The 576716-nt window shown below is 40.7% G+C and overlaps 4 protein-coding genes across 13 annotated transcripts; 2 read left to right on the forward strand and 2 right to left on the reverse strand.

The window, feature by feature from the left end:
• Window positions 1–28232: 28232 nt before the first annotated feature.
• Window positions 28233–246665, forward strand: col14a1a (collagen, type XIV, alpha 1a). 7 transcript variants are annotated; one of them, XM_060823026.1, is made up of 49 exons: window positions 28233–28341; window positions 33055–33183; window positions 40935–41051; window positions 52024–52170; window positions 55256–55354; window positions 109865–110026; window positions 111990–112109; window positions 118865–119029; window positions 121740–121901; window positions 123355–123515; window positions 124864–124993; window positions 126503–126648; window positions 127282–127411; window positions 128691–128830; window positions 136505–136631; window positions 136786–136925; window positions 142275–142407; window positions 143437–143496; window positions 145665–145816; window positions 149744–149873; window positions 151286–151408; window positions 155937–156086; window positions 156802–156918; window positions 160374–160520; window positions 169171–169245; window positions 169971–170110; window positions 172644–172767; window positions 177227–177370; window positions 179108–179272; window positions 181396–181434; window positions 183477–183615; window positions 186570–186712; window positions 188303–188412; window positions 189526–189684; window positions 194175–194252; window positions 201028–201114; window positions 206429–206482; window positions 206845–206940; window positions 207770–207823; window positions 209668–209721; window positions 212143–212196; window positions 219744–219815; window positions 228778–228813; window positions 234353–234419; window positions 236599–236787; window positions 240153–240230; window positions 243611–243766; window positions 244672–244746; window positions 245627–245713. In XM_060823026.1, the coding sequence occupies exons 2-48, from the start codon at window positions 33093–33095 to the stop codon at window positions 244701–244703; spliced, it is 5394 nt and encodes a 1797-aa protein (XP_060679009.1). In that variant the 5' UTR covers window positions 28233–28341; window positions 33055–33092; the 3' UTR covers window positions 244704–244746; window positions 245627–245713. The 7 variants fall into 7 exon arrangements, with proteins under 7 accessions (XP_060679009.1, XP_060679003.1, XP_060679004.1 ...); XM_060823020.1 differs by lacking the exon at window positions 244672–244746 and having other exon boundaries at window positions 245627–246665; XM_060823021.1 differs by lacking the exons at window positions 212143–212196; window positions 244672–244746 and adding an exon at window positions 212257–212310 and having other exon boundaries at window positions 245627–246665.
• An 8867-nt stretch (window positions 246666–255532) lies between these two features.
• On the reverse strand, window positions 255533–348584 carry mrpl13 (mitochondrial ribosomal protein L13). 2 transcript variants are annotated; one of them, XM_060823028.1, is made up of 7 exons: window positions 348506–348584; window positions 341212–341335; window positions 317325–317418; window positions 316741–316801; window positions 303996–304082; window positions 295647–295768; window positions 255533–255663 (listed from the first exon to the last, which is right to left on the reverse strand). In XM_060823028.1, exons 1-7 carry the CDS (start codon window positions 348530–348532, stop codon window positions 255639–255641), a joined length of 540 nt encoding a protein of 179 aa, XP_060679011.1. In that variant the 5' UTR covers window positions 348533–348584; the 3' UTR covers window positions 255533–255638. The 2 variants fall into 2 exon arrangements, with proteins under 2 accessions (XP_060679011.1, XP_060679013.1); XM_060823030.1 differs by lacking the exon at window positions 255533–255663 and having other exon boundaries at window positions 295643–295768.
• A 969-nt stretch (window positions 348585–349553) lies between these two features.
• On the forward strand, window positions 349554–425510 carry mtbp (MDM2 binding protein). Of its 3 annotated transcripts, none has more exons than XM_060823032.1 (22): window positions 349554–349736; window positions 355372–355455; window positions 356536–356609; window positions 358552–358703; window positions 361383–361441; window positions 365453–365597; window positions 367527–367641; window positions 370773–370907; window positions 371340–371434; window positions 376142–376214; window positions 376790–376907; window positions 381066–381242; window positions 386901–387014; window positions 390386–390550; window positions 394501–394594; window positions 405745–405903; window positions 409292–409387; window positions 410647–410916; window positions 412518–412749; window positions 413689–413802; window positions 417645–417710; window positions 423569–425509. In XM_060823032.1, exons 1-22 carry the CDS (start codon window positions 349667–349669, stop codon window positions 423605–423607), a joined length of 2646 nt encoding a protein of 881 aa, XP_060679015.1. In that variant the 5' UTR covers window positions 349554–349666; the 3' UTR covers window positions 423608–425509. The 3 variants fall into 3 exon arrangements, with proteins under 3 accessions (XP_060679015.1, XP_060679019.1, XP_060679022.1); XM_060823036.1 differs by having other exon boundaries at window positions 381066–381236; XM_060823039.1 differs by lacking the exon at window positions 386901–387014 and having other exon boundaries at window positions 423569–425510.
• A 10011-nt stretch (window positions 425511–435521) lies between these two features.
• Window positions 435522–559968, reverse strand: sntb1 (syntrophin, basic 1). The gene is made up of 9 exons (XM_060823040.1): window positions 559932–559968; window positions 558969–559405; window positions 550031–550250; window positions 472247–472472; window positions 467503–467710; window positions 459367–459509; window positions 449020–449216; window positions 438208–438398; window positions 435522–435982 (listed from the first exon to the last, which is right to left on the reverse strand). Exons 2-9 carry the CDS (start codon window positions 559254–559256, stop codon window positions 435890–435892), a joined length of 1566 nt encoding a protein of 521 aa, XP_060679023.1. The 5' UTR covers window positions 559257–559405; window positions 559932–559968; the 3' UTR covers window positions 435522–435889.
• Window positions 559969–576716: the final 16748 nt, after the last annotated feature.

Consider the following 576716-nt stretch of genomic DNA (forward strand, 5'->3'; position numbering starts at 1 on the left):
TGAGAATGTGGTGGAAGCAGATTCAATAATAAGTTTCAAAAAGAAGTTGGATAAGTGCTGGAGAAGGAGGGAAAGATGCATAATTATGAAGGTAACAGCAATGGACCAGGAATAAATGGACAGCTTACCCACGGAGTCAGCACAGACATGATAGGTCGAATGGTCACATCCTCTTGCTCACTGACATTATAGGAGGAGAGTGGTAACTCCCCTCAGTTACAGTCAGGCCAACACCTTCACCCTCCTCAAATTCCTCCATGTTGTCTATTCCAACAACCTGCTGAGTGACGTAGAGTCATAGAAACAGACCCTTTGGTATAACCAGTCCATGCTGAACATAATCCCTAACTAAACTAGTCCCATCTGCCTGCTCCTGGCCCATATCCCTCCAAACCTTTCCTATTCATGCACTTATCTAAGTGTCTTTTAAATGTTGCACCTCTATCTATATCCACCACTTACTCAGGAAGTTCATTCCACACACGAACTACCCTCTGTGTAAAACAATTACCCCCATGTTTTGTTTTAAATCTCTCTCCTCTCACCTTAAAAATATGCCCCCTAGTCTTGAAATCCTTATGGAGCCTTTTAATGAGGACAGAAAGGTAACAAGGTTGAGAGGTTGTAATATGTGCCCATGATGGTCTTGTATTGCATAAAACCTGTCCATTTCACTTTTAATCAGAAAGAGCAATTGCGTTTTTCTATGACTTTACCAATAGATTGTTGAGCGGTTTGGCAAATTCTTTTTATTTTATGGGTGTTATCTTCTTCCCAGAAGCTTGACCGTCATTTACTCTTTCACCTTTTTCTTTCCTGTGCAGCCTTTATTAGTCCTCTGAATCCAGTCCATTATATCAGATATCCATTTTCTCCACTGTTTCTCTCCTGTGTTCAAAGTCCAGCCAATTAAAGGTGCAACCAATTATGAAAGGATTAAAATCAGAGATGTTTAAGACGCATGAATTGGAGCAGCCTCTAGAGGATTCTGGGGCTGGAGTGAGTTCCAGAGAAGGAAGGAGTGAGGCTATAGATAGATTCATAAACATGAATGTTTATTTAAAATCCAGAGGTTGGTGGGCAGGATGTCAAAATAGCACAGGACTTGTTAAGTGGGCACAAGTCCATATCATCTCCTGCCCATCTACTAAGTATTACAAAGAACTTGTACTCACAATTTATGAAAGTATAGATCAATCTTATGTTATTCCTCATGGGCACACTGAGGTGTCGGCTTCATTTCCATTCAATTAATTTTTGCATCAATCAATGTTAAAATATTATTCTAAGCACAACCAACAGTTTTTTTTGAACCTCTAGAAATGCTTCAAGCTCGAGGTGGTACTCCTTTTGTAAATAAAGGAATTCATAGCCTACTTGCTGCTCCAGTCTTACACTCAGATGTCAATCCCAGGTGAACCTTTGAATAACAAGCTTCCCAGCAAAAGCAGAACTCTGACTGTCTGTCACTTTTAAACTACATATTATTGTTTGTCCACTTTCTCCCTTCCTGTCACAGTCTGTTTATCATTACCCACATTGTTACCCTGCATTATTTCTTTTTCCTATTTTTTAAACTTGCAAATCTCTGGCCACATGAGCTCTGCTGCTGTCTCTACGCAATTTAGCTTAAAGTCCTGCATATGCCACTTGTTTAAAAAGTGTTAATTCCTTAGTTCTGATGAAGGCTTATTCATGTATTGAAATATTAATACTTTCCCTCTTCCCAGATGTTGCCCGACCTACTGAGTATTTCCAGCATTTTCTGTTTTTATTTTGGTTTTAAAGTCTGGTTGAAGATTTGTAGCTCGGGTGTCCGTTGTTGTGGTTCTGTTCGCCGAGCTGGAAGTTTTTGCTGCAAATGTTTCGTTCCCTGGCTAGGGAACATCATCAGTGCTATTGGAGCCTCCTGTGAAGCGCTGCTTTGATGTTTCTTCTGGTATTTATAGTGGTTTGTTCTTGCCGCTTCCGGGTGTCAGTTTCAGCTGTAGTAGTTTGTATGTGGGGTCCAGGTCGATGTGTCTGTTGATGGATGTTCTTGCCGCTTCCGGGTGTCAGTTTCAGCTGTAGTGGTTTGTATATGGGGTCCAGGTCCATGTGTCTGTTAATGGAGTTTGTGGATGAATGCCGTGCCTCTAGGAATTCCCTGGCTGTTCTCTGTCTGGCTTGTCCTTTGATGGTAGTGTTTTCCCAGTCAAATTCATGTTCCTGTTTGTCTGAGTGTATGGCTACTAGGGATAGCTGGTCGTGTCGTTTTGTGGCTAGCTGATGTTCATGGATGCGGATTGTTAGCTGTCTTCCTGTTTGTCCTATATAGTGTTTTGTGCAGTCCTTGCATGGTATTTTGTAAACTACGTTAGTTTGGCTCGTGCTGGCTATTGGGTCCTTTGTTCTAGTGAGTTGTTGTCTGAGTGTGGAAGTTGGCTTGTGTGCTGTTATGATTCCTAAGGGTCGCAGTAGTCTGGCTGTCAGTTCTGAGACGCTCCTGACGTATGGTAGTGTGGCTAGTCCTTTTGGTTGTGGCATGTCCTCGTTCCGTGGTCTATCTCTTAGGCATCTGGTGATAAAGTTGCGTGGGTATCCGTTTTTGGCGAACTTTATCACCAGATGCCTAAGAGATAGACCACGGAACGAGGACATGCCACAACCAAAAGGACTAGCCACACTACCATACGTCAGGAGCGTCTCAGAACTGACAGCCAGACTACTGCGACCCTTAGGAATCATAACAGCACACAAGCCAACTTTCACACTCAGACAACAACTCACTAGAACAAAGGACCCAATAGCCAGCACGAGCCAAACTAACGTAGTTTACAAAATACCATGCAAGGACTGCACAAAACACTATATAGGACAAACAGGAAGACAGCTAACAATCCGCATCCATGAACATCAGCTAGCCACAAAACGACACGACCAGCTATCCCTAGTAGCCATACACTCAGACAAACAGGAACATGAATTTGACTGGGAAAACACTACCATCATAGGACAAGCCAGACAGAGAACAGCCAGGGAATTCCTAGAGGCATGGCATTCATCCACAAACTCCATTAACAGACACATGGACCTGGACCCCATATACAAACCACTACAGCTGAAACTGACACCCGGAAGCGGCAAGAACATCCATCAACAGACACATCGACCTGGACCCCACATACATACTACTACAGCTGAAACTGACACCCGGAAGCGGCAAGAACAAACCACTATAAATACCAGAAGAAACATCAAAGCAGCGCTTCACAGGAGGCTCCAATAGCACTGACGATGTTCCCTAGCCAGGGAATGAAACGTTTGCAGCAAAAACTTCCAGCTCGGCGAACAGAACCACAACATTTTGGTTTTTCTACACGTGCAGAACCCCTCTTGTGTTTACCTTACTGTCCATTGACTGCATTGCTTCTGATTCACCATTACTCTCAGGGTGACTTGTTCATATTAATTAGGCAAAAGTGAGGACTGCAGATGTTGGAAACCAGAGTTTAGATCAGAGTGGTGCTGGAAAAGCACAGCAGGTCAGGCAGCATCCGAGGAGCAGGAAAATCGACATTTCGGGCAAATCATCATCTCTGTTCATATTAATTGTCCAGTGACATCTGGCATGAATTTGCCGTTGGAGCATTGAGACTGTTCAATGGTTTGAGGTATTTGCCATCAACATCTTTGATGTGTTAAGATCTGTTTAAATATATAGGTGACATCACAATTCTGGACAGCTTGAAATTTATGTCAGGCAGCTGCTACATCTTGAACTGATTTACTAAGCAAGACTGCAACTGAACTGAGGACAAGTCCCTATCAGTTTAAGACATTTGATTGAATAAATATGCAGTGTGTTTGTTATGCAGCCAGCTGGCACACATACTGTAGATATTGTATTGATATTGCATTGATATCTTGGTGTGCCTTTCATAATAACAGACCTCCTCCCTGCACCACAGTGACAGATCCCCACTGTCTGTGCAAAACAGTACACTTGGTTCTTGCTGAAATGCCAGTGTGCGAACATGCATGGAAAGGCATGACAAGGCGTAGATTCTGTGCTCATGCAAATTAGTGCTAATTGGATGCTGTTAATACAGCAAGTGAGCAGCTCTAAGATGCAGCCTGGTCCAGTGAATGAGTTGCCCCTGTGTGCAAAGTTTTACTGCCACAACCTTTCAATGCCGATGTGAGACCATGTGTTCAAAGCAGCCTGCGAGTGGTTTCAGGAGGTGCCATGATTGTCAGAAGGGACTGGCAAATATTGGATGTTAATGTCCTTGGATGGTGGGTGCATGCAGCTGGTGCCAATGGATCATACCCTGAGCTGCAGTTTGGTACTGAGCAACATGGAGGGTCCTCACAGTCAGTGTTGAGCTGGAGTCACAAAATACCCATGCTGAATTCCAGGTTGGGAATTCTCAATATTCAGTTTGCTTGGCATTTTTTGGTAAGATAGGAAGCTGCATATTAATGAGACAAGTTGTGGTTTTTACAGTCATTTAATGAGCAATAATCCCCCTTAGTTAGTAACTCAGTGGTGCCTATTGAGAATCTCATCTCTCCACTTGACAAAGGCATCAAAGATGCACCAAGTTGTTTCCAATGTCGTGTTAGGCCTCACTGAACATTTAACCTAATTTTGCCACAAATCTCACTATAAACTACACTACTCATGCTCTTATGAGATTCTGCCAAAGTGTTTTACTGTAGTTTTCAGAGAGGGTTGTTTTATTTACGCCCACTCCCTAAGGTCCTAGTAATTATTCCTGACCAAATGTAATTGTATTCAATGTTATTTTGCAACATGTCCCTGTCATCTAAGAACAGTACTGCTCCTGTAGATAGTGCACAGTAGTGTGTCCTCTACCAGTAAACATTAGATGGGCCCACTAGAAAACACAGTTAAAGGAAGTTTGCTGAACTACCTCAGAAGATCCTCCCCCAATATCACATAAGGGTGGAGGTGGCAAAAACCACAAGGAGTGGTCATGAGGGAAACTATCACACCAGTGTCAGTTTATCTTAGCCTTGAAGATATTGAAGCTATTAGATAGAGGTTGTAAATCTTTGGAATTCTCTAAGAGATAAAATTCCCCATTAACTCCATCTTAAATAGATGACCCTTTGTTCTGAAACTGTGCCTCTTAGTTCCAGAATCCCCCACAAGGTAAAACCACCTGTCAAGGCCTGTCAGGCCAAATTTCCAAAATATGCTGAAGTAATAATGGGCCATGAATGATTGGACCTCATTGCTGTGAGGTTATTGAGGAGGGGTATTAAAATACCAAGGTTAGAGCTCTCTGATCACAATCAGTGACCTCTGGTGAGAAGTGAGCTGACACAAAGTGAGAGATGGGAGAGCTGCGGCTTTGAGATGTTACTGTTGACAGTTGAAAATCTGGTGACTTATGATGTGCAAGCTTTGCACATAATGGTTTTTACACAAAATCTGTTTCTACACGTAGAAACACGCTTGACTTCAACTTATGGCTGTCAGGAAGGTTTGGTGCGTTGGCTACGTTTATTTCAACATTCCTTCCAGGTAATTACTGTCAGAAGTGATGAATGTAACTCACGTCTTTTATTAATTCTCCACTTTCAGTGAAGAAAGGCATTTGCCCATACCTTTAACAATAAAACACACTCCTTCAATTCAGTACGATAATCTGACTCTCCAAGATTCCAAAGTCTGTCTGTCATTTGTATAAACAAAATTTAATCCGGAATTATGGACAATGAAGCCTTGTGATTACTGGAATATTTTCAATTTGCCTTGTACTAGATTATAGAAGAACTACAGGCTGCTTTTGGATCTTACCCAATGATCAGCAACTGATCATTGGGCAACATTCTCACCTCTATGCTATGGGTTCCCATTCCACTCCAGAGAGTTGCAGTGATCACTTGCTCTGAGGCTCCAGTGCAGTACTGAAGGGGAGCTGCACCATCAGCAATGTCATATTTTGAACGAAGCCATGTATGTCTTTGCACACATAAAATATCCCACAGTCATTATTTTGTAAGGTTAAGGAAGTCTTCAACAGTGATCTGGCTAATATTTATCCTACTAGTAACAGATTAACATGTCACTAACACATAGTTGTTTGTGGGTGCGAGCTGTGAACATATTGGCTGCTATTTCCTGCATTGTAACTATGACTATACTTCAGGAGTACTGTCTGGATTGTAAAATGTGTTGGAGTATCCGGTTGTGATGGTAAGTGAAATCGAAATATTGAAATAGAAATCTTTTTTGAGGGAACTTCAAGAGTGAAAGTGCTCATGTCTAAATCATACAGAGAGGTTTTAATATGGACCTAATGCAAATGTCACATACTGGTAACTGGATCTACCCAGTTAATACTGGGCTTCGTTTTGAAGAAGAAAGAGGAAATTGACACCTCATTCAGGTCTCTCTTTAATAGACTATGACTGTGTCTGAGGTGGGTCCAGTTAATATTGGCATGGATTCAGTCCCTGGAGTACGGCTCAAATACATTGTGCAGCCAGAGGTTAGGTTACTTCCAATTTCATTGGCAATCAGACGAAGTTATTGGGAAGTTGAACTGATCTGAATTTAGCATCTTTGACTCCTTCTCATTGACTGTTCCAGGTAAAATTCAGCAACAGCTGTGACATTGACATATGAACTGCCCATAAAACTCAACAGGCTGCTGGAAAATCCAAGCGGAGGTTGGTAGAAACGCTGACAGAAATGCAGCCCTGCTGGAGTAAATATGTTTCGGGAACCCCTGTTTGGAACTCAGAGGCAATCAGCAGAATTGTTATTGATATTTCCACCATTCTATCTGTGTTTGAAATTGACTGTCACCATGGTGATGGAAAAGAAGTGGCAAGTTGCCACGAATGGTGCTAAGAAAGCAGCGAATGGCAGCAAGAAGAGGACAAGGTTTGGGAAAGGAAGGTACAAAGTTCACCCTGACACTGGCATCTCCTTCAAGGCCATGAGCATCATGAACTCACTCAGCAACGATATTTTCGAGTGCATTATGGCGGGGGGTGGAGGTGGGAGCAGCGGGGGTGGGGGGGACCTCCCACCTGGCCTGTTACAACAAGGGCAGCACCATCAGTTCCCTGGACATCCAGACCACTGTGCCCCTACTGCTGCTTGAGGTGCTGGCCAAGCATGCTGTGTCTGGGGGCACAAAGGTGGTGACCAAGTAGATTTCCCATAATTCTGTCATTTCCTGCAGAGAATACCTCTCGGAGGGAGCACTGGCATCCCACAGTATTATCCAGAAGAAATGTAGCAGAGTTCTTTCTGGCAGCCTGAGCCTAATATTACTGACATGGCTTCCTTCTTCCATAACTGCATCTGACCTATCATGTGTGCTTCTGCCCTTGCACCTTCCCATCATTCACAACAGTGTGATCGGGTTCCCCTTGTCCTTAATTTTCACCCCAACAGCCTCCACATAGATCGGATTATTCTCCAACATTTCAGACAGCTCCAGCAGAAAACCACCACCAAACACATCTTCCCCTCACTCCCTGTCTGCATTTCGCAAAGATCATTTCCTCCGGGACACCCTAGTCCATTCCTCAACCCCTCTTTCTCATGGCACCTTCCCACGTAACTGCAGAACATGCAATACCTGCCCGTTCACCCCCTCCCTGCTCACCATCCAAGAGCCTAAACAGTCTTTCCAGGTGAAGCAGTATTTGGCCTGTACCTCCCCCAATCTTGTGTATTGTATTCACTATACCCAATGTGGTCTATTCTACATTGGAGAAACCAAACACAGACTGGGTGACTGCTTTGCAGAAACACCCCTGGTCTGTGCGCAAGCATGTTTTCGGCCTTCACGTACCCAGTCATTTTAACACAGTGTCCTGCTCGCATGCCGACATGTCTGTCCTCAGCATGCTGCAGTGCTCCAATGCAACACAACGCAAGCTGGAGGAACAACATCTCATCTTCAGACAAGGCATTTCACAGCCTTCTGGACTTTATATTTCATTCAACACCTTCAAATTGTGAACCCATTCTCATCCCTTCCTTTTCCTGTAGCTTTACTTGTTACATTCTCGGTCACCATGTCCTCTCTTCCCTCCTCCTATTCCAGTGGGACTGTCTATTCTTTCCAATCTGGCAATTAGACACACCATTCTCACATTCTGATCACTTAGTCTGCACTATCAACACCCTTTCTCCCCCTGCACTCCATACTCCATTTATTGCATAATTCTGCCCCCCTCCACTGTCCAGCAAGTTTTGTTTTCAGGTCTAATATTTATCGCCTTTGTAACATCACTAAAATGCAGTCGATCTGTTCAACATCACATTCCTATTTGTGGGATCTTACTAAATGCAAATGAGCTGTCATCAGAAGTCATGGAGTTATAGAGTGACACATCACGCAACAGACTCTTTGGTCCTACCAGTCCATACCAACCAAGTTGAATTGAATTTAATTGAATTGAAAGCAATTGAATTTATTGTCACGTATACCAATACACATTGAAAAGCTTTGTCATGTGAGCAATACAGGCAGATCACAGAGTTAAATAGCATAGATAGTAAATAATAAGTAAACAGCGGCCAAAACAAAAACACAATTACAGGCGAATGTTAAGATTTTGTTGGTCCATTCAATATTCTAACAACAGTAGGGTAGACACTGTTTCGAAACCATCTGGTATGTGTGTTCAGGCTTCTGTACCTTCTCCCCGATGGTGGAGGTTGTAGAAAATCATTGCCAGGGTGGAATGGATCTCTGAGAATGCTGGCAGCCTTTCCTTGACAGCGGGCCTGGTAGATGGATTCTATAGATGGGAGGTTGGCCTTTGTGATTGCCCGGGCTGAGTTTCCCACTCTCTGTAACCGTCTCTGATCTTAAATGGTACAGTTGCCATTACCAGGTAGTGATACATTCAGAGTGCTCTCGATGGTGCACATATAAAAGTTTGCAAGGGTATGCGCCGTCATGCTAAATTTCCTCAGCTGCCTGAGGAAGAAGAGACGTTGTTGGGCCTTTGTAACCAGTTCAAAGTTTGTGAGAAGATTTGTAGCTCGGGTGCTCATTGTTGTAGTTCTGTTCCCCTGTCTAGGTGACATCCTCAGTGCTTGGGAGCCTCCTGTGAAGCGCTTCTGTGATGTTTCCTCCGTCATTTATAGTGATTTGTCTCTGCCGCTTCCGGTTGTCAGTTGCAGCTGTCCGCTGCAGTGGCTGGTATATTGGGTCCAGGTCAATGTTTTTGTTGATAGAATCTGTGGATGAGTGCCATGCCTCTAGGAATTCCCTGGCTGTTTGGCTTGTCCTATAATAGTAGTGTTGTCCCAGTCGAACTCATGTTGCTTGTCATCTGCGTGTGTGGCTACTAAGGATAGCTGGTCGTGTCGTTTCGTGGCTAGTTGGTGTTCTAGGATACGGATCATTAGCTGTCTTCCTGTTTGTCCTATGTAGTGTTTTGTGCAATCCTTGCATGGGATTTTGTACACTACGTTGGTTTTGCTCATGCTGGGTATCAGGTCCTTCGTCCTGGTGAGTTGTTGTCTGAGAGTGGCTGTTGGTTTGTGTGCTGTTATGAGTCCTAGTGGTCGCAGTAATCTGGCTGTCAGTTCGGAAATGTTCTTGATGTATGGTAACGTGACTAGTCCTTTGGGTTGTGGCATGTCCTCATTCCATTGTATTTCCCTTAGGCATCTGTTGATGAAATTGCGTGGGTATCCGTTTTTGGCGAATACATTGTATAGGTGTTCTTCTTCCTCTTTATGCAGTTCTGGTGTGCTGCAGTGTGTTGTGGCCCTTATGAACAGTGTCTTGATGCAACTTCTTTTGTGTGTGTTTGGGTGGTTGCTTTCGTGGTTCAGGACTTGGTCTGTGTGTGTGGCTTTCCTGTATACTTTTGTGGTGAATTCTCTGTTCGGCGTTCTCTGTACCATCATGTCTAGGAATGGGAGTTGGTTGTCCTTTTCTTCCTCTCCAGTGAATCGGATTCCTGTGAGTGTGGCATTGATGATCCGGTGTGTGTTTTCTATTTCTGTGTTTTTAATGATTACAAAGGTGTCATCCACATATCTGACCCAGAGTTTGTGATGAATTTGCGATAAGACTGTTTATTCTAATTTTTGCATTACCGCTTCTGCTATGAGTCCAGAGATGGGTGAGCCGTTGATTTGTTCATATATTTGGTTGTTGAATGTGAAGTGTGTTGTGAGGCAAAGGTCCAGTAAGTTTGAATATACAGTCTTTGTCGATAGGTTCCCCATCTTGTTGTCTGTTCTGTATGTCCAGCAGGTTGGCTATTGTTTCTCTGGCTAGGGTTTTGTTGATAGAGGTGAACAGTGCTGTTACATCGAATGAGACCATAGTTTCTTCCTTGTCTATGTGTATATTTCTGATGATGTCCAAGAATTTCTGTGTTGACTGTATAGAGTATCTGGATCCGCTGATCAGGTGTTTCAGTTTCTGTTGTAGTTCTTTAGCCAGTTTGTATGATGGTGTCCCTGGTAGAGATACGATGGGTCTGAGTGGGATGTTTGGTTTGTGCACTTTAGGTAGTCCATAGAATCTGGGGGTGGTGTTGCTTTCAGGTTTCATTCTCTGTAGGTCAAACCTGGTTATCTGTCTGTTCTTTTGCAGGATCCGAGGGTAGGTGTTGGTATCTTCAAGTAGTTGTTGCGCTTTTTGGATGTACTCTGCTTTGTCCAGGATGACCGTCATTCTGCCTTTGTCTGCTGGTAGTATGATTATGTTCTTATCATTTCTTAGTGTTTTTAGTGCTTCTCTCTCCTTGGTGTTGAGGTTGTGTGTTTGTTTTTTCCTTGTTATCAGGGATACGATACTTTGTCTCACCAGTGTAACCAGTGTGTCCACATGAAGTGTCCAAGAAAGCGTATTGTGGATGACCACGCCCAGGAGCTTGACACTCTCCACTTGTTTCACCTCTGTGCTGTTAATGTGTGGGGGGAGGGCATGAGTAACATCCCGCCGAAAGTCAATAATGAGTCCCTTGGTTTTGCTGGCATTGAGAGCTAGGTTGTTCTCAGTGCACAATTTTTCCAGGTCATGGACCGCCCTGTTTTGTCACCATCTGAGATTCGACCGAGTATGGTGGTGTCATCAGCGAACTTGTAACTGGCATTAGTCTGGCATTTGGTGACGTAGTCATGGGTATACAATGAGTACAGTAAGGTGCTGGGTACACACTCCTGGGGGGCTCCAGTATTGAGTGTTAGTGAGGATGAAATATTGTTCCCAGATTTCACTGATTGTGACCCGTAGGTCAGGAAACTGAGGATCTAGTTGCAGAGAGTGGAGCTTAATCCGAAATCATTAAGTTTAGTAATCAGTCTTGAGAGGATAATAGTGTTGAAGGCTGAACTGTAGTCAATGAGTAGGATTCTTACGTAGTTGTTCTTGGTGTCAAGATGTTCTAGGGAGGAGTGATGGGCAAGTGATATAGCTACTAATGTGGATCTGTTGGTCCGAATGGCAAATTGGAGTGGGTCAAGCGTAGTGGGGAGGCTGGATTTGATTAATGCCATGACCAGCCTTTCAAAGCACTTCATGACCACCGAAGTTAGGACCACTGGGTGGTAGTCATTGAGACATGCTGCATGAGCTTCCTTAGGCACAGGGATGATGTGGTCCTCTTGTTATATGCAGGATCAGTGGCCTGCTGCAGGGAGAGGTTGAAGATGTCCAAATGATGTGTGCATGCTCTGAGTGCACAGCCTGGTACTCCGTCTGGTCCCATCGCTTTCCTTGGATTCACATGAAGGAAAACTAATCTGATCTCTGATGCAGTGACTGTTGGAGAGGTTCGTCAGGACTTGTCAGAATAGGTGTTACCTCTCCACCTAAATTCTGCTCAAAGCGAGCATAGAAGGCATTGAGATGATCTGGGAGGGATGTGTCATCACCTGCTATCTTGCACTGTCTCTTTTTCGAATCTGTGATATCATTCAGTCCTTGCCATAGTTGCCTGGTGTCTGTCTGGGTCTCTAGTTTAGATCGATATTGGTCCTTGGTTGTCTTAATGGCTCTGCAAAGGTCTTGGATTCATTATATTTGAGTGGGTCTCCTGATCTGAAGGCCTCACACCTGGTTTTTAGCCGGTTGTGTATGACCTGATTCCTGTTGGGGAACACCCGGATTGAATTCCTCGGTGTGCAGTCCTCCACACACTTACTGATAAAATCTCTGATGGTGGTGGCGTACTCGTCCAAGGTACCTGCGGACTGTTTGAACATGGCAAAATCAACCGATTCCAGACAGCACCGGAGTTGATCCTCTGCCTCTTCTGAGCAGCACTGGACCTGCATCCACGAGGGGGGGTCTCCTGCTTGAGCCTATGCCTGTAAGCTGGGAGAAGAAACACGGCATTGTGGTTGGAGTTCCTGAAATGAGGGCAGGAGTTGGAGTGGTCAGCATCTTTCACTGTGGTGTCGCATGGTCTAAAATGTTTGGGCCCTGGTGAGGCAGGTTTAGTTTCCCAAACAAAACTAGCATCATTTGTCAGCGTTTGGTCCATACTTCTCAAAACTTTCTTATGTGCATACTTGTCTAAATGTCTTTTCAGTATTATAACTGTACCTGCATCAATCATTTCCTCTGGCAGTTCATTCCACACATGAACCATCCAATGTGTGAAAAAGTTGCCCCTCAGGTCCCTTTTAAATCTTTCTTCTCGCACCAGTTTTCACCCTCCAGTTTTGAACTCCCCTTCCTTTGTTATTCACCTTATCTATTCCCCTCATGATTTTATAGACCTCTCTAAGGTCACCCCTTAACTTCTTATGCTCCAGTGAAAAAGAAATCCCAGCCTATTCAGCTTCTCCCCATAATTCAAACCCTCTTGTTCCAGTAACATCCTTGTAAATCTTTTCTGCATTCTCTCCAATTTAATAATATCCTTTCTATGGCAAAGTGATCAGAACTGTACACAGTATCCCAAAAGTAGTCTCACCAACATCCTGCACAACCACAACATGACCTCCCAACGCCTATACGCAATGATCTGAGCAACAAAGACAAACATACTAAATGCCTTCTTCTTCAAATCCTGTCTACCTGTGACCCCACTTTCAAAGAGCTATGTAGCTGCATCTCTGGGATTCTCTGTTTGATAACACACCCCAGGGCACTAACACTAACTGTATAAGTTCTGAACTTGTTTGTCTTACCAAAATGGTTCAATATTTTGCTTCAGAATGGCTGCAAAACAAGTTGGGATATACTGAGACTGGGAAAGAAGTTGTGTAAATGCAATACCTTTTTTAAATGAATTGAATGGATAAAAATGCTAGGGCTGCTTTCCCTGGAGCGTCGGAGGCTGATGGGTGACCTTATAGAGGTTTATAAAATCGTAAGGGGCATGGATAGGATAAATAGACAAAGTCTTTTCCCTGGGTGGGGGAGTTCAGAACTAGAGGGCATAGGTTTAGGGTGAGAGGGGGAAGATATGAAAGAGACCTAAGGGGCAACTGTTTCATGCAGAGGGTGGTACGTATATGGAATGAGCTGCCAGAGGAAGTAGTGGAGGCTAGTACAATTGCAACATTTAAAAGGCATCTAGATGGGTGTATCAATAGGAAGGATTTGGAGGGACATGGGCTGGGTGCTGGCAGGTGGGACTAGATTGGGTTGGGATATCTAGTCCGCATGGACGGGTTGGACCAAAGGGTCTGTTTTCGTGCTGTACATCTCTATGACTCTATGACTCGATAAATGACTCACACCTGCTGTGCAATGAGTTCTCTATCACAGTAGGACAACTGGAGAGGGAATCCATGTGCCCATTGTTCCTGGAACAGCTTTTTGCTACCTATCCCCATTACCCCTAACAATCTTCCCTCAGCCCTGCAATGTTTCCAGTTACTAATCAGTTCCTTTCTCTGAAAATTACTATTAAATCTCTTTCCATCGTCCTCTCAGGCAGAGCACAACCATATTCATTTTAATAAACACGCTGCAGTTATAGAATTATTTTCAATCTGGTATTTCTGTGCATCATCAATTTTCATTGCTTCACAAAGTTATTGGCTGCTTGGGCCATAAACCTTAGAATTTCCTCCCTAAACCTTTAAACTCCTCATCCCCGTTTTGTTCTTTTTTTGCCCGTAATCTGTATCATCTGGTTACTGACCCTCCCGTGAGTTTTTCTGAACTTACTTGAGAAAACCCTTCAAGATTTTGAATAACTCTGTCAAGTTTCCCAACAAGCTTCACTGCTCTCAGAAGAACTGTGCCAGCTTCCCCAGACCTGCAGTCACCTATCCCTGATCATGCTCTAGTCAATCTCCTTCATCCACTCTCCAAGGCTTTAAAATGTGCTGCCCAGAATTGGATGCTATTTCTAGCAGAAACCTAACCACTGATTCATAAAGGTTTCACATAACTCCTTTGCTTTTGCTCTATTCATAAGGCTATACTTAAGAGCTTTATCAATTTTTTCTGCTACCTTCAGAAATTAATGTAGTTATGATCCCTGCAGCTAAGTGAAAATAACCAAATCAACATATAACGCCGAAATGAAGAAATGACTATGAAGATTTCACTTTCTGTAGCTTTTACTTCAACACAAATAAGAACCAAAGGAAATTACACATGAAAGTTTGGCAAATGATACTTCAAATAAAAAGGTAAATGTAACTAGTAAATAGGTAAAAGTCAATAGCTGATAGAAAAAAGGTAAATCTTATCCAAGCACACGTATTCACATCACTCCCTGTACAAATGCGACATGGCAAATGCTGTTCTGCATTTACGCAGGATAGGTCAGGAGTCCTACACATTGAAAGCACTCACCTTCAACGTATCCTCTCCCACCTGGGTCATTCCAATCCTAATGGTAGAACTTTCCAGAGCTTCTTTTCAACTAAGCCACCAATATCTTGGCTTAGGCACTTCTAGGAAAAGATCCAGCAAAATAATATCTATGACCTATTCACTGTACTTTCCAGGTTTTAGAGTTTTTTAGCCAATCTGCCTAGGACCTCCTGCAAAACAGAGAAACTAGCCTTTTCCAACAACAACAACACAGTATTTTGTGGTCTGTTTCTGCTTTTTATTTTTCCTTCTGCATCTAAGAGTTCAACCTCCAGCTCCTCTGTTTGCAGATCTCCTTTGTTCCTTCCAGATTCACTGTTTTTCTTTTTCTTAGTTTCCTTCCTTTCTGTTGGTACTGTTTTCAGGTGAAGTATAATCAGGTCGGCGGAACCTGTATTTCTTAACCAAGGGAGGTACAATTCAGCCATTTATAATTTGTGAAAACTCACAGAAGTCATTTTCAAACTTTGTAAAAGTAAAGAAAGGATGGCATGCTGCCTCAGTGGTTGGCACAGCTGCCTCACAGCACCAGGGACCCAGGTTCAATTTCACCCTTGTACGAGTGTGTGTAGTTTGCACATTCTCCCTGTGTCTGCGTGGGTTTCCTCCGGATGCGCCGGTTTCCTCCCATAGTCCAAAGATGTGCAAGTTAGGTGAATTGACCATGCTAAATTGCCCACAGTGTTCAGGGATGTGTATGTTAGGTGCATTAGTTAGGGGTAAATGTAGAGTAATACATTCAGAGAATGTGTTTGGGTGGGTTACACTTTTGAGGGTCGGTGTGGACTTGTTGGGCAGAAGGGCCTGTTTCCACACTGTAGGGATTCTATGATTCCAAAATTTTGATGAAATTACAATTTTTCTTTATTATGTTACTTCTGGGTTGAAGGTCTGCACAATGTATGTGAACCCCAAGTTCATTCTCTTTGCTATATCTTTAATGGCAGGATCACCCAGCACATTCTAAGAAATAATTCTTGGTTTTCATTATAAATGAGGAATAAGGTCCAACTCATCATACTACGTTGTAACAATATCACTACCATATATATAATATCAGCTGAATTTAGTTCATGATGAGTTTACCATCTTCTGAAAGATATCCGGTGCATGAAATACTAGAGTCTGTTCTTTCAGATTTAATCTTCAAAAGTAATTTAATACTTTATATTTCTTCAATAGATGCCAGAAAACTATTGAGGGAATAAAATACAGGTTGTAGTTAGCATAAAGTCCCTGGTAAAAGACTATCTCTGACTTTGAACTAATTTGATCCTATTCATTTATTCCTTACTTTTGCTTTCCCTCCATGGCTCCATCCTCTGTAACATCGTCCAGCCCCACAATCTTCCAATCTAGTCTTTTTGTGTATCCCTGATTATAATCACTTCACAATTGGTCTGTGTGTTTCCAGCTGTCTGGGCTTTAAGTTCTGGAATTGATCATGTAAACCTCTCTACCTCATTGTCTCCTTTAAATTGCTCTGACAAAGGTTTTGGCCACCTATCCGAATGTCTCCTTTTGTGACCCAGCATCAAATTTCATTTGATAACACCTTTCAAAATCTGACTAGGTTTAACATGCTAAAAGAAATACAAGTTACTGTTATTTTTGCATATGAACATTTCTTTTGTTTCTGTGTCAGGTATCCTTAGTGTGTCTTTGTGATGTGCAATTGAAACCTATTAAAAAAGATGATGAAATCAGGACATGGGGCTGACCTTTATAGAACCCCATTCTCAGAGTCAGATCCCTACTCCAATTCTGACTCCTGTGAGGGTATTATGAATGGAAACGTCTAGATATACAAAGTGTCTACAGTAAAGGGTCAAAGGAAGGAAAGAACTTGCCTTGACTATCCTGGAAAGGTCATTAAATTTCTTCATGCAGTGTAAAAGGGGGTCATGGAACTGACATAGCTCACTTGCCACAATAGAGGGCAGAACCCATTTTTAAATGGCCTCTCACCATTCTCCAAACTGGCTTTTGCTCCATTAGGATTGCAACATCATTTCAGCTTTCTGAAATTTGGTCCTCTTTTTCCCAATCTGGAGACTCCAGATGAATGCTCTCCAATCTGATATTGATGTTTAGATACTAAGTTGCAGGGCTTCTGCTAATGAGGATACCTTGCTATTATTTCACATGGATAACAGATGTCACAGTTGTCAGGCACCTTCTGGGCTTCATTTCTTGGTTAATCTGAAACCTAAGGTAAAAACAAAACAGTACAGGGAACCTTCAGTGGGTCAGGCAGCCTCCGATTTGGAAACAGAGATTAACTTGTCTGGACTAGAGAGTTTATCATGGAGCTGTAAGGAATTTCTGTCCACATACATTCTAGTACAAAGTGTCTCCATAAACCTTCCTTAGCCTAGAATGGTAAAGAGTCTTCCCCCGATTCCCAGTCATTCTAGTTTTGCAAGGGGCTCCTCGATGCTACATTTGTAACTTTGATGCCAAGGGCTGCCACTTTCAACTCTCCTTTGGAAACTGAACACATATTGTCAACATATTTTGTCCACATTTAAACCAGACTGCAGTGATATCAGGAGTTGAGTGTCCCTGTGATATCTAAATTGAGTATTGGATAGTGGGTTATTGTTAGGCAAGTGTGCTTAATAGCACTGTTGGTGATTCCTTTGATCATTGAGAGTAGAGTTATGAAGCGGTAATCGGCCAGATTGGGCTTGTTCTACTTTTTGTACACAAGACAAATTTGGCAGATGGAATATAATGTGGGAAAATGTAAGGTTATCCACTTTGGCAGAAAGAATAGAGGAGCTGAATATTATTTAAATGGAGGAAACTGCAGAAAGATACAAAACAGAGATTTGTGAGCCCTTGTCCATGAATCACAAAAAGCTAGCATTCATGTTCAGAGGGTAACAGAGAAGACAAATGGAATGTTGGATCTGTATTTCAAAATGAATGGTGTACAAAAATATACATGGCACTAGTCAGACCACAGTTAGAACACTGTGAATAGTTTTGACTCCCTTTTCTAAGGAAAGATACATTGGAGGTTCAATAGGCTGATACTAAGTATGGAGGGACTGTCTTATGAAGAGAAGTTGAGTAGATTGGACCTGTACTCATTGGAATATAGGATAATGAGAGGCAGCTTTATTGAAACATACAAGATTCTTAGGGAGTTTGACATGTTACATGCAGAAAGTATTTTTTTCCCTTGTGGAAGAGTTTAGGTCCAGGGGACATAATCTCAAAATAAGCATTTGCACATTTAAGTCAGAAGAAGTCAGAGGAGACATTTATTTTCTCTGAGGGTTGTGAATCTTTGGAACTTTTTACCACAGACAGTTGTCAAGGTTGGGTCATTAAGTAATTCAAGGCTGAGATAGATTTTTAATTAGTCAGGGAATTCAGGGTTATGGGGGAAAGGCAGGAAAGTGGGAGACTATCAGACCATCCATGATCTCATTGAATGATGGAGCACACTTGACTGGCGGAATAGCTTACTTTTGTTCTTATATCTTCTGGACTAACAGAGCAATCCAGATCTACAACAAGGTGGCTAACTTTTAAATTGCTTTTGGACAGGCTCAACAGCCCACTGCAAAAAAATGGGGTCCACCTACACCAGTTGGTCTGCAGCAGTTCAAGGAGTTAACTCACCACCACTTTCTGTAGGACAGTGAGAAATGGGCAATAAATTTGTTCATTGGCTTTGCCAGTAATATTCATGTTTCAAGAACAAGGAGAATAATCTGATCCATTTCCCATGGGAATCTTTCACAGGAGCAGGAATGGGGTTGCCTGAGTTGATGAACCCCTTATTTTCTGAATTCCCAGCCCTCATCTCCAAACCTGCTTATAGTGGACTGGGAAAATCCAGGCCTTACTAACTAGAGAACTCTTTACTACAGCTGTACAATGTCGAATACATCATGCCTTGGCATCATCTCTGACATTAAAATTAGGATTACATCTGGATGCTATCCAACAATATTATGAGCCTGTTTATTTAACCTTTCTATGCACGTTGGAACAGATTTCAGATGGATTCAATCGACCTTCCTGTCAATAGACGCATACATTTTTCAGCACTAGTTACAACGGTGTGATTGCCAAATGTAACTCAAAGGCTCAGAGAGCATAATGACAAGGATCTTGAAACTAAATAAAGGAAACTACAGTGATATATAGTGTGAGCTGGCTATGATTAATTGGGAAACATCACATTTTAAAAATTCTCTTGCGGGATGTGCGTGTCGCTGACTTGCCAGCATTTATTGCCTGTCCCTAGTTGCTCTTGAGATGGTGGTGGTGTGCTGCCTTCTTGAAACACTACAGTCCATGTGCTGTAGGTAGACCCACAATTCTTTAGGGAAGGAATTCCTAGATTTTGACTCAGTGACATTGAAGGGGCAATGATATATTTTCAAGTCAGGATGGTGAGAAACTTGGAGGGGAATTTGCAGATGGTGGCGTTTCCATGTAGCTGCAGCCCTTGGCCTTTGAGATGGAAGAGTTTGGGAATTTGGAAGGTGCTGTCAAAGGGTCTTGGAAGGATTTCTGCAGAACACCTCATAGATTGTACACAATGCTGCTTCTGAGTGTTGGTGATAGAGGAAGTGAATGCTTCTGGATGCAGTGCCAATCAAGTGGGCTGCTTTATCCTTGAAAGTCCAGATGAAGGGCTTTTGTCTGAAACATCAATTTTTCTGCTCCTTAGATGTTGCCTGACCTGCTGTGCTTTTCCAGTATTACTCTAATCTTGACTCTAATCTCCAGCATCTGCAGTATCCACTCTCGCCTTGTCCTGGAAAGTGTCAAACTCGTTGAATGTTGTTAGAACTGCATCCATCCATGCAAATGGGGAGTATTCCAACACATTCCTGACTTGTGCCTTGCAATGATGGATAGGTTTTGGGAGGTCAGGAGGTGAGTTACGTCTGTATTATTCCTAGACTCTAACCTGCTCTTGTAGTCATTGGATTTATATGGTGAGTACAGTTGAGTTTCTGGTCAATGTTTACCACCCAGGGTGTTGATAGTGGTAAATTCAGTGATGGTAACACCATTGAATGTCAAGGGGCAGTGGTTATTGGAGATGGTCATTATCTGCTGATTGTGTGGCATGAATGTTATTTGCCACTTTTCAACACAAGCCTGGATATTGTCCACACATCGTCATAGAGTCATAGAGATGTACAGCATGGAAACAGACCCTTCAATCCAACCCGTCCATATCCCAACCCAATCTAGTCCCACCTGCCAGCACCCGGCCCATATCCCTCCAAACCATTCCTATTCTTTTACCCATCCAAATGCCTCTTAAATGTTGCAATTGTACCAGCCTCCACCACTTCCTCTGGCAGTTCATTCCATACACATACCACCCTTTGTGTGAAACAGTTGCCCCATAGGTCTCTTTTATATCTTTCCCCTCTCACCCTAAACCTATGCCCTCTAGTTCTGAACTCCAAGACCCAGGGAAAAGACTTTGCCTGTTTATCCTATCCATGCCCCTCATAATTTTGTAAACCTCTACAAGGTCACCCCTCAGCCTCCGAACCTCCAGGGAAAACAGCCCCAGCCTATTCAGCCTCTCCCTGTAGCTCAGATCCTCCAAACCTGGCAACATCCTTGTAAATCTTTTCTGAACCCTTTCAAGTTTCACAACATATTTCCGATAGGAAGGAGACCAGAATTGCACACAATATTCCAACAGTGGCCAAACCAATGTCAGGTACGGCCGCAACATGACCTCCCAACTCCTGTACTCAATACTCTGACCAATAAAGGAAAGCATACCAAATGCCTTCTTCACTACCTGCGACTCATCTTTTTGGATTTGAACGTGGACTTCTTCAGTATCTGAGGAGTCGTGAACAGTACTGGACATTGTGCAATCATCAGCCAACATCCCCATTTATGACCATGTAATGGCAGGAAAGTCATTGATAAAGCAGATGAAGATGGTTGGGCCTGTGACACTACCCTTAGGAACCCCTGCAGAGATGTCCTGAAGCTGAGATGATAGACCTCCAACAACCATAAGCGTCTTCCTTTGTGTCAAGTATGACTCCGACCAGTAGAGAACTTTCCCCTTGATACCCATTGATACCAGTTTTGCTGAGGCTCTTTAATGCCACACTCTGTCGATTGTGGCCTTGATGTCATGGGCTGTCACTCTCACCTCACCCCTGCAATTCAGCTCTTTTGTCCATGTTTGAACTAAGGCTGTAATGAGGTCAGGAGCGCAGTGGCTCTGATGGAACCCAAACAGGCATCACTGAACAGGTTATTGCTGAGCGGGTGCCGCTTGATGGCTGGTTTCCTCCCACATTCCAAAGATGTGCAGTTAGGTGGAATAACATAGAAACCTATAAAATTCTAACTGGATTAGGCAATACAGGAACGATGTTCCTGATGACCAGGCACCTTAAGGATACAGGGTAGGTCATTTAGGAGATTGGTATGTCTGTGGAATTTTCTACCACTGAACACGTTTGAGGCCAAAACATTGAATGTTTGAATATAGAGTTCAATACACCATATCTACTCATGTAAAAGTTTAATTTTTTAGACTATTTTTAAAGGTTCAATTTATAGTGACGACTATTACATAGTGGGCGGCATGGTGGCACAGTGGTTAGCACTGCTGCCTCACAGCACCTGAGACCCGGGTTCAATTCCCGACTCAGGCGACTGACTGTGTGGAGTTTGCACGTTCTCCCCGTGTCTGCGTGGGTTTCCTTCGGGTGCTCCGGTTTCCTCCCACAGTCCAAAGATGTGCGGGTCAGGTGAATTGGCCATGCTAAATTGCCCATAGTGTTGGGTAAGGGGTAAATGTAGGGGTATGGGTGGGTTGCGCTTCGGCGGGTCGGTGTGGACTTGTTGGACCAAAGGGCCTGTTTCCACACTGTAAGTAATCTAATCTAATCTACATGGACACTAATTTTGAGGGGTTGAAATTCATGCTTCAGTTCAAAATACTGTATTATTAACAGGAGTCGACCTGATCGCTCAACTAATCCCGGGTGTTACAACATGGGATGAATCCCACCTGCTAATTTAAACCAGCAAAACTGAAATGATTTACTCCGTGCAGTAATCTGTGAAAACTCGAGAGGCCAGGAACTATTTAAAGTAAAAAGTCACAACTTTATTTCTTAATGTCTAACAGAGAATAATTAATTAACAACTATTTACAACTCCTTTCTCTAACCTATCTTTTACTTTCCCCTTCTACAATACTAGTCCGATAAAACCCTGATTAAGATTTACTAAAATTCAAATTTCAAAACCAGGAAGCTATTGAATCTTCCCTTTGTGTCTTCCTCTGTAGATTTTCTTCTTCTTAGGATTTCTCTTTCACAGGTGGTTGATAGATAAATGTACCTTTAAGATGTCTAATTTTCTGGGCAGTCTGCAGATTTTGGTGATTTGTCAATTCTCCTATCAACTGTTTACGTTTTCCAGGTCTTATACCCTCAAAGCATCGGATGGTGTCAATGGTTTTCAATAATGTCAATATATTAAATTCAAACATGATTGGAGTTTGGTATTTTTGGGGGTATAATTTAAACTGATTGGCCTTGTTTGAATTTGTTTTTGTCTCCAGGCAACCAGCTACCCTAGCTGCTGGACCAAAGGTTACATTGTATCTTGTTCAGAATACTTGGTGCTGTCAGGTAGTTCTGCTAGCTTTTAACTTTCTTAAAGGTACGGTACACTTCTATACCTTCCTAACACCTCTCCCCTTAAGAAAAAATGAACCATCATAATGAAAAGATGGCTTCACTTTTTTTTCTATTCTTTAAACACATTACTCTGCCATACAAATAACTTTAATCTAAGTTCACCTTCTTCCCAAAAACCTGTACATGTACGATTTTTAAATTAAAAGTCTGTAACATAAGACTCCAATGAAACAGTCTCATATTCTTACCTTTAAAGTGTTCTTAGAATGTAAGACGATTGTGATCTGTGTACACCACCATCTCTGACAGATTATTTGTGACACACACATTAAAATGTTGTAAGACCAGTAACAAACTCAATAGTTCTTTTTTGATCGTGGAGTATTTCCTTTGGTGGATGTTGAACTTCTTTGAAAAGTAACCAACTGGCAAGTCCATTCCTGATGAAGGGCTCCAGCCCAAAATGTCAATTTTCCTGCTCCTCAGATGCTGCCTGACCTGCTAGACTTTTCCAGCAACACACTCTCAACTCTGGTCTCCAGCATCTGCAGACCTCACTGTCTCCAACTGGCATTTCAAACGCATCCTCATCTTCCTGATGAGGAATCATCCTCAGCTCCAACTCCTATGTCACTAGCATCAAGGGCAATTTTAAAAGGTTTTGAAAAGTTTGGTGTAGCTAAAACTGGTTTTGGTGATTAATACTGATTTCAAATGGTTGAATGCCTCCTGCCTCGTCTGTCCACTGAAACTTTGTGTTCTTCTTCAGCAAGTCGGTTAACGGTGCCACTACACAGCTGAAGTTAGGAACAAACTTCTGATAGAATCCACTGAGTCCTAAGAATTGAAGCACCTCTTTCTTCAAGGTTGGTTGTGGAAATTCTTCGATAGTCTTTGTCTTTGCGTTCCATGGGGTCAAACTTCCATGTCTGATGTTATGTCCCTAGGATGTCACCTCTGCTTTCATGAATTTGGTTTTATTTAAGTTTATCACAAGTTTCGCTTCTTATAGTCATTCAAAGAGCTCTGCCCACTGTACCATAAGATCTTTCCAGGACTTACGAAAGATCACCATGTCGACCATATAGACTGTGCAGCTTTGTTAACCCAACCACAAAGCTGTTCATGAATCTTTGGAATGTTCAGGTGCATTCTTCATTCCAAAGGGCATCACTTTAAATTGATATAGCCCATTTTGGGTTACAAATGCAGAAATTTCTTTTGCTGTCTCTGATAAAGGTATCTGCTACTAACAATGTATTAAGTCCAACTTGGTGATGTAACTGGCTGGTCCAACTTTCATGATACAGTCCTCCAATCTAGGAATTGGATATGAATCCGATTTTATAATGGTGTTGACCTTCCAATAACCCACTCAGAATCGTGGACTCCTGTCTAATTTGGGAACTAATATGATCGGTGAACTCCACTCGCTCTGGCTTAGTTCAATGATGCCCTCGTCGAGCATGGTCTCCACCTCCATTTGGACCTGTCTGACTTTGAAAGGATTAAGCCAATAGGGATGTGTTTTATTGGAGCAGTATTCCCTACACCTACTTCATGTTCAATAACATTAGTCCTCCCTATCTGATTCTTACACATGTCCTCATGCTGCAGTAACAAATCTTTCAACTGCGTTCTATGCTCCTGAGACAGATAGCTTACTAACCTACCCCACTCCTCAAGGACTTCTTCATCTTTAAATCTATTTTGAGGCACATCAAAATCAACATCATCTAGATTTGATTCCTCATTCTGTTGGGCAGTAACTAACACCTGTTTCTCCAGTTCTTTCTCTCTATTATAATACGGTTTCAACATGTTCACATGACATACCCGATACCTTTTTTTTCCGTTTGGCATCTTTAGTAGATAGTTCACCTGACTCAACGTTTTCTCAAGTTGATAGGGACTACTAAGCCTGGCTTTGAAGGGATCTCTGGTATCACTGTTAACAGTACTAATATGTCATCCCCTTGGGAAAACATATGAGTCTCAGAGCTTTTATCTGCCACCTGTTTCATTCTACAGTGTGTCCTCTTTCGGCGCTGTTTAGCTTATGCTGTTTAGCTAATTCACCTATTTGATTTAGTCTCTCCCTCACCTTTGATACATAATCTAAATGTGAGATCTCCAACTTTGGTCCTGTCAATTTTCTTTAATTAATTTCAAAGGACCTCTCACTTCAGGCCCAAATATTAACTCGAAGGGAGTGAACTGAGTAGATTCATTTGGGGCATCTCTAATGGCAAATAATATGAATGGATACCTTTAACCCAATCATTTGGGTAATCCTGACAGTATGGTCTCAATATGGTCTTCAAGGTCTGATGCCACCTTTCTAAAGCTCCCTGGGATTCAGGATGATTTGCACTAGATCTAAAGTGCTGTATACCTAAGCTATCCATAACCTCCTTCAACAGCTGAGTGGTAAAATTTGACCCTTGGTCTGACTGAATCTCTCTGGGTGGCCCATATCATGTAAAGAAAGCTACTAACTCCTTTACTACCTTTTTTGCCTTGAGACTCCATAATGGAATTGCCTCCTGAAATCTGGTAGATACATCCATTATGGTTAAGAAGTACTGGTTCCCACTTTTAGTTCTTGGGAGGGTACCTATGCATTCAATTATAACCTGCGAGAAAGATTCTTCAAATGTGGGAATTGGCAACAAAGGTGCTGGTTTTATTACCACCTGTGATTTATTTACCATTTTTGCATGTATGACACATTCGGCAAAGGTTAACCATATCTTTGTGCATTCCAGGTCAATAGGTTCATAACCCTAGGTGACCTCCTACAGGTAGTTCGTGTGCTACCCGTAACACTTCCTGTCTTTATGCTACCAGCAACACAATCTGGTGCACTTCCGCCCATTTCTCCTCTGCACTAACCTGCCGTGGTCTCCATTTCTGTCCTAGGATTCTATCTTTCAGATAATAACCCTCTGGAATATTCTCTGCCTCCTTTTTGGAGTACGCATCCACATATATATCTTCTGTTGTCTTGTCTTGCTATTGCAAGTCCCTTAGCCTTTCAGGACTAAACACTTCTGTCTGACGCTCTGCCTGTTCAGGTTTTTCCTGCACCATTACATCAAACAGGGTGTCTGCCAACTAACCTCAGCACCTTCATCTTTCTCTTTACTTTTCACTTCGTGCTGTGACTTATGATAGTGGGATCTGGTTAGCTCACAGTCTGGGAAGATACAAGGATATTTCTGTTTTAATTCCTCAGTTTCTTGACCTTTCTTGGGCTTCTCCACAACAAGGGTGTTACTTCCACCTTGGATCCTGCCAAATCATTCCTAAGAACAAACTGAATTCCTGGAACTGACACTCTGTCAATCACTCCCACTGTAACTTCCCCAGTCTTGAGTTGGCACTCCAACCTGATCATACATAGGGGAACGCTAAATTTCTGTCCAGCTATCCCACAAGTTATCACAATCTCAGGGAACAGATCTGAAAGAGTGCATGTTCACTCTTCCCTTACTCTCAGAGACTGGTTAGATCCTGTATCTCTCAAAATTATAATTTCTTGTCCTTCTCTCCCTGTTCTTTCTGAATAAACTTTACCCACAGCGGTAAATTCTTTGTAGAGATACCCAGCCACTCTACTTAGTTCCTTGGCTCTTCTTGGGGTCTCCTTTACTACCTTTACTAATGCCACTGGCTTAGCTTCTTTTACTACATCTTTTCTCACAGTACCTTTCTTTAACAACCAGCACTGTGTCTTTACTTGTCCCACCTTCTGGTAGTGAAAACACCTTTTCACAGTGCCCTTCTGAAACCACTGGCACTGTAATTTTCTGTGTCTTACTCCATTACAGTGAAAACACCTGAGGCCTTTCACTTCCTTTCCACCCTCTTGGGCTTCTTTTTTATCCTGTGGTAAGTTCTTATCAGTGCTCTCTACTCTTGGTTTCGGAGTGTAGGATCTCCCCTTCTCCCAACTTCTATCCCTTACAGGACAAAAGTCTGGCCAGAAGCTTGTCTTAGGCACCAACATATATTCATCTGCTAATTCTGCTGCCATTCTCACTTCCTGAACTTTCTGTTGCTTCACGTGAATTCTTACCAACTCTGGAAGTGAGTTTTTAAACTCCTCCAGCAGACTAATCTCTCATAGAGCCTCAAAGGTCCTATCTATTTTCAAAGCACACACTCATCAATCAAAATGACTATGTTAATTCTTTTGAACTCAAATTTAAATTTTTCATCTTTGTTTTCAATTCTGTTCATAGCCATGTCTCCTCCCTATGCTCCATGCTGTCTGTCCTCCATTCTGGTCTTTTGAACATTCTGATTTTCACCATTTCATAATTAGTGGTCAGGCATTAAACTGCCCGTGCTGAATTTATGGAATTCCCTCTGTAAATCTCTCTCTCCCCCTATCCTTATTTTACAAACCTCTTTGAAGCTTTCCTTTTGACCAATTGTTTGGTTACCTATCCTAATATCCCTTTATGAAAATCAGTGTCCAGTTTTGTTTGGAACAGACATGGAGATGGTTTACTAGTTTGAAGGTGCTATTGTTACAAATGCAGGTCTTCATAAGATGGTTAATTTTAAACTGTTTCTTTTAATTTAGGATAAGACAGAATGTCCTGCGCTGAGGTTGCAAATCCTACTGGAGTCTGTCCACAGGCAGGCTAATGTGATTCAGTTGCCACTGGGATAATGGACCAGGTTGAAACTCACAGAAACACAAATCTCCTTTACACACTCAAAAGACTGGACACTGGTCATGCTGGCTACAACCTCAGTGTCAGTCAATCAGAGAGACGTGACAAGGAAGATCAAACGTTGTTAGTGTTCAGCAGCAGAAAAAGCACTATACTGTTTACCACTAGCACAGGGCAGAATGCTGGTGAGAACTGTTTCCCTGTTTGGTGAGATGGGACCTGTGTTGATTTAAAGATCTAGGAGTCACCAGAAGTTGCCTTGCTATTAGACGTCAGCTTGATTATACATTGAGGATTGAGTGAAGAGATCTGTGAAAAGATACCGTAAGATGCCTCTTGGTGGAGCAGGAGAAGAAATCCTGCAGAATTGCTGGAGAAAATGTGGGACTTTATTAGAAGGCTATGTAGCTGCAGTGCACATATAAATGTGGCAGGGCTTTTCAATTGTGGTGAGTGATAAATTGGAGCTATCTTTTCAGTAGATTAGTGCATTATTTATCTACTCAATATTGTTTAGTCACTATTGATTTTGGTTTGTTACACTAAAAGTAAAGTTCTGTGTGATCCATGGAATAGGTATTTGGGAAAGTCATATTTCTTGAAGAATTATTTATCTCTATATGCTATGGGTATATGCCTGTCTTTTAGTGCTGGTGTCAAAGAAAGTCAAAATTACTTTCCAGATTGCTAAAAGAACTAGTTTGAGCATTATACTTCTACAGTGAGTGGTCCCAATCATTCTCCTGTTTTAACAAATTGGATCACAGCCGTTGAGAAATAGCGTACCTAAAAGAGTTTTATGGCTGGTGTTTGTGGCCAGACACATTCCTTGCCTCAGTATGTTATTACTCCTGATTCCTTGAAAACGTGAGATTGTGTCCTGGTTTTCACCCTCATCCACCTTTGTCTTTGTCTCCCTCTCAAAAGAATCTGTCAATCAGGTTTTTTTGGGGTGTGTTTGTCGAGTCTTTCATTGGCTGGGACTGGGTGGGGGTGTACCAGGGGAGCTGGGGGCTGGGTACTGAGTTTTGCGCTTGTGGAGTGAGAAGGAGATAGCATCAGATTGAACAGGTCTCGCAGTCCCATACACTGGGAAAGTGAGGGAGCTGTCACCTCTGGTGAGGGGAAAGTTTTGTTTTGTATAAGAATAAAGCAATCGACTCTTATATTAATGCTTTCTGTCTCTCAAAGGTAAGGAATTCTCCTAATTATTTAACGAGATAACCATTTCTATTTATGTTTAATGACAAAGTCGTATCGGGATTGATAAGGGGAAACGCCTACTCAAAAGTAAATTAAGATCTTTATAAGTTTGGAGGTTTGCCTTTGATCAAGCCCTCTTCCAGTAAATCTACAGTAAATCTTGTAGACATCTGTAAATCTGAAGATGGTGTTCGCTGTGCTCAACTGTCCTAATATCAATGAACACTTAAAGCAAAGATGTGGACAATTATTGAAGGGGTTTTAATAACATTTTCTCCGGGAAGGTATTCTGGGGCCAGCTGTTACTTTTTGGACACGCATCTGTTTGGCTCTAAGACATGTTTTTGTGTTACCCTGGATACCTGCCCTCTGAGGGAGAGTTCGATCTACAGATTATGCCCTGACTTGCTCCCTCTCCTGTCGCTCGCGTCTGCTGGTAGAGTTTAAACATTGCAATGAAAGTTTCTCCCCAATCTCCCTGCCCCAGCGATCAAAAGCGGCGGCGGCCCCTTGTAATTATTTCGCTCATTGTGCCTTTGAACTCCCAAATTGAACGAACAACAGACAAGTACTCGCGTGTGTACCTTTTATTTTTGCCTCCCGTGTTACCCTTGTTTTTATTTTCAAAACACTTCTCTGGGGAGTGCGGGTTTCAAAATTACAGAAAGAAATCATCACATGCTTCCGGTGCATTAAATCTCACGGGAATCGCGCTCAGAGGCGGATGAATTGGACCGAGTTTGCGAAGCGTGGACTAAGTCCCAGACACAACGTGGCTCTTATCCCGCCGCAGGGAGTTCACTCACACACAGGGTGCCCCGGTTTCATTAGAGGGTGCCCAGTTGCAATTGTTGCAAGTTGCTGTGTGACTGGGTGAACTGATATTGTTTAGCTTCACGCCACCTGTTGGCAACAGCATCCTGTGGGTTTTTGAACCCGGTTGATTTCAGTTTGAGTTGGAGGGTTAGCAGTGTCCACTACTGGGGAAGGATCGGGAAAACTGCCCAGCCATCCTCAGCTCGGATGGTCAGGACTGGGGATGTTCACCAATATTCAGCACCATCCGTGACTCCTCACAAAGCGGTCTGTGTTCATATGCAGAAAGGGCAGGACAACATTCAGGTTTGGGCTAATAAGTGGAAAGCAGCATTGTGTCAGACAACGATCATTTCCAACGAGAGAGAGTCTAACTATCTCTTCACATTCAATGATATAACCAGCGCTGAATCCTCTGCTATCAATATCCTGGGGGTTACCATTAAACTGAACTGGACTAGCCATATAGAAATGTGGCTAGGATTTCTATGATGAGTAAATTTCCTCCTTTTCACCATCTACAAGTTTCAAGTCGGTAGTGTGATGGAATACTCGCCACATACACAGATGAGTGCAGTCCAACAACACACAGCTCAAGACCAATCAGGACAAGGCAACCCAACTGAATGGCACCCCATCCACTACCTTCAATATTCACTCATTGCACCACTGATGCTCATACCTACAAGATGCAATGCAACACTCAAGGTTCCTCAGAAAGTACCTTTGAAGCCAATGACCTATGCTATCTAAAAGGACAAGAGCAGCAGATACATGGACTCATAACCTGTAGGTTCCCCTCCAGGCCACACACTATCCTGCTATTTTGTTAGTCCTTCATGGATGTGGGTGTCACTGGCTGGTCTGGCATGTATTGCCCATCCCTAGCTACCTTTGAGAAGTTGCTGTTGAGCTGCATCTTTGAACAGCCACAGTCAATAAGCTGCAGTTGGACCTGCAGTATTGATAGGGAGTGATTTCCAGGGTTTGGAAATCTAATCATCATTCCTTCACTGTTACTGGGTCAAAATTCTGGAACACCCATCCTAACAACACTGTGGGTGTAGCTGCACCACATGGACTGCTGCAGTTTTAACAAAGCAGCCCACTGCCAATTCTCAGTTCCAATTCAGGATGGTGCAATAAATGCTAGTTCAGTCGGTACTGCCCAAAATCAGTGAGTGACAAAAACAGACAATGACCGGTGTTTCCATGTGCAGCATTTTCTAAAATGATTACTGAATACCCTGCTTCTTGAAGGATTCCCAATTGAACTTTGCCCTGTGACGCTGCTTGTTGAGAATTGCCTTTTTAAATGTAGTATTCATACACAATTTGAGAAGCTGGAAACAGGTCAGTTTTTGTACTGACCACTTTTGGAGATGTCTGGATCACGATCTTAAATCCTGAGAAAAAAATGGTTTCCTATAACATCGGTGTGTACAGGGCATATAACAAAATAAGTTTGATCCATGTCACGTAAATCTGAAAAAGCACTATAGGTAAATCACTCTGGATCAAGTTACAAGGATTAGGATATGAACTAGGTGAACCACTCCAACCATGAAACATCACAGCAGGTTTTATTTAGCATGGGTTTGGATGTAGGGGTTGCTTTTTTTCAGAATTTTGTTTTTATGATCTTGGGGGTAGCAAAGATGAAATTTCAGTTTCCTTTGTAATTTACCTGTGCTTGTTCTCCAGACTCAGGAGATTAAGTAGGCTTTTGTTACAATTCATGTCACCTTTCAGTTAACTTTTGATCTTTTTATTTGTTTGAAAAAGACTGTTTGGGGTAAACTTAGTTTTAAAGTTATACTTAAAAGCAACTTGCATTTACAGTATCTAGGACATCTTTTAATGTAGACAGGATGCCTCCAAAGAGTGCAAACGATCAAAATTTATCATTAAATCACACAAGGTTCAAGGGGAAAAATATAGATAAAAGACAAAATTATTTTTTTTTAACTTAAGTGCACTTGCCAATCAGAACAAATGAATTAACAGTTAAGTTAGGGGTTAAAGGGCACAAACTTTAGCCAATATGAAGACATGGGTTCCAAGGAGATGAAATTGGGAACTAAATATTGAAGGACATGTGACTTTCTTGAAGGACGGGCAGAAAAGAAGATGGAGGAGTAGCTTTGTTGGTGGACATATAATAAGTTAATAGCAAGAACTGATATTGGATCAGACGATAGAGAATCCATATTGGTGGAGGTAAGAAATAACAAGAAGAGGATACTGGGAGAAGTAGTCTATAGACTGCGTAACAGTATCTGATCTGTAGAACAGAGAATGAATTGAGTTATAATGCAGGCACTTTTAAAAAAGGCAATGCATTATTCATGGGTGACTTTAATCTTCACGTAGATTGAGAAAATCTAGATATGAGGAAGATTTCACTCTGTGTTTGAGACAGTTTTCTAGAATAACATATTGTGGATCTGATCAGGGAATCAAGCAATATTTAATCAGGTAATCTGTAATTAGGTTGGTTTAATAAATTATCTCAGAGTAAAAGATCCTATAGGGAACAGTGACCATAATTTTGCAGAATTTAGCATTCAACTTGAGAGTGAGAAACATGGGTTGGAAACAATTGTGCTAAATTAAAATAAGGGTAATTACAGAGGAGTGAGGGCAAAGTTGACTGGGGTGGACTGTGAAAGGAGTTTAATAGTAAAGATGGTTGAGGAACAATGACAGAAGAGTAAGGAAATAGTTAATGACTCCCAGTAAAGATGAATCCGAGTGAAGAAGAGTTCTAGAGTGGATAGACAGACCATGGTTAATTAAGAAAGTTGAAGGATAATATCAAAATGAAAAAACAAACACAATTTGGCCAAGATTAGTGGTAAACCATCGAGTTTGGAAAGTTTTAAATGCTAACAAAAGATGACCAGAAAATAAGCTATGAGAATAAACCAACACATACTATAAAAATGGATAGCAAGAGCTTCTTTAACTAGGTGAGAAGAAGGCAAGGGACAAAAGTGAACATCGGTTGCTAAGAGAATGAGGCTATAGAAATAATAATGGGACAGCAGGAAATGGCAGAGAAGTGATCTGGAGTCACATGTAGGTCAGAACAGGTAAGGACAACAGTTTCTTTCCCTAAAGGACATTAGTGAAACTAGTTGGGTTTTTCCTACAATTGATAAAGTTCCATGATCATTGTTAGACTCTTAATTCCAGACTTTTATTGAATTCAAATGCCACCATCTGCCATGGCAAGATTTGAACCCTGGGTCTCTGCATTAATACTGATCATACCATCAGGCGATTGCCTCTATGCTCCTTTACTTGTGGCATCTTGTGCATCCCTAAAGTTAATGGCTCCATCATTTGGTGGCTATGCCTTCAGCTGCCTAGGCCCTCCCATAAAAACTCCTTAAACTCTCTCCTTTAAACTACTATTTATAACCTAATTCTTTGATCAAGCTTTTGACTACCTCTGCTAATATCTCCTTATATTACTCAGTATGGAATATTATTTGATTAAAATGCTGCCAGATAAATGCAAGCTGTTATTGTTATATCTTTGTATATAATTGACATGCGGAGTCACAACTGAAGTTCCCATAACAACCAGGGGAGGAGCTCAAGTCACAATGAATCCATCCACAAGTCAGACTTCAGTATGTGAGAGTACAGTAAAATGGTTTACTTCATGACGAAAGTTGGCATACAAAAATGTTGCATATTGGCAGGACTTAAATTACTGATGATGGAATGATACTAACTTTCGATTTTTCCAATTTGGTGGCCAATCTCTCAAATGTGATAATGTGCTGATCTTAACCAATTGAAAGGAATGTGCTTTAATTTTAAGCTAGTTGTGATCTTTTCCTGAGAAATACTGCTTCTTTGTTAATTTTACAGGATTGCTGAGTAAACCCGGCCACAAGCAAGATTTAAATATGTTGGTCCTTGGACACAGAATAGGGACCTGTCTGCTCCTGGCCATTGTAGCAGTGACAGCTCATTTCATCAGCAAGGCACAGGGTCAAGGTAATTGTTGACAAGATAAAATAAATGTTTAAGAAATCCCTTTGATGTGCAGATGGGGACAAATTAATTGGTTTGTGATCTTGCAATCTTTTATAATACTATTGTACATGTTAATTTTGATTAGTCATTCATTAGTTAATTGAAACAGAACATGTGAAATAATTATTGAAATATGCATTAATATATTAACTATGTAAAAGTTGTAATTAACCCTTTTTGTGACTATTTCCAATATGCACAGCATGATTAACTCGTTGTCTGATTGGAATAATAGGTAATCATTTCATTTTTTTCCTGTAAAGCTGGAGTAAGTGCATGTTTCATTTCCAAGATGTGTTTTCATTCTTGTATGTAAGGTACTACATTCAATATTAATTTTGCGGAAGAGTTTTACACAATCTTGTGTCACATTTGTTTTGGGTCAGGATATCACAAGGATTTGCAGCACCTGCCATTTAAGCCTGCCTCATACCTGACTCTCAGCACTTAATAGGCCTTGAACTCCATTTACACTTGCACTTGTAGACACAGGCTTTTCCTTTGCTTCAGCACAACTTGTAATGTAAGACTACAGTTAGGTTCTGATCTAACTGGAATGAAAGGGTCAGGTTTGATCTTGCCTTTGAATTGAATTTAGCTGCTTCTGTGGAGTGCAGTTGAGGTAGAAAGTCAGTCATGATTCTATTGGTGAGTGTCGCAGCCTTGAATGAACTATATGACCTACTGTTGCACCAATTGATTATGTTCCAATTTGCAATGTGAATCTGCTTCAGGTTGGTGTAGTTCTGGTTAGATTCTTAATATCTTAATAAAGATGTGCAACCATTACTGGTGGAAATAGAGCTGTAATTCCGTAAGCACAGTAACAAAGTAACATTCCATAGTTGTATCAATTGATTGGTTAAGCTTAATTGTTTAAAGGTTACTAATAGTTATACTTATCAGCTGTAAATCAATTACACATGTTGAAAATAGGATTGCAATGTGGTAGGGACTTCAACTGTTGATGGTTAGTGCAATTCACTTGCAATATGATCATTATGGATAGATGAACAATGGGGACAACATAAGGCTTTAAGATCACCTGTTGGCTCATAACATATTGCATTTTATTTTACATCTCTCCTCCTAATGGCAGGCCTCTTAAATTTTTGACTGATTTGAGGGCACCGAGGCTGCAGTTTTCGGAGAGTTTACTTGTCTCCTTGAGATTTCTAAAATGAGAACCTTCTCTGGAGGATATAGCGACACCATGTAGTGGTTGCCACTATGTTCTAAGTATTGCCCTTGGGAAGCACAGTTATTGGAAACATGAATCAGCATGGTCTGATGCTGATGAAAGTTTTCTCATTTGTTCTCTACTAATCCATTACCCGTGCCCGGCAATGGCAGCATTTTAATTTCCTGTAACACGGGTGATGCACAGTGGTGTGCAAGGAAGCATCATTTGGTGTTACGGACAGTAACCTTGCTAGTGCACTTTATGGAATCATCGTAGATGGAAACAGAAAGAGGCTATTGTCCTTGTGCTTGATCTTTGAAAGAGCTATTCAATTCCCATTCGCCTGCTCATTCTCCATGACCTAAAAACTTCTCTTAAGTACTAGGGACTAATGCACAATTATTAAAGTTTAAAATTGAGCTTATTATAATTCTGACTGTGTTTTGGCAAAATTAGATTCAGAAAACTGTTCGGAAGGTCATGGCAGTGCTCCAGTCATTCAGCACATTGTGCCTGCACTGGTTCTATTACCTAGTGCCAATTTCTTGCCTTTTCCTCATATCCCAGCACATCATTTCTATCCAAATAATCATCCAATGCTCACTTGACTACCTCAATGGAACCGGCCGCCAGTATATTTCCAGGCATTGAAATCCATATCCTAACTACTTGCAGTGTGGAAAAGTTTTTCCTCCCATTACCTTTGCTTTGTTTGCATATTACTTTAAATTGATTAAATTACCATAAGAATTTCATTACATTCTGGCCATTTTCACTTAATGTGTCCTACCCTTTTAAATCACTGCAATTTGCTTGTCAGGTGCTCATCTGGACTCCTCTTAGTTCTTCATATTTTATTGATCTTTAGTTTTTGCAAGGGAAATATCTGACATCATGTTCTCTTCAAGAATGTTTGTCCTTAATATAAATGCATTCCCTGAATCTCAGACCAATATAAACTCTACTTGATTATAAGGCATTAAAGCAAAGTAATTATTTTGGAGATCTAATGGTTTGAAAATACTAGCTCAAAAGGAAGGAATTGATACAAAGTCAGCCGCTTTAATAAAATGTACAGTATTGGATTTTTTGGATTGGGAGATTTTTGTTACAGTCCAAATTTTATCATTTGTATGGTTTAATTACACGGTAACACGGTGAATTAAATATACAGTCAGTTTCTTTTGCAATTTAAGAAGAGCTTCAAAATTCCTTCACAAAGTTCTTAAAATGTCGAATGATGTACTGAACACCCTTCACAAAGTTCTTAAAATGGACAATTCATAGAGTACAGGTAAAGTCACCATAGGGCTGCTACCAGACCATAAAGCTGCTCCCTCATTAGAGAGAGATGTGGTGGTTTAACTTGAAGGTCACCATGCCTCAGGCGAGGGGTTTGGTTGGAAAGGAGATTCCTTCAAGATAACCTCAGCTGGTAAAGGAATTACATCCACTCTGTTGGCATCACTCTGCATTGTTGTTCAGCCAAGTGAGCTCACCGAATTTATAGGATGATAATTACTTGGAAGCGGTTAGCCGTATATTTAGGTGATTTTGCTAAGTAGAAGAAGAGCTCACTTTGTATGATTATGATCACATCAGTAAAATGCTTAGAACCAATGTGCATTCATAACCCAGAAAGTATTTGCTTCAAAATATAAATGAAGTGTTGGCGGTTGTTACAAAGACAAAGAGTTGTTTAAGAGAATATCAATTCAAAATGAATAATTAAGGCTTTACCAAATAGTTCAAGTGTTTGCAGTGGTTTAAGAAGGCAGCTCACCATGGTCATTTCGAGGACAATAGGAATGGACAATAAATGTTGAACTAGCCAGTGACATCCACATCCCATGAATGAATTAAAAGAACAATAAAATAGAAATGCAGCAACTTTTGAAAATGCCACCTTTCCTGTCAAGCCAGTAAATGCTTGTTGGTGTCGCTTTTTTCCCCCCATGTTCCACCTTTTCCAACACGTTTTTAAATGTGGGTAACAGTGCAAATTACCCACATTAACAGGAAAATTAACAGGAAAATTAACAGGAAAATTTCCTGTGGCAAATTAACAGGAAATTGTGATGATCTTCAAATGAATTAAATTCTTTCAGCTGTTTCACATCACCATTGATATTAAACTTCCTTCATTATGACAGCCATGGCATTGCACTAGGAACTTAACTGATAACCTTGTAAGTTGACAGCCAAGAACTCCCTCATTCAGGTTGAAATCTGTAGTCAAAACAGCTGGGCACATTAAATTGCAAACTTCCAAATGTCTGCCATTCAGTGTTTTGGTTCGGTGATTCTAATTAAATGCCATGACACTGCACCTTGGGACTAGTCTGAAGTCTTGTAGAAAACAGAAAGAACATGATTCAACCAGTAAATGTATTGCTTTCATGACCTTGCAGCTACAAAAGTACCAATTTCCCAGCATAAAGTAATGTTTGCACAGGCTGTCATTGAAAATGTACGTTTACTTTGAAGATTTAAGTAGATCTGTATTGTGCAATTAATTAATTCTGTATCATACAAGGTCACATGTCTGTTTCTTGCATCTGCTTACAACAGATCAGCATTTTCAACATCTAAACACTTGCAGCTTTACATAAAATAGATCCTGTTTTGTGTACACATTAGACTTCTTAGATTCAGATACTTTTTTCAAAGTATTTGCAACAAATGCAAACAGTAAGCACAAGTATGGGCCTTGGAAAGTTAATTGTAGGAAACCAACCTTAGTGTCAGATTAATAAAGATGGCCCCCTTGACAGAGCTGTAGGACTGCATACCTACATAATTATTTTTCTTTCAAAAGAAACCATTTATCTGTCAAACCTTCAATAGTCTTGGGGCATTTTTTTGTTTCTAGTTCAGCATGTTAATAAAGCTGTGGACATCTCAGCTGGGTATTTCGCAGACCCATACTTTATAGTTGTACATTTCTTTTTAAATGAATCATTTTTATTGGCCATTTTTGACACCCAAGTTTCAACCCAAATTTGGGTTGGCTCGTAATTTTTAATGGGGGAGGGAGCAAGATTTTTGCTGCATGGATAATAAAGTTCAACAGAGAAAAAAGGTGCCATATTCAGGTTGGTAATCACATAACAATCATTTTTTTGTCTTGTTTTTGTCTGTGTTGGCACTCGTTGTCCACTGGGCTCTTGGCAGGAAACAAACCGCTTTGTGCCAAAATGCTTCTCTGCACTAAAATGAATCTCTTCTATATGGAATTCCTTATACTTATTTTTAAAAGTACAGTGTGGAAGCCTGGAGATTATTGATAGATAATCTTTACTAGTTAAGAAAATAACTTGGAAGTTATTTGTTTAATAAACTAAGATACTAACTTCACTCAATGAATCAAATTCTTAAAGCCTGGGCCACTAGTCCTTACACATTTCCCCTAGTGTTGACAGGGGTTGTCAGTTGTGGTCACCCTGTTATGGGATTGATATTATTAAGCTAGTAGAGGGCTCAGAAAAGAGTTACCAGGTTGGCAAGAATGGAGGGTTTGAGATATAAAAGTAGAGTAGAAAGACTAGGACTTCTTTTATTGGAACATTGGAGGTTGAGGGGTGACTTTATCGAGGTTATGAGGAGCATGGATAAGGTGAATGACAAGGGTCTTTTCCCTAGGCCGAGGGAGTTCAAAAACCAAGGGGCATGTTTTTAAGGTGAGAGGAAAAGGTTTTAAAAAGGACATGAAGGGCAACTTCTTTTTTATAGCGTGGTTCGTGTATGAAATGAACAACCAGAGAAAGTGATGGATGCAGGCAGAGTTAGTGTTTAAAAGCTGTTTGGATAAGTTCATGAATAGGAAAGGTTTGGAGGGATATGGGTGAAGCGCAGACTGGTGGGACTAGATTAGGTTTGGGAACATGGTCAGTGTGAACTGGTTGGACTGAACTGTCTGCTTCCATGTTGTATGACATTATAAATGTAAACTAGGCATGTCCTAATTTTTATCACTTTGTACAATTAAGTATTGGGAATCTTGGCATGCACAGTTTGGAGCAGTAATTCATGTCGAGGGAACATCTTGAGAAATCGGTGTCCTGTAATTTTCGAGTGAAAGAAATAAGATGGGGAGGCTTGGAAGTTAAATCAATGACTTTCTAATATTAGAGCTGACAAGCTAATAACTGTTACTGTACTAAAGGTGCATTTTTATTAGGACACAATGATACGACAATCCCTCAATTGGTTAAAAATTGGATGAGTTCTATGAAAGATTTCCACCAGCTTAATGTCCAGACAGTGAACAATAATGACATATATTTGTTTGAATTATTAAAATAATAGAACCTGCAAGGGCTTTCCCAGGAAGGAGAAAGCAAAATTAGGCATGGATACATGTGATGCAACTTTAAGTTGCTCTATTCCTGATGAAGGGCTTTTGCCCGAAAGGTCGATTTGACTGCTCCTTGGATGCTGCCTGACCTGCTATGCTCTTCTAGCACCACTCTAATCTAGACTCTGATTTCCAACATCTGCAGTCCTTGTTTTTACCTAGCAACTTTAAGTTGGCCAACCAAAGCTCAACCAAAGTGTTAGATTTTAAGGACTGAACGAGATGAAAGAAAAGAAATAGAGAATGAACATGGTTTAGAGAAGAAATTTCAGAAGGGCGCAGGGGAGCTGAAGCAATGCCCACCATTGGTGGAGCAGTTAAGTTCAGGGATGTGCAAAAGGCCAGATTGAGTACAGAAATCTCAAGGTCATGGGCCAGGGAGGGATGAGACCAGAAGGGGTTTGAGAAAAGGATGAGAATTTTATGAAAATCAAGCTACTAATTGTAGTTATAATCCATTGAGGATCCGTCATATCAAATATGATACAAGAAATATATTTATTTAGTTAGTACACATTGTGTTCTTACGTCCCAGCTTTCTGAAGAAGAGTGTGGAGGCTTTAGTGTTGTTTGCATGTCACGTTGATTAGGGTAAATAGACAAGTTCTTTTTCCCAGGGTGGGTGAGTCCAGAACTAGAGGGCATAGGTTTAAGGTAAGAGGGGAAAGATTTTAAAGGGACCTAAGAGGCAACTTTTTCATGCAAATGGGGTGCTTGTATAGAATGAGCTGCCAGACAAAGTGGTGGAGGCTGGCACAATGAAAACATTGGAAAGGCATCTGGATGGGCATATGAATAGAAATGGTTTAGAGGAATGTGGGCCAAATGCTAGCAAGTGGGATTAGATTAATTTAGGATATCTGTCAGCATGGGCAAGTTGGGCCGAAGAGTCTGTTTTTATGCTGTGTGTCTCTATGACCCGATTTATGAGAATTTCCATGAGTTAACTGAAATCATTGTCCTGACGTTTCTTTATAGAGTAGTCTTGGCATGTTTAGAGTACTGTGGCAATTCTCGGCTTGTATGACTGAATATTAGCATACCACAAAGCTGTGGAAGACAGAACACAACATGTCAGCCTTGAGTATTTTGAATTGCAGTGCAAACTGTACAAAAAAAAATCCACTTTGAGTCTATGGTAATTCATCTGTTGCCTAATAAAAAAATCTCATTAAAGATCATCTTATGGATGACATACTAACAACTGTACCAAAACTAATTTTGTTTATGATTGGTAGCTATCAATAACATATCTAGTTAAGCATAGTTGTATTTTGGCACAAAACCATTAATTTTTATATCAGGGTATGGATACTTGATGTCTTGCATTGTTTGTTGACTTTAGTTTTTTTTAACAAGATCAAGGGTCATAGCTGGAAAGCACGCAAACTGCCAGGCATTTGGGGCTGTAAACATTCCCTATTCTAATGCATTTGGATTTGCACAATGTCTCTGCCTAGTTATGACCCCTGAATTTGGCCACTGGAGTTCAACTAATTGAATTGTTTGGGTTTGTGGTGATGGAAAATAAACTTGTTCCTGCTGCCTTGTCCAATGGGCAAGTCTTTAAAACAAAAATGGAAGGAGCAGTGGAAGTTTGGGTTAGAATTCCCTCGCCTTCCATCAAAGAAGATGAAATACTTGAAAAATTGGACAATTCTTTTGGATTCTATGTTTGGTGGCGGGGAAATGCATAGTGTCTTTATGCATTCTGGCACCACACATGCACACCTTGCTTTGTCTTTGTCTTCCACTGTGTAGATCAATGTAGAAACTATTCATGGGGATAATGTGCTTGGAAAGTAGTTTCTCGTTCAAACTAATACAGTTCTTTGTAGTGTGTTTGGGACCAGGGTTCTACACTACAATATGAATAATTAAATAATTTTGCACTTAATGAGTTGATCAAAATTGTCATTACTGTGAGCATTGTGAGTGGATTTGAACATTTCAGTTTTTTTCATAGGATTTACAAGCACTCAAACACTACATGTAGTTTAGAACCCTGGTAGATATTTGTAGTTGAGAATGTGTAAGTATTCATTTTAATGAATGACTGACTGCCTGCTTTGTTGACTTGTCTTCGAATTTATTGCCCTTCATGTTCTGATATAATGATGATGTCTGTTTCAAATGTTTAATTAATTTTTCTTCTTTTTGTACATCTTGTAGTTGCCTCTCCAACACGGTTAAAGTTTACTATAGTGTCTCAGGACAGTGTTAAGATTACGTGGAAACCTCCTAGGGGGAGATTTCAGGAATACAGATTAACCGTGACACCAGTTGTAGGTAAGAATTTTTTATTTTGAATTTCCGAACATATTGCGACTTTATCCAAACTTTGCTTTCATTTGGTTTGGTGGATTTCCGCCCATGCCTTGTTTAAAATGAAATGTGTTTAAAAATGACATTACTTGAATATTACTTCTCATATCATTCAATCCTGTATTTATACATGGTTCAAAGGGGTCATACCATGTTTATACATTACTGTGACATTTGCTTTCTAAAAAAATATATAGGCAGGTTTTATTTGAAAAGGGCATGGGTAGGAAAGTCTGAGCTAAATCCTTTAATGTTCAGGGAAAAATCATCCAAGATTTTTTAAAAACAACATGGACCCTGTGGAGTAATTTTAACCCAATCTGCTCACCAGGAAATTGGGTGCACTGCTGTTTGAAAACCGCATATCAGTTTAGTCTGGCTTGATGACAATATTGGATAAAAGCTATCAAACTATCTTTCCAGCCATTCCTGGTTCCTGCCTGGAGAGTTAGGCTGAAATTATACTTCAAGCCTTTTCATAAATGCAACATTTGCTGGGCAGCACTTATGAACTGCAATTGGTGTGGGAAGTCAGGGATAGGTGTTGGGAGTGAACCGAGAGGCAACCCAGAGTTGTCTATGTCTGGGAAAGCCTACCATCAACTGAATATTGACAAAACAACTTTGGCTTTCACTTTTTAAATAATAGCTTCCTTCCGTCAAGACAAGAAGTGCTGGTATTGGATTACTTCCTAAGCAGTGATATTGTAAGATGATTCCAAAGACTAAAAAGTCTGCTGCTATGATAGTGATTAATATTTGGAATGACATAGATTTTCACAGCATCCCCATTCAGCATATCTAGCCAGTGCTATTTTATATTTTTCACACAGGTCTTCTCCCACCTTATTTCAGTTCGCCCTATCAAAACATTCCTTTTTGGCTTATATCTAGATTCCCCCTAAATGCATGTATCCAGCTCATCTTGATGATGAATTTATTGTAGAGTTAATGTGAACTGTAAATAAAATAGTCTACACCATCAGGAGAAGTGACATAAGATCAAATGACTAAGAACATGGGAGCAGATTGTGCTATTTAACACTTTGTACTTACTGTGACATTCTAAATTATGGCTGATCATCTACTATGATGCTATATTACCATATTATCCTCTTATCCCTTGATGTCATTAGTAATTAGAAATCTTCATGACTAAACTTCACCGCCCTATGAGGTAAAGAATTCCATAGATTCTTCGCTGTCTAAAGAAGTTCCTCTTCATCTCAGTCTTAAATGTCTCAGCTTTTATTCTGATACTGTGTCATCTGGTTTTGAGCCCCACAGCTTGGAGCAACATCCCCCTTTCTATGCTTCTGCGTCCTAACCCTTTAACAATTTTGAAGTTTCTATGAGATCACTTCTCATTCTTCTAAATTCTAGAGAGTACAAACGCAGTCTTTACAATGTCTCCTCATAGAACAGTGCCATAACCCAAAGAATTAGTCTGGTGATCCTCTATTATATTCCCTCCATGAAAACTGTATTCTCCCTCAGGCAAAGGGACCAGAACTGCATACTATCCTTCAGATGCAGTTTCACCACTGTTCTATATAGCTGAAGTAAGACATCTTTGCTCCAGCACTCAAATCCTCTTGTAATAAAGACTACATAACATTTGCCTTTCAAATTGCTTAGTTCACTTGCATGCTAGCTTTTGTGAATGAGGATACCTTGGTCCCTGTTGACATCAATACTTCCTAAATCCCTACCATTTGAGAAAACTCTGTACCTTTGTTTCACCTACCAAAGTAGATAGCCTCATGTTTATCCACATTACGTTGCATTTTCCATATTCTTGCTGATTCATTCAGACTGTCTAAATTCTATTGAAACTTCTTTGTGTCATCCTCACAAATGCTTACAACATTTGCAAACGTGGATAAATTATAATTGATCCCTTAACCAGATCATTACTATAGATTGTGAATAGCTAGATCCCAAACCCTGATCTTTGTGGTAACTCACTGATTACAGCCTGCTTACCTGAGAATGAACTATTTATTCCTACTGTCTATTTTCTGCCTATCATTCCTACATTCACATTAGTGTATTACCACAATCTAATGTGCATAAATGCTGTTTGTTATTCCTATTTGGACCTTCATCAGAACTCTTTAGAAAATCCAGATATATGCCATCTGCTGGTTTCCCCTTGTTGATTCTGCTAATACTGTTCCCAAAAAAATCTTTGTCAAACACGTTTTCCCCTTCATTTTTACTGACCAATCAGGCAATCATTATTTTCTGAGTATCCAGTAATCACATCTTTTTGGGTACTTTCTTGTCTTTTTCCTACTACTCAGGTGAAGAGTATTTCATTAATTTCTGTATCCATTCTGACTACCAATGCTTGTGTTATCTCTGTAGTTTTCAGTTCTAACAGTCTAAGTTGAAGGTCACTGGTTCCAGCGATTTGTCAACTTCAGTCCTGTAAATTTTTTTCCAATACTACATCTTTTTTCAAATACTAATTTCTTTAAGCTCCACACTCTCACTACATCTTTGCATCTTGAATATTTTAGGGAGATTTCTTGTGTTTTTCTCTGTGAAGACAAAAATAAAGTACTTAATTACCTCCCATTTCTCTATTCATATTATACACTTTCATGTCTCACTCGTAATTGACTCACATTTCTCTTTGCTAGCATTTTTAATTTTATGTATTTATAAAAGTGTTTACAATTTTTTGCTGTACTCATATTCAATTATCTCTTTCTTTTCCAATTCCTCAGTCCTCTTGCTGAATTCTAAAATTCTCCCACCCTTTGACAGGCTAGTTTAAATCCTCTCTAGAAAGTGTATTATTCTGGGTTCTGCTAAGGTATAACCCATCTCCTTATACATGTTCACCTGCCCAGAACTAGTCCGAATGCCTGAGAAATTTCAGGCCTTTGCTCCACCAGTTTTCCAACCATATGTTCATTTGTTCAATGTTCCTATTTTATACTTGCCAACACACATTTATGGGAGTAACCCTGTGATTACTGCATTTGAGATCCTGCTTTTCAGTCTCACTTATTTCCCAAAATGCTACTTCCAGAATTTAATCTCTTTCTGCCTACGTCACTGGTATCAACATCGGTCACAACCTCTGGTGTTTTGCAAAAACCCAAAAGAATGACCTGCAGCCACTGTGTGACATCCTTGACCCTGGTACCCGGGAGGCAACATACTATTCTGGAGGCAGTATGGCCACAGAAATGTCTTTCTGCTCTTCCAACTATTAAATCATCCACTGCTATTGCTTTTCTCCTCTTCCTTCAGTCACCTGTGCAGCAGAAACACTTGTGATGCCACAAGCTCATTCTTGCTACATTCCTCTGATGACCGTTGGCCTCACCAGTATCCATAGTGGACAGCCAGTTAGTGAGTGAGATAAACTCGTGAACTCATCCGATTAGATTCCGTCCATCATGTTTATACCCACATTTTGGTAGACCAGTTCAATGTCTCCCTTCAAGAATCTATCAGATTTTCTCTTGGATGTTACTTGTAACCTGGCTCCCTCCGTCCTTTTAGACAATGTATTCCAGTTCAAAAAACGTGTCATGTAACTGAAAATATTTCCTCTTACCACATCTGGTTTCTTTGCCGATGACCTGACATCTGTCCCTCTGATACTTCCCGACCCTGTTGATACTTTAAGCAGCTTCTCCATGTTCACCATATCAAGATCTTTCATGATTTTGAGTGCCTGCACAAAATTACTTCTCAACCTTCTTGCAATTATTTTTTAAATGACAATTTACTTTGCAAAATGTTCACATTACGATCATGTCAAGTTCTTTCAGTGTAATAACTGCATGAATCTTGTTTGTTCAAATAATAAACAAATGTTACTACAACTTCAGCATCACCACGGTTGCCTAAAGCCTCAACATTTTTCTCCTGTGTTAGGAAATATCAATCATTAACATTGCATTTCATCCATGTGGTGCAAGTGCAGATTGTATCAATGAGAGCTATGTTCAGCTGCTATTAACTAACATGGTCAGTTTAGCTGCAGGTAACATAGCTCAGTGAAGCAATATATCTTGGTGTTATCTTGTTTATGAGGTAGTAAACATTCCCATGTACTGACGGAGCAATGAATCCAGGGGCCACAGTCATCTGTGTGTGGGAGACAACTTTAATAAGTTGATGCTGGGTATTAAATCACATTTTCTGTGTTGACTTTGTGAATCATTAACTGCTTTAGAAATTTCTCTGTCAACGTTTATTTTGTGGATGACAATTGAATAGGTCTTGAACTCTTGGGATTAAATCTTGGGCAGAAGTGAAAATAAATTAAACCCTTCTTACTCATAGATGTATTTTGTCATGAAAATTTAACACACTGTTTAAAACATGATCTCAGCTTTGAATTGAAACCCCAAACATTGGCACAATTTCAGATAAGTACAGAAAAAAAATGTTGTCTTAATAATTTGCACTGTTACTAACTGTTAACTTCACAGTCAGAGCCCAGGCTTAACTCCAAGAAGCTGAGATGCGACTAATCTGTTGTTGATTCCTGAAATCGCAAATTCTCATCCTTATTTTCAAATTTCCCACATCTCCCCAGCTCTCCATGGTTTCACCACCTTCTATCCCTGTGATCTTCTCCAGCCGCATACCCCTCTTGGATCTCTGTATTCATCCAATTCTGGCTTTTTGAGAATCCCGAATTCCCAATGATTCATCATTGGCAGCCTTCAGTGACCAGGACCCTAAACTCTGGCATCCCTCCTCTCTGCCGGTCTCTCTGCTTTTCAGATATTTTTCACAATCTGCCCTTCTTGCCAAATTTTTAAGCAGATGTCTGAACTTGTGCCAATGTTTGGGGTTTCTATTCAAAGCTGAGATCAAGTTTTAAAGAGTGTGTTAAATTTTCATTACAAAATACTTGTTTGAGTGAGGAGGGTTCCAAATGGTATTTTAATATGCCCAATTATTGTGTCAAATTTTATCTGATAGAGTTACATGAAATGCCTTCAAGGAATATTTCAGAGGAGAGCTCCACGTGGAAGGTGTTATTTCAGGGTGACCCTCTGACCAACATTGATTGCTGTACCATGCTAACTTCTTCAAGGGTTCAAAGTCAATCATTCAAAGGGATCTTCAGTAGGATTTTTATACGGAATCTAGTTTTCTTGTATGAGAAGCAATTAGTATAGCTATGAGATCAGCATGAGGCAGAGCTGCCTTGGAATACTGTGCTGGGGCTATAGCCACTGCTTATGACACTGCTGTGAATGGAAACAGAGGCCACTCAGCCCAGTTAGCTGATATACAATCCTGTTAGGCCGATCTGTATCTTGACTCTATCTTCTCACTTTGTTTCCGTTAACTCTTGATACTTTTATTTATCAAAAAAAATCAATCCTTTCACTTTTTTTGCAATTTCAGTTGATTCTTGAATGTAGAGAAAATGTTTTATTTGTTTTGGGACACTATAGCGAGGGCCCAAAACAAAACAAGGCAGTGACTTATAAATGTAGTAGGGAATTCTGATACAGAGAGTGGTGAGAATGGGAAATTTGCTATCACAGGTATGGTTAAGGTTCCTACTGTCAACCTGTTCAAGGGGAAGCTGGAAAAAGGTATGAGGAACACAGGATTCAAAGTATATGCTGATAGGGTGAGATGACTGGGAAGAGACTCTTGCATAAACACCGAACAACCTATTGACAGATGACCTGTTTTGTGCTTTGCAGCTCTGTGTAAGTGAGTCCCTGGCTGCATTATTGTCATGGAGTGTGGAGCCTGGCACAAATCTGTTATCCATTCATTTGAGGAGAGCAGTTATAATTTCTATCCTCATTATGCTGTTGCCTTGGAGCTGCGGAGCACACTGTTGAGCACATTTAAGCAAAACTCTTTAAGGGAATTGACTTTCAAAGCACCCAGATGTTTCTCTTGAGTGAGCTGATGCATTTCCCAGTTTACTTAACACAAGATCCTGGTATACCCTGTACCTGTATTAAACATCTGAGGAAAATTTTCAGATGGAAACCCCAGGGTGTTTCCTGTTTAATAGTTCCAGAGTGGTGGGGTCGGGGAAATTGCTTTTGATTTGTAGAAAGTGCATTAATTTGCTTCCTCATTGTTAAGAGTTGCATAGAATATAAACTCTTTCCTGTTCATTAGCTCACTAATTGCCCAGCTTTTTATCTGGGATAAGTTCCTCTTGTAGCTACTGGATTGTGTCACTGAGGCGAACTCCTCGAGTTCTTCTTCAATGATACTATTGGTGGGCCGGACTGTGAGCTTGATCAATGGTAGTGTCAGCAGAAATTTTTCCACAGTGCTCGTTTTAATTTGCTATTTATTTGGAAAATAGTGTAGTGCCTCGACTTACGAACTTAATCCGTTCCGGGACCCGGTTCACAAACCGAAAAGTTCGCAAACTGAATCAATTTTTCCCATTGTTCGGATAGCGTAAGAATGCTTGGACGGCTGTTCACAGCGCACACGCCAAAGACGAACTGAATGAGATCACGCGGGGCCCGAGAGCTTTGGCGTTCAACAAGCGCGTAGCAAAGCAGAACAATGAAACTATGTGATCGCACACGGGCTTTTTGCGTTCGTACCTTCGTTCGTACCTTGAATTTCGTATGTACATTGAAGCAAAATTTTACATACAATCCTGTTCGTAAACTGACTTGTTCGTGAACGGGGTCATTCGTATGTCGAGGCGCTATTGTATTTCCAAGACTTTCAATTTCAAACCCAGTAAAAGTGAAACTCAGAAAATAAATCTCCAAAGAGAGTGTGAAATCTCTTTCCATGGCCATTAGTGAAAAACTGATTGGGTGCAGTGAAAAAAAAATCAGCTTCCCATTTGCTTTCAGCTCACTCCACACTGCTGCCAACCATTGCATTGACAAGTCACATAAAGAGATTTTGCTCCCTTTCCAACTCAAGTTCATTGATTAATTCTTGGAGAAATATCCTTGGGGTATCAAAGCAATAAACTAGCAACACCAGCTAATGAGGCCATAACAAATGCAAACCAATCACTGGAGTTAATTTTCAATGGATAAAGTTTTAAAAAGCATTGAAACTATGATTCAACTGAACATTTTTGAACACTTCCAGTCGCTATATGTCAACATGTTTTTAGAGACTCTGGAGGAGGTGTGAAAGAGACATACAGGGAAGACACTAAGAGATCTTATAGGAAGGATTGAACACCTGGGCCTCTTTTCTGAGGGGTGACCTATCAGAGTCCTTTATTTTTAAAGAGATTTTGAAACAGAGAAGATATTTCTACTCCTGAATTGTCTGAGTTGCAGGGATCATGAGTGTCAGATAAATCCAGTTGGGAATTCAGCAGAATCCTGTTCACAGAAAGTGGTAAGAATGTGAATCTTGCTGCACAGGAATTGTTCGAAACCAATAGCAGGTAGAAAACCTTAAGGGAAGTTGGAAGTAAACAGGCGAAAAAGAAGGGTATACTGATAAGATGAGGTGAACTACATTAGCTGCCTTCACCACAGTAGCAGTATTGTGTACCATCTGCAAATCCACTGCAGTAAGTCACCAAAATTCCTACTTTTCATCTTTCAAACCTTTAACCAGTGGGAAGTTCGGGGCATCAGTTACATGAGAACACCACCATATTCAATCTTCTCTCCAATCACATACTACCCTGACGTGGGACCACATCATCATTCCTTTGGTTTTGCTGGGACAATGCTGGATCACCCTCTCACTGTGGGCAGAACTACCCCCAAGGATTGCAGTGGTTTAAGAAGGCAACTCACCATCAGCTTCTCCAGAACAATTAGGGTCGGGCAATAATTGATGTTATCATACTGTTGATGAAGTTAAAAAGATGGAAAGAGGGTTGTGTGGAGCATAAATATTGGGTGAGCTAAATAGGTAAAAACAATAACTGCAGATGCTGGAAACTAGATTCTGGATGAGTGGTGCTGGAAGAGCACAGCAGTTCAGGCAGCATCCGAGGAGCAGTAAAATCAATGGCCAGTGAGTGTGCTGTAAAATTTGATGTAAAGTTACAACATACAAGCAATTAGATGTTTGGGGTTCTCTGCAAATACCCCGAACTGTTAACCCATACAATACTTCCACTACATTTAAGTGACAGTTAAATCTGTTACCAAATGAAAAAAGTTATTGGAACAGAGGAAGCCATTCAGCCTGTTAAGCATTTCCCTCCATTTTATTAGATTCTGACCAATCCCTTACACGACAAAGCCTATAAATATTAATTTTAAAATTTCTGATTGAACCTTCAGCCTCAGCAGCATTTTTGGAAGACAGACGAGTTCCAGAATCCCATTAATCTTTGTGTGAAGAAAGAGAATCATAGAGTCATACAGCATGGAAACAGGCCCTTTGGCCCAACTCATCCGTGCTGACCAGCTTTCCAAAACTGAACTAATCCTATTTGCCTGCATTTGGCCCTTATCCCCCTCAACCTTTTCTAGCCATGTACCTGTCCAAATGTCTTTGTAACTGACCCGCCTCTACCACTTCCTCTGGCAGCTTGTTCCATATACACACACCACCCTATGTGAATATGGACATTATCTGAGCAGCCAGTCTCTAATTTTAAGCTCTTTGCTCTGAACTCCACTCAACCAGACACAATAGTTTGTTTGTATTGACCATATCAAATGCTTTGATCAACTTAGCCACATCAATTAGATCACTCCTTAATCTTCTGACCAGATGTTTTTGCAGGCCTTTAGGCCTGTTGCAGCTCAGATACAATGACAATTTATTATAATTACCTGGTAACAGTATTAGCAAACAGACACAGTCACACTGTAGACAGATGATGAAAATATGGTGCAGCAACTCCTCATGTTGGTTCAGTTCTGATGGTATTGGCCCAGTAAATCCTTGATTGCAAATCCCTCTATGGTCTTACCCCTTTCTATCTTTATGATTTCCTCCAGGTTCAGAATCCTCTGAAAATCCCTTGCTCCTTCAATTCCAGTTCCTCCCAATTTTTATTGCCGCACTATTTTTTGCCATGTCTTAGCAATCTGGGCTCTGAGCTTTCTCTTCCTGAGCTGCTGCCTCACTCTCTTCCTTCGAATTCGCCTTGAAAGCTGCTTCTTTTACTGAACCTTTTGTAACTTGCCCTATCATGTCCAGTTCCAAACTTTGTTTGATAATGCTGTTGTGAAGCACTTTGGGTTTACAATGTTAAAGTCATTTTGATTTGATTTGATTTGTTACTGTCATGTGTACCAAGGTACTGTAAAAATTGTTGTCTTACATGCTTTACAGCTAGATGATACTATACAAGTACATCAGGGTACCAGAACAGAGTGCAGAATGCAGTGTTACAGCTAATGAGAAAGTGCATAATGAGATCAACATTAACATTTAAGACATCAATTCAAATGTCTGATAACAGCAGGAAATAGCAGTTCTTGAATCTGTTCGTATGTCTAGATGCAAGTTATTGTTGTGAATGGTGAAGCGTTTTCTATAATATCGCTGCTAATGTATTGTTAATATTGCACAAGCTTTGTGCTGAGTTAAGCTGAACTGTTGACCACATATCACTACTTTTGTATTTTCATGTTGCGTCATATTCATTAACTGATTAATTTTTAGTCAGTCTTGGAGCAAGAAAGTGCAGCAATAGCAAGACAGCTTTGGATATTTATTCAAGTCTTGCCTCCTGAGATGGACAATTAGTTTGATGTGCAATACTGTGATTGAATGATTGAATTAATCTTACAGCCTAAAGCTGCATTCCTGTGGCTACTTCATTGACCTGCATCAGTTTTAGGCATTAATGCTCTCGAATGATCGACATGCATTCAGCACTGGGAATACTTGTGCAAGAACTGTTGTAACACGCCATTTGCTGTTTCGTTGCAAATTAGTTGAGGTTTTGTAATGAGTAGTTGTATGAAATGGGTTAGATTTCTCTCTTTCAAGTGAACATAAAGTGCAGTTTTGGGTTCTATCTGCCTTTGTTGTAAAGCAGCCTCCAGCAATATCCGCAAAGTTCTGTCTGGCAAGGAATGTAACAGCAAACTATGTTCAATAATCCAAGACTATAATTTAAGCAATGAGTAGAGGAAGTGTTGTTTGTGCATGCTCTGATTGCATCATGCCACTTTAAGGAATTCTGAGCATTAATTGCTGAGAGTTAGCTATAATACTCTGCTCTGGAGTTAACAATAGCATTGTCTTGGGGAAATCTGTTAAGTATCTTTACCCAAAGCTTGCTAAGACTGGGGCTTCAATTGAAAATTTAAAAACTGAGGTAGATAGAAACTTTTTAGAAGAGGACATATAGTTCAGTTGGTAGTGTCCCTGGCTCTGAATCAGAATCTCTAGGTTCAGGTCCCCCTCTCAGGACCAAAAGAAATGTGTTCATAATGTGCCCAAACAGATTATCAATAGCTTGTACAGAGATTATCCACTTAAATTCTTTCAGCACACACCAGAAGCTAAGAGCGGGAATGATTCCTGGTCAGCCATGTGATGGTAAGTAACTAGAGTCATTACCATCACGATCCATAGCTTCGAGCTACAACATGTGTTTAAAAGTATATGCTGCCTCTGCAACTGGACCTCATTAGGCTCTGGTCAGCTTCATTGACTGGACAACTGGTGTGGAGCAGATTGGTGCCAATAGCATAGAGTTCAATCCCTGTTCCAGCTGGGATGGAATTGGCACCTGCCTCTTCGACCTACCTATGATGGAGAATGTCAAGCCTTGCATTGAAACGGCCTTCAGGTAGAGAACTCAGGAATAAGATGATTTCTGTTTGACAATAATATTCATGGTTGGGGAACAGAGATGACTGGATGCAGTTAAGAGGCAGATCAGCTATGATACAAGAACCTAGAATAAGAACCCTGCCAGCTGGCACAATTTGTTTTTACTTTTCTTACAGCAGATTCCTGCTTTGCATTTGTCTTTTAACAATTTGTGATTATTTTTCAATAACAGGTGGCAAACCACAGACGTTGAGCTTACCAAAGGGTGAATCAGCAGCAGTAGTGGAAGGTCTGCTCCCAAATCAGGAATACATGGTGCGGCTTTTTGCAATCGGCAACAATAACAAAGAGAGTTCACCAGCTCAGGGACAGTTCATAAGTAAGCATTTAATAGGATGTTTATCAAATGTTTGTCAGATGGTGGGAGGATGGGGAAATGATTCTGTACAAATAACATAATGAATTGGCTGGTGGAATCATGTGATATTCAGTAAATACGTGAACATATTAATGTAGCATATAAACCTCTTTCGACTCCTGTGACTATTCTAATGGTCCCCTAGTTGCTGTGAAATTTCCATCCTTTTTAAACCTTAGCTGCTCTTTCTTGTCCTCACTTGTATGTACTACCTCTCGTGACCTTGTTGGTTCCCAGTGTGGCGGCATCTCAATTTTTAAGATTCTCGTTTTTTTTTTCTTCAAATACCCTTCAAGGCCTCACCCTCTTCTTACTTCTGTAATCTCCGCCAATGCTACAACCCTCCATGATATCTCTACCTTCCAATTTTGATTGCCTGACCATCCATTGCTCCAATGTTTGCAGCTGTGCCTTCAGCTCTCTGGGATCTACATTCCCTCCTTAAACCTTTCCACCTCGATACTATGCTGATGGAAACTATTTCAAACCTAACCATATCTGATTTGCTCTAAAATCTCAACTAGAGTATTGGGCTGAATATTTCTTACTTTTTTTTTGGCTAAATGTGAATTGTGTTGAGTTTTTTTGCAAAGATTCTTGCCACAAGACTCATTGAGATTTCTTAACTATTCTTACCGAACTCAACTCATTAACTAACTAACCATCATTATGGCATCCCTTATGTCTGATTCGATATCCATCTTACCTTGCACTGTTCCCAGAACAACTTGCCACTCAGCCAATATCTGCCAACAGATTGGCATCCCTTATGCCATCTTTATAAAAGTCTGTTGTGCACTTGGACAAGCACTGTCAGTCGGAGCTGTCCTATATGGTTGCTGACAATTCTCTCGGACATGGCTGACTGATGGGAGAAAATTTGTGCCCCACTTGGCGGGCATGGACCTAGCGATCCTGTTGAGTGAGGCGGTGCAGACACAGGTCTTCCTGTTCCCTAGAGACACACACCCTTTCCCTCACCTATACCAAAAGTAACCACTGTGCAACCCACCTTCATTTCCCTTTATATCTGCCCCTCTCCCATTACAAGAGGAAAACAACCCACAATAGGGCAGAAAGAACAGGACAGGCAGCTGTCTGCCTCGCCTCTTATGTGGTGAGCATCCTGACTCTAATCACTGGGAAAGCCTGATCACGTCCAAGCCCCTGGACCAATATCGGAGGCTGCCCTTGACTTACTGAGCTGGAGAGTCCTAAGCAAAGGCTATCCTCCATGTCTTGGTTGAAGCCTGTGACGAGTTTCCTGCTTTGTTCCTATACTAAATGGCATGGCGAATCATAAGTAGTATGAGCCTTGGAACTCTGGCTGAGGTAGCAGAGTGCACACAGGCAAAGCAATACAAGCAAGAATGCTGTGAGCATCAAGTTAGGCTCAAAGTGAGTGAGCGCTATGGCAGTGAGCAAACAGCTTTTAATGTAGCCCGGTCCTGTCCATGAGCTGGGCGTGTGTCCCCCTGAGTACAGGCTCCTTACTGTAGCATTATAATGATAGTTGCCAGTGCAGCACTGCAGAACAACAATGTCCTCTGAATCAGAGATGTGCCATCAGGGTTTTATGGCAACTGGCACATGTCAGATGCCAAAGTCCATGGATTATGGGGTGCATGTGGTCAGTTCCTATGGATTGTGACCTGAAGTGTTGGTGTTCAGTGTCTAACATAAAGGTACCTACTCTGATTTCCAGTGTGAGATTTCTCAATGATAAGCTTGTTTAGCACATTTGGTAACTTAGGAAGTTAATGAGGTGAGTTGTGGCATCAATAAGGTGTTCAAATGCGCCTCACATTTGTCAAAATCTAAAAGATGATGCAAAATTCTCCCAGTGTCAAAATAGGCCTCACTGGACTTTTTGTCTGATTCTGACCTAAGTCTCACCATAGCTAATGTCCACTCACTGTGTTGAGTTCTGAGCACATACTTAGGAAGGATGTCAAAGCCTTGGGACAGGATGCAGAGAGGTTTTATTATAATGTTCCATGATTTAATTATGTGTTGGGACTCGAAGCTTGGATTGTTTCAATTGGAGCAGAAAATATTGTGCCATGAAATATAGTAGAAGTGCTCAAAATTTTGAGGGATTACGTCTTGCTTATAACAAGAAGGTACAGATTTAAGACTTTTGATACAATGGAAGGAAACAATAAAAATTCTCCAAAATAGATTGAATAAATTTTGAGCATTTGGAAAAAAGTTACAGATCAGGACCAGTTGAAAACTAGAAAATATAAGAAAGGCAAAACTTTCCACTGGTACAAAGCTTAGTAGAGTCATACAACACAGAAACAGACCCTTCAGTCCAACTCATCCATACTGACCAGATATTCTAAATGAACCCAGTCCCATTTTCCAGCATTTGGCCAATATCCCTCTAAATCCTTCCTATTCATGTACCTATCTAGATTTCTTTAAATGTTGTAATTGTACCAGCCTCTACCACTTCCTCTGGCAGCTCATTCCATACACGCACCACCTTCTGCGTGAAAAAGTTGCCACTTGGGTCCTTTTTAAATCTTTCCCCTCTCACCTTAAACCTCTACCCTCTATTTTTGGGTTCCCCCACCCCAGGGAAAAGACCTTTTATCTATTTAGCCTACCCATGGCCCTCATGATTTTATAAACCTCTATAATGTCACCCCTCAGCCTCTGATGCTCCAGAGAAAATAGCCCCAGACTATTCAGTTTCTCCCTATATCTCAAACCCTCCAACCAACTAAAGGACACAGATTGAAGGGATGTGGAAATAGAACTGAAGGAGAATTGAGGAGATACCTCATGTTTCAGTTTATGATGATTTGGAATGCACTGTCCGATAGGTTGGTGGAAGCAGATCCAACAGTAATTTTCAAAACTGAATTGCATAAATATGTGAAAAGTAAAATGGTTGCAGGGTTACCAGAGTCAGGCAAAAGAAATTGTGACTAATTAGCTCCTTTAAAGAGCAGTAACATGTGTGATGAGCTGGATGGTCTCTTGCTGTCTGTACAAGTCTATAGTAAGTTGCTACAATTATTTTTCTACCCCACAGTGAAGGCTTCGCGAAGCAGAGGCAGACCAGGCTCATCTCACACACCAAAACACAAAAAGGAGTCGGACTCCCGTGGCAGAGATAAAGCAACCAATGAAGGTACACTTCATGGTTTTAAATTTAGTTCAAATGTTTCTCGGAAACACTTTCTCAATTTAGACAATAAAAAGTTTTAAGGGCAGGGAAAAATTAAATCATGTTTCATTCATATAGTGATATTCAATTACAGCATGAATAATAGTGACAAACGGAAGATGCCCTTAAGCTTCTGCTTTCCTTCAACGTATTGATTACAAAGAAAGACATACGGGTGTGATATGGTAAAGTGAAACCTTCCAACAAAACAGACACTTGCAAAAAGCAGACACTTACTGAGAGACTTAAGTAACCTGGGTGGTGGGACATATGAAGCAACCTGAAGCCATGCACACTCTCAAATTACGAATTGTAGTCTGCCTTTATGTACTGTTGCAATTTAAAAGCAGAGGGCACATAGCCTGTTGCAAAGTTCCTATTTCTGGAATTTCCATTCAGTCGAGATCATTGGGTTTTCACTTTGCTTCCTTTCTGGGGCCCAGAAATCCCGTCAGGTCACTGAAAGGTGGCAATCAGCTTTCATAAAAGATAAAGCCTTTATAGCATGACAGAGCTTTTTGCTTGCAGTTTGCAATGTGACAGAGGGACTCTGGTTTTCATGCTGGCTCTTCCCTGGGGTTTGATGACTTTATGGCATGGCATGGTGGCTCAGTGGCTAGCACTGCTGCCTCACAACACTGGGGTCCCAGGTTCGGTTCCGGTCTTGGGTGACTGTCTGTGTGGAATTTGCACGTTCTCTGTGTGGGTTTCCTCCCATTATCCAAAGATGTGCAGGTCAGGTGAATTGGTCATGCTAAAATGCCCGTAGTGTTGGTGCATTAGTCAGAAGGGCCTGTTTCCACACACACTGTAGGGAATCTAATTTAATGGACGTTGGGTAACATGTCCTCATTCTACTGAAATGGAGATAGAATGCATTTTCTTAGTTTTTTTTTCAAATTGATGTTCATTTGAATTTCAGAAAGACCCTAAGATTATTTTTTTAAAGTATGCATTTAAATCTGATGAGAATACAGCAGCCAAAAATGTTATACGGAGTGTATGAGAATTTTTACAGTGCATTTGGTGACTTTTTTGAAAGTAACATCTGCAAGTAATGACAGTCTCTGAGGTCTCTCTAATTTACAGCATTCACTGTACTTAGTTCACCATATTTCATAACTGTTAGATTCCATGCCGACATTTCCAAATAATTTTTTTTCTGTAAAATAGCAGTAAACTTTGAATCACGATTAATCTCAAGCGGCCCCCCCCCGGCTATCTGGGCTGCTGGGGCAAGTGGCACTTTTTTCAGAGTTGAAAACAAGAAAAAAACGTCTTGCATATAGTGTGGAAACTATTAGTTAAATTGCAGAAGCTGCAGTTTTTCATGAACATCCCATTACTGCTTCTGCAAAATGTATAGCTTGCATAATTTCCTAATGTTCTGGGACACAAATGGATTGGATTGTTTCTTTTCCTGTAAGTTTACATTACCAATAATATTGTAAGTTATGACTTCTGATATGAAATCTTGTAACTCTTGTGTTCACATCCATCACTGTGACATTAAACCCATTAACACTTTGGAAACAAAGACAGGAAATTCTTCTCAAATTTGTGAGAAATGAATTTTGGGGAACATCTGGCACTTGCTGCTTACAAGGTTGGTGGAAGAGCAAGTAATAATTTCAAAAGGATATTGGATTGGCATTTGAAGGAAATAAATTTGCTGGGTTATAGGGATCAAGCAGATGAGTGGTATTCGATTGCTGTGCAGAGTTAGCACAGAGTAAATGGGAAGAATGGACTTCTTTGTAAAATAGCTGTACCAGTGAACTTTGAATTATGATTGATCATAACCCCCTAATTCTATGACTGTCGGTAAATTCCCTTTACAAAGCTACTTGACATCAGGTAAGCTAGCACAAGTCCAATTCTGTTTGGTTCTGTTCTCCATTGTTCTGTGAAGAGTCTCACTTCTAAAGAGAAGACAGAGCCACTTTATCTCCTTAGATATTTAGGACAACTGGGTTTGCCAACTGTTTAAAATTTAAACCTCTAGAAATTAAAAATGATTTTGTGTATTTGATAACAAATGAAACAATGAAAGAAACAAATGAATGATGGCGGATATGAAGCAGGTGATTCAGAACCTTGCACTGACAATTGGAAATATCCTGCCACCTTTTCTGCAGTTGAAGCCATGTCTGAACCAGCAGGTCTTTGTAGGAGTATGAGTTAAAGGTTATGACTGTGTGAGCCAGAATTATGGAGTAGAACAGCACAGACAAAGCCTTCGTGCTTGATCTGGTATCGCTACCATGTCTCACCTCAAGTCTTGATTGGTTTAACGTGGAATTCAATTTAAACTAATGAGAAAGAACCTCTTTTTAAAGTTTAAGTTAGAGATGGGATGTGTGCCGCTCTGTAATCCTGCTGGAGGTGTCGTAGCAATGTCTGGAGCTCTAGAGATTGTGGGGATTGGAACTGCCTGGAATACTTGTTCTGTTGGTTTATGTGGTGTCTGTATTTTTACCTATGATGGTGGTGAAAGTTTAGCAAGGTATTCGCCAAAAATAATGGAATCGCTGGGATAAATTGGATAGTACAAATTATGAAGGATCTCTAATCCCCTTATATTTTCAACTGCCTGTCTCACTGCCGTACGCCTGGTGGTGTTATAATGGTACTGTTACTGGGCTCGTAATTCAAAGCCACAGGGTAATGCTCTGCAGACACTGGTTCAAATCCCACTATGGTAGGTCATTAAATTTTAATTCAACAAAAAAGCTGGCAGGATGGTCACACTGTAACCACTAAGAATTGTTATAAAAACAATCAGTTTCATTAATGTCCTCAAGGAAGGAAATCTATCATCCTTACATATGATCCAGACCCTGAGCAATGTGGTTGACCCCTTAATTGCCTTCTGGGCAATTCATGATGAACAATAAATGCTGGTTTAGCCAATAACACCCACATCCCATGAACAAATCCTGAAGAAAGAGCAGCTGTTGGCTTGTGATTTCCTGCCATATTGCTGAGCTGTGTGATCACAGCAGCTCTATAGTGAGAAATGGTCAGGTACCACCCATCAGAATGAGAACCATTAAACTGATCAAAACAGTGTTGACCATCTGCGGCAACCTCCCCCTGTCATCGTATCTGTTTTCCTGAACAGACTCTGGTTAGGATTTTGACTCATTCAAAACTCATGCCCCCACACAGGATTAAAATGGGCCCAGTTTATTTGTTATGAGGGGAGAAACTGGAACATGGAATTAGCTGGAGACATAGCTTCCCAGCTGGGAATATGCAAGAAATTCTGCACATTTAACATAAAATAGCAGATACAGTCATTCTCCAGGTTGCGAATGGGTTCCGATTGAGTCCTTTGGCAAATTGATTTGTACACAAGTTGGAACACAATGTAGGACATTTTTAAGTAGCCGAACATAAGAACAGGAAATGTTTGTATGTCAGGACTTTAAAATTACACCCCTGTTCATATGTACCAGTGTTTGTAAACTGGATGTTTCGTAAATTGGGTCCCCCAGTGATATAAATCCTATGCATTTTCTTAATCAAATAACCTGCTAATCAGTATGTTTTCAACCGCTTAGCTCATCAAAATTACATTCCGCCACTTTTCAATATTATCTAGTACAATAATAATGTTGCTTTCGCACAGGAATTGCCATGAGTTATGGTTTAACTGAGCTTTAAGCACTACAGAGCACAAACAATAATTAGTAACTGAGAAAAGTGGTTGTAAACAGTGATATAAGCTCTAGAATGCTTCTGATTACAACACTCAGACTTGACTCTTCTCACCCCAGGACTGTGCTGTATTCCTGCTAGACACTTTTATACAACTTGTTTTTATATATTTTAGCATCTGTGTTTGGTTGGTCTTTGGCTTTTTTGGATAATAACTGTAATGTGTTTAATTAAAACTTTCTTTTAAAAGGATGCATTTGTGCTTATTTTAAGATGGTGTATGTATATATTTAAATATGTTTAATTTAAAGTGGCTTAGATTGATTGCACTATGCAGTTTGTTAAAGAAAGAAGCATACAACAGAGGTGAGAGGAGATTAGAGATTGGATGGAAATATTGTGGAACATTTGCGTCTGATATCCGTGGCTTGGTTTGTGTGTGTGTGTGTGTGTGTGTGTGTACGCGCACGCATATGTGTCTTTGTGTGTCACATGCTATCATTGAGTCTGGCTTCATTGATTAATTTGTTCTAGGTAAACAACTGGGAGTCAACTCTGATTTTAACAATACAAGGTCTGTTAACACAGTTCTTATTTGATGCAATGGCAGTGACACAGCTATACCTTTTTCTTAGAAATACAATGGTGTTCTCAACTAAAAGCAAGCCAAGGGAAATGACAATTACCAAATCTTTCCTGTTGCAATTACATGTGAAGACATAATGTATGAGCAGTAGACTATTTGAATCATTCAATAAGATCAAGGCAGATCTGTCTATGTTTGAATTCCATATCCCGATCTACCCAAAATAGCCTTTGATTTCCCCTATTCAATATAAACCTATCGTTGCCTTCAAATTATTTACTGACTCTGCCTTGATGAAGAGAGTTCCAAAATCGCACATTCTTCTAAGAGAACATAAAATCTCCTCACCTTTGTCCTGAAAGGGCATCTGCTTAATTTTAAAACCATGCCCCTTAGTACTGAATTGATCCACACACAGAAACATTCTCTCCACATCCACCGTGTCAACATCATTCAGGATCTTGTACTGTTCAACTAAGTCACACCAAGTTAATGTTAAATATTAACATTAACTCCAGTGAAGGAAAACCCAGTCTGTCGAGCCCATTCTTATCAGACAACTTACTCATTACAGGTATCAATCTAGCAAACCTCCTCTATACTGTCTTCAATGCAGTTACATCATTCCTTAAGGAGACCAAAGCTGCAAACAATATTTGAGATGTAGTCTTACCAATGCCTTGGTAGTTGAAGTATTGTATCTTTTCATATTCAATTCTTTGCAACGAAGGATAGCATTCCATTAGACATTTTGATTACATGTTGTACCTGTGCACTGATGTTTTGTGACTCATACGTGAGAACATATAAATTCCTCTGCACCTTCAAATTCTGCAATTGTTCACTGTTTAAGTAATACACTTTTTTTTTACTGTTCCTGACAAAGCAAACAGCTTCACATTTTCCCACATTATATTCAATCTGCCAAATTTTACCCACTCACTCAACCTATCTGTAGCTCTCTGCAACTTCCTTATGTGTTCTTCATCTCATTGCTTTCCTACTTATTTTGTGTTGTCTGCAAATTTAGCTACAAATTTGCCTTCAGTTCCCCCATCCAAGTCATTGATGTAAATTGTAAAAGGTTGAGGCCCCAGAATAGAATCACTCAGGACTCTATCCATTACCTCTGTCAAGCAGACAAAGATTTATTTATGCATTCTCTCTGTTTTCTGTCAGCCAGCTAATTTTCTATCCATGTTAATATATTACTCTTTACACGATGAGCTTTCATTTTCCATAATAATCTTTGATGTCACACCTTATCAAATGCTTTCTAGAAATCCAAGTAGCATATGTTGGACGTCAGTGATCAGCGGTGTTCCATGAGGATCAGTGCTGGGGCCTCTGTTTTTTGTAATACCAAACATTAACCTGCACCGAGAGGATCAGGAATGTGCTAGTTGATAAAGATGTCCATATAATCAATGTGAAAACACATACTAAATAATAGAAACGTATTGCAGTGGTATAACATCACGGTTATACATTATTTACAGTATAAATCACATAAATAGTAATCCATCTTTGCTTTAATTAAAACTTACTGGCAGAGAGCCTTCTCACTTGCACCATCAACTGACTACTTGGACATCACAGAGATCACGAAAGTACAGTAGACTTCTGTATTTAAGATGTATAATGTTTGCTGCTTTATTAAGAGTGCTGGTTCATAAAATGCCAGTTAAAACAAAGTTTACTGTATATATAAATGACTTGTGTGAAAATGTATCTGGTCTCATTCGTAAGTTTGCAGATTACACAAAATAAATTTGGTGGAGTTGAAGGTTGTCAAAGGATACAGCAGGATACAGATCAGTTAGAAAGTTGGGCGAAAAATGACAAATGGAAATTAGTCTGGACAAATGTGAGGTGATGCATTTAAGGAGATCAAATGCAAGAGGAAAGTATGTAGCAAATGGCAGGACCCTTAAAAGCATTGATTTTTGGAGGGAACATAGGGTCTAAGACTATAGCTCCCTGAAACTGGCATCACAAATGGATAAGGTTATAAAAAAAGGTGTATGGCATGCTTGCCTTCATCAGTCAGGGCATCGATCATAAAAGTTTGCAGCTGTATAAGACTTTGGTCAGGTCACAATTGGAGTATCATGTGCATTTCTGCTCACCACATGAGAAGAAAGATGTGGAGGCTTTGGAGAGCATGCAAAAGACGTTTACCAGGATGTTGCCTGGATTGGAGTGTATTAGTTATAGGGAGAGATTGGATAAATTTGGATTGTTTTCACTAGAGCAACAGAGGCTGAGGGGTGACCTGACAGAAGTACATAAAATTATGAGAGGCATGGAAAGGGTGGATAGTTAGAGTCTTTTTCCCAGGATGGAAATGTCAAATACTAGGGGCATGAAGGTGAGGGGAGAATGTTTAAAGGAAATGTACAAAGAAGTTTTTTCTGCTGAGGGTAGTAGGTGCCTGGGAAACATTGCCAGGGAGGGCGGTAAAAACAGATGATAGCAATGTTAAGGAGATATTTAGATAGACATGTGAACAGGTAGGCAATAGTGGATATGGAGCAAATGCAGGCAGCTGGGATTAATTTAGGATGGCACCATTGGCCAGCATGGTCATGGTGGGCCAAAGGGCCCGTCCCTGTGCTGTAGTGTTCTACGTTGTCTATGTTTCCTATTATATATAGCATGTTGCTACTTTAATTAACTCCAACTAGTTATGGTAGGAATACCTTTATTCTGAGTATCTAAAAGAACCTCTTAAATGTTTGCTGCTGTGTGTCTATTGATCTGTCCCCAGAGTCTAATACTTCAGCTAGCTCAGCCTTCATGCTCATATCATTGCCCTTATTTGGGTTTAACAAATGAATATTAGACCCAATCTTCTCCCTTTGACATTCAATTTAAAATTCAATTATGCTGTGGTGGCTGTTACCTTGGGGTGACTTTATACTGAGGTCATTAATTAATCTTGTCACATTACACAATACCATGTCTTTTAAAACCTGCTTTCTCATCAGTTCCAGAATATTCTGCTTGAAGAATCTACCTTAAAGCAGGCTTTGTCTGCCAGTCCAATTTTTCCAGTTTATACGTTGATTAAAGTCACCCATGATTATTGCTGTCCCTTTATACCACTGTCTCCCTTTTCTTCTTGACTTGTTGTCATTGATTTACATGGATTTTAAGCTTCCCTGTTCTCACCCAAGTGGCCATTGTTTGTGTGAGCCCACAAGGTGTGGGTCAGTGCCTTATTTAACCATGGAGTTTAATGTAGGTATGCTCAACCAAGGTATATGTATTAAAATAGAAAAGCTGACAGCAGCAGATAGATGAGAACCTGACCGACTGCAAGTTCCCCTCCAAGTTATGCACCACCCTGAGTTGGTGCTCAAACAAATGTATCTTCACTCACTCAGCCAAATCCTGGAACATCCTTCCTAACAGCATTGTAAATATACTTACACTGTGCAGCAGTTGATGAAGACAGCTCACTTCTGCCTTCTTGACAAATATTAGACCTCTTTTCCAAAGCATGTTTTTCTGAATTTTATGAAGAAAGTACACTACATTAGCAGTTCACATTTGACATTACATAAAGTGCAATATAAATCATTATCTTTCAGCATAGTACATGAGGTTGCCTCACTATGCTTCCCAACACATTGACTATTTATGCTTATATTTCATGTCAAGCTTTCTCTGGTGCATTCAGCCTGAGAGACCTTGTTGAATTTCCAACTCCTCAGATTATTATAGCAGGAGGGCCTTAGGCAGTGACTTTTCCCCACTGAGTCTTTCAGGTGACTTCCCCAAACTTTTGTCTGTCATTTAGCACACACCCCTAGGCCTAGAATGTGCCAGTCAGCAGTACTGTCATTGACAGCTCTTTACACTGAAAACCAGCAAGCTTTGGGTAAATCAAACTGTGTCTTTCATGACAAGATGGTCCTTCAGCAGCAGTAGATGTTTGTCAGAGGTAGGCCTCAGATTTAACTACACTGAAGTCTACATTACAGTGCTTGAGATGAACACTGACAAGAGCTACTTCATCTCTTTCCAGACCTTCTCTGCTAAGGTACTTTCCAGAAGGTATTGGGTGATGGTCTCTTTGCAGCCACTGCCAATCCAAGGGCAGTATGGTAGGCAGTGGAATTCTGGGTGTACACAAACCCATTGCTGGGGCAGACCTGACCGTGTTCACCACTGTTAGAGATGGGGAGTAAATGTCAGCCTTGCCAATCAAAACAACATCCCATTAGAGTCATAGAGTCATAGAGATGTACAGCACAGAAACAGACCCTTCAGTCCAACCCATCCATGGCGACATATAGTCCCACCTGCCAGCACCTGGCCCATATCCCTCCAAACACTTCCTATTCATATACCCATCCAAATGCCTCTTAAATGTTGCAATTGTACCACCTTCCACCACTTCCTCTGGCAGCTCATTCCATACACCTACCATCCTCTACGTGAAAATGTTGCCCCTCAGGTCTCTTTTATATCTTTCCCCTCTCACCCTAAACCTATGCCCTCTAGTTCTGGACTCCCCCACACCAGGGAAAAGACTTTGTCTATTTATCCTATCCATTCTCCTCATAATTTTAGTAAACCTCTATAAGGTCACTCCTCAGCCTCCAACACTCCAGGGAAAACAGCCCTAGCCTGTTCAGCCTCTCCCTATAACTCAATTCCTCCAACTCTGGCAACATTCTTGTAAATATTTTCTGAATCCTTTCAAGTTTCACAACATCTTTCCGATAGGAAGGAGTCCAGAACTGCACGCAATATTCCAACAGTGGCCTAACCAGTGTCCTGTACAGCTGCAACATGACCTCCCAACCCCTGTACTCAATACTCTGACCGATAAAGGAAAGCATACCAAACGCCTTCTTCACTATCCTATCTACCTGCGACTTCACTTTCAGGGAGCTATAAACCTGCACTCCAAGGTCTCTTTGTTCAGCAACACTTCCTAGGACCTTACCATTAAGTGTATAAGACTGTTAAGATTTGCTTTCCCAAAATGCAGCACCTCGCATTTATCTGAAATAAACTCCATCTGCCACTTCTCAGCCCATTGGTCCATCTGGTCAAGATCCTGTTGTATTCTGAGGTAACCTTCTTCACTGTCCACTTTATCTCCAATTTTGGTGTCATCTGCAAACTTACTAACTATACCGCTTATGCTCGCATCCAAATCATTTATATAAATGACGAAAAGTAGAGGACCCAGCACCGGTCTTTATGGCACTCCAATGGTCACAGGCCTCCAGTCTGAAAAACAACCCTCCACCACCACCCTCTGTCTTCTAACTTTGAGTCAGTTCTGTATCCAAATGCTAGTTCTCCTCGTATTCCGTGAGATCTAACCTTGCTAACCAGTCTCCCATGGGGAACCTTGTCGAACGCCTTACTGAAGTCCATATAGATCACACCTACGGCTCTGCCCTCATCAATCCTCTTTGTTACTTCTTCAAAAAACTTAATCAAGTTTGTGAGACATGATTTCCCACGCACAAAGTCATGTTGACTATCCTTAATCAGTCCTTGCCTTTCCAAATACATGTATATCCTGTCTACTCAGGATTCCCTCCAACAACTTGCCCACCATCAACATCAGGCTTACTAGTCACATAAGGACAAATCTCAGAGAAAACCTGGGTGGGTTCCCATCCCTTACTACAACCGAATTGTAGCAGCTCTATTGAACCTCTGGCTGAGCTCAACTAATTTTGCACTGCCAGGATTAACACCCTTAATTCATTGCAAGTTAGGTCTAATGATTCTCCTTCTGCAGATGTTAAAAGCCAATTTGCATCTCATGGGTAGCCAAGCCCTAAAGGTGGAGAAGCTTATTAGGAATCCAAGAATCTCCAAGGAGAAAAAAATAAACTGGAGAAAATCAGAACAGAAATGCAATGATTAGATTTATTTTACTGGAATCATATATATACTTCTTTTCCCAAGGAAAAGTTAAAGTCACTGTAGCCCCAGAGGACCATGGAGAGAGATGACTTGTAGTTTAACCTGATGGTCACTTTGCCTCAGGTGAGGGGAGAGGTCAAGAAGGAGAGTATGTTTTGGTAATCTCAGTTGGTGCTGGAATTAAACATATGTTTGCATCACTCTGCATTGCAAACCAGCTTTCTAGCCCACTGACTAACCAAACACAATCCTTAAGAAAAGTCACTCGACTGAAGACATTAACTCAGCTTTCTGTCCACAGATGCTGCCGGACCCACCGAGCTTCTTCAGCAATTTCCTTTTTAGTTTCAGGTTTCCAGCATCAGCATTTTTTTTAGCTAACAAACCCCTGTTTTCCAAGTAAAGAGTGAATTTAAGGATAAAGATATTGTCACTGACAAAGTTACTGGATCAGAATGGAGATCAAACTAACTCTCAATTAATTTTCTCAAGTAAATATTCCAACGTAACTTGTCGTTATGGTATGGCCTATTTTGTTGATTAGCTAACACTTGAATGATGGAATGAATCTATTTAATGAAAAAACCTGTATTGTTGCCAGTTTTTGATGTGTGTTTTTGTGTAGCTACAATTTACAAAATGGTGAGGATCTGTTTGGAAGCCCACGGTTCTAATTGCAAAATGCAAATTCTGCTTTCTGAGCTGATCTGGGAAAAAGAATGGTGCATTTTTCCTGTTGGCTATTTTCATGCCGACGTGTGCACATTCCCACTACTACGTTTGTACAGGGTATGTACCAGGACTCTGCTGGTTGCTATGTGCACAAACTTGTACATATTTAACCGTTGAACTATTTATCCATTTTGTTACTTGATTGACACAAACATACTTTTAGAGTGACAATATTGAATTTATTATGTGACCAATTCTCTGTTTATAGCTTGTGCAGGGAACTCACCCTTTCACCTACAGTAGTACCAACAAACTAAACATCACTCTGGTTAATGGAGGCCAAACCACACAATTTAAAGCAAGGGTTCTAGATGATTGAAAAGGATTAAGCCAACATAGTGAGGTGTGAAGACTTCAATCATTGAGATCCTACAGTACAAAGACGGCTGCTCTGTAGGTAGTGTTATTTTCTTTTTATTTTGTTATATTTGGATATAATATGTCCTGGAAAAGTAAATTCATCTGTTAATATATCAGTGAATAATTAATAATGACGTCATTTGATAAACTTGTATTAAATATGTCTCCATGATCTTGCAGTGTGGATGGTTTGACTTAGTGATCAGTACTTTTGGCACAATGTTACAATCCTTTACTAATTTCCCCAGATTTTGACATTGACTGCATAGAATGACATATTCAGCTTCAACTCCTCTGTTTACACAGCTGAGAAAAGATACTGAAAAAAAACTTTATAGAATCATATGAATCCAAAAATAGGAGCAAGAGGCCATTAAACCCCTCAAGACTGTTGCATGTTCAATAAAGTCATCATCTCCGTCAACTCCACTTTCCTGTCTTGTCTTTGATTCCCTTATTACCCAAACATCTATCCATCTGAATCTTGAACATACTAAATGCCTGAGCATTGCATTTGGAGCAACAGGGATTAATCAAGAATAGTCAACATGTCTTTGTTGAGGGGAGGTCATGCTGACCAATTGCATTGAATCTTTCGAAGAGGCGACTGAGTGTGTGGATTAAGCCAATGCATCGTAAGATTCACAACCCTCTGAAAACAAAATCTCATCTTGATTTTAAGTTGTTAAACCTTTATTCCAAGACTATGATGTAATGTTCTAGCATCTCTAGCTAGGGGGAAACATCCTCTCAGCATCTATCTTGTCAAATTCTTAAGAATTTTATGTAGATGTTATGTGCTCAATCTCTCCTTGGGGCAATTCCCTCATATCAGGAATCAGATATGTGAAGCAAGTGTAACTCCGTAAGACATTTTATGTTAGGAGACGGAAACTGATCACAGTCTCGGTGGGGGGGGGGGCATACCAAACATAGAAGGAAGCCTTTTGGCCCATTATGCAACAGTTTCTTTCAAAGATCTTCCCAATTTTTGTTTTAATTGGTTAATGGAATGTGAGTATCACTGACTAGGCATGCATTTATTGCCCATCTGTAATTGCTCAGAGGGTAGTTTGGGTTAATCACATTGCTGTGGGTCTGGAGTCACAAGGAAGCCAGATCAGATAAGAATGGCAGTTTCCTTGCATTTTACCTGACAATGATTTCATGGTCAACATTAGATAGCTAATTTGTTACGGAATTCAAATTCAACCATCTGCCTTGGCAGGATTCAAACCCAGGCACCCAGAACATTAGCAAGGTCTCTGGATTAATAGTCTAGCAATGATACCTCTAGGTCAATGCCTTCCCCTCAGTTCCTGTACCTACCTCTGCTTGTCCTTGCTCATTTTCCCCAACTTTCTTTTAAACAACCTCATCACTCATTAGCCAGGATCAGATTTAAGATAATATCGTATTGCAAGTCACAATAAACCCCTTGGGCATGAAGCCAGTCTGAATGTTGGCAAGTTGCTTGTTACCTTGAATCATTTTCTCCAGTCACTGATACAGTATGTGTTGGCTGATGGTGTTTACCTCAGTCAGCAGGCAGCAATGCCTTACACCAGAAACTCTCCAAATAAATATAGAATTGAGTTCTCTGTAATGTCAAGATTGCAGTCTTTATTTGGATATTCTGATGATGAATATAACTGCTCAAATGTGCTTTTGATTTTTGAAAGCATTTGAAATGGCCTATAATTATTCCAATGTGTTCCATTCTGATAATTACTTGCTCCTTACTTGCCAGCAAAGTATTGCTAATCCTTCATTCTGTTAGTTGTGAACCAGCAACATTCCCAGAACAATCGTGATCTTGCAAAAAGATGCCAAAAATAGAGCAAAATCCCTGTACCAAAGTTAGTATTAAATAAAGCAGTGATGTCTTTAATTGGACTAATTCCCATTTGGACAGTGCCTGGAAACTAATGGATAGTTTGTGATGTCTTGAGATTCCAGTAATCCTTTCTTGAAATCATATCATGCAAGCTGTACAACATTTTGGAATGTTTGGAGATCATGAACGATACTATAGAAATGTAAACTCTCTCTTTTCTAATCTGGCTACATTCTCTACATTGTCATGTTCTTTTCCAAAGCTAACAAAAACGACAACGCTGATTTTTGTGCGCTGTTATACTCATTGTGTTCTTTACTATTCTACCTGTATTTGGAGGAAGTGCTGAAAAGATAAATAAGGATTGTTTTAGGAAAGATAGACATCCATTACACGGATAGATTGAAGGAGTCGGGGCAATTCTTTTTCATAAAGCCAAGGTTCAGTGTTGATTTGATAGAGGCGTACAAAAACCATGTAGTAAAACAGAATAAACAGTTCTCATTGATGGAAAAGTCGAGAGCAGAGGGCATCCATTTAAGGAAATTGGTAAGACAGCAAAAGGCACACTGAGGAAAGGTGCTGGTGCAGCAAGTGGTTTGAATCTGGAATGCACTATCCGAGAGTCTGGTGGAAAACAGTTTCCACTGCGGCTTTAAGAAAGGAATTGGATGAGCACATAAAGAGAAAAATACATTTCAGCTACAGAAAAGGAATGAGGGGTGGATTTTTGTAAATTGTTCTTACAGAGAGTCTGTATGGACATGATGGGCTGAACAGTCTCCTTTTGTGCAGTAATCACAGAATGATAGAAATTGCCAGTATGGAAGGGGGCCTTTTGGCCTAATATGTTCATGTTGGCCAACAAATAACCATCTAACCTAGTATCACTGATTTCAGAAGGAACTTTTTCACCCAGAGGGTTGTGAATCTGTGGAATTCCTTGTCCCGTGAAGTAGTTGATACTACTTCAGTAAATGTTTTTAAAGCTAAGATAGATTCTTTTTTAAACAATAAAGAAATTAAGGGTTACGGTGAGAGGGCGGGTAAGTGGATCTGAGGCCATGAAACGATCAGCCATGATCTTATTGACTGGCAGAGCAGGCTCGAAGGCCAGATGGCCTACTCCTGCTCCTAGATCTTATGGTCTTATATTCTATGAACTCTGAATCGGTTTTGGTTGCAACATTCTTTTCTTTCTTTGCATATTCTTTTTACTGTCTATGTGTCCTGTCATCTCTCGGATTGGTTTCAGTTCTTCAAATTGTTGTGAGAGATGTTTCCTTGAGCCCCAGTTATAAGTTTTCCTTTTATTTGGAGCGGTGAGGGTCAGTGGGGAGTGAAGGGACTATTTAACATGACTCTTTGGCCAACATGAATCAGGTGCAGGACCAACTAGTCTTTCCCAGTCTGTCAACTTTGTAAGTTTTACATTTGCAGTGGCATAAACTAGCACTCTTCAAAACTGACATGCAATTATGTTTCTTTATTGAGGTCTACCATCCAAACAGGATCACTGCTTTTTCAGCCAGTCTGTGCGCTTTACTGCTGAAACTTCTTTGTGTCTTGATTAAATGTTTATGTTGTTAAGAGGTGAATAGATTATGTAGGATACGGGCACAAAAATGGACCATTGGGTCCTACCACTCCATGTGGGTGTATATGTTTCACTTGCATTTGTATAATTCTCATTTGTAAAAATAATCTTGTGTTATTTCAGTGTGATTCGAACGAGGTACTTGGATTCTGTTCATTTGAAAATCTGCTGCATTTATTTACAGCTAATGAATATATGCAGTATAGAATAATCTCCAGATACAGGATTGTGCCTCTAAAACGACAGAAAACCTATACTCATGTGATAATTTCTGGATACTTGGCTCATTTGCATGTTGTGCTGTTAAAGGGATATCACTCCAAAGTTAATAATACATCTTCAGCACTGCCCCATTATGTGTTGTGACATTGGCTGATTGTGTACTTTGGAAGCCACTTGAATAAACAAATTCCCATTGTGGTGTGTAGCATTGACTTTTTGTCCTAAGTGTTAGTGAGCTAGTTCTGCAAGTGCCTACCAGTCATGCATAATCTTCACCTTACCTTGTTGGTCAAGAAGTCTCTCCTGTATTTTGGAGAATTTGAATCGATAGTGTCTTGGTAAAATTGGTCACACTTGCCTTCCAAACATGATCTCTGCTGATGATGGTGACTTCATGTCCAGAGGTGTAATTCTGAGGTGTAACTTAAGAATACAAAATTCTTGTTTAGTTGTTTTCCACTTCAGAATGAGTGATTTAAATGCAAACCTCTCACTCTTCAAGGGTGAGACATCTGGGATAATGCACTGAGGATATTATATGATTTCTGGCCCCATTTGGCAAACCATTCAGAGATATGACTGCTGACATATTTTGGACCATTGGCACACACTGACTATGGCGCTAAATGTGTCTGCCATTGACAATCCTAAAATGTTTTTAACTTGTCAGATGAAATTTGGAAAAATAATCAGTGACTAGCATAAAATCCAATCACATGAAATAGATAAATGGCGATTTTAGATAAAAGGGTGTAAAAGTTCTCTACGTTGCTGGAGCTGGTGGGGTCTGGCATTCCTCTCACATCCTCAATAAGATTTTGATGGCATTGTTAATTCTTGGCCAAAATACCACATCACATACGAACATCTTGTTTGTTCTCACACATATGACCTTGTGGATTTGTAAGAATACGCACTGGCAGAGACCTTACTAATTTTTGACCTTCTGTTGGTTGAAACTTAATGCTGTAACCTTTCTTATTTCTGAGAGGTTTTTGTGGAATGCTTCAACAGGCGTGGAGGCAATAAATAACACCATTACCCACTTCAACAGTTCAACCTTTGAAAAGTCACATTTGTTACCCTTGTTATAATACCTACTGACATTGATTTATTAATTCATATGGATTTCGCCTGTAGGTCATTAAACATTAATTTTGAGCGATGAATTTTAAAATTGACTGTTTCGTGCAACTGATCTTCTCAGATATCTTTGTAGGATCTTTCTGATCCTCTTCAAATAAAACTGAAGTAATGATCCTGTGTAATCTCTTGTTCCCAAATGCTATGACTATTTTCATAGCTTGTCTAGCTCTGCTAATGCTTGGTCTCTGGTGCATAGCTGTATCCTTTATTTAAAAGTTTGAACGTGGATAGGAGATCCATGGCCTTCTAGCTCATGCTGGGGGATTTGATATCCATTCTTCTGTCCTTTCAGCATTGTATTTAAAGTTTTTTTTTGTTCTGAAACCTGTTTTAGGCTTGCTTTTTTCTCCGCTCTGTTTTATTTCTAAATGTAGCCAGCATTTTATTTCTTGCTGTTTCAATTAAGTGCATTTTCTCTCAGTTCAGCAAAGGGCTCACTCCCAACTGTTGTTCCAATTTAAAACAGGCTTTAGATAGGACAGAGCTGAAAATTTGTTGCTGGAAAAGCGCAGCAGGTAGATAGGACAGATTGGGCACAGCCTGTGCCTGAGATGCTACAGTACAGAGTATATGATAATGCACCAACATGCAGGTACTCAGATCATTTGCATGTTAAAGGGACATGATTCCAAAGATGATAACAGAATAGCATTATTTCTCATCTAACCCAAGAGGCATAACTTGTAGCTCCCTCCTTCAAGTCTTTATTTAGCTTTCTATCAAATGTGTCTGCAGTCTTTACTCCAACTGCTCCCACTTACACATAAAGTCTACATCAGGAGTTTCTTCTGAATTCCTAACCCTATTGGGTTTCTATGTGACTATCACAAATTGATGGACCTCGGTCACGTTCTTCACCACAAGAGGAGACATACTCTCTGTATCCCCTCTGTCAAACCTGTCACAATTTAAGATCTCAATAGGCCACCCCTCAGAAGAGAAAAGAGACCTTCCATATTCAACCCATGCACTCACCAGCCACTCCCCTATCACAGTGAGTTTAGATCAAAAGAGGGTTGGAGCTTTGAAAGAAAAGAATCATGTGTGCAAAATCTTACACTCTCTCTTCAGAATTGAATTGCGCATGAGTCAGCAGTTTACAATATAGGCGATTTTCTATTTCTTCAGTTTGGTAATTTGAATCATTAATAAGAGAAGATGCAAAGAAAAGTATCCAAGAGGCCAAAATCAAAGGCCTAGATCCCAGAGGATTGGAGGATAATGAGAGATTAGAGATTGGGGTTGGGGTGGAGGGATGCAAAACTATGGAGGTATTTGAAAACAAATGAAGATGTTAAAATCTGAAGTGTTGATGGACCATGAGGTAATGTAGGCCAGAAAACACAGGGTAAATGGGACTGACTGGTAAGGAGACACATTCTGGATTAGTGGTGCTGGAAGAGCACAGCAGTTCAGGCAGCATCCAAGGAGCAGTGAAATCGACATTTCGGGCAAAAGCCCTTCATCAGGAATAAAGGCAGTGAGCCTGAAGCGTGGAGAGATATGCTAGAGGAGGGTGGGGGTGGGGAGAAAGTAGCATAGAATACAATGGGTGAGTGGGGGAGGGGATGAAGGTGATAGGACAGGGCGGACTGGTTAGGTGGAAAAGGAAATAGGCAGGTGGAACAAGTCCAGATAAGTCACAAGTCATGAGGACAATGCTGAACTGGAAGTTTGGAAGTAGGGTGAGGTGGGGGAAGGGGAAATGAGGAAATTGTTGAAGTCCACATTGATACCCTGGGGTTGAAGTGTTCCGAGGTGGAAGATGAGGCGTCCTTCCTCCAGGTGTCTGGTGGTGAGAGAGCGGTGGTGAAGGAGGCCCAGGACCTCCATGTCCTTGGCAGAGTGGGAGGGGGAGTTGAAATGTTGGGCCACGGGACGGTGTGGTTGATTGGTGCGGGTGTCCCGGAGATGTTCCCTAAAGCGCTCTGCTAGGAGGTGCCCAGTCTTCCCAATGTAGAGGAGACCGCATCTGGAGCGACGGATACAATAAATGATATTAGTGGATGTGCAGGTAAAACTTTGATGGATGTGGAAGGCTCCTTTAGGGCCTTGGATAGAGGTGAGGGAGGAGGTGTGGGCACAGGTTTTACAGTTTCTGCGGTGGCAGGGGAAAGTGCCAGGATGGGAGGGTGGGTCGTAGGGGGGCGTGGACCTGACCAGGTGGTCACAGAGGGAACGGTCATTGCGGAAGGCAGAAAGGGCTGGGGAGGGAAATATATCCCTGGTGGTGGAGTCTTTTTGGAGGTGGCGGAAATGTCGGCGGATGATTTGGTTTATGCAAAGGTTTGTAGGAAGGTGAGCACCAGGGGCGTTCTGTCCTTGTTACGGTTGTGGCGGGGGGGTCTGAGGGCGGAGGTGCAGGATGTGGATGAGATGCTTTGGAGGGCGTCTGTAACCACGTGGGAAGGGAAATTGTGCTCTCTAATGAAGGAAGCCATCTGGTATGTTCTGTGGTGGAACTGGTTCTCCTGGGAGCAGATACGGCGGAGGCGGAGGAATTGGGAATATGGGATGGCATTTTTGCAAGAGGTAGGGGGGGAAGCGATGGAATCCAGGTAACTGTGAGAGTCGGTGGGTTTGTAAAAAATGTCAGTGTCAAGTCGGTCGTCATTAATGGAGATGGAGTGGTCCAGGAAGGGGAGGGAAGTGTCAGAGATGGTCCAGGTAAATTTAAGGTCAGGGTGGAATGTGTTGGTGAAGTTGATGAATTGCTCAACCTCCTCACGGGAGCACAAGGTGGCGCCGATGCAGTCATCAATGTAGCGGAGGAAGAGGTGGGGAGTGGTGCCGGTGTAATTACAGAAGATCAACTGTTCTACGTAGCCAACAAAGAGACAGGCATAGCTGGGGCCCATACGTGTGCCCATGGCTACCCCTTTGGTCTGGAGAAAGTGGGAGGATTCAAAGGAAAAATTGTTAAGGGTGAGGACCAGTTTGGCCAAACGAATGAGAGTGTCGGTGGAAGGGTACTGTTGGGGACGTCTGGAGAGGAAAAAACGGAGGGCTTGGAGGCCCTGGTCATGGCGGATGGAGGTGTAGAGGGATTGGATATACATGGTGAAGATGAGGCGTTGGGGGCCGGGGAAACGGAAGTCTTAGAGAAGGTGGAGGGCGTGGGTGGTGTCTCGAACGTATGTGGGGAGTTCCTGGACTAGGGGGGAATAGGACAGTGTTGAGGTAGGTAGAGATGAGTTCAATGGGGCAGGAGCATGCTGAGACAATGGGTCGGCCAGAGTGGTCAGGCTTGTGGATCTTGGGAAGGAGGTAGAACTGGGCAGTGCGGGGTTCCCGGACTATGAGGTTGGAAGCTGTGGGTGGGAGATCTCCTGAGGTGATGAGGTTCTGTATGGTCTGGGAGATTATGGTTTGGTGGTGTGGTGTTGGGGTCATGGTCATGGGGGCATTAGGAACATCCTCAAGTTGGTGTTTGGCTTCAGCGGTGTAGACGTCCCTTTATCTGCTGGCTTGATGGTAAGGTTGGGATTGGAGCAGAGGGATTGGAGGGCTGCGCGTTGTGAGGGTGAGAGGATGGAGTGGGGGAGGGGGGTAGACAGATTGAGGCGGTTAATATCCTGGCGGCAGTTGGAAATGAAGAGGTTGAGGGCAGGGCTGTCCAGGTAGATGCAGTGTGTTGGAGGTGGGCGAAGGGGTCCTCGGAAGGTGGGCGGGAATCCTGATTGTGAAAGTAAGCTCCGAGGCGGAGGCGACGGAAGAATTGTTCAACGTCACTGGTAAGGAGACAGGCAGAGTTTACATAAGATATGAAGGATGGAAGGTGGAAGCCTAGTTGAGAGAGCATTGAAGCAAGGTCTCCAGTAGTTGCCTGCCAAAGTCTATATTGTCAAGGTCTGTGATAGTATGAGGTACTAGTTCCACCTTATCTGTCAGTTTCTAATGACAGCTAGTGGACAGTCAGCAGGGTTATTTAGCCAGTGAACATGGCTTTTTAAACATCATCATACTTGCCCCCAAACATTTGAAAAACTGAAAATTCTTCCTCCTCTACTTGGTCACCTGGTCTAATATCTCTTCAGTCAGCTCCTTGTCAAATTCTGTTTGGCAATGTTTCTATGAAACACTTTGGAAAGTTATACTCTGTTAAAGGTGCTACATAAATACATTGCACACTGTGCCAAGTTCTTATACAGTAAAATCTCTCATTACACTTTATAATTTGAAAGACTTTTAAGAAGTCTTAAAAGTTACCAACTATTTTCAGAATTGCTAAGAGGGAAGCATGGCTTGCTCTGTATTCATTTAGGCCACTCTAGTCGAGAGGTGATTTGACAAATCAAATTGTTTGAAGGTGGATTTAAGATTTAAGCATCAGCGGATCCCAACGCTGCAAACTCACTCAAAGAAGGGAGCACTCAAACTGATTTTGGGTTGCTCAGTAACAACTGATAGCCTGTTAGTTCCCTCCTTCAGTGAAAAAAGAATTGCCACTGAGCTGCATTTGTGAAAGATCGCAGAAGTACACACAAATAAACTTGTAACAAATGCAGTGGCAAAACCTTATTCTAATGTACAATTTAGTGAGTATTGGAACCATTCATAAAGAATTATTTCAAAGTAAAATTTGTGAATCACTGAGTGCTTAAAGCTTTCAGTACTGAAGCCGCAATTATATTTTTCACTGTGACCTGACCTGCTGTGCTCTTCCAGCACCACACTTTCGATTCTGATCTCCAGCAACTGCAGTCCTCACTTTCTCCCACTGTAACCTTACAGTCAGGTTTAGATTCTCTTCTATTCTTTGCTAGGTCTTTTGGCATGTCTTGCTTGCCTGAAGGGTACAGCTTGTTCAGACAGCACTCTCCCTTTATAAGATTGTCCTGTGAGGTCAGAAACAGTAGGGCAGTGTATCAGAAACAGGATCTAGACTAGCACCTCCAGGCAGCAGGTGTCACCTTCGAATGTTAGAACCATCACCTGCTCTCGCTCACCTGTGCTTTATAGCCTGAAGCTTTTCCAGGAAAGTTTAGTGTGCAAACTCTGTGGTTTTGTTCTGAAAAACTGCATTGTAATAGGTGTAAAAAAATACAGATTTAGAAGGGTGATACCAGACTGTGAAATTATAGATATCATTGGACAGACCGACCTCCTTTCTCTGGCTTGATTCAATAGAATTTTAAAGAAAATATGATGGCAAAAATTTAAGGTTAATGAAACTTGTTGCTTTTCTGCTGTCCCAAATTGTGCAAGAGAAAAATGGGCCAAGATTTCCCATTTATGCACCAAGTCTGAAACTGGGAGGGATTCCAGGAGGGAAACTGTGGTAGGAGCATCCACTCACACATTTGGCAATCGGGCAGCTGCCAGGCTTTCTACTAGAATTAGGACCCTGTAGCCATAAGACCATAAGATATAGGAGCAGAATTAGGCCATTTGGCTCATTGAGTCTGCACCATCATTTGATCATGGCTAATATGTTTCTCAATCCCATTCTCCTGCCTTCATCCCATAAACCTTGATCCATTTACCAATCCATTTACCTTTCTCATTCTTAAATGCACTCAATGACTTGGTCTCCACAGCCTTCTGTGGCAATGAGTTCCACAAATTCACCACCCTCTGACGAAAGACGTTCCTTCTAATCTCAGTTCTAAAGGGTCATCCTTACACTCTGAGGCTGTGCCCTCAGAACCTAGTCTCTCCTACCAGTGGAAACATCATCTCCATATCCACTCTATCCTTACCTCTCAGTATTCTGTAAGTTCCAATCAAATCCCCTCATTCTTCTAAACTCCATCAAGTACAAGTCCAGAGTCCTCAACTACTCCTCATACGACAAGCCCTTCATCCCAGGATCATTCTTATAAGCCTTCTCTAGGCCTTCTCCAATGCCAGCACATCCATCCTTTGATATAGAAGCCGAAACTGCTCGCACTATTCCAAATGGGATCTGACTAGAGCATTACACAGTCTCAACAGCACATCCCTGCTCTCTTATTTTAGTCCTCTTCCAAACAATTGTGAACATTGCAATTGCCTTCCTAACTAGCAACTGAACCTGCCTGTTAACCTTAAGAAAATCCTGAACTAGGACTCTTACGTCCATGGTGTTTCAAATTTCCAAAGCCTGTCCCACCCAATTGGAGCTCCTGCCCAATCATGCATCCAGCCCAGAAAGCGGCAGTACCATGTTGGAGTCTACAGCTGCAGATTGAAGGAGCACCACCTCCCCCCACCCCCGCAACACACACACACACACACACACACACACACACACAGTTGGAGAGGCTGACTCTCTCATGCCCTGTCTGAAATGGAAATAGTTGCAGCCCAGTTGGCAGGGTTAGGCCCTGAAATGGTTGTTAATTGACCATTTAAGGACTTTCATTGGCGGCAGTCAGAAAGGCCAGCCATGGGCCTTTCCACCAAATGTAATTCCTGTGGTGGCAGAAAAATGGTGTGCATCTTGCCGATTCCTGACCATCTTCCCTTCCTGCTATCTTTATTGCTCCTATTTAGGAGGGGAAAACCCCACCCACAGTCTTGACATTCTGCCACATTTAGGTAACACAGGCAATGACAGCCGCACCCAATCCTGCCCTTGGCCTCTTTGTCACCTGATTAACAAGCACCCACCTTGTAGTTGGGTTGGCTTATAAGAACTTCTCACGTGAAACTCTTGTCAGTCTCTGGGTGTTCTTTGACTCAGTGACAAACTGACTTGGACAGAATGTACATGAAAAGATTTAGTAATCTGATGCTGTCTAGAAAGGGTAAGCTTTAATGAATCATTGCGAGCCTGTTTGAAAATTAATGTTGTGTCAAGTCTTCTAAGTTGAAGATTTAATCTTTTAGCCTCCAGCCTGAGGTCAGCCAATGTTCTCAGGATCCATTGACCTCTGGACAATGTTTCTATCCTGTTTTCTCTTTTATTAATTACACATTTGCAGTAGTTGGTCTGTCTAGTGAGGGGTACTCTTCAGCACCGTTGAGCTATTTATGTGCTTGCCCTTTTGTATCAGATCTTTTAGCACCTAATTGACAAAATAATTCTTGTTCTCTGACTCAGAAGGTTGTGTGTTCAGGTTCCACCCTTGAGATTTGGTAGCAGAAGTCCAATCTGACACTTGTAGTGCAGTTTCAAGGGTCGTACTTCCCCTCAGTGCTGCAGGTTGCAGTGCTGTATTTCAGATATGATGTCACACTGAGGCTCCAGCTTTCTACAAGGCCCCAGGAGAGAACTCTGTTTCCACACAATGTAACACTTGATTAATAAATCAGCTATCATTATGATGTACAAATTTCCTTCGAAATAAAAGTTCAACAGTTGGCCCTAAGTGTATCCTGGGAATAATAATTCCCAAAACCCTGACAAAACAATTTGTGACAAGTGGAAAGGTTAGACAAACTTAATTATTTCTGAGTTTTTTCCAGAAATTGTTCCATAATCAACCACTGTTCATGTCCAATGAGATTTTCCTTAGCCATGTTATCCATGCCTTTCAGTCTTTTTATAATTCTGCATTTTATGTTGAAGAAAGACATCCTTTTCATGTAATTTCCATGTCTCTTGCCATCATTGTTCATGCTAATAAAATGGAGCCTAACATAGAAGCCTGAGATGGTACAGTTTGATCAAAGGAATAAAGAGGCCACGTCCTTGAGTTTATTGTCATGTGTCTCAATTTGAGTATTACTTCTAATAATCATTGTGAGTTTCTGTCATGGGTCTTCATGTGACTGAATAGGCCAATGTTTGAACCCCAAGATTTTTCAGCATGTGAAGCAGGTAGTAGGATCTGAAGTGATCTTTGGAATATAACTGTCTAAATTACAGAGAAAGAGATGAAAGGACAGAATGGGAGGGGACTTGTGAAGAATGTGTAATCTAGCATGGACCATTTTGGTCAAGTGATCCATATCTGGGGTAGAAATACTTGGTGAGCAGATGGCCATTCAGGTCATCTTGCCTATGTTGGCTGTATAATCCCAGACTAGGAGAAAGTGAGGACTGCAGATGCTGGAGATCAGAACTGAAAATGTGTTGCTGGAAAAACGCAGCAGGTCAGGCAGCATCCAAGGAGCAGGAGAATCGACATTTCGGGCATGAGCCTGAAGAAGGGCTCATGCCCGAAACGTCAATACTCCTGCTCCTTGGATGTTGCCTGACCTGCTGCGCTTTTCCAGCAACACATTTTCAGCTCTAATCCCAGACTACACCCAGCAATTTTATCTCATGATCCCAGACAGACCGTCAAATTATGCCAGTTACTGGTTAGGACTTTTCACCTTTATTTTTAAAGTAGACAATGAGTGAGTACCAAATGACTTACTAAGGGAATACATGAATAAATGTCTCCAGTTTTGAACAAACAACACTTACAAGAAAGAATTAGTACAGTGATACAATCTACAATAATTTAAAATTTATTTCTAACACAGAATTAACATGTGGTAAACATGGCTAATATAATATGATTGAACACACCACACATCAAATAATTAATTCACTCTGAATAAGTATCACTGAGTCCTCAGCAACTTCCATCTGACCTTAATGATGTGATGGAACATCAAATCTCAATAAACTTTCCATGGATTAGACTTCTTCACTTCTACTTATGTGGCCTTAAGACTCCCTGCCATGAAATTGCTCCTATTCTGGTCATAAGCATGCCTTTCTGGAGTCTATACTCCCCAGGACTCCAACCTTGCACTCTAATATCATTCGCAAGCTGCTCCAGTTCCTCTTTAACAGCTATCTTCACTGATTCAAATTTGTCAGCTTTCTCCCAAACTCTACACTTGCTTAATTGTATGTTGCTCCATCCCCACCTTCCCTCAGTTGCACTGAAGTATTAATATTCTCAAGCGTCTTCTGAGCTACAGTGCCAGTGGCCCTTCTACTTTGACTACTTCCCAGGAATTCTTCTGACTGCTGACTCTAATTCTTAGCTGTTTATGAATTCCTAAAACATTTTTCTGAGTTCATTTCAACAGCACAGATCCATCCAACTTGACTGCTTTCCTGCAGGACAAATAAAAATCAATGCTCCTACCATGGAGTCTGCCGCTTTCTCCAACTAATGGTCAACCAGGGACTGCTTTTCAGTGGCCCCCCAAATGTCCTGGGATTCTATTCTATGATTGAGTGGCCAATTGAAACCGTTATAATAAAGCCCATCTCTATTGCAGAGCAGAATGATATGTTACCGCAAACTATTCTTGCAACTCTCTGTACCTTAAGTGTTCCAATGGTGCGATTTTTACAGAATGCTGACTCTCAGCACAAGGATGCTAACTAAAAGAAGGATTTACCAGAAGTCTCTTTGAAGAAGTTGTTCAGTCATATTATGTTTGCTGCTTCATTAAACCCTTAAACCCTTAAACCCTTAAAGCCTTAACATAGTAATTCAATTCTTTTTCTGAAAGTTACTATTGAAATTACTTCTGTTGCTCTTTCAGTCAGCGTGTGTCCATTTGGATGTTACACTCTGCCCTTTTAAGGAGGGTGTTAATATGGCCAGGACTTGCAGTCTGTGGTAAAGTTCATGCATTCCTGCTGTCTCCTCAATTTCAGATTTTGTTTGACTTTCAGGTTTTATTTACCCCTACAGTGAATGGATATCTGATACACCTAGAGAATAAATTTATAGATTAAAGACAGTTTTTCACTGGAAAATAAGTCAATCTTTTTTTTTCCCCCAAAAAGAGCCACAATTAAAACACTTATTATTTTCTTCTTTATTTTTCCAGTTTGAGTAGATTTCATTGGTGTTGAAGTATTACAGTTTTCCCAATTATGTTGCTCTTTTAGAACATTGAACATGGACCAGTACAACACAGGAACAGGCCCTTCGGTCCACCATGTTTGTGCCAACCATGATGTCATTCTAAACTACTCCTATCTGCCTATATCAGTCTAAATGCCTCTCGAACATTGCTACCACCTCATCTAGCAGTGCTTTCCAGGCACATCTCTTGCACAGCTTCTTTAAACATTCCCCTTACCATAAACCTATGCTCCTTAGTATTTGACATTTCCACCCTGGGCAAAAAGCTCCGACTATTCACCCTATCCATGCTTTTCATAATTTTAAATACTTCTATCTGAGCATACACTCAGCCTCTGATGCTCTAATGAAACCAATGCAAGTTTGCCCAACCTCTCCTTATAAATAATACACTCTAGTTCAGGCAGCATATTGGTAAACAGCTGCAGAATGACTCACCAACTTTTGTAACCAATGCCCTGACTGATGAAGGCAAGGATGCCATACACCTACTTTACCATCTTATCCAGTTGTGTTGCCAGTTTCAGGAAGCTATGGTTTAGATTAAATAGATTCCTTCCAGTGTGGAAACAGACCATTTGGCACAACAAGTCCACACCGACCCTCTGAAGAGTAACCCAACCAGACCATTCCCTCTGACTAATGCACCTAACACTATGGGCAATTTTGCATGGCCAATTCACCTGACCTACACATCTTTGGTCTGTGGTAGGAAACCCACACAGACATGGGGAGAATGTGCAAGCTCCACACAGACAGTCGCCTAAGGCCCATGTCCCTGGCGCTGTGAGGCAGCAGTGCTAATCACTGAGCCACTATGCCACTCAAACTGTCTTGGACCTCGAGATAATTCTATATATCAATGCTCTTAAGAGTCCTGCCATTTGCAGTATGCTTTCCTCTTGCATTTGACCTCCCAAAACAGATTAACTCACACTTGTCTGGATTAAACGCAATCTGCCATTTCTCTGCCCAACTTTCCAATAGGTCTATATCCTGCTGTATCCTTTGACAACCTTCCTCACTATCCACAATGCCACCAATTTTCATGTCATCAGACCCGGTACAATATCACCCAAATCATTTATATGTTAGAAAGGAAACTGAAGTCAGACAAGATCCTTGAGGAAGTAGGAAAGAATTTAAACAAGGAGTTAGGAGGGCTAAAAACAGCCATGAAATGTTCTTGGTAAGTAGGATTAAGAAGAATCCCAAGGCATTTTATATGCATATTCGGAGTCTCCTGAATGCAGCTAACAAATTACTTTGCCTTTTTTTTGTCCAGTTCAACTTGTTTAGATTAGATTAGCAATAGCTACAAAAACATGTGAAAATGATAAGCCACTGACTATGGTTACAACTCTGCCAGAATATCCAGTTGTTCTTTGGAATGGCATGTATAAGGCAATTTTAAAGGAAACGGGCCCTTCGGTAAACAGTCCCAATGAAACTGAAGGCTGTGAGGGTGTCACTGACTGCAGTAAACAGGAGCAGAGATAGTTAGGACATTACTTGAGTTGAACTGTAGGAGAATACTCACTGAGGAAGCTCTAGCCTGCCTTCAGTGCTGGATATTGAACCCATGGTGGAGGACTTTAGCGAAACTCCTGACTCAGTTGCTATTGGCAAAGCTCCAGGTGCTGATTCTATACCATTCGATCTTATCAATCATGGGAAAGCAGCTTTCTTGCAGTGCTTGCACAAACCTCTCTGTCTCTGTTGGAGGAAGAGGCCTGTTGTGGAAAAAAATCACCAGTCTCGGAGTCAGAGCCGGGGTTCAACGACAGAGTTTATTGCACAAGGAAATACTGGAGCTCTGGGGAGAGAAAGACACCAACAGCACAGTGGTCAGCTGTGAGTCTTCTCTCATCCTGGAGCACATGTCAAGACACTCTTATACATCTTGTGATACAATAGGTCAGTGATGAGATTATTGTCTTTGTAATATGGTTTGTTTATGGTAATCATTGCAGAATTATTGATAGTTTCGATATAGTCTTTGTCAGTTCCAGCACAGCCTTTGTTAGTTCAGCGCAGTTGTTAGTTTCAGCACAGATATTGTCAGTTTCAATGTCTGCGCCGAAGTCCATTGCTCTAGTAATGGGCATTAATCGCTCTTCCTGAGATGGATGATTATTGCAGGCCTGGATATTAGCACTTTGTATTGAGTGCATATCAACCTGTTAGCATTTCTATAAAAGATGTTGGCTGGACCCAGACACTTCAGTGGGCAGTGTGCGTTACTTATGTATATTCTCTCACCCACCCGCCTTAAACTAATCAACAAGGTGGTGAGTGCATTGTGCTGGCATTCTGTTGACCCCAGGTAGTGTCTGCATTTGCTGTGCTGTTTCTCTCCATATTGTGGACTGGTGGCCATCCTATGTGTCAAGTGGCCAACTGATGGCTCAGCGGCCATCTTGTGTGCCCATGTGCATGGTGTCATCCTGCCCACTACCATCTCCCACTTCAGGCCTGTGCTCCAGGAAATGCATAATGCAAAGAGTGTGACCCATTACAAAAATGACAGCTGTGATTGTAAAAACTATTCAGGCATCTTCTTCCCTTCAGTATGACACTAGTAATGGTCAGTGTTACCTTTGCAGGCTATAGATCCTGGCTGAAGTCACCTGCATTGAATCACAAGATGGTTTCAGATCAGGATGATCTACAATAGGCATGATCTTTTCCACCCAGTAACTTGAAGAGAATAAAGAAGACCAACATACATTGCCTTCACCAATCTTACCATTGAGTATACGAGACCGTCTGTTTTAAGCTTATGGTGAAAATTAACTGCCCACCAAATGTGATGTTATCTTTCCATGACATTATGATGGATACGGTCAGGTATGATGGGACAATATCAGACCCCTTTGTGGTCTGCAGTGGGGCCAGAGAGAGTTGTGCTCCAGCAGCAACACTCCGAATCAGCAATTTCATGGTGCAGAAGGAGGCTATTCAGCTGCACTCATTGGCATATTCTTTTCTTTGCTATCGTATGTCTTTTGTTCATCTACAGAGAATGTCTAGCTACACACCAGAATGGAAAGTAAACTGTCACATCCAAAACAAAGGTGCAAGTCTTCATCAGGGAATCTCTCTGTACTGGCTTTGCTGCACTAACATTCCACAATGAGGATCAGCCTCAGCAGCAAATGGACAGACACTAATATGTCTGTGAAGTGACTCCTTGACTATCAACATCATGGGTACAAATGTTAGCGTGCAGGATGTTGCCATGCCACCACCTATTAACATTGACAATGTGTTGCTGGAGATAGTTGACAGATCGTGGCTCCAAATTCATCAGCAATCTGTCACTTAATGCAGAAATTAACAAGTGCACCATTTAATGCTTAAATTAACAAATGCCCCAAATAGTGCTGAAATCGACAGATGCACCAAGAAAGCTGCAGCTGTTACAGCTGAGTAACTGGGTGTAGACCAACAGCAACTGGATTGAGAACCCCAAACTGCAAGTCTACCAAGAGTAAGTCTCCATTGCACTGCTCTGCAATGGTGAATCTTGGGTAACATAGGATGGGCATGGGGAAAAAGCTGCAACATATCCTCTGCATCTCTTGCCAGTCAAACCTCAGCAACACATGTCCTGGAGAGGGTGAATTCTATTAGCATACTACTATTGTTCGGCCAGTGCCTTCTGTACTGGCTCAGCCAATTTCACCGGATGAATAATGGCCACATAGAGATATACATAGAGATGCAAATAGACCCTTTGGTCCAACTCATCCATGTGGGCATACCTAAAGTTCTTCTGCATGGTAAACTAGATTACGACCAGCTGGTATTATCTCGTTACACTTTCATCTTCCTCGTTCAGCAAATTCAACTCAATGAACTAATTTTGCTTAAATTGCTTTTGACAATTAGAACATGATGACGTCTGACAGAAGGTTGTCTGGATGTCTCTTCAACCAGGTGATAGTACTTAGCGATGGTAGCGAGGGTTGAATGGAGTGTGGGAATGAGCTCGTTTTTGAAAGGAAATAACTTGTTAATTATGTTTGGTTTTCTGATTTTTGTACGAGTTGCATATTGCAGCCAACGTTGTCTTGTTTCCTTTCAGATAGAAACCGTGAGGTCAGAAACACTTCCAGTGGCAAAGACCAGCAAGGCCATGCATAATGTTTACACTGCAATATCCCAGTTTCCATGCCACGCAGGGACCACTTCCTAAGAAACCAAAGCTGGCTTTGTTTAGGATTGCTGCAAAATGATAATACATGAAAGAAAAATACCATGTTCTGAGGGTGATTTCTCATTGCTTTGAAACACTGACAATCAAAAAAAGTAACTTTGCCTGGGCATTACTTCCACACAGCAATTCTTTGTTTTACTTTCAGAAAGGATTAGATTTGCTGATCAGTTGCCAGAACAAGTGCATGCTCCTTTAAAAGGATTTTAAAAGGTTTAAAAAGAAAGATACAAGTCCCATACACCTAAGAATCCATTCTTATTTTTCTGGTAGTAGCTTAGAATAATTTAGATGCAACAGTAGGTTTGGGAGTTTGGGAATACATCTGGATCCTACAGCCACTTAGGGACCAGCATGCAGGATTCACAGCTCCCTCTATTTCCTGGTTGTTAGTTTTCATTGACTGGAAAATTGGCAGGGCTGCAGATTGACGTACTGATTTGCTGTGGAGATCTTCCAATCTGCACCCCTCCCCCCCCCGCCCCCCACCGCCCCCCACCGCCCCCCATTTCAGGTAAAGCTCTGCTGGGCCAGTTAGTTCTTAATCTTTGTACCCTTTGCGTACAGCAACTCTGAGATTGCAGTGCAAGTTCACAGCTAACAGTGACAGATTTAGATAGAGACTGTGAATTGCATTCCTACAACTTCAGCCTAAACTGGTAAAGTTTGAGCCATGGGAAAATAAGGGGTATTTTTCTCCAAGCTGGATTTTAAGTGCCCAGGCAGTCCACAGAATATCACTTTAATATCCAGATAGAAAAGAAAAAGTAAAGTCTCTATAGTCCTAGCAGACCATAGGGACACTCTTTCATTAGAGAGAGACAGACAGACAGACAACTGGTGGTAGTTTAATCTGAAGATAATCATTTCTCAAGCAAGGGAGAGGTTGAGAAAGTCATTCCTTTGTGGTAATTTTAGCCAGTGTGGGAATTAAACCAATGCTGTCACCATTACACGGCATTGCAAACCAGCCATCCAGCCTCCTCAGTGGAACCATTAGATAGTCACAGATAAGCAACCTTACTTCTTTCATTCACAGGATGTAGATGTCACTGCCAAAGTCAGCATTTATTGCCCTCAAGCTGCTTATTGACTTTTTAGGCTATTTCAGAGAATGGGTGAACCACATTGCTGAGAAGCTGGAATCAAGTGGAGGCCACACCAGGCAAGGAGGGCAGATTTCTGACCCTTAAGGACATTCATGAACCAGATGATTTTTTTGGTCATGTTAGCTTTTTATTCCAGAGTTTTTTATGATAACTAATTAATTTAAATTCCTCACCTGTGCTGGGTTTTGATCTCTCCTGATCATTGGTCTGGGCCACTGGATTACTTGACCATGAGCATATTCATGACCATGACAATGAAGCGCCTTGTTCCCGATGAAGGGCTTTTGCCCGAATTGTCAATTTTCCTGCTCCTTGGACACTGCCTGACCTGCTGTGCTTTTCTAGCACCACTCTAATCTTGACTCTAATCCCCAGCATCTGCAGTACCCACTTTCACCATGAGCATAACAATGCCTACTCTACGGATCATACAGCCTGTCTTAATTCAAGGCAGCATCTAGTTGGCTCGTAAATAATTCTTGAATTTGTGATTCAAATGAGGAATCTATTCTGTGTATCATTCATTTCTTGTGATTTGAATCCTGAATTAGCTTTTCAGCCTTTAAACCCTTGCTTATTCTAACTGATCAAAATCATTTTCAGGGTTTTTTTGTTTTCTCAAACCTCTTAGTGTAATATAATGTAAGCTGTCAAAGCCTAATTGTTATTTAGATTTAGATTACTTACAGTGTGGAAACAGGCCCTTTGGCCCAACAAGTCCACACCGACCCTCCGAAGAGCAACCCACCCAGACCTATTTCCCTACACCTAACACTATAGACAATTTAGCATGGCCAATTCACCTAACCTGTACATTTTTGGACTGTGGGAGGAAACCAGAGCACCCAGAGGAAACCCACGCAGACACGGGGAGAATGTGCAAACTCCACACAGACAGTTGCCTGACGCAGGAATTGAACCCGGGTCTCTGGCACTGTGAGGCAGCAGTGCTAACCACTGTGCCACCATGCCGCCCCTTTAAGGCAGATTAATGGTAGAATCCCTATATTGTGGAAGCAGGCCATTTAGCCCATCAGGTCCACACCAACCCTCTAAAGAACCTCCCACCCAAATCCACACCCCTATTTTATCCATGTAACCCTGTATTTCCTATGTAATCCACCTGGCCTACATATCCCTGGACACTATGGGCAATTTAGCAGGGCCAATATAGCTAACCTGCACATTTTTTGACTATGGGACGAACCGGAAATCGGGTTCACCTCTTCCGATCATCTCTCAGATACCTTCTCTCAAGGCCGATGAGCAAGATTTCTGCAGTTTTTTCCCCATAATGCAGACTTTTTATCATTAAGGACCACTTTGTGTCTCCACTCTGCACAGCTTTCAATTTCATCAAAATGACAGTTTTCAAGACATGAAGTATAGCTGTACAGTATGATGGAGTTTTTCAAATTTATATGCAACTTAACTCTTTCAACGAGCTGCCCAGATGCTAACTCTTGTTCTCCCACTGGTTTGCGAACCTATGTAAGCATCCGATTGAACACAGCTCCACTGTAAAAATCTCATGCTACTAACCACTCTACTCCCCTATTCTTTCCCCACTGCCGCACAAATGTTTCTCCTTCAAGCATTTATTTTTGAAAGTTACTGATGAATCTGCTCATGTCTATCAGACCATATGTTCCAGATTAAAACTTAACGTATTTTGATAAAAGTCATCTCATCATTCCCCCCGCCTCATGCCATCATTTCTTTTGCTAGTCAAAGATTTATAGAGTTACGTTGCTCAGGGGGAGCTTTGAAAATGTACGGAGTGGATGATTTAGAAAGAAGGCAGCTTAACTGCCTATTGTTCTAATGGCTTAGGTTTATCCATCCAATTGTTGGCAGCTCTGGTTTTGGAAGTGGAGTACTGACCCTGGTGGAGTTCCAGGGCAGGCTCATTGATATGTTTGTGATGAACTCGCAGTGTTTGTGTTGCCTCAGGTAGAAGGGGAGGTGAAACAATGTGGTAACTGTGGCCATGTTGTCCTCAGCCCATACACCACCATCTAACCCATCCCCTGAGCTGGAAGAACAAACTGCATTCAGTCTCTTCAGCTTTGCAAAGTTCACCTCACTTCATTTTGTTGAACCCACTCTTTGCTGAGAGTTATGGAAGCGTTTTGCTTGTTATTAAGTTATCATTTAATTGAATATACCACCCAGACTTGTGAATTGCATGGCTCAAGAGGTTTGTGATACAAGATATGCTGGTCAAATGAAATATCAACAGAAAGTGCTGGAAAACACATTGCCGGTCATTTAGGATGTATGGGTATTTCAAGCTAATATCACGCTTTTTTGGAATTTCTTTATATCAGGTGACAAATAGCTGTCCGGGCTCACTTCTGTCCTAGCACTGTCAACCTTTCAGGAACATCCAGAAGCTAAAGTTAACCTCCAAAGCATTGTGACGTTTTAATCAATGCACTGTCAAAGCAGTGTATAAAATTGACAAGATGCAGCGACTCACCCAGGCTCCTTAGGTAGTACCTTCCAAGCCCTTGACCTCAACCGCACTTAGAAGGGCTGCAGATGTATATGAAAACCATCATCTGCAAGCCTTTCTCCAAGACACTCAATGTTGTCACCTGGAATTTTACCACCATTCCTTTGTTGTTAGGTCAAAATCTTGGAATCCTAAGATCACTCTGAGTCTACCTTCTTCACATAGATTGCAGCAGATCAATAAGGCAGCTCACCACCACATTCTCAAGGGCAATTATGGATGGGCAATAAATGCTGGTCTAACATGCAATGCTTACTAAGGATTGGAAGAAAGGTACAGGTGTTTGAATCAAAAAATATTTTTCTTTGACTTTCTTTAAGCAGTACTGTTTATCAGTAATTGTACAGTTTTAGTCTCTGTATCTGAAGAAGGGTATTCTGGCTCGGAGGGAGTGCAACAAAAGTTTAGAATTAGAATCCCTACAGTGTGGAAACAGGCCCTTCGGCCCAACAAGTCCGCACTGACCCTCTGAAGAGTAACCCACCAAGACCCATTCCCCTGTCCTAATTTTGCCCAGACTAATGCACCTAACCTACACATCCCTATGGGCAATTTAGTATGGCCAATTGACCTACTGTGCACGTTTTTGGACTGTGGGAGGAAACCGGAGCACCTGGAGGAAACCCACACAGACACAGGGAGAATGTGCAAACTCCACACAGCCAGTCGCCCGAGGCTGGAAATGAACCTGAGGTACTAGCGCTAACCACTAGAGCAACCATGCTTCCTGTTTACCTCATTTATCCCTGGGAGGGCAGAATTGACATATGAAGAGACTGGATCGGTTAGGACTACATTAATTAGAGTTTAAAAGAATGAGAGGGCAATCTCAGAAACTGAAAAATTCTAACAGGACTAGACAGGACGAACAGAGGAAGAATGTTCCCAATGATCAGGGAGTCCAAAATCAGGGTCACAGTCTAAGGATATGGGGTAGGCAACTTTGGACTGAAATTTGGACAAGTTTCTTTACCCAGAGAATTGTGAGCACAAAGTGGTTGAGGTCAAAACATTTAATGTGTTCAAGAAGAGTTAGGTATTGTTCTTCAGGCTAAAGGGATCAATCGGCGTGGGGAGTAAAGGGGAATTAGATACTGAGTTTCAATGATCAGCCATCATTACATTGAATGACAGAGCAAGCGTGAAGGGCCAAATGGCCTCCTCCTTTTTTCCATGTTTTTATATAATTAAAATTCCAGTATAGTGGAATGAAAATCAATTTGACTGTGTTAACAATCAGCCACTTGGGAAACGTGGAATGAATTTGCGTTCTAATTGGCCGTGAGAAGTTGAACCATTGCAAGGTTAGGTTTCAATACCTCATTAGATACTGCCATGAAAAGTACACAGTATAATGAAATAGCATTTGTATAGAACCTTTCACAACCCTGGGGCATCGTGAAGTGCTTTACAGCCAATGAAATACTTCTGATCTGTATTTTTGTAATATGTTGTGTGTTTTGTTCACATTCTTATGTGAGCACATGTCTTCAACACTGTAATCCTCAATTACTTGCCCTTCACATCATTGCTATCCCATAGCCTTAAAATAACACTGACATTTAAGCTCTTAGTGATGGATAGCCTGTTGTGAAATACTTGGACATTGTTAACATGGTGTACAAGAAATGTGGCTTATCTGCAGGTACAGTGATAGTAGGTGTGTGTTACCTGGAAGCGAGTTGTCCTGGAATGGTTTAGGTGAATGGCTTTAGTCTTTTGATACAGTGAAATGGCATTTTGTTACAACGAAGTTTAAGAACTTTCAGTCCTTCTGCTCGAGTCAGTCAATGTTCCAGATTTCTCAGCAACATGTGTTCCTGTATGTTGATATGTGTTCCCGTGTTGCATGCAGCTCTTAGCTAGTTATTGCTAGTGCATCAGCCATCTTTGGCTTGGTTGGGGGCCAGAACAACTTGATCTTTGTTTAAACAAGCCCCCACATGAAGCTGCTTTCTGTGCTTATATAAAACATGCTATCTCCCTGTAAGAGGCAGTGGAAGTAATAACTGTATCATCTTTGATCATCTAGTTGGATTCCACAAGGCATTATTCAGCAGTTTTTGATTTTACCAACTTCACTTGACAGAGCAAAACTTTTTCACCTCTTGCCTTCAAACCTCCAGGAATATCGATTTGTTAGAAAGAGTAACATGTTTGTGTCAAAAGACATCACTGGGCTATAAGATACATATTCCAAGGCCTATATATGTTTCTCCTGTAATTCCTCCCAGAATATATATGATATATCAGTTGCCTATAAATACAGGACCAAGAGGGCAAGAATTTCTCAAGTGTCTTTCATGATCTCAGGGAGGGTGTCTCAGCACTTTACACCAGTGACTACAGCACCTGCTGGGAATGTGGGAAACACACCAGCCAACTCTCACACAGCAAGATCCCACAGACAGTTAATATGAGTTAATACTAGTAGTATGGTCCATACCAATTGCTTATAAAATTCATTAATTTGACTATATTAAGAAGTCTTAATATGGAAAATATTGTACTATTACTATTGACTAATGAGGGAAGTAAATAGAATTAGTACTGTTGACAATAGAGATTACTTAATGGCATAAATAGAACATACTGAGACTTTCATAATGTAAGTTGGATTCCTAAAAGGAAATTAAAGCTAATCCTACCAGTGGAAGTAAAAAAAACAGATCTTCATGAAAAGTATTATGTGTTTATTTGTTTTGGAATCTATTAGTCTAATGTTTGCTTATGGCATTCTCTAAACAGAGAGTTGGGTACCCTTTCCATTTGTGCTTAGCTAACATACTTGCTTCTAAATGACTCTGTGGTTATATATACCTTGAGCGTTCTTGACAGTTACATTAAAGGGTTGTTCTTTATCTTAACTCCATCTACCTGCATAGTTCCATAGCCCTAAGACCCATACCAAACAAATATCTCACATCTCATTTGTACAAATACTGTAGTTCCTTTGTAAAGTGGACATATCTGAAAAAAAGAGACATGCTTTAGCGAAAGACTAGTTGACTGTGGTTGAGGTGTTGCTTTGGGGAGTGCACCAGTTGCCTTTGAAGCTTTTGCAGAATTGAAAAAAGCATATTACTTGTTGGATGTGCTCAATCTTTTCTTTTGTACTGCCATATTTGCAAACAGAAAACTTGCAGGGTATAATCATTCCCTAGTCTATTTCTTGTGGCAAAACATTGACCAATTAGTCTACTTGCCAACCAATCAGTGCCTTTCTCCCATGCAGCATGAATTGTACTGCCCTTTGAAATTTGAAATTCTTGCATCTGACCTGATGGGTGCAAACAAAACACTTCAAAAGCTGACTACTTCTCAGCAATATCAGTTTTGAAAATGTCAATTGACCAGCTGCGTCAACAGCTTTTTTGCGGAAAGCATTCTTGATTACCACTATCCTCTGTGTACAGAAGTGCTTCCTGACATCACAGTGGAATAGCCTAAGTTAGAATTTTAATGTCTTTTCCTTCATTTTGGACTCCCATACCAAAGGAAGAAGTTTCTCTCTATCCTACCAAGTCTTATAATTATCTTGACCACTGCAATTAGATTCCTTTAGTCTTCTGTATTCTTATTCAAAGATATTCTCTTTATTGCAAGGGCTTACATTACAAAAGTTCAAATACTGTCATGTGAAGAAAGGATTTTGTGGAGATTGAACAATTTTTCAGTAATCATATTGCTACTATCAATTGATCACATTTAAAAGTCAAATGTCTACTATTAAATGAACCCAGTTTACTTTCTCCTTCTACCACATGACTTCCATTCGAATATTTTGTTCATTCATTTAAAACATATTGAGGATTTTATTCTTTTAGTTTAATCTTGTTTTAAATCCTCAGCTTAGTTTTTTTGTTGCTTTTTGAGCTGTTCACAGATCTATCAAATCTGCCTGCATGGCTTTTGTACTCATTACATTAAGATCAATCACTTACTATTTTTCCTTTGATCTTTTGTGATAATATGCCTGATTCCTTTGTTCCTTTCATTTATCTCCTTTTCATCTTGTCTCTCAGCTGTGTTAATAACTTTGATTCCAGTTGCAGGAAACTTGCAAGCCGCTACATGCTCTTTTTTTTCCCAATTCCCACTATTCCGCTGCATAATAACTGTGTTCAAGAAAAGTAAAAGCTCAAAATATGACGCTAAATAAAATCTGGAAGATTTTCTGCAAGTTCTGAAGAAGGGGCACTGGACCTGAGATGTTAGTTCTGTTTTCTCTCCACGGATGCTGCCAAACCTACTGAGTTCCTCCAGCTATTTTTGTTTTTTTGTGCCACTGGTTTCCAGCATCCCAGTTCTTTGTTTTATTTTACTAAATAAAATCCATTCAAGGACTGAGTTAGAGTTAATGTGAATTTGTTGCCTTTGGGCTGGGAATCAAGACCAAGCAGCCTTGCTTGCTTTTCCATTGAATAGAGAACGCTGAGCAGTGACTTTTGAAAATGAATGAGTTTGATGGAATCAATGTGGAGATGTTTCCATTTGTGGTGCAGTCCAAAACTAGAGGCTAGAAGTTTAAGATTGCCATAAATAAATCCAAAGGGAAATCAGATAAAGCCCTTTACCTAGAAATGATGAATTTGTTGAACTTGCTGTCACAGAGTGCAGAGTGAAAGAGTATGGATGCTTTTAATATGACACTAGATAAATGAAAAAGAAAGTAATATTGGATTATATTGCTTGCTGGGATGAGAAGAGGAGGGATTGGAGTAGGCCTCTGTGGATGTCAAACTCCTTCAATGTTTTGAAGGCATCTACCGGTTTTCCCTCAACCTTTTCTTCTCTAGACAAAAGACAGCCAGCCTGTTTTATCTTTCCTGATGCCAGATTGCTTCCTAAATTAGTTTTAATTGATTTGAGCACAAATTCCAAAAGACTGAACAAGTGAAGTTTAAGCATCTTTTGGTTTTAACTAGTTAATAGGAAAGTGACATAATTCAGTCATGTATTGACGTAAGTGAGATATGTGGGAGAGAATTTCCTGTTTTTTAACCTTTGGGTGAGTTTAGTTTCCAAAGGAGCAGATTACGTTATTTATGAAAGGATGTTTTAGTTAAAACTATGTCTCACTAAATGATTAAATCAACAATGAAGTGAAATAACAATCTCCAGGGAACTAGAATACAAGTTGGTAAGAGTTATTTTAACGTTTAGATCTCTGGTTGGACCTGGGTACTGCATCTCAGAGTGGCTTTGTTGGCTTGAGAATGCATCGCAGATTTCTTCGAACATTATGCAGACTAAAAGGGTTAAATAACAGTTTACATTGCCTTGAGTATAGGAGATTAAAGAGAGATCCATTCGAAGTATTTAAGATGATTAAAGGAAGAGAGAGTTTCTCCCTAATTACCTTATTTCCTATGGTATGGGAACTCCAGAACAAGGGCTAATTAACCTTGGAATTAGAGCCTTGGTTGTTCAGGTATGATGTCAGGAAGCACTTCTTGACATAAAGAATCTGGAACTCTTTCCCCCAAAACAGCTGTTGAGGCTGGAGGCTTGATTGTAAATTTCAGAACTGATTGCTAAAGCTTTTGTTGAGTAAGGGTATTAAGGGTGAAAGAACCAATGTGAATAGTGTTAAGTTACAGATCAGCTATGACCTAATTGAATGGATGGAACAGACTTTAGGATGGCCATCTTCTCTTTCTACATTTTTGAATTCAGCTCCTTAAATTTTATAGTTGTGGAATGTACAAGTTGGTAGCTATGTACAGGCAAATGTTTCTGTGAGAGGTGAGCTGTGTTTATATATAATTAACTTAAATAGCTTAGAGTTTGCAAAATACAGGTTGCAGCTTAAACACTCTATATTAATTTAGCTGAATATTGATAACTGTGATCATTTTGTTTCCAGACTGACTCCTGGGTGGGTTAAGTAGAAACATCTTATCCCCAAACCAGATAATAAAATGACACAGAGTATCTCTTTAGTCCAATGGATCCCCAGCTGTTTTCAAATGCAATTCCATTTTAACACTTGAAAATTAACAATGCCCCAGATATCACCAAAAGCATGACCAGAATAAAGCAGTAGAGTAAAAATAAGTACATAATCATTAAGGTTTGTATATGGTAGATCAATATGTATACATCAAATGGAAACCTGTGATGCCTTGTTGACTCGGGCTGTTACAAGTAATTGAACTGAATACAGATTAACAACACTGGACAATCTCTATGCACATGCAAATTTTGGTCACAATGCGCCTGATTGGAGCCAACACCAATTGAAATTGAGAGTTTTCTTTTACATTCTCTGGAGCAGGTGGGACTTGAACCCAGGCCCCCCCCCCCCCACCGGCTTAGAGGTAGGGACACTACCACTTACCACAAGACATACTTTTATACCTCGTGATTGTATTCACTACTATCAGGATCATGACCCATTATTTGGACTTGCAAACTTACAGGTCAGCCCAACTCTGTCTGTGCATCTGTTTTTATTAAATTTCGATAGCTCTCTCAATTGGTACCAGGCATTGAGCTGCCTGATCCATAAAGATGGCTGTAAATAGTTCCAGGGGACAGAGGATGTGTTGATAAGCTTCATGTGGAACATGAATGCTAGCCTTGATCAGAAGGGCCAAATAACTGGGTTGTGTGGGGAAATCTGGGCAAGCCTTTTTAACATTGACCCAGACCTACCTGAATTTTCATGATTGTTCAGATGTGTCCTGACACAGTGACTCTGTGGGAATTATCCGTGAGGTTTAAACTCAAGATGGGCAAATGGTCTGCATCTGTTTTAAAAAAAAGGAGTCTTCAGCTCAGATTCAGACCTCAGAGGGTTTGAGAAACCTACCTGGATCATGTCCCAGGAAATGCTAGAAAGTTAAAATCAATGTCTAGGCCCTGGATAACTATGCTGAGCCCTCACCTCACAAGCAGACATCCCACAAATCCCATGACTCCACCCTATGACCCTCCCCTCCCAGGCTGACCTGACCTCCCTGGTTAGCTGATTAACCTTACCAACTACATCCCTGACCCACCTGAGTCATCCCCACCAACTATTCCCTCTCCTGCTGACCCAAATTAACTACCCCTTTCCCCAAACTACCCCTCACCCACCAACCATTGTATGATTTACCCATTTCCCTTACAAACTTATCTTCACTTTGTACCCTGGAGAGGTGACAGCCTAGTGGTATTATCGTTGGACTGTTAATCCAGAGATTTAGGTAAAGTTCAAACTCTGCATGATAGATGGTGGAACTCAATAAAAACCTGGAATGACCGGTAATCTGTTGTTGTTGTTTGTTAGAAAAACCTATCTAGTTCACTAATGTCCCTCAGGGAAGGAAATTGCCATTCTTCCCTGGTCTGGACTATATGTGACTCCAGACCCACAGCAATGTGGTTGACTCTTAAACTGGGCAATTAAGGATGGGCAATAAATGCTGACCTGGCCAGAAACACCCTCATTCTGTGAATTAAAGCTTCTCAAGCACCATTTGGGATATTTCAGCTCATTAGCTACTGGAATAGCCCATATTGCAAAACGACAGCATCGGGTCTGCAAACGTTTTTTTCCTGTGCTTTTGTCTGAGAGGATTGAGAACTCACTTGGTGAGTTCTGCACGATTCTCCCAGGAACATGGGCATGAAGCATCTCTGGTAAGTAAATTCATCAAAGATCTTCAAACAGCACTTTCCAAACCCATGACCTACTTCCATCTAGAAGGACAAGGTCAGCAGATATATGGGAACACCCCATCTTTAAGTTCCCCTCCAAGCCATTCACCATCCTGACTTGAAAATTTATCGCTGGCCCTTACTGTTACTAGGTCAAAATCTTGGAATTCCCTCCCCAATGGCATTGTGGGTCTATGCACAGCAGGTAGACTGCAGCGGTTCAAGATAGCAGCTCACCACCACCTTCTCAAGGGTAACTAGGGATAGGCAATAAATGCTGGCCAGCCAGCCATACCTGCATCCCACAAAACATAAAATTTTTTAAAAACTGGGCAACTTTTCTTTGATCTGGGGTGAACTTCTGCCGCTTTGTCTTGGAAATCGAGAAGACAACTTAGATCGGAAGGAATTAATGCTTGAAACTTTCTTGGGCCATTTAATGATCCAGCCAATAATAACAGCAGTAAATGTCTCTCCAGCTGAGCGAATGGGCTGGGGTGTTCAGGTGATTCACTATAAGCCAGAAGTAAACTCTCTCTGATTAAAATTTATGGAGAGGAAGTGGGGACAGATTAGATCACTGACTTTCAACAAGTCATAATCAAGGAACAGTGAAGTATTTGACCTGCTGAACTGTGGACCATAGCAGCAGGAGATCCGTAACAAATGTATTCAGATTTTCCATTTGTAGATCACCATACAGCAATTGTTTGAACAGACAAGGCAAGTCTGAAAGAACTAGTGACTATGACTTTTGCAGTTACAAACCAACAACTAGCTTATATTAAAACAGTGATTCATTCAAACTATTTAGTGTGGTCTTTCGTCCCCAAGAATGAAGTTTATGTAGTCTTATATTCACATTAACTACTCTTAAAAAATACCTCCAGGATGTTGAAGTAAAATATATATTGTGTTTATGAAAAGGGCGGTTGGTTTGTTGGGAAAGTGAGTTTGTTTTTTTTGGCTTAGTTGATCCATTCAGAGATTTTATTTGTCCTTTTTAAGCATTTAGTTTAAGCATTATACAAAGTTATTCTATTATTTTATTTCTGGAGATTTTTTTGCCTGCAATCAGAATCTTCATACATTTTACTTCCAAATCCCAAGGTCGCCCTATTCAATTATAGTGTCACAAGTGGTAACTTGGATGCCATTAGAACAGACTTCAAGATGGAACTTCGACCTTTTCAATATTACTTAGGGCTATGCCAGTTTATTATATTTATTTCCTACCCATTCAAAACTTTAATTCTTCTTGTAATTGATTAGTTCAGCTAATTGTGGCTTTGAGCCCTATGTATTGACATGGAAAGTTTACAATCTAAAAAGAAGGACTTGCATTTATATAGTACCTTAACAACCTCAGGCCACCTCAGTCAGTAAAATACTTTTGAATTGTTGTAACATAGGAAATGTTACACACAGCAATTTGAAATGACCAGATTATCCAACTTTTTGATATGATTAGGGGATAAATATTGGCCAGGATAGTGCTTCCCACTTTTCTTTGAGAATTTACCTTTGAATCTTTTGCATTCACACAAGAGGACAATCAGGGCCTTTGTTTAATATCTCACATGAAAAGGCAGCCCTCTGACAGCCCAGCTCTCCCTGTGATCTGCACTGGGAGCGTTACCCTGGATTTTGTGTCTACATCTCTGAAATAGGAGTCGAATCCATGATCTTCTGAAGCAAGAGTGTTATTCATACAAAGTCAACTGCACAGAGTACTTCTCCATTAAGAGCATTACGAGACTGCTTTTATTCAGGTATGTTTTTCTCATCACAACTGAAAAATGGCAACGAAAGGCATTAGTATTCTAGGATGGAGTGAAAATAAATTATTGCCTCTGAATTTGCATGTAGGATTTCTAGTTGTGCCCTTGCTGTTTGAGATAATAATCAATTTCCGTAATACTTTTGCAGCAAACAAAGATAAGCATTTGCAAAGTTCAACTGAAAGAGTTAATGTATTTCTAGGGATTTTATCACACATAATCCTTTGTTTCCAACTCCCCATCCAGTCGAATAACATTTTTTCTCCTAATCTCCAACAGTTTAATAACTAATATATTAAAGTATTTCAATGGACTGTTACTTTGTTTTTTCAAAATAGATCCTTAAAGCAAAATAATATGTGGTTGTTGCAAAGCATGAAGTTGTAGAGCCATGGGAAGCAAATTTAAGCTCTAAAATAGAATGAATTGAGGGATCACAAAACCAGGATGAAACTACTTAGTTTTGTTATCAATGGATTGCTCTCCCCACTTTCCATCAGAACATTGTGGGTTCACTGTTTTGAAGAAGAGCAGGGGAACTTTCCTTGTCCATTATTTATCTCCTAACCAACATCAGAAAAACAGATCATCACATTGTCTTTAGGATCTTCCTGTGTGTAAATTGATTGATGAGTTTCCTATGATACAACAGTTACATTATTTCAAAAGTTCTCCCTTGGCTGTGGGATGTCAAATAGTGATGGTGAATGGTGCTCGAGAAATGCAAGCCTTCCCTTTTGATTTCTGTCCTCTGAGTGTGGTGTTTAACCAAGGCTACTGGCCTTTCAGATGAACAATGACAATCCAATGCATTGTCTTAGTGTCCTGGCCAGCAACCTCCCTCATTCAGGGCCTGTGAAAAGCACATTAATCAAGCAGCCATCTCTGGGCTGTTTGCTGGCTTTTTATCCACAAGCTCTTGACTTCAAAAATCTGTGTGAAATGCTTTTCGAGCTGTCAGTGGATGTTGTTCCCTGGAATAGAACTTGAAGCCATAGCTTTCTGTTCCACTGCCCTTGATTAATTTCTCCTGATTTTTATTCTCATTGAAATAAAGACCACTGGAGGGTTTTGTAATGTATCCAATATAACTTTACATTATTGCAAAGTCAAATCAGGAAAGAATCCAACTCCCAACTTGCTTTCCAATTGGCATGGGCGCACAGAATTCTTGCATGAATGCATGGTGAGATTGAATAGAGCCAGGTCTGATTGGAAGGGTTGTTAGTGATCTGCTGGAGCCCAGGGCCAACAGGGAAAGGAGTTTTGTGGTGTTATCAAGACTAATGGAAGATTACTGAGGGTAACTGGGAAGGTATGCACAAAGGGTCCTGTAAACTGTAGCATGATTGCTTGAATTGAGAGTGATGACCTTTAGAAAAACTTAGGTTTTTTCTACCATGATCTTTGGCTTGTGTGATATGTGGGGTCAAGCTGCCAGGCATGGAATATCTGAACTTGGGTATGCAGGCATCAGATTGTCCCCGCTGACAAATTCAAACCCATGCATATTCCATCTCCAAAAATTATAGACACGTAGGAGGGATTGTAAACCACTGGTACTGAATGATGGAATACTTCAGCCACCTCATGGGTTTGTAACTTCTTGTTTAAGTTGTTGAAATTGTTCTCTGCTTTTGACAGGTGAATTATATTTTAGAGGGGATGAGTGAGCATGGTGAAGAAATATCCAAGCTACAGAGAACACCATAAAAGTTACAGTGCAAACAGCCCATTCAGGCCATTTGTTCATACTTTCATTCATGCTCCACAGAAATCTCCCAACCATCTTCATTTCATCCTATGCTTCTACTTGTTCTCCCTCATGTTTAAAATCAAGACTTCTGTGGGGAGCAAGATAATCCTTCCCATTGGTCGCCACGCATTCAACCACCTAATCCCTAACTCTGGGATTTCCTCCCCAAACCTGTCCACTTGTCTATTTTTATTTACTCCTTTAAGACTCTCTTTAATCATGGATTTTAATATCCCCCAAATGCATGGATGTCATATTTTGCTTAATAATGCTCTTGTAAACATCTTTTGGATGTTTTATTACATGAAAGTTGATTGATAATAATTATGTGCTTCATAAAATATAAGTGCTTTACAAATATAAATCAAACATCTCTAAGCTATTTTCACCTCAACCATTCACTATGGTAGCAAATTCCATAATTTCACCACTATGTAAAATGGTTTCTACTGAATTCCTTTCTGGGTTTATTATTGGCTATGGTATAAAGTCGTAGAATCATACAGCATGGAAACAGACCCTTCAGTCCAACTTGTCCATTCCAACCAAGTTTACCAAACTAAACTAAGCCCACTTGCCTACATTTGGACCATATCTCTCTACACCTTTCCTATTCATGTACCTATCCACATATCTTTTTGTTGTAACTGTACTTGCATCTACCATTTCCTCTGGCAGCTCATTCCACATTCAAACCACACTCTGTGAAAAAGTTGCCCTTCAGATTCCTTTTAAATCTTTGAATCTTTCTTCTCTCCCTAGTTTTGACCTCCCCCATTCAAAGGAAAATACTCTTGCTATTCACTTTATCTATGCCCTTATAATTTTATAAACCTCTACAGAGTCAGTCCTTAACCTCCTACACTCCAGTGAAAATAGGAGAAAGTGAGGACTGCAGATGCTAGAGATCAGAGCTTAAAAATGTGTTGCTGGAAAAGCACAGCAGGTCAGGCAGCATCCAAGGAACAGGAGAATCGACGTTTCGGGCATAAGCCCTTCTTCAGGCTTATGCCTGAAACGTCGATTCTCCTGTTCCTTGGATGCTGCTTGACCTGCTGTGCTTTTCCAGCAACACATTTTTAAGCTCCAGTGAAAATAGTCCCAGCCTATCCAGCCTTTCCTTGAAATTTAAACTCCCCAATCCTGACAACATCCTTCTAAATCTTTTCTGAAACTTCTCCAATTGCCTCCTCCACAAGTTTTCATATCTTCTTTATCTTTTCCATATTAAACCTCTTTATATTCTTAAGGGCATCTGTCTGCACACTCTTCAGTCCCGAACTGTTTCAATCTTCAGGAGTTATTTTTTTCCGGACACACAATTGGATAAATAACTTCAGTGCAATGTGGTTCTTAATTGATGATAAATATTTTGCAATGTTAATATTGAAACAAGAAAGGGGTACAAAACAGAAAATAATCAGTTTGAAAAAAAAGAATCAAAACTTAAGTTGTTATTGAGTGAGGTGCAGCAAAGGTAAATGATTCAAAGACCCAGTAACCAACTCAACAAATTTAACTTATTTGAAATATATACTCAAGAAATTATCAAAGGACTGAGAGACAACCTTGAAATGAAAGATCTTTTCCATGTAGATTTCAGCAATGAAATGCAAAATGACTTTGAAAAAGTCTGGATTAAATACCTATATTGAATGTGGCTCTGAAGTGTCTTTGAAAACTATACTCACAATTTTAGTAATTATTGTAGTTCATGCAATCATGCCTTGAAATGATCTTAAAATTTGTTAAGTATGGAAGGAATTTGATGAAGATGAGTTATGTTTTTGGTAAGTAGTGATTACCTCTCGTAATCCCCTGGTGTTCCTTGTCTGATTTTGTAAAATATTCACAAATACTAAATAAGTCAGAGTGAATTTCTTAGGAGAACATTCATTGTGGAATGTAACGTCAGTTAGATCTGAAACATATGTTTTATGGCAGAGTTTATTGAGGCATTTAACAGTTTATATACTGCATCTCTATCCAATATAACCACTCATGGATCATTGCCCTGACTGAACTGCAAAGAGTCTAGCAGTGAAATTGGCCAGATGTTCACTCACATATGAGAGAGCATCTGGTTAATTTCACTCTCATTAAAGGAGGAACATCATCAGAAGAATGTAATTTTAATATTGTTAAGGGAGATAGAAAACAACATTTGTCATGTTTAATGTCAAGTATAACAATGCATTTTATAATAAGTACTAAAAGCAGGATTTGAATGTCTATAAAATACCTTTCACCACCTCTGGGCAAACAAAAACAAGATGAGTTCATGATCTGGTTACAGAGGGAGATGATGGTGCAGTGGTGTCTGGTCTAGTAGTCGAGTCTGCAAGCTCATGGTCTGGGGATGTGAATTCAATTCCAACCACAACAGCTAGTTGCAGTCATGGAGACTGTGACAATGATCACAAATTGTTGCAAGAAATCTTCTTGATCACTAATATCCATTCAGGAAGGAAAACTAAATCCTTACGTGGTCTAGTCCACATGTGGTTTCAGATACACAGTAATGAATCCTGGCCTTGCCAGTGACACCCATATCCCAGGAAGGAGTTTGTAATCCAAACCTTCCATGACCTCACACTTCCCTATCTTTGAAACTTCCTCCAGTTTTACAATACACCAATAACAAAAGGTCACAAAAGATGGCAAAGCAGATGGTAAGAGCAATTTAACAAGTAGAAAAGGAATGGAACAAAGTTGGCAAAAGCAACATGAAAATTGTTATAATTAAATTTGGGACAGGAGACTGGTCAGGTACAAATATGGCCCCTTAAATCCAAAGCAGTAACATTGGAAATAGATCTAAGAAACGGGATTAAATAACTGCTTTGTGTCACTTTCCTACAGTAGGGGAAGAGGTCAGCAAGCTGGATATGCCAAAGAAACTAATCCTGAAACAAGGACTCAACAAAATTAATATCAGCAGGATAACAGTAATCAAGAATATAATGACACTAAAGAGTGATGATTTCAAAGGTTGAGAACTCTTTTTTTTAATCCCAGGGTTTAAAGGAAGTAGATGAGAAGAAAGTTAACACTCTGATTATAATCTTGCAAAGTTCTCTTGATTTGAGAAATTTTCTTTTAGAGTTGAAAAATACATATCTCTCTCTGTTGTTCAAACTGGTGAAAGAGAGAAACCAGAGAATTATACACCAGTTAACAGTAGTCAATTCCTGGAATGGCGGAATTACCTTATACTGAAAGACTGGAGCGACTGGGCTTGTATACCCTTGAGTTTAGAAGACTGAGAGGGGATCTGATTGAGACATATAAGATTATTAAAGGATTGGACACTCTGGAGGCAGGAAAGATGTTTCCGCTGATGGGTGAGTGCCGAACCATACTGGGTAGACCATTTAGGACAGAGATAAGGAGAAACTTCTTCACCCAGAGAGTGGTGGCTGTGTGGAATGCTCTGCCCCAGAGGGCAGTGGAGGCCCAGTCTCTGGATTCATTTAAGAAAGAGTTGGATAGAGCTCTCAAGGATAGTGGAATCAAGGGTTATGGAGATAAAGTAGGAACAGGATACTGATTAAGGATGATCAGCCATGATCATATTGAATGGTGGTGCAGGCTCGAAGGGCAGAATGGCCTACTCCTGCACCTATTGTCTATTGTCTAGTCTGGATTGTGGCTCAAAGGTAGCTGATACCTATGTGAGTGAACATGAACAACCTTTATAAACAATAACTATATGTAAAGGATGGTAAGAGATCTCTGCAACTCCCACACAATTAGATCCGTGTGATCTGATACAAGAACACTAAGAAGCTCTGATTGGAGTAAAGATAAGACTTTACTCCACATTAACTGAATAACTCTTATCAGAAAATTACTGCAGTCTATTAACAAATGATAGAGTAAAAATTAAAAGTGTCTTAAGTTCTTAGCTGATCAAAGAAAGATGGCATGTAACTATAAAAGGTTTTAGATTAGATTACTTACAGTATGGAAACAGGCCCTCCGGCCCAACAAGTCCACACCGACCCGCCGAAGCGCAACCCACCCATACCCCTACATTTACCCCTTACCTAACACTACGGGCAATTTAGCATGGCCAATTCACCTGACCCGCACATCTTTGTGACTGTGGGAGGAAACCGGAGCACCCGGAGGAAACCCACACAGACACGGGGAGAATGTGCAAACTCCACACAGTCAGTCGCCTGAGGCGGGAATTGAACCCAGGTCCCTGGCGCTGTGAGGCAGCAGTGCTAACCACTGTGCCACCGTGCCGCCCACTATTCTTTCTGATGAATCTGGTATTAAACCTTTTCGAAGAGGTAATTGAAGTGATGAATAGGAGAATTAACAGGAGTTATTTATATGGACTTCCAGAAGATAACTATCCTCATAAACTGTTGGTTTATGGAATTGAAGGTAAATTATTAACTTGGTTGGAAAATTGGCCGAAGAGCAGGAAACACAAGAAAGATAAAGTGGCAGGTTGTGATTGTTTGTATTCTATGGAAATTGGTGTTGTGGCTTCAACTATTCACTGTGATTAATGCTGACAGATTATAGGATGGAAAATCACCTATCAGGATTGCCGATGGCACAAAGATAGATGGTATTGTTAGCATTGCAAATGTAAAATTACTGAGATGTTGATAGTTTAAATGCAAAACTGTGGCAAATGGATTTAATGTGGGCAAACTTGAGATTGTCCGCTTTGCGCCTGATTTGGATAGAAAAGGGCTCTCTGTAAATGGTGAAAAGCTAGAAACAGTGAAGATCCCAAGAACTTGGAAATCTATTTACACAGCTCATTAAAGTATAATGGGTAGGTTGAGAAAATAACCAAAAGACCATCTTTCACTTTTACATTTCAAGGACTAGATTATAAAGGATGAGAAGTTATTTTGTAACTATACAAAATTCTACTTACACCTGGAGTACTGTAAACTGTTCTTGGCAGCACACTTCGGAAAGGATATATTGGCCATATATTTATACATATATGTAGAAGAGAGTGCGGTGCAGGTTACTAAGGTGATATCTGGACATTGAATTAAGGATTAAGTTACAAGGATAGATTCCACAAAACTTGGGGTTACACGGTGGCTCAGTAGTTCACACTGCTGCCTTTCAGCACCAGGAATCCGGGTTTGATTCCTTGGGTGATTGTATGGAGTTTGCACATTCTCCCTATGTTTGTGTGTGTTTCCTCCCGATGCTCCTGTTTCCTCCCACAGTCCAAAGAAGTGCAGGTTAGGTGAATTGGCCATGCTAAGTTTCCCATAGTGTTCAGGGATGTGTAGCTTAGGTACATTAATCAGGGGTAAATGTAGAGTAATAGGGTAGGGGCATGGGTCTGGGTGGCTTACTCTTCAGAGGGTCAGTGTGGACTTGTTAGGCCAAATGGCCTGTTTACGCAGAGTAGGGATTCTATGAAAATAGAGTTATGCCCCTTCTGAGTTTAGACAGTTACGGGGTGATTCAGTCAGAGTTTTCAAGTCATTAAGGAGAACAAATTGGGTGGCTAGAGGGGAACTGTTTCTGTTAGTTGGTGAGTCTGGACCGAAAGGGTTATCGTTTAAACATTAAAGCTAAACCTGAAAGAAAAGTTAGAAAACACTGCATGCACAAAGGATGGCAATAGATTGGATCAGGTATTCACGAATTGCAATTGATACCAGATGAGTTGTCAATTTTAAATCAAATCAATGGATTTTAGATAGCAAATGTATTAAGTAATGGAATTGATGCAATTAAATGGAGTTGGATTACAGGCCAACCTTCAACACACTAAATAGTGGAATATGTACAAGAGGCTGGACAGCTTGCTTCTGCTCCTGTGTTCTTCTGCTTATTTCTCAGCACCTCTAGCACATTTCTGATTTTAATACCTCCACCATTCAGTTGCCTTGACGCTAAGCCGTGGAATTCCCTCTCTAAACCTCCTCAGCTTTCTACTGCAGTTTCCTTTAACTTGGTCTTTAAAAACATACCTCTTTGATTACCAGTCCCAATACCTTATTCTGTACTTCAGTATCAGATTTTGTTGCAGAAAATAGGAAAAGGAATAGTCCATTCAGCCCTTTGAGTTGGCTCCACTATATATCTAGATCATCTATGCCACTGTATTTTCCTGCACTGCCCCTTTATCCATTGATATCTTTAATAATTACAAATCTATTGACTTCTCTCTTGGACATACTTGGTCTTGGTGGTTTTCTGGGTCAGAGAGTTTGAGAGATTCTCCATGCTGTGAGGGAAAACATATCTCCTCATCTAAATGGTCTAATGCTCCTGTGCAGCTCCTTGTGACCTTTTATTGTTAAAAATCACACAACACCAGTTTATAGTCCAACAGATTTATTTGTAAGTACTAGCTTTCAAACCATTGTAGCTACCTGATGAAGGAGCAGCACTCTTAAAGCTAGTACTTCCAAATAAACCTGTTGGTCTATAACCTAGTGTTGTGTGCTTTTTAACTTTGTCCATCCCAGTCCAACATGGGCACCGCCAAATCATGGCTACATTTTATTGTGTTAAGGTACTAGATAAATAAGTTGAGAAAGGCACTTTATTAAAGGGGACTATGTATGAATATGACTGTGTGTCACCTTGACATTAATGCTCCATTTTCTCATTGCTTCATTTATTTGTCAGAATTAGCTCAATTGACAGACCCCAAACTATCATCCTATATTCAAAGTTTGTGAGAAGATTTGTAGCTCGGGTGCTCGTTGTTGTGGTTCTGTTCGCCGAGCTGGGAATTTGTGTTGCAGACATTTCGTCCCCTGTCTAGGGGACATCCTCAGTGCTTGGGACCCTCCTGTGAAGCGCTTCTGTGTCATTTCCTCCGGCATTTATAGTGGTTTGTCTCTGCCACTTCCGCTTGTCAGTTCCAGCTGTCCGCTGCAGTGGCCGGTATATTGGGTCCATGTCAATGTGTTTGTTGATAGAATCTGTGGATGAGTGCCATGCCTCTAGGAATTCCCTGGCTGTTCTCTGTTTGGCTTGTCCTATAATAGTAGTGTTGTCCCAGTCGAACTCATGTTGCTTGTCATCCGCGTGTGTGGCTACTAAGGATAGCTGGTCGTGTCGTTTCGTGGTTAGTTGGTGTTCTAGGATACGGATCATTAATTGTCTTCTTGTTTGTCCTATGTAGTGTTTTGTGCAGTCCTTGCATGGGATTTTGTACACTACATTGGTTTTGCTCATGCTGGGTATCGGGTCCTTTGACCTGGTGAGTTGTCTGAGAGTGGCTGTTGGTTTGTGTGCTGTTATGAGTCCTAGTGGTCACAGTAGTCTGGCTGTATGGTAATGTGGCTAGTCCTTTGGGTTGTGGCATGTCCTCATTCCATTGCCTTTCCCTTAGGCATCTGTTGATGAAATTGCAGGGATATCCATTTTTGGCGAATACATTGTAGAGGTGTTCTTCTTTCTCTTTTTGCAGTTCTGGTGGACTGCAGTGTGTTGTGGCCCTTTTGAACAATGTCTTGATGCAACTTCTTTTGTGTGTGTTTGGGTGGTTGCTTTCATAGTTCAGGACTTGGTCTGTGTGTGTGGCTTTCCTGTATACCTTTGTGGTGAATTCTCCGTTCGGTATTCTCTGTAGCATCACGTCTAGGAATGGGAGTTGGTTGTCCTTTTCTTCCTCTCTAGTGAATTGGATTCCTGTGAGTGTGGCGTTGATGATCCGGTGTGTGTTTTCTATTTCTGTGTTTTTAATGATTACAAAGTTGTCATCCACATATCTGACCCAGAGTTTGGGTTAAATTTGTGGTAAGACTGTTTGTTCTAATCTTTGCATTACCGCTTCTGCTATGAGTCCAGAGATGGGTGAGCCCATGGGTGTGCCATTGATTTGTTCATATATTTGGTTGTTGAGTGTGAAGTGTGTTGTGAGGCACAGGTCCAGTAGTTTGAATTTGCAGTCTTTGTTGATAGGTTCCCCACCTTGTTGTCTGTTCTGTATGTCCATCAGGTTGGCTATTGTTTCTCTGGCTAGGGTTTTGTTGATAGAGGTGAACAGTGCCGTTACATCGAACGAGACCATAGATTCTTCCTTGGCTATGTGTATATTTCTGATGATGTCCAAGAATTCCTGTGTTGACTGTATAGAGTGTCTGGATCAGGTGTTTCCGTTTCTGCTGTAGTTCTTTAGCCAGTTTGTGTGATGATCCTGGTAGCAATACGATGGGTCTGAGTGGGATGTCTAGTTTGTGCACTTTAGGTAGTCCATAGAATTTGGGGGTGTTGTTGCTTTCAAGTTTCATTTTCTCTGTAGGTCAAACCTGGTTAACTGTCCGTTTTTTTGCAGGTTCCTCGGTGTTGTTTATCCTGTATCATCGTATATTCACTGTGACTATTTCATTTACTGGTCTTCACACTTGACCAACCCTCCTCAACACAACAAAAACTACTGCAATTACTGTATGAACAACCCTGCGATTGGAAATTGCTGAACTGAGAATTCAAATCAACCCATGATTTCTTTCATTGAATGATGAATCAGGCTTGAGGGGCTGAATGGCCTTCCCCTGTTCCTATGTTGCTATCCTATTGCACCAGATGTGGCTATATCAGATTTGTGATAACCTTGAAATACCCACTGAGCTATAACATCATGTTATATTTAGAATATATTTTCTCAGGTAATACATCAGTTTATCAAATTTGTTGCATTTTCTTTCAGATCTCCGTGCACTGCGTCTAGGATCCTATACATAGGGAGAGAGAAAACAAACACAATTAAACTGCATTGGTCGACTGACAACAAGAGACCCTCAGTACAAAAATTGTGATAGCTCACTTGTGCGAATAGGTGAAGATCATGTCTTTTAGAGTCAATTAATGAAGCACAATTATACAAGAAATGGTATGGCTCAGTTTCTGAATTGTGTCCTTCATCAATCCCTTAAGGGAAAATAAAATATTGAAAAAGAATGGCCTTGTTAAATAGGAACTTGAGAAGATATATCTCCCTCTGCAAGGAAATAAGGAAGCATTCTAGAATTTACCTGATCCCTGAAAAGAGGATATACATAATGCACAGTTACAAACACTATGCAGTATTTAGTGGTTTTGATGAATCATTCACTCACCCAGACCATGTCAGGAGTCCAAGTCATTACATTGTTACTGCAGTTATATTCTTTTTTATATTTTTAACTGTTGAATTATATACCTGCAACAGCTGATTTTCTTGTCTGAATTTTAATGGCTTTTGACATGAACTGCAAAATAGTTCTGCAGCTTTATTGACTTTGGATTATTTGAACAGATTTCTATATAACTGATTGTAAATAGTTCTGTATTGTATAATCCTTCCTGCCTTTTGTAATGACATTAAATTAAAGTTTTGATTGCCTGGAGCCTCACAGGAGGTGGTTGTCCTGTCTTTTGTTATTTTGTGTTGGATGGTAATCATCTAAACTCATCATCCTTGCAATTAAATGAAACCCAAAACTTTGGAGTTGGATGTGTGTCAGTAGTGTGGTTTATGCTTCTGATCAGTTTGAACTCTGTACACCAGCCAGTTAACAGATGTTTGGCTTATTCTGCTCATCTGCACATCAGGGGCTAATATCTCAAGCATGGAGTATATTTAAGGATAGATCATAGTTCCATGTTGATTTCAGATTGGTCACTGACTGAGTATTTTGGATGTTTCAGTTGCAGGCGCCCAGTTTATGTGCAAGACTCCAGCTATTGCAGACATTGTGGTCCTTGTGGATGGTTCCTGGAGCATTGGCCGACTTAATTTCCGCCTTGTCCGACTGTTTTTGGAGAACTTGGTTAGTGCTTTCAATGTAGATTCTGACAAAACAAGAATAGGTGAGTTTATCTTCTGGCAACAGCATGAAAATAGCGGGATATGTTTGTTTCTCTGTGTTTAAAAACTGTGCAGATTCCCTTGATTATATGGGAGTACAGAATAGAAAGAGGCCTATTCAATCAGCCATTGCTAATTCCTTGCTCCAGCCTGAGAATTCCTGTTCCTGTTACCCTGTACTTGGAGCTTGCTTTGTCTCACTAACTTTAGGTGGAGACTTAAGGGGGTTGTAGGATTTTCTTGCGCTCTAATAAAATTCAGACAGTATCTCATTCATGAGTTTACTGGCTAGGTAGCCAATGTGATGACTGCAGAGTTTCCAATGACCCCCCTCCCCCAACCACCCATCCACTCCTTCCAAATTGGGTTTTGACCTTGAATGGTTTGTTCATTATTGAATTGATGCTATTTTCTCACATTTGCCATTCATTTTTCTCTCTCCCTGGGCTTTGTGGTGGAATTTTTGCTTTGAAAGTCACTTGGGTGAGCAGAATACAATTGTAGGACCAGAATAAGTCAAGTGCAGTACTCTTGATCAATTCTGGTCCCAGTTACAATGAAGTTGGTGAAATATCAGTGTTGAATATGTTAGACCAAATTTGCCCATATCCCCAAAGCAAATAATATTTTCTGATGGCTGTTTATGTGCCTAATGAACAAACTCATCCTTGGTTCAGGGCTTTGCTTGGAACCTTAGCTCTGGCTGAAACTGTTCTTACTGCATGGAAGACCAATATTCTGGCACTTCAGTTAACCAGCATATTATAATTCCAATCCACTGCATGTTCATGTGATATTGTGTTCATTTTCCATTATACAGTTGTGACATTTGAAGGGATTTCACCCTTTTGTAGGATTTCACGGGTGAGGAGAACGCAAATTGGCCCTTTGTACTTGGCCCAATTCTTTAAGAGAAATATGCACTTAGCTGCAGTCTCCCTGATCTTTTCTCAATGCCAATTTCCCCAATTCCTTTTTGAGAGTTACCATTGGATCTGTTGCCCCTGCTCTTTTAGTCAGAACATTCCAAATCTTGGAAACTAGTTGCATCTTTTTAAAAAGAAAGAAATCTCAGTTCCCTTCTGATACTTTTGACAAGAACCTTAACTAGAATCATAGAGATGTACAGCATGGAAACAGACCCTGTAGTCCAACTCGTCCATGCTGACCAGATATCCTACAATAATTCATTTGCATTTGGCCCATATCCTTCCTCCTTTTCATAGAAACAGCTTCTCCTTATTTATTCCATCAAATGTCTAATTCGTTTTAGCCTTTTCTGCTCCAAGGAGAACAATCACAGCCTCTCCAGTCTCTTCAATAAACTAATCTTGGTTAAGATGACAATGAGCTCAGTGGCCTCCCCAATTTCAGCACAGTTCAAAATTACTGTTCTTGATCATACCCTGTGCTATCAGCTCAAGGTTTGTGGATGGGGATGGCCTTAGAATTGGACTGAGCTGTAATAGTTCCTGCTGTTAGGTGACTCACTGATAATAATCTGAAATGAAAAGAACAGCACATGTATAGAAAGATGAGAAAACAAAAATAAGTTAAGACTTTTTTTAATGAATGAATGAGACACTGACATTTTTACTTTGCACTATAAGACTTTGCTGATGTTTTTCAGTTATGGAAAAGCTTCATAGTTTAAATGACATGGAAAATGTGAACATAGTTTTATTAGGACATGATTAGGGCTAGTCTGCAGAAATGCTATTAGCAGATTACACTTATTCACATTTGTAGGAGTGATCTTGTAGAATTGCTTACAAGTTTGATGGAGATAAATCAAATGGATAGATTAAATTTTTTTTTAAAAAAGACTAAACTCTTTCATTCCAAAGCGGTTCGGTGTTTACTCTTTAATGCGCAATGGTGTTCTTTCAAATATGTCACAAACTAATACTTTGCTGTATTGCACAAACATGTGCTTTTTTTGAACTTGTCATCCATTTGTTTCAGGATTGGCTCAGTACAGTGGAGACCCAAGGATAGAATGGCATCTGAATCAACACAGTACAAAGGAAGCTGTACTGGATGCCGCCAGAAACCTTCCATACAAGGGTGGGAATACTCTTACAGGTACCGCCAAACGTATAAAATGTAATGTTTAAACAAAAACCATAAAAGCTAGAAATACCAGTCAGCCAGCCTCAGGGAGTAGAACACAAATTTCACACTGATACTCCCAGAGCAGCACAGAGGGAGTGCTAAACTGTTGGAAGTGCCACTTTTTTGGATTAGATATTACACTAAGGCCTAATCTCCTCTCTTGGGCTGATTTTGAAATATTCCATGGCTGCTATTTTGAAGAAATGCGAAAAAGCTCACCTCAGTATTCTGATCAGTGTTTATCCCTCAACAAACATCACTTAAAAGCAAGTCATCTGGTCATTTATCTTGTTATGGTTTGTGGAGCAAATTCCTGCAGATACTGGAATCTCTACTGAGGACAACAAATGCTGGAATTCATAGTGGGACAGACAGCACCCATGAAGAGGGACCAGATCTGATGAAGCATCACCTCGACTCAAAAAGTTAGCTTGCTCTCTCTCCATGAATGCTGTCTGACCTCCAGCATTTTGTTGTCTTCAGTGCTGTTAATGGAAACTTGCTATGTGTGGATTAGTTGAGGCATTTCTCACATCAGTAGCTGCATTTCAGAAAATACTTGATTAGCTGTAACATGTTTTGAGATAGCCTGAGGTTATGAAAGGCACCATAGAAATACAAGTCTTTTCTCTTATAATGAAATCATGGAGAGAAGTCTGAGAGCTATTTATTAGGAACAAAGAAGGAGTTGAGCAAATTGACGTAATTTCCAAGGAATTGACAAGGAATTTAACAGCCCACGGATGCAAACTTCCAGTATGCTGAAGAGAATACTGGAAAAATCCAGAGATAGTAGAAGTAGGTGTTCTGCCTAATTCTAAGTCAATTTACTGTTGTACTGATTGTAATAAAGGGTTACTGTTAAATTGATATTTGGACCTTGCCCGATTGACTCGAAAATGAGTTAAGCTAGCAGATCAGAACTTCATCAAACGTCAGTGACACTAACGCAGGCATCCCTTTGCTCATCCAGTTGTAACCTTTAACTCATCCACAGCTGTTCCTGTAGCTGTCTGCATCCTAACCTCTGGAATTCCCTCCCTCAAGCTCTTTATTGAGATTTTCCTTAAACATTTCTGTTTGACCAAGGTTGTGGGCAATGGACTAATATTACATGGATTGGAAATCAGATAGATAACCATTTTGTGAAGCATCCTGGAAGTTTCTGCTGTGTTAAAGGCATTAGAAAGTGCACATTGTTGTTAACAGTAAATGAAAGTGCATTATCTGCAATACTGGTACAGTAATTAAACAGTGGAAAAGGAGCCTTTCATTGTGCTGAGAATTTGACCCATTTCAAAAACTGGGTGAATATCTGGTTTGATGAAACTGCTTGGCAGATGGCTTAACTGATATCTCATAGACTTGGGAGAAAAGGGGGTGGGGGCCTGTTTGTTTGCAAAGCTCAGACTAGGCCTCTTCGGTGTCTCTTCAAATTGTACCTATTTGATAAATGCCACCTCTAGGTGGCGCAAGGACTGTGCGCATGCAAACAAAGAGGGTTTAACTTGTAATTGACATGAATAACTACCCCGTTTGAGTTAATCCGGAATCAGCCATTTCTTATTTGGGGCTTGAGGCAGCCATTACGTATTTAGTCTCCTCACATAGATCACTGATTCCGTTAACCCCATAGGATGGCCATCTCTCACGGATTATGGAGTTGAGATGACTGTTCTGTATATGCAGTACTACACGAGCATGTGCCAGTTATATTCTCAGGGCGCATGTTCCATTCAATAGCTTCCACTCCACCTGCGCCAACAGCTTCTCTGGTGAAGTCAGAGGGTATTCTGTTTCATGTGAATGTTGGGTAAGAACCCCACCACTGAAAGGCTGAGGTAGCCCAGGGCATCAATTGATGCTTACAAAAACGAATCAGTATGAAATAAATAGGGGGTAGTCTGTGTGTGTGTTGGTGCTGAGGTCACTGTGATAACACAAAGTAGCACATATGTGGCCACATACTGAAACCTGACACTGCCAGATGATATCACAGCCCTCCAAGGACTTATGGGTCAGTGGTATTCAGAGTAATCCCTTCATATTCATGTACACTATATATAAGGGCATCTTGGAGATATCTCTGTTCTAAACTGCTTTAGTTGCAACCATGTAGCAGAGAGTCCCTGTAGCATGGTTAATGACATTATAGTATACCTCAGAGGCTTATCCTCATACTCATTAAACCCTGTCTACAGGGAAGAGCTCAAAGGCAGCATGCTGAACATTTTGTATGATTAATGCAATTGATAGACTATTGCAGAGTTTGGAAATCAGTTGGTCAGACCCCATCTGAAATAAAATGAAAAATTGCTAGAATTACTTGGCAGGAGTTATCATTTCGAGTTGAATGTGACTTGTAAGCAACTGCATTGAGCTTTAAATAGAGAACCTCAGGAAAAACATGTTGGCTTTCAATTCACTTGAATGATAAAACAAAGGGTTCATTATGAGGGCAAGCTGAACAGATCTGGCTTGTATTTCCTTAAGTTGAGAAAGTTGTGGTATAATCTCACCAAGGTCTTTCTGATTAAAAACCATGAAATCTAAAATTAGAGCTAAATCATTCAGGAGTGATGTCAGGAAGCACTTGTTCAGAAAAAAAGTATATTAGACTGTGCACACTGGGGGACAGTCCAAATTTTCAAGATTGAAATAGAATTTATTTTTGGGTAACAGTGTCATGGGGAATGGTGCGAAAAGAGTTTAGTTGATGAGGGGGCATGATTTGATTGAATGATGGGGCTAGTCTCGAGGGGCTGATGGACTCCTCTTGTTATATGCTCCCGCAATCAGTCCTCCAGCAGAATATTGCAATGCGACCTTAAACAGCAATGCACCTTCTGAAACCTATTCACGGGGTCTCCGTAATCTGTTGCATATTATTTCCAATGCTAATGAAGCCTTAGCATATACCACTAAGATGAGAGGAGAGAGATTTATTAAATACATGAGGGGCAAATTTTTTGCACAGAGGGTAGTTCACGTGTGGACTAGGAAGTGGTGGATGTGAGCAATATTACAACGCTTAAAAGACATTTGGATAAGTACATGAATAGAAAAGGTTTGGAGTGATATGGGCCAGGCACAGGCAGGTGGGACTAGTTTACTTTGAGATTATACTTGGAATGGACTGGTTAGACTGAGGGGTCCGTTTCCTGCATGACTCCATGACTACACCAGATTATAGACTGTTAAAGGTTGTTAAGTGGAGGCCTCAGAAAAAAATGCATTAATTGCTTGAACTGGAAAGTGATGAGACTTTCCAGTGATGATAGTACAGCCCTTGAGCATTTCCACTTAAAAGCCTTCAGAATGAATTGTGTGTTGTAGGCTGGAGGTACAATACAGCAGAGTTGCAGTATGAAGCTAGTACATTTGAAAGCTCTGGGATGAAGATTCCTTACTGTCCTGCTCCTTCAGTGGTCACCAAAATAGATTTAATGTTACCTACACACTAAAGAGATTTTCCCTAGCAATTTGACTATTTTACAAGCCTGTTGAACACAATTTCTTTTAAAAATGTTGGAACTAACAGTAAAAATAGGTCAAAGAAATGGTATAACTAGGCAATGATTCTTCAGATGGGTATTTATGTCCTAAACTGATTTGAGCACTTGCCAAAATATTTTATGGAACATGTCCAACCACACTAATATAAGCAGCCTCTGCATTAAGGTTATAATTATTTTTTTGTTTCCTTATCGTGTAATACTAAAATACTCCCTGAAGAAAGAACATAAATAAAATCTGTTTTTCCTCAGAACTACAAAGTTTTAAGTTCAGTCTAGCTGGAGTTGGATAATTGTGTAATTTATGGATGTCAACATAAAGAATCATTGCTGAAAATTATACTGAAAGAACAAAAGTGTTGCATTCCTAAAGCACCTTTAGTAACTCTGCGAAGTTCCAAAGTACTTCCCAGCCATTGTGATACATTTGAAGTGTAGACAACCTGGCCATGTGGGAAATATGCAGCTGATTAGAGCTTATCACAAACAGAAAAATTGAAATGACCAAGTAATCTGCGTTAATAATGTTGGTTAAGGGAGAAATAATGGCCAAGACACCTGAGAGAACAGATTTCTTTGAAGTAATGCCATGGGATCCTTAGCACGAGGGGGCAAATGGGCCTCAGTTCAACATCCCATCTGAAAGATAGTGCAGTGACCCTTTGGCCCTGGAATGAGCATATCAGAAGCATCACTTTATATACACAATTGGCTCATGGTTGAATGATTGATCACTGAGCACAGTAAGGGTGCTTAGCAGGGTGGAAACATGGTATTTTTGTTCATAAATGTCAAGAAAAAATCAATTCCAAGCTTTAATATGAGCTGTCAGATACTCAGGCCTGTGTGTTATGTCAGGTTTGGTTCATTTAATCCTTCAGTGGAAATTTTCAGCTGTAAGACAGTGTAGAATATAAGAACAAGGGAATAGCTTCAAGTGTCTTGGCTCATGCTTTATCAGATGATCACAATGTAATAACATTAACAGGTTAAAACAATAACTCAAAAATGTCTGACACCCACGACAAAATTGGTAACCCTTGCAAAACATGGAACAAAATATCTGATCAGGTCAAAATGTAAGCCTTAATTCTGTGGGTGGAAAGCACTTTGGAGCCGTGGCTGAAGGATCCAGATATTTGGCTACCTAAACTAACCCGGCATTGAAGGGCTGTCTGAGTTGCTGTCTTTAGGAATGCATGTTAAATTGAAATTGAGTCCTGCCCCTTGGGTAAATGAAAGAACTCTCGTGGGTGCTGTTCAAAGAAGATCAAGAGCTTTCTCTGAATCTCCTGGCCAACATTTTGAAACTCAAAGTGATTACCCAGTTATATGTTTAACTCCTGCTTTTGAAAACCTGCTGTTTGCAAATTGGCTGCAGTGTTGGGGCCTTCTGTGAATGTAGCAGGTGCTATATACATGAAAGCTCTTCATTTGAACTACACAGTTTCCATTCTCACTGTGCATGATATTTCTGTGGCCATTAGTGAGTGAGAGTTAGGTACAACAATGAAATGAATTTATACTCATATACAATATTTTATGTTCATTATCAAGTGGAAAATAACTTATTTTCCTGAGTTTTAATCATTTGCTGTATAGGATGCATTTTGCGCCTTGATGGGACAGCTGTGAACACCACAAAGGCTATGCACTGCCTCGTTCCACTGCATTCTTCATTTCTTCTTGTTGACAGAATGTTAGTCCTGGCAGTGTCAGGTGGAATCTTTATCCAATCACCTCGCATCGAATTTCCAGGACAAGAACAACCCAATTGGCCCAACTGGTGTAAACTGATGCCTGTGCTCCACACAAGCCTCATGTCCCCCTGTCGGTGTACCCTTCTATTTTATCCTCCTACACATACTTCATCCAGTTTCCCTTGAAATACATTCATGCCATCCCCTACAATTGCTCTCTGTCATAATGAAGTTTAACATTCTCCATCTCCCTGAATAAAGACATTTCTCCTGAATTCCTTGCTGGAGTTGTTTTAGTGACTGACATTCTAGACAAGCCTACAAGGGGAGATATTTTCTATGTGTTTAATAGACTGATATTCTTATGTTGAATTAGACCGCAATTGATTTTGAGATTTGCACATGCTTTATTGAAAATCTCCAGTTTAGAACAAACACCACTTTCCACATTTCTCATATGGATTCCCTCCCTGTCCAGATGCCAGATTTCCCACCCTGGAAGAAGCCAGCTCTTTTAAAATATACAAAATTATCAACAGCTGGGGCACTATAACATTGATCGAATAACAAAGGAAAACCCATAAGGAGCTAAATCAAAATATCAACAGGAGGCCTGGCTTCTCTTGATTAGTTTTGGAGCTGTTCTGGCTTACCCTTAAATGAACCTGCATTTCTACCGCTGACATTGTCTACCTGGTGAAATCCTCTAAATTTTTATTTAAAATATCTGACTGACTCATCTTTATCCCACTCTGCCTGAGCATATTCAACCCCCTCAATTTTTTAATTCTTTACCATCTTTCCATGCTTCTACATGTGGATATTATGTTGTGACATCATAGAATCCTTTAGTGTGGAACCAGACCATTTGGCCCATCAAGCCCACATTGACCCTCAAAGCATCCCACCCAGACCACCCCTACCTGTAACCCTGCATTTCCCATGGCTAATCCACCTAGCCTGCAAATTCCTGGACAATATGTACAATACAGTATAGCCAACCCACCTAACCTGCACATCTTTGGACTGTGGGAGGAAACCAGTGCACCCGGAGGAAACCCATGGAGACATGGAGAGAATGTACAATCGCCCGATGGTGGAATTGAACCCAAGTCTCTGTACGCTGTGAGGCAGCAGTACTAACCACTGTGCGAGTCACCCAGGTGTCCCCTAAATTGGAGACTTAAGTTGTTTAAAGTGCTCCAAATGTTATCTAATCAAAGTTCAATTCTAATTAGCATAACCTCTCTGCCTTTCTCCCTCTGGAAATGAACCTCAGAGCCTAGGTCATTTGGACATGAAACTTTGAGTCTGTTTCTCTCTCCACAGATGCTGCCAGACTTGCTGAGTTTCTCCAGCAATTTCTGTTTTTTTGGCTCAGAGCTTGACCTGCATTTTATAAGTTGGTCTTTAACTTATGGACCCTCCTTTCAATATTTGATGCATATCCTCGATTGATATTTGTGCCATTCTAACATTCATGCTTGTGTGATTTATGCTTTTTTTTTAGGACTTGCCTTAACGTTTATCCTTGAGAATAGCTTTAAGCCTGAATCTGGAGCTAGAGCGGGTGTGCCGAAGATTGGAATCTTGATCACTGATGGGAAGTCTCAGGATGATGTCCTTCCACCAGCCAAAAGTTTACGTGCTGCTGGCATTGAGCTCTTTGCTATTGGTAGGTCTCTCGCGTAGCTATGGATTCCAACTGAGCATATTTGAGAAATGGTTAACTAGATTTGTACCCTTGTACTAAGACAGGCACTAAGGTTCCTGTGAGTTTATTTTACAGATTACGGAATGGGATTTCTTAGTAAATACTGTTTAGCGAGAAAGCTGTATAAGTTGAAACTTACCTGGCAAAATATTCAAGAGGCACTTAGAAACTACAGACTATTGCAAGCAATGACATAAAGCCAGCTTGCAATATGCCAAGCCCTTGTGTAAATGAATGAAATGTAAAGTTATCCATTTTGGTAGGCAACAGTTTTAAAAAGCAAACTTTTTATGAGAGATTGGGAAATGTTTAGCTTCAGGGACACCTGAGCTTTGTATATGAATCTGAGAAAGTCAACTTGCAACAAGCAATGTAGAAGGTAACTGGTCCCTTAACGTTTGTTACCAAGGAGTTAGAGAGTAAGAGTAAAGAAGTCGTATTACAATTACACAGGGCATGATGAATCCAGTGTTTTGGTCTCCTCATCTAAGAAAGGATATACTTGCTCTTGATGGGATGCAGCAAAATGTCACTAGATTGATTGTTGGAATAAGCAGACTGCACTGATATATCTATATTCTCCAGAGTTGAGAAGAAATATAAAGTTTTCAAAGGGCTTGACACGGTAGACGCTGGGCAAATATTTTTCCTGGCTGTGAAAGGGTTGGTCATTTATCAATAAGGTGAGAAATTGGTGAATCTTTGGAATTCTTTGCTTCAGGATCTGTGGATGCTCAGGCATCAAACATGTCTTAAGGCAGATGTTGTTGACTTTTGGATAGTAAAGGAGGTAAGGAATATAGACATTTTAGGAAGATGGAGCTAAGATGTGACGATCGACTGTGACTTTGTTAAATGGCAGAGAATGCTTTAAGGTCAAATAGCCTGGCCTAATTCTTACTTCTTATGTAAAGGCCATGCTATTCAGTGTAAACCAATAGTGAACTTTGTGATGAAAAATGAAGTTGTGCAATGTGGGAACTGTTACCTCAGCATGTATATTATCTGAGAAGCCCCTCTTTCTCTGGCTTGAACACTGGCATAGCTTAGTGACAGAAGGATTTCTGTGCTACTGAGTATAGAACTCCACATCTGGTCTTTTGTGATGCAGAGTAGTATCCCTGCCTTAAGACAAAGTTAAAAATCATAACACCAGGTTATAGTTAAACAGGTTTACTTGGAATCACTAGCCTTCAAAGCGCTGCTCCTTTATCAGGTGATTGTGGAGTATAGGATCATAAGACACAGAATTTATAGCAAAAGAGTTACAGTGTCATGGAGCTGTAATGATATATGAAACAACTTTAGCTTACGTCTTTCATCTTTTAGAATGGGATATGTTAGTTTCAGTTCTTTAATATGTAAATCCCAGAGTTTCTTTTAAGTTACATTCTCAAGATAGCTTTAGCTGTTCTAACAATAAATGCCATCTCAGCTCAGACAATACCTTAAAAGTGTGAGGTTAAAGTCTGTCTGTGTCCCAATGTTGAGTCAGACTGATTCTATTTCTAAAGTGGGACTTACAGAATCTTATATGGATTTATACAGTTCTTTGAGCAAAATAAAATGCAATTCTGCCAATAGAAATTCATTCCATTAACTTATATGTGTGTGAGTGCAGGAGAGATAGAGTCAGTATGTGCATGTGAGTGTGTGTACGTGTGTGTGTAACCTTGGTCAAGTATGTGTGTGAGTCTGATGAGGTATAAGCCTGTGGGAGGGTGTGTATGTGGTTGAGAGTACGGGGGTGTGGGGGAATGGGGGGTGGGTTGGATGGGATGTATGTGTGTGCATATGAGAGAGACCTTGTGTATGAGAAGAGGGTGTGTGTGTGTGTGTGTGTGTGTGTGTGTGTGTGTGTGTGTGTGTGTGTGTGTGTGTGTGTGTGTGTGTGTGTGTGTGTGTGTGTGTAGTGGAGTCACCTGTAGTGTGACATGACCCAAGGTCCCAGTTGAGGCCATTCCCATGGGTACCAATCTTGGCTATCAGCCAATGCTTGGCCACTTTGCATTGTTGCTTGACCATATTGCTTCTTGCTATTAATTTCATTTCATTTCTTGACAAACAGGCAACTTACCCATCTGCTTGTCCTTTCAATTCTTGGATATTTAGTCACCAACTCTGATCCCCTTGCAGTCACATCTCTGTGATACCCACAACATCGTACCTGCTAATTTCAATCAGCACTATGAGCTCATTTACCTTGTTATGTGTACTGCATGCATTTAAATACAACATCATCAGTCCTCCATTGGCTGCTCCCTTCTCATAGTTGACCCTTTACCTAATGTGCATCAAGTTAGATTCCTGACCCTTTCCATACTCTTTGTCCTATTTCTTGTTCTGCAAAATGTAATAATCTCTCCTGAGCCTCTCCTCACTTTTAACTAGTTTAAAGTCCTAATGACCACTCTATTTTGCCATTGCACTGGATCCTAGAGTTGGAAGCCTGGGTTCAATAATAACATCTCTGAACAGGTTGATTAAAAAACATTTCTTTTAGAATTACACATTCTCTCGGAGTTTTACAATTCATACAATGACTATTTTGAAAATGAAGACACTTGAAGGAAGAAAAATGACAGTTGATGCCAATATCATCTCCATTATCAATAGTGAAGCATGCCAATTTGTTTGTTCAAGAATTCTTATCTTTTCCCTTAAACAATAGGTGTGAAAAATGCAGATGTGAATGAGCTAAAGGCAATCGCCTCTGAACCCGACGAGACACATGTCTACAATGTAGCTGACTTTAATATCATGAACACAATTATTGAAAGCCTCACTAAAACAGTGTGCTCACGTGTGGAAGAACAAGACAAAGAAATAAAAGGTATGATACTGTATGTTTACACTTGGCCCCTCTTTCTCATCCACGTCTTTATTTTCTCTACCTCTCAGCTCAATATATTTTCCACAATTTATGCAATATGTGAATCAATGTACTGTTAGTTTTTCCTCTTAGAGGCAGCCTTTCATACACAGAAAAGGCACTCAATATAAATTTTATCTTAGGTTTTTGAAAATTTGTTTTGCTTTTGAAAATTATTGGGATTGACGATCGACAGAATTCTTTTCAGCAGTTGAAGAAAATTATTGCATTAGTGTAAGGAGTAATGCATTTTGTATTAGAGTTGATCTGACTACATAACCCAAATTAAGTCACGAATCAGGGCTGACATATTACACTAAGCCTAGGCCAATGGGAAAATTTGATGTCTTCCATTAAGAACGTTTAATGAAAGCTTAAAATTCCTTGGATAAGTTTAGTTATACTGTTGTGAAGTACCTAATTTTTATATCAAAGAAGGATTGCTTAAACTTTCTTAGGTTCTTAAAAATGACACCTGCTTAAGAGAAAATAATAATGGACCCAATTTTTAGATATTTGGGTGATTCCTGGGAATGATGGTCAGAGTTATGTGATCAGAATGATGAATAATGTAGGCAAAACCTGAGGTAACTGTTGCAAAGGAGAATACTAAGTAGTTGACAAAATCTGGAAAAGCAGGAAATGAAATTTTGCAGGCAGGAAGTGAAATAACTGTATATAAATGAAACATCTCAAATAGGGTTGAACTTTTACTTAGGTCTAATTTCATGTGCCTTCAATAATACTGATTTTAAACATTTGTAATTTACAAGTGAACTATCATCTATTGCCAAACAACTATCATTAGTATGTTAACAGTACAAATATGACATTCAGTTTCAAAACTGTGTAAAAATGCATTTGTAGATAATTTGGTCATCTTGGTGTCTACAACACACAGACAAAATCTCCCCCACTTGATACAAAGATATTATGGCTTTATTAATCTAAGGAGGGATATTCCTTCTATCTTTTCATCAAACTGTTCTGAATATTAAGGGTAAGAGACAGAGAGAAATGATTTCCACTAGGTAGAGAGTCCAAGACTTAGGGAAATAATCTAAAAATTAGCTTCAGGCCTTTCAGAAGTGAAGTTAGAAAAACTTTTGCTTGAAAAGTCGTCTAGAAATTTGGAACTGTCTACTGTAAATGGCAATTGGTACTAAATTTATTGTTAATTTTGCATTGAAGATTGGGGTAGCTTATTGTTAGCAAAATGGACTATGAGTCAACGACAGGTATAAGAAATGAGTACACAGATTTCCCATGGTATAATTGAATTGAAGGACAGACTGACCTCATTCTGTTCTTAGTTATTTAAGTTGCTCTTTTGATAACAGTGTCAGTGTGTTTTCTGTAAATTTGTGATTCCAACCTAAAGCACCAGGTTTTTAATTTGTCTCTGAATCTTTAGAAGCAACTGGAAGTTTGAGCTCAAACCCAGTGGCACCTGCAAACCTTGTAATAACTGACGTAACAGCTCGGAGCTTCCGTGTCAGCTGGTCGCACGCACCTGGGAAAGTGGAAAAGTATCGTGTGGTTTATTACTCTACCACAGCAGGTCAGCCCGAAGAGGTACATCAGTGTTCATTCTAATCAAAAATAAATACTTGTAAAATTTTACCAAACATGTATAAAATCAAAATGCTACCGATGATTCTGAAGGAAAGGAGAGAAAGGTTTGGAAATACTCAACTGGTCAGGCATCATCTGTAGTGAGAACAGCTGGGTAAAAGGTCAGAAATTTCCCCTGGGCCTTGGGAATCTGACATCAGAGCCATTTAAAGGCCCTGAGCCTAATCTTGTAGTCAAGGCACACCCTGGTGCAGAAGTCAAATTTTCTATCCCCTTGTTCACTGCCCTCCAACTTGGGATGACTGTCAGTTTCTGTGGCTGGAGGTTCCAAGGAGCAGATCTTGGCACTGTTTGGCCAACAGCCCCACCAGGAGAGATGGACAATACTGAGAGACAAAGGTGAACACAAGGATGAGTCAGGATGGAGGGTACTGAAACCTTTTAAAATTTAAACAGGCCCACTGTTGCTATGGTGATCAGAGTGGAGGGCAAACCCTTTACAGGAATACTTCTGGCTGAGCCTCTGGCCTTTTCTTGATCCCTGTGGCTTGGTCATTTGCCAAGAAAATGAGACATCCATGGGTCTCTGGCCAGCCACTGGAAGACTGGTCCAAGTTGTTGTTGCCTGCTTCTGAAATCATTTGGCAGTGAACACTGTTCTGATGCCAGGGAAATGCTCGTGATTTTACTTCATAATAGCTGTAAGTGAGAGCCTTAATTCTTTTCCAATTGGCTATTTACCTGTGTGCAATGGGGTGTTGATTCCCACCTCTGGTTTTTATATTTTCCATCAGCCTGTCTGGACTTATGACACATCTCCATGGCTGACACAACTTGAGTCCAGACCTTCTGGTCCAGAGGTAGGGAATTTATTACCGGACCCAAGAAGCAGACATGTGAATGAGCACAGTCCCTTACCCATTCAGTATCAATTGCTCTTAATCATTAGAGCATTCACATATGCACACGCCATTATTTACACCCACCATTGACTTGCACTTGCATGTTGGACCCTTTAGTACTCATTTTCAGGACACCAACATCACAAAAAAGCACCAATTATAGTTTTCATATTCCTGTTTATGGAAATTGCTATTTGAAAATTGGCCGAAATTCCTACATTATAAAAAGAGCTACACTCTTGTTCAGATGTTGTGAAAGATGCTGTAGAAGTGCAATTCTCTTTCTGTTAGTATAATTTTTCGCAACAGAGTGTAAGAGAACCTAATGGATGCAGAAATATTCTTTGTGCCAAAGCTCATAAATTATCTGGCTTTGAACTGATTCCAGCTAGCCTGTGTCACAACTAACTCCGAAAGATGAGAAATGCAAGTCCTTTTCTCTGTAGGTGGTTGTGGATGGAACAGAATCAACAGCTGTCATTCAGAATCTGATGTCCCTGACGGAGTATCAGCTCGCGGTATTTGCCATCTATGAGAAGGCAGCCAGTGAAGGTTTACGTGGGGTCGTCACCACATGTGAGTAGCATGTAGCTTAGTCCCAATCTTGTGGTTAAACTGGAGTATCCAAAACTCTCCAGGAATGTCCCAGAGCATTCATGTTGAGAAGATTAATGTTCAAGACACTGCCAGAAAATTCAGTGAGATGTTAAAAATATCAATTGTTGCTTTCCATTTTTTTCATTTTATTTTACATTATTAATTAAAGTAATATCATAGGTGGGGAAATGCTATTTAACCATTGGGTTGTACGGTGGCTTATTATTAGCACTGCTGCATCACAGCACCAGGGACCTGGGTTCGATTCCAGCCTCGGGTGACTGTCTGTGTGGAGTTTGCACATTCTGTCCTTGTCTGTGAGGGTTCCTCCACAGTACAAAGATGTGCAGGTTAGGTAGATTGTCATGTGCTGGGATGTGCAGACTAGATGGATTAGTTGTAGTAAATGTAGGATTACAGGGATAGGGTAGCAGATGTGAGTCAGGGTGGGATGCTGTTTGGAGGGGCAGTGCAGCCCCGATGGGCTGAATGGCATTTATCTGCACTATAGGGATTCTCTGATTCTTGACAGGGACCAACATGATTGAGGTGTGTCGTTATATGATTACAATGTCAAGGATTGTGTCCAAAGCAGTCAATGACCCTGCCTTAAGCATCAACTCTGACATTTGTGATTTGAGAGCCAGTTGTGCTTGGAATGCAGACACATTGCAGAAAGCAAGTTAAAACGAAAAGTACAGACAGTGCAAAAGAATGGTTTTGCTGATGCTTGGAGGCAGGGATTTTGGCAGAATCCTTTGCAAGTAGAATCTGAAGCAAGAGCACAGTAAATGTTGAATAATGCTTTGTTGTATTGCTCTCTTTAGGTTCAGACAGAAGTTTATTAAATCGGATATAGTTTATCAACTTAGCTCTCATTCCAGTCCAAGGCTTGCTTTAAGGTCAGGCTTATAATAACCTCTGATACCAAAAACTAGAGAATCAAAGGATTAATTCCACATAAGCTGTGAATAGAGATAAGCAATGTGTGGGAGTTTGTTTTGAGGCACTGTCTCACTTTATAATCAAATGGATTTTATTAAATTTGAGTCTTAAACTCTCCACCAGTAACTTAGTATTCACTGTGCTGAAGCTTTTGGTGAATGTGGATGGGTTTGGGGGTTGCGGTGATGTGGGGGTGCAGGGTTTGCACGTGGCAGTGGGTAGGTTCATAACCAGAGGCAACACCTTCTCCAGTGCCTACATGTCCCATTTATCATATGGTGACCAGAACTGCACAGCTCTCCAAGTGCAGGCCAACCAAGACTTGATACAGGTTAAGAAAATCTTCCCTAGTTTTCAGTTCTACCTCTCTGAAAATAACACCCGTGCTTGGTTGGCCTGCTTTAGGCCTCATTAACTTGAAGCTCAGCTTTAACTGACAGGAGGTAAGGTACAGCCATGATCTAACTGAATGACGGAACAGGCTCAAAGGGCTGAATGGCCTATTCCTACCCTGTGAATAGTCATTTGTCTCTCTTGTTCCAGTGGCGCTACCTGCAGCTGCAGATTTGGATATCTATGATGTGACCCACAGCAGCATGAGAGTCAAATGGGAACCTGCTCCGACAGCTACAGGTTACATGATCCTTTATGCTGCACTCACTGGGGGAGAGACAGCTGATGAAAAAGAGGTACACGTTTTCATTATCTGTTCAATGTTTAATCCCACTGGGCTGCTACCATCCAAGCTGTGCAGATAATTGCATTTGCAATTTCACAAACATTTCACCAATTTTCTATTAAAAGAAGAATTCACTCTTTTAGCACCTAATATGGAAGATACAACGCAGTTCATTTACCAGCATGAAGATATAATTTTCTAGGTCTTTTCAGTTTAATGTAGGGATGAGTTTGGACTCCTGAGAGGAGTTATCTGTTTAACGGGGAGTGCTGAACGATCAGGAGGTCTTGGCTTTGGGTGAGAGGCTCTGTTTATCCTGTAAGTTGTAAATACAGGATTCCATGGCTGCTATTTTGAAGATGAGCAGTGGAAGCTTGTAGGGTTGTAGAGGAAAGAACAGTGGGAGTGGGATCAATTGGATAGCTCTTTCAAAGAGCTAGTACAGGCATGATGGACGAAGCAGCCGTTTCCTGTGCCCTTTCATTCTGTGACTCTAGATCAGCCATAGGCTTCCAGGAATAAAGGTTGTAAATTCTTAAAATTACCCTTGTCTGTTGTACTCAGTTTGTGGAACCTGTCTTTTATGTTAACAGTGAGATTATCGAAATATGATTGAGAAATCAGCTTGTATTTTCCACTGTAGGTAAAAGTGGCCGATTCAGTTACAGACGTAGAACTGGAGGGATTGACCCCAAACACTGAATATACAGTGACAGTGTATGCCTTGTATGGTGATGAAGCAAGTGACCCACTGACTGGACAAGAAACAACATGTAAGTCTTGTCAGTGCTTTTGCTAGTTTATATTCTTGCTGGACAAAATGCTAAGGTAAAGCTTCATCTTTATGGGTTACATCAAGAAATGTGCATTTCATAAAATCATACAGCACAAAGTGGCCATTTGGCACATTACTTCAATCTGAGCAGTGTTTACTGAGTAATAGATGAACTAACTTAGTGGCTGGTAATAGCCTCCACACTCAAAATGACAGACCACTTTCTTTATGGTCTTTGTGGGGCTCTCGTTAATTGGGAATAGTATGCACAGTTCAGGGATTGCATCCTGTTTGCCACACAGTCTAAATTCTGGACATTCATGCTTATCTTTAGAAATAGAGGTTTGAGTTGTTATTATTTTTTGTCATCATTTCATAACAATTGTGGGGAGAGAATGGGATAACAATAATGTTACTAGACTAATAATACCAAGTCCAGGCTAATGTCCTGGGGACTCGGGTTTAACCTTACCGTGGCAACCAATGGAATTTTCAATTCAGTTAATAAATCTAGACTACAAATTAATAATGACAACTATCATCAATTATAAAAACCCATTATAATACCCTTGAAGGAAATCTGCCATCCATACCTAGTCTGAGCTATACATGACTCAGACCCACAGCTACATGGTTGATGAACTGCCTCCTAACGTTGCCGAGCAAGCTAATGAGGGATGGGCAACAAGTTCTGATCATGTCAGTGATAATCACATCTTATGGAACAGTGAAGAGACATATCAAGGTGCTTCAAAGGAGCATTATCAGACAAATTCCGATGGTGGGCAACATCAGGAGATACTAGGACTAAAGCTTGACCAAAGAGATTGATTTTAAAGTATATCTTCAAGGAGGAAAGCACAGACATGGAAACATTTAAGGATAGGGATTCCAGAACTTGGGTTTAGATAGTTGACTACATTGCTGCCAATGGTAGAGGAGAAATCTGGGATGTTTAGAGGTTAAAATTGTAGGAGTGCACATGCCTCAGAAGACTGTAGGGCTGGAGGACATTTCAGAGTTAGGGCAACAGCAATCCTGTGGAAATATTTGAAACTAAGAATGAGAATTTTCAAAGTGAATGTTTCCCTGTCTAGAAACATATGTAGGCCAGGGACTAGGATTAGTAAAATGTTTATTTACAGATCATGTGTAATCTTACAAGATGCACATTATTTCCATTGTGAAAAACATGTAGCAAAAAAAAATTTGCAAACTCTTTCTTACATTGTTTGTGAGTATACCTGAAAATAAATCTTTTTAAAAATTTTTTTCAGTGCCACTCAGTCCTCCTCGAAACCTGGAATTCTCAGAAATCGGACACAGCACTGCCAGGGTCACCTGGGAAGCAGCTTCAAAGAAAGTTAATGGATATCGAATTATGTACGTGAAAACCGACGGTGCAACAATAAACGAGGTATGTGCATTAGTCATTTACTGAACGCATGGTTAATGAGGAGAATGAGAAGATAAATTTACTGTTAATAGTCTTTAAAGGTGCCGTTGTTTTGACTTGTTTTTTTCCCCAAAGTTCCAAAACAATGCAACAGTATATAAAGCAGTAATTACTGCTCCTGGAATTTGAGGAACTCACCTCCAACACATAAAATACCTCAAAAAGGGGCAGCCTGTTACAGGACGGGAAAGGTTTCTGGCTGTAAAAGGCTTCTCCTTTTTTGACGTATTTTAGGTGTTGGAATTATTGTTTTATATGCTGTTGCATTGTTTTGGTTCTTTGGAGAAATAAAAAGTCAAAACAATGGCACTTTTAAAAGGGAGAGGAACAGAGAACGGCAGCACATGGTGAGGTCAGTGCAGGAGAGACAGAGAGAGAGAGAGAACTCACATTGTTAACTGACACAGCAGTGAACCTGCGCAGTTACTGCCTTTGCTGTTGAATCATGTATCGCTGGACGTCAGAGTGCATCTGGGAAAATTAGTTAACAATGAAAGTCATAATTGATCTTGGAGGAACCTGTTTGGGAGAGGTCACAGCACAGAAACAGATAAGTAAATAGTTTTAAGTGTTGTCTTGGGCAGTCTGCAGTTGTGAACAGAGTGGGTTCTTTCTTGATTATATGTTTTATTGAGATATGTCTCTTGATTAAACTTTAAAAAAAGGCCATAAGTATTAAGTTAGCCTGGAGCAGTGTTTTGTAGAGGAATAAGATGAGGCTATTTTCTAGGTGTGCAGATTGGAAGAAGCACAAATGGCTCTAAGTAGAGTGATATGCTCTTCTTGTTAGATGTGGGAGTTTAGGGAGAGTTTTCATGCTACTGAGGATTATATCTGCAATAAATGCCGTTGGTTGCGAATCCTATCAGATCGAACAGAATGGTTGGAGCGACAGTTAGAGGTAATGAGGAACGTACATTAGGGGGTGTGATGGATGGCAGTTATAGGAAGGGAGAAAAGTTGCAGGTACAAGTCACATAGATAAGTTAACTCTAGGAAAGGTAAGAGAGGTAGGCAGGTAGTGCAGGAGTCTTCTGTGGCTATCCCCATTTCAAACAAGTATGCTGGTTTGGAAAATGTAGGGTGTGATGGATTCTCAGGGGAATGTAGCACGAACAACCAAGTTTCTGGTATTGAGACTGGCTCTAATGGGGTGTATGTTGGGTTCCAAGAGATCGATTGTGTTTGAGGACTCTCTAGTCAGAGGCACAGACAGACATTTCTGTGGCCAGCAGCGAAAAATCAGTGGTGTGCTGCTTTCCTGGTGAATGGATAAAAGATGCCTCAGACAGGGTGCAGAATGTTCTCAAGGGGGAGAGGGACCAGCTGGAGGTCACTGTACACATTGGAACCAATAACATGGGAAGGGAAAAGGTTGAGATTCTTAAGGGACAATACAGAGCGTTAGGCAGGAATTTAAAAAGGAGATCCTTGAGAGTAGTAATATCTGGATTACTCCCTGTGCTATGAGCCTTAGCGAGGGTAGAAATAGGAGGATAGAGCAGATGAATGCATGGCTGAGGAGCTGGTGTGTGGGAGAAGGATTTGGATCATTGGAATCTCTTCTAGGGTAGAAGTGATCTGTACAAGAAGGACGGATTGCACCTACATTGCAAGGGGGCTAATATAATGGCAGGGAGATTTGCTAGAGCCATGTTGTAGGATATAAACTACTAAGGTGAGAGGGTGGGACCCAGGGAGATACTGAGGAAAGAGATCAATCTGAGACTGGTACAGTTGAGAACATAAGCAAGTTATTCAGGGCAGGCAGTGACATAGCAGAGAACAAGGTAGGACTGATAAATTAAACTGCATTTATTTCAACGCAAGGGGCCTAACAGGGAAGGCAGATGAATTCAGGGCATGGTTAGAAACATAGGACTGGGATATCATAGCAATTACAGAAACATGGTTCAGGGATAGACAGGACTGCAGCTTAATGTTCCAGAATACAAATGTTACAGGAAGGATAGAAAGGGAGGCAAGAAAGGAGGGGGAGTGGCGTTTTTGATAAGGGATATCCTTACAGCTGTACTGAGGGAGGATATTCCCAGAAGTTATTTGGGTGGAACTGAGAAATAAGAAAGGGATGATCACCTTATTGGGATTGTATTATAGACCCCCTAATAGTCAGCGGGAGATTAAGAAACAAATTTGTAAGGAGATCTCGGTTATCTATAAGAATAATAGGGTGGTTATGGTAGGGGATTGTAACTTTCCAGACATAGACTGGGGCTGCCATAGTGTTAAGGGTTTAGATGGAGAGGAATTTAAATGTGTGCGACAAAATTCTCTGATTCAGGATATGAATTTTCCTACTAGAGAAGGAGCAAAACCTGACCCACACTTGGGAAATAAGGCAGGGCAGGTGACTGAGGTGTCAGTGGGGGAGCACTGTGGGGCCCGTGACCATAATTCTATTAGATTTAAAATAGTGATGGAAAAGGATAGACCAGATCTAAAAGTTGAAGTTCTAGATTGGAGAAAAGCTAATTTTGACAGTATGAGACAAGAACTTTCAAAGGCTGATTGGGCGTAGATGTTCGCAGGTAAAGGGACGGCTGGAAAATGGGAAGCTTTCAAAACTGAGATAATGAGAGTCTAGAGACAGTATGTCCCTGATAGGTTGAAGGGAAAGGCTGGTAGGTGTAGGGAATGCTGGATGACCAGACAAATTGAAGTTTTGGTTAAGAAAAAGAAAGAAGTATATGTAAGGTATAGACAGGATAGATCGAATGAATCCTTAGAAGAGTATAAAGGCAGTAGGAGTATACTTAAGAGGGAAATCAGGAGGGCAAAAAGGGAACATGAGATAGCTTTGGCAAATAGGGTTAAGGAGAATCCAAAGAGTTTTTATAAATACATTAAGGACAAAAGGGTAACTAGGGAGAGAATAGGGTCCCTCAAAGATCAGCAAGGCGGCCTTTGTGTGGAGACCCAGGAGATGTGGCAGATACTAAATGAGTATTTTGCATCAGTGTTTACTGTGGAGAAGGACATGGAAGATATATAATGTGGGGAAATAGATGGTGACATCTTGAAAAATGTCTGAATTATAGAGGAGGAAGTGCTGGACATCTTGAAATACATAAAAGTGGATAACTCCCCAGGACTTGATCAGGTGTACCTTAGAACTCTATGGGAAGTGAGGGAAGTGATTTCTGGGCCTCTTGCTGAGATATTTGTATCATCAATAGTCACAGGTGAGGTGCCGGAAGACTGGAGGTTGGCTAACATGCTGCCACTATTTAAGAAAGGTGGTAAGGACAAGCCAGGGAACTATAGACCAGTGAGCCTGCCGTCGGTGGTGGGCAAGTTGTTGGAGGGAATCCTGAGGGACAGGATGTACATATATTTGGAAGGGCAAGGACTGATTCGGGATAGTCAACATGGCTTCGTCCATGGAAAATCATGTCTCATAAACTGGACTGAGATTATTGAAGTAGTAACAAAGAGGATTGATGAGGGCAGAGTCGTGGACATGATCTATATGGACTTCAACAAGGCGTTCAACAGGGTTTCCCATGGAAGATTAGTTAGCAAGGTTAGATCACATGGAATACAGGGAGAACTAGCCATTTGCATATAGAACTGGCTCAACGGTAGAAGACAGAGGGTGGTGGTGGAGGGTTGTTTTTCAGACTGGATGCCTGTGACCAGTGGAGTGCCACAAGGATCGGTGCTGGGTCCATTACTTTTCGTCATTTACATAAATGATTTGGATGTGAGATTAAGAGGTATAATTAGTAAGTTTGCAGATGACATCAAAATTAGAGGTGTAGTGGACAGTGAAGAAGGTTACCTCGGATTACAATGGGATCTTGATCAGATGAGCCAATGGTTGAGGAGTGGCAGATGGAGTTTAATTTAGATAAATGGGAGGTGCTGCATTTTGGGAAAGCAACTCTTTGCAGGACTTAATGGTAAGGTCCTAGGGAATGTTACTGAACAAGGTGACCTTGGAGTGCAGGTTCATATCTCCTTGAAAGTAGAGTCGCAGGTAGATAGGATAGTGAAGAAGGCGCCTGGTATGCTTTACTTTATTGATCAGAGTATTGAGTACAGGAGTTGGGAGGTTATATTGCCGGTGTACAGGACATTGTTTAGGCCACTGTTGGAATATTGCTTGCAATTCTCTTCTCCTTCCTATCGGAAAGATGTTGTGAAATGTGAAAGGGTTCAGAAAAGATTTACAAGGATGTTGCCTGGGTTGGAGGATTTGAGCTATAGGGAGAGGCTGAACAGGCTGGGTCTGTGTTCCCTGGAGCGTGAAGGCTGAGGGTGACCTTATAGAGGTTTATAAAATCATGAGGGGCATGGATAAGGTAAATAGACAAAGACTTTTCCCTGAGTGGGGGAGTCCAGAACGAGTGGGCATAGGTTTAGGGTGAGAGGAGAAGGATATAAAAGAGGGGTAACTTTTTCATGCAGAGGGTGGTGTGTGTGTGGAATGGGCTGCCAGAGGAAGTGGTGGAGGCTAGTACAATTGCAACACTTAAAAGGCATCTGGGTGGGTATATGAATAGGAAGGGTTTGGAGGAATATGGGCCGGTGCTGGCAATTTAGATTGGGTTGTGATATCTGGTTGGCATGGACCGAAGGGTCTGTTTCCACGCTATACATCTCTATGACTCTAAGACAGGCTGGGGAGGGGAATTAATATGCTGAAAATGTGTTGCTGGAAAAGCGCAGCAGGTCAGGCAGCATCCAAGGAGCAGGAGAATCGACATTTCAGGCAAGAGCCCTTCTTCAGGAATGCGCTTTTCTAGCTGCGCTTTTCCAGCAACACATTTTCAGCTCTGATCTCAGCATCTGCAGTCCTCACTTTTTCCTAGGGGAATTAATATGTCTTGCAGTGTTAGTGACTCTGTTCCTGTGAACTACAAATTGGTGAAAAGGGCTACAAAGCTGTCTGTTTTGTTTGTTTGATTGAAAAAATACCTAACTGGTTTATTCTTCTCTCTTTAGTGAAAGCAATACCTAGCTTGGGCCCATAAGTGACTCCAGTGCCTAAGTCAATGTGGTTGTTTCCATCTAACCATAAGACATTGGAGCAGAAATTAAGCCATTTGGCCCATTGAGTCTGCTCCTCCATTCAATCACAGCTGATAGGTTTTTCAACCCCATTTTCCCACGGTCTCCCTATAACCTTTGATTCCCTCTGGCAAACAAGAACTTATCTGTCTCTGATTTAAATATACTCGATGACCTGGCTTCCACAACCCTCTGTGGTAATGAACTCCACAGATTCATTACTCTCTGGCTAAAGAAGTTTCTCCTTAGCTCCATTCTAAAAGATCTTCCCTTTAGTCAAAGGCTGCATCCTTGGGTCCTCGTCTCCCCTGCCAATGAAAACATCTTCCCAGTGTCCACTGTATCCAGGCTGTTCAATATTGCATAAGTTTCAATCAGAATCCCCTTCTCCGTCTACACTCCATCGAGTATTGTCCCAGAGTCCTCAAACATTCCTCGTATGCTCAAACTTTCATTCCTGGGATTATTTTTGTGAACCACGTTTGGACCCACTCCAATGCCAATATATCCTTCCTGAGGTATGGGGCCAAAGATTGCTCACAATACTCTAAATTGGTCTGTCCAGATACTTATAAAACATCAGAAGTACATCCCTGCTTTTATATTCTAGTCCTCTTGAGATAAATGATAACATTCCTAACTACTGATTCAACCTGCAAGTTTACCTTAAGGGAATTCTGGACTCGGACTCCCCTTTGCACTGCAGATTTCTGAATTTTCTCCCCATTTAGAAAATAGTCCATGCCTCTATTCTTCCTACCAATGTGCATGACCTCACACTTACTCATTGTATTTCATCTGCCACTTCTTAGCCCATTCTCCTAACCTGTCTAAATCTTTCTGCAGCCTCTCTGCCTCCTCAATGCTACCTGCACCTCCACCTATCTTTGTATCATCTGTAAACCTAGCCAGAATGCCTTCAGTTCCTTCATCCAGATCGTTAATGCATGAAGTGAAAAGTTGTGGTTCCAACACTGACCCTCGTGGACCACCACTGATCACCAGCTTCCATCCTAAGAAGGACACTTTTATCCCCATTCTCTGCCTTCTGCCAGATAGCCAAGCTTCTATCCATACTAGTACCTTACCTCTAACACCATGGGTCCTTATCTTACTCAGCAGCCTCCTGTGTGGCACTTTATCAAAGGCCTTTTGGAAGTCCAAATTGATAACATCCATTGGCTCTCCTTGGTCTAACCTGCTCGTTACCTCCTCAAAGAATTCTAATTCTTGAACACCGCTCATGAACTTTTCTTTGTTGAATGGTGATAAATGCTGGCCATATCTGTACCACCCATGTCCCGAAAAAATGCTTTTTGAAAAAAATGTAGTGGTCATATTTTGCAAGTTTAATACAATACCTTGACATTTTGTCAGTTGTACAAGGTAATGACTCGGAAAGGGTTAATGTTGAAATTGCAATGAACAGGAGACATCATACAGTTTGGGGTGTGGTAAAGAGGAGTCTGAGGGATCCTGAGGGAAACAGATATGTCATCATTCTCTCCTAATTGTCTTCAATATTACGTGTAACTAGCCAACGTCACCTCTATGTATTGATATCATGCAATAAACTCCTCTTGTTAAGACTTGCTGTCGACCAGCCTCTACCACAGTTAGCTAGTAAGCCCTTAGTCCCAGTCCAGAAAAGAAGATTTATGGTCTTGAGGCACAGAAGTAGTGTTTCAACCTGTAGGCCCAAAGGTCCAGATACAAGGCCCACTGCCCTGGAGGTGTCACAACATGTCTGAATCAGGTTGATTGAAATAGTTTAGAAAGAAAATAGGTACCGTTAGCTGGTAGTGGTAGTGGTATAACATCATTTCGTCTCTCTGCAGAGATGAATCATTTGTGAGGCTGTCTGAGCAAGCTGGGAATAGTTCTGTAGGCCCACCTCATCACTTTCCAATGTTGCTGTAGTAGCCACCTTATAAGGGTACATGACTAGATCACAGGAATAAACCCTTTAGCTTCAGTATGTCGTTGTGATCTACATTGAGGCATTGTAAACACCCCCACCCTGTGACTTAACAGAGGATGAAGGATGATACAATGTTGAAACTGTAGCAAGTCTGCACAAACCACAAAGCATTCCCACAACCATTACCACTAAGATCTTTCTCTGAATGGCCTCTGTTCACTTAATGACACCAGTAACCCCAATAACCAACTTGTGGCACTGAAAGAAAAGTCAGATTTTCAAACATGCTCTACAAAGGAATACAGAAATCCTTGAAACAGTGCAATAAAGAGATTGGGCTTACAATAACTAAGTGAATTGAAAAGCTGGGAGAAAATAATGAATTTATATAAAATTAACAGCGCATAAACAAGCCATTCAGCCTAACTGACTCATGCAAGTGCTTATGCTGCACATAAAGCCTCCTCTTAATATGTTTCATCCCACACAGTCAGTGTATTCTTCAATTCATTTCTCCATCATGTGCCTTTCTAGCTTCCCCATAAATGTATTTATATAATTCACGACAACACTTGTTTGGTAGAAAGATCCATATTCTTACCATTTCTGAGGTAAGGAAGTTTCTCTCAAATTCCCTGTTGAATTTATTGATAACTATGTTATATCCATGGCCTCCCTAGGATGAAGTTGAAGGGTCAACGACAATTTTCTTAAGTAACCTGACATCGCTTACAGAATATACAGTTGCTGTTTTCTCCGTTTACGATGAGGGGCAGTCAGATCCTCTCACAGGCAGTTTTACTACAAGTAAGCAAACATCTTCTCAGCGAACATTGTTGCTCCGGCTCTCGTTCACATTGTGTTGTAAATTAATGGTTTAATAGAAAACATTGCTGCTACAGAATGCACTTCATATGTTCATATTTTGCTACTCTTTTGTTTTAATCCTTGTCCACTGCAGAGAAAGTTCCAAAGCCCTTGGACTTAACAATCAGCGATGTTTCTACAGATGAATTCAAAGTTAGTTGGAAGCATTCTGCTGATGACGTTACTTTATATCGATTGGCTTGCACCCCCCTGAGTGGGGAGGAGGCGAAAGAGGTAAGGCACAATTCACCTAGAAGCAAAAAGGGTGTAGGAATTAAATCTGAAATTAGATCTGATCGTTCTGTGTAACTCTGAATCTTTGAATTCATGCAATCACAATTTTTGAATGATTATAAAAACTCAGCAAAATCTTCTTCTAGGTATTTATTGCAGCAAAGTTATAAATCCATTGTGTTGTGATGACATTCATGATTTAGCTCTACCCAATGAACAAGGAACATTTCATCCTTGTGTGTTCTGTAAAGCACCAAAGCAAATACATCACGGCCAAACTGCTCAGAGGAGGTATTCTTCGGAATTGTCACATGAAGTTGAATTTTGTGAATAATCATCAATATAAATGTAATTTTAAACACACAAAAAAACAGAAAGTGCTGGAGAAACTCAACAGGTCTGGCAGCATCTGTGGAGAGAAAACAGTTAATGTTTCGAGTCTTGTGACTAATCTTTGGAACAGTTCTGAGTTCTGACGAAGGGTCACTGAACTTGAAACTTTAACTCTGTTTTCTTTCCAAAGATGCTGCCAGACCAGCTGAGTTTCTCCAGCAATTTTTATTTGTGAGTTTCAGATCTACAGCATCTGCAGTTTTGTTTTATTCTATTACATCATTACGTTGAATTCTTGTCTCTTATTTTTAATTGAACATTTGAAGTATTTCTACACCACCTTTCAATGATCCCATGGATGTAGATATCCAATTAGGTAATTGGGTCATTTCATAGTTTTCACTCCTGTTCAAACAACAAAGTAAATCCAAATAATGCTGAATTACCTTTTCTCAAGCAGATTTATGATTTTAGAAGGGCTTCTAATGTTTAGAATTTATTGGAAAGAGTTCTCCTGAATTCTTTAGTGAATCTGATCTGCACTCCTCTTTAGATAGGAGACTTTAGCTACACTCTTTTCTGTGACTGGTGAACTGTGGTCCATTGGGTAGCACTCCTACTTCTGAGTGAAAAGGTTTTGAGTTCAAGTCTTGCTTCTAAAGACTTGACTATGAAATCTAAGCCAACTCTTCAATGCAATACTTTGTAGAGTATTGTTGTAGGTGCTGTATTTTGGATGGAATGTTAAACAGAATTCTGTCTCCTCTCTGACAATTTGAAGCAGAACAGGAGGTTTCTCCCCAGTGTTCTGGTCAATAATTATCCACAACCAAAGTCTCTAAAACGTTCAAATTGCTAATTGAGGAACTTAGCTCTTGCATTTCCAACTCTAATAATTTCCTGCACTTAACATTGACTGCACTTCCAAAAGCACATCGTTGGTTGTGAAGTACTTTGGAGCATTCTGGGATACTGGTAGATTCAAGAAGAAATGCAAATTCATCCTTTCATAAACAGATTTAGGAAGATATTCCCAGTTCCGCATATTCTCAAACTGTGAATATTGGGGAGGATAATCTTGACTTTGTGTGATAATGTCACATAAGAGCAGCAAGGGCACAGAATAGACTCTGGATGGAGGATGTCAATGTCCACTGTAGCTCGGCAGCAACACAACTGATGGAGCTGGTTGGTTTCTAAAGTACATTGATGCTAAACTGGGTCTGTGGCAAGTGGTGAAGTAAGAGGAGAAAGCACACTTAATCTCACTTTTACTAATCTGCATCTGTCAACATTAGTGTCATTAAGAGTGACCACAGCACAGTCCTTTCGTAGATGAAGTCTAGCTTTAACAGTGAGATCACCCTCCATTGTGTTGTGTGGCATCATTACCGTGCTAAATGGGGCAGACTTTGAACAGATCTAGCAACTCAAGAAGGGGCATCCATGAGGTGCTGCAGAAGTGGACTCCAGCACATTCTGCAATGTCATGACTCAGCATAACCCCCCACTCCGCCATTACCTTCAAGCCAGGGGATCAACCCTGTTTCAATGGAGAGGGTAGGAGGGCATGCCAGGAGCAGCACCAGGCATACCTGAAGATGAGGTGTGAAACTGCATAACAGGACTACTTGCGTGCCAAACAGCGTAAGTAGCAAGTGATAGAGTTAGGCAATTCCACAACCAATAGATCAGATCTAAGCTCTGCAGTCTGGCCATATCCAGTCGTGAATGAGGGTTGACAAATACGCAACTCACTGGGGCCGGAGGCTCGACAAATATCCCCTTAGTCAGTGACAGAAGAGTTCAAAACATCAATGCAAAAGATAACGCTGAAGCATTTGCAGCAACCTTCAGTCAGAAGTGCCAAGTGAAATATCCATCTCAGCCTCATCCAAGACAATTCATTTCACTCCAAGTGATATCAAGAAATGGTTAGAGGCATTGGATACTGTAAAGGCTATTGGCCCTGACTCCATTCTGGCAATAATACTAAAAACTTGTGATCTTGAACTTGCTGCTCCTCTAGCCAAGCCATTCCACTATAGTTACAACATTGGCATCTACCCAAAATTGTGGAAAATCGCCTAGGTATATCCTGCCCACAAAAGCAGGACAAATCCGACCAGGCCCAGTTACCACCCCATCAGTCCATTGTTATCATCAGTAATGAGTGGGAAGGTGTCATCAACTATGTTACCAAGCAGCATCTGCTCAGCAATAACCTGCTCAGCGGCACCCAGTTTAGCTTACACCAGGATCACTCAGCTCCTTACCACATTACAACCTTGGTTCAAACTTGGACAAAAGAGCCGAATTCCAGAGGTGAAGTGAAAGTGACTGCCTTTAACATCAAAGCTGCATTCGACTGAGTCTGGCATCTTGGAGTCCTAACAAAACAGGAACTAGTGGATATCATGGAGCAAACTCTCTGCTGGTTGGAGTCATAGCTGGCACATAGGTGATGGTAGGAGGTCAGTCATCTCAGCTCCAGGGCAGGAGTTCCTCAGTGTAGTGACCTAAGGTCACCCATCTTCAGCTGCTGCTTCAATGACCGTTTTTCTATCATAACATTAGAAGTGGGAATGTTTTAACAATGATTGCACAATGTTTGACACTATTTGTGACTCCTCAGATACTGAAGCAGTCCATGTCCAAATGCAATGAAATCTGGACAAGTGGTAAGTAAGATTTGTGCCAAACAAATGCCAGGCAGACCATCTCCAATGGGAGACAATCTAAGCCTTGACATTCAATGATGTTACTATCACCAAGTTCCTGTCCCATCAACATCCTAGGGGTTACTATTGACCAGAAACTCAACTGAACTTGCTATAAAAATATAATAGTTGCAAGAGCAGGTCTGAGGCAAGGAATACTGCAGCGTGTGACTCACCACTAGACTTCCCAAAGCCTGTACATTGTCTATAAGGCACAAGTCAGGAATGTGGTGGAATATTCTGCACTTGCCTGGACAGGTGAAGTTCCAAGGACACTTAGGAACCTTGACACCATGCAGAACAAGACAGCCTGCTTGATTGGCGCCACATCCACGAGATGTACTGCAGAAATTTACCAAATGTCTTGAGACAGCATCTTCCAAACCCATGATCAGTTCCATCCAGAAGGACAAACACAACAGATACATGGGAACACCAGCAGCACCACAACCTGCAGTTTCTCCTCCAGGTCGCGACACATATATTGGCATTTCTTCAACGTTGCATCAAAATCCTGAAATTCCCTCCCAAATAGCATTGTGGGTCAACCCACAGCCCTTGGACTGCAAAGGTTCAAGAAGGCAGCTCACTGCTACCTTCTCAAAGACAGTAAGGGATGGGCATTAAATCCTGACCAGCCAGCAATGCCTACGTCTCATAAGATAATATTAAAAAAGCCAAGAGGGAAACATAAATGGACAAATGACTTCCCTTGTCCATAAAGTAATCTACATAATTTCTGATTTGGAGATGCCGGTGTTGGACTGGGGTGTACAAAGTTAAAAATCACACAACACCAGGTTATAGTCCAACAGGTTTAATTGGAAGCACACTAGCTTTCGGAGCAACGCTCCTTCAACAGGTGATAGTGGAGGGCTCGATCGTAACAGAATTTATAGCAAAAATTTACAGTGTGATATAACTGAAATTATACATTGAAAAATTGATTGTCTGTTAAGCCTTTCATCTGTTAGAATACAGTGATAATTTCACTTCTTTCATGTGTAAATCACAAAACCTTTTTTTAGAAGTTGCATTCTCAGGTTAGCTGTTAACAATGGTGATAGCTAGACAATATGTTGAAGGTGTTAGCCCCCTGTGTTCTCTGTGTATGTTCTGATGTTTAGATTGATTCTAATCTAAAAAGTGAGATAACAGAGTTTTACATAGATTCATGCAGTTTTTGAGCTCAGAGTTCTACAGGAATGTATGCAGTTTTTGTGCAAAGTGCAATGTAACTCTGCAAGTACAAATTCACCCCACAAAATATATGTGTGCTTGTCGGTCTTTGTCTGTCTGTGTGTGTGTGTGTATCTGTCTGTCTGGGGTGGGGGTTGTGGGAGGGCCTCAACCAGGACCTTAGGTTCATGTCACATTACAGGTGATCACCATTGCACTACACACACACACACACACATACACACACACACACACACACACAGATGCGCACGCAGACACCCACACACACCCTTATAGATACACACATTCCCACACTCACACATGCACCCCCTCACAGACTTAAGACTCTCTGCACTCACTACACACACACACACACTTTCTCACACCCACAACTCCCACCCCAGACAGATACACAGACAGTCAAATACCCACATGCATACATATATTTTGTGGGGTGAATTTGTACTTGCAGAGTTACATTGCACTATGCTCAAAAACTGCATACATTCATGTAGAACTCTGAGCTCAAAAACTGCATGAATCTATGTAAAACTCTGTTATCTCACTTTTTAGATTAGAATCAATCTAAACATCAGGTCATAGAGAACACAGGGGGCTAACACCTTCAACATATTGTCTAGCTATCACCATTGTTAACAGCTAACCCGAGAATGCAACTTTAAAAAAAAGGTTTTGTGGTTTACACATGAAAGAAGTGAAACTATCACTGTATTCTAACAGATGAAAAGCTTAACAGACAATCAATTTTTCAATGTATAATTTCAGTTATATCACACTGCAAATTTTTGCTATAAATTCAGTGTTTCGATCGAGCCCTCCACTATCACCTGCTGAAGGAGCGTCGCTCCGAAAGATAGTGTGTTTCCAATTAGACCTGTTGGACTATAACCTGGTGTTGTGTGATTTTTAACTTTGTACATAATTTCTAAATTAATTGGAGGAAAATCTACAGAGACCCTTTTAAGGGACATGTAAACTGACTTTCTGAATTCCTTCATACTCTTTAGTATTCAGTGTATTAACAATGAATCTTTGTCTTTCTAATGAATAGATGTTTAGTAATGACTGAATCGTACTGGAAACTTTTATTTTGCAGTTTGTTTTGAGTGGGGATGTAGACACAATTGTTCTCGACGATTTATTGCCTGGGACAGAGTATGAGGTTTCTCTGTCTGCGATTTACAGCGATGAGACAGAAAGTGATGTCGTGGCTGCACTGGAGACAACACGTAAGATGACATCTTTGGAAGTTACCTGCTCAATTTGCTTAAATTGTAAACTCTCTATGTAAAGCAATTGCTTTGGTTGTACTCTGATCTCCTAAAATCTCACCAAGAATGATGGCTGCATAATTTCACTAGCAGCAAGTTGTATTTATATAGCACCTTTAACATAGTAAAAGCAGCCCAAGCCTCATTGTGAAACAAAATTTGACACTGAGCCACATGAATAGATGTAAGAACAAGTGACTACAATTTTGTCAAAGCGATAGGTTTTAAGGAACATTTTAAAGGGGAGGTGAGAGTTGAAGAGTTTTAGGGAGGGGATTTCAGAGGAATTGGGCAAATTAGCAGCAGGTACAACCACTGATAGCGGAACAATAGAAATTGATGAATTACCAGAGATCAGAATTACGTCAGTGCAGAGACCTTGGAGAGTAGTAGGGCAGGACAATGTAACAGAGCTGGAAAAGGGTGTGACCATTGAAGGATCAGAATGTCAGGCCAATAATTTTAATATTGAGGCATTGCCGTTGTTGACTAAACTAAGGCAGTAAACGGTGTGGTTTATGGGTGAACAGGATTTAGTATGAGTTGGGACACGTGCAGTAGATTTTTGGATGACCTAAAATTATGGCAAGTCAGCAATGAGAAAATTAGAATTAGTGAAGTCTGGAGAACAGAATGGTGAAGACCTTTCCCATGTACTTACATTTGATGCAACCTTTGAGGTCAGTCTCCAGTGTCCTTGGGCTCTCTGTAGTTGTTTTGCTTGTTTCAATGGAACAAGTTGGAAAAATAAATTGGTTATGTCCCATTAAGAGAATATACTTAAGGCCTAAGTTTTCTGAGTTTATTGAATTAATGTCAGTGCTGCTATATATCTTATTTAAAATGCTAGCATAAATACATTGTTTGTGTTTGTAAAGGTTTTATGTTTTACGTGTATAGTGCTAACCTTTAAGGTAAGATGTATATTTATCAGTTTATCCAGGCTGGTGTCATGTGGTTTAGAATTAATTTTCACTGTAATTACAGTTCAGCAGATAATCACAACAACAGCAGCTACAACAACAACTCAGAGACCTACTACAGCAGGTTTGTGAATATCAGTGGTAAGAACATTTATAGGCTAAAACAAAAACTACTAATATTTCCAAACAAAATTAAACTTTTCCTTGTATTTAATAAACTCGCTTCTTATTAATCATCTCCTCAGTGAAATTGGCACAGGTAACTAAATGTTTTTCCATGAGTGGTAGAGAGTTCCACATTCTCACTCCTCTCTTGGTAAGATAGTTCTCCTGAATTACCTGTTGGATTTATTAGTGACCCGCTCATATCATTGAGATATTTCTCTCATGTTCTACATCACGGCGCAGTCCTATAAGTGACTCTCTCACTTTTACGAACCAGGATATGTCTTCACTGGCCCAGTAGTGAATGGGTTGTAAGCTCACAGCTTTAACTGAATAACCCCATTTCTGGGATTGTTTCTTACTGGAATGGGTATAAATTCTGGCTGCCTGTAGCCAGCATCATTAAATCAAATTAGTGGGTGGCACGGTGGCACAGTGGTTAGCACTGCTGCCTCATAGCGCCGGAGACCCGGGTTCAATTCCCGACTCAGGCGATTGACTGTGTGGAGTTTGCACATTCTCCCCATGTCTGCGTGGGTTTCCTCTGGGTGGTCCGGTTTCCTCCCACAGTTCAAAGATGTGCGGGTCAGGTGAATTGGCCATGCTAAATTGCCCGTAGTGTTAGGTAAGGGGTAAATGTAGGGGTATGGGTGGGTTGCGCTTCGGCAGGTCAGTGTGGACTTGTTGGGCCGAAGGGCCTGTTTCCACACTGTAAGTAATCTAAGTAATCTAATCTAATCAAAAATGGTCACACCACTGAAGAGGTCGTTTTCCTGAGTTTGACCTGACTGCCTGCAAGACCAACTCATTTAGCCCCACCACCAAGTACCCACCCTCCTACACCCTTTCCTTGTGGTCCTGCCATTTTGTTTTCCTTCAGATAATTATCTAATCATATTGATAAAGACTTGCCATAAAGTGCTAAGTTGATGTATTTATCAGTAACCAATCAACATGTTTGAAGGATAACAAGAACATTTTTGGTCTCCTCGCTTAGAGGGACTAACTTTCACTTTCACTGACTCGGATCACGAAACTGATTCCTGGGATTTGGGGTTTAGTTATAAGGAAACGGTGGGCCCATTCTTGTTGGAGTTTAGGAGAATGAAAGGTGATCTGACTGAAATATTCTGTGGCTGGGGGTGGGAGGGTGGACAAGACAGATACTGGGAGGATATTTATACTCCTGGAGTAATCTGGAACAAAGTAGGGAGGAATTGCTTATCACAGAGGATGGTAAGACTTTGGAATTTATTTACCTCAGAGACCAATGGAAACTGGGAAATTAAATATATTCAAGACTAGGTAGGTCAATTTTGCTGGACAAGGCTTATGAGTGACAGACAGGAAAGGGGACTTAGACATCAATCAGGTTAGCTATAATTGCATTGAATGGAGTAGAAGGCTAGATGAGCCAGATAGCCTGATCCTCCTGCTTATGGTGTGGAAATTAATGTGAACTGCATTTTTCAGCATCTGTTTCAAAATGATAGCAAATTACAAACAGGCTAATGCAACTGATCTTTGGACAGGCTACACTGTAAAAGAACAGAACCCATTGCAGGTTCCAGTTCCAAGTCTCAGTACTGCTTGTTTTTGAAAATGTCTAAAGAGCTAATGATTTTAATTTGAGAATTGTTTTTCTGATTCATAAATTCCAGAATTCTAGAATCCCTACAGCGTGGAAACAGGCCCTTCAGCCCAACAAGCCCACACTAATCTTCTGACAAGTAACCCAAACAGACCCATTCCCTTACTTATTATCCTACATTTACCCCTGACTAATGCACCTCACCTACTCATTCCTGAACACGATGGGCAATTTAGCATGGTCAATTTACCTAACCTGCACATCTTTGGATTGTGGGAGGAAACCGGAGCACCGAGAGGAAACCCACACAGACAAGGGGAGAATGTGCAAACTCCACACCAACAGTCGCCTGAGGCTGGAATTGAACCTGGGTCTCCGGTGCTGTGAGGCAGCAATGCTAGCCACTGAGCCACCATGCCGCCCCTTGTATTATTAAATCATTTAAAAAGCTGAGTTAAAATTTTAATTATGTAAATGTTCAAATGTTGTCAGGTAATTGTGCTGATTTTCAATTTGTTGTGATTCTTTGGATCCAGTTATTCGATCTGGAATAAGAGATCTAGATGTGGGTGATGAAACCACGTTTAGCCTACATGTATCCTGGGACCCAGCTGATTCCCTTGTTACACAGTACAGAGTGTCCTATGTATCTCTAAAAGGAGACCGCGCAGAAGAAGCGGTAAGCATGGTCTGTATAAGTCTTTACATATTTTGTTAGGAATGGGAGTGTCATTATGAATGGCTGCATGAAAGGTAAATTCCAATTGAAAAATGGGGGCGGAGAGGAGCTTACCTTTACTGGTTACATCAAGTCCATCCAGTGTTGCTCTTCACATTTTAAGTGTGAACTGATTATCTGCCTTACCTCATAACCTCTACCTCAACGCTGTAAAAACTTTTTCCCTTTATGACTCCACTTTGAGACTTGATTCATTGCTGTGACACTTGAGTGAGAACTCTGAGAGTGGGAGTATAGCTGTTATAATGGGACCAGAGCTCAGAGAGTGGAAGTATAGCTGTTATAATGGAGTAGTGCTCAGAGAGTGGAAGAACAGCTGTTATAATGGGGCCAGGGCTCAGTGAGTGGGAATACAGCTGTTATAATGGGGCCATGGCTCAGTGAGTGGGAGTACAGCTGTTATAATGGGGTCAGGGCTCAGTGAGTGGGAATATAGCTGTTACAATGGGGTCAGGACTCAGTGAGTGGGAGTATAGCTGTTATAATGGGGTCAGGGCTCAGTGAGTGGGAATACAGCTGTTATAATAGGGCCATGGCTCAGTGAGTGGGAGTATAGCTGTTATAATGGGGTCAGGGCTCAGTGAGTGGGAATACAGCTGTTATAATGGGGTCAGGGCTCAGTGAGTGGGATTACAGCTGTTATAATGGGGTAGTGCTCAGTGAGTGGGAGTACAGCTGTTATAATGGGGTCATGGCTCAGTGAGTGGGAGTACAGCTGTTATAATGGGGTCAGGGCTCAGTGAGTGGGAGTATAGCTGTTATAATGGGGTCAGGGCTCAGTGAGTGGGAATACAGCTGTTATAATGGGGTCAGGGCTCAGTGAGTGGGAATACAGCTGTTATAATGGGGTCAGGGCTCAGTGAGTGGGAGTATAGCTGTTATAATGGGGTCAGGGCTCAGTGAGTGGGAATACAGCTGTTATAATGGGGTCAGGGCTCAGTGAGTGGGAGTGCAGCTGTTATAATGGGGTCAGGGCTCAGTGAGTGGGAGTACAGCTGTTATAATGGGGTCAGGGCTCAGTGAGTGGGAGTATAGCTGTTATAATGGGGTCAGGGCTCAGTGAGTGGGAATACAGCTGTTATAATGGGGCCATGGCTCAGTGAGTGGGATTACAGCTGTTATAATGGGGTAGTGCTCAGTGAGTGGGAGTACAGCTGTTATAATAGGGCCATGGCTCAGTGAGTGGGAGTATAGCTGTTATAATGGGGTCAGGGCTCAGTGAGTGGGAATACAGCTGTTATAATGGGGTCAGGGCTCAGTGAGTGGGAATACAGCTGTTATAATGGGGTCAGGGCTCAGTGAGTGGGAGTATAGCTGTTATAATGGGGTCAGGGCTCAGTGAGTGGGAATACAGCTGTTATAATGGGGTCAGGGCTCAGTGAGTGGGAGTGCAGCTGTTATAATGGGGTCAGGGCTCAGTGAGTGGGAGTACAGCTGTTATAATGGGGTCAGGGCTCAGTGAGTGGGAGTATAGCTGTTATAATGGGGTCAGGGCTCAGTGAGTGGGAATACAGCTGTTATAATGGGGCCATGGCTCAGTGAGTGGGATTACAGCTGTTATAATGGGGTAGTGCTCAGTGAGTGGGAGTACAGCTGTTATAATAGGGCCATGGCTCAGTGAGTGGGAGTATAGCTGTTATAATGGGGTCAGGGCTCAGTGAGTGGGAATACAGCTGTTATAATGGGGTCAGGGCTCAGTGAGTGGGATTACAGCTGTTATAATGGGGTAGTGCTCAGTGAGTGGGAGTACAGCTGTTATAATGGGGCCATGGCTCAGTGAGTGGGAGTACAGCTGTTATAATGGGGTCAGGGCTCAGTGAGTGGGAGTATAGCTGTTATAATGGGGTCAGGGCTCAGTGAGTGGGAATACAGCTGTTATAATGGGGTCAGGGCTCAGTGAGTGGGAATACAGCTGTTATAATGGGGTCAGGGCTCAGTGAGTGGGAGTACAGCTGTTATAATGGGGTCAGGGCTCAGTGGCAGCCATTTCTGCCGCTGAGAGTGTCACTCCAAAATTCCTGTTTGTACTTGGCATATTGACTCACTTTGGGATGCCCTCCTCTCCCTGTTCTACCTGTGGTCTTACCTGAAAGCTGACAAAACCCATCAACGAGTTGTTTGGGTTTAATATGTTACCTAAGCATTTTAACACAGTGCAGAATGCAATAGGCCTTTTGTGTTTATTTGTAAGTTAAGGAGACCCATGTTTCATGACATAGTTTGTAACTGTACACTTAAATGTTCTTAATGATGTAACCGTTTTATTATTTTATGCTTTTATTTTAGTGATTGCCCCTGTTACAACTTGTTGTTATTTGTTTTCTTTATATTGTTACCATAATGTCATTAATGACTATTAATAACCATCTAACTATAAAGATGAGCTGAGAACCCCCAGATTATAATGAGCCAGGTGATCATTTTCATTCAATATTTAACTTTGAATGCCAAAAGGAAAGTGAACTCATTGTTTATTTGGTTGATTAAATGGGGACGATGACTGAGATATTATTGGAGCTTCATGCTGATGTAAAATAAATTTGATTTATGAGATTAAAAAAAAGATGGTTTTTGGCACTTCCATTGCTTACTAATATGTTATAAAACTGAGAAATAAATACATTTTTAACAGGTTGTTAAAAATTTGTGCTTTTTTCCAATGCTAGTCTTTTTTCTCGTCAGGCATCAACTCTACATTTGGCACCAATGTTGCTGTTTTAATCTCTGATGATATCGATCAAATGAGCTGGCAGACCATAAATAAATCAACACTACATAAATGCATGTGCAGTGCTGAATTAAAATCTGGTCAGAATTAAAATCTTGTCTGCTTCCATTCCTATCTATGCAGTTGTAGCCAGAGTATTTCCTGCAATAACCCCTCTTCTTACTCTGGCACCGTTAGTTCTGGTGTCCACACCTATTTCTCATCTACTTGTTGAACTGCAGGGTCTTGGATGAAAACAGTCAGGTTCCACGTGTACACTGTCAACACTAAGGTCAGCTTCACTACCACCTATTTTGAGTTGACCCTGTTAGACTGTTCGGCCAACATCTAAATCTTGGATGAGCTGCAATTTTCTTCAGTTCAGTGTTAGGAAGGCTGAAGCCATAGTCTTCAGTCCCATTGCAATTCTCTTCTTACTCTAACCGTGGTCTTACGTTGAACCAGACTGTTTGCAACTTCAGAGGTACCATAAGACAAAGGAGCAGATGTAAACCAGTTTTTTTGTGATTAATGGACAACACTACCAAGCCCATTTTCTGTCCATTTTATCATCTTTAGTCACCTTCCTGTATTATTGCAAATAATGCTGAGATCCTCATTCTTCACATTGTTGTGAAGTTAACTGTTGCAGTGATATACTGGCTTTTTTCCTAACTTGAGCTCACTCAAAACCTTACTGCCTGTGTCCTAGCTCATTTACCCATTTGTGCTCAGTCCAGTTTAGCAACTTTCTATCTTACTCTCATGTTGAAATTCCTTTGATGCCTTACTCTCTTTGTAACCTTCTCCAGCTTACAACCCTCTTCGATCTCTGCTTCAAATCTGTCCTTCTGCTGTGCTTTTGATAACTGCACCATCAGCTTCCTAAATCATAGACACTAGAATTCCCTCCTTCAACTTTTCCGTTTTCTCTCTCTCTTCATCTAAGAAGCTCCTCAAAAATCTACCTCATTCTTTTGTCCACCTCTCCTAGTATCTCCTCCTTTGGCTTGAAGTCCCTATTTTTGTTTGTCTGATTTATGCTCCTGTGAAGTGTCTTGGGATGCTTTACCACACTAAGATGCAATATAAAGGTAGTTTTTTTTTGTTACTGTATGTTGTGATGTGCAATGTACCAACTGATTTTATTGATAACCTATTTTACTCAGGTGATGGTTCCTGGAAGGCAGAACGACCTCGTGCTCCAGCCTCTACTCTCAGACACTTGGTATAAAATTTCTGTGACACCACTCTACGTTGATGGAGAGGGCACTGCTCTCACTGTCAGTGGCAAGACGTGTAAGTGGAGTATTCAGTTTATGTCATTTTACTGATCTTATTAAATGGTGCAGCAGGCTTCGGGGGCAGATGACCCACGCCTGTCCCATGTCTAAAGTTCAAATACATTGAATAGTGACTCTCAGTGCAACAAAAATGCATGTCCTTTCTTCATCCATGATATATGAAGGTATGTGATTTACACTTATTGCTTACCCTTAATTGTACCTGAGAAGATGATGGTGACTCTCTGTGTTAATGACCAAGTGGGTAGTAGTTGACCCCAGCCCACGCACTGACATGTACCTCATAATATTTGACAGCTGGGTATGGTGCCCACTGGCAACTGCTGTTAAGTTTGTTGACACACTTAACTGCTCAATTGACCATGAGGTAGCATTCTCTCACTGTCTGCACTGCCAGAAAATTCTGAGCAGCAGCAGGAGGGGCAGAGTGGCAGAGTGCTTAAGGCTGTTTTTGAAAGGGCTTCTTTGAAAAGATTGAAAAGAAGGGGATGCACAAAGGGTGCCCTCTGAGGATTGGGGCAGACCCAACAATATATCATCCCACCACTTCCTTCCTCAACACTTCCTTGCCCCCTCACCTTCCTCTCTGACCCTTTCCTGCTCTAATATCCTGAACATGTCTGTCTGTGGGATCCATGGCCCTCTCTCACTGTGCTTCATGATGCCCACTGCAAAGGTCTCCCAGTCCCGACTGGGACTGCTATCTGATTGGCTGCCAAGCTCTAGAGGGCGTGACTTGCTCCCGCTGTGGGGGCGGTGGTGCAGTCCTCTGAACCTGCCTGGCCCATGGCCCTTAGGTTCATCGCTGCAAGAAAATCATTCTGCTTGGAACCAAATTCCATTCTGCTGGTCCCTCTCCCCCATCTTGTAAAATCCAACCCTGTATCTCTGGATCATTATTCTAGGACTCTGGATAACTCACCCGGTAAAATAGCCATACACAATAAACAGCCTTAATCTCTGAGGAAGTGTTAACCTGTGACCTATGCTCAATTCTAACGTGACTTTTCCTTATCCTGTTGTACCTTTGGCTCCACATTCCATTTTGAAAAAGGACGAGTGAGTGTGAGAAACAAAGATCAAAATATAAAAAGAGAGAGAAAGAAATATAGAATAACCAGAAAAGGTAGAAACTGAAAGAACAGCTCTTCTTCTTTGAAATAGTAAAATGGAGTCTCAATTTGGCATCTGATCTGACTGATGCTACCTGTGGCATTGTAACATTCCCTCAATACTGCAGTGGGTGTGTCAGCCTGGATCTTAATACTCATAAAGTTTGGCAGTGGGATTTGAGCCCACAACCTCCTTATTAAATGAGCCATAACACATACAAATTAATTGGATTAAAACAGTTTGATAATTTGAAAGTGCATTGGATTTATTTATGTTAATTACTTTTTGTTGTAGTGCCACTCTCTGGACCAACCAACCTGCGTGTCTCGGAGGAATGGTATAATCGTTTCCGAATTAGATGGGACCCTCCTCCAACAGCGACAATGGGTTATAGAGTGGTGTACACTTCTGCCTCAGGTATGACACCCATATTATTGAAGCAGAGATACCCCTGTTCTCTGCTGTATTATTTATTTTCATTACAAACGCTCTTGATTCTGTCAGTATTAACCACCAAAGGTTGAGTTTTCCCTTTTGGTTTTGGTAAAATGTTTCTGTCACTGAGATTCATGGTTAATGGTCAGTCCATGTCAGCTTTCCTCTCCCAATCTTCCACACATCAGCTCATTAACTGTGGAGCAGGCCTGTACAGTGTCCAGCTCATGGGGTCATGCTGGTGGAGAGGTGGAAGTGTGTGATGGTGCTGGGATTTCCATTTCATGCTACAAGCACAATCCTTAATACCCAAACTCCTCAACATTCCAGATGCTGCAGGCCCTTTGCCCTTTGCACCTGCCACCTTTGTAAGTGACTGAATGGGTAGAAAGTGAAGCTGTTTCACAGGCAGTGACCCAGCAGTGCTGGTGGATGAAAGAAATGCAGTGCTGTTTCTACTGAAGGCTGCAGATGCAGCCAGTTCAGATGGAGATCCTGATCTGGGTCAATCTAGTGACCAAGGTCAAACACAAGTCCCAGAAATTTGGAAGAAGGTTTTAATGATCTTCTGCACTTCACAGGAGTAAGTGCCACCATCTTCTCCCTGCTACCTCATACTTACAGAGCTACCATTTATTCTACCTCTGCATCTTAACAAGGGTCACAGAGTGCAACTCTCTCAAATCATGTTCAGTCAACATCCTCCCAGGTGACTAATCCTTCCTGCCCTGTGTGTCTCTGACTCTGTTGATGCGGACACAACACCATTTCTCCTGCCCCTCCATTATTACCAGTGCCCCTCCACCCACTCCCATCATACTCACGCTCTGAATTTGTGTCATTTCCATAAAAATGTTTCACAATTGGACAGAAAGGACACCGACCAGTGAAGCATGGCAGACATTGGGCTCCTGGTCCCATGTGAAGAAACTATTGGAATTGACTGGAGAGAGAATGTCCGCCAGTGTAGGGGTGTAACTGACCCATGAGCTAGATGGTCTTGTGCTGCTATCCCATTCAACCCAGCACTGACTCAATCTGAGCAAGCTCTTGCACAAAGTTCCCTTTCTTCAACCATTGGGGCTATATTCCAGATTGAGAGTGAAGGATTTTTAATCATTAAGGGAATCAAAGTGGAGGTGAGGATTGCCAAAGCAGCCATGATCTCAATGAATGGCAGAGCAGACTCAATGGACTGAAAGGCCTACTTCTGGTTCTGCATCTTTTGATTCATTATAAATCATCTTGCACTGTTGTTAATTTATGTTCACTAGCACTCCCAAAATGTCCGTTCTAGTCTCTTTGTTGCTGTCGGACTGTTGAAGTTGCAAACATTTTTATATTGAGCAGACTTCTTCAGCATGAAGGAAGTTGTAATGGCCAAGAATTGCTTATCCCTCGCAAGCATCAGGCTCCTCAATTGCAAACAGCATCAGATGTTATGGATCCTTGTTTATGTGAATAACATTCATGATCGAAGCAATTTGCAGTGTTTGCCCTACACAGATCATTCACACTTACACCCATCCTGTGTGAGAGAGGATAGAATCCGTGATGAGTACATGCATCTCTGCTGTCGACTTTTCATTCCATCGATCAACTTTTCAAGGGAGGGCACTACCATTGCATCCTGGGACTGTGTACAGAGGGCACTGTTCCTCTTAGTACATTGGCCTGCAAAGAGAAGCTGCATAAAGTGCTGTCCGTTGCATGATAATCCCTGTCCTATGGGAGACTCGAGCATTTCAGGACAATTTAGGAGTATAAACATGTTCTGAAACATTGAATGATAACTAATATGGGAACATTAAAAAAAGTGTTATGATTGCCCCTGACCTGCCTGTAGTGTGAAAATGCATTCCATGATCCTTGAATATCATGTGTTGACTGAAGCTTCAAAGGCTACCTAAGCTCAGCACAATGCCAGGTAATTGTTCTAATTTGCTGACTGCCATTTTTTTCTGGAACAGTAAGAAGGATCATGAAGTGCAATGAAAGGAAGTCCAAAACCAGCTCATATATCCTGCAACCAGCTGTCAATGAGATTCTCTCTGGCCTCTCCCACTTGACAGGGCATAGCTCCATCATGCATAGCTCCATCATGCTGGTTTGGATGTCCCTTCAGATCAATGTATTGATTCTCATACTCAGAACGCGCTCAATTCTTCATTTCTTCTGCATCCGGGACAACTCTCTTCATCGGCCCTGGTTTGAAGGGTGCACCAGGCCACAACAATGTGGGATATCCTATTTGCACTATACTGCAAGGCCCTGCTGGAAGGGATCAGACATTAATACATCTCATCCAGAGTAGTCCTGTTAGACACTGTTTCTTCATTCTGTGTTAGTCTGATGGTTTTGTAAAGGTGTAATTGGCCACATTTGAAGGAGCAGCCCTTATGTCTCACCAGCCATTCCTGTAAGACCTGAGGACCTTGGAAGGAGGCAGGAATTTGAGAGTTTGCAAGTACATACACATCTTGGCGGCATTGAGGAGGGAAGTAGACTTGAGATAGAATTTCAGCCTTCATGCTAAATTGCCCATAGTGTTAGGTGCATTAGTCGGAGGGAAATGGGTCTGGGTGGGTTGCTCTTCGGAGGGTCGGTGTGGACTTGTTGGGCCGAAGGGCCTGTTTCCACACTGTAGAGAATCTAATCTAAAAAATATTACTGAATGACGGAGCAGGCTTGTGTGACATGTGGTTGGCTATTTCATATGTCCTTGTGTTTTACTTAAAGTTTGGATATTTTATCATTATTACAACAACTGCTTCAGTGTTCACTGACAGCTCACTTCTGTTCTGACTTGACAAGAACTTAGATGTTTATTAACATGTATAATGTATGAACTCTCTACATCAAGAATAAGTTAAAACTGTTGCTATTTGATCAAAAACTGGAGATTTTAAAAATGGTAGTGTGTCCCATTTTTGACGTCTTATTTTCTGAAAACCTACCAGGGGCAATTTTAACCCTAAAGCATCTGTCAGGGAAACTGTCCTGTTCAGGATGACATTAATTTTACAGTCTATAAAATTTTATGATATATTAAAGTCTGTGCAAGACCAACATTCCCAACCCGATCCTGTGGGATTGCTGTGCAGGATTTTATGTTAAAATTAACTCCGTGTACATTAATACCTCAATGAGCTTTTGTTACAACAGCATTGGCTTTTGTTGAGTGAGTTACTAAAAGTGCTTGTTAGGTGAGATTTGTAAATGGATCTGACAGGATCCTGAGATTTGATGCAGATTTCACTCCCCAATTGGGATGTCCATAGTTTTCTGCTGACCTTGTTTATTTTCTGTTCAGTCATTTGGGGGTTGTGAGGTTTGCTGGCTGGGGAGGGGGCAATATTTATTCCCTATCCCTAACATCTCTTAAGAATGATTTGGAGATGCCAGTGTTGGACTGGGGTGTACAAAATTAAAAATCACACAACACCAGGTTATAGTGCAACAGGATTAATTGGAAGTACACTAGCTTTCGGAGTGCCACTTTACAATTGTGTCCTCCACGACCACCTGATGAAGGAGCGTCGCTCCGAAAGCTAGTGTGCTTCCAATTAAACCTGTTGGACTATAACCTGGTGTTGTGTGATTTTTAACTTTGTACATCCCTTAAGAAAATGGTGATTTGAACTGCTGCAGTCCTTGTGGTGTAATGACTCCCACTGTGTCGACAGGGAAGATCTTCCAGGATTTTGATCCGGTGACACTGAAGGAATGGTGATATATTTCCAAGTCAGGATGATGGAAGGTTGATGTTACCGTATACCTACTGCACTTATCCTCTGGGTAGTAGAGGACATGGGTTTGGAACCTTGTTGAGTTGTTGCACTACATCTTATAGAATAATGCACACTACTGGTACTGTACATCAGTGGTGGTGGGAGTGAGTGCTTTGGGATAGGGTGCCAATCAAGCAGGCTGCTTTTCATGGATAGCATCAAGATTCTCGAATGTTGTTGAAGTAGCACTCATCCAGGCAAGTGAAGAGTATTCCGTCACACTGCTTACTTGTGTCTTGTAGATGATGGATATTTTTTGGGAAGTCAGGAAAAGTGCAATACATCACTGCAGACTCTGACCAATAGTACAGTTCAGTTTTTGGCTGATGGTAAACTCCAAGATGTGAATATTTAATACACACCCTTTAGCAATCTTTGTTTTTGCCATATTTTTGATAAGCTCCAATTATGTGACTCCATTTAACAATGTACATTAAGAAAGAAATATATGTGAAATATTGCATATACTGGAAATTTGAAGTAAAAGCAGAAAATACCTGAGAACATCAACAGCATTTGTGCAGAAAGTTAAAGGCAGAACTGATGAGAACAAAGTGATGATTAACAAGAGTAAAAGATACTGATATTGAAGAGGGGGCTGGGCCCTCTAATGTGTTTTATTCAGATTTAGAACTGATACAGGGAAATGATAGGTTAAAATATCATGGCAAACTATTCACTTGCATGAATCTTCTTTTCTGTTTCTGTTTGAATTTCAGCACCCGGTCCTACCTTGGATACATTTGTGGGAGATGATGTGAATACAATGGTGATCCTCAATCTGCTCAGTGGCACTGAATACATCATTAAACTCTTTGCAACATACTCCACCGGTTCCAGTGAAGCACTTGTTGGCAGAGCCAAAACATGTAAGACCTATTGAAACCTGCCCCCGTACCACAGATATCATAAGAAGGGAATGATTCCCTCCACCTAAACTCTCCATTATTGAATTTGTAATGCTCAATAATCACCCTTAGGCTCTGAATGATGCATTAAATGACTTGGGGCTCAGTTAGCGCTGTTGACTGAACAGCTGGATGCAGAGTGATGCCAGTGGAGTGGGTTCGATTCCTACTGGCTGAGGTCAACGTAAAGACTGTCCTTCTCAATCTCTCCTTCTTGCCTGAGGCATGGTAACCTTCAGGTTAAACCACCAGCAGCTGTCTTTCCCTCAGGGGAGGTGATGGCCTAGTGGTATTGTTGCTCAGCTATTAATCCAGGAAAGGTTCTGGTGAACTGGGTTCGGGATGTTAAACAAGGCCCTTTCTCCTTCTCCCATTGGTGAAAAAGATTCTATGACACAATCTAAAGTTGTCCAGTACAGGGTGATCCTTTGATCAATTATCGCTGAAACAAATTATCTGGTTATCACTATTCATGGGAGATTCCTGTCCACAAATTAGCTGTCGCATTCCCTTATGGTGCAACAGTAGCTACACTTCTAAGTGCTTCATTGACTGTAAAGCACTTTGAAATGTCCTGAGACAGTGGAAGGGGCTACATAAATGTAAGTTCTTTCTTACTGAGGTATGTGTACTATCCCATCCTGATGCTTTACGCACTCGTTGTTGTCCCTTGCAGTGTACCTCGGTGTGACAAATCTTACCCCATACCAAGTCCGAATGACCAGCATGTGTGCACGTTGGCAGCAACATAGACATGCAACAACTTACAGAATTGTCATTGAATCTCTACGAGGTAAGGACAAGAGGCAGAGCTGCATGAATTACATTCCCGTTAGGACATGATTTGAAAATCTGAGGGCGTATTATTTTCGCAGTGCAAGGTGACAGGAGGAGGATGCGTAAAATGATTGGATATAATTTTAGTAATTAAGGCCAGGAATGTAGATAATATGGCATGGTCAAGAGTATAGGCGCGGACTATAGTTAAGGTGGTGCCTTAATTTTGGGGATTACTTGACTATTTTTTCACAGAATGGATTTGCTCAACCATTACTTCTATAATTGGATTGGACAGTGTAGAAAGAAGCCAGTCACTCCCCACCTGTCTGGATGACTGCAGCTCCAACAACACTCGAAGTCCACATTGAGGGTGGAGCAGTCTGCTTGCTTGATCAGCACCTCATCCAGAACGTAAACTTTCACACTCTCCACCACCAGTGCATTGAGGCTGCTGTGTGTATCATCAACAGGATGCACTGTAACAAATAGCGCCAAACACCTCCTTCCAAATGTGGAATTTCTTCCACCTAGAATAAGCAAAGCAGATGCACGGGAAAATCAATATTTGCAGGTTGCCTACCTCTCTCCCTGGAACTGCATTGGCTGCACCTTCACAATTGCTGCATTGAAATCTGGGAATTCCCTTCTGAACAGCACAGTTGGGGTATTTTCACAACAGGGATGGTAGTAGTTCAGTCAGGTATTTCTACCACCACCGTTTCAAGGGCAGTGAGGCATGGGCGATAAATGCTGACCTAGCCAGTCATGCTTCTATCCCAAGAATGAACAAACAAAAAGTTTCGCCATGCTTCTTTGAAGGAGCTTAGACCCTCTAACTGTTTCCTTTTCAAGTATAAGCCAGTTCCCTTGTGATTGGATACAGATGAAAAAGTAAGATGAAGTTGGCAAAATCTTAAACAGGGCCATATTCAACATTCGGCTGCTCTAAATGTCAATAGTAACTTTGAGTTTAACTGTGTTTGAATAAGCATTTAGCATGTGTGCGTTTTCATTGAAACATGTCAGAGCCAATTTTCTAAGCACAGCTACCATCTATTTGCACTTTATTGTGTGTTTGAAGGTAAAGTCATTGCTTCGGTTTGAATAGAATCCAGATGCCCAAAAAGCTGACACAGCAGTTTGTTAAAGTAGAGGAATTAAAATTCTGCTCACTGTCTATGAATGGGTTCAATTCAGGTCTCTCATACCTTTACATATCACTGGGACTGACTTGCATTGAACTTTGGACGTTAATTACTTGGCATGAGTGAACTATGTTTTTACAAAGTAACAATCTGTATTCTGCCAACAAGCAATGGGTTTAACTTACTTATCATTGAAATTTGTTCAATTCTTACTGTTAATAGCATTAACAGAGATGAAGATATAAAAAAGCAAGCTAAAATCCCCACAGTGAATGTTTATGCAGCCCTTGCATATTACTCTCCATCTACCTGATATTCAAGGAAGTGGTTGACTTTTTGCTAGGGTGTAGCTGAGCACTCTTTGGCTACATTGTCCACTTTCAAACATTAGTTAAGGGTTTCATGATGAGAGCTTCCTACTGTGAGGAAATCATTGAGCAAGAGACGGCTCCGTTATATAATAATAGAGTCCAAGAGCCATTTTGTGTTTGGTTAAATCCAACTTAACGTACCTACCACAGACCTGTTAGACTTCAGAATTCTTCCCTTTATGGTTTACACATGTTCTATATAATACTTCAATACAAGGTTGGAGGGCAGTTGGTGGTGGAAAGAACTGCACTTTTTTTGCCAAAGAAAAGTCTCACAATAATTTCCTTTTAGGTTTCTTGGATATAGGAGCAAAAAAAAAAGCCACGGCAATGTTCCAAAAAGAGCTTCCACCAACAAAGCATTCTGTAGTAGCAGTATTTTGATTTTGGCAGGGCCCGGAATGGCTGGAAGGTCATTTTTTCAAATAATTAATTTAATTGAATCATTAAGTGTGCAAATCAGATTTATTTGGGATGAGAAGTTTCTCTGTTGAATCAAATTGATAAGAAGGGTCTGGGAGTGGAGGACTTCTCAGGCATTATTGGGTAAAGCCTATTATATTGTTATATGAAGTAGTGGTTAGACCCAATTTAAAACAACTAAATTTAATTTTGGGCACCACAGAAAGGATATCTTAGTCTTGGAGTTGCTACGGTGCAGGATCACCTGAATGATATTGGTTGCTAACTGCTTAAATTCTGAGGATAGATTATAGAGGCCAGTCTTCCATTCCTATGAGTATGAAAAATTAAGGGTCTTTTAGTTTATTAAAGGATTTGATGGGACAGCTAAAAGAGAAACAATTTCTTCTGGCATGGAAGAAGGGGTGGTGTGGGACGAAAGTCCAGAACGTGGGGCAGAATCTGAAAGTGGAGCTGGACATTCAGGGTAATATCAAGTTGCATTTCTTTACACAAAGCATTGTGAAAATCTGGGGCTTCCTGAAGGCTGTAGGAGTTGGGGATGTGAGAAATGAGTATACAACAGGGGCCTGTGAATTTAACATTTTAAAACTGAGATTTATAGACTCGATATGTTTGGGGGCTTTCGGCTATTGGAACCAAATAAGTCAATGGAGCCAATATACAGATCAGTCTTGACCTAGTTGGATGGCAGAACAAGGGGCTGAGTGGTTCCTGTTCCCAGATTCCTGTCTCAAATGTTGCAATATTTCGTTTAACGTTTATTGCTATCTGCATTTGTTGCCTGTCCATCTTAACATACAAGTTATACGGTTCAAAATTCTACAACTTCCTGTGACTATTGCCATTAACTAATACATAAATTATGTACGGTATACAATAAATGATCTGTATCCTATTTTATGACATTTAAGAACTAAGACATTGGAGAACAAATATACCATTTGAGTCTGCTCCATTGTACAATGAGATCATGGCTGATTTGATAATTCTCAACTCCACATTTCAGCCTTTTCCCCATGACCCTTGATTCCCTTTACAAATAAAAATTCTCTTCTATCTCAGTCTGCTGTAGACTTAAAACCCTAGCCTCAACTGTCTGTCATCATGGCTGCCAACAACATTCTGGGAAAATGTAAGAAATATAAGAGAAGGACAAATTGTGATTTGGCAAAGAATAAATTCCATCAGCCTGTCCGAACCCAGACTTCTACTCCATCCACTGTAATTCACACAGCTGAGGCCAGCAACTGTGGTCATTAGATTGAGATTTCACAGAGGTGCACGTGTGAGCTTTATGGACTACCATTCAGGAGACGTAACATCAAATTTGAACTCATTTAGTTATCTCTCCCTCACCCCAGAGACTGCTGTCTGGAAGAATGTTAATTAGTTTAAACAAGTAGCCAACTCCACATCGAGTTTCGACAGGGTGTGTTCAGCTGCATGGAGCTCTTCCCTCCCTGCATCTACATTGGAATGACTGATAACATCCTAATTAATGAATTGTGTCTTTTGGGGAATTTCAGATGGAAGGAAGGAAGAAGTGATTGTTGATGGAGGCACTTCCCACCACTGTTTCTACAATCTCATTCCAAACACCAAGTACAAAATTAGTGTCTATTCACAACTGCAAGAGATAGAAGGACCAGCTGTGAGTCTGCTAGAGGCAACAGGTATGCAACCGCTTAACGTAATCATTTTCACTGTTTGCCCAACATTCATCTAGTGTTTAACTTAAGATATCTCACACTCTCTTACCAATGCCTCACAGCAGCAGCACTCAGCGATAGCTACTAAATGTGCAAGACTTACATACCATCATATGAAACACATGTACTATGTCTTAATGTTATTTTGATTGTAATTTGTTCTCTGACAAATAGCTGATAGGAAAAGATTGTGGTTGCCAGAGAGTATAATCATAACTCAAATTTGTTACAGCACATGAGGAGGCCATTCATTCCATTAACCTACATTGACTTTGAGGATAAGTAACACACCTGGTTCCATTCCACTGCCTTCTCCCTCATCCTACACATTCTTGCTTTTCAGATAATTGTCAAATTTGCCTGTTGACTGTATTAAGCGGACCTGCCTTCACCACACCCTAAGACACTGCACTCCAGATCCTAACCTTTCACTGTGGGAAAATGTTTGACTCATGCTTGATCCTTCGCCCAGCTTGAACAGTTTCCCTCTATGTACTATTACCCAGACATCTCAGGATTATGAATATCTCTGTCAAATTGATGGATTGATTTATTGTCACGTGTACTGAAATACAGTGAAAAGCTTTGTTTACCAGCAGTACAGACAGATCATCGTAAACAAAGATGAGTAGATCAAAAAGACTTAGGCAGAGGCACACGGGTTATATTGGACAGGGAGTGCACTAGGTGAGAGCAATGTTAGCACAATCAGCATTATTTAAGGCTAGAGAGTCCATTCACCAGTCTAATAACGGCCAGAAAGAAGCTATTCCTGAACCTGCTGGTGTGTGCGTGTTCAGGCTTCTGTATTTTCTGCCTGACTGCTCGCAACCTTCTTTACTCCAAAGAAACAGTCACAACTTCCCAAACTATCTAGTTAGCTGAAGTTCCACTTCTCTGGGACTGGTCTTGTGATTCTTTGTTGCAACCTCTCTAATGTATTCACATTTTTTCGGAAGTGAGACACCCAGATCAATATGCTGTACTCCAGGTGAGCTGAACCAATGTATTGCACAAGTTAAACATAAGCTCTTTGCTCTTTACTTATGCGTCTGTTAATAACTGCTTTATTCACCACACTGTCAGCCTGTCTTCAATGACTTATCAAGACAGCTGAGGTCTTGTTGTTCTGGATCCTCTTGTACTCTTTATTTCCTTTGGTTTATAATGTCTCTCCATGTTTTTCCTACCAAACTGAGTCACTTCACACATCTCTGCATGAATTCCATCTCCTACCTATTTGCCTGTTCCACCAGCTTGCCTGTATCCATCAAAAATACTACATTATCTTCCTCACAGTTCACAATGCTTCCAAGTTTTGTATCACCTACAAATTTTGAAATTGTGATTTTTTTCAAAGACAATGACAGTAAATATTGGATCATTAACATTGCAGTCAGTGGCCATTATACATGCTTCAATGTGGCTGGAGTCATTTTTCTGTCAGATGACATTAAATCTTAAGCAACCACAACTAAGCTTGTTCATTGTTTGTCCAACTTTCATCTTATATTTTATTTAAGGTACCTCACACTCTCTTACCAATGCCACTCAGCAGCAGCAGTCAGTAATAAAGTTATTGAATGTGCAAGGCTTGCATAGCATTATATGCATAACATCTACTGTGTCTTAATGTCATTTTCATTATAATTTGTTCTCTGACGAATAGCTGCGTAAGATTATTCTGCAGCTTGCTCTGTCACACTTCAGCCTCAAGAGGAATGGCCTCAATGTCAAAGATCAGCATCAGGCAACATTAAGACACAAAGACAAATTGTTGAAACATTATGTTAAAGCAACCAATCACTGTGAAGCGAGAGAGTCTGCACAGATCTCAACCTCATTCTTGAAGTGAAAGCAGTCACAAAACTGAAACCAGACGTTCAGTTCAAGCATCAATTTCCAAACCTTGTTAGAGGCCTGGGGAAATTGACACTGAAAGTAAATCCAAAGTCATTTGCTTGTTCAGACCCAGGTAAGGTCCATACGTTCTTCACGCAACAGTACAAACTGAGATTGAAGCCACGCTCCAATGCGGAGTTATTTCAAGAATCTCACAGCCAACTTCATGGTGCCAATCCCAAACTAAATGAATCCATTACAATTTGTGTCAACTTAACACATTTGAACAAGGCAGTAAAATGAAAGATTTGCCCAATACCATCTATCAATGAGAGCCTAGCTAAACTTTCAAACGAGTTACCAAGCTGGACCTGCGCAGCAACATTTGGCAGTTTCCCCTAGTTGGAGTCCAAGTTGTGGATCATCTTTGAAACACCTCTTTGATGTTATCATTTTAAAGGCGTGCCTTTGGAAACGCCTGAGGTTTTTCAATGGACAATGTTTGACATAGCAGAAGGATTGAAAGGCATTGCATGCTACATAGGTGACATTCTTATCCATTGTCCTTCATGAAGCACAACATGGCAACAAGGTCCAGACAGTCTTGGCAGAACAATGGGATGCTGACACTCGGAGATGAGTTCTAAGTTCCAAAAGCCTCTGACAAAATTGCTGGACCATGTTGTGCTGGCAACAGGCGTCATGCTAGACCCACAGAGGTCAAAAGCCGACAGGAAAATTCGCCATAAACCAGCAACATCAAAGTGCACCCACAGTTTATGGGAGTGGTAAATGTGAAAGTCCTTAACCCATTTAGTTCAAGTAAATGGACCTTAAGCATCTCTTCTACTCGGTTTTGCGCTGGAGGAAATTGCACCCATCCGGACCCCCAGAATTGGGGAAACCCCCAGGCCAAAGCTAAATGAAGTGGTGAGTTGATTCACAATGTTTCCACACTTTTGTGGCCTCATATGGATTTGCCTATGTTACAGTGCCCTCAAACCAATTGTGAAAGTGAGAGAGGAGCAGGTACCATTAAAATGCCTTTTGAGAAAGAAAGGAAATCTTCATTTAGCCCTACTCAACTATCACTCTTAGGATCACCATTACAGGATGGCTTCACCCAAAGCCAGCTTTGAGTGGGCAGAAGTCTGTCAACCCAACTTATTTCCCTTTCCCAGATTCTAAAGCTGAATATCACGCTGTGGCACCATGAACAACCATGACAGAAAGTAGAATGTTATAGGGCAGCCCAAACTCACACAATCAGAGACACTGGGTTTCTGACCTTTCTAATTTAGAAAGTGGAGGATTCAGTTACCTGCAGAGAGAGAGGGTAGTGGTGGTTGTGAGGCTGAAGCAGCTGAGATCTGGACACCAAAATGCATTGTCAAAAGAAACAGAGAAATCAACTGCATTGAGTTTTCTGAAAAAGAAGCTCATAGTCAGATGGGCAAAACTGAGTGGAAGAAATGCCAGCTAATGACTTATTCGACAGGTCTTCCAAATGAATTAAGCGTATTGTGGTGCATTGTCAAAGACAGCTATGTCCAAGATTTATATTGTCTACTAATACTCAATGTGTTCAATGTCTGATCCCTTGAGTACTGTGATCGTCAGGGGAAACTGTGATAACACAGCCACTAACGACAGGGCCTAGGGGATGAAGGAATAGACAGATTGTCAGAAGACTCAAAGAAAACTCTGTTGGCATTTGGGAGGCTGATAAATCCTCCCCTTCGTCTTTCCTTGTAAAGCACAGAGACTTTGGAGGGTTTGGATAGTGGGAAAATGTAGGAAGATCTGTAAATAAAAAATGGGGTAAAGACTTGGGGGAGACATGGAATGAAGGGTTAACTATATTGAATTAAGGCTTTGAATTCAATTAGCTTTATAGTTGCCTAATGATATTATTGTTGGATTGTTAATCCAGAGACTCAGGTAATGTCCTGGGGACCCGGTTTCAAATCCCGCCATGGTAGATGGCGGAATTTGAATTTGATTGAATAAAGGAAATCTGGAATTAAGAATCTAATGATGACCATGAATCTACTGTTGATTCTTGGAAAAACCTATCTGGGTCATTAATGTCCTTTAGAGAAGGAAACTGCCATCCTTACCTGGTCTGGCCTACATGTGATGCCAGACCCACAGCAATATGAATGACTATTAATTGCCCTCTGGGCAATTAGGGATGGGCAATAATTGCTGCCTAGCCAGCGATGCCCTCATCCCATGAATGATTGAATAAAATTGTCACGCACTCAAATGAATCCAGGTGTCATTTGGTAGATGCTTCAGTACAAGTTCTTAAGGAAAAAGAATTACTAAAATAAAAAAAGTCCAGCAATGCACACTGTAGCAATAAATTAGAAAATAGAGGAATAAAAGTTCAGAACATTGATCCTTCTAACCCAGTGCATGCTGGCATCTAGCTTCCAGTCCGCACTGGGCTTCACCTTGAGGTTCTCAAGACTGGGAGACTGCTTTCGAATCACCTCTAGACCAGAAATCCACGCTTAGGCCACGCTGGGCCGAAAGACTGCCATGGGCCACTGAGAGACTGCCATGTTGGGGTAGGAGGCTTCTACAACGGGCAGGACACCTTTTTGGGTCTGCACTGAATCCGAGGTTGGAAAGCTGAGGCAGGGAGTCCAAGCCCATGCTGAGGTAGGGAGTCTGAGGGCTCCTGAGGACTGAGACAAAAGAAGGAAAAAGAGAGAAGAAGGAAAAAAAAAGACAAAGGAGAAATAAAGCAAAAGATGAAGTGGATGAGCTCTGGCTGAAGCATGTTATTCCACCACCACTGGTTACTCTGTGAAGGAGCTGAGAAAAAGTAGGTTTACTCTATTAGGTAATGGCTGAGTATGTGCATTAGAAGCTCTGTCATAATGATAGATGATCACCTGGATCTAGGACCCAAGCTTGTAAAGTTCCAGAGATGTCCACACGTTGTTGATAGTCAGTGGCATGAGTGTGTGTTAACTTCAATCAACAATGTGGACGTGATCATACTGCACTAGGTGTGGAAGATCTGCCCAGTAAGTGATTGGCTTGCACTCAGTCATACCATAGAGGAAGCTATTGCTGCTGCAGGAATTGCACCCACTCAGAGCCTCCGGAGAGCCCAAAGTAAAGGTATGGCGGGTTGGTACTCAGGAGCTGGCAGGCAAGGCTCCAAGAGGCACTCTCCTGCCAAGTGCCCAGTCCCTCAGTCAGGCACTGATTGATTAAGAAGCCCTCATGCCCACATGGTAGCAGCTTTTTGGAATGCCCCATGATTGACAGGCTCAGCTGGCATTGTGTCAGCATTGGTGTGGGGCACGACTCTGAAGTGGTCATCAATTGAACTCTTAAAGCCTTCAACTGGCAGCAGAACATCAGCCAAAAGCCATCCCACCCAGAACTTCATTCTAGTGGAACAAACATTGAGACTCCTGGAGAAACTCAGCAATTCTGGCAGGAGAGCAAAACAGAGTTAATATCTTCAGTCTGATAGAATTCTTCTTCAGAACTCTGGTTCTCTGTCCACAGATGCTACCAGACTTGCTGAGTTCCTCCAGGTTCTTGTGTTTGTTTCAGATTTCCAGCTTCTGCAGTATTTTGCTTTCATTCTGGTGGAGTTGGGGATGTGGCAGGATTTGTATACACCATCACCTCACCAATTGCCATTCCCACCTCCAAACTTGCCATCAGTGGCAGCAGAGGTTTCTGCCTATTAGCTCAGTTTCACTCTCCACTGAGGCTGCCTGACCTGCAGACTGTTTTTTATGTTTATAAAATGCAATTATGGTTTGAAAAGTACCCATAGACTTGCGCCTCACCCCCATCCCCATACCCATCACCTTCACTTGGCTGTGCAACCCTCTGAGATATTGATGTTTCTCTGATTCTGGTCAGCACAGTGGCTCAGTGATTAGCACTGCTGCCTCACAGCTTTGATACCATCCTCAAGTACAGTAGCGCCTCGACATACGAACGACCCCATTCACGAACAAATCAGTTTACGAACAGGATTGTACGTAAAATTTTGCTTCAACGTACGTACGAAATTCAAGGTACAAACGAAGGTACGAACGCAAAAAAGCCCATGTGCGACCACGTAGTTTCATTGCTCTGCTTTGCTACGCGAGCTTTCAACGCAAAAGCTCTCAGGCCCCGCGTGTTCTCATTCAGTTCGTCTTTGGCACATGCGCTGTGAACATCTTTCGTTGCTACGTCCAAGCATTCTTACACTATCCTAACATTGGGAAAAATTGATTCAGTTCATGAACTTTTCGGTTCGCGAACCGAGTCCCGGAACGGTTTAAGTTCGTAAGTCGAGATGCTATTGTAATTGTCTGTATGAAGTTTGCACTTTTTCCTTGTGCCTGCATGAGTTTTTCCCCTGGGTATTCCGGTATCCTCCCACAGTCCAAAGATGTTCAAGCTAGGTGGTTTGGCCGTGCTAAATTGCCCACTGTGTTCAGAGATGTGCAGGTTCGGGAAAAGCAGAGTTACGAGGATAGGGTAGGGGAGTGGGTTTGGGTAGCATGCTTTTCAGAGGGTCACTGTGGACTCAGTGGGCTGAAAGACCTGCTTCTACACTGTAGGGATTCTATGGTCACATCTGCAGCCCCAGGTTTAATTGCTGTAAAATTGTCAGCTGAGAGTTTAGCTGTCGGGATACCATAGTATGGAATTCCCTTCATAAACCACTTCACTTCTCTGTCTGTTTTAAGAAGCATTGTAAAGAATATATCCTTGTAACTCCCTGATGGAGCTCAGTGTCGCATTTTTAATGTGAACCAGTTTTGCAAAGTACTTTGGGATTCTTTACTAAATTGAAGGCACTATATAATTGAAAGTTGTTGTTGGCATGGAACGTTTTCTTTTTAAATATATTTTCCAGCCTCCATACCTGCCATTCCTATAAGTAATGATCAACATCTGGTAACTTTTAGCCTCTAATCCCAATAGTTCTGCAGGATGATTATGCTGCTTTATTTAAGGAAATGAAACAAGGTTGTCTTGTTTGATGTGACCATTAAAAATCCTGGCCATTATGTTTCTCCGGCGTCTAATAAAACTCATAAAATTAAAGCTTTCTGACCCGATGATAGATTAGATCAGAGGCTGGTTCTGTCAAGCATCAAGAAAGCTGTGGTCATGGAATGAGTTGTTGTGTCTGATCACACTCAGTAACACCCGACTGGACGTGGTTAGCGAACTTGCTACTTCAGCTCCACTGTGACAATTAATCTGTCCCTCGCTGCAGAACTTCACAACACACAAGAAAAGCAGTCGCCACTGTATGCAGCCACACAAAATAAATGTGGGATAACAACCAGTTAGTCCTTAGGACCAAGCAGTTGGGTTCTGAGGCCGGTCTTCCTCGTATCTTGCTATATTGCTGTGAGACATGGCTGACTTGCAGTTATCGAGAAAAGATGCTCCACAACTTCTGCGGTATGTTGTGGCTGTATCCTGGCATGATGAATCATGAATGCTTCAGTTCTGTAACAGGCAGAGCTCCCAGGTTTGTTCGCAGTCAAGAAACCAAAGCTGTTTTGGTGGCTCAGGCGTGGTGGGTCAGTTGGTAGCACTGCTGCCTCACAGCACCAGAGACCTGAATTCAATTCCAGCCTCGGATGACAGTCTATGTAGTGTTTGCAGGTTCTCCCTGTGTCTGCGTGGATTTCTGCCAATGCTCTGGTTTCCTCCCATAGTCGAAAGATGTGCACATTAGGTGGATTGGCCACGCTAAATTGCCCCAGAGGTCCCAAGGAAGTGGAGGTTAGATATGTTAGCCATGGAAAATATAGGGAGGGGCGCGGTCTCAGTGGGATGGTTCCTTGGAGGGTTGGTGTGGACTTGTTGGGCTGAATGGCCTGACTTCAGAGTATCTGTGAACATTGATGTGCAAACTGTCATGACTGCAGTGCTGAATCTTCTTTTGCCAGAGAGCCATTGTCATGCCAACAGAGCTTCATTCATAGTTGCCCATTCTTCTCTCTGCTATGCATGGCATCGATTTATCAGCTTGACCTCCATCTCACAGGCTCATTTCTCTAATACTTATGCACAGTTAAATTACTATCTTGATATGGTATCAAAAGCTGTTGTTGAAATCTCTAAGTGTCTCAAAAACACAGACTGTCCACAATGAACAAGGATTCATATTTCTTCAGGGAAATTGCCTAAATTTTAGCTGTATGTATCCTAACTCTCACTAAGTCTCATTCATCTATTATTGCTGTCTTCACTGATTTACATTGGTTTCTGATTAAGCAACACCCTGATTTTAAAATCGCTTTCTTGTATTTAAACCCCTCCAGGGCCTTACCCTTTCAACCTCTATAATTTTCCCCAGCCCCAGTTCGTTCTGAGAAACCTGGATGCTTCTTCAATTCATCCTTGTACACAGCTCTCATTTAACCATTTCACTATGACTTGGGTTCCCTGGACCCAGAGCTGTAGAATTCCCTCCATAATTGCTCCACCTGTTGCTTGACATCTCCTTCTTTAAGACACTCTTTACCCAAGTTTTTGGTCACCTGTGGCATTACTTTCTCATGTGATTTGTAGTAAATCTTTGTCTGATGATATTCCTATGAGGTATCTCAGCATGTTCTACACTGAAAAGAGGTATCCAACTGCATGTTGTTAAGAAAAAATATTCTCTCCTCCAAAGTTTGCCACTTATTAAACAAACTTGCCAAATGTTTCTTATGCCAGATTGCTCTGTGAGGGCATTATGTTTTAACCACAATGTGCCTTTCTTCTCTTTAAGCTCCAGTTCCAACCCAACCACCTGCACCTCTTGCAACAACAACCCCATTGCCTACAATTCCTCCTGCCCGGGAAGGTAAGGCATATACATTACAATCCTGAGCCTCGGTTGGGGGAGTACAGTTATTTGTATTGCTCTGTATTTTTGTTGCAATTAAGATTAACCCTCACACATGGTTTGGGATATTTTTACCATTCCACTCTGTTTCTCATACCATGTATTCTGTACAGAATATCCAGAATATCTAACAAGTTTAATTGGTTTTGTTAGTTATTAGTCATGTTGATCGTTACAGCTTTGGTTTAGAACAGTATTAAGGGGTGATCTTATTAGAAGGGTTTAAGTTGATTAGAGAGCTTGGTAGGGTAAATAGTGAGAAACTATTTCCTCTGATGGAGAGATTACGGGAAGGTTCGTGAGTCCAGAAAAGTAACTTTTGAATCTTTAGAATTAGAGCTAAGATGACAGAGCTGATGTCAGGAAGACTTGCCCATACAGGAAGATAGTGTAAATCTGGAATCCACACCCACTAAAAGCTAATTAGACTCAGGGGTGTGTCAATTGGAAAATGTCCAAACTGAGATTGACCATTTCTCATTAGGTAAGGGTATCAAGTGTTAGATAACCAAGTTTGGTCAATGAACTTAAGACACAGACTGGCTGAATGGATGGACAGATTCAAAGGGCTGAAAAGTTTTTCTCATGTTCTTACATCCCGACTATTTCTGCAGAAATGTGCCTGTGAGAAGTTGCTTCCAGTTGTTTCTGGTAACAATTCGTTCTTCATCTTCTTGCTCCAGTTTGTAAAGCTGCCAGAGCGAACTTGGTGTTTCTCGTGGATGGATCATGGAGTATCGGCGATGAGAATTTTGTCAAGATCATTGGCTTTCTGTACAATACGATTGGAGCTCTGGACAAGATTGGTCCTGACGGAACTCAAGTAAGCACCAGAAAGGGGTAGGGTCAGACATACATAAATTCAGAAGCTGCGCCATGTTGGATTGTCCTTCGATTCTGTCTGCTGGTTGGAACATGATCAGATTTACATTTCATTTTTGTGCCAATTGCCTGATGCCATAGCAAGACCAGACTTCAGATTCTAGAGTGTTAAAGCAGAGAGAGGATGTTCAGTCCATTGTAACTGCGCTGGCTATTTGTAAGAGCAGTCTGAATAGTCCCAGTAACCACCTCTTTCCCAATTGCCCAGCATTTTCCTTTCATCTTCTAACAATGATCCAGTTTCCTTTGAAAGTTAGGATGGAATCTGTTTCTATCTCCCTTTGAGACAGCACGTTCCAGATCACAACTCATGAAAACTAAATCCTCTTCCGTCCTTTGGTTTTCATGGCAATATTGATAAATTAGTTTTGTCTGATTACCTATCCTGTGATCAGTAGTAACAATTTCTTCTTATTTATTCTGTCAAAGTCCTTCATAATTGTAAATACATTTATGAAAATTCCCTTCATCCTTCATGGCTCTAAGGTGACCAATCCCAGCTTCTCCAATGTCTGCTCTGCACCCTCTCCAACATCCTGGCAGTCTCCCTAAAGCATGATGACCAGGCTTGGACACCAAACCGGGGTCTGTTTTGTAATTTATAAAGGTCAAGCAGAATCTTCATTGCCGACTCTTTAGAGAACCCATTGATACCTGACACACTTATTTCAAATGAGTAAAAATTCTAAATCTCGTACACACATACAAACATAGAGTTAGGAGCTGGACTTGGCTATATACCTTTGAGCCTACTCTGCCATTTAATAAGATTAAAGCTATTCTGATTATCCCCTCAACATTCCCACCTACCCCAATACTAATGACTCCCCTGCTTATTCAGAATCCATTCATGTCTACTTTAAAAAATATTTCAGCACTTCCACCTCTTGAAGAGAGATTTCAAAACAATTGCAACACTGAGAAAGAAATTTTCCTCAACTCAGTCTTAAATGGGTGACCCCTTGTTCTTAAAAAAAAATCCCCTAAAGGAACATCCTTTCTATATGTACTCTGTTAGTCACTTCTTGCTCTTTGAAACCCTCCCTCATGCAAGTCAACCTGTCCAAGTGTTCCTCATAAGACAACCCACCTATTCCAGATATTAGTACAATAAATGTTTATTTAGCTACTTCCTATACATTTATGTCCTTTCTTAAATAAGGGGACCAATACTGTACAAGTACTCCAGATGTGGTATCACCAATGCCCATGGAACTAAAGTATAACCTCTCTACTTAAGTATAAAACTGTCCTAGCAATGAACAGTAACAATCTTAATTACACACTGATTCTGCATATGAATCCTGCATGTGAATACTTTTTCCAAAATGGACACTTTTCCAAACTTCTACACACACCATATATATCTTCCATTGATAAGTTGTGATACAGGGGAAAGAAAAATCACCTGTTATTCATTTAAGAGGAAGTTAGGTAATACACAAGAGAGAAAGGAGTGAATTGATGAGGGTATGATGAAAAATGCTGGAAGCATGTTTATGTGAAGCACAAGCTGATTGGCCTGTTTCTGTATTGCATATTCTGCAAACCATATATTATTACATGTGAGAAAGTGATTACCCTGAGGGCAAGTATTAATTATCACAATTTCTGACTCTAAACTGAAAAGTATTATATGGGAATTTGCATGTTTAATTTCAGTGTTGACCACCCTTGGTGCATGTTTAAATTGCCCATCTTTGGAACCAGTGCTAACCTCAATGTTTCATAGATAGAGATGTTATCCAGAAGAACGTGCACCATAGTGTCCCCTTCGATATCAGGGGACAATTTAAACATGCACCAAGGATGGTCAACACTGAAATTAAACATGGAAATTCCCATATAATACTTCTCAGTTTAGAGTCAGAAATTTGAGTCTTTGCTTTTGCACACATTTCGAGTGCACTCAACATGAAATTCATTAGGTTTGTGAATTTAACCTTGTAACTCTCTTTGCAAATTCAACTTCAGTGCATTAACTAAAAGTTGAAAGGAGAACTAATTTTACATTAAATATCAACAGAAAATGCTGGAACTACCCATGCGTCAGCCAGCATCTTGGAGAAGGGAAGAGAGAGAGAGAAAGAGAGAAACTGGGTTAATACTTTTTCTCTACAGAGGTTGCCTGACCTACTGGGTATTTCCAGCACATTCTGTTTTTATTTCAGATTTTTAACAACCAAAAATATTTTGCCTTCTATTTTAGATTTATATGTGCTTCACCCTTCAGTTTGCTCACATACTGGACATGGTTGAAGAAATATATAAACAGCCAGTGCATGGATAGAGGTCAAAGAGATTGACTCTCTGGGATTGTACCATCCCACCTTTTGGCTTCTACAGTGCACCTCGTTTCAGATAACCCATCAACACTGAGAAATATTCATGCAAGCAATTTACTGTAAATTGAAATGTAAGAGGTGGTAAGATGGTTTACTGATCTAATCTAATATTTATTTGAAATGGAACAGGTTGCAATAGTACAATTCAGTGATGATCCCAGAACAGAATTTCAACTCAACTCATACAGTGACAAAGAGAATCTTCTCAATGCTGTCCAGCGGATTAGATACAAAGGTGGAAATACCAAGACAGGTACAGAAAAATATCGTTTAGCATGAAATCAGAGTAATCACAATGGGAGAAGAGACCAGTGAGCTTATTGATTCTGTTTTAGCACTGATATACAACTTGTGCTATTTACTGTAATTTCATTTCTCACTATCCTCCCAATAACCTTCTTTAAAACCTCCCTTTTCAAATGGTCATCACTGATCTATTTTAAATGGTGTTTCATTGTCTGTTTAACTTTTCTGCGTGATGAGGGAAGAACTTATTCTCTGTGATCCTCTGGTGTTCATGTCTGCTAACAAGTTACATTATGCTTCTATGTCGTCTGTCTACGGAATCAATTACAAATCCTGCTATAAAAGCAAATTACTGCGGATGCTGGAATCTGAAACCAAAAGAGAAAATCCTGCTATCATTTTTAAGTGACTTTCAGACATATCCATGCATGCATCTCATCAAGATGAGAGGTTGAATTAATTGGGCACATATTCTCTGGAGCTGAGAATGATAAGAGGTCATCTTATTGAGAACTGCAGGATTCTGAAAGGGTTTGACAGGGGAGAGACAGATTTTTTTTTCGCTGTTTAGGGTTTGTAAAACACTGGGAAGCAGTCCCAGAACAAGGGGCCAATCTTTAAAATTGAAATGAAAATAAATTACTTCAGTGATAGGATAATGAATCTTTAGAATGATCTATCTCAGAAGATTGTGGATGCTCCATCAGTAAATACACTTAAGGTTGGGATAGAACAATTTTTTTGTCCTTTAGGAATTGATGGATATTAGAGAGCTGGCGGGAAACTGCAATTGATGTCCAGGATTAGCCATGATCATATTGAATGGCAGGGCAGGCTCACTGTGTATCATGTCTACTACTCCTCCTATTTCTTGTGCCCTTGTGAATATTTAGCATCGACTTTGGTGACAGTGGGAGAAAAGTCATTGAAAGAAATAACTTTCATTTCTGGTGTGCTGTGGATAACCTCAAAGCATTCCCAGCCAATGAAGTACCTTATTGAAGTGTAACCACTGTTGTAATTTAGGAAACATACCAGACAAATGGAGCAGAATACAGTCTCACAAACAGCAGTGATATGATAATCTGCTTTTAGTGATGTTGATTGAGGGATTAACATTGTCCAGAAGACCATGAAGAACTCACGAAACCTTCAAAATTGTTGCCATGAGATCTTTTATATCTTGAAAGTATCCAGGACAGGACAGGGTCATTTTATCGGTGATGCTTCTGCTGGCTCTCTGAATGAACTATCTAATGAGTCTCATTCTTTGTTCCCACTTTCCTGCTTAGCTCTGAAGTTTTGACCTTTAGTTGTTTCTTTTAGCACTGAGCCTGTTTTGACTCAACACAACAGGTGCCAGCCGTAGTTCACTTCGCAGGACAATGCCAGACCAATCAGAATCAACCTGCCTACTTAAAACTTTAATTGAAGCCTAGCAGTTAACTGTCAATCATCATTTAATGTGTGCATTCTCTATGGTAACCTATATCAATTCAGTGTGCACTTGCAAATCAATCTGTACTCTCCTTGTGCAGTATAAATGTTGGTTTTCCCCTTGAATTGATACTCTGCGAATTGTCTGGCCAAGAGCAAGACAAAAAGCTTTAGCAAAATATGTCTCTTTTTAGCAATGCTCAAGTTCTGTACACCCAGACTGCTATAGATACTTGTCCAAGTTTCGTCTGAAAGTTGCCGTTGAATCTGATTCTATCTTCCTTTCAGGTAGCAAATTCCAGATGATAAAAACTGTGCATGAGGAACCTCCTCCCCTCCCTGGGATATTTTTTTCAAGTCCTTGATCTCTTGTCTATGGAAGGAGTACATTAATCTGAAAGGGCAGACAGCCTCCCAGTTTAGCTTCTCACCCGAGAAACAACTTCTCAAACTATGCAGCACCCACAAACAGTATCTCAGCTGGCAAATACTGTTTGGAACAACTTTTGATAACTGTTCATCATTTCATTATATCCATAAGCATTTGATTGTTGAATCAGTCAATGTGGATGGACTCCTGTACAATATTGCCTGGCTTATGTGGGATTTTGCGAGAAAATGTTGCACTTATTAAAAATAATCTGCATACTGAGCAATGAGCATAGTATAGAATCTATTGTTTTGTAATCCTGCAGAACTTTGAAAGGGAACAAAATGAAATTACTTTGAAGTTAGAAATGAAAATATTTTAGACTTCAGCAAAACTAATTTGGCTTTGCTGTTTTTTCCCTCAAAATATATGGCTCTTTAACTGAATTGGAGGCACTGTAAGGTTATTATGTTGTTGACTAAAACTGAGGTTGGCTCCTGTTATCCAGTGCCTCCATTGTAAAATTCAAGGTCTTGTTTTCAATTCGCTGTAGGGTCTCGCCCTTTCCTCCTTCCCTACAGATCTCCAAATTACTGTGCTTCTCCAAGTTTGGTTTTTTTGTCCATCTTCAATTTTAATCTTCAATTAGCTGCTAAGATCCAAAGCTTTGAAATTCCTTCCCCGTACCCTCCCTTCCCTCTTCCTCATTCACTTCCTTTAACACACTGAATAGATCTTTGACCAAACCTTTGATCATCTGGCCTTGTATCCCTTCATGTAGCACAACGTTATATTTGGGTTACAGCACTCCTATGAAGCAATGTGGGTCATTTTATTTTGTTAAAGATCCTATATAAATGAAAGGTGTTTGTAATTAATGCCTTCTGTTAATTAATGCTCTTCTGTCTGATGTATTTAATAGACAGGAGAGCAGTGAAAAGGTAAAATATGTTCATTGAGATGAAAGGGTTAAAAGATGACTGCTGACCAGTTAAGAAGAGCAAAGTGAATTATGATGCAGTAAAAGAGAGAGAGAGATAGACCACTTGCTCCAGGAGAGGCAATCATTTATCATTAGGACATCTACTTTATTTCTGAAATCACAAATTTCCTTTTGCAGTCAAACATGATAATGCTGATGCCAAACTTCAGAAGTAATCATATTTTCTGTCATACTTCATTATCTTTATACAGCCAAATTGGGAAATACGAGAATTAAATCACATCTGTAGGGAAATGCAATTTTGTAATAATAACTAACAAAGTTGAATGAGAAATTAAGTTAATTTGAGCCATTTTTTACTCATGCGTATTTTCCACTCCTTGGTAAATTTCAGTGGGAAAACATTAAAGAACCTAAGAAACAGGAACTAGAGTAGGACATGTGACCCTCAAGCCTGCTCCACTATTCAATCAAAATAAAGCAATCTTCAAGTCTACTTTCCCATCTCATCCCAATTTCTCTTGTTTCCTATAATATCCAAAGTCTATAGATCTATATCTTAAATATGCCCAGTGACTGAGAATCCACAGCTCCCTGCCGTGGATTATTCCACAGATTCACAACTTATGATGCAAAGAAACTTCTCCTCATCTCAGCCATAATTGGTATTCTTAGTTCTGGATTCTCCAGATGTGGAAATAGCCTCTCTGCATTGATCCAAGCAGTGTCATAGGCTTCTATTTTTCAACAGGATCACCTCTCATTCCTCTAACTTCAGGGAGAATGAACTCATTTTATACAATCTCTCCTCATGGGACAATCCTGTCATCCCAGGAGTCACACTGCTCAACGTTCCTTGCACACCCTTTGGCACGTATAGTCTTTAAATAACAAGACCAAAACTACACTGTATCCAGTGAGGCCTCATCAAAATCCCCTGCCCAATCACATCAAGCTTAGTTTATGGATGTTCTTTTGCTCTTTTACTTTCCTTTGTTTAATATTTAAATCATAAAATTTAAATCAAAGCTGTTAAACTTTATGGAACCTAGGTGGGCAATTGACCAGCCATGATCTAATTGCATGGGGGAGCATGCACAGCAGGTTGAATGGCCTCCTCTTGATCCTCAGTTCCATATTATTTCTAACATCTTCCTGCAAAATGATGAGATCAAGTGCCAGGTTTTCATATTCCAGACCTTCCACCCATTGACTCCAGGAAATGAGATAATAGGCAAATCAGAAGTAAGCACACCCAATTGACTTCTCAAATTATGCACCAAGAGTTATTACTTTCTCCTTTCGGTGTGTGGCCAACAATCCTGTACTCAATTAGTTCTCCTGTCTACATTTAAACTAGAATACTTCATTGGGATTTTCATGTAGCAGCAGGTGACAATGAAAGAATTGCATACTCCGCCTTAATATGGGCAACATACTTATTCTTCACTCAATTTGCACTCAGGCTGTACCCAGTACTCATATTTGCATTAAAGTAAATCTTCTGATATTTTTGTTGTTAAGTATGCGGAACTGAGGGATACAGGCTAGAGAGGATAAACATTCAGAGACAAGATGTGCATTTTATTCTGTTTATATATTGATCAATACATTGTGCATTTGGACAATTTGTGACTTTGACTCTCTTACTAATGCTTGTGATTTGATTTCTAACCTGATTCATCTGACACGTGTCATTTTTAAAAAAATTCTCAGGCAGAGCTATCAAACATGCCAGGGATACTATCTTCACCAATGAGGGAGGACTGCAGAAGGGCATTCCCAGAGTCCTGGTGGTAATTACGGACGGTCGATCGCAAGATGACGTTGACAAGATTTCCAAAGAGATGCAGATTGATGGTAATTGAGTGAAGTAGTTCCAGAAACCTACAATTGATGCATCACTCCATTCGAATCTTCACTGTATGTATACTTGATAAGAACTGTGCCTGTTTAAGTGTGGGCCTGACTCAGTGATGAATTTGTTTGAGTGAAGCATGCTTTGAAGAATATGGTGGCGCAGTGGCTCAGTGGTTAGCACTGCTGCCTCACAGCGCCTGTAGATCCGGGTTCAATTCCCGACTCAGGCGACTGACTGTGTGGAGTTTGCACGTTCTCCCCGTGTCTGCGTGGGTTTCCTCCGGGTGCTCCGGTTTCCTCCCACAGTCACAAAGATGTGCGGGTCAGGTGAATTGGCCAAGCTAAATTGCCCGTAGTGTTAGGTAAGGGGTAAATGTAGGGGTATGGGTGGGTTGCGCTTCGGCGGGTCGGTGTGGACTTGTTGGGCCGAAGGGCCTGTTTCCACACTGTAAGTCTAATCTAATCTAACTAAACACCATATTCTAAGAATAAGGGATTTAGGACTGAGTTAAAGGAGAAATTTCTTCACTCGTGATTGTAAATGTCGGAATCCTCCACTCTGAAAGCTGTGGATGCTCAATCAGTGAGTATACTAAAACCTGAGATGTGCAGATTTGTGAATCTTACGGGACATGGCAATAGAGTAGGAAATTGGAGTTCATTTAAAAGATCATTAGGATTTTACTGGATGGATAGAGCATTTTCAAGAAGTCAAAAAGCCTACTGTGGCTTCTATTTTTGGTGCAGTCATCAAAAAGAATGCTTCCTTTTACTTTCAATAGTACCATGGGACCTGGATGTTTAGAACTGTCAAGCACACCCTTGAGAAGAACAAATTAAGATATGGTTGAACTGAGATACTTGATGTGGTTAAAGGGAAGAATGGGGTGGACAGAGCGAAACGCATTTGCTGAAACAGAGATGAACAGAGCTGATGAGAATTACTGGTGAAAGAGAGGCAGGACACGTGGTGTCACTGTTCAATTAACATGGAACACAAACTAATTGTAAAGTTGTTTCCTATATGGAATGCAGTGTCAAGAGAGCAGTGAGAAATCACTATCACAGGAAGTAGTTGAAGCTAAGTGTAAAGATACATTTAAGAAGAAGTTAGATGGGCATAAGAGGAAGAAAGCAATGGAGACATATGCTGATAAAGTGAGATTAATGACGAATGGGCTGAAGCTTGCATGGAGCAGAACCAGATGGGCCGAATAGTCTGTTTGTGTCCAAACATTCCAATTTCAGATAATCATCAACAAGATAATATGAAGCATCCAACAAAGAGATTAAAACTAAAATATTCTAACATCGCCACTGTATATGTTATACGACACTGCCAATATTAAAGCTATTACGAGGGGACATAGCTTTAAATTAAGGGGTGGTAGGTATTGGACAGATGTTAGGGGTAGATTCTTTACTCAACGAGTCGTGAGTCATGAGGAATGCCCTGCCACTAGCAGTGGTGGACTCTCCCTCTTTATGGGCATTTAAACGGGCATTGGATAGACATATGGAGGATAGTGGGCTAGTGTAGGTTAGGTGGGCTTGGATCGGCGCAACATCGAGGGCCAAAGGGCCTGTACTGCGCTGTATTTTTCTATGTTCTAAAGGGATTCTCTAACAATTTCAATCACAAACAGCAAGGTAAGTGCATATTAACCATTTTTACAGTTCAGTGTGGACAGAAATTGGTTGAACTGAAGTATATTCTTATATCTATCTCTACTCCAGGTTACAGTATCTTTGCAGTGGGTGTTGCTGATGCTGATTACTTAGAGCTTGTCAATATTGCAAATAAACCCAGTAACAGGCATGCGTTCTTTGTGGATGATTTTGATGCCTTCAAGAAGATAGAAGATGAGCTTGTTACTTTTGTCTGTGAGACAGCGTCTGCAAGTGAGTCACAAAAAATTAATCTTATAGTTTTTTAAACAATTTTTATTTATAATTAATACAGTGAAAATCCCAAACTGCTATACAGGAGCATTATAAATAAAATTTGATGCCAAAATCCATTAGGAGATTTTATGCAAATTAACCAAAAGTTTGGCCAAAGAAATGTTTTCAATGAGCATCTTAAAGGAAGAGTGTGAGGTCATTTAAGTTGAGGCATTCTGAGGTTAGAATGAGAATGACTGGTTTAGTGAGTGTTGCAATGGATACGTCTGGAAGAATCAAAGGTATAATTGCTTTTTGATTAAATTTATTTAAATTGTGCCTCTACCAATGATTTGAAAACCCAGGGGACCCTGTTACCAGTGATATTGGCATCAATGTTCCAAGGGATGTGTACCATGTCAGCTGATTTCCCATGACCCCTCCCTGTCCAATATGGCGGTCAGCAAAAACTGGTTCTGTATTGGAAGTGTGGAGCACTCTGGAATGCCCTTTGTTCATGCACTATTGGCCAGCAACAACCCTACAAGTTTTGATCATGTGTCTAAAACTAGTATGACACCCTTTGGTGCTTAGAAATCAGCACTGAATTCCTAACTCAGGACACTTTTAAGAAGACAGTCAGAAAATGGTGAGTTCCCTTGGCCAGTCAGCCACTAAACCTGAAGATCCATGAATTGGGGATACCAGTGGTAGGGAGAATTAAAGTTAAATTACCACTGGACAGTGGGTGGGTTGGAGGGGTGTGCAGGAGTACAAGGAGCTTCTCTTTATTGTATTGTAGGATTTGGGTATCACTGGCTTAGCCAGCATTTTTTGCACATCCTTAATGTCATTGAACTGAGAGACTGACTAGGCCATTTGGGAGGACAGTTAAGAGTCAACCACATTAGTGTGGATCTGGATGTAGGCCAGATGTGTTAAGGATGGCAGATTTCCTTCTGTAAAAGGTATTGATGGGTTTTTACAACTATTGATTACAATTGTCATAGCTAAGATTACTGCGACTAGCTTTTGATGGTCACTGCATGTCCCCCTTGGGATTCTCAAAAGCTTGCCCAGTACCTGAACAGGCCAATCTGCTGCCCCTTGACTGGTGCACTGGCTCTGTGATGTTGGATGATACCCACTCTGAATTGAGAGCTCAGATAACTGTGGGCTCTCAACATCACTCTCATTAGCCACATACTCCTCTTTCAAACTCACATTTGCTATTCCAGTTCTTAAACTAAGACAGCACACAAGGTGGCTTTATCATTTCATTATTCCGTGTAACCTGATATTTCCAAAGAAAACAGACTGAACTGTGTTCAATATTTCTTGTGACAGAAGCCTAATTTGATCCAGATTTCATGGTGCACACACTGTTGTATTATTGCCAATCTCACGCTTGTGATGTTTCCAAAATTGGCAGCAGCATTGTGTGTTCCATGCTGCACTTTTCAGAGATTTTCTCATGATTTCATTTAGTGTTTCAGATCAGTGTCTCTGGTAGGGCCACATGCCACTCTATCTATTGTCGGTGAGCTAACCTGAATGAAAGAGAAAAACATGGAAACATGCACTTCTATAGCACCTTTTATATCCTCAGGCTGTTCCAACCAGCCAAATACACTGAGGGTGTAGTCTGTGTTATGATATCAGAAATGCAGCAGCAAATAAGAGGCAACTTCTTCACGCAGAGAATGATGCATGTATGGAATGAGCTGCCTGAGGAAGTGGTGGAAGCTGGTACAATTATAACATTTAAAAGACATCTGGTTGGGTATATGAATAGGAATCGCTTAGAGGGATATGGGCCAAATGCTGGCAAATGGGACTAGACTATCTGGTCAGCTTGGACGAGTTGGACTGAAGGGTCTGCATCTGTGCTGTACATCTCTATGAAGAGATGTATAGCACAGATGCAGTACATTTCTGTCTGTAGAATGGAAATCAAACCCACCACTTTCTGACTCCGAGACAAAGGTGTTACCCACTGAGCTGTGGCTCCTGCACTGCTGTCCGATAATCTTGTGACTACTGCAGAATTGGAAAAACAGTCCCTTTCACATTTGTGCAATATAGCTAGGAAAATGAAATCACATCTAAATGTTAACAATTTTCAATTCTTATTTTTTCAGCTTGTCCATTGGTTTTGCTTGGTGATTCCAGTATTGCAGGTAAAAATATCGCTACATATTTTTATCATTTGTTGCAGAGATTGAGCTACATCACAGTCTTTGCGCCGGTCATCCAGCGGCAGTAACAGACACAGAATTGTTGGAATAATTTCTGTGAGAGTGAATGCATCTCCATTTGTAATCCATGTGAAATTAACTATATTGGAATAGAATCTTCATTGTTCCAAATAAAGATATCCACTGTCTTAAGGATTTTCTTTGTAAAATTGAGGACATTTCTATTTGCCATATATACATGGAAACCAATGCAAGTTTAGTGAATGGATCTAATTTTATCTGTACAAGGAAAAATCAAACCTATTGAAACCAGCTGAGCAGAAAGAAGACAGTCAATGAAGAATTTGTTAGTCCTTAACATGTTGAGGTGCCAATTACAATGGAAGGCAAAGCCCATCAGTCTTAGCAATAATTGGGTTTTCCAAATACCAATTTTAACCACATTGAAGAAAAGCCTTGCATTTATATAATGTCTTTCACTACCTTGGAATATCCCAAACTTTGTAGTCAATGAACTATTTTTGAAACACAGGCACTGAAGTATGGCAGCCAGTTTGCCACAGAAAGATCCCACAACAGCAGTGCATTAATTACCAGATCATCCATTTCAATGATATTGACAGAGGGATAAGTATTGGCCAGGACATCAGGAATAAATGTTGTGGTCTCCTTCAAGACAGTAACCCGTCAGTAGGGTACAACATACAATGTTGGTGTAGTTCTTCAATGTCTGTCTAAATTTTGCTGCTCATGATTTGAAGTGGACTTGAACCCAACATTCTGACTCAAAAGGAATTGCGCTGCCCCCGAGCTGCAGCTAACACCATATTGGTGTTGACTTATTCTGAAATTATAGTGTGTTTTCATCAAATAGAGGCAATCTCTGTCCTTCGTTGACACACAAATTAATTGTCAAGGCCACCATGTGTAAACATCATGTTCAAGCAGAACTGAGCAGCAGAAATAAAGTCTTATTGAAACAAAGCAAATTTACTTCAAGCCCATCACCTTAGCAAGAGAACTTGTTGCAAAATCTACGAATGGATATGATGTGGGATATTCATGGTGATGTGTCATCAGGGAAAATTTCTGTTGGATTTTCTGACACTGCCCAAAGTGTATGCAACACATTTAACAGTGTGCTTGGCTGAGGTAATATCATCTAAAAACTATACAAGTTTCTGTATTTCCTTCCTCACTATTAAAAAACAATTGCCTTTCACTTTTTAACAAAATTAGGGTCCTTCTCAGACTGACCAGTGGAGCTGAAATTGGTCTCTTTGAGCAGAGAATGTTAAGGGTGCAATTTAATATAGGAGTTCAAAATAATGTGGTTCTGACAATAGATAAGATTGCAAAATTATTTTCACTGGCAAGAGGGGTGGGAACAGAAGAACATGAAAACAAAGTAATTGACAAAAGAACCCAAAGGGAGATGAGATGATAAATTTTTTAACCCAATAAAGTGTTTGATCTAGAATCACCTGCCTGACAAGTTAATGGCAGCACAGTCATTAATAGCTATCAAAAAGGTATCGAATAATTGTTTGAAAAGGGGATGTCTGCAGGGCTGTGGGAGAGAAAGAAGGGGAATTGGCTCTGACTGGGTCTAATCTAAGTCTAATATCTATTTCAAATGCTGTAAGATTCTATGAAGTCCCATCTATTTAATGTCCAAAGTTCCTTTTTCTGCATATTTTTCATAGGATTTTGAGTTTGTACTGGTAATCCTCCATGTTTTTAATTTATCATTACTTTAATGGAGACAAAGTCATTGTTTGGAAGGCAGACAAGTGTAAATCCCAGTTCTCTGTCACTGAAGACCACAGAGATACACATAGGATTAGCAGACAGGTAGAAGAAAAGCACTTGAAAAAAAATTGTATGGATCATATTAAACTACCAGAAAGAAAAAGTTGCTTTTATTTCTTTGCTTTTATTTCTAAACTGACAGGAGAATTGTTGGGATGTGTTTCACAAGTTTCAAACTATGATCTGAAAACACAATTCATTGGGAATTGCAGGGTTTAAGATGATGGAGATGTTCGGATTGGTTGAGAAGGAATATGCTTCTGTTGAAGGCGTGTCACTAGAGACTGGCTCTCTCAATAGCTTTCCCTGTTTTAGACTTCACAAAGATGCTCTTCTATCACAACCAACCAGGTACGTGTTATAATTATAATGGAGATTTTGGAATGAGGTTTTCTCTGTAGCTCATATGTTTATTAGTCAAGACAAGAACACTTTACATTTCCTGCCTTTGTTGACTGTTCCTGCCTTGTTCTAATGGCTAAGAACTTTGGCTGTGAAATTACAAGGAGAAATTAAACAAACTAGCACTAACATAAAACAAAGATGCTGGAGATCTGAAACAAAGCAGAAAATGCGTACAAAACTCAGGTCTGGCAGCATCTGTGAAGAGGATAACAGTTAATATTTTGAGCTCAGTGACCCTTCATCAGAATTGAAAGCAGCTGGGAAGTGGTATCTATGCTGATGCCCAAGAGATGGGCTGGGACAGTTTTGGGATTGAGGGAGATGAGTAGGTGGAGACAATGCCCAGAGAGAGAGAGAGAAAAGGGAAGCAAACAAACAGATTGCTTATAGTGGTAAATGCTGAGCTGCTTAAGGGAAGCATGAATAGTTGAAAATGACTTGGCTGTGCTGGGAGTAACCTATACAGGAGCTGGGGATTTGGGAGTAGGTAATGAACGTGGAGGGAGGTGTTCACGTTCTGAAATAGTTAAACTCAATACTGAGTCCTGAGGGCTGTAAGGTACCAAGGTGGAAGCTGGGCTGTTGTTCTTCCAGCTTGCATTGAGCTTCGCTGGAGCAATGCAGCAGCCCGAGACACAAATGTTGGCCAAGGAACAGGATAGTCTACAGAGTAGACAGGCAACTGGAACCTCAGAGTCATTTGTATGTGTAGAGCAGATGCATTGGAAAAACAGGGAGAATGGAATGGACTCCTTACCGGAAGCAGGATGTGAGGATAGATAGTCAAGGTAACTATGGGAATTGGTGGGTTTGTAAGGATGTCGGGTGGCCAGACTATCCCCAGAAATGGAAGCAGAGATATGATGGAAAGGAGTGGAGGAGTCAGGTGTACCATGGGACGGTGAGGGAAGGATGGAAATTGGAAACAAAATTGATAAATCTTTCCAACGCCAAGCAGAAATGGGAGGCCGGCTACAGTGCTTCAGTGAAGCTCAACGTTAGGTGGAGGAACAGCACCTAATCTATCCTTACAGCCTTCAGGGCTCAACATTATGTTAAAAGTTTCAGTGCATGAAAATCTCCCTCCATGTTTGTTACCCACCCTCACATTTCCAGATCCCATTCTTTATGGCTTGCGACAACGCAGCCAACATATTCTCAATTATTAACCTTTCCCATTATCACCTACTCAGCATTTACTGTCATCAGAATCACCTTGTTTGCTTCCCCATATTTTATCTCTCCTTCTGTCTGGGCACTCCTTCATCAATTTGTCTTGCTGTCTTAACCTGCCACCCCCCACCCCCGGCTGTCATCAACATAAATACCACCACTCTCAATCTGCTTTCGAATCTGACAAAGGGTCATTGGACTCAGTGTTAACTCTGGTTTTTCTCTCCTCAGAGCTGAGTTTCTTCAGTACTTTCTGCTTTTGTTAAACAAACTAATATTGTGTTTCCTGGAATCTAGAACGTTAAGGGGTAACAACCAAAGTTTTGAGAATATTAAAAACAGATAGGACTGAAAAACACAATTCCACTGGTTGAAAATCTAGAACATGGTGGGGTTATTTAAAAATGAGGTATAATTTTTTTTGGAGTGAATTAGGAAACACTGCTACCCACAAATGACAATTGATGCCAGTCAATTTTAAATCTGAGGTTGATAGATTTTTGTTAATCAAATCTATTGAGGAATATGGGGCAAAGGCACATGAAATTACTTTGCAAATCAGTCTTGATTTCATCAAGAGGGCAACAGGATTGAGGGACTAATGTCATTCTATTGTTATATTCCATCAAGCTGCCGAGAGTAAAAACGAAGGAGAACAGCAATTGTTTGTAAAGAGATGTGGTGATAAAAGGTGCAAAGTTGGGTGATTGATTTTAAAATTCTTTCATTGAAGAAGGAAAATCAGGAGCTAGATTGGGAAATGAAGCCAGATTAACGTAGAGGAGTCATGGAAGACAAGAGCGTGCAGTTTGTGTAGTTGATTGTATGGTCATGTGATTTACATTTGTTCATTAACTATAGTTCACCATAACTTGGGCTGTTTTCTCTAGTAAAGGGAAGGTTGAAGAACACACTGATAGAAATCTTTAAAGTTACAAAAGAGTTCGAGAAGGTAGACAAACAGAAGATATCTTCACTTATAAACTAAGAGTTATAAATATAATGTAATTATTTTAAAAATCTGATAGATATTTCAGGAAAAATTTAATTACCCAGAGTGGCATGAATGTGGATCTCGCACCCATATAGAATGGTTGAGGCAAACAACAGAGCTGTTATATAAATAACATAGCAAATAACATAAGGGGAAGCTGGATAAACACAAGTGAGAGAATCAAGTGAGATGCACTAAAGGGAGAGGGCCCTTGTGGGTCATTAGCATCAGGATTGAGCTATGGGTTGTATGTGTCTGAGATGCATATTCAATGTTGTTGTGTCACCAGAGGGGCTGCTCTCTTATTAGAGAGAAGTGACTGGTGGTGATTTAACCTGAGGGCCACCAGACCTTGGGTGAGGGAAGAAGTTGAGAAGGAGAGTCCTCCATGGTAACCTCAAACCAGCAATGGGAATTGAACCCATGCTGTTGGCACCACACTGTTCTGCAAACCAACAATCCAGCCAAATGAGCTAAACCAATTCCTGCATTGAATGTAATTAGTTGTGTATGGGTTACAACAAATCATAAAGCTGATATCTCAAATAATTGAAGCTACCTCCTGCCTTTTAGGCATAACCCAGGGGTTGTGTGCTGGTAATGTTGAGGACCAAATTTGAGAGAAATGCAGGTTTGTTTTTAGCTGAGTTAGCCAGGACAGAACCTATGGTGGGAGCAGTGATGCCAGAGATGATGTTATTGGGTTCTATTAATTGCACGGTATGTTTGTCAGGAACATCCACCCTGAAGGATTGCCTTCTGATTACACCATCACTTTCCTATTCCGCCTGCTGCCTGAAACTCCACAGGAACCCTTTGCACTCTGGGAGATTCTAAACAAACAAAACGATCCTCTGGTTGGAGTCATCTTGGACAGTAAGAGTTCAATCTTCATTCACTTTCGTGTTGCATAGAACAGTATTACCGTGAAATTGATCAACGTGAAAGCCTTCAACTTTGCCGAGCTTTTAAGAGGGGGAGTTAGAGATTAAATCTACGCTGTTTATATTGATATGCTGTGTGAGGAAAGAACTTGCATTCCCATAGTACTTTTCACAGCCTGAGAATGTTCTAAAGTACTATAAAGCCACTTAATTTTAGTGATGGTTGATGAATAGCCCAGCACACCAGGGAGACATTACATGCTCTTCTTTGAAATACTGCCTTTACATTCTGCAGAGGACGCACATGTGACTTTGATTTGAAGCTTCATCTAAAAAAAATGACGCTCCAACAATTCAGCACTCCGTTAGTACTGCACTGGAGTGTTGGCCTGGATTCAATGCTCAAATCTCTTGTGTGGGAATGTGAGCATACAATCTCTGACTGAGGTGAAAATTCAACCCATTGCATCACAACTGACACCTTAAATGACACAGCAATACACCATAAAACCTCACTGAGCTTCCTAAAACATGTATCACATTGGTTAAAAACTTAAAATGTTTGTTTGCCTCATTGAGTAAATGCCCAGTAAATTCTAATCATGTCTTTGAACCTTTTTCCCTGTGAAGATTTTCTGTGAACTTTATAAGCTGAAGAAAAATCTCAATGTTTTCTGGTCATTACATCACAGAAGGAGGCTATTCAGCCCAAAGAGTCCACGCTAACTCTTGAAAGACCAATTTAGGCAGTCCCACTGCTCCGCTCTATTCCTGTAATCCTTCAAGGTTATTTCCTTCAAGTGCTCATCTGGTGTTCTTTTGAACTCAGTGATCCCTGCATTTGTTACTCTCGTAGGGGAAGGGTTCCATGTCATTGTCAATTGCTGTCTAACATCCCCCTGTATCACTTAACTAAAACCCTAAGTCTGAGTCCCCTGTTTCTTATACCATCAGCTAATGGGCTCAGCCTGACTTTGTCTTACATAAAGGTGGTATAATCTAGTTTACCATTATCAAATTTACCATCAACTCCCTTTGCTCGAATTTTTCCAAACTACCCTCGGAGCTAAAATCCCTCCTTCCTAGAACCATTCTAATAAATCTCCTCCAAGGGGTCTCAAAGACCCTCAATTCCTTCCTAAAGTGTGGCAACCAGAATTGGATGCAATACTCCAACCCTAACCATAGCTTGATGAGGTGAATAGCCAAGGTCTTTTCCCCATGGTAGTGGAGTCCAAAACTGCAGCGCATAGATTTAAGGTGAGAGGGGAACAATTTAAAACAGAACTAAGAAGCAACTTCTTCACTCAGAGGGTGGTACACATATGGAATGAATTGCCAGAGGAAGCGCTGGTACAATTACACCATTTAAAAGGTATCTGGATGGGTATATGAATAAAAAGATTTAAAAGGATATTGGCCAAGTGCTGGCAAATGCGACTAGATTAATGTAAGATATCTGGTCAGCCTGGATGAGTTGCACTGAAGGATCTGTGCAGCTCTATGACTCTGACTATGATGCATGTTTTATTCAATGCCTCTATTTTCTCAATTTTAATTGCTTTTTATTTGCTGTTTTTAGATGGTGGGAAAACCCTCACTTACTTTAACTATGATTACAAGAATGAGTTTCAGACAGTCACTTTTGAGGATCCAAGTGTCAAGAAGATTTTCTTTGGAAGTTTTCATAAGGTCAGTCGATGTAAATAAATGAACTAACTGTCTGGATTCTGTGTATGAGTTTCATGGATTCATAGAATATTCATAGAATCCCTACAGTGTGGAAACAGGCCATTTGGCCCAACATGTCCACACCGACCCTCCAAAGATCCTCCCACCCAGACCCATTCCCTTACCCTATTACTTGACATTTCCCAAGACTAATGCAGGTAACCTACATATCCCTAAATATTATGGCAATTAAGCATGACCAATTCACCTAGTGTGCACATCTTTGGACTGTGGGAAGAAACCGGAGCGCTTGGAGGAAACCCATGCAGATAAGGGGGGAATGTTTAATGGCTGTTAGTTCATGACCTGTGTCCCTGAAAATAAATTCAAGCAACCTTCTCAATTTAAGCATTCTCCCAATTTATTTTGTTGGTATTTGGTGTTCTTTTCTGTTTCATAAGTTGAGGAATAATCTTATTTAACCTGGTGTGAATACATCCCGTGAGACAAGTTAACAAATTCTTAGAAGATAAAGCCATGCCAAATGTAAAAGATGGTGTACATTCTATTTAATTCAGTGTAATCCTGATGATAAATTATGAGGAAAATTGCACAAATTAAGGTTGTATTTTTGAGAATTTAGATGGTTGGGAGACGATTTGATCAAACTTTTCAAGATATTAAGGGGAGCAAATAGAGAGAAACTACTTCTACAGGATAGGAATTTGAGGGCTGGATGTATATTCTAAAAAGTTAAACCCTTCAGGAGTCTAACTAAGAAACACTCCTTCACAAAAAGGTTGGAACTCTCACCCCTGCATGCTAAAGGAAATAGGGATAGAGTAGGAAAATGGCATTGGGTGGGATATCAGTCATGGTCGAGTTGAATGGTGGAGCAGGCTCCAGGGGCTATTTATTTTCTACAAATTGGAGTCAATACATGATCAGTTAATGTTAAATCTAAGATTGACAGATTTTTTTTAAGGGATTATGGTTTGGAAGGTGAATGTAGGTACGTGTAGTTGGGTCACAGTTCTGACTGAATGGTGGAGCAGGCTCAAGACACTTATTGATCACCTTCAGGTTCTGTCCTTTACATCCTGTCCAATGCTACTCCATATTCTTTTCGAACAGGTGCATGTGATAATTAGCAAAACCCATGCAAAACTGATTGTTGACTGCAAACAAGTCGGTGAGAAGGAAATCAATGCAGCGGGAAACATTAGCACCAATGGAGTCGAAGTGTTGGGCCGAATGGTACGGTCAAGGGGCCCCCGGGATAATTCGGCACCGGTGAGTTGCTTCATCACTGCTAGCCTAAAAAACATGGGCCGTGTTAACATTAGTTAATGATTGCTAAACAATGCTAAAAGATATAGGGATAAAGTAGGAAAATGGCGTTGGAATAGGATTGGAATATAAAAGCAGTGATGCGCTTTTGAGACTTTACAAAGCTCTAGTTAGGCCCCATTTAGAATACTGTGTCCAGTTTTGGGTCCCATGCCTCAAGACATGCTGGCACTGAAGTGTGTCCGGTGGAGATTCACACGGAAGATCTCTGGAATGGTAGGCCTAACATACGATGAACGGCTGAGGATTCTGGGATTGTATTCATTAAGTTTTAGAAGGTTGAGGCAAGATCTAATAGAAACTTACAAGGTAATGCATGGCTTAAAAAGGATGGACGCTAGGAAGTTGTTTCCGTTAGGTGGGGAGACTAGGACCCGTGGACACAGCCTTAGAATTAGAGGGGGTCAATTTAGAACAAAAATGAGGAGACATTTCTTCATCCAGAGAGTGGTGGGCCTATGGAATTCATTCCAAAGTACAGTGGAGGCCAGATATTAAATGCCTTCAAGGCAGAAATTGATAAATTCTTGATCTCGCGAGGAATTAAGGGCTACGGGTAATTGGAGTTGAAATGCCCGTCAGCCGTGATTAAATGGCAGAGTGGACTCAATGGGCCGAATGGCCTTACTTCCACTCCAATGTCTTATGGTCTTATGGTGTTGAAGGTTTTCATTTTGCTGTAATCAGGACTGACTTGCAAGAGATGACTCATTAAAACTGAGTTGCAAGTTTAGAAAGGGAACACTAATCTATTCAGCACGAGTAAAAGGGTTGGCATGGAGACACAGCAGGAACTGTTCACTGTCAATCCTAGCTGAGGAATCTCAGACCAAGAAAGGTAGAAAGACTTTGGTCAGGGAGTTGCAATGGGAATGTAGCTAGGATTGGCAGTCTCCATGACAGTGGAGAAATTTTCTCAATGTAAGAATTACAATGTGTGGATGAATTTATTTTGCCTACATAAATACATTGCCTTCATTATCTATTCTAACTGCTGTCAGAGCTGTCTGATTTAACTCTGAGGACTAAGACATTTGAGCTCTGTTTTTGTGTGTGACCCAAGCCTCTGAAACAGAGAAAATCTAAGGCAGATGCAACATTTGTTAACATTAGCTGTGACCTCAAATGTAATTGTACCCCAGAGAAACTTTGCAATCTAACACAACTGAATAAAATGCCTTTTTGGTAGTTATATTAAAATATAAAAATCACCATTATTGCATGTTCCTCATAATACTTTTAAATTATTTTAGGTTTGTGATCTTGTTTGAATTTCTTTGTGGTCGACTATGAAATAAACATTTTTTTAGAGAACGACTTTCCAGCTGGTGTATTTGATGTCTTCTAAAAAGTTACATCCTTTATTGTAAAGACTAAAGCAGAAAGAATTTCCATTAAGTTTGGTGTAGTAGTGTTAGATATGCTCAGAAGAGAATGTTTAAGGCCCGTTTTATTATAAATGTGGAGTAGGGAATATATAACTGTTTTATTGAAGTGCTCACTGAGGTAATAAAGGAATAATAGTTTGTCAGTCAATGCCCTCGCAATGTTCATGTCCCTCTGTGATACATTAACACAACTTAATGCACAGTTCAATAGAAAAATATTTCACGCTGCTTCACAAGCATGTTATCAATAATATTTTTGATACTGAGCCACACAAGAAGATGTTTAGACTGGTGACCTAAATCTTGGTGAAAGAGAGGAAGTTGTAAAGTGTGTCTTAAAAGAGGAGAAAGATGAAGTGATTTAAGTTGGAATTCCAGGGATACGTAAGATGCTGCAGTTGAAGGAACGGAGATGTCTTGAGGCTAGAAAGCCTAGAAGACACAGGGGACCATGATCATTTAGGGATTTAAATACAATGATGGGAATCCTAAAATTGGAGTCTTAGTGCACTGGGATCAGGTGTTGCTCAATGAACAGCAGGTGATGGATGAAGGGGATCTGGAGTGAGCGAAAGTATGGCAGCAGAGTTTTGGATTACCTCAAGCTAATGTCAAGTGGATAATGGGAGACTGACCAGGAATGTATTGGAATAATCAATTCCAGGGACATGGATGCAGCCTGCAGGTGCTGATGAGCTGAAGCAAGGCCAGATACATTTAAAGTTACAGATGTGTAATGAGGTGGATATGTGCTCAGTAGTTCATCTCTGAGCACAAAACAACTTCAGTACTTTTAGTGATATAACTTAACTTTAAACAATTGCCAGAATTTGAAACGGTGACCAGCAGGCAGATTTTGTAAACATAGCACTGTTACACAAACCTCTGCTCAATCCAGTTGTTATCAGGTTAAACAGTGTTACGTTACAAATGCAGTATACAGATAGTTACTGGCCGTGGCTCAGTGGGGAGCATGCTTGACTTTACGTTATGAGGTTGTGGGTTTAAATCTCACTCCAGAGACTTGAACACATATTTGAGGCTGACTGACAATGCAGTACTGAGAAAATGTAACACTGTTGGAAGTGCTGTCTTTCAAATTAGACATAAAATTAAGGGTCTAACTGATAGATATCCCTTACCTAACAAATTGGAAGCAGTTTACATAACTATTTATCTTGTTGCAGTTGAAGGGATCTTGCTGTTGCAAATTGACTCCTGCAGTACAGCAGAAACTGCACTTCAAAAGTGGTTTAGCTACTGATGTGTTTTCTTTTCAAAGTCTTTTTTGAATAAAATAAGGATAAATATAACAAGCACTCACTTTGTTCAATGGCACATCACACGACTGTCGAGAAATCCTTTTGAATACAGAATATGTGAATATGAAATATGCAAATAACTTCGCTATAGTTGATCTGTAAATTTATTCTGCTTCACCTTATTTTTCAGTAACTGTTACACATCCCATTTAGATGTTAGCAGTCTAGTTCCAAAGCTGACTCTGAGGAATGATCTTTCCAATTTCACATTGACCTACATTAATTTGGTTGTAATCAGCTGTATACAAAGTCAGCCGTGGCTACAAAACCAGGCCAACTAGTGAGTCCTCTTCTGACACCCCAAAGCTTATTCATCGTCTACAAGGCTCATGTCAGGAGTGTGATGGAATACTCCTCAATTGCCCGAATGTATGTAGGTCCAGCAACGTTCATGGATTCCACTATAATCCAGATAAATTAGCCTGTTTGATTGATACAATACCTATCTCCTTGAGCATTTATCCAGCACACAGTGATGGCAGTGTGTCCCATCTGCAAGATACACTGCAGCAACTTGCTCCTTTGACAATCTCTTTGAAACCACCCTCACCTAGATAGACAAAGGCAGTGATACATGGAAACACCCCCGTCTACAAGTTTCCCTCCAAGCTACATATCATCCTAAAACTATATTGCAGCTCTTTCACTTCTAGGTCAAAACCCTGGATTACCCACACTAATGGCACTGTGAATATAACTAACTACCCACAAAGACTGCAATGTCCCAAAAGGCAGCTCAGAAGCAATTAAGTGAAGGTCAGTTAATGCTGGCCTTGACTGTGATGCTCAATAGTGTTGTTATTGAGCTTTCATGTTTGGCTGGCTTTAGAGCAAATATTTAATTCACTGTTTACTAAACTAAAATGCAGATTTCTCAATCTAATGGTTTGACTCTGGGGTCACATGTTTCAGCTATGACTATTCCTGGAGTCAAGTCACAACACACAATCTGGGATCAGTCCAAGTTGTTGACTTGATAAAAGGGTGGTGTGGGATGTTGTATTACAACAGCAGAATCTGAATGCTCAGCAAGGGTAATGTGTTGTGTGAAAGCTCATCTTGAAATTTTATACCAGAGAGGGGAAATTAATGTGGTCACATCCCTCCATTTGTGTTGGGATTTCTGTCAAGCCCGTGTAATAAGACAATGGGCATTTAGTTTGTGTGTCTTAAATGCTTCCTCTGGCTTGAGTAGATACATTGAATTTCTTGGCAGGACTGAACAAAACTTGGTTTGTCAACTTCGCTACATATATCTCACCTTTATCAATTCAACCCAACTCCAGTTCTTGGAGATTTGGAAATCCCACTAAGCAGAAGGAAGTCAGTCAACAGATTAAACTCTCAAAATTCTCAAAAATTGCTAATAGATTAAACTGTCAAATGCCTGAAACACAGGCCAAACCCATTGGATGTAGACCCATTACTGTTTCTAACAACATGGAGAGGCAGGTCACTTCATTAACAGGTTTTTAAAGCAGGGAATCATAGTGCAGTTGGGTGCCTCATTTAAAATACTCTGTTGCTGCAAAGGGTTGCCTAGGCTCCGGAAGCCAGCAGTGAGAAGCAGCCCAGAGATATTTCCTTCAGGGGGTTGATAGCCTTTTCCTCCTGTGAACAAGGAGCAACAGGAATGGTCTCTCACAGGCTGGTTGAGGGATCCTTATTAATGTGCTTGATCTTTCATGAATGTTCACCTTTCATTCTTTTATTTTGATGTCAGTTTCAACTGCAAGGATTTGATATCTCCTGTTCAACTTCCACTGCAAACAGGGACAAGTGTTGTGAACTTCCAGGCCTGGTGAGTAGAAAATAAAATAGCAACAGTTTCAGTACAAGTACTATCCTTGGATTTATAGATATTTATAATTTGGAGTCATGAAGATAATTCTGGGCATGTGAATGGTGCTTATCCAAAACTTCCCAGTTCTTCAATTCATTGAGCTTCTTTCATTGTAATAACCTTAAAAATCAATGAACGGCTACATAAAGAGAACAGATTAATTATCAGGCTAAAAAGCACAAGTGCACTTTTACGACAAAATTTTGTTGAATGACCCATGAGCAGAGCATGTACTTCAGGTAATGGAGACTGCTCACGTCTGTTGCAGACTCTGTTCACCTTGTTTCTTGAGTTGATTGAAATTTGGGGCATTCTATTCCACCCTTGCAATCTGTCTGAAGCCTACATTCTTCCATTCAGGCCTAAGCATAAAATGGGTCAAGAAGCATCTGAATGTTCAGCAACGATGATATGTTGTGTGAAAGCTCATCTTTAAAATTTTGTACCAGAGAGGAGAAATTACCGTGGTCACATCCCTCCATTTGTGTTGTGGTTTCCTTCAAGCTGGTCTAAAAAGACAATAGGTCTTTGATTTGTATATCTTAAATGCTTCCTCTGGCTTGAGTGGATATATTGAATTTCTTCAGGAATTAATTCCTGATGAAGGGCTTATGCCTGAAATGTCGACTCTCCCCATCCTCGGATGCTACATGACCTGCTGTGCTTTTCCAGCGCTACATGTTTCCACTCTGAACTCCAGCATCTGCAGTCCTCACTTTCTCCACATTGAATTTCTTGGCAGGACTGACTGAACAGACCAAGCATATAATGGGTAAAGAAGCATTGAGACACATGGAGCCATGTTTAGTTTTATTTTTACTTGTTCCATTACCATCTCCTTTTGCCTTTCACTTTCATCCGTTTTATCATAAAGTCAAAGTTGTACAGCACAAAAACAGACCCTTCGGTCCAACTCATCCATGCTGACCAGATACCCTAAATTAATCTAGTCCCATTTGCCAGCAGTTGGCCCTATTCATATAACCATCCAGTTGCCTTTTAAATGGTGTAACTGTACGAGCCTCCACCACTACCTCTGGCAGCTCATTCCATTCATGCACCATCCCCTGCATGAAAAAGTTGCCCCTTAGGTCCCTTTTAAATCTTTTCCCTCTGACCTTAACCTATGCCCTCTACGTTTGGATTCTACTACCCTGGGAAAAACACCTTGGCTATTTACTCTATCTGTGCCCCTCATAATTTTATAAAACTATGATTTTAAGGTCATCTTTCTGCATCCGACACTCCAGGGAAAATAGTCCCAGCCTATTCAACCTCTCCCTCTAGCTTAAACCCACCAACCCTGGCAACATACTTTTAAATTTTTTCCGCGTGCTTTCAAGTTTAATGTTTCCTGTAGCAGAATGCCCTTCAGTCTATCATAGAGTTTTTTTGTCCTTCTTCCTTCTCACTTCCCTTGCCTTTGGATTTGCCTAAAACCTGTCACATTTCTATCCTTGCTGAAAATGTTTTGCTGGAAAAGCGCAGCAGGTCAGGCAGCATCCAAAGAGCAGGAGAATCAACGTTTCGGGCATGAGCCCTTCTTCAGGAATCTCATGCCCGAAACGTCGATTCTCCTGCTCTTTGGATGCTGCCTGACCTGCTGCGCTTTTCCAGCAACACATTTTCAACTCTGATCTCCAGCATCTGCAGTCTTCACTTTCTCCTCAAACATTTCTATCCTTCCCTCGTTCAACTGAAAGGTCATCGAGCTGATATATTAATCCTGCCACCTGACCTGTTGAGTATTTCTGGCAGATTCTGTTTTGAGTTCCAATTTCCCACCTCTGCATTTGTGATATTTCTAGTCAGTGGTTTCATTAAAATCTATGAAATATCTTCTTAAAACTAGAAATTCACCCGATAATATGAACTCCAATTTTGCACACAATACAAGTCTGGTTTTAAATCAGTTTACCATCATCCTGTGGTTTCTATAAACCATGTTTGTAACACAATAGTTAAACTTTGTGATAGAAATACAGAGATTCCCATTTACTGAATTGTAAAAATTAACTGTCCACTATTTTCACTCATTGAGAAGCTGAATGATGTTGGAGTTAAGAATCCTCCAAGGGTTCCCTTTTGTGTGTATGTGGTCTAAGCAAGCTGCAGCTGTGGATTCCTGTCCGCCCCTCATTTCCCAAACAGCATCAAAATAGAGAGAGCTCTGCAGGTGGCTGCATTAAACAGGTTGTGCAATTAACAGCTGACAGAATGGAACAGGACCCCCCAGCTTCTGGAAACGTAATCCCATGTTACTAATGCAGCAAGGCGTATTGGATGAGCTCAAGTTGTTGGAGAGTGTATAGGGAGAGGCTGACCAAGAGAGTATTGGAATTATTCAGTCTGCCATTGGGAAACCAATTTGATTGATTATTTTGTTTGTCAGTGAGTGATATCTGTGTAAGCAAGGGAGGGCTCGCACATTCAGGGATACATAGATAGTTGGTTTTGCCCTTTTCTCGCTAGTCAGTGGTGCCAAATGTGTGCTGTCAACTTTGACCTGAGTTTTTGCTCTGGGTTACATCATGTGCAGTCATCCCAGTGCTGCAGGCCATCAGTGAGATTAAATCCAGCCTTTACAGGTCTCACTCTGATCTGCAGGGCTATGGGAAAAGGGCAAGAGAGTGGGACTAGTTGGATAGCTCTTTTAAAACGTCTGCATGAGTACACTGGGCCAATTTTTAAAATTCTTCCATGGGATGTGGGTTTGATTGGTGAGACCATCATTGTTGTTCACCTTTGCTGTCCTGGAACTGAGCAAAGCACAGTTAAGAGTCAGTTATATTACTATGGGCCTGGAGTCATACGTATGCGAGCTAAGGTTGGCAGAATTCCTTCTCTAGATGGGTTTTGCAACAACCATTTTCACTGTTATTGAGATATGTTTGAAATTACAGATTTCATTCATGAATTGAATGTAAATTTTGTCAGCTACATGGTAGGATTTGAACAGGTCCACCCAGGGAAGTTTTCTTGACTTCTGGGGCTTGCTAGTTCAGGCCACTATCTCACCTGTGGCCTTTCTACAATTAGGGTCTGAAAATAGCTGGAATATAAGATTTTTGTGTGTAGATATTTTTAATCAACCTCTTCAGATTATGGTATAAAACATAGGTCGGATTTGAAGCCAGGTGTCCTGGCCGAGAGGTATTGACATTTTCTGAAGGCAATCTTCAGGCAATGTATAATAATTTCCCACAGGAACATGGCCTTCTGTATAATGCTAAGCTGATGCAGCAACAGATTTCTAACAAATGTCTGTGGTAGGGGGAACATATTGTGGCCAGATTCATAAGTCATGAATAGACGCATATTGATGATTCATGGGGATCAGGATTGAGTTCAGCTTTAGTCCCCGAGTCATTGCCTGTATCGCATTGTGAATGTTCACCAGCAATGAGGAGAGAAAGAAAAACAAGCCCACTCATTGAGAAAATAAATCAAGTCTTTGTAGGCTTGTGAAAATAACTTTCAATACATTCCAACTTTCAAAATTCTAATTTTAAAGGCTGCTGTTGTTTACAACAGGGAGAACATGTTTTATTATTTCCAATAAAACGCCATGATGATTTATCTTATTTATACTGTGTTATTTCCCAACATTCCTTGTAAATGGAAGTTAGTAATCTTGCTGTTTTGCTAACTGGCAGAAGGACCAGAAGAGGGTTTTGAGCAGTGAATTGATGTAATGAGTTGCCGTAAGGATGGTGGGAGCAGATCAATAGTAAAGTTCAAAATGAATTGGATAAATACATGAAGGAGAAAAATTGCAGGGCTATGGGTAAAAGCAGGACTAACTGAGTAGCTTCTTAAAAGAGTTGACACACCCCCACCATAGACCAAAACCACATGGCCTCTTTCGGTGCTGCATCATTCTCTGTTTCTATGGATAATGACACCTCTCAAGTGCCTTGCTCGTTCTTCATGTGTGAATCTAGAGAGAGAACAGCAGCAATGGGATGGGGAGTGGGGGTTTTCTCTTGAATTTCCTGTTGGATTTATTAAAGGAGTGTGGGTGAAGTGTGACGGAGAATTGAGTTTGACTCTATCAGATTCTCATCCAGTGCCACTGAAGATCCCTTTGGTGAAGGTTACAACATAATGATTACATTCAATACCCTGTAGTGATAGTAATGAGGTCAGCCAGGTGGAATATGAATTCGCTGTTTGTGGCTCTTAATCTGTTCCAATCAGGGAGCCCTGGCTGTCAGTATATATATATGAACAGTAGCATCAGGGATTCTGTTTAGTCTGAGAGCCAGCTCTATGCTAGCTGGGTCAGTGTCAGGTACTTTTCACATGTAAATAAAAGAGTGACTTGCTGATGGGACACCAACCTTTGTGGAGTTCTTTCAGAGAACTTGCCCATCATTCCTCTTCCTAGTCCTGGCACAGCTGAAACCAAGAATAAACGATTTGTTGACGTTGCAAAGTCACTGCAACAAGTTGTGATCTGATCAGTCGCACTCTGCTCAGTTTCCCCACACGGAATAGAATTGCAAAGAATTTATGGTGCAGAGCAAGGCTATTCAGCCCTACTCACCTGTTCTACTCTTAATACTCCAGGCAAGCCTTCTCCTAAATTACTTCATTGTTGTTCAACGAGCTTATCTTCTATTTCCTTTCTCCATTTAGTTCATCCAGCTATCCTTTATTCACCGTAACCATTCCCTGTGTTAATGTGTTCATTCTCATTACTCCCTGGCTAATGAGGTTTCTCCTGAACTCCAAATTGAAGTGATTGGTGATTATTCATTTTGGGTGTCATCAGTTTCACACACCCCCATAAGTGGAAACCATTTACAATTTTAAAAACTTCTAACACATCACCCCTCAGCTCTCTCCTTATGAGAGAAAGAAAACTTGACTTTCCTGATGAGTATAACCCTGGCATCTTATTGGAGCTTTCCCTAGTTCCTGCCAATCCTTTTACAATATTGTGCTGTGTCAAAGAACAAAAAGGGACACTTGGTTATTTTTCTTCTAGCATCATATCTCCGCAGAGTGCTGGTTTTGTTTTTTTTTAACAAAAGGCTATTCTTACAGAGCATTTAAGGTCAGAGTGATCTTGTAGACATGTCTCAACTAAACTACTTGGAGGAAAATATCCACATTGGCCTAGAATAATTGTGGGGGATGATTTGAGTGTTTATTTGAGCAATAGAAGGCCACTCAGCCCTTCAAGCCTGCTACGTCATTTAATAAGCTCATGGCTGATCTGCTTTTAAATGAAATTCTGCATTCCTTCTTTTCCCCACTAACCTTCCAACCCCTTGCCAATCAAGAACCTATCAATCTTTACCTTTACAAATATTTAAATATTTTGAATCCACTATCTTTTAAGGAAGGGAATTCCAAAAATTCTTAACCTTCTCAGAGAAAAATAATGTTTCCTTATTTCCGTTTTAAATGGATAACCCTTTATTTTTGGTTCTATTATCTTTCACAAGAGGAAATCTGCTTTCAACATTCACCTGGTCAAGTCCCCCTCAGGACCTTGTATGTTTCAACAGATAAATCTGATTGCAACCTGATGGAAGAGACCCTGTGGTTTTGGGTGGTTAGGAGTGTCGATATTGTGATACATAAAGCAATGGATTTAATAGCTCATTCACAGGCAGGAAAACAATTAGATGGATCAGTAAATTAGGATGCTGTGCCATTGTTGGCAAGTTTACCCACACCTGCCTTGCCACAACTTTATGGGTGGGAGGGATGGCAGAGGGTGTGTTGCCCACACCCCAATTGGGACCATTAAGTGGGCAGTGACTTCTGCCATTTAACCTTGCAAGCTGCTGGTTTGCGAAGTCCCTTTGGCAACTGAAGGTGCCTGTCCCTGCCCCACAACTTCGACTCCAAGTGTCCACTCTTCCTCCTCACCCCACTTCCTGGGCCCTGTCCTCTCCAACATGATTCCCCAAGGCACCCATTGCACCATGGTCTGACAATCAGCCCCAGGCAAGCTCTTCGACATAACTGAGTTTAGGAGCATGCACTTTCTTCCCTGCAGTACTGGCAGTGGCCACCAGTGTGTCGCACATCTATTGTCCTTTAATTGACAACCAGCTCTATGAAGCAGGAATAGGCAGGGTTCAAGTCCAACATGTTCCAGAGGTGTGTAATAACATCTGCGAACAGTTGATTAGAAAATAGTTTTTTACATCCTGGAGTGAGAGAGTCTTGCTTCTCTCATATTTGTTAAAGAGCAGTCACCCAGAATATTTAAATGGGGTTTCCAAGGTCATGAAGGTTTGCAAAAAAAGAGAAAGCTCAAATTCACTGGAAAGCCCTGGAACCTTTTCCAATGCTTTACCCCTCTCTGTAGTCATTTGCTCCACTTTGCATGTCCCAGGTCCATGTCAGCTCAACATATTGGATGCCCCAAAAATCACTTTATATGGAACACAAACGTTCCACAAAACGGTAAAGTTTTGTGGGAAGTTAGGGTGGTTGACTAAATGACTCGTGCCGCAAGTTTGTCATGCTTGTGTAAAACAACAAAAAAACTGAACTTGTGATTTTGTTTATGAAAGAAAATAACAATTATGAACTGTATCAGTTTGGCAGCAGACTCACCTCCAGAATATATGCTAACGTGGGTTAGTTCACCCTGGGTGTATAATTCAGGCTAAGGTATTACTGTTGTGTGGATCAGACTGAAAGGTAAAGAAGCTCTCTACATGCCTGTCCTTGTTCGTACGATTAACCACAATGTGATTTATTACAGAGGGATGAAGGCAATTGCCCAGCTCTTCCACATGCCTGCACTTGTTCTCAAGACAGCAAAGGACCTCCTGGACCCCTGGGACCTCCCGTAAGATGCGATACTTAATTTGCAAAGCTTTACCTCGATAAAATGCTGCACTCTTGAACTCAAAAGCAGATCTTATTTGTAAAATTGTGAGCCATCTCTTTCGTTTTACATTAGTCACAATGTTTCTGTAGCCTGTACTCAGTGCAGTTAATAATGTATATGGGATGGTGGGCCTTATTCATCAGGGTATGGAGTCGAAAATCAAGGAGGTTTCGCTAAGTTTTAGTAGGTCCCTGGTTAGACTTACCCTTGAGTATTGTGCCCAGTTCAGGGCACTGTATCTCAAGAAAGATATCAGGATCTTGGAGATGGCGTAGAGAAAATTTCTGGAATGGTAGTAGGGATGAGGGATTTCTGTTCTGAAGAGAGAATGGAGAAGCTAGGATTATATTCCTTGGAGCAGAAATGGTAAAAGGAGAAACGTGATAGAGATATCACTTGTGACACTGGGAATTGCAACTTTCTGATTCTGCACGGATGCAACATATGACTGGAGACACCTGCATCAGTGAGGTGGGATGTTTAAGCATCCAGATGGAAACATGTGATAAGGACCCTTGACCTCCAAATAAGTAATATTAAGAGGAATAGGTCTGTAAGTTGGGTCACTGAGCTTGAAGGTTAGTTTTCAAACTGAAAGCTACTAGGCGACATCAGGTAAATAATCAGGATAGATAGGATCTACATCGATGTGTTTATTGATGGAGTTCTGGTTAGAATGCCACGTCTCTAAGAATTCCTAGATGTGACTGTTGAACATACAGTTAGTGGAGAGCTTCAAACCAACATCTACAGAAAAACAACAAACACAGACCAAAAATATTTAACTTCAGAAGCAATCACCCCAACACCCACAAATGGAGCTGCATTAAGACATTATTTCAATGAGCTACATCACACTGCAGCACCCAAGAACTACAAAAGGCAGAAGAAAATTATCTATACAATGTTTTCAAGACATACGGGTACCCAATAAACACAATCCGTCGATTCCTCAGAAACAAGCCCAAACAAACAGACACAATGCAACCAAAAACTATAGTCACATTACCTTATATCAAAGACCTATCAGAAATGACTTCCAGACTACCCAGACCCCTTGGCACTAACCTACCAACACACTTAATCTGTGACTAATGAACCTAAAGGATCCATTAGAAACCACCAGCAGATACCATGGAAGAACTGTAAAAAAACACTACATCGGATAAGCTAGCAGGAAACTTGCCACCAGGATACAGGAACACCAACAGGCCACCAAAAGACATGACCCATTCTCACTAGTTTGCATGCATACAGATAAAGAAGGACACCACTTTGACTGGGATGACACACACATTTTAGGGAGATGAAACAAAGACATGCACGAGAATTCTTAGAGGCATGGCATTCTAACCAGAACTCCATCAATAAACGTATTGATTTAGATCCTATCTACCGTCCCTTGTAAAAAAGAGCCAGAGATGACATCGCCCGCTTTAAGAAACAAAGACCTACAATTGGAGAAGTGGGACATACCACCAGCACTTCACCAGAGCCTCTCACTGATGATGTTGCCTAGTATGGTGACAAACGTCTGAAAACAAACCTCTAAGCTCAGCGAGCTAACTTACAGACTTATCATCAACCTGAGTTACAAATCTTCTCAAAAATCATTAAGAGGAATAATCAATCTGATTAGCTTGTTGCACACTGAGTGGGTGATTGGGCTGCACAGGCTGGAGGGTGGGCTTTCAATGTGAATAGTCCACAGTATGGGAACAGGTGGTTGCATAGAGTGTCAGGGATGTCCTCGCTAATATCTTCCACTGACCCTGCTGTCTCCAGGTCTGGCCACAATCACAGCCTATACATGCTGCTGCTGTGAATGCGAGTAAAATAGCAGGAAGTTTTGTAACAATGAAAGCTGCTCAGACTGAGCCTTTATTCTCTAGTCAAAAATGCTGATTGAACATTTTAAGATAATTGAAGGATTTGATACACCAGATTTAGAAATGAGGTTTCAGCATGGGCAATGAAAAGATCATAGATTTAAGATGGCCCCAAAGAAACCATGGAGAATTCAGGAGTAATTTCTCTCCCTGGAGTGTAGTGACAATATAACACGGGAGAGACTCTGTAACACAAGAGAATTGTTTAGGGGAATAGCATAGACATATTTAATAGATACTTGTTAAAATGCACTTGAGAAATAATAGCAGGATACATTGATCAGATGAAGGGAGGAGTTTGTGTGGAATATGAACACAGTTATAGAATAGTTACGCTAAATTACTGTTCATGTGCTCTAAATTCTTAGTGATGTCTTTCTCATTTCTGAGTATCTTTACTACTTTATTATATTGTTTTAAACATTATATTGCAAGCACCCTCTTTTTTGAAGCATAAGGTTTGAAGTAGTTGGTGAGCAGTGTAAATGTACATATCCTGATACAGACTAGAAGTCAGTAGACAGTAAAAAACACGATAGGAATCTATAAAATTGTAGAAGAAGCTAATCATTCCCTGTTAGCAATTATTACACAATAATCCCATCAAGTACTTGGGGTAACGTTAGGAGAAACATGAGCAATGCTTCAGCAATTTATGTTTGACATCTGAATCTTTGTATCTTCACCTTTTTTATTCAAAATATTTTAACGTTTGATGATTTTTGTTTTACAACATCACATGGAAATTCAAGGAGTGTGACTTCTTATGCAGTCCAACCTGGAAGCTTGGGCAAATACCGAAAATGCTAAAGCAACTCAGAGGTCTGGCAGCATCTGAAGAAGGGTCATGCCAGATTTGAAACATTAACTCTGTCCCTTTCTCCTCAGATACCTGAGACCTACTAAGCTTCTTCAGCATTCTCTGTGCTTGTGTTAGTTTTCCATCATCCACAGTATTTTGCTTTGAGCTGGCTATTTAGAATAGTGGAATTGCAGAAGGACAGTATTGTGCTGAATGTTATATTTTTGACAGCCAGTTGGTGAAGGAGGAAACCAGTGATCTACCTAGGGTTGCTCCTAAGTGTACAACCCATCACCAGTATTGATAGATGTCTCTTCATATGTGATCAAGTCATTATCCATGAATACACCCATTATTGACTAATGTCCTTACCTGGTCTGGCCTACATGTGACTCCAGACCCACAGCAAGATGTTGACTCTTTACTGCCTTCTGGGTAATTAGGAATGGGCAATAAGTGCTGGCCAAGCCAGTAAGGCCCTCGTCCCATGAGTGAATAAAAAAAACTGCATATATTTAACCATAATTTATACACTTTACATTGCACTTATTTATCGTTCTGGAACCATCAAAATAACCTGTTTCATTCCCCAACTAATCACACAGGGTGTCAGTCAAGAATCATTTGGTAGCATTTTTGCCTCTGAGTCAGAAAGTTATGTTCAAGCTCAACTCTACAGACTTGAGCACACAATCTTGGCTAACATGTGCAGTGCAGTGATGAAGGAGTAATGCTAGATGAGATGTTAAACTGAGGGCCTCACTGGCTTGTGTGGATACACATGATTCCATGGCATCATTTCAAAACTCTAAAGTAAGGTCACTGGACCCAAAATATTAACTCTGCTTTCTCTCCAGATAAGCTGCCAGCCCTCCTGATGTTTTTCTAGCAATTTCTGTCTTTGATACGAACAAGGAGTTTTCTCTTCACTGCCCTGGCAATATCTGCCTTTGAAGTAGATTAACTCACCATTTGATACACTGCTGTCAATGGGAGTTAGCTGTGCACAAATTAGCTGTTGTGCTCCCTACATCAGATCAGTATAGCAAGTTCAGAGATTTTTACTTTGTTAGCTGTGATGACCATTGTGATGTCGTGAGGTTGTGAAAGGTGCCATTTAAATGTGAATTCTTCCTCAAAATGGATGGATAATCTGGGATACAACCCATCATGGACACTATGCTAATCTATGTCATGAATATCATGAGAGTGCACAATGAGCCTTTATATTCTGAAGTCTGGCTCTCCATGCTCCATCCATCCATCCATCCATCCATCTCTCTGAAGGTGGAAAGCTCCAACATAGGCCGTCCACCAAGTGTAACAGGAGAACTGCAAAGTCTGCCATGTTCCTCCAATTTGGCTCTGTCACTGTGAGTCAGAGCTTGAATCCCACTCACTACATTCCCACAAGAGGGCGAAGATGAGATTGATGATTCGCTATTGTGAGGAGGAATGTCCACATAAACTCTGCTCCCCCACCCCACGGTCATGACAGAAAACACATGGTGTCAGGTCACTGCTGTGTTGTTCCTTCTATCCGTTACACAATACAGTTCCATTATCCTTCAAGTTGTAAAAGATGATGGACATGGAGCAAAAAATCCATTTCAGGTGGGGGTGCCTTCATAAGGATGGCAGAAGAAGCCAATTCTTGAGAGCCAGGTTCTTCCAGAAGTACCACATGAGTCATTAACAGGTGTCATTGTGGGTTCTCCTTTTTGGTGAGGTGTTTGTAACCAACCCGTTGTGGTCTCTGGTCACCAGTAAAATACTGGATATGCACAGCAGACCTATTCATGAATAATTACATAGCTTGCATTGCAGACTATAAAAGTACGAACAAAGTGCTGGGGGCTCATTTCTAGAGAGAGAGAATTAAAAAAGCAGAGTGATTATGTTAAATTTATATAGAACCTTGGTTAGATCATCTGTGGAGTTACTGCAAACAATTCTAGCTGGCACATTATAAAAACAATATAAAGGCATTGGAGAGTGTGCAATGTGGATTTAATGTATGATACCAGAGCTAAAGGGTTAGTTATTACCTGTTAGGAAAGATCAGACAGGCTAGACCTGATTTGACAAGAGAAGTGAAGGCTGAGGAGTGACCAGTCTTTAAAATTAAGAAAGGGCTTGGTAGAGTACAAAATGTTTCCATTTGAGAGACTTGAACCAAGGGCCATTAGGATAGTCACGAATCAATCCATAAAGAACTCAGGAGAATCAAACTGAGAATGTGATCTACCACAGGCAGTGTTTGAGATGAATAGTGTAGATGCATTCAAGGGGAAGTTAAATAAATACTTAAGGGAGAAAGGAATAAAAGGGTATGCTTTAGTCTGAAATGAAGACTGCTGGGCAGATGCTACGTGGAGCTTTAGCAATAGCATAGACATGTCTGGCAGAAAGATCTGTTTATTTTCTGCCACTTGTGTAAATTGAAAATAAATATTGATGAGCTTGCTGTGTACTTCCAGCATTTTTTGTTATTCTTTCAGATGTGCAGCATTCACAGTTTCTTACAAAAACGTGTACGATATATGTTTGCTCAGATGTCAAGTTAATGTGTATTTTACAGGGTGGCCCCGGTTTGAGAGGCCCAAGAGGAGTGAAGGGAGAACCAGGTCAAAGGGTAAGAGGTCTCTTCCCAAATCTAACAGAAGTACATGAAATGAATGGAGTTCACATTTTTCCCTTTTGAAAAAATTCCCATGTCATCAAAAGAACAGCATGATTGTTCTCCTAAATGGCTCTACACTGTGGGGTAAATATTCTGGTCATGCCACTGACTCAGATGATGGTTTGATATTTGAGCAATCAATTTTGCAGCAAGTTGATTTAATAAGCACTGAATTCTGCATCCAATTGTCTTGCACATGTTCAGTGCCAAGAGTTTAGCATGACAATATGCGCACGAATGACAGCCTTATTCAATTACTTAACATCAATGGCTCATATACATGTATCTGTATGTCTCCTTCTACTTTGTGATAGGGACCTGAAGGTCTCCGTGGTGAGATTGGACCTACTGGCCTCCAGGGTCAACCTGGACCCCAAGGACCAAGTGGACTTTCCATTCAGGGACTGCCGGTGGGTTCATGGTGTTTCTCTATCCAGGAATGGATTGCATAGTAGCACTTGTGTGAAATCAGCTCGGTGTTCAACAAAGGCTTTTGAGACTTCTCTTGTTAGAACTGATTGGGTGTGAAGTTGATCTTTGGGCAGCAAAGCAGAATAGGCTCATGGCCAGTTGGTCTCATACTGAATCTGGCTGCTGGTGAAATGGGCTCATTGTGAGTTGGGTTTCATGGCAAATCGGGCTCATCATTTAAAGATCTTGCAGCCTTTTGCTGTTTTCACAAATCGAGCTTACATCTAATTGGACTTATAGTTATAATAAAATCTGAAAGTCCTGTAGAAAGTAAGCACTGCTAGCAGCATCTGTCAAGAAAGAAACAATTAATATTTGAGTCTGATATGACTCTTCAGTAGAACTTTGAATCCTAATCAATTGATTTTGTAATGAATTGGGATTGAAGCTAACCAAGTTCCAATGAATCAGAGCTGTGGCAAATCACAAGTCCACTTGATTTAATGCCTGATACTTTTAAACACAGCAAAGAATATTAGGGGTGGGGGAATGAGTGTAATTTGGGAACAGTCTGTTTGAGATGACCCTGACCCATACATCTAAGCAATTACACTCCAGTTTAATTGCTCTAACAGAGCAGCATGGTTCTCATTGTATTGTGTTGTGCAGAATTAAATTATACTATTATAATTGATATTAAAAATAGCTCTGTGTAAAAATGCAAAATGTCACTGGAAATAAGTCAGGAAGGAAATACCCACTTATACCATTAATGTCTAATAAAGCTGAAAGTTCGTATCTGAATGGTGTCTTTATTAATCCTGTTAGGGCAGCACTGGTGAAAAAGGTGAGAAAGGAGCTCTCGGTCCTGCCGGCCACCAGGTATGAGATTAAGTCATTGATCATGTCCTGTAGCTACTTGGTGTGATATTTATTAATATAAACTATTTGATTTGTAATACTTCATGAAGGTATTCCATTTATGTAACTTGCATCATGTTGAAACTTTCTTTCCACATGTTTGGAGAAGATTAATTCTGAACATTTCTGCGTGAATTTGTTTGAAAGGATAGACCAACTGTGTTTGTGTTTGCACATTGTCTTTTCAGAATCCTGTGGCTGCCAGCACCTGATTTGAATAGGAAATATTGCTGGTCTCATTTTACAGAAGCTGCTGTACTTGTTTCAACAAAAGATTCTTGCATTAACTGTAACAAAATTAAGAAAGGAGTAATTGACCAGCAAGTTGGTAAATGTGATGTAATCTGTTTGTAGTCAATTTTTCTGGAACAACTTGTCCTATCCTTCCTTGAACACAATGCTTTGTCCAGTGATGGAACTCCAATGTCATGCTAAAGTACATACCAAAACATGGCTCATGCAGCTAAATGTTATTTATGCATTCATGTCATATTAAAATAAGCAATATGCCAGCAAAGCAATATCTTATAGTGATCAGAGTTAGGAGGATGTGGCTTCAAGTCCTACACACCAGAGACATGACCACAAAATCCAGATGGCCTGCGTGAAAGTGCAGGACTGAGGGAGTACTGTCTTTTGCATGAGCTTATTAAACAAAGGACCTGCCTTTTCTCTCAAATAGGTAAATTAGATCTCAAGACATTAATATGAAGAAGAGCAGGGGTGATTTTTTTTTCTAGAGCCCTGGAAAAGAATTATACATCAATGAAAAGGTGATCTGGTCACTTATCTCTCCTGCTTCTGTGAACTTGCTGTGTGCAAATTGACTGTTGCATTTTCTATATTATGAGAGTGACTACTCCTCAGAAGTACTTAATTGACTGGAAAAAATATTTGTGATATTCAGAAGTAGTGGAAGATGCTATATAAATAGAAATCCCTCTTATTTTTGTAATGTTATAAGACTCTGTGCATATTCAATCCCAATTACTTTGGAGTTATAGGTAGAAACACATTGTGTTTTAAAAGTTATGATTGTGATTTTTATTTTTCTGATGGAACAGAGGAAGTAATGCAGCCATATGCATGGTGTCGATTTCAAAACCCAGTGTTAGCTCCAGGGTAAGGGAGAGAAATCATGGGCCTTGGTACTTCGTTTATTTCTGAGCCCCTTATTCTCTCTCTCTCCCCCAATTTCTGTTTAACCCTCCCCCTCACATGATTCAGATGTTCAGATTTGGGATCCATACTCACAGTGGCGTAGAATTGATTTGTTAAAGTTTAGCAAAACATTTTCACTTTTGTATTCTCTGGAACTTACTCAACCTTTCCTCATGGGTAATCCCTCTATACCTAGTATCAGCCTAATGAAATTTCCCTGGATAGCTTCCATCGTCAGTCTATCCTTGCTTGAATAAGAAGACCAAAATTGTTCAAAGCATTATCTGGCTGTGGTCTAACTAGTGCTTAGTGTATTTAGCAGGACTTCCCATTTTATATTCCATTCCTTTTGAAATAAAGGCCAACATTCCATTTGCCTTCCCTATTACCCACTGAATCTGGAAACTAGCTTTTCAATATTCATACATAACAGCTTCCAAATCCCATTGTTCTGAAGCTTTTGGCAGTCTGTCTCCATTTGAATTCAGCTTATCCATTCTTTCAGCCAGAGTGCATAACCACACACTGCTGCAGACTACATTCCATCTGCCATGTCCAGGAGCAGGACTCAATCCCATAACCTTCCAAGTTAGACATGAGCATTTGGCAACAGCATCTAATTCTTTGTCTTTTTCACATGCCAGGGGATGCCAGGAGGGCAAGGGAGACCAGGACGTGATGGTTCACCAGGTCAAAGGGTAAGACTAAGGAAGTAGATAATACATACCACTATTAATTACCAAGTCAACATTGTCATCCTTTTGAGGTTTGAATAATGAAATGGATACGTGATTGTGTTGCTGGTTGATCATTGAAGGAATGTCGTACAAGAACCCTTAACCCAGCAGAACTTTGGAAGCAGTAGAGGTGAATTTACAGCCTCTAACCTTGGGAGACAGTGCTAGACAATTTTAATTGAGAGCGAATGGGCAAGAAAGTCAGGTTTTGGGAGGTATCTGTCCCCAATTGTGCTGCCACAAAGTCGCATTTCACCCAGTACAGTTTTGAATTGAACTTGTTACCATTGGTTACCTTTCAGATTTTAAGGAGACCACAATTATATGTGTAATATTCAGATACAATATTAAACTATCAACCGATTTTGGGTAGCCATTCCGGTCAGGCAGGGTTTAGAACATGTTAATGACTCTTTACATATGTAGGTATCCCTGAGATATCATTACATAGCACCTTATCACAATTGTTTTAAGAAATAGAAAGAAACTATTGATAACTTTTAAAGGATTAAACTTAGTGGAATTTTTTTTCTCAACTGTGTACATACTTTTCACATGTTCTCGGGATGTGCATGGGGGTGTGCCAAAATCTGCAGCCTGCCCAAAGTATTTTACAAAAATTAAGGGTCAGTTGAGCTGGTTAAAGGCTCAGTTGACTGAAATACTACCTGTCTACTGCATAATATAGTTGGCATGGGCAGGCAAAAGTGGTCAATTTTTAAGCAAGATGGAAGAGGGTGTGCTATATTTGGAGGGTTCCCATTTCCCAATCATGCTAACTGCCTCAGAAGATAGTACCTCCCTTTCTTCGTATCTAAGTCATCTTCAAAGTCTAATACCCCTCCCTAAAGTGAGCAAATCCTCTATGGCTAATGCCGCCTAAATACATGGGTTTAGGGTTCCACTGAGCCCTCTTCATGGACCTGCCTGTATTTCCAGCGTCCTTACCGTGAGCTAGTGATTGACTGATTTCTCCAGAGGGAGAGGTAGAAATCTGATTCACTGGCACTTCCTCGCCTTCACAGCACATTATAGAATGCAGAGCAGGCTTCTTCCTGCTCCATGGGTTTGCTGTGGATTTTTCTTCCACTGTCTGGAGGCAGAGTCTGTCCCCACCCAGCAAGCCCCACCCATCCATCTCTAAAATTTTGGGTGCATTGTGTAGCATTCTGTTTTAAAAAATAACCCCCATTTGGAATTGTTGAGAAACCAATGGACTCATCAGGAGACCATTAACTTTGTTCCGATTTGATTGGTTTTCAAATCATAAATTCAACACAGTTCATATTTTGCAGAAATGTTACATGATACGGATCGTTGGGTCTAATGCTAAGATGTTTCTTTCACTCCAGCAGCTATCAGGTCTAGAGGAACAGATGATTAAGCTTTTCACTGACAGTAAGACAACCCAAATCCTTAAAGGGGTCTTGCAGCTGTTAAAACTCAGTCTTACCTCCATGGCTACCATTGTTGCCTCAGAGTCAGTAATGCCAAATTCCTGTTGTGGTTATGATCCATAGTTTGGGAACTTCTAAATTCTCACTTCTATGTTTCCAGTAGAATGTTTGTACTCAAATGCTGTTGCAGTCATCCAGGGGATCAGTTTGAAATCAATGCACCTTTAGAAGGGTATCTAATCTAATATTGCCGATATTATAATATCAGCAAAACTTAAAATCTGTTTGTACCCCTCCTACACCATCCCTCCGTGTATTCTGAACAACTTGCATTTATATCAACATAATAATATAGTCCAGAGAGCCTCACAGGCACGCAATCAAGCAAAATTTAAAATAGTGTCACTTTAGGACCGTTGACCAATAGTTTAGTCAAACATAAAGTTTATGAACAATGTCTTGAAGAAAGAAAGAGAGCTAAAAAGTTTAGAGAGGCGACTCCAGAATAGAGCCACAAATGGTGGAGTGATTAAAATCAGGGTTGCTGAACAGACTGGAATTGGAGTAACACAGAGATCTTGCAGGGTTGCTGGGCTGGTGGTGATTGAGATTGTGGGGGGGGGGGAGCGGACACTGCCTTTGCGTCCTGATCAAAACTTATCCTTTGACCAAAGTCACTGCAGAAAAAAAAGTTAATCGGGTCAGTACCCCACTGGCTTTTGTAGTATCTCGTTCTGCAGTAAATTTAGCTTCAGTCTTTCCTTCGTTTACAGCTGTGACTACATTTCAAAAAGCACATTAGGGTGTTCCGTGGTGCTGTATAAATGTGATTTGTCACTGGAAAATTCTTTTTACCTGGAACTTAAGTGAATGGGCTGTGACCAGGAACATGTACATGTGCAGAAATATGTATTTGTAAACAATAACAAAAAAATCTCTCTTGCTTGCATCAGTAAATAACTTATGAAATCAACTTTTGATCCAGGGTCCTGTTGGTAAAGATGGTCCTATAGGATTACCAGGACCAGCGGGGCCTGTGGTAAGTACATTTGCATGTGCAGTAGCAAGATGTTGGTGTTTAACAATGTCGATTTTTCAGGGTCGAAGAGGTGTGGACGGTCCGCTTGGACCACCTGGGTTTCCAGGTAGGAGGGTAAGTTATTTTTTGTGTATAGTGAAGGAATGTTGACAGAAAATCCCAGGAACCTAGTAAACCATTTTCATTCCACACATCAAATATCGTGCTTTCCAGCCTCATTGTGTATGGGCGTTATGTAATTCAGGCTGCGAATTCATAACTTTGCATGTCACTTAAGAATTAAGTTTTTAATTTAAATAGTCAAATACATTCTTTCACCCAGAAGCATAGCCTTCATTAAACGGAAGAAAGGCCCTTGTCGTTGTTTTTGCTAGAATGTTTTCTGCTTGTAACTGCAGTTTTTTGAGATTACACAGCCAGTGTTTTTTCTGTGGTAGACAGATACACAAGACGAACATGAATCCTAAACAAAGCTAGCTCAGGCTAACTGGTCTCCAAAACCATCCTCCTTTGTTGCTCACTTCCATTAATACTTATTCTTTCCACATTGACCCCTTTGGAGATTCACTTCATATGTTCACTTTACATCAATGTGATTTCCCTGTTCTTGAGCCTGTGCTATACTTATTCTCTCTTTATTTTTAAACATCAGTGATGTATTATCTATTGTCCAACCTTCCTGAGTTCCCCTCTGTTGGGAAGGAAATCTGCCAAGTTTACCTGAATTTGACTCCAGACATATAACAATGTCCTCTAGTTGCCCTCTCAAATGGCCTAGCATGCCATTCATTTGTACCTGTGCTAAATGGTTGCAGACGTTCAAGGAAGTAAACTCGTAGAATCTATCCAGTGCAGAAAGAGGCCATTCAGCCCACCAAGTCTGTACTAGCCCTCTGGAGAGTATCCTAGCCCCACCCTAGCCCCATAACCTCACATTTACCACAGCTAATTTACTTAGCTTACACATTTCCTGGTCACTTTGGACAATTTAGTATGGCCAATCCACATAACATGCACACCTTTGGAGTGTGGGATGAAGCTAAAACACCTGAAGGAAACCCACACCGACACGGGGAGAATGTGCAATCGCCACACAGATGGTCATCCAAGGCTGGAATCGAGCCCAGGTCCTTAGCACTGTAAGACAACAGCACTAACCACTGAGCTGCCGTGTTGGTGGCTCAACACCACCCTTTCAAAAGTAATTGGGGATGGGCAACAAATGCTAGCCTTAACAGTGATGTCCACATGCCCAGAAAAAAATAAAATTTAAAAATTACCAGTTACATCTAAAGTAAAAGTTGATTCTGAGAGGGTTTGTCAAGGTAGAAGATGACAGGCTGTTTCACCTGTCCAGAGATTCGAGAACCGGGGGTCACAGTTTCAAGGTTGCAGTCATTTAGAACTCTGATAAGGAAAATGATCTTTTTTCAGCCTCTTGTGTCTGCTTTATTGTTCAGAAAATCTCTGGAATTCTTTGCCCCTGAAAGCTATGAATTCCCAGTCTTTAAGTATATTCAAGACTGCTTTCAATAGATTTTTGTATCCAGGGGTAATCGTGGGATATTGGGATAGTATAAGAAGGCAATTTTGAGGCCAAAAATCAGCAAAGATTTTATTGAATGACAGAGTAGGTTCAGAGGATGTGTGGCCAGCACCTGTTCTTATTTGGTTATTTACATCATCCCTCTATTTTTAATATGTGACTTTACACTCTCAGTACAGAGGGTGTGCTAAAAGATTTTACATGTCAGCAAGATGTGTTTCAAACCATGGCACTGCATTTGTGGTGACATTAAGTTGATACCAACGATCTTTGAACATAACCCTTTAGTTGGGTAGTACGATTTCTGTGCCAACATCAGATTACAGTCATGAAGTAGATTAATGTATATTAGTACACAAAACTACAACATTTACATCAACACTTTTTTTGCTGATGTTATACAAATTGGTTTCAGGGATGCTTTACATAAAAATAGGGGCTGGACTGGGATATTTATTCTCCTGATCCTGCTCCATTATTCAGCAAGATCATGGCTGATCTTTGACCTCCACTCCCACAGTCTTAATATTCATTAGTTCCCTTTGTACCAACCTCGATCTTGAATGTACTCAATGACTGAGCATCCACAACTCCTGGTTGGGGCAGGGTACAGAATTTCAAAGATCTACAACCCTTGAAATAAAGAAATTTCTCTTCATCTCAGTGCTAAATAGTTGACGCTGTAACCCAATGTTGTAGATTTCTCAGTTGGGAGTGGAACCATGTTTTCAGTATTTAACCTGTCAGGACCCCAAATAGTTTATGTTAACTAGATATCATCTTATTCCTCTAAACCACAGGAAACATAGAGTAATACGGCATGGCATGGGTCTAGTCTATTTAATTTCTCTTCATAAGACAAGTATCTCATCTCAGGAACTAACCTAGTGAGACTTGAACTTGTAGAGCTAATAAGCCCCTTCATAGATAAGGAGACCAAAACTACACAAAATATTTCAGTATGACCTCATTGATGCCCTTCATCATTCTTATCTCATTTGCCTTTACCTCTCCAAAGACCTTTAGAAAATTGAAATTAATAGCCAGCCCCATTTCCCCTCCCCACCCAAAATTCTGAGATGTGACTTTAGCAACTTGCCAATTTTTTTCCAGTAAAATGTCATTTGAGTATTTATCAGAATGCTCCACTCTGTAGCACCTGCCACAGGCAATCATTGACTTTCAATCACACTGTACTTATTTTTAAAAGATGCATTTTCTGTAAGTGGACCTAGGTCCCTGTTTATCAATGTAAATTTAAAAGTAGCAACTCCAAGTGCAAATAGGCTTGATTAACATGATTGGTTGAAAACTGTCCTTTTGGATAAAAATTGGACTCACTGCACAGATTAGCAATTCACTGAATTGTTACACAAAGACTTGATGGAACAAGTGAAGAAAATTATTTAGAAATTATATTGAAAAAATAATTTTAATCATTTTGTAACATTTTATCAATCAGTTGACTATGTGATGAGTGGTTGTTAAAAGTAGATAGCATCTTACTTTATGAAATAATATGTATTCCAGTTATGGACCCTGAACCCCCTGTCACTTGCTCTAATGCCAGGATGTTTAGTGTTATTTGTCAGCATTAAACCTGCTTGCTGCTGCTGCCAATGATTGCATGAACTCACATTTCACCAAATGCTTCTAACAATATTATTTCACTGAGAGCTAAATACTGATCATCTTAGTGCCTTACATACCTGAATTCTTCCTTTCCCAGGTGCTAGCCAAGGGAAATAAAATTGGGGGTTGTGATACCTTACTGAAAACTGGTTCCACATTAGACGATCTCACACAATGTCTCAATAAATCTAGGTTCTTTGCAGATTTCATCTATCATTTGCTATATAATAGCAGCATAATATCACTGTACTCCAGGCCCTTCCTAAAGCTCTTGGATTTAAGAAATTATCCTTTGGAGAGTGCAGCTGAGGTTTGGTCTCCCCTGTTTCACAGCTGCAGTGTAGTATAGATTTCCTTACTCAGTGTTAGGGTTCTGATGAATGCTAAATGCCATGTCATGGCTTAAATAAGGAACAGAAGTAAAGAGTTCCCCAAAGAAAAGATGGGGAAGGATCAGTCAACATAGGAAATGGTTTAATGTGCTTGTTCAACCTGGCGGCGGCTATATGTAAGTACGTGAATGAGCTGATTTCATCTTTTCCTCGCAATTTTATTATTGTGTAATGACAAAGTATGGAGGACCTCTGAAAGAACTCATCTGGGCTTGGCACAATCATCTCTTAATCATAGCAAACAGTCCAAACTGCACATTCTGCAGATCTCTTGGGCCTTGTTATGCTTAGCTACCATTAAAATGTTCTATCTTGGATACTTGATAAATGAAAAGAAAGCAGAAGGGGATATTTTGAGTACTATGCCAATTCTAAAGTGTATATGGCATATTCCTGGTGCCTGTCAGGTGATTTACGATCTTACTTTTTTGTTTTGCTTTGTCTTAACATTGCTTAATCTGATTTTGTATTTATTTAAAACTAACTTTACAAATTCGTAGAATGAACCTGTTCAGAAGCAATTCATTCGGTACATTATCCCTCAGCTGCCTCTTTGAAAGAGCTTTCCGAATGTTTTACACCTCTGTGTTGTCTGCCCTAATCTTGCAAGTGTCTCCAAATCCAAAATCTATCTTAAGAGTTACTATTAAATTCAGGCAGTGAAAGGTTATTCGCATTATAGTTGGGGCTTTTATATAGTAAAATATTTGAGAGTGAAGGAATCTTTGGGATGGAGAAGGTTGTTTTTCAGCCCATTGAGTCCACCTTGACTCTCTCAAATTCAATCCACTCAGCCCCATTTCCCCCATACTATCCCCATTGCTCTGTACGTTTATTTTCATCAAGTGCCCATCCAATTTCTTTGGTATAGAGTAGTATTCCACGTATTGAGAATATTTGAAAAATGTATCCTCAGTTATTTCCTGAAAAGTCACTTGGAGCTCATTGTACTGTAAACACTTTACAATCGTTCAGGAAAATCTTGACTGAGCTTTAAATCCAAAATAAAAACCTACCTCTACCCTTTAAAGCATTTACTGACCTGTATATTTGCAGCATTTATTTAGCTCTTTTTAAAAAAGTTGTAATTACTAATATTGTAGGTTTATCTTATCCTTTATTTAAAAATGCTGGCATCACTTAAAAGGGCTATTGCATTGCAAACTTTTAGTCAACACTTTGGAATCCTATTAAATCACCTGTGCCAGCCAGGTCAAGTTGCAGTTAATAATATGGATTAGTTTTAAGTTCCAATGGCTGAGGACAATTGCCTCTGAAGGCTTAATTAGCCAACTTGATGCAGTCAAATCATAATCTGTTCTCTCAGTATACGTTTTCACACAATCGTTGGAATTATTTACAATATCAGTCAATCTGCCAGTGAAAGATGCTTCATCTTCATTTTCATCTGCTTTCTTACGAAGTAGCTAATTCAAAATGGAAATATTTACTCAGGTGATGTCTTTTCCAAATGGAAGTCCCAATACTTTTTATTCTATTGAATCATGGCTTCATGAAAGTAGACAATATTCAAATTGAATTTTGTCTGGAGTGTGAGTTAATATAACTTTAATAAAGCACTGATTCCAAATATTGTAATCAATATAAAAACAATTCTTGCTCGTTTTTAATTGGAAGTAGACAAGCAAGAGGCTGGAAGAACACAGCAAGCCAGGCAGCATCAGGAGGTGGAGAAATCCACATTTTTAGGTCAAAATGTCAACTTGGCTTGCTGTGTTATTCCAGCCACCTGCTTGTCTACCATGAATTTCATTATCTGCAGATTTTTTATGTCTCTGACCATGTTTTTAATTGGAAGCAGAGGCTTCAATTACTGATTTATTGATAGACTTTTTAAGTTAATGATGTGAAGGCATTGCAGAAAAACAATGAGGGAAATGGTTCCAGAGATGGGGGGACAATGGTGCTGTGGATGGAGAAGCTGGGGATGTTCTCATTTAAGAAGAGAAGGTTGACTGGAGATTCGATAGAGCTGCTGAAAATTATGAGGGGCCTGAATGGAAGAGACCGGGGTAAATAATTGTTCTCCTTGTGGAAGGGTGAGAGCTAGAGGATACCAATTTATGGTAACTATCAAAAGAGCCAGAGGTAAAATTAGGAAAACAAGTGGTTAGTGAAATAACTGTACAAAGGCCTGTATCCCACCATCAAGTCACCTTTTATTTATGCGTGCATAGTACATGACACTGACACAGCTAGCACAGAGCTGACTTCTAGAGTGAGCAGAATCTCTGACACTCCTGTTTATATCTCTCAGCCAGGTCTCCCCGATTGCACCAGGGTAAAAGTCCCAATCTGGGAACTCCTATTCTAAGAGGTCTGCCTGGCTGACCTCATTCCAGTCACTACAGTTAGGATGTGGAATGCATTGCTTGATGGTATGGTGATGGCAGATTCAATATTAAGACAAGATGAATTACTCCCATAGAGATCAGGCAGGGGCAGAATGGACTGAATGGCCTTCTTTTGTGTTGTGACCATTGTATATTCGAACTAAAGCAAAACAAAACTTCCTAACTCTAGGAAACTCAGTGATTTTAGCTTAAATCAACATACATAAAGTTATTTGTAGTTTGGTGCTAAGTGTTTGCTTTCCAGTCTTCGTACAGGTCCAGAATTTTGACATTTTGACGAATTAAGTATTAAAACTGCATTGGTTGCTTGATTCCAGAGCATTTAAATGAGATCCTCCATGCTTAGTAACTTTATTTGCATGTTTTCATTTGATTATTTAACATGTGCATTATGTTTAACATCAGCTTTTAAATAGTTCATGTCTCTCTGTTATTTGCTTACACTGACTGAGATCAGTGATCTCTTGCTTTGCAATTTGAAACTATTTTTTTCAGCAATAGAAATCAAACAAGAGAGACAAGTTGCCAAAGCTCATCATCTTGGATTCATCAGGACAAATACAAGAATGCCAAATTTTAACAGTAACAACAGTTTATACCATGAGTAAAAGTGCTGATTGGTTGCTTGGCAAGTTGGCTCTGATTAGCCAGGCGCTCTCATGGCTCTCTGTTGCATTCTCCATGGCAATGTCTCAGCCAATCGGCATCCCTTTCTCCTGTTGTATAAATCAATGTGGTTGTTTGTTCGAAATTTGGCATCCTTGCATTTTTCCTCATGAATGCAGGATGAAAAGCCTCAGCAACATGTCTCTCTTTAAATTTTCTCTACCCACCCTATCTGTTTTGCTAAAAATGACCAAGTCATGAGCTATCAGTTATGAACAGCTGTTAAAAACACTAAATATTTGTCTCTTCATTTCCTCGACAACTGTCTCATTTATTCGGTATTCTGTCATCATGATCAAATATGTCGGGTTTTAAAAGCTCCAAAGATTGTGAAATGTAATTATTGTTTGAGGAGTCATCTGGAAATTCCATTACCATCATCCTTATCAAAATGATTTATCTTGGTGTACTTGTTGGAGTAGGCAACAAACATCAGTTAAATTACCGATTATTAAAATATGTGTTGGCTTTAGATCAGTGTAGTCTGCTCTATTTATCTAATAACACCCACTTCACAGCTACCCAATGTGTCTACTTAAAAGGTCATACACAGCCTCCTCACTTTGCAACTAGAAATTATATTATAAGAATGTATTCCTGACTTAAAAACAAACAATAATTTGAACTTAAAAGCATAATACTTCTGACTTAATATTGCTGTTTTGCGGAATTAAATACATATTTTCATGTAATTTTACACTTTGTAAAGAGCATCATATCATTTAAACACAAAATAATAATTAGATATAAGTGAAATTGTTGATAAGAGTTCATTATGAAAGCCCAGGCTCCCCATACCATTATTACTTTTACATGGTTATATCCTCATTCCCTTTTTCCTGTATTTGCATTCACTGAACCTTCCTGAGTCAAGATGTTTAAATGTCTTACACATCTGTGTTGGGAGTTTAACTTGTCATTTGAATGGTTTCACAGGGAACTCCAGGTGTCCCAGGCTCTCCCGGAGCTACAGGCAGCACTGGAGCCCAGGGCAGCATCGGATCTCCTGTAAGTCAAGCACTATCAGACTGTACCTTGTGAAATGACAAAGAATTGTTTTTGTTGCAACTAGACTGAGAAAGAGCCCAACAGTGATTAGATAATTGACGACTAAAGCATTCTTTCTCCACCTTTAACTGGAAATATGATTCTAATTTCAGACCACAGTTTGAATATTGAGCATGGCAAAATGTTTGTAATTGTTGAGTATTGATTGTAGTAGTGGAGCCACAAATATTCTGTTTGACTTTATTTTTGGAAATAAAAATCAATTCTATGCCGCCTTTATAAAATTTATAGAAGCACGAATTCAATGTTGTCATCAGATTATTTGCAGTACTGATCAGCTCCTTTCAATACAACACATGCCACTCAGGGGTGCCCCATTGCACTTAGAATTCAATATATTCATAATATTTCGACCCTAATCAGATTAAAAGTAATCCACTACCCTTTACATGTCTGCTGCACTGGAGATTTCTGGATTGCAGTCCCCTGTTTTAAACCTGTTCAGGAATCCATGAATCCGCAGTGAAGAAGATGTTTGTAGAAATTATTCCCTCTTTTACAATGCTGAATATTGTATTCTGCAGTTTCCATGTCCAGCAGACATTAACGGTTATTGTGAAAGGGTAGCTTCATAAGGTAATTGATGTGGTAGGATGTAGCTGGTGTGAGGGTGCTAGGTAAGTGGATGAGTGTTTAGGGTAGGCCATGGTGGGGGTTAGAGTTGAGTCATGTCATGTTGGAATAGGAGAAGGTGAAGAGTCACCTGGCAAGGGGTATGTTTGGGTTGGGGGAGGGTAGGTGATGAGGTAAATTGGTTGGCTATAAGGTTGAAACAAGAGTACTGAGTTGAGGGATTCAATTTAAAGCTGCCCCTGAGTTGGAGTAGGTTTTTTAATCCTCTGTTTTTTGCCAAGATAACCTGGAAGGGTAAGAGAGTTGTTGGACTTTAGTGAATGGAGGGTTCCCAATGCAAGGGAGTTGCCCAGCAGAATTTTCAATTTCCACAGAGTCAGCAGCATCAGGGATTCCACATAGACTCAACGCAGGCCCTCAGTCACCATCTGGCCATCGGAATTTGTGGGCCATTTATTTAATGTCAAACAAACAGCCCAAGGAGTTTTGAATGGGTTTCAGTCCCTGGTCCTTTCCCCATTGTATCTGTGTGGCAGGTGCCCCCAGTCTCTATTGCACCCTCAGATAATAGTCCTGGAAATGGAATTATGCCAGTGTGAAACATGTCATCATGGACAGATCTTTGCACTGTAAGACCAGAAAGTCAAAACAAAACTTTGTAGTTTAGTACAAGGAGGTACTTTTAGGTTCTGTTCCTTTTAACAAGTTATCCAGATTTAGACACATTTAATTTAATGTGGATATAATGTTTAAAAAAATCTTTGGCTGATGGAAATCACAATTAAGATAGGTCTGATCTGATTGGGCTGATAATACTGCTGGGTGGAAAAAGGCTGAAGCATTCATCACATGACCTCCAGTTTACAACTTGCCCACCCAGCACTGTCACCATTGGTCACCTGATAAGCACGTTTGCCCAAAATGTCGACTGTCCTGCTCCTCAGATGCTGCCTGACCTGTTGCGCTTTTCCAGCAACACGCTCTCGACTCTAATCTCCAGCATCTGCAGTCCTCACTTTCACCTAACTTACCCAACCTCACAGAGTGTCACTTCCCCTCAGCCACTTGGAGAGCACAGAGCCTCTTCATTATCCAATTGGATGGTGCTTGACTCGCAATCTGAACTGTTCTTAATCCTCCATCACAAACATATCTAGAACCGATTAGATGAAAGCATTTGAAGGAAACTGGATTTAAAAATTCGATGTTTGCTTGTTTATTGACCTGAGTTGCTCGCAACAGCATCCAGGAGATTAACTTTCAATCCCTGGGATCTCCAGGACAACACTGGAGACTTTGCAACCCCTAATTCTGAGGTTGGAACACTTAATGAGCTGCATCAAAGGAATGTCCCTGAAGCTGCTTCCTCTGAAACTTCTCTTTGGAAATTTCCTTGCCATAGTCTTGAACGGTAAGACAGAATTTTCCAGGTTCACCTGGAGCCTTTGGAAGAATAGACAGGGTATCTTGATTTGATGAGGTGCAGACATTAAATAAAGTTTTAATACTAAATTCTCTCAGTCAGCTTTCCCAACACCTGTGGTTGGGTAACTGTTTTGCATTTGTTACCCATGAATACCCATTAACACCCCAGGCTCCTGGAATTATATGCACCACTGCAGTCTTATGAGGAAAAATGAGAAATATGTATGTTCACTAACCTGACTATGTGAGGTGTAAAGCTTTTGCTGTAAACTTCTCCAATCTCTTATATGCATGAATAACCAAGCTGTTTCTTTGCACAAGCACTTCCAGTTTCACCAGGGGTGAATCCTGACTGAGCCATACAAAGCACACCCAAGTGAGGCAGCCACACTGTCTGACACCAGCAGGCAAGCAAGGCTAAACTAACAAGGGCACTCAATGTGAAGGTCCATCTTCATGGTTGAGTCCTGTCCCATGCCAGCCTTTGGCGAAAGCCTGTCAGATTTGTAGGTTCTCCTACTTGCTTTGCAAGGTCAGTGAGCTGAAGATGTGTGAGTTGCTGAGTATTTCAGCTTTTTGTTTTCAGTGTGAACAGTGACACATTACATTAGATTACTTACAGTGTGGAAACAGGCCCATCGGCCCAAACAAGTCCACACCGACCGCCCGAAGAGCAACCCAACCAGACCCATTCCCCTACATTTACCCTTGCATCTAACACTATGGGCAATTTAACATGGCCAATTCACCTGACCTGCACATCTTTGGACTGTGGGAGGAAATTGGAGCACCCGGAGGAAACCCACGCAGACACTGGGAGAATGTGCAAACTCAATACAGACAGCTGCCCGAAGTGGGAATTGAACCCGGGTTCCTGGCACTGTGAGGCAGCAGTGCTAACCACTGAGCCATCGTCTGTGAAGCAATACCATTATGGTGCCAGTAATGAGACATCAGTAGCTGCAGTAGAGTGACAGACATCTACTGTGTATGAGTATTTGACGGAAATGCCTGGCAGACACCAGCTGATTGACAGCCCTCTGCACTGGCAGTCTTATAATATTAACTCATCATCATAGGAGCATGAATCATTGAGTAGTCAGTGGTACCCTGTTAGAGTGCATAAGATTAATCATCCCCTTGTTGCACTGGAGCCAGATTCTCTAGAGCTGCCCATAGACACAGCCTTCTGCATCCACCACTATTCAGCTGCCTCCCATAGTTGGGATGGTCTCTTGGTGCCAATGATAAGGACTGAAGTTCTTCTCCCTAACAGCCTTTCGAAGAACCTCAAGATCACTAAACCAGGTTACCCCTTTTTGTGCGAGGTCTCTGCTGTGACAAGCAGAGGTTGACTGGTTTGTGTGTGTGTGTGTAGGTAGTTTATGGCTCTTGTTCTTCTGTCGTATAAAGAATTTCTCCTCAAGTCTTCATCTATTCTTTAGGACAATCTGTTGCCAGGGTCTTACTGTTTCAGAGCAGGCCACCAGATGTTTCTGTTTTATATGTAAGATTTTTTTCTCCTTTTGACTCCGAACCTTTGGAGAGGTTCCTTGTCTCTAGGCAGCTCCTGAGATCAGTGGTGTATCTGGGACATGATTTTGGTCCGAGCAATTCTATTCTCTGAGTGTTGATGGTGTAGTTCACTGGAGAAGTGTGAAGGAGGTCTGAAAAGTTGCTGAAACATGATCTGACCCAGAATACATTTCACTGCAACACTAGTTCTTGTCTGCCCTGCTGCTGAATACTGGTCTGCCTAGTTTTTTGTATATTCATTCATGGGACGTGGGCATCACTGTCCAGGCCAGCATTCCTAATAAGCCAGAGGGCAGTTAAGTGTCAACTACATTGTTGTGGGTCTGGAGTCACATGTAGACCAGACCAGTAAGAACAGCAGTTTCCTTTCCTAAAGGGTGTGAGGATTTTACTGACAATCAATGATGGTTTAATGGTCACCCTAAGGCTCCTCATTCCAAATATTTATTGAATTTAACTTCCACCATCTGCCATGACAAGATTTGAATTTGGGTCCCCAGAACATTAACAGCATCTATGGGTTAATAGTAGAGTGATAATACCACTAGGCCATTATCTTCCCCCATGCTTCTGCAGTCACTACACAAAGGTCATGGGTGTGCTTCTAGGCACTGCCATGTCAACAATGGCACAGAGCCACTGCCACTGGGTGGCTCCTGGTGCTATCCTGCCTACCATTCACAGTCACATCATTGCAAAAGATGGAGAAAATTTCATGAGTGACACTGATGTTCTCATTGGCAGATGTGGAAAAAGCCACCAAGAGAGTATTTAAAATCGCATTGACCAATCTGGAAACAGAAGCTAATGTTCACATAGCTGGGTTTGTTCCATTTTGATAATGGACAAAATCATGAGGCACATCCAGAGTGAAAAAAGGGCTCATCAGTGCCCCAATGACAGAGGGCCTGGCCTTCAGCCTTACTTGAAGATAGTGGACTCTGCTTAACCACATCTGCACAGCAAAAGTTATGTAGATGATCCAAAGTTCACTTTTTACCATGAGTCTCAGACCATGAGTTTGGCCTGCCCAATAAGGTTAATTACAGCAAAGACCTTATTTCGCACTCAGAATTTCAAGAGGGCATCCAATGAATAGTCAATAGATGTACTAAAATAAACTTTCCAAGTCAAATGAAAGTAGTAAAACTGGGCAGTGAACAAGTTACTGGTATGTTTTGTTCCCAGTTCCAAGGGTGCTGAATGTATATCTAAATTATGTGCAGTACAGACACAACAAAAACTACGTGACACAGCAGTTTCTCTGTTAATTTCTGTAACAAAATGCTTGAGATTTCTTGAATTTCCAGGGTTCTCAATAGCTCCTGACAACCCTTCACAAATTTAGTGTCTCTGTCAATTGGACTGTTGTCTCCAGCAAACTTTTCAGACCATTCAGAGATGACATCTATTCAGTTCAAACAGTGAAATGATTTTTTTCTCATCACAAAGGCAGTGACTTCTTACTTCTTGTGGGGAGAGTCAGCAAAAAGGTTTCTCAGCAAGTACAGATCTATTTGGAATGGTTGCTTTTCTTTAGTTGTTGGCCCTTACTGGGATAGGTTAGGAAAATCTACACAGACTTTGTCTTTGGTGAGAATTTTAAACAGTTAATGCCATTGTTCAAGCAATGGGAGAGATTTACTGATTGGAATGCAATGGAATTGTGTTTCAGAAGCCCAGTAACTAACTGTGTGGCACTCATTCACTGTACTTCATGCTTCTTGCAATGAATAACAATGAGTTGCAGTTTCCATTTTAAAGCTTACTACAACATTAAGTCACACAAAAGAATGCTGACACCAAATCATCTGAAATATGGGTTCAGTAACCTCACATATTGCATCATGATGGAGCGGGTACTGTGAATCCTGTAATTATGCGTTCCTAACTTTGCTGGGAAAAGCTGTCTAATGACACAGTGGGTAGTGTCCCTGCCTCTGAGTCAGAAGCTCTGGGTTTGAGTGCCAGTCCAGGATGTGGTGGCCAAGGAAGGCACATTTATAATGTGGCCAGATAGGTTGAGTATCAATTTGTAAATCCTTCCAGTTCTCCCCAGTGGCAGGTAGTAAGGGTGGGAGAGATTCCTATTCAGCCTCGTGATGAAAGAACTTCAGAGTCTCTACTGTCACTATTCATAGCTCTGACCTACAACAAAGATGTATAAAATAATGTATGTTGCCACAGAAACTCCGATTCCTTCAGTCAACTGTAACTCAACCCACTAATTTTTTGTGAACTCTTAAACTGGTTGAAACTTCTGCCAATACTGCATTGCTGCCTTGGTGGTGCCTTGGCCATTGATGCTGAAGTATGTTTAGATTTTCTATTCGGAAGGACAGACAGGAAGCTAAGGGAGGTGGTATAGCTCTGATATTCAAAGATGACATCAGGTGATGCTGAGAGATGATATTGGTTCTACAGAGAAGAACGTTGAATCCATTTGGGTGGAAATTAGAAATTGTAAGAAGAAAATGTCACTGATAGCCGTAGTTGAGAGGCCACCAAATATTAGCATCACATTGGGGCTGGCAATAAACAAAGAAAGAACTAATGCCTGTAAGAATGGTATGGTAATTATTATGGTGGATTTTAATCGACATGTCAATTGGTTGAACCATAGATGTGCTGCCCATAGATTATGAGGAAAACCTGGCACAGAATATAAAGACAGTTTCTATAAATATGTAAACTGAAAAACAGTGGCTAAAGTTAATATTTATCCTTTAAAGGATGAGAAGGGGCATTTAGTCATGTGAGATGATGAAATAGCAAAGGCATTGAACAGGTATTTTGTGTTGGTCTTCACAGTGGAGGGCATTAATAACATGTCAGTGATTGACAAAGAGACGAAGGTAGCTGAGGACCTAGAAACAATCGTTATCATGGAAGATGTAGTGTTGGGCAAGACAACAGAGCTAAGGATAGGCAAGTCTCCTGGCCCTAATGGAATGCATGCCATGATACTAAAAGAGGGGGGGAAATGGAAAGTGCACTTGTGATAATTTTCCAAAATTTGCTGCACTTTGGGACAGTTTCAGCAGATTGGAAAACAGTAAATGTGATGCCACTGTTTAAAAGGGGTAGTAGACAAAAGATGGGGAATTATAAACTGGTTAGCTTAACGTCTGTAGTGGGGAAGATGCTTCAATCTATTATCAAGGAAAAAACACCAATGCATCTAGATAGGAATTGTCCCGTGGGGCAGATGCAGCATGGGTTCATGAAGGGCAGGTCATGCTTTACTAATCTTTTGGAATTCAGTGAAGACATTACGAGCACAGGGGACAATGGGGACCCAGTAGATGTGGTGTATCTAGATTTCCAAAAGGTTTTCGATAAGGTGCGGCACAAGAGGCTGCTACATAAGATAAAGATGCATGGTGTTACGGGTAAAGTATTAGCATGGATAGAGGATTGGTTGACTAACAGGAAACAAAGCGTGGGGATAAATGAGTGCTATTCTGGTTGGCAATTAGTAACTAGTGGTGTGCCTTAGGATCAGTTTTGGGACCACAATTATTCACAATTTACATAAATGCTTTGGAGTTGGGGACCACATGTAGTATGTCAAAGTTTGCAGATGACATTAAGATGATTGGCAGAGCAAAGTGTGCAAGGGACTGTGAAACTTTGCAGAGGAACATAGATACATTGAGTGAGTGGGCAAAGGTCTGGCAGATGATATACAATGTTAATAAATGTGAAGTCATCCAGTTTAGTTGGAATAATAGTAAAAAGGACTATTACTTTAATGGTTAAAAAGTTGCAGCCTGCTGCTATGCAGTGGGACCTAGGTATTCTTGTGCATGAATCACAGAAGGTGGGTCTGCAGGTACAACAGGTAATTAAGAAGGTAAATGGAATTTTGTCCTTCATTGCTAAAGGGATTGAATTTAAAAGCCAGAGGTTATGTTGCAGCTGTACTGGTGAGGCCACACTTGGAGTATTGCGTGCAGTTTTGGCCTCTAGGTTCACTAGGTTGATTCCGGAGTTGAGGGTGTTGGCTTATGAGGAGGAACTGAATAGTATGGGATTATATTCATTGGAATTTAGAAGAATGAGGAGGGATCTTATAGAAACATGTAAAATTATGAAGGGAATAGATAAGACAGGCATAAAAGCACAGCAGTTCAGGCAGCATCAGAGGAACAGTAAAATTGACGTTTCGGGCAAAAGCCCTTCATCTGGAATACAGGCAGAGAGCCTGAAGGGTGGAGAGATAAATGAGAGGAGGGCTCCTATACTCCATGCACTGACCAATAAAGGAAAGCTTACCAAATGCCTTCGTCATTATCCTATCTACCTGTGACTCTACTTTCAAGGAACAGTGAGCCTGCACTCCAAGTCTCCTTGTTCACCGGCAGGTGAAACTAGGACAAGAGGACATTGCCTCATAATTAGGGGGAGCAGATTTAGGACTGAATTGAGAAAGAACTTCTTCACCCAGAGGGTTGTGAATCTATGGAATTCCCTGCCCAGTGAAGTTGTTGATGCTACTTCAGTAAGTGTTTTTAAAGTTAAGATATTTTTTCCATAAAGAAATTAATGGTTTCGGTGAGAGGGCGGGTAAGTGGAGCTGAGGCCATGAAAAGATCAGCCATGATCTTATCGAATGGTGGAGCAGACTTGAAGGGTCAGATGGCCTACTCCTGCTCCTAGCTCTTATGTTCTCGAGTTGAGACTGCTGCCTGTCCTCCAGGTTAATCTAGCATGGATAAAGGCTAAAGAGGTGATGATATTCCTCTCCCCAATAAACGTGGAGATGTTCAGACCATATGAATAGACCTGACTGAATATGACAATATACAAAATGTTGAAGTCAATGGAAAATCGTCTCCGAATTTCAAGCAGAAAGTACTGATTCTAAAGTCAAAAAAAGTGCACAATGGTTTAAAATCTTTACAGTTATTGCTTTGTCAGTTGTATTCCTTTTCAGCAGTTGGAGGTGCTGGTGTTGGACTGGGGTGTACAAAGTTAGAAATCACACAAGGTTATAGTCCAACAGATTTAATTAGAAGCACTAGCTTTCGGATCGCTACTCCTTCAGATGGTTCAGGTTTTTTTCAGCAGAGCTGCATGACTGTCATCATAGTGCCTGTGATGTAGTGAGTGAAAGAAAATACTACAGGCAAAAGCAAAGGAGAATAGTGATTTCAGTAATTGGTACGACTTTCCCTATGTTGATTGTAAAAGAGAAACCTAATATTTGATACATTTAAAGAGAGACATTGTATGCAGGAGGGAAAAAGGAATAGAATGTTTAAAGGATGAGATATAGATGAGATATATATGGAAGAAGCCACTGATATTTCTGAACTATGTCCATGTCTATATTAATCGATATCTACTGCTAATTTTATTACAGGGTCCACCTGGTCAAAAGGGAGAGAGAGGTCCAAGAGTAAGTTCTCAAAGATTGGATTTAGCTAACAAATTGTTGTAACATTGTTGCATGTTAGCACATTCACTTTATTTCCAAGATGTGATATTTTTTCAGAATGCAGTATTTGATGAACAATAATATAAACATTGATTAATGGCAAATATAGCAAAGTCAGAAGTTTGAACATTAACATGACAAAATGTTTTACAATGTTAGTATCATTTATGTTAACTGAAAATAATTATGATAACTTGAGGAATTTCTGGGGGAGAATTAACCAAGGTTAGAATCTATGTTGTGCAATCTGCATATTTATCCCAGTTAATTACTGAACAATATCTTTAACAGCTCATGTGAAAATCCTGAAAACTTAACTGAATTGCATAGGTTTACCAATAGAGTGAATTGTTTTCGATTCTTGGGAAAATACATTAAAACAAGTAATGCACGATCCCATTGAAATTAATATTATTCATTTGCAGAAAGATTTTTTGGAATCATTTACAGCACAAAGTTTTTTTGCAACATATGTGGGGTTACAGTTAGTGATTTTCTTGCAACATTAGTTCCACTGCTGCATTATTTCACACATTGAGCGTATCAGGATGAAAGGATATCAACTTTAAATATGGAGGCTTTGTAGCACATCTGGGAATGTCCTTGTTTCTGAGCCAGGAGCTCCAATTTCCAATCCCACTCCAGGATGTTGTGGCAAACAGGATAAATATTAACCTGAAATCCTTCAACCACATGCCAACGGCAGCCAGTAGAGTGGGAGAGATTCCTAGTTAGCCATACAAAAAAAAAAGAAATTGGAGCTTGCACTATCAGTATCTATATTTCTAGGCTACAAACGTGTGTAGTACTTATATATGTTGTCACAGTATCTTGGAATCCAAATGGCCTATAAAACTCCATCATTTTAATACTATAAATGAGCTAAATTTGCAAGTTTAACATTACCAATTTTTTTTGACAAAGCTTTCGTATGGTGCTTATATATTCCTTTGTGACTACCAAGTGCTGAGTCCTGACTAGAAATAGTTTAATAATGGGAACTTGATGCAGAAAAACTTAAAAAAAACCTCTTTCTTAAAGTATTCGAGGTGTTTTAGTAAAACTACAAAATGAGATTGCTGCTTCCTTTTTCCAGTGGCCATTTGTAGAAATTTTCATCTTTAGGAGGAGGAGAAATTCTTCCGATTTAAAAAAAAGGATGAAATGTATGGAAAAGGTAGATCAAATGGCAAAAAAAATGAAGTCTTACGTTTAAAAAGTAACGCTAAAGAATAGTTATAGGGAAAATAAATTGTTCGTTTTATTCCTCTTCTGTTGGCCATATGTAGCAACAGCATTAATATATTTGCAGTTATTTCCTTTGAAATGGATCCTGAGAGCAGATTTAAAAGGTCAGCTGAATTTGCCTTTAACTGATTCCCTTGTTTTGAGAACTTGAAAATAAATGTTTTATTTAAAGTGATAATTTAAATGCTTTGTGTTTTCAGGAGTTAAGATCAGGCATTTTTCCGTTCCTCTGTGGCTTAAGTACATTATATTGAATGCAATGGTTTTGCATCTTAAATAGAAACGACACAGATATCATTCATATGAAGGTGATTAAACAGGGTCATATTATTAGACTGGAAAAACAAGGAAATGACTCCATTGGGAAATTTCTCTCAAGCAAAGAGTTTGTGAAAATATAATATTTTAATAGATTGTAACAAGCTTCCCCAGAGGTCCAAGATGAACTTGAAGGGATCAAATTTTGCACTTTAGGTGCCGTCAGCAATTCTGGCACAGATTACACACGTTTCATAAACACATTTTGAAAATCCTTTTATACAGAATCTGTCATGAACAAGAATAATCAGGCTGCATTTAAAAAGTAAATTTTAAACCAACAGTGAGAACATAAAATGTTACAGCGCAGTACAGGCCCTTCAGCCCTCGATGTTGCACTGACCTGTGAAATTAATCTGATGTCCATCTAACCTACACCATTCCATTATCCAGATGTATGTCCAATGCCCATTTAAATAACCTTAACGTCGACAAGTCTACTACTGTTGCAGGCAGGCCATTCCACACCCCTACTATTCTCTGAGTAAAGAAATTACCCCATATATCTTTCCTAAATCTATCACCCCTCAATTTAAAGTTATGTCCCCTCATGTTAGCTTCACCATCCGAGGAAAAAGGCTCTCACTGTCCACCCTATCTAACCTTCTGATTATCTTATACGTCTTGATTAAGTCACCTCTTAACCTTCTTCTCTCCAACGAAAACAGCTTCAGTTCCCTTAGCCTTTCCTCATAAGACCTTCCTTCAATACCAGGCAACATCCTAGTAAATCTCCTCTGAACCCTCTCCAAAGCTTCCGCATGCTTCCTATAATGTGGTGACCAGAACTGTATGCAATACTCCAGGTGTGGCCTTATCAGTGTCTTATACAGCTAAAGCATGACCACGTGGCTGCGAAACCCAACCCCCCTACCAATATATGCCAACCCACCCTGGCAACTTTCAGGGATTTGTGCACCTGGACACTGAGATCTCTCTGTTCATCTACACTGCCAAGAATTTTACCATTAGCCCAGTACTCTGCATTCCTATTACTCCTTCCAAAGTGAATTACCTCACACTTTTCTGCGTTAAACTCCATTTGCCACTTCTCAGCTCTGCACCTTATCTATGTCTCCCTGTAACCCACAACATCCTTCGGCAACTCTGCCCACCTTAGTGTCATCCGCAAATTTATAACCCATCCTTCTACGCCCACATCCAGATATTTATAAAAATGACAAATAGCAGTGGCCCCAAAACAGATCCTTGTGACACACCACTGGTAACTGAGCTCCAGGATGAGCATTTCCCATCAACCACCACCCTCTATCTTCTTTCAGTTTGCCAATTTCTGATCCAAACCACTAAATCACCTTCATTCCTGAAACTCCGTATTTTGTGCAATAGCCTACTGTATGGAACCTTATCAAATGCCTTATTGCAATCCATATTTGCCACATCAATCACTTTATCTTCATCCACCTGTTTTGTCACCTTCTTGAAGAACTCAATAAGGTTAGTGAGGCACGCCCTGCCCTTCACAAAACCGTGTTAACTATCCCTTATCAAATTATTCCTTTCCAGATGACTATAAATCCTATCTCCTCTAACCTTTTCCACACCTTACCCATAACCAAAGTAAGGATCACTGGCTTGTAAATTACCAGAGTTGTCCAGACTCCCTTTCTTAAACAAGGGGACAACATTTGCCATCCTCCAGATCTGGCACTACTCCTGTCGACAATGATTATATAAAGATCAAAGCCAAAGCCTCTGCAGTCTCCTCCCTGGCTTCCTAAAGAATCCGAGGATAAATCCCATACGACCCAGAGGCCTCGTCTATTTTCAGATCTTCTAAAATTGCCAAAATCTCCTCTTTGTCAACCTCAATCCCATCTAATCTAGTAGCCTGTACCTCCATTTTCTCACTAACATTGCCCTTTTCCAATGTGAATATTGACAAAAAGTATTCATTAAGTGCTTCCCCTATGTCCTCAGATTCTACACACAATTTCCCACTACTATCTTTGTTTGGCCCTAATCTTACTCTAGTCATTCTTTTATTCCTTAGGGTTTTCCTTGATCCTATCTGCCAACAGCTTCTCATCCCCTCCTGGCTCTTCTTCACTCTCTCTTTAGATTTTCTTTCTGGCTAACATAACTCTCAAGCCCCCTAAATGAGCCTTCATGCCTCATCCTCACATAAGCCCCCTTCTTCCTCTTGACAAGAAATTCAACTTTTTTATTAAACCATGGCTCCCTTTCTCGACAACTACCTCCTTGCTTGATAGGTATATACGTATCAAGGACTCGCAGTAGCTGTTCATTGAATAAGCTCCGCATTTCAAGTGTGTCTATCCTCTGCAGTTTCCTTCCCCATTCTATGCTTCTCAAATCTTGCCTAATCGCATCATAATTGCCTTTCCCCTGTTATGCCTCTTTCCTTGCATTATATACCTATCCCGTTCATTGCTATTGTAAACATAACCAAATTGTGGTCACTATCGCCAAAGTGCTCATCTGCCTCCAAATCTAACACCTGGCCGGTCTTTCCCCAGTACCAAATCCAATATGGCATCAACCCTGTTGGCCTGTCTACATACTGTGTCAGAAAACCCTCCTGCACACATTGAACAAAAACTGATGCATCTAAACTACTTGAACTATAGTATTCCCAGTCAATGTTGGGAAAGTTCAAGTACCCCATAACAACTACCCTGTTTCTGTGGCTACTATCGAGAATCATCTTTGCTATCTTTTACATCCCTGGAACAATTTGGAAGCCTATAGAAAACTCCCAACAAGGTGACCTCTCCTTTCTTGTTTCTAATCTCAGCCTAGTTTTCTTTCAAAAGATATTCTGTGATATATTTAAGGGCATATAGAGTCATTGAGTCATATTTTGGTACAATTGGATTAAGATGGTTGAAAATAGGCTTATGACATAAAATAAACCACAGTCTTGATCACCATCTGTACCCCATTTTAGATTATTAATTTAAAGTAATTGAAATTTGCAAGATTCTGGGATGGCTTTACAGGGTAGATGTTGAGAAAGAGTATTTCCTCTCATGGAGAAGTCCAGCTTTATGGGGTACAGCTTCAAAATGAGAGATCTCCCATTCAAGATGCAGAGAAGGAGGTATTTCTTCTTTTAGGGGGTCTTTCAATAGGGTAGTCCTTGAAATTCTCTTTCCCTAATGGGTCATTAAATATATTCAAGACAGAGATGGACTAGGATTTAATTGACGGGGATGTTGAGGGTTTTGGGGACAGGTAGTAAAGAAAGGAGTTAAGATCATAATTGGCTTATCACACAGGGACAGGCACATGGTCACAGACTGGACCAGGGAGCATCTCAAGGCTACTTGCTCATTCTGTTAGTGCACATTCACTTTCCACCTACCTGGATGCTCACAGCATCTCTGCTTTGCCTTGTCATTTGCTGTTTCCCCCATGAATCCAGAGCTTAAAGGCTCACAGTACTTCAATCTTACCTTGCTGTTCAGTGCAGACTCAAAGCCAGGCAGATTGTTCTGGTTGTCAGCAGTCATCAGGGGTGGACATGTTACTGCACGGCACTATGTTTTATTAATTTCACCTACAGCCTTTGCAATAACATAGTCAGGTCTCAGATTCGATAGGGAGTAGACTTAGTCAAGTCCAGAGGGGCTGCTGTCAGTTGGAGGTCCCCGTTCAACCATTCAGTGAAAGGGCTGGAATACAGCCAACTGTTCAGGGCAAAGACAGTCAAATTGCCTACCTCATATGGGTTGGGGAGATGAATACTGGACACTCCTTAACCTATCTTGGTTCGTTCTGTCCTTTTGTGATGGGGTAGCAAAACAAAATCCAGTGTGACCAGGGGAAATCACAGGGCACAATCTTTTGTTCAAATTTAAGTCATGCATTGTCCTTAAATTTTTGGTGAATGCTATTGATACAATTTAAAACACATTCTTATTGCTGATATTGTTTCCTTTTAATCCAGGGTGATGCTCAGTCACAAAATGCTGTTCGTATGATTGCTCACCAAGTGTGTGAGCAGCTTATCCAAAGTGAGTGACTATTGAGAGACTTTCTCTTAGTGTTTTAATAGCTCATTTGAGTGCTTCTATTGGAAAAGGTACTGTTTATAGTTCTTACCATGGTAAAACAAGCACTTTGTGCATATGTATTCCAAAATATATTAAGTAATCCAGGAAATGGTCTTTCAGAAGACCAGGATTTACAATTAAATCTCAACGATAACTTGTATTGATAATAGCACCTTTACTGTGCCAAAGCCTTTCATTTATGTTTATGACCTTCCTTAGAGAGTGAGTTATTGGATTTGGCTAGGGTGGGGTCAGTGAGTGTCCAGGAATCTGAGAGTCATCTCTAGACAATGCTGAGAAAAATCAGAGGGGCAACTAGGAAAGTTATCTTTTTAATTTTATTTGAAAGCTTGCATTTATTTGAGATAAAAATCTTGGCATTGGAGAGAAATGGCTGTTTGGCAGGAAGACTCAAGTATTATCCAATAGGTAAGGAAATATATCTTTACTTTGCGATTGGCTGTGAGCCCAAGGAGGAACCTTTTGGGTGGCCAATCGTGGGAGTATTGGACCAAGTCTGTGGGTGATCATGAGATGATATCTCCAGGAATACCTCCAACCAGAATGGGCAACATCAGTTGATTGAAGAGCAAGTGCTTGCTCACAAGGAGAAACTGAATCACTTTGGAGTCGAGGAAATATAGGCTTCAAGGCATACATTTTCTTGACTGCTTCATTGAGATTTTCCTGACTAGGAGTGCAACTGGTAAGAGTCTGAGTCCATGGAACCTCTCTCCAAATCTGTTGAGCTCACTTACTGCTGTTTCCATTGGGCTATCATATGAAAACCGAGACTGTGGCCTGTAAGGGATGGAATTGGACTTGCAGTGGATTGGTATGGCCTTGCATGCACAAGGACTGAAAACAACAGCTTCACATTTGCCAGTGTCTAACCATAGGAAGGGACTGGATGTCAGATAGGCAGCCTGACAGGCAAACACAGTAGGTGGGTTGGATAGATGGTTGAGAGATAAAAATTGGGTGTCGCCAATGATTAAGACACCTCTTACGACACAGAAGGAGGTCATTCATCCTACCAAGTCCATTTTGGCAATGGTACCAAGGGATCAGTAATCATAGAATCCCAACAGTGTGGAAGTAGGCCATTTGGTCCTTTGAGTCCATACTGACTCCTCTGAAGGACATCTTCCCAGACCCACCTGCCTACCCTATCCCTGTAATCCTGCATTTCCCACAGCAAATCCACCTAGCCTACACATCCCTGGATACTATGAGCCATGTAGCATGGCCAATACATCTAACCTGCACATCTTTGGACTGTGGGAGGAAACTGGAGCACCTGGAGGAAATCCAGACAGAGAGATAACATGCAAACTCCACACAAACAGTCAGTTGAGGGCGCAATCTAACCTGTATTACCTGGAAGAGGAGAGAGCCCATGGTTTAATCCTTGGGAGACTTGAGAAGTAATATTGTAGAGTGAGAAGAGAGATTTGGTGGTGATATTTCCAATAATGAGGCCAATTAAAAGTGGACCCAAAAAGGAGCAGTCCTATTGAGCTGGGCAGACGAGAAAAGGCTTTGGAGTTAGAAGTTTACACAAATGTGTCTGAGACAACAGAGAGATTTAAGAGGGGATAGTGCAACAAGTTCAGTATAGAAATAAATGTGAGGTGAGGCAGTCTGGTAGGACTAAGGAAAACACATACTCCTTGGAAAATAAGAGCCTGGGTCAGATACAACAGCAAAGGGATCTGAACATCGATTCACAAAACACTTCAAGTTAACACGGGCAGAAAAAAGCTACCAAGTTGAAAAGCAAGGCAATTATGCTAAGTTTGTATAGATTAAAGGAAAACTGGATAAATATGAAGAAGAAAGGAATCAATGGGTGGGAGAAATCTCATGTGGAGTATAAAGATCAGTCAAATACGTCTTGTTTCTGTGTTGTTTATACTGTGTAATAGTTATTTCCTCTGTTTTCAAATCAATCATTTCTGTGGTTTCAGTGACCCACAAGATTCAGGGTTTCTAAAGTATTCAAGCCAATATTATTTTCCCACTAATAGGTCAGATTATGGAAGGGATTGGTAAGAATTTATTTTGAAATGATGTTATGTTATACAAGAAGTCAATGTGTATCTCTGGTACTAATATTTGGGAATTCTGATTTCCGTAGGCCACTTGTCAAGGTACGACTCTATTCTCAACCACATTCCCAGCAACTCTGTTCAGGTGCGGGCATCTCCAGGCCCTCCAGGGGAGCCTGGCCGTGATGGCTCTGCAGGTCCTCCAGGAGAACAAGGACCTCAAGGTCGACCAGGTTTCCCTGGCAACCCTGGCAATCCTGGCAGACCAGGAGAAAGAGGTAAGAATAAAATGTTCTCTCATAAATTTGTACAGCACAGGGGGCCATTTAGCCCATCTTGTTTGTGTCAATTCTTTGAAAGAGTTGCCCAATTCATCCTTTTGTCTCTGCCTCTCCAAATTTTCCCCTATTCATCCAGTTCTCTTTCGAAAATCACTATTTAATCTGTTTCAGGCAGCACATTCCAGATCGTCATAAATTGCTGAATTTATTTTTGTTCATTCATGGGATCTGGGCACCACTGGTGAGGCCAACATTGTTTCCACTTTCATAACTGCCCCTTGGCAAGATGGTTGTGTGCCGCTGTAGGCCGTGTTGTGTGGATATACTTCCAGGGCTGTAAGGGAAGGAGTTATCAGATTTTGACCCAGCGACTGTGGAGAAAAGACATTATATTCCAAGTCTAGATGGTGCTTGGCCTGGAGGGAAACTTGCAGTCAGTGATGTACCCAGTCATCTGTTGCCTTATCCTTCTGGGAGGTAGAAGCATGGATTTGGAAGGTGCTACTAAAGGAACCTTGCCAAGTTGCTGTAGTATCTGAGTGCAATTCTCCTGATCTCCTCTCTCTGGTTCTTTTGCTAATTGCTTTGAATCTGTATTTTCTGATTATTGGCCGTCCTGCTGGGGGGGGGGGGCGGCGGAGCAGGTTCTCTTCATCCCATCAATACTCTACATGATCTGAAACACCTCTGTTAAGTCAACACCTTTATTAAATCATCACATGATCATTTTTGCTCAAAGGAGGAAGTTCTCCATTGTTTACATAAAGTTGTTTTTTTTATCACAATGTTATGAGCTGTAGGAGCAAATCACTGCAGATTCTGGAAACTGTACTGAAAACAACAAATGCTGCAGATCACAGCGGGTCAGGCAGCATCCATGGAGAGAAAGCAAGCTAACATTTCAAGTCTAAATGAACCTTCGGCTGAGCTAACTTGAAGTGTGAAGGGGGCAGCATTTATGCTATAGTTGGGCGGGGGGGGGGGGGGGTTTGGAGTGTAGAGTGCTGGGGAGAAAGGATGTTGATACTTTAGATTAAGTGATCAGAATGTGAGAATGGATCACTTAATCTGAAGTATTAACCTCCTTTTACCCCCAGCACTCTACACTCCAATTCCTCCCCCGCCAACTATAGGGTAATGATGAGATGATGTAAGAGAAACTGTTCCCATTGGCAGGAGGGTCAATAAGCAGAAAATACAGATTCAAAGCAATTGAAAGAAGAACAGGAGAGAGGAGATCAGGAGAATTGCACTCAGATACTGCAGCAACTTGGCAAGGCTCCTTTAGTAGCACCTTTCAAATCCATGCTTCTACCTCCCAAAAGGACAAGGTAGCAGATGACTGGGTACATCACTGACCACAAGTTCCCCTCCAGGCCAAGCACCATCCTGACATGGAATATACAGTTATTCCTTTTCTCCACATAAATGCTTCCCTCTCCACATTTCATGTCAGCTCTGACGTAGAGGACTCAAAATGTTAGCTTGCTGTCTCTCCATAGATGCTGCCTGACCCGCTGCGATCTCCAGCACTTTTGTTTTCTGTTCTGAGCTGTAGATTTTTTATAACAAATTCAAATATTATGGACAAGGTGCACATTGACTAAGTAGAAATCAATTTGATTTGATTCCCTGAACTTGGTGGCCCAAAAAATAATTTCACTCTACCTTGAGGCAACTTCACAATAACAAAGCAAAATGTAGCTCTGTGTTAGAAAAGCTTTTAGAGCCTTGGATAATTACAATCAAAGAACTAAATATCCAAATGGGGATAGTTTAACCAAATATAGTAGAATTGTACTCATGTAAAAGTAAGGTCACTACAGTCCTACCCTGTTGCTGGTGGTTACCATGCCACAGGAGGGGAAGAGATTGGGAAGAAGAGTCCTTAATAATGACCTCAGCTAGTGTGGGAACTGAATCTACTCTGTTGCTATCATGCTGTATCACAAACCAGCCATCCAACTTGCTGAGCTAATCCCATTTGTAATACTATATAAAGTGTCAGGTTGTCTTGTATAGGAATAGGCAGTTTAATCTCTCTAGCCTATACAATCTATACAAGATTTTTTTTTCATTCTTTCATGGGATGTGCACATCACTGGCAAAGTGAGCATTTGTTGCTCACCCTTAATTGCCATTGAACTGAAGTGTTTGTTCAACTATTTCAAAGGGCAGATGAGAGTCCCTCACCTGACTCTGGGTCTGGAGTCACATTTTGGCCAAACTAGGTAAGGATGGTTTAGATCTAAAATTGATAAGTGGTATATTTCCTTTCCTAAAAGTCACTTAAGTGAACCAGGTGAGTTCTTATGACATTTGATGATTGGTAACCATTACTGTGACTAGCTCTCAGTTCCAGATTTATTACCTAATTAAATGGTGGGATTTGAACCTATCTGCAGAGTATTAGCCTGATGCTTTGAATTACTAGTCTAGCATCTTTAGCACTATACCACCAGCTCTCCATGAGCAATTTGTGTTCCCTGAATCCAACCATTTACATTGGCTCCTTAAAACTCCCAGTTAGCAAACATCTTAGAGATGTCCTATTGTTTTCTGTGGGACTGCAAGGTGCACCAAATAGAAATGCTATTTCAGGCTGTGCTATTAAGTGTTCCACACTGTGTTGGAAACGCTGCTTCCATATGTCTGTCCTAAATGGCCTAGCTCTGATTTAAAGGTTATTATGTCTCCTTGTTCTGAACTCTTATCCAGCAGCAGAGAAAACCTCATATCTGTGTGAACCATTGCTTTCAATGTCCTAAAAAGCTCCAACAATTCATTCCTTTAACTTTCTATGATTCAGGAACTATTAATCATAGAATCCTATAAGCTTAGTTAAAGTAATCCTTGCTGATAACCTATTCCTTGGAATGCTGCTAACACCGAGGAGAGGCAATAGCTTACTGATATTATCACTGGATTCTTAAACTGGAGAACTGGATAATGTTCTGGGGACCTGTGTTCAAATCCTGCCAGGGGCAGATGGTGGAATTTGAATTCAAAAAGTATCTGAAACTAAGAGTCTGATGATTATCAGGAATTAATTGTAAGGAGGAAAAACCCATCTGGTTCACTAATGCCCTTGAGGGGAGGAAACTACCATCCTTACCTGGTTTGTCTTTCTTGTAACGACAGTGATGTGCCCCGTGGGCAATAAATGCTGCCTAGTCAAGTGAAGCCCTTGTTCCATGAATGAATAAAGATTCAGGTCAGTGTTGATTATGTTTTCTTCAGCTCTAACTTAATTGGAGAAGTTAATTGACTTTAATATTAATAATGAGGAGATCAGCAGTATCCTGTATTATCTGTTACGTTTACAATGGTCTGAGGTTATTCAAATTCTTGAATACTCGTAGGTATACCAGGTTCGAAAGGAGATCGTGGAGTCCCAGGTATTGGCAAACAGGGACCAAGAGGATTACAAGGTGCACCAGGTAAAAGTGCTATTTTCATGCTGCACTATTAAACCAAGTTTTAGGTTCAACAGTACACCACATATTTTATCAGCTCTTATCTCTGAGGCAGAAGATTCTGCATTCAAGTCATTTGTCAGGGCTCTTATATTAACAGAATGCTGCACTGTCAGTCACTGCATTTCTGATGACAATGTCCACCATCTTGGGTTTATTTACTTGATCCTCTGGCACTACTCTGAAAATGAACAGAGGAGTTATCCCCAGTGCTGTGGCCAATATTTATCCCTTAACAAAAGAATAGGTTATCTGATTGCAGTCTCAGATTTAACTTGCTTTTACATGATGTGAGCATCACCAATGAGGGCAGTATTTATTTCCTATCCCTTGTTGCCCTCGAGAATGTGGTAGTGTGTTGACTTCTTGAACTGCTGCCGTCTATGTTGATCCAATGTGCTGTTAGGGAGGAAGTTACAGAATTCTGACCCAGCGGCAGAGAAGGAAGAGCAATATGGTTCTAAGTCAGGATGGTGTGTAGTTTAGAGGGGTCTGGCAGGTTGCAATGTTCCAAGACATCTGGTGCCCTTGTCGATCCAGATGGTCAATGCCATGGGTTTGGAAAGTGCTGGCAGTGGAGCCTTGGTGGGAGGAGTGAATCTTAACAGTGGAAGGTAGGATGCACCACTCAAATTATGTGAGTGTGGCAGGTGAATTTGCCATCAAAAACTCTTAAAATGCCCAGAAAATTTCAATCACAAGGGCAGTCAAAAAAAGACAAATCACTCCTATACATGAGAGGGAGAGAATCTGAGAGAAGCTATCAGAGATCAGTGGCTATTCGGTGAGGTGAGCTGTGACTGTACGTTGGCCCAGGGGTGGGCTGGGATAGAGCTTAGAATCGGTTCAGGAAAGTGGTGGAGGTGTAGGGAATCAAAAGTGTGGAGCTGGAGTATTGGAGGCATTGAGCAGAGTCAGTTTCAACAGAAGGCTTGGTGGACAGTCAATTCACTCACAACTAATTGGGAGGATAGCAGCACAGCCTTTATGCAGTGTGTAATGTCATCCATCACTAAGCAAGTTTATGAGAGTTTGTAATCTCTCTTTATTCAATGTAATGAGAGAAAAAGGCACACATTTTATGAAGAGGAGGCAATAGCTGGGATATTTGAGGTTTGAAATATTTTTGATGTATAGAGGAATAGAGCACAAAGCCGGGTTATCAAAAATTATAATTGCCACCCTACATTCAATTTTATAATGGGTTTTCAGCAGTCTGTTTACAAATGATATTTTTCCTAGTTACAGAATAACTTTTGGAAAAATCAGAATTTAATATTGTACCATTTTTAAATAAAACTTGTAATTATTTGGTGGATGTATGAAAAGATTATTTATGAAGGATTTATTTATAACAAAGTAACAAACAATTATTCATACATCCAGGAAGGATTTAATGATATATAATGTATGTGGTCTTTGGTCTTCTACTGTCTTATGGTAGAAGCTCTCCAAATAAAATCCACACAAATACTGCACATAATGTTACTTGCTAACTACATGATGCAATTAGTGAAATTAAAAAAAGGAGTCCCTGAAATTTAAAATGTACTACTCAAAAAAAGTTGATTATTCTGATTTCTAATGAGATGTCAGTCAAACAGTCTGTTAGTCCTGAACAGTTGAAATTATCGAGTGTTTTTGGAGCTGAACTCATCCAGGCAAGTTGGGAGCATTCCATCACACTCCTGATGTCTGTCTTGTAGGTAGATTTGGAGAATTATGTGGTGAGTTATTTGCTGAACATTGGCCTTTGACCAAAGGTATTTATATGGCTAGGAGAAAGTGAGGACTGCAGATGCTGAAGAACAGAGTTGACGAGTGTGGTGCTGGAAAAGCATAGTTGATCAGACAGCATCTGTGGAGCAGTAGAATCGATGTTTCAGGCATAAGCCCTTCATCAGGAATGAGCTATCCCTGATGAAGGGCTTATGCCCGAAACGTCGATTCTCCTGCTCTTATGTATATGGCTAGTCCAGTTTTTGGTCAGTGGTAACTCCAGAGGGTTGATAGTGGGAGATTGTAATGGTTACATCTTTGAATATCAATAGGAGATACATTCACTGTTCAGTTCTGAAGAGTCATACCTGTCTTAAAATGTTAACCCTATTTTTCTCTCCACCCAAGTTGCTAGATCTGCTGAGTTTCTCCAGCATTTAATGTTTTTATTTTAAATTCTTTCTTGTTGCTCTTAAAAGAGGAGGTCTGGCGCAGAGAATTCCAGAGTTTAGTGCCCCAGGTATCTAGAAGCACAGCTGACAATAGTGAAATGAAGGAAGTCTAAGATGCAGAATCCAATTCTTAATTTGACTATCACGTGAAGATAGGTGAAAGTGAGAACTGCAGACGCTGGAGATTAGGGTCAAGAGTGTAGTGCTGGAAAAGCACAGCAGGTCAGGCAGTGTCCGAGGAGCAGGAGAATTAACATTTCAGACTTATGCCCAAAATGTCAATTCTCCTGCTCCTTGGATGCTGCCTGACCTATAATGTGAACATATCTACATTGGCAAGGTTTTAATAAAAAAACAATTTTGATGGGATGTGGATGTTGCTGGCAAAACTACTATTTGTTGTCCATCCATATGCTCTTGCACTGAATGGCTTGTCACATCATTTCTGGGGGCTGTTAAGGGTCGTCCACATCAATCCACATATCTAGGCCAAATTAGGTAAGGATAGCAGTTTTCCTCCCCTGAAGGACATTAGAGAACTGGATAGATTGTTACAACAACTGATGAGTGTTCCATGGTCACCGTTACTGAAATCAGCTTTCAATTCTAGATTTTATTCAGTGAATTTAAATTCCACCAGCTGCGATGATGTGTCTTGAACCCCAGTCTGGGTCTCTGAATTACTAGCCCATTAACATTACCAATACACCAATATCTCACCCATTTCTGAGGTTGTTCATTGGGACCATATGTTAAAATAACCAAATCCCAATGTAGGGGATAAAAGAAGGAAACTGAATAATGGAAGTGAAGGGTAAATAATTCTGATGTTGAGACTGTGCCCAATCATTCTTCTAATCTGCAGCCTGGTTCACAATTAGCGTGCATAGGTTTAAGGCGAGAGGAGAAAGAGATTTAAAAGGGACCTGAGGGGCAACACTTTCACATGGAGGAAGTGAATTGCCAGAGGAAGTGGTAGATGCAGATACAGTTGCAACATCTAAAAAACATTTGGACAGGTACATTAATAGGAAAGGTTTGGAGGGATATGAGTCAAATGCAGGCGAATGGGATGAGTTTAGTTTGGGAAATTTGGTTGGCATGGATGAGTTGGACCAAAAGGTTTGTTTCTGTGCTGTATGACTCTGACTGTCATATTCCTTCATCTACCAGGTCCCCCAGGGGAAGGACGAACAGGTAGTCCAGGTGCACCAGGCCTCCCAGGGCGACCGGGTAATATGGGACGTACAGGGGCTAATGGCCCAAGAGGACCAACTGGCCCACCAGGATACTGTGATCCATCTTCCTGTGGTGGCTACAATGTTGGAGGTATGAGGTTTTACTGAATGAACCTGTCGACCTTTGTGTTATTCCTGTTATTGTGCTATCGTTTGTCTCGTGAAATTCAAAAATTGTCAAAGTTGCTGTTCTGTATTCTCGTGCATGCACTCCATGTTGATGTCAATTTATTTTTGGTCTTGTCTTCAAAAACAATCTGTTGTCTTCTTATCTGAGGACTTGTTTGAAGCATTGCAATACACTTGCAGCAGTTTGTACATATGTGTCTGCCACTGATACTGATGGGGCCTATTTAAAATGATTAAACTACACTACACTTGTAAGTATAACACTGGCAGAATTATTTGTGTAGCTCCACAGCTTTGAAATGTTTTGAACCTTTTACTGCCTTCACCCTGAATTGGCGCTGTGTCCAAAAACAAAATTAATAAGTTTATAATAAACATCTGAGTATGTATGAAGAAGTTTTATGGCTCTACTACAGAAATATTATGATTAAAAGCTAGGTGTAATTGCAACAAATAATATAGGTGCATTAAAGGGAGAACAAGGAAATACATAACGAAGAATGAATATGATGTATTAAATAGTGAGGTGATGCCAGGTGGAAAGAAGCTCATGTGAAACATCGACACCAGTATCAACCAGTGATGCTGATGTTTTGTGTATTGTATGATTTATGTAATTAATTCTATGTAACATTTTAGCTGCAATATACAAAAGTGAGGGAAAATATAGAAATGACTGGGAGGATGAGAAACAGTACAGCATCCATTAGTATGTCTCAGACTGGTTTTTAAAATAATAATTCCATAGATCACAATTTTGACTTCAGCTTGCTTGTAATTCTGATTTTTACTGATTAGTGTGTGTGTTCTTATTTGTCCTTGTTTTCCCTTCCACCTCCATCCCAATGGTATGGCAATCCTTTGAAGGTCCTGAACTTTACAATGATTATCAACTATGAGCTAAGTCTGAGCTCATTTCTCCAGCGCTCTCTATTGCCTAGGGTAGGTGCAGAGTTCTGGCCAGCTGTTTTGTTCCACCTTGCCTCATCCAGGCTAAACACATTGAAGCATTAACCACCATCAAACAATCATGACCAGCTTTCTCCCTTCCATTTCAACTAAGTGGTCACAGTTTATCCAGATTCAAATATTTTTGTAATAAGGCAAACCATTATCCCTCTAACCACTTTTATGAACTAATCGACCTAACAATGACCTACCTGTTCATGAAACCAAGTTTCTGTCATGTTGTCCATTTCGTTCATCCATCCTAATGATGTGAAAAATATTAAAATACAGCTTTGTTTATTTAAGAGACATAACTTTCTGCCATTATTCTAATTAGCCTCCCCAAGAGAGAAAATCCTGTGCATCTCAGGACAAAGTAACATTGTGTAACATTTGCTAATTGGCTGGGGGTGGTCAAAGATGATATATTTTGAGACAAAAACTGCACCTCCACCCCAACAAATTCTTTGGGAAATTCTATAATTTAACCAAAAGTCCAGTGACTGCACCAAGTTATGTCATTCTGAGTAATGTAAACCAGCAATTTGCACCAAAACTTCTAACCAAGAGCCTTTTACATATATATAAACAAAAAATTAGAGGAAAAAATTTATCCAGGTCCTATAATTTTGTCCATGTCATCCTGGTGCTGGATTCTCTCTGTACTGTCTGTGTGTGCTCATTTCTGGTCGTCTTGTCAGACTGTGCTGATATTTATGACTGGTGTGTGTTTTAAATTTACTCATTAAAATGTACATCAAGTATCAAACAGCTTTGTGAATTTACAAATGTTCTAATATCCTAATCATATTTAATCTTCTGCCTCTCCTCCTGTGCTAACTATGGATACTGTTGATGGTGGTGGTGGGTTAAGGTGGATACAATGATCCAGCCGATCAAGACATTCCTGTAGTACAATTGCCTCCAAACTCCCACCAAACCTATGGCCCTTATGATGAGCAAGATCCATACATATATCATGGGTCCTACCCCTATCCAAACCCATATTCCCAGCCCTCTTATCCTGAGCTACATCCCGCTCAACCGGATGAACATTATGACGAAGAGGATACAGATGAATTGGAAGCTGTTGAAGTTCGATCACCTGGAATCAGACGGTTTGCGAGGAACATATCAAAAAAGAACAGTGCCTTTTCAAACACAAAGGAGGAGAACCAGTGAAAGAGACTTGTAAATATAGCATTAAAATTATGCATACTTAATGTGTTTTACCCTTATCAAATGGCCAATGGATTCCGTGATGGATTCAGTTCTGTACATTAAAAGCTGGGACTTCTAAAGAGATGAGTTTTTAGTATTGGAACAATTACCCTGATAGAGAAGTTAAGCACAAGCAATGGATATGAAATTTATGCCGTAGCTTGATTGAAGTATTTGTGCCACTTATTGATTTTTTAAAAAAAATTCACAGTATCAAGATATTTAATTGATAAAAATTGGATGGATTGTTTTAAATGACTAGTCTTATGGAAGATTAGTATGGTGCTACTATATCAATTCTGTGTTATACCGAGCGTAAAACATTGTGTTTCCATTCTGTAACAGGTCTGTTTGTATTAAATTAATACAATTTGGAATGGTGCAGTCATTTATAATCCACAAAAGCAACCAGATTAGTCAAGAATGTGTCACAAGGTCATTAAATAATTATGCACTTAAACTGATTCAAAACCACTGCAATAAATTTTTCTATAGGCCATTCATGCACAAGTTACCAGAGCAAAAGCTTCCAATTTGAAATGCAGATGTACATTTATGAATGGGAATCTTGACTTGTCACCAAGTGAAACCATTTGAATGAAGACTTGCAATTTTTTTTCATGAGCCATTCCATTGATTAGCCCTTAATGGAATCTAGCCAGTAATTTATTTGGATAAGATGATCATTGTTCAAATATATAAATCAATAAAAGCAAAGAAGTACCAATTTTAAAGAATATTTGCCCATGTTTCTGCTTTTCACTTTTACACAGTACTGATATAAGTCTTCACTGTTCAAGTTTTCCGCTGTTAGTTGACAATATAAAAATGAAGTATTTAACACTATGAAGCAGAATACACCAAGCTTTTTTTTTAACCTTTTGAGTTGTCAACTCTTTAGACATCCATCTGGAATGTAGATCTCCCATCTTCAATTGTCCCTGCCTTAACCAAGTCCTTATTGTCCAATATTTGTGCAACTTTTATTTGAACATTGTTGTTTATAAAGGTAAATTAGTTTCTCTTGACAGCGTATGATTTTTTTGGGTTAAAATCCATAGTTCTCAAACCCTGGGATAATTCTGGTGAGTTGGAACTCTTGATACTCCAACATCTGGAATTTTCAAACAAAGTAAGTTCTTTGTGTCATAATCACCTCATTCTATATTATTGGTCAATTTAGTCTTCTATGAAAGTCTCTCTTCCTTTCGTAATATCTACCTTACTAAACACCCTGAGGGATTTGAGTTGAAGGGTACTGAATGGATGTAGTCAGAGTATAGGGAGTGCACCTTTACACCCCAACATTCTGTGATGAAATGCCATTACAAATGCATGATTAAAAAGTATGACCAAACCTGATGGCTAATGTAGATCCGTAAAATTACTTCTACAGGGCTGGAATAGCTATTTAAATCACTGGGTCTTCCTTCTCCTTGCAAAGTTACGCAGTTTCTTCTAAATGTAGAATTGAAGCTTCTTCCCTCAGATAGTTGAACTGAACTTTACCATTTCAGTTCCTTCGGTCTTCAAGGAACCAGGAAGCCAGTGACGGTAGATTTTGTATCACCAAACATAAGGTTGGTATCTTGAAAAAATAATGCAGAGAGGTGCCCTAATAGAGGTGTTTAAAACGTTAAAAAAACTAGAGTAGACAGCAGTTTAATGTTAAGTCGGTTACCAAGAAATCAAACTGGTAACTCAGAAGAAGCATCTTTACATAGAGGATGGAGAAATTGTCACGGGGAGTGATTGAGGCAAATAGTTGAGGTGCTTTCACTGGAAGCTAGAGAAGTATATGCAGGAGAATAGAATATGAGGATAGGCTAATGAGGTGAGGCAAAGCACTGACTAGGTGACCATATTCCTGTGTAGTAATTTTGAAGTGCTTCTGTCCTAGGTTAAGGTCATGCTTTGATTGGCATCTTAGTATTTCTGGATATGCCCCAAGAACTTGTGTCTAACGTGCTAAAGATTTGTCCTCTTGACCCCATCCCATCCCTGATCACATCTGTAATTCACAATCTACATGCAAACAAGATTTAGCTTGATATTCCTGTTTCAAAAAATAAAGTCAAACATGACAGGAATATCCCTTGTAGATTAATAAAAAGTTCTATTGTGATTTGAAGAGACAGCTGAGCTTCTTACAATTAAAAGTTTGGAATTCATCCTTAAAATACTACTCAATCGATTAATATTTAAATGTGGGAATGATTTTTGAGAAGTGCAGCTCTAATCAGAAGGAAAGGGGACTTATAAAACAGCAAGGCCCCACAAACAGAATTGTGATAATGAACAGATAATCTCTTTTTAGGATGGTCATTTCGAGGTAAATACTGGACAGGACATTATAGAGAATGCTCTTGTTTGAAGCAATACTGTAGGATGAATAGTTATGGATATAAAACATAGAGGTTGCAAAGGCAGGTTAAGTGAGTGGGCAAAAAACAAACTACATAGTGTATGATGTTGGGAAAATTGGAAACTGTCCATGTTGACAGAGAAACAAGCAGAATATTATTTAAATGGAGGAAGTCTGCATAAATCTGTGCTAAGATGGGATCTGAGTGTCCTGGTAAGTAAATCATAAGCTGGCATGCAGGTACAGCAAGTGATTAGGATGGCAAATGTGACCTTTATTGCACTGAGAAATTAAAGTAAGAACAATCTGCCATAGATAGTCAGGACTGTAATGAGATTGTATCTGGCATATTCCACTGTGTACAGTTTTGGTCACCTTAAAGGATACAATTATATTGGAACAGTTCAGAGAATGTTCATTTGACTGATTCCTAAGATGAAGGTTTGTCTGATGTCAACAGATTGAGCAGATTAGACCTATTCTCATTGGAGTGTAAAAGATGAAAAGGGGATTTATTGAAACCTATGATTCTGAGTGGATTTGACACAGTAGATGTTGAGAGAATGTTGACTCTTAGAATTAAGAGTACTGTTTAAAATTTGGGCATCTCACTCAATTAAGAAAGACGTGGAGTACTTTTTTTCTCTAATAGTTGTTAAACTTTGGAATTTTCTATACCAGAATATCGGAGTCTGGGTCATCAGGCAGGCAAAAAAAAGCCTCATTCAGATAAGCCATGAATTTACTGAATGCCCTATTGCTAATATTCATCAATAAAGTCTACTTGAGGGTATTGATTTAATGGCATATCCAAAAGATGTTGCTTCCAAATACTAGTTGAAGAATAACTTTTGGATTAGGATACCAATGAATCCTAACGTATTGCATTACTAATTCTTAAATACCATGGGAATCCTTGCATGTTTCATTTAAATGTAGGTCACAAGTTTTGTTTTTCTGGGTTTACTTTGCTGATTACAGATTGTATCCCTATGTGCAGTATGGGTAGATAGGTTACAGTATAGACATGTCTGGTTGGATCTATTTATCAAACTAAAAACCACCAGAATCACATTTCAAACCAAATAACTTTGTATGTTTCAGCTCCAAAATGGACATGCCTTGGCCAGCAACAACTTTCTAAATGTCATTTTCAAATGATGTGCACATCTGGTCATGTTCACTCCCCACAACCATCGAACAGGCATCAGATAAATCTATCTTCTGCAAAGTATCTTCAGGAATCTTACAGCTGGAACATTAGGAGCTGTCAATCAGGGACAGGGTTCCACTGTCCAACATTTAAATAAAACAGAAAAGCTGTGGATGACAGCTGCTATCACAATCACTTGAAAATGGTGAAGAAAATTCAAACGATCCATTGTCATTGTAGTTTATTGGTGAGGCAAGTTCACTTTCAACCTTTTCTCTGTCACCTGCAAATCAATCCCCTAATAGCCTAAAATTTTATGTTCAGATGTGTCATTTTGACACTTACTCTGCTGAAATCTCGGGAGTGACAAAAATATCTTGGTAACATGAAATGATAAAAGCAGTGCAATGCTGGTCTCTAATTCTGAACAAATGACTTCATATTAATCTTAGTTTGGAACCTTGGCAGACTGTGAACTGGAAATGTCTCATAGACTGATTATTTTATTATGACAATAAGTTCAATTTATTATTTTGCTCATGTAAGGAAACTGAGCAAATGCAACCATTGTCCGACCGTGAACAAAGCTAGCATTGAATACATTGGACCTTTTCAGGCCAACTTCTGTGCCAAATTAAAAGTCAAGAGTTGACTAACTGCATTAAAAAATTTTTAAATTCCTAAAGCTGACATAATGAGTAGGTTTTCAGACTAGACATGATAATATTAATGTCTTTCATACCATTCATTACTGAGTAATGTGGATTGCAAAATTCAAACATTTAGTTTAATGATCAAAGTTCTTGAGCACAAAATACACTGCAGTGTTGAAATTTGCAAATTAAACTTTACAAGTGCCAGTAGTAGTTGGTGCCAAATCGAAACATTGGTATAAGGAATTGAGCTGATGGCTGGAACCATTCGAATGCATCTTCCAGATTCACAACTACAGGTACATATAGCTTGGAATTTGGTGAAGAAACATTTTCATGTTTTAAAATAGGTTCTTTTGTAGTTCATTTACATTGATTCAGACTTTTTCATTCAGCTATTTTCTTCAATGGAAAGCATAAGACTATTCCCTGCTTAAGGGCAGAATCGGAAGTACAATTTGTAAATTGTTAATAACAATGATAACTGGTTTTTAAAAGAGGTTGATTTTCTGCGCACTCAATCTACTGACTCTGTTCATTTCCCTAACAAGAGACCATTCTGTTTGCAACCTTGGTGTCACATTCTTCCTGAAATGAGCTTGATTCATGCCATCATTAAGACCGCCTATTTCTATCTTGTCCAAGTTCACCAGTTTCAGCACTTCTGCTGAAACCTTCATTCACGCCTTCAATACTTTCATATTTGACTATGCTGGCATACTCCATTCTGTTAAATTGTAGTTATCCAAACCTCTGCTGCCTGTGTCTTAAGGAGAAAGTGAGGACTGCAGATGCTGGAGGTCAGAGTCGAGAGTGTGGTGCTGAAAAAGCACAGCAGGTCAGGCAGCATCCGTGGAGCAGGAAAATCAACGTTTCGAGTATAAGCCCTTTATCAGGAATGAGGCCTGAAACGTTGATTCTCCTCCTCAGATGCTGTCTGACATGCTGTGCTTTTCTAACACCACACTCTTGACTCTGATCTCCAGCATCTGCAGACCTCACTTTCTCCTAGTTAATTTTAACCTTACTGCAAAGCCTCTTCCAAGGATGCCTACCTTGAAGAAGTTCTCCTCCCCTCTGTACAAGGATCTGTGTGAATCTCTCTCTCAATTCACCCCTCAGGTCATCTTCTCTGCACTAAAGGTTTTCAGCCACATCCTGAAGCATTTCAGCCACGTCCTGAAGCAGACTCACTACCACAGCCACATCTCCTTCCTCATAGAAAAGCCTCATTCTCCATGAAGGGCTTATGCCCACAACATCGATTCTCCTACTTCTCAGATGCTGCCTGACTTGCTATGCTTTTCCTTCCTGTGTCTTAAATCACAGTGTATTGTTCAACTGTCATCCTTGTACTTGCTGACCCTATGGCCTTTAGTCCGAGCAATCTTTTGATTTTAAAATTCTCATCCTTAAGTTTCAAATCCCTCCAGACATACTCCTCCATATTTATGTAATCTCCTCCGGCCTCACACCCCTCTAGAAAATCTGAGCTCCTCCAGGTCTGGCAAACCCAATTTTAATTACTCTGCCACACTGTCCGAGCCTTCAGTTGCCGAGGCCTGAAGCTCCCTGCACCTGTCCCTCTTGGCTCTCCTATTTTATGACACTCCTTAAAATCTAGTTCTTTAACTATACTTTTGGTCATCTGACCTAATTTCTCCTTCGTGAATCAGCATTTGTTTCATAATGCACCTATGAGCACCTTCAGACAATTCATTGCATTAAAAGGTGCTGTTTATGTAGGTTGTTTTGTAAAGTTTGAGAAAATTAAATCTTTGAGGAAAATTGGTAATTTCCAAAGGTAGAAATAAATTAAATCAATTGAGATATTGGGTTGATGTATTTTTAGATTTTCTTCTCAGTTACACTCTTGAGATTCATCAGCACAATACACAGCAGCTTCAAGCAATATGTCCTGGGATACAGACTTCACTACCCTCGCAACTGATGACATCATGACTCATGTACGCACTGTGGAGAAGCAAATAGAGTTCAGTGCAGTTTTGCTTTCCTGCATGTTCTGGACTGCCAAGACTGTAAACACATCATTTTTTATGTGGTTGCCCAATGCAGAGGAGAAAGCCCTTCTACACAGTGAAATTGACCTGAAGGGCAATTAGGCTTAAAAAGAAATTTGAAATCATCAGTTCGCCGTTCCACTCTCTTGAAACTATCAAGCTCAAAATATAAAACAGCTTGAGAAATTATCGAAGTATTGTTACTATCAAATAAAGTCGATTCACAAAATGAAAAATGTCTGGTTACCAATACATTGCTGCTTGTGGGAGTTTGCTGTGTGTAAATTGGCTACTATGTTTCCCAACTACGACAGGGATTACACCTCGAAAGTATTTAATGGCTGTAAAGCACTTTGGGATGGTTGCTGTCAGTGAAATGCCCCAATTAACTGCAAGTCATTGGAAAAAATATATTATAAAGTTTATTCACAATGGTGTCCTTTTAACTGTCTCACTATAAACAGTGAGTGATTTGGGGTCAAAAATAGCAAAGAAAGGGCCCTACTGGGCTCTAAAGAGAGAGAAAAAACTCAAAAGAATGCAAGTCTTCTTTCTTTACAAAGTTACAATATAGGAAAATTAAAACAAAATGTGATAATTTCTTTCTTTCTGGTTGTCTTGATAATGCACATTTTGGTTAAGCTAATGTAACTTGCTGTTGTTTATACATAAATGCATCTCTTGACTAGGGACACATTGCAGTCTATTATGCTACCCTGCTGTTAGTGTCACAAAAACAGCATCGTTATATCTGTCTCACAACTGACATGTATTGAATGGTGTAAAATTATATTATTTGACATGATGGACATGACCTAAACTTGCCTCAGAAAGTGAAATGTTGTCCATTTCAGTCCACTTTTAAAGAAGTTGTATTTATCATTATCTGTCAACCTCTGTAATGTTGAAAATTAATTATTACAAGTGTGGAATATTTTCTTCAGGTTTTGTTTGAGATTTTCTACAAAGGTAAATTAGAAAAAAAAACCTATTTGTTTGTCTCCCTTTTTCTCACAATTACTCCAATCTTTATTTCCCTTCTCTATTTCTCTTCCGGGACTTGATTTGACCATGAATCCATTAACTCTAATTCACACTGAGTATTCCATTCAAATTGAAGAATTATGAAAGTTTGAGAAGATCTACATTTGCTCCCCCTGATCACTCTGGTCCTTGATGCCTAGTTCTTCTCATTGCAATATAATAAGCTTGCACGACCAGCAATCTAAATATGGAAGAGAAATCTACCGAATAGCAGACAGTTAATACCCGGCCACAGCCGAATAATGATTGCTAACATAGCAAATTTTTCAAACGATTGGAAAATTCTGGATAGGGTTTATAGTTTTGAAAAGGAAAATGATTTAAAACATATGTTTCATACTTTTAGCCAGTGTCTATGGAATAAATCCACATCATTTGACTCAGTAGACAGTAAGACCACATGACAAAGGAGCAGATATAGTCCATTCAGCCCATCAAGTCTGCCCCACCTTCAATGAGATCTGATAATCTTCAACTTCACTCTCCTCTGATTTCATTACTGATTAAATATATTCAAGATAGATTTTTAATGATCCAGCCTTAACATTCTACAGATTCGCGACCCTCCAAGGAGAAGAATTCCTCCTCATCTTGGTCTTAAACATGCAATCCCTTGTTCTGACATTATGCCCTCTGGTCTCAGTTTCACCAACACTACTGCTTTTTTCAGTCTTGATTTAATATCTGATCCTAAAACAGCTACACCCCCTCAGTATTGCAGCAGACGTGTTGGCCTGGAGTCTTGTGTTTCTGAAGTGAAACTGGGATGGGTGGCAACTTTCAGCTTGGGAGGCTGGAGAGGTACCCACTGTATCACTGCTGAAACACAAAGTAACTGTGAAGAACTGTAAAAAGCCTGTGCTGACTATTAAAAAAAACTGTAGATCTGATTGTCAGATTAAGGTGTATCCCCATGTGTTATCTTTGGTCACAGCCGTGCAGTCTTGTGAGCTGAGTGAGAATGCCAGACTCTTGTCAGAATTAATCAAAACGTTCTGAAGCCCGTCCTCTCAGTTCATCAACAATTGGTATTAGTTACGATAGATCTGAGTGTTGATGCCAGAAACTGTTGAAGTTGCAAACCTCAGGATTTGGCATGAACCTAAAATTTACATTGCATACCACTGGTGAAATTTCACACCACAGCTCTCTCCCAGACAGCAGTCATCTGCATCTGTGGTTGGCATGCAGTAATTCAAACCACAAAATGAATCACCAATTGTTGAACCAAGATTACAGGAATCTTTTGGAGGGCTTTGACTTGCCTTTTCATGTGACAGCATGACTTTTTCAAGCATTTCTGTCATCAAGCAACCATCAGATTCAGTTTTTTAAAAAATGTTTTCTTTAAGTGGATACAGTTACACTGTATAAACGAATATATAAAGGAGGTCTCATGGATTAATGGTGATTGGATTCAAAGGCAGTCCAGATAGATGCCATGGAAGTTCTTTTTCTGTCTCTTAGTTCACCAGTCCTACAAGACAAATGATTGATCATAACTAAGCTTCTTGTGGGCATGGGTTCCAAATACAAAATACATCACAATTTGGCAAGCTCACTGAGGTATTGTGATGTCTGCTGTGGTGTAGTAAGCGTGGTAAACATGTTTTTGCAAGGGAGCTTTAACATCTATAGGAAACATGGTAAAACATTCAATTAGACCACAGCTTAGTCTAGAATATTCTCTCCATTTATCTCATCTAAATATAAGATTATCATGAATAAACATAAGTGTATGTTCAAGAGAAACTTCTTTACCCAGAGAGTGGTGAGAATATTGGAGTTGCTAGTATAATGAGTATTTGAGATCAACAACATAAATAGGGGAAATGAGATACGAGATAAAAGAATGAAAGCGTGCTAATAGATTGTCATGAAGAGAGTTGGGAAATGCTGGCTGATGGTTATAGACCACACAAAAGAAGTTGGGCTGAATGGCATGTTTCAGTGCTGTCCTTTAGGGAATGAAACCTGCCATCCTTACTCAAGTACGATTTAAGCACCACATATGACTTGAAATCCACAGCAGTGTGGTTATCCCATAGCTATTCTTTGAAATAGTCTAGTAAGCCTTCTCTAGGGAAATTAGAAATGGGTGCCAAATGCTGATCTTGCCAAAGATACACACATACAAAGAAATGAACAAAACTTCAAGTAATACTATGACTCCAAGAAGAATTCACCATTAGCCTGTCTTGAGTCTGCAATGTATTTACATGCCTTCCCTCCATATCCCTTGATTCTGTTATCAAACAAAACTTTAGCAATTGCAGTTTTGAAACAAATAATTTTCCTACAAGAATTCAACAAATAAGATCAATGTCAATGATGGGCCAGAAGAATAAAGCAGCTTTTAATTATGCAAATCAGCACTGTGTAAAATAAATAACTCTCTGGATTATCTTTGTCCTGGTTTGGGAATGTATTCATTTCATTCTGTAGTCATCAGGTCTGAAAAGAAAAAAAAAACAAAATTACAAAGTGGAATTTTATCCAACATTAAAAGGCCATCTGTTTAACATCAATGCAGTCAAGACATTAAATAATTTTCAAAAAATGCATTGTGGCACTAATTACAGCTTAATATCCATAATGTTAAATTCTGCTTCTGTAAAAATTAAAATGTATATCTTGAACTACTATGAACTCAATTTTAAGTGATGTGACACCCTTAGCTATCTTGGTTTGAGGTCACACGTGGTTCCTTCTGTGAATGGAAACCAGCCCACTTTACAATGCAAGAACTTTAATGGGTCTTATGATTCATCCACATTGTTTACAAATGTAAGAGTTTGGATCAAACTTACATTTTGGTAATGGAAATAACTAAAGTAACCATTTGAAATACAATCAGCTTAAAATTCACCAAGTTTTCAGGTGCATTCTGATTGTGAGTCGAGTGAAAGGAAGGTAAAGCAGCCTCTACAACTGATACCCACTTAGTAGTTCAGGGGATAGAATTTGTGGCTTGCACCATTTAAGTTCAAAATCAAAGACAATAGGGACTCCCTCTATTGAAAAGCTCTATAATCATCAGCTCTGATTTTAAAAAATCCTGGGATATGGGCACTGCTCACTGGGCCAGCATTTACTGCCCATATTGAATGACTTATCTGGTCATTTCAGCAGGCAGTTAAGAGTCAACCACATTGCTGTGGGTCTAGAGTCAGATCAGACCATGCAAGGATGATAGATTGCTTTCCCTAAAGGACATTAGTGAACCAGATGAGTATTTACAACAGTCTACTGTGGATACACGGCTGTCACTAATTCCAGATTTTTTTATTGAATTCAATTTCACCTTGTGCTGTGGAAGGATTTGAAGCCATATCCCCAGAACGTTATCTGGGGGATTACTATGCCACAGCTTCCCTTTGATATTGAGCTGGTAACATGGAGGCTGGTCATGTCCCCAAGGAGGTTTCTTTGTTTATGGGTTGAATTGCGAACGTGCCAAGCATCTTTTAGAAGGTGTTGGTTTTTGGACAAAAGGCGTCAGTGACTGACATTCGATCTCTGTGAACATCCAATGAAATGCTTGACTAAGTGACTTATTCTGGAGTTTGGAGTACCATGGTCTTTGACTTAGTCATTGGTACATAATGGTACAAGAATTCTTGTAAAATTAATAGTACAAGAACTGTGCCATTTGTTTGGAGTGTATCAGCTAAACAATGACAAACCGATTAGTACACTAGTCAAAATGGGTAAGGGATTGGTTCATTTTGGTTGCAGATGCAGTAAATGTAATGATTATTGGTAATTCCTTGAACCCAGTGTCCTTTTTAGTCCATTCAGGGGTAGTTAAGAACCAACCGCATTGCTTCTTGGCCAGATCAGACAAGGATAACATTGTGAACCAGAAGGGATTTTAGGGCCGCTCCTGATTTTTTTGTGGTCAGCATTACAAACACTAGTGATCAATTCCAAATTTTCTTTCCAGTTAACTGAATTTAAATTCCAGCCGCTGTCCCTGAGCTGATCTCATTACTAGTGACATTACCATTTTGTAACCATCTCTTTGTATTGTGACATTAAGCAGACTAATTATTATATTATGCTAATGGTTTATTCATGTAGCTTGCTGTATAAAAAATAATCAGGAACTGAATGGTATTGCACAAATGAACTATCTTCTGGTTTACAGCAATCTGATTACAACCACCACACCAACATATTCAACATCAATCGTCATGGACTATGATTCTGTTTTATAAGAATTACAAACTGTTTACAGAATAACACTTTGTATGTTTGAGTCAGGGTTTGAAAAGTTTGCATATAGCCAAGAGTATTGTATACTTCTTTATAATGTTTCTGGTTTTTCTTCTGGTCAGTGTCAAACACGAGATGTCATTTCTTCCAATGGAAGTATCTAATTCTAGAATGTACTAATAGACATTACATCGAATTGTAACAATAAATCACAGCCTATTCTTTTACAAAATTGTTAGGTCTTCTCTATCCTGAAAATGTATGGCCATATTTGTGAAATCCAAACATCTTTAATCATTTTATTTTTCTGTAATGATAGCTTCAGTGAATCAATGTATTTGAACTACTGAGTAGCTGTGCATACCCACACCCTTCAATATCTTGCCATTCAGCATAAGGTCCATTTTGCTTTCCTCCTCAAACATGAAATTGCACCTTCCACCTGTGGTCCATTCTTTTAAGCCATCCTCTACCTACCTCAGAATATTTTCTCAAAATTCACCAAACCTCACTCTTTGTTGCAAATTTAGATCAATGAACCGACAGAATTAAGGAAGCATATTCCACTCAAAATATAATTGTTTCACTCTCTACAGATGCTGATGGATCTGCTAATTCCAGTACTTTGTTTTTGTTTCTAGGTTACAGCATCTGCAGTATTTATTGTTTGTGTTTCATGTACTCAGGTTCAAATTGTTATATTAAATTAAAGTGTTAACCTGAAATGTTAACTAATTTCTCTCCACAGATGCTGCCAGGCCAGCTGAGCTTTCCCAGCAATTTCAGTTTTGTTTTAAGTCTTGACAGTTGGTGTTAGCATAGTCTAACTACTCAGACTGATCCAACTGGTAAAGTGGTTATATTTTTTCCTTTTCAGTTGAATTTTTGCTGCATTGGTAAAAACTTAAACAAAACAAAAGAAATAAAACCCAAATTTGACATCCCCATGTCTGACTACTGCTAATGTCCACAATGAGTGGTTTGTCTGTCTGCTCCTTACTGACACAGTTTTTCTTTTCCACTGACTGATCTTTGCTAATCTTGTTTGCAAATAATGATCACGAGCAAAAGAAAAGGTATTGATATATACAAACATAGAAACTAGAAGCAGGAGTAGGGCATTTGGATCTGGTCCACCATTCAATCTGATCATGGTTCATTCTCTAAGTGTCATATTCCTGTTTTTTCCCCATACCTCTTGATGCCTTTAAAACCATTCTTCAATCTATTTGGTGAATTAGCCTGCAAAATCTTCTGTGGTATGGAATTCCATGGGTTCACCACCCTTTGAGTGAAGAAATGTTTCCTTGTTTCAGTCTGAAATGATCTTCCCCATATTCTGACACTCTGGCCCCTGGTTCAAACACTCCTCAAACAGAAAAAACATCTAGTCCGTTCAGTCTTTTTGTAATTTAAGACAAGATGATATAAAACTGTTTGCGAATATATTATCTTGCACTAAGAGATTTCATAGATTTTCCAAAATCACCCCCTTCTGAATTCTAAGTCATTTTATTAAATGCACTGAAGACAATAATCAGGAATGCCTCTCCCTGCAATGTTGTTTGCGTGATGAAAAGTGGAAGTCTAAGGCACTCTGAAGTAATCAATCTGGGCACTTTTGAAGAGTTAAAGCCACAAAACTCAGGAAGTGGATCCAGTATGTGGTTCGAATGTTCTCATGGGAGGTCCAGCGATTAAGTAACAAGAGTTTCTGCATGTTTGGTGGACAGCTATTCAAAGGTAAAGAACATCTCTTTCAATCACAATTATAGTTGAGTACTAAAATATTTTTCTAGCACTTTAGTAGTCCAATTTTTCTTTCTTGTTTGATAATATTTCTGTGAACTGGTTTGGGACATTTTATTATCTTACAGCAGCTCTACTAATACAAGCTTCTGGTTATTATGAGTCAATGAGAAAATTGAATTGAAACAATCAGAAAGCTGCTACAAGGATTCAAGCACAGAAAATAAGGATATCTTGGCATATCACTGCAACATTTTTGCCATGTTTAAATTTAGTACCTTGAGATCATACTCATGTAGATTAAAATTATTTTTTTCTGAATTCACTTTATTATATTACAATTGGTGTTATGTTTGGAATCAGATATTAACCATGGGTGAAACTTAATTCTTGATGAAGCCATCAGCTCAAACAAACTAATTTTGCGTAAAATTATAGAATCATAAGAGATGTACAGCACGGATGATGTAGAATAACTGAATGACATGCACACCACATTACAAAATTTCTTCAGAAAAAAAATCTACAATTAGCCTATCTGTAGAAACTGAAAGTAACTCCACATCTTGAATAATGCAACAGTTCTGCAGTATCTTTGAAGCTTTAATTTTTTTAAAAACAAGGGTGTTGTTATGACATATAGACCAGTTTGAGATAGATATCTTCTTGGAATGACCTGAAGGTGTGTGATCAAAATTATATTACCACCTCAGCACACCTTTGGAAAGTTCACACACCCAGGAACACAAGAATTAGGAGTGGGAGTGGGTTATCTTCTTCCTCAAGCCTGCACGACCATTCAATAAGATTATGATTGATCCAATTGTAGCCTCAATTCCACTTTCCCATCTGCCACCATAACCCTGGACTACACTGTCAATCAAGAACCAGTCAATATAAATATATAACAGCTTTTCTTACAGCAAAAGTAGATAAGTTTATATATTTCCACTTTCTATTCCAGCTGGCAAGTTTTTCCCTCTCACTTAGCCTATATACCTTCACAGAGGCACCTGTATCCTTTTCACAACTTTCTCTTCTACTTATCTTTGCATCAACTGCAAATGTAGCAACCATATGTTTCGGTCACTATATCCAAATCACTGAAAAATATAGTAAATAATTGTGGCTGTAAGCCTGTGAATTGCTACAATTATTGGGACATGAATGTGAAAGTAACCCAATTCTTGCCAATCTATTTTAGGGAGATGGGAAGTCACCACATTAACTCTGTAGAGAGGGAGTGAGAAATGCGCGCGCGTACACACACACACACACACACACACACACACACACACACACACACACACACACACACACAGTCTAACCTGCTGAATATTTCTACCATTTTCAAATTTGTTACAACTGCAATACTTTGATTTGGTTTTCCATTGGCTGCAATTGCATTGCAATGCTGGTCAGACGTCATTTATGAAAATACCATTCTCATCAGAACACAGTTTATGTTGAACAAAGTGGTTACTACTTTTTCCAATATAACTGGCCTGTCCAAAATCTGTTCCATGTGTTATAATGTCAGTGGTTAAATGGTCGAAAAGTGGCTTCTTTTAACAATCCACAGTGGCTTTATCCCTTGATTCATTAAAACTGAGAACACGAATGGATTTTGAAGATCCTAAGTTTTGCATTTTTAACATCAAATTATTCTGAAGACTCACCAACCTTCGTGCAAAAATGGTTCTTTCTGATGCTCTATTTAAACTGATCCTTCATTTATTGATATATTTCCTTCAAAACTTTCCCTCAGCTTCACTCCAGGTCGTAGGGATCCTTTTATATTTATTTTTGGCATATGACTGATGTATTTCTTAGCCAAATATTTCCTACATTAATTAATTAACAATAAACAAAGAATAAAAATAATCCAAGATGATTCTGACTTGATCAGAATCAGAATTACTTGCCTTCATCATTGCAAATTCTGTCTGAATATGGACAGTAAATAGTATCAGGCTTTTGGAAGTAAAAACCATCATATAAAATACAATAGGAGCAAATTACTGCAGATGCTGGAATCTGAACTGAAAACAACAAAAGCTGGAGATCACAGAGGGTCAGACATTATCCACAGAGAGACAACAAGCTAATGTTTTGAGTTTAGATGATTCTTTATCAGAGGTCTGATAGTCTAGCTGATTCTTTATCAGACCTCTAATGAAGAATCATCTAAACTCAAAACGTTAGCTTGCTGTCTCTCTGTGGATGCTGTCTGACCCTCTGTGATCTCCAGTATTTGTTGCTTTCAATATAATATACAAAAGCTGATCTCATCCTGTATTTCTTTGACGCCTTAGTTAAATCACTGTTATATCACCTAGCACAAGCCTGTGATCCTCAAACCTCCTTGATTAGATATTCACTGAATCAGAATAAGGTTAATAATAGCAGTTATCCACCATTACAAACAGCTTTAATGAGTTAACTTTCTCCCTTCTCTCAGAAATTACTAGAAGCAAGATCTTGGGCACAATCTCATTCTTTGACTTTGAGGTGATCCCATCACAACATCTCCATACAACTGCAGTCTTACATTATTCGGAAGATTCGGAACTTGACCAGTAATAAAAGCCAGAGCTAAAACAAAAGTGAAATTCAAATCTGCATCTTAAATTTCTACTGAATGACACAGCCCTTCTTTCACATGAACTGTTCAACTCGATGATGTCATCGGTTTAAAAAAATCAGAATGTTCACGATTAAACCAAAACATCATTGGTGGGATGAGAAAATTGACCTATATAACAATTTAAGTATCAGGATCATCACAGCTTCGTTGTTGACCATGATACAAATTACCTTATCATTGTCTCTATCTCTTTCTTTGGAAACATTCCGTTTGCAACCACAATTCCATACTTAACACTGAAATGAGCTTTTAACAACATATCTGTGCCATTACTAAGACTATATATTTCCAACTCTACAGCAGTATCCAACTCTGCCCACCTCAGCTCATTAGCTGCTGATTACCTTTCTTGTGCCTTTGTTATATTTAGATTTGATTATTCCAACATACTCCAGGCAAATTCATATTTTACCCTCTATAAACAAGGCCCTAGTAGGTCCTTAAGTGGCTGAATATTGAACTTCATAGAATAGAATCAGAGGATCCCCACAATGCACATTCAGGCCACTCAGCTCATTGAGTCTGTTCAGACCTTCTTAAGAGCATCCCATCCAGCCCAATCCTATCCCTGTAACCATGCACCTTCCATGGCTGATCCACCTAGCCTGCCATATCCATGGACATTCACCAAATCGGCCCATCTTTGAACTGTGGAAGGAAATTGGAGCATCCAGTGGAAATCCATGCAGATACTTGTTTGATAAAGTTCCTGCGATATGCTTCGGGAGATTTTGCTACAATAAAGCACTTGTGTAAACGTAAATTGTTGTTCCTGTGCAATAATTCCTACACAACCAACAAGAATTATAGACACTGTAATTTACTTGTATTAAATCTAATATTTTGTCTTTTAGCAACATCATCTTCACACCAAACAGGGTGGTGAGAATTTTTAGAGCCACAATTGAGAATATGTGCTGCCTGAGGACACAGTATACGCATTTTGGGAAGACAAACCAGGGCATAACTCACACAGTTAATGGCAGGGCCCTGGAGAGTGTTGTCAAACAGATAGACCTAGGGGTACTGGTACATAGCTTCTTGAAAGTGGCATTCACAGGTAGGCATGGTGTTGAAGGCATTTGCCATGCTTGCCTTTATTGGTCAGAGCACTGAGTACAGGATTTGGGAGTTTTGGAGTTCGGTTTTGCCCGAAACGTCGATTTTCCTGCTCCTTGGATGCTGCCTGACTGGCTGTGCTTTTCCAGTACCACTTTAATCTAGATTCTGATCCCCAGCATCTGCAGTCCTCACTTTTGCCCAAGAGTTGGGATACCATGTTACAGCTGTACAAGATATTGGTAAGGCTACATTTGTCGTACTACATAAAATTCTGCTCACCCTGCTATAGAAAGAATGTTATTAAACTGGAAAGGGTGCAAAACAAATTTACAAGGATATTACCGAAACTGGAAGTCTGAGTTATAAAGAGAGACTGGATAAGCTGTATTCTCCTTTCCCTGGAACATTGGAGGTTTAGGGTTGATCTTATAGAGGTTTATAAAATCATGAGGGGCATAAATAAGGTCAAGATAATTTCCCCAAGGTAAAGCAGTACAAAACTAGAGGGATAGGTTAAAAGGGATGGGGAAAGACTCAAACGGGACCTGAGGGGCAACTTTTTCACACAGAGGGTGGTGCATACATAGAACGAGCTGCCAGAGGAAGTGGTAGATGTGGGCACAATTACAACATTTAAAAGACACTCTGACAGGTACATGCATAAACAAGGTTTAGAGGGGATATGGGCCAAACACAGGCAAATGGGACTAGTTGAGTTTAGGAAATCTGGTCGGTTTGGATGGGCTAGGCTGCAGGACCTGTTCTGTTCTCTGTGACTCTATGACTTACTGAATTGATATGATGGACAAAGCATAGGTACTAAAGAAAACCAAGGTCCTTGATCACAGGGGCATACAGCCACAGGTACATAAGGAAGGACATGCTATTAGTGAAACACAACAGGCTGCAGCATTATCTATCATGATGGGAGGTGTGCCTCTGAATTAAGAAAAAGGATCATGTAATACAAACCTGCCAAAGAGATAAATCAGGGACTCACACAGCAATTAACGTGTAATTAATATAAGACAATTGGGGGTCCATTAACTCGATTGGCTGATTTGGATGTTGAATGACACCAACAGCATGTGTTCAGTTCCCATACCAGCTGAGGTCACTCACCCCTCAATTGAGATGTGGTGACTCTCAGGTTAAACCTACTATCAATTATCTCTCGTTAAAGACAGAGCAACCCTCCGGTTCTCTGGAACTCTGGCTACTATACTTTTATTACATGACAAAAGCTATGTGGCATTCCCAAGGCAATAAATGATTAATCAAGTGGAGAAGTGCAAAATTATAAGAAAGAGCTAGTACAGAAAACGTTAGTTAAATCACTTTGAAGCTCTTCGAGGATTCTGAAGATTTAACAAATGTCGTCGACAGTTCAAAATTAGTAGATGATACTTATTTAGATTCCACCTAAGACACTGATGAAATATGGCTAAGGAAATCTGTCCACATATTGGCAAGGCACTGCATAGGTGAATTTCAACTGAAACAAGTTGTAAATTAACCGAAACAAAGGAAGCAAAGAATGGTAAATGTGAAACTGGACCTGCACTGAATGAGATAAGTACAGGGCATGTAGAAAAATTACTGTTATAAAGATTGTATCTTTTTATTGTTCTGCATTTTTAATTGTGGGCTGAAAAGGGAAAATTACTGTTTTGAAATCCAAGGGTGGTTGCACTTTTAAAAGCATGTAATCTGACACTCATTGTAAGTGCTACTTACACAGGTGCTGACTTTAGCAGTAGTAGAAGTAATCTACAGATGAACTGGAGCCAAGGACTATATACAAATGGAGATTGGCTGGCAAATAGCTGATTGGTCTGTGGACTAGTGGCCAATTATGAATAATAAAGATCTTCTGCCCACCAACAACAATTTTATTGGCTCCCAGTAAGCTGAACAGCTTGAGGCTGTGAATGATATCAAGAGAAGACATCGGGTCTCGCAAGGGCAAGAACTTTGTCTGTTATCTGCCTTTATAAAAAAAACCTCAAGTCTGAAGAAAGTCACTTTATTTTTTGCTCAGCATTTGCTGTAAACTGTGGTTCTTAGCCAGTAAACCAGAGATTTTATAAGTATGATACGTTACATCCACCCTTTACTTCCTGTAAGCAAGTGTGAGAAACTGGCGAAGAGGATCATGCAGGAGCACATGCGAACAAGCCCAAAGGACCATCTTAGTTAGCCCAGTGAACAGGGACCACTGAATTGCTTTCTCAGTACTTCCCACTGCACACGAGTCTTTTTATCCTGTTTGTGTGTCCGTGCGTGTGTATATGTGTGTGTGTCCGTGCGTGTGTAAAAGAGGAAGCTATAAGTGGGTTAGTGTTTTAACTAGTAGAGTTATATGTTAATAGTTCATAATTGTTTACCTGGAGTGAGAACCTAGTTATTTGTAATAAATAGTAATTCTTGCTAAATCGAGAAACCTAGCCCATGTTTTTAGGCAACCTGATTGAGAGGTAAATTGGGTAAGTCTGAGTACTTTTTCAAACCATTATCTTTTGCGGCGATTCCGGGAATAGCAGGCCTTGATTTCTAGCACATGTCCGACGTGAACAGTAACACTAGTAAGTCAAAATAGAAACCAAGCTCTCTACATTTGTAGATAGCACCAAACTGGATGGAAATGAAAACAACAGGAATTAGATCAAATACAAAAGGAACTAGACAGACTTGAGTAAAAGCAAAGAACTATGGAAGCTGGAGATCGGAAACAAAAACAGGGAGTGCTGGAGAATCTCAGCAGGTCTGGCAGAATCTGTGGAAAGGGAAACAAAGTATAAATGCTTTGAGTTGAATGTCTCTTCAGGACTGAGGGAGACTGGAAAATGAACTGTACTGACCTCAGGATTGAGATGAAATTACAATTTGGATGTATGTGAAGGAAATGACAGTGGAATTAGTGACAATAAGCCAAATATATTATTCTTGGGAAATGATTTAGGAGTATTGGTTCATATACAGCTAAAACCATTAGCCCAATGTGTGTCAGCAGCAATCACTCTAGGTCAAATCTTGTGGTGGTACAGTCAGGGGAATAATACAAATTTCAGGAGGTGACATGGAGTTTCTGCAGATCATTGTTTCAGTGTACAAAGCTGGTCACCACCTTTTAAGAAAAACACTGTAAACTGTTATTAAGCTCTAAGTATGAGGACAGGCTGCAAAAGTGTGAACATTTACACTGGGGAAGAAATGAGCATATGGAATCACTTAAGATTGAAGAATATGGGAGAGTAGGTGTGACTGTATCAGATTAAGTAAGAGACAAGTTGGATAAATGCTGAGAGAAATACAACTGCTAAAACCGAGAAGTGTAATATCCAGATATCATAAATATGAAATCCCGTGATAACAGAACCAGCTAGACAATAACTTTTCATTGCTGCTTGTTCCTATTAGATTCAATCTCATCATAGTTTACAGACTTCACTCATGTTTCTTAAATCTACATGTATCGAAAGTGAATATGCCTAACTCCACGTGAATGTTCCTATACCCAATCTTCAAAGTTTAAGTTTCTAATTATCTCTTTCTCAAGCTTTGCAACAACATCAACTTACATTCATGTAGCACATTTAATGTATTAAAACAGACCACGGCATTTGACAAGACCAAAACATATTAAAGTGTGTGATCAGAAGCTTGGCCATAGAGGTCGGCTTTCATGAGCATCTTAAGGTTGAAGAGGGAGCTCAAAATGTGAAGAGGGTCAGAAGGGAATTCTAGAGCTAGCTGAAGGCTTGCAACCAGTTTATTCAGGACAAACAAATGGTGGAAATTCAGGCTGGTCAATGAAACACTGAAATTACAAAACATGGGATTAGTCTGCAACATTAGTAAGACAAACTCATGAGTGGTGATAAAAAAATCATATAGGAATTTGCAAGACGAGGGAATAGCATTTGTAAATATGTAGTTTTTATATCATATTCCTTTACATTTTCCAACAAATTGCATGAATACATGTTGATTAAGATGTTGAGAGAGAAACAAAGTTATGTTTTGAGTCGAATGTCTTTTCTTCAGAACTGAGGGAGGCTGGAAAAATGAACTGCATTGACCTCAGGACTGAGCTGAAATCACAATGTGGATGTATGTGAAGGAAGTGATAGTGGAAAGAGTGACAATAAGCCAAATATATTATTCTGTAGGGAAGTGATTTGGAAGTATTGGTTCGTATACTGCTGAAACCATCAGCCCAATGTGGGTCAGCAGCAATCACCACAGGTCAAATCTCGTGATGGTACAGCCAGGGGAATAATACACATTTCAGGAGGTGACATGGAGGTTCTGCAGATCACTGTTTCAGTTTCATGTTGGTTTCTCCCTCTATCAGCTCAGCTTTTGTCTCCATACCCGTAAAAATTAAACATAAATAAATATCAGAGTGGATAAAAACGCATTAAATGAGTATCGAAGCACTTCAATGTCACTATGAAAATCTCTACATTGATTACGAGTAATGAATTATTTAGAAACATCCACAGAGATTTGAAAGGTTCTATGTGAATCACAAACTTATAGATGCTTCCTTTACAGTGTTGGTACCATAAAACAAATGGAATGTCATTGCAGCCTCAAATAGACTTAAAGGGTGCTTTTTAATCACACCCCTGGTGGTAGTCTACATCTTGGAACTAAACATAAACGCATTACATTTGATTGCAGTCAGGCTGTGCTCAATTGCCTGTATACACTACCGATACAGTGGACTGTCCCTAGTTACTGAGATCATCTTGCCATGCAAAACTATGGAGTAAGCAAGAATTAAAAGGAGGATAAAGAGATATCAATATTGAAGTGCCTGAGTTCATGGGCAACATGAGAAAGTTCTTTGTTCCATACAACGGTTTTGCTCGTTGTCCATGAGAGTATGTACATTTCCATTACAGGGTACTCTGACAATGAGGTTTACTTTGGTTTTCAGACTGCTGGTAGGTGAGCCCATGGGATAGGGCTTTCCAGCCAGGTTGAAGGTGGACCAGATTATTTTCAGGGCACCGTTTCTTGCCTCTTTGCCATACACTGTGAGCAGAGTGAATACTAAAGATGGCTGATCAGTAACGAAGGAAGTTGCCATGTGCTGTTCTGTTGCGATTCCAAGAATGAAATCACCGAGCCAAACATGACCAGAACGAATCTGGGGATTTCCAGATCTCTCAATCCTGTCCCCATCACCTCTTGTCAATTGCAGCAGGGCTTGTGTTGTGTGTGTGGCAGGCTGGAGATTGAATTCCTCTAGGTAGGTACCTTGTGTGGGATATCTTTTAATCTAAGAATACTGTTGCACGAGTGATAAATGGTCCTTGACAAAAGAACGATCCAGTTCCAGTGGCAAGGAAATCTCAAAAGCTAGGTATCTTGTTCGTGCTGCAGCCTTCGCCCACTTTCACAGACACTATATCACATGTTGTCTTCTACTTAGATTGCCGTTGAGGACTTGTTTTGGATTGCACTTTGTTCGGTTCATCCCTTCTGACCTTATTGTCAGGATGGCCCTGCAAAGAGTTGAGAACTCCTAATGGCATCACTTCAGGGATCGTCAGATCAATCATGCCTTTCCACCACAACGAAGGTGGCAATCCACAGAAATTTGGCTCAATCAACTGGGAAGTTCAATGGAAGGCCCCATTAAAGGTCAGCGGTCCAGTGAAATTCAGCAACATCCTCAGTTTCCTCCACAAGATGTATCAGCAATAGTCCTCACCAATGACAATATGACAGAATCCATCAGGTCATGGCAGGGATATGTCATCACTCTTCATCTTGTTAAGAACAAACTTCCCAGTGGTGCAGACATTGTTTACAGGGTGGACAGAAGACTTTTCAATCTCAACTGGTTGAAATCCAAAATTAAAAACAGCATGGACTTCATTTGTTGAACTTCAGTATGTGGATAGTCATATCTTCTTTGCTTCTTAGCAGAAAATCTTCAAACCTCACTTAATGAATTTGCAGAAGCATACTGAAAAACAGATATCAATTTAACCCCAAGATGATTCAAATCCTATACCAATCTTTCCCAGGTCACATTCTGGTTCATCAATAGAGAGATCCTCCCAAATGTAGAACATTTCCCCTATCTGGGAAGCTACTTCTAATCCAAGGCTGACATCGATGTGGAGATTCAACATTGCATCCAATTTGTAATGCCTAATGATGAGAGGCTTCGATGAAAGCATTCTCCCTGTGTCTGCGTGGGTTTCCTCAGGGTGCTCTCATTTCCTCCCACAGTCCAAAGATGTGCACATTAGGTGAATTGGCCATGCTATATTGTTCAGGAATCAGTGCAGTGTTCAATGTTCAGGGATGTGCAGATGAGGCTGGTTAAACATGGGAAATGTGAGGTTTCAGGGACAGAGTGGGATGGTCTTCGGAGAGTCGTTGTAGACTCGATGGGCCGATTGCCCTGCTTCCATGCAATAGGGATCTTATAGGGATTCTATTGAGGAAGACATCAGGGCTCATACCAAAATCCTTGTGTGTGGGACTGATTCTCCTGTATGGTTCTTTTATATAGCTCCGAAATTTGGGGCACTTATAGATACCACCTCAAAATCTTTGAGAAATATCAATGTTGTTTGAGATAGATTCTCTGCATCAGATGAGAGGACAGGTGTTCTAAGATTGTTATCCTTGAAACAGCTACCGGCACCAGCATCAGAGGTGTGAACATCCAAAACCAAGTCTGCTGGGCCAGACTGCTGAGAATACCCAAATTCTGACTACCAAAACAAACCTTCTTCATCCAACTCAAGGAAAGCATTTGAACAAGATAAGGACAAAGAAAGCATTTCAATGACTCCCTGAAAGGCTTCCTTCAAGAAATGCAACATCAATGTCAATGCATGGTAGACCTACATTCAGAAGAAACCAACATGGAGGAAACTCCTTTATGAAGGAACACAATTCTTTGAGAACACCCAGCGGCAGTTAAAAGTGCAGAGAAAGAAAAGCCAATAATGTCAAGGCCACGCACCAATTCTATCTCTCGGAAATATTTGCCAAATGTGTGGTTGGATTGAAGCTCTAGAATCAGGTTAATCAGACACACAAGGACCCAGAGAACACATGACCAGTGATATTGAATTTCCTAGGTGGACAATCATACTCATTACTGAGTGATTGCCAATGACAAAGGATTATGGGTAATACCTTATTCGACTGCTAAGAGGCAGCTTTGCTCAATGTGTTCTGTATGACACTGTGAGATAGTAGCATAGTCTCCCTTTAGCTAATTATTTTCATTATTAGCTTAGTACATATGTTAACATTGAAAATAAATAAATGAATAATCTGAAGGGGGAAACTTCAGGAATATGCAGTCATGCAACAACTTTCATAAAGTCATAGAGATGTACAGCATGGAAACGGAACCTTCGGTCCAACCCGTCCATGCCGACCAGATATCCCAACCCAATCTAGTCCCAGCACCCGGCCCATATCCCTCTAAACCCTTCCTATGCATATACCCATCCAAATGCCTTTTAAATATTACAATTGTATCATCCTCCACCACATCCTCTGGCAGCTCATTCCATACATGTACCACGCTCTGTGTGAAAAAGTTGCCCCTTAGGTTCCTTTTATATCTTTTCCCCTCTCACCCTAAACCTATGCCCTCTAGTTCTGGACTCCCCGACCCCAGGGAAAAGACTTTGTCTAGTTATCCTTCCTATCCATGCCCCTCATGATTTTGTAAACCTCTATAAGGTCACCCCTCAACCTCCGACGTTCCAGGAAAAACAGCCCTAGCCTGTTCAGTCTCCCCCTTTAGCTCAAATCCTCCAACCCTATTCCTTTTTAAATTTTAGGTAATTTTATTGTTTGCATGAATACTTCTGTTATTTGTCTATCACTTTTTGTCACTTCTGTAACTTGTCACTTCTACTTCATAATCTGGGTTTACAGATTCCTGCATGGCTTCAACCCATTCTCTCTCTGCAACCTCCTGTAGCCCAAATCCCACGTGATGGCTTTCAACCATCTCTCTGATCATCCCCACCTGCCACCTTTACTCTGTCAATGAAATAACCTTGTGAGGGAAGTGGTTAGTTCGGTTGGCTGCATTGCTGGCGTGTGATTCTTGTACCTGCTAAGGTTAGCATGAACAACATCCTTCTCAACCTCCCCCTTCGTTTGATGTGCGGTGACCCTCAGCATAAACCACCACCAATTGTGTTTCTTACTCTCTCATAAAGTCCCTGTGGTCCAAGATCTGTTAGACCACAGGGACTTTACCTTTAGTTAATCTGCCACTGATCTATCTTTGAACTTCTACTTCACTCCCCAAGTAAATAGGTTTCCCAACTTATTTTTCATTACTACATTTACGCTCATCTCTCACTATTAGTTTCCCCTCAGTGAAATACATTGAGATGTTTAAATGCACGAAATTCAAGCAATAACTGGAACAGATGCAAGACTTTAGTTCTTTTGAGTGTGCCACGGTAAAACATGGAATTCTCTTAAATAAGACATATTTGAGGCAAGGCCCAGAAGTTAGTTTCAAAAGGAAAGAGATGCATGAAGAGTACAGGGAAAAAAAACCCAGAAGAGTGGAATGTGACTGGCTGAGTGGGGAGAAAACACTGGTACAGACTTGATTGGCCACACAACCTATTTCCTGATTGTTATATTTCAAATATAAGTTTTAAACTATATGATTTTGTTCATTAGATGATTAAACATTTTGCACTGTAAACCTGAAAAAAAAGTTGTGTCGAATGAAGGGCACTTTTTTGCCTCTGAAATATAGAATGAAGCTGCACAACATATTCACATTATTTCTGGAATTTAGATGTTGAAAACAAAGACAGACATACTTTGGTTTCAGTTCTGTGAAAGTATTATTTTTTTGAAAGGTCAGGATGCCATTTGCAACAATGACCTAAATCTATCATTTTCACTAAAGCATGTGATTCAATCATGTGCCCAGCAGGAAACCTGCTGTTTGTGCTGTTAATTGATGGAATGTTCACATTGCAGAGTTTATGACAGACAAAGAAAACACACCAGGGGTCAAAAGTTTAGTTTTGACTTCATTTCAGAAGAGAGTTTTTACTCTAGTAGAAGTGTTTTAGTTGGTTTCCAAATAGTGAGAGTTTGTTCAGAAGTTCTCATGTTATCGGAATGAGAAAGCCGTTCAGGCCAGAGGAACTGGAAAAAGCTGTAAAGCTGTCTCAGCAGCTCAAGAAGAAGAACCGAAAAAGAGTTAGTTAAGTAAGAAAATAAAGAATTAAAATAGAGCAATATTTCTCTGAGAGCTGAGTAACCATAATGGATATTGCTGGTAAGCAGGTTGGAACTTTATGGTTATGTTTACATTAAGATCTTTCTAATCTGCCATCTATTTAAAGCTTATCCTTTTTCTCATGTGTAATAAACCTGTGTTCCTTTGTTCAAGGTCATTTGCAACCTCATCTGATTATACTTCTGTGACTAAAGGTAAAGTCACAATGGTTCCAACAGACCATAAGGTTGCTCTCCCATGAGAGACAGACAACTAATGGTGGCTTAACTTAAGGGTCACCACACATCAGGTGAGTGGCGAGGTTGAGAAGGTACAGTATTCATGGTAACCTCCAGCAGCTTTCATGGTAACCTCAGTCAACCTGTTGGTATCAATCTGCATCACAAACCAGCCATGCAGCCAATTGAGCTAAATGAATCATGGAGTAAGCATCACAGTAAATAACTGAAAAAACTAAAACCTATGACCTATAATGCCAGGTTTCACCCTGGGATCTGACTCATCTATTATTACCATCAGCTGGGTTAATACTAATATTCAAAAAGGCTATGTGGAAAAGACCAAAGCTAAAGCTGATTATAAACTGACAAGTCAGGTACTTACTGAAAGTTCTAAGCAAGTACTGTTGTACTGCTAAGATTATAAGGTAAATTATTAGTCTCCTGAAATGATAATACAGATTAGATCTTACATACAACAAGTTTATTCAATATAAATTGATTAATATATGGAGGATCATGTGGGGTAAATGTGTATTTATCAGAACTGGAATATGGCTTTAATCTTTGGAAAGTTAATGTTTTTTTCCATCTAATTGCTCCAGCTTGGATAGCACAATGTCGGTCTGAAGATACTGCCTGAGTAAGCCTGCCTGATTGAAAACAGTTATTACGTTCTGCTAAGGAATCGTCTGTAAACACATTCTCAAGCTTTTGCACAACAATGAAACATATGATTCCAATCATAGCACTGCGTTTGTGGTTACAATAATTTGGGACCAAAATGGGACAGTATAGTTTTTGTGACAATATCAGATTATGAAGCAGATAATAATATGAAATGCTACAAAATTTAAGTCACTAATTTTCCCCTGATATTAAACAAAAACAGTTGCAGGCATACTTTACATCAGACTCTGGAGTTTAATAAGGAGTTAGATTAGGCCATTTGGCTCCTCAAGCTTGTTCCATTACTCAACAAGATCATGGCTGATTTTCTGATATACTGGCTCTACATCCCTTAATTCCAAAACAAATCAACCTCTAACTTGAACATAACAACTGAATGTACAGCCCTCTCGGGGCAGAAAGTGATAATGATTCAGAACACTTTGACTCGAGTAATTTCTCTTCATCTCAGTCCTGTATGGCTGACCTCTTATTTTGAGACTGTGACATCTTTTCTAGATTCTCCAACCAGGGTGAAATATTTTTTCAATATCTACCCCTTCAAGTCCCTCAGAATTTTGGGTGTTTCAATTAGATCATGTCTCATTCTTCGAAACTCCAGTTTTAGTCTAGTTTCCTAACCTCTCAGAAAGGACAATCTCCTCATGCTAGGAACCTGCCTAGTAAAACTTTGTCACAGACAGGAAAAAATGTGTCCTCCTTTGTGGAAGGAGACCAAAACTGGTCACAGAACTCCTCCCCCCTGCTTAAAGTTTAAAAAGACTGAGATATGTGACTGCTGAAGGTGGAGGGGAGGTAGCAGAGTTTGGTGAAGGAAATAGGTTTGTTCGGGAATGGCATGTTCAGGTGCAGCGTGAGATATAGGATTGCAAACATTTGTAGAGGTAGCTTGAGACAAAGTGATGGGAGAAGTCATTACAAATTGAAAGCCAGTGTGGAACAGCAAGATACAAGTGATGTGTTAATGAGACTAAGTGCAGACTAGCAAATGTGCGGTGGCTGTCTGGTTAGAAATTATGTGAGTGAGATCATGGGAGGCTCGTAAGGACAACATTTAAAGTAGCTGCCTACAAAAGCATACACAGTACAAGGCTTTCAAGGGTAAAGGCACCCTGAAGCCAGAATATCTTCCCTTAGCTAAGAGGGCCAAACATACTCTCAGTATTCCAGCTGTAATCTAACCAGTGCCATGTACAATTTTAGCTCTCTATTTTTATACTCCATTTGTCTTCTGTATTACCGGCTGAATTTGTATTCTAATGTTTTTTGCAATTTATGCATGAGGACTTTCAAACTTCTATGTACTGCAGCTTGCTTTCTCAATTTAAATAATAACAGCTCCTCTATTCTGACTTCCAAAGTGCAGAATCTCACACTTTCCCATGTTACATTCCATCTCTGTAAATGTAGGGGAATGGGTTTGGGTGGGTTGCTCTTCAGAGGGTCGGTGTGAACCTGTTGGGCCGAAGGGCCTGTTTCCACACTGTAGGGAATCTAATCAAATCTAATAATCTAATCTCAAAATTTTTGCCTACTCACTTCATTTGTCCAATGAATCTTTGTGTCATTCTCACCACTTGCCTTTCCATCCATTTTTGTATCACCTGCAAACATCCACTTTCCTCATTTAAGTCACCATTGCAAATAATTGTGGCTCCAATACTGTTCCTTGTAGCACTTCAAAAGTTACAGGCTGCCATCCTGAAAATGCCTCGCTTACCCCAACTCTGCCTTCCATTTGTTATCCAATCCTCTGTCCACGTTAATATCCTACCCCCTATCATATTTTAACTTACCTGGCGTATGAGCTACTCTTAAACTATTTGAAAAGGGGTACTTTAACCAAATTGAAATCATGGAAGCCACGAATCGTTCAAAACTGGATGCTGGACAAAGCAGTTGCCGGGTAAAATGGGAGGTTGGTTGCAATGGTGGTAGAGATATAGATCAGTGTTAATGAGAAAACTGAAATTGTGACTCTGATTGATGTCATCAAATAACACCATGTAAACTAAGGAATGGAAATTTAGCAAAATTCACCATCAAGAAGCAGATTTATTTATCCCTGCATGTTTTCAATTATGCACATTTTACTATAGGCTGGATATTCAAGACTCTAAGCATTTCTCTCTTGCTTTTATTTCCAACTTACCATCTTGACTACCTATTTTTTGGCACTAGTCAAATGTTTCTATTTTTAACCTAATCAGGAAGCACCAAAATGTCTTTGGGTGCACTTAATAGAGATGGCATCAACATCTGTCAACTTGATAGACTTGAAAAACAGAGAACCGTGAAGAGAATGCGTTAAAAAAAGCAGAGTAACATTGAGTATTGCATATATATGCTCAGTATTAGATTAGATCTGATGGATTTGAACCTTATTCCACGTAGCTCTTGGCAGGAGCACCAGGAAATAGCCAGTACCTCTCCAATTCCACAGAATAAAATCCAAACCATGAAAAAGAATTCAACTAATTCATGCGCCATTGTTTGCAATGAGTGAGAGTGAATTTAAGTGCATGCTAATTTTGACTAGATTTCAAAGAAGAAATTATGAAGAAACACATTGCACAATGTATAGCATTCTGATACTCAACTGCTTATTCCTGTTCCACAAATGAAGAATTTCTCAAGACTTAATGTGCAGCTTTTACAAGGCCATTGTTGAAAAGCAACAAAAGAATGGCTTCTTATGTTCAAAGCTGGAAAGTGTATGATTTGCAGAATAATGGATTCCTATGACATTGCTGCTCTTGCAGCTTTCCAATGGCAGTGGTAATGGACTGGAAAGAGTCTTTGAAATAAGCTTGGTGCCCAGTTACAATGCACTGCACCATGCAATATTGGAGTTAGGTGGAATTGACATTGAGTTCAGTGGCAGGCAATGAGCAAACTACTATTCTGTGATAGGTTACTCAGGTTTTGCAGCTTTTCCTATTCAGGTGGATATGCAACCCCCTTGATGCACAATTCCTGCTGTAGTATGACAATGGGAGAAGTTTTGGGAAGAATTGAATATTGCACAATCAGCAACTAACATCCTTGTAGTAATGAGAAATGCATTGAAGCAGCAGCAGAAGGTGGTTGGGCCAAAGATGTAAAACAAACTTGCCAACTTCTAAATATTTAATATTTAAGTTAGTAAAGTTGTGGCAGACATGACATACATCACTACTTTAAGTGCACATCTGCACATTCCTGTGAATATCAACCTCATTTGTATGACAACATTAAAACTCAGCACTAAACACAGACAGTAAGTCGCTGGCTCATGGACTGTCTCAAAATGAAGAAAAGATGTATCACTTCTACTAAAGTCTGAAGGCTGAGATTACAAATTCAACTCCATTAATTTGGGGGAAATATAGTTAATAGATAAAATCTAAGAATAGATAAGAGAATTTTGATAATCTCATTTAGAGTGGAAATCAACATAAAGCTTTGAACATTTTTTTACTTTCATTACTTTTTAAGTACACAATCAAATTAAAGTTTCGAAAAAGACAATTATATAACTGTTTCTTAAAAAAACATTCATGGGATGAGGGCGTTGCTGGCAAGTCCAGCATTTATTGCCCATCCCTGCAGGGCAGCCAAGAGTCAATCATATTGCTGTGGGTCTGAAGTCACACGTAGAATAGTAAGTACGGCAGTTTCCTTCCCTAAAGAATATTAGTGACAATCGACAATGGATTCATGGTCATCACTGGACTCTTAATTCCAGATTTTACATCAAATCCGAATTCCACCATCTGCTGTGGCAGGATTCAAACTTGGGTCTCCAGAACATTATTTGGATCTCTGGATTAACAGTCCAGTGATAATACCACTAGCCTATCACCTTTACTGAATGCCACCATTATGTGGTGTTTACCAGATCACATGCTGCAATTGCAAAGCAGTACATGATGTTTACTGATAAAGTTTCTTGTCCTGTCCAATATTTAGCTAACAACTAACTTCACCACATTATATAAGATGATACAGCACAGGAACAGGCTCTTCGGTCCACTAAGATGCGCCGATTCCTAATCCACATTTAAGACTTGCTACTTATTGCCCACAACAGTTTCGATCCCTCTGTTCGCATCCCGTTCATGTGTCGATCATGATTTGCCTTAAACATTGTTAATGTATCTGCCTCTACCACCTCCACGGGCAGCATATTGAGGCACCCTCTGTGTGAAACATTTTCCCTGCACTTCTCCCCTAAACGTTCCTCCTCTGATCTTGAACCTGTGCCCTCTTGTAGTTGACCTTTCCATCCTGGGAAAAGGCCTCTGACTATCCACCCTATCTATGCCTCTCATAGCTTTGTAGGCCCTCAGCCGCCGACTTTCCACTTAAAACAATCCAGTTAAAGTTTATCCAATTTCTCGTCATAACTAAAACCCCCCAGATCAGGTGACATCCTGGTGAACCTTCTCTGCACCCTCAGCAAAGCATCCATGTCTTTCTGCTCGTGTAACAACCAGAACTGCAAGCAATATTCCAAATATGGCCTAACTAAAGTTTTATACAGTTGCAAATAACTTGCCAATTTTATATTTGATGACAAGGTTGATGAAGGCAAGTGTGCTGTATGCCTTTCATATTGTTACTTATGGGGTCTCGCTACGTACCATCTTTCTGACATTATGGCAATGACTACACTGCAAAGGTAAAGTTGCCAGAATCCTACTGGACCATAGGGATGCTCTCTCATTAGAGAGAGCTGTCTGGTGGTGGTTTAAACTGAGGATCACAATACCTCAGGTAAGGGGTGAGGTTGAGATGGAGAGTCCTTCGCGGTAACCTCAGCCAGTGCAGGAATTAAACTCCATGTTGTTGGCATTACTCTGCATTACAAACCAGACATCCAGCTAATTCAGCTAACCGACCCCCTATAATTTCAAAGTTACTGTATAGTAAGGCAAGTTTCTTTCTTCAGGGCTGAAGCTGATTTCTACAATTTGGACAGAGACTCAGCATTTTGAGGTGTGTGTTGCCCTTTATGATTTTTCAGTGCTACTAACCACCCCCATTTATGAGATGCAGTAGGGAACAAAATATATGGCGTTTTTGTGCTCCAAGATGGGATATTAATGTGTCAGGCATTTCTAATTCTAATAGATGATTGACAAAAACTATATTGATTAGCATCAATACCACTGACATCTTTTGAAGATTTCATTGGTGTTTATTTCCAAGTTTCTTGTGGAAAAACTTTGGCTTACTACAGGATGAGAACCATGATTAGAAATATGAGCTGTATTGACTCAAGTTCCACAAAGGATTCTTTGTCTCCGGTAAGAAGACTTAACCAACAAGAGTGTTTTTTTAACCTGAAAGGAGATGTGAATAAGGAGGAAGGCAAGTCACAAGGGTTGCTACCATGTATTTGTTGTCCCCAGTGGCAGGATATGGAATTCCAAAGAAGAACAACTTATATAATGCTTTTCACAACCACAAGATGTCATAAATTGCTTTACAGCCAATGAAGTTATTATACACTGTTGTTACTGTTATAATGTAGGACAGGCACAATGGCAATAAAGTGTACAGTCCTGCTCACAGCATTCCAATATTTGTCATTTGGGAGAATGGGATTTATGTAAGGCGTGGCATTGTTTGATGCATTAGTCTCAGTGTTAATTAAAACTGCTGCACGCAACTGTTATACAGATTTCTTAATAAGTTGTTCAACGAGACAAAAAAGTCTCTGCCTGAGGATAAACTTGCAGTCTGATGTAAAGGGGGAAAAGTGAGCCATAATCTGCAGCAAATGTGCAATTCTTAAATTACTTTTCAATTCTTAAAAAAAAAACACAGTAGCTTTATATTTTGCCGGACATATTCCACATTTCATAGCAATAACATGTAATTAAATGTTCTCGTCACATGGCAGAATGCATGGCTTTTAGCTCTTTCTCCATCTCAAATTTGCATCAACAATTTTTGCCTCAGTAATATTAGTAGGCATGTACAGTCTCAGGTTTTGACCTTTCCTGAAACTTCAGCAGATTCTGCAACCTACAAATTAGAACTGTGCCGAATGTATCTCATATCTGTCATCGAAGGATTTGATAAAATTTTACAAGGAACAATTTAAAAATATATACAAACAAAATTCAAAATAAAAGGAGAGATAGCAGATCCTACAAGGCTAAAACAAGCTGATTTGAGTTCTCAGTTAAATTTCCCTTTCTGAGAATAATTTATGCTTATGACTAATGTTGACAGCACATTAAGTTATCTTGTGTGATGTATGAGAGACGTACAGGAAACAGAAAGGCAAGGTAACAAATTCTGAAAGTTGAAAGCATCGAATTGAATCAGCATTCCTCTGATATTCCTAACCTACATATCTTATGGCATAAAGAATAAAACTGAAATGAAAATAAAGAAATAATTTGATAAATGACCAGTGCAGGAAGAATCAAATATATTTGTAAAGTAGAAGAACCATTATTAATTTGCTACCAATTTTGAGAAAAAAGGTGTTTATTAAGTACATTGATTCTGCATTTTTAATTCCACTGCAACATTACTGCATTGTAGGATCTGCTATCTCTCCTTTTTTTTGAATTTTTTTTGTATATTTTTAAAATTGTTTCTTGTAAGATTTTATCAAATCTTTTGATGACAGATATGAGATACATTCGGCACAGTTCTAATTTGTAGGTTGCAGAATCTGCTGAAGTTTCAGGAAAAGGTCAAAACCTGAGACTGTACATGCCTACTAATATTATTGAGGCAAAAATTGTTGATGCAAATTTGAGTTGGAGAAAGAGCTAAAAGCCATGCATTCTGCCATGGGACGAGAACATTTAATTACATGTTATTGCTATGAAATGTGGAATATGTCCGGCAAAATATAAAGCTACTGTGTTCTTTTTTAAGAATTGAAAAGTGAATTGCACATTCTATTTCTCCAACAAAAATTCATTTCCTTTGCACGTTTGCAGCAGATTATGGCTCACTTTTCCCCCTTTACATTTTTAATTCCACTGCAACATTACCGTCCATCTATTACATTAATAAAGAAAATTGGAAGCATCGTACTGTAAAGTCCTTAATTAATGTAGGTTATCATTAGAAACGAGACAACACAATACCAATGCAACATTACAGTCCACATCACTTGGCTGGATCTTAAATGTCCCCCCGAGATATATAATGTGCACACCTGTTAATTTTTCAATAAAATCCTCCCTCTGGCTTTATAACACCATTTCTCAAGATTTCTGACAATGTTTCATATTAGTGATCTTTACTTTATTACAGGCAGATGCAATCCATCTGTTCATGTGGAAAATTCTCAAGACAGAAAGCGCTGCCAATAAACTTTCAATCATAACAGGACATCTTCTCTTTTCACAACCCAACACGTTCACTTGAAAAATGAATTTGCTAACAGCTAATATCCTTCACAAGTATTAAGAAAACTACGCATTCATATGTTGGCTCATTTTTGTCTCTAAAATCCCACTGATGGCAAAACATATAGACACCTTTAAATATGTATAGACACAGACAACATCCCTATGGCAATTTATTATATTTCAGCTGACCAAGTAATGGTGGTGCATTCTTCCAGAATAGTCCAACTTCCTGTCTATTGAAAGTTAGAGAATTCTAAAAATCCAAAGTCATTCAATGTATTTACCCAGTTTGATGCGACAAGATGTATTGCTGAGTAAGAGAAGTGGGAAAACTGACTTGAAAGAATTGGAATGGAATCTGAAGCTGCATTATGACAGACAACAGATAAGTCACTTTTACACAGCCATGAATTGCTGAGTCCATTTGTCCAATATTAAAAGCAAGTTTTCAAAGATTCAACATTCACAACTATTTTCAAAGTATTGGCTTTGTCGATAGCCAACAGTCAAACCACTGACTGACCAATATTGTGCCGACAAACAATTAATGCAAGTTCACCACAATTCAGCTGTATGACCACAGTGATCATTTCAAAGGGGGGGGGGGGGTAAAATGTTTACAAAAATACCATGGGGGCCGGGGGAGGGGAAAGGTTAGATTCCTCTCTGATGGGTTATCAAATATGGACAATAAAGTGCTGGAAGATTAGGAGAGAGGTAAGTCATGAAATGAGGCAGTCAAATAATAGTGGTATGGAAACACTAGCATCAGGAGACTTACCATTTTTATTTTGCTCACTATTTCTAAGAACTGTGTGGCAGAGGATGGCAGCATAACAAGGTACTGGACACCCTTCAATGGGGTTGCTTCTATTCTTCAAATCTTGCCTGCTTAAACCTACCATAGAGTCATAGAGATGTACAACATGGAAACAGACCCTTCGGTTCAACACGTCCATGCCAACCAGATATCCCAACCCAATCCAGTCCCACCTGCCAGCATCCGGCCCATATCCCTCCAAACTCTTCCTACTCATATACCCATCCAAATGCTTCTTAAATGTTGCAATTGTACCAGCCTCCACCACTTCTTCTGGCTGCTCATTCCATACCCGTACCACCCTGTGTGTGAAAAGGATGCCCATTAGATCTCTTTTATATCTTTCCCCTCTCACCCTAAACCTATGCCCTCTAGTTCTGGACTCACCGGCCCCAGGGAAAAGACTTTATCTATTTATCCTTTCCATGCCCCTCAATTTTGTAAACCTCTATAAAGGTCACCCCTCAACCTCCGACATTCCAGGGAAAAAATCCCCAGCCTGTTCAACCTCTCCCTATGACCTCCCAACTCCTGTACTCAATACTTTGACCAATAAAAGAAAGCGTAACAAACGCCTTCTTCACTATCCTATCTACCTATGACTTCACTTTCAAGGAGCAATGAACCTGCACTCCAAGATCTCTTTGTTCAGCAACACTCTCTAGGACCTTACCATTAAGCGTATAAGTCCTGCTAAGATTTGCTTTCCCAAAATGCAGCACCTCACATTTATCTGAATTAAACTCCATCTGCCATTTCTCAGCCCATTGGCCCATTTGGTCCAGATCCTGTTGTAATCGGAGATAACCCTCTTCGCTGTCCACTCCACCTTCTATTTGGTGTCATCTGCAAACTTACTAACTGTACCTCTTATGCTTGCATCCAAACCATTTATGTAAATAACAAAAAAGTAGAGGACCCAGCACCGATCCTTGTGACACTCCACTGGTCACAGGCCTTCAGTCTGAAAAACAGCCCTCTACCATCACCCTCGGTCTTCTACCTTTGAGCCAGTTCTGCATCCAAATGGCTAGTTCTCCCTGTATTCCATGAGATCTAATCTTGCTAACCAGGCTCCCATGGGGAACCTTTCGAATGCCTAACTGAAGTCCATATAGATCACATCTACCGCATATGCCCTCATCAATCCTCTTTGTTACTTCCTCAAAAAACTCAATCAAGTTTGTGAGACATGATTTCCCATGCACAAAGCCATGTTGACTATCCCTTATCATTCTTGCCTTTCCAAATACATGCACATCATGTCCCTCAGGATTCCCTCCAACAACTTGTCTACCACTGATGTCAGGCTCACTGGTCTATAGTTCTCTGGCTTATCCTTACCACTCTTCTTAAACAGTGGCACCATGTTAGCCAACCTCCAGTCTTCCAGCACCTCACCTGTGACTATTGATGATACAAATATCTCAACAAGAGGCCCAGCAAACACTTCTCTAGCTTCCCACAGAGTTCTCAGGTACACCTGATTAGATCCAGGGGATGTATCCACCTTTATGCTTTTCAGGACATCCCGCACTTCCTCCTCTGGAATATGGACATTTTGCAAGATGTCACCATCTATTTCCCTACTTTCTATATCAATATAGCACTCTGTCAAGATGTGCAACTTTTACAATTCCCTGGCATTGGAAGTTCTTCTATACTTTTTATTGCTTAGCAATGTCTTCAGTTCTACAGACATTCTGTTCTAAGATCAGGGATTTGTCAATGATAAATAGCAAGGTGTCTCCTTGGCAGCAGGAATTCCTGATCTTAACCCAATACCTCACTGACCTTTTCATAGAATCACAGAACTCATACAGTGTGGAAGCAGGTCATTCAGCCCATCAAGTCCACACCACCCGTCCAAAGAATATCGCATCCATCTGGCCTAGTCCTTTAAACGTGCATTTCCCATGACTAATCCACCTAGCCTGCACATAGGCAATTTAGCATGGCCAATCAACTTAATCTGCACAGCTTTGGACTGCGGGAGGAATTGGAGCACCAGGAGGATATGCAAACTCAACACAGACAGTCGGCTGAGGCTGGAATCAAATCTGAGACCGTAGCACTGTGAGGCAGCAGTGCTAACCCCTGAGCCAATATGCTGCCTAACAGTCTCTTTCAGCTTTTGCACTCGCCTTTTCTTCAACTGGTCATACCAGCTTTCACTTCTCACTTCAGATATAGTTACACTCCTGATTCCTAACCATCACTACTCATTAGTCATCTTCTTCTTGAACTACATAATATGAATGCAGCTGCAATAGGGGTTGAGAGCTATTTATGAGATCATAAATGGGAATATAAATTTAGAGAGAACAATGCAGCAGTAGTATAAATTATTATTAACAGTGAGGCCTAATTTAATTGACTTTAAAAAGAGTGGAACAAAGGTTAGGGACAAAATAAAACTGCAGATGCTGGAATCCAAAGTAGCTAAGCAGGAGTCTGAAAGAGCACAGCAAGCCAGGCAGCATCAGGAGGTGGAGAAGTCCAATGTTTCAGGTGTAATCCTCCTTCGTGAATGGAGGTGGGGTACAGGGAGTTGCAGATAAAGCGAGAGGGCAAAAGGGTTGTTGTTATGGAGACGGGCGGAATTGTGAGGTAGTGATAAGTGAGTACAGGTGGTAGGCACGATCTGGTAGATCGATAGGAGGAATGAATCCGGTTGGTAACTGGAAGGATAGATCAGTTGGAGGTGGGGCTGGAAGGGGAGTCGGGGGATGGATAGGAAGGTTATTTGAAATTGGAAAATTCAAATTTAAGTCCTCCAGGCTGTAGGCTGCCCAGGTGGAAGATGAGGTGTTTTTCCTCCAATTTGTGGTTTGATTTGCAGTGGCAATGGAGGAGACCGAGGATGGACATGTCGGGAAGGAATGGGAAGGAGAATTAAAAGGGGCGATGCCCGGGACGTGAGACCAAATGTAAACTAAGAGCATGTTTCGCCGTGCATCTCAGCTGGATCCATAAGGGCAAGCTTAATCACCCAGTCACTGCCCATTTCAATTTCAATTCCCCTTCCGACTGACGCCTCCTTCCAACTACCAACTGGGGGATTCATTCCTCCTCACAACCTATCAGGTCGTACCTATCACCTGTATCCAAAGCCATTTAAAATCAAAATAAGGAGGAATATCTTCACTCAAGACGGTAGTGAACCTTTGGGTTATGGAAATTTTGCCATTGATTGTATTCAATACAGTGATTAACAGACACTAATGGGGGTAGAAATGCCATTATCTAAAATAGTGGAGCAGAGTCAAGGGGCTTAAAAGGCCTACACCTATATTCAGGGAATATTTAAGATTTGATTTAATGCAGCGATTGGGAGGGGTAGCTATAGGGCACTTCAGTAATAATAATACACACTTATATAACTCCTTGAATGTGGAGAAATATCCTGAGGCATTGTCAGAAATATGGACATTAAGGCTAAGGAGTAGATATTTAAGATTCTTAGTTTGGGAAAGCTCTTAAAACATTTTTACCCCAAAAATACTCAGAAGAATGCCATGTTCCTTATAAATATATCAGGTAGTGCTATTAAATATATAATTATGACTGTATTCCAATCAATTGTGCACCTGAATTGCAATAACAGAAGCCACTATGGGTGATAGTCTCTTATGTTAACTGCAATATGTTTTTTTGGGGTAGGGATGGGGAGTTATGTTAATTTCTGTCGACTTTCGAAGATGTGCCCAACCAAAACTTCTTGAAAATATCATTATCAGCGGTGTTCAGTAACTATTAACCATGCTTCAAAACACATGCATTGTGTTCTAACAACTCTGAAGGTAAACAATTATACTCCTAAACATAGTCCTTCCATTGCAATCTTGTCTATTTACATGCAGTTACTCGTAAACACTCGAGTTTACAAGTTCGGCAGTGCAATCTTTGCCTGAAAATAACAAAGGAGTCTAACTTCAGAGAGGGCAAATCAGCTGATTATTATTTGCCTATCCCCTGCAGTGCAAGTTATGGCTTCTGCTCAACAATGAACGGTCTCTGAAAAAGTGCCTGTGGAATCTCCTGTAGTCCCAAACTGAAATAGCAGCAAAGCATTAGATGAAAATCTCTGAAAATATATTACTGCCAGCCTCGGTTGATGAATGTCAGTTTTTTTTTTAAATGATGACTGCCAGTTTCTCCTGCATATATTCACTGACTCTTGAATAACAGCCAAAGGCATCACTGTTAAATACTGCTCTCCTCTGTGCCAGTTTCATTGAGGTTTGTAAATAACTGCACTCCACTAGAGCATTCACCTGTGCCCTTCAGACGTCAACAACCACAATAACATGAAATGTCTTGATTTTTATCTGGCATATCTGAAATTCACGTATTCTGGAAGAACAAAGCATTCAGCCAAATATCATTCTCAGAAAATATCTAATCCTGGAATTCTCTGATATGCATAATCAAATCCAAAAGAAAAAAAGTGCTCAATCAGATCAATCACTCAGAATTTTACGTGCACTTCCTAATCAATACCATTAGTAGCACGCTAATGACAGTGAAAGAACAGGTTTCTAGTAAATATGTAATGTTTGTAATACTGTGAGCAGCTTGAGCAGATTGTAAAAGATCTGTCTTCACAGGTGTATATGGTTAAGGATATTTCTAGAATACAATCATCAAGATCCTTGAGTGTGTGTGACCTGTTTTCTACTGACAGTCCTTTTTCTAACTGTTGCATTTCATGTCTATTCTACCATTCTAGCATTTCCTAATGTCATCTCCTCATGCTGCACATCCTCTATTGAATCATTCTACCTGCAGCAAAAGTTAGAGAGGTGTTCAGAATTATGAATGGTTTTCATGGCCTGCTCTTGTGCTTGGAGAAACTGGTTTCAACAAGGAGGGTCGGTAACCAGAGAGGAAAGATTTAAGACAATTTCCAAAGATCATATGAGGATAACTGGAGCTAGTTTGAAAGTGCAGAGAGTTTTTAAGATCTGGAACCCACCACCGGGCAAGATGGGAGTGGCAGATTCATTAATAACATTCAATAGTGAACGGGAAAGACACTCGAAAATAAACTTTTGTGGAGCTATTGGAGGAAAAAGCAGGGAATGGGCTTAATGGTTTCATCCTTCAAAGTATTAACAACGCAGGCACAATAGTCATTCTGCACTGTATGATTCTGACGCAGAATTACATCACACTGAAATACTAAAGTCTCACAACAAATGTTTGCATTTACCAAAGATAGGGCATAGCCATTGAAATATTAGAAGTGGTTGCTAGGAGGAAAAATACCAGTTCACAATCCAAATGGTGCTTGAAATCATTCAGGAGAAAAGAACTGATAGAAGGACCAAAGCTAACAAAACCAATGGATTGAGTGGCAGCAATGTTAGAGTGCGGAATTAAATTAAGAAAAAAATTTACAGAACACTGGTTAGAATAGTGAAAGATCCATTGGGTGTAAGAGAGGGCCAACATTGACATTGTTTTAAAAAGGAGAACAAATTGCTTTCAGGTATTTCAGTATCATCAGCTCCATTCCAATTCCAATACTGGAGGAATCTCTCTTCAAGGAACAGCATGGATTTAGACATGGAAAGTTATTTTTGATGAGCATTATCAACGTCTTTGGATGAATAGCAGATTGAAAGGCTATCATTAAAATTTCCATAAATGTTTAATTGACTTGACAGCCAAGGTAGATGCTGTGACAGAATAAGTAATTGAATAAGAAATAAGAAACAGAGAGTACCCATGAGAGCCGTAATACCAGACAAGGGAGAGGTGCTGAGTTACGTTTCAGTAATTTAACTTTTATTGGTGACTGAATAAATTATCTAAATTGTAACAGATTATTTGGCTGTAAATTTGCAGCTAATATAGCGGAGTGCAGCTGGGTCAGAACATGGAGCTATGTTTTTCAGACATTTTTAAATCTAACATTTAATGCAGCAGACAAATAATTTCAATTGGAGCCAAATACAAAGAGTTAATTTCCTTCTTCATCTCAGCTTGCTCCGCTAAATCTCCACAGTCTCGCTGTCCTTTTCATATCAACTACCCTCTCGATGTTGTCACAATCTCATGCTCTTAAAACTTCTTCAGTGCCTCAACCCTCTTTCCCCACCCTATTCAGGATACATTATTCAAACTTTTTGAAGTTAAACATGCTTTAAAACATTGCTGTCCATACAAAGAGCCCAGTAGAAATTCAGATACTTCAGGAAGGTCAATGCATTTTGTCTCAGATTGGTCACTCTAGAATTTGAGCTAAAGGTCACCACATGTCAAGATGTATACCTGGGCAGTCAACCTGCCGATAATTATTGTCGCACTCTGTGGTGCATACATCGTTCCCGGTCAGACTGCACTCAGCAATTTCAGTTTGACACTTTGTGACTCCTGAAATCACATAATGTAGCTCCCACATTGCAGACATAAATCATTACAATCCAGTCACCAGCTAAATTTCTGGTGTCTCCTTTTAATATTGTTTCTTTACTGAAGTGATAATTCAGAATATAAGTGATAACCAGCTTCCCTTCCTAAAAATGAGAATTACAAAATAAAACATACGGACAGTTAGCTTGAGTCTAAGGAGGAGGAGATCAGAGTGAATATTATGAATTAAGACTTGGAGATGAGAAGTATTAAGGGCCTAGGGTGTGCACTGGGAGGAATTGGAACTATGGCAATTAAATGGATTAGCACTCACTGAAATACCTTATTTTTATCAATTATGGGACATAGGCTTCGCTGGCTAGGACAGCATTTATTGTTCATCCTTAATTGCCTTTGAGAAGATGAGTTTCTTTCTTGAACTGCTGCAGTCCATTTATTGTGGGTATGCTGTTAGAGAAGTTACAGCATTTTGACTCAGCACCACTGTGAAAGAACAGTCATAGAATTCATGAGAATGGTGAATGGCTTGGAGAGGAAATTGTAGGTGGTGGGTTTCCCATGTATCTGCTGTTCTTGTCCTTCCAGATGGAAGTGGTTGTGATTTGGAAGATGCATCTGAGAAGACTTCACAATTTCTGTGTTTATGGTACACACTGTTGCTCCTGGGCATCAGTGCAGGAGGGAGTAAATGTTCATGGATGTGCATCCTGGATGGCATCAAGCTTACTAAGTGCTGTTAGAGCTGCACTTATCCAGGCAAGGGATGAGCACTCCTGACTTGTGCCTTGTAGATAGTGGATGCACTTGAGAAACAGAGGTGAGATAATTGCTGCAAGATTCCTAGCCGCTGACCTGCTCTTGAAGTCACACTATTTATATGGCTAGACAGTTCAGTTTCTGGTCAACAGGAACCCTCAGTTTGTTGATGGTGGGAGGAATTCAGCAATGCATGTGCCATTGAATGTCAAGGAAGGATGATTAGATTCTCTCTCATTGGAGATGGTTACTGCCTGCACTTGAGTGGCTTGAATGCTACTTGCCACACGTCAGCCGAAGCCTGGACACTGTCCCGATGTGGGTGCATTTTGATACCAATTGCTTCAGGATCCATTAAGCCGTGAATGATGCTGAACATTGGGTAATTATCTGTGAACAACCCAGTGTCTGACCTTTTGCCGAAGGTTATTAATGAAGTATGTGAACATGGTTGGGCTTGGGACATCACCCTGAGGATCTCTTGCAGAGATCATCTTGAAACTGAAAAGACAGAACTCCAATAACCACAACCATCTTCCTTTGTGCCAGGTATGACTCCAACCCACTGAGAGTTTTAACTCTGAATTCCACTGACTCTAGTTTTGCGATGGATTCTTGATGCCACACTCAGTCAAATGTGGCCTTGATGTCAAGGGCAATCACTCTCCAATTAAAGCTGTAATAGGTCAGGAGCTGAGTGACCCTGACAGAACCTAAAGCTAACTAGGTAAAAACAATGACTGCAGCTGCTGGAAACCAGATTCTGGATTGACCAGATTAGGTATGGCTATAAGAGCCGTACCCCTATGTATCACCAACTTCAAGTCTACAAAGATAGCTGAAAAGTGTACACTTTATTTCAGTTGGTATTTCAATCTCACATCCTTTCCTCCTATTCTCTCATGATTAATTCTGGAGCTGCCATCTAACAGTGCTGTGGCATCAGGTCACACATGGGCAGGGAAACCTCATGCTGATTACTACATACTTTGTATCAGTATTCTCCCATGTTAACATCCCACTTGGAGTCTCTTCCGCCAACATAAATTTGTGCTCTAATATTGCAGAGCAAAGCCATTTCCTTCCCTTCTACTGAAAAAGAAAGCAAATATTTCAAACAAAAATGTGACATAGTTACCTTGAAAGGAAAGTAACTGAACATTTCAGTGGTCTGGAAAAAAGGTTGGCACACTTTGAATAAAGGTTCCCAAAACAAAATTACAACAGTGGTGGGAAAAGAATCAGACTTTTTACTGAACCACAAAATGGTACAATATAAAACTTTAGTGTCAAATGGCTTGTTATGTTGGCACAGAAAGTTTTCCAACATAGTTCTCTCTAATTGCAATTGTTTAACCATATTGCCTGCAAATTCTTTTGAAACAAGCATTTTATTTCAGAGCTGTGCTACTGTGGAATTTCCAAAAATGTCAGCCATCAGATTCTAATGCACCTCGCAAAATTATGCTTGTGACAGCTTAAATTTGAGAAATAAATCTCAAAAATATGACATCTGGGAACATTTACATTTCCAAAAAAATACTGCCAGAATCCTCTCCCAACCAACCCCCATTTTAGGGGCACACTTATTTATTAGAGCTTTGACTGGCTGAAAGCCATACTTGATTTGCAATAAATCAAAACTTTGTGCAAAACTGGTAGCGAGTTTGTTGGTTCTGATAAGATTTATTTTAGTAGCTAACACTTTCACTTTGGAGGGCAAGAACTGATTTATTGTGTGGCAGGTTACGGTACTCCAAAAGCTACAGATCAAATCACCCCAAAATTGTAGTTTACTTTAAACCTTATAGCTCTTAGAATGAAAATATAGTAAGATCTAGACTTATTGGTAATAAATCTTCCGGCACCTAGGTGATAGTGCCTACGGGAAACAAGATATCTGGCTAAGGAGGATTACAATATTTAATTAATTCTGCTTTCGTTATACCATTTTACCAGTCTACCATTACTACAATGGAACATGTGGAGGATGGGTAAAGTTGGATGATTTGTTGCAGATATCCTTCCTCACTGCTTGATTAAAGTTCAACCTCTAGCTCTCAGGTTGACACTTACTCCAGTAATGGGAAATGGATTCATTTTCAGAGACACAGTTCTTTTACATTTGCACACTTCAAATTGTGTAACTTGACCTATGCTCTGTTAACTCAAATTCATCTGAAGCAAATTCTTAGAGGAGCAACAAATAGGAATTTTTCAAGACTTGAGACAGCATTGAAACATTCCATTGCACAAGATAATAAGATGAAATATACATACAGGCTAGCCATAAAATATTACAGAAACGTGGAATAATTTGTTAGAAAAGTAATGTATAGCTCAGAGTATATTGTATATGATTTATCTGTCAGATTTAGGATCAACAAGATGAAGACTCAGTGCAACTGGCTAGGGCCTCTCCATTGGCATCTAATTCCAGACTGAAGTGGATATGGTGCATTAGTCTAAAGTGACCAAAGTGCAAAATCCCGTTCTGACAGTGGGATTCAGGATCTGAGTGTAGATATATGTACATTACATACAAGTACAGTCCCTGTTAGCAGCCACGTTGGCAATTTGCAGTGTCTCTGTACTCTGCAGTTAAACCACTTTATAAAATGACCTTTGTCTCAAGCACAACGTGGCAAAACAGAAAATAAATATCTATTATCAATGTATCCTTCAAAGGATGGTGATTATGAAAACATAAAAAACAGGAGCTGGTGTGGTCATTCAACTTGCTCCATCATTCGGTGTGATCATGGCTGACCATTTAATTCAGTAACCTGTTCCCACTTTCTCCCATACTCTTTGATCCGTTTAGCTGCAAGAACTCCATCTTCTCCTTCTTGAACACATTCAATATTTTGATGTCAATTGCTTTTTGTGGCAGAGAATTCCACAGGCTCACCATTCTCTAGATGAAGAAATTTCTTCTTATCAAAGTCCAAATGGCCTATCCCATATCCTTAAACTGTGACCCTTGGTTAATGGCTCATCAGGAAATCCTTCCTGCTGTTTATCCTGTCTACTCCTGTTCGAACTTCATTCCCTTTCTTCATTCTTCTAAACTCCAATAAATATAGTCCGAACAGATCCAGTTTCTTTTCATATGTTAATCCTGCCATCCCAAAAATCAGTCTGGTAAACCTTTGTTGTGCTTCCTTCATAGCTAGAACATCTTTCCTCAGATAAAGAGACCAAAACCACATAAAATACTCCAGATGTGGTCTCACCAAGGCCCCTACACAATTGCAGCAAGATATCCTAGCTTCTGTACTCGAATCCTCTTGCTGTGAATGCCATAATGACATTTGCTTTCTTTACTGCCTGCTGCACCTACATGTTTAGTTTCCATAACTGGGGTACAAGGACACCCAGATCTTGTTGTACCTCTCCCTTTCCTAATCTTTCACCAATTAATACTCTATCCCCTGCCTGTTTTTGCTGCCAAAGTGGATAACCTCACACTTATCCACATTATATCACACCTGCCAAATCTCACATCTCTAGATCCTCCACATAGATCATCCTCTCACCCAACTTTTGAATGTCTACAAACGAGATATTCAATTTACGTTACTTACCTAAATAATTGGCATATCTTGTAAATAGTGGGGTTCCAAGCACTAATCCCTGCTGTACGCCACTATTCACTGCATGCCACTTGGAATTCACTTAGATGACACAGATCCAAACCACTAACATGGAGGACAGCGTTGTTATCTTCACTGAAGCTCGAACTAAGGTTGGCTTTAATCGAGGGACTGGCATCAATGCCTGGATTGTGCCTTGGTCACACGCTGACCATTTAATGCATTAGTGTTGGTCAGTACTGGCCTATCTGTTTATTATTTGAGTCTGGGCTCCAGCTCTACAGTTGCACCCACAGAAGGGAACAACATGTCAGGGTTAAGGCTGTCTTGTTCACCCCCTTTCAATTGAACTCCTAAAGTGCATGTTTCAGTTAGTGACATTTGAAGGGATGGGGGGCATGGAGAGGCATTGAACCAAGTGCTGTGGATTCATACCCAAACATGCCTCTGACCTGCATGTAGCTGATCTTGTTGAACCAGACATAGAGATCTTCATGCACTACAGCAAAATTTAAACATTAAGGAAGCTGGTCCTTTTCTCCTATCAAAGTCTTAGAACTTTCCATCAACTTAATGTGCTTAAGTGTCTGAAAAGGCAGGGGAGACAAAATAATGATTATCTTTACACCAGAAGTAGTTACCTTAAGTTTGAAAACTAGCTTTTGGCACAAAACAGTAGAGAACATAGGGCCTCAGTTTAATGTTTCAATCAAAAACCTCTGCTACCATTTGATTCAAGAGGTGACAGTGTCACCCACTGAGTCAAAGGGATGCAGAGTTACATGTGAGTAAGAGGAATTTAGGTTTAACAACTAAAACAGTAGCTGAAGTAGTTGCAGCAATGGGAATACAAAGGAACCCAGCTGAAAGAGTGAAGGGTATGTACAGCAGTACAGGTGGGATTGCCACCAGCTTACATGTTGAGTAGAATAAGTAGTCACAAAGGATATCATTTAGCAATTTTAAGCAGTCTTAGTGTTACAGGCAAAGAATTGTAGAAATTGGATTGCAGCGTTCTGAAAAGGAAATTTTGAGCACAGCTGTAATGAGTGATAATAATGTGCTCGAGTACTTCAGAAAGGCTGATGAGGCTGGAGATTGGTGGTCAAGAGTTTGACGGAGGCTTTCTGACAAGAGAGGGCTTGAAGGTAACTGGGGACCCTGAAAAAGAAAGTGTTAGAAAAGAAAGCTTTTGACTATGTCAACAGTAGAAGGGGGAGAGGGGGAAAAGGTTGTTATAACCGACAGCAGATGTTCATTGTTTAGACAAGGTACATCAAAAGGGGTGTAATTCTTTCAAAAATGTATCTTTCAAAACTGAAAGTATTGTGAAAAGAGTTTTTTTTCCCCAGCTGAAACACACATAGGCTTTCTGAACAGCTCAAAGAGATTGCGAATAGATCTATGCTGACAAATAATGAATACTCTAATCAACATCTGGACGACAAAGTGCAACCTCTAATCTAACAAAACTTGTGTTTACTTAATGTCTTTACTATGTGCAGACAATATATATGTTTTAAGTTCTTAGGAAATTGTGGGTTTTAAACAAGGTACAGCCATAAAGTTTTCACTGAGATTTCATTGTATTAAACTTGAACAGTCAGCTTTGTGCTCTGCTACTGAACACCTGGTTCCTTTTAAATATGTTGGGAGTTCAGTAGTAAGACAGCTCGTAACAACAACAGAAGTAACCATTTTCATAAATTCAGAATTTTGACAGGAGTCCACCTCTGGATCCTGCAATAGTTACATAGCCAAGCAGACTAACAGAGATTACACTGAAAAGACATTTGAATTATATAACTTGTTAAATATTGGAGCATATAAGGTCCACCTGATGAACACGGTGGAGCCAGCGCAATGTCACTGGCTCAGCAATAAATTAACGCTCTGGTTAACTATTTCTATAGAAGCGCTTATAAATTGTTAAGACATTTTTCTACTGGTCTTCAACTGATTTCCTGTTCCTTTTGAGGTTATACTCAAAACCCTCACAGCAACAAATGTAATCATTCATGGTGAACTTTAGCAAAAGGCTTTCAGAAATTGAGGTACATCAGATTTTGGAGCTCAACACCATTTTTTTGTCATTACATTGAAGATATTTGCCAAAGTGTACCTTCTCTTCATAACGCTGTGCTGTCTGCTGTAAATAGTTCCATCTTGTACAGATAATTGTGATGAATACTCTCAATAACTAATTCTAGTATTCCATCACGTTTTTTTCCAAACACTCCTTTGCTCTGAATGTTATTTTCACTTCTATCCTCAGGATATAGCTATGCTTATATGACCATTTGATATAATATAGCCCCTAAAGGCAAACAGCCTTTGGCTGTGGCATCTTTAGTTTGATGTTTCCCATGCTGCTGTATACATGTCTGTATGCGTCTACCCAGATTGCCCACTCCAAAGTCTACCAATGGTGGTCTACTTCCAATCCTCAGTTTGTGTGTCTCTGCCTAAGCATCTATCTTATGAGATTGGGTTCGTCCCTCTCTTCCCCTACTTGCTGAACATAAAATAAATTCTCCTGTGGTCTCAGTGCCCTCCTCAGTGTTTTCATGATTGCTCGAGTTATGTCAATGTTGTTTCATTTTTACCAAATATACAGCTGCCAAGATAGCTTCTTACCTTGGCGACAGAACAATGATGTCAGCTCCGAATCCAAACAAACTACACCTTCGAGAAGCTGCAGTTTGGCTAAGGGTGACATATTGGAACGTACTAAATACTTGGGTTAGCTGTTGGACTCATGGACAAAGAGAGAGAGAGAGAGAGAGAGAGCGAGCGAGCGAGCGAGAGAGATGGACTGTGCAGGGTTGGGGGGGGGGGGAACAGTTAAATTATAAGGCACTAAAGGAGAGCATGGGGCATTGAGGGAGAATAAGAGGCAAAGAAGGAAAGCGTAAAGTGCCAAAGGAGAGCACGGGGCGCCGAAAGAGCGCACGGGGCATTGAAGAGCCTGAGGCATTGTGAGAGAGTGGCACAGTGTGAAAATCAAATAGCAGGAGACCGCAGGCTTGCCAAATGTTACAGTTCATTTTTCTTCCTTATTTTTCTGATAAAATTGTTTAATAAATAAATCTTTGGACAATGTTTTTCCAGCTACTAATAAATACTTTTGGTAAAAGACGTTAATTTAAATGTTCTGGATCACATAGAAATGGGTCTCCAGAGATAGAACAATATATTCTGTACATCTTCATTGTCTGGACTTACACGTTTTGCTCCATTCACTTCCAGATGTTTCCTCTGCTCTGCACAGTGTGAAAAGGGCTTAGCTAGACTCACAAAAGCTAAATTCACACAATTTCCAGGATTAGATTAATCATCAGTGAACATTAGGGAAAATAGGAATGAAAACATTAACCAGGATCATAGTTGTCAAAAGTTATTCCATCACCAGTTGGAAAGCTAATTAGGAGTATAACAGTAAATCATTGGTATTTACAATTCAGTAAACATTTCAACAAAGCACCACCGACTGCAGTGCTAAAGCTTGACTTTAGAAAGTACACAGCTTATTACTAATTGTGGAGTTTTACTGTCTGTACCTAACCCATCAGTCTTGAATGAAAACTGTTGAAAAGTAGCTTGCTATGTGGTTTTGTAGTTTGGCAAATTTGCCAAACTACAAAGTTATATTCACTTACGGTGTCCATAGTCTTGGGAAGGCATTAATCTCCTCTTGAGTGTATTCATTCAACCTTCTGGGTACCTGCCGTGGTTGTGGAAGTTCTTCCAACAGGTTCTTAAGGATTTCATCTGGAATCACCTTTTGAAATTAAAAACAAGAGGTAGAAAAATATCACTGCAGCTAGGATTTACCAAATGTTATAAATATATGTTTGATTTTTGACTTGCTGACTTTCAAATAAGAGTATACAACAGAACTCTGCAGAGGTATTAAATAAACACCTAATTACTTAAGAGTTAAGAAATAATTTTCCATTTATTTCTAATTGAGAAGATCAAAACCATGGAACCACCTTTCAGGGAATAAGAATTGTGACCTTCTAACAACCAGCACAGGTAGTCATTTATCAGGTACCATTTCTGTGGAGTTTTTTTTCATCTACTTGTACTAGTAGGATTGAATGATTGAGAACTGATGATAATAAATATTAATGACTTACAATTTTCCTGGGTCAATTTGCATAATTAATTTACAGATTCAAATGCAACTTGGATGGTAACTAAATTTATACAGAAGTGGAGCTCAAAGGCAACAAAATAATTCAAGAGGATCATGGGAATAAGGGATAAGAATATAGAAAACTTCTAGAAAGACTCAAAATGCATTTCAACTCAATAATAGCCTACGCACAGGTGAAGAGTTAGTGAAGTAGCCACAGACAAAAATGAATGGAAACAAAACGTGGACATGTAGCAATAAGTCTCCTGACAATGACTGAGACTGGCGAGACTGGCTCTACTTGAAACAAAGGTGACGTGACATGAGGTAATACTAATACAGTGAATTCTCCACCAATCCATGTCTATGATAGTGAATGTTTTATAGGAAGTGAAGATGACTTGAGATCACAGCTGATGGTAGGTCTTTGCAGCTGGCTTTCTGCTATCTTGGGGCTTGTGGAGAGTGGTCTGTGAATATTATGCATACTGTCTGTCAGTACAGTTGGTAACTGTTGAAGATGACACTTAGGCTTCACATTTTTCTGTCAGCTCTAGTGTCTCTTACTTTCTATAGTGGCATGCAAGTTATGCAACTTGGGAATTGGTTAGCTGCTCCTTTTTGTGTCACTGAAAGTCAGTAACCACTTGCGCAACCTGTATTAACCAGCATTATGAAATAAAACGCAGTCAGTAGGTAATAATCAGTAGAAATATTTTAAACCTTTAATCAGTCCATGACAAACACGGTAGTAAACAACCTTTAGCTGTTACAAGACAGGAAGAAATCTGTCAGATTTTTGTTTTAAGTGATTCACAGCTTTTAAAACAAAACAATCATGAGCTTATTCTGAATTAGCTTGGACATGTGACAGTAACAAAATGCCATCCTCAATATCAACGACAAATTCTTGTGCAAGAGGCAAGAATGTTAAATGGTGGGAAAATCCAATGACTGAAGACAAGAAATATTAAAAGAAAAATGCCCTTCCTTTTAAAAGTTAAATGAAAGCAGTAGGATTATTCAAAGCCTTTGGGAAGGGAAAGTCAGCTATGTCCGTAAAGAGATTAATTGAACATATGGAGTCTTGGCAAGAGCCTTATGCTTCTTGGCATCTCATTTAAAATGGGATCTTCTGCATATATATCCAGATGGCCAACTTTCTGGAACACTTATAAAGTTTTATATAAAAATATTTATGGAGGTGAATCTAAATATTAAATCTCTCCAATAAATAAAGATTCCTCAAGAACTCCTTACAAAACAAATCTTTTGAAGGTGGGGTTTCACGAATGGAAGATGTCAACAATTTGATATTTCAGATGATTGTGAGGACAACACATCACAAAAATCACAAAATGGTTCAAATGGATGAACGCAAAAATACACTCACCAGGCCAGTAATCAGAAAGAGGAAGTAGATTTTCAGAGGAGCTGTTTCCTATCATACTAACTAGACAGTGAGCATTGACAGGCTACCTGGTAACTGGAAGGATCACAGCTGAACCAAACACTGCCCTTTTCTTTCCTCAATATAAAAACATAGAAAATAGGAGAAGTAGGCAGTGCTTCAAATACGTTCTATCATTCAATATGATCAAGGCTGATCTTCCAGTTCAGTACTCAGTTCCTGATTTCTCTCCATACATTTTGACTGGTTTTCTCCCAAGGCCTATTTCTAGCTTCTTCCTGAAAACATTAAACGATTTGGTCTCAACCACTTTCTGTGGCAGAGAATTCCACAGGCTCACCAATTATTCTCCTTATTTCTCATCTTTCTCCTTGATGGCATACCCAGTATTCTCAGACTCTGACCTTCCATACATCAGAAACACCCTTCCCACATTCACCTGGTCTAGCCTTTTTAGAATTTGGTTTATCATAAATATCCTTTATTCGTCTAACATACTTGAAAGATCTTAAGATGAATGAAATATAGTTTAGTTGGAAGAAAAAATATATTAACACATCTTTTAGGAAGGGAATTCTTAAAAAAAATTAAATATGGAAAAAATTAACATGATGCATTTTTAGTGAAAAACTCTTTATATGTTGCTAACAAAGTTAGAAGTGTTAGCTAACAGTGAGCAGGCTTTATATAATTATTTATTATGCTTTGATTCAAAGGTCATCATCCCTGAACTGACTGCATTTACAAACTGCTTTCCAAGTGTTGTCATGACTGTTCAGCAATCAAGTGACAAGATTTATAGCCATATAAGGGAATTGTTTTGCATATGTTGCGTATACTTGGACCATGGTTACAGTCAATTTGCCTATCATTTTATTCTGTCAGGATCTCTTAAAATCTTCGGTAGAAAACAGAGAAAAAGACTCAGATTCAAATAATGGTCAACAGCTAACAATCTGTAGCAATTTCATGGGATAATCATACGAGTGAAATTTAACATTGATGAGGAAAGGAGTCTCACCCAGTGGTGGAAGCCTGATGGAGTTAAATGGCCACACAAGCACTCAAGTGACACTGTTTAGGTATCCTCCAACAATTAGCAATTAAGCAATCTCCTCTCCTCCTGGTGTCAGTAATAGAGTGCCAGGGGGTAGATATCCTGGGGCACCACATACAACCTGTCAATCACAGACATAACCCCTTCCACTTAATCAAAGCAGAGGTGTCCCCAGGTACTCTCCAAAAGTGGTCAATAGAATTCTCCATCCCTGAGAGCAATGAAGGGTGGATTAATGAATATATTCAATATAGATTTTTAATCTACATAACTGCCAAGCACAATTTGCCATTGGGGATGAGGAATTTGAAAAGTGAGTCACAACCAGATCAGTCATGAGATAACTGCATAGCAGAGCCGGCCCAAAGATCCAAATGGCCTAGATGAAACCTATATCTTATTTGGGAAATGTTGCACTGTTAAGTCCTCATCTGCTACCATCAACATGTAATATAATCCGCCCAGAGCATCCAAAGGAGCCACTTTGTGTCTTAGAGCATTATGTTGTTCCTTGATATTTAGTCCCTGAACCTTAACCACTGATCCCAACCAAATACTACTACAGATGTTTTAAAAAATATGGTAGTTTGTCAACACAACTGCTTTTACTCCATACAGGGTAAATAAATTGCTTTAATCTCTTGTTTTACTTCGTTCCCGAAATCTGTGCTCACTTTCCCCAAGCCAACCCTCTCCATCTGCAAAATCAAATGACTGAGTGAAGAGACTTTGTTTAAAAGGACACTGGAAGATTTACCATGGTAGGGCAAGGGAGAGAAAATGGGGGAGATACTAAATGAGTATTTTGCATCAGTATTTATTGTGGAAAAGGATATGGAAGATGTAGACTGCAGGGAAATAGATGGTGACATCTTGCAAAATGTCCATATTCCAGAGGAGGAAGTGCTGGATGTCTTGAAATGCATAAAGCTGGATAAATCCCCAGGACCTGATCAGGTGTACCGTAGAACTCAGTGGGAAGCTACAGAAGTGATTGCTGGGCCTCTTGCTGAGATATTTGTATCATCGATAGTCACAGGTGAGGTGCCGAAAGACTGGAGGTTGGCTAATGTGGTGCCAGTGTTTAAGGAAGGTGGTAAGGACACGCCAGGGAACTATAGACCAGTGAGCCTGACGTCGGTGGTGGGCAAGTTGTTGGAGGGAATCCTGAGGGACAGGATGTACATGTATTTGGAAAGGCAAGGACTGATTAAGGATAGTCAATGTGATTTTGTGTGTGGGAAATCATGTCTCACAAACTTGATTGAGTTTTTTGAGGAAGTAACAAACAGGATTGATGAGGGCAGAGCGGTAGATGTGATCTATATGGACTTCAGTAAGGCGTTTGACAAGGTTCCCCATGGGAGACTGATTAGCAAGGTTAGATCTCAAGGAATACAGGGAGAACTAGCCATTTGGATACAGAACTAGCTCAAAAGATAGAAGACAGAGGGTGGTGGTGGAGGGTTGTTTTTCAGACTGGAGGCCTGTGACCAGTGGAGTGCCACAAGGATCGGTGCTGGGTCCTGTACTTTTTGTCATTTACATAAATGATTTGGATGCGAGCATAAGAGGTACAGTTAGTAAGTTTGCAGATGACACCAAAATTGGAGGTGTAGTGGACAGTGAATAGGGTTACCTCAGATTACAACAGGATCTGGGCCAATGGGCTGAGAAATGGCAGATGGAGTTTAATTCAGACAAATGTGAGGTGCTGCATTTTGGGAAAGTAAATCTTAGCAGGACTTATACACTTAATGGTAAGGTCCTACAGAGTGTTGCTGAACAAAGAGATCTTGGAGTGCAGGTTCATAGCTCCTTGAAAGTGGAGCCACAGGTAGATAGGATAGTGAAGAAGGTGTTTGGTATGCTTTCCTTTATTGGTCAACATATCGAGTACAGGAGTTGGGAGATCATGTTGCGGCTGTACAGGACATTGGTTAGGCCACTGTTGGAATATTTCTTGCAATTCTTGTCTCCTTCCTATTGGAAAGATGTTGTGAAACTTGAAAGGGTTCAGAAAAGATTTACAAGGATGCTGTCAGGGTTGGAGGATTTGAGCTATAGGGAGAGGTTGAACAGGTTGAGGTTGTTTTCCCTGGAACGTCGGAGGCTGAGGGGTGACCTTATAGAGGTTTACAAAATTATGAGGGGCATGGATAGGGTAAATAGACAAAGTCTTTTCCCTGGGGTCGGGGAGTCCAGAACTAGAGGGCATAAGTTTAGGGTGAGAGGGGAAAGATATAAAAGAGACCTACGGGGCAACTTTTTCATACAGAGGGTGGTGCGTATATGGAATGAGCTGCTAGAGGATGTGGTGGAGGCTGGTACAACTGCAACATTTAAAAGGCATTTGGATGGGTATATGAATAGGAAGGGCTTGGATGGATATGGGTCGGATGCTGGCAGGTGGGACTAGATTGGGTTGAGATATCTGGTCGGCATGGACATGTTGGACCGAAGGGTCATTTTCCATGCTGTACATCTCTATGACTCTACTTTCACAGTGTGCATGGGTTTAAGGGCTGTAAGGTTAATGGAGGACATCTTTTAGAGTCATAGAGATGTACAGCATGGAAACAGACCCTTCGGTCCGACTTGTCCATGCCGACCAGAACATGGTCCTAAGTTTAGGTCTGATCCTAAATTATCTAGTCCCATTTGCCAGCACCCGGCCCACATCCCTCTAAACCCTTCTTATTCATGTACTCAACCAGATGCCTTTTACATGTTGTCATTGTACCAGCCTCCTCCACTATCTTTGGCAGCTCATTCCATACAGCACCGCCCTCTGCGTGAAAAAGTTACCCCTGAGGTCCCTTTTAAATTTTTCCCCTCTCCACTAAACCTGTGCCCTCTAGTTCTGGACTCCCCCATCCCAGGGAAAAGACCTTGTCTATTTACCCAATCCATGCCCCTCATGATTTTATAAACCTCGATAAGATCACCCCTTAGCTTCAGGGAAAACAGCCGCAGCCTATTCAGCCTCTCCCTGCAGCTCAAATCCTCCAACCTTGACAACATCCTTGTAAATGTGTTCTGAACCCTTTCAAGTTTCACAACATCCTTCCGATAGAGGTGACCAATTGCCTAACCAATGTCCTGTACAACTGGAACAGGATGTCCCAACTCTGATACCTTTATTGGTCAGAGCATTGAGTAAGTGTACCAAATGCGTTCTTCACTATCCAACTACCTGCGACTTCATTTTCAAGGAAGTATGAACTCGGACTCCAAGGTTTCTTCGCTCAGCAACACTTCCCAGGACCTTACCATTAAGTCTATAAGTCCTGCCCCGATTTGTCTTTCCAAAATGCAGCACCTCATATTTATCTAAATTAAACTCCACTTGCCACTCCTTGGCCCACTGGCCGATCTGATCAAAATCCCATTGTACTTTGAGGTAACCTTTTTCACCGTCCACTACGCCTCCAATTTTGGTGTCATCTGCAAACTTACTAACTATACCTCCATGTTCATATTCAAATCATTTATATAAATGACGAAAAGGAGTGGACCCAGCACCGATCCTTGTGGCACACCATTGCTCACAGGCTTCCAAACTGAAAGGCAACCCTCCAACACCACCTTCTACCATCGAGCCAGTTCTGTATCAAATGGCTAGTTCTCCCTGTATTCCATGAGACCTAACCTTGCTAACCAGTCTATCATGAGGAACCTTATCGATCGCCTTACTGAAGTCCATATACATTATGTTCACCACTCTACCCTCATCAATCTCTTCGTTACTTCTTCAAAAAACTCAATCAAGTTAGTGATACATGATTTCTGACACACTAAACCATGTTAATATCCCTTATTAGTCCTTGCCTTTCCAAATACACGTAAATCCTGTCCTTCAGGATTTCCTCCAACAACTTGCCCGCCACTGATGTCAGGCTCACTGGTCTATAGTTCCCTACAGCTCAAAGATGGCTTGTCCGTACTACCCTTCTTAAATAGTGGCACCACATTAGCCAACCTCCAGTCTTTCGGCACCTCACCTGTGACTATCGATGATACAAATATTTCTTTACTTTAGCGCATTAATTACCGACTGTAATAATGTTTAGCCAATGTTGATTTCAGTTTGTTTGTCACAGTAAACATTTTAAAACATGAAGTCATGACGTCTAATTTATTATGCTGATCGCTTCTATTTCCTACATAGCTATTGGTCCCAATGAAGACTGAAATAGTATCTACAAGTTTGCATTGCCACGACTATGGAATTCCTTCTAAAAAAAACTGCGCTTGCAAATTCAGAGCACCAGGTCATAAATACCTGTCCTCTTTACAAAACATCAGCCTAATTAATAATATAACCAATCCATAAAATTTGAACAGACAGCTGAGTCTATCCCACCAGTCAATATTTGTGGAAATTTAAAGCCTTAAACTGCTGGTTGGAATAAAAACATACATTATTTTTAAATGTAGGACCTTTCAACTCTGAAGTTCCTTCTGAGTGAATGACAGTTATGCATGTTTTCAATTACATAATATATTCAGAAGGATCATTTTGTAAAATACACACTATACACTGGAATGTAATAGAGGAAATGAAGACCAATTGTTTCTGAATATCTTTTTAACTTTCTTATTTCTTGCTTCAAACGAATGCAAGTGCTAGACTCCATGTGTCTTTCAGTGACTGGGTCAACAAACTAATAAACGTTGACATTGCTGGAATTCGCTGCCAGCACGAGTGGCTTTTGTTTGCTTCAAACCAACGTACAATGGTACAAAGTATAACGTCAGCTGTGTTGCCTGCCCCCACGATACCAAGACAGAATGCTTATATACTCCATTCGTTTGTGGTGAAACCATTTTAACCAAGCTGCTTTGACTCTGATAAGAAATTAATCAGTCTATAGCCTGTAGTACAAGCCTGGAGAATGGCATTAGCACCAGCACTGCAGTGTGTATATTGTAACAAAAAACTGCAGCTCTTCAAATGAGTGACATGATATTAAAGCACTTTTCGCAAGCAACTAAGCGTATTTACAATTGGGGCATTGAATTCCCTGTAATCCTACGTTGCTGATATAAGAGGAAAATCCAGCAGTTACAATTACTGTTGGTGGTGCCCTGTTTTTAGGGGTGTGTTGCTCTCTTAGTTTACATAATCTGGAAATTCAAAGGATGTTTGCAAAATAAATGGACTAAACAGGGGCTACAAATCAACAAAAGCAGCTGGGTTTTTTTAAAAAAATGAAATCACTTGTAAAATTTGAGATCGGTCATTTGGCTCAAACCTGCTAGCTCAGCAAAATTGACAGTTCACCTCGATTGGGAGCATATTGTACAATGAAACATTGGAATTAATCATAAGAAACATCATCAACTAAATGTGATTGTGTATTAGAGAAAGTAAAATTGATGCCTATAAAACATACCTCATCTGGGAAGAGGTGCAGCCTTTGCATCATAGTTCTTCGAAGCAGGTTCTTTGGCAGCATTCCATAGATAGCCAGTTTTACGATCTGTAATGAAAATACACCACTGAAATTCCAACCAGTTTACTAATTTCAACTCTTCATGGGATAGTTAATCAAAACCTAAAAGTTGCTTACATCTCAAGATCAAAAAAAAGTCTTGAAAACAAATTTGCTCAGGAATTTACACAGTCTGCCCATGCTTTGATATTGAATTTATAATTCAGCAAAAGTTGCACACTTTCTCTCTGTAATTTTAAAGGGTTTATAGCATTTATATTTTTGTTAAATTAAAAGAAACAATCTTACTTGGGATGTTTATCATTGGAGAAAAAGACTTCTGGATTTCAAAGCTCAAGTATACAATGGAGGATTACTTATCCAAAAAAAATACTCCAATTGTAATTTCAATAAAAAAAATTTACACTGAATTGATTTCCCAAAAATAATTGGATGTGGCACTACATTATTTTGCACTGATCTTGTTTTTCCTTTAAAATTCATAATGATTAAAAGTGATACAGAGTTCATAAAGAATTTAATGGCTGAATGTAAAAAAAACACCCTGTTTGAGTGAGTGAAGTGCTAATATATTACCAAAAATGCTTTCAGCTGAAATAATAGAACTAGCAAGAGTTTGGTTTGTGATACTATCGGAGAATCAGAACAATCAGAACAGAAGGGAAGACTAGACGGAAATACTTCCAGAGACTGAAGAACACAAATCAAGAAATCCAGAATGAGTAACTAGTCAAAGATTGACACATATTTCCTCAATAATTGTTCAAATTATTTGACTTATTGAGACAGAATACCATCGGAGAATGAATGGAGAATAAATGGATGCAGGCGATGCTGGAGCCATTCAGCAGGCTAGCCAGCATCTGTGTAGAGAACGAATGGCTGAGATGTGGACTTTCTGCCAGATGTGATAGGTTAACCCATCAGACCCTTCATAAATGCAGACTGGCTAAGTGCTTCCGGTACTGAAACATCTCACTTTTATGAATAAATCTAAAGACAGCAAGAGATTTTTTTAAATTACAGATAGAATTTAAACATCAAATAATTGAAAATCATAAATTACAAGAATCTCCGTCTTTTTTCAATATTTTAATCTTGCAAGATTTTTACATCTGTTATGTCAACTATATGAAAAGGAAAGAGTTTATATCTTCCTGCTGACTAACTACAATCTCGCGCTATTCATAGCCAATTTGTTATAAGACAAGAGGGACAAAATCAGTGCCAGTGATCCAGACTTCTACTAACAAATCACTCAATATCTCATGAAAACAGTCAGCTTGGAATAAATCTCACCACAAAGGGAAAATATACATGACAAAAAGTTATAAGACACAGAACAAATATCCTCAGATTTTGGCTGAAGAATTTTAGTGGAAACTCACGGATGGATACTTAATTTCTTGTCTACAGTATTCCTACATCAGTATACAATTAAGGTAATGTTTTAACTTTGATGTTCTTACTTTTTGCGAGGAATTAAATCTTAGTTTTACTATCACTGAAAGATGGTGTAAATGGCTATTAAGAGGCCCCACAGAGTCAAGGGCCTACATCCTATACATTACTTACAAAAGTCACATTTAATCTTTAAAAGTAAAGGCAAATTAAAAACAAAGGAATAGTTAAAGGTTCTTTTCTAATTTGTGCTAGATTGTGATTAACATGAACGAGGAAATAGCTGATGGAACCTTCCTACAAGCTACCATGCCCTCGAAAGTGTGACATTTATCGTGAGACATGGAGTTAACCTTAGATTTACATGCCACCATCCAGACAATCAAACAGAATTGATCAAATAACCTTTCATCATAAGAAATGCATTTATTTCCATAAGCAAATTTTACAAGTGCATTGTATTAAAAATTCTTACCTCACAAACCAAAAATCTGTTATGTCTTTGTCTTTATATCAGGGGATTATACGATGGACACTTTGAACTAGGATTAATATATAATTCTCCTATTGGTGGGTTGATCTGTAATTGTTTTGAAAACACTTCTTCTGTGACAAATGCAATTCTGATTATGAGGGCTTTATTCACAAACTAAAGAAAATAACTATGACACATTAACTAATCTTTTACAATCTTGAATTTTTGCACTCAAACCCTAATGTGCATAATATATGCTAACTAAAGTATCTTATCACAATTCAATTTCATTTTGTCTCTTGTCTTAGGACCACTTTGACTATAATTTACGTAAAAAGACAACACAAGATGAGTCTGTTGCCCTTCCCATCAGCAGGAAGGAGTTTTTCTCAACAGTCTCACTGAAATTATTAAGGAATTTAATTATATTGGGGATCATGGAGAAAGAAACAATATGTCCTAATATCTCATGAAAATGGTCAGCTTGGAATAAATCTCATCACAAAGGGAAAATGCATGTGACAAAAAGTTACAAGACACATAACAACTATCCACAGAATGTGGCTGAAGAATTTTAGTGAAAACTCACGGATGGATACTTAATTTCTTGTCTAAAGTATTCCTACATCAGTATACAATTTAGGGAACGTTTTAACTTTAATGTTCTTACTTTTTGTGAGGAATTAAATCTTAGTTTTACTATCGCTGAAAGATGGTAAATGGCTATTAAGAGGCCCCACAGAGTCAAGGGCTTACATTCTATAAATTACTGACATAAATGTCACATTTAATCTTTAAAAATAACGACAAAATAAAAAACAAAGGAATAATTAAAGTTTCTTTTCTAATATTTGATGATATTGCACATTAGTTCAAGAATATGGCAATCTACAAAAATGCTAAACAGTACAACTGTTCAGCATCTATCCCACAATGAAAAGATAAAGCCCTTGCATTGACAAACGCTTCTTGCTTAAGTTACGGGATGTAACAGGAATGAGCATTATTGGTAACTTTTATCTTCCTGATATAACTTGCCAAGTCCACAACTTTCTAGTCCTTTCCACAACTTCCAGAAAATGTAAACAAGAGAAACCAGCCTTGCAAAAAATCCAAAAGCAATTCTAAAACCTTGGAGAAATTCAAATGTGTTTAACAAATTAAAGAATTCCCATTGAAAGTAAAATATTTTGGGACAAAATAGTTAAAGGCAGATGATTTGGTTTTGAGCTAAGTAACCAAAATATTGCAGACTCAATAATTTAGGGGGTTAATGTTGAATTAATGCATCTTCACTTTAAAACTTTGCAGATGTCTAACTTGACAAGGCTGCTTTGGACAACATCGAGTACAATCCAGGCTGACACTTAAGAGTGCTGTACTGGGCAGTGCTGAATTGTTGCTGGTGTTGTTTTTTAGATGGGCTGTTACTTTTAAACAAGACTCAAATTCCTTCTCAGTTGAACATTACATATCCTGTGAAATAAGGTGAAATAAGAACAGAGCTGGTCTACCTGCTGCCTGAGTCAACATTAAGCCATCAACTAACATCACTATAACCAGTGTCTTGTTAATATGATTAACCTTGCTCTTCATAGAGAAGACTTTCTCCCATACACACTTTAATTGCATTTTCTCTTTCTTCACCATTAACAACTCATTTGGCTTTGAAGTGGGCCTGTGTCTCTATCAAAAGCATATTTAAAATAGAACTTTCCAACACCTTTCGGTTCTGCGGACGTCAATGTCAGACTCAAAGTTTTAGGGGCTTTCTACCCAACCTGTTGAGTCTCTCCAGACTTCTGTGTGTTTGTTTCACCAAAGTAAAACAGATTGCTTGGTTACAATCAAATTGGTGTTTGAAGAGCACTGGTGGGTGCAAACTGGCTGCCACATTTTCGACATCATATCAATGTTTATACATCAAGACATTCCTTGGCTATAGAGTGCTTTGGGAGGACTTTGAATTTTAAAAAATGCTAGATGAAATAAGCTCTTCACCTCTTTTATTCTCTCCTGGAATATCAGCATCAGTGGCAAGGCCAACATTTGTTACCAGTTTCTACTTGTCCTTCAGAAGGTGGTGGTGAGTTACCGTTTTGAATAACAGCAATTGATCTGGTATTGGTAGGCCTGCAGTGCTATTAGGAAGGTAATTCTAGGATTTTTGGCCAGAGTGAAGAAATGGTGATATAGTTTCAAGGCTGGATGACAGAGGATGTGGGTTTGGAAGCTGCCATTGAAGAAGGCTTAGCAAGCTGCTGGAGTGCATCTTGGGAATGGGATGCACAGCTGCTAATGTATCAGTAGTTGACTGATTCAATGCTTAGCAGGCTGGAGGAATGTCAAATCAAATTGGTTGCTTTGCTCAAGATGGTAGTGAGCTTCTTTTTGGACCTGCAGTCATCCAGACAAGTGTTTTCCATCATACTCCTGACTTATACTCTTGGGGGACTGACTCTGGAGAGATAATGAATTACTCACTGCAGAATTCCCTATCTCTGACCTGTCCTCATAGTCATATTTTTTATTATATGATATAGCTGAAGTTCTAGTCAATGGTAATCCCAAGGATATCGATGGGCGAAACTGAGTGACAGGAAGCTGCTGAATATCTAGAACAGATATTTAGAGTTTCTCTATGTGGAGATAGTCATTGTCTGGCATTAGTGCAACACAGGAGATATTTACTACTCATCAGAGCAAGTTTCAATGTTGTTCTGGTCTTGTTGCATATGGAGAGGGATTATTTCAGTGATTCTTGGTTCAGTGTTTTTTTTAAAAATATATCCAGGACAATTTGAGTCATGCAGCATTGGCTGCCAAATGGTTTTCTGTTGTGACTAGATCACCAATTTATAATTTTTACAATGGTCTTATGTCAAAGTGGAGAAGAGAGTGCTCACAAAATACGTGACCCGGAAAGAACATTTTCACATTCCAGTGATGGACATATGGAAATAGCGCACCCAACTGTCCAGTTTCAGATTGCAAGTGCAAGTAAATAGCTTTAACATATAACTGAAGAGATCTAGGTTTTTATGCTTGGACAGTTTGCAAATAACAAGGTGTAAGTTCATGCATATTAAATATACAAGTGACATGGCTATCTCACTGCTATGTTTATACTCAAGAGCTTTGGCAAACCAAAAGCAGTGTGACAAATTGCTTTTCTATCCATTCTATGCTTAGTGCTTTGTCCTTTCAATAGTGCAACGTGTGCTCCAGTCTCCTACTCAAAAACAGAAATTGCTAGAAAAACTCATCAGGTCTGGAAGTATCTGTGGACAGAGAAACAAGAGAGTTAATGTTTAGAGTCCAGTGACCTTTCTTAGGAAGACTTCCCTTTTCTCAGATGCTTCTAGGTTCTGAAGAAGCATTATATTTGCTGTTTTCTCTCCACAGATGCTCCCACACCAAGTGAGTTTTTCCAGCAATTTCGGTTTTTGAGTAGGAGACTGGAGCACACGTTGAACTATTGAAAGGACAAAGCACTAAGCACAGCATGGATAGAAAAGCAATTTGTCATTCTGCTTTTAATTTGCAACAGCTCTTCAGTATAAACATAGCAGTGAGATAGCCATGTATCTACTTCCCATTCCTGGTTGCCCTTGAGAAGGTGGTGATGAGCTGATGTCTTGAACTGCTGCAGTGCACATGGTGTAAATTGAACCATAATCCCCTTAGGCAGGGAATTTCAGGATTCTGACCCAGTGACAGTGATGTAACAGTGATATATTCCCAAGTCAGGATGGTGAGTGGCTTGCTAGGGAAATTGTAGGTTGTGGTGATCCCATGTAACTGCTGCACTTGTCCTTCCAGATCAAAGTGTCGTGGGTTGGAAAGGTGCCATACAAGGATCTTTGGTGAATTTCTGCTTTCCATCTTATAGTTAGGACACACTGCTGCTACTGAGTGTCCATGGTGAAGGGAGTGGCTACTTTTGGATGTGGTGCTAATCGAGGGGGCTGCTTTGTCCTGCACCGTGTCGAGCTGTTTGAATCTTGTTGGAGCTGCAAGTGGGGAGTATTCCATCACGCTCTTGACTTATGCCTTGTAGATGGTGGACAGGCTTTGGGGAGTCAAGAGGTGGGTTACTCGCCACAGTATTCCAAACCTTTGACCTGGGGAGTCAAGAGGTGGGTTACTTGCCACAGTATTCCAAACCTCTGACCTGCTCTTGTAGCCATTGTGTTTATGTGGCAAGTCCAGTTCAGTTTCTGGTCAATGGAAACCTCAAGTATGTTAATAGTGGGGGATTCGGTGATGGGAATACCATTGAATGTCAAGCGGCAGTGGTTAGATTGTCTGTTATTGGTTTGGTCGTTGCCTTGTTTCTGTGTAGCTCGAATATTACTTGCCACTTGTCAGCCCAAGCCTGGACACTTCAGATCCTGCTGCATTTCAACCTGGACTGTTTCAGTATCTGAGGAGTCACGAATGGTGCTGAAGATTTTGCAATTAGCGAACATCTCCACTTCCACCCTTACGATGAATGGAAGGTTAGTGATGAAACAGCTGAAAATGGTTGGGCCTGGGGCACTACCCTGAAGAACTCCTGCAGAAATGTCCTGGAGCTGAGATGACTGACCTCCAACAATCACAATCATCATCCTATAGGTCAAGTATAACTCCAACCAGCAGAGTTGGCCTCCTTACACCACCTGATTCCAGTTTTGCTAGGGATTTTTGAGGCCACACGTGGCTGAATGCAGGCTTGATGTCAGGGGCTGTCACTCTCACCTCACCTCTGGAATTCAGCTCTTTTGTACACGTTTGAACCAAGCCCAAAATGAGATCTTGACAGAATCCAAACTGGGCCTTAGTGAGCAGGTGCTGCTTGATAGCATTGTTGAATATACCTCTCATCACTTTATTGATAATCGAGAGTAAACTAATGGGGCAGTGATTGACCAAGTTGGATTTGTCCTGCTTTTTGTGTATAGGACATACCTGGACAATTTTCCACATTGTCAGGTATACATCAATGTTGTAACTGCACTGGAACAGCTTGGCTTGGGGAGCAGCAAGTTCTAGGGCATGAATCTTCAGTACTAATGCCAGAATGTTGTCTTTGCAGCCCAGGGTCCACAACTGTGTCTTTATATCACATGGAATGAATCAAATTGGCTGAAGACTGGTATCTGTAATAGAACATAGAATATAGAACAGTACAGCACAGAACAGGCCCTTCAGCCACGATGTTGTGCCGACCATTGATCCTCATGTATGCACCCTTAAATTTCTGTGACAATATGCATGTCCAGTAGTCTCTTAAATGTCCCCAATGACCTCGCTTCCACAACTGCTGCTGGCAACACATTCCATGCTCTCACAACTCTCTGTGTAAAGGACCCGCCTCTGACATCCCCTCTATACTTTCCTCCAACCAGCTTAAAACTATGACTCCTCATATTAGCCATTTCTGCCATGGGAAATAGTCTCTGGCTATCGACTCTATCTATGCCTCTCATTATCTTGTATACCTCAATTAGGTCCCCTCTCCTCCAATGAAAAAAGTTCAAGCTCAGTCAACCTCTCTTCATAAGATAAGCCCTCCAGTCCAGGCAGCATCCTGGTAAACCTCCTCTGAACCCTCCCCAAAGCATCCACATCTTTCCTATAATAGGGTGACCAGAACTGGGTGCAGTATTCCAAGTGCGGTCTAACCAAAGTTTTATAGAGCTGCAACAAGATCTCACGACTCTTAAACTCAATCCCCCTGTTAATGAAAGCCAAAACACCATATGCTTTCTTAACAACCCTGTCCACTTGGGTGGCCATTTTAAGGGATCTATGTACCTGCACACCAAGATCCCTCTGTTCCTCCACACTGCCAAGAATCCTATCCTTAATTCTGTACTCAGCTTTCAAATTTGTCCTTCCAAAATGCATCACCTCGCATTTATCCAGGTTGAACTCCATCTGTCACTTCTCAGCCCATCTCTGCATCCTGTCAATGTCCCACTGCAGCCTACAACAGCCCTCTATACTGTCAACGATACCTCCAACCTTTGTGTCGTCTGCAAACTTGCTGACCCATCCTTCAATCCCCTCATCCAAGTCATTAATAAAAATTACAAACAGTAGAGACTCAAGGACAGAGCCCTGTGGAACAGCACTCACCACTGACTTCCAGGCAGAATATTTTCCTTCTACTATCACTCGCTGTCTCCTGTCGGCCAGCCAATTCTGTATCCACACAGCTAAGTTCCCCTGTAACCTGCTGGAGTCTATTATAAAGGATAATATTACGGCACATCTGGATAGTAGTAACAGGATAGGACAGAGTCAGCATGGATTTATGAAGGGGAAATCATGCTTGACTAATCTTCGTGAATTTTTTGAGGATGTAACTCTGAAGATAGACGAGGGAGATCCAGAAGATGTAGTGTACCTGGACTTTCAGAAAGCTTTTGATAAAGTCCCACACAGGAGGTTAGTGAGTAATATTAGGGCGCATGGTATTGGGGGCAAAGTACTAGATTGGATTAAAAATTGGTTGGCTGATAGGAAACAAAGGATAGTGATAAACGGCTCCATTTCGGAATGGCAGGCAGTGACCAGTGGGGTACCGCAGGGATCCATGCTGGGACCGCAGCTTTTTACAATATATGTTAATGATATAGAAGATGGTATCAGCAATAACATTAGCAAATTTGCTGATGATACAAAGCTGGGTGGCAGGGTGAAATGTGATGAGGATGTTAGGAGATTACAGGGTGACCTGGACAAGTTGGTGAGTGGGCAGATGCATGGCAGATGCAGTTTAATGTGGATAAATGTACGGTTATCCACGTTGGTGGCAAGAACAGGAAGGCAGATTACTACCTCAATGGAACCAATTTAGGTAAAGGGGCAGTACAGAGAGATCTGGGTGTTCTTGTACACCAGTCAATGAAGGTAAGCATGCAGGTGCAGCAGGTAGTGAAGAAGGCTAATAGCATGCTGGCCTTCATAACAAGAGGAATTGAATATAGAAGCAAAGAGGTGCTTCTGCAGCTGTACAGGGCCCTGGTGAGACCACACCTGGAGTACTGTGTGCAGTTCTGGTCTCCAAATTTGAGGAAAGACATTCTGGCTATTGAGGGAGTGCAGCATAGGTTCACGAGGTCAATTCCTGGAATGGCGGGATTATCTTACACTGAAAGACTGAAGCGACTGGGCTTGTATACCCTTGAGTTTGACTGCATTTAATCAAGCCATGCTCTTCCAGACGGTCATAAATCCTAACACTCAGAATCCTTTCTAACACCTTGCATACGACAGACGTGAGACTTACCGGTCTGTAATTGCTGGGGATTTCCCTATTTCCTTTCTTGAAGAGAGGAATTACATTTGCCTCTCTCCAGAGCTCAGGTACAATTCCAGTGGAGAGCGAGGATGCAAAGATCTTCGCAAGTGGCGAAGCAATCGCATTTCTCGTTTCCCAAAGCAGCCGAGGACAAATCTGGTCCGGGCCTGGTGACTTGTCAATCTTAATGTTTGACAAAATTTTCAGCACATCAGCTTCCTCTATCTCTATCCATTCCAGCATGCACACCTGCTCTTCAAAGGTTTCATTCACAACAAAGTTTGTTTCTTTCGTAAAGACAGATGCAAAAAACTCATTTAGGGCTTCCCCTACCCCCTCAGACTCCACACACAAGTTCCCTATGCTATCCCTGATCGGCCCTACTCTTTCTTTAACCATTCTCTTATTTCTCACTTAAGTGTAAAATGCCTTTGTGTTCTCTCTAATCCGTTCTGCCAAGCCTTTCTCATGCCCCCTCCTGTCTCTCCTCAGACCATTTTTGAGCTCCTTCCTCGCCTGCCTGTAATCCTCTAGAGCTGAGCTTGACCCTAGCTACCTCCACTTTATGTAAGCTACCTTCTTCCTTTTGATGAGAAGCTCCACTGCTCTCGTCATCCAAGGTTCCGTTATCTTACCTCTTCTTGCCTGTCTCAGAGGGACATATTTATTCATCACTCGTAACATCTGTTCCTTAAACAGTCTCCACATGTCGATAGTGCCTTTACCATGGAACAATTGCTCCCAGTCCATGCTTCCTAACTCATATCTAATCGCATCATAGTTTCCTCTTCTGCAATTAAATATCCTCCCATTTTGCCTAATCCTCTCCTTCGCCATAGTGATGTAGAATGTGAGGCAGTTGTGGTCACTATCACCAAAATGCTCTCCCACCACAAGATCTGATACCTGCCCCGGCTCGTTTCCGAGCACCAAGTCTAGAATGGCCTCTCCTCTCGTTGGTCTGTCAACGTACTGAGTTAGGAAACCCTCCTGAACACACCTTACAAAAACAGCCCCATTCAAATCTTCTGCTCAAAGGAGGTTCCAATCAATATTGGGAAAGTTAAAGTCTCCCATTACAACAACCCTACTATGTCCATACTTTTCCAAAATCCGCCAACCTATGCTTTCTTCCATCTCCCTGCTGCTATTTGGGGGCCTGTAGTAAACCCCTAACAAGGTGACTGCTCCCTTGCTGTTCTTAATTTCCACCCATACTGACTCGATAGGCAAATCTTCCTTGATAATGGAAGGGGACCACTGGAGGAGGCTAAGATAGATCATCCATTTGGCACTTCTGGATGAAGACTGCTGCAAATACTTCAGCCTTATCTTTTGTACTGATGTGCTAGGCTCTTCAGTTGTTGACAATGAGGATATTTGTGAACCTTCCTCATCCAGCGAGTTGTTTAATTGACCACCACCATTCACGACTGAATGTGTCAGGCTTGCAGAGCTTAGATCTGATCCACTGGTTATGGGATCACTTAGCTCTGTCTATCACTTGCTGCTTATCTGTTTGGCCGCAGGTAGTCCTGTTTGCTAGCTTCACCAGGGTTGACATTTCATTTTTAGGTACGCCTGGTGCTGCTCTTAGCATGCATTCTTCATTGAACCAGGGCTGATCCCCTGGCTTGATGGTAATAATTGAGTAGGGGATATGCTGGGCTGTGAGGGTGCAGATTGTGTTGGCCAACAGTGACTCATGGACTCAATCTTGAGTTACTAGATTTGCTTGAAGTCATTCAGCACAGTAGTGTGCTACACAACAGATGGAAGGCATTTACAAAGTGAAGGCGGGACTTCATTTCCACAAGGACTGTGCTGTGGTCACCCTTACTGATACTGTCATTGATAGATGCATCTACAGCCTGCAGATTGGTGATTGTGAGATCAAGTATGTTTTTCCCTCACCATCTGCTGCAGATTCGGTCTAGCAACTATGTCCTCTTGACTATGTTCTGTGCTGCCACTTTGGCTGGGTGTGCCCTGTTGGTGGGACAGGACATATCCAATGGTGGTGATGGTGGTGTCTGGGTTATTGTCTGTACAGTATGACTCCATGATTATGATAATGTCAGGCTGTTACTAAACTAGTCTTTGAAACAGCTCTTCCAATTCTGACATTAGCCTCCAGACGTTGGTAAGGAGAACTTTGCAGGGTCAACGGGGCTGTTTCAGCTGCTGTCTTTTCTGTTGCCTAGGTCGATTAAGGGTGGTCTATCCAGTTCATTTCTTTGAGACTTCATAGTGATTGATACAACTGAGTGGCTTGCTAGGCCATTTCAGAAGGCAGTTGAGAGTATACCACACTGCTGTGGGTCTGGAGTCACATACAAGCCAGACAGGGAGAAGATCGCAGATTTCCTTCTCTGAAGGACATTATAGTGAGCTAGATGGGTTTTTCCGACAATCAAAAATATCAAGGCCATCAGTAGATTATTAATTGAAGACTTCCTTAAAAATTGAATTTGATTCCAAGATCTGCCATGTGGGGCTTGAACTCAGGTCCCCAGAACAATAACGGAGCTTTTGAACGAATAGTCGAGCGATAATACCAATTGGGCCATCACCTTTCCACTGTATGTGTGCGTTCCCTGGATTTCAGTCAGTTGATGGGTGATTTGATGCAAGTTTTCAAGGCATCACGAGAAACAGCTAGGGTGAAGATACTTCTAGAAAATACCTGAACATCAAATGAACTTAAACCAGCTGGGGAAGCCAGGACTAGGGGGAAAATCAGAGCTGGACTTTTCAAGAGTGAAAATAAGAAACACAAGAGGATGGTAAAAGTTTGAATAACTTCTGAAAATTGCTGCTGATGCAACATTAGTTCTTAATTGTAAAACTGAGATTTATCGATTTTGGTTCTGCAAAGGTATTAAAGGATATAGTCCAACTAAGGTATGCAGAATTCAACTGTACACCCTCTATTGCAACAAGCAAAATCAATTCCTTAGTAATGTGGAATTCTCATAACGTGAATGTGTACAGTGAGTGTTGGCAATTTGCCCTTGATCTGCATCCCTTCGTGGACCGACTCTTTATTTAACTGTTATCCAACCCTTTATTTAACTGTTATCCACATGTTCACGGTACCAACAGAGAAGTTACTGAATTGCAAAGAAATATTGGCCAATTTTATTACCCTTTAACCCAGGGATGCACAACTAAACGCCACCAGTTAACTGGTTCAGCAAAAGCCAAAGACCGAATCTGAAATTCTTCTAGCCGACATGGTTCAGTATCCAATAATATAGTGTCTTCTATCTGCAAACAAATTAACAAAGTTCTTACACATTATCTCTAAGATTTTGTAGTACTCAAAACACCATTTTTTCCCCTATGTTACACTTTACATAAAACTATATTCTTTGCAGGGTTACATAGCAACCATATAAAAATAACAGCATTGTGATACTGCCTTTTTATTTAGAATATCTTCTGAGGAAAGTACATTAATTTAAAGTTTGGCCCAAGGATAAAATGTACTGCAAAGCCATCAATGTACTTACTGCCGTGGGGTCCTTCTGGTGTAATTGTGCAGCTGTGACTTGCTTAAACCCACCAGGATAACTGAAATTAAAATTGCACCGTAAATTTCCAATATATTCCATTCTAGCATCCAAACCTTAAGTAACCAACAATTTTTTAGGAATTCTCCACTTTATCGTACTTAGCTTTCAGTAATATTAATTAAGTCAAAAAAATGATACCAGCAAGGTTCAATAAAGTAGGAAGCAATTGAAGTAAGAAGATATATCGGGGGCACCAACCTTAATTGTCAAAATGCCTCGGATGCAGGAGGAAGCAAACACTGAGAAATTTGTTCTGCATCTATAGACAGGGACCTGTAGTGGATGTACCTTCAATCTTGATCTTCACAAGGGAGTTGGATAATTATGTGAACAGAAAACATTTGCAAGGCCATGGGAAAAGACAGGGTAATGGGACTAGGTAAGTCACTCTTCCAGACTCAGCACAAACATGGCAGGATGAATAATCTCCTAGTGTGAGTAAACATTCTGTGACTCTATAATGAAATAAATAAAACGATAAACTACAATTTTTTTTTGTTTTTAACAGAATTTCCACTTACCCAGAATGAGAGGAATACACCTTCTGTTCCCATTTATTTCCAGAGAATGCAATGTGCCTTGTATTCATCACTACAACATGGTCTCCACAGTCACCTGAAAGTAAAGTCACCTGATTATTCAGCCAAAATGGTCATTCAACTAGATTTTTTTTCTTCTGCACGGAAAAACAAAGACATTGCACAAAAGTTGAGATTAAGACAAATTGCTGGCACCAACTAAAACCTTGGCTCCATGTAAATGTACATTATTTGCCCAAAAATTCTTTTGCATCAAATCAAATGTTCTTTGAAGAAAAATACATGTTTAATCTGGCCTTTGAGAGAACAAAAAAAGGCTGAAACTGAAATTCCTGAAAACCACAACAATTTGAAGTTGTGACTTTCAATGGAAAAGTTGGGTTCACATTTGCAAAGATTTCCTGAGTCTAAGTGAGTACAATATTTTTTCATGCTACTGGTACAATCAAATTGAATATTTCAAAGCCATGCAATATCCAAGCTTCGAAGGCATTTGGTTTGCCTTAGCTTTAAGAAAATCATCAAAATTGCCATCCTGCTAAATAGATAAATCATTAATTATTTGGATTTCCATTACACCCAAAGCATGTGCACAGGATTTAGAGGGAGAAATTAACCTGGGATAACATGAAGATTTTACTGCATTTATGCAGTCAGTAATTCAACAGGTCACCTACTGTTATGCACCTTTGCTGACATAGGTGAATGCTCCAATGACAACTTTCCCAAAGTTTTCATATAATTCCTCCATTGTAGAACAGAGTATGTCATGACAGGATATTGAAAGACTACTTTGACTGCTGTTTGTACCTGCACTCTCACTGAGTATGATTAGCTGTTTCAGCTGGCATAAAGTAACAGATGCAAAACTGAATGCATAAAAACACAGGAGATTATTCATCCTACCACGTTTGTACACTTAAAATTGAATTGACTTTAGAATGGCGTCGTTTGCAATCCATGTAAAATAATTCCACATCTTTGTAGGCATCTGCTCACCAGTTTAATATTTCAAGAAGCAAAACTAACTGTAAATTTATAAAATCAGTAAAAAAAATTATTTGCATACATTTGCTTGAAAAAGCCATGTTTAGTAATTCGCAATGCCGTTATCATCAACACCCATTATCATTCATGAGAGAAATGCTACGTCCTCAAGTGACTAACAGCTTTTTGCCTTTCATTGAAATCACCTGAGTCAACAAATTATATTATGAAAAAGATTCCTCTACAGAGACAAAAATTATACTACAAGAAAAATTCCTTAATAAAGAATGTTGTTGAGAGAGATATATTTGGAAATTATTCAAAAAAACACTAAATGCCACTCAGAGAAAAGCATATGGATGTGAAAATACCATTGCAGGCTGGATGGCTGTAAAATGAACTCAATCCTTCGCTTTTTTTGGCTTTTGAAATGCATATAAAATTTTAAAGGCATAAAATGTTGAGCTATGTGGGCTGAACTCCAGTAGTCACAAAATATGGTTTGCCGTCCAGGTATTTTGTGGTCATCTGCATAATAATTCAGCCACATGAACAGTTACTGGGCCAGTTACAGAGGTAGTAGTTCCAAGACCTGGAGAAAGAAATTATTCTACAATGTCACAAAATTCAGCACCAGATATTTCACGGAACAATAGAGACTTAAAGCACAGAAAGAGATCATTTGGTCATTATGTGCTGGCTCTTTGAAAGAACTGTTATGTTTAATCCTGCACACCTGTACTCTTTCCATCATCCTGGACATTTATCATCCTTGATCGCTGTCCAATTCTTTTTAAAAATTATTTATGGTACCAGCTTTTGCCACCTTTTCAAGTAATGAATTCCAGTTCCTGACAACTCTGAATGAAAATACTCCTTCTCATATCCCTGTAGATTTATTACCAATGACTTTTACATCTAGGCTTGCTGCTACCGACCTACCCAATCAAAGCCCATCATCTTTGAAATATCAAATAGGTTCACCTTCTCAGTCCTTAGGAGATCCATTTTAACTTTTCTATCTTCTCCTCATAACTGAAGTCCCACATCCCAGGTAGCATGGTGTTAAACCTTTACTGGTTTCTGAGGCTTTTGGATATTTCCTGAAGTGTACTATCCAGAAGTGTCCACAGTAATCCAGCTGAGGTAAACTGGTGACTAATAAAATTTTACCATGATCTCTTTGCTTTTACATTCTATGTTATTATATCTAAATCCTAATAACTCAATTGTTGTTCTATTATCAGATCAACTTGCCCTACCAGCTTTAAGGATTTGCAAATAACTTCACAAATGTCTTCTTGCTCCCTCTCTTGCCTTCCCATGCTCTCTCCCACCCTTAAGCAATGTCTCTCTCTCTCTTCCCCTTCAACCAACACACACACACACTCACTCCCCCTCTCTTGTTTGCTCTCACTTCTTAGTGTGCAGGGAACAATTTCAAAGTTTGCAGAAAACACAAAATGTGGTAGAGTTGGAAACTATGAAAAGGACAGTGTAGAACTCCTAAAAGACATTGTAGGACTGGGTGGATAAGTACAAATGAAGTTCAACATGGACAAGCATGAGATGATTTACTTTGGTACAAAGAAAATAGAGAGCCAGTATATAATAAAGGATTATTCTAAGGTTAACTAGGAGCAGAGTGACCTGAGTGTAATAGGTACATAAGTCATTAAAGGTGGCAGGGCAGCTAGACAGAGCTATTAACAAAGCATACAGTAGAACCCATTGACAGGATACACAAGCAAGAAGGTTATGATGAACACATATTGGACAGTGACATCAGCTACAGTGATGAATCCAGTTCTGGATTCCACACTGTTGGAAGGATGTGAATGCAAAAATGGTTTATGAGAATAATGCCAGGGACAAGAAACTTCAGTTATGAAGAAAGATTGGAGAGCTGGGCTGTTTTCTTGGACAGAGAAAGGTAAGAGGAGATCTGATAGGTTTTCAAAATCACGAAGTTCCCATTATGCCTTTCTTTTTCAGTGCAAATCTCCAAGATCCATTGCTGGCAGTGACTTCTGGAACTGGAAGCAGCCATGCAACTTAGAGGAAATGTTGATCTTAAAAGGATTAAGAACTAGAGGGCATAGTTTTAAAGTGCTTTGCAAAAGAAGCAAATTAAAGATGAGAAAAACATTTTTTCACACAATGAATAGTTAAAGTCTGGAACACACTGCCTGGAAGTGAAATGGAAACTAGTCCAACTCAGGCATTCAAGAAGTTATTGGATAATTAATGAAATAGAAACAATGCATAGAGTTATGGTGGAAAAGGCAAGAGATTCACACAAAGCGAAAATGCAGAGAACCAATGCAGGCAAAATGGGCCTAATGGTTCCTTTTACACTGTAACCATTCTGTGATTCCCTCACACATGCTCCACAGCTCAGGACCACCATGCCATTTGAATCAAGTTCTTTGGAAGAACAGAGAGTCTCATCTTCTCCTGACACACTTACTGCCTTATCCTTGCACATGCCCATCAAGCACCCTGCCCTTGTCCTCTTCCCCCATACTCCCACAGACCTGCTTCCACTACATGACCTCAGGATCAGTACACAGCTCACTGTTCTTCCAATTAGAGATCATTAGAGATTCTTCTGAGTTTGCTGCTGCTAAGAGAGAAATGGCTTTTGATTGGAACATCACCTCTTTGCAGAATCTTCTGAGTGTACATACCTGTAGGCTGAATACCAGAAATGGCTACTTGAAAAATCACCTGTTGGATAAAGCTGATCTACTGGATTAACTGCAGCACCTGATGAAGCTTACTTTAACAGTAAGCTTCATTACCTCCATCATCAGGAACAAGATTAGCAACACGTGGAAGCAACATGACTTACCGTTCATCTCCAAGGCACAAGAATTTTGATTTGGACAAATATTGTCTAATCCTTTATTGATATCAATATTCTCTAATTGTATTTCTGCCAGGAATCATGCAGTATCATCACCATAAGAGCATACACCAACATATGAACATACACAGAATATCTGGAGATGGAAAAACAACTAATAAATCATTGGGGTCAGGAATGAAGCCTGCAAGACTAGCATTTCAATCACACAATATATATCTGGACGTATCAGTTGAGAAACTTGATCTAATTAGAGTTGTCCTTACCTACTAACTTGCTGAAATTTTAAAACAGCAGTGAGGGAAGGAGACTTTACAACCTAGGAGTAACAGGACTTCTTATAAAGTTGCTTCAGTAAGTAATACTCAGACTTTTCAACTGCGGAAATAGTTTATTATAGTTAAGGTTCAGATCAACATACATTACACCATCCATGACGAAATTTGGTAAAGATTTAGGAGCTGCCTTTAGCCTCAAAGGCCTTGTGTATATTTACATACACATGCTTGAGGTGCAACGCCAAGTTTCAATAACTGAAAACATAGATTCATATCACAACTTAATCTGGAAACTTGAAATAACCAAGTTATTGTGGATTATCTTTTAGTTTCTTGAAATATATTTTTTAAGTGTAAGACACCAGTCTTTCCTGCTCCAGGTGGCAGATTATGGGCAAAGCAACAACATGATGTTTAAAGTGCTGATGTCAGCTTTTCTGGCTGTCTGAACCTTGGAATGGTTGGGAACACTGGAACAAGCATTAGGATAATGGGAGGGTGAATAAAAGTGTGAGCCTATACTTTAAGAGATGCTACTGAAAGTGTACAGCAATGTAATTCACAAAGGGACACTAGAAATGTACAATATAGAAAAGGTGGCCAATTGGGCTTGTGTGTACGGCAGCTCTTTAACTGAGCAACTCAAAACTAATACTGTTATACTGTTTATTTTCCCTTAGTGCTGTCTCACTCTTGGTTTCAAATATTTATCCAATTTTCTCTGAATAGATTGTAAAAAGGATATCAAGTCAACAACATCACGACTACTGGAAGTCTCGTTTATTTTCTCAGGTTTCCTGAAGCTGCAGATCCCTCTCAAAAAATGAAAACATGTCAGGAACTTTACATGGACCAAAAATACACCATGGAAAGGCAAATTTGTGTAGATTAAGATTAAAGACACTTTTGTTCATATACAGTTCTAGTAGTCAAAACTTCAAATTGTGCAAGATACTGAATAACGAATGAAGAAGCTCCAAATACTAACAATATATAAAAAAAACCCCAGAGTGAACTCTCTGAAACAATAGGCATAAGTTCTTGCACCATTGTAACTGTGCTAACATTCAGATGAACTGTATATTATTGTACAGTAACCAGGCTACTCCAAGGCACATAATACCGGTCAGACATTATTGAAATCTTTTTTACTACAGAGGAACCTTGATTATCCGAATATCAATTTTGGATTATGCAAAGATGATCTCAAAAACCCGATAGAAACATTACATCAAAGAGGTGTTATAGAGTCATAGAGATGTAAAGCATGGAAACAGACCCTTCGGTCCAACCTGTCCACACTGACCAGATATCCCAACCCAATCTAGTCCCACCTGCCAGCACCCGGACCATATCCCTCCAAACCCTTCCTATTCATATACCCATCCAAATGCCTCTTAAATGTTGCAATTGTACCAGCCTTCACCACATCCTCTGGCAAGTCATTCCATACCATCCTCTGCGTTACCCCTTAGGTCTCTTTTATATCTTTCTCCTCTCACCCTAAACTTATGCCCTCTAGTTCTGAACTCCCCAATCTCAGGGAAAAGATTTTGTCCATTTATCCTATGCATGCCCCTCATAATTTTGTAAACCTCTATAAGGTCACCCCTCAGCCTCTGACGCTCCAGGGAAAACAGCCCCAGCCTGTTCAGCCTCTCCCTATAGCTCAAATCCTCCAACCCTGGCAACATCCTTGTAAATCTTTTCTGAACCCTTTCAAGTTTCACAACATCTTTCCGATAGGAAGGAGATCAGAATTGCACGCAATATTCCAACAGTGGCCTAACCAATGTCCTGTACAGCCGCAACATGACCTCCCAACTCCTGTACTCAATACTCTGACCAATAAAGGAAAGCATACCAAACGCCTTCTTCACTATCCTATCTACCTGCAACTCCACTTTCAAGGAGGTATGAACCTGCACTCCAAGGTCTCTTTGTTCAGCAACACTCCCTAGGACCTTACCATTAAGTGTACAAGTCCTGCTAAGATTTGCTTTCCCAAAGTGCAGCGCCTCGCATTTATCTGAATTAAACTCCATCTGCCACTGCTCAGCTCATTGGCCCATCGGTCCAGATCCTGTTGTAATCTGAGGTAACCTTCTTTGCTATCCACTACAGCTTCAATTTTGGTGTCATCTGCAAACTTGCTAACTGTACCTCTTATGCTCACATCCAAATCATTTATGTAAATGACAAAAAGTAGAGGACCCAGCACCAATCCTTGTGGCACTCCACTGGTCACAGGCCTCCAGTCTGATAAACAACCCTTCACCACCACCCTCTGTCTTCTACCTTTGAGCCAGTTCTGTATCCAAATGGCCAGTTCTCCCTTTATTCCATGAGATCTAACTTTGCTAATCAGTCTCCCATGGGGAACCTTGTCAAACTCCTTACTGAAGTCCATGTGGATCACATCTACTGCTCTGTCCTCATCAATCTTCTTTGTTGCTTCTTCAAAAAACTCAATCAAGTTTGTGAGACATGATTTCCCACCCACAAAGCCATGTTGACTATCCCTAATCAGTCCTTGCCTTTCCAAATACAACACTGATCGTGTCCTTTATTTACAATGATTATAAATGAACCTGGCTTACTGAAACGCTGCCGAGAACAGCCCTGGACGTCAATGGGAGCCCAGGCACCATCTCCATGACTGTCCGCCCTCTCCCCCGAAACTTTTCCTAAAATTCTACACAGGGGTGTGCCCTAAAACCCCCTGCCTTGTCCTGTACAGGGCAACGGTGGAGCTTGTCAAAAAGTTGTGTGTGTGTTTGTGCGTGCGCGCTGTTTTGAAACTCACCCCTCAAAGGTAGCAGCAGTCTTGCTGTTGGTGTCCAGTCCGGGTGCATTGGGGTGGGGGCAGTCAGATGGGGGAGTGGTGGTTTTGGGGGGGGGGGCGGGAAGAAAGCGAGAGTGGGGGCTTGCATGCGGTGTATTGCTGCCTTGTCTCCTAAATGGGAAGCAGACTTAACAAGTCCTCCCATCAAACTGATTGGGGTGGGAGATACGCAAGTGTGTGTCTGCTTAGAAACAAACCCTGACACGAAGAGAGAGAGAACAAAGCAAGCAGAGCGAGGAAAAAAAAAGGAAATTTCAGAAAACTCCGAGCCCCAGAGGGGAGGCACTGAATCAATTAACTGAATAATCAATGATCCTAATGAAATAGTGCCTGCCCATCTCGCTCAGATAATCAAAGTTCCTCTATACAAAACAGTCCAAAGTTTCTCTGAGGAAGAAGTCAAGACAAATAATCAATGGCAAATGGTCCATAACGCATTGCTCAGGGTTCAAATTCAGGAGTACTAGACCCTTTTGTTTCTGAAGAAATTTGCAGCCTGAGGTAGTTGAAATATCTGTTGCTGACTTTAAAACTGCAGTCTTCTCATATAGATTTCAGTAAAATCAAGCTAGCCAGGTGAAACAACTGGACACTGTTCAATGAACAGTTGTTTCAGATTTTAACCTTCAAAAAAAAAGGATTTCACAACAGTCCACAAAATACCAACTCCTGTAGTCCATTCCTGCCAGACCCCACTAGCACCCTGTGCTTTCCTGAATTGACTTTAATGTCTTATCCTAGTGTTCGAATCTGTCTATCACCTCATCTCAATCTGGGCCATCTCCTCCAAACCCGACATTCTGGATTAGAGTGGTGCTGGAAAGGCACAGCAGTTCAAACAGCATCCAAGCTTTTACCTCCAAATCCTTCATGCCCTATAGTGTTTCCTCTCCAAATCTTCCAAATTGGAGGACTCTTTGCCCTGTCTCATGGGACATTTGAAACAATCTTACAAAACCTTTTTGTAAACTGTGAGGAAACAGGTAATCCTTCATCTTTTTGGTTTTCTCTTCATAACTGCAGAGTCATCACCAAATTTCTTCCACCACCTGATCCTACACCCTTCCCAAAATTAGATATAGCGGTAAGCCAAAACTTTGTATACATTTATTATCTTTGTATGCTAGGTGACACTGTGCTGAAATGTTTGAGGTAGAAATAATTTGAAATGAATTAAAATGATCAGATGTAAATCACATTGGCAATACAGTTAAGCCTAGCTTTCAGTTGGAATTGTGCATGGAGTAGCTGGTGAGGGAAGACAGAAATCAAAGCAATGCTTCAAATACAGGAGGTGAGACTTCAATTTCATCACAGAAAAAGGAATCCTAATGAGGAAACAGAGACTGATTACTCCTGTGTCATGGAATGGGTTTCTTGCAACTAATTAAACTGAACAGCAGCTCAGTGACAAATCAACATGATCGGGTTGAATTGTTTTGCCACAAACCAATGACCAAATATGAAGGGACAAGAGGCATGGTTATTAAATTTTGCTGATAATATAAAGGAAGGTTGGAAAGTAAGTTGTGACGAGGTCATGGGATGGCAAAATTTTCCATGCCCTCCTGGAGCTTTTACAAGGATAGGTGGGGAACTTAACTGGGCAGGAAACAAAAATTCAGTTACCTCACAGTTAAAGTTTTGCTCTTATCTTGAATTATAAAAAATAGGAACTGCAGAGGGTCCTTTTGTCCTTTAAGCATGCTCCATTCAATAGGATCATGGTTGAACTGACATTCCTCTCGTCCACTCTCCTGCAATTTTTTCCATCTCAGTTGATTGCCCGATTGATCAAGAATCTATCTATCTCAGTCTTAAAAATACACAAGGTTCTGCCCTCACAGCTCTCTGTAGTAAGGAGATCCAAAGATTCTCAACCCTCAGAAGAAATTCCTTCTCATCCCAGACTTAAAATTGGCACCCCTTTATTCTAACACAGTGCCCTCTGATTCTACACTTTTCCTCAAGGGGAAACATCTCAGCATTTATCCTGTCAAGCCCCTTAAGAATCTTTATATACTTTAATTAGATCACCACTCATTCTTCTGAAGTCCAGTCAGTAGAACCTTAAGACGTTTAGCTTTTGCTCATAAGACAATCCCTCCATATCAAAGATCATCCTGGTGAACCTTCTCTGAACTGACATCAAAGATCTTTAAGTAAGGGGACCAAAATTGCTCATGGTACCCCATTCACCAACTTTTATAGCCCCTTGGGTAATTTATCAATCTCTTTCGGTAAGCTCTTTGTATCCCTCTCACAACCTACCTTTCTACTTAGTTTCACATCATCTGCAAATCTGGCAACAGTACATTCACTTCCATCTCAGTCTTTTTCAGGCAGGTCAGCCTCCCTGAACTCCATGGGCGGAAACAGATTTTAAATTTATTAGCATGCCATGAATACTCAGTAACACCTCAGCCTTCTGGAATTATGTACAAGATGCAATCTTGTTAGCTACAAACAGGAAACTTGTCTACAAATCCGACAAAAGAAGGCAAGCACTTGCCAGGGTAAATCTTTTCCTCAAAGAAGCAAAAAGAACACATTTCTTCAGTTAGATAGCTCTTTCATAACCAAACCATGGCTTTTGGCAGATGTTTACAGTGTTTGTAACCAAGGCTCCCCAATGTAAATCAGCTCATGAAAAGTTTCAGCTATCAGTGTTTAGGTTTGTTGTTGAATGCTTTGGGGTGAAACCAGACTGAGCAAACATGGCAGCGCAAAGGAGGCAGCAACATTGGCTGACACACACCAGCAAATTAGACTGGGGCAGGCAAGTGGGGCTGAAAGGCCATTTCTGTGGCTGTGTCCAAGACCTATGCAAGCCTTTGGTGAAAAACGATCAGATGTGCATCAAAAGAGATGAATGGTCACTGAGCTGATGGTGTGTTAGTTCACTTCCAGAGTGCTGTGTGTTCTTTTATGATTTAGGTGTGAACCCTGGGAGATGTGAAGAGACTATGCCAGAGGTGCTACATTGGCAGCTGCAACAAAATGACAATACATTGAATCTACAAGAGGCATCTGGTGGAAATGCTTAGCATCCAGCCTCCTGTGTGACTGGCCTCGAGAGCACAACCTTAGAATTCTAACTCTCCATCGTAGAAGCTTGAAGATTGAGCAGACAGAGGCAATCTGGTGGAGGGCAGTTATCATTCATTTTTTGGGGCCTTGGAACCAGGTTCTAAGCTGCTTGCTGCTTCTGACCTCCACAGTCACCTCTTATTTATATGAATATGATTTAGAATCCATCACAGAGACATGATTAGAGGATGGTCATGACTGGGAGTTAAATATCCAGGGATATCAGACTATTCGGAGGACAGACAGGAAGGTAAGGGAGGTGGTGTAGCTCTGATATTCAAGGGTGATATCAGGACGGTGCTGAGAGATGATTCTATGGAGAATAAGGCTGAATCTATTTGGGTGGAAAATAGAAATTCTAAGAAGAAAACATCACTGACAGGCGTATTCTATAGGCCACCAAATAATAACATCACTTTGGGGCGGGCATTAAACAAAGAAATAATTAATGCCTGTAAAAATGGTATGGCAATTATCATGGCGGATTTTAATCTGCATGACAATTTATCAAACAAACTCAGTCAGGGTAGCCTTGAGGAGGGGTTCGTTGAGTGTATCCGCGATAGATTTCTTGAACAGTATAAAATGGAACTGACTCAGCAAGCCATCCTAGATCTGGTCCTGTGCAAGATACCGGAATAATTAATAACCTCATAGTTAGTGATCCTCTTGGAAGGAGCGATCACAGTATGGTTGAATTTGGAATACAGACGGAGAGTCTGAAGATAAAATCCAAAATCAGTGTTCTGTGCTTAAACAAGGGAGACTACAATAGAATGAGGGGGGACTTGGCTGAAGTAGACTGGAAACAAAGCTTTAATTGTGGGACTGTTGACGAGCAGTGAAGGACTTTGAAAAATTGTTTTGAAAGTGCTCAGCACAAGTGTATTCCAGTGAAAAGGAAGGGGTAATCTGCCATGGGTGTCTAAGGAAATAAAGGAGGCCACCAAATTGAAAGAGAAGGCATACAAAGTGGCCAAAAACAGCACAAAACTAGAAGACTGGGAAAACTTTAAAGGTGCACAGAGAGCCACAAAAAAGCTATAAGGAAAAGTAAGGTAGAACATGAGAAAAAACTAGCACAGACAATGAAAATAGATAGCAAACGTTTCTATCAATATATAAAACAAAAAAGACTCGCTAAAGTAAACATTGACCCTTTAGTGGATGAAAAGGGGTATTTAGTTATGGGATATGATGAAATGGCCAAGGCACTGAACAGGTATTTTGCATCGGTCTTCAGAGTGGAGGACACTAATAACGTGTGAGTAATTGACAAAGAGACGAAGGTAGGTGAGGACCTGGAAACAAATCACTATCACAACAGAGGTAGTGTTGGGCAAGCTAATGGAGCTAAGGATAGACAAGTCTCCTGGCCCTGATGGAATCCATCCCAGGGTATTCAAAAAGAGGGTGGGAGAAATGGCAAGTGCACAATTTTCCAAAATTGGCTGGACTCTGGGGTAGTTCCAGCAGATTGAAAAATAGCAAATGTGACACTACTGCTTAAAAAGGGAGGTAGACAAAAGGTGGGGAATTATAGACTGGTTAGCTTAACCTCTGTAGTGGGGAAGATGCTAGAGCTTATTATCAAGGAAGAATAGCAAGGCATCTAGATAGAAATTGTCCAGTTGGGAAGATGCAGCATGGGTTAATGCTTAACAAATCTTTTGGAATTCTATAAAGACATTACAAGCAAGGTGGACAACGGGGACCCAGTGGATGTGGTGTATCTAGATTTCCTAAAGGCTGTCGACAAGGTGCTGCACAAGAGGCTGCTGCATAAGATAAAGATGCATGGCATTACAGGTAAAGTATTAGCACGGATAGAGGATTGGTTGACGAACAGAAAGCAAACAGTGGGGATAAATGAGTGCTATTCTGGTTGGCAATCGGTGAATAGTGGTGTGTCTCAGGGATCAGTGTTGCAACCACAATTATTCACAATTTATACAGATGATTTGGAGTTGAGAACCATATGTAGTATGTCAAATGACATTCAGATGGGTGGCAGAGCAAAGTGTGCGCAGGACTGTGAAACTTTGCAGAGAAATATAGATACTTTGAGTGAGAGGGCAAAGGTCTGGCAAATGGAATACAATGTCAATAAATGTGAAGTCATCCATTTTGTTAGGAGTAACAGTAAAAAGGATTATTACATGAATGGTAAAAAGTTGCAGCATGCTGCTATGCAGAGTGACTTGGATGTCCTTGTACATGAATCAGAGCAGGTTGGTCTGCAGGTACAACAGGTAATTAGGAAGGCAAATGGAATTTTGTCCTTCATTGCTAAAGGGATTGAATTTAAAAGGAGGGAGTTTATGTTACAGTTGTACAGGATGCTGATGAGGCTACACCTGGATTAATGTGTGTAGTTTTGGTCTCCTTTCTTGAGAAAGGATGTACTGGGACTAGAGGGGATGTAGAGGAGGTTCACTGGATTGATTCTGGAGTTGAAGGGGTTGGCTAATGAGGAGAAATGGCGTAGACTGGGATTATATTCATTGAAATTCAGAAGAATGAGGGGGAATCTTATAGAAACATGTAAAATTATGAAGGGAATAGATAAGATAGAAGTAGAGATGATGTTTCCACTGGCAGGTGAAACTAGGACAAGAGGGCATAAGATTAGAGGGAGCAGATTTAGGACTAAATTGAGAAGGAACTTCTTAATCCAGAGGGTTGTAAATTTGTGGAATTCCCTGCCCAGTGAAGTAGTTGATGCTACTTCATTAAGTATTTTTAAAGCTAAGATAGATTTTTTTTTGAACAACAAAGAAATTAAGTGATATGGCGAGAGCATGGGTAAGTGGAGCTGAGGCCATGAAAAGATCAGCCATGATCTTATCGAATGGTGAGCAGGCTCGAAGGGCCCGATGGCCTACTCCTGCTCCTAGACCTTATGTTCTTATTTAGACAGCCTGTGTCAGTTGGGATGGCCTCTTATTGCCACCAACTGGGAAAAGAACTTCTTTCTCCCATGGCCATACTTTGATTGGTATAGGCGTTACCAAGGAGAATATTGCATTAATACCCAGGGTCCTCATCTTTGCAGACAAAAAGTGCATGCATATCCACTATGCCTATTTCAACTCAACAAAACAGGTGAAAGCAATTTGCTGTTTCAGTTCTCAGGGTAATGCCCTGACTCAGAATCAAGCTACCTAGTTTTAACAAACAAAGTCTGGCACATGATTGGGTGCACTCTTCATGGTAATGCCTCTACCAGAATTTGCTGGCCGGCCAACCAACCAATCAGCATGCTGTTCTCACGCAGTATAAATGGTATTCTTGCTAACTATGAGAAAGTGAGGACTGTAGATGCTGGAGGTCAGAGTCGAGAGTGTAGTGTTGGAAAAGTACAGCAGGTCAGGTACCATCAGAGGAGCAGGAGAATCGACATTTCGTGCATAAGCCCCTCATCAGGAATGAGGCTTGTGGGCCGGGTGGGGGGGGGGGTGATAGGTAGATAAAGATGCAGGGGACAAGGTGATACATCGAAGAGTAGAGTGGAGCAGACAGATGGGAAAGGTGATGGACAGGTCAGGAGGGCGGTGCCGAGTTGGAGGCTTATGCGCAAGATGCAAGGCTTCAGGAAAGTATATCATCTTTCAGCAATACACAATAAACAAAAGTCTTGTACCTCTACAACAGTGCTCAGTTGGGTCCTAATTTAGCATTCCCGCTTTATCAAATGCCTAAACCATTGAGCACCAAATATATCATAATTGTTCATGACACAAATTTATTTTTCCCTTCACAGATTTAAAAGATCTTAATTTGAGTTAGAAGAAAATGAGCTGGTTCCTTTTAATAATGATAATATCCTGGTTGTTCTAGGTCCACTGAAACAGAACACGGTTATATTTGGTCCATGCTTCATTTTCTGTGGGGTGTACATTAGATTTAAGATGCCCTGTTACACAACCTTCAGGAATGAAACTGCTGTGTAATATAATCATGCAGTATGATTGGTACACGCTACCAATGAAAAGATGTCCATCTGTAAATTAGTGTTTATAATAATTGTGCCTATAGTCCAGAAAATACAGACAAAAATATTTTTCATTTTTTTCTCTGGAAATCAGTATTTCCAGTTGAACATATCTTCTCGCAAACTTCTAGACATGATGCTCCATAACTAACGAAACATCTAGTAACGTACTGGAAAGAAAGTCCAAGAACCCAAGTTCACATTTAAATAAACAAAGTTTAACGTTCTTTTTATAGCACACTCAGGTTGCTTATGGGACCCAAGGATATTTTTCTGAACACTCAAAGTTACGGACACAAGTTATGATTTGACTTGCCATATGTTATCGGGTAGTGTCAGGTGGGAAGAACTTCTTCAGTAAGAATGTGTGCGCTCGGGGCAAAAACTAACATTTCTCACAACAAAGTTTCAGTAGCTTCACGCACATTTAACATTAGGGATAAATAAATGCGGGATTCACTTAATATTTATGAAGAGCTCAACTAACAGGCAAGACAGCACGAACACCTAATCTTCAAAGGCAAAAACTGCTTCATGAAGCATTAAAGCTTCAAGGTCTGAAATACCACCTATTAATTCAACTTAAAAATATACTTTAGCAAAAAGCCAATTCACAGGAAGTATTTTTTTTCTAAAATACCGGTTTTACCATGCCAGGTGCTGATGGATTAAAGTCTCCTGGCTATGCACAACACTCAATTCATGTCATTTACTCTTGTCAGTTATGGTGAGGTTCAAAACATTAATCACGCTCATGCTGCGGGCTTGGTAGGAAGCGTTATTGAGAAGAAAGCATCTCCAAAAATGATATGCCTAATGTTTGTTAAAAAAAATTTCAAAAATGGCTCAGCGTTATAAAACAATGTGCTCACTATTACTGACACAATTGCTGTAATATCATCATCCTTTGCCTTCTGTTTGCTAGTAAGACTGACCCATTGTGCAAATTATTGAGTGCTGGGGAAGAGAAAGGCATTTGAAGGAATACGATAAAGATGTAGAAGGATAATAAAAAAAAAGATAAACTTGTTCAACCCAAAGGCTTCAAAACCGCTTTTCCCACATTTAAAAAACAGGAGTAGGCATCGTCCTGATCCAATTTCCCATTGGTCATCAATAAGTTCATCAAGTTTGTGCTATCTCAAATCCTTTCAATCCTTTATCACTTTAACATCTGTTGCTTTCAGCCTAGGATATACTCAATATCTAAACATCTACAGCACGCTGGAGTGGAAAATGCCAAACATTCAGAACCCGAACTTCAGTCCTAAATAGATTCCTGAGACCATGTCCCTTTGTTCTGAAATAAAGGCAAAACTCTGCAGATGTTGGAAATCTGAAACAAACTGAGAATGTTTGAGAAACTCAGTCAGTCTGGCAGCATCTATGGAACGTGAAACTGAATTAATGTTTCAAATCCTGTGTGGCTCTTCTTTGGAACATATGAGATCTTGAAGAGTCTTTACAAGGTAGGTGTGGAGAAGATGGGTCTCATGTTATCAGAGAATGTTAAACTCAGAGGCGGGGTGTGGGGGGGGTCACTGTTTACAAAAATGGGTCGCCCATTTAAAATAGTGATAAGGTGAAAAATTTCATGAGAAAAGGAAAAAATGGGCCTGTTCTGGTGAAAGCAAAGCCAATGGGTCACAAAGACAGGGGACGAGTGGGTCACAATCAAAATGGAGGACAGAGATTATCTCTTGAAGTTACTGAACTCAATGTTGAGTCCTGAAAGCCATCATGTGCTTCAGCAGAAAATGAGGAACTGTTCCTCTAGCTTCAATGCAGCATAGCTGCTGGCTCAAGTTGGAAATGTTAGCATTTCCTTCTCATTTTTACATCTATCTTTTACACCTATTTTACATCTTCATCGCTCCATTACTACTACTAGCACTGCCTTTGCCCTTTGTTCTGCGTTCACTCACCATTGGTTCCAATCGCTCCTCCTGCCTTTTATCAACACCCACAATTTTCCAAGACCCTTTAAATTCTGAAGAAATGTCATACTAGATTCCAAATGTTAACACTGTTTTTCTCTCTCCACACATGCTGCCAGATCTGTTGAGATTCTTCAGCATTTTCTGTTTTTATTTCAGATTTTCAGCATGTACAATATTATGCTTTTACTCATATGCTCATATCTTTTTATGTATAAACATCACACTGTATCAACTGACAAAGAGACAGAGCGCTGTGAATTACCAAACCCTGTAAGGAATTGAATCCACATTGCTGGCATCATTCTACCACACACAAGCTATTTAATTACCTGTGTTAACTGATATCCACCATTAATCAAACAATCCAAGCCATTATTAGTCCTCTGTGCTTTTCTCTGATTCCAGTGTTACAATCTCCATGGATAAGCATGCTACAATATTCTTGATCCTCTCAACTTCCTTCAAAGGGCGCCTGAGAGTCCAGCCATTACATCCTTAAGAGCAGTAATCTTCACATTCCCCATCCTCCCCAATTATTCTCCCCAGCTATCTATCATGGAAAGATATTGCCAACCGTCCGGTCCCACTAATTGTATTAGTCGCAGCCTCCATAGATGCTGCCGACAGCTGAACACTCACCAACTCTCATTTCCCATGAGAACATATCCTCACATGTTGATAAGGTCCTTGTCAGTTGAAATGAACAACTGACATCAGACCTTTGAGTGAAACGTGGCTTATAGGTTTCAATGCCTTACAGTTGGATTAGATTACTTACAATGTGGAAACAGGCCCTTTGGCCCAACAAGTCCACACCGACCCGCTGAAGCGCAACCCACCCATACCCCTATATTTACCCCTTACCTATCACTGCGGGCAATTTAGCATGGCCAATTCACCTGGCCCGCACATCTTTGGACTGTGGGAGGAAACCGGAGCACCCGGAGGAAACCCACGCAGACATGGGGAGAACGTGCAAACTCCACACAGTCAGTCGCCCGAGGCAGGAATTGAACCCGGGTCTCTGGCGCTGTGAGGCAGCAGTGCTAACCACTGTGCCACCGTTAATCCTCACTCTCAGAGAACATTACTCATCAACTGAACAGAGCATCTTTAAACAGCTCCATTCCAATACTTCTTTAAAATCATTATTCTCCATTACCCTGGCAAGCCACACTAGCGATTTCTCACAAAGATATCCTCCCTCTTTAAGTCCATTAGTATTAAAATCTGGACTTCAACTCCCCTTGCCCTCTCTACATTAAAGATGTCACTGTTTTCCCGAAATCCTGCCCATTACATAAACACACTTTTAGCTGTATTCATATAGTTTTGAAAACCAGAATACTTTGGATTCTGCAAACCTGAAATAAGAATAAGGAATACTGGAAATAACTCAGCATATTAGTTGCAAAGTGTGTCGTGTGAGAAACAGTTAACATTTCAGATTTGTGACCGTTTAGCAGAAATACCCATCAGCCTCATTGTCTCATGTGGATCTCAACTCACATGATCTTGGCTACGGATAAGGCCATTTCCAATACTTCTTCTTATACCACATCGCACACATCTCCCAACCTCTTCCATCTGTATCAGCCCTGAAACAAATTTTACCCTAACGCACTCACAAATGCACCTCCAAGTTGCCAACTGCTTAGTTTTGGCCCTGACACTTTCTGACAGCAGTCACTTAGAAACAAACAGCTTTTCTGCTGAAAAATTCAAATTAATTTATGTTCAACAACTTAAAACATTATCGGATTAAGGGCAGTGAGTTTCTACAACCATCCTAATTGAAGGTTTTGTTGCCAAGACTGCAAGCCCTGGAATTTGGTGCCTAAACTTTTCTACATGTCTTTCCCACTTTAAGATATTCTTTAAATAAGCTTTTGGTCACATGTAATAATACTTCCTGATTTTGCTCATGATCAAATGTTTATCATAGCACTCCCATGGGATACCTCGAAATATTTAACTATGTTATAGATATTGCAAAAATGCAAGTTGATATTATGTGTTACTTCTTGTTTGAAGGATTTCTATTTAAAAAAAGCCCTATAAGTCAGAAAATGGGGATCGCAGACTATAGACAAGAGTATTCCCTATTCTCTGTTTGCCATAGGCATAGTGAAGCTGCCACTAAAAACGCAAGTGGATAATTTTTGTCTCAGACTGCCTTTGGCACTCATTTGTAATACAGGACTGAAATGTATTGTGGCCCATTCAAAATTTATCTTCAGCTGACAACTCAATGTCAGTTAATGCAAAAAATCAGTGCTGTTTTGGAAAAAATGCAGCCCAAAGAGAGATTATTTATTAAAAACAGTATTTTAAAAATGGAAATACATAACTTTTAAAGATAACTTAATGTATGAAAAGTTTTGAAAATACCTAACAGCTCACAAAACAAACATCACTACAATGCACAGAATGGACTTTTACCAGGATGGTAAAAGTGAAAATTACTTTTGTTATGTTCTATAAACGTTGCTGCAAGATGTTTGTAAATTGAGAACGTCATCACGCACATCAATTTACCTAAAATCTGGTGTATAGTTTTTTTAAATTCTACCCCGATTGACAACTGTATAAAGTAACAATATGCACAAATTCAATATTCATAATTAGCAACTTCAATACTTAAATTAGCATCAGAGCAGCAAGATTTACCATGGGCTCTCTAGCCAAGAAACCAACTCAAATATAATTCTGCACTTCTGAAAAACAGAGTGGGATGCGCCTGCAATTTTGGCAAAGGAATTATATAGCAATTCTAATGCGTATGTTCAAGGTTGTGTAAACATAGGTTTCTGACACATGCAAACATGAATTTGTCCACTTTGTAAGAGTGATGTTATTGAAAAAATTTTCTCTGGATTGGTAAGTTTTCACAATTAATAGCGTCTACCATACTTTTCTAAAAGAAGCCAGAGAAACTGGACTAATAATCCCTCCTGGTCATGTCAAGTGGATGTCTCTGCAAATCACGGCTTATCAGATGACAGCTGCAGTGCTGGATTTCATAGAGAGACACGTTTGAAAAATAACGCAACCGTCAAAAACCTGTTCTGGAAACACAGAATCTTTGTTTGAACTGAAACAAAATTCTTTGTAATTATGTTTTACCACATCAATCATATTGAATGACATAGTTGAGAGATTTTAATGAATGGAGCCCCACAGACCTTCAGTCTAAGTAATTGTGACCATGTGTTGACCAATCTAGGTTCTCTAGATTAGACTCAAATATGCATGAGACATAATGTGGGACTTGAGAGCTAATCAGATTACTGACACCACAGTGTTCTCCTAATACTGGGTGCAAACTGAGCTGGTTCTTTCATAAAACAAAATATTAGGACAGCTTATATTGAGAGGGTTGTACAGAATGGTATCCATTTACACCAACAGATGTCTTTAGAAGCACATTTGCACTATCTACTGACAGCACATCAGCATTGCTTAAACATTCTTTTACTTAATTAAAGAAAAAATACATAACTTTGGGCAACCCGAGACTTGATACTTGTAACATATTTGACCTGTTGAGGTCATACATTAATTCTAAAGTTTGAATAAGTTCACGTACATCACCAACATGGTTTTAACCATTTATTATCATATTAACACTCAACATCAACATATTTGTTTAAAAAGACTTAAAGTTTTTTAATTGCTTAATTCTGCTACTTGAAGTTCTACGTATGTTTTGACAAAATCTTTTGAATGTTAATATTACATGCTGTCATGAATAAACGTCATCAGCCGTTCATCGCTCTTATGCTATCTCACAGGGCTTCTGTGGGAGTATACACTGCAGTGTACATTACCAATTGATACAGTCCCTCCTATCGAGGATCTACAATCTGTGTGAACAGGGCAAGGAACTGTATTTCCCTGATCAATCAGACTGAAGAATCATTATTGAGCAGAACAAAATCAGAACCACAATGTGCGAGTTTGAACATATGATTTAATATCAAATCATGTCCAGAAAGTAGACAGGCAAATAAAGATGGGATAGAGAGAAAAAGATGACAGAAACAAAAGTGAATAAAAATGTTTTAAAAAAAAAACTCCAAGAATTATTAAAACCTGAAAGAATGAGACTCCACACATATACAGGAGTTAGTTTTTAGAGGTTGTTCAAACATAACTAAAACTTGCCACAACATTTAAATTTTACTTACATTTAAAAGGATATGAAAGAGAACTATCAGGTGTGATCCATGCATTTCAACACTGAGTCTATTGAGGAGTTAAGCATAGCCAAGTTTTTGCGGTTTAATCAACTTAGACAACGTCTCTGTTGATGCTGGACATTGCCTCCTGACTTAGACTTGAATTACAACAAGCACAAGTAGCATCAACATCATTCTTTTGCAACAAATTTCAGCCATTAGTCTTCAAATAACTTGCTGAATATATTCTTGACAAAACAAAATGCAGACCTGGTGCATGTTTTACATCAACCTCATGACAACAGGGGTGAAGCTTGGAGAATGCCTGTACCACATACTTTTTCAAACTTGCTTTTGAGTTTATCAATCCAGGCTTCTCGCCTGAAATATTGAAACCAGCTGGAATTCCACTTGGAAACATTTCAAACATATAACACACCTTCTTGTGACCAGGTATCCTTTAGTTAGATTAAGCTATGCTTTTATCATTAAACTTAAAAAGATTTACATTTCTACAGCACCTTTCACAAACTCCTCCTGCACTCGACAGCCAATGAGCAACATTTTTGAAATGCATTCACTATGGCAATGTGAGAAACATGGCAACTGATGTATGTACAGCAATCTCCCACAACAGCAAAGCGATAATAACCAAGGGAATCTGTGAGGTTGAGTGAAGGATAAAGACTGGCCATCACACCTGGAAAAAAATCCATTCTCTTCTTGAAAATGGTACCAGAGAATCATAAGACAGCAGATAAAGCCTTGCTTTAATGTCTCATCTTAAGCCAGGTTCCCCTGAGCACCCTGACATTATTCTGACACTCCAGAGTGGTTTTATGGAGTTTTGAAATCTTGGAGAGGGACTTGAACTCATAGCCCCCTCATAACCTCAGAGGTGAGCATGCTACCCAATGAGCCATGGTTGATAGTAAAAAGTTTGAAACTTGAAATATGCATAAAGCCGATGTGTAATGAATGCCTATGCTGGAATTAAAATTTTATGGTCTAACTGAGAAGGCAGGTTTCCTTTGAATGTTCAGACTGAGTGAGGAGGATATAGCATAACGATGAACAGATATCACCTGCAAAAGGAGTGCAAACATGGTTTACACTCTGAGCTATACAAATGTCTATATCACTGCTGAAATTATTTCCCAACCCCTTCTCAGTTAGCTGGAGAAGATAAAAGTTGTCACTTCTTCCTTACAAACAGCAGCACAGTGGCACTGCTGCCTCACAGCACCAGAGACCCAGGTTCGATTCCAGCCTTGGGCGACTGTCTGTGTAGAGTTTGCACGTTCTTCCCATGTCGGCATGGGTTTCCGCTGGATGCTCTGATTTCCTCCCACAATCCAAAGATGGGCAGGTTAGGTGAATTGGCCACGCTAACTTGTCCAATAATGTTCAGGGATGTGTAGATTAGGGGAAAATGTTGAGTAATAGGGTAGGAGATTGAGTCCGGCTGGGACACTCTTCGGAGGGTCAGTGTGGACTTGATGGACCAAATGACCTGTTTCCACGCTGTAGGGATTCTATGATTTTTGTCCTGAGTGACCTTTCAATGCAGTTGTGGACCCATGGAAACTGCAAATTGTAGGCTGAGCCCAGAATGGCTGTCACCTCAATCAGAACACAGGATAAACAAAATCTCTTGCCTCCTTTAAGTAATTCAATATCATAAGGAAACAATAAAGTAATGATAATAAACAGCAATCTTGAAGGAGTTGCAGAATAAAGTGGCACAGTGGCTCAGTGGTTAGCACTGCAGCCTCACAGCGCCAGGGACCCAGGTTCAATTCCAGCCTCGGGTGACTGTCTGTGTGGAGTCTCCACATTCTCGCTGGATCTGTGTGGGTTTGCTCCGGTTTTCTCTCACAGTCCAAATGCAGGTTAGATGAATTGGCCATGCTAAATTACCCCACAATGTTCAGGGATGTGTCAGTTAGGTGTTTTAGTCAGGGGGAATGGATCTGGATGGGACACTCATTGGGAGAGTCTGTGTGGACTTGTTGGGCCAAAGGGCCTGTTTCCACACTGTAGGGATTCTATACATAATTCTATATATAAAGGCAATTGTATATGCTGGATTTCTGAAACAAACACAAAAAATGTTGGAGATATTCAGCAGGCCTGACAGCATCTGTGGAGAGAGAAACAAAACTAGTCTTTGAATCCAGCACAACTCTTCTTCCAAAATGAAGAACTCAACGTTAACTCTGTTTCTCCCTCCATGGAGGCTGCTAGATCTCAGAGTTTCTTCAGCATTTTCTGTTTGAAACAATCCCACTTATCTGTATATACAGTATGAATAATTACATATTGAAATTATGAGTAACAGGAGTTAGCCACCTCAAACTGCTCAACTTGCAATGTTAGTTTTGTTTAAAATTGGGTGTTAGTAATAGCGGAGATGGGGAGTTCCGAATAAAAATTCCCAACGGTGGAAAATAACAGGATGGGGTATCATGTTAATGAAGCGAGCTGAAATGTTAAAAATGCCTGTCGACATGTTTACTTATCATGTGGCTTGTCCAACAACAATAATTTACTGGAAAAACCTCACAAATCTCCAAAAGCACCCATTTCTAGTTGTCATTTTGGCCTCTAATGTGACGAAATGTATCACTTTGCAATGCTGTACCTATGTTATCGTGCTGTTTATTGGCCAGGTGTGTGCAGCATGGGGGATTTTCAAAGGGGACTGGAAGTATCACGACAGTTGTTGTCTAGTGATAGAGACTGAAAGGAAGAATGTGCTGATGGAGTTTTTCATTTTGCATTCACCAGCACCAACAAAAGAATGCCAGACTCCAAACTATCAAAGAGAAGAAGAGGCTTTAGGGAAAGAACTCCAGAAATTAGCAGCAAAAGATATGGCCACCAATGGTTACTATTTAAAATAGGGAGTGGCTAAGAGATCAGAATTAGAGGAATTTGGGATTTTTAGACATTTACAGGTTGGAGGAAGTTACAAAGTTTGGGAGGACAAGACCCAGAATGAATTTTAAAACTCATGTGATAAGGGCATAAGGGCATCATTATTGCAGCAAACTTCCAAGTGGAATCATGCTACCATCTAGTGGCAACAGTTAAATATTACACTCAGCTTTTCACTTATGATTTCATTTACTGCATGCCTGGAGTGATCACAGCTTACAAAACAAATAAACTTATTTCTAAAGCATAGCTCTTTATCAACTTTATCTCAACTGAAGAGAGTTTTCAGTAATTAATCCCAGGTTTGAATTTGACCTCATATCACATTTCATGGAGCAGGGGTAAGTAATTACTAAGTCAGCTGCACTAGATTTTCCCCCAGATTATTTAAGAATTATCACAGTGCTGCATTTTTGTGTAAAGCTTTAATAAATTTACAGCAGGTTTGTGGGGCAAATTGACAAAATGCTTTCATTGTGGCTCATTCAGTGAAGCAATGAAAGCAAATATCAGCCCTTATTTGGAAATGTTGACCAGCTCCATTAAAGGGTCTCAATATACTGAGGGAGAGTGTTTCTCCCAATCTGAGCGTTACCCAAAGAGATTAGCAGGTTTTGCTGCTCTGGATCAGCACTACCTGGACCATTGGCAGTGCAGAATTCCAATTACCCTCGCTGTCAATCAAATCTCAGGTCTTAAATGTAAGATTCCATTCAGGAAGGCTGCAAAGATTTTGTGTACTTACTCAGTGCATGGTAGATAGGCTTATGTTTCCCCTGTAGCCTGACTGAACACATTGTCGCAATCTTTCCAGGTGGCTGCATCTTCGCATCAATCAAATACCAAATTTTTGAAAAGGAAGCCCATTGCTGGAACACAAAGAAAGGAGGAGGTTTCAAGCAGATAAGATATAATTCACATCATAACAAAATTATTGACCATAATAATGGATGAGATGTTAAACCTGATAAGGTCTCAGCTGAAAGTTGTATCTAGTTCTGGGAACTTTAGGAAAGATATCAAGGCCATTTTGCTAGAATGCTGTTGGGATGAGGAACTTCAGTTAAGTTGAGAGACTAAAGTAGCTAGCTTTCATCTCAGAGTGGAGAAGGCTACAAAAATTGGTGGCGTTATTGCTGGTTAGGAGAAGGAGCTCAGGCTGCTGCCTGATATTGATAAGTTGCCAAATGAGGCAGAGCAATGGACTAAGTGATTGGTGAGATTTGATGTTTGGTGGTCAGCACAGACACGGTGGGTTAAACGGTCTGTTTTTATGACTTTCTCTAAGGTTATAGGGATTGGAGGATTCAATACAAAAGTTTTGATAGGACAAATAAGGAAGATGCAGTTCAATGTCAGCGATGTGAGTAATATACTGGTATTTAAGGTGAGTGACAAAAGAACGACAGGGAAAATAATAATAATTTCTAAAAAATCATTATGCTCTGGAATACGCTGCCTAAAAGAAAGGCTTGCATTTCTACAGTACATACCACAACCTCAGATATATCTTTGCAGCTAATACTTGCAGTTTAATCACTTTTTTCATTGAGGAATCACTTTGCACACAGCAAGACTCCACACAGCATGATCAAGATTAGATAACTTGTATGCTTCATGTTGGTTGGGATATAAATATTGCCTATGACTTGGGGGAGAACTCTCCTGGTCTTCTTTTATATCCACCAGCACAGAAACAGGGCTTTGGGGTTTACCATCTCATCCAGAAGTCTGCACACCCAACACTGGAGGATCAAGCTGGCGTATTGACTCGAGTCCACTCCAGAGACTCGAGCACACTCTGCTGACCCGGAGATGAGAGTTTACACAGTGAACCATGGCTCTCACGTATATAGTGGAATCAAATGCAGTGGCAACTTTCAAAAGGAATTAGATATACAAATGAAAATGAAAACAAAAAATCAGGGCTAGGTCAGGGAATGGCACTAAATGAATAGTTTTTTCTAAGGATCAGCAATATGGGTTAATTGGCCATCTTCTGTCCTATACCATTTAATAGTTAAATAATGCCACCAATCTCTAGTGCAAATTATGAGTGAAGTACTAACTGAGACACGCAGTATTGCAGTGAACCAGGAGTATTGCTTCCTGTTAAGAGTTGACTACATTCAGTTGTGGCCATCATCAAATGGTCTACAAAAAGATATCTCCATTGCCATAAAGAAAGTAAATAAAATCTACAATTTGCACAAATAAAAGAAATAACAGTGACAACATACTGGGAACAACTGTCAAAAATCGCAAAGGATACAATTTTAACCCAAACTGAGACCAAATGACAAGGTTATTCATTAATTAAATCTTTATGGGTTAATAATTTATTTGCTTTATACTTTAACATAACTTGCCTTGCAGTGTGTTAGCATATCAAATGTATTTCTCTGGTGCAAATCAATCTGAATCTGTTTGAATGGCAAGTTGGTGATCATCAAAGTTTTAAAGCTAGTTACATGGCAGAATCAATGATTAAATCATTTAAGGCTAAGTGCATCAGAAAGCCTGTGCATACATTTTACAAGTTCTGGACCACAGCTGAGCAAGCACACATTGGTGTCAGAGAGCAAAGGTAAGGCTGTAGTATGTGTTCATCTTCAGCCAGAAGTGCCAAATGGTCTCCTCTGGGGGTCACCAACATCACGGATGCCAAGTTTCAATCAATTTGAAATTTTGATTCATTCTATGTAATACTGAGAAGTGGCTGGATGCATCAGATACTACAAAAGCTATGGGCCCTGACGACATTCTGGCAATAATATTGAAGGCAAGTGCTCCTGGACTAAAGGAGTCCCAAAATTAAGCTCTTCCAAAAACCTCAACACTGACATTGACCCAACAATATGGAAAATTGTTTAGGTATGCCCTATGCATTACATGCTGGATAAATCTAACCTAGACATTGTACTCTTGATCATCAGTAAAGTGGTGGAAGGTGTTACTGATAGTCTGATCAAGTGGTAAAGCTCACTGACACTCAGTTTGGGATTTGCCCAGGCCACTCAGTTCCTGACTGCATTTATAGCCTTAATCCAAACATAGACAAGACAGCTGAGCTACAGAGAAGAGGTGGGAGGTGATGTCAAGGTCACATTTGATTAAGTATAGTATTAAGGTGCTCTAGCAAAACCAGAGTCAATGGGAATCAGAGAGAACACTGACTGCTGCTTAGAGTCACACATAGCTTAAGGGAAGTTGGCTGTTGACCTATCAGGTCCATGATATCACTGCAGGAGTTCCTCAGGGTACTGTCCTAGGCCAACCATCTTTAGGTGCTTCATCAATGACCTTCCCTCCATCATAGTGTCAGGAGTGCAGACATTTGTTAATAAATGTACAGTGTTCAGCACCATTCACCACTCCTCAGATACTGAAGCAGACCATGTTCAAATGCAGCAATATTCGGGCTTTGGCTGATAACTGGCAAGGAATATTATGCCATAAAAAGGCCAGATCATTACCACTTCCAATGAGAATCTAACCGTCACTTATTGAAATTCAAGCAGATTGCAAACATATGAATATGCAAAATAAGAGCAGGAATGGACTATTTAACCCCTTGGGTCTACCCAATCATTCAATAAGATTGTTGTTGATGTTTTTGGATTTCGATTTCCACATTTCCATTTATACCCAGTAAGCATTGATTCTCTTGACTGCAATAATCTACTGAAAATAAAAACAGAAACTATTGAAGAATCTCCACAAATCTGGCAGCATTTGAGGAGAGAGAAACAGAGTTAATGTATCAACTTCTCTATGACTCAAGCATCAGTCTATTTAATACTGTATAAAAAAAAATGATTGTATCACCATTGCCTGCACTAAAATCACCATTCCTAAATTCACCATTATCAACATCTTAGGATTACTATTTACCAGAATTTGTAGCCACATAAATACTGTGACAACGAGAGCAAGTCAGAGGCTAGAAATTCTGTGATGATTAACTCACCTATCTCCCCAATGCCTGCACATGATCTACAAGGCACAAGTCAGGAGTGTAATGGAATACTTTCTACTTGCCTGGATGAGTGCAGTTCCAACCAACTCAAAAGCAGGACACTGACCAGGGCAAAGTAGTCACCCGGCTGGAACCTCATCCACCATATTCAAGATTCACTTGCTTCACCACTAATGCACAGTAGCTGCAGGGCATACCATCTATAAGATGCATTGTAGGAACTCACCAAAGCTCCTCCAACAGTCTGCGGCCTCGATCATCCAAGTACAAGGACAACAGATACATGGAAAACCACTACCTACCCTTCCAAGCCACAAGCCACCCAGACTTGGAACTATATCCTTGTTCTTTCACCTTCTATGGGGAAAAGTCCTGGAATTCCTATCCTAACTGTATTGGGTGTGTCCCAAAACCCAACACTGCCAACAGCTCACCATCACCTCCTTCAGGGCAATAAGGGATGGGAAATCAATGTCGTCCTAGTTAGTGATGCCAGCATCATACAAACAAATGCAAAAAAAAAATTACTGGACAACCAAGCCAGTTATCTAAGCAGATAAATATACTAGATCAGTGTTAACTTCACATTCTTCATAGCTGTACAACAAACATGACCAAGTAGTCAGTTACATGTAATTCTGGTTAAAGGACTGTATATAATTTCTTTCTCTGCCAAAGTGCTCTAAAAAACAGGATAAATGTATTTGAATGCTAGTAGGAGTAACCCTGCCCATCTCAAACTTGCTGCAGTGCTTCCACGATCAGCCTTCTCCTTATTTATTCTACATTATTCTTTCCAGCAAGTTGCCATAATTTTAAAATGAAAATGTAAGAACATTACCTTTGGTGGATCACACAATGAACGGTAAAGTTTGAAATCGTGAAAGAACCTGCTGAGGCAGAACCTCCCAGCACTGAGAGTCTCTCTACTTCTCTCGCCTTCTTTAAAGCTCTGCTAAAAACATCTCTCTTTGATGAAGGCTTTATCTGAAGCTCACATAGAAATGAAAGCTCTTGTTATTCTTTTTGCTAAGAGGAGTTCCAGCCTGATTCAGACTCGTATATGACTGATTCATGTCAGAATTCCATCGCTATGAGAAAATACAATATTCGCAACAGGAATGAAATACCAGAAAATTAAAGATTGCAATTTCTTTTGTATTTCATTCCTGTTGCGAGAATACCAATGCCAGATCTATTAAAGTTTCATTTATTATATCAATTGATTATTGATTTTTTAAAGATTAATTCATGGGATGTGAATGAATTACCTATCCCTAGTTGCCTTCAAAGAGATAGTGAGCTGCCTTCTTGAATTCCTGTAGTCCAACAGTGATGTTGAGGGTTTGTTGGTAGGGGGAATGTTCCAGGATATTGACCCGTTAACACTGAAGCACCCAATAATCACAACCCTTGTCCTTCTAGGTGAAAGTGGTCTTGGCTATGGAATGTGCTGTTTAAAGAGCCTGGGTGAGTTATTGCAGTGCATCTTGTAGACACACTGCTACTACTGGTGGGAATCGATGCCAATTGTGTCAGCTGCTTTGTCTGAGATGATATCTAGTCTCTGGAGTGCTGTTGGAGCTGCAGTCATCCAGTCAAGTGTAGAGTATTCCATCACATTCCTGCCTTGTAGATGGTGGACAGGTTTTGGGGAAAATCAGGTGGTGAGTTGCTCACTGCAGTATTCCTAGCCTCTGACTTGCTCTTGTAGTGACCCTATTTACATGGCTAGTCCAGCTGTTTCTAGTCAATGACATCCCCCAGGATGGTGATTGTGGGGGATTCAGTGATATTAACACCAATGAATGTCAAGGGGCAATGTTAGATTCTCTCTTTTTGGAGATGGTCATTATCTGGTAGTTGTATAGTACAAACTTTATTTGCTATCCGTCACCCCAAGTCTGAATATTATGCAATCATCAGCACAAATCCCCATTTCTGACCTTATGAGGGTGGGAAGGTCATTGACGAACTGCTGAAAATGGTTGGGCTCAGGCTACTACCCTGAGGAACTCAGGGCTCTTCTGCTGCAGTTGACTGTCTCTACACTGAGCCAGGAGGCCTGCTTTCAAGTTCTACCTGTTCTCGAGATGTGCAATAATATCGCTACGCACATTGTTAGAAACATCTAACCTAAGAAACTCTTTCAGAGATGCTATAACAATGTCACCCATTTTGGTGCATCTCACCATTTTAATATAAAGATACCTTTATGTGTTTGCCGTTAGGCAGCACGGTGGTTAGCACTGCTGCCTCACAGCACCAGAGACCCAGGCGACTGACTGTGTGGAATTTGCACATTCTCCCCGTGTCTGTGTGGGTTTCCTCCAAGTGCTCGGGTTTCCTCCCACAGTACAGAAATGTGCAGGTTAGGTGAATTGGCCATGCTAAATTGTCTGTAGTGTTCGGGGCAGGGGTAAATGTAGGGGAATGGGTCTGGGTGGGTTGTGGGTCGGTGTGGACTTGTTGGACCGAAGGGCCTGTTTCCACGCTAAGTAGTCTAAAAAAATACATTTGCTGTCCAAAGCTTTCTTCAACTAAGAAAACATTTACATGATCCTATCCAATTTGTCCGAAGAAAAAAATGTCAGCATCTAAAGTTGAATCAACAGTAATTCAAACTCAAGCACATCACTAGTTTACAACCATCCTTTCAGATGGGAACAGTGGTATTAGCTTATTTTGAGGTAGGGAAGGGGTGTTGGACAGAGTGAAGTTTGAGCATTTTGAGAATGATATCCTTGATGACAGAACATTCAAATCCTTAGCTATCTATGACAAATTGATTCATTGTCTAACTTGGCACATAACAGGATTTGGAGAGCAAGCATTCCACTTGGGGAAGTAATGATGAACATAGCTCTGAAAGCTAGAAGTGCATGGATGATTAATTTCCAGCAGTACTGGGCTTAGTAACCTTGAAATAAGGCTTTCCTTTCAACTTAAGATAATGAGTCATATCACTGAAGGCAAAGTATCAGTCATTGGGCAATTGGCAATTCTCATCTTTGTATCTGTTTACAGTTCTCTTGGTAATAACAAATATCTCAGAATGAGCAATTCCTGCCAAAACGATAAGCCCCCACCCAGGAGACAGGTTCTTTGCAGAGTTTAGATCAGAGTAGTGCTGGAAAAGCACAGGTCAGGCAGCATCCGAGGAGCAGGAAAATTGACATTTCGGGCAAAAGCCCTTCATCACGAATAGAGGCAGGAAGCCTCCAGGTGGAGGTGGGGGGTAGGGAGGAGGAGAACTTCTTCAAGGTAGGCATCTCCTCCTCTCTCGAGTAAAAAATGAGGTCTGCAGATGCTGGAGATCACAGCTGAAAATGTGTTGCTGGTCAAAGCACAGCAGGCCAGGCAGCATCTCAGGAATAGAGAATTCGACGTTTCGAGCATAATGAAGGGCTTATGCTTGAAACGTCGAATTCCCTATTCCCGAGATGCTGCCTGGCCTGCTGTGCTTTGACCAGCAACACATTTTCAGCTATCTCCTCCTCTCTCCATAAGAAGCTCAGTGAGTCTCTCTCTCTCTCTCACTGCAACCCCAGGTCATCCCCTCTGCCCTGAAGCTACTCTTTGCGACCTTCTCCCTAGCGCCCCCAATTTAATCTCTCCAACCTGGAGGCTTCCTGCCTCTATTCCTGGTGAAGGGCTTTTGGCGGAAACGTTGATTTTCCTGTTCCTCGGTTGCTGCCTGACCTGCTGTGCTTTTCCAGCGCCACTCTGATCTAAACCCTGGTTTCCAGCATCTGCGGTCCTCACTCTTGCCTGGGGTCTTTCTGGAACCGATTCCAAAAAAAAAATGAACTGTTTATCTCTTCACAGATGCTGCATACATCCTACGATCCCAGAAACGAACCGCTTTCTCAGAATCACGCTGCTGTTTGTGGGATCTTGCTGTGCTCACACTGAGGGCTGCGCTTTCCCCAAGTTCCAACAGCGAATACCCTCCAACAAGTGCTGTTCTTGTTTGCCAGACCTCCCGAGTTTACGATCAGTGACAGTGACAGACACAGACACAGAGCCCGCTCTCCCCGCCGCTGCCTCCATTTCTCACCTGAGCCGCTTTACTGACGCTCGACATCTTTGACGGTGCCGCGCGCAAATTCTTCCGGAGAGGAACCTTTTCCCCTCCCTCCCGCTTTCGCCTGATGTTTAACCCAAACGGCTTTGACTTCCACAGCGCAGCGGAATCCCCAGACCTGACGGGCGTTGTGAAACCCAGAGGAATGTCAAGGGAAGGGCTTTTATAAAACTCCAAGTTTTTTTTAAAAAAACACAAAATAAACGAATGGCGTGTCCGGAAACAGTTGCGGTGGGTCCGGTTTCCAGCCGGAACCTTTGTGGGGTGACGCACTTCCTGGAAACGGGGAGAGCGCGCGCAGTTTGTCTGCGGAGGAGAGGGAAAAATATCCAGATAAATACACACACACACGTATATATAAATAAATAATATAACGGCGGAGGGAGTATACAGAAAACGGGGAGGATAAGAGAAAATGCGCGCCTAAAGTATCCAGCCAGAGGGAGAGGTGAGAACGCGGGGATGGAGAGAGACGGTTAGACAAACAGAGCAACAGGGAGGGAGCCCTCGGCAACGGTCAGTCACACACCCCCACCCCCACCCCCACACCCACACACCCCCACCCCCACACACCCACACACCCCCACCCACACACCCCCACACACCCACCCTCCACCCACACCCTCCACCCCCACCCACACACCCCCACACCCACACACCCCCACCCCCACACACCCCCACCCCCACACACCCACACACCCCCACCCCCACACACCCACACACCCCCACCCTCCACCCACACACCCTCACCCTCCACCCACACACCCCCCTCACCCACACCCACACCCCCACCCTCCACCCACACCCCCATCCCCACACCCCCTCCACCCACACACACACCCACACCCCCATCCCCACCCCCCCCACACACCCATCCCCACCCCCCCACACACCCACCCCCACCCCCACCCCCCCCACACACCCACCCACACCCCCCCCACACACCCACCCACACACCCCCCTCACCCACACCCTCCACCCACACACCCCCCCCCCCCCCCAACCCCGCATCAGGGCCGCCGATTTGTCGAGGCAGTGCCCCGGAGCAGCTCAGAATGAGAAACCACAGACCAGCCGACTTTCAATGAGCTCGTCTGTCCATCATACGGTGATCTGTTCTTATCAAACCTTGCAATGGACCGATATGTGTTGTCAGTGGTTTGGAATTATAGAGGTGACCAAGGTCAAGATGAAGAGTTTTCTGGTAAGTGTGGCATTCATAAGTCGTTCAGTTGCATGCTCTGAAATGTTATTTTGACTTCACTGCATTGCACAACAGATTCCGAACCAGAATAATAGGGAGAGGGGATAGGACAGTGTTACAGGAGTACGTGGCAGAGGACTCGTGAAGATAGATAATAACAGTTTATATCGTTCATTCATGAAGAGAATCTTTATAAGAGTATAGGGGCAGTAGGAGTCCTAAGAGGGAAATCGGGAGGGCAAAAAGGGAACATGAGATAGCTTTAGCAGCTAGGGTTAGGATAATCAAAGGGGTTTTTACAAATACGTTAAAGGACAAATGAGTAACAAGGTAGAGAATAAGGCCACTTAATAATCAATAAGACAGTCTCTGTGTGGAGCTGCAGGAGATGGGGAGATAATCAGTGTTTACTGTGGAGAAGGACATGGAAGATATAGAATGTGGGGAAATAGATGGTGGCAACTTGAAAAATGTCCATAAATACAGGGGGAAGGGGGTGTGTGTGTGCTGGATGTCTTGAAATGCACAAAAGTCAATAAATCCCCAGAACCTGATCAGGTATATGCCCTAACTCTGTGGGAAGCTAGGGAAGTGATTGAGCCCCTTGCTGAAATATGTATATCATCAATTGTCACAGGTGAGGTGCCAAAAGACTTGAGGTTGGCTAACATGGTGTCACTATTTAAGAAAAGTGGTAAGGACAAGTCAGGGAACTCTAGATCAGTGAGCCTGACATCGGTAGTGGCCAAGTTGTTGGGGGATATCCTGAGGGACGGGATTTACATTTAATTGGAATGGTAAGGACTTTTAGAATAGTCAGTATGGCTTTGTGTGTGGGAAATAATGTCTCATGAACTTAGTTTTTTGAACAAGTAATGAAGAGGATTGATGAGTGGATGTGATCTGTATGGTCATCATTAGGCATTCGACAAGGTTCACATGGGAGACTGGTTAGCAAGGTTAGGCCTCATGGAATACAGGGAGAAGTAGCCATATGAATACAGAACTGCCTTGAAGGTCGAAGACAGAGGATGGTAATGAAGGGCTGCCTTTCAGACTGAAGGCTTGTGACCAGTGATGTGCCACAAGGATTGGTGCTGGGTCCACTACTTTTTGTCATTTATATAAATGATTTGGATGTGAACATAAGAGGTACAGTTAGTAAGTTGCAGATGACACGAAAATTAGAGATGTAGTTACCTCAGAGTACAATGGGATCTTGATCAAATGGGCTGAGGGGTGGCAGATCGAATTTAATTTAGATAAATGTGAGGTGCGGAAATTTGGAAAAGCAAATCAGAACAAGATTTATACACTTTAGTGGTAAGGTCCTGGGGAGTGTTGCTGAACAGAGACACCCTGGAATACAAGTTCATTGTTCCTTGAAAGTAGAGTCGCAGGTAGATAGAATAGTGATGGTGGTGTTTGGTGTGCTTTCCTTTATTGGTCAGAGTATTGAGTATAGGGGTTGGGAGGTCATGCTGTGGCTATACAGGACATTGGTTAGGCCACTTTTTGAATATCGTGTGCAGTTCTGGTCTCCTTCCTATCAGAAAGATGTTGTGAAACTTGAAAGGGTTCAGAAAAGATTTACAAGCATGCTGCTAGGGTTGGAGGGTTTGAACTATAGGGAGAGGCCAAATAGGCTGGTGCTGTTTTCCCTGGAGAGTAGGAGGTTAACTGGTAATCTTATGGAGGTTTGTACGGTCATGAGGTTCATGGATAGGGTAAATAGATAAAGTCTTTTCCCTGTAGTGGGGAAGGCCAGAACTAGAGGGCATAAGTTTAATATGAGAGAGGAAAGATTTAAAAGAGACCTAAGGGGCAGCATTCTCATGCAGAGGGTGGTGTGTGTGCGGAATGTGCTGCCAGAGGAAGTGATGGAAGCTGGTGCAATTGCAATATTTAAAAGGCACCTGGATGGTAATATGAATAGGAAGGGTTTAGAGGGATATGGGTCAAGTGCTGGTAAATGGGACTAGATTAGGGACTAGAAATGGTTGGCATGGACAAGTTGGACTGAAGGATCTGTTTCTGTGCTGTACATCTCTCTGATTCTAACAGAAACCTTAACACTGGGATCAAAACTTGCTTTGCTGAGTAACAGAACACCTTCAAGCTTTACTGCAGATTGTAGTATTTATATTAAAGTTACAATTTCCACATTCAATATCTAGTCTTTTCCCTGGGGTGGGGGAGTCCAGAACTAGAGGACATAGGTTTAGGGTGAGAGGGGAAAGATATAAAAGAGACCTAAGGGGCAACATTTTCACGCAGAGGGTGGTACATGTATGGAATGAGCTGCCAGAGGAAGTGCTGGAGGCTGGTACAATTGCAACATTTAAGAGGTATTTGGATGGGTATATGAGTAGGAAGGGTTTGGAGGGATATGGGCCGGGTGCTGGCAGGCGGGACTAGATTGGGTTGGGATATCTGGTCGGCATGGACGAGTTGGACCGAAGGATCTGTTTCCATGCTGTACCCCTCTATGACTCTGTGTATATCCATATTATCCTTGCTCCATACAGTCTTAAGTAGGCATTTAAAAACTGAAAGAACTGCGGATGCTGTAAATCAGAAAGACCAACAGATATGGCTGGAAAAGCTCAGCAGGTCTGGTGGCATCTCTGGAAAGAAAATAGAATTTACGTTTCGGGTCTGGTGACCCTTCTCTGGCTCTGAGGAAGGGTCACCAGACCCAATATGTTAACTTGGATTTCTCTCCACAGATCCTCAGATATCTGCTGAACTTTTCCAGCAATTTTTGAATTTGCTTTAGTAGGCATTGTTTGTTCAAAAATCTTTTGCTCGCTACTAACCTTTGGCAGCCTGGATCCTTCTTTATTTGTTCCCATGTACATTGTTAACGTATTATCTATTTAAACCTTTTGCATTTATGATTCATGGAGTCTCTAGAGTGAACTAGCATGTCTGAAATTAAAACTGAGAATGCTGGAAATACTTCGGGGATATGAGGGTAGGAGATAATAGCTACCTTTTGATAAAGCCAGTGAGGGAGAGAATGTTAGGAAAGGAGGAGAATGACAATAGTGCTAGAAGATTTAATAGTAAGGAGCACAGTGAGGCATTTCTCAGCCAGACATGACTCCAAAATGGTGTGTTATCTCCCTGGTGCCAAGGTCAAGGATGTAACTGAATAGCTGTTCACCATTCTGATGTAGGAGCATAAGCAGTCAGAGGTGGTACATGCAGTTACCAATGACGTAGGTCTCATTTCTCTCCCTGCTTACAGCAAGAATTTAGGGAGCTGGGTAGCAGGTTGAAAAGCAATGACATGGTTATCACAACAATACTTGTGGTGCTAGATCCTCGTGATTTTAGGATCAGATGGATAGAGCAGATGAATGAATAGCTGAAAATTTGATGCAGAAGAGAGCTTTAGATTCCTGGATCACTGGGTTCATATTGTGGAAGGTGTGATCTAGATAATTTGGAGGAATTGTACCTGAACAGAAGTGGCAGTAAGATCCTCTTGTGTAGAGAGAGAATTGTAATTTGCTGATGCTTTTGTTGGGGTTTAACTTAATTTGGTCGGGAAATGATAACAGTGTGCACGGTCAGTAGGGGATGATGATTAGACAGGCCTAGCGGAAAATACAAATCCATCTGGAAAGTGGAGTGTATGTGGTGAATTTAAGGCACTGGAGAAACATGTCAAAGTTGGATAGCATCTGTTTTAATGCAAGCAGCCTTGCAAGTAAGGCATGAGTTGACAGTGTAAATACATAGGGTTAATACATGACTGCTGCTATAGAAACATTGCTGACAGCACAGAAGGATTGTCTGCTCACTATTACAAAGTATGGGAGTGATATCTTAGAAAATTCCTCAAGCCAAATAGGTAAACTTTTACAAACATGTACAGGTCAGTTACTTTACTGGGGGTATGCTACAGAACCTGAGACAGTCGGGGAGAGAGAAGCACAGATATGTAGACAAATCACAAAACAGTCAAATTCATAAGATAATGTCAGTGGGAGATTTCTGTTTTTAGTTAGGCCATAGCTAAAGTACTGTGTGCAGTTCTTGTTGCTGTATTATTGGAAAGGTTTGTTTGCTCCAGTGTATGCAAGGGAGATTTATCAGGATGTCACCTGGGCTGCAACATTTCAGCTATGAAGAAAGACTAAATGGGCTGGGAATTGTTTTCATAGAGCAGACAAGGCTGAGGCAGGACCTGATTGAGGTGTATAAAATTATAACTGATAAAGATAGGATGGGAAGGCAATTTCTAATTCCATGAATTCCAGAGTCTTTGAAATTCTCTGCTTCAGAGAATTGTGGGTGTTTCATCAGTGAAAATTGTATATTTAAGACAAACAGATTTTTGATTGCAGGGAATCAAATTTAATGAGGGAGGCCAGAAGAGTGGAGTTATAGAGTCATGCAGTAGGGAAACACACCCTTTGGACCAACCAGCCATGCCGATCATAATCCCAAACTAAACCAGTCCCACTTGCATATGTCCCTCCAAACATTTCTTATTCGTGTGCTTACCTAAAAGATTTTTAAACATTGTAACTGTACCCACATACTCTGGAAGTTCATTCCACATGCGAATCACTTTGTGTAAAGAAAATTGCCCCTCATTTGTTTTAAAGATCTTTCTCCTCACACCATAAAAATATGCCCCCGAGTTTTGAAATCCCCCACCCTAGAGAAAAGACACCTGTCATTCAACTTATCTATGCCCCTAAAAATTTCATAAATTTCTCAAAGGTCACCCTGAACCTCCTATGCTCCAGTGAAAAAAGTGCCAGCAAATCCAGCCTCTCCTTATAACTCAAACCTCCATACTTGATAACATCCTAGTAAATCTCTTCTGAACCCTCTTCAGTTTAATAATATCCTTTATATAACAGGAAGACCAGAGCTGGATGCAGAACTGCAGAAGGGACCTCACCAACATACTGCACAACCTCAGTATGACATCCCAACTCTTATATTCAGAAGTCTGAGTAATGAAAGCAAGCATGCTAAATGCCTTCTTGACCACCCTATCTGCATGTGATGCAAACTTCAAAGAGTTATGTACCTGATCTCTTGGCTCTCCCAGCTCTACAATACTACCCAGGCCCTACTTTTAATTCTCTAAGTCCTGCCATTACTTGTTTTACCAAAATGCCTACCTTGCATTTATTCAAATTAAACTCCATTATGGATGATAGTAAAATGAAGGGTATGTAGGTTAGTTTGATCTTAGGGTTGTGGACCGATGGAGAAATGATTTGAACTAATTAATTTTATTAGGTTGTATAGATTGTGCAAACTTAGATCTTCATTAGATATCAGGAGGTGTTTCCTCCACAAAACTTTGCAAACCATTGCAGGTTGCTGCAAATTAATAACAAACATTTTGAAGTGGGCTGTGAAGTTCCTGAAGGAAACTGATATTGCTTGTGTGTAACAGGGAGGTGGAATATTGCACAGAGAAAGGATAAGAATTTTCCAGAATTCATTCATTCATGACCTAGGCTTTTTTAGTGTGTATTTTTGCCTGTAGTTTATTTTAGGCATGTAGGGGTTATGTAACCAGTTGTAACAAGGATGAATAAGACAGACTGTGTACCTTCTTTGGCATATGTTCATACATCATTTCATTCTTATGCTGCAGAGCTAACAGCTATTAAACGTGTCTATGAACTCCTGAGAAAGAATGCTAGTATCTCTTCAAATTCGAGATTGGCCTCGTTTCCAGGTAATAACTTTAATCAGTTTTGAAATTCATATGCTTGCCTATATTCAGGCACATTAACTAAAATTGTAGTTTTTAACGTTTGAGGTAATGTTTTGCAGATGATATCCTGTTTCAAAAATTATGTGTGAAGTGCTCTTGTGAAAAGCTGGGGGTACTGTTTGGACCCAAAATATCCCAACCATTATCTGCAATACAGATGCCATTTTGTTGGTCTAGATAGTTTTAAACCCACAATCACCGTATCTGATAGGTTCGAGGTTAATAATAGCTATCTGAGCCATGCAAATTGCACAAATATGATCTTCAGTCTCTACTGAATTAACTGATATCATTTAGAAAGTTTTTAAAAAATTTTTATCCTTGTTTCAAATCTCCCATAGCCTCAGCTTTCTCTATTTCTAACTCACCAGCTCTACAACTGTCCAAGATCTTTGTACTCGTCCAATATCTTTCAACTCTTCCAAGTTTGATCTCTCTTGTATCCCTAATTCACAAGACCACAAATTGTGCCTTCAATTGTCTAGCACCCGCGTTTTGGAATTGTCTCCCTAAACTATTTCACCCCTCTATCTTCCTCTCCTTTTTAAGATGCTCCTGAAAACCTAAGATCATGCTGTGTGGTTCAGTATCAATTGTTCATATAAAGAATAGTCCTAAGAAGCTGTTTTGACATTTTAAGAAATTAAAAGTAGTGTATAAGTTGTTGTACTGTTAACAAAATCTAACTGTGAAGAGAAAAATCAGGCAGACCTCCGTCTCCTTATTTTCTAGTATCTTTTGCTGGATGTGGAGGGAGAACCTCAAATTGCTCCCATATTCCACAGATTGTTTTTGGTCAGATGGTTAAGAGATTCTGTAGTTGGCTTTGCTTTCCTTTCCAATTTGCAGTGTTCAATTAAATTTATGTTTGATTCCCCTCTATTATTTTTGTCAAGCTCTGAAAGCTCCTCTGTTGTCTTTTTGAATTTTGCCTTTAATGTAATATTAATTTGAAAGGATGCAACATCTCTGTAGTTTTAAGTCTGTTCATGAAATACATTTTTTTAAACTGTTAGAAAATGTCTGCTTAATATATTGCAGCCTGTTCAATATCCGGTGGCCCAACACCACAGAAATGGTTCTTTGCAATTCAGGCAATACATGGCTTTTCACAGGTGAGGATGACAAGAAATTGTAAAACTGTATGTATGTGACAAGTCAAAAAGCAAAGCTGATTGCTTTTGTTCATATATGTTTTTTTAAAACTACCAATAAGGTGAAAACAGTGAAATAATGAAAGCAAAATACTGCAGATGTTGGATATCTGAAATAAAAATTCAGCAGGTCCCACAACATCCATAGAGGGAAAGACAGTTCACGTTTTGAGAAGAGCAGACCAATTTTCTCCTTTTCACAGCTATTTTGTATCTTTATCTCTTTGGTACCATTAGCACTCTCTTTGACTTTTGTTCTGGGCACCCTCTATCAAACCATATACAGTACCATTTCTAGTTCTTTTCAGTTCTGATGAAGAATTATATTGAACTTGAAACATTAACTTTGTTTTTCTACTTTTATGAATGAAACTGGCCAAATGCTTGCAGAAATTTGAAGAAAAGATTTTACAAATAGTCGATGTTGAGAATATGATGGTGCATTTTCCCTAGAAAATAATAAATATAAAGGATGGAATGGTGTTACAGGCTGAAATTTTCTGGGAAGCAATAATGATAGATTATGGATTTCAGAAGTAAAGAAATCAGATGTTGCAGCTCCTATGCATCAGTTGAAATCAGCTTTGTGACTTCTTAATTTTGTTGATATTAATAGGGTTTTGTTACAAACACAGAATGCTGGGGAAACTCAGCAGGTCTGGTAACATCTGTGGAGAGAAATCAAGTTAACATTTTGCATATGTGAGACAGTTCTGAAGAGTCACACCATATCTGCAGCATTCTCGGTTTATTTCAAATTTCCAGTATCTGCAGCAATTTGCTTAATTGATGGGTTCTAGTTTAGAGAGGCAAAACTGGTGGAGTTTAAAAAAAAAGCAATGAAGACAAATGGATCTAATCAAAATTCAGATATGTTAGGATTGCTTTGCCACTGAGTTAGTAATCCAGAGCCTTGCCTTGTGATTTAGGGACTGGAGTTCAAATCAACCATGACAGCGGGAAATTTAAATGATCAGAAAGATGTTGTGAAATTTGAAAGGGTTCAGAAACGATTTACAAGGATGTTGCTAGGGTTGGAGCATTTGAGCTATAGAGAGAGGTTAAATAGGCTAGGGCTGTTTTCCCTCGAGCATCGGAGGCTGAGGGGTGACCTGAAAGAGGTTTATAAAATCATGGGCATGGATAGGACAAATAGACAAAGTCTTTTCCCTGGGGTGGGGGAGTCCAGAACTAGAGGGCATGGGTTTAGGGTGAGAGGGTAAAAGACACCTAAGGGGCAACTTTTTCATGCAGGGGGTGGTATGTGTATGGAATGAACTGCCAGAGGAAGTGGTGGAGTCTAGTACAATTGCAACATTTAAAAGGCATCTGGATGGGTGTATGAATAGGAAGGGTTTGGAGGGATATGGGCCAGGTGCTGGCAGGTGGGACTAGTTGGAATGGACAAGTTAGATCGAAGGGTCTGTTTACCTGCTGTACATCTCTATGACTCTATGACCACGAGATCTAGAATTAAAAAGTTTATATTAATAATGGTGACCAATGATAAATACCACATTGTTGTAAAACCTATTTCACGAATGTTCTTTAGGGTTGGAAACCTGCCTTCCTTACCTAGACTGACCCTATATAGCTGACTCTTAACACTTCCTAAAAGGCAGACACAGCCGCTCCAGTTGACTTCAGAAAGCTGGCTCACTACCACCTTGTCAAAGACAAAAAATGCTGACTTTACCAGATATGTGACTTCTGTAAATGAATGTAAAGAAATGTTTTATATGTCAGGTTAATTTGGAGCTTTAGAATCAAATGTTTTGTACATAGACCCCTGTGTGGGAACCGAGAAGAAAACATGGGTTTTCTCATAAAAGCACAGAAATGCTACAAAATCAATACAGTCCTCATAGATAAACCTTATTAATTCTATAATTTTTTTTTCTAGTTCTGTAGTCCAGAATGGGATGAAATTGCTTCCAGTGAGGAGGACAGAGACTGTGAGGAACCTTTGCCAGTATTGATCGAAGAATGTCTGAATAGTATAAATAGTTATGAGGAAGAGGACAGTGATGTTAAAGAACCGCCGTCCCTGAGTGAGTAAGTGTTGTATATTATTTTATTGTTGGCAATCATAAGTTCTAATATTTTATGTATTCTCCTTATGTAATTAAACATTGAAAAGGGTCTATGGTCAGAAAAGTCAGTTTAGTTAATTGTGGTTTACCCATCTAGTTCATCAATCTCCCATCCAAATACTCCCCAGGTATGGATTTTAGTTGTGCTTTACTAGTATTTGCCATGGTTTCACATCTTAATCAAAAGACAGTACCTGTGACAGTACTCACAGACTGCTACACTTTGCTAATGTCTAAGCCTACATTATGCAATGAAGTCCTTGAATGATTGCAGGCTGGGAGACAGATTGAGTTTTGCACAAGATCGAATTTATGGGGGCTGAACAAAGGATGGCCAGTAAGGAAGGTCTTGAAGAAATCAAGTACAAAGATAACCAAGACCTGATGGAATATTTCAATAGCTTTCGGAGTGAGGCAATGTGAGATATTGAAGAGAAGAGCCATTTGAGAATCAATGGAACAGGAAGAAATTGTGAAAATTCCAGATAGAGAGAAATCAGAAACCTAGGAAATGAAGTGTACAAAACAAAACGCTAAAGAAAATGTAACTTTCTTTTCTGAAATCACTAATTTTCTTGTGGTTACAGAGGTATAGTCCTTCATATTGGACTATTCTAGATTCTTAATTATAGATATTTAATTAAATTAATGCTTCTGAGGCCTCTGAATTAACCATATAGTGTGCAACCATTGGTCAGACAAGTGAGGGGTAGATTTTGACGTCCTAGCAGCTTTCACTGTTATTTGAATTTTTGAGATAGCACTAATTAAGAGAGTGAGGGGCAGAGCTGAGTATGGTGGCCATCACCAAGGAGAAGATGTCAGAAAAACGGCATTGCCTGAAGGTGGATAAATCACCTGGACCAGATGGACTAGTCCCCAGAGCTCTAAGGGAGAAAACTGAAGAGATAGTGGAGGTGTTAGTGGTGGTCTTTCAGGAACCACTAGAGTAAGAGAGGGTCCCAAGAGGACTGGAAAATCATAAATGTGACACCCCTGTTTAAAAAGGGAGTAAGGCAAAAGATGGAAAATTACAGACCAGTTAGCCTAACCTCGGTCATGGGTAAGATCCTAGAATCCGTTGTGAAGGGTAATATTTCTGAATACTTGGAAGCGTATAGTAAAGTAGGCAAAGTCAGCATGGTTTCGTCAAGGGGAGATCATGCCTGACAAATCTGCTGGAATTCTTTGAGGGAGTAAAGAGTAGCTTAGACCAAGGAGTGCCAATGGATGTTATCTACCTGGACTTCAAGAAGGCCTTTGACAAGGTGCAGCACAGAAGGCTACTATGTATGATAAGGGCCCATGGTGTTAGAGACAAGGTGCTGGCATAGATAGAAGCGTGGCTGTCTGGCAGAAAGCAGAGAGTGGGGATGAAAAGGTCTTTCTCAGGATAGCAGGTCGTTTTTCTACAAGGGCTCAGTGTTGGGACCACAACTTTTCATTTTATACATTAACAATTCAAATGAAAGAACTGAGGGCATACTGGCTATGTTTGCTGACGATACAAAGATAGGCAACATTGAGGAGGTGGGGAGGCTGCTGAAGGATTTGGACATGTTAGTAGAGTGGCAGATGGAATACAACTTGGGGAAAGTGTGAGGTCATGCATGTTGGTAGGAATAATAGAGGCATGGACTATTTTCTAAATGGGGAGAAGATTCAGATGTCTGAAGTGCAAAGAGACTTGGCAGTTCTCATTCAAGATTCTCTCAAGGTAAACTTGCAGGTTGAGTCAATAGCTAGGAAGGCAAATAGAATGATGGCATTTATTTTGAGAGGATGTGAATATAAAAGCAGGGATGTTCTCTTTGAGGCTCTGTAAGGCTCTGGTCAGGCCACATTTTGAGTATTGTGCGCAGTTTTGGGCCCCACATCTTTGGAAGGATGTACTGGCCCTGGAATATGTTCAGAGAATGGTCCCAAGAATGAAAAGCCTAACATATGAGGAACGTTTGAGTACTCTGGGTCTATACTCTGAGTTTAGAAGAATGAAGGGGGATCTAATTGAAACTTACAGGAATACTGAATGGGCTGGACAAAGTAGATGTTGGGAAGATGTTTTCATCGACAGGAAAGACTAGAACCCGAGGGCACAGTCTTAAAATAAAGGGATGACCTTTTAGAACTGAGATAAGGAGAAACTTCTTCAGCCAGAGAGAGGTGAATCTATGGAATTCATTGACATAGAAGGCTATGAAGGCCAGGTCATTGAGTATATTTAAGACTGAGGTCGGTAGGTTCTTGATTGTCACCGAGATCAAGGGTAATGGGTAGAAACAGGGAGAAACTTATTGACCATATTTGAATGGTGGAGCAGAGTCGATGGGCTGATAAGCCTGATTTCTGGTCTAATGTCTTATGGTCGAAGTTGTTGGAGATTCTGAATTCAGGTTCACAATTTATCACGGTGAAGTATAAAGTCAGGACCTTTGAAGTGTGGGTCTATTATCACAGACATAACGTTAAACATACTCTTTTTTTTAAAAATGGTGCTGGTCAGAGAAAAATGTGACATCTCAAAGTGGTGTGTTACAAATGATTGACTTATTTTGGAGGTATTATGAATTGCTTTGCTTACATTGAGGGAATGTTGGAAACATTTAGATTCTTTTGTTAAACCTATTGATTTATTTTGCAGGTTATTTGAGGAAGCTGCTGAGGGTCTACATCAACTGGCAGATAAATTGCCTCCTCCAGGTAATTGTTAGCATTGTTTCCATTGGAGCATTTGTGTTGTAATGGAGCTGTTAGTGAGTTTTGAGAAGATTTGAAGCTGTTGTGATAATCAAATCAGTTATAAAGCATTGTGTAGACTGTCCAACTTGATATCTTTACCTTCACAATTCCTTAAAACAAGCTTGAATTCTTTGAATCAAACTGTGAATGGAGTTGTTACTGTTACATAATGTGTACTACCCATCTTGAGTGGATCTGGAGATCTAGCGCTCAACAAATCCAATGATGAACACCATTTTAGAATTAAAGTTCCCAATATATTTTTGAGAAGGGAGGACCCATTATTCAGTGCTGTTTCTCTGTGATGTATGAACATTTCTAAGAGATCATCAGCAGGCACTTGCAGTTTAATTAAATGCTGGTGTCTCGACTATTGCCCTCCCTAATACCTAGAGTGCAATTTAAGAATAATAAATTTAGTAGCATGTCAAGCACTAAGTTGCTGAACCACAGAGCAGGGGTTTGTATGTTAGTTTCTGATGTAAACCAAACAGAAAGGTTACTCAGTGCCACTGTGGAATACTGTAGCATGGAACGAGGATATTTGGCCTGTTGTGCCCCTGCTGACCCCCTATCCAATTTGGTCCATTTCCCCACCCTTTATTGATAGCCTAGAAAATGTTTAATTTTTATGTAGTATGTGGTGAAAGTATTGTGCTGGAAATCCAACTCTGCTATTCTGCAAGTTGTCACAAAAATGACATGCCCTGTTTAATCTGTAGGATGGCTAATGTCTAACTGCAACTACTATCTCAGATCAAAGATCACACACCAGATTTTGTCAATGAACAAGATTACAAAAACTTATTTAGACAACAAACTTTTCTAACGTGTTAAAAACATATTATTAATTACGAATATGCAAGCTTAAACTATACCCCTTAAATGCAACCATTCGCAAATTAATTTACACACAAGATAGACAGATGTGATAAACTGTTTTTTTCCTTCTGGAATATTGTAGATGAAAGGTACAATATAACTACAGACAAAGAAAGCATGAAGTCTGTGGATCAGAGTCCAAACCACACAGGAAAATGAGGTGGTTTGCTCACAGTTCAGTTTTGGTTCTGGTTCTGGTTCTGGTGATGGTGTTGCATTATTGTCAACTGTGGCAATCCTCAATTTGGTAGCTGGTCTGTTCAATCTAGGTTTCGGTTTGATTTAACAGCTCTTTTTGTAAAGTCTTCTACTCCTAAAGAAAATTTAAAAAAAAAGAACTGCAGACACAGGGAATCTGATATTCAGACATAAAGTGCTGGAGAAAATCAGCAGATCTAGCAGCATCTGTGGAGAGAAAAGTGAAGAGTCACTGGACTCAAAACATTGATTCTACCAGATCTGTTGAGTGTTCTCCAGCACTTCTGGTCTGTCTTTTTGCAATGTTAGTTGAGTGACAAATATTGGTCTAATACCCAGGGAAATCTCCTCTGCTCTCTTAAAACCATGACCTACTTCCACCCAAGAGAGCAGTCCATTATCTTGAATTAAAATTCCATTTGAAAGATAGCACAACTAACAATCCTACACTCTCTCATTACAACCTTGAAGTGTTAGCCTATATTTTTATCCTTGGTTCTGGAATGGGACTTGAACCCAGAGCCCATGGGCTGATATATTTAAAGAACGTCATTCTTGTATTTAAGTTTTGGAGAGCTACTTTTATATAATCCAAGAATAATTAAATAAAATTGCTGTAATGTCATCACTTTGTCATTCCAATACAATTGTTCGTAATGTTCAGTTACCAACAATCAACCAAAGACCAAAAAGACACTTCAGACATATTGCTCCCATAAACTAGTATTACTACTTTGGTGGCTCAGAACCAGAAACTTGATGTCATGAACAATTGGCCTTCTCAAATGCTGATGACAATGTCAATTTTTCTCCCCGGACATCTCTGAATTCATGGTTGAAAAATGTGGTGCTGGTAAAACACAGCAGGCCAGGCAGCATCCGAGGAGCAGGAGAATCGACATTTCGGGCATAAGCCCTTCTTCAGGAATGGCTTATGCCCGAAACTTCGATTCTCCTGCTCCTCAGATGCTGCCTGGCCTGCTGTGTTTTTCCAGCACCACATTTTTCAACATGGTCTCCAGCATCTGCAGTCCTCACTTTCTCCTAGTCTCTGAATTCATTTAAAGCACACCTCTCCAAGTTATTGTATGCAGCTACTCCCAGCTGTGTCCATAACCTGTATGAGCACAGCAGTTCAGACTGACAAAAGTAAAACTGAAACTACAGATTTCCATGCAGGATAGGTAAATAGCAAGTATGATGCTAGCTCCTACAAGGGCATGTTAAGTTCTTGCTTTTGAGATTCTTACACACTTGATGCAACTGCAATATGCCAACTTCTGTGAACAGCCAAAATTTAAGCGAGTACAAGCTTTTGGAGAAACCCTTAACACTCTTCACAATGCTTGTGGAGCTGTGTCAAGATACCTCTCTGAACGAGGAAATAGTTCTTCCTTTAATACAGAATTTTACATCACCATCAGTAATGGCCAGAAGACAACCCCCAACCACTCCTCCATAGTCACATACCACTCAAGACACAATGTAGCGAAGTGATTATTTCCAGAAACAGTGTGATGTAGATCATTCTTTAATGGCAAGATCTAGTGTAAATCGTTTTTTTTTAACTGCAGGGTGTGGTTAGAATTTTAACTGCAATGCTCTTATTGATTCTGAATAGCAGGAGATGATAATGTAAATTTACTCTGAATAGCAGGAGATGATGCAAGACAGATGTACCCCTAAGACATCCAATTTCTTGAAGTCAGGCAGAGCAAATTAAACCCTTAACATCTCGGGCAATCTGTTGCTTTACTGCAGATTTTGAATATTGTAGTTTGTAAGCAGGTGGGGGTGGAATACTTTATATGAGCTAACCTCTGTGTTATAGGTATATTTAAAAATAATACGATCAATACGAGACTTGAACACATCGCAATACATGAATACAAACTTACGTGGAAGAATATTTCCACTGGAAGAAAATACGTGGAAGAAAATTCCAGCACTCTGTCTCAGTTAATTTTTTTTAGATTTTGGGGTTCAGAATCATCTTGTTTTTTTTTTGACAGGTGCTCTCAGGGTCATCTTCCGCACTATGTGTGCATGCTTTACCTGGCTCAAGGGGCTTGATGTGTTTCGCTTGCCCTCTATTGATTTCTGTTGTGGATTGGGACTAAAGGCTGGGCAGTATTCTCCCAACCCTCCCCCCACACAAGAAGACACCTGATGATACTTGATACTTTGTAAAGAACAGTACACTTCCTGTTTAAGTTGTTATAAAAAAAATTTTCAGGCTTGTATTTCCATATAAAATAGACAAAGCCTTTACAATGACTATGAAATCTGCTTCCAGTCCTCTTTCAAGTAGTGCTTTTCACACCATGGCATAAATAACATTGGTACTCATCACACCTCCTCAAATGCTTTATTTATGTCCTTAGATTACTGGCTCTCTTGTGAATCCAAACCTCTCACTCTTATGTATACCTCATTTAAATATACCTTTAAATTTCTTTGCTCTGAGGAAAGCAATCCTAGCTTCTCCATTCTCTTCACAGAACTGAAGTTCCTCATCTATAACTTCATTCTCGTAAATCACAGTCCACTTTGTTCAAGGCCTTGACGTCCTCCCTAAATCCTGGTGCACAGAATTGCAAATAATTCTCCAGTTGAGAGAGCTGCAGGTTTATTATGGCTTATCGCAATTTGTTTTCAATCTAAAGTTAAGATCATGCTTGGTATTACTTTTTGTGAGCTAATTTAAGCCGGATAACTTAATCGGTAAATATTTTTAACTTCAGTTACGTGCGAAAACTGATTCTCAAGATTGGTTGTGGTAGCAATGAAATGTCACCAATGCTAAATTATTACCTTTGAACTGTTGGTCTTAAACTGAAATCACATTTGAAGCATTGAGTTTTGTAGTGTTTTTTTACTTTTGATTGACAGGCAAAGGGTTATTGGACCTAATCCTACTGGTCTCCGATCATGGTGTTCCTAGACTGAAAGACTGGCTTCCTGTTGTGGGTGCACTTAAGCATCTAAGAGAGTGGCATTCAGCAGAAATTATCATTGCGGTAAAGAATGGCAAGTGGTAAGAATTACAAAACTTGCACAAGTTCTCTCTCTTAATATTGAGCTAGTGTGCTTGTAAATAATCATAAATTATATTTTCTGTTTAAGTCATTGATTGCAAATAAAACTATTCTAGTTTACAAAGCTGGGATTTAAAATTTGGTCAAACAATTTTTATATTTTTAGCAAGGCAGCACTTGGCATTTTATGATTACCATAAAATATTCCTTTTTTCAAACCAAATTGTATCAAATCTGACTAAATTTTGTAACCAATATCATGGTTTTTACATCCATATTTAATTACTAGTTTTGGATGGAATTTTGGATAAAGAGTAAAATCTGATCCTATAAATCTACAAACACTTCATTTGAATATTTTTAGTGATTTGAGAGATGGTGTTTGGTAATATGAAGAAGTGTTAAACTGTTACTATGTTTAAAAACCAGCAACCAAATTATAGGTTTTGTCTGACTTTCTGACCACATATGGAGGAGTTGAACAGCTTGGTGTTCTGATCACTTGAAAGCAGGAAACTATGCGGTGACCTAAGACAGGTTTTTTAAAACAGGTGATTGGGTAGAATTAATTACCCCTCTTAACAATCTAGGTGCTGGTGAGACCACTGTGTGCAGTTTTGTTCCCCTTATTTAAGGGAAGATATTATTTCATTGGAAGCAGTTAGGAGAAGCTTGACAAAGATTGTCCCTGGTATGGAGGGGTTATCTTTTGAACAAAGGCTAAACAGATTGCGACTGTACTCCGTGATCTCCTGAAACACAAAATCTTTTAAGGGGTTTGGCAGAGTAAAGGCTGAGAGAATGTTTCTCCTTTTTTGGGAGAGTAAGACCAAGATGAGGAGGAATTTCTTCTCTTATAGTCATAATCATAGCGATGTACAGCATGGAAACAGACCTTTTGGTCCAACTCGTCCATGCCGACCAAATGTCCCACCTGGCAGCACCTGGCCCATATCCCTCCAAACCCTTCCTATTCATATGTCCATCCCGATGCCTTTTAAATTTTGCAATTGTACTAGCCTCCACCACTTCTTCTGGCAGTTCATTCCATTTAAGTACCACCCTCTCTACGTGGAAAACGTGCCGCTTAGGTCTCTTTTATATCTTTCCTCCCTAACCCTAAACCTATGCCTTCTAGTTCTGGACTCCTCCACTCCAGGGAAACCCTAAGCTCAATTGAGGTTCTTCCCTGTCTCAGCAATGCCCACCCCTATACTGTTCTTCTGATTGTGATTGTCCTTCCACTGTGTCCCCAGTTACTCCCCCCACCAAAAGAAAGAAAACCCACCAATTTATGATTATCAAAGGAGACTGCAGTTTCAGCAGTGGATGCAAGTCTTTTGATTGGCCTGCAATTCATGGAGGTGGTACTTTCTCCCAGAAGTCATGATCAGACCCAAGTAATGACCTGATCACAATAAACTTGTCTTACACCTTTTGGAGAATGCTGAGATGTGCTCCAAACCTTTATGCGGGAAAGGGACCACAAACTCTGCATGCCATAAACATTTGAAAGGCTTTAATAGAGTAAAACTTAGTTTCAACTTGTGGGAACGAGCAACATTAGAGGACATCAATATAAGGTAGTCACCAAGAATTCAAATGAGGAATTTTGACAAAACATCCTTATCCAAAATGTGGTGAGAATGTGGATCTTCCTAACACTAGGAGAAATTGAGGTAAAAGCACAGATATGAGACAAACGCGTGATGGAGAAAGAGAATTTTACTGGTAGGAATGAGATGAGGAATAATGGTAAAGACTTGAGTGAAATATAGAGCTGACTTGGACTGTAGGGCTGAATACCTTGTTTCTATATTTTATATGATTAGTTGGTACAACTTGAATTGTTACCAGCAAGTAGTCAATTCAAGCTACAATTTATTATTGCCAGGTCCAGACATCTAATGTCATTTGTCTGATTGTAGTTGGCAGAAAATTTCCGAGAACCTTGGAGCAACTGTGGTAACTCCAGAAAATTTTGAGAACATGATTGATCCATTGCTAATTTGGAGAGGGGACATTCATATCAGAGAGCGAAAGGTACAGCAGTTGTTTCACTGTTTTTACACACTGTGGATAGTAACCTGTTTGGGGGTTCTTTATTATTGTGAGCTAGCAAAATGCATTAAACTTGTGACCAATGACTTGCATTTCAAAAAATAACTCTGAAGAGACTTTTTAATTTTGTTCATTGTCTTTAACTTGGTTTAAACTGAAATTTACAAATCTGTTGCACTGACAGAAAAATGTTCTGGGTCCCATAACATGCACAAGTATCGTTTCCAATTGGTTGATCTAAGTATAGTGAGATTAAGAATAAATTGTCAGTTTAAATGTTAGTGATAAATGTGGAAAAATAAATTTACCATGGGAAAATGGGAATAAAGATAGAATGCCTGACTCTTAAACTGAAAACATTGTGTGGTAATTTTAAAATAGCTACGTTTCAGTCTCTGGTACAGTTGTTACAAATTTTATTCATTGTGCTTTGAGACACATTGAAAATGCTAATAGAATGTTGCTTTTATGTGTGTCTAGATGTTTAAATACAAAATTTGAGTTAAGGGGGGAAATGGTGGCAATGTCATTGGACGAGTAATCCCGAGCCCTGGGCTTATGCTTTGGGACATGGGTTCAAATCTCACCATGGCAACCACTGGTATCTAAATTTAATTAAGATGTAGAACTGAAAGTGTCTCGGTGATGGACATTTTAGATTGTCATTTGAAATGACCAACTGGTTCATTCGCAGAATTGAATATTATTATACAACAGTTCGAACTTAGTTTTATATTCTTAAGTATATTTGTTAACATTTGTATTGTAATGTAACCACAAAGCTTGGTGGATAAACTCAATTGAGTGTTAGCTTGAGTTTGAATAAGTCATCACAATTTAAGCAATGTAAAGGACTAATTCAGACTTTTAAAGATCCTTTGTTTAAGTTTTTAGAATGTGCATAAACCTATGATAGTTGTTAGCCTTTTAACTAGTCAAGATTGTAAACCAGGCTTTCCAAATAGCAGTGAAATAGGACAAGATATGGGAATGATGAGCCAAAGGACGACTTCATGTGCTATTGTACCTTGATCTGAATGGTCGCTGATGAAGAAACAGCAAGGGAGCACTTATCTAGAGCCCCCTTCAGTGATATGATAAAGATCTGAACAAGGTTGAAGCTACAAGGGTGAAGGTTGGTTATTAATCAGTCGGACAGAGAAGGGGCTTCATCTAAAATAGAAGAGAACCAAGCTAGGAATAAAGACTAAAATAAACAATGTTGGACACTGACGCACATCATCATCAAAGAACACAGTAGCTGGAAGTTTAGGACCAGTGTACCATTGTGAATGCAACTTCCCCTTGTGATTTTGTGCTTATTATGGAAGGTATAAAGTCAGTGAAACTTGTTAAAAAAAAACATACACTTCTCTCCATGTATATTTGTGGCTATTCCGTAAGTCTCTTTTAGATCTGCTCTCCCAACTTGATCAATAATTGCAATTTAATTTATGGGACATGGGTATCACTGACTGGCCAGCATTTATTGCCCATCTCTAGTTGCAAAGGTGGTGGGAAGCTGCTTTGTTGACCCATGACAGTCCATGTGCTGTAGGTTCACCCACGATGCTGTTAGGGAGGGAATTCCTGGATTTTGACCGAGCAACAGTGAAGGAATGGCAATTTATTTCCAATTCAAAATAGTGAGTGGCTTGGAAGAGAACTTGTAGATGGTAGTGTTCCAAAGTAAATATCTATTACCCTTGTTTTTCTACGTGGAAGTGGTCACGTATTTGGAACAAGGCTATCAAGGGGCAGTAGGTAGATTCTCTCGTCAGAAATGGTCACTGGCAGCTTTATAGCGCTAATACTATTTGCTGCCTTTTGGCCAAAGTCTGAATATTGCCCAGGTTTTGCTTCATTTGGGCAGACTGCTTTAGCATTTGAGGATTCAAAAGTGGTGCTGAAGATTGTGCAATCATCAGCACACATTCCCACTTCTGACATTTTGATGGAAGGAAGATCAGTGAAGCAGCTGAAGATAGTTAAGCCTACATTGTATCCTGAGGAACTTCTGCAGAGATGTCCTGAAGCTGAGATGACTGACTGCCAACAACCATAACTCTCTTTTTGTGTGTCAGACATGACTCCAATCAGCAGAGAATTTTCCCCATGATTCCCCTTGTTTGTTTTGTTAGGGCTCCTTGATACCACACTCAGTCAAATGTGACTTTGATGTCAAGGGCCGACACTTTCATTTCACCTGAGAAATCAACTGTTTTGTCCATGTTTGACCCAAGGCTGTAATGAGACCAGGAACTGAGTGACCCTGGAGGAATCCACACTGGACATCACTGAGCAGGTGCTGCTTGATAGCACTGTTGATGGCGCCTTCCATCACTTTAATTGAGAGTAGACGATAGGTGGTGGATTTGACCTTCTTTTTGTGTCAGGTGTATGCCAGTGTTGTGGCTATAATGTAACAGCTTAGCCAGGGATGTGGAAAGTTCTGGAGCTCAAGTCTTCAATACGATTTCCATAATTTTACAATTAAGCAAGCACCAGCGTTTATACACTAATGTCCTTTAGAGGAGGAAATCTGCCATACTTGCCTACTTCGACGCACATGTGACTCCAGACCCACAGCAATTTCCCTCTGATATGGCAGAACAGGTCACTAAGTTCAAAGATAATTTGGGATGGGCAACAAAAGTTATATTCACCTCCCATGAAAACAAATTAAAATGCTTTAATTGTAAACAATTTTATTCAGATCATGCCTGGAGTCTAGAATTCAGTTTTGGGATTGCTGCCTTCCTTATTTATACTGAAGGAAGTCAGAAACATGCAGGATGTGGTAATCTTGTTTTTCAGGACAAGTATTTACTTGAACTTGATATCGTTTCTTGCTCACTCCGCCCAATTTGTTGTGTTGTCTTATGCAAACACTGAAATATTTAGCACTTAAAGATTTATGAAATCAACCTTAACAAATTTAGCAATGTCTAAAATTTTAAATGGTAGACCAAATTTTTTACATACTTGCATACTTTTATTGCTTTCTGAACACTAAATTTAGTTTACAAATTATAGGCATGCAGCTGGGTATGAAAGCAAAGAATAAAAAACTTGCATTTTACAACAAAGGTATTTTGACTTTTTCATCATAGTTTGCTTCTGAGGTCATGTTTCCAGGATTCTGCTTGAAAGCTGGGACTCAAAACATTTTCAACTATTTAAAAAGTTCCAATACATCATTTGAAGATGCATCCATGACATCTAGAACAACAGATGCGAAAGGAGAGGTGAGCATTGGTTTTGTTTGTTTTGACAATAAACTTGTAGTGGGCATGAGAAAACAGGAATTCAAGATTCTTCTTACTGTGTTTTGATGATTAGGCTTTAGCGTAGACTATGTGACTTGATCCAATAATAACAACTTTTAATATGTTCTCTGAGGAGTTTGTGCATTTGATTACGTTATCAGAACTAATGTAATCAAAAACTTTGAAATTTGTGTCAGCTGCATATGTTGAATTTTAGCTAAGTCCTTCTCATCTTGGCAAGGATGAGCATCACAGACGTAAAACTTATTTTATAAACAGAATTTTATAAGTTTACGTAACAAAATGCATTATGTTTACTTGTAAGCATTCCATTTAGTGAAAACATACTGATGTTTATATCTCCATGTTAAAACTGCCTTGTTAATAATTCTATTTCCTTTTACCTTTTAGACTTTTTATTATTATAAACCAGTGTTGGAGTTTGTGCAGTTGGTGGCGCTATCAGACCTTCCCTCCTACTTCCAATCTGGAATTGAATTTGAGTTGTATCCTTGGTTTCAGTTATGATTTCATTAGCATTTTGTGTTTTTTTTTCTGACAACTTTTCTAACTTGCATTAGTTTCAGCATTAGGATTACATTTGAATGAAAATTTACCTGCTAGCATTATCTTAATTGAAAGAAAGTACATTGAAGTTGGAACAGGAGTTCGCATGTCTCTTAGATCTCTGAGTGACCTGTAGCTGAATTGCATTTGCTTTTCTTTGGTCCATGTTCCATGCCCTCAAATAAAGCCAAAATCTATTCAACATTAGTCCTGAAATTGACATTTCTTTTTGTCCACAATCTTCTCGGGGAGAAATAATGGATTCTAACTAGTTTGTATTTCATAACTGATTCCTTAAAGCTAATTTTTCTGGTGAGTAGTAATCCCACCAAATTTGCCATTTTGGCTCTTTTTTATATGTGAAAAGGGAATCCACATGCCTGGGAGGAGATTCCATCAGAAACGTGGAAGTGTTTCTATTCTGACAGATCATTTGTAGCATTGAACTGTCTGAGAAAGGCAAATCATGCCTCTTTTACCCAGTAGTGAGGTGTTATAATGTGAAATTTAAATATTTAGACCGACATTTTGACAGCTGATGTTAAAAGGCAAGTCCAAGAGGCAAGTATGATGTAGGATGCTGGGAACATTGAATACCACTTGGATGGGGGGATAGACAGCAAGGTAAGTAACATTCCAAGGGTACAGGATACTGGCTAGTGGTAGGGAGCAAGGGGGTGGGGAAGTGTTTAGGGTAGGTAAGGGTGGAGCTGAGGAATGGGTCTGGCAGGGGGATGGGAAGGGTGAGGGGTAAGTTAGTTAGAGTTTGGTTCAGTGGGCATAAGGGAATTGGTGGTCAAAGTTGGTAGCTGGGCCATCAGACTGAATATGACAAGCGCCAATGAATGGCTTTGGGGCCAATGTTGGTGGCATAGGATGAGTCAGGGTCAGGGATTGGGTTTGGTGCCGACAATGCAACGGGTTTGATGGTTGGGTCAGGTTTGTGGGGGAGTTCGGTGTGTCAGGTCAGTGTAGAGGTGGGAGGAGGTTTTTTGCAGGACAGTGTCATTTCTGCAGTGGGGGGTGATTGTGTCTCAGACTGTAGGCATGTTATTGAGTCCTTGTGCAGGGTGCACAAACGTGTTGTCATTCAGCATCAGAGATTATAAGGGATCTCGGGATTGTGTAAGTATCAGTAAAGCACGGAATATAGGGAGAAGTAGCCATTTGGATACAGAACTGGCTCAAACCTAGAGGACAGAGGGTGGTGGTGGAGGGTTGGTTTTCAGACTGGAGGCCTGTGACCAGTGGAGTGCCTCAAGGATCGGTGCTGGGTCCTCTACTTTTTGTCATTTACATAAATGATTTGGATGTGAACATAAGAGGTACAGTTAGTAAGTTTGCAGATGATGTCAAAATTGGAGGTGTAGTGGATAGCGAAGAGGGTTACCTCAGATTACAACAGGATTTTGACCAGATGGGCCAATGGGCTGAGAGGTGGCAGATGGAGTTTAATTCAGATAAATGCGAGGTGTTGCATTTTGGCAAAACAAATCTTAGCAGGACTTTTACACTTAATGGTAAGGTCCTAGGGAGTGTTGCTGAACAAAGAGACCTTGGAGTGCAGGTTCATAGCTCCTTGAAAGTGGTAGATAGGATAGTGAAGAAGACATTTGGTATGCTTTCCTTTATTGGTCAACGTATCGAGTACAGGAGTTGGGAGATCATGTTGCAGCTGTATGGGACATTGGTTTGGCCACTGTTGGAACATTGTATGCAATTCTGGTCTCCTTCCTATTGGAAAGATGTTGTAAAACTTGAAAGGGTTCAGAAAAGATTTACAAGGATGTTGCCAGGGTTGGAGGATTTGAGCTCTAGGGAGAGGTTGAACAGGCTGGGGGTGTTTTCCCTGGTGTGTTTGAGGTTGAGGAGTGACCTTATAGAGGTTTACAAAATTATGATGGACATGGATAGGATAAATAGACAAAGTCTTTTCCCTGGGGTGGAGGAGTTCAGAACTAGAGGGCATAGGTTTATGGTGAGAAGGGAAAGGTATAAAAGAGACCTAAGGGGCAACTTTTTCACACAGAGGGTGGTACGTGTATGGAATGAGCTGCCAGAGGAAGTGGTGGAGGCTGGTACAATTGCAACATTTAAAAGGCATTTGGATGGGTATGTGAATAGGAAGGGTTTGCAGGGAAATGGGCCAGATGCTGGCAGGTGGGACTAGATAGGGTTGGAATATGGACGGGTTGGACCGAAGGGTCTGTTTCCATGCTGTACATCTCTATGACTCTATTTAATTGTCTAACATTTTCTTATGAACTAACATAATTTCATTGGGACATTCAAAGATTCTCATTTCTGTGGAGACCTTCAGGGGGATCTATAGAGGAAATGCCTAGTGGAAAATTTAACTTTCAAGGCAATCCCTTTGGCATGTGCTACAGTAGAATTTCCATAGGCTCCCCATGCCCAACTCTAACCTGGACTCCAAAATCAACTTTCTGGTCATCAGAAAGTCTGTCCCTTATTTCACTCCTAAAGCTCCTTGTTCCATTTTGTACTCTTGAATATTCTCATCAGAAGCAGTAGTTTATTTGTATCCTTCATATTGAATTCTTTCAATGATTAAATCCTCAATCTCCCAAATGTAGAGGAATGCAAGACACATTTTAGCCACCTGTCTCCATAACCTAATTGTCCAGACTCTGGTATAATTCAGGAAATCTGCACTGTGCTCTCTCCAAGGCCAATGCTGTCTACATTTGGAAGCTGGCTAATAGAATGATGAATTAGTTCTTAAATTTTCTAGTTACGTAATCCCGAATGCATATTTTCTACAAATGAATTGTTCCAATTAATTTTGTTTTATTATATGTGATAGCAAGACGTTACAGTTGTGGAACAAAGCTTTTCACTGCCTCAGTACACGTGACAATAAATTCAATTCAATTTCAATATTTTACTGTTTCTTGGAGCAGAAGAGACTGTTTTGCATTGCATTTCCCTTAGTTTTTGAAGTTTAATTTGAGTTGGAAATTCACAGTTAAAATGTTCTAAGTGGATTTCTTCATTCTACAAATTACAAGCATAGAAAAATAAACCATTCAACATAAACGTTTACACTTAGAGACCATGCTCTGTAATCAAATCTGTTTTTTTGTCAACACTCTTTCTTGAGCTTGGTAAATGAACAACTTTAATCTTTTTCTCACCATTTCCCCTCTCCATGGGCATGTTTTAATCAATGCAACCTTGTTCAGCTGCTATAATGAGACCAAGCAGTGATTCAGACCAAAGGAAATTGAGTTTACAGTGTGCAAAGAATCTACTTCAGGTTTCTGTTTTATTTTACTCTCCTCTCTAATAAGTGGTATTTTTAAACCTATTTTGTATTCCGTTTTGCCTTAGAAAGTTTAAGACCTCATTCTTTCACTTAGAGTCATAGAGAAGTACATCAGAGAAACAGACCCTTCGGTCCAACTCGTCCATGCTGACCAGATAACCTAACCTAATCTATTCCCATTTCCTAGCATTTGGCCTATATCCCGATAAATCCTTCCTATCCATATGTCCATCCAGATGCCTTTTAAATGCTGTAATTGTACCAGCCTTCACTGCTTCCTCTGGCAGCTCCTTCCAGACATGCACCACCCTCTGCATGAAAACATTGCCTCTTAGGTCCCTTTTAAATCTTTCCCCTCTCACCCTAAAGCTAAGCTGTCTAGTTCTGGACTCCCACCACCCCAGGGAAAATACCTTATCTATTTCCCCTATCCACGCCCCTCATAATTTTATAAACCTCTATAAGGTCACCCCTCAGCCTCTGACCCTCCAGGGAAAACAAGCCCAGTCTATTCAGCCTCTTCCTGTTGCTCAAATCCTCCAACCCTGACAAAATCCTTGTAAATCTTTTCTGAACCATTTCAAGTTTCACAATGTCCTTCTGACATGAGGCAGACCAGAATTGCACACTTAGTAAATAAATAGGGTGTTTTTTTACCTCCTAATATTAATTAATTTGCTGAATAATTTAATAGAATGTTCCATCATGTCTGTGCTGGTTGATGAACATGCGTGCTGAATCCTAACCTCCTGCAATTAGTACTGTCCCATGCAGGCTACTGCTCCTCAGGGAGGCATGCAAGTGCTTTTAAATGTGGTGAAATCTCTAATATTTAATATACACTGAATCCATAGCTAATAGTTTATAAATGCTTAAATCCAAGAATTATAACTGCCAAATATTAACAATGCAAAGTTTATTCTGTTTCTACTAATTGAATGTACCTCTTTTGGTCATAAAACTAATTTAATAGCAGAGCTTCAAAGGAAAAGGATACCTGAATGTATCACAGAAGTTTTTACAGGAGACTTGCAGAGCGCCAGAAAGTTTAGCCATTCCCATGAATGGAATGTAGATTCATAAAACATTGAAAATTAGCATATATGAATTTACTTTTCTAATAACCATTTGAAATGCAACAAAGACTGATTAACTTTAAAATTGGGTTAGGATGTGAGTGAATTTTCAGGTTGTATAATTTGTGTAAAGATAGTGCTTTCATTTTTTAAATCTGCTTTTGCTTTTCTGGAAATAATTATTCTGGAGAGAGACTTCATGTTTTCTGGTATGTATGAGGTCTCTAAAATTAATGCTAGCTTGCATTTAATGTATTGAGTACCTTGATTAAATTGCACAGCTCTTTATCAAGAAGTAAAGCTCAAGGCAAATCTAAACAACTACTGAACCAACTTTCTTCTCTACGAGAAAAGGTATGTTCTGCTTTCTATTCAAAGTTAAACTTTGTAACAAAAGTTTGGAAAACCTTTTCAGTCTAAAATAATGGAGCAGGTGATGTTTCTGCCTCTTCTGCTGTTCCATCTGTTTTGGAAAACTGACTAGAAGGGATAGATAACCACCTCCATGTGTGAAACAAAATTAAAATATTTACACCTCCCAGCTTCATTGACTATTTGCCTGGTCTACGTCCCTCTGCCCTCAAAGATTTAAATGATAGCATTTTTAAATGCAGACATAATTGTTATCAAGGTATACACCTGGCTACTGGATCATCTTTCACTCATCTTACCCAAACTTTCTAATAAAAGATCATCAATTCCTGCATGACAGCATCACAACGTAGTGACCATATTGGGAAGTATTCCTCCTCTTGTAAAACAATTGTTAAGTCCTGTCATTTATATAATGTAGTTCTTCCGTCAAGCTACCCAAAAAAATACTATTAACTTATTGTTCATACATGTTCAGTCACTATTAGAAATTATTTATTTTATAATTGCAATTCCAATCTTTGATAACTACAATTTTCTTCCTTTTATTATTTAAGGTTGGAGCTCTTTTTAATCTATCTTGTACAGTGAGCAGCACTCAGATTCCGCCTGCTAGCCAGTACAGTACACGGAAATGGAAAGATTACGTGGCAAGAAAGCCAAAATGCATTAATGGTGAGTTTGTAAAGCTGTCCTTTTACTAGATTAATGTTCACATATATCTTAGTGAGTTGAATAAGTCTGTATGAAATCTGAGAATTTTTGCTCCAGTAGTTTGAATTCAGGTACTTTGTATTTATCATTATTGTTGGCAGTTATATACTGAAAAGCAACATTATCCATTTCACTAAGCATAGCTTAATTTATTTGGAAACTTAAAAATAAACAGTTATATTTTCTTGTATGTTCCATAATTGAGATGGGGTTTAGCCATTGAATCAGTGTTTTAGATTTTTATTAAGCGAAGGCTATTAAGTTACTTAATAGCTTAAACTGACTGAAAGTGGCTGTATTTCAGACTTTCTGCACAACTGCGGATATAGAAAGAAAGCTGTTCACCTGTTAGCAGACCTTCAAATATTAACTGACCTTTCAAGGTCACTGTAAATTTGGTTTATATTTTAGAACGAACAGCGTATCAGTTTTCTTTTACAAACGTAATGCCTACAGACTTTAATAAAATGGAATTCTGCTTTTTTTCCTTTTAAATTTTGCCAACTCCTTTATCACCTACAAACAAAACTGCAATACTTGTCTCAATGCTTAGTCAGAAAATTGATTTCCTGCTTTGTATCTTGTATGTTGTTCTGGAAGGGCAGGAAGCTTCAGATGTGTTAATAGAAATTAAATTGCATTTATCTGGTATATAATTTGATTTTAAATCAAAAAGCATAAATAATTTATTAACCTGTGAATTTTTATATAACCAGTACAAATGAACTATTTTGATTGTTATCTTCAAAACCCATCATGTTCTGAGGAGCCATTGACCTTTTTTGTTATTCTAAATATTTTAGCTCTTCATTTCAAGTTAGTGCTCTTAATGAAAGTTTTGTTAGCTTGGAATATAATGCTTTTAATAAATGTATCATTCCAGAGCAGAAAATCAAACTTTAGGTGCAGTTTTCTTCCTTTTATTATTTAGATTTGCCTTGAGCTTTACTTCTTGATAAAGAGCTGTGCAATTTAATCAAGGTACTCAATACATTAAATGCAAGCTAGCATTAATTTTAGAGACCTCATACATACCAGAAAACATGAAGTCTCTCTCCCGAATAATTATTTCCAGAAAAGCAAAAGCAGATTTAAAAAATGAAAGCACTATCTTTACACAAATTATACAACCTGAAAATTCACTCTCATCCTAACCCAATTTTAAAGTTAATCAGTCTTTGTTGCATTTCAAATGGTTATTAGAAAAGTAAATTCATATATGCTAATTTTCAATGTTTTATGAATCTACATTCCACTCATGGGAATGGCTAAACTTTCTGGCGCTCTGCAAGTCTCCTGTAAAAACTTCTGTGATACATTCAGGTATCCTTTTCCTTTGAAGCTCTGCTATTAAATTAGTTTTATGACCAATTGATAAATTGACGTGTGCTTCCTGTGGATATTGCTAAATCAAATTTCAACAGTAATACTCTGGCTTTCAGGTTCATTATGGATGTTAGAATAAGAAAATACGGTGCCCTTGTAATTTTAATACCGAGTAACAGCATTAATTACTACTTGATCATTTATGTTACAGTATGTAGTGTAGCATAACCGTATGTTATCATTGTGTCTTGACTGAGTCCGTACTATCTGATTCAAATTAGTAATTTGTAAAAGTTTTTATGGCTGTGTAATGATATGAATGTGTTTTAAATAGGAAGTGTTTTTTTTTCCTGTGATGATATTCTACTAAATAGTTAATTTAGAACAGTTGAATTATGTTTAATATTGAAATATAATGTGAAGTACAAAAAGTCAAACGGGAGGATTAGTTTAAGGATTATAGAGGTTCGTTTTATTTGTCTTTTTGTCAAATAATCCTATCATTTTGATCAGTACTGTTTTAATGTTTCTGAAAGACTATAGTTGTCCAATCGCTAAGTATTGCAGCAATGATAATCATAATAGCAACGTCAGTTGTAGTGAACCACCAACCAAGATCAGCGACTTTAGTGAAGATCAGTATGGGAGCAGAATGTGCAGTACAACACTTGCTACAAAGTAATTTAGCAGCACAATTTTGGCTGCAGAAATCACAAGCATTTGTATACTTGCTAAATACACACGTGCATATATACTTTTAATTGCTTAAAGCTTCATTTGCAGAGGAACAGCCTGGTGTTAATTAATTTGTTAGAGCTGTGTAGCAATAGTGCTAAAAGAAATCTGAGCAAATCTAGTGATTAAAATTTTTAATCTGTTAATCTTGATTGAAATCACATTTAATCAATGCAATTGCTGAATCCATCACTTCAAGTTTGTTTCATTACTGATGCTGTTATCACCTAAAAAAGATGTCCAACATAAAAACCTTGTTTCTGTATGTCTGGAAACTGTAGGTTTTTTGAAGCTGTGTTTCTTGTAGACCTGTGCTAAGTGCCCCATTATGCTTTTGGGTCAGGGACAACTGATTTAAAATAGCAGACATTATGCTAAAGAACAGCATTCAAATAGAAGAACTCTGCTGTGTAGAATTGCGCAAATGTTCAGGCAGGACAGTGTGGAAGGTTTTTAATGCTTCTCTGTAAAAAGTGAGGTCTGCAGATGCTGGAGATCGGAGCTGAAAATGTGTTGCTGGTTAAAGCACAGCAGGTCAGGCAGCATCCAAGGAACAGGAAATTCGACGTGAAGGGCTCTGGCCCTTCACGTCGAATTTCCTGTTCCTTGGATGCTGCCTGACCTGCTGTGCTTTAACCAGCAACACATTTTCAGCTTTAATGCTTCTCTGCCCATTTAAGTAATGTTAGTTGGAGTGTGGAGGTTTGTGGCACAGTGATAGCATCCCCGTTCCTGAACCAGAAGCTCATGCTTCAAGTCCTACTTGAGGACATAATGGCCAAAGAGGTAAATTCATTGTGTGGTGGAGCAGGTTGAATATCAACTTGTAAAGGTTTCTAATATACGTCAGCTGCTGTTGGTAAGAGCAGGAGAGATTCCTATTAGCCATGTGTCAGAAAGAAATTGGAACATTTACAATTACTATCTATACATAAATAGGAAATGTTTGGAGTGCAATGGGCCAGGAGCAGGCAGGTGGGACTAGTTTAATTTGGGATTATGTTTAGCATGGACTGGTTGGACCGAAGGGTCTGTTTCTGTGCTGTATGACCTTTGTCTCCAGGATACATAACATGCTGTTTAAGTGTATGTTGCCACAGCAATGTGGATTGCTTGTAAGTTGCTTGGATAGCTGATGTGGTTCAAATTCGTACCAACACTACAAGGTTTACTCCCCATTTCAACTGGGTTGGATTTGTGACCTCTTCCTCCTTGCCCTTGATGGAGGTCATGGCATTGTATGTCAGACCTGACTTTGGGCAGAAAAACTTGAAAAGGATTTAGAGTGTGATGATGTGCAGGCTTCCAAGACAAATGCTGAATGTCATATGGGGGGCCCTGTGAAGTAGAAGAAAGAGTCAGTGACTCAACCCAAAATCTTGCCTGAATCCATAACCAACTTCGTCCTGTTACAACTTTTTGTCAACTTCAATTCCTGAACTTTGGCAGAAGCAAAAACTTTTAAAGTAAAGCCATTGAATGACTTGAGTGGGATGCAGAGGCTGGAAACATGAAAGTCTTGCTGAGCAGCAAGGACAGTCGAGGGAAAGGTGAAGTCAATTTCTGTGATTTAAAAAAAATAAAATCTTAAGTTACAGACAACTGAGATTTAATTGCCTCAATCTGCGTATTTTTAAGTCAAACTGCATTCTAGATTTCAGGTTGATGCATTGTTAATTTAGCCATATGCATTTGTTATTTTAATTGTATTTTGCAATATTTTCCCCTAATTTTATATGGATGCTGTACAAATGAAAAATTCACTTCTCTTTATAAGTAGTCAGCATTCCTTGTGAATGGATATTCTAAATATTTCATCTAGTTCTAATGGTGGTGGCTGGCTTAAAGTCTATAAATTGGGAAACTTGCATTAATAAAAACAACCTGTCATTTCTAGCATAAAGCTTGCTGGATCATTCTTTCTCCCTGCAAATCAGAGTTCACAATATTAACCTTGTGCTTCATCTTTTGTAATATAACGCAATCTTACTGTGTTATTAATGACAGCTTTTTTTTGTAATTTTAAACTTTGTACTTCAGTCTATTGATTGTTTCCAGTTCCAGAGATTGAAATGAAAGGAGAGGTTTGCAGCTACTACCTGATGGTTCAAAGCAATTGTCGAGGTGGATGTAAGGCAATCCTGATTCATTCAGCCAATCAGATTAATGGAGCAGCAGCTATCGCCATCGTGAATGGGATCCTGGAAGAAAGACTTGAAGACAAAGAAGGTGAAGGTGATGCATTAGCCAAATGATTTCCTTTTGAATAATAAATGTGAGAACTCAAAAATAATGAGACTTGATATTATGTGCTTTAAACATACTGAACATATCCTCCTCTTTAGCATACCTGCCTCAAAGAGAGGCAGAAAGAGGGGAGGGTGGGCAAAGGCAGCGGAAGGAGGGAAAGGTGTGCAGTTCAGAGGAGGAGAGTGGGTAAGGTAGGAGGAGAGTGGAGTGGAGTGGAGTGGAGTGGAGAGGATAGGTATGGAGGCAGGAGTGGGGAGCAGGTTGTGAGTGCAGGGTGGCTGGGACGATGGGGGAGAAGTGGCAGGAATGATAGGAGGAAAGTGAGGGTGGGAGGAATGAGATGGCGGAGGGGTAGTTGGAGCAAGGGTCTAAGGAGGGGAAAGGATGCACGGTCAGAATAATTAACATTTGGAATGTGTTTTCCTTGACTGCTGGATACAGATTTTCAGTAGTGCTCAAAAGTAAATTGGATAAATACTTGGGGGAAAAAAAAATGAATTATTTGGTAGAGAAGGGCACTGTTGTGACTGACTGGGTTTCCCTTTGAACAAACAAGCACAATTCTGATGAGCTAAAAGATTTCCTTCATATTACAAACACCCTCAACAGAAATGTTGACGTTCAAAAGGGACGGGTGTGCATAAGGTGCCGTGAACACATGAGAAGTTCCAGTGCCCATGATGTCCTTCCCCGTGGAGAAGCCCAGGATTCACTGACAGCACATTTTGGATTTTAATGTTTAACTATTTAACAATCTGTACAGTCACCTGAATTTCTTGTCATATGTTTGAGGGTAATTACAACAAACACTGACCATTTTACCATCACCTATAAATGCAAAACCTGAACCATTATATATCCTATCCCAGTTAGTTCTGTGCATTAACATGCAAAGAAAGGGTCATATGATTTATTGTCATATATGGGCTATGGGTGTCACTGACTAGGCCAGTATTTATTGCCAATCCCAAATTGCCCAGACGTTGATGGTGATTTCTTGAACTATTAAATATCTGAGGTCATTGAAATTGGACTGCCTGTGTCTTGAAGTTTTAAGGTGAAACACATTTTTGAGGAAAGTGCCTGCCTAGAATTGGCAATTGCAGAAGTGAATATATCTTATTCTTTTTGTGTGCTTTCTGCCATCAAGATTTGAACACTTCTGATTTATGTCCTATTTGAATTCCAATTTATACAAGTAAAGCCACTTTTTACTCCAAGGTAAACCAAGTGCTGGTTTTTGTGGTTAGTTTATGATAAAATGTAATTATTTAGGGAGTAGCTTGAAGTTCACTTCCTCTGCACACTTCACTGAATTCATTCTTACTTTTGAATTGCATGCTGACCATAATCCCAAACTAAACTAACCCTATCTGCCTGCGCTTAGCCCATATCCCTCAATCTTTTTTACTCATATATTTATACAAATGTCTTTTAAGCGTTGTAATTGTGCTCACATCCCACACTTCCTCTGGAAGTTCATTCCACACACTAGCCCTCCTTTGTATTTTAAAAAAAAACCTTGCCTCTTGTTCTTTTTAAATTTTTCTCCTCACCTTAAAAATATGCACCCGGACTTGAAGTCCCCCAAAAGACACCTGCCATTCACCTTACCTATACCCTTAATGATTTTATAAACCCCTATAAGGCCATCCCTCAAACTCCTATGCTCCCTTGAAGAAAGTCCCAGTCTTTCCCTATAATTGAAACCTTCCATTTCTGGTAACGCCCTGCTAAATATTTTCTGAGGAGAAAATGCTGGAGATTAGAGCTGAAAATGTGTTGCTGGAAAAGCGCAGCAGGTCAGGTAGCATCCAAGGAGCAGGAGAATCGACGTTTCGGGCATGATTCCTGAAAAAGGGCTCATGCCCGAAATGTCGATTCTCCTGCTCCTTGGATGCTGCCTAAGTCTTTTCTGAACCCTCTCCAGCTTGGTAATATCCTTCTTGTAACTGGGTGACCAGAACTGAACACAGTACTGCAGAAGAGGCCTCATCAACACCTATACGACCTCAACATGACTCCCCAACTCCTGTACTCAATGGTCTGAGCAATGAAGGCAAGCATGCTAAAAGCCTTTTTAAACTGCCCTGTCCACATTTAATGCAAACTTCAAAGAATTATGTACCTATACCCCTAGGTCTCTATTCTACAACACTACCCAAAGTCCTAGTTTTAATTGTACAAGTCCTGCCCTTGTTTTTTTTTACCAAAATGCAATACTTCGCTTTTATCCAAATTAAACCCCATCTATCACTCCTCATCCCGTTGATCCAATTAATCAAGATCACTTTGTAATCTTAGATAACCTTCTCCACTATTCACTATACTACCAATTTTGGTGTCATCCATAAACTTATTAACCATGCCTTCTATATTTTCATCTAAACCATTTATATAAATGACAAACAAAAGCAGACCTAGCATCAATCCCTGTGGAACACTGCTGGTAACGGGTCTCCAGGTTGAAAACAACCCTCTACTACCACTTTGTTTCCTGCAGTTAAGCCAGTTTTATATCCAACCGGCAAGCTCACCCTAAATCCCATGTGATCTCACTTTATTAATTAGTCTACCATGTGGGACCTTGGCAAGGACTTTACTAAAGTCCAGGTAAACAATGTCTACTGCTCTGCCCTCATCAATGTTTTTGGTTACTTCCTCAAATCAAGTTTGTGAGATATAATATTCCTCACCAAAAAAAACCCGTGCTGACTATCCCTGATCATTCCTGCTTCTCCAAATATATGTAAATTCTATCTTTCAAAATCACCTCCAACAAATTACCCACTACCAAAGTCAGATTCTCAGATCTATATTCCCAGGCTTCTCCTTGCATCCCATTTTAACCAAGGCACAATATTAGCCACTTCGTCATTCGGCACCTCACCCATGGTTATAAATGATACAAATGTTTCTGAAAGGGCTCCCACAATTTCCTCCCTAACTTACCACAGTGACCTGGGATACACTAGATCAGGTCCCAGAGATTTTTCCAACTTTATACTTTCCGAGACCTCCAGCACATCCTCTTCTGTAATGTGAACTGTTTTCAAAACATCAGTCTTTATGGTTTATTTATATCTGCATTTGACCAATCTGGAATAGTAATGATTTAAGCGCTAGAGACCACCATTTTGGTCTTGCTCCTCATTAGTAAATTGTTGGAGCAGCAGCAAACCTTTTCAGTGCTGTGCTAATCTGTTTCATACATAATTCTCATATAATGTGTATAGTGTTGACTGACTGGCTTCCCACTGGTTGGCATTTTGCTAAACCTATTAGTTCATGCTTTTGTATTTTCATTTATAGACTACAGTCCAAGATTACAAAGGATTTACGTACAGCTGAATGGGAACACGATTGGATTATAATAGACGAGTAAATTAATAGTTACTTGGAAAGCTTCCATGCTAACAAAATATCAAATGACGCATGTGTATTGGCTACTGAAAAGACTGTGCTTATTGGATTTGTAGAGTGCTGAATCATTAGATACCCTAACATTGTTTCAGAATCAGTGAGATGAGAATTGTGAAGGGAGTTTCTTTTGCTTCGCAACACTTCAGGCAAAATAACACTTGTCAGCTTTTTGCCCATGATAATGATTTACAGTTAGTATATATTTGTAAAACTTCCTATTCAGTCTCTTTTCTTAACATGCTGCATTCACTCTTCAATGGTTGCCCACTTCCAGAGGCTTTGTCCCCACAGATTCTCTTTCACTCCATTTTTCATTGTGAGATTGGGTACTGAGTGTTATTTGATCATAGAGATTGTTATAGTTGAAATTGATCTTCACCTCACTGGGCATCCTTAATTTATATTTATGGATAGCAATTTAGAACATTTACCCAGGGCATTTCTTTTCACCTCTACCTCGTCTGAGGTCAGTGGGTCATCTTCAGTGACCCCATTACCAACTTTTGCTAGATCAATATTTCATACAGTTGAAGCACATTTCAGTGGTTCATCATGAATACTTTGAAACCAGAGGAGGTTTTCTTGGAGGGGGGTTGGGTAGTTGATCTTTGTTCACAAATTTAAGTAATGGGTAAGATAATTGAATATGCTTCAATTTTAAACAAGTGTAGCACATTATTTACAGGATTAATGGTAGCATAGAATGATTTGAGAAAATTTGAATTGTGATCCCAGAAGGTCAGATAGCAAATAGTGTAATGAGCTTCTAGAAACCTTTGGTTTAACAAATTATTAGTTTATCAAATGAATATCAGCATTTAGAAGATCTTCAGGAAGTGACACAACTGGAAAATCAGATCAATGGAATCAAGAAAGATAGTAAAGAAAAAAACTTAAATTTTGACTCTGCAAATCCACAGAACTGTTCTTTGTAGAAAATTCAGCTAAATCCATAGTATCTTGAATGTTCTTAGTAGAAGCGTGGAACTTAAACATCATATGCTATTGTGCTTTTCACTGTAGCAGCAATGTTGTAGAAAATTAACATTCTGCATACATCAAGAAAGGGTGCACTTTGACCTGGAGTTTATCTTCCCTGCTTTGTAAAGTGCATTGCATGACTTTCAGATTTTTGAGATATGTTTACAGTAATGTACATTTGCAAGATGTAGCAAAAAGGAAGCTCATGGAATAAAATAAAATCCCTACAGTGTGGAAAGGACTTTTCATTTTTGGGATGTAGGCATGATTGGAAAATGTACCATGTATTGCCAACCTTCAGTTGCTTTTGAGAAAGTGGCAGTGAGCCACATTCTTGAACTGTTGTCATCCACGTGTTGATTAGATTAGATTCCCTACAGTGTGGAAACAGGCCCTTCGGCCCAACAAGTCCACACTGACCCTCCGAAGAGTAATCCGCCCAGACCCATTTCCCTCTGACTAATGTAGAAATGGGCAATTTAGCATGGCCAATTCACCTGACCTGCACATCTTTGGACTGTGGGAGGAAACCGGAGCACCCGGAGGAAACCCATACAGACGCAAGGAGAATGTGCAAACTCCACCTGGGAAATCGAACCTGGGACCCTGGCGCTGTGAGGCAGCAGTGCTAACCACTGAGCCACTGTGTCGCCCCACAGGTTTACCAAGTGATTGAGCACAAAACATTTTCTTTTTAATCACCTAAGTAATAAAGAAAATAGTGTAGATCTATACCAATACAGATTATAGTCATTCATGAGATGTGGGCTTCACTGTCTGGGCACCAGCATTTATTGTTCATTCCTTGAGAAGGTAAGCTGCCTTTTTGAACTGCTGTAGTCTATGTGCTATAGGTAGATCCACAGTGCTATTAGGGAGGGTGTTTTGACTTTAGAGTAAAATATAAAAACACCAGCTCTGGAATGATCACTGATCCAGTACAATTTTTAGTAAGCTCCTGTCACATGAAACCCCAAATTTCAAACCCCAATTTTCAAAATGTATATGGCAGCCATCAAACTGCTCAGAATAAATGAATCAAGAATGAAGTTTAAAGTAAATTTTAATGTGAGGGGTGTCCGTTTTAAATTAACTTCCGTGAGAGTGCTAATGTAATACTCACTTTGTTTCAGAAGCTAATTAAAATAAGTTAATTATCTCATGATAAAGGGCAAAAATACTGAAACAGAATGTGCTTCTGGCAGCTGCTGTGTGTACTAATCCATGTATCATCTGCAGAGTATGATGTTGCAGAGCTTCTTGGGGCAATGCCTTATCTTACTGAAGACCAGCTTGTAGACCGAGAGAAGAAACTGGCACAAGTTCAAACGCTTGCTTTACGAGAGTTTCTAAGTAAGTCTTGTAATGTATTGTACAACAGGTCTCTGAATTACCTGAAGACAGCTGTAACAAAATCTGCAAAGACATAATCTTGTATCTGTTGTTGATTCTAAAATGTGGGTTAGTGTTGGGCCCAGTCTTAAAATTGTGCAATGAAAAGGAGGACTTTCAGTCCCTTGTTCCTATGCTAGCTCCTTAGAAGAGATTTAATTAAACCCCTCTATTTTGTTCCCCCCATTATACCGCAATTTGTTTTCCAGTAGAAGTGTATATAAATTTCCCTTTTGATAAATACTAATAAATCTGCTTCCAGTATCCTTTCTGGCTGGTGCAATCCACATAATAATCATATGTAAATAAAAATCTCCTCAACCCTTTGGTTTGTTTATCAATTACCTTGAATCTCATGTGCTCTGGTTACTGACCCTCCTGCCAGAGGGAACAGTTTCTTTCATTTACTCTTTTTAAAATACTTCATTAAATTAAATTTAATTTAATTTCACTATTAAGTCTCCCTTACTGTCACTACTCTAAGGTAAATAATCTCAGCTTCCCCAGTGTCTCTCAATAACAATTCCCTAATCCATCATAATGTTATGAAAATTCATATCTCAGATTTGGGCACAATATTCTATCTGGCACCTGACCAATGATGTATAAAGATTTTTACATAAATTCTTTGCTTTTCAACCCTATACCTCTATTTGCAAAGCCTTACATAGGAGACTATTAGCTAGTTGAAGGAATGTGAATTGTTCAAATGGTTAGGAGAGGCTTAGATGTTGTGGTTCTGTTCGCCGAGCGGGGAATTTGTGTTGCAGACGTTTCGTCCCCTGTCTAGGTGACATCCTCAGTGCTTGGGAGCCTCCTGTGAAGCGCTTCTGTGATGTTTGCTCCGGCAACTATAATGGTTTGAATTTGCCGCTTCCGGTTGTCAGTTCCAGCTGTCCGTTGCAGTGGTCGGTATATTGGGTCCAGGTCGATGTGCTTATTGATTGAATCTGTGGATGAGTGCCATGCCTCTACGAATTCCCTGGCTGTTCTCTGTTTGGCTTGTCCTATAATAGTAGTGTTGTCCCAGTCGAACTCATGTTGCTTGTCATCTGCATGTGTGGCTACAAAGGATAGCTGGTCGTGTCGTTTTGTGGCTAGTTGGTGTTCATGGATGCGGATCATTAGCTGTCTTTCTGTCTGTCCTATGTAGTGTTTTGTGCAGTCCTTGCATGGGATTTTGTACACTACATTGGTTTTGCTCATGCTGGGTATCGGGTTCTTCGTTCTGGTGAGTTGTTGTCTGAGAGTGGCTGTTGGTTTGCGTGCTGTTATGAGTCCTAATGGTCGTAGTAGTCTGGCAGTCAGTTTGGAAGTGCTCTTGATGTATGATAGTGTGGCTAGTCCTTTGGGTTGCGGCCTGTCCTTGTTCCGTTGTCTTTCCCTTCGGCATCTGTTGATGAAATTGCGCGAGTATCTGTTTTTGGCGAATACATTGTATAGGTGTCCTTCTTCCTCTTTTTGCAGTTCTGGTGTACTGCAGTGTGTTGTGGCTCTTTTGAATAGTGTCTTGATGCAGCTTCTTTTGTGTGTGTTGGGGTAGTTGCTTTCATAGTTCAGGACTTGGTCTGTGTGTGTGTGGCTTTCCTGTATACCTTTGTGGTGAATTCTCTGGACCATCATGTCCAGGAATGGGAGTTGGTTGTCCTTTTCTTCCTGTCTCGTGAATCGGATTCCTGTGAGTGTGGCGTTGATGATCTGGTGTATGTTCTCTATTTCTGTGTTTTTAATGATTACAAAGGTGTCATCCACATATCTGACCCAGAGTTTGGGTTGAATTTGCGATAAGACTGTTTGTTCTAGCCACGATGCTGCCCTAAAACTGGGAACATTGGCAGTCCATGAACATTGACCACTACATTTGAGTGATCAGAGATGTTTTTAGATTAATCAAAAAGCCGAATGAAATGCTAGAAATTAGAACCAGAAGTTAGAACATAAAAGAGAAAGATGATTTCCTTATGGTAAAACATAGCCCTGGTTAGATCACATCTACTGATCTGTGTGCTGTTCTGGATACTGCACCTTCGAAGGGATCTGTTAGAATTGGAAAGGTTGCAGTGCAGGTTCACCAAATTCTTATTTAGGGTCTAAGTCTGAGACTATGAGGAAACTATACATAAAACAGGCTGGAAATTGATATTGTAGTGAAAATGAATTTCCAGTGCTTAACTTTCATCAGTTGACTTTATCTAAAACTTTCATGCACTGAAAATGTTTATTCAAAAGAAGACGACCCTGCTGACCTCAAATGGCAGCTGTGACCATGCGACAAGCCCAGGTGACCCACAAGAAATATATCATAACAAGCTTCCTTGAAACTATCATGTTAATTAAGAAGCACTGAAACTTGATCAGACATTTTCATCTGTTTTTGTGTTTTGCATGATGATCTTACATACTGAAGGTCAAAGGTTACATGGGGAATATTCTGGGAATATGCTCTCAAAAAGCTAATTTTGTGTTTGTGGAATGTTACTTTTCCAATTGCAAAAATTGAAAAGTTCAACGTAAAAATTTGTTTCTTTGTTTTGGCATCTCACTCAATCCAATCATCATCATTTATGTTGTTAACCAACATTTTAAGTTAAACTAAAGATTTTAAACTTGCTCATTTGCTATCTATGTGAATGCTTCAGTGTGATTGGCTGATTACCTGCCTGCTAATATTCACTGCTTCATACTTGGTGCCAGATGTAAACTTCCAATGGTAATGGAAAATCCATGCCAACTATTGCTATTATCTTCATGGGCAACTCTTTAGATGGCACTGTTGAGCATCTTGCATCACTGCTGACCACAAAATATAGGCCATTAACACTGTAAAATTTTACATCATCATCATTAGAAATCACAATAGATTATATATGTCATTGCTTTCAACAATTATAGGATTGAATATGATTTAAATATATCTAGATATTATTAACCTTTGAGTTTTGTTTGTAATATCCATTATTTTTTGGGCATATTTCAAATGTTTTATTTAATTCAGTGCATCTTTGTTAAATGTCATGAAACTGCTACGACTGATGCAGTGTGACTTAAAGATTACTAGGCACCATAATATTGCACTGCTGGGACATGGATTGTCATCCCCTCCAAAGGTTCTTGATTAACCATGGACTATTGTGGGTAAACTGCATTACAATTCTTTTTCATTTGGTCATTGCATTTGATGGGATAATTGTTTGTAACTCCAACCCACAAAAAGTAGATAAGAAGCTTTGCTTTTCATTAGCAAATTCAGTGTGGTTTGAAAATGGTGAATATTTTATTTATCTTGTTTTTCTATTTCTATAATATAGTTACCCTTTGCTTTATTTATACAGAAAGCAGGCAGATAAGTAAAATGCCCTTGTTGATTCCAATTAATGAATTAAAGGCATTGTTGACATTGGTGCGAGAACAGTACTTTGGGCAATATGACAGGAATCTGCCAAGCAATATTTTGGGCAATGTATGTCTGAGACCAGAGGAAGCTATTAAACGTATTGGTGAGTTTTATATATTACGTAAAAATTCAGCATTTTTAAACAAAATTCTCTCTGTATAATGACTCAGTGTTATTTCTGAGAGCTTTGAATTGCACAAATAATTAAATGTCTGATGCCTCCTTTTCCATTGTTGATTGATTTTTACTGCTTAAAATGCCATTTAAATATGTATATGATATGAATCTTTAAAACAAGCTGCAATTAATTGAGTTGAGTAAGGATTAACTTGACAGAAGAGAATGAAAGAAATAAAGTTAATGGGAGATGCCTGCTTTTGATGATGTGAAATACAGTACCTAGACCACTTAGGCCCAGAGTTCAGCAATGTACAAGGAATTCTAAATGATCAAACAATTGGCAGCTTTCAGCTTCGGGGGATTTGTGTACAATTAAGGCTGATGTTAATGAGGAAAAATAGAGAGAATGAGAAAGGAACAGAGCTTCACAAAGCTAGACTTAGCCATTTTACCGGTGAATGGAAGCAATTTGTTTTTCAAGAGGATTTTGAATGAAAGAGTCAAACCTAGCAAGAATAATTTTTCTTTTTTTTCTTTGTGGGATGTTGGCAGCAGTGGCAGGGCTTGCATTTAGTAGCCATGCTTAGTTGCAATTTGCTAACTAAACAAGGACAAAAAGGAAATCTAAAAGTACATTTTTAAATTAGAAGTAGTGACTGAAGTAGATATAAAATGCAATTGAGGAACAGTAAAACAATGAATTGGAAGTGAAAGGAAAAAAGAAAAACAAATTTGGAACATATCAGGGGCAACAACTATGATTACAATCAAGTTACCCTTTTAAGAGAGGGTAGACTGGTCACCTGAGGGGCAAGAAGAATGGAAAAGAATTATGTGGTACTTAAGTTTTGAGAGTTTCAATGTATTTCACATCAATCAAGAAATCACAACACATCACATTCTTAAGTTCAGTAATAAGCAGTTTAATATAGCAGGCTAATTGTAAAGGACAGTGATGGCTGGCGTCTCTGGAACACAATGCAAATGTAGTTTTACATTTGCCAAGTTTTACCTGAATTGTATATTATTGCCCGTTATAATGCAGCTGACAACACTCATTGAATTTTCAACATTTTCAAATCTTTGATATTCTTATCCCTTACCTTCAATAAATATTGCTACGAAAAATATATGTCTGAGAAAAACTGCTGAATAGCAAAACTTAAGCATTTGGAGTTACTTGCTGATAATACAGTTTTGCTAGATGGCAGTGGTTATTCTTATTAAGGCCTGGAGTGTAAATTAATTTTGTCAACTGACAGTGGCTAGACAATTTAAACAATAAGCTGCTGCCAAATTCTAAACAGTTACTGTGAAAATATGCCTTCTATGCCGACAGAAGGATCATCTGAAATAAAAGTTGTCTCATTAAAATTGATTTTCGATAGAGTTTTGACAGTTTACTGTTTTTACTTTTCCTCCTCCTTTCCAGTTCTAATATTAACATTTTGACATTTAATTTAAGAGGTCTGCCAGGATACATAATTGCCTTTACAACAAAATGTAGTCAACATCAGTTGTGCTTGTTAAAATACAACTGCTTTCAACCAAGCTAGAAAGTACTGGTTGTAAAATTCATATAATTACTAACAGTTTTTAGTTTTAGTTTGATAGTTAGGTCATTTGTTTCAAATTCAACTGGAAATATTTGTTTTAACTGCTCATTTAATTCAAGCAATGCTGGAAAGATAACAGATCCACTAAAAACAGAGCCTAGATATCAGTGCAGGTTGCCTGTAGTAAGATATCACTTGCTTAACATGGAAGGAAAAATATATAACAAATTCCTTGTCAGCAGGAATCGGAAATAATATAAGGACAGACTTCAGGAAGATTGAAGAGCTAGGTTTTAGAAAGAGAAACAACTAAGTAGCAACAAAGACTTTAGTTAGCAAGTTTCAGTGAGCAGAAACTTGATGACCAAAGACAAGTAGTTGGGACTGGAGTGGATGAGATGTACGGTGATGGTATTCCAAAGAGCAGGATTTCAAGCTGGAATGTACAGCTTGAAAAGTCTATAGAGATAGAGTGGATGAAGCTATAGAGAGATGTGTTTTTGAGGGCTAAGATTTTGAAATAATAGAAACAGCAGAATTTCTTGAAATTCATTAATGATTTTGTTTTATAGGAAAAGCAAACTAATCTCTAGCATAATTTGCAGGGCATCATTCAGGCTGATGTCAAGTTGTATCTCCTGTCATTGCTTTGAAATTCTCAACATTGGCATCATTGGAACAATCCTGAGACAAAGCAAAATGCAGTAGATACTGGATATATGATTCTGATAAAGGACATTGACCTGACATGTGAACTCCATTTTTCTCTCTCCACAGATGCTTATAGACCTGTTGAGTATTTCTCTTTTCATTAGAGGTGCCAAACTGTCAATGTCAAATTGACAAAATAAAATAGCACAGATAGTTGAAATCTGATATAAAAACCGACAATTCTGGAAAACAAATTGTGAAGTGAGAAACGAAGTTAGGAGCCACGATGAAATAGCCTTTCAAAATAAGGCCATAAAATATAAGAGCAAATAGGCCTTTCAACTCGTTGAATGACAGAGCAGACTCAATGATCTCACGACTGATCTGATTGCTCTCAATTCCAAACTCCTTCCTTTTCCCCCATAACGCTTGATTCCCTTACATCTCTGTCTTGAATATACTTGATGACCCAGTCTCGACCTGAAAGAATTTCGCAATTTAACACCCTGAGAGAAGACATTCCTCCTCATCTTTGTCTTAAATGTGTAATTATTTACTTTGAGACTATACTGTTGGGTTCTAGACTTTCCCCAAGGGGTAACAACCTTTCTGCATCTATCCTGCCCAGTCTCCTCAGAATCTATAATGTTTCAATGAGGTTGCCTTTCATTCTTCTAAATTCCAGTAAGTACAGTTACTTCCTACTTCATCTGTCTCCTTGAGATCATCTGTCTGTACCCAATGTTCTTCCATTGGGTTCTTGTCCGATTTAAAGATGAAGAGCAAGTTCCTGTGGTTGGTGGCCCAATTGGATGCAGGTCAACACCACCAAGAGGAGCAGAGAATGCTGCTCAGGCAGCAAATAAAGTGAGAGGATGCCTCAGAACTGTGTGGGGAAATCCTGAGGATTGAAGCTAGGAGCACTTTCTGATGAAATCCCCTCTTGAGTTTGTTTGGGTTATGGCTGTGGTTTTTCCTGCTTTTGGTCCCATAACCAATGGTCGCGTCTGCCTACCACTTGGGCGATGCTGCCTCTGATGACCCATTGGGCTTAGTATCTAGTGGGGAATTGCTCTACTGTGGGCAAGCTCTCCCCATCCATCACTTACCCTCATAAATTTTCATTGATTACTGCTCACTGCTGCCAATTGGGCAGCTGCTTTCATTGCTAACCTACATCTAAATTGATGATGTGAGGGCTCATGTGGCACAGTACTGGTGCCCCTATCCCTAGGCCCAAGATGTCTGGGTTCAAGTCCCACCTGCTCCAGAGGTGTATAATAACATCGCTGAACAGGTTGATTAGAAAAATAGGTTAAATTTTTAAAAAGATCACATGGAGATTAGAATGTATTCTGTAAATTTCACCCTCCATTTATCTTTTAATTCTTTCAATAATTGTGGATTCTCCGTTTCATAATTGCTGTTGACAAGGTGGTTATGAGTCATTTTGTCGAACTGTTGCATCCATCTGGTAGTCTCAGAAGTTTCCCCCAATTGTTCAGGTCAATGATTTTTCATTAGATGTAAACTGGTGGGTTTTTTTTAAAAGTCCTATAGATTCCTGCTGAAAACGCTTTTCCTGTGAAATCGTAAGGGAAATGCTTGAACCAGATGTACTCTAATAGCCTTTTCTTCCCCTTTAAATACAATGTGCACACATCTGTTTGTTTGAAAGAAAATTATTCATCTGTGGATATTTTATTTTAAACTTCTGTCTATCTAGAAACTGACAGCTCAACCCTGAGTCCATCACAGTGGCCTGAGAGAAGTGTTCTTGAACACTATGAAAATCTTGAAAGAATTAGACAGAAGTCCAGGTGAAATATGTTTTTTATACTTATTATTTCATTTGAAAGGTGCCAGCTTTTTCCAAGGATTTGGATTTTAAAATGAGAATACACAATACTCGTTTATGGCTGTCTACAATTCTCCTATTAATTAATTATTTGGCAATGTTGGAATTAATCAGTCATAACAGTTTTTGAGCAGTCTTGCAGATACCGAGATTGTATGTTGCTTTTTGCTGCTGTTTAAACTTGAATTCAATAGATGACATATAATGCTGTGATCAAAAATTGCGCTTGAAGATCATTCTGAAATCCAGCATTAACAAAGAATGATATAGTTTATGTAGCACATGTATATTCGCAAAGTAAATCACTTTGACTTGTTATGAATGTGGATTTGCCACCAATACTTTAATTGGATCAGTGTTCTCAGTTGCTCCCCTTAGCAGTATTTTCTAAGTTAACTGTCTTAGGTTTATCTCTTCAATAGCATAACCTTTTCTATCCTTCATGGGATATGGATGTTGCTCGGTGAGCATTTATTTCCCATTCCTAATTGCTTTGTCACAAATTGGCTTGCTTAGACATTTAGTAAAGAATCGACCACTTTGCTGTGGATGTGAAGACACATATAGGCCAGATCAAGTCAAGATGGTGAATTTGTTTCTCTAAAGGACTTTAATGAGCTTGTTGAGTTTTTTTTACAATGATCAACAATAATTGCACAGTTGCCATTAAACTAGCTTTTCATTCTAAATTTTATTGAATTCAAATTTCACCATCTGCTATGATGAGACTCAGAACTTTAGCCTGAGGGTCTGGAATACTAGTCCAGGTGGCATAACCAATGATCAAAATTCCGTTCAGTTAAAACAGAACATCTTTTACTTCTATACTTGTATTCTCTTAAAATAAAACAAAGAAACTTTCCTAATCACTTATTGCATCTGCATGTTCCTTTTAATGATTTATTGATGACAGAACATACTTCTCTTTGTTTCCCTCTAACCTTTTATCATTTAATGAATACTCTGCATATTTGTTCCACCTTTTATTTTTCTACATTATATTCCATTTACCACATTCACTAAATCTGTCCAAATCCTCTTGAAGCTGCTTTATATCCCCTTCACAGCCCACATTCTCATCTAGTTTTTGTGCTATCCATGAACTTGTAACTATTACATTTGGTCTTCACATCTAAATCAGACACACATTTTAGAACATAGAACATAGAACAATACAGCACAGAACAGGCCCTTCGGCCCACGATGTTGTGCCGAACATCTATCCTAGATTAAGCACCCATCCACGTACCTATCCAATTGCCGCTTAAAGGTCGCCAATGATTCTGACTCTACCACTCCCACGGGCAGCGCATTCCATGCCCCCACCACTCTCTGGGTAAAGAACCCACCCCTGACATCTCCCCTATACCTTCCACCCTGCACCTTAAATTTATGTTCCCTTGTAACACCCTGTTGTACCCGGGGAAAAAGTTTCTGACTGTCTACTCTATCTATTCCTCTGATCATCTTATAAACCTCTATCAAGTCACCCCTCATCCTTCGCCGTTCCAACGAGAAAAGGCCGAGAACTCTCAACCTATCCTCGTACGACCTATTCTCCATTCCAGGCAACATCCTGGTAAATCTTCTCTGCACCCTCTCCAAAGCTTCCACATCTTTCCTAAAGTGAGGCGACCAGAACTGCACACTACTCCAAATGTGGCCTAACCAAAGTCCTGTACAGCTGCAACATCACTTCACGACTCTTGAATTCAATCCCTCTGCTAATGAACGCTAATACACCATCGAGTAAAAAATGAGGTCTGCAGATGCTGGAGATCACAGCTGCAAATGTGTTGCTGGTCAAAGCACAGCAGGTTAGGCAGCATCTCAGGAATAGAGAATTTGACATTTCGAGCATAAGCCCTTCATCAGGAATGAGAGAGAGAGTAGCCAAGCAGGCTAAGATAAAAGGTAGGGAGGAGGGACTAGGGGGAGGGGCGATGGAGGTGGGATAGGTGGAAGGAGGTCAAGGTGAGGGTGATAGGCCGGAGTGGGGTGGGGGCGGAGAGGTCAGGAAGAGGATTGCAGGTTAGGAGGGCGGTGCTGAGTTGAGGGAACCGACTGAGACAAGGTGGGGGGAGGGGAAATGAGGAAACTGGAGAAATCTGAATTCATACCTTGTGGTTGGAGGGTTCCCAGGCGGAAGATGAGGCGCTCCTCCTCCAGCCGTCGTGTTGTTATGTTCTGCCGGTGGAGGAGTCCAAGGACCTGCATGTCCTCGGTGGAGTGGGAGGGAGAGTTAAAGTGTTGAGCCACGGGGTGATTGGGTTGGTTGGTTCGGGCGTCCCTGAGGTGTTCTCTGAAGCGTTCCGCAAGTAAGCGGCCTGTCTCACCAATATAGAGGAGGCCACATCGGGTGCAGCGGATGCAATAGATGATGTGTGTGGAGGTACAGGTGAACTTGTGGCGGATATGGAAGGATCCCTTGGGGCCTTGGAGGGAAGTGAGTGTGGAGGTGTGGGCGCAAGTTTTACATTTCCTGCGGTTGCAGGGGAAGGTGCCGGGGGTGGAGGTTGGGTTGGTGGGGGGTGTGGATCTGACGAGGGAGTCACGAAGGGAGTGGTCCTTGCGGAACGCTGATAGGGGAGGGGAGGGAAATATATCCTTGGTGGTGGGGTCCGTTTGGAGGTGGCGGAAATGGCGGCGGATGATACGTTGTATGCGGAGGTTGGTGGGGTGATGATACAGAACCCCACTGGTTCTCACCTACCACCCCACCAACCTCCGCATACAACGTATCATCCGCCGCCATTTCCGCCACCTCCAAACGGACCCCCCCACCAAGGATATATTTCCCTCCCCTCCCCTATCAGCGTTCCGCAAGGACCACTCCCTTCGTGACTCCCTCGTCAGATCCACACCCCCCACCAACCCAACCTCCACCCCCGGCACCTTCCCCTGCAACCGCAGGAAATGTAAAACTTGCGCCCACACCTCCACACTCACTTCCCTCCAAGGCCCCAAGGGATCCTTCCATATCCGCCACAAGTTCACCTGTACCTCCACACACATCATCTATTGCATCCGCTGCACCCGATGTGGCCTCCTCTATATTGGTGAGACAGGCCGCTTACTTGCGGAACGCTTCAGAGAACACCTCCGGGCCGCCCGAACCAACCAACCCAATCACCCCGTGGCTCAACACTTTAACTCTCCCTCCCACTCCACCGAGGACATGCAGGTCCTTGGACTCCTCCACCGGCAGAACATAACACGACGGCTGGAGGAGGAGCGCCTCATCTTCCGCCTGGGAACCCTCCAACCACAAGGTATGAATTCAGATTTCTCCAGTTTCCTCATTTCCCCTCCCCCCACCTTGTCTCAGTCGGTTCCCTCAACTCAGCACCGCCCTCCTAACCTGCAATCCTCTTCCTGACCTCTCCGCCCCCACCCCACTCCGGCCTATCACCCTCACCTTGACCTCCTTCCACCTATCCCACCTCCATCGCCCCTCCCTCTAGTCCCTCCTCCCTACCTTTTATTTTAGCCTGCTTGGCTACTCTCTCTCATTCCTGATGAAGGGCTTATGCTCGAAACGTCGAATTCTCTATTCCTGAGATGCTGCCTAACCTGCTGTGCTTTGACCAGCAACACATTTGCAGCTAATACACCATAGGCCTTCTTACAAGCTCTATCCACCTGAGTGGCAACTTTCAAAGATCTATGTACATCGACCCCAAGATCCCTCTGTTCCTCCACCTGACTAAGAACCCTACCGTTAACCCTGTATTCCGCATTCTTATTTGTTTTTCCAAAGTGGACAACCTCACACTTGACAGGGTTGAACTCCATCTGCCACTCCTCAGCCCAGCTCTGCATCATATCTAAGTCCCTTTGCAGCCGACAACAGCCCTCCTCACTGTCCACAACTCCTCCAATCTTCATTCCCTCTTTTATCAGAACTTCTCATAGATCATTCTCTCTCTTTCCTCCCCCCTCCCCACCACCACCGCACCTTCCCACGCAATTGCAGAAGGTGTGAAACCTACTCATTTGCTTCTTCCCTCTTCACCATCCAAGGCCCTAGGCATATCTTCCAGATTAAACACCAATTTTATACACTTCATTCAATCAAGTCTACTATATTTGCTGTTCGGAGTGTTGTCTCCTTTTCACTGGGGAGATGAAAAACAGGCTTAGTGACAGCTTTGCAGAGCATCTACATTCTGTCCGTTAAAATTGACTCCGCTTCCATTTGCCTGCCACTTCAACACGCCGCTGTGCTCCTGTGCCAAAACTTCTGTCACAGACCTACTGCAGTGCTCCTGCAAGCCTCAATGCAGCTCAAAGAACAGCATCTCATTTTTCGCTCGGGGACCCTGCAGCCTCTAGCACTCAATAACAAGTTTAATAACTTTAAAGCCTGATTCCATCCTTGCATTTTTTTCGTAACCCACCCCTACACCCTTGTCCTGGCATGGCATTTGTTCCTATCAGTACAGACCACCTTTCCCACCCACCTTTCATCCTGTTATCACATAACATGGGCTGCTTTCAGCAAAGCCAATCCATTAGCATCATAGAATTTTACAATACAGAAGGAGGCCATTCAACCCATTGTGTCTGGCTCCTGGAAGAGCTAGTCCCACTCTCCAGACCTTAGTCCTCTAATTTCATCATTTTCAAATATATATCGAACTCTCTTTGAAGATTTCTATGGAATCCGTTGCCATTGCTCTCTCAGGCAGTGCATTCCAAAACCTAACAATTCTGGGTAGAGAAGTTTCTCTGCATCTCACTCCTGGCTCGCTTGCTGACAATCTTGAAATTATGACCCCTGGTTACTGTCATGCCAACTAGTGCAAGCAGAATATCCTTCTTTACCTTATCACATTTGTTCATAATTTTAAACATCTTAGTAAGGTTGATTCTTAATCTTCTCTGCTACAAGGAGAATCGACATAATCTGTCTCATCATTCTTGATATCTAAAATCTTTCATTCCTGGTATCATTTGAGTAAACCTCCTTTGAACTCTCTCCTGGGTTTTAACATCCTTCCTTACGTAAAGTGTCCAGAACTTAACTTGGTATGTCTTAATTTTTGTTTTTATATTATCTTCATTCCTGCACTAAAATGGTGATGATAAAAGCCATTATACTGTTTGCTGTCTTAATTGCTGCTGCACCAGCTTTGCGATCTCAAACACAAACATTGTAGTATCTCAAGGTCACACAATAATTAGAGGATTTATATTTCCTGTTCTTCTTTAAAATGTGAAATAAGGTTTTTAAAAAAGATGGCAACAGAGAACACATTCTGGAATTGGGTATAGTCTGAACACCAATTCAAACTCTCTGCTCTCACTATTACTTATTCAGTTTCTGTTCTGTTCTGGTCTATAATCAATAATCTTCTCATCTATCTATCCCTTTTGTCTCTCTTTATGGCTGTCTCCACCAATGCCTCCCTCCCATCTCTCCAGAGCTTGACGTCAGCGTAAAGAGTACATTTTCCTTACGGGTGAAAAATCACTGGACTAAATGTTAATTCTGTTTTTGCCCCAGTGATGCTGCTGTACATGCTGAGTTTTGCCAGCAATTTCTGTTTTTGTTCCAATTTGTTGATGTATGTTTTGAACAGTTCGTGCCCTGTGGTACTCCACTCATCACGGCCTGCCAATGCGAGAATGATCTGTTTATTCCTACTATTTTCTCTGTTTTTGCCAACCCTTAATTCCTGTCAGTATATTGCCTCTAATCCCATGTATGTTAATTTTACTCACCAGCCTCCTGGGAGACTTTATCAAAAACCTTCCAAAGTCCAAGTGTGCTATGTTCATTGGCTCTTCTTTGTCAATTTTGTCAATAATCTTTTCACAAAGCTCAAACTGGTTTTGTCAAACACAGTTTCTCATTTACAAATCCATGCTAACCGTGCCCAATCAGGTCATTGTTAATCAGTAACAATTTATCACATCCTTTATTACAGATCCTAATGTCTTTTCTGTAGTTCCCTTTTTCTCTCTTCCTCTTTTTTTAAATATTGGGGTAACATTTGTCACCACCATTCCAGAATCTATAGAATTTTGGAAAATGGCCACCTACCTAGCATCAACCACCATCATGGCTTACCTCCTTTCAACACTCGAGGGTGTAGAATATCAGGTCTCAGCCATCAATCAATTTTTCAGTCCCGTTAATTTCTCCATAGCTGCCTTAGTAAGACTAATTTCCTTCAATTCCTCATTTTCACTAGTTCTTTGGATCTCTAATTCTCTGAGCTATCTTTCATCTTCCTCGGTGAAGATGGATACAAAGAAATTATTTAGATTCTCTGTCATTTCTCATTTAGTTATCCCACTAGAAATTCCCTTGCATTTGCCTGGAATTGACTCATATAGGTCTTAACCAAAAGTCTCTATTTTTACATACCTATAGAAGCTTTATAGGCTGGTTTTATGTTTTCTTTCTAGTTTATATGCATATTCTGTTCTCTAACTTTTTTGGTCCTCTTGTTGCATCCAAAAACTCTTCCCAATCCTCACATTTACTTCTATTTCTGGCAAACTTAAGTGCCTTTTTTGTTACTTATGCAGTCCTATTTTACTTTGTTAGCCACAGTTAACTGATACTTTGAGAGTTTTTATGACTTGAAGAAGTGTAAGCTGTGTAATAATTCTTTAAAGACGAACCATTGCCTATTTCATATGCTTACTGTTAGACCTTTTTAATGTACTTTCCTAATCTACCTTCGCAAATTTGCTCCTCATATGTTCAAAATTTCCTTTGTTTAAATTTAACACCTTGGCTTTAAATATAACTGCCCCGCACTACAACATAATGTAAGATTCAACCATGTTATGGTTGCTCATTCTTAAAGGAATTTTTACAACAAGGTTATTAATTAGCCCTTTTTGATGGAAGACTGGGGGTTAGCAAATGTGATACTGCTATTTAAGAAAGATAGTAAGGACAAACCAGAGAACTATAGACTGGTGAGCCTGACATCGGTGGTGGGCAAGTTGCTGGAGGGAATTCTGCGGGACAGGATTGACACTTACTTGGAAAGGCAAGGACTGATTAGGGTCATAAGCAGTCAACATGGCTTTGTGCATGGGAAATCATGTCGCAGGAACTTGACTGAGTTTTTGAAAAAGCAACAAAGAGATTGATGAGGGTGGAGCGGTGGACTTAATCTATATGGGCTTCAGTAAGGCATTTGACAAGGTTCCCCATGGGAGACTGGTTAGCAAGGTTAGATCTCATGGAATACAGGGAGAACTAGCCATTTGGATACAGAACTGGCTTGAAGGTAGAAGATAGAGGGTAGTGGTGGAGGGTTGTTTTTCAGACTGGAGGCCTGTGGCCAGTGAGTGCCACAAGGATCTGTGCTGGGTCCACTACTTTTTGTCATGTATATAAATGATTTAGATGTGAATGTAGGAGGTATAGATAGTAAGTTTGCAGATGACACCAAATTGGGAGATGTAGGGGACAGTGAAGAAGGTTACCTCAGTACAATGGGATCTTGATCAGATGGGCCAATGGACTAAGGATTGGCAGATGGAGTTTAATTGAGATAAATGCAAGATGTTGCATTTTGGGAAAGCAAATCTTAGCAGGGCTAGACACTTAATGGTAAGATCCTGGGGAGTGTTGCTGAACAAAGAGATTGTGGAGTGCAGGTTCATAGCTCCTTGAAAGTGGAGTTGCAGATAGATAGGATAGTGAAGATGACATTTGGTATGCTTTCCTTTATTGGTCAGAGTGTTGAGTATAGGAGTTGCGGCTGTACAGGACATTGGTTAGGCCACTTTTGGAATATTGCATGCAATTCTGGTCTCCTTCCTATTGGAAAGATTTATAAGACTGAAAGGTTCAGAAAAGGTTGACAAGGATGTTGCCAGGGTTGGAGGATTCGAGCTTTATGGAAAGGTTGGGGCTATTTTCTCTGGAGCATCAGAGGCTGAGGGTGTGACCTTTATGGAGGTTTATAAAACCGTGAAGGTCATGTATAGGATAAATAGACAAGGACTTTTCTCTGGGTGGGGGACTCCAGAAACTAGAGGGCATAGGTTTAGGGTGAGAGGAGAGAGATATAAAAGAGACCTAATGGGCAACGTTTTCACGCAGAAGGTGGTGCATGTATGGAATGACCTGACAGAGAAAGTGGTGGAGGCTGGTTCAATTGCATTTAAAAGGCATCTGGATGGGTATATGAATAGGAAGGGTTTAGTCTGATATGGGCCAAGTGCTGGCAAATGGGACTAGATTGGGTTAGGATATTTGGTCAGCATGGACGAGTTGGACCGAAGGGTCTGTTTCCGTGCTATACATCTCTGTGACTCTGATTCTTTTCAATAATATTGAACTGATCAAAATCATGGCAAGCTGAAGTCAAATGTGAATTGTTACTGTCATCTTACTACTTGCATGAATTATATGGAATGATTAGGTTTGGCTTTGCTTATTTTTGTCATTACAGCTTGCTTGCAATAATATTAAAAGAATAAATACACTGTGCTACCCAACAAGTGGTTTTCTTGCTAGGTATAAATTTAATTTCTAAACTTTCTCTCTTAAATGCAGCTCACAGAGGAGGAATTTAAGCTTTTTTCAGTTCTTCCTACTTTGAGAGCATGACTCTAATATCCTCACACACCCATTATTCATAGCTTTGCCTAAGTGCTCTGCCAAACATATTTCAGTTCTAGCATTGTAGAGATGGATTTCACATCAGTCTAAAAGATGTTATTTTATTGTCTGTGTAGACAATACTTCTCTAAATTTGTGATAACCAAAGGAGGAGAAACAAGGGGCTAAAATTTTTGTTTTATTTCATATTCAAGTGGGATGTGGGTATCGCTTGCTGGGCCAGCGTTTTGTACCTGTCTTTAGCTGACCTTGAGAAGGCGGTGGTGAGCTACTTTCTTGAACCACTGCAGTCTATGTGCTGCAGGTTGACAAAATCATTAAGGAAGAGGTTCCCAAATTGGGGAACATGATCTGAAACTTAAAGGTTGTGGGCTCCAAGGTAGCAACAGCTACCGTGGAGTTCTGAAGAATAACAGCAAATAAGGAAGGTCAGCAATTTCTAGGTACGAGTATCGCAAGATGTTCTTACTTTCTTTAAATATACACTAGATGGTGGTTTATTGGTTGAATGATTACAGTTTTAGATGGAACTCTATCCCACTGCATCACCCAGTCTCAAACTGCATTTGCAAAAACAAAATTCTGTGCATTTCTTGGGAGGGAAATACATTTGACCCTTGGAGAACGTAGCAGGGGGATCTCTTGACTGGGCTTAAGAGTTTGGTTTTAATCCAACAGTCCGACACATGGAGATAAAATGCAGCTGTGTGGCTATTTATAAGGCAACGTTCCTTTTCTTTGTACAAAATCATTAAGGAGAGCTTCCCAAAGTGGGGATCATATACTGAAACTTAAAGGTTGCAGACTCCCAAGTAGCAACAGCAGTCATGGAGCTCTGAGGAAGAACAGCAGTATTCCCATTTTAATGTGGTAGCATTAGCTTGGGACCCTGAGAAAAATTATCATTAATTTGAAACATCCTACACTTCATAATGATATATTAAGAATGTAACCAATGAATTTCTGTAGGGTCACAGTAGGTAATAAATGCAGATCGAAATATTGACCTTGTTCTACACAGTCCCGAATTATTACTTTGTCAAAAAGTGTGAACGTTTGAATTTTGATTCACAAGTTTACTTGCGTCTTCACAGAAGTTGGAGGGGCAAGTAGGGCTATTTGAACAAGACATTATGCAACATTTTCTTTGGTTAAGATTAAAGCTAAAAGTCCTGAGTACTCTTTAATTTACTTTGTTGTTAAATCCCAGCAAATTTGATATCTTAATAAGTATTTAACAGAGAAACTATTTGCCAGAACCTGTGAAATTGCCTGATTTGGTACTGAAAAGTGGCCAGACTATCTCCAACTACCCTGAAAGGTCAAATATGTCAAACATTTGGTAACAGGTAAAACTTAATGTGCAGTAGCAATAGGTTAGTATTTTCCACTAACAGGAAGCTGCCATCAAGCCAAAAAGATTCTACCTAGCACACAAACAAGTAACATGGTATGTAGTTTCAGTGCCAATTTGATGTCAGGTACATAGGCCATACAGTTGAATGACTGGTGGATTGTATCTCGCAGCACATCTCTCTGGCTGGTTGCAACAGGCCGGAATACTGATTGTACTTAACCAGCCCAAGTTAAAGTTCAGTGAAGCAAAATGTTCTTTCTGATGAAGATGACCTTATTTGAACTACGCTATTTTGGCATAAAATTATTTAGCATATTGTTACTAGAGTCTACACTTAAGGAATGGGTGACCGAACACCTTCAAAATCCTCAACTGATCAAGTACATTGTAAATGTTGAAAGGGGAGAAACTTCTTGTCCAAAGTGATTAATCTAGATGCACAGATGATTATTTCTTGTACCTGATGGTGACATCTTCACCAAAAAGGCTAATTGAGTGCTTGTCTTTATAACTAACACTAGAACACAAGGGTGTAGAAGTAATGCTTCAGCTGTGCAAAGCCCTGGTTAAACCACACCTGAGTACTGTGTGTAATTCTGGGCACCAGGCTTTCAGGAATTATCTATTGAATTTGGAAGTAGTGTGGTGTAGATTCATTAGGATGATACATGGATTCCAAGGGTGAAGCTAAGATTGTATTCATCAGCACTTAGAAATTTAACAATTTATTTTCAAGGTATTAAGGAGAACAGACAGTGTAGATAGGGAGAATTTGTTTCTGCTGGTGGTGCATTGGATATTAATTAGAACCAGTCCTTTCATAAGCAAAATTAGGAAATATTACATGTCACAAACATGCAACTCTCCTGTATTTTTTTACCATATTTTATAATGAATTGATTAACATTGCTGTGATATTTAGCCAATAGAAAGTCAGACGATAAGTAAATAAAATAGAAATGAACTAAATTATAAGTCAAAGTTTAAGCCAATAGGTTTTTTACATCACAGCAGTGATTACACTTTGGGAGTATCTCATTGGTTTTGAAGTCTGTTGGAACATCCTGAAGTTTTAAAAAAAAAATGTTATAGGAAATTAAAGTTTTCTCTTTTATCTGATGGGTTTCTTTTCTAACCATTTTGTATTTGCATTCAGAGTTGGTTCCATGTTAACAAGCTCATCTGAGACTCTTTTGGGACTCAAGGATAGCCAAAGATTACTTCCAGTTCAGCTTGACGCCAAAGAACTGCTAAAATATTTTACACCTGAAGGTTTTCCAGTTGCTGACCTCCAACCTTTACAAATACAGCGAGGGTATGCAGAGTTTTGTTTCTTAATTTTTCTTCTAATTTAGTGAGAAGTGAAAATGTTACAGTGGAAAATCAGCTTTCAAAAGTGATCTAATTTTATAACTGACAAGATGAGTAGTAAAACCTCTGGTGTGCCATATTATTGCACAAGTTTTAATTAGAAACTTGAGAATAGCTGTCGGATGCCTTTGGAACAATACGTGAGCAAACAACCCACACCATCAAGGGAGGTTAAAAGCAGTTGTTTTTTTTTAAAAAGAAGTGGAGATAAAAAAGTCATTTACTAATTAGCTATTGCTGCAATCTATAATCATCTAAGAATTGTTTAATTCCATATTTTCTGGTTAGTTTTAACTCTGCCATCTATTTTATAGGTAATCTCATTCCTTATTTGCTTCAAAGTAGTTCGTTAATACTAAAGATAGTTTTTTGATTCTTTTGAACTGAAGGGTATTTACTACAAAATTATGGTAACGTTTCTGTTGTGTAATGTAATGATTCTCAAGAGAGTAGTGTTCATTGGCTTCATCCATTCTACTGACATCACACGGAGTCCATGGGTAAGCCAAAGAGTTCTACTCTAACTTTAGGAGGGAACAAATATATCTGTACCAGTTAGCTATAGTCCTAGTAATTAAGCCTGACCAAATGTCATTATACTGCTTGATATCATGCACCTTAATATCGAAGAGTAGTGCCTTTTGTGTAAACAACTATAGAGTGTCTCTTCTACCACTTATTACAAGATAGGCCTAAGATAAAGCAGGACTGGTAGCTAGCAACTGCTTGAAACAAACCTTGCCCAGTAACGCGTATTGGTAAAGTGGCAAATGCCACAAGGCACCACGAGTAGTCTTCTGGGAAAGTGCAAGAGTTTCTTTTTGAAGTATAATTGCTGTTATTTTAAAATACTATAATCTAGTAGAATTACAAGAAAAATAAGAGAAGCTGGGAAATTTTGAAGATAAACAGTAAATAATAACAAAAGCAAAATAGTGCAGATGCTGGAAATTTGAAATAAGAATAGTAAGTCAGGTCTGGCAGCATAGCTGGGGAAAAGCAGAAGGACCTTTCTCGTGACTTTTTCATTAAAAGGTAATTGAACTGGAACATTGGGCAGAATCTTTTCTAGGGCTAAGTGAGCATGTGCTACAGCAAGATCTGTAGAAAAATCAGATGACCAAGGTTGGTGAGTCTTTCCTAGATATCAGGACAAACTCATTCCATTTTTTATGCTTATGCTGAGTGACATGTTAAGTTTCACAGTAGGCAACTGTGAACAGCCAATAAGAAAGTTTGCTTTTTTAATGTCACAACTCACTTCATTAATGTCCAGCTTCCCATTTTGCCAACCAAGCTGTCATACCACTCTCTCTCTCTGAGCCTCCGTGGATGTTCACAGCATTCCTGCTTCCATTGTTGTGCCTTGCCTGTTGGCTATTTGTCCCCTCAATAAGAGATGCAAGGTTCCTATTTCTGCCTTGCCTTGCTGTTTAGCGCACACACAAAGACAGGAAGCTTGCCCTCGTTATCAGCAGCTCTGTCAAGAAGAACAGCCTTTAGTTGGTTGATCATGATGTAGTAAGACAAGGGTTGCTTTCAGTACTAGTCCTGGGGCTTGGATATGGTCACTCAGCCACTTGCAGTCAGAGTTGGTATGATCCCCACGTAAGGGATGAGGAGACAAATATCGGAGCACACCACCCATTTTGACTTTCTTTGCCCGACTGAGGATGCTTTCCACTTAGAAACTGAGCCGAGTGGGTGTTTATGGAAATTAAATTGGGCTGTTTACCTACTTTTGGTGTCAGTGAGTGATGTCCTGAACGAGTGAGTAGATAGCACAGAGGGCATACAGATTTAGTGGTGTTAGGCTGAGTGAGTACAAGTGAGACAATGTTGTAGGAAATGAGGCGAGTGGGAGAGCATGCACCTTGGTGGCAGGCAGGTCTGTGTGTGCATATAATGTAGTGGAAAAAGGATGTTGGTACTAATGCTGGTGGTGAAGGACTTTGACCTTCTTCCTACCCTGCTCGCCACTCATCCAGAGGACTGAGATAACATTTAGCCTGGGTGGCAACCTCAGACAGGCTAGCTTTGTCTGGTGCTGTAGTCTCCATTGCTGACCTGGGGGAAGAGGAGTCGTTCTTTAGAATCTTCTAGAATCCCTACAGTGTGGAAACAGGACATTCAGTCCAATGAGTTCACATGAACCTCTGAAGAGCATCCCACCCAGACTCATTGCCTATACCTGTAACCCTGAGTTTCCCATGGACTAATGCATCTAACCTACACATCTCTGTACTCGACGGACAATCCACCAAACCTGCACATCTTTGAACTGTGGGAGGAAACTGGAGCACCTGGCGGAAACCTGTGCAGACACTGGGAGAATGCACAAACTCCACACACAATCTCCCCAAGGATGAAATCGAACCTAGGTCCCTAGCGCTGTGAGGCAGCAGTGCTAACCACTAAGCTACTGTGCCGCCCATGTGTCTACATCACCTTGTCCAGTAGAAGCAAAGCCTGCAACACAGGTATCTCCCCTGCCTGCTAATGTTTGTGGCACATGTGAGGAACCTTGCATGACAGCATTGGACTGTGCTGGTACTTGTTTGGGTGTACAATGAGTTTTTAAAGATGTCACAGATACAGGGGATGCTAGTTTTCAATGGATATCCTGACAGTGACAGCGTCAGGGTGAGATTTCCTCCAAAAAAAAATTAAGATTAGATTAGATTACTTACAATGTGGAAACGGGCCCTTCGGCCCAACAAGTCCACACCGACCCACCGAAACGCAACCCACCCTACCCCTACATTTACCCCTTACCTAACACTATGGGCAATTTAGCATGGCCAATTCACCTGACCCGCACATCTTTGGACTGTGGGAGGAAACCGGAGCACCCGGAGGAAACCCACGCAGACACGGGGAGAACGTGCAAACTCCACACAGTCAGTCGCCTAAGTCGGGAATTGAACCCGGGTCTCAGGCGCTGTGAGGCAGCAGTGCTAACCACTGTGCCACCGTGCCGCCCATATTAATGGAACTTTCACTTTGCCAAAAATAAATATAAAGTTTAAGATGCTGCTTGACCTTCTGAAATTTTCTACGTTTTTGTTCTTATTTAGTAAATTATTTGTGATGCACTCCTACAAGTTATCATTTTTAGTTGGTGGTGCTTTTTCAAGTTTTTGGTGAACTGAACATTGACTTAAAAATGGATTTTAAATTATCTAGCTTGTTTACAGTTATTGCATTTCATTTCATCTATTTTGTAGGCATAATTAGTGTGTATTTATTGATAAATTAAAATTGTTCAAAAATGTGACAAGGCACAAATCTTAGCCTGGTATTTTTTTGAAAATATTTTATTTCCTTTGCAGTGAAAATGAGTTTCCACTCACCCCCGAGATGACTCTGCAGAAGCTGAAAGGTTTGTCATTTGAAAAGGCTACTGAATGCCACTACCATGGAGTTGAGTGAGTATAATGTTCTAAAGGCTCACATAATATAGCATGTGAAATGTAAGCCATATCTTTCTTCTTACTATGGGTAAGGAGTGTTAGCAAACAATGTCTGTAAACTTGAGATGAATGCCATTTTTAAGAAAAACTAATTTTAACAGAAACAAAAAATCTAACACCAGAGAAATTGGCCAGTTCAGATGAAAGGTCACATACCTGAAAGATTAAATGTTTTTCTGTCCTGCTGAACTTTTCCAATATGTTGTGTTTTTATTTCAGATTTCCAACATCTGCAAAGTTTTATTTTTGCACCTGTGCATCTCAGTTTGTACTTTTGAGTTCTTGAGCTTCCTGCCTGTTTATAATCAGCCTTTGTAGAAAATTACTTGGACTAAATCTTTGTTTTCCTTCGCTAGGTTGAAATGTCATACGTCCCACACATCCCTACTGTTAGCAGTTTATCGATTATTAATCTATCCTATGCCTTTGCTTGAAGGATATCTAATAAACTAGGAACATGATGGTATCAGTTCCTTTACCTGCCAGTACAACAGTTTGCATTTTTTCAGCCTTTCCCAAATTCATCTCGAGTGTAGAAAACTATTTTTGTGATGTACAGACAAACGTGATTTCCTGTTGCTGCCTCCTGTACCGCCTCTTAAAATGTTGCTTCTACTTGCAATGCTGACCCCCACTGCTTAGCTCGTCAGCAGCAAGGCAATTTCTGTTGAAGCTTAAAAGCTGATTGGAGCAAAACAGTGTGAGAGACCAGAAAAGATGAATGTTGTAGCCCTTTCCAAAATAACTTAATGATTTTTTTTATGGTTCACTTATACTCCTAAATCACTTTGTCCGTCAAGAAGCTATCCAGCCAACACTCGATTCTGCTGAAGTTGCCCTTCTGTTGTCTGTCATGCCAAATCTTCTCAAATCCATCACCTTCTGTATCTAGCAGCCTGATTTAAGTCATCTCCTTGTTCCTTTCTCTGATTAATGGCATTGTGGTGCTTGTCAACATTTATATATACTTGGAATCCTGAAAACCAAAAAATAAACAGTCCTTGTTTCTGTATACCTCCTCATAGCCTAGTTGTCTAATCTCCAGAATTTGAAAGTTGTGCGTACTTTCATGGTAGATGATATTCCAAGGGTAAATCACCATAACTGCCCAGTTTATGGGTGAGAGCACTGATGTAACTATTTTATGCACAACATGGCTTATCTGCCACACTGGTTATTTTGAGTTTGTAATAGACACCTTATGAAAATTTCAGGTATTGCCTGGACAACAGCAGAGCACTTGAAAAGGATATTCGATTTGGGAAACTTCAGTCTCGCCTTATCCGCTATGAAACTAACACAACCTGTTCGAGAGAACAGTGTCCAGTTATTTATGGGTTAAGCCCACTGTCGTCTCCTGCAGTCCTTTCAGAACCTGGAAGTGTACCGGATGGTGAAGCTTTACAGAACGATCAGAAAAATACTGGTGGGACAGGACAAAAGCGTACATCAAGGAAGGTGGAGAGTTTCCATCTCAGCAAAAGGTAACTTTCAAATGGCGATAACAACAAAATACGCTGCAACTTTTTAGTCATTCAGCCTGCACCTGTACTAAATGGAAGAATGTTGACATTTGTGATGCCATCTACCTTCACTCAACCAGGAGTTGTATCTGAAACTTTCATGCTCATTTTAGTTTTGACAGATCCAGTCTCATTTGCTGAATGCTTCCAGCAGTTTTGTACATTTGTTTCAGACTTACAGTACTTTGTAACCTTCAATAGCCTGTGATTGCAAATGACTTTATAGCTGCTAATTTGGAATCATTTGTTTGCATGTCTCTGTCCCTCCATTATTTCCACTCCCCTCTTTTATCCCAATATTGGCGTGATATTAAACAACTGAAATATTGAGCTGCATCGCCAAAGTCTTTTTGTACTCATCTGGGCAATACAAGAATGCCAATTTTCAGAAGTTTTATAATAATTTACATTGCAAAGTAAAGGGCTGCTGATTGATTAGCTACCATGAAGAAAGCTAAGTCCACTTGCCAACCAAAGGGGAATTACAGGTATTCAAGCTCCGGGGCAATTCTTTTTAAAGTGCAATGTTTGAACATATTCCTTTAGATTGCATGCAAATAGGAACCCATTCTGTGTAAGCTACCGCTGGTAAGTCAAAATATTACAAGCTTGACAGATTATCTTAAATTGGTTATTAGTACAGCCATTGGTGCACTGGGGGGGGATGGTAGGGGGAGCAGCTGGTTGGGGGTGGTGCAGGGAGACAAACCTCAAAAGGAGCAGCTCTGACAGCCATGATTTTCTCCTGTCCTCCATTTTGGACAGGTCCTTAAAAGTGGAGCCACAGATAGACAAGGCGTTTGGTACGTTTACCTTTATTGGTCAGTGCATTGAGTATAGGAGTTGAGAGGTCATGTTGATTCTATACAGGACATTGGATAGGCCACTTTTGGAATATTTGTTCAGTTCTGGTCTCCCTGCTAGAAGAAAGGTGTTGTGAAATTGAAACTGTTCAGAAAAGATTCACAAGGATATTGCCAGGGTTGTATGGTTTGAGCTATAGGGTGAGGCTGAATAGGCTGGGACTATTTTCTCTGGAACCTTGGAGGCTGAGGATTGACTTTATCAAGTTTATAAAACCGTGAGGGAAATGGGTAGAGTGAATAGCCAAGGTCTTTTTCCCAGGTTAGGGGAATCCAAATCTAGAGGACAAAAGCTTAAGGTGAGAGGGGAAAGATTTCGGAGGGGCAACTTTTTCATTCAGATGGTGGTGCATGCATGGAATGAGTTGCAAAGGAAGTGGAGGAGGCTGGTACATTTACAACATTTTAAAAGGCATCTAGATGGGCACATGAAAAGGAAGGGTTTAGAAAGGTATCAGACTAGATTAATTTAGGATATCTGGTTAGCATGGATGTTGGATTGAAGGGTCTGTTTCCACGCTGTATGACTTTATGACTCTATAATGGTTGCTTGTAATAATAACAGCTGAAACATCTACACAATGATAAATAGCAGAAAAGAAAAAGAAACAGCATAAGTTATATGGTTAGCTTTGTTGGAATTGTGATAGTTCGGATATGCCCATTGAAAACTAATCTTCATTGCTTTGTCTCTCCCAGACTTAGCAAATCCAAAAGCACAGAATCTCTGAATTCCGAGTATTCACTCCGAACATTACAGGAGGCTGGAAATAATGGAAATAATTCTGTAGCTGGTTTGCGGGAACACGGTCAAAGGCTTGCAGCTGTTTCAACTTCCAGTAAGGAGCCCAATAGCCAGATTCAGAGAATGGCAACAAAGGCTTGTCATGAAAGTGTGAAAAAAGAATCACGATCTCAGAAGCACAAAAGGGTAAGGCATGTGTCAGGTTGTTTTATCGTATAAGAATTCTCTTTTATAACAGTACAAGAATAACAGTATACAAAGCTGCCAAACCTGCTGAGATTTTCCAGCAATTTCTGTTTTTGTGACTAATCTGTTACAAGCAAAAGACAAGCACACTTGGGACATAACATTTCTATATGTCGAATGGAGCTTGGCTTTCCCTGAACTTCCCCTTTTTTTGTGTTCATTTCTGATTTCAGTTCAAAACTAGGGTTTCACAAGTGTAGTCATGAGAAGATGAGGACTTATGCACTGGTTTTCCAATTCAAGTCATGGGGTCAGATGCATCTCTGAATCAATTGTGACAGTTAATGTAAGTTTATGGACAATTTGCTGCTAGTTTAGTTGAAACTTTTTTCCTTATAATATTTATCCTGCACGTGACTTTGTTCTAGTTTGGATTTTTTTTCCTCAGAAACATTATTTATATCAGTGGGAATTTGTTGTGCTGATATGCTCAGAAGTAGAAAGGAACTTATGGAGGGATTTTAAGTGAGGTATACTGCCCAAAAGTCTGCACAATAACCTCTGCAGATAGGTGCTGAAATTTTGTCACAATGTCTGATTTTTGGAAATAACTTTTCCCAAAGGAATAAAAATAAATCCTAGAGCAGATTTGACACTGTCTAGGGGAAAGCAACAGTGCACATTGCAAGTTCAGTAAGACTCTTCGAAACTTGGAGTTTCTAATTTCATAACTTTTTTTTAAAGATGTTGGTTGACCATTCTAAATTGTGTTACTCTGAGGGCAGCATAACTAAGGTACATCAATTCATGGGTCAGAGATAGAAAGTGTGTTTTGGAATTAATCTGTAAGAAAACCTATTTCTTGAATCATTTAAGAACAGGACCTGAGTAGAGAAATGTTCCTTCATTTTAGTTTACACCCTGGTATTTTCTCTTTAGATGCTGAAAGAAGTTGTGGCAAAAGTACTCGAAAATAATGGAATTTCAAAGAAGCATAAATCTTTTCCATCTTGCAGTCAACGTTTGTTTAAAATATCCATGCTTTACCTGAAGGTAAGGTTCTTTAGTCTAGCACTCTGGGCCACCAAAATTGTGTTGTTGCAGCGTATTTCAAAGCCATTGGTCTTTATTTTTTTGAGGAACATTTAGCTTTTCGGGGCAACATGTTTGAATTGGTTTTCTTTGGTATTTTAAAGTCAATTAATGTCTATCTTCATTATGCAGTAATCAAGTCTTTATTTTGTTTCACAATGATCCTTTCATTAGATAGAATGGATTGCATTTTATGGTCACAAATTGAGTAGGCCACACCCCCTCATATGCAAAATATGGTGTGATGATGATGGCTCAGCAATTCAAAGTCAGCATACCAATGTTTGTCAGATGTCCAATTGCCATTTTGAAATAACCAATTAACAACCTATTGATCAAGTTTAAAAAACCAATTGTGTGCTTTTTTTTCGCTGCCAACTCAGTTTCCCAGGTATTAATTAGAAACTTTTGGAGTACTTTACAGTATGGTTGAGGAAGCAACAGAAGGCTGGAAGGAAAGGCCTTCCCAAAGGTCTATGGCTGCATGAAGTAGCAAAGTCTGATGGTGAAGATGATATCATTTCTATGTTTCTTTATTCATTTAATCTTTTGAAGGTGCCTTCAAAAAGTGATTGAGAATTGGACCTTTAAATTGGTGACAGTGACCAGTTTCTTGTTCAGAGCATAATTCCCTCTCCAGTGTAATGTCCTGGTCTAGGCTGCTGACTGAGCAATAAGACCCCCTTGACACTATTAATTTGCTACTTTTCTGCCATGCAGCCATTTTTGGTGTTTGCTGAGATATCAATGTTAAAGATGTAGCAGACCACTCCTTTCCATTTCACCTTTCTCTGCCGTGAAATTAGAAAACTCAGGCCAGTATTACCATTAAATTTTCCTTTGTATCATACGAATCTGAATGTTCACGGGGGACTTTTTGCTTTGGTTTCCTTCAGGTGTACGAAATGTAGTGGTAGGCTTACTGCCAATGTTCGCACTTGCTAGTCACATGCTCAGGATGATGAAACTTATGTATTTTGTGGAGTTTCTTTGGTAATGAGCAACTATAAATGTCAAGGAAATTTTCAGTACTGAAAGAGAAGTCACAGAAGTAGATGTTGAAACCAAATTGGAAGTGAATAATTTCAAAATAATGTGGGAATGTATTTTTTTTTAATGGTATGGACACACTTAGTCCTTGGCTGAACTTTGAGTGGCTGTGCTCTTTTGAAGTAATCTGCAATTTTCAGATCATCATGGAGATGTCATGTCTTCAAATGTAGATTCTTAAGAAGTTAATCCATGATTTTATTTGATGGAATCTATATATCTTATGACTAAAAATTGATGTCCTGACGATAGATGTCAGTTCAAAAACATCTTGTAGAAGATTCAAGCAGGAATGGTGAAGCTTGTGTAAAGAAAGATTTGAATGGATGACAGTGGAGGAGTTTGGAGAATGGGGCGGTAAAGTCTGATGACCTTCACAGCTAGCTTGACTACAGTGACAGACCAATCCTTTGACAAAGGACTAGCTTCAAAGAAGACTTTTTTTTAAAATCAGAAAATTCTCTTCTTTAACTATTTATTTTTTGTGGCCAGTAGCTTTTCTTTAAAAGTTAAAATTTATATTTACAGCATTATTTCAATTGTGACTGTGATGACCCTGGTAATTGTACTGCTAACAATAATATTCCTTGATACTGTATCAATGATATGATGATTTAAATCCAGTCCTTACCTGTGAAAAGAGCAATTATTACTTTATGCTGGGTTTTGTAAATAAAGCATTTTCAAATTTCCTCTGACTGATGGTGAAAATCACTATGTAATTTCAGATATCAGTGACAATAACAAATTAAAATATTACTATTGGTTAAAAAGTATGTAATTCAAATAGGTAGGTAATCTTCCCCAAAAATGTAGATACTAATGGATTTTTTTAAAGATAAAGTAGGAAATTGTAGCATTGCTTTGTCTGTTGATGCTCCTCATGATAGACCAATAGCAAGTATTACGTATCCAGATCCAAGAGTAATGAATGGTCAACTTTCGAGCTATGTTTTGGTGGAAGGCAATCGCTCCAATTCAGAATAATTTAATTATTTCTTAAATAATTTACTCTTTCATGGGCTAGGTGAACATTTCTTGCCCACTCCAAAATACATTTGGCAAATGTGATGGTCAGCTACATTCTTGAATCTAAGGATATTGCATTATCACCACTGGAAGATTCCATTTTGTTAGAAGGTAACATTATTTTTGCTGCCAGATCAAACCAGAATGTGCAGTATAGTCAAATAGATGGGTAAGTCCATGTTCCTGTTCTCCCAGTTCCTGGTCACTTTCACAGGGAACTTCCATTAGAGTTTGGGCTTATAAGATTGTAGCTCTGATTTATGGATCAAAGGTTCCTGTATTTGCAGTTGTTCAATGGAATTACACTCTTTCCCTTGCATGATGGGACTAAAGTTATGGCACCATATAATTATTCTTCAAACATGGTGCTTCTAATTTCTATTATAGAATTTTCAACAAAAAGACCAGTCCACTGTGTTATTGCTTTGCTCCAAGTGAACCACTAGTTTTAATACTACTGTCCCTCTCACTTCCCTTACAAATGTGTGTAACAGACAGAAAATGATAAATGATTCATCAAACCTGCTATATCTTGTCATACAATATTTGCACACAATTTGCCCATTCTTCTCCCATTCTATGCACCCATGCAATCTCCTGGGAGACAGTAAAAGGCTTGCTGCTTTGGGAAATTTTTCTGCAACCCTGAAGCAAGTTTTACTAATTTAAAATTCTTAATGTATGACTTCAACATGATTTTTTTTTTGCTGTCCCCCACATCAGCTAGATATTTTATGATTATGTAAGTGTTCCAACATTAATCATATGTACATTGAACTACGTTTCTCATCCAAAAGAAGAAAATGGCCCTTGAAGAAAGTCAGTATCTTGGCAAGGAACTGATAGAGGCAATCAGCTGCTAGATCAACAAGTTGGTATGCTCGCCAATAAAATAAAATTCTGTTTGCATTGGGGAGAGTGGGAGGCAATAGGTTAACTTAGTCAACATTTTACTTAGAGTTTATGGGCTTTTAGTTGAAAAGTGTGGTGCTGGAAAAGCGCAGCAGGTCAGGCAGCATGTGAGGAGCAGGAGAATCGACGTTTCAGGCATAAGCCATTCTTCAGAAATTTTTCAACTCTGGTCTCCAGCATCTGCAATCCTCACTTTATCCTTTATGGGCTTTTAACTAATTGCTGGCCAAGAATAAAGCGTTCAATAAATAACCTTAATGCTAAACTAGTTTGGCTTAACATTAACCACCTTGAAAGAGTGAAAGGCATTTAGAGTCCTATTTTTTAAAAAGTATCTTTTATCTGTGAAGCTTTCCTTGTCTTCCTACCTATTATCAAATGGTTTGTAACAGTCAGGGTATATTTAATTTTTTTTAAGTAGTTTATCGTTGAGAAGAAAATCTGAGAATTAGATCTTGTACTGTGTTTAGTTTTGCAGGCACAATGAAGGCAAGCAGCTGGACAGCAGTAGGAAGGACTACAATATGGATCTTTTTTGTATGATTATCATATAGTTCTGAATAATTAAGTATTTTTATGCGTTAGTTTTGATTATAAATACAAAATCTTGGTTGAAAAACTAGAATGCTGTTATATCTGAAAATATTGCACCAGATGATATGAGCACGTAAATTAGGTGAAGGAGTAGGCCGTTTGCTCATCAAGTCTGCTCTATCATTTGATAGTGGCCTCAACCCTATTTTTGATGTCATGTAAAGTTTTATAAAATTACATTATATGATTCAGAATTCCCAATTGACTTTTAACTATAGGATTTAAAAACGTCACGTGGACTACATGAAGAAATGAAAAAGACTGCAAACAATAATGTGCGACAGGTGAGCATAATTCTTTGTCAAGATGTATCCTAGTTACTGTCTTATTGTCTTATGTTTTGGTTAGGTTCCTACACCACTATTGTAATGATCACATATGTTTTTGCGAGAACTAATATCATAATCTCATCTCATCTTTTACTTTTATTTTTATTTTAAATTTATTCATGGGTTATGGGTGCTACTATCTGGGCCACTGTTGCCATCCCTAATTGCTCATGAGCAAAGTGCTGGTGAGCTGCCTTCTTAAACTATTGCAGTCCATGTGGTGCAGACATTCCTACAATGTTACTAGGAAGGGAGCTCCAGGATTCTGATTCAGGAAAGAATGGCAATGTGGTTCTAAGTCAGAACAGTATGTGGTTGGAAGGGAAACTTGGAGTTCCCTTGCATTCTTCTGCCCTTCTAGGTAGTAGAGGGTGTGGGTTTGTTAGTTGTTGTTGGAAGGAGTCGCGGTGATTGGCTGCTATGGATCTTGTGGATAGAACTCACTGCTGTCGCTTTGCATCACTTAAAAGCTATACCACAAATGTCATCAAATTAATTGGCAATTTCTTGAATTAGTCCTTTATTTAATTAACAATGTTAATAAATTGAAGTGAAGTACCCAGATAACTGGTCTTTTCATGTCTATGATGAAAGCATTATTGCTTGACATTCCACATGTCATTTCAGGGTGGGGATGGGGAGGTAAATAAAGGTCAAACGTTGCTTCAAAGGTGATATGGTTCTCAAATGAAGGGTTGGAATTTATGGTGCAAGTCAGATACACCATAACTGTACCTGTTCTTAATTGCGTACTAAATGCTTTCTTAAGTAAAACTTGTAAAATGTTTATTTACTTAGCTCTGAGCATCAAACCAGATAGTAGCTGAGTCTATAGACTTTTAAAAAAAGCCAACTTTGACAGAAGTCAGGAGGGCAAAAAAGGGGGCATGAGACAACTTTAGCAAATGCGGTAAGGAGAATCAAAAGGGCTTTTATAAATACATTACGGACAAAAGGGTATCTAGGGAGAGAATAGGGTCCTTCAAAGATCAGCAAAGCAGCCTATGTATGGAGCCGCAGAATATGTGGGAGATGCTTAAAGAGTATTTTGCAGCAGTGTTTACTGTGGAAAAGGACATGAACGATATAGAATATGGTGAAATACATGGTGACATCTTGAAAAATGTTCATATTACAGAGGAGGTGGTTCTGGATGTCTTGAAATGCATAAAGGTGGATAAATCACTAGGACCTGATCAAGTGTGCTCTAGAACTCTGGGAAATGATTGCTGAGCACCTTGCTGAGATATTTGTATTCTCTGTAGTCACAGTTGGGGTGCTAGAAGATTAGAGGTTGGCTAACATGGAACCACTATTTAAAAAAGAAGGTAAGGAAAAGCCAGGAACTGGAGACCGGTGAACCTGTAATAGGTGGTGGGCAAATTGTTGGAGGGAATCCTGAGGAACAGGATTTTCATGTATTTGGAAAGGCTAGGATTGTTTTCTGAACAAATTGCAAAGAGGATTGGTGAGGGCAGAGTGGTAGATCTACATGGACTTCAGTAAGGCATTTGACAAGGTTCCCTATGGGAGACTGGTTAGCAAGGTTAGACCTCATGGAATTCAGGGAGAACTAGGATGATGGTGAAGGGTTGCTTTTCATACTGGAGGCTTGTGATCAGTGGAATGTCACAAGGATCAGTACTGGGTCCAGTACTTTTCATCATTTATATAAGCGATTTGCATGTGAACATAGGCGGTATAGTTAGTAAGTTTGCAGATGACACCAAAATTGGAGGTGTAGTGGACAGTGAAGAAGGTTACCACAGATTACAATGGGATTTTGATCAGATGGGCCAATGGGCTGAGGAGTGGCAGATGAGTTTAATTTAGATAAATGTGAGGTGCTGCATTTTGGAAAAGCAAACTAGAACAGGACTTGTATTCTTAATGGTAAAGTCCTAGGGGAGTGTTGCTGAACAAAGAAACCTTGGGGTGCAGGCTCATAGTTGCTTGAAAGTAGAGTTGTAGGTAGATAGAATAGTGAAGAAGGTGTTTGGTATGCTTTCCCTTATTGGTCAGGGTATTGAGTGTAGGAGTTGGAATGTCATGTTGCGGCTTCACAGGACATTAGTTTGGCCACTTCAGGAATACTGTGTGCAATTCTGGTCTCGTTCCTATTGGAAGGGTGTTGTGAAACTTGAAAGGGAAAGGGTTCAGAAAAGATTTGCAGGACGTTGCAAGGGTCGGAGGATTTGATCTACAGGGAGAAGCTAAATGGGCTGGGACTGTCTTCCCTGAAATGTCGGAGGCTGAGGGGTGACCTTATAGAGGTTTATTAAATCATAAAGGGAATGGATAGGATAAATAGAGAGTCCAGAACTAGGGGACATAGGTTTAGGGTGAGGGGGAAAGATATAAAAGAGACCTAAGGGGCAATGTTTTCATGCAGAGGGTGGTGTGTATATGGAATGAGCTGCTAGAGGAAGTGGTGGAGGCTGGTACAATTGTAGCATCTAAAAGGCATCTGGATGGGTATATGAATAGGAAAGGTTTAGACAGATATGGGCCAAGTGCTGGCAAATGGGACTAGATTAGGTTAGGATATTTGGTTGACATGGATGAGTAGGACCGAAGGGTCTGTTTCCGTGCTATACATCTATGACTCTAAGTATCAGCTTTGTCAGAATATATTTTGTTAGCAAATCAAATTATTTACAACCCTCCAGAATGAAAGTATTCTGCAAGGTCTCTCAAGATTTTAGCAGGCAAATATCCTAGTTCATTGATGCAGGTCTGTGTGCAGCCAATTTGTGCAAGTTAGCCAACAATTACCGGACTTTTGCAGGAAATTCATAAAGGTGGCCGTGGACATTTGTAGAGAATTTTCCATCCTTAGAGATGTGCTATTAGTTCCAAAAAGATATTGAGGCTTCACTATAATATATATCATAGTTTGAAATGAACAGTAATGATCTTAATGACATCCCTATATGTTTGTATATGCAAATCAGGGAAATCATGGGGCTGTGGTGAGTTACTAGACAATTATAGCAGTAGTTATCACAGGCTGTCTGCACATATTTCATTTTATTGGCCTATTGATATTAATTTAGAGACTGAAGTAATATTCTGGGGATCCACATTCAAAATCTATATTGACAGATGGTGGAATTTGAATTCAATAAAAATCTGATTTGTGGAGTGTAATCTAATAATGACCAAGAAACTGTTGCTGGAAAAATTCAAACTTTTCACTTATGTCCTTATTTGGACTGACCTACATATGACCCCAGAGCCACAACAATACGGTTGAGTCTAAACTGCCCTCTGGCCAATAAATGCTGGCAGAGCCAGTGATGCCCACCCACATCTGACAGTGAATCAAAACACACATCAGCTAGTTCTTGGAAACTAGTGGTTTTGATTGCTATTCCTGAATTATCCCACTCTATTTTTTAGATTTTCGAAATAATGTGATTGCTAATCTCATGAGGTCACATTGCTGATACTCTGCTGAAACATGAAAAAATTTCTGTCACAATGGCACGCACAGCCATTCAACAGGATAGTCTTTACACAATGGAACAAAATTATTTGATGGCTTTGTATTAGCTACACAGTGGTACTAGTGAAGTGGGCAGGAGTGGAGGAAAGTTATTTGTAAATGCTGGAACATCCTCTCACTTGGAAGAATCGTAGACAGTTGATTTGATTCTAAAGTGGTATATCTTCCATCGTTACCACTGTAGCAATATAGGCTTTAATTGCATCTCCACGCAACAGGTATCCAGGATCTCTAAACCTGGTGGATGCTATGCTTCAGCATTAAACTGGGCTTCAGACAAATTTTGGGCAATCTATTTCATTTTCTTCCCTCCTGGCACTGAAGCTTAATCACTGGAGACCTGCCACACGAAGCTACTCAGCTAGCAAAGTTTGGCAGCAGCAGAAGTTTTCTTCCCCCATTTCTCACCTATGGTAAATTTTTGTGTGAGATGGAGGTTGGGCCACAGGAAATCTGTCAGAATCTGCAACCCATTAATGGTGTGGGCAGACATGAGCAAACTGTTTTTTACACAGCAAGTTGTGCCCTGCAAGCACTGCCTGAAAGGGCAGTGGAAATCAGTCCATTTGTAACTTCAAGAATTTATCCAATTTTCTTTTGAAGGTAAAATAGGTTGCAGAGTTGTGGTAAAGGGTTTGTGAGAGACTAATCTGATAGATCTGTCAAAGAACTGGCATATGCCTAATGGACTGAATGTCTTCCTGTGGTGTGTGATTCACTGGCTCATCGTGTCACCTTTGATGGCTTACAGTTTACTCAGCCTTCATGACCTTTTACTCACTGAGTCATTATAAACCAGCATGTCCAGCTCTACTGGAATACCTAAAATAATCTGGTTGAATTGCTATTGTTCTAATTAATAACTTTATGAAGAAATTAATTAAACACACCATAAACCTTCATTTTTGGAAAATTAGATTTTCAGGTCATGGTGGAGCAATGCTTCACAAGACTTTGTCTAGTTCATGAATTTAATCTGAAATAACAGACCATGTGTTTAAGTTGCTTCTGAAAGTTGTGTAATTTTTTTCCCGTAAAGTTTTGCTGTGCCTAGCAGACATCAGTGTTTCTATATCGGGCAATAAGGAAAACCTCAATTACTTTCAAGAACCAAATAAGATGTAATAGTACCATATGATTTAAAGTATTTTTACATTGTCATATTTTGCTTACTGTTTAAAAGCTTGTTTATGTTGGCTTTTTAGTTCAATTTCCCCTGCATGCACTTATATGCTTTCCTTTGCTAATATCAATTCCATGGTGTGAACTATTATAAATCATGACTTGTTCTACTTTGCATTACTTCCTTTGCCCTGTGACTAATTCTATTCTTTCAAGCTGTCTGTCTGATCCACTAATGGATGAATATAAGGTTTCCTAAGCTTGAAAGTTGGGAAGGCTTTATTCTACTCCCTATCAGCTTCTCTTAACCAAGCAATTAAAGTCCTTGGTATCCTAAACGAACAACTTTAAACTTCATATCATCTATGTCTTCTGTTTGGTAACCCTCCCACTGCAACTGATCTTTGTACGAGATAGACTTAACATAGCTTTTTGGAGGAGAAAGTGAGGTCTGCAGATGCTGGAGATCAGAGCTGAAAATGTGTTGCTGGAAAAGCGCAGCAGGTCAGGCAGCATCCAAGGAACAGGAGATTCAACGTTTCGGGCATAAGATTCCTGAAGAAGGCCTTATGCCCGAAACGTTGATCCTCCTGTTCCTTGGATGCTGCCTGACCTGCTGCGCTTTTCCAGCAACACATTTTCAGCTCTTAACATAGCTTTTTGTCAGCCTTTAACCTCCACTGTTCATGCTCCAACTAATTGTTCATTGCTTTTGCCTTGCAGGGCAATTATTGACTTCTCATTCTCCCCAAATAGTTCCATGATATTCTACTGTCCACAACACCTCGATCCTTTCGTTCTTCTACTGAGTCCTTTTGATCATTTTCTTTCTGTTGTTTTCATATTGGTGAGAAAACCTTTAGCTGTAACTCTCTCTCTCTAAATCGCTCATGTTACCACTTAACTTTCAGTATAAACAAAAATTTCTGAAAACTCTTCAATCAACTTTCAGTCCTCTTTTCAAACTCCCTCCCCATGACTAAGGGGCTTATTTATTCCTTTACTAAATAAAAACTTCCATAAAACACCCTATTGTGATATTTATGTGTCAAAGGTGTTACATACCTATAATTTCTTGCCACCTTATATAAAGCAATGGTCTACACACAGACTGCAGAATGGCAATCAACAGCAGCATATCAACAAATTGCTCCATCAAATCTGTTTGCTGTTTCTTGTCTAGGTGATTGACTGGGTGTTAGAAAAAACTGATGTGAAGTGAAATTCAGAAACTTGAACTGGAAACTCTTCCTCAGTCTGCTGGGATTTCACCGAAGAGCTCCTCACATGAAAGAACACAACGTAACCCAGATATAAAAACATGTTTAATTGTGTTACATAGCAACTTCAATAATTTTGTTTTTATTCTGGAGGCCAGTAGAATAATTGAGATTTTGCATTTTATGTTTGTATTGAAACTGTGCATTTCATTCCAAAGGCATATATAATCCAGTTAAAGGTTTTAATCTTAAGTTTTTACCATATTTAAATTTTAAAACTAAAACATGCTGGTTTTTACCTGATCCATCTTAAACCACATGGTTTGTGACGAAACAAAACTGCCATAAATCCACCCTATCAGTTGCTGTAGGTATGCCAGCTGCATCAAAACCTAGTTTGTTAAATAGTGTAAAATGACTTTGAAATATTATAAGCTTTCAAAAACAAAAAAAAATTGTTTCATGACAGCAAGCACCCAAATACCAAACACCGAATTAACTTAAAATGGAGGCCATCTTCCCTGTCCTCTTTTAGATATAGGATTTGCCTTGCTTTGGTATGAAAGTAATAATCAGCGGACAAAGTCCATTCTTTTGATTTCTTTTTTATGAAGAATTGTAATGTGACCCTGCCTTACCATATCTTGTTAAGTAGCCTTTGAATATTATCTGAGCCAAACAATTAAGAAGCATCCTGTGTCCCTTTATTATAGCTCTCAGGATAGAAAATGTTCTATTCTGGTTTTCCAAAATAAATGCTGCAGCTTAACGTAGAAATCTGTACATTTATATGTACTAGAAGTCTCTAGTATTATTTTAATGCTATTTCTTGTTTCTACTCTTCTTTTCACTCAACATCTCCAATAATTTAAGCATTTTAAAATCCAAATTGTTGACAGCCATTTGAAAAATGAAGGATAAAAACTGGAATATATCAAAACTGATGATCATTGTTTTAAAATATGATACAGCTAAAAAGTATGGGAGAAAGCAGTCCAAGTAACATCCAGAGCATCATATGCAAGTGGAGAATTCTACAGGCTGTTCTCAAACAACATCTCTTGTTTTGGGCTTTTTCTTAAACCGAGGAAACAGTTGTATTTGTAATGTTAATGCAGAAATAATATGAAGACAATGGGCAATAAATAAATCTTCAGGAACAATCTCATACGATTTACTTAACAGCCATCATTGAGCTGAACCTGAATCTGTCACATTTGTACCATGTCTGGATGGAGGCTTTGACTTGGTCTAAATGACTCTAGGTAGTTATCCTGCACTTGACTAGATGTGATATTATGTGAACTCAAAAATGTTTTTGGAAACTGTGCCTCTGGTGTACCCAGATCATTTACTTGTCCAGCTTTTGATCTGTGGAGGGCAGTTGGTCAAAAATTTGAAATAACTGGTCAAAAGAACATGCATTTCCAACATGGTGATTTTTGTTTAATTGATTGTGCTGTAAAATTGTGCACATTTTCTGTAAAATGCATTTGAAATCTAGTGACTCAAAGTAACACTCCTGTAAAGAAGCAAATGAACACACAGAAATAAAGTTTTGATCATCTTTTATTCAATATTCATTTATATACAATCAATTTATCAAGCATATTCTTGAAATTAAGGGAAAAGTCTCATTTTATTTTATTAAGTAAAAAGTACAGAATATGAGCAGTTTATAACACTCAGCAGTTCACAAAGTCCAAATTGCATTTTTTTTACCTTAACTGTTTCTCAAATATATTACTGAGATCTGTGAGAGTTGGAAAGCTGGATCCTTCAGAAAACTGATGTAACTTTTCCTTGGTTTTACTGAATTGCTGAGCCCACCAATAAGATTAAAGTTGAAAATGTAGTCCCATTCCACTATATAGAGTTATAACATTTAATTAGTGGGTCTTTATTCAGTTTATGATGTATCTTTGCTGGTGTTAACGGCAAATATTATTTATTGCGAAGACCAAATTTACTTTAATGCTTTATTAGATTGTATAGGTGTCATATTAAAAATCAATATATACTGTATCCCATATGCAATTGTCACACTACTAAATATTGTAAATGAGAACTGAAGGCACATTAAAGTATCAGCTGTGGATTATTTGTCCAAATTTTTAAATACTTTGCAGTAATTCAGTATATCAGCAAAATACTTGTTGGCAAATGCTAGCTCAGATTTGTAGAACTGCTGAGAAACTAGTAATTTATCATTTTAATTGTGTTCACTTCGAGAAAATACATTTTTAATGAAGTTCTTGGGATCTTCGTATCAATCTAATGCATAATTGATATGCTACAAAGAAGCATTTGTAAATGATCAGTAAGTTAATTCCAAATCTGTCTTTCTCTAGTGTTAAATCTCCTGAAATCTTTGGTATTAACTTTTCTTTTGTGTTTAACTCAACATTTGTATTTTGATTATAGAACATGTGCTAGATATAATTTCATCTTAACCTAAAGTAACACAACAGTTTACACCTAGCTGCTTTCACATTGCCCTTTGTAGAATGCCGAATGTGTGGAATCTGTGCAGTCCGTTGCTTCAAGTAAACATGATGGATTTTCTAAATTCAGCAACCAGGAAGGCTGAGATAACTGGCCTGCAAATTTTGAGAATCTAGCAAATATCTACCTGTTAATATCAACTGCACAGTATAGAGCCAACTTTCCAGTACACTGAAAATGCTTTTATGTACAGTTTATTGTATTGTAAAACTCAGCCAAGAAAGTAGAGAGGAGAAAGAGGGTATTCATACACTGAACAGGGATTAGAACAATTAGGGAAGTGTCTAAGTAGTAAATTATTAACAGCATTAGGTTTTTAAGAAACACTTATTTGAGCAGGCTTATGATAGTTGACTGTTACAAAGCCCTGGTAAAGGGAAAGGAGAGGAGATATACAGACAAGGCGAATGATGAAAGTAGGGATATCAGCCTGAGATAAATCAGAATGGTTGTAGAATTGATGGGTACCATTCAGTCTCTGCAAGAATAATTTGGCCCAGTGGTTCTGCGAGAGGTTGTAAGTTAAGGTCATGTAAAGGTTCACTGGTGTAAAGTTAATGTATGAGAGATGAGAAACTAGTTACGTTATTCTGTTTATTCTCAGTAATGTAATTTTGTTTTAGAATAGCTGCATTTCCATTGACTGCTCTTGTTAGTATTATCCAATGAAACAACAGTAATTCTTGTTCATAGCCCTTTAAGGCATTATAGACATTGGCATGTAAGTACACCCATAGTGCTGTTAGGAAGGGAATTTCAGGATTTTGATACAGTGACACTAATGGAATGGTGATATAACTCCAAGTCAGGATGTTAAGTGGCTTCATAGACTTGAAGGAAACTATGTAGATTATGCTTGTCCCATGCATCTGCTGCCCTAATTTCAGAAACACAAATCCCATCAGATTTCACTTTTAAGTAATTAAAGAAGTCTGGTGTAATCAAATAGATTCAAATTTGAACATTTGGAACACTTGCCAGATGTTCGTCTCAGTGAGAACCTAAAATGTAAGTAATAGTTTTATTTCTTGAAATGTTGGGAATTAATTAATTTAATTTCTGCTACCTTCAGTCTCTCCCCATGTTTAACACTGCTCTACCAATGTGTCTAATCCATTAGCTCATGAAACAGCCCTAATTATATTGCTATTAATGCTTTACATTTGTTACACTGGGCATTATTATGGGCTCTGTTAAGTGAGATTACTAGTTTGCAAGATCAGGGAATGAGACCCCTGATGATTTCAGTGGAGACTGCTGAGTTGTCTTTTCACTTGGAATCCTTACAGATTGCAAGAACAGACATTCATCCCATCAGTGTGGTGAAACACAGGAAATTAAAGGACACTTAGTACTTTGCATCAACCATCTCCCTTGCTTATTCATCAATTATAATGCATTAAAGGAAATGTGCTCCAAAAACAAAATAACATGCATATGTTTTCAGATCATAATTAAAATAAGTCCATCCTGTAACCTTGCTTTAAGATCTCTTCTTTAATTATTCTTTTTGTTTCATCTGCCCATCTTGCTTTCCTCACCAAATTTGTTTTAAGTTTATCACTCCACAGCTCAATGTTTGTTAGCTTCTCTGGCTTTAAGTTAAAGAGCTTCAAAAGTTCCAGTAAGCCCCTGAAAAAGACTGACAAAGATTCTTTGATTCTATGAACTGAAAATATTGTACAGCTGGGAACAGCCTAAAGACTACTGCTTCAATGCAATTGAATTAGTTATTGCTATGAGATTTTATGGGTCTGAAGAATTTGGGGGTCAGATTCTGTACCTGTTAGCTTTTCTGTAGATTAAGGACAGTAAGTCATTTAGTGCTGTAATTGTTGCTCCGTATTTTAATTCATTAGAGTCTGCAACTTTTTATTACCCCATTCCTCAAAAAAGTGTATTAATCTTCATTTTGAAATTTAATTGATACCCACACCAGAGAGGGTTGTCAATTTCCACAAACTTTTGTATGGAAAAGTACTTCCTTACATCTTCCCTGAATGGCCTGCCTCTCTGTACTTCAAAGGAGTTGTTCCTTTCCAACAACCCCATTAAACATTATGTACACTTCAATTAGAACACTACGTTATCCTCTTATACAGAGGAAAATAGAAATCTGGACTATGCAACCTGTATAATTGTTTTTCTTAGGCCCCAGTATCATCCTTGTTAGTCTATTCTGTATTCCTTCCAAGGCTACATTGCCTGCTTAAGAAGTAGTGTCCAGAACTATACATATTACTCCAAAAGTCTGTATAGTTGCAAAATTTCCATTCCTTTATCTTGAGAAAATTGGAATTTAAAGGCCACCATTCATCAATAGAATGATAGGATGTCTATGGTGTAAATAGAATCCATTTAATCTGTTGAATGCACTTCAGCTAATTTCCCACCTTTGTCCTTTTCCTATAACTCTGACATTTTCTTTCCTCCAGCTGGGAATCCAATTTCCTTTTGAGGCCACTGTTGAACGTGCCTCCACTATAGTATTGCATTCTAGATTCTACCCATTCACTGCGGAAACATGTTTCCCAATGCCTTTTGTTCTTTTGCTAATCACCTTGAATCTGTCTCCTTTGGTTTTTGATCTTGCTAAAGGGAAGAGAATTTCTTTCTCCCTCTCTCTTCTGTGTGGTTGCAATTCCTCATGATTTTGAGCATTTGTCAAATCTTCTCTTCACCTTTTAAGAAGCACAAACTCCACTTTTTTCAGTCTAGCCCCAGCTAGTACCTCATCACTGGCATCATTTTCATAAATCTTTTCTGCACCCTCTCTAAAGCTTTTACATCCTTCTTAATGTGAAAAAAAAATCTTTATCCAGAGTGACAATGCAAACTCTTCCACATGAAGAAATGATGGCGTAGATTCCATTAAAGAAAAACTAGATAAACACCAGGGAGAAAGGAACTGAAGGATAATTTAATAGGCTTAGATTTCTTGAAAGTCAGATGGGACAAGACAGTTGTAAGTGATATGGGAGCATTTTCAGAATAGCAACCTGTAACTAGTGCAGTGCCATCAGGATCAGTGCTGGGGCCACAGTTGTTTTCAAGATAAATGATTTGGAGGAGGAAAGTGAACATACTATTTTGCCAATATACCAAGTTTGCAGTTGACAAAAAAAAGGAAAGTTAATGGTGAGAGTGACAGAGTCTGCAAAGGGATATCGGCAAGGCAAAAACCCACTTTGATGGAATATAATGTGGGAAAATGTACTCTTTGTCAAGAATAGAGAAGTTGCATATTATTTAAGTTGCAGAAAAACAGGAGAGATTTGGGAGTCCTCATGCACACTAAATTGATTCTGGTCATGAAGGCATTTTCTTGTGAGATTAGGTTGAGCAGATTGTATTAATTGCAGTTTAGAAGAATGAGCAGTGATCTTTTTGAAACATAAGCTTCTTAGAAACTTTACAGGGGAGATGTTGAACAGTTGTTTCCTGTTGCGGGAGAGTCACAAAGTAGAAGACATATTTTCAGAATAAGAGGTCATCCATTGAAGATAGAGGAGGAATTTCTTTTGAGAATATTGAAGCTCTAGAGTTCTTTACAGCGGTTTGTGGTAGAGGCTGGACCATTAAACGTATTCAAGGCTGAAATATATAGATTTTTATCAGTAAGAGTTATGGAGAAAAGGCAGGAAAGTGAAGTTCAGCATTGTCAGATCTGCCAGGATCTCATTGAATGGCAGAGCAAACTTGATGAGGCACATGGCATACCTCTGTTAAATCTTATGGACCAGATGATCTGAATGATGGACTTGTTTTGACATTACAAATTTCATTTCACTTCACTATTTAGCACCTAATAACAACAAAAAAATCTATAGAATCATTATACCACATAAAATGACTGTTCTACCTATTCAGCCCATGCTGGCTCTGTAGAGCAACTCAATCAGTTTAGTTCCTAGAGAGCTATCTGAGATGCCTTGCAAGTTTCATTCACTCAAGTGACCATCCAATTTCCTCTTGAAAGCATTGTCTCAACTTCCACCACCCTCATGAATTTGATAATTTTGTCATTTAAACTCACTCAGGCTGATCGGTCCTATTATGATTGGTAGATTTTTTTTTAAACCCAGGAATTTGTAAACATGGAAACACCATGGACACTGATACCTGTTCAGAAAGGGAATTGTCGACAGGCGGCCTTTTTCTCTGGATGACAGTTATTCTATCCTTAAAAATATGTTACTTGAATGTTGTATATACACTTTTGTCCACTGTATTTAATCTGCCTTTTTTTTTTCCCTTTCCCTGAACAAATCCTGACCCCCATCTTGTATTGTCCCTTCAACTTATGCTGTTACCAGTGCTGTTCTAGCAGGTTTTACGGACCTGATTCTTCACAATATTTGGAATCACAATCAATCAATCAGACAAATACATCACTACAAATTTTCACCTCAGGAGGTTACCTTTAAGCAGATCAGCTCAGATCCTAAAAAATGCTACCAAACAGCATTTTCTTTATTTTAAAAAAAAGTCAAATAGCAATTAGGATTTAGGAAGAATGCTAACTTAATTGGCTTAGTGGTATTTAGTATTGTTTCCCTTTCGACAGATGACCACCTCAAATGTTATTTTAAAAAGATAATAATTTGTAATGCTGATTTAGTTTAAAAAAAGCTTGAACAAGTTGCACTGATCATAAAATTTGACTTTGAATCATCAGATGAAAAATTTAATACAATTCCTATTTCTGTGCTTGCTCTTTTCTTTAAATTAACCTTTGGTTTTAAACCGCTTATAAAAGGAGTTGGGAATTCTTTCTTTTCTTCACAACTTGTCAGTAATGTTAACCTTTTGCAATTGTCCAATGCTAGAAGCACTGCAGCCTCATATTTGTGTTTCTGGATTAATTGACCTAGATAAACTAGTTGCTGTGGGGGTTTTAATTTATACATAAAATATATAACTAAAAACGGCCGTAACTTTAAAAGCTGACCTAGGTTTACAAAAGCCTTATAAAGCTTGAGAAGAATGCAAATAATTTAAAGTATACATTTGTAAGTGGTCAAAAGTAAAAAGACATGTTAATAGTCTGAATTATTCAATGTAGCCTTAGTGCAGTGACAATGTTAGTTTTTGCAAAATAAATTAGTGCTGTTTTATTACTTCTATTTGTGTTTGTTTTACTACATATTAAGTTTTGTCTTTTAAGATCTTGGAAGTGCATTGTAAAATATGGTCGAGTCAGCACAACTTTGTTAAGCAGAGGTTGTGCCTGACAAATCTGTTAGAATCTTTGAGGAGATAATGAGCAATTTTGACAGTTTTCCAGAAGGCCTTTTGAGAAGGTGCTGCACAAGAGGTTGCTAAATAAGAGCTCAGGGTGTTAGGGGTAAGGTAATTGGCATGGATAGAGGACTGGCTAGCTGGCAGAAGGCAGAGAGTGGGGGAAAAAATGGTCTATTTCAGGATGGCAGCTGATGACCAGTGGTCAGTGTTGGGACTATAACTATTTACATTGGATGTTAATAAAGCAACCGAGGGCATTGTTGCTATGTGTACAGATGACAAAGATAGAGGAGTGACTGGTAGTGTTAGGGAAATGGGGAGGCTGCAGAAGGACTTGGATAGGCTAGGAGAGTGAGCAAAGAAGTGACAGATGGAATATAATTGAGGAGGTGTGAGGATAGGCACTTTGGGAAGAATAGAGGTGTAGACTACTTTCTAGGGAAAGACTGTGGAAATCTGAAGCACAAAGGGACTTGGGAATCCTCATTCAGGATTCTCTTAAGGTTAACATGTAGGTTCATTTGACAGTTAGGAAGGCAAATGTAATGTTAGCATTCATTGACAATACAAGAGCAGAGATGTACTGCTGCGTTTGGATAAGGCTCTGGCCAGACCACATTTGGAATACTGTGACCAGTTCTGGACCCTGTATCCAAAGAAGGATGTGCTAGAGTTGGAAGGAGTCCAGAGTAGTTTACAAGAATGATCCCAGGATGAAAGGCTTGTCATACAAATGATTGAGGATTCTGGGCCTGTATTTGAATAGATTTTAGAAGAATGGGGTGGGGCTCTCATTGAAACTTACGGAATACGGAGATGCCTGGGTAGAGTGGACATGGAGATGTTTGAACTAGAAGGAGAGACTAGGACCCAAGGGCACAGCCTCTCAGTGAAGGGATGGAGGAATTCCTTCAGCCAGAGGGTGGTGAATCTGTGGAACTCATGGCCTCCACAGCCTTCTGTGTGGCAAAGTCCCTGAGTGTATTTAAGACAGAGATTGTTAGGTTATTGATTGGTCAGGGGAGAAAGCAAGAGAATGGGTTTGAGAAACATATCAGCCATGATCAAATGGTGAAACAGACTTGATGAGCCAAATTGCCTAATCCTGTTACTATACCTTAGACTTGTAAGAGATGTACTTCAAAGATAAAGTCTGTTCGACCCATTGAGTCTACAGTGGTCAAAAATAACCACCGGATTATTTTAATCCCATTTGCCATGACTTGGTAAATACCCTTGTAAAAAGAGAGAAAAATAGAGTTTAATGTTTCAAGTCCAGCATGGCTCTTCTTCTGAACTGATATGTGTTGGAAAATTTTTTTTTAATGTGCTTTTGACTAAGATAAAGGAAGAAGGGGGCAGATCTTGGAGAGGTGCATTGAACATTCCCTTTTCTCTTTCACTTCCATTAAAAACTCTGTCTTTTACACTGGGCCTTTCCACCATCTGCCCCCTTGCTCCTCCCTCACCCTTTTAAAAAAAAATATACTTTTGACAATGTTTTTGAACATCTTTCAATTCTGAAGGAGGATTCCTGGATGTGAAACATTTACTCTGCTTTCTCTCCACAGATGTTGGCAGGCCTGCTGAGTTTCTCCAACATTCACAGTACAGGTAGTTCTCCTGTAACACCAGTTGTGTTCCAGCAAAACCTCGCTTAATATAAACAATGGGGCCTCTGGGAAAAGTGGTGTTAGGGGTAGTCTAGCAAAAAATATCACTCAATTGCTCAAAAATCATCGAAAACTCTAACGCAAAGTATAGCACTGCCTGAATGAAAGTATAATCTCATTTATCAATGAAACAAAAGAAAATAACTGTACACTTTAAAAATATTGTTAATGCAGGTGCAGGGGTCATCATGGTGCATAAGGTAGACTTCCCTCATTCCTGTTAAGCAAACTGTATCATACTGTGCTCCTTACGCTCAAAATGCTTTGTAATATCTAGCTTCTCTTCCAGTGTTATAGCCTCTCTTTTGGAATAACCACCCAGTTTTATCACCAGGATGCTTCTTGCTAACATTCTTGGTATTCTGCCCCTCCATTTTTTTATTCAAAAAAAAGGGATGATCTAGGACTAGTATACTTATCACAAGAAGCTGCCCAATGTATTGCTCTCAGAAAGCTGCTCTCTGTACCATACCTCTCACAGAAAGCTGCTCTTTCAGTGAATGTGCAGAATGTCATGGAAATTTCACAGATGTCGCTGCACTTGCAGAACGAAGCGCGCGAAACAATCACTGTTGGAATTGCGCTATTACAAACAGGTAAGCGTTCTCAAAAATACTGTTCCTTAACTCTTCAGCGACATTATAAGCCAATCACACTGCCGCTACATGCGTTATCTGAGAACTATCTATTTTGCTTTTATTTGAGGAACTATTTGACCAAATTTTTGTTCACCTGTTGCAATCTCTCCATTTGAGCTTAGTGTCTAATGTTATTTCCTGAGATTTTTATGAAGTGCATCAAACATTTTGTTGTTTTAAAGGCATAATTAATGTAAATATAACTTCTGCTGTTTTTGTCACACATTGCATGGTTAAAATGGACTGGATGGCCTTCTCTATGTACATCTCGTGACTTTGAGCTTTTTAAGGAAACTGCATTCATAACAATCCTGTGTGATTATATTCATATCAGAAGAGGTAAATGCATTTTCATGAAAAGAATGTAGCGCTACAATGGCAATATGCTTGAATTAATCATTAAAATATCTTAATATACATTTATTTTAGATTACCCAGCTTTAAGATCCAGTCTATAAATTTCATGTTAAGATGCTGTACAATAATAGGCAGTTATTAACAATTTGAATTGTTATTAAATATAATTTAAAATGTTGAACTGCATTACATTTTCCTTCTCCTCTAAATAACCCAAAATATGGTTTAATTGTAGTTTTGCACATTGCTGTCAAGAGCAACTGATCTCGGCTAAAATGTTAGAAATTTATTCTACCGCTGCTGGTTGAAACTAACTCTAGTTTAAACAATAGTAGCCAAGAGAATTTATGAATCTGACTAAGTCCAGACCAACAATCATTTTTGGAGAGGTGGGGGAGGAGGGAACCTATTAACCTTAGTATAAAACTAAATTATTAATCAATCTGCTGAGGATAACAATGGCCGCAGTTGTATATAAAAAAACACTAGCTTTTCAATGAAAAATCAGATCAGTTGGAATTGTTCATTTTTGCGTGTATAGATTGTTGAGTATCGCTATAAATAAAGACAGAGGCAAGGTACCACCTTCCTACCTTCTGTTACCTGCTTGTGTGCTGTCATTTCTTTCCCTCCTGCACAAGCGCATGCATTTTTTTTTCTATCACAAACATAGCAACTGGACATAGCGGTCATCAGAAGGTATCCTTTACAACTAAAGGGAAGCATTCTGAATTATTATTGGTTATTCCAAAAGCAACCTGGACATAAACCTATAAGTTCAAATGGATCACTTTGTAAATAAGGATTTTCCTGCCTAGCTGGGATTGGTTAATATCAATGGAAAGGAAACTTGAACACGGGGATACAAAATGGAAAAAAACCCTACCTCAGTGGGAACAGCTAAAACTGACAATTCATCTGCCCCTGCCAAATTCTAGGCCCAATTTGTTTAAACTTATTAACCAGTCATTTTGCCAGGAAGAACTCAACAACTCAATACTTTGGAACATGGTCAAACTAATGAAAAGAAAGACTTGTGTTCACTAACATTACTTTCACAGCCTCAGAATTTCTGATTTTCAATCAGAGGAACACCTATGAATTTATAGCATAGTTGTGATGTTGGCAATGGAACAGCTGATTTGTGCACAGAAGCACCCTCAACAATGACAATTTATTTTTAGTGGTGTTGGCTGAAAATTAAATATTGGACTTATTGTTCATGAAAACGTTAACAGTTCCAAATTAGTTTTACATGACAAAAGCACTTAACACAAATCAAGATTCATCCAACACAAGACCATATTAGAACTTTACAATTGAGCAAAGTCAATGAAGTGTTTGCTGTTTGATTGAGTTTGACATAATAAAAGAAGCTTCAATTTCTTCCACAAGAGACTATATGAATTAAACTTTGCTTTCATTTCATAGACTTATAAAATCTAATCGATTGCTTATAGAAACTTTGAATTATATGAAAGATTCACTGATAGGTATTTTCAGTTATACAATGGCCAAAACAGAATTAACAATATAGCTGCAATCCTTTTTTTAAAAAAAGATCTTTGATTTTGTGGAAAAGATACTAATATTTTTCTACTGCCAATGATTGTTTTCAATGATACTATGAAAATCTAAATTTGTACAAAGTTTCTTGTTATAAAAGCAACGAGATGCCTTTTACATTTGCTTCAGATTGTTGCAACTTTCTCTATTCCATTAAATAAACTATTTGTCTGATTTTATTAAAGATTAAATACTCCCGCCGCCTTTACAGAGACTCTCCCACCACCCCCTCAGGCTGACTTGTAGCAGTTGTGTAAGATCTTTCCAAGGAGAGTTCCTTCACTCTGCAAGTGTTTCCATTTCAGGCTAGCAAGCCAAGTCGCGCAATCTTTGCTGAAAGGAACGAATGAATGACAAAAACGATAGGTTTCGGGCACGAGTGAAGATCCAACTGCTAGACAAGGACAACAAAATAACAAACTTGAGTTTTTAGAAGAGAACTTTCAGAACTGTTAGAAAAGGTATTTTATTGACCTCAAAGGTAAAGTCTAATATTCTAAATTTTGTATCAATAGTTAGCCTTTTCTACAATACAAAACATAAACCAGGTGACTGCGGAACATCTGTGTTCAGTTCCAAGCTCTAATGAAGAGTCATCTAGACTCAATGTTAGCTTGCTCTCTGACCATGGATGCTGCTTGACCTGCTGTGATTTCAAGCATTTTTTGTTTTCAGTACTTTAATTCTTTCTTTCTCTACAGATGGTGCAAGACTTTAAGGGTACAACAAAAACAAAGTAATGACACAATACCTTTACAAATCTAGTGGAGGCACAATTCTTTAACATCTCAACAAAATGTGACAATAATGTAAAACAATGCCCCGACCAAAGCAGTATTGGTGAGTAAGACTCAGCAAAAAAATTAGCTGATTTGCTTGAAGTTTGAAAAATACCTTATGCTGACACCAAATATAACTATTAAATTAGCCATTTGTATTCTACTGAATATTCATACAGTTGCTATTAGTAAAGGTACACATAGTATGAGCTGGTGCTTACATCAACAACTTAAAATATCTTATGGTCCCTCATGGGAGCTTCCTCAGATAAAATCTGATACTGAGTTTCATATAGGGATATTAAAGACAGGTAACCAAAAGCTTTGTTAAAGATTTAGTATGGTAAATAGATCTGCTACCCTGCCCACCCACAACATAACCACAAAAACAAACACAGAAGCAAGCGTGCCAACACACACTGAACATACCCACAATGCCCCAGTCTTGGCCAAACAGGCTAACATAGAAAGCAGACATTGGGTTTTAAAGGAATGTCGAGAGGGGAAAGGGAGAGACAGCCAAAGAGATTTAGGGAAAAGTTCTAAAGTTTAGAGTCCACACAGGTTAGGATATAATTGCCAATGGTGGAATAAAATAAATCAGTTCTATGTATGAGGCCAGATTTGGAAGCACATCTAATTCTCAAATTTGAAGTGCTGGAGGAGGTTACAGAGATGGAGATCATTGAGGGATTTGAAAACAAAGAATTTTAAAACTGAGACATTGCTGGACAAAAAGCTAATATAGGTCCACAGGCACAAGGGTGAACAGACTTGGTGTAAGTTAGGAAACAGGCAGCAAAGCTTTGAATGGATTGAAGTTTATAGAGAATGGAAGGTGAGAGTCTGGCCAACAGGAGCCAACAAATAGAAGTGTTATGCGTATTAAAACTTTGTATTCCTGCAACATATGGAGTTTATTTTCAGATTCTAAACCACTATTTCATTTCCTCCTATGTTCCCAGTTACAAATTAGCCATTACCAGACATAGCCTAAAATGTGAGTGAAAATGGTGGTGGTGATTAATCTCTTAACCAAGATGTTATTCAACTTTAAAAATCAAAATGGAGCTCCTAATTGTAGGTATTGTAAGCCTTCAGTTTGAAGACTGTAACACATATTGTCGTCTATCATGTTAAACTGATGACCTTTTGTGTAGGTTTCCTGTGGTAGGTTAATTTCATTTATCATGGATCATAGTTAATGTAGAAGTCGAGGCACGTTTTATTGAATCTGAGTCAAAACAACATCACTGTATAATGAAAATAAGTTACAGAAAAACAAAGAACATCCTGGGAATTCTATTAAAATCTGAGGGTAGTTGTGTCGTAATGAAGCATCTTAAAATATAGGATAGAATAGAATCCCTAAAGTGTGGAAACAGGACACCTGCCCAACAAGTCCACACCAACCCCACAAAAAGCAACCCACCCAGACCCATTCCCCTAGCCTACGTTTACCAATGACTAACACACCTAACCTACATATCCCTCAAAATTATGGGCAACTTAGCATTGCCAATTCACCTGACCTGCACATCTTTGGATTGTGGGAGGAAACCAGAGCACCTGGAGGAAACCCACACAGGCACTGGGAGAATGTGCAAATTCACACAGACATGTAGTGAGAATTGAACCCAGGTCCTTGGTGCTGAGAGGCAGCAGTGCTAACCACTAAGCCACCATCTAGATTTTTTGATAACCACACAGTGATATTAATAAATGTCTAATCCAGATGGGAATAGTGTGAGAGAAAGCCTGGATCTTTTCTGTCAGTAACTTCTGCAGTGTTTCAACTTCATTATTAAATATCAATTAACAGACAAACAAGGATACTTACAATTTCCCCATCTCTTCCGCCAAAGTCTAGAAAGAGCATTCTCACTCCATCATCTGAGGAGTTTCTTAATTTCTCGAAGGGATATTGCCAAATCAGCTTTGGCATACTTCCTTCTTGTCCGTCTTTCAAGATAGAAAATCCGTTTGTAAAATGAATGGTCAGAAGGCACTCCTGGGTCCTGTATGTACATGCTGCGAATAACAAGAATAACACAATCAATAGAACATTACACCTAGGAAAAGATCCTATGATAGTATACAATTTCATTATCTGGTACACATGATTCTTTGGAACCTGCATTGTGCCATTCATCAGAATAAATCACCATCACCATCAACTTAGCGAAATGCCCCAAGATGTTTAATACAAAATGCACTTATTGAAAATTAGGGCTCCCTTTAAAACTGAATTCCTTTAATGTTCTATATTTAGTATTTCCTGTATAGCATACAACCTCATTTAGCTATGTTACAGAAGTAACTAGAAATATAAAACAAATCTCTAACACATGAAAACAGGATTACAAGAATCACATGTCATGATGTTCTGTTGAGTGGATGTCAAAGATTTATCACGCCTTATCATCAGTGCAGCATTTTGGAGAACAGCATGTTTTGGTCTGAAAAGAAATGACAGTTAACCTTCAAATGAAAGTAGGCACAAGGACAAGTCATCCTGACATCATGAGTAACTGCCTACAGTCATTTGCAAAAAAAGAGTTCAGACAGGCCATTGACACAACATAGATTGCTAGGCCCCAGAATATAGTACATCTACAGGAGGAGTTTGGAAGAGAGAAGCAAAGTTCCCGGACAAGACCAGTAGTTCAAGGGAAGAACAAAGACTACAGTACCTCACCACTCCAAACCCAGGTGTCCACCATTCCACAGAAAGTTTCCCAATTCTGAATCCGTTAACATATCTATACTACTGCTTCTTAAACTCAATAAATGAGCTGAAAATTGCATATATTAGGTAATGATCATGAATTCCCCCAAATCTAACACTGCAGTAACTCACCATGTCACCTTACTAATTCACAATCTGTACCACCTAGCAGCAAATGCTTGGAAACATCACACCTGCAAGTTGACCTCCAGGTCACAAGCCATCCTAACAACAACACTGAATTTACTTACTGCCTGTGGACTTTAGTGTTCAAGAAGGAGCTCACAATTATCATCTCCAGGGCAATTAGTGATGGATAATAAATGCTGGCCTAGCCAATAATTCCAGCACAGCATCCTATTATTGAATAAAGAAAAGTTCAGTCTTCCTAAATAGTTACCAAGCCAAGCAAAAGGTGATTGAAAGCATGGCCAGCGATTAGCTCAGGGAGGAAATTCTGGAGCCCTGGGGTCTATGTAACTGAGGGTGATGTGGGAAGTATTAAGGATTAACAGAGTTAAATTGTTTTTCTTTCTCTAGATAGCACAAAGCAGAACTGAAGAAAGAGACAGAAAATATGATCAAATTAGCAAGGACACTGCCTCCTGAAGGGTGCAATAACTAAAACTTGCAAGAGACTTCTTTATTGAAGAGTCTTACCTGCATATATTGAATAAACTTGAATGTTCTTTACATCTCTGCCTCCCAGAGCGTTTCGTAAAATCCCCACAATGAAGGGGCAGCCACCAGTAGTGGGAAAAAGGAAGTAAGGTGTGCACATTAGACCAGAGAAGGAGCAAGAGAATCTGGAGATTGTTGCATAAGGATTGGTGAGCTTGTAGGGTTGAATATATGAACAAGGAGTGGAAGTAGGCCAGTTAACCCTTGGCCTGCTCCATATTCAATAAAAGTGTCTCATCTCGATCTTTTGATTTCCACATTTCCATCTACCCTGTTAACCCTTGATTCCGTTGTCTAACAAGAAACCGTCTACCTCTGTCTTAAGAATAATGACCTAACTTCATCGCACTTCTGTGACATAGGGTTCCAATGTCACACAACTCAGAGGAATAATTTTTATTTATCTCTGTCTTAAAAAGATATTAATTTGAAACATAGCCCCCACATTTTGGAATGAAAGGAAATATCACTTCCACTTCCACCTTGTCAAGACCGCTCAGAATAATGCATACCAATGAAAACAAGTCCAGTCTGTCCTGCATTTCCTCATAAGCAACCCATTCATTCCAAGTGTAAATCTAGTAAACCTCTTCTGAACTGCCTCTGACGCATTTACATCCTTCCTTAAATAAGGAGATCAAACCTGTACACAGTATTCGAGATGTGGCTTCATCAATATTTATACAAATGAAGGCAGAGAGACAGACAGAAAGAAAGACTGTGTCTACATATCAGTTGAGGACAGTCACAGCCTTGTGGCTGTGATGCCACTCTCGTCAAATTGTCTTTTGAGCAAACTACATCCCAACAGTGATATAATAAATATAGGGGGGTGGGTAGAAATAAAACTGGGAGGATTCTTTGATCTCAAATCTTAAAAATGTAATCTTAGTTTCCTAACTCTCTGACACTCATCCACAACAGAAATTTAGGGGAACATTCAATTATACTGTACATTCCTCACTTTGTACAATAATTATTACCAGAGAAACTAACTGAGTTTCAGTATTCAACAAGAGTTGTCATACTTGTTGATCTACTAACAGTGAGTGGCAATTAAATGCAGAATGGAAAGCTGCTTTATTCTACAAACTCCACGTTTCCATTAAGGCATATTTATGGAGCAACCTGTGTATGCTTTCATTTCATACAACAAAACCAGCAACATGCTAGATTACAGATCAATGAAAGCACAGGGCAAAGATTCACAACAAATACTAAATGTGTCACTTCATCAAACTTGTCACTGCTACTGTATTTAGCTCACCCAGTACAGTTCATTCTGTACTATCAAGTTACCAGTTCACTCCATCTTACTGAAATTTAGTGAGGTGAATCAATGCTAGCTATTCAACTTCATTGTCTTTATAAATAAAACTTACTGTTTATGAATATTAACTGTACTTGCACCTTATTTCCTACCTCACACATGGAGTAGTTCTAATTTTACTACTTTATTCTTTTCACTAAAACTTCTCATCAGCTGATCTGACATATTAGTCCTACACTGGCCTAAGCTCTGCATTCAAGCCATCACTAATATCATTGTACATTTCTGATGGTCAGTTCGAGAGGGTTTTGTTTAATACTGGAGTTATACAGCTGCTGGCCTCCAATTTCATAGCTGTACTGTGTAACAATGCAACTCGGAGATTGAAGCATACCACTGAAGGTATCCCAAATTTAGCTTCCTGAACAAGCAGCTCTGTGACAGTCTTATGCCTTGTATGGTTAATGTTTAATCTTAGGACCAATCAATCAATCAGGATTGTGCCCACAAAACAATAAGTATCAGAAGGTCCTGGGAAATTCTGTGTATGTAGAACAGCACAGAAACAGGCCATTCAGTCCAACTGATCTATGCTGGATTTTGTGCACCACACAAGAATTATCTCCTCCCTTTTCAGCTCACCTGATCAACAGATCATTTTATTTTTTTCTTCCTCCTGTTCATCTAGTTTCACAATATCTACTTTTAATACTCATTTCTCGGAGTAAAGAAGTTTCTGCTGCATTCCCTTTTGGATGTATTAATGACCACTTTATATTTATGATTCCTCGTTTTGCTATAGAGGTCTTGTGACAGAGTGGAAAGTGTCCCTGTCTCTGAGCCAGAATTCAATGTTCAAGTTCCACATTAGGTACGTGAAGGCTATGGAAGATACTTAATGTAGCCTAACCAGGTGATTATCACCTGCAAACCCTTCCAATATGCCTGCTGGTAAGAACCAGAGAGGGTGCTGTTCAATCATATTGCAGATGGCAAGAGCAAACCATCAACATAAATCAATAGGAGTATAGTGCCAGGCAATCTTGGGAGACAGTACATGGAGAGAGATAGAGAATTCAGATGTTCTTCATTGGCAAAAACATCTTTTTTATATCTACTGTATTAAATCTTTCCTTAATTTTAAAGACTCAATTCTAGTATCCTCCTCTTTTGTACCTTTCCCAGAGCCTCAGTGATATCCTTTCTGTAAAATATAATCTCTCACTGAACTGTAAGTAATACAGTACATAGGATAACCTACTGCTTCAATGTGAGACAGTGCCGTATTTGTTGGCCTGATACCCAAACATATTTGCATTGACGAGGATATGAATTTGCTTTGCAGTGGTGCATGTTTTTCAGTGTTGACTGCAGGCTAATTTAATTGATCTTTTTACTGCTGCAGCTGAATGGGAATCCTTTACTATTTAACAATAAGTTTGTCTATTTTCTCAGGTTAATTAAATTAGTTATTTTGCCTTTTTTTTAAAAAACACAACCGACTCATTGTTGCAGGTATTACTGGCAATCTGCCCATCACTAAAGTCAATTATGTTGGTGTTAGGGTTACATGTGGGCCTAGATCAGACAAGAATGGCAGGAGCCGAAGAAGCAGCTGACGCTCCAGAGCAGTACAAAGGAAGCACTGCACAGTAAGGGTGCTATCTTTCAGATGAAACATTAAGTTGAATCCTATCCCATCCCCTCGGCTAAATATGAAAGACCCCATAGCATTATTTCCAAGATGAGAAGGGGTTTTGTCCCTGGTTTCAAGGTCAATATTTATCCCTCAGCCAGAGAGATGAGAAAAGAAACACCGTATTTGGTCATTAGATATTGCTTATTTTGAGATGTTGATGTCTGTAAATCAAATGCTGTGCCAATAATATATCATTATCATTACTACCATCAGGATATACCGACATAACAGCACTATAAAAAGTACTTTCTTGGCTTTAAATCATTTTGGTATATCCTGAGGTTGTGCAAGGTGCTATTTAAATGCAAGCCTTTTCTTTTTTCCTTTAAAATGGATGTTAATTATACAACTGGATTTTAAAAGATTGATAGCTTATATGGACTTCAGTAAGGCATTCGACAAGGTTCCCCATGGGAGACTGATTAGCAAGGTTAGATCTCATGGAATATAGGGAGAACTAGTCATTTGGATATAGAACTGGCTCAAAGCTAGAAGACAGAGGGTGGTGGTGGAGGGTTGTTTTTCAGACTGGAGGCCTGTGACCAGTGGAGTGTCACAAGGATCGGTGCTGGGTCCTGTACTTTTTGTCATTTACATAAATGATTTGGATGCGAGCACAAGAGGTACAGTTAGTAAGTTTGCAGATGACACCAAAATTGGAGGTGTAGTGGACAGCGAAGAGGGTTACTTCAGATTACAACAGGATCTTGGCCAGATGGGCCAATGGGCTGAGAAGTGGCAGATGGTGTTTAATTCAGATAAATGTAAGGTGATGCATTTTGGGAAAGTAAACCTTAGCAGGACTTATACATTTAATGGTAAGATCCTAGGGAGTGTTGCTGAACAAAGATCTTGGAATGCAGGTTCATAGCTCCTTGAAAGTGGAGTCGCAGGTAGATAGGATAGTGAAGAAGGCATTTGATATGTTTTCCTTTATTGGCCAGGCTATTGAGTACAGGAGTTGGGAGGTCATGGTGCGGCTGTACAGGACATTGGTTAGGCCACTGTTGGAATATTGTGTGCATTTCTGGTCTCCTTCCTATCGGAAAGATGTTGTGAAACTTGAAAGGGTTCAGAAAAGATTTACAAGAATGTTGCCGGGGTTGGAGGATTTGAGCTATAGGGAGAGGCTGAACAGGCTGTTTTCCCTAGAGCGTCAGAGGCTGAGGGGTGACCTTATAGAGGTTTACAAAATTATGAGGGGCATGGATAGGGTAAATAGGCAAAGTCTTTTCCCTGGGGTCGGGGAGTCCAGAACTAGAGGGCATAGGTTTAGGGTGAGAGGGGAAAGATATAAGAGAGACATACGGGGCAACGTTTTCATACAGAGGGTGGTACATGTATGGAATGAGCTGCCAGAGGAAGTGGTGGAGGTTGGTACAATTGCAACATTTAAGAGGCATCTGGATGGGTATATGAATAGGAAGGGTTTGGAGGGATATGGCACGGGTGCTGGCAGGTGGGACTAGATTGGGTTGGGATATCTGTTCGGCATGGTCAGGTTGGACCGAAGGGTCTGTTTCCATGCTATACATCTCTATGACTCTATCTATCCTGACAATTTAAGTTTTACTTTCCAGCTATTTCCTGACATCTATTCTTAAATAAATTATAAAGCTCTCAAACCGCTGTGGTGGTATTTGAACTTGTATAATCTAAGTAATGTGTGATATTACCTGGATTACCATTCAGTCCAATAACGTAACTTTGGCATTACCACCAGACTCCACTATTACATCACAGCAAAAGAACTATAGTTTTGAATTATTATTTTCAGCACAATGCACTGTAGAAAAGTTCCTGAGAGAGTCATCAGAATAATCCCACTGCCTCATTAGTAACCAAGTGTCTTTTTTTTAAAAGAAATGCGTGGATTTTGTAATCATTAATGCTAGAAATATTTGTGTGAAACGAAGTGTTATAATCTTTTTGCACCTGGTATTTCCCTTTCCCAGATTTGGCACTTCAAGTATCTCCCTGATCTTTTATAACCGTGAAGCTTAACCTCGAGTCTCAGATCATGGTCTACTGAACCAGCTTAAATATTCACCAACACCCACACTGTCAAGCCTCATGGCCCCTCAGAGTCAGATTGTTAGACTAGACTCATACTTAGTAACGTATCACTGAATCAGAAATGTTATTGCACAGATGGAGACCATTCAGCCCGAGTCGTCTGTGCCTGCTCTCTGAAAAAGTTCTCTGCTCGGTGTCATTGTGAGTAGTTTGTCGCTCTATAAATTTATGTTGTTCCTTATTAATTGTACTTTATAGAATCATAGAATCCCTACAGTGTGGAAGCAGGCCATTTGTCCCATTACATCCACACCAGCCCTCTGAAAGAACATCCCACCCCGACCCACCCCTCCATTGTATCCCTGTAACCCTACATTTCCCCTGGCTAATCCACCTAACCTGCACATCCTGGACACTATGGGTAATTTAGTACGGTAATTCCACCTAACCTGCACATCTTTGGACTGTGGGAGGAAACCGATGCAGGAACAGGAAACTCCACACAGACAGCTGTCCAAGGCTGGAGTCGATTACCTGGCACTGAGGCACACCAGTGCTAATGACTGAACAATTGTGCTGCCCACGCAAATATGGTTGTCACATTCCCCGTGCCATGGCTAGGCAAACACAGAACTTGCAGCAGAGAAACATGGGTAATTGGCCCAACTGATGCATGTTAATGCTTACACCTCCTCTCACCCCATTCCATCTCACTTGATCCACTGATGGTTTGATCATGTGTTTATTCAGCTTTTTGACCTGCTGCGCTTTAACCAGCAACACATTTTCAGCTTTATTCAGCTTTTGTCTAATTGCATCTATGCTATTTACCTCAACCCTGTTGTAGCAAGATTCATATTCTCACTATTATTTGGGTACAGAATTGCATCTATTTTCTATTATACACAACAGTAATGGGTCAAGGTCTCAGGCAGACACACACTGGACATCAGCCAGGAAATCAGGAGCTTGAATGCCAAGTAGTAAATGTTTAGTTCCCTTCCTGGGTCATCGTGAATTCACCCTGTCATAAGGTGGTCATGATGTGGAGGTGTCAGTGTTGGACTGGGTTGTACAAAGTTAAAAATCACACAGGTTATAGTCCAACAGGTCTTTTGGAAGCACTAGCTTTCGGAGCACTAGTCCTTCATTAGGTGGTTGTGGAGTATAAGATTGTAGGACACAATTTATAGCAAAGTTTACAGTGTGATGTAACTGAAATTATATACTGATTGTTTGTTAAGATTCTCATCTTTTTAAATGACCATATTGGTTTCAGTTCTTTCATACGTAAATCCCAGAACTTCCTTAAGGTTACATTCTCAAGTGAACTTTAACAGGATGTGCCATGTTGGCCCAGAAAGTGCATTGAAGGAGTGAGGTGCCCTGTGTGAGGCTGTCTGTCCCCTAATGTTCAGACGGATTCTAATCTAAAAAAAGGGATTTACAGAATCGTACATGCATTCTTGCAGTTTTTGCACAAAATAAAATGTAATTCTGAAGTATAAATTCACCCCACAAACGTGTGTGTGTGTGCACGCGCACGTGGACATGTAGGTGGATATCTGACTTCTGCGAGAGTGTATATGTGTGTGAGAGTAAAAAGTGAGGTCTGCAGATGCTGGAGATCAGAGCTGAAAATGTGTTGCTGGTTAAAGCACAGCAGGTTAGGCAGCATCCAAGGAACATGAAATTCGATGTTTCGGGCCAGAGCCCTTCATCAGGAATGAGGAGAGTGTGCCAGGCAGGCTAAGATTTGTGTGTGTGAGAGTCAGAGTGTAAAGGGGTATAAGTCTGTGAGAGGGTGCATGTGAGCATGTGAAATACAGCTTGTGTATGAGAGAGAGTCTGCGTGAGTGTATTGGTCTATAGGAGTGCGTGTGTGTCTGTCTAGTTCAATGGGGTCACATGTAGTGTGACATGAACTGAAGGTGCCGGTTGAGGCCATTCCCATAGCTACCGAACTTGGCTATCAGCCTCTGCTCAACTACTTTGCGTTGTTGCCTGTCCCGAAGTCCGCCTTGGAGAATGGTCACCCGAAGGTCTGAAGTCGAATGTCCTGGACCACTGAAGTATTCTCCAACTGGGATGAACACTCCCGTCTGTTAATTGTTATGCGGTGTCCATTCATCTGTTGGTGAGACCAAGCAGAGGCTACAACAATGTACCATGCCTCAGGACATCTTTGCCTGCAGTGTATGAGATAGACAACATTGGCCGAGTCACATGGTTACCTGCCACATACATGGTGGTATCCGTGTTGACACTCTGACACATCCTGTAGCATCTACTGTGATGAGATTGTATGCTGTTGTCCTGAAAGCCGGGCAGTTTGCTGCAAACAATGATCTGTTTGAGGTTTGGTGGTTGTTTAAAGGTGGGAGGTGGAGGAGTGGGGAAGGTCTTGGTGAGGTGCTCATTCGCATTGATAATGTGTTGCAGGCCGTGAAGAACATGACGTAGCTTTTCAGCTCATGAGAAGTATTGGACAACAATGGGTACCCTGTCAGTTGCAGCTTGTGTCTGTCTCCTGAGGAGGTCATTACAGTTTCTAGCTGTAGCACGTCGGATCAGGCGGTCTTGTAAGAACGGCACACGATGCTCAACTCATTGACCGCCAGTCCCGACGTGCCACAGCGAGAAACCGTCATGACCTCCTCAGGAGACAGACACGAGCTGCAACCGACAGTATACCCATCATTGTCCAGTACTTCCCAGGAGCCAAAAAACTACGCCATGTTCTTTGAGGATGAGCACATTGCCAATACTTTCCCCGCGTCTCCACTTCTTGCCTTTAAACAACCACCAAACCTCAAACAGATCATTGTTCATTGTTCATAGCAAACTGTCTGGCTTTCAGGACAGCACCATACAACCCTGTCATGGTAGATGCTATCCCCATTTCACATGGGGACACCACCCTCCACATAAGTGGCAGGTACTCATGTGACTCGGTCAACGTTGTCTATTTCAAACGCTGCAGGCAAGGATGCTCTGAGGCATGATACATTGGTGAGAACAAGAAGAGGCTATGGCAATGGTTGAATGGACACTGTGCAACAATCAACAGACAGGAGTGTTCCCTCCCAGTCGGAGAACACTTCAGCAGTCGGGGACATTCGACCTGGGACCTTTGGGTGACCGTCCTCCAAGGCGGAGTTCAGGACAGGCAACAACACAAAGTGGCCGAGCAGAGGCTGATTGCTAAGGTCGGTACCTATGGGGATGGCCTCAACCGGGCCCTTGGGTTCATGAAACACTACAGGTGACCCCACCTCACTACACATACAGACACACACACACAGACACCTGCTGACCAATACACTCACGCAGACCATCTCTCAGATGCTCATACATACACTCACACACACCGTCTCACAGACCTATTCCCCTTTACACTCTCACACATACTCTCTCACAGACACTCATATACCCCGCACACATACATGCAAAAGTGCGTGCGCGCACACGCACTCACACAAATTTGTGGGGTGAATTTGTACTTGCAGAATTACATTTTATTTTGCTCAAAAAGTGGAAGAATCCATGTAAGATTCTGTAAATCCCTGTTTAGAAATAGAATTAGTCTGAAGATTGGGGCACAAACAAACAGTCTCACTAAGGGCACCTCACGACTTCAGTGCATTATCTGGGCCAACATGGCACCAATTGTTAAAGTTCACTTGAGAATATAACTTTAAGAAAGTTCTGGGGTTTACACACGAAGGAACTAATACTAATATGTTCATTATAAAAGATGAGAGACTCAACAAACAATCCAGCTCTTTTTCAATATATAACTTCAGTTACATCACACTGTAAACCTTTGCTATAAATTCTGTGTCCTACGATCTTATACTCCACAACCACCTGATTAAGGAGCTGTGCTCCGAAAGCTGGTGCTTCCAAATAAACCTATTGGACTATAACCTGGTGTTGTGTGATTTTTAACTTTGTCATAAGGTAGTTTGAGAAAGGTGGCAAATTGGTGCCTTGCCAGCTTGGGCTGCTCTAAACAAGGTCATCTTTCACCTTTACCAATGCTGGTGAGAGCCCTTTCAGAAATGAGGTAGACAACAGATGCCAATTGATTAAAAAATACTGCAACTCCTCCTCCATTCCATTATTAATTCCTTTGTGCATGGTCTAGGATATTCATTAAAGACCATTTTCTAAAAGCAAAGAGATATCTTGACAACTCCAGTGGAAATGTCACACAACAGAAAGCTTCCTCCCACCAAAAATGACAGATACTCACTGGTTGTGACTTCTCTAGTTAGTTCGGCTGCATTGTGGCAGCCCTGTACAATTTGCCTGGTCCAGTTGGACAAACTGGAGTTGGTCTCGACACGGAAGAGGTGAGTCTCGATGCCTTGGCGTGTTCCAGTGCGAGTGGCAAAAGACAGCTCCCCACCTGGTTGTGGTGAATCTCTCCCCACACCAGAATGAACCAATCTACAAAACAGGACAGACACACACATTCATCGTAAACTTGAAATAACTGAAGTCCACAAATTTGTTCATGGGAAATCTGGCATTGGAAATGTTTCAAATGATTGAGAACACAAACAGGAAGTGGCATTCAGGCCTTTCAGCTTGTAGAACTGAGCCAGATGAGAGAGGTCACAGTTTTGGAAGGTTTGTTTTTAATGCGTACATGGATTGTGGCAGTTGCTGACTGGACCAATATTTATTACTCACTCTAATTGCCTTTGAGGTGGTGATGATGAGCTGCTTTCTTGAACTTTGAGTCTAGGTAAACCCGCAGTGCTTTTAGGCAGAGTGTTCAGGGGCTGCCTTCTCACTCTGTTCTATTAGTTGGCACGGTCACACTGTCACACGCTATTTGTGTTGACATACATGGTATATAGTCTCAGACAGAAGCAGAATTAGAAGAATTCATCGATATCCTCAATAATAATCAATTCTAATAAACTTAGACATAGTGCACAAGGAAAGCATTAGATTCTGAGATACCAACCAAATTTCAATTGGCACAAAACTCATATTAAGTTAGCAAAAAATGTCCCAAAATAGCTAATATATTGTTCTACATACAAAAAGCCATCACCATAAATCTAATATCTGCAGGCTGATGAGGTTACAGCTAATATGTTTCCATCACAAAGTCACAAAACTAGAGTATTATATCCAGGCAGCTCCTGCCTTTTCTGCTACATCTCAGATTTCAATTTTTAAATTTAACACCTCATTACAAAAGCATCCATTATACTATTTCCCATGGAGTAGCTTCTGAATAATTACAACCTAAATCTAGACATACCATATTTATTTGCAAGTAATGCATTATCTCAGTGATTTCAGATTTTCCCAAAATCTTAATCAGCTGAAGGTTTCTTTATTGAAAGCTTGTAACCATTCCCTCTTCACCACACTGGCAGCCATCTCTGCCCATGCACTCTCCCTCCCCACTTTTTAGATTCCCTACAGTATGGAAACAGGCCATTTGGCCCAACAAGTCCACAATGACCCCTCTGAAGAGTAACCCACCCAGACCCATTACCCCTTGACTAATGCGCCTAACACGATGGGCAATTCAACATAGCCAATTCACCCAACCTGCACGTCTTTGGATTGTGGGAGGAAACCAGAGCACCCAGAGGAAATCTACACAGACACGGGGAGAATGTGCAAACTGCACACAGACAATTGCCCGAGGCAGGAGTTGAACATGGGCCCCTGGATCTGAGAGGCAGAAGTGCTAACCACTGAGCCACCGTGCTGCGCCACTTGTAGTGTCTTTATCTCTTCCCAATACCAATGTGGCCTCCCAACCTACATTTCAGCTCCTGTGGCTTCCCTGTTAACTCATCCTTTTGATGGGCTCCCCCAATGCTTCCATCCTCTAAATCTCCCTCTTACATGTGGCCACTTCTCAAAGAGACAGCTCTCTAACCCACCTGTTGGCATCAGCAAAACAGTGACTGGCCTTTATTAGCTCGGCCTAAACCTTGTAATCTTCTGCTCCTAGCATCCTGCTCCACCTCACTCTCATCCCTAGGCTGCTACAGTTTCATTTTTTGCAACAGTGACAACACTACATTGGATGTAAAGCACTTTGGGACATCTGGGGGTTGTGAATGGCACTATATAAATACAAGGGAAAGAACTTTGAAATGGAGGCATCACCAGATCATGAATCAAAATAGTTCAACATAGCGGCTGGTGAGTGAAGGAGGCTTAGTGGGAGGTAATGTGTGCCAGTAGAATTTAGATTGAGATCCAGTTTATGGAGGATGCATGGTTGGTGGCTACTCAGGAGAGCAATCATGTTGAAAAAGTGAAGGTAACAAAAGAATAGATGAGGGTCTCAAATACAGATGGGCTTGAGGGAGGTAAAGAGATGGCAACGTTACTGTACTTAGTACTGCCACCTTAATCATAGAAACAGGATTCATTCAAGATTTCTGGATGTTCTAAGCAAGCTTCATTATCTGCTAGGCAGATTATATGGATCCTTGTAAATGTTCTGAATAATGGACAGCTGAAGAGGAGCTTATTAATGAATCCAGCTAGGGAGCTTGTGAATTATTATTTATGATGGGTTTCATCACCACTATTGGATTTGAATGAGTTGCATTTTAACAGTATTATTTCCAGATATTTATCCAAACATTTTTTTTAGTTCAACATATTAACCAGGCAGGTGTGAAGTTCGTGACATTCAAAGACTCAGGGCCGATTTATATTCATTGCTTAATTTATGAAAACACAAGAACTTCACTGAATGGAAAAGTTAGTGGTTCACTCCTAAATGCTTTCACTCGGTATATTCACACGACCATATCCAACAGCATACCACACATAGGGAAAATTCCAAAATTTAAATACACTAACCCAGGAACTATGTGACTCGGCACTGGAGCTGTCAGTCTAACATGGATTTTTTCCAAAGCTACATATACTGTTAATTTCATAAACAGAATTAGATTCATGTTTGGAAGTTTACTTGCACTCACTGTCACTTTGACCTATTACATATCTCATGAAATTTTAAATCATTCCTTGGCAATTCATTTATGGTTCCAGAAAACAAAAGGGCAATGTCAAAATAGCACACTGACAGTTGTTTAATTTCTGAGATCTCTTATTAATTTGCTCCCATTTCCCACCTTGTTTTACCCATTGAGCCATAGAGATATACAGCACGGAAACAGACCCTTCGATCTAACTCAGAAATGCCGACCCAGATATCTTAACCAAATCTAGTTCCATTTGCCAGCACTTGGCCCATATCCCTCTAAAGCCTTCCTATTCATATACTCATCCAGGTGCTTTTTAAATGTTGCAATTGTACCAGCCCCCACCACTTCCTCTGCTAGCTCATTCCATACACTCACCACCCTCTGCGTGAGAAAGTTGCCTCGTAGGTCCCTTTTAAATCTTTCCCCTCACCCGCAACCTATGCCCTCTAGTTTTGGACTCTCCCACCCCAGGGGAAAAAACCTTGTCTATTCACCCTACCCATAGTTAGAAATCACACAATACCAGGTTATAGTCCAACAGGTTTAATTGGAAGCACACTAGCTTTCGGAGCGACGCTCCTTCATCAGGTGATTGTGGAGGACACAACTGTAGGACACAGAATGTATAGCAAACATATAGCATACATGCATGTATGAGTGTGGGTATTTTTCAAAGTATAATTTCAGTTAAATCACACTAAGTTTTTGCTATAAATTCTGTGCCTTACAATTGTGTCCTCCACAACCACCTGATGAAGGAGCGTCACTCCGAAAGCTCGTGTGCTTCCAATTAAACCTGTTGGACTATAACCTGGTGTTGTGTGATTTTTAACTTTCTGCACCCAGTCCAACACTGGCATCTCCAAATCACCCTACCCATGCCCTTCATAATTTTATAAACCTCTGTAATGTCACCTCTCAGCCTCTGACGCTCCAGCCTATTCAACCTCTCCCCATAGCTCAAACCCTCCAACCTTGTAAAGCTTTTCTGAACCCTTTCAAGTTTCACAACATTCTTCCTATAGCAGGGATATCAAAATTGCACAGAATATTCCATAAGTGGCCTAACCAATATCCTCTACAGCTGCAAAATGACCTCTCAACTCCTATACTCCTAATGCGCTGACCAATGAAGGCAAGTGTACCAAACACATTGCTCACTATCCTATCTACCTGTGACTCCATTTTCAAGGAACCTGCATTCCAAGATCTCTTTGTTCAGCAACACTCCCCAGGACTGTACCATTAAGTGTATAAGTCCTGCCCTGATTTGTTTTTCCAAAATGCAGGACCACACGTTTATCTAAATTAAACTCCATCTGCCACTCCTCGGTCCCTAAGCCCACCTGATCAAGATTTTAGATTACTTACAGTGTGGAAACAGGCCCTTTGGCCCAACAAGTCCACACCGACCCGCCGAAGTGCAACCCACCCAGATCCATTCCCCTGCATTTACCCCTCCCCCAACACTATGGGCAATTTAGCATGATCAATTCACCTAACCTGCACATTTTTTTTGGACTGTGGGAGGAAACCGGACCATCCAGAGGAAACCCACGCAGACACTGGGAGAATGTGCAAACTCCACACAGTCAGTTGCCTGAGGCGGGAATTGAATCCAGGTCTCTGGCGCTGTGAGGCAGCAGTGCTAACCGCAGTGCCACCGTGCTGCCCGTTGTAATCAGAGGTAACCTTCTTCACTGTCCACTACACCTCCAATTTTGGTGTCATCTGCAAACTTACTAACTATAACTCCTGTGTTCACATCTAAATCATTTATATAAATGACAAAAAGTAGTGGACCCAGCACCGATCCTTGTAGCACACCACTGGTCACAGGCCTCCAGTCTGAAAAGCAACCCTCCACCACCACCCTGTCTTCTAACTTTGAGCTAGTTCTCTATCTAAATAGCTAGTTCTTCCTGTATTCCATGTGATCTAACCTTGCTAGCCAGTCTACCATAATGTTCACGTTACCGTATACCAAGAACATTTCTGAACTGACAGCCAGACTATTGCGACCACTAGGACTCATAACAGCACACAAACCAACAGCCACTCTCAGACAACAACTCACCAGGACAAAGGACCCAAATCCCAGCATGAGCAAAACCAATGTAGTGTATAAAATCCCATGCAAGGACTGCACAAAACACCACATAGGACAGACAGGAAGACAGCTAATGGTGTCTTCCTGGGCAGCACGGTGGCACAGTGGTTAGCACTGCTGCCTCACATTCCGGGTTCAATTCCCGACTCAGGCGACTGACTGTGTGGAGTTTGCACGTTCTCCCCGTGTCTGCGTGGGTTTCCTCCGGGTGGTCCGGTTTCCTCCCACAGTCCAAACATGTGCGGGTCAGGTGAATTGGCCTTGCTAAATTGCCCGTAGCGTTAGGTAAGGGGTAAATGTAGGGGTATGGGTGGGTTGCGCTTCAGCGGGTCGGTGTGGACTTGTTGGACCGAAGGGCCTGTTTCCACACTGTAAGTAATCTAATCTAATCTAACGATCCGCATCCATGAACACCAACTAGCCACGAAACGACATGACCAGATATTCTTAGTAGCCACACACGCAGATGACAAGCAACATGAGTTCAACTGGGACAACACTACTATTATAGGACAAGCCAAACAGAGAACAGCCAGGGAATTCCTAGAGGCATGGCACTCATCCACAGATTCAATTAATAAGCACATCGACCTGGACCCAATATACCGGCCACTGCAACGGACAGCTGGAACTGACAACCGGGAGCGGCAGATTCAAACCACTATAAATGCCGGAGGAAACATCACAGAAGCGATTCACAGGAGGCTCCCAAGCACTGAGGATGTCCCCTAGACAGGGGACGAAATGTCTGCAGCACAAATTCCCAGCTCGGCGAACAGAACCACAACTACGAGCACCCGAGCTACAAATCTTCTCACAAACTTTGAACTCCTTCCACTTCATCTAACTTCCTCCAAATATCCTTCTATTTATAGAGTTGTGCAGCATAGAAACAGGTCTTTCAGTCCATCCTAATCTAATCTAGTCCCATTTGTCAGCACTTGGCCCAATTCCCTTTAAACCCTTCCTATTCATATACCTATCCAGACGCCTTTTAAATGTTGTAATTGTACTAGCCTCCACCACTTCCTCTGGCAGCTCCTTCCATTTACACACCACTCTTTGCATGAAAAAGTTGTCCTTTAGGTCTTTTATATCTCATCTCTCTCATCTTAAACCTACGCCCTCTAGTTTTGGACTCCCTCACCTCAGGAAAAAGACCTTGGTTATTCACCCTAACCATGTCCTTCATGATTTTATAAACCTCTATAAAGTCACCCTTCAGCCTCTGACACTCCAGGGAAAATAGACAGAGTCTATTCAGCCTCTCCCTATAGCTCAAATCCTCCAACCCCATCAACATCTTGTAAATGTTTTCTGACATCCTTTCAAGTTTAACATCTTTCCTACAGCAGGAAGACCAGAATTGAAAACAGCATTCCAAAGGTGGCCTAACCTACATTTTTCTCTCTCTCCCTCGTGTACTTGTGTTTCTTATCTTAAAGTGCATCTTTATTGTTCATTTCAAGTACGTCTGATACTAGCAAGTTCCACAGTCTCAGACTCGCAGTGAGTTCAAATGAAGTGCCTTTACTCAACTGGATGTAATTGTGGTGACCTGATGAACTATTGATCTTCAGATTCTTCTCAAAGCTCATCTTAAATTTTCCTGTTGCTTTTGAAAGTCAAAGAGGCTTTGCCTATAAAATTTGTCTTATCCCAGCTCCTACTGAACACCAAAATGGACAAAGCACCAGAAACCCCTACTTCTGACTAGACCCCACCCACAGCTGGCAAATTCAGAAGGACGTTGAAGTTGGAGTTTGGGGCAGGGGGAGTGCATAGCAGTTTGAAATATTTGCTCTGTAATTTTACAGGCTGGGCAAACGAGAACAGGACCTATAATTCCACTTCAAACACTTAAACCCAAGGTAAGCATTTAAAGCTCTGGGGTCTTCATGTTAAGTTGCATTGTTCAGTAAGCTTTTCTGTTTTTAAGGACAAGGGGATGAAAATGTTACAAGTAACACAGATGCAAACAAACTAAGATTGCTGAAAACAGACTCAGGGTAAAGAAACCAGACAGACAGACATTCTTAAAGCTGTTTCCTATGATTCAGAGGAAGGGGTTTTATGATACGAATGAGCTAGTGTCAGAACAACAATGCTAGGTTGTGGAGACTGGGTCATGGTCGGGTCATGGGAGAAAAACCACCTGGCAATGATCAACCTTCCACTCATTTGTCTCAGGAAACCTTTCAAAGCTTCACTAAAGGCCAATGCCCTGGCACAGTGAGCTGGACTTTTCACGAGGCAGCTAATAATTTATTCCTTCATTAGTTCTGACCAACCCCTCCCCACCCAAACTACATAAATGATACAAATAAATAACTGGGATTTTTCCAGTGGCATTTCCTTGTAATTAGTGGCTTGAAATCAAAGATTGTAAATGATTCACTGAAGTTTTTTTTAAACAAAGATAAATCCTTTCTGCCCATTCTTAAAGCTACTTGGTCGACCATACTCATCTGCCCCTCTTCTTCGGCAATTCCTCTGGAACGGCATGGTGGTTCAGTGGTTAGCACTGCTGCCTCACAGCGCCAGGGACCTAGCTTCAATTTCAACCTCGTGTGACTGTGCGCTCATTCTCCCAGCATCTGCTCCAGTTTCCTCCCACAGTCTAATGATGAGCAGGTTCGGTGGATTGGTTATGCTAAATTGTCCATAGTGTCCAGGGATATACAGGCTAGGTGGTTTAGCCATGGGAAATGCAGTGTTATAGGGACCGGGTTAGGGTCTGGGTGGGATACTCTTCAGAGGGTTAGACCATAAGACACAGAGGCAGAAATTAGGCCATTTCAGTCCATTGAGTCTGATAAACATTCAGTCATGGCTTAAGTTTCTCAACTCCATTCTCCTGCTTTCTCCCCGTAACCCTTGACAATTAAGAGCCTATCTTGGTCTTAAAATACTCAGTGGCCTGGCCTCCACAGCCCTCTGTTGTACTGAACTTAATGGGCTGAATGGCCTCTTTCTGCACTGTACGGATTCTACGAACAATGATCTGATCTGAGGGAATCTGAAATGCAAAACAGATATAGCATCCAAATATTCCAAGAATTTGAAGGTTTGGTACATGTGTACCGCACCTGTAAAGGAAGCAGCAGCACTACTCTAACACTAGCATTAAGAAGCAGGACTTGAACTCAAAACCTTCAGAGGTCAGAGTACTACCCCCACTGAGCCACAGTTCACACCCAGGTGAGCAGATTCAGGGGTACTTCCATTAGATCACAGTAAACAGGTCTAACAATGGACATCTGCTTTAAGTTGTCAAAAGCTAATTAAGCCTTATGTTTATGAGGGTCAAGTGATGCAATGGTAGCAAACATACCTGAGTCAGGAGCTTCATGTATAAGTCCCACCTTGCTCAATACCATCTCCAAACAGGTTGATTACAAAAATATCTTGAGCCTTAAATTTCTGATTTGAGCTGAACTATGCCTCACCATTTATGCACCTGACCACAAGATGGCACATCCACCTGCTTTCAATGTTAACCCATAAATGAAGCAAGGCAGGTCCTAGTGCACCAATTTACACCAAGAAGCAGCACTTTTAACATTATAAAAATACTTCTGCAGAGGTGTAATCTAAGGGAAAAAAAACTCTCCAATCCAAAGGAGGGAGATTTTAGGAACAACTTGATACCGAAAGGGGTTGAAGAAACATTCTTAGGAAAGGAAGTCAAGATGTTTAGAGGAGGAATTCCATGGCTGAGAGCCCAGGCAACTGACCGAAACAGACAGCAAATGGTGGAATGAGGGGATAAAAGGCAAGAGGTCAGAAAATCATGAGATTTGGAGGGATGCTGCAGAGCCCAGGGAGGTTAGGGCATTTGTAGCCATGGAGAAACTTAAACAAGAGAATTGGAATTTTCAAAAGTGACACATTGGTGTATCACTCTGTTGGTACATTGTAGCCAGATTGTTCTGGTAATTAACTGGAGACTGTCTCTGAGTAACTCAGGGCAAGGCAATCTCATTTCACTGATTTACATTGATCGAATTGACGTGGCCAGGATTACATGGACAAGATGAATTCACTGAAGTTTTTCATATCAGAGTGATGAATTACAGGATATAATGCGAATTTCAGAATCACTTTGATGCAGGATTAAATTCGCCCTCTACTCTCCCCACACCCTCTCTATAGGAGATGCAAACGTTCAATAATTATCCAAGTCTGCAGTCGATATACCTAGAGGAATATAATACACATGATGAAGTACATACAAAGCCTTAGTTAGATCACACCTGGGGCACTGTAAATATTTCTCAGTTGCTGGCCTTGGAGGGAGTACAGAATACATTTACCAGAATGATAGACTTTAAATTTAAATTACAAAAAGAGGGATAGCACAATTAATTGGAAGTTGTTAGAAGGTTAAGGAATAATTTTAATTTAGTGTTCAAAGTGTTATAGAGATCTGATGGTTTCTCCCTGATTGTTCATACTCCACTAGTGAGGGAGTCTCGGGGCACAGGCTAAAAATTAGAGTCAATCTTCACAGGAAATATTTCTTTATACAAAGTTGGTAGAAGTTTAAAACCTCTCTTTCATAACTGGCAAATGATGATGGATCAGTTGATAATTTTAAATAAGAGATTGATTTAGTTAGCCAATATGTTAAAGATATGTAGTAAATGCAAGTATGTGCAGTTAAGCCACAGATTAGTTGTGATCTTGTTGAATGGTAGAACAGGCTCAGAAGGCTGAATGGTCTCAAGTTCCTATGCTCCTTTGTTCAAAATAAGGAAGGCTAATCATGTACAATGTGCAGTGAAGGTGAAAGAAATGATTAGATCTAAAGAATATAAGGTAAGAAATACTTGTCAAAGTCCCATCAGTTCCAGTTTAATTAAACTTACGTTGATTTTTTAAAAAAATCAATCTTGGGTTGCATCATTGCCAGCAAAGCCAGCATTTATTGCCCATCCTTAAATACCCCAAAGAAAGTAGTCATGAGTCACTGCTGTTCATGTGGTGTAAATGCACCTACTGTGCTGTTAGGAAGTCAGTTTCAGCACTTTGTCCCAGTGACAGTGCAGGATCAGTGATATGATTCTAAGTCAGTATGATGTGTGGTTTGGAGAGAAACTTCCAATTGTTCTGGTACCCTTGCCTGTCTGGGTGGTTGAGGTTTGAAGGTTTGGAGATTTGGTGAGTGACTGCAGTGTACCTTATAGATTGTGCATACTGCTGCCACTCATTGGATGTGGAAGGACTCGATATTGAAGGTGATGGACAGTATGCCTTTTAAACTGGCCGTGTTCTCTGGATGGTGTGAAGTTTTTTTGAGTGCCTTGTAAATGGTGGATAGGTTCTGGGAAGTCAGGTGGTCAGTTACTCATCATAAATTTCCCAGCGTCTGACCTGACCTTTACCCATTGTATTTACATGGTTGATGAGCTGAGAAGCTCTTGCAATGAAAAGGAAGTCAAGTTTCTGTTGGTAAGTTGAAGAAAGTTTTTAATTATAAAAAGGGAAGTTTGTCCCCTCTCCTTACCTGGTAGCAAGCAATGGGTAAGTGTGAGCAGGACTGGACCAGGATTCCTTCATGCGAGGCATGCTGGGATAAATCACCATGTCCTTTTCGGTCAGCACTACCAGAACAGGCTTCCATTGTCTCTTTTCGTTCTCTCCCATTGTCTAAATCGAGAAAGAAATGGAGCGCATTAAGGAGTTCTCAATCCCATCTCCTTTCAAATAACAAACTGCATTTATATAGCTCCTTTTACTACTTCAAACACATTAATCAGCAATTCAACAATGAACTAGGTAAGCGGATTTGCAGTGTTACCTGAGAGATAAGCACTGACACAGAACATATTTGCCCTTCTGTGAAACAGCAGCTGTGGGATCTTTATACCCAGCTGAGAGGAGAGACAAGCTCTCTCCACTGTTAGCAGTGCATAAGCTCCTCAGGACTGTATTTTATTCAGTTGTTGCAAAACACTCCAAGCTGCCCTTATCACAATATTAAATTTCAAGTTTAGTTAGGGACCACTCTGTAAAAAATATGAGTTCAGGTTTTAATTTTCCTTCAAATTATAAGTTAGAAGTTTAGCAGACTAGCTAGACAGAATAAATCAGTATTCTGGTCATCATCAGCTCTCATTAATTTCTATCCAACATGCCATCTTTGCAGCGGATTATCCTGAACGCTCTCCAAGACTTGCACACAAGCACTATATAAAAAAACGGGGCAGACATCACCCATTCATATCATGCAGGGAGTCCCTGGGCTATGAATATGTTCCATTCCTGAGTACGTTAATAAGTCAGTTTCTATGCAAGTTGGTACACAATGCAGGACAATATAAAATAGCCATTTGCAAGTACGCAAACATTTGCCTGGTGTAACCTTAATATTAATATGGGGTCTTGTTTAAGTACAAGCATTGGATGTTTGTAAATCAGGGACCTGTATTCCTTTCTCACCTGCAGTTACTTATGAAGGTAGGACAGAGTTAATGCAATTGGGCATCCAGGAAATTTCAAGGTATCATCTGAGCTGCAACAACTGGGCCTTCCAGTTCATGGCCTAATTGCCAAGGGCCACAGGGAATGCAGACATCAATCACTTTGATTGGAAATGCCAGGACTACCAACAAGCATTTTTTATAATGACGTGGGTGTTGCTGATCAAGCCAGTACTTGTGGCTCACTCTCAACAGTCCTTACTACTGAGAGTTTTGCTCAGTCACTTCAGAGGACAATTCACTGTTAACCTATTACTGTTGGTCTGGAACCACATGTAGGCCTGACCAAGTTAGGATAGCAGATTTCCTTCTGGTGAATGAGAAGGATTTTCACAAAAATCAGTGATAGTTGTCATGGCCACCATTACTGAGAATAGCTTTGTATACCAAATTTATTAACTGAATTTAAATTCTATGAGCTCCCATGGACTTGTGGCCCCAGATCAGACATCATAGAAGATCATAGACCCCCAACAGTATGGAAAAAGGCCCCTTCGGCCCAACAAGTCCATACCAACCCTTTGAAGAGTATCCCACCCAAACCCATTCCCCTACCCTATTACTCTACATCTACCCCTAACTAACACATCCCTGAACACTATGGGCAATTTAGCATGGCCAATTCACCTAACCTGCACGTCTTTGGATTGTCGGAGGAAACAAGTGACCTGGAGGAAACCCATGCAAACACGGGAAGAATGTGCAAACTCCATACAGAGAGTCGCCTGAGGCTGGAATCAAACCCGGGCCCTGGTGCTGTGAGGCAGCAGTGCTAACCACTGAGCCACCGTGCCACCCTCTATTATAAGGCTGGGCTCCTTGATCACAATCCAGTGACATTGCCAACACCATTTCATCCTTGATAACTCTGTTAGTTCAACAGATTTGCAGATATCTGAACCACAACATCACCAGCCTGGTGAGAACACTAAGATCAAAGTCTTCATGTACTCATTCTATTGCCTAATGAAAAATCACAGAACAAGAATCCATGAGAGGGAACTACTCCTTCAAGTCTTGAATCAAACAAACCTCAGAGTATGGAGCTGCTACTACTTCAGAGTTCATCGTGAGATGGACTGATCAAGGCTCCTTTGAATTAAAAGGACCACAGTTCAGAAAATATGGCTTGCAGTTAATGTATAATTGCAGGCAGACACTCAAGAGACAAATTGGGGGAAAAAAAAACAAAGTTTAAAAGTAAATAGCTTAACAACAATTAATCCTGGAAATTGCAAGCTTCTATTCTGAGACCAGAATCTGGATTGATGGGAGATTCAATTGAAGTGAATGACACTTCCAATTGGTGTCATTCCAATTTTGTAGCAAATGAATACTGCATTTTGGAAAATTAGAATCTGAGCTCTTGCTGTTCAATTCTCCAAACTTCCTTGAGAAATTATACTTTGATCAATAAGCAAATTTCAGGGCTTAACTTTCTCTCTCTTTTGGACAGCAAGGAAGCTGTAATGGTATTAATTAGAAGTTCAGTTTTATATTGTTGTCAGTACTTTAGATGGCATGCCCATGAAAAAGGAAAAGGTATTATTTGATCATTACACAACCAGAAAACCAATTTTAATGAATAGTTTTTAGTTTGTGTATCTCAGATGTGGAGGCACATCATAGCATCGAGCAGTACACAAAGAGAGGCCATTCAGCCCACTAAGTCTCTGCCAACCCTTTGAAAAACAATCCAAATAGTCTTTTCTTCATGGAACTGCGATTTTTTTTTCTTTTAAGTCTTTTTCCAAGTTATTTATCCTTATGAAAGTTACTACTATATCTGCTTCCACTGCCCTTTACATAAAGACATACCAGTTTGGAGCAGGATTCTGCTCCTTCACGCCTGCTCCACCATTCAATAAAATCATGGCTGATCCGATTACTCCATTTTCCCACCCACCGCAATAATCTTTCACCATACCCCCCCCCCACCTGTCACTCATCAAGAATCTCTGCCTTAAAAATATTCAGACTTGGTTTCCATCACTTTTTGAGGCAGTGTTTTTGAGACTTGCGATTCTCTGCGAGAACAAATTTGCCCTCATCTGTCTCAAGTCAGTGACCCTTTTAGACAGTAATCTTCAGTCACAGATTCCCTCAAGAGGAAATATCCTTTTCGGATCCACCCAGTTACGATTCAATCAAGTAATCTCCTACTCTTCCAAATTCCAATGGATTCAAGCCCAGTCTGGAAAATTGACGCTTCAGGCAAAAACCCTTCATCAGGAATAGAGGCAGGAAGCCTCCAGGGTGGAGAGATAAATTAGGGGCGGGGCGGGGCGGGGCGGGGGGGGCACTGTCCTCATGACCTGCCGTACCTGCCAATCTCCCTTCCCACCTATCTGCTCCATCCTCCCCTCTGACCTATCACCTCCATCCCCACTCCCATTCACCCATTGTACTCTTTGCTACCTTCTTCTCCCCAGCTCTCGCCCCCCCACCCCCCGTCCATTTATCTCTCCACCCTGGAGGCTCCCTGCCTCTATTCCTGATGGGCTTTAGCCCGAAACATCAATTTTCCTGCTCCTCGGCTGCCTGACCTGCTGTGCTTTTCCAGCACCACTCTGGTCTAAACTCTGGTTTCCAGCATCTGCAGTCCTCACTTTTGCCTACAAGTCTAGTCTGTCCAACCTTTCCTTATGAGGAAACCTGCCTATTTCAGGTAGAGTGAACTTCCTCTGAACTGCTTCCAACATATTTCCATCTTTCCTTAAATAAGTTGGAAGTTAAATGACACCAGGTTATAGTTCACCTGATGAAGGAGCAGCGCTCCAAAAGCTTGTGATTTTAAATAAACCAGATGGACTATAACCTGGTGTCATGTAATTTCTGACTTTGTCCACCCCAATCCAACAATGTGCAGAGGAATTCTCATTTCCCACAGATGAAGTTTTATGTTTGCTCTGTAAATAAATATTGTTATCAGACATTGGATAATGATGATCACTATCCAAAAAGGATATTCACAGAATACAAAATTCAACTCAACATCCAAAGCTATTGCAACAAGTACTTAACCAACCAGAAGTTCTTTGACTGGTACTGGCATTCTCTAGCAACTAGTTTTTTTCTTCTGTCTGACACACCAAGAAGAACAATTAATTACATCTCAAGGAACCTGTCCAATACGAGAATGCACAGCCAAAACTGCTTCACCAGGATTAATTCATTTGCCCCAAGAGGACTGAGATGAGTTAATTGTGCACTCCTGAAATAAAGCTTTTAAACAATCAGTCAGTCAGTAACATTGAGCCTGAAAAAACAATAACAATAACCATGTATTTTTCAATTCAGTCAAGAATACTGTTTTCTCTTCTGTATTTGAATAAACCGGCATTCAGACAGATCCTAGATTTAAAAGGAAGCAGTGATACTGCATTTGTAGCAGAGATTTCAATAGAATCCAATTATCTGCTGTGATAAATGGTAGCAGTCCCTCCAAAGGCAACAGCAAGTTAATTCCTCTTTATTCCCTGTGGGAGGTCAATGCCCTCCAAGACGTTCTAGCAAACTGCCTATGTGCATTATTTCCTGTCACTCCATTGTGGCTAACTGCTCCCTTCACTTTCACTTTTGTTTCAATCCAAGTTAAAATGTAAAATAAATAGTACTGCAGCGATCCGACACCTTAAAGAAAAGTACTAAACCTTCCACATTCTGGAAGTGACATTTGAGAAGGAGCCCAAAATTAAAGGTTATAAATATACAATAGTCACCCATAAATCTAATAAGCAATTCTTTACCCAGGAAATGATAGGACCCATTACCACTGGAGACGGTGAGGACTGCGGTTGTTAGAGAGTCAGAGTCGAGAAAGTGTGGGGCTGGGAGAAGGACAGCTGGTCAGGCAGCATCCCAGGAGCAGGAGAGACTGTCCTGATGAAGGGTTCTGACCGAAATGTCGACTGACCGAAATGCGGATGGCACGGTGGCACAGTGGTTAGCACTGCTGCCTCACAGCACCTGAGACCCGGGTTCAATTCCCGACTCAGGTGACTGACTGTGGAGTTTGCACGTTCTCCCCGTGTCTGCGTGGGTTTCCTCCGGGTGCTCCGGTTTCCTCCCACAGTCCAAACATGTGCGGGTCAGGTGAATTGGCCATGCTAAATTGCCCGTAGTGTTAGGTAAGGGGTAAATGTAGGGGTATGGGTGGGTTGCGCCTCGGCGGGTCGGTGTGGACTTGTTGGGCCGAAGGGCCTGTTTCCACACTGTAAGTAATCTATTCTAATCCTCTCCTCCATGGATGTTGCCTGACCTGCTGTACTTTTTCCAGCGCCACACTTTATCGACTCCCAGCACCACAGGAAGAAGTTGAGGCCAGGGAGCCCGGGTTCGATTCCAGCCTTGGGTGACTGTCTGTGTGGAGTTTGCGTGGTTTTGTCTGCGTGGTTTTCCTTCGGATGCTCCGGTATCCTCCCACAAGCCAAAAGATGTGCAGGCCAGGTGAATTGGCCTTGCTCAATTGCCCATAGTGTTCAGAGATCACATTAGTCAGGGGTAAATGTAGAGTTATAGGGAAGGTGAATGGGTCTGGGTGGAGGGTGGATGTGGGGTTGTTGAGCCGAAGGGCCTGTTTCCACTCTGTAGGGATTCTATGAACAGCCATACAGCACGGAAACAGGCCCTTTCACCCAATGCTGACCAGGTTTCTGAAACTGAACTAGTCTCATTTTCCTACATTTGGCCCATATCCCTCTAAAGCAGGTAACTGTCTAAATGTCATTTGGATGTTGTAATTGTACCCGCCTCCGCCACTCCTTCTGGCAGCTTGCTCCACATACACCCTGTGTGTAACAAAGGTGCCCCTCAGGTCCTTTTTAACTCTTTCCCCTCACACCATAAACCTATACATTCTAGGTTTGGACTCAACTACCCTGGGGAACAAAGACCTTGGCTATTCACCTCATCTATATTCATTATGACTTTAAGGGTCTATTCAACTTCCCAAGTTCCAGGGAAAACGTCCCAGTCTCTCTTTATAACTTAAACCTTCTAGTCTCGGTAACATCCTTTTAAATCTTTTTTGCACCCTTTCCAGTTTAATAAAATCCTTCCTTTAGCAGGACAACCAGAATTGTATACAGTATTCCAAACGTGGTTTTACCAATATCTTGTACAGTTGCAATATGAGATCCCAACTCCTGTACTTAATGGTCTGACTGATGAAGGCAAGCATGCCACATGCCCTCTTCACCACTGTTTGTGATGCCACTTTCAAGGAATTATGGGCTTGCACCCCTAGATCTCTCTGTTCAACAACTATTCCCAGTTGCCTACCCTTAACTGTATATTTCCTGCCCTGATTTTTCTTACCAAAATACAAGCCTCGCATTTACCTGCATTAAACTCTATCTACTATTCTTTAGTCCATTGGCTCAGTTGATCCACTCAATAGGAATTTAGATTAGACCTTGCCTTAAAAAGACTGTATATAACAGAAAGGATTTAAACGTTCTGGAGACAGTACAAAAGAAAATTCCGATACCAGAACTAGGAAGTTATCAAAATCAGGAAAGACTGAATAGATTGAATCTCTCTTCTCTTGACCTAAACATAGTTTTGAAGAACACAAATTTTGAAGAACAATTAAATGCAACTCAAAACAGTAACCTCATTTCTTCATCTACACAGGCAGCCACAACGTCTGAGTTTTTCAAGTACTTTGCTTTTATTTCAGATTTTCTGTATCTGGAGCATTTGGTTTTTATCATACTGTATTTATACAATGCTGCACTGTTATCAAAATAAATGGTCCCAGGGCACTTCAGGGTGTTATCAGACAAAATTGACAATGAGCCAAATAAGGAGTCAGTATGACAATAATTGGAAAACTTAGTCAAACTTTCAAGGCATGTCTTCATGGAAGGAAGGGGGAGGTGGAGAGAGCGAGTTTGTGCGTGAGTGAGAGAGCGAGAGAGCGAGAGAGTGAGAGAGCGAGCGTTTTAGGGAGAGCATTCTGGAGTTCAGTGCCCAGACAGCTAAAGGCAATGTTTGATGGTGGAGTGATGGGAAATATGAATAGTTTTCATGTCCTCAGGGCCTCCCAAATGTTATTCACTGCTAATTATGTACTTCTGAGGTATACACCTCTGTATCATCGAAAACAAAGCGGCCAGTGTTTGCACAACAAGATCCCAAACATATCAATACGATAATGACCAAATAATCCATTTTCATAGTGTTTATTAAGGCATAAATATTGATCATGACATCAGGAAATCTCCTCTACTCCTGTTAAGAACAGTGACCATAGGATCAGTTACTTCCACCTGTAAGTGTCAACACTTCATCTGTAAGATGGCAATGATTAGCGAAATCATTATGGTATCATCATTGACCAATCAACAACTTTCTGGACATAGTCTACAGAAACAGGAATAATATTGCAAAAACTTTTCATTTTGAATTTCTCAGGCTAACTGCAAGAATGCCAAATTTTAAACCACCATAATAATTTATGCAGCCAGAGAAAGGGATACAGCTTGTTAAAAAGGTCAGCTGACCAAGGAGTTGCACGCCCAAGATTTGTGCTCATATTTATTAAAATATGTAGGACTCTGCCACATTAAGGTAGAAGCATTCAAGCTTTGCACACTTGTTGAATCACTTGAGCACTTGGGGTGCCTGTCAGTTGTCCCTGCTTCCTGAATGGCAATGATCAGCCAGCCAACTACTCAGCACCTTTTCTTCCACATTATAAACTATTGTGTTCATGTGAAATTTGGCATTCTTCAGTTTGTCCAGATGAGTGCAAGTCACAAACCTTCAGCAACATATCTCAGTGATATTCAAGTTCTGTTTCATTAGGCAACTGCTCATAATAGTACACTCCCTTCAATCGTATATCATCATTGACAAAACAGTGATAATATATTTGCTGGAAGGATTAATCAAAATGGGTATTTTGGTAAATCATGGGAAGCTTCATAAACCAGTAAACTTTATTTATATGGCTCATAAAATAATTAAACAGCTACTGTGCAAAAGTGATCAGCAGTCAGGAAACAGATCTTTGCTGCTTTCTCTGTATCATCATTTCCATTAACCTTGACTAACCTCTGGATAATTTCACAGCATCCTGCAATTGTTTAAACAAGACTTTCATTGCTAGTGCAAAACATGAAAAGATAAACAAAGCATTTCTCACATCTTACCTTTTCCGCGAGCCAGCCTATGTGACGAATCTCTCGATTCCCAGCTATCCCCGTTCTTCCCAGTTGATCTTTGACCTCTGCTATGACCTTGCTGGTCAGATTATTGGTATTCGATTGAATGGTGTTGAACCAGGCTTGGGCTGTGCTGGAATCCTTACACCTCAGAGCCACCGTGTACTTGCAGTCAGGAGAATGCAGTTCAAATTGTCTGAAGGAAACAGCATTAAAACAAAGAAGTTTGATCATCATTTATTATCTGTCATTTAAGAACATTTACTTTCTTGTTTACATCAATTTAAAAAAATGTGATAACGAGAGTTCAGAGTCATTGTGTTCCTGATAGAGTAAAGGACAAGGCTGGTAGGATTAGGAAACAATGGATGAATGAATATATTGAGGTTCGTGTCAAGAATTTAAAAGAATTATATTAGATATAGGCAACTGGATTCAAATGAATCTATTGAGTATCGGGGCATTCTTAAAATGGAAATCAGGAAGGCAAAGAGGGGATATGAGTTAGCGTTGGCAGATAAGTTTAAGGATAATCCAAAGAGATTCCATAAATATGTTAAGAGCAAAACAGCAACGAGAGAGAGAAAGAGAGAGAGACAGAGGCCGAGGGCTAGGAAACTCTGAAAGCTGAACTGTTAACTAAGCCCAAGGACCTGGGCCTAACCAAAAGTGAGGGTCTTCTGTCACTCAGTAGCTAACAGCAACTTGGTCTCATCAACAAGAAACCAAAAGGGACTGTGAGAAGTCAACTTATTCTACCCTTTTAGTTTGAACACTTGATCTGCACGGGTGTGATTTTCTTCCATAAAATTTTTCTCACCGATTGGATAAGACTCAGCTCTGCAGAGATACTAACTGCAAATGAATGTGTATTTATTGGTATTAAGAGGGACATACTTCAATTTTCCATCTTAATTTAGTTGTTAATCAGTTTTGCCACTTGTGTAAATACTTTTGTTGGAATAAACAAAATGTTTTTGATTTTATTGAAGAGATCCGATGAAAGTCTCTTGTGTTCTGGAGAACAGTAATAAAGTTAAACCAATCGACCATCCTGATGATAAAATAAAACATGTATACTTTTGTTCTGCCCGTGAAGTTTGACCACCATTGAACTCCTCCTGCCAGAATCACACATTATATAATCATCTTTGTCCCATACATTTTAACAAATTTAGTTAACATAGGTATATCAATCTTAAGGTTTAAAAGAACGATTGATATAGCACCATTGTTGTTGTTGTGGAAGGTAGTTTGAAACTTTAAATCACCCTGATCCTTTACAATCAATAAGGGGACTTTTCCCCGATCAACAATGGATATTACCTTTCACCTTAAAAATTCATTCATGAGATGTGGACATTGCTGGCTCGGCTAATATTTATTTCCCATCCCTATTTACCCCCGAGAAAGGTGCTGGTCGGCTGCAGTCTATGCGAGGTACAGACTCCCACCATGCTGTTTGGAAGGGTTTTCCAGGATTTTGACACAGCGTGACCTGGTAACAGTGATAGATTTCCAAGGCAGAAGGTGATTTACAAGTGGTGTTCCAGTGTTTTTAATGCCCTTGTCCTTCTAGGTAGTAGAGGTTACACGTTTGGGAGGTGATTTCAGGGATCCTGTCCATAAGTAATGTTCTGCACAGTGCCAGATGTACTGCTTAGTTGCAAAAGTTCACAAACAATAGGACTTGGTCAATGATAGTCATTAGAGAGCCTCTGTAGAATAAGATAGAAGTTAAGGGTGAATGGGAAGGATAAGGACATGATTGGAGTTGGGGAATTTTCACATGGATTGTACCGTTTCCAAGTTCTGGGGTCTTTTTGGGATGAGACATTAAAGCAGCACCCTGTCTGCCCTCTGAGGTGGATGGAAAAGATCCTCTGGCACTAAGGCAAGGGAGCTTTCCCCAGTCTCTAGACCAATAATTATCCTGAAATCAAATTCACAAAAAAAACCGATGATTTGATTTTCATCATAATGCTGCTTATGGGACCTCGATGTGCGCAAAATGGCTATCGATTTTCCTACATTACAACAGTGAATACTCTTCTAAAGTACTTCAGAATATCCTGAAGTTGGAAAAGCTACCTCATAAACACAAGTCCCCTCTTCCCCAGTATTGTGTTTCTTAGCCAGTCTCTTGGTTTGACAGTATTGCACTGGGTGTGACAACTGAAACTTTGACTGCTAGTCTCAAGAGTGGGACTTGAAGAGGTAACCTTCTGACTTAGAGGAATGTGTGCTGCTCAGTAAGGCACAGCTGAAAGCCATTGGGGCAGAACGGAATAGACAGCACATTAAATATCCAACACCCACAGACCCTATTATGCATTGCAAAGCCTTCTAAAATGAAAATAATGGCAGTTCAAAGTCAAACTGAAACAACAGAAATGAAAACCGACAGCTAAAGGTATGAAAAAAAACATTGCAACATGATTCATAGGTGAATACAATTAAAGAAGTACTCGCTTTGTTGTAAGAGTCTTGTGTGTGGTGTTTATGATAGTTCTAGAGAGACACAGCCTATAATAGTGACAGCATGTGCAATCTTAAAATCCTGGACCGTAGCCACATTGTTCCAGGCAAATCACAGCTTCCTGGGTGCAACTGAAGAAATGAAACTAACATTAGTGGACACAAATTAAGCTGTACTGTTATGTTGTAAAACTCAAACTATGCAACGCTTGGATTATTATGCTGTAATAAAATAATAAATGCTGGAAATGATTAATAGGTCAAGCAGAATCTGAGCAAGAAGGAACCAAGTTTGTTTCAGATCATTGACCTTTCATCAGGTCTGATGAGAAATAATTGACCTAAACTGTTATTTTCTCTCTCCACTGATACTGCCTGACATGCTGAGTATATGCAGCATTATGTTTAGATTAAATAATAACATTATTCTTTAGATAGTTTGTCTTCTTATAATGCGTTGATAAACAGCATGCACTACAGTCATACAGCACGGAAACAGACCCTTCGGTCTAACCAGTCCATGCCGAACATAATTGTGCAGTAAAGTCAAGGTTTTGGGCAAAAGCTCTTCATCAGGAATACAGGCAGATAGCTTGAAGGATGCCTTCAGGCTCTCTGCCTGTATTCCTGATGAAGGGCTTTTGCCCGAAACATCGATTTTACTGCTCCTCGGATGCTGCCTGACCTGCTGTGCTTATCCAGCACCACTCTAATCTAGACTCTGGTTTCCAGCATCTGCAGTCCTTGTTTTTACCATGCCGAACATAATCCCAAACTAAACTTATCCCACCTGCCTGCTACCGGCCCATATCCCTCCAAACCTTTCTTATTCATGTGTCTATCCAAATGTCTTTTAAACATTGTGATTGTACCCACATCCACCACTTCCTCAGGAAGATCATTCCACATGTGAGCCATCCTCAATAAAAATTTTGCCTCTCATGTCTTTTTAAAAATCTCTCTCATCCCACCTTAAAAATGTGTCCCTAAGTCTTGAAATCTCCCATGCTAGGGGAAAAGACAACTGCCATTAACTCCATCTAAACCTCCTTATTTTATAAACTTCTGTCAGGTCCCAGCCTTTCTTTATAACTCAAACCTTCCATACCCAGCAACATCCTGGTAAATCTATTCTGAACCCTCTCCAGCTTAACAATATCCTTCCTATAACTGGGTGACAATGAACAGAGTATTACATTTTCTTTCTAATCTATCTTTCACACTGTTTTTCCATGCCAGTTGATCCATGTGTTTGTTTCAATGCCCTCAGTGTTCCTGTATCACCAGGGAGCGTGCCACTCCCATGTTATGGTGGATTGAACTTTCCACAATCAATTACTCTCAAGGCCTCTTTCAGTATCAAATCCAAGTCTTGCTACCTCGATGCCTTGCTCTCCAAGATCCCATTCGCAGCATTCCCAATAACAATGCTCTTGTTCCTTATCCAGGCTCTGACTGCAAAATCTCCTTTCTCTGTGATTTGTTCATTTTGCTGTCACTCGAGTTGATCTTCTCTCATAAATTTGTGCTTAAATGTTGTTTCAGTTGCAATTCCTTATCCTGTTGTGTACAGAGTGACAATTTGTTTCTCTTTAGAAAGGGATCTCCTCAGAATATGAGATCCAAAGCATAATTGAAGTAATAGGCAGGCAATTAGGGAATCCAGAGAGAGAGAGAGAGAGAGAGAGAGAGAGACGGGCCAGAGAGGGAGAGGAGGTGGAAAGAAAAAGAAATATTTGCATTCCCATAGCATGTTTCAGGATCTGAGGATGATGCAAAATAGCCAATGAAGCAATTTCTGAAATACACTCTATTGTAATCTAGGAAACGCCACAAGCAATTAGCAAACAGCAAGAGCCCACGTACAGCCACATGATAATAATAACCAGATATCCAGATAATAAAAATGATGTTTTAAGAAAAAGAATGCTGGGTAGAACTCCCCTGCACTTCCAAGTTGTGGCTGTGGAATCTGACATTCATCTGAGAGGGCAAGTAAGTCCTCCACATATTCAAAAGGAAAGATATTACAACTTCTAGTTTCATCTCTGGTCTCTGTTCTTCTCTGTTGATGGACCCCAAGTCATATTTCATGAAATGAAACCTAAACTAAACACATTCTTGATTATGTTACCTCACTTTAGCTGAAGTTTATTAATAGCTTCTTTTAAAGATATTTGCATCCCGAATCGTCCTGCCCTGTCATCCTGCCAATTGTAAATATAATGGTTAATGAAAAGAGAAACAGGTTCACCTGTTTTCAGGGTCTGGCACACTCAAACTTCGTGTGACGTAACACATCTTCAGCGGAATGCTCTTCGAATCTTTGGAGTTGCTGGGTAACGAGAATGAAGGGGTTGAATGAGATTCCGTGGCCGCGGATCTGAGCCTGGGAGACTCTGGAGGGAGGGTTTCCCATCCAAGTTCTGAAACTGGAGAGGTCTTCCTGATGTAAGGTGTAGCTTCTCTCATATACTTCACTAGAAAGGGGGAAAAGAGATAGTAACTGGGTGAAGACAGGCTATTTGACAACATTACAATTACAATGCTGTTTTGTTATCTTCTGAGATCCACACTGACATCTTTTCAGACACTACAAACTCAACTGCTACCCTTCACTATCTTTAATCAAATACAAGAGTTAGGAATGAGGACACACTCTATCAAATGGATTGTGTTCTTTCAAAATCACCCTGGGCTTGGAGTAAAAGAGGGACAATGGTCCCTGACAGAATTTGCTTAGCACAGATGGACAGTATAAACCCTCATGCTGCTGACGGGGAAGGAGCAGGGGAGTGCAGTTCAATGTTAGAAGATCAGTTGTGTGCCTTTTAGTATCATTCTCATCTCTAAATCAAAGCCTCTGGGTTTACGTCCCATTCCAGAGACTTGAATACAAAGTTCCATACTGCTACTCCCAATGTAGTGTTAAGGAATGCTGCGCTGTCAAAAAAGGTAATCATGAAATGTTAATCAGAGGCTCCTTTGGTCCTTTACAGACCAAAGATCCCATAGTATTCAATGATCAGCTGGAGAATAATAATGTGGTGTTAAGGTCAACAGTTATGCCTGAATTAATACAAATAAAAATACAGATGATCCGGTCATCACATTGCCATTTGAGAGAAGCTTGTTGTGTACAAATCGTCTACTGTATTGACCATTCTACAACAGTGGCTACACTTCTAAAGTCAACCACTAGACTATAAAACATTTTGGGGTGTTCCAAGGTCACGCAATGTACTACAGAAATGCAAGTCATGTTTCTATTTTTATTTCGGTTGTCTATTTCACCAAGTTCAGATGAAACGTACATTTAAAATTATGATTAAATACCACCCTATTACACCAGGTCTCGAAAGCACGCAAATTATTTTTGCACTATTGCTAATGCGGTGTAGAGAATTCTGGGAAATCGCCCAAAGCTGCTGGAACTCCGCCGATGTAACTTGGCTGGAAGCACATTGTAAACTCTTACTTTTACGGTTAAATACAGTTAAATCTCCAGAAATATTAAGAGTATTTGTGGGTGGGTGGTGGGGGGGGTTGTGGAACGTAACCAGTCGTGAAGAAATCAGTGGATGCCTCAAAGTAATTGACTGGGATTGTTATCAAACATATGGTGACACCAAGCTACATGAGGGAGTATTGGAACAGGTGACCAGAAGCTTGGACAAAGAGATAAGGTTCGATGGAGCATCTTTAAGGATGAGAGAGAGAGGAAGAGGTTGAGGGAGAAAATCCCAGAGCTTATACTCAGGAGTTCAAAAGGCATAGCTGGCAATGGTAAAGTGATTAAATATGGAGTACTGTCAAAGTGGTATGTAGTTGCAGGCTCAGCTGAATATCCTTATAATGCAACGCGTGTCACACACACACACACACACACACACACACACACACACACACACACACACACACACACACACACACAGCTGGAGGAGCACAGAGATCTTTCATAGTTATGGGGCTGGAAGAGGTGTGATAAGAGATGGTAACAGTAATTATTGAACATAAAAAGGTATCTTGCATTGGGTTCTTGTGATTTTATTTCCATTATAACGTGATTGATGTCTTTTCAGTTTGTGCTTCATTAATCACAGGTTGATCAGCTTTGCTCAGTGGTGATACTGTTTGTTTCAGCATTCAGTTATGGTTGAACTTTTGAAGTTGAGTGAAAAGTGGAGGAGGAGATGGTAGAGAAATTGTTGAAGAACAGCCTGCTCTGAATCATAGCTGTGAAACCTCTTCATGTGACAGTACGAGTTATAGCCACGAGACAGCAGGAAACTTTATTCCCCACGAAGAAAGTAATCTTCTTTCTTGTCTTTGCAAATACAGCTTCTGATGAGACGGGAGATGAAAGTGTTGATCGATGTGGAATCGTATTTTGAAAACCACTACATATTGTAGTGTATACACACCCCACCACCCCCCCCCTGCCTCGGGCAGTGACAGACGGAAGGAACATTAGTTTACCCAAAATAAATTGTGATGCGCACAGGCATTGATTTAGTTGGGATCAACTAATGAAGTTGAAATGGAGATTTTACTTGGAAACTTCCTATGTTCCCCACCGGCACTATTTTCCAGATGAGCGATCAGGGAGCAAACTATTTTAAATTTGCACTTCTTTAAGATGATCGAAAACCTTTGGTGTTCTGCAAAACGTGAAGTTCACAGAAAGTCCTCTGTGCGACCTTGGATTATTGTAATGTTCCAGATAATTTCAAAAGTCTCTCTTCAAAAAATCTGGATAATGACCAATCTGATAAAAGATTAGTACATTTACACACTTGCTGTGACTGTAGACAGGTTACATAAGAGTTTTAAAGTTAGACACTTTTACTATTTTATTCTACACTGACCCTATTTATTAGTGTACTTTTCTAATTTCATGCTCTAGTTATAATCACCCTGCACTACTGTCTCTCTGTAACCTTCTAACTTTTCCCACAATTGAATTTTCTCCCCCACTATTGAGTTTGAAGCCCTTTCAACCTCTTTTGGATATACAACTTACCAGAACATCGGTGCCTGCACTGGAGAAGTGAAGCTCATCCTAATAATATAGTTCCCCCTTTCCCCACTTCATGGGTTTCAGGTCTCATGAAGAGGAACCCCTTTCTCCCACACCAATCTTTGACCCAGTCAGCTCTCTAATATTATTTACTCTACTCCAATTTGCTCATTAGTCAGGTAGTAATCCAGAGATTATTAGCCTTGATGTTCTGCTTTATAATTTAGTTCCTAATGTCTCATATTTCCTCAGCAGAACCCCTTTCTGTGTTCTACCTATGTCATTACTCCTTTGTGAACCATGACAACTGGATCCTTCTCCTCCCACTTCAAGTTCCTGAGGAGGCAGCCTTAACCCTAGCACCAGGCAGGCAACACAGCCCTAGGGAATCACGTTCTGAGCTGCAGAGAACAGGAGCTGTTCCCCTGACATCACAGTCCCCTGCTGCTACTGTATTCCTTTTTGGGCTTCCACAACTGCACGCCACCATCACCCATCCCCACACCCCCATACCATGGGACTGGGCTGAATTTACTCATCTACCTCAGTGACTATCATGAGCAGTCTGCATTTACTTACTGCCAGCAACTGCACACTAAGACACAGTAGAGACAGAGGTCACATGAGTATGGCAAGACAGCAGTGCACGAAGTATGACTGCATTTCCCAGCTCTCTGCTCTCATCCACATAAGCTGCATGGAGCCTGATCTTGTTGGACAATTGCCAGGGCTGAGGCTTTTCCATTGCTACCCTCTGGATGCTCTCACTTGTTGTATCAGCCTCCAGTCTCTGACTAAATCTGATATGTCACTGTCTCCTGGCACAAGCTCCTGGGTACATTTCTCTCTCCCTGAAACATCGCCGTGTCTGAAGGTCAGTTTCCAGCTCCTCAACTCAGTTTCATGAACTGCAGATAGGGTTCCCATGAACTGCTGTGGTGTCTACCAGGTTGGTATGGGAATGTTGCATGTTACAGTGTAAACAAACACACTGTAACCCCCACTACTTTGTGTTTTTTTCTGTCCTGTTGCAAATGTTCTGCAAAAATGTAACACTGAACAAAGTAAAATATTGTTTCTTCACATCTATCAAGAAAGAATCCTGCAGTGCTCAGCAAGTTCACTTTTCCAAAGCAGATAAAGGCCCTGAGAAAACATATTGCTCTGACCTGCTGGCACTGGTAATCACTCATAACGTCTCTATATTTACTTTCACCGTTCCCTCAAATGATTTTGAAAAGTCATTCCAAATGCTTTGATAGATTTCCAGCGAGAGTTTTTAAACCGTGAAGGTCAGGGTGTGCCGAAGGGGAAAATAAAAGTCACAAGAAGTGCCGGGTGTGTTTGAGATTAGTAACAAATTGAAGAACACTGATGTGAGTCAACTTGGAACAGACTGCTAGGGCGAGTGAAATCGTGTCACATTTTGGCATCCAAGTACTATTATGTGCCTGTGCACACTATTAGAAATACACGCATGCAAACAGAAGAGTACAAATGCATGTGCTTACACAGGCTCTAATGCACACAAATCACTGACAGGTTCACACTGTACTATTATGCATTAAATCTCAGCACCCCCACCCACTCTCGTGCGTACACACACACACACACACTGAGGCACAGGTGGAGGATACAGTTTCATAGTACAGCAGCTTTAATGGAATGACTGCCTAGACAGACTCATTGGACCAAGCTGACAGGTTTGCAAAATAAGCAAAAGTGAAGACTGCAGATGCTGGAAACCAGAGTTCAGATCAGAGTGGTGCTGGAAAAGCACAACAGGTCAGGCAGCAACCGAGGAGCAGGAAAATTGACGTTTCGGGCAAAAGTCCTTCATCAGGAATAGAGGCATCTGCAGTCCTCACTTTTGCCTAGGTTTGCAAAATGACTATCCTAAAGCAAAGTGAAAAATCACACAACACCAGGTTATAGTCCAACAGGTTTAACTGGAAGCACTAGCTTTTGGAGTGCTGCTCCTTCATCAGGTGGTTGTGTAGGACACAAGTGTAAGGCACAGAATTTATAGCAATCCTAAAGCACAAAATAAACCTCCTGCAGTTTCACCCAAAACCTGAGCTCGTTCCTTTCCCCCCATGATTTAGTACCGGTTTCATTTCTCCATTTTGTTTTCCTGACTACGCTGTTTATTTCTTGTCAGCTCCCATCTTATGTCCAAATGAGGCTGATTGCAAAACAGTTTTTCTGCGATAGGGAGGATCTGTCTGTCACTGAGTCAGAGAAACCTGAAAGAGACTAATCTCAGTTTGAGTGAATTGGGAGAGACTGAAAGACCGTTAGAGTGGGAAAGTGCAATTCCACTCAGCTCAAGAGGGGAATAAAAATGTCCCTCAGCTAGGGTTTCTGCTCAAAATGCTACTTAGTTTCTAAAACTGGCAAAGACAGTTTAGGTCCCTCTGCAATACAAATGCAGCAGAATTACCAACTGAAACTCACTCCACTTAAAAGAGGAAAGAGGAGTCATCAGAGGATAATTTCATACAATAGGCTGGTTCCTACAGAGTAACACTATTTTTTAAAAATATCCTATCACGGGATGTAGGGGTTGCTGGCTGGGCCAGCATTTACTACACGTCTCTGGTTACCCTTGAGAAGGTGGGGGTGAGCTGCCACCCGTTGCAGTCCGTGCAATGGAGACAGATCCACAGGGGAGTCAGATCCACAGGGGAGTCAGATCCACAGGGGAGTTAGGAAGATTGTTCCAGGCTTTTGACCCAGTGACACTGAAGCAATGTTTCTAAATCCGGATGCTGAATGGCTTGGAGGGGAATTTGCAGGTGGTGATGTTCCCATGTATCCGCTGTTCCTCTCCTTTTAGATGGCAGCGGTTGTGGGTTTGAAAGGTGCTGTGCAAGGAGTTTTGGTGGATTCCTGCAATACATGTTACAGATGGTACACATCGCTGCTACTGAGCATCAGTAAGGAAGAGAATGAATGTTTGTGGATGTGGTGTCAATGATGTGGGTTACTTTGTGCTGGATGGAGCTGCACCCAGATAACTGAGGAGTATTCTTTCATACTCCTGACTTGTGCTTCTAGATAGTGGACAGATCTTAGGGAGTTGGGAGCTGAGTTATGCACTGTAGGATTCCTAGCCTCTGACCAGCTCTTGTAGCCACAATATTCATATAACTTGTCCAGGTGAGATCCTGTTCAATGAGAATCTCAAGGATGTTGAAAGGAAGGGATTCAGTGATGGCAGTACCATTAATTTTCAAGGAGTAACAGTTAGATTTTTTTTTCTGTTGGAGGCAGTCTTTTGTATAATGCAAATATTACTTGCCAATTGTCTTGTTGTGTTTGAACATTGACTGCTTCAGTATCAGTTGTTGAATATTGGATGAGCACCCCCTCTGCTGACCTTAGGATGGAGGGAACGTCATTGATGAAGCAGCTGAAGATGGTTGGGCCTAGGATACTACCCTGAGGAAATCCTAGAGAGATATCCTGTAGCTGAGGTGACCGACCTTCAACAACCACAACTATCCTTCACTGCACTCGGTATAAGTGCCACTCTGATCATATATCCCTATGGGCTTCACCACATAACCTCACTTCTCTGACCAGGTTCCACAGACACACTCCTAGCATTGATGTTTAATATTACTGTCTTCATCAAGTCCCATGTCCCCAATTCAATTTCAAACAGAATAGAATCACCAGTTCTGAGGAAGGGTTACTTGATCCGAAATGCTGACTCTGATTTCTCTCCACAGATGCTACCAGACCTGCTGAGCTTTTCCAGCAATTTCTGTTTTTGTTTCTGATTTACAGCATCTGCAGTTCTTTTGGTTTTTATCACCAGAAGAGTTCCAGCAAAGATAAGCTATCAGTTAGAGACAGATTGGAAATGTTGGATGGTTTGCCTTGGAGAAGATGAAAAGGGGATTTGATCGAGGTACTTGACATCAGGAGGACAGGGTAGACAGGGAGAAACTGTTCCCATTTGGTAGAAGGTTCGAGAACAAAGAATTGGAAGGTGAATGGCAAAAGGATGCAATAGCGATAATTTAATGCAACGAGCAATGAGGGAGATTTAATTGAGGCATTCGTGAGGGAATTGGATTATTATCTGGAATTAAAAGTGTACAAAGGGGAGGAGGGTAAATGTCATGAGGTGTATTGTTCATTCACAAAGCCAGCACAGTACGTTTCTATGTCTCTATGACTCCTCTGTACAGTTATGTTGTGAACTTCTGAGAATTCCAATGGTGAGGGAACCCTCGGCACAATCCCCAACAGACCTCAGAAGCTGAAGATACGCCCCTCGATGCTCAATGGTGGACAAGCGCTTTTGAATCATTTGCAATCTTTACTCGGATATACTTTTACCTTGCAGCTATCCCCACAGCTCTCTTCACTCACCTGACCCACCAGGAACTCCAACTCTGCCATTCTGCTGACAATGGAGAAGAGCCTGGGAGTGCTGAGGCTTGTTTGTATGGGGAAAGGGGGTAGACAGCTGGGGATCTGGAGCCTTCTGCAAGACTTTGACCCTTGTGTCCATTTAAAGTCCTGCTCTCCTGAGCAGGCTCTACTGGCATCAGGACGAACCCAAAACTAAACTAATCAGTGCAAACAGTGATGGGGAATTCAGTCTGAGTTTCCTTACTAACTGATGCTCCCTTCAGGAGCCTATGCAGGTCCAACTGTGATATTACATCATTCAACAGGGACAAAGTACTCATTGTTCACTGCTTTTGAGATAAATGCCAGGCCTGTGTCTCCAAAAGGAAATATAAACAACAAAAAATTATCCTTCAGTGCCTCTGTCAGTTGATCTCCATGGTTTTGGAAGTACAGCAATCTTGAATCCCTGATGTTTCTAGGATCCCCCCATCCAAAGTCCTCAATTTTCAAGGGACAGGAGAGAGAAGGGATCAACTGGTCTCAAATGTGTAGGAGACCGTTTTCTTAAAACTTGAACACTTTACTAAAAACTTAGCGAGCACGTTTACCAGGAATCAAAAGATCATTCAGATGGTAAGAGTTGCCCCTGACTGGCACGCTCATTTAAAGTTTTCAATCCAGCTCCTGGCTGACTCAGGATTTGATTTGTTAACAGAGAATAATTAATGTGATTTACTGCTGTGTACATCTGATACTTTAATGATCAATCATTGCTTCACAAATTTACTTAAGGAGTTTACAAGCATTTCTAGGCAATTAAAAAAAAACTCCACAAACCATGGGTCATAAGAAACTGCCAACAAAACAAATACATGAAACATTTCACAAGTGCCACTTTACCTCATCCCAAGGAAAAACTGAACAATCTGGTAGAATTTGACCTGTGACCCTAAATATTAAAGTACACATAATCACTGAAATAAAACTGAAATACTGTGAAATCTGAAATAAGAACAGAAAGTGCTGGAGATACTGAGCTCGTCTGGCAGAACTTATGGAACAAGAAATGGGATAATGTTTCAAACACAGCATCACTCTCCTGCAGAACTGAAGAGTCAGTTCAGAGGGACAAATACTGGATTCAAACTATTAACCCTAGTCCACTCCCTACAGACAGTGCCACTCCTGCTGAGTTTCTCCAGCAGTTTCTGTTTTTATTAGTCATTCACAGACATGTCAAACAAACAAAATTGGACAGGTTCATGATCTTCTTCAAGGCTCAAGAAAACTTTGTTCTCCCATATTTTCTGAAGCTAATTTACTAACAAAACTCATGCTTCCCAATCATCTTCCATTTATACAGAACCCAGGATATCCTTCAAGGATCAAAGAAGGTTAAGAGAAGTGTTCAAAAATAGATGCCGTCTGCCAACTTGTGTTGGTGGTGGGAAGGGGGATTGGGGAGAGACTATAAAATGTCCCTTTTTCAGGGTGGAACTAGAAGCATGATGGTGAGTCAGGAGGTATTGCCTGAATGCTAACCCCTCCACAAACCCTCTCCCCATGAACTACACCTCATGACAAGAGACAAAAATCAACTTGCTGATGGATCCCCTGAGGAGTAAGCCTCAGTTGGCGGACCTTAGGACCCAGAAGCTTTTGGTTTCTGATTGGCAGGCTGTCGAGGCCTGCCTTGTTTGTAGGTCAATTCTTAATTAGACGACTGACAAGTGATTGAATGATTCTTGCTGGTGGGTGCACCACCTAACAGACTCACCTCCACACATTTCTAGACAAGGGAAAACTGCACCCTATATAGTTGCAAAGTTGTGGGAGTTCAACGCTCATTCTCTGGATTATTAGTTCAGAAGCACTACCACATCGTAGTGAGTGAGTGAGTGAGTGAGTGAGTGAGAGAGAGAGAGAGAGAGAGAGAGAGAGAAAAAGAGTGAGAGAGAACTCTAGATCACATTTAGCCATTCTGCTTCTCTTGGCCCACAAGCGGTGCTGTCAAATGCCATCCATTGCCTAGTCTTGCCTCCTTTGGCCCACTGGCTTTCCAGGGCCCTGATGATTTGAAAATGGAAGGCCTTATTTCCTGCTGTGACACAATCAAGAGCACACTTTCTATGTAGATGCAGTTGGTGATACTACAGTTAAGAACTGATCTCACAGCAGCAGTGAATAAATGTTTTATGAGGTTGTACTGACTTCTGAACAACTGTGAACATTTACACATGATCGCCAAATGCAGGAGATCTGTTTGACTGCAACACAGAGACTGGAACAAACTAATCCAAGTTTTATTTAAAGTGGCAAGCCAAACCATTAAAATTTCAGACTGATTGGACAGGTGAACCGAACATTTGCTTATAACATCTCTTTCAAAAATGAGGCCATAATCTCTGACAGAGAGAGAATGACAAATTTTTAGCACGCTCAAACCCAATGCAGGTTAAAAATACATAAGCCAGCCCTTGTATTGCTGGAGGCATGTTTATGATAGTAACGGTTTTAGGTGTGTGTTTTCATCGCTGACAGAGAACTGGCTGCAGGTATTAAATTCCAGTGGGCCTAGATAATGCAGCTTAACTGGGAAAGCTTTACCTGCTAGTGACCAGAACACACTCAACTGTTCCTGGCCCCTGGCCAGTCAGCCTCGGGAGTTACCGTGAAAATAGAAAGATCGTTAAAATGAACCCATTTGGCCTTGGTAAAATATTCACATGATCACCTTACTGGTCACCCAGCTCTATCCATCTCTGATAAAACCAGCAAATATCAAGGCTGGTTGGGTTTTCCCATTTCAGATACTTTGTTTGTCAATCTCAATGCAAACCAAACCCCTGAGCTGTAGGTGGGAGCATGGCATTAATATTCTGCATTTTCTAGCTGCCTTCAGAGGTAGGTGGCTCTGAAACAGACAGTTTGGGCAATTGGTGGACAATCAGGGCTACATTTGGTGGCGATTCAAGAGCAGGAGTCTTGACTTGTATAAAATTTCTCAGGGCGTTTCAATGACATTTAGTGTCTAGAATCAGCTTCGTCATTCAAATTTTTTTTTTAAAAACCATACAGAATATATTGAGGCATTCACGAGGGAATTAGGTGATCACTTGAATAGAAACAATATGTAGGATTATGAGGAAATGGCAGGAGAACGGCATTAAGTCATTTCTCATTGAGCTAGCCGGCGATAATATGATGGGCTGAATGGCTGCCTTCTGCACTGTAACTATTTTGCAGTAACATAAGGACGCACTTCTGAGGAATTGTACAGCTCTGATTCACCAAGCAATAGCAGGATGACTAGGTACATACACTGCAGTAATCTGGTTTATGTCTGGTCTTGAACCACTTTGCAAAATCTTGATTAATACACGTGCCTAACAATTTCAATAATTTCTTGGTGAGGTACAAAATTGGAGTGAAATTCTGAACTGGCATTTATAAACCGAACTTGTGCTGGCTTTGCTTTGTTTCATCGCAGTCAGTCAAATCTGCTATTAAAATGATATTGCATTTACTGAAAATGGCTATGAGATATAGCAGATCCCTGCACAGACGTCACATTTCCCTATAAATGTGTACAGCTACTGTGCTTGTGCTGGCTCTTTCAAAGAGTTATCAATTAGCCCCCACTACCCATGCCATTCTTTCTTCATTACTCTGCAATATTTCCTTTTTAAATCTTTCATTCCCTGTTTTCAGCTGACTGTTGAGTCGGCTTCTACCATCCTTACAGGCAGTGCATTGCTGATCAAAAAGAATTGTTTTGTTTAGAAAAAAATCTTAGATCACCATTGGTTCTTCAACAAATTATCTTCAATCTGTGTGTCCTGTGTCGTTGCTGCTGTTGGAAACAGTTTCTCCTTATTGAATCTAGGAAGATAAGAATCATGTGGTTGAACAAATGCCTGAAGAGCTGGTGTAGGAGAGGGCATCAGATTTCTGAGGCATTGGGACTGGTTCTGGGGGAAAAGTGGGATGTGGGCAAGCTGACCAGTCTTTACCTGAACAGGACAGGGCCAAATATGCTCGCAGAAGACTGATAAAGAAGGGTTTAAACTAGCTTGGCAGACTCTTGAGAACCTGAAGGCTGACTCATAAGACAAATTCAGAGACGGGAACAGAAAATTAGCAGGCATCACAGAGAAGGAAGAAGCAAAGGTCTTAAAAAAAAGTGTAAACACAGGAATTTGGCAGTACTGAAAGGTATATGTAAATGCAAAGAGTACAGCAAATAAAACCAATGACCTCAGAGTATGGATAAACATATGACAACATTATATCACTGCTCTAACAGAAATTTGGCTTAAAATGAGAGGAAAATTGTCAATTCAACAGAGTTTTCAGACGGGATAGAATTGGGGATTAAAAATGGTGGGGTATAGCAATTTTGATTCAGGAATCAATTACAACGATGAAGAGGAAAGACATATTAAATGAATCATCAATGAGGCTGTATGAATTGACATTACCATTATATTTAGAACAAAGGGGCAGCCATGCTGTTGTGTGTATTATATAGAGGGAGACAAACAGCAAATATATAGGCAAATTTCAGAATGCAAAATCAATAAGGCAATAATAGCTAGGGACCTCAACTAACCTATTATCAATTGAGATATGAACAATGTGAACGCCACAGGAGGCATAAAATTGTTGAAGTACTTTCAAGAGAACAATTTTTAGCCAGCATATAACAAGCCCAATGAGAGGAGGACAGAATTCTAGATTTAGCCTGGGCAAGTAGATGAAATAACATTAGGCGACCGTTTCGAGGCAGTGACCATAATGCTATTAGACTGAGCATCGTGATGAAATAGGACAAAGATAGAACAGGTATAAATGCTTTAAATGGGGGATAATGAATCTTATGTAGGGGAGGGGGGTCAACTGGGTGAAAGTGGATTGGATACAGTTACTTGAAGGAAAGTCAGTGACTATTCAATGGGAGCCATTCAAAAGTGAGATTCTACAGGCACAGTGTATGCATATCCCCACAAATAAAAAGGATGAAAGGGTGGTATTGCTTATTATAGATCTCATACCCCTCATTATTTAGATGCATGCAACATAAACTAAAGCAGGAAACAAAAGTCTACTACAGTCATAAAAAAATTTGTAGAAAGCCTACAGAAGCATGGTGATGAAGTGATGATGAATATGAAGAAAGAAAAGGAGGATATTAAAAATATTGACAGGTTAAAAAAAAATCAAGGAAATCTCAAAAATGTTTTGTAAGTACATTAAGAGTAAGAGGATAATTAAAGAAAGGCTGAGCCTGTCAGATATTTACAAAGTACTTGCACACTGATGCAAAATATAGGAGCAGGTTTCTTCATGTCTTCACAGAGGAGAAGGCTGACGCTGACAATCTAGTTCAGGAGAAGTGTGAAACAACAGACACAATAAAAAGAATGCAAAGTGAAGTATTGGAGGAACTCACATATTTGAAAGTGAATAAATCGCCAGGGCAGGCTAGATTGTATCTCAGGTTGTTAAAGGAAGCCAGGGAGGAAATAAAAGATGCTGAAGCCCATTTTATAATTCTCACTAGATACAGGCAAGGCACCAGAGGGTAGGAGTTCTGCAACTACTACAGCATTGTTTAAAACGGTGCAACGGATAGGCCAACTAATTATGGGCTGGGAACTCTGCTTTCAGTGACAGGCAAATTATGAGAATCAATTAATCGTGTCTCCCAAAACTGTCACTTAGAAAGAAATAATCAGAAACAGTCAGCATGATTTTATTAAGGAAATGCCATTCTTTACTACCATGACTGAATTGTTGACAATAGGGAGGATCGATGAAGTTTTGTAGTAGATGTTATCTCCATGGATTTCAGTAAAGCATTTGACAAGGTTACACATGACAAACTGGTCAGAAGAGTGAAAATCCACTGCATACTGGGAAATATGCTGCTTTGAATCCAAAATGGACTCAATGACAGGAAACAGACAGCAACAGCAGATGGATGTTTTTGCAAGTGGAAAACAGTTCCCAGTGACATTCCATTGGGCTCTGCATTGAGTCCCTGCTGTTGATTGTATACATTAATGATTCAGACTCAATGTTAGAGGCACTACTTTAAAATTAGCAGAACAGCAGAATTAGGCCACTTGACCCATCGAGTCTGTTCCACCACTTCAGCATGGCTGACATGTTTCTTAATCCCATTTTCTTGCTTTCACCCACTACTCTTGATCCCCTTACTAATCAAGAACCCACTTGTCTTAAATACATGCAATGCAGCCTTCTACAGCAATGAATTCCACAGATTCAACACACTCTGGCTGAAGAAATTTCTGCTCCTCCTAGTTCTAAAGGGCTGCCCTTTCACTCTGAGGCTGTGCCCTCGGAGAAGAACCAAGGGAAACATCTTCTCCATGTCCACTCTATCCTGGCCTCTCAGTATTCTGTAAGATCCGGTCAGATCCCCTACATCCTTCTAAACTCCAAGTACAGACCCAGAGTCTTCAACCACTCCTCATACGATAAGCCTTTCAGCCCAGGATCATCCTTCTAAACCTCCTCTAGATCCCCTTTCAACACCTTCGCTTTCTTCCTTAGATGCAGTATTCACAATATTCCAAAATGCCGCCTGACCTGAGCCTTATACAGCCTCAGCAGGACATCCCCAACCCTCTTGAAATGAATTCTAACAGTGCATTTGCCTTCTCGACCATCCACTGAAACTGCATGTTAACCTTAAGATAATTCTGAAATAGCAAAGTATTTCTGAAGCCTTTCCCATTTAGAAAACAGTCTATACCTCTACTTTTCCAAACAAAGTGTAGGATCTCACATTTTCCCACTTTTCCTCCCATCTGCCACTTTTTTACCCACTCCCCCTAGTTGTCCAGGTCCTTCTGCAGCCTGTCCATTTCCTCAACACTACCTGTTCTTCCACGTATCTCTATGTCATCTGTAAAGCTAGCAATAATGCCCTCAGTTCCTTCGTCCAGGTCATTAATGCATAAGGTGTATAGTTGTCCCAACACCTACCCCTGCAGAACTCCACTAGTCACCAGCTGTAATCCTGAAAGGACCCCTTTATCCCCATGCTCTACCTTCTGCCAGTCAGCCAATCCTCGATCCACGACAGTACGTTGCCCACAATACCACGGGCTTTTCTCTTATTTAGCAACCTCCTGTGTGGCACCTTGTCAAAGGCCTTCTGGAAATCCAAATAGATCACAGCCACTAACTCTCCGTTGTCTAACTAGCTTATTACACCTCAAAGAATTCAAATAGATTTGTCAGGAAAGACCTCTTGACAAAGCCATGCTGACTCAGCCCTATTTTACCATGCACTGCCACATATTCCTCAATCTCATCCTGAATAACTGAGACAGAGAAAGATTCAGCAAGTGGAATGATATTGGACATGGCTTGTGTAAAACAGCTAATCTCCTGGAGTTAAACAATCTGTTCTTTGTCCAATGTAGAAGTATCTTGGAATCTCGGAATTAAAAATTATCTCCTCTTATGAGGAAAGATTGAGAATTGACTTCAGAAGAATGAGACTTTGAAATTGTCAGTATTTTAAGGAGGTAAAAACAATGACTGCAGATGCTGGAAACCAGATTCTGGATCAGTGGTGCTGGAAGAGCACAGCATCCAAAGTGCAGCGAAATCGACGTTTCGGGCAAAAGCCCTTCATCAGGTACTTTAAGGAGGCTTGTCAGGATAAATGCTAGAACCCATTTGGATAACCAGGGGGTCTCAGTTTAAAAATAACTGGTCTCCTATTCAAGAGGCTAATTTCTCAACTCAGCTGATCATTAGTTTCTGGAAATCTTTTGGCGAGAGCAGTTGGATGCTGAGTGACTCAATGTAATCAAGTCTGAGGTAGATGGACTTTTCATTGACAAAAGATTCAAGGATTATGAGTAACAGGCAGCAAAGTATTATAGTCACACTCAGATCAGTCATGATTTTCTACACTGGCACAAAGCAGGCTCAAGGGGCTGAATGGCCCATTGCTGTTCCAATATGTTATGATGTTATGTTCCAGGAACCTAACGATGAGCAAATCAGGGTGGGGATAGGAACAATGCACTTCCTGAATAAAACATTTTCCTTTGCATACTTTTGTCAATTAGCAATAATGATTTGAGTAAAAAAAGTACTTAACTGTCAGCAAGGAATCACTAAATCAGGTGACAAAGATCTAGTCTCATCTCCAGTCGCTGAGGGGTGGAGAGGCTCTGGAACTATGGCCAGATAAGGTGGCCAATAGATGATTGTGTGTGTGTGTGTGTGTGTGTGTGTGTGTGTGTGTGTGTGTGTGTGTGTGTCCTTGTGTCTGTGCGTGTTTGTGTCACTGTCCATGTGTTAATATTGGAGACCATAGGATGAAATTGTCTGAAATTAGTCCATTCGAAATTACCGATCCCTGTTACCAACAATAAATATGACTCAACCTTGCTGCTGCTTGTGAATCCTAACACAATACCAGCACATTTAACAACTTGGAGAAAGTGAGGACTGCAGATGCTGGAGATCAGAGCTGAAAATGTGTTGCTGAAAATGCGCAGGAGGTCAGGCAGCATCCAAGGAGCAGGAGAATCAACATTGTTTCGGGCATAAGCCCTTCTTCAGGAATGAGGAAGGTGTGCCAAGCAGGCTAAGATAAAAGGTAGGGAGAAGGGACTTGGGGGAGGGGCGTTGGGAAAGTGATAGGTGGAAGGAGGTTAAGGTGAGGGTGATAGGTCGGAAAAGGGGTGGGAGCGGAGAGGTCGGGAAGAAGATTGCAGGTCAAGAAGGCGGTGCTGAGTCCGAGGGTTGGGACTGAGACAAGGTGGGGGGAGGAGAAATGAGGAAGCTGGAGAAATCTGCATTCATCCCTTGTGGTTGGAGGGTTCCTAGGCGGAAGATGAGGCGCTCTTCCTCCAGCCATGGTCTGGCGATGGAGGCGGCCAAGGACCTGCATGTCCTTGGCGGAGTGGGAGGGGGAGTTAAAGTGTTCTGCCACAGGGCGGTTGGGTTGGTTGGTCCGGGTGTCCCAGAGGTGTTCTCAAACGTTCCGCAAGTAGGAGGCGGCAGCAGATGCAATAAATGATGTGTGTGGAGGTGCAGGTGAATTTGTGACGGATATGGAAGGATCCCTTGGGGCCTTGGAGGGAAGTGAGGAGAAAGTGTGGGCGCAAGTTTTGCATTTCTTGCGGTTGCAGGGGAAGGTGCAGGGACTGGAGGTTGGTGGGGGGTGTGGACCTGACGAGGGAGTTGTGGAGGGAGTGGTCTTTCCGGAATGCTGATAGGGGTGGGGAGGGAAATATATCCCTGGTGGTGGGGTCCATTTGGAGGTGGCAGAAATGACGAAGGATGATACGATGTATCTGGAGGTTGGTGGGATGGTAGGTGAGGACCAGTGGGGTTCTGTCCTGGTGGTGTTTGGAGGGGCAGAGTTCAAGGGCAGGGGAGCGGGAAGTGGAGGAGATGCGGTGGAGAGCATGGTCAACCACGTCTGAGGGGAAATAGCGGTCTTTGAAGAAGGAGGCCATCTGGGTTGTTCGGTGTTGGAATTGGTTCTCCTGGGAGCAGATGCGGCGGAGGCGAAGAAATTGGAAATATGGGATGGCGTTTTTTTCAGGGGGCAGGATGGGAGGTGGTGTAATCTAGGTAGCTGTGGGAGTTGGTTGGTTTATAGTAAACGTCTGTGTTGAGTCAGTCGCCCGAGATAGAAATGGAGAGGTCTAGGAAGGGGAGGGAGGAGTCTGAGACAGTCCAGGTAACTTTGAGGTCGTGGTGGAAGGTGTTGGTAAAGTGGATGAACTGTTCAACCTCCTCGTGGGAGCACGAGGTAGCACCGATACAGTCAGTCATCGATGTAGCAGAGGAAAAGGTGGGGGGTGGTGCCAGTGTAGCTGCGGAAGATGGACTGTTCCACATATCCGACATTTAACAACTTGCCTTGACACAGTGTAAAAATATCTGTTTAATGTGAAATGTAACACAAAAGTGACTGTTAAATGCATATCATTGTTATTTTGGAACCAAGGCAAGGGGTTGGAGTTAGGACTATAATCTTAGTGAGTGATGGGACACACAGGGCCAAGCAGTAACATCATTGATGTTCAAAGCTTTCCTGGTTTACCTGTGGGGACATGGGTTTTGAATTATGGAAAATGGGATAGGGACAGGGATAGGTTAACTTAGCTGGTTACTGATGACTTTCTAGGAACTAATGTGCATTACCAAATGCAGGCAGGAGGAGAATTGGAGGCGATTACATATAGATTCAAAATGCTTGCTCTTAGTTGTCACTTGCACTTCTATGAAGAATGGAAACTTGGACGAGTTTTGAAAAAATTGCTGAAACCTGTGGAAGGAATGCAGGACGTGATCTATTTCAGATATAGATATTTTGGTTCATTGGAAAAGGTTATAAGCAGGTGACAGTGAATTAGAGAACCCACATTTAACCAATGTGAAGGAAGAAATGTTATTTTTAACCAAGTGTGTGGGTGAACAAATTATCAAAATCTTTAGAAATCACACAGACTGAGAAATTGTTTGGAACACAAACTGTAAGCGCATCTAGGATTAAGTGAACTTCACAAGTAGAGCTTTTGAATATGAAAGGAAGAATGACAGCAGATTCATGATGAAGCACCAAGTTATGAAAACCAAATATTCGAAATATTCTGCAGGTCAGGCAGCATTTATGGTACAGTGATTCAGAATTCTAAGGTCCCATACTGAATCCTGGTGAGAGTTTAGAGAAACAACACTTTATGCTATGACTAGGCACATTAGTCTTCTGGATCCAACAAGTGCACAACACAACTACCGATCCCATTTCTTTTTTAGATATATGTTGGTGGTGCTTTTAGAATTGCCAGTCACATCTCAACTGGACCCGTCTTCTATTTCTTTACTTGTCTCATTACCAATGCTTTATGTCATTTAACTAGTCCTGCCTTCCATGTCCATCACAGACCTTCCATTTTAGTCTTTCCTCCCACTCTTTTCTATAATATCTCCAAGTATTTTCAGTTCTGATTTTAAGACATCACTCTGAAATATTTGACCTGACTTGAACTCATTTAAAATGTATCCACTTTCTAAAAATTAAAATTGTGCCTATTAAAATTTTTCCTCCACAGGTGCTGCCTCACCTGCCAAATAGTTTCAGAACTTTCTGCATTTATTTCAGATCTCCAGCATCTGTAGTATTTTGTTTTTGGACCAGAGCACCAACATCACTGCTCAAAGAAAGGAATAACGACTTTGATTTCAAGAGCACCTTTTAAGACCACAGAACATCTCGTAGGTGACATAGTCTAAGCTCAGCCTCTCTGACAATGTATGAAACATGGCACCCTGTTTGTACACAGCAACATTCACAAACATTGTGATAACAAAAACAGATTATCTGGTAAATTATGTTCATTGAGGGATAAATTAGTTCAGGATGTTGGGAAAAGCTCCCCATTTTTCTTTAAAATAGTACTGTAAGTAGTTTAACATCTCAAGAACAGCGCCATGAATAAACAGGAACATAGAAAGTAGGATAGGCCGTTTGGCCCTTTGAGCCTGGTGTCCCATTCAAAACGATCAGGGCTGATCATCCAACTTGGTATCCTCCTGTTCTGGCTTTAATCCTAAGAATTTTAACTAATTCCTTCTGGAAAATATTCAATACTTTGGCCTCCACCGCTTCCACAGACTCACCACTCCTGGGGAGAAAAATTTTCTCTCCTCATGGTGTAGTTGGATGTTTGCTGTGCATAAAGCTGACTGCTGCAATTCTTCCCTATCCTCCCCCTGCAACCAGCTCACCCTGGCCAATCCTGTAAAGAGCTATGGGACATTCTGATATTGTGTAAGGTGCTATATAAACGCAAGTTCTTTCTAAATACAATTCAGTTTTGTTTCCAACACAACTGAATGTACTATTAACCACCCCAAACAAATGTCCTGCCTATTCATTCTGGGTTATTTTTGCACAGCAGTAACCGGTCAGAAGAGAAAGGGATGGCTGTGGAAATGTAGAGGATGCAGAGGACTGGGGTCACAAGCAAAGTGGCCCAATTTATTTGTCAGCTCAAATTTTGTAGGGTGGCTGGACAGGGTTCAAAAAAGAATTAGTCATTGAACTCTTCTGGTTCCTGTTGACAGTGCAAATGTTGAACTCTCCCAATTTCCAAGAATTTGGGAATATGCCATATTGGCCTGGATGTGACAATGCAGCCTCACAGTGATCCCTCTATGTTCCTGTTGAAATAGAAAAGGAAACCACTGTGAAACAGATTAACACTAAATACTGGAACAGCTTTCACATCGAGAACAATCAGGATCAGTTACATTTGAAGACTCTAAGTGGTTACAATGGAGTTCTTTCTAGCCTTTCCTTCCCCCTACCCCCAGGCTTTTTGAAGACTGCTACTTCAAGTGAACTAGCAATCTACAGAAAGCCTGGGAGTAGGGGAAAGGAACTAAATTCGGTTTCTTTTTGCTTGTAGAAAAGCTTTCACACTGAGGCTTCTTCACTGAATTCTGACCTTATCTACAATCAGATTTCTGAAACCCTGCTATGTCCCTTCCTCAGCATCCCCACTTCCCCCTCTGAAGTTGGTGTGGGATCTAGTGTCATTGTTTTTTTGTTTTGAGCTCATTACTAACAGATATCATACTGTTCAAACGGGAAGGCAACAAAAAGAAACACACAGTCAGTCACAGACAATGAAATAATGGTTTTTTGATACAGTCAATGGTAGCAGCCATTTTGTACATGGCAGGTACCCCGGTAGTGCCATGCCATAATATTGGCTAATCAGCCTTTACTGATGAGGACCAAAAAATAGTCAATCAGAACAGCACACAGACGTCCTTGGATCTTCTTTGAGATAGTGGCATGGGATCTTTTACATGCACCTGAGAGGCAACGAGTCAGTTGTGCCACTATTCACAAATTCTGAGCACGTCGGATGTTCTGTACTGTCCAGTTCCAGAGGCTGTTGCTGCAAATGGACTTCAGAAGGTTTGTGCGGTGGCAGAAGAATTTAGAAGGAATATACCAGAGAGGGTAGATTGGTAGAAAACATAGCACCTCCACCAATAAAGCACTTCCTCAGTACAATGCTAGAAGTAGGTGTTATACTGATGTCTCTAAATGGGGCTTGATTTTGCAACCTTATTGACTCAGAGGCAAGAGTGCAGTGTTTCTGTTAGCAAAGATGTCTTACTTCTTTGTGTAAATTAATGCTGATGTAAATACTAATAGAAAGGTACACTTGATGACTTTTCATGATAGTTACCTTTCTCCTGACTACTCTATGTAAAGATACTGTTAAATTATCATGTGAAATCCATATCAGCTTAGATTAGATTCCCTACAATTTGGAAACAGACCATTTGGCCAACATGTCCACACCAGCCCTCTGAAAAGCAACTCACCCAGATCCATTTTCCTACCCTACACTTACCCCTGACTAATGCACCTAACACTATGGTCAATGTAGCATAGCCAACTCACCTGACCTGCATGGCACGGTGGCACAGTGGTTAGCACTGCTGCCTCACAGCGCCAGGGACCTGGGTTCAATTCCCGCCTCAGGCAACTGACTGTGTGGAGTTTGCACGTTCTCCCCGTGTCTGCGTGGGTTTCCTCTGGGTGCTCCGGTTTCCTCCCACAGTCACAAAGATGTGCGGGTCAGGTGAATTGGCCATGCTAAATTGCCCATAGTGTTAGGTAAGGGGTATATGTAGGGGTATGGGTGGGTTGCGCTTCGGCGGGTCGGTGTGGACTTGTTGGGCTGAAGGGCCTGTTTCCACACTGTAAGTCTAGTCTAATCTAATCTAATCTTTGGATTGTGGGAGGAAACCGGAGCACCGGAGGAAACCCACGCAGACTCAGGGAGAATGTACAAACTCCACACACAGTTGCCCAAGGCTGGAATCGAACCCAGATCCCTGGCACTGTGAGGCAGCACTGCTAACCACTGAGCCACCATTCGTTTATTGTAATTTTTTTTGAGAGAATGTGGATAACAGTAGAAGAATTTGGTGAAAGTGCAGCTACTTTTGATATCAGCTAGTTCATTTTGGACTAGCATTGGCAAAGTTCAAAGGTAAAAGAACCGGAGGGGGAGATGATTAGATTAAATTACTTACAGTGTGGAAACAGGCCCTTTGGCCCAACAAGTCCACACCGACCCGCCGAATCGTAACCCACCCACACCCCTACATTTACCCCCTACCTAACACTATGGACAATTTAGCGTGGCCAATTTACCTGACCTGCACATCTTTGGACTGTGGGAGGAAACCGGAGCACCCGGAGGAAACCCACGCAGACACGGGGAGAACGTGCAAACTCCACACAGTCAGTCGCCTGAGGCGGGAATTGAACCCGGGTCTCTGGTGCTGTGAGGCAGCAGTGCTAACCACTGTGCCACCGTGCCGCCCCCGTGAAGACTGTTTTATTTACGCAGCAACTTATGACGGTCTGGAACATGCTGCACAAAAAGGAAGCAGGTTCAATAACAACTCTCAAAAGGGAATTCGAATAAAATTTGAAAAAAAGAACATTTGCAAGGCTACAGGGAAAAGTCAGGGAGCAGGAAACTAATTTTATAGACCTTTCAAAGAATCAGTGCAGGTGTGATGGGCCAAATGGCCCTTTCTTGTACTCCATAATCTGCTTCTGTATTGTATGATTTCATATAGAGTATTATCCGATATTTCCTGTCATGCTGCACCAGAATATCATTTTACCCATGTTGATTGAACACAATTAACTTTTAAAACATGTTGCAAGAACTGAACAGAAGCTTTGCTCACGTCAACAAATTGAGGAACAATGGTTTTATTTATCCTTGCAAGAAACAAATCCTGTGCGTTTAATGACTTGGATTACGAAAATGACGAAGGTTGTCAGGATCATATGAAAATTGGCATTTTGTACCTCCTGTGCATTTGCACACTGGGCTGCCTCACCAATATCGAGACACCCATTGGCCAGCAGTTCAGTGTAAGGATCTTGTCAGCTGCAGCTTCTATAGAACATATGCTGTTTTTGTATTCTAGTCAGTGGAACTGCATTACAAAGTATTTTTAGTGTGAACTATTCAGCCCAACTCATTTATGCTGATGTTCCACATAATTGGCCAACCAGCTATCATCTCACCCCATCAACATACTCTTTATTCAACTCCCCCTTGTTAGATTCAGCATTCCTCTAAATGCATCCACACTAATCTCAGCTATTCCCTGTGGTAGAGAATTTCACATTCTTACCACTCTCTAGTACAGACATTTCACCTGATTTCCTGATTGAATTTATGGATCTTACGTTGAGGGGTTCTAGTTCTTTCTCGCCACGAGTAGAAATGTCTTCTCTACACCCATCCTCTCAAAAACTTTCATAACTTTAAAAACCTACGAGCTCCCCCCAATGACCTCATTGTTCCTAGAAAAATTAACCCTAATCTCTCCTGATAGGTACTACATTAAGCAACTTTGTCAAACAGAAATGGATAGCTTTTGTTTGTTAGGTTAAGATATTAAGGGTTATAAAACCAAGGTAGTAAAGCGAGTTAGGATATAGATCAACTATGTTCCAACGGAATGGTGGGACAGAACTGAGCAGTTGCATGGTCTACTCTTGTTTTGATATCAGCTTTTCCACCTTGGTCATTATAACACGTGGTCATACGCTCCTCTCTCCATCTCAGTCACTGGCACAAACTTATAATGATAAAACTAAATTCCTATGATTTCATAAAGAATGAGCCTTTGATGGTATGAGATATAGCTCCAATAACACCCAAGAAGTTTGACACCATCTGATTGGTACCACAGCCACTCCCTCCACTACTGATGTTGAGTAGCAGCACTATGTACGACATACTATCTACAAAACACACCACAGAAATTTTCCAAAGATCCTCAGACAGAGCCTTCCAAACCCATGAGCACTTCCATCTGGAAGAACAAGGGCAACAGATACACAGGAACACCATCAATGCTGAGTTCCTACCCAAGTCTCCCATCACTTAATCGCTGGAAACTTAATCGCCATTGCTTCACGGTCACTGGATAAAATCCTGGAATTACCCTAGGGGCATTGTGGGTCAACCCACAGCACATGGACTCCAGTGGCTCACTATCACTTTCTCAAGGGCAGGTAAGGATGGACAATAAATGCTGACCAGCCAGCAATGCCCACATGCCACAAATGAATAAACAATTGCACCGTTTGCAACTTCCCTTGAAGCCACACACCATTTGGCCTTACAATGATAAGAAATAGGAACAGAACGAGGCCATTTGGTCTATTGTGTGCGCTGCACTACTGAAGATGGCCATGGCTAATCTGATTATTCTCAATCTGATTCTCCTCCAAGCTTTGAGCATCTTGTAACCATGTCTCCACCATGGTTATGAAATTATACTCATTTACTGCTATTTGTGCCACGTATATATTTTGCTTTTAATGCAATGCATTAAGTAAAGAGCCATTAATTTGACCTTTTTACCTTTTTTTCCTCCTTTGTCCTTACTTGTTGTGTTTTTGTATTGTTTGTACACAATGTCCCTTCCTGTTCCACTTTAGGTATCCTTGTTAAAACAGCTCCCCTGCAAAGCTGCTATGTTCTTTCGTTTTGCAAGTTTACACTGCTCACCCCTCCACCACCCACTTCAGATCCCTAACCCCCTCAGCGTAGGTTAAAGGCCCTCTCATTAGCTCTAGTAATGGATTTGCAAGAACACTGGCCCCCCCCCCAGGCATGGTTCAAGTGAAGCCCATCCAACAGGGCCAGCTCCCCGCCAAGACCCATGATCGGAAACCTACTCCTGCCATAGTGATCGTTAAGCATTTAATTCCTTGAAATGATTTATCCCGTGCCAATTTTCCTGTGCGTCAGGAAGTAATCCTAAGATTGCCATTAGATTAGATTAGATTCCATAGAGTGTGGAAACAGGCCCTTCAGCCCAAACAGTCCACACTGACCCTCCGAAGAGTTACCCACCCAGACCCATTTCCCTCTGACTAATGCACCTAACACTAGGTCCCCATACCAGATCCTCATCTACAATCGCACCCGCCCATCCTTGATCATACACCAAATTTGAATGATCTAATCTAAGGGGTGTGACTGCTGTCTAGAGGAAACTGTTCAACTGACTTCTCCCTCATGTGACATTACATGTGCAGTTCGATTCACAGGTCCTCACCTCACATCCATAGTTGGAGAAAGCGAGGTCTGCAGATGCTGGAGATCAGAATTCCTGAATTCTGATTCCTGAAGAAGGGCTTATGCCCGAAACGTCGAATCTCCTGTTCCTTGGATGCTGCCTGACCTGCTGCGCTTTTCCAGCAACATATTTTCACCTCAGATCCCTAGTTGCCCAGGTTCCAAACCCTTGCCAGAGAGGTGTTCACAGTTAATCACAGAGGTCCACATACTTCAACTGCAAGATATCATTCAACTTGCCGTGTCTATTTTATTTTAATCAAGTCAGTAATTGAAGTTATTAAAGTGTCTACAGTTGAAGACTTCCTACACTGAGAACTTTGTGTTATTACCTTGTATGTAACACATTACCTTTTTTAAAACAAAAAAGAAACTGCTTTAAGACCCGAATATAAACTGAACTCCTTGCTTTGACTTTAATGACTGAAAATACTCAGCAATCGGCCGCTCTGCCTGGGCAATATCAACCAAATATCTCTCCCTATCCCCCAATGAACTCGGAGATGCTTAATTCCAGCACACTATTGTAAGTCACATTAGGTCAGCTACTTATATATGATCCAGTCTCAGCTGGTTCTCAATTAGGCTGCTCTTTCAATACCCCCATTGAGAATAAATCTACTTAAAGCTTGCAACTACAGTTCAAGACAGTGTCTCACAATCTCCTTCCTAAGAGTAATAGGAGGTGGGCAATAAACACCAGCCTCTGATTGCTCTGGGAGTTGCCAGGCAGATTTCTGCATGACCAAGATATTGATATCCCAACACTAGCTGTGTAAAGTGTCAGACAACTTCGATATCATTGAGCTTCCCCAGGGAAGAACATGGTACCCCTCCAAGCAGCTGGTAGGAAAGCCATGAGCAGTAAATTCCAGCTCAGGTTATGCTGAGAATTACAGTGGGCCCCAAAATGTCAATAAACACATCCAATCAGATGTCAAACCTCAAAACATATTTTTGCATCAAGCTCCCATTCATAATCTCGGAACCCTCACACGCTCCCTCCCTCTCTCAGCTGGACTAAAGCAGTTTGCAAATGGGGAGATGGTTCTCCAAGGTGGATGTGAAGGATCCCATGGTGTTATTTCACAGAAAAGCAGGGGAGTTCTAATACCAAAAGAGAAAATGCTGGAAAATCTCAGCAGATCTGGCAGCATCTATAAGGAGATAATAGAATTGACATTTCAGGTCTGACTGACCCTTTGTCAAAGCTGAACTGAGTTAGACTCGAAACGTCAGCTCTTATCTCTCCTTACAGATGCTGCCAGACCTGCTGAGATTTTCCAGCATTTTCTCTTTTGGTTTCAGATTCCAGCATCCGCAGTAATTTGCTTTTACATAGGGGAGCTCTAATGGCTGTCCAAATAAATATTTCTTTTATTCAGAATCACAATATCAATTTACCTGGTCATTATCACATGGTGTCAAGTTGCAACAGGTTCAACATTTCAAACATACAGTCGGTTCTGATATGACGGGATAGTTCCAGTTCTCGTGCAATCTCACATTATAAGAAAATCGCGCAATAGCTGCACCATATAAAGCCAATTCGCATTGAATCAACACGCGTTACAGTAGAACCAACTGTATTTTATTCATTTTAAGGTGCTTTAGGATATTCTGAGATCATGAAAGGTGCTATATAAATTAATGCAAATTTTACTTGTTTACTGCCTCCTTAGCCTATATTCTGAGCTGTTTAACTGAGCCTTCAGCTTTTTCTTTAGTTTTCAAAAGGTTGGCTGGTATGTTTAGTGCATGAACATTAAAATGTCAACCTTTGAGAAACATTCACTTCTGTAAACTTTATTTGATTTTTCCCGTATATATTCAAAGTGCTGTTAAAATAATTTGGAGCAATTCCCAACTGATTACTCAACGATTACAATTTTTAGATTTTTTTTAGATTAGATTAGATTAGACTTACAGTGTGGAAACAGGCCCTTCGGCCCAACAAGTCCACACCGACCCGCCGAAGCGAAACCCACCCATACCCCTACATTTACCCCTTACCTAACACTACGGGCAATTTAGCATGGCCAATTCACCTGACCTGCACATCTTTGGACTGTGGGAGGAAACCGGAGCACCCGGAGGAAACCCACGCAGACACGGGGAGAACGTGCAAACTCCACACAGTCAGTCACCTGAGTCGGGAATTGAACCCGGGTCTCAGGTGCTGTGAGGCAGCAGTGCTAACCACTGTGCCACCGTGCCGCCCATCAGATTATTCCCATCAGATGTATTGATGCAAATCCAAACTGTTCCTGGGAGTGCAGTTTCACAGATATACATAAAGTGTTTTATTCATCACAGTTATAATGAACTAAAACTAATTCCAAGTCCTTTTTTTTGTTCTCACTGCAGAGCCAAATCAAACAGTAAAGCTGCAGAGAAGGTAGAGTTTCCCTAAAGGTCAAAGGCAGCTCTGGAATCAGTTTTATAAAGCAACATTCTAAATTTTGGTCAATAAAAGCTGACAAATTATTAAAGGCGATTGTGAAATCCAGTCATAACTTCATCATGATGCCACACAATCACATGTATTTCTTTGAAAAAATATTTTTTGGTCACGCTTTCAGAATCTCGAGCTTTTGTTTTCCTTAAAGAGATAAGCACCAAAGCTTATACTTTAATCATTGTTGCTTAGGAACAGGAGGCCATCCAGTCCTTGAACCTGTTTTGCCATTCTACTAGATTATCCATGTTTTTTTTAATTCATTTAAGGGGGATAGCAGATCACTGCCCGGGGCCAATTCTTTTCCACATCCTCAATTTATATTCGTTGAGAAGATAATGGTGAGCTGCCTTCTTGAACCGCTGCATTTTATGTGATGTAGGTCCATCCATAATATCATTAGAGGAGGACTTCCAGGATATGGACACAATGGTGAAGGAATGGTGATACAGTTTCAAGTCAGGATGGTGAGTGACTTGGAAAGGAACGTGCAGGTGCTGCTACACCCATCCATGTGCTGGCTCTTTTCCTCCAAGGCAGTGAAGGAAATGGGTGACGAGTGAACTATAGAAGGAACCTGGCATCTTGGTGCTGGTAAACACTGTTGCACTGTGTACTCATGGATGAGTTTAGTTCAAGTTTAAAGAACGCTGACCAAGGAGGTGGCGGGGTTGGTTGCTTTGTCTTGGATGGTCGAGCATCTTGGGTCATGTTGGAATCTCACTCATCCAGGCGAGTGGAGATGCCAGATCCTCACTTCTTACAATCTCTCTCTACTGGCTCTCCTTCCATATTGCTGCAAGCTCCAGGCAGACAAATACACTCTTGCTTAAAAATCACAACACCAGGTTATAGTCCAACAGGTCTAATTGGAAGCACTAGCTTTTGGAGCGCCACTCGTTCCAAAAGCTAGTGCTTCCACCAGTTAAACCTGTTGGACTATAACCTGGTGTTGTGTGATTTTTAACTTTGCGTACCCCAGTCCAACGCTGGCATTTCCAAATCATGGCTACTTTCATGCCCAAGTAAGACACTGCCGAAGCAGATCACTTTTTTGCTTTTGACCTAACAACAACAAATTGCACTTAGATAGCACCCCTAATGAAACTTCCCAAGCTATTTCGCTGCAGCACTGTAAATCAATGCATGAGGAGTTAAGGAAAAATTAGAAGTGACCCAAAACTTGGTCAAAGAGGTAGGATGTGCCTTAAAACCTAACAGTGAGGCACAGAGCAGAGAAATAAGACAAAGTGTGCATGCTGGAAACGTGAAAGGAATTTGGAAAGTGCTATAGAAACTCGGCAGGTCCAGATGAAGGGTCGCTGGATTCAAGACGCTAAATGGCTTTCTCTCTGCAGATGCTATCTGATTCGCTGAGTTTGTGCAGCAGTAAAGAGCTGGGAAAATGTTACCTTTGTCACAGTCACTTCCAATTGTGAATGAGGCTTTAGACTCTCTTGGTATTTAGATGGGGAATAGCCAGTTTTCATTTTCACAAGTGTGAATGGATGAGCACGTTGCTCTGCCACTCCTTATCCAAACAGCAAGTCAGTAAAAACTATTCTCCACAGATCTATTCTTTGTATCTTTCGACCAGCAATAATAACCGTAAATTAGCTGGGATGGAGCCCTGTGCACAATCTTCTCCCCAAAGAGTCGGTAAATTCTGGGTTAAAATATCACTTCAGAGAATTGAGCACAAATCTAAGTTGATAATCCCAGGAATGCTGTCGCTTGGATGAAATAATACATCAAGGTCTGCTATGTCAAGAGGAATTCAAAAAATCCCTAATACTATCTTGAATAGTGTCTAGGCCAACATTTACCCCTCAACCAGCTTAAAACAGATTCATCTGGTAATTGTCAATTTTCCATTAGTGAGATCTTGCAGTGCTGAAACCCATTTCCTACAATGTGAACTGGGCTCCCTGTCATATAATGTTCCATTGGATGTAAAAACTTTGGAATATTTTATGGTCATGAAAGACAAAAGAAGTGGAAGTTCCTTCTTCAAATACTGGCCAAATGTCAATAACTGGCGGTACTCAACAAAGGAAATGAAAGAACAGGAACAAAGCTGATATATCCTGACCTGCTGAGCTTGTCCAGCAGGAGAACAGGGAATGTTTACCTTAGTCACAGCCACTTCCAATGTCGTATTAGGCTTTAGATTGTTTTGGTACTAAGTTGGGGCAGGGCCGATTTTAATTCATAATGTTGCTAAACAAAGTTGCGAAACAACAGTTGCTGAAAGTTCCTGAACAAGTAGATGCTTAACATAAATAGCGTGCTATTTGTTTACATTGTAATCAAGAAGCAGAGAGTGACACAGCTTGGATGGATTGTACGGTCAGAAACATTTTCCCAGAAGCAGCAACTGTGACCAACAGATTATCCTTTGCACATTCCAAATTGTTTGAATTTAAACAATATGAGTACCAATGGAAGATTCCAACTAATGAATCCAACCAGGAATTAGAGAGAAACATCTTTATCCAGACAGCAGTGGGAACGCGGTTGAGATAAATACCGCGGAGAGAATTAAAAAAGGGAAGGTGGAAGGAGAGGGAACAGAAGGATAACGTAATAGGGTGAAATGAAGTGAGGGGAGGGAGAAGGCTCTCATGTAGAATCAACACCAGATGGGCCAAATGGCCCACAACTATGTGGTTAACAACATGGAAAGACAAGATAACCACAATGGTGAGCCAAAAAGATCTAGGCTGTTACTTTCAGCAAAAAAAAAGGATGGAAGTCATGAAAGGACAAAACACTTCATTTTAAAAAAAGACCTTGATTTATCCAATGATTTTAAGCCAATTACCTTGGTAACCAGGGTTAAGAACTCTAGCAGTTTTCCCACTAACTGGAATGACTGCTCAGCCAGTGAACAAGTTCTATAGAATCTGGGAAATGCTTGATAGTATTGTGCAACGAAACTATTTGAATATAAATCTAGGCCACTAATGTTCAGTCTTGCTCCCACAATTTCACCAGGGCAGCAGCAGAAGATTTTTGTTTCGTAACAGCAAGAATATATGTAGTGGTTTTAACATAATAAAACATTCCCAAGGAACTTCAAAGGAGCATGATCAAATAAGAACTGACACCAAACCACATAATTAGATTCAAGGAAAACAAAGTTACTAAAAAAACTTCCTTTTTTTCTTTTTTCATGTATGGAATGTGGGTGCCATTGCAAAGACCAGTATTTATTATACTGCCCAGAGTTTAAGTACTGTAGTCCATTTGGTGTGGGCCCCCTCAGTGCTGTTCAGGGGAGAATGCCAAAGTTTTAACCCAGTAGTACATAGAAAGAAAATTCCAGAACTTAAATGAGTAGGTAGCACAGTCACTAAAGCTGCAGCAAAAGAAGTTTGTTGCATGCAAGTTGGCAGAGCAGGGATTTTAAAAATAAAAATCTTGAGAAATAAATCCGAATGCTATCTTTAACCAACCATAAACACATCTTAATTAATGAAGCAATGCTAAATTTCTAGTCACCACTTTCTGCCCCCGACTAAGTATTTAGATTTCAGGACAACAACAGTGTCTAGACAAATATAATGGACTGTGCATCTTAAATGCAACAATTAATTAACGTTTTTAAGAACAATTTGCCAGACAGAATTAATCTCTTTGAATAATTTATCGGTAGTATTGCACAACCATTTGATCTCCTTGTTTTGATCTGTGTCAAGAACTTGGCTGATGTGCTGCTTAAATGATATTGTGCTCGGAGGTTTCATTCAATCTCAGATCTAGCAACAGTAGGTAGAGAACAGACTCGATACAAAATGAACATGCTTTGGCTTTGCTCCCACAATGTGCCAGATCATTTCAATGCTGCAAGATCATTTTCTACTGTTTCAGTGTAGATCTATTCACTTGGAAACATCATGATGTGAAATTAACAAGTTAATACCAATCTCCACCAAATCAGGGCAATGCTGTGCTCAGTGCTCGTACTCAGGTGGTACTTTCTGTGGCGAGCATGCCTGTCTAAATCATGAAATTGCTGTTTAAAGTTCCACACTAGAAAGCCAAGCACAAAATCAAGGCTGACACCCTCAGTGCAGTGTGGAGGGAGTACTGCTCTGTCAAACGTGGATGCAACATTACACAGAGTTGCTTGCTTTCAATGAAGTCTTTTATGCTGTGACTTGATGCCACACTGAGTTGGTTTTCAAAACTGATTGGTTGAAGAGAAGACAAGTTCAAGAATGGTGTTCAGGTTTATATCTCAAACCAACACTATTTGTTATGCATTGATAACAGTCACTGCTACAGGTGATAATCACTCATATTCCACAACATCAGGTTATAGTCCAACAGGTTTAATTGGAAGCACTAGCTTTTGGAGTGCTGCTCCTTCATCAGGTGGTTGTGGAGGACACAATTGTAAGACACAATTTATAGCAAAAGTTTACAGTATGATGTTACTGAAATTATACATTGAAAAATACCTTGATTGTTCGTTAAGTCTTTCATCTGTTAGAATGACCATGATAGTTTCACTTCTTTCAGATGTAAATCACAAATTTTTTTTAAAAAGTTAGATTCTCATGTTAACTTTAACGATTGGTGTCAGCCCAGGTAATGTGTTGAAGGTGTTAGCCCCCTGTGTGCTGTTGTCCGTGCCATAATGTTTAGACTGATTCTAATCTAAAAAATTAGTTAACAGAGTCTTACATTGTAAACTTTTGCTATAAATTCTGTGTCTTACAATTGTGTCCTCCACAACCAGCTGATGAAGGAGCAGTTCCATCATACTGTAACATCATACTGTAAACTTTTGCTATAAATTGCGTCTTACAATTGTGTCCGAAAGCTAGTCCTTCCAATTAAACCTGTTGGACTATAACCTGGTGTTGTGTGATTTTTAACTTTGTACACCCCAGTCCAACACAGGCATCTCCAAATCATGACTGATATTCCAGGCTATGACATATACAGTGTATTTACATTAGTAAGGACTAATTTAGCTTCTTAAGTTGCTCATAGCTGCATGCTTGAGAGAGTCTTCCATAGTTCTAGTCTGATGTAGAATGGTCTAACTCCACCCACACTGTGCTATTTACGCTTAGTAACGAGCAACTCTGATAATCCTGTAAGGTTGCGCCAGTGTTGTAAAACCCTCAAATAATATAAAGGATCGGACAGTTTCAGGAGAGTTCTCCTGGTGTCCTGCCCAATATTTATCAACATTATTTGAACAGATTATCTGGTCATTATCACATTGCTGCTTGTGGGTGCTTACTATGTGCAAATTGTCTGCCTTGTTTTCTTACAACACTTCAAAAGGAAGTAAATTGTCTGTTGGACATACTAAGGTTGGGAAAGACACTGTAGAAATGCAGTTCTGAAGAAGGGTCGCTGGACCCAGAATCTTAACTCTGATGTCTCTCCACCAATGCTGCCAGACCTGTTGAGCTTTCCTAGCAGTTTCTGTTTTTGTTTCTCATTTCCAACAACTGCAGTTACTTTTATATATACTGTATAAATGCAGTTTTGTTTGGGGGTGGGGGACGGGGTTGGGATATGGAGAGAAAAGAATTACTCAAACTGTTTCTTGTAGAATTCACAGTTTCTTTCATTCAGGGTTGGCTTCTGAGACAGATTCTACGTCTCACAGGGTAAAAGGTACAAACCAGTTCATCTCCTGAAAATGTCATACCAAAGTAAATTATTGGCAGGCCTCAACAAGCTAGACTGCCACAAGTTGTGAAACACAATATTAAATCTGCCACTTTCTCAGAATTTTAAAATCTTCAGGAATCAGGAGCAGCAAAGTCAGCAACTCAAGCCTGTGCTTAATAAGCAGATCTCTTAGTCAATCCCCAACAGTGGTGCTGACATCCATAACTCCACCTTGCACAGTTTTGGCTCCAGACTCCTGCCACCTCATTGTGAAACAGGTCTGGTGACAACCTGTAAATACACGCCCCACTCATTACTAACCACCCAAACAATCCCAAGAACAGCAAGTTGCAAATGTGGCAATGTTCATTTGCAACATTTGCCAACTATTTTCTAGGTTGGAACTCTGTGGCAATCCACAATAATTATCTTCCCCTACACTTCTCTTCCCAAACTGCAAGAAAATGCCAATTTCAGAACCGAAGGTTTTAAGGGGAAACTCAGTGTTATCTGTGCCTATGTCAGCCTATTTCCTGGAACGTTAGCTGCCTATGTTTTAACATGAAGTTCTTCAGATTAAGTTGATATAATGTACTAGGCGCAGAAGCAGCACTTGTTTTTAGATTTAATTGCCCTAACTCCCTCTGGTTTAACAAACAGAAATAGGAGCTGTAGTGGTAGTATTTCCGGCTGATCTTTGTTTTGCAGGCCTTGGACAGATGTCATAAAATCATCAGAAATACGAGCTGGAGTCTCGCTCCTTTGAGATTACTCAGCCATTTGGCAAGTCGTGACTGATCGGATTGTGGCCTTAACTCCACCTTTTAGTCTATTCCTGTAACCCTTGCCTCTCTTGTCAATCACAATTGGGCCTAATTAATAGTCATTGAATTTGTTGAAGGTTAATGTCCACTTTGGAAGACAATTCCAAAGCCTATCTTAAAGAAGTACTCAACTGTCTTAAATGGGAGAATCCATATTTGAATAGTCTGTTCTCAAGTTAAAAATTAGAAGAGAAACTGGAAAATATGTTTAACTCAGGCTTCCTTACTCTCCCATTTGTGGTCATGCCTCCCTTTGTCAAAACACTAAACTCTTGAACTCCCTTCTTAAACCTCTGCCTTTCTTTTAAGATGCTTTCTAAAATCCTATCTCCATGACTAAGCTTTTGGTCACTTGTCCTAACACCTCAAGGTGCTACATAAATACAAATACACAAGTTGATAAATGTAAACATACTAAAAGCCAGACTAACAGATGATTGATATTGAGTTAGTCAACAATGTTTTCTCATGTACCACAACAGCAAAGGACAGAGAAGAGTTAGAGACCACCAAAGATGTGAACAGGCTTGAAAGAGGACTTACTTCAACTATTAATCAGAGGAGGACATAAACAACATGACACTCTCTCTCCCTGGACAAAGACATCCCAAATAAAAATCAATGATTTGGTTACGAATGACAGCCTAATTGATTCATTTTTGAGGCCAATCTCCAGGGATAGCTGGCAATTATCCCAGATTGTGGAAAACAATCAGGCAAAAGGCCCTGACAATGATGCTTGACAATGAAGTACTTAAAAAGATCGAAAACAGGTAATTCCCATATTCAAACAATGACATAACAGAAAAGAGCAATAACATACCCATGGACCTCCACAGATCGGAGCACAACATCTAGGTTGACAGATCAGTGCAGTTTGGACTGACAATTGGCATGTAAAATTGGTGCCAATCAAATGCCAGCCAAAGATCATCTTCAGCAAAAGAGATTCTAACCATTGCCCCTTGCCATTCAATGACATTACCATTTCTGAATACCCCCACTATCAATATTCTGGGGGTTACTATTGACCAGAAACTGAACTGGACCAGCAGCCATACAAATACCGTGGGTACGTCAGCAGGTCAAAAGCCAAGAATGCTGCAGCGAGTAACCCACATCCTGACACCCAAATCCTGTTCACCATCTGCAAAGGTAGAAGTCAAGAGTGTGATAGAATACTCCCCATTTACCTGGATTGCTGCAGCTTCAACTCTCAAAATGCTCAGCACCATCCAGGGTAAAGTAGCCCACGAGGTTAGCATCATGTCATGACCCGGACATTGATGCTCAGTAAAAGCAGTGGATATCAACTACTGGACGCACTGCAGAAATCCTGCAAGGTCCCATGGAATCTGAAATTATTTGACTGTGAAATGTTTTGGGAGTTGTGAAAGATGTTTCTTTCCATCTCCAGGTCCCAGACATTAATAATACCCAAATAGCCTGCAGGAAGAATAGGAAGTGGGTATGTTTCCTCTCAACGTCCATTCCGTCCCAACTTCTTATTTTTCATTTAGGATGTATTCATTTTCTTCAGGTCTGATGTTTTATACTTTTTTAAAAAGCTATACTTAACGTGATGTTAAAACCAAATTTGGACGAGTAGAAACATTTGTAGAACTAGATTGAAAGAACAAAGGCAAAAGGTGAGCTCTTCCAAAGGGCTAGTACAAGCATGACAGGTTGAATTGCCTCCCTCCGCGCAGTATTATTCTTTGGTTCTATGGTGTCAAAGTCTTTTAAATTTCTAGCCATGTTGATAGCAGGTAGTAACACATCTTCAACTGTTACCATTGAGAATGCTTTGGTTGGCTGAAGAAATAAAAATTTGAAGATTGCATCCTTCATTGCAAATCTCTTGTGTTCTTTATTCTGTGACCTGTTCAGACTGAAGCCTTAGACTTTTACACTCTGCAAATTCTGACCCTCCTGAGCAACCCCAAATTTCATCGCTCCACCGGCACAGTTAATTGTCTGGCTGTGAAACACTCAAATACACACCATGCAAAATAAAAACTCTGCCTCTCTGCCTTCCAGTCATTTATAGTGCTTCTTGAAACCTATCTCTGTGATTAAATGGTCATTTGTCCTAATATCTCAAGTGTCACATTTTTTTCAGCTAACCATCTTGAAAACTGCCTTATTTTACTATGTTAAAGGTGCTACACAATTGCAATTTGTTGGAGTTATATTAGAACCTCCAACATTGGAACCCAGTTCTGTACTCAATAACATTCAAGTACTGTTTGCGAATCCTATTTAGTTTGAGAAACAAAAGATTAAAGACATCTTATAAATGCTGGTTTGCTAAAAAACCAATTTGGAATTCAGATCACTTCCACTCTAAAGTTCAGCAGCACTCACCAACTGTGATTGCATTAAATCATCTTCCTCATTCAGTAAGTCAGATCTAAAGATTACTTTTGAACCTTTTGGATCGTGTCTGCTGTTGCCAAGATGTTATTGCGTATAAAATTACATGGAAATGATTTAGAGATACTGGGTTACATATAAAGACAGATTTACAAGGATGATAGGAGAAATGAGAGGTTATAACTATTAGAAAAGGCTGAAATAGATGGCAGTTCTTTTTGACAAAAGATTGAAGGATAAAGGGTCCTTAAAATCATGGAAAAGTTTCATCAAGATGAAGGGATGTTATAGTTGAGAGCAGAATCAGAGGCCATAGACACTACATAATCAGTGATTCAATCACTGCCGTCGAGTTAATGACTCTCTTCCACACTCAGGGTGCATCCCTCGGTGGCTATACAGAACAATGCAGCTACCGCAGGCTCTGTTGTCCTTGGGACAGAATTCCCAGGGGTCTGTGGGAATGCCGCACTCCACCAGAGAGGCCTTGAGGACATCAACCTGGGGCTCGCCTGCTATTTCAAAGCTAGGAGTAGAGCTCCTGCTTGGGGAGTCTCGAGTCAGTCATGTGGATGACATGCCCAGCCCGTTGTAGGTGGTCAGCGCCTCGAGGCTGGGGATGTTGGTCTGGTCGAGGATGCTGGTGTTGTTGCGTCTTTCCTCCCAGTAGATTCGCAGGTTCTTGCGTAGGCAGTGTTGGCAAGTACCACACCAGCAGCTTCAGGTGTCTGCAGTAGACAGTCCACATCCCAGAGCCAATAGAGAAGCCAGGAGATGAGAAACCTCTTTACCCAGAAAAAGGTGGGAATGTCGAAATTACAACACAGGGAGCAGTTGAAGTGAATTGTGTAGATGCGTTGACGGGGAAGCTAAAAAAACACACAAGAAGGAGAAAGGAATCGAAGGATGCATTGCTAGGGTGAACTGAAGGATTAGAGAAGACTCATGTGGAAACCTGTGAGGCTGAATGGTGGAGGGAATGGCCTGTTTGTGTGCTGTAAATTGCACACAATTCCAGATCTGTGCGCAATATTTAGTAAGTTAATTAAAGACAAAGTAGATATATGATATTCACGTTGATTGTGCTGATTAAATTCTAATCATCTGAGATGTGGACTGTCTACTGCAGACACCTGAAGGCACTGGTGTAGTACTTGCCAACACTGCCTACGCAACAACCTCTGAATCTACTGGGAGGAAAGACGCAACAATTCCACCATCCTCGACCAGAGTGGTCATATGAACACATTTCCTCAAACATTTGATAAAGTTGCAGACTAAAGTGTTGCCGCAGCATTAGCATGCCCATTATGCATGGGGGAAAGAAAAATCATAATGTGATGACCCCCAGCAGCACAAGAACACACAAGGCCAGGAGCAAAGCTGCACAAAAATGATCAAAGGCCTTTAGGTACAACAGTTCACAGCCTTGGTTCAAACATCTGAATCAGCAGAGGCCTTCACGGTGCCAGCAGTACTCAGTAACTCATCAGCGGTCAGAACAGAATGTTTTCCTGTTCCAACTTTCAAGAGGAAGAAACACTCTGCTACAAACATGCTGATGCAAGCAACAAACATTACTTCAGCCACTGGAAATTAAGCACAACTGTTAAAGAGGTGCAATTTTTATGAGATTGGAGAAGGATAACACCCAATGTTCATTTAGTTGATGAAGGGCTTTTGCCCGAAACGTCGATTTTCCTGCTCCACGGACGCTGCCTGACCTGCTGTGCTTTTCCAGCAACACTCTAATCCAGACTCTGGTTTCCAGCAACTGCAGTCCTTGTTTTTACCCAATGCTCATGTAGTTCACCCTTCTTATCCCTGGTAGTGCCATGCCATAATTACTTCTTTTGCTTTATTCTATCATGGGATATACGAATCACTGGCAACACCAGCATTTTTTTTTAGATTAGATTACTTACAGTGTGGAAACAGGCCCTTCAGCCCATCAAGTCCACACCGACCCGCCGAAGTGCACCCACCCAGACCCATTCCCCTATAACTAACACTACGGGCAATTTAGCATGGCCAATTCACCTAAAATGCACATTTTTGGACTGTGGGAGGAAACCGGAACACCCAGAGGAAACCCACGCTGACACGGGGAGAATGTGCAAACTCCACACAGTCAGTCCGCCTGAGGCGGGAAATGAACCTGTGTCTCTGGCACTGAGAGGCAGCAGTGCGAACCACTGTGCCACCCAAAATTTGCTCCCCATATCTGAGTGGCTTGCTAGACCATCTCCAAGGGCAGTTAAGAGTTAACCATATCATGGCAGGTCTGGAGTTGTATAGAAACCAAACCAGATAAGATTGGCAGATTTTATTGCTTAAAAGGACATTAGTGAGCCAGATAGGATTTTGCAACAGTTTCATGGTCACCATGACATAATTTAGAGTGACATGATGAATCAGTGATTAGGACTGCTACCTCACAGCGCCAAGGACCCCAGGTCGCTTCCAGCCTCGGGTGACTGGCTGCATGGAGTTTGCACGTTTTCCCGGTGTCTGCATGAGTTTCCTTTGGGTGCTCCGGTTTCCTCCCACAACACAAAAGGTGTGTAGGTTAGATGAATTGGCCATGCTAAATTGCCCATAGTGTGCAGGGATGTGCAGACTTGGGAAACTGCAAAATTACAGGAGTAGGAAGTGGGTGGAGGTCTGGGTGGGATGCTCCTTGGAAGGCTGGTGTGGACTTGACAGGCTGAATGGCCTGCTTTCACACTGCAGGGATTCAATGATTCTAACAATGAGACTAATTTTCAATTCCAGAGACTAATTATCAATTGAAGCTAAATACCAGCTCCAAAATGAGACAAAACATCCTTACTTGATGTTCAACGGCACCACCAATTCCCTTATTATCAACATTTTGAGCAGTACCATTGACCATATACTGAACTGGAGTAGCCATTTAATTATTGCAGATCCTACCACAAGTCAGAGGTTAGGAATCCTGCAGCTAATAGCCCACCTCATGCCCATCAGCTAAAAGATGAAAGACAGGAGTGCGATAGAATGCTCTCCACTTGTTCAAATAGGTGCAGCACCAACAAACAAGCACAACATCATCCAGAACAAAGCAGCACCCCAACGTTAAAAATCACACAACACCAGGTTATAGTCCAACAGGTTTAATTGGAAGCACACTAGTTTTTGGAGTGACACTCCTTCATCAGGTGATAGTGGAGGGCTCGAACGTAACACAGAATTTATAGCAAAAATTTACAGTGTGATGTAACTGAAATTATACATTGAAAAATTGATTGTAAAGCCTTTCATCTGTTAGAATACAGTGATAGTTTCACTTCTTTCATGTCTAAATCACAAAACCTTTTTTTAAAAGTTGCATTCTCGGGTTAGCTGTTAACAATGGTGATAGCTAGACAATATGTTGAAGGTGTTAGCCCCCTGTGTTCTCTGTCTATAACCTGATGTTTAGATTGATTCTAATCTAAAAAGTGAGATAACAGAGTTTTACATAAATTCATGCAGTTTTTGAGCTCAGAGTTCAACATGAATGTATGCAGTTTTTGAGCAAAGTACAATGTAACTCTGCAAGTACAAATTCACCCCACAAAATATATGTGTGCATGTGGGTCTTTGTCTGTCCATGTGTGGTGGTTGTGAGTGTGAGAAAGTGTGTGTGTGTGTTTGTGTAGTGAGTGCAGAGTATCTTAAGTCTGTGAGGGGGTGCATGTGAGAGTGTGGGAGTGTGGGTGTCTGTGTGCGCAAGTAGGTATGTGTGCGGGGGAGTGTGCGTGTGTATATATTGCAATGGTGATCACCTGTAATGTGACATGAACCTAAGGTCCCGGTTGAGGCCCTCCCTATGGGTACCGAATTTAGCTACCAGCCCCTGCTCGGCCACTTTCCTCTGCTGCCTGTCCCAAAGTCCTCCTTGGAGGATGGCCACCCGAAGGTCCGAGGCTGAATGTCTTGGACCACTGAAGTGTTCCCCAACTGGGAGGGAACCCTCCTGTCCTGTTGATTGTTGTGCGGTGCCCCTTCACACGTTGTTGTAGCCTTTGTTCGGTTTCCCCAAAATACCATATGTCTGCAACATATAAGGTAGACAACGTTGGCTGAGTCACATGAGTACCTGCCATGTACAAGGTGGGAGGTGTTCCCACGTGTAATAGTGGTATCTATGTCCACAATCTGACACATCTTGCAGCGTCCACCGTGACAGGGTTGTATGGATTTGTCCTGAGAGCCAGGCAGTTTGCTACGAACAATGATCTGTTTGAGGTTTGGCGGTTGCTTAAAGGCAAGTAGTGGAGGTGTGGGGAAGGTCTTGGCGAGGTGCTCATCCTCATTGATTATGCGTTGCAGGCCACGAAGAACATGGCGTAATTTTTCAGCCCCTGGGAAGAACTGAACAACGAAGGGTACCCTGTCGGTTGCAGCACATGTCTGTCTCCTGAGGAGGTCATTACGGTTCCTTGCTGTGGCACGTCGGAACTGGTGGTCGATGAGTTGAGCATCGTACCCCGTTCTTGTGAGGGCATCCTTGAGTACTTCCAGGTGTCCGTCACGTTCCTCCTCATCTGAGCAGATCCGGTGTACGCGTAGGGCTTGTCCATAGGGAATGGCTGTTTTAATATGTTTTGGGTGGAAGCTAGAGAAGTGTAGCATTGTGAGGTTGTGTGTAGGTTTGCGGTAGAGTGTGGTGCTGAGGTCTCCATCCTTGATGGAGACGCACGTGTCCAAGAATGAGGCAGATAGTTGAGAGTAGTCCATGGTGAGTTTGATGGTGGGATGAAACTTGTTGATGTCACTGTGTAGTTTTATCAGTGACTCCTCGCCATGGGTCCAGAGGAAGAAAATGTCATCAATGTACCTGGTGTACAATGTTGGTTGGAGATCCTGCATAGAGAAGAAATCTTGTTCGAACCTGTGCATAAAAATGTTGGCATATTGGGGTGCAAATTTGGTCCCCATGGCTGTTCCATGTGTCTGGATGAAGAACTGGTTGTCAAAGGTGAAGACGTTATGATCGAGGATGAATCGGATGAGTTGTAAGATGGTGTTTGGAGACTGGCAGTTGTTGGTGTTGAGTACTGAGGCTGTTGCTGCGATGCCATCATTATGGGGGATGCTGGTGTAGAATGCGGAAACATCCATTGTGACAAGGAATGTTCCTGGTTCGGCTGGCCCGTGGGTGCTGAGTTTCTGTAAGAAATCCGTAGCGTCGCGACAGAAGCTGGAGATCCCCTGTACAATAGGTTTCAAGATGCCTTCCACATAGCCAGAGAGATTCTCACATAGGGTCCAACTGCCTGACACGATGGGATGTCCCGGTGTGTTGGTTTTGTGTACCTTTGGAAGGCAGTAGAAGTCGCCTACATGAGAAGTACATGGGATGAGGGCGCATAAGGAACTCTGAAGGACTGGATCCAAAGTTCTGATCAGTGTGTTTAATTCTCGGGTGTGTTCTTTGGTCGGATCAGCTGGTAGTTGCCTGTAGTGTTCCTGGTTGTTCAGTTGTCGGTACACTTCCTTGCAGTAATCTGTTCTATTCTGAAAGACAATGGCTCCTCCTTTATCTGCTGATTTGATGACAATGTTGTCATTGGTTTTGAGAGCCTGGATGGCACAGAGGCTGATAGCTAAGTTCGGTACCCAGAGGGAGGGCCTCAACCGGGAACTTGGGTTCATGTCACATTACAGATGATCACCATTGCACCACACACACACACACACACACACACACACACACTTTCTCACACTCAACCCCCACCCAGACAGACACACACACACAGACAGACGAAGACCGACATGCACACATATATTTTGTGGGGTGAATTTGTACTTGCAGAGTTACATTGTACTTTGCTCAAAAACTGCATACATTCATGTTGAACTCTGAGCTCAAAAACTGCATGAATTTATGTAAAACTCTGTTATCTCACTTTTTAGATTAGAATCAATCTAAACATCAGGTTATAGACAGAGAACACAGGGGGCTAACACCTTCAACATATTGTCTAGCTATCACCATTGTTAACAGCTAACCCGAGAATGCAACTTTTTAAAAAAAGGTTTTGTGATTTACACATGAAAGAAGTGAAATTATCACTGTATTCTAACAGATGAAAGGCTTAACAATCAATTTTTCAAATGTATAATTTCAGTTACATCACACTGCAAATTTTTGCTATAAATTCTGTGTTACGATCGAGCCCTCCACTATCACCTGATGAAGGAGCGTCGCTTCGAAAGCTAGTGTGCTTCCAATTAAACCTGTTGGACTATAACCTGGTGTTGTGTGATTTTTAACTTTGTACACCCCTGTTCAACACCGGCATCTCCAAATCATTCCACCCCAACAACTGTTTTCAACATTCATTCCCTCCACCATCAATGCACACAGTTATAGCAGTATATACCAATGTACAACTCACCGAAGCTCCCAAGACAGCACTTTCCAAACACGTGACTTCTATCACTCAGCAGGACAAAGATGGCAGATGCATGAAACACCTACACTTGCAAATTCCATTTCAAGTCTCTCACCATCCTGATTTACAAATATATCTGTATCACTGTCCTAACAGCACTCTAGGGGCTCCCCCTATATCTCAAGGACATCAAAGATCTCATGGTCCCATCTGAAGACATGTGGATGTGGGCACAGTGCTCCCTTGCACTCTGACCAATCACTAAACAACGGAACATCATGCTGTTGCCTGTGGTAGCTAATAGTGTGCAAACCATCAGCCATTGTTGTAAATTACAGTGATTACATTTCAAAACGTGCTTCATTCTCCATGAGGTTATGAAAAGGGCTTTATAAATGGAAATCTTTCTTCGAATCAATAGCTTATAGTTATGGCATGTATTTTATAGATTTACCTCAATGTAAACAACCTTCATGACTGCAAAGACATTTCATTTACTTAAAATAGCTATTGCATTCTTTTTCTGAAGTAGTATGAATTGCAAGTCAGGTAGTTTATAAAGTGCCAGATCAGTATGAAACAAATCCTTTCTACAGATACAACAGACAATCCTGTCCAATGTGGAAGATAAACAAAGCAGCCAAAGAATTATTTTAGACCAGAAGGAATAGGAACAGGAGGCGGCCATTTGGCCCCTCAAGCCTGCTCCGCCATTCAAGATCAAAGTTGATTCAACATTCCTCAAATCCACTTTCCCGTACTTTCCTCATAACTTTGGATTCCCATACAGAAGAAGAATTTAATTATCTCAGCCTTAAATATACACAAGGATTCAGCCCCCAAGGCTCTCTGCGTCAAGGAGCTCCTAAAGGCTTTCAATCCTCAGAAGAAATTCCTCCTCATTTTAGTATTGGTATCACTTTATCCTGAGCCTAAGCCCTCAGGTCCTCAACAGTCCCATGAGAGGAAACATCCTCTCAGCATTTATCCTGTCAGGCCCCTTCAGAATCCCTGATATTTCAGGGCAACTATCTCACATTCTTCTTATAGTCAATCAGTTATAGAGTCATAGAGATGTACAGCACGGAAAATGCCAACCAGATATCCTAAACGAATCTAGTCCCATTTGCCAGCATTCGACCCATATCCCTCTAAACGTTTCCTATTCATGTGCCTATCCAGTTGCCTTTTAAAATGTTGTAATTGTACCAGCCTTCACCACTTCCTCTGGCAGCTCATTCCATACACGCACCACCCACTGTCTGAAAAAATTTCCCCTTAGGTTCCTTTTAAATCTTTCCCCTCTCACCTTAAACCTATGCCCTCTCTTTTTGGACTCCCCCCGTCCTGTGGAAAAAACTGTCTATTTACCCTGTCTATGCCCCTTATGATTTTATAAACCTCTATAATGTCACCCCTCAGCTCTAAGACACTAGGGAAAACAGCTCTAGCCTACTCAGCCTATCCTGATGGCTTAAACCCACCAAACTTAGCAACATCTTTGTAAATCTTTTCTGAACTCTTTCAAGTTTCACAACATCCTTCTTAATACAGTTGAACAGAAGAACTGCTAGTCAGTGGCTAAGGCATTGATTTAGTTTGCACAACGTGCAGAAATCAAAAGCAGGAGCAGTAGACTGAAATGACAGTCAAGAAAGAATCAAATTTTTACCTTTCATGACATTAGGGTATCTCAAAGCACATTATAGCCAATGGGATAGGTGTAGTCACTGTTGTAATGCAAGAAATACAGCAACAATTTTGTGCACAGAAAAATCCTACACACAGTAATGCAATAACACCCAGATAATCTGTTTTTCAGTGTTGTTGACTGGTCAGGACATCAGGGATAGTTTTTCTGCTCTTCTTCAAATAGTACCATTGGATCTTTTATCTCAATACGAGTGGGGGCAGGCAGGATTCTCTATTTAACTGTCATATATCTGAACGACAGCATTTCTGACAGTGCCGCATTGGAGCATCAGCCTTAATTTAATACTCTGCTTTCTGGACTTAGACATGAACCCACAAACAGCCGCACTGCCCAGACTATGGCCCATTAGCAAGATCTAGAGGAGTCTGGATGTAAGCAGTTCAGATGTAAACCGCAGTCGACCTCATCCGCAATGGATCAGGTTAATGGCAAACACTATGCAGAAGAGATTTAAATTCCAGATATTAATTTTATAATCTCAAGTTTAAAATTACATTGACAAATTATTTAAAATTACGGCAGTGGATGTGGTTGTGGGGTGATAGTGGTTCAGTGGCTAGCACTGTTGCCTCACAGTGCCAGGGACCAGGGTGTGATTCCACCCTTGGGCAACTGTCTATATGGAGTTAGCACATTGCCCCTGTGTCTGTCTGGGTTTCCTTCAAATGCTCTGGTTTCCTTCCACAGTTCAAAGATGTACAAGTTAGGAGGATTTGCTATGCTGAACTGTCCTGTAGTATCCAGGGAAGTGCAATCTAGGTAGTTTAGATGTGGGGAATGCAGGGTTACAGGGGATATGATAGAATGTTGCGTCTGGGTAGGATGCTCTTCGGAGAGTCTGTGTGGACTTGATGGGGCAAATGGCCAGCTTCTACACTATTGGGATTCAATGATTTCACATAAACTCTCCAATAATGAAACAAATTATTTGATCCTTGTCATGTACTTGTCAAAACTGCCTTTTGCAGTGCACAGCTAGTGTGAATACAATGACTGAAAAAGAATTGACTATGCTGGTCAAACTAAGCATGCATCAATCACTGCCCCTCTGAGCAAAAAAGCTAGATTCATAGATCAGACACTTCATGGAATCAGAGCTGAAAATGTGTTGCTGGTTAAAGCGCAGCAGGTCAGGCAGCATCCAAGGAACAGGAAATTCGACGTTTCGGGCATAAGCCCTTCATCAGGAATGCCCGAAACGTCAAATTTCCTGTTCCTTGGATGCTGCCTGACCTGCTGCACTTTAACCAGCAACACATTTTCAGCTCTGATCTCCAGCATCTGCAGACCTCACTTTTTACTTGAAGACTTCATGGAATCAAACATGCAGGCCTAACAGGAATAGAGTGGGGGAAGTTGGACTGACTGAAGTGCTCTGCAGCAAGCCAACATGGGTTCATTATGCTGAGGAACATCCTTCTATGCCACAATGATTCTATAGCTTCTCCACATTATACTAACCCTGGTGAATACAAAGCAGTTCAGGTCTTCAGCATCACTTACGATCATGACAATTATGCAGCTAGCTTTAAATCATCAATAACAACTAGGAAGAACTGGTATCACCACTCTAACCCTTGGTCATCACTCTCGAAGGAAGTGGGTACCAGGATTCCTCAGCAGTCTTGAGCATTAAAAATAGCGGCTGCCACATCTGTCTGAACACAACTGGAGGGTGAACAGCATGCACAACCGCTTTCGAGCAGCTCGCGATAAAAGGCAATAAATGTTTCTGGTGCCTGTCTCAAACCAGCTTCCTATCACCAACATGGATTCCTATGGAACATATTTATGTTACTGGATTAATGCTCCAGGAACATGAGCTCAAATCCCACCATCGCTATTGACAAAGTTAAGTTCAATTAATTAAGTTCATTTGGAATAAATAGATGGAATCAGTATTGGTGGCTATGAAACACTGGATTGCCATAAAAACCCGCCCATTTCATTAATTTCTTTGGGAAGGAACTGTGCCATCTGAAGTCTGTTCTATACCCAACTCCAAAAGAAAGAATATGCACAGTGTTGTCACCACTCACAATCAAAGAGCCATCCCAAATGTGCTTTCAAGCCAAAGACTTTTTGAAGGGGTGTACACAATTGTAATGTAGGAAATGCAACAGCCAATTTGTACACACAAGTAAACATGATCATCAGATAATCTTTTCCTTGGATGTTGAACGAGGGATACACAGTGGTTGTAGGATACTGGGATAGTCTCTCCTCCCATTTGAGGATGTGGTTTGAAAAGTAGTGCCTGGGAGGGGTGCAAACAGGACTTGTGGGTTAAAATTGCTATCAACACTGCACCCCGACTGACTGAGGAATTCCCTGGGTTGTCTTTGTTCTTCTTGAATCAACCTCGAACATTTGAAAGAATTTCATTTGCAATCTATCTACGAGTGCATAGATATTCCTTTTATTCTTACATGGGACGTGGGCATCATGGGAAAAGCATCCCTAATTACCACTGAAATGTAGTTCGGAAACTCATTGCTAGAGTCACCCTGGGTAAGGATGGGCAATTTCTCTCCATAAAAGCTATTAGTGAGCCAGAGGGGTCTTTATAACAATTAATGATAATGTCAATGTCTCCATTTAACTGACAAGCTTTAGTCTGGGCTTCTGTGGAGCTAGACCTGTGACATTACCATTATGACTCATTCCATCCTTCCCGGCCCCCAGTAAAATTCAGGAATTCTGTTCACTGCATGGAATTCAACCTTTTGAAACTTGTTATGTGAACTATAGTTTAACAGCATGGCTCTCCGCACAACTCAACCATGGTTTCCTGTTTGCTTCAGGCTGTTATTGTCCAGTCAATTGTCTCACTTTCAACATACTGGTAATTTTTCAATTGGGTTCTGAGCTTATAGCTGCACCAAGGCTTGGAATCCTCTGCTGTAAGTGACACTAAAATTAAAACACAGGCTTGCCTTTCTAGAGTGCCTTTCATAACCACAGGATGCTTTACAGTCAATGAAGTACTTTGATACAGTACTGTCATTGTTATAATCCATGAAAGAGCAACAGTCAATTTGCACAATGTGCTTTTATTTGTTGAGCATATCAATAATAATTCCCCTTCTCTTCTTCGAAAGTATGTCCATGGGATCAATTATTCCCATCCAAGAGTGGAGAGGAGGAGTTTAATGCCTCATCAGGGAGACAGTACCTCTGACAATGCAGCACTCCCTTAGTACTGCACTAGCAGTGTCATTCTAGATTGTTGCCAGGTCAGGACTTAAACTAAGAGGCAAAAGTGCGACATGTGAACCACGACAGACAAGTTTAAATAATTAGCATGAATTCTCAGGAGAGACTCTCCTGTAATTTACTGGCAATTTTCAAGGGAATTTAACTTAATTGAAGAAATGTGTTGGACAAATTGTCATCATGTTTTAGTGAAGCTCATTTATCTCATCGAGTTCACGCTGGAAACACAGCCAGTAAATTGAAGAGGGTAGACTTTTTAAATTTCGGCCTTGGCAAATAACTCTTAGGTCTGGACTCAGCCTGATTTTCAAGTTCACAAGGAGTCTTCTTGTACAGGAGCAGCCACAGTTCCTGAAACTCTCACCACATGGATAAATGAAAATCCAGAATGCTGAGCATTTAAAATATGTCAGATTACGAAAAGAAAAAAAAATTCCACACCACACGCAGCAGACTTGAACCCGGCAGATTAAAATCTAAGCGAGCGAGAAAGAATCAGGGGCACTCAGTGAGGCAGTCTGAACAAGAATGAGAATACACGAGAGTGAGACCGAGTGCAACAGGCAGAATGCGAGCCAATGTCATGAAGAAAACAGAACATGACACAAAGTGCTGCCTTATGAGTAACGCTGCAGGCTTTGAAATTAAAGACAAATGTGGGCGCAAAACTGAAGATAAACAGAGTTGATCTCAATCGGAACAGATTACATCCTCTATGTCTGTTCCCTTACGGACCACCATTTCATCCAGTGTTGAAATTTGCTGCTTGCAGATGACCTCTCTCGAATTGCATAACTTCAACAATGAGCCATTAATAAGAAGCCACTGATTGACATAGACAAGTGTTTCTTTACGGAAGGGGATGACAGGGCTGTAAAATGTTTGGAACTTCAGCCTGGTAAAACAAGACTACCTGCTCCTGATTCCTACCATTCCAGAGCTGCGACTCCAATTCTGAAATTGAAGACTATCATAATCACAACTGCTTATAGTACAGGGGGCGGCTATTCAGCCTGCCAGTGTCTGAGGGAACAGTTTATCCAGTCTCAATCCCTTTCTCTGTAGCCCTCCACATTCTTCCTTTTCAGATAATAGTCCAATTCTCTCTTCAAGACCTCGATCGAACCTGCCTCCACCACACACTCAGGCAGAACGCTAACCACTCGCTGTCTGCTTCTTTCTCCCCAAATAGCATCCTTTTAGTCTCAATCCTTCTGGCAGTGGGAACAGGGTTTGCCCTACCTGCTTTGTTCAGCTCCCTTGTGATTTCGAAAGCTATCAAATCTCTTCTCAAGGAACCCCTACTCGGCCAATCTCAAAGAACAGCTCCTCATTCAATTTTATGAGAGTAGCAGGCGCTCTAACCTGGGATTCTTCATTCTTCCCTTTCCTAGTCTAGAATTAGTTGATGAAGAGTCAAATCTACTCCATCAATTGCCCTGCAACCGCCCAACACAGTACAGAGCAAGGGCCAAACATTCTGCCTCTTGTCTCATGAATTAAAGCATAAAAATATGTTCATTTACTATGGACTTTAAAAGGAGGCTAATATAACCATCAAATTAAAAAAAATAGTATTGCAGATGCTGTAAATCATATATTAATGGAAAAAGAAAGTGTTGGAAAACTCAGCCAGTCAGGCAGTCTGAGGGGAGAGAGTTCATACTTTCCGGTTACTTACATTTTCTCAGAACTTTAGAAGTCAGGGATTTAACAAGTATAGAAGCAGGGAAAGGTTAATGAAAGGCAGGACAGAGTAAATAGCAAAAGGGATGATAGTGTGAGGCAAAAGAGATGAGAACTGAACAAGTCCTGAAACAAGACGGATGGGTCTAGAGGAGCTGCAAATGAGATCAGCAGAATCAGCACCAAATGTTTCTGCGTAAACAAGAGCAGGGGGCAGGTTATGATTGGAAATAGTTAAATTCCATGTTGTACCCAGAAGGCTGTGCAGTGGCTGACTGAAAAGATGAAGAGCTGTTCCTCGTGAAACAGTACAGAAAGTGGACGACAGAGGCACCTCAGGAGTCATGCATTAAAACAACAGGCAAACAGACACATGGCGTCACATCTTTTGGTCTGTCTGAAACTTGTTGGTCTTTCAGAACAAGGAGTTGACCCCTTGTGTTGCCGATTGACACATTTCAAGGTCCAGGACTACGAGCTGAGGGACGTACTAATGCGGGAGGCAGCTGCCACCAAGGTACAGAGGGGAAAAATCACATGGAGGTCTTCATGAAGCTAAATGGGGGTCCATTCAATTAGTTATCGGACTGTTGTGCCTCAAATACATGTTAACATAGTCCGGTTCAAGTAAGAGATGCCTTTAGTTTGTTTGGATAGACTCAAACTCCAATGCTAGTTTGTTTCCTTGATATGCTACTGTACAGAACCAACGTTTGTGACACAATATATACAAACACAAAGTTTTTTTATGAGTAAAGTATACTTTGAAATTTAAAAAAATGAGAGATCATTGGAGACGTGAAACAAAGCAACCAGACAATCTGCCATTTGACCTCCCTGTGGTGGAGGAGAGCTCATTGTGAGTAGCTAACAAAGTTCCTGAATTGAAGGTAAAGTAAATCACATTTTTACCCAGGAGTTCTTTCCGATGCTCGATATTGGAAAAGGGGAAGGTAAAGGGGTTGTATCTCTTGTGCCTGCAGGAAAGGTGTCATGGGAAGGTGAAGAGTTTTAGGGGCAACTGAGCCTATCACAGAAAAAGATATGGGGAGATAGAGGGAAGACATATTTCCTGGTGGCATTGCGCTGGGACTTGAAGAGGATGACCCGTTGAAAATGGAGACTGGTGGGTGGATGGTGAGGACAAGGGAAATCCTATCATGCCTCTGACGAGAAGGGATGATAGCAGCAGTATAGGAAATGGGAGGAATATGTGCATGTGTGTCTGAGGTGGTGGGGGAACGGGGAAACTTTGAATCTCTCAGTTTAAGGAAAAAGGCAGCATGTCGGAAGCACCAGCGTGGAAGATCGCACGGTTAGAACAAATGCTGCTGAAATAAATTAGTGGAGTGGGAGGGATTATTTTCAAAAGCAGCTGTGGAAGTCAGTGGGTTTACATTGGCTGGCAGCCTAACCCCAGGAACGAAGACAAACATGTCAAGAAAAAGAGGGGAACAGTCACAGATAAAGCATGTGAAGGAGGGCAAAGTGTGAAAACTGAAATTAAAGCTGATGAAATGTTTAAGTTCTGGGTTAGACATGGAGCACGGTTAAGTCATCAATATGTCAGAAAAAGAAAAGAGATGATGGATGGGGCCCTAAGTAGCACTTGATCAAGAAATGCCCCTCATATCCCACAGACAGGCAGCAATAGCTGGAACCAACATGTGTTCATGTGGCCACACCTTTTATTTTAGAAGGACATGGGCAGAGTCAAAAGAGTTGTTCAGAGTGAGGACAAATTCAGGTGGATGTGGGTGATGGACTGGTTAGGCCTTCAAGCAGGCAAAAAGAGGACAGCCCAGATGGAGACAGTGGGATTAGACACTCATGGTGAAGGGGAAATAGTTAGAACCAGGAAATCAATAAAGTGAAGGATCCGTCAGGCTGCTTATTTTGCATAATGATACTCAGCGTTTTTATCTTAGACCAATGGAACAGTAAATGCTTGGATTTTCTAGCTGAGGGTTCCTTCAATAAACCTTTCCCTTTAAAAAAAGGATACACAACAGAACTTGCACTACTTTTGTCCAGTTGGTTAGACTTCAAATCCAAATCCAACATTCAGCTTTTCCTACCAGGAGCTTAGTGAGCAATAACAATAACAACCACCACTAAGCACTGTGTTCCAGTCAATACCTTTGTGTGGTATAACATACTGAAGGTCAGATATTCTGCCATAGTATTGGTACTTGGATTATGAAACTGGGGATTCTGCAAACCAGAAACCTTTAGTTATTCTTGCTTGGAAGGATCATATATTCCCAGATAAGCTGAAATTGTTCTGCTTAGGGCATAGGCAGGTCAAAGCAAATGTAATAAAAGGTATTAAAAATTATGACACTGCAGGATGTAACAACAGTAGGAGACCATTCAGTCCATTGAATCTGCTCCATCATCTATTGAAATCATAACCGATCCAATCATTCTCAACTCTACTTTCCTGCTTTCTCCTCCTATAAAACTCTCTATTCCCTTACTCATTAATTTTGATAGAGTGAATAAGGATAAATTGTTTTCACTGGCAGGTACTCTGGTAACCAGGGAGCTCAGAAACAAACTGAAGAGAAAGAAACACAAGTAGAGATGAGGATATGCTTTACTCAAAATGTTGTACAATATGGGGCCAGAGACAATTATTTCAATTGCATTACAGCAGGAAATGCTGAAGTTATTCAGCAGGTCAGGCAGCATCTCCAGCTATTGCTACTCATCACTTTTTATTGGAACTCAGTTCTGACGAAAGGTCATCACCTAAAGTGTTATTACAGTTTGTCTTTCCACACATGCTGCAAGACCTGCTGATTATTTTCAGCAATCTATTATTGCTATTTTATACTTCCAACATCTGCAGTATCTTGAAACAAAACAAAAACAAATTGCTGGAGAAACTCAGCAGGTCTGGCAGCATCTGTGAGGAGAAAGCAGAGTCAATGTTTGTTTTATATATCTACAGTATCTTGTTCTTTCAAAGAGTTGGCACAAGGCTAATTAACCAAATGGCCTCCATCACCACTGTACACTTTTAGAAGCTATTGTTTTAAATCCGCTGTCAGACAGAGAAAACAAACAGTCCTGACAAAACTCACTTGCAACAGTCGTCTTTGAGTTGGGGTAAGCATTTCTGGCACCATGCTGATATTTGGGAAGCTTGATTAATTTGATCCTGCCAAAGACTGAGCCTAGTGTGTGAAAAGAAGGTGTTATCTTTTTCAGGGAAAATGACATTGGGGCAGAAGCAATTCTCCTGACAGCTGGTGGATCCACAGCTTTTTCAGTTATTTCAAGCATAACCTTTCCTAAAGCACCAGATACTAAAACCTTTTAGGAGTTGATTGATTTAATTAAGGAATAATACAATCCCAAGCTTCCTCTAATTCTGAGGCATTATTGGTTTTACTCAGCAGTTCAGAGAACAAGGGAATCCACATCAGGACTTTTGATAAGGATTGACTCTTAAGGAGATGCTGAGACACTATTTGGTATAGGGGATTAATAATGTAACCGTGCAAAACTGCCTACTAGCTGAAACCCACTGGACATCAAACAGACACTATAAATAGCATTGTCATCAGAAAATGCAACAAGTGGAATAAGAGTTACTGTGTATACCAATGAAAGTGGATACCTTCACCAGTCAGAGCTTGTGGGACACCACTTGAGTAAAGGTAATTGTATTACCTCACTCAGGGCATATCCTGAACAAAGGAACTCTAGATCATCCCACAGCAATACCTCAAAACAAAGCCCAACCTTGGCCAAACAGTGAAAAGATTTTCAGGATCTGGGCCAGCAGTTGCTGCCAGTTTGTGGACTTGAGATAGCAAAAGTCTCACTAGGTCTGAATTGAGCAAGAGAACTTATTAGCCAATATATGGTAGAATGCTTACCGACATCTGGCTTGGAATAGTTAAGTTGCTTAGCAATATCCATATCAGACCCAATCAAAATAAACATCTGGTTAAATGGTCACCTGGTTCTAATGGAGCACGGCCTTTTCAGTGAACACAGAACCAGTCTTTAACAAAATGGAAAGTGTGAAGATTGAAGTTAGTGGATGAGATACCAATCAAATACGGTCACCTCGATGGCATTAAGTTTGTGATGTTGAAGCTGCCCTTGTCTAGGTAAGTGGAGAATACTCCAAATTCCTACACTGTGCTTTGCAGACAGTGGACAGGAATTGGGGAGACAAGTGAACTAGATGTCACAGAATTTCTAGCCTCTGACCTGCTCTTATAGCCACTGTACTTATATGGCTGATTTATTTCAGTTTCTGTAACCCTTGAGATGTTGATAGTGAAGGATTCAGCATTGGGATGGTCAATGAATGTCAAGGTTAGATAGCTTTCCTCTTGTGGAAGATGGTAATTGCCTGGCACTTGTGTGGTGTGAATGATACTTAGCCCAGGCTTGGATATTGTCCAGGTCTTGCAAACAATTGACACAGGCTACCTCAGCATCTGAGTCGTCATGAATGTGCAACGTTCAGCAACAGTGAACATCCTCATTTCTGACCTTATGATGGAGGGAAGGTCATTCATGAAGCAGCTGAAGATGGTTGGGCCTAGGACTCTGCCTTGAGGAACTCCTGCAGAGGTGGCCTGGAGTTGAGATAACTGCCCTCCAACAACCACACTACTTTCCTACGTGCCAGGTATGACCAGCAGCTGGTTCCCTTTCTCCCCAAATTTGCTAAGGCGCTTTAATGCCACACTCAGGAAAACACTGCTTTGATGTCAATGGCACTCTTCTTTCAGTGCCTCCTCCCAACCCCACCACCCCACAGAATTCAGCTCTTTTGTTCATGTTATAGCTTTTGGCTCAAAAAGGTCAGGAGCTGAGTGGCTCTGGCAGAACTCACAATGATCAATTGTGAACTTGATAGAGCTGTAAGAATTCTAACGTGCTATCCAAGAACTACAGAATTGTCAAACATAAAGAGTTTGAATAAAGGCTCTATTGTAAAATTTAAATCAATCTTGGACTACAATCATACCCTTATCTCAGTTCATGGAACTCAATGCGTTCTGCCAAGGGCAGAACCATAATACTCTGTTTTAGCAGTATTGTTTCACAGTCCAAAGTCCATTTTTCGCCATTCAACATTTTAAATCAGGGTTATTTAGCTATTTCCAAATCTTTATTTGGTTTAAATGCCAGACCACAAGCTTATAGTTCCAAAGTTCCTTTTAACTATAAACAAGATTGTTCAATGGTAGAGTGTGGGACTCATACATGAAGAGTTTCAGACCTTAACTAAGCTGTTGAAAATGATTGGTTCAGACCATGGAGATCTGTGTCTGGTACAGACCACCATTACACATAGCTTAACATGTTCAAATTCTACTAATGATATCAGAAAGCTTTTAAAAACATTAACATAGTGAGTGATGTAGTTTCATGTCAATGGACTAATAAACCCTAGCCCTAGCTATTGCCTTGGGATGCAAAATCAAATCCCGTCACAGTAGCTGGTAGAATTCAAATCTGGAGTTAAAAGGCTTCTTTCAGAAATGGTGAATATGATCAGAAGATACTGCCGGCAGAAGGTTAAGGACTTCCTTCTTAGATTCCCAACACTATGATCAGGGAATGACAAAACATGGATATATTGGAAATGCATACCTGAAGCCTGAGACAAGGAAAAGGATTCAACAATGGTAAAAGCAAACAATGCATGAATACCCAAGATCAGCACGTGGGATTAGACCATAAAACCATAAGACATAGGAGTGGAAGTAAGGCCATTCGGCCCATCGAGTCCACTCCGCCATTCAATCATGGCTGATGGGCATTTCAACTCCACTTACCTGCATTCTCCCCGTAGCCCTTAATTCCTCGAGACATCAAGAATCTATCAATCTCTGCCTTGAAGACATTTAGCGTCCCGGCCTCCACTGCTCTCTGCAGCAATGAATTCCACAGGCCCACCACTCTCTGGCTGAAGAAATGTCTCCGCATTTCTGTTCTGAATTGACCCCCTCTAATTTTAAGGCTGTGTCCACGGGTCCTGGTCTCCTCGCCTAAAGGAAAAAATTTCCTAGCGTCCACCCTTTCCAAGCCATGTATTATCTTGTAAGTTTCTAAACTCCAATGAATACAATCCCAGGATCCTCAGCCGTTCCTCATATGTTAGACCAACCATTCCAGGGATCATCCGTGTGAATCCCCGCTGGACATGTTCTAGTGCCCGTATGTCCTTCCTGAGGTGTGGGGACCAAAACTGGACACACTACTCCAAATGGGGCCTAACCAGAGCTTTATAAAGTCTCAGTAGCACAATGGTGCTTTTATATTCCAAACCTCGAGATAAGTGATAACATTGCATTCGCTTTCTTAATCAAGGACTCAACCTGCATGTTTATCTTTAGTGAATCCTCGGCTAGCACTCCCAGATCCCTCTGCACTTTGGCTTTACAAATTTTCTCACCGTTTAGAGAGTAGTCCATGCTTTTATTCTTTTTGCCAAAGTACAAGACCTTGCATTTGCTTACGTTGAATTCCATCAGCCATTTCCTGGACCACTCTCCCAAACTGTCTAGATCCTTCTGTAGCCTCCCCACTTCCTCAGTACTACCTGCCTGTCCACCTATCTTCGTATCATCTGCAAACTTCGCTAGAATGCCCTCAGTCCCTTCATCCAGATCATTAATACATAACGTGAACAGCTGTGGCGCCAACACTGAACCCTGTGGGACACCGCTTGTCACCGGCTGCCATTCCGAAAAAGAACCTTTAATCCCAACTCTCTGCCTTCTGTCAGACAGCCAATCCTCAATCCATACCAGTAGCTCACCTCGAACACCATGGGCCCTCACCTTGCTCAGCAGCCTCCCGTGTGGCATCTTATCAAAGGCCTTTTGAAAGTCTAGATAGACCACATCCACTGGGTTTCCCTGGTTTAATCTACTTGTCACCTCTTTAAAGAACTCCAACAGGTTGTCAGGCATGACCTCCCTTACTAAATCCATGTTGACTTGTTCTAATCAGACTCTGCTCTTCTAAGAATTTAAAAACCTCATCCTTAATGATGGATTCTAGAATTTTACCAACAACCGAGGTTAGGCTAATTGGCCTATAATCTTTCATCTTTTGTCTTGAAAGGGATTGAAAGGGATCTGTTGAAGAGGAGCACAATACACTATAGTATGAAAATTCAACAGCAGTGACTTGTGAACGACTGTGTAAATAAAGACAGAAATCACTCTACCGTAATGAGTTAGTGGAGCTGCAGCAGTTATGAAAACTCAGCTCTTCCTTTCCACAATCCTTTTCCGCAGTAAATACTGATGCAAAATACTCGTTTAGTACCTGCCCCATCGCCGGCAGCTCCACAATTAGGCCGCCTTGCTGATTTTTGAGAGGCCCTATTCTTTCCCTAGTTGCCCTTTTGTCCTTAATGTATATCTAAAAACCTTTGGATTCTCCTTAACTCTATTTGCCAAAGCTATCTCATGTCCCCTTTGTGCCCTCCTGATTTCTCTCAAGTATACTCCTACTGCCTTTATACTCTAAGGATTCACTCGATCTATTCTGTCTATACCTGACATATGCTTCCTTCTTTTTCTTAACCAAACCCTCAATTTCTTTAGTCATCCAGAATTCCCTATACCTACCAGCCTTCCCTTTCACTCTAACAGGAATATACTTTCTCTGGATTCTCGTTATCTCATTTCTGAAGGCTTCCCATTTTCCAGCCATCCCTTTACCTGCTAACATCTGCCTCCAATCAACTTTGGAAAGTTCTTGCCCAATACCGTCAAAATTGGCCATTTCCAATTTAGAACTTCAACTTTTAGATCTGGTCTATCCTTTTCCATCACTATTTTAAAAGGAGTAGAATTATGGTCGCTGGCCCTAAAGTGTTCCTGTTGAACAAAGCTGTTACTGATTCCAAACCAAAATTAAAAACTACCATGCCAACACAATTCTTACACATAAATGTGAAGTGTTGCATTTTGGAAAAGGAAATCTTAGCAGGACTTATACACTTAATGGTAAGGTCCTAGGGAGTGTTGCTGAACAAAGAGATCTTGGAGTGCAGGTTCATAGCTCCTTGAAAGTGGAGTCGCAGGTAGATAGGATAGTGAAGAAGGCGTTTGGTATGCTTTCCTTTATTGGTCAGAGTATTGAGTACAGGAGTTGGGAGGTCATGTTGCAGCTGGACAGGACATTGGTTAGGCCACTGTTGGAATATTGCGTGCAATGCTGGTCTCCTTCCTAACAGAAGGATGTTGTGAAACTTGAAAGGGTTCAGAAAAGATTTACAAGGTTGTTGCTTGGGTTGGAGGATTTGAGCTATAGGGAAACATTGAATAGGTTGGGGCTAATTTTCCCTGGAGCTTTGGAGGCTGAGGGGTGACCTTATAGAGGTCTATAAAATCTTGAGGGGCATGGAATGGATAAATAGACAGGGCCTTTTCCCTGGTTTGGGGTAAGTAGAGTAGTAATATCTGGATTACTAGATATTACGGAACTATAGGTTTGGGGGAGAGGGAAAAAGTATAAAACAGACCTAAAACAACCTTTTCATGCAGTGAATGACGCATGTATGGAATGAACTGCCAGAGGAAGTGGTGGAGGCTGGTACAATTACAACATTTAAAAGGCATCTGGATGGTATATGAATAGGAAGAGTTTGGAGAGATATGGACCGAGTGCTGGCAAGTGGGATTAGCTTAGGTTGGGATATCTGGTCGGCATGGACCAGTTGGACAGACAGATCTGTTTCAGTGCTGTACATCTCTATGATTCTATGACTCTATTACTTCCTGTCTTAAAGAGATAGTGAGTACTCACACAAAAACGGTGGACAACAACCTTGACTTGGGCAGTAGAAAGTCCAAATGTGTACCTGCTGGAAACCATGACTACAGCACTCTTCCCTCTGCGGAAGAATGTTGTGGGTTCATGGCTACACTCCAGAGACATGAGTGACAATACTGAATTAGGGCTGAACATTGGGAGAGATAACATCTTTTGGACGAGATGTTAAACTGATACTCCCCAGTCACCACGGTGTCAATGAATAAAATGTAAAAGATGTCCAAAATATATTGGAGAAGACCAGAGGAGGTCACTCCAGTGGGTTTAGTTATTTTCATAACATTGGAAATGCAGCAGCCTAATGATGTACATTAAGACATCATTAAGTACATGTGATATATGAGAGCAGACATTCTGCTCCAATGATATTAGGTTGAGAAATAACATTTTAATCACTCCAGGCATCGTTGCCAAAAATAGCTTGTTAGGAGACTTCAGATTGCAGTTATTAAACAACCATATTTCTGCAGGTTTGGAGTCATGTATGGATGAGACCTGACATGGGTGGCTATTTCCTTCCCTAAAAAAAATGAACCAGATATGTTTTTGCAAAAGTCTGGTGAGTCCAAGATCATTACTATTGGGACTAGCTTCTTATTCCAGATCGATTTAATTAACTGAATTTAAATCCTTCCAGCTGTCCTGATGGGATTTGAACCCATTTGCCAAATCTCTTCAGCTTCTTAGGCAGGGCCAGAAGTGAAAAATCAGAATGGTGTTTTGCTTCCCTGATACCAGGATCAAGGATGTCTCAGAGAGGGTGCAGAATGTTCCAAGGGGGAAGAGGGGCCAGCAGGAGGTCATTGTCCACACTGGAACCAACGACATAGAAGGGAAAAGGTAGAGATTCTGAAGGGAGATTACAAAGAGTTAGGCAGGAATTTAAAAAGGAGGTCCTCGAGAGTAGTAGTATCTGGATTACTCCCAGTGCTACGAGCTAGTGAGGGCAGGAATAGGAGGATAGAGCAGATGAATGCATGGTTGAGGCGCTGGTGTATGGGAGAAGGTTTCACATTTTTGCATCATTGGAAGCTGTTTTGGGGGAGAAGTGACCTGCACAAGAAGGACAGATTGCACCTAAATTGGAAGGGGACTAATATACTGGCAGGGAAATTTGCTAGAACTGCTCGGGTGGATTTAAACTGTTTTTTTTTGGGGGGGGGGGGAATCCTCAAGGAGATAGTGAGGAAAGAGATCAATCTGAGACTGGTACAGTTGACAACCGAAGCGAGTCAAACAGTCAGGGCAGGCAGGAACAAAGCCGAGAACAAGGTAGGACTGATAAATTAAACTGCATTTATTTCAATGCAAGAGGGCTAACTGAGAAGGTAGATGAACTCAGGGCATGGTTAGGAACATGGGACTGGGATATCATAGCAATGACAGAAACATGGCTCAGGCATGGGCAGGACTGGCAGCTTAATGTTCCAGGATACAAATGCTCCAGGAAGGATAGAAAGGGAGGCAAGAGAGGAGGGGGAGTGGCATTTTTGATAAAGGATAGCATTACAGCTGTGCTGAGGGAGGATATTCCTGGAAATACATCCAGAGAAGTTATTTGGGTGGAACTGAAATAAAAAAGGGATGATCACCTTACTGGGATTGTATTATAGACCCCTTAATACCCAGGGGGAAATTGAGAAACAAATTTGTAAGGAAATCTCAGTTATCTGTAAGAATAATAGGGTGATTATGGTCAGGGATTTTAACTGTCCAAACATAGACTGGGACTGCCATAATGTTAAGGGTTTAGATGGAGAGGAATTTGTTAAGTGTGTACAAGAAAGTTTTCTGATTCAGTATGTGGATGTATCTACTAAAGAAGGTGCAAAACTTGACCTACTCTTGGGAAATAAGGCAGGGCAGGTGACTGAGGTGTCAGTGGGGGAGCACTTTGGGGCCAGAGACCACAATTCTATTAAGTTTAAAATAGTGATGGAAGAGGAGAGATCTAAACCCTGAAGTTCTAATTTGGAGGAAGGCCAATTTTGATAGTATTACACAAGAACTTTCAAAAGCTGTTTGGGCACAGATGTTCACAGGTAAAGGGACAGCTGGAAAATGGGGAGCCTTCAGAAATGAGATAATGAGAGTCCAGAGAAAATATATTCCTGTCAGGGTGAAAGGAATGGCTGGTAGGTATAGGGAATGCTGGATGACTAAAGAAATTGAGGGTTTGGTTAAGAAAAAGAAGGAAGTATATGTAAGGTATAGACAGGATAGATCGAGTGAATCCTTAGAAGAGTATAAAGGCAGTAGGAGTATACTTAAGAGAGAAATCAGGAGGGCAAAAAGGGGACATGAAATAGCTTTGGCAAATAGAGTTGAGGAGAATCCAAAGGGATTTTAAAATATATTAAGGACAAAAGGGTAACTAGGGAGAGAATAGGGCGCCTCAACGTTCTGCAAGGCGACCTTTGTGTGGACCCGCAGGAGATGGGGGAGATACTAAACATGTATCTTGCATCAGTCTTTACTGTGGAAAAGGACATGGAAGATACAGAATGTAGGGAAATAGATGGTGACATCTTGAAAAATGACCATATTACAGAGGAGGAAGTGCTGGATGTCTTGAAACGCATAAAAGTGGATAAATCCCCAGGACCTGATCAGGTGTACCCTAGAACTCTGTGGGAAGCTACAGAAGTAATTGCTGGGCCTCTTACCAAGATACTTGTATCATCAATAGTCACAAGTGAGGTATCGGAAGATTTAAAGTTGGCTCGCGTGGTGTCACTATTTAAGAAAGGTGGTATGGACAGGCCAGGGAACTATAGGCCGGTGAGCCTGATGTCAGTGGTGGGCAAGTTGTTGGAGGGAATCCTGAGGGGCAGGATGTACATGTATTTGGAAAGGCAAGGACTGATCAGGAATAGTTAACATGGTTTTATACGTGGGAAATCATGTTTCACAAACTTGATTGAGTTTTCTGAAGAAGTAACAAAGAGGATTGATGAGGCCAGAGTGGTAGATGTGATCTATACGGACTTCAGTAAGGCGTTCGACAAGGTTCCCCAGGGGACACTGGTAAGCAAGGTTAAATCTCATGGAATACAGGGAGAACTTGCCATTTGGATACAGAACTGGCTCAAAAGGTAGAAGACAGAGTGTGGTGGTGGAGGGCTGTTTTTCAGATTGGAGGCCTGTGATCTGTGGAGTACCACAAGGATTGGTGCTGTCCACTACTTTTCATCATTTATATAAACGATTTGAATGAGAGCATAAGAGGTACAGTTAGTAAGTTTGCTGATGACACCAAAATTGGAGATGTAGAGGACAGTGAAGGTTACCTCAAATTACCTCAAATCTAATCTTGATTAGATGGGTCAATGGGCTGAGGAAGAGCAGATGGAGTTTAATTTAGAAAAATGTGAGGTGCTGCATTTTGGGAAAGCAAATCTTAGCAGGACTTATACACTTAATGGTAAAGTCCTTGGGAGTGTTGCAGAACAAAAAGAGATCTGGGAGTGTAGGTTCATAGCTCCTTGAAAGTGGAGTCGCAGGTAGATAGGATAGTGAAGGCGGCATTTGGTATGCTTTCCTTTATTGGTCAGAGTACTGAGTACAGGAGTTGGGAGGTCATGTTGCGGCTGTACAGGACATTGGTTAGGCCACTGTTGGAATATTGCGTGCAATTCTGGTCTCCTTCCTATCGGAAAGATGTTGTGAAATTTGAAAAGGTTCAGAAAAGATTTACAAGGATGTTACCAGGGTTGGAGGTTTTGAGCTGTAGGGACAGGTTGAATAGGCTAGGGCTGTTTTCCCTGGAGCGGAGGCTGAGGGGTGACCTTATAGAGGTTTACAAAATCAGGAGGGGCATGGATAGGGTAAATAGACAAATTCTTTTCCCTGGGGTGGGGGGAGTCCAGAACTAGAGGGCATAGGTTTAGGGTGAGAGAGGAAAGATATAAAAGAGACCTAAGGGGAAATATTTTCACGCAGAGGGTAGTACGTGTCTGGAATGAGCTGCCAGAGGAAGTGGTGGAGGCTGGTACAATTATAACACATAAAAGACATCTGGATGGGTATATGAATAGGAAGGGTTTGGAGGGATATGGGCCGGGTGCTGGCAGGTGGGACTAGATTGGGTTGGGATATCTGATCGACATGGACAGGTTGGACCAAAGGGTCTGTTTCTGTGTTGTACATCTCTATGACCTCAGGATCGGGATGACTTACATCCATTCAATGTACACAGTGGGTCACAAGTGGGGCAGGTTGGATAGAGAGACTGTTTGGTGGTTTATTTTCATTCCAATGAATTGTGTTATCGCCAGTTATTGTTTTGACTAATTTAGTTGTGACGAAGAGTGGGGATAACTAAAATTGGAGGAGGCTTGTTTAATCATTTGAAAACATTCATACAACATGAAAAATACTAACCATTTCCACAACAAGAGGTTCCAGTAGAGAGTCATCTCCCAGTAGTCATGAGATCTTGCATCACTTTCCCTGATGCAAACTCTTATTTACAGAGTCATATTAACTAACTCTCCCCAAATGAACTCAGCCTTGACTATTTCATCACAAACCCACAACTCTCCAGATTTGAGGTCTGGTATGTTGCAAATCCTGTGTCAATTATTGTAACATTAATTGTTTGGTACACTACCTGTCTCACCTTGTCTAAATCTGCTGCTGAGACATGATAGAAAAGTCAATGTGGAAAAATAGGAGATTAAATCCTCAGCTTCCTTACCAACAAAAGCTTGTACAGAGCCAAGCCATTGTACAGTTGGGGTAGAATGATAACTTAGCAGTGCCAGGCTAACATCATTGTTCTTTCATAAGTCTTTCCTGTTCTTCCCTCCCCCTTTGATCTCACCATTAGCTAGTGTAGATCTCAGTGAGTTATGTGGACAAACCAATAAGATTCAGTAGCCTGATCAAAGCATCCATTAGCAAATTGTGGGGTATTGCCTGAAATGAGGAGCACTGGAATTCTGGCTAGCAAACTTGTCTTTTAACAATGCAAGTCAGCTTCAGAGGTATGATTGTACTGGGCAGCATGGTAGTGCAGTGATTAGCACTGCTGCCTCATAGCGCCAGGGACTTGGGTTCGATTCCAGGCTTAAGTGCCTGTCAGTGTAGAGTTTGCATGTTGTCCCAGTGTCTGCATGGGTTTCTATTGGGTACTCCTGTTTCCTCCCACAGTCCAAAAGGTTAGGTTGATTGGCCATGCTAAACTGTCCTGTAGTGTCCAAAGATGTGTAGGCTAGATAAATTAGCCAATGGTTAATGCCGGATTATGGGTTTGGAGGGTTGGTGCAGACTTAATGGGCTGAATGGCCTCGATCTACACTGTGGGGATTCTATATTTTACTTTTATCCACCTTGAATTGTAGTTAAATGTTTTCCATCTGAGCTTACAAAGATCAAACTTGAGAATTCTCAGAGTTTAGACAGAAATGAAGATGGTTGCCTTTGTTCCTGCCAACCGATCACTTAACGTGATGCAATTAAATCATTGAAAGAGGCCACCAAACAATGTATTTTGTTTTTACACTGCCACAGCGTTTCATAATACCCAGGCGACTCTGGTATAACATTTAAAGGATAGAGAGTCAGAGGACTCTGGGTGTGAGCAACACCTTATCACAGATCAGGACAGTTCACCATGACACAAAAATATCAACTTTGATCAAAGTATTGCCTCAATGAGATGGTACAGAATATATTCTACTCATTGTTTAATACTGTCATAACAGGTTTGAGCACATTCTTCATCCGACTTCTGGTTGCTAGTGAAGTAAAGATCTCAATGTCTTCACCAAAATTTATATTCCCTTGTTTCATCTTTCTATAGGAATACATTACAATAAGTCTGTTATAGTCTGCTTCTTCCCTTGCACATAATCATTTGCAGTGTTCAATCTCAACAATCACACCAAATGACTACACTTGTGGTGGCATCTTTGCTTACTTGACCAAATACTTAGGAACAAAAAGTCTGTGGTCTACCTTGATTGTGAAATGAAGGTTCAAAATACAGACTGCAAACTTTTCATACGCCCAGGCCCTTTGTTCTATTACAGTCAAAGAACAAAATGTGTGGTACACTATAAGCTATTTACTTTGGCTAGTCCTTCCAGAGTACTTGTCATTATTCTCTGAAAAATCCCTGATGTATAGCGCAGACCAGACCCTTCAGTCCAACTTGACAATGCCGACCAGATATTCCATCCCAATTTAGTCCCACCTGCCAGAACCTGGCCCATATCCCTCCAAACCCATATACCCATCCAGGTGTCTTTTAAATGTTGCAATTGTAATGGCCTCCACCAGTTCCTTTGGCAGCTCATTCCATACACGTACCACCCTCTGCATGAAAATATTGCCCCTTAGGTCCCTCTCACCCTAAATCTATGCCCTCTAGTTCTGGACTCCCCCACTCCAGGCAAGAGACTTTGTCTATTTATCCTATCCATGCCCCTCATGATTTTATAAACTTCTATAAACCCCTCAGCCACCGACGCTCCAGGGAAAACAGCCTTAGCTTATTCAATCTCTCCCTTTAGCTCAAATCCTTCAACTCTGGCAACATTCTCGTAAATCTTTTCTGAACCTTTTCAAGTTTCACAACATCCTTCCGCTAGGAAGGAGACCAGAATTGCACGCAATATTCCAAAAGTAGCCTAACCAATGTCCTGTACAGCCGCAATATGATCTCCCAACTCCTGTACTCAATGCACTGACCAATAAAGGAAAGCATGCCAAACGCCGCCTTCACTATCCTATCTACCTGCAACTCCACTTTCAAGGAGCTATGAACCTACACTCCCAGGTCTCTTTATTCTGCAACACTCCCAAGGACCTTACCGTTAAGTGTATAAGTCCTGCTCTGATTTGTTTTCCCAAAATGCAGCACCTCACATTTTTCTAAATTAAACTCCATCTGCTCTTCCTCAGCCCATTGACCCATCTAATCAAGATCCTGTTGTAATCTGAGATAACCTTCTTCACTGTCCTCTACATCTCCAATTTTGGTGTCATCAGCAAACTTACTAACTGTACCTCTTATGCTCTCATTCAAATCATTTATATAAATGATGAAAAGTAGTGGACAGCACCAATCCTTGTGGCACTCCACTGGTCACAGGCCTCCTGCTTCTGGATTAAGTACAATGTTTATGTGATTTTCCCTTCTGTATATTGAAGTGTTGCAGTCCTTTACCTCTAATGGTGAACTCGGCCCAGACAACCACAAAGGCCAACCTCCCATCTAACGAATCCATCAACCAGGCCCGCTGTCAAGAAAAGGCTGCCAGCATTCTCAAAGATCCATCCCACGCTGGCAATGTTTTCTACAACCTCTACCATCAGGGAGAAGGTACAGAAGCCTGAACACATACACCAGCTGGTTTCAAAATAGTTTCTACCCTCCTGTTGTTAGAACACTGAATGGACCAAACTCTTAACATTCGCCTGTATCTGTTTTTTTTTGTTTTTGCCACTGTTTACCTATTATTTACTTATCTATGCTACTTAACTCGGATCTGCCTGTATTGCTCACAAGACAAAGCTTTTCACTGTGCCTCAGGTACATGTTACAATAAATTAAATTTGATTTGATAAGTCCACAGAGTTCTATCCTTGATAGCAGGAGACGATCTTGTTTTGACTATGGTCTGTGTCAGAAAGAAGGTCCTGCTCTCACATCCAATTTGAAGCCTGCCTTAGTTAAAATTTCTGTTTCAACAGCTCCCCATTGATCCTTTAAATCATATCAGAATTGGCACTTCTACCCTAGGTAACACCTTCACGTTCCCAAAGATTGCTAACCTTGGTGATTTTCTTTAGTTGCTGAACTGGAGGTTTGATGTCATTTTAAAAGGAATGACACTTTTATTTTTTAAAGCAGGGCAATCTTGACAGGATGTATATTGTTGCCCTTTCCCAGTCTGCAGCAGTGGTTATTGTGGTACTGCAGTTAATACTGCACTAGCCTGCAGAGCACAGTCTCCAACATCTTGACTTTATCTTGGCGTGTTTCAGATTAATTTTCTCAATGACTTTCTGAATGACCTGACCAAAATAGAAGAGGTTCAATGAACTAGCAGAGATGTGTGAACTCTCAGAGATGCACTGAAGATAAAATGTTTCTGCTGTCCATCTAGGATCTTGAACTAAAAGCTGAGAGGTGATGGCCTAGTCGTATTATTAATGGGACTGTTAATCCAGAGATCCAGGTAATGCTCTGAGTACCTGGGTTCAAATCCCATCTTGACAGATGGTGGAATTTGACTTCAATTGAAAAATTTGGAATTAAGAGTCTATTAATGACCACGAATCCAATGCCAAATGTCAAAAAAGATCCATCTGGTTCATTGATGTCCTTGAGGAAAGGAAATCATCCTCCTTACCTGGTCTGGCCTCCCTGCGACTCCAGACCCACAGCAATGTAGCTGACTCTTAACTGGACAATTAGTGATGGGCCTAACCACAATACTATCAATGCCCAATATTTCATATGTTACAACAGTAATGCCTACACCAGTAAACATTAATTAGGAATACAGCCTGCCAGGACTCCGCCTCAAAGGGCAGTTCTTGGGTAAGGACCACTTGTGGAGCTAGGAGCCTTCAGGAGAGGGGGGTAGGGTAAATGTTATCTATTTGTAAACCAAACTGTCACAACTGTAGAATAAACAAAAGGAAGGCAATAACAGCCTCTCTGTGGATTGTGGCCATTGGAGTTTTAGTCTGAAGTGGTGTGTGCTTATTGTGTCTTTTGTCAGCAGCAGCAAAGTCTAATCAAACATGAAACTTCAATGGTCCATCTTCCAGTAGGTTTCTTTACATTTCATCTAACACACACTCTCAGTTAGTTGGCAACGTTATTGTCTAGGTAAAAATTGCCAAGTTACACACTGACTGAAATTTAGTCAGTCTAAATAGTCAAAAGACATTTATACAGAATTTTCAGAAACTGCCCAAGATATTCCTGTAAAGCTTTTGCCATTTCGTAGAATCACGTAGCATAGAGGAGGCCATTTGGTTCATCGTATTTATACTGGCTCTGAGCTATCCAATTAATCCCACACTTTCATCATTTACTAGTGAAGCTGCTTCCATCACCCTTCCAGATTATAATGAAGTAAAACCAGTTTCCTTTCCTGTCTTTTTAACAACACAAACAACACCCCCCACCCCCTACCTCACCCTGTACAGACAGAACTAAAAACATATCACCAGATTTTATTATTCATTTCTTTAAACACTGAATTTCCACCTTATGTTTTATACACTGCATTAAGTTATTGGATTATTTAAAGCGTAAAAGCACGAAATAACAAGAGAAATTTTAATCCAACCTGTCTGCTGGAAACATGAGATTGAAAAGGCATCATTAATGAATATTTGACAATAAATCAGTTATCCACACCTGAAAAATATTTAGCCTTGCATATTTAATGTAAAATACATTGGATAATATAGACTTAGGTTTGTACATCTTGTTACAAGACTCTGTTAAAGGTACATTAACAAAGAATTTCATTAAATTATTCCATCAAGTTTTATTTAAAGAATTCAACATATTGATCATGCCAGTCAACTCTCAGACCTACTTAAAAAAAATAGTCAGGCTATCAGGCCTGAATGCATCGTCCACTCCTGGATTTGTATCTTCAATAGCAGCCCATTCTCTCCTCACAACTGACCCCTCCCATTCCCACATTTCAGTTGATTGGCAGCATTCAAACAGTCACATGGAATAACCAGTTTTTCAAAGTCTTACATTTCTCACAATTAGATATTTGGATCCTCTCACCACTAACCCCGTCAATCTAAAACCTGGCACCTGATTGTAAACTCTTGAACAGAGGTAAACAAACTGATGGTCAACATTCCAATCTTTCTATGTCCTTGTACAGGCTTGGTCTCTAACTGATGCAGCTGAGATTTCTGCTGCATGGTTTGAATTTCTCACCCAAGGATTAATGTCAACCAATTCAGCCTTAGAGCACAGAAGGGAGATGGTGAAGGCTGTCTCTCCACAGCTTTGTCAATGCTTCGAGTTCAAGTATTTATCCAATTCCCTTTTGGGAAAAAAACATTCCGACTGATCCTGCTTTCAGGCAGTGCATTCCAGATCATAACAAGTCATTGTGTTTTAAAAATAAATCTCCCTTCTGGAACTTTTGGCAAGTACCTTCAATTAGTTTTGTCTGGTTACCAATAGTGGGACAGTCTCCCATGATTAAAGCTCTCAATTTTAATCACATTTGTTACATATTCCCTTAACCTACACTTTGAAGGAGAACAATTCTAGTTTCTCTCAGTCTCTGCTCATGACTGAAAGCCCAGACGCAATTCTGATAAATCTTCTCCACATCCTCTCCATTGCCTGAATGATGAAGGGCTTTTGCCCGAAACATCGATTTCGCTGCTCGTTGGATGCTGCCTGAACTGCTGTGCTCTTCCAGCACCACTGATCCAGAATCTGGTTTCCAGCATCTGCAGTCATTGTTTTTACCTGAATGCAGTGGTGCCCATCACACAGGCAAACAAAATAACAGAGCAGTACTCCAATCCTGTTTCTGCTCAATGCTGAGCTGCACTAGGAAACCACACTGAGAAAAAAATAACTTCATGACCCCTTTCTCAAACTTGTATTTGAGCATTCACAAACTATAAGAAAGTATTGATGTAACACCTTTCATTGTCTCAAGCTACCCTAAAGTACTTTGCAATTAATGTACCACCTTTTGAAATGTTAAAATGCAGGAAATGTGGCATTCAACTTAGAGATAACTCCCATCTATAGAGAGATAATGACCAAATAACCTATTTTCGTGATGCTTTTAGAGGGATAAGTATTGGTTAGGATGTGAGAGAGAATTTCACTGCTCTCCTTTGAAATATCATAGGAACATTTATGTCCATCTGAGCACCCAGAAGGAAATAACAGGGAAAGAAAATGGTTCATGTTAAATGAGACAAACCGACCTCTAACTGGTCCTCCTTTCGAAGTGTACAAGACCAGTCTAATTTATCAGTTTATCTGATATTTCCTTCCTGGAGTACAGACAGGAAAATCAGTTTAATGTCTCTTTTGAAAATTGGTACCACTGATAACACAGCACTCTGTCAGTAATTCACTGGAATGTGTGATTGAACTTTGTGCTTAAATAAAAACTGAGAGGACTGCAGATGCTGAGATCTGAGGAAGGGTCACCGGACCAGAAAGGCTAACTCTAATTTTTCTTCACAGATGCTACCAGACCTACAGAGCCTTTTCCAGCAAATTTCTGTTTTGTTGGTTCAGTTTGGAATAAGACTGGAGTCTCAACATTTTGACTCAAGTGTTACCCAGTTAACCATAGCTGACACAATACAATCTACCCATGACAATGGAGGCTGTTCACCACAGGGACAGCCCTCCTGACAGAACCAATGATAATCCACGTATGATATCATCTTGCAATAAAAACAAAAATGTACAATGTTTATGCTGTCACAAATAGTTCTTCTCTGTATCATTGCATTTTATCAAAACAAGTGTTATTTACTATAGCATTACAGGGCATGTCTGGCTAAGGTGAAATATTGCCAACACTGTCTTTGCAACAGATGCTTATAGAACCCAGACACCCAGGCAGAAGACAGAACCACCTCTGCTCAAAATATTTCAAAAACTCTTTGAAAGATTTAAAGGATTACACAGCTGAGTTTGTGATCTACTTCCTCTGGGGAGGAGCACTGAATAGAAAGCTATCTGTAACTTTTCTGTTTAAAACAACCATTCATGAGATCTGGGCTTCACTGGCCAGGCCAGCAGTCACTGTCTATACCCAGTTGCCCTCAAGAAGGTGCTGGTGAGCTGTAGTTTTAGAACTTAGGAAGATCTGAAGTACTGTCGGGGTGTATCATCGAATTCTGAAATGGTAACTTTAAAGGAATGGCAATATGGTTCTGATGAGTGGCTGGGAAGGGAACTCACGGGGGTGTTCCTAGGTATCTGCAGTTTTTGTCCTTCTAACATTTAAGAGTTTGGAAAGTGTTACCTAATTAGCCTTAGGGAGAGTTAAAGTGCATCTTGTAGATGGGACACACTATTGCCACCATGTATTGAAGATGAAAGGAGTGAATGTTGAGCGGTGGAGGAAGTGCCAATCAAACAGCTGCTTCATCCTGGATGATGTCAACAATCTAGGATGTTGTTGGAGCTGCCCTCATCCAGACAAGTGGAGAGTATTCCATTCCTGACTTGTGCCTCTTAGATGCGCTGTAATGTGCCAGAAAGTGAATTGCACACTGCAGACCTCTGGCTTGTTCTTGTAAGTATTCATACATAGGGATTCTGTGGTTATTCCATTTCTGTCTTCGATCAATGGTAACTCCCAAAATGTTGATAGTGGGGGATTCAGATATTAACACTATTAAAGTCAAAAGGATGACGGTTGGATACTCGCAGGTTGTAAACAGTCATTGCCTGGCATCCATGGCACAAATTTTACTTGTACAAATTTTAGCAAGCACTGCAGCCTCACAGCACCAGGGTCCCAGGTTCGATTCCAGCCTCAGGCGACTGTCTGTGTGGAGTTTGCACATTCTCCCTGGGTCTGCGTGGGTTGCCTCCGGGTGCTCCGGTTTCCTCCCACGGTCCAAAAGATGCGCAGGTTAGCTGAGTTGGCCATGCTAAATTGCCCACAGTGTTAGGTGCATTAGTCAGAGGGAAATGGGTCTGGGTGGGTTACTCTTCAGTGAGTCGGTGTGGACTTGTTGGGCCAAAGGGCCTGTTTCCACGCTGTAGGGAATCTAATCTAATATCGTCCAGGTCTTGGCTGCAGATCTTGTCCATATTGGAATCCCTTCGTTCCAGGACTTTAATCAAAATAAGTGGGAAGACAAGTGGTGAGGATGACACAAGGTGTGTCTATGAGACAAAGATGTAGACAGGTTAAGTTTGGCAGATGGAATATAATACAGAAAAACGTAAGGTTATGAATTTTGGCAGAAAGAGGAGCGGAATCATATTTAGTGGAAAAAGGCTTTGGAAAGGTAAAAGACAGAGGGATTTTACAAAAAAACAACAACTAGCATTCCCAAATTCAGCTGGTAATAGGAAAAGCAAATTTATCTCAAAGGGAATGGTGTATAAAAGCAAGGAGATTTTGCTAAAACTTAACACAGCATTAGTCAGGCCACAGCTGGAAGACGGGTGAACAGTTTGGGGTTTGTTGTCAAAGGAAAGATATACTGGCATTAGAAACACTCCAGAAAAAGGCTTATACCATGCATAAGGAAGGCTTTTGGCTGAAATATTGATTTTCCTGCTCCTCGGCTGCTGCCTGACCTGCTGTGCTTTTCCAGCACCACTCTAATGAAGAATGAGAGGCAGTCTTGTTGAAATAAAAGTTTCTTAGGGGACTTGATGGGGTAGATAAGGAAAGGTCATTTTCCCTTCTGGGACAGTCAAGGACCAAAGGGCATAACTTCAGAGGGAAGTGGAATTTGTCACTGCAGAGAGTTATAGAGGGTGCTTTGTGAAGTACATTCAAGGCTATGATGACTTATAAATCAGTAAAGAAATCAGGGATTGTGGGGAAAGGTAGGAAAGTGGAGCTGAGCATCAGCCATGATCCCATTGTATAGCAAAGCAAACTCAATGAGCTAATGGCCTGCGTATACAACTACTTTGTATGATTTAGTCTTTCTCATAGGGTTCTGATAGAGTAAATAGCAATGGGCAGATGAGACAGCAACCAAAAGAAACAGATTTCAGGGAATTAGCAAAATGAGCAAATGGGAAATATTTTTATATAATGAGTCTGCAAAGACCATGGAAGCCAATTCAATATCAACTTTCAAAAGGACATTAGATAAATGCTTGAAGAGATGGACGATTGCGAACAAGTGGAGCCTGATTAATTAAATAGCCCTTTGAAAGAGCCAGCACAGATATGAAGGGGCGAATGAGTTACACAGCATGTAAGCAATAATTCTTCTGGAGATGAGATGCATTTCACTGACACAATTTGTTGTTAGATTTACTGACATTTCCTCAGATCTGGAAAATGGATGACATTTGAAATATCGTTTCCAGCTAGTGACATTCATTAGTAATAATCATAAACCACAGGGGTCTTAATGTTGCTGTAACTCTTACTGCAATAATCCTTTGTTAGAAAATGGTGCAAGACTCATTGATGATAATAAAAAGGAGGTTGCCTAGTAACTTTCCTTTTGAATTCTGTCCACTTCAAATTTTATTCCAAAAAAAAAATTCACTTTGGATTGGAGTTTAAAGGAATACTGCCACTGGATGAATACTTTAGCAATTTTTGTTTTTGTATAGTTTGCAAAGGGCATGAAGTAACCTGAGAATCATAAACTTGGAAAACCATATTACACAGGAGGCCAGTTGGCCCATTGCACCTGTGCAATCAAATTAGTCCCAGTTCCCTGGTTCTTTCCTCATGGCTCTGCACATTTCTGCATTTTATTTCTCTATTGAAAGCCACCATTGAATCTGATTCCACCATCCATTCGGGCAGCACATTCCGGATCACAATAAACTGCTGCACCAGGAAAACGTTTTGCTCGTCCCGCTCTGTTTTTTTGCTAATTACCATAAATCGGTGTCCTCTGGTTCCTGACTCTCCAGTCAGTGGAAACACAGTCTTTCCTCCTTTACATAGTGTTCAAAATGGAAGATTGCCAGTCCATTAAAAATGATCATTGGGTTTGGTAATGAGTGCTGAACTCCTCCAAAATAAAATGACAAGATTAATCAAACTACCCCATTGCTGGTGGGATCAAGAGGGATATGATGCATAATGGCTCTCCTCAAGTTGGAATGAAAATAGACGAATCACATGGACATCATTGGTGTACAATAAATTAATACTCAAAAGGAAGGGGAGGGTGACCCAATGAATGAATGTTATTGAGAGATGTTTTCCTTCCTTTTATAAAAAGCTAATTAAGGGCAGCCACCTAAATATATGATTATAGGTAGGGACATTGCGTGTTCTATAAATGCTCCCTCCAAGTTTTACATTTAATCACTTTGCACAGAGGGAAGCCATTTGAAATATTGAACTGCCTTCAAAAATGCAGCAAAGGCACAATCAATCCCACTCTCTAGAACCCTGCATATAAATTGTTATCCAAGACGTCCAACTATCTCTGAAAGCTGTTATGGAAAATCTATTTCTCTGGTCCTCTTGAGGATCGTGTTCCGGATCTTACTACCCTTTTTGTGTGAAAACATTTCCCATCTGGATCATGTGCCAACTATTTAAGTATCCATGAACTGTGGTTACCAAGCCACATACAAGAGGAAAAATTCGGCTCTGCATGACCTGAACTTCCTTTCCCAACACGAGCAACCAAACACTGAGATAACACGGAAAATAACAAGGAAAACAGTCAATCCTGGGGCATCAACAGGAACAGCAACAGAACTAACAGAAACACATTTGGCTTCTTCAGCTGATCTTCAGTTAGCCCATTCAGCAGAAAAGATGGCTGGAATCTTCTGCTCTTACAGGAGGTGAGCTTGGAGGTGGGAAGGGTATGGATGGGATGGTGTTATTAACCAAACCTTCCCATCTTTTCACCTCCACTGGAACAAAATTCTGAGAGGTTCAACCTTCACGCCATGGCACCAATTGAGGGCCTTAAACTGTGATCACTGAAGGATTTCATCCTGTCACCACTGCCATGAAGCTGGCTACAAACAGGCCGGTCACCATGTGGCAGATGCATACCTCAGAAACCAAGCTTGGCAACTCAGGCTGTTGCATCTGTCAATCAAAGGCACTCAGTGTCTGGTCCAGGCTCTGGACATGGGGAGGAAGGTGTTGCTGTGAGACACTCCACATTCATCAAAGTACATCCCTTCTCCTCATCCATCCTGCAAAAAACCCAACTGACCCTGTTTTACTTAACCACGGCCTGGACTATGTCACAATCCTGAACAGCAACGCTAATCCTTCCAGTAGTAATTACACCAGCCTCTTGGTGTTGCTGAGTAGAAGGACTGCCAGCCTTTGATCACCTGGCAGTTCTCGGTTGGCAGGACCCCTGTCCTCAGGGTCTCAGTTTCAGGAGTGTAGTGATTGTACCAAGGTCAGCTAGGTGGACCTCACAGGCAGAAGTTCCCTGATTGGACAAAGTTAACAGCCCCAATCAGGGAGCCCTGGCTGACAGATAATCAGGAGTAGTTGTTCCGGGAGAGGTGGGCGCCGCAGGGAGTGGAGTGCATCATTTCCCCTTCCAACTCTATTTTGATTTAGTCCCTGCCCTCCCCTTCACTGTTTGATCACACAGCATTGCCCTTTGACGTGAAGGGCACTGCTTGTCACTGGCCACCCGGGTGTTTTTCTATCTTCCTGATGGTGGAAATTGAATAAAGATTCGTGCACTTTGTGTCTTCACTGTGTCTCACACCTGCACATACACACCATGGGAGCTGGGGAAAAATAAGCACTACCGGAGTTAGGCGGTAGTGTGGGGTAAGGAAAAAGAAAGAAAAAAAAAATAAGCAGGAGTTCCTTCACTTAAAAAAAAGGAGTGTACACACAGCATTGCCCTTTGATGTGAAGGGCACTACACAAAAAAATAATCAGGAGCAGTTGTTCAGGGAGAGGTGGGCGCCGCAGGGAGTGGAGTGCATTATATCTCCCTCCAACTCTATTTTGATTTAGTCCCTGCCCTCCCCTTCACTGTTTGATCACACAGCATTGCCCTTTGATGTGAAGGGCACTGCTTGTCACTGGCCACTCAGGTGTTTTCCTACCTTCCTGGTGGTGGAAACTGAATAAAGATTCACACACCTTGCGTCTCTCACTGTGTCTCACACCTGCACACACACACCATGGGTGCTGAGGAAACATAAGGCCTAGTGCAATTAGGCAGTAGCATGGGGGTTGGTGGTGGTGGTGATGGTGGGGGGGGGGGGGGGGGGAGAAAGGAAGGAAGAAAAGTAAAAGAAAATGAAAGTGGAAAAAAAGAATAATCAGGAATCTCAGAGATTCTGTTCACTCAGAGCTGCACATTCCCCTCCAAACCATCCAGTATCCTGACTCGGAAACATTATTGTTCCTTCACTGTCACTGGGTCAATATCCTGGAACCCCCCTAACATCACTGTGGTTGTACCTGCATCCCATGGACCACAGTAGTTCAATAAGGCAGCTTACCACCATCTTCAAGGGAAATTTGGAATGGACAAAAAATCTTGGCCCAATCAACAATATTCTCAGCCCATAAATGAATGATGTGAACAGAAATATGAATGAATACACAAAGATTTACATTTCCATTGCTGCTTTCACACCTTCATGTCCTAAAGCTCTTTGTAGCAAGTGAAGCCCTTCTTGAAGTGCACTCACTGCTTCCCTGTGGGAACCAATTTGTATAATCCAAGCTCCCAAAAACAGCAATGACATGATTAATAATTCTTTTTTTGTGTGCTGGTTATTTGAGGGATAAATATTGGCCCCAGGAATGCATCAGCTCCTCCATACTCCATTTAAAAAGATTTAAATGATGTTAACAGAGAGCCTCAGAACAGCTCTCTCATCCAGGAGACAGCAACCCCGATTATGCAATGCTCAGTACTGCACTGGGTATATCAGCTTTGTTTGTGTTTTGATCTCTGAAGTGAGACTTGATCCCTTAATCTTCCAACTCAAAAAGGTGAGAAAAGCCACCCGCTGAACCACAGCTGATGCTAGTAACCATGAGCAGCACTGTAAAAATAGCTGGCTAGCACACCAGTTGTAGCATCCCTGTGGGGGTCTTCCAAATCAGCATTAGATCAATTTTCAGCAACTAATGATTGGGCATTTTCAGTCGCAGAATTTTAAAAACTGCACTTTTGTTGCCTTCCTGCTTCAGTTCAAATTCCCAGAATTTACTGCAGCACTGAACTGTTAATTACTCGTTTGTCCTTTGAACTACAGTAGACATTGTAAGCATCACCGAGAGACAGCATTTGCTTTGATTGCCACTTGCTTAAATGCTGTAGATCACAGCTCTCAGCCCAGGAGATCTGAACCCATCTATTATGGATCACACTCCCGATAACCTCAGAGTTCCTGCAACGTTCACAATTTTATGCTCCTTTTGGGAAAAAATGAAGAGGTTTTACAATTGAAATAAATCACTAGTCTATCATTTCATGGTGACTTCACACACTCGGTGATATTATCTCAAGGAATTGTTGTTTAAAAACATGGAGTTGCTGAGGTCAACAACACACAGAATTTGATCTACAATTAGTTGGCGTAACTTACTTTACTGTATTTTGTCCTAATGTGTGCTGCATGACATTGCACATACAACACTGCAAACAGGACTGGCTCAACAAAGGATTATAACACTTATTTTACAATGTAAACTATTATGAAAAATTGTCTCTACGTAACATGTCACACCAATCATTAATAGGAATCTAAAGTGATATCTTATACAGGTGCTTGAACCACAATGAGTTGAGTTTAACTACTAGTTAAGCAGCTTCCTTTCTTTAACCTATTAGAATTTTACAGCACATTATTAAGCTTAAATGAAGAGCTGCAATGCCTCATTTTATTTTAAAAAAGAGATACAGCAATGTTGCTCTGTGGCTGGTATGTGGTCCAGAAACTGACCACAGTGTAATACTCTGACAATGATTTCGCTGCTCGTTGGATGCTGCCTGAACTGCTGTGTTCTTCCAGCACCACTGATCCAGAATCTAGTTTCCAGCATCTGCAGTCATTGTTTTTACCTCAATGAGGAGCACAGTCACCCAAGTTGTGGATTCTAAATGCTCCACCAGAGGCATGAACACAAACCATACAGATACTAAAATAGATAATCCAATCATGATCTAATATCTGTTTGGGAGACCCTGTATGGAAATTAGATGCTGTTTTCTCCAAGTTATAAATATACAAAATAGGAGGAGAAGGTCATTTAGCCTCTTGAGCCTGCTCTGCCATTCAATAAGAAAATGGCTGATCTGGGTTTCAAATTCCGCATTCCCCTCTATTCCCGTTAACTTTTGATTCGTCTGCCTAACAGGAATTTACCTATTTCTGCCTTAAAAACATTCACTGACTTGGGAATTTTCTGCTTCAGAAAGCAAAGTCGTCACAGCTCTCACAGAAAACAAGGTTCTCCTGATCTACGTCTGTAAAGAGGAGGTCTACTTTTTGAACAATGCCCCAGTTCAGAGTCCACACAAGAAGAAATATGTTTCCCATATCCACCTTGTCAAGACTATTCAGGATCTTGTAGACTTCAAATCAAGCCACCCCTCATCTTCTAAACTTCAGACAGAACAGGCAGCCTGTCTGATCTGTACCTATGACAACCTATTCATTCCAGGCATTACCTTGTCAACCTTTTCCAATGCATCCTTCCTTAAATAAGGAGGCCAACATAGTGTTTGAGGTGTGATCTCATCCAACATAATTATAAAGATGTTTCATTTCAGATACATTCAATTTCTCTCATAATGAAGATTAGTGTCACAGTGGCTTTCCAGTTTATAAACTGCACCTGCATTGTAATTTCTCGTGACAACGCAGGCACTTAGGACTCTCTGCAGCTTGGAATTTTGCAATTCTTTACCAGTTAAGTAAGAATCAGCTATTTTATTGTTCTTACCAAAAAAGTGAACAACTTCAGATATTCCAATTCTGTATCTGCCAGATGTTTGCCCACTCACTCAACCTGCCCCTATAAACTAATCAGTCCAAAAATCCCTTACACCTACTTCACAACATATTTTCCAACATATCATCATGACTTTAGCTACCAGAGCTGAATCAGCTTCAGATATAACTGCACTTCTGAATTTACTGGAATCACCGTCAAGAGCTTTGCAACAGTCTGAGTTTCTTGAAAAGGTGTTACATAAATAGTAGTCTTTCTTTCCCAGACGTTCTAAAATGTGTCTGGTGCTATGGTGATACAGGGTGAGATTTTTTACAATCTTCATTGTAAATGATTGACCCCAGCTAATGGGAAACCAGCAGTGAAACCATTCAATCTACTGACGCAGTTCAAAAGAGTTTCCATTGATGTCTTCCCCATTTTAAGATGCAATATAAAAAAAGAAAACTGCACTAACGTGGGAACAACAATCCACTGCACAAGGGATTAAGAATTAATAGTTACTTAATAACTTTGACAAAACAAGGGTGGATTTTTTTTTAAGAAAAAGACGTGGTATTCCAAAAATCTCTCAGAACATACTATGGCTGTCAAATGAGAAGTAAAATGACTTGGATTTGGATCAGTCAGGTGTTGCTTAGAACAAGGAAGTACTAACTTACCCTCTAGAAGCACCTCTTTGCCAGCTCTCTTCAGCACTTGCACTGCCTCATCATGTGTTGCATCCCTCAGGTCCACTGCATTCACTGACAAGATAGCATCTCCCACATACAGAGCCTCGGTCTTGTCAGCTGCCAAACCTTTGAAGATCTTCGAGATCAAAATTGGCATCTTGTTTTCCTTGCCTCCCTTAATGCTGATGCCTAGGCCCCCAACCTCTTGCTTGAAGGGGAAAAAAAATGACATTACCATTAGGATCAGCGAGTATCAAGGTGACATCCTACCTAATAGTACCACCCTCCAACTACTGAAATTCTGAAACACACCAACACATTCCCATTCATGGCTTGCTTTTGCCCAAGACTTGCCAAGTCAGAAATAATGTGGGTTCCAGTCCCACCCCGGAGACTTGACAAAAAAAGCTAAGCTGGCATGACACGCCAGTGGGGAACAGAAAGAATGGTGTACTGTCAGTAGATGTTAAAGCAAACACACTAATCTGTCTTTAGCTCTTGAAACTTGCATTTGTGTAGTGCCTTCAATACAGTAACACCTCCCAAGATGCTGCATCATGGAACATTTGCCATTGTGGCACATAAGGCTAAAGATGAGGGGAGACAGCATGAAAGAGAGCATGTGAAAGAGAAAGATATTTGTGGAGAGAGCGTAGAGCTTTGGGCCTTGGAAGCTGAAGGCATAACCACCGTAGTGAAGCGAAGAAAATTGGGAGTGTACAAGAGGCCTGAACTGGAGGATCCCAGAGATCTTGCATTCTTGCCAGACTGAAGGAGGTTACAAAGAAATGAAGCTATTACTAAGTGATGAAATGCTCCAGATCAATCTAGACAGAGAAACAAGCGAAAGCTCCTTCAATTCAATTCCTGCAGTTCTTGCTCAAAAAGAATGTGTTATTATTGTGCTTTGTGGGCACAGGAAGAGAACTAATTGAGGTTCCCTCTGACATTAGATTATTTCAGATAAAGCAAAACCTCAGAGATCACAAGCAAACAAACAAACTATTTCGGCCTTTGAAATGAACCGGTTGCCATTGTAACCCTTGGCATGGAAATAGTGTGTGAATGTAATACTAGCGGTTTACAAATCAAAATGAACAATGTCTTTGGAAAATATATAGGTGCAAGCACAAACTCTTGCAGCACATCATTAACAATGCAGAATCGCAGAAGGCATCCACACATTTGGCTTTCAATAAGTTTGAACAAAGAAAAATAAAGCACAAGGGGACTTAGTAGATGAATGTGATAGGATATCACGGTTAAAAGAGGTTAGGCTAGGAGAACCTAGATGGGCAAACTAGGTTGCTACTCCCTCAAGGATCATGACCTAATTGCGGTGATTAAAGGAATGGATCATACAAACAGAAAGACAACAATGTAGTAGGCCATTGCAGCTGCGCTGACCAAAACAGCTATCCAAGTGAATCCCATCTCCTGTTGTGTAACCTCATATTCAAGTAGTTCTCTGTAATGCAGTGCAAGTTTCTGCCCTTATCACAGCTTCAGGAAGTGAGCTCTAATTTCCCATTACCCTATGTAAGAAAATATTTTTCGCCTCCCTTCTAATACTTCCACCAATTACTTTAAATCATGCTTCCTCGTTATCAACCCATTAGTGAAAATAGGCCCTTTTGATCCTCTCTAAAGACGTCATAATAACATACGCTTCAATAAGATAGTGAGAAACTTTTCTTCACCAGTGGCAGGAATTTTCTAAACTTAGAACTGAACTGTTCAGGGAGCACTTTAGATTCCCTACAGTGTGGAGAGAGGCCCTTCGGCCCAACCAGTCCACACTGACCCTCCGAAGAGTAACCCACCCAGATCCATTTTCCTCTGTCTAATGCATCTAACACTATGTGCAATTTAGCATAGCCAATTCACCTGACCTGCACATCTTTGTGACAGTGGGAGGAAACCCACACAGACACACAAGGAGAATGTGCAAACTCCACACAGACAGTCACCAGAGGCTGGAATCAAACATGGGACCTTGGTGCTGTGAGGCAGCAGTGCTAACCACTGAGCCACCATGTCACTCTAACAGGAGCATTAGACAGCAGTGGGAGTTGAACCCACACCTGTGCAGAGGCTACCACCAGAATCCAGCGGCTTAGACCACTCGGCCATAGTCCAGGCACTTCATCACAAAAGATCTAGAACTCCTTCCTTTAAACAGGTTGTTGGTGCTGGAAGAGTCAATAGAAAATATCAAATAAAAAAGGGGGTCATTTCTACCTCAATTTAGAACACTGACTCTGTGCTGCTGTTGGTTTCTGCTTTTTTTTGGGTAAACACAATTCCTGAACTGGATTATTTAGCCAGTTTGTTAACTGGTAGAACAAAAATCAAAGTGGATGTACGTTTCTCAGCTCAGGGTGTAAAAGAATTTGGAACGGAGGTCAGCAGTGGAACTCGCATGCAAAGCAGAAATGACCTCATTTAACTGGCTGGAGAGGCCGATTAGTCTTCTGTTTCCCACAAATGCTGCAAATCTGTATTATTAAGGAAAACTTAACAAGTATACATAAATGGATTTTAAAGAAAGACATAACCATAGAATTATAGAATCCCTACAAATGTGGAAGCAGGCCTTTGGGCCCATCGGGTCCACACCGACCCTCCAAAAAGCAGCCCAGCCCTCTACCCTATCACTGTCTCCCTGCATTTCCCATGAAGAATTGACCTAACCTGCACATCTTTGGACTGTGGAAGGAAGTCAGACCAACCAAAGAAAACTTTCACAGACACGGAGAAAATGTCTGTGTGGAGTTTGCACAGTCGCCCAATGGTGGAATCAAACTTGGGTCCTGGCACAATGAGGCAGCAGTGCTAACCACTGAGCCACCATGCACGTGCTTGTTGACCAGAAGATGTTTAATGTTTTCGTGCAATCTTTATTTAAAATGGAATTCTGGTGTAATTGAGAATCTTCACATCATGGATCCAAAAGTCCTAATGCTTGACTTTTGAACTTGGGTTAAGTGAAAAAAACAAACGTTTCGTTCCCTGGCTAGGGAACATCATCAGTGCTATTGGAGCCTCCTGTGAAGCAGTACTCCAATAGCACTGATGATGTTCCCTAGCCAGGGAACGAAACGTTTGCAGCAAAAACTTCCAGCTCGGCGAACAGAACCACAACAACGGACACCCGAGCTACAAATCTTCAACCAGACTTTGAAAAAAACAAGTTTGGACCAATCCAGAAAGAATAACAAAGTAACCGCCATCTGTAATTTTCGTCCTGATTTTATCAGTCCCTGTCGGTTATGAAGGGAGTGAGGGGTAGTTAAAATAATGGGATTCAATTATCACTTCCTCAACTCACTTCCTGGAGGTTGTGTCCCACATTAACCTGCAATGTTTTAAATCAGATTACGTCTATAGAATCTGCAATAATTATCCCAAGGCGTGAGTAAGAGAAAGTATAGTCTCATTTCACCACGAGGAAATGCAGAACCCTCCCACATCACAAAAAAAAACTCAATCACCTCAAACACATATGCCAAATCTGCCTGGGCTCTGAACCTGGTTCAAACCTGCAGCCAGTCCTTGCAATAAACATCTCAGGTGTGACATCAGCCTGAAAAGCTCAAAATGGTTAATGCTTTTAAGATTTTATTTTAAGCTTCCTGATGGACAGACCAGCAGTTCCAGTTCTCTCATTCAGACTCCCCTCCCCTCCCCAATCCAATCTTTGGCAGTTCTTTCCCCACCAGATAGAGACTTCAGCCCCATCTCCCCAACCCTTTACCTACCCCAGACCCCAATCTGTGCTGAACCTTTGGGAAAAAACCCGCTGTTTTCAAATATATTCATGGGATCTGTGCATCACTGGCTAAAGCAGCATTTATTGCCCATGCCTAGTTGCCCAGAGATTACCGTGGATCCGGAGTCACATATAGGCCACAGCAGATAAGGACAGCAGATTTTCTTCCCTAAATGACAAAAGTGAACTGGCTGGGTTTTTACAATAATCAATAGTAGGGTTGTCATTAAATTTTTATTGTAGATTTCTACCAAATTTGTTTCATTCATTCATAGGATGAATGCATTGCTAGTGAGGGCAGCATGTATTGCCCATCCCTAAATTGCTCAGGGGCAGTTAAGAACCAATCACATTGCTGTGGGTCTGGAGTCACTTGGAGGCCAGACCAGGTAAGGATGGCAGTTTTCATCCCTAAAAGGACATTAGTGAACTAGATGGGTTTTTTGCGACAATTGACAATGGTTATCGTTAGACTATTAATTCCAGATTCTTATTAAATGCAAATTCCACCATCTGCCATGGTGGGATTTAATCCTATGTCCCCAGAACATTACCTAGGCCTCTGGATTAAACAGCTAGCCACAATATCACTAGGTTGCCACCTCCCCTAATTTTATTTCACTACGATTGGATTTGAATCCATTAGCCAAGACTATTAACCAGGATTGTGGATTACTAGTGACATTAACATCAAGCCATTACCTCCCACCTAACTAATAGGCTCGTGATGTTTAAAGGGTCAGTACCCTGGATTTAACTAATAGAATAGAGTTCAAATCCCAGTTAAACAGAGAAAATCAGGAAATTAAATGCTGGGGGTAGTAATCTGCCTGAAACATTTTTGGTCTGACTGGATATTGCAGACTGGCACATTCCAAGCTCCAGGACCACGTGCGGGGGACGCACTAAAGCTTTCAAAGTTTGGGCGAAGATTTGTAGCTCGGGTGCTCGTTGTTGTGGTTCTGTTCGCCGAGCTGGAAGTTTTTGTTGCAAACGTTTCGTCCCCTGGCTAGGCGATATCATCAGTGCTTTGGAGCCTCCTGCGAAGTGCTCCTTTGATGTTTCTTCCGGTATTTATAGTGGTCTGTCCTTGCCGCTTCCTGTTGTCAGTTTCAGCTGTCCGCTGTAGTGGTTGGTATATTGGGTCCAGGTCGATGTGTTTGTTGATGGAGTTTGTGGATGAATGCCATGCCTCTAGGAATTCCCTGGCTGTTCTCTGTCTGGTTTGCCCTATGATAGTGGTGTTGTCCCAGTCGAATTCATGTTGCTTGTTGTCTGTGTGTGTGGCTACTAGGGATAGCTGGTCGTGTCGTTTCGTGGCTAGTTGATGTTCATGTGTGTGGATCGTTAGCTGTCTTCCTGTTTGTCCTATATAGTGTTATGTGCAGTCCTTGCATGGTATTTTGTACACTACATTAGTTTTGCTCATGTTGGGTATCGGGTCCTTCGTTCTAGTGAGTTGTTGTCTGAGCGTGGCTGTTGGTTTGTGTGCAGTTATGAGTCCTAAGGGTCGCAGTAGTCTGGCTGTCAGTTCAGAAACGCTCCTGATGTATGGTAGTGTGGCTAGTCCTTTGGGTTGTGGCATGTCCTCGTTCCGTGGTCTTTCTCTTAGGCATCTATTGATGAAGTTGCGCGGGTATCCGTTTTTGGCGAATACCTTGTATAGGTGTTCCTCTTCTTCTTTTCGCAGTTCTGGTGTACTGCAGTGTGTTGTGGCCCTTTTGAATAGTGTCCTGATGCAGCTTCGTTTGTGTGTGTTGGGGTGGTTACTTTCATAGTTTAGGACTTGGTCTGTGTGTGTTGTTTTCCTGTGTACCCTTGTGGTGAATTCTCCGTTCGGTGTTCTCTGTACTATCACGTCTAGGAATGGGAGTTGGCTATCCTTTTCTTCTTCTCTCGTGAATCGGATTCCTGTGAGTGTGGCGTTGATGATCCGGTGTGGTTTTTCTATTTCCGTGTTTTTAATGATTACAAACGTGTCATCGACATATCTGACCCAGAGTTTGGGTTGAATTTGTGGTAGGACTGTTTGTTCTAACCTTTGCATAACTGCCTCTGCTATGAGTCCTGAGATTGGTGATCCCATGGGTGTTCCGTTGATTTGTTCGTATATCTGGTTGTTGAATGTGAAGTGTGTAGTGAGGCACAAGTCCAGTAGTTTAAGTATGCCGTCTTTGTTGATAGGTTCCGCGTCCTGTTTTCTGTTCTGTATGTCCAGTAGGTTGGCTATTGTTTCTCTGGCTAGGGTTTTGTCAATCGAAGTGAACAGTGCCGTCACGTCGAATGAGATCGTGGTTTCTTCTTTGTCTATGTGTATATTTCTGATGATGTCCAAGAATTCTTGTGTTGATTGTATGGAGTGTTTGGATCCGCTGACCAGGTGTCTCAGTTTCTTTTGTAGTTCTTTGGCCAGTTTGTATGATGGTGTCCCTGGTAGTGATACTATGGGTCTGAGTGGGATGTCTGGTTTGTGTACTTTAGGTACTCCATAGAATCTGGGGGTGTTGTTGCTTTCCGGTTTCATTCTTTGTAGGTCAGCTTTGGTTGTCTGTCCGTTTTTTTGTAGATTCCTTAGTGTGTTATTTATTCTATTGGTGAGTTGTGGTGTGGGGTCAAATTCCTTCAGTTGGTAGGTGTTGGTATCTGCGAGTAGTTGTTGTGCTTTTTGGATATAATCTGATTTATCTAGGCTGACCGTCATTCTGCCTTTATCCGGATCATCAACGCCACACTCACAGGAATCCGATTCACGAGAGAAGAAGAAAAGGATAGCCAACTCCCATTCCTAGACGTGATAGTACAGAGAACACCGAACGGAGAATTCACCACAAGGGTACACAGGAAAGCAACACACACAGACCAAGTCCTAAACTATGAAAGTAACCACCCCAACACACACAAACGAAGCTGCATCAGGACACTATTCAAAAGGGCCACAACACACTGCAGTACCCCAGAACTGCAAAAAGAAGAAGAGGAACACCTATACAAGGTATTCGCCAAAAACGGATACCCGCGCAACTTCATCAACAGATGCCTAAGAGAAAGACCACAGAACAAGGACATGCCACAACCCAAAGGACTAGCCACACTACCATACATCAGGAGCGTTTCTGAACTGACAGCCAGACCACTGCGACCCTTAGGACTCATAACGGCACACAAACCAACAGCCATGCTCAGACAACAACTCACTAGAACGAAGGACCCGATACCCAACATGAGCAAAACTAATGTAGTGTACAAAATACCATGCAAGGACTGCACAAAACACTATATAGGACAAACAGGAAGACAGCTAACAATCCGCATACATGAACATCAACTAGCCATGAAACGACACGACCAGCTATCCCTAGTAGCCACACACACAGACAACAAGCAACATGAATTTGACTGGGACAACACCACTATCATAGGGCAAGCCAGACAGAGAACAGCCAGGGAATTCCTAGAGGCATGGCATTCATCCACAAACTCCATTAACAAACACATCGACCTGGACCCAATATACCAACCACTACAGCGGACAGCTGAAACTGACAACAGGAAGCGGCAAGGACAGACCACTATAAATACTGGAAGAAACATCAAAGAAGCGCTTCGCAGGAGGCTCCAAAGCACTGATGATGTCTCCTAGCCAGGGGACGAAACGTTTGCAACAAAAACTTCCAGCTCGGCGAACAGAACCACAGCACTAAAGCTTGGACAGCTGCTGCCAAGGCACAGTGGGGAAAGACCACTGTCTGAGGTCCTTCCGCCAGAGTTAAATGGGGGTCTGTTTAGTTATTGGACCCTCCTGGTGCCTTAAACCCATGTAAATATAGTCTTGTCCTGTTCAAGTAAGAGATGCCTTTGGTTTGTTTGTTAGATAGAATAAAGTCCAATGTTTGTTTGTTTCCTTGATACACTCCTGTACAGAATTAAACTGTGTTTGTGACTAAATGCATATATAAAGATATTTTTAATGATCAAAGTATATTTCCGAAATTAAAACTGTTGCCATGAAGCTGTTGAGTTGACGTAAAGTCCAAGTTGACTCACCACTCCTTCTGGGGACAGAAATACCACCACTACTCAGTTTGGGCCTATTGGCTAATCCCAGCCCCACATGGTTAACTCTCAATTGCCTCCCTGAAGCTTTTTGCCACCTTCATAGGGCAATTACCAGTGATGCATGAAGATGGAGTTAAAAAAAATCTACTGACAGGTCAATCTTCTCCAAGCTTTCTGTCATAGGTGATTGTGATCATTGTCCCAATCATTTTTTTTTAAAAAAAAGCTAATACATCTCAAGCGGTGACCTTGATGTTCCAGGCGCTATATCAATGTAAAAAAAACTTCTAAATGCATGAGGAGATGTCTGCACTCAAGAGCAAATGTACTTTCCAAGCAGAGGAGAGAGCCTTGGGTATTGGAGGGGTTAATTACAGCTTGTATAGCTCCTGCAGGATTTCCAACTGTAAAGACTTGCCGGGCATTATTGCAAGGCCAGCGATTATTAATCATTACAGGGCACTTTTCTTTAAAAAAAAGCAAAACACGTGAAGCGAAAAAAAATCCGGACTTCGAACCAATTCGGAGCAGTGAATAAGTGATCAGAATGAAAGGAAAACAAACAAACACATCAAGTCACAGTCAGAAGTTTTTTTCCCGAGGAAAGTGTTGAATCCTGAAACTCTACTTTCATTACCCAATTTCTTTCTAAAAAAAAAGTTAATTTTTGGAACCGCTTCACAGCTCAGAACACTGATCTCGAAATGATACCTAGGTTACAAGAGACAGATCCTCTCACACGCGTGGGCTAAACCCAATATTAAGTCGAAAGCATTTCGCGTTTCCTTTTTGGGAAAAAGGTTGAACGTAGCCAGAGGTCAAAGTGACCAAATAATGAAACTGTGGCGTGTTGTGATTGTGCAGTTCCCTGGGAATGGACCTGGGTATGGAACTAGCAAGAGTGAGACAGGAGTGTCAGCTCACGTCAAATGTCACTGCCAGAAACACTCCCAACTTTCTGCAAATGGAATTTAAAAATGTGCAACTGATTACAATCAAAAAGTACAACGCAAAACAAAAGCCCCACTGAAAATGCATTAACTCGAACAGCAAGTGGGAGGCGGACTCCTCATTCTCTCAGGGTGCAGACTGATGTACCTTGATGACCCTAACGCTCCGTTTCATGTTGCTGATAGTTTCGGGGATGTGCTCAGGTAGTTCGGTGAAGGCATTGCGGACCGCCGTCAGCCTGGGGCTGCGAGAGGCGGCTCCGGGGCTCTGTGAACCCGCTCCGTTGGAGAGTCCATTCCAGGAGGCGGTGTGCCCAGGCTGGTCAGAGCTCAGGGTCAGATTCTCCTGGCTCAGGGTGGCCAGCACACGATGCCAGCTGTCCCTGACCAAAACCTCCAGCTGTCCACTTCGCTGTACCTTGCTGGCTAACGCCATCTTTGTCGCATTCTTAAAATACCAGCATGTCCAGAAGTTAGAGAGCTCAGAATGGCTGGAGCTGTTCAGGGAAGATTGGAATTCCCGTTCCTCTCTCCTCCTCCTCCCCCCAACTCCTCACGGTGCCGAGAAATTCTTCAACTCGGTTCCTGTTTGAGATGGACAAGTTAGACAACAAAAAAAATCTCCACCCACTTTCTGATGTGTACTACAGAGGGAGTGTGTTGGGACTGAGGGGCGTGGAGAGTAACTATATCGCTCTAAAGTTACATCTTTCATAGAATGAAAGACCCAGTCCCGCGTTGAAAGGTGTGGGCCATCAGGTGCGAATTTCAAATTGAAATTGAGCCGGGAAATTCCCAAGCTTTAATAATTGCCTTGAGCTCTTGTTTTTGAGTGAGGGGAGGGGGATAGATTTCTCAGGCAATGAAAGCCGTTTCACTTCTTCGATTGATCCAAAAATCAATTCCACCAGAACCCGAAAGGTATTAAGTCACACAATGCCTGTGTGGAGACTGTTTCAAACTTTTCATCAAAAACTGGGCAAAAGTTAGGGTTTAGGAGATTAAAGTGCACCTAATCAGAAACACACACTTAATCCAATCAGACCTGCCCCCGATTCCGCTAACGGCCTCACCATAAAAACGCGGGGAAACTCATGATACTGAACTCCACCTTAAACAAATGCTTTTCCTTCAGGAACACAGGAGACCCTGAACGCCTTCAGGTGCCTCTGGTCTGTACAAGGAATCCAAAGCCGTTGAACTGGAGTCCCAGGTAAAGCAGAGTTGTTTGACAGGCAAGATAACACCCCCCCACCAACCACCACAATTTATAATTGTATACACAGCAAACAACTCCAAAGAAAAATTCCTTGACTTTTTTTTTGTTTTGTGTTGGTTTCTACAGAGTAAACTGCGACACCAAGTGGTTTTAAGAGAGAGGGCGCTTGTGGCTGGACAGACCCGATAGGATGGGAGTAAGGCATTTTGATGCAAAAATTTATTTTTAGAAATCTTTATGTATATACACAGGCACTGAAGCCGTTCTGCACAGTCTTTGCATATCAAGAAAACAAAACATTGAAATCTAACATTCGCTGTAGTCACAGATGATGCATTTCTTACTTATGCAGGATCCTATTTGTATACATTTAAGGCAATAATAGTGTCTGACAGCAGAACAGACCCCAAATTGTACATGGAGCAGAAAGACCTCAGACAGTGGTCTTTCCCCACTGTGCCTTGGTGGCAGCTGCTCCAAGCTTTAGTCCCTCAGCACGTGGTCCTGAACCTTGGAATGTGCCAGTCTGCAACATTCAGTCGGGGTCAACTCCTTGCACTGGAAGACCAACAAGTTTTAGGCAGAGTTGATAGTCGCCCAGGCACCGTTGATGTTTGTCTCAATGCATGTCCCAGGGAATAGACCTGTAGAACACAGAGTCCCATGGCGTGGAGCTGCTTGGGACAAACCTTGACAAATACCACTTCACCTTTCTCCATACCTTCTTTGCAAATGCACATCCCAGGAAGAGATGTGTGACAGTCTCTTCACTCCTGTATTGCTGGTGACCCCCTGAATTGACTGGAACTTCCAATACCAATACTGATGAATGCTGAAACATCAGTCGCTGTTCCAATTTAGTATCCAGTGAAAATCGTGATGGGAACTGCCCGGGGAATTATTCTTCCAATGGGTATATACCTACTGGTCAGAACCTCCACCATTACACTGAGCTCAATGTTGGAGAGTTTGGATAGATACAGGGGACTTACCTCAGTACTTACCCTACAATTGTTATTAAGTGATGAATAGAGTAACCCAATCTGCCCAAAACTCTCACACAGAACGTCACACCACTATCCACACCCCCTCCTCATCTAACTGCTTATCCCACAGACCTAACACTCACCTGGACCAAAACTCCCCAAACTTCTAACCTACTTATTACATTTATGATGCGATAGCCTAGTGATATTACCACTGGAATATTAATCCAGAGATGGTAGTGCACTGGGGGACCTGGGTTCAAATCCCACTACTACAGATGGTGGAATTTGAATTTAATAAAAATGTGGAATTAAAATGATGATTGTGAATCCATTGTCAATTGTAAAGATAAACCCATCTGATTCACTCATGTCCTTTAGGGAAAGAAACTGCCATCCTTACCTGATCTGATCTACATGTGACTTCAGCACCAAGACAATGTAGTCGATTCTTGACTGCCCTCTGAGCAATTAGGGATGGGCAGTGAAACAACCAACCAGCCACCTCCAGCTGCACAAACCCCATAACATCATCAGACCCTCCTAAATCTGACTACCCAACCTTATTAACCTGCTGGTTAACACTCACTACAGTGAAGATTAGAGTGGTGCTGGAAATGCACAGCAGGTCAGGCAGCATCGGAGGAACAGGAAAATCGACGTTTCGAGCAGGAGCCCTTCAGTGCCCAAACCCCTGCCCTCACTACAGTGCCACACCCCCTGTCCTGAACCTGACCTGTCCCAACACTTATACGGATCTGAGAAACTACCCCTTAACCTGCAAACTACTCCCGATCTGATTGCCCACTCTTGGTCCAATTACCACTGCCCAATTCCTTTTCTTTACAAGCTATTTCATCAAACTGATTACATTCCCTAACTCTCAAATGGCCTGATTACACATCGGGAATTCTCTGTCTCTCTCTAGGTAAAGGTGAAATCACCATAGTCCTACTGAACAATGGAGCTGCTCTCTCAGTGTACAGAGACATCTGTTAATGGTTTAATCTGAGGGTCACCACCACACCTCTCAAGGGGAGAGGTTGAGAAGGAGAGTCCTTCATTGATAGCCTCAGCCAGTGTAGGATTTGAACCCATGCTGTTAGTGTTAGTCAGCATTGCAAGCCAGCAATCCAGCCAACTGAGCTGACTGACCCCAGTCCATCAACCCAGCCCACCACAGGACTAAATACCTTGTCCAGACAACTGCCTGACCCGACTACCCACACTCACTGACCTGAGTGCATATCGTCAAACTGCTACTGGCCCAAGTAGGTGAAAGTGAGGAGTGTAGATGCTGGAGATCAGAGACAAGATTAGAGTGGTTCTGAAAAAGCACAGCAGGTCAGCAGCATCTGAGGAGCAGGAAATTCCTGATGAAGGGCTCCTGCCCGAAGCATTGATTTTCCTGCTCTTCAGATGCTGCCTGACCTGCTATGCTTTTCCAGCACCACTCTAATTTTGTACTGGCCCAAGTACCCATGCAACTCCCCAAAACCGCAGCCTGACCATCCCACCAAATTAGCTGCTGTGTTTTCTACATTACAACAGTGGCTACTGAGAAAACGAGATGACCAGTTTCCAGTGAGGTCTCTTTCACAATGGGAAAACTGAATGCAGACTGGATGGCCATGAACATTTCTGTTCAGTCTATATAAGTGATTTTGAGGCACCTATTACCAGTCACTTTTATTCTATGCACAATTTCTCCTTTAACCATCTGTTCTTGGAAAAGTCAATTTTTTCTGTTTTTAGATTAAATTTTACTTTGTCATTTTTTTACCTTGTCATTTCTAGTGCTTTCTCATTTATTCATCCATAACTTCATTGGCTATAAGGTGAAATGAGACATCCTGAGGTCATAAAAGATGCTATAAAAACATAAGGTTTTATTTTTGCCAGTCATACAACAAAAATTCTTTTCTCCAATAGCTCACATTCATCTATCTCTGCTCCTGTGCCACGTCCCACCAAGGTTCATGCTCAACCAGTCTCACTAATATCTGCACTCACTCACTGTCACTCACCCCAAACCCTGACACTGCCTCTCAAATTTGAATGTTGATCTCTCTCTCTGCACCTTCTCTATAGCTGTAAAACTGCATTCTGCAATATGTTCTATTACGCTGATGCGCATTGTTCTGCAAGTATAGCATGCAAACAATACTTTTCACTGTGTCTTGCTACATGTGACAATAATAAATCAAATCACTAACCCTGCATGCTTTCTGCACTGCCTACTCACTCACAGAGTGAGCTTTGCACCTGCATCAATAGTAAGAACTGTGCTGTCCACTTTCACCTCCCTTGATATGTACCTCTTTCTTATTCCAGGAGAAAACAGCACCACAACAGGGCAGAATGAACCAAGATAGTGATGGGCTGCCCGACATTCAGCTCCTCACCCTTTATACGGAAAGCATTCTGACTCTGACTGTCTCAAATGGCTGAACCATTTCCATGCCCCCAGAAGCCACTTTTGACTGATTGCGTCAGGACCCTCATGAACGAAGGCTATCCCCCTTAACATGGCTGAGGTTTGCCTTTGTGTCTGTACTAAACGGCAAGGCAGGACATAAGTAATATGAACCCAATATCTCTGGCTGAGGAGCAAAGTGCACAAGGACAAGATAATGCAATGCAGTGAGTATATGGGCTAGAGACAAAAAAACCCCACAGATGTTGGAAACCAAGGTAGACAAGCAGGAGGCTGGCTTGCCGTGTTCTTCCAGCCTCCTGCTTGTCAACCGTGAGTACACGGACTGGCCCAGAGGGAGTGAGTGCTTATGACAATAAACAAAGAGTCTGGATTTACAGCTTGGCCAAGACTGTGAGCTGGATGTCTATCCCAAGTTTCTAAACTCACAGTGTCCTTGCTGCAGCTTACCATGATCACTGCTGGTGCAGATCAAGGTACAGCCATGAAGTGCAGGAGCATCCTGTGGGTGGATTGGAGATGTAGCAGCATGAAGACTGCTGCAGGCTGGTACATATTGCATGCTAACGTCCATGATGCTGGGTGTGCATGGCTGGTGCCCATGGGGATGTTGATGAGATATTGGTGCCTGATATCCAACATGGAGGCCTTTTCAAGCAAATAGTGATCTGAATTTACTAGGTACCTGCGCTGACTTCTATGTTGAGTTTCTCAACGTCTCGAGAGTTTGGTAAGATAGGAATCTGAGTATGAATGAGGCAAGTTGGTGCTGTCATCAAGGCATTCAAAAGGCAGCCAACCCTCGTGAATTCACAACCTCACTGCTACCTAGTGAGAAACTCACTGTGCTGGTTGCGAAAAGCATTAAAAATGGCGTTGTGTTGCTGCCAACATCAAGATGGGCCTTGCCCAGCCTCACACCTGATTGTAGGGAGACAAAAAAAAACTGCAGATGCTGGAATCCCAAATAGACAGACAGGAGGCTGGAAGAACACAGCAAGCCAGGCAGCATCAGGATGGGTCACACCTGAAACGCCGAATTCCTGATGAAGGGCTTTTGCCTGAAACGTTGATTTTCCTGCTCCTCGGATGCTGGCTGACCTGCTATGCTTTTCCAGCACCACTCTGATCTAAACTCAACAGACATTTTGGTATAGCCTACATTGCTCAGACTGAGGTTCCACCCAGAGAGACGATAATAGTCTCTCATGATGCCAGGCTAGTGAGGCTTTATGATTTTGTAGGAAGACATATTTTGCTTCATATGAAAGCTATCTCACCTTTCTCTCAGGCTTGATAGCTGAGTTTTAAACCATGGTGGTGTAATCTACCATGGAGGATAAATGAATATAAAAATAAGTTACGTAAGACATGCTTTTGCGAACTCCAACCACAATGCCGTGTTTCTTCTCCCAGCTTACAGGCATAAGCTCAAGCAGGAGACCCCTCCTCGTGGATGCAGGTCCAGTGCTGCTCAGAGGAGGCAGAGGATCAACTTCGGTGCTGTCTGGAATCGGCTGATTTTGCCACGTTCAAACAGTCCGCAGGTACCTTGGACGAGTATGCCACCACCATCAGAGATTTTATCAGCAAGTGTGTGGAGGACTGCATACCGAGGAATTCAATCCGGGTGTTCCCCAACAGGAAACTGTGGATGAATCAGGTCATACAGAACCGGCTAAAAACCAGGTGTGAGACCTTCAGATCAGGAGACCCATGCAAATGTAAGGAATCCAAGTATGACCTTCGCAGAGGCATTAAGACAGCCAAGGACCAATACCGATCCAAGCTAAAGATCCAGACACCCGGCGACTATGGCAAGGACTGAGTGACATCACAGATTCGAAAAAGAGACAGTGCAAGATAGCAGATGATGACATATCCCTCCCAGATCATCTCAACACCTTCTATGCTCGCTTTGAGCAGAATTTAGGTGGAGAGGTAACACCTATTCCGACAAATCCTGACAAACCTATCCAACAGTCACTGCATCAGAAGTCAGATTAGTTTTCCTTCGTGTGAATCCAAGGAAAGCGATGGGACCAGACGGAGTACCAGGCTGTGCACTCAGAGCACGCACAGATCATTTGGTAGAGGTCTTCTCGGACATCTTCAACCTCTCCCTGCAGCAGGCCACTGATCCTGCATATAACAAGAGGACCAACATCATCCCTGTGTCTAAGAACGCTCATACAGCATGTCTCAATGACTACCACCCTGTGGCCCTAACTTCGGTGGTCATGAAGTGCTTTGAAAGGCTGGTCATGGCATTAATCAACTCCAACCTCCCCACTACGCTTGACCCACTCCAATTTGCCATTCGGACTAACAGATCCACGTTAGTAGCCATATCACTTGCCCATCACTCCTCCCTGGACCATTTTGACAACAAGAATAGCTACATAAGAATCCTACTCATTGACTACAGTTCAGCCTTCAACACTATTATCCCCTTGAGACTGATTACTAAACTTAATGATGTCAGACTAAGCTCCACTCTCTGCAACTAGATCCTCAGTTTCCTGACCCACAGGCCACAATCAGTGAAAATTGGGGACAATATTTCATCCTCTTTAACACTCAACACTGGAGCCCCCCAGGAGTGTGTACCCAGCACCTTACTGTACTCATTGTATACCCATGACTATGTCACCAAATGCCAGACTAATGCCAGTTACAAGTTCGCTGATGACATACTCACCTGACTGTCAGACGGCGATGAAACAGACTACAGACGGGAGGTGGAAGACCTGGAAAAATGGTGCACTGAGAACAACCTAGCTCTCAATGCCGGCAAAACCAAGGGACTCATTATTGACTATCGGCGGGATGTTACTCATGCCCCCCCCTACACATTAACAGCACAGAGTAAGAACGAGTGGAGAGCGTCAAGCTCCTGGGAGTGGTCATCCACAACAAGCTTTCTTGGACTCTTCATGTGGGCGCACTGGTTACAAAGGCCCAATAACGTCTCTTCTTCCTCAGGCAGCTGAGGAAATTTGGCATGATGGCAAATACCCTTGAGAACTTTTATAGGTGCACCTTCGAGAGCATTCTGTCTGGATGTATCACTACATGGTAATGGCAACCGTACCGTTCAAGATTGGAGATGGTTACAGAGAGTGGTGAACTCGGCCTGGATAATCAAAAAGGCCAACCTCCCATCTATAGAATCCATCTACCAGGCCCACTATCAAGGAAAGGCCGCCAGCATTCTCAGAGATCAATTCCACCCCGACAATGTTTTTCTACAACTTCTACTATTGAGGAGAAGGTACAGAAGCCTGGATACACGCACCAGACAGTTTCGAAACAGTTTCTACCCTACTTTTATTAGAATACTGAATGGACTCACAAACTCTAACATTTGCCTGTGCCTGTGTTTTTGGTTTTGCTGCTGTTTACCTATTATTTACTTATCTATGCTACATAACTGTGGTCTGCTTGTATTGCTTGCAAGACAAAGCTTTTCACCGTGCCTCAGTACACTTGACAATAAATTCAATTCAATTCAGAGAGAAATATGATCGTAGAATAAAATGGGACAGCAGGGATGCTGGGTAAAGAGACAGGCTGGTTAAACCAAAGAGATCTTGTGTTACTCACGATTTCTGCTTATCAAAAGGAGAATCAAGTTATTACCTTGAACATAAAAAAATGCCAGCTGAGTCACAGAAGGAGAAAAATAGGTGCAAGAGCTTAGTCAAAGAGGTAGGTCTGTAGGAGTGTCTTAAAAAAAGAGAGAAGCAGAAAAGTTAAGGAAATGTTAAAGCTTAGAGATGGGGCAGCTGAAAAATGCTGAACTGTCCAGTTTTGTGTATCTAGTTCAGGTGGTTTCAATGTTCTGTAACAGAAGGGTCTGTACAGAGTATCAAAATTCTGTTGTGGCCATAAGGCAAACTAATAAGATAAAATGTTCTGTAATACACATAGCTCAAAAATCACATGTCACACAAGAGCTTTAATCCTGCCGTACTGTAATAATTTCAGTTAATACCCATATTACTTAGTTAATGTGGCATGGGTGGGGTAAAGAGCACCTCAGGCAGAAAATGATAATAATATTTAAACCAAACTGTTTGATTGCAATTCTTGCTGTGATTCTATGCAACTGTCATGTCGAACAATGGTGTTTTGGATCATTCTTGCTTTCCACAGCACATTTTTGCAGTTCTTTGGATTCCTTTAGCATCCACAGTTATGTGACTGAGTCCAAACCGTAGAGGATCGTGTCTTGGGCAGGCAGTACTGACCACAACCTGGATTCATGCAGTCTGACAATGTATCACATTTCATTGTTTATACTGAACACAAGAAACTAAGGTACAAACATAAAATATAGGAGCTAGAGTTGGCCTTTTAGGCCCTCAAGCCTATTCAGCCATTGAACAAGATCATTGTCAATTTTCTATTTCAACTTCAACTTCCTACGCTATCCACATATCCTTCTATTTACCATGTAGTGTGTGGTACTTATAAAGCCCTGGTATTGGCTGTCTGTTTAGTGGCAGTATTGCTAATAATTGGCATCAATGAATGCTTTGTTCATTCATGGAGGATCGGTGCTTCTGATAAGGCTGATACCTGTTGCTGATTTTAAATTTCCTTTTGGGAAAATTATGGTGACTGTTGTGTTGAACTGCTGCAGTCCAAGTGTCGTATAGGTGCACCCACAGGAAGGAGTTCCAGGATTTTGATTCAGTGACAGTGACAGAGCAGTGATATATTTCCAAGTCAAGATGGTGTCTGACTTGGAGGGAAACTGGCGAAGGAAGGGGAACCTCTATTCTCCATCTTGTCAGCAGTCCCGTTGTGTGTGCTTCCTGCGCAGAGCAGTCGGGTTATAACAATCTAGATGAACAACCCTCACATCCCTGCAGCAGATGTCCTGACCTTCCTGAGAAGGTACGTCCAGGTCGAGGGAGAGAGTACCGATGTGGTCGATCCTTTCGGGATCTGGACCAGCAAACGACAGGTCAGGGTAACCCTGAGGGTCGATGCCAGTGGGAACATCCTCCACCCACCCTCTAGCTTTGCCATCGGAGGAAGCAGAGGTTACCTGACATATGCAGGGCAGCCGAGAGTGTGCCGAACCTGCGGGAGGTCAGGCCACATGATTGTAAGGTGGATTGTAAGGTGACCGTCTGCCGAAACTGCAAGCAGGAAGGCCACCCGACCAAGGAACGTAAGGAGGCCAAGAACTGTAATCTGTGCGGAGAGGCGGGCCACATGTACAAGGCCTGCCCAAGACAAGGAGTCGCCACCTACACGCAGATGGCCGGAGGTGGCAACACGAGCTGAGGACCGACTAAGACCAGCAAGGTACCACAAAACAGCACGGGAATGGTGTCTGGAGGCCCCAGAAGGAAGGGCAGGCTGTAGCGGAGCAGACGGCAGACAGCGGGAGGTGCAGCAGCTGATCCAAGCTCTTCAAGACAGATGGAGGAAATGGAAGAGGTGGGATCAAAGGAGGCAGAGGATTGGATTACTGTCAAAAGCAGGAAGAGGAAACCTCTCAAGGGCCCCAAAGCCACCCAGCGAAGGGGGAGATGACACCTACACGACGAGGATACGGGCAGCTCTTCCGACGGTGAGGACGGGTGCAAGGAGGGTCGTCACCAGAGCAGCGGTCCTGTGACAGCCCCGTTGTCAGATGGAGAACTGGACTGTGCAGACCCTGGGCCCGACCCGAAGACACCAGAGCAGGGAAATGGTCCCAGCGTGGAGCCGGACAGCTACCTCAGCCTTGGGAGGGTCCAGCAGTATGCCGTCACCACGGGGATGCACACAGCTACCCCAGAGAGGTAAGACCAGCAGCAAATGGACACTGTTAACCTCGTAAACTGTTAAAATGGGGTTTAAAATTGCCAGCATCAATGTGCCTAGCATCAAATAGGCTACGCGATGTGTTTCTACGATGGCCTTCCTGGCCAACATTAAAGCCGACGTCCTGTTTCTGCAGGAGTGTGGGATACCGCACCTCAGCAACTACAGGAGATGGTCGAGCTTGTGGGCCCATGGGCCGTCAGTTTGGTGGGGGGCAATGATAGCCACGCCTCCGGCCTGGGTATCCTGTTGCAAGGAGGCAACTTCACCATCTCTGAGGTTAAGGAGGTGGTGGGTGGACGCATCCTCATCGCCGACGTTATGTACAAGAATGCTCTCCTGAGACTGACTAATGTGTACGCCCCAGTGGGTAAGAGCGAACGGTTGGCCGTCCTGCAGCAGCTTCCCCTGTTGCTGGCTACGTCCAGGCCGGTCATTCTGGCCGGAGACTTCTACTGTATCATTGATGCAGATGGACGATCCGGCGGGGGGGGGGGACATTAAACTGGACGCCACGTCCAGAGTCCTGATGGATACGGTAAAAGATGCCAAGCTGCACGACATCTTCAGCACCCCTGCAGACGGAGCGCAGCGTAGATACACCTGGTCACGGGCTGACGGGTCTATCCGCTCAAGGATAGATTGCCTGTTTGTGTTCCGAACGCTCTAAGTCAGATCCACTGACGTTAAGCCGGTGTTCTTCTCTGACCACTGCCTCCTGCTGGCCGACTGTCACCTACAGGACCAGCAGCGAGCTGGTAAGGGAACATGGAAGCTGAACACAAAGCTGTTGACCCTGGGAAATGTTGAGGAGCTCAAGAGGGACTACGCAGGTTGGAGAACCGTGAAGCCCCTCTTTAAGTCCCCAGCGGACTTGTGGGAAACAGTAAAAGGGAACATCAAGAGGTTCTTCATCCTCAAAGATGTTCAGGAGGCGAGAGAGAGGCAGGGAAAACTGTCCCAGCTCCAGGAAAGTATGCAGAACCTGCTCCTGCTGCAGACGATGGGGGTCGATGTCACGGAGGACCACAAGGAGGTGAAGGGCCAGCAAGCCTCGCTCTTCGCCTCGGAGGCTTCTAAGATAATCTTCCGGTCCAGGGTCCGCTTAGTGGAGCAGGATGAGACGTGCTCACGTTTCTTCTTCCAGAAGGTGCACAAAGAGAGCTCTGTGCTCAGCAGCCTGAAGGAAGAAGATGGCTCAGTAACGTCATCTCAGGCTGACATCATGAGGATCAGTAAATCCTTCTATGCCAGTCTGTATGACGCGAAGCTGACCGACAGCGCGGCCTCCCAGTTGTTCCTGTCCTCTATCACGGAGGTCTTAGACGACAGAACACGGGAGAGGCTGGACCAGCCGCTATCTCTGGACGAGCTGACCCAGGCCCTCGAGTCCTTCGAAAAGAATAAAACTCCCGGAAGCGACAGCTTACCAGTCGAGCTCCTATTCCGCTCTGTGGGACTTGACTGGCCAGGACCTGCTGGAGGTGTGTGTCAGTATGCTTCTGGCAGGTACCATGAGTGAATCCATGAGGAAAGGCATCATCACCCTCATCTACAAGCGGAAGGGGGAGAGGGAGGAACTCAAAAAATTGAAGACCAATCTCACTGTTGAATGCGGATTACAAAATTCTGTCAAAGGTAATCGCCGACCAGGTCAGGTCTGCTCTGGGGTCGGTGCATCATCCTGACCAAACCTGTGCTGTGCCGGGCAGAAAGATCGCTGAGAGTCTCGCACTCCTCAGGGATACGATCGCCCACGTGCAGGACAGAGGGTTGGACACCTGCCTGATCAGCCTGGACCAGGAGAAAGCCTTTGACAGGATATCACACAGGTATATGAGAGATGTTCTCTCCAAAATGGGCTTTGGGGAGGGAATCTGCAATTGGATCAGACTGCTCTACACCAACATTATCAGTGCAGTCTCAATCAATGGGTGGGAATTAGATAGCTTCCCAGTCAGATCTGGAGTCAGGCAGGGCTGCCCTCTCTCTCCTGCCTTGTTTGTGTGCTGCATAGAGCCATTTGCAGAGTCGATCAGGAAGGGTGTGAGCCTGAGAGGGGTGTCTATTCCTGGCAGTGGGGGCCTGCAGGTTAAGGTCTCCCTGTACATGGATGACGTTGCCGTTTTCTCCTCGGATCCGCTGTCCGTGCGCAGACCCATGTGCATTTGTGACCAGTTCAAACGGGCCTCGGGGGCCAAGGTAAACTGAGGCAAGAGCGAGGCCATGCTCTTCGGGAACTGGGCTGACCAATCCTCGATCCCCTTCACCGTCAGGACCGACCACCTGAAGGTGCTGGGTATTTGGTTTGGGGGAGCTGGGGCGTGCGCCAAGTCTTGAGAGGAGCATATCAGAAGGTGAGGCAGAAACTAGGCAGATGGAAGCTACGGTCACTCTCCATCACGGGAAAAAACCTGGTCATCAGGTGTGAGGCACTGTCATTGCTGTTGTACGTTGCACAGGTCTGGCCTCTTCCCAGAACCTGCGCCGCTGCAGTCACCCGGGCCATCTTCCAGTTTATATGGAGTTCAAAGATGGACCGGGTCCGAAGGGACTCGCTATACAAAGATCTGGGCAACGGGAGAAAACGTACACCCAATGCCACCCTCACCCTGATGGCCACCTTTGTGTGTGGCTGCATCAAGCTGTGCGTGGATCCCCGGTACGCAAACACCAAGTGTCACTACGTACTGAGGTTCTACCTGTCCCCGGTGTTGCGAAGGATGGGCCTGGCCTCGCTGCCGCGGAACGCTCCGAGTAGTTGGACCGTTCCGTACCACCTGTCCTTCGTGGAGAAATTTATGAAGAAAAACACCTTTGACCACAAGTCCATCAGGAAGTGGTCAGCACGTAGTGTCCTTGAGACCCTTTGGGAAAAGGAGAGGGTGGATCCTATTGAGTGGTTCCCTGAGCAGACTGTCAAAGCTATTTGGCAGAATGCCTCATCGCCAGAACTTTCCAACAAGTACCAAGACATGGCTTGGCTGGTGGTGAGAAGGGCTCTGTCTGTGAGATCCTTTATGCACACCCGGACTCTCAGCCACACCGCACGCTGCCTTCGAAGCGGCTGCGGGGGGACGAGACTGTCCCACACCTCCTTCTGGAATGTGCCTATGCAGAAGAAGTCTGGAGAGGAATGCAGTGGTGTTTGACGAGGTTCGTTCCGAGCAGCGCCGTGACGCGGGACTCCGTGCTCTCTGGCCAGTTCTCCGGGATGCACACCGAGACGAACATCAACTGTGCCTGGAGGATCATCAACTCAGTGAAGGACGCTCTCTGGGCGGTCCGAAACCTGTTGATCTTCCAGCTGAAGGAGTTGACCCCAACTGAGTGTTGCAGACTGGCACATTCCAAGGTCCAGGACTACGTGTTGAGGGACACGCTGAAGCTTGGGGCAGCTGCCACCAAGGCGCGGTGGGGGAAGACCACCATGTAATATCTGCCTGCCTATGAAGAATAGGGGGCCTACATAGTCATTTGGACTCTGCTGATGCCTCAGCTAAATATATGGGCATATGATTGAAAAATGTACAGACCTGGATATAACAATGATAAATTCCGATCTGTGTATGTAAATGTTGACATATGTATGGCATGACCAACTGTACAGACCATCAAATTATTTTATGAATAAAGTATATTTTTGAAATAAAAAAAAGTCTGACTTGGAGGGAAACTTGCAACTGTTAATGTTCCCATACATTTAGGAAGGTGGAGACTGAGTGAGATGCTGCAGTGCACTAGGTAGATGATATACATTACTGTGCTGGTAATAGAGACAGTAAATGTTGAAGGTGGTGGAGGCAGTGTCAATCAAGTGGGCTGCTTTATTCAGGATGGTGTTGAGTATCTTGAGTGTTGTTGGAGCTGCATTTATCCAGACAGATGGGGAGTATTCATTCAAAGCAAAATGATGCTCTCTTGACTGGTTTCAACATGCAATCCCTGAGGTAGGGATTTACATAGTGTCGAAAGCTGTCCGAAGTTCTACCATTGCCCAGATCAGAGAACCGATTATGGATTGCCCGGCAGTCATAGATTATTCCACCAACATGTTGGGTAACACCACATCAGGGCCATTGGCGGTCTAGCACAAGTGATAGGAGAGTTGCGTAAAGCAGACAAGCTCAGACAACCAGTAATATCAGACTTTGAGCCTGCAGTACAAAGGGGCCCAGCTATATCTAAATCTAAACAAGACTAAACCTTGCAGCAGCTAGCATATTCAGGGGCTATCAGCTAAAATGTGGAGGTAAGTACCATTAACACTGTCTATGTGAAAGGCCAGCTTATGGTCCTAATTGATGAATAATGTTATTCATAAGGAGGTGCTAAATAAGCACCCTATGGCCATAACACTCAAGCAGTGATTCTGTGCATTTCTTGTGGATCAGTATATTTGGCCTCTTTGCTCCCATTTCTGTCAGGTATGGAGAGTGCTGGCTGGAACACAGTAGCAAGTTGCAAAGTGGCTTTGGGACTGAAAAAGAGAGCTCTTCAGAGGTCCACTTCATAGCTCCAGCGCCAACACCCATCAACTGGTCAATACCTCTTTATGTGGTCAGTACTGTGTTCCTTTAGACAGCTCCTGCAATTGACAACAATGTTCTGTTTGCTGCCTCTATAATTAACTCTAGGTGGCAATTTAAGTGCTGATTAACACTTTAATGGCTATTCCTATTTCAACTCATTTATTGAAATGTGTCTTGTTTAGACAGTTCCATCTGTCTAATTTACACATTTTTCCTTTTCTCACATTTGAAGTGTGCAGCATTGGTGGACTAAAATGTCTGAGATATAAGGATAGGTTACATGGACTTGGTTTATTCTGTTGAACATAGAATATTTATGGTTGACTTATCCAAAGAACGATTAAAGGAGTCAATAGGGTAGGCACAGAATAGACACAGGAGAAGAGAGTGCAGATCTTGGTGGCAGAATCTCCAAATTGGAGCCAACTGTTCAGATGTGAAGTCAGGAAGTGTGCCTTCAAACAAAGGGTAATGGGGATCTGAAATTCACTTACCTCCAAAAAAAAACTCCACTTGTAATTTTCAAAACTGAGAATGATAGCTTTTTGTCTTCTTTTCTATTTTTTCTAACCCCCCGTTTACACATGGAAAGCTTTTGACACTGATCTAGCTCCCTCAGAGCCAGCTTTCAGGATGTCATGATGTCTGACACTCCTGTTTATTTTTTTCTCTTTTATCTACCCCCACACTATTTCCTAACGGCGGGAGTGCTTCCTCTCTCCCCCAGCACCCATGTTGTGTGTGTGCAGGTGTGACACACAGTTAAAAAACGAGTGCACAAACCTTTATTCAGTTTCCACCACCAGGAAGAAAGGAAACACCCGAGTGGCCAGTGACAAGCAGTGCCCTTCACATCAAAGGGCAATGCTGTGTGGTCAAACAGTAAAGGGGAGGGCAGGGATTAAATCATAATAGAGTTGGAAGGGGAAATAATACACTCCACTCCCTGCGGTGCCCATCACTCCCTAAAAATCTCGAGAGTGTTAGTAGACATTGTGTGCTCCTTCCCTATGGACACCCAGCAAGAATAATAGTTTTATTTTCAACAGGTGTACAAATCTTGGTTCAATTTCCATCACAAGGAAGAAAGGAGACACTGTGTGGCCAGTGACAAGCAGTGCCCTTCTCAGAAGGTATTGCTGTGTGATCAAACAGTGAAGGGGAGGGCAGGGATTAAATCAAAATAGAGTTGGAGGGAGAAATAATGCACTCCACTCCCTGCGGTGCCCACCTTTCCCTGGAAATCTTGAGGGTGTTGGTGGACACTGTGTGCTCCTTCTCCAGGGACACCCGGCAAGAATTATAGTTTTTTTTTAACCTCCACACTACCGCCTAACTGCAGTAGTGCTTATTTTTCCCCAGCACCCATGTTGTGTGTGTGCAGGTGTGAGACACAGTGAAAGACAAAAGGTGCATGAATCTTTATTCAATTTCCACCACCAGGAAGAAAGGAAACACCCGAGTGGCCAGTGACAAGCAGTGCCCTTCACATCAAAGGGCAATGCTGTGTGATGAAACAGTGAAGGGGAGGGCAGGGATTAAATCAAAATAGAGTTGGAGGGGGAAATAATACACTCCACTCCCTGTGGCGCCCATCTCTCCCTGAACAACTCCAGGGTGTTGGTGGACACCGTGTGCTCCTTCTCCAGGGATACTCAGGCAAAAATAATAGTTTTATTAGGTAAGGGTATTAATGGAATCTAGATGGGTTAATTGTTGACTATGTTAAGATACAGATCAATCATGTCTAATTGATTAGTCAGGTAAACTTGGGGTTGAATTGCCATCCCCTTTCCTAATATTCACTCCATTCTAGACCTTGTTCACAATCTTTCTACCAAAGGCCTTTGCATTCTTTAGGCTTACCTCTTCCAAGTGGGTTGTGAAAAGGACATAAAACTATAGAGAGGACAAGTGAATAAGTAGGCATCTGGTGAATGGAGTCTAATGTTGGAAGATGTGAACTTGTAGACTTTGGCAGGAAGAACTAAAATGTCAATATTTTATCTAAATGGTGAGAGATTGCAGAGCTCTGACATGTAGAGGGATCTGGGTGTCCTCAAGCAAGAATTGATAAAATGTTAGCGTGGCAGTACGGCAGGTAATCTGGAAAGCTAATAGAGTGAAATTTTGAAAGGGTTCAGAAAAGATTTACAAGGATGTTGCCAGGGTTGGAGGATTTGAACTATAGGAGAGGCTGAATAGGCTAGGGCTGTTTTCCCCGGAACGTCAGAGGTTGAGGGGTGACCTTACGGAGGTTTATAAAATCATGAGGGGCATGGATAGGGTAAATAGTCAAAGTGTTTTCCCTGGGGTGGGGGAGTCCAGAACTAGAGGGCATAGGTTTAGGATGAGAGGGGAAAAATATAAAAGCGACCTAAGGGACAACTTTTTCACATAGAGAGTGGTGCGTGTGTGGAATGGGCTGCCAGAGGAAGTGGTGGAGGCTAGTAAAATTGCAACATTTAAAAGGCATCTGGATGGATATATGAATAGGAGGGGTTTGAAGGGATGCGGGGCAGGTGGTGGCAGGTAGGACTAGTTTGGGTTGGGATATCTGGTTGGCATGGATGAGTTGGACTGAAGAATGTGTTTCTGTGCTGTACATCTTCTATGACTCTATTTATTGCAAGGAGAATTCAATGTGAAGTTAGAGAAGTTTTGCTTCAGTTATACAGGGCATTGGTGAAACTACACCTGGGATACTGTGTGTAGTACTTCCTACTTAAGGAAGAATGGAAATGCGTTGGAAACAATTAAGAGAAAGTTCACCATGATGAAATGATGGGCAGGCTAGGCTTGTATTCACTGCAGTTCAGAAGAGTAAAAGGTGACATGATTGCAACCTGTAAAGTCCTGAGGGTTTTTGACAGGGTAGATGTGGAAAGGATGTTCC

This window comes from Hemiscyllium ocellatum, chromosome 4, assembly GCF_020745735.1.
Source record: "Hemiscyllium ocellatum isolate sHemOce1 chromosome 4, sHemOce1.pat.X.cur, whole genome shotgun sequence".
Taxonomy (NCBI): Eukaryota; Metazoa; Chordata; class Chondrichthyes; order Orectolobiformes; family Hemiscylliidae; genus Hemiscyllium; species Hemiscyllium ocellatum.

What these genes read in the sequence shown, in the direction of transcription:
- col14a1a (XM_060823020.1), top strand. Translation starts at nt 33,093, where the DNA reads ATGTTGGTCCTTGGACACAGAATAGGGACCTGTCTGCTCCTGGCCATT. An exon ending in GGCTGCACTGGAGACAACAC is followed by an intron (nt 142,408 to 143,436) that starts GTAAGATGACAT and finishes CTGTAATTACAG; the next exon opens with TTCAGCAGATAATCACAACA. An exon ending in TGGCAGACCAGGAGAAAGAG is followed by an intron (nt 236,788 to 240,152) that starts GTAAGAATAAAA and finishes GAATACTCGTAG; the next exon opens with GTATACCAGGTTCGAAAGGA.
- mrpl13 (XM_060823028.1), bottom strand. Translation starts at nt 348,532, where the DNA reads ATGTCGAGCGTCAGTAAAGCGGCTCAG. An exon ending in GCCTATCTACCATGCACTGA is followed by an intron (nt 317,419 to 341,211) that starts GTAAGTACACAA and finishes CTTTACTTTCAG; the next exon opens with GTGACTGTGGAGACCATGTT. An exon ending in TTCCCAAGACTATGGACACC is followed by an intron (nt 255,664 to 295,646) that starts GTAAGTGAATAT and finishes TTTTCTTTTCAG; the next exon opens with ACCTGATGACTACAGAATGA.
- mtbp (XM_060823032.1), top strand. Translation starts at nt 349,667, where the DNA reads ATGGACCGATATGTGTTGTCAGTGGTTTGGAATTATAGAGGTGACCAA. An exon ending in TCAAGATGAAGAGTTTTCTG is followed by an intron (nt 349,737 to 355,371) that starts GTAAGTGTGGCA and finishes CTTATGCTGCAG; the next exon opens with AGCTAACAGCTATTAAACGT. An exon ending in GCGGTAAAGAATGGCAAGTG is followed by an intron (nt 365,598 to 367,526) that starts GTAAGAATTACA and finishes GTCTGATTGTAG; the next exon opens with TTGGCAGAAAATTTCCGAGA.
- sntb1 (XM_060823040.1), bottom strand. Translation starts at nt 559,256, where the DNA reads ATGGCGTTAGCCAGCAAGGTACAGCGAAGTGGACAGCTGGAGGTTTTG. An exon ending in CAAAGAGGTGCTTCTAGAGG is followed by an intron (nt 472,473 to 550,030) that starts GTAAGTTAGTAC and finishes CCCCCTTTCTAG; the next exon opens with TGAAGTATATGAGAGAAGCT. An exon ending in GCGGAAGAGATGGGGAAATT is followed by an intron (nt 435,983 to 438,207) that starts GTAAGTATCCTT and finishes GTCCTTGTCTAG; the next exon opens with CAGTTGGATCTTCACTCGTG.